At 43.3% G+C, this 576,716-nt stretch overlaps 1 protein-coding gene across 2 annotated transcripts; it reads right to left on the bottom strand.

Annotated features, from left to right (window-relative positions):
• Positions 1–189,765: 189,765 nt before the first annotated feature.
• NTF3 (neurotrophin 3) lies at positions 189,766–436,776 on the bottom strand. 2 transcript variants are annotated; one of them, XM_078673985.1, is made up of 3 exons: positions 436,585–436,776; positions 224,882–225,041; positions 189,766–190,710 (listed from the first exon to the last, which is right to left on the bottom strand). In XM_078673985.1, exons 2-3 carry the CDS (start codon positions 224,933–224,935, stop codon positions 189,892–189,894), a joined length of 873 nt encoding a protein of 290 aa, XP_078530111.1. In that variant the 5' UTR covers positions 224,936–225,041; positions 436,585–436,776; the 3' UTR covers positions 189,766–189,891. The 2 variants fall into 2 exon arrangements, with proteins under 2 accessions (XP_078530111.1, XP_078530112.1); XM_078673986.1 differs by lacking the exon at positions 224,882–225,041 and having other exon boundaries at positions 436,585–436,749.
• Positions 436,777–576,716: the final 139,940 nt, after the last annotated feature.

Genomic DNA, 576,716 nt, shown 5'->3' with positions numbered 1-576,716 from the left:
TTGAAAAAGTTTATGGAGATGATATTTTCTATATTAATAGACGTAAAAATCAGTTCATTGACATTCGTAGGCGAATGTTTTATAACAGAATTGTTTTAAATTTATTAAAAAATGTTAAGAATTGTAAAAGGAGAACAGATTATTACAAGAAAAAGAAAAGTATAGAAAAGATAGTTGATCAGGCTTTTGATTATATATTTTAGTAATCAATAGAATTCGTACACTAGACAAGGCAATCAATGTTCTGAAATCAAAAAGTAAATGGAAAAGAGTAATTAATCGAACTAATTTTTGTGATGTTTTTTATGGAGAATGGAAGCATAGTTCAAGTTGTGAGCCATTTTTTAACGAAGAGAGTTATTTTCAGGATAATGATTTGGTGCATGCAGTTGACACCAGTGGTCGAGGATATGAGGTGAAGGACGGTTGTCCGATTGAAAAAGAAAAAATTGTGCCTAGAAATGTAGTAGAGGTGTTAGCTGATGAAGTTTTAGGGAGACATCCTAAGGCTCCAGTGTACACTTGGAATTGTAGTAGTATTTGTAGTGTGCGACAGGATTCAATTGATTTGTTTCGCAATTTCTAAAACAAAAAATTAACATTTTGCAAGAGTTAGACCCTTGCAGAGTGAGAGAAAAAACAGGGTTGCATGGGCATTCACTGGCTTGTCTTTCTAGAAAAGTATATCAGAGTGTTTTTCATCATTTTAGGATGTTAGCAGTACATCATACTAAAGTGAGGAAATTAGTGAGAAGGTTGAATTATGCAAAAAGTCCAGCACTTAAGCTAAAACAGTTAAACAGTGCTCTTTTGCATGGATCTGTATTAGATGTGAACAACATTTGTGAAGAAATTGAGTTTAGTTAGTTTGGTGCAAAAGAGGGCAGTGCAGAAACTGATACAGTAATAGAAGGAAATGTGGAAGAGAATGTACAGAATTTAAGTACCGAACATTTTGACCATGAAATTACAAAGTTTAAGGTCATTTCAAGTGAAAGGCCAAATGTTTCTTGTGTGTGTTGTCGACGAACTCATTATAAGAATCAGACTAGGTTAGTTGATTTATATGTAAAAAGTGAAAAGGAAAATAATAATAAGTGGAAGGATTTTGCAACTTATTTGTTGGTAGAGAATTGTTTTGATTTGGGTTCTGATCTGCGTATTTGTAAATATTGTTATAAAAAATTAAATGAAAACAAAATGCCTGCTAGAGCTGTACATAATAATCTTGAGTTGGTAAACATTCCTTCTGAATTGATGGATTTAAATACTTATGAGTCTATTCTGATTCAATGTGTGCATCCATTTCAGGCTATTGTTCGCATGGAGCATAAGACAGGGAAATTGCCTCCTTCAGATTTACAGAGAGGATTAAAGGGAAGAGTTATTTATTTGCCTCTAGATTTAAAGAAAAATATGGATACAATTGGTGTTGAAAAAGTGAAAGAGGAACATCTGGTTATTCTAGTTTAATTCTAGTTTAATGTCATTCCTACAAAGAGTAAGAAAATCTGGCAAGAATTAGTGGATGTTAGGAAAGTCAAATAGGCAACCTTGTATTTGGTAAAAATCAATCAGTACTACAATAATTAATATGTAGGGGAAGAGGAAACAACTGTAGAAGAGGACAGTGATTTCTCAGCTGGGCAAATTAAAAAAGTAGATGTGTCTAGAAGTGAAGAAATGTATAAACATTATAGTGTTCATCCTCTGTATTCCAAAGAAGTAATGGGGAATGCTATTGAGTTGTTCCAAATGAAAGAAGCAAAAGGAAGTCCCATTAGTGTATGGGAAGAATGCTTGGAAGCTCGTTGTTTTCCTCAGTTATTTCCAACAGGTCAAAGTGGTCGATACGATGACCGATCTGTTCAAATTCCTGCATCTGAATACCGGACTTTAAGATTATATGCAGAAGATCCAAGGTTTCGCCAATGTATTCCATATTTGTTTCATCTTCTGTTTGAGAGTGACTTGTCTGGACTTTCTTATGCAGTGAACCATATACTGAAAAGTGGATTACATCTGCAAAATGTTTCGGCAAGGGACTTTATGGATAAAGTCCAAAAGCAAGACACTATTTTGGAGTCTCAGTTAATTAATCTCATGGCATGTCAGCGTGGTACCAATGAGTATTGGTACCGTCGTCATGGGGAACTGAAATGTATGCTAAGAAACTTAGGAACTCCTACATGGTTCCTTACTCTTAGATGTGCTGAGTATGCTTGGGAAGACTTACTTCAATTTATTCGAGAGGCAAATGCAAACATAGAAAATATAGAATATAAGACACCTGGAGAACTTTGGCCTTTGGATCCAGTTATTGTTTGCAGGTATTTCAATCATAGATTTGAAGCTATAATGTCTTTTATCACAAACAAAAAAATCCTCCTCTTGGAGAGGTTCTGGATTTCTTTTGGAGAAAGGAGTATCAAGCAAGAGGTGCTCCTCACATACATTTGCTGCTATGGATCAAAGATGCTCCCAAATTTGGAACAGATTCGGGTGACACAGTGATGAGTTTTATTGAACAGTATTCTACATGTGTTGTTCCGAAAAGTACAGAAGAAAACAATTTAAGACATCAAGTCTTACGGTTTCAAACCCATCTTTGTGGAAAATACTGTCGTCGAAAGTTCAAATCCAAGGACAAGTTCTACACAAAATGTCGTTTTGCATTTCCAAGTCCAGTAACATCGAAAGGAAGAGTGAACAATTTTATGTCATCTTTACGACATACTGTGAAAAGAAAATCACCAAAAAATACATACAACTTAAAAAGAAATGAAGAGTCCAAATACATAAATGACTATAACCCAGTCATTTTCTCCATGTGGAATGCTAACATGGATATTCAATATGTTGCTGACAACTCTATTGCTGTGGATCGATATGTAACATCTTACATAACAAAATCAGAAAAGACAGAACTAAAGGAAATGTGGGAAGACATTTCTCATGAAAAGAGCCTAAGTAAGAAATTGTACAGTTACAGTGTGGTTCTGAAAAATCTAGATTCCTAATAGTTCTGGACCCGAGAATAAAAACTTCGTCGAAATAGGACGAATTTGGTATCAAAAGACCGAGAATGACGAGTACATCAAGTGCATGTATTTTCGGCATATTCGAGTGACGATTTCACCTCGAAATCGTCATTTACCTTCTAAACCCTTAGCTGCATGTTGCCCCTTACATAGGCCTTAATCCAGTTGAATTCGATTCCACAAGGACACATACTCCTTAATCGACTTCTTCCTGACCCCAGTACAAGTTAGAACCATTGCCCCAGGCCGAACTCGTTAGGTCAGTTCCCAGTGGCCGAGCAAGATAGCATCTAGGCCCAACCAGCCATAAAACCATTTCAGCACGCACACCTGCCATATCTCGCTCACATCTTTCTGCACTCCTTTTCTTCACTTGCTTTATGATGGGGAGGTGACCGTTTTTATTAGGGGTCCAGCGATATCTGATGAAATGTTGGGCCTTGCCGGATGATTTGTTATGGGCCGCACGACGTGAAATATGTACATGTCATCATGACTCTGCTTTTCTTTTGTAATCAGTAACCATAAATGAAATACCACGAATCCAAGGAATGTTTTGCCAAGGCTGAATATTGTGTATAAGAAGAGAAGCCTAACTTCGTGAAAGTGTGCAGTCTCCTGAATATACTCGAATTGTACTTCGAGGACCCTGTCACCTTGGTTGCAGCCAATAAACTAATCTTTGACTTCACCTGGAAGACTCTGAAGTTTCTGTCGGTCTGACTCAGGAGAACCCGAGGTCTCTGGGTGTTGATCCCCTGGCACCGCTGGGTTATCGGTTCTGCGCCGGTTCTTAAAAACCCAGTACCTCAGTTGGCGCCCAACGTGGGGCGATTCCAGTGGTACCAATCAGCCTGAAGATCGTGAGGAGCTTCGTGTGAAAATTCCGGAGGAGGGCCCACCACCTCATCGACCCCTGCATGTCGACGTGGTCCGAAGGTCTTTACTGCGAGGTTCCCCGCTTCCCGACGGCTACAAGGACTGCTGCCCTGGCTATCGCCCTGATGTTGGACCCTTGAAATCTTCGGTAGAGCGAAACGCTGAGACGAGTCTTCTGGTGAAGCCATCGATATTTTTCAGTTAAGTATAAGTGGAGCGTCTCCCAGTCCTTAGTTGGACTTACTTTGTGGTATCTTGGAGATACATAAGGTTTTTATTGGTACTTGCAAGCACCATAACCGAAGGACTCGTGTTTTCACGAGAAATATCGTAATCGATAAATCCTTTGAAGTTTTGGAACTAAACTAGAGAGCGAGGATGCCTAGTCTTAGACTTGGGAATTGGTTTTGTCTTGGTAGTAATAATAGGGACTCCCGATTGGAGGACTCATGTCCGGTTCCTCCAGTTGGAACTCCGACTTACGAGCTATACGTTAAACATGGGGTAGGCCCCATCGTTTACAACGAGGTATGGATTAAATACACTAGGAAAGATGGTGTTTTAAAATGGCCCCAATATGGTAGCTTTGATTCTGAAATCTTAGACAACCTTGAAGTTAAACTCTTCAAAAAGAAAGCCCGGCCGGCGATGTTTGACTCTTTCCGCTTATGGCGCAAAGAAGCCAAACAAAAAGAAATTAAATTAGCTAAGAAAAACAAGAGAGAAGGAGGACTTTCAGTAATGCAAGCTGCCGTGCAGTTTAAAGATAATGAGGAAGAGCAGATAAATGAGCAGTTGCACAGGCAACGTAAAATGGCAATAGATAAATGTTATCCAGTTTTGCCGTCTCTTCAGCAAGGGACAGCAAAAGAGCGTGAAAAAGACCAATTAATGTCGCAATTATTAACTTCGCCACCCCCCTATGCGCAGAATGCCACAGCACCCCCGCAACATTTAGTTGCACAAGCTGCGCTTCCGGCTCTTCCACAGCACCCACCAGCTGCTCTTCGGCTGGCTCCTACTTCTTCGGTGCAGCCTCCTCCAGGCCCACCGACCACTTCTGTTTCACCTGTGTTTTCTACGATTTTGCCTACAGTGTTTTCTACATCTCCTAATGCCCCCTCTATGATTTTGCCTAGTACCACATCCTTTATTCCTGATACCTCTTCTGCCATCTCTACCCCCGCCTTACCTCACCCCATTTTTTCATCTGCTTGTCCTTCAGTTTCACCTTCCCTTCGGCAGAAAATGGCCAGCACTGTTACTAATCTTCTTTTACCTCTTTTCGGGTCGCCTGCTACGACCCCTAACATAGGAAGAAGACAGTTGCGAAGTCAACTGCCTGATTATCAAGAGAGAGATTCCCTGAATAGTTTAGCTCGGAAATGGGTCCTGGACACTGCAAAATATGATGTACAGTCTGTCATGGAAGTCTTCCACCAATGGGAAGCAGCGACACAGAGATATGTGTTCGAACAGATGTGCGTCTTTCTTGGCGAAGATTTAGAAGACAATGATCAAGAATGCATCCCACAAGAGATGTGTCGTGTACGATTTAAATTTGGAGAGGGTATGATTGTAGGTCCCGATGTGGAAAAAGCAGTTGAGATGCTATTTTCATATCGAAGTAAGGGAAGCAGTTCTGGGTCACCACCGGAATCTAGTGCATCTAGTAGGAAAAAGGCACGACAATACCCTATGAGAGAAGTTCCCCCACAATGGAGAGAGGGTGACACGACAGCTGTCCCACCTGTCCTGCCGCACTTTCACCGCGTATGGGTACATGTCCCATGGAAGCGAGCTGAAGTTTTAGCACTCAAACAAACACTACCAGATCCGCGTAAAAATCCTGCAGGGTACTATAAAGAATTGTCGCAAACTGCTGGGTCATGTATAATGAATTTGGCCGATATCGATATGTTATTCGGGAACGTTGTTCCACAGCCGTTATGGGGAAAAATTCGTCATGTAGATCATGACCAGGAATTAGGTGACACGTGGGCTAATATTACTACTGCAGACGCACGACAAGTTGGTGGTGCCAAGCCTGAGCCTTTGATAGCGGAACTACCTGGTAGAATAGTAGATTACATGAAAACGATAATGCCTGCAATACGCGTAAATTGGGATAAGTTATCTGCATGCAAGCAAAAGAAAGAAGAAACTGTGTCAGATTTCTTCACCAGATTTGAAGAAACATTCATTGACCATAGCGGTCAAGATATGACCACAGAAGGTGGTCAGAGATTGTTTGTCGATAAATTTGTGCACAATCTACTTCCAGATTTGTGTAGGAAATTAAAAGATTCGGAAAGTTCTTGGGCAGTCTCATCTTCAGCCCAGATATTAGCTACCGCACAGTACTACGAGAATAGAGACAAAGATGAGAAAGATAAAGTAGAGAAGAAAACTAGAGAACTCAAAACGAAGGTTTTGCTACAGCAAGCCTATCCGCCACGTGGTGGTGGTAATAAAAATAATAATGGTCAGAATCACTACCAGAACACTTTTCAGCAGCCTCAGAGAAACTTGCAAAGATTCGATCACAATCAAAACCGCGTAGGTCCCAATCAGTGTTTATACTGCAAACAAGAGGGTCATTACAAATATGACTGTCCTGCCCTACCACAACGTGCAAATGGAATTTCTGGCGTAAGAGGTCGTGGTAGTCAGCAAGCGCCTAGAGGTAGAGGACGTGGAAACGCCCCTCAGGACGCACGTCCCCTTCCACCACAAAACTCTATGAACAGGTTTGACCAGCAAAATAACGTATCTGACAGGACAGCTCAATACTACGTTGACGAGTATTACACAGAAAATGAGCAGTGGGAGAGTGATGATTGCTAGGACAGCCTAAGACAAGGAGAGGGAGTTGTTTCAGTTCCAGTAGATCAGAGTGGACCTTACGTTGAGGTGATCACATCGGGTGTGTCAGAACCTTTTCTGTTGGATACTGGTGCTACAAAGAGTTCTATTATGCACTCCAAACTCCCTGGCGCACCTTTGTCTGGCGAAATGAACGTTTCCGTAGGTTTTTCTGGCGCCCCGGTTAGAAATCCAATTTCTGACCCTTTATCTCTTTCTGTTGGTCCTTGTGAATTCGAAGCACCCCTAATTTTGACAACAGGTTGTGGTGAAAATTTGCTAGGATTAGATTTGCTAAAAAGATTGTATGCGACTTTGTACTGTTCTCCCTCAGGAGTACAACTTACTTTAGGTAAGAAAGTGGTTTCTCCCATGTATTTGTCGAGAAATACACTTCCAGCAGAATTGGCACTTCTACCAGATATTCTTTGGGCTACTGGTCCGAATGATGTAGGTCTTTTAGAAATTCCACCGTATGTTGTAACATTGAAGCCGAATGTCAAAATGCCACGAATTCCCCAATACAGGATATCCAATGAGGGCGAAAAAGCTTTGCTAGCGATTGTTTACGAGTTGATTGAAAAAGACGTAATTGAAGAAACACGAGGCAATGTTTGCAATAGTCCTGTTCTGCCTGTTTTAAAACGAACTGACCCTTCTCAGCCACCTGTGTATAGATTCGTGATTGATCTTAGGGAAGTAAATAAGATAGTGGTGCCACAATTCCCAGTTGTCCCCGACATTACAACATTATTGACTATTATTCCAGCCTCTGCCACCTCGTTTTCGGTGATTGATCTGAAGAATGCTTTCTTCAGTATCCCGATTGCTGAGGAAAGCAGGGATATTTTTTCCTTTAGTTTAGGTGGTCGCAGTTTCCGCTTTAAACGCGCTCCTCAAGGCTACTGTGAAAGCCCCTCAATATACAGTCAAGCTCTGAAAAGTCAGCTTGACACAATGGTTTTGCCCAAAGGTGCCACTCTCGTACAGTACGTGGACGATTTGCTCATCGCTGCGGATACTGAGAAAATATGTAAAATGGCCACGTTGACATTACTGCGTCATCTATGTGATCTGCATCACAAGGTGTCACTTTCCAAGCTTCAATATTGCCGACAAGAAGTGACCTACTTAGGTCATCTCTTATCGAAGGAGGGAAGGAAACTGACCCATGAAAGAATTCAGGCAATAGCGAAATTGAATGTGCCAAGAACGCAGAGAGAAGTACGCGCTTTCTTGGGTATTACATCGTACTGTAGACAGTGGATTCCAAATTTTTCGTTATTAGCCAAACCCTTATTGGCACTAACGTGTACAAATACACCCAATCCCATTCCTTGGTCTGATGAGTGTCAGAAAAGTTTTCTCGAATTACGCACCGCATTATGTTCGGCCCCTGTGTTAGGCAACCCCAACTACAGTAAGCCTTTCACATTATATGTCCACGAGAAGGAGGGCTGTGCATTGTCTGTGCTGACTCAGTTATACGGAGATAGACAGCGGCCATGCGCCTATTTTTCGTCAACTCTGGATCCGGTAGCACGAGCATTGCCAAGTTGTTTAAGGGCCACAGCAGCAGCAGCTGTTTCTATTCGACAGTCTGCAGGTCTAGTAATGAATAATACACTAATCGTGATGGTCCCGCATGCAGTAGACACATTGTTAAATAGGACCAAGACACAGCACTTAACTAGTGCTCGACTGTCCAGTTATGAATTGACGCTACTAGCAAGCCACGTGCACATAAAGAGGTGCAGTACCTTGAACATAGCCACATTGTTACCAATTACAGAGGAATCGGATGCTTCAGAACAGCACGATTGTTTCCTCAGAACAGAGGAAGAGACGAAAGGGAGAGTTGATTTATTCGACACTCCTCTTGCTGAATGTGATGGTACATTGTGGGTGGATGGTTCCTGCTTTAAACTCCCAAATGGTAACGTGACTACAGCATATGCTGTCACAACTTTGCACACAATCATTGAAACTGCGCGAATACCACATGGTTCAGCTCAAGCCGCTGAACTCGTGGCACTGACGAGAGCATGTGTGTTATCTAAAGGAATGAAAGTGACTGTCTATACCGACAGCCAGTATGCTTTTGGAGTGGCTCACAGTTTTGGACGATTGTGGAGAGAACGTGGGTTCCTGACTTCGCATGGAGCCAAGATTCAGCATTGTCAGTTGGTGAATGAGCTTCTTGAATCACTGACGTTGCCCCTGAAAGTAGCGATCGTGAAATGTAGTGCACACAAGAAAGTGACTGATGATGTTGGTCGTGGAAATGCATTCGCTGATGAAACTGCTAAGGACACTGCAAAGAATATGATGAGCCGAATGTATGTTGCGAGCCCAGAAAGATGGACTGGTGATGTTGGAATATGTGAAGACACGATAGAAAGTGTGAAGTCCATCCAAACTGAGGCCACGGAGAAAGAGTTAAGCATGTGGAGAGAAAGTACAGGGAGAATGGATGCAAATGGTTGTTGGATTGAATCGACAGAGCAACAGAGATGGTTGTTACCCGATGCATATGTGCCTGCAGTGGTTACAATGGCTCATGGGATGGCCCATATCAGCGCGAAAGGGATTTGCGAGTTGTTGGCCCCAGTGTGGAAGAATTCAGGGATTCCCAAGTGTGCAGAGAATGTTGTCAAGAATTGCATGGTATGTCTGAAGCACAATCCTGGTAGGGGAACCCCAACTCCAGCTGGTCATTTTGCACCTCCTACGTATCCGTTCGAGGTTTTGCAGCTAGATTTCATACACATGGAGAGGTGCAACAACTTAAAATATGTGCTCGTGGTTGTTTGTGCCTTCTCAAGATGGGTAGAGGCCTATCCCCTAAGGGACAATACTGCCTTGTCCACAGCGAAAGCCCTTGTGAAAGAGTTCTTCCCCAGGTTCGGAATGCCTAGAATGGTCTGGTCCGACAACGGAAGTGAATTTGTGGGTTGTGTGATGAAAAGAGAGTGTGAAGGGCTAGGCATTAGGCAGAAGTTCCACGCTGCAAATCACCCCCAATCAGCTGGATTAGTGGAATGTTACAATGGCACGTTTAAACTTAAATTGGCCAAAATCCAAGCGAGCACAGGTCTTAAATGGCCTGACGCTCTACCCTTAGCACTCCTATCCACCAGAATGACTGTGCATTCGCGAATGAAACTCAGCCCCTATGAAGTAATCTTTGGTCGGCCAGCCAACATATGGGGAGTGCCTAGGCCCACGAAGTTTAGCGAGCTGCAACACCCCATTTTGCTTGACTATTTGTATGAATTGACGGCTAAATTGCGTGTTTTATATCAACAGGTTCACAACACCTTGCCTCCGGTCTCTGAGACACCAGGTCACTCCATTGACCCCGGTTCCTGGGTGCTTGTCCGAAACTTCCAGAGGACAAGAAACGACCAGCCCAGATGGACCGGGCCTCACCTCGTCCTCCTGTCTACAAGGTCGACCGTTAGGGTGGAGGGGAAGGCCAATTGGGTCCACGGGATCCATTGTAAGAAAATACCCTTCCCTCTGCCACATGACCAATGGGTCCGGACAGGAGACACTGACTCAGAGCGCACAACTGATGAACTGTAAAAGAAGCTAAACGTGATTGTAAGAGTGAGAACATTTTCCAAGAAACTGTGCCACCACCAGAACAATTGAACTCTGTGGAACCTGAACTACTATTTCTGGACCAGACAGTACCCGGGAAAAGACGCTACAATTTACGACCAAGAAAAACAGACTAAAGTAAAAGTGATTTATTTTATGATCCGAGAGAAAAACCTGTGGACTAATAAAAAATGCGTTTTTCCCAAATACTATTTTTGAAAGTGCAGATTCTCCCATCTAGTTAACTTGCTTATTTTTGTTTTTCTTGAACCGCCATCCGGGTTCCGCTGCTAGGGTCGCGGTTGATTAAAGACTTTTGGGTGCAGCTGACGACGATAGGTCGCTGGTTCCAGTTAGTCCAAGGGAGCTACCCTAGACTGACGGAAGCATCCTTTAGCAGAAACAACCTACCGCCACGGGCAGCACCTTAGAGAGGATGGAGTTTCCTGATGTGGAGAGAACTGCCAAACAAATGAACTTTAAGCAGAGACTTTTGAAAACAATGACGAAGAAAAACTTTATAATAATGTGTATTCTTATGCTATTTAGCGTAATGGTCTTTTTGATAAGCTATGTTTTATTGTCTTTTCACGTGACATTTGCGCCCACTACATCACCCATACCTCCCCCTACTGTTTCCTCTCATTCTTTCCACCCTTTGCCTGACCACGAATCAAATAGGAGATTAGAGTTCATTAATAACTCCTTCGTTCAGTTATTACACCAACACCAACTTGTAATGAACACAACCAACTGTTGGGTGTGCGGTCTCATGCCCCACACCGCGGATAGAGGTATCCCCTATTTGGTCCTGCCATTTAGTCGCAATGGGTCAGTATGGGCATATAGGACAATGTTCATATATGCACGAGAAATCCAACCCCTACGTTCTGTAAAAGACAACCTCAAGACTAGCGCCCTAGTCAAAGGTATAGTTGACATGATCAAGGAAGTAACTTCTTACGAAGATACCCCGGATGATGAGATACTTGCATATGTAGGTTGGAATGTGACCGGATATGGCACTACATTAAGTGAGAAACAGCAAGCCAAAAGATCGTCCCCTATCTGGATCGTACCCCATCAAGGTCACCTGTGTCTGCAAGGTATTGGCAGGAATCCCAGAGCTCAGCTAGGGAAGAGTGTCTGTACAGAAACGTATGTTTTTGGATCTCAGACTTCCCCTGCCTTTTTAGCCGCTAAGGGTACTTATTTCATCTGCCATGATAGAGCCTATACATGGTTGCCCCCTGACTTCTCGGGCTCATGTTTTGTTTCATTCCTGTTACCTCCCACCTACACAGCAGCGGCGGATTACCATCGGACAAGGGTAGTTAGAGGTGTTTTGAGTAAAGAAGACACTGCAGGTCAAGAATTTGGTGACTTTGCAATGGGTTTCCTGCCGTTCTGGGGAGCCATGGCTAACAGCAGAAACATAAGGCAATTGACAAGGGTAGTTGAATCCACCGTGATTGAAACTGCTGGTGCCCTTAGTAACCTGACTGCTGAGCTCCAGTCGGATCGACTGATGACCCTTCAGAACCGGGTCGCTTTGGATGTAATACTTGCGGACCGAGGTGGAGTATGCAAATTGATCCAGTCCAGTTGTTGCATTTTTATTCCAGATAATGCTCCGACAGTGTACGGGGCCATCTCCAAACTACATAAGATTTCCGAATCTATTCATGTGGATAAAGGAGATTGGTTGTTAATGGGATGGTTCTGGGAACTAATATCTGCCTGGGGATGGAAAATTCTGATGGTCATTGGGATGGTCTTAGCCATTCTTTTCCTGTTCTGTCTATGCATACAGTGTGCTCCTGCAATATGTGGCCTCTGTGTTACATCATGTGTAAGGAAGCCTGTGTCAAGACATGAGCTCAGCACTAGAATGATGTTGCAGCAACATCTCAATGACTTTAGGAATATAGATCTGGACTCGGATTAACATAAGGATAGATTAATTGCCTATGTAAGGGCAAAAGGAGGGTCTGTGGTTCTGAAAAATCTAGATTCTTAATAGTTCTGGACCCGAGAATAAAAACTTCGTCGAAATAGGACGAATTTGGTATCAAAAGACCGAGAATGACGAGTACATCAAGTGCATGTATTTTCGGCATATTCGAGTGACGATTTCACCTCGAAATCGTCATTTACCTTCTAAACCCTTAGCTGCATGTTGCCCCTTACATAGGCCTTAATCCAGTTGAATTCGATTCCACAAGGACACATACTCCTTAATCGACTTCTTCCTGACCCCAGTACAAGTTAGAACCATTGCCCCAGGCCAAACTCGTTAGGTCAGTTCCCTCCCAGTGGCCGAGCAAGATAGCATCTAGGCCCAACCAGCCATAAAACCATTTCAGCACGCACACCTGCCATATCTCGCTCACATCTTTCTGCACTCCTTTTCTTCACTTGCTTTATGATGGGGAGGTGACCGTTTTTATTAGGGGTCCAGCGATATCTGATGAAATGTTGGGCCTTGCCGGATGATTTGTTATGGGCCGCACGACGTGAAATATGTACATGTCATCATGACTCTGCTTTTCTTTTGTAATCAGTAACCATAAATGAAATACCACGAATCCAAGGAATGTTTTGCCCAAGGCTGAATATTGTGTATAAGAAGAGAAGCCTAACTTCGTGAAAGTGTGCAGTCTCCTGAATATACTCGAATTGTACTTCGAGGACCCTGTCACCTTGGTTGCAGCCAATAAACTAATCTTTGACTTCACCTGGAAGACTCTGAAGTTTCTGTCGGTCTGACTCAGGAGAACCCGAGGTCTCGGGGTGTTGATCCCCTGGCACCGCTGGGTTATCGGTTCTGCGCCGGTTCTTAAAAACCCAGTACCTCAACAGTCTGAAGATGTTGTCGCATCGAGAAATTGGAGCATACGAATGTTCAGATCGGTTATCATCAGCAAGTCTATATGCCATATCTAGAACAATCATTTGGGTGAGTCTAGGTCTTGCTGCAACACGAAACCGAGTTTGGAAATCTGTACAAGAAATTGAGTATTTGGCAGAGAAAGAACCAAACAGTACAGATATTTTGAAGACAAACATGTTGGATACATACTATCCAAATAGAAGTAGTTATCTTGAGAATGTTTGTCTCTATGAAGTACTGCAAAGCTATACTTTTAAGAGGAATATTACAGAAGATATCAATAAAGGAGTATATGCTGTCTGGATGTCTGGTGAAACAAAGAAAAGGACATTTGATTAATCATCGAAAAGTGAGTTGCGAATCTCCTGACAAAAGGGAATTTTACTATTTAGCTCTTTTGCAACTCTTTAAGCCATGGCGTACAGAAGAGGAACTACTTGGAGATTTTCTCAGTTATGAAGATTCATTCAATGCAAGCAAAAATAGTATAGAATGTCCTGCTTTCACTAATTATCTGCAAATGTTGAACGATGAAATACAGCAAGAAGCTACAATTGCAGCAGAGATTGCTAGAGACAGTTCTCAAGACAGTCAGAGTTCTGCTTCGTTGAGTCAGGATCCACTCGAAGGACCAATTATCCAAAATGAAGCTGCCACTGCCATGGATGAGGTGGAAAGAGCAATGGAACAAGCTCAGGAGGATGTAGTAAACTTAGAAGAATTGGAAAAACAACTAAACGTTGAGCAGAAACAAATATATGACGAAGTCACAGAACAGATTGAGCATGGTTTATGTCATGAGAAAAAAGAGTGCTCATGTACGTCATTTAAACCTGTCCGACTGTACGTGAGTGGAGACGCAGGAACTGGAAAAAGTTTTCTAATTAAAGGAATTGCAACTTATCTATAGAAAATAACTGAGTCATCGCTCTCTTGTGTTGTTACCGCTCCAACTGGGTTGGCAGCACATAACATTAAAGGGATTATTTTACATCGTTTATTGATGCTGCCAGTAGAGCATGATAATAAATTACAATACCACAAGCTATCTGGAGAAGCTTGTTGTGAAGTTTCCCGAGTCCTGAAGAAAATTAAACTTCTTATCATTGATGAGGTAAGCATGGTATCAAATATAATGCTTGCTTTTGTGCATTTAAGAATGCAACAAATTCTTAAAACAGAGTATGATGTGTTATATGGAGGCAAACACATCATTGTTTTGGAGATCTACTGCAGCTAACGCCTGTGAAAGTACAACCAGTGTTTAAAATGCTTACGCATGAAGATATCAGAAAGTGCCTAGGGAGAATTGGAAATTTTGATATATGGTTATATTTTAAATATGCAGAACTGCTTCAAAATAAGCTACAGGCAAAGGATGAAGATTATAAAAATATTCTTCAAGATATAAGAATTGGAAAAGTAAGTGAACATGGCAAAGAAGCTTTACAGGCACGATTAATTTCAAATTTGTTTCCAAACGAAAATATTCTCCCAGAGAATATTTATAGGAAAATTGCTGAAAACATATCTGTGATATGCTTGATGCCAACTCTGCACGAATGTTCAATCTTCAACAACAAAATGTTAAAGTTAGAAAATCAAGAGATTGTAAAACTGTGAGCTATTGATAAGATAGAGCATGAAGGAGCTACTATTATTTTGTCAGAAAAATTGAAATCAAAATTGGATTCTTTAGAGAAGACAATATCTAAAACTGCTGGTTTTGAAAAGAGTCTATATGCATGTTTAAATTGTCGTATAATTTTACGACAGAATTTAGATGTGGAAAGAGGTTTAGTAAATGGAGCAATGGGTCATGTTGTTGATTTTGTGAATTACCGAAATAGAGATGAAATTGAAGTTTTTGAAAATTAAATTTGATGGAATTGAAGAAGTACAACAATTGAGTCGTTGTTCTTCTCGATTTTTGCTTGTGAAAGATTTATATGTCCGCCGAAAACAGTTTCCTGTTTGTTTTGCATAGGCGGTGACTATTCATAAATCTCAAGGTTTAAGTGTAGATAGTGCTTTGGTGAATATTGGAAGTTCAGTGTTCAAGGAGGGTATGGCATATGTTGCTTTATCTCGAGTCAGAACTTTATCTGGATTATACTTGATTGATTTTGATGAGACAGAGTTTAGTGCAGATCTAAATTGTGTAAAAGAATATAATAGGTTAAGAAGAGAATATGCTCCAAATTTACCTCAATATCCTTTATTTGAAAAGCATGTGGTAGGCCGAAAAAGAAAAAATGAGAAACATTTTAGCTAGGTTGTAGCAAAAAGAAAAAAACTAGATGAACCAGTAATTGTAAGCAGAAAGGAAAAGGATTCTGTTGAAGATGTTGTTGGATTTCAGTTTGAAAACAGTTCTGGTGTCAACAGCTATGCTAAGGTAGTGGTTAATGTTGTTTTTTTTCTCCAAACTTTACAAGAGCAGATTGTAGAAAATCGGGATCAAAGATTTTGTTGTTTGTTGAATACTGTGTTTGAGAAATGTAGCAGTGATAAAACAAAAAAAGAAAGTGTTTCTGATATTCGAAATGTTTTAGACATATGTTCTGGTCTAAATCAATTTTCACAGAATATTCAGCAAGATTGTCAGGAATTTCTAAAGTATATGCTTGTTGTATTGCAAGAAGAAGGTATAGATGTTGAAAATCTTTTTGGCCTTTCTTATAAATGGCAGCAACACTGAGACAATTGTTCCTTTTCAAGTAGTACTACAAAAGACACTGAAAGATTTATATATTTGACTTTACCAGACTCCAAATCAGTGTCTTTCAATAATCTCGCTGGAGAAGCCAACCAAAACATGGTCTGTACCCAATGTAACTCTGCAATGTTATCAACATTATTTATACAAAGATATAGACAGTATGTAATTTTAATGTTCCAACGATGTAGACCTGATGGAACGAAATTGACAACTTTAATTAAAAATGTTGTGGCTTCTCAATTATCAATTTCAGGAAGAACCTTTGTAACTGCAGCAATTATTTTCCATGATGGTCCTTCTACAACATCAGGGCATTGCACAGCTTATTTAAAACGTCAAAAAGACAGGATCTATTGTAAGGATACTCAATTGACTTTCAAACAACGTTTGCCTTATGACTTACACAATTCTTACCTAGTATTCTTACAACCCAAATATTAGGAAAAGTAATTGGTCTAGGAAGATTAGAGCAGTTAATAAAAGATAGTCTGCTGTTCAAAATTACTTCGTGAGTGAGAGTGATCAAGATAATAAAAAACTTGTAGTTCTCATAGAGGTAGTGTAAGTGTATCACATAGTGAGTGATATCAGTATTATATAAAATGTTGATCATGAGTGAGCCAGAGGTGGAAATATAACTATTGTTAGATGATCGAATAGATGTTGGAGCTTGTCATTCAGAAAGTCGGGTAAATGGAAGTTTAAAAATACTATTAAGTGATTTCCGAAAAAAGGACTTTTCATATACTATTTGGCCTCGTGGAAAAGTAAGTGAATCAAAAATGAGTATTTCGGGTAAATGTTGTTAATTTATGTTTCTATATTACTTTACTTTGAGAGTATAATAATGACATACTAATGTTTTATTAATTTGTGATTGTTGATATGTACATAAGAAAATGTTGTTTGGAAGAAAACATTTAAGATATGTTTTTTTCTAAGTTTTACATTTTATTGAAACGTTGTATGGGTTTTTTAAACACAATCTTTTTGATTGTGTTTTTTTTTGCCCGCTGTCATATGATGAGTAGTATTAAACTCACTGTTTTTAGTGAAATTCAATATATTCTGAGAACAGCAAAAATAAACCATATAACATGTTGTACAAGTTATTTTGTATTTTGTATCGTGAAATATATATTATACTCCCCTTGAGTCACGCTCACTCACCTTTATCCACCCTCTATCACCCTTCTTTATTCACCCTCACTGCCCTTCTCTCACCCACCTTCACCCCCGTTCCCTTACGCCACTTCCCTCACTACCCCTCATTCCCCATTCCTTCACTCCCCTTCCCCTCTCTCCCCTCCACCACTTTCGAGCTCTCAGTCCCTCTGCTTTAGTCCCCTTTCCCTTCTTTCCTTTCTTTGCTCCCTCAGTAATTCCCCTTCCCTCACTCACCTTACTCCACTTCACTCACTCCTTCTCTCACTCCCTCTGTCCTCTCACATCCTCACTCCCCTTCCCACACTCCCTCTCTCTTACCCTCACTCCCTCCATCCCCTCACGTTGTTACTCCCCCTTCTTTCACACTCACTCCCTTTAACTCACCAACACTCCCTCACTTACCTTTCTATGCTCCCTCACTTAGTACCCTTCTCTCACTCCTTCCTTCACTACATCTATGTCCTCACTCGCTCACTCCCCTTGTCTTACGCTCACTCGCCTTTATCCACCCTCTATCACCCCTCTTTCCTCAACGTCACTGCCCTTCTCTCACCCTCCCTCACCCCCGTTCCCTTACTCCACTTCCCTCACTTATCCTCATTCCCCATCCTTAACTCCCCTTCCCCTCACTCTCCTCCCGCACTCACTTTTTCCCAGTCCCTCTGCTTCACTCCCCTTCCCCTTCTTTCCTTCCTTTGCTCCCTCAGTAATTCCCCTTCCCTCACTCACCTTACTCCACTTTACTCACTCCTTCTCTCACTCCGTCTGTCCTCTCACTTCCTCACTCCTCTTCCCTCACTCCCTCTCTGTTACCCTCACTCCCTTTGTCCCCTCACTCTCTCACGCCCCTTCACTCACCTTCCATCCCTCATTGTCGTGAATGCACCCTCACTCACTCCCCCTTCCCTCTCACTCACTCCCCTTTCCTTACTCCCCTTTCCTCATTTAGTTTTGCTAACTCACATTCCTTTAGTAACTTACTCACCTTCAGTTCATTTCTCTCTCCCTCTCTTCCTCTGTGTCACTGAATCTATCCGCCTCATTATCCTCTAAGTAAATTGCTCTCCCTTTATTTCTTTTTCCCTCTCTCTGTCCTTCACCGTTCCTTTCTTTCCCTTTCTGTGTCCTTCACTCCTACTTTATCTCTTAGTACCCTTTTATGACTTTTAATCTCCTGCCTTGTCTCTTGTATTTTGAAATATATATTATAAAAATTATAACTTATTTTTTTTCCTCTTCCACAGATATTAAATTTAGCAAAAATATGTAATTAAGATTACATTACTTATAAGGTAAGTTTGACAAACAAAATTTAATTTCTCATCACTCTTTTCCTTAACCTCACTACTCTTCTCTCACCCTCCCTCACCCCAGTTCCCTTACTCCGCTTCCCTCACTTATTCTCATTCCCCATGTTTACTCCCCTTTACCTCACTCCCCTCCCACTCAAATTCTTTCAGTCCCCCTGCTTTACTTGCCATCCCCTCTCTTCCCTTCCTTCGCTCCCTCACTCATTCCCATTCCATCACTCACCTTACTCCACTTCACTCACTCCTTCTCTCACTCCCTCTGTCCTCTCACTTCTTCACTCCCCTTCCCTCACTCCCTTTCTATTAGCCTCACTCTCTCCATCCCCTCACTCTCTCACTCTTCTTCCGTCACGCTCGCTCCCTATAACTCACCCACACTCCCTTCTGCCATTTGTTCCCTCAGTCACTTTCTCCCCTTCATTCAGTCATTTTATCCATTCATTTATGCAGTGCACATTCATTGAAAAAAGAATGACATAATATATAACAAATATAGCTCTTTTTGGAGAATTGGAGGTATTTCTAAAAATAACTTTTTTTTCTTCTTTTTTTGATTTTATATTTTTTTTATACTTTTTCTTAACGATTTTAAACTTTTTTTGGGTTTTTTTTGGGACAAAAACAAAACCTGGGAATCCAAAACTGCTAAACAGGAGCAAAAAAAAGGGGAAAAATTAGTGCTGGGTGGAGCAGCAGTGTTCCTCCTTTCTGCGAGCAATAAGTTCAATGCTCTGCTCCCCGTAGCAGAGCAGTTCATCACAATCTTTGCAGACGATTTTCAAACCTCCGAAGACCGGCTACATATTGGGGATTAAATGTACTGCTGCTCTTCCGGAAGGTGTTGCTGCTGTGGTGGAGGTGCTGCCGCCATCTCTTAGGGGATTGCGTGCCAGGTCCCTGGTGCTCTCCCTTGCAAAATTATTTGGGTGCCTCCTCTCTACATGCCGGATCAAGGTGGCATTCCCAAAGCTATATTTGCGGGTGGGATCGCCTCGTGACAAAGTTGTGTCACGAATCCGGCAGGTCACTTTAGGTGCATTACATTTTTTTTCCCCCTCTGGGAAAGTGAAGAACTTCCAGATGAAGTGTTCTTTTACTTTTCTCTGGGGTTGGTCCTCAGGCAGGAATTCAAGGTCAGAGTCTGAGGAGGAGTCCCTGGAAACAGACATTTTTCCAAAAAAAGAGGTGGTATTAAGATCAATAGACAAGAGGTGTTCTCTCAGCAATTGCAGAGAGGTAGTGAGGGAAATGGGTGGGGACTTTCCATAGTTGTGAAAAGAATTGTTATTAACCAATCAAAAGTGTTGATTTTAGGTCACATGGCTTGACGTGCGTTTCGCTGCGCGGTCCGGGGCGCTTCCGGGGGCGCTTACGCGGCACGTACGTAGGCGCTTACAGAGGCGCTTCCGGGGGCGCTTACGCGGCGCATCTGAATGACGTTTTGCTAGATTTGCGGAAATGCGTTTAAAGTTAAAATACGGTTATTTAAAATCAAAAATACTACTTTTATGAGTATGCCACTGAATGTCTTGCATTATTATTTACTTTAAATACATAATTATATATTTTTTCGCTCGCGGGAATAGTGCTCACGCTATGTGTATGGGTGCGTTTATCGGTGCGCACACCCTGAGCGCTCCGGAGTTCAAAAATAAAAATAAAAACATAGGAAAAATACATTGAAAAATTAATATTACAAAAATATAGAATATTTGAATAATTAAAAATAATAATAATAATTAATAGCATTAAAAAATAGCTGTTAAACAAAATTAATAATTCACTTTAAAAACCGTAGGTTTCAAACTCGTTATAGTTAGGAATTAGCATTTAAAAAACCTTTGAAATTTACTGAAAAAACCATAGGTTTCACGCCAGTTATAGTTAGCTGAACATTTTACTCATACAAAACCATTGAAATTCCCATGTTATAGTTAGTTGGACTCACTATAACTTGCGTGCCCGCAATCCACTACTGATGATGTCACATATTACATAATTCATGACATGGTCAGTGACATCACTGATGACATCTCAAATGACATCACTGATGACATCACTGATGCCACGCTGGGTGCGCAACTCCCAGTGTGGCCCCCTGGTGTGAACGCGCTGGGTGCGTGACTCCAAAATGCGGTGGGTGTGCACCTCCCAGCGTGGCCCCCTGCTGTGAACGTGCTGGGCGTGACTCCCAGTGCGGCCCTCTGGTGTGAACGCGCTAAGTGCGTGGCTCCCAGCGTGGCCCCCTGGTGTGAACGAGCTGGGTCCGCGACTCCAAAACGCGCTGGGTGAGCGACTCCAAGCAAAACATTTTTATATTTTTTTAAATATAAATCTAGCTTACATTTTTAAATCTTGGGTTGCTCTAAAAACTGCAGAGTCTAAAGTTGTTGAGAAAGACTCTGTTACCCTCATCTGTGAAATGTACACCATCTCTCCTGTAGATGCCATCCAGATTAAAACGCAGATTGTTGTTGTAAATGGACCCCATCCTATAATCTCTGAGATAAGCAGAAACAGCTTTATTGACATGTTTCCTAGCTTTCTCAATTTGTGGACACAATTGATTGGACCAGTCCATTTCTGTCTTTGGCAAATGTTAGAGTAGACAAAGGCAGTTTGGGGAAAAAGTAACATCAATTCTACAAAGGTGTCTATCATTACCATTTCCAGACCTACCCCAGTCAAAGTGCCTAGGTCATTGCCACCACAGTGCACAATTATGAGGTCAGGGTGTTGGAGATGCCAAAAGGATTTAACCAATGGCATTGATTGGTGCCACTTTAATCCTCTGTGTCCAATCCATTTACTGTCTACATTTTGCAAAGCTAGGTCTTTGTCAATACCTCTGCTTTCAGCATACTTTTTTGCACCAGAAATTATCACTGTGTCCCACAATCCACACTCTAACCATCTTGAAGGGAAATCTGGATGCACTCAGAAGATGTCTGTACATGAAGTAGGCAGTTTGTAAAATAAGATATTTCTAAAATGGTGAGCAAGATGCAGTTTTAAAAAAGAAGAGAAATGATTGGCTGATTGAGAACATTATACACTGAAAAATAGGGTGCATGTTTCTGTGTTTTAAAAGCATGTTTCTTATTGGTTAGTAAAACGTTTTTGAAAGGTACATTAGATAAGATAAGCTTGTACTTTGGAAAGTCAAGCTGTTTAAATTTGTAACATTGTGTGCTGAACTTGTGACCCGTGTGTTCAGTTGAGTGTTCCATGAACTGTTACTATGGTAACAGGCATTAAGCAGAAGGGGGTAGGGTTGAAAGTTATGTCAATTGGCAAGGGCTGATTTGTGTAACCAATAGAAATGTGTGTTAGCTTTTGAATTAATGTGGGAAGCAAGTTTGCCATTTTTTGATTTTGCTAAGAGCAGTGCACTACATTCATTGTCTGCATAAGAAAACCTGGTGTGTGATTCAGATATTTCATAATCTACAAATTAATTTGACGGTGAGTTACTAATTTGTGAGGTGTACTAAGTGGTGCCTTTGTTTTTAAACATGAGATATAATTTATTAAAATTTGAAATTAGACATATATTTTGTATTGAAGAAATATTTAATGTACTTTTCTATAATGTGTTAAAATGTTGTTTAATATACACTTTGCATAGGATTATGTGTGTTTTGGAATAGGGATTGCTGATTATGACTGATTATTTTAATGTGTGGATATGTACATTAGTGGTATAGTACATAATTTTAGGTGTTGATTTTAAATTGGGTATGTATATGTTGAGTTAAGGTATTAGTGATGAGAGTAGTTTGTATGATGAGGGTATTTTGTATAGGTGTCTACAGAGGTATAGTTAAAATATACAACATCATTTTTGGTGTTTGGTTTCAAATTGAAGCTTGGATTGAGAATTTGTGTGGTGTACATAGAGTCCCTTATAGTCATACTCATTTATGTTTTTCAGTGATATGGTGAGGGTTATAGTAGAAATGTGAAAGGTTTGTGATTTGTATTTGGCTACATGTAATAATAAACGTAGTTGTAGAAAGGTAATGTAGCAGTAGAGATTTATGCAGTAGTTTTATTCTATAAAGAGTTTGTTTGCTGAGCAGTTATTGCCTTGTAAGTAGTGAAACACTCCTCCATTTACCCATTGAGCACCATATACTAATGTTTTCAGTGTAGTAATACCTATGTACTTAAAAATTCTCTATGCACTGTGTTTGAGTACAGAGAAATATGCACAATGTATGTACCCCCCTAACCCCTTGCAGACTACTGGGTGAGTCCTGCTAAAGTCCAAGGAATACTCTTGCCTGTCCGGAATCACACTGTGAGTCTGTGTCCACTTCTGCAACCCTTCTGACTGAAGCATGTGGATGTACACCTATTGGTGGTTGTATCTGGTGTTACTATTGGATTAGGGTTAATGTCCTCATTGGTTGGGTATTTGAGGGTTCTTATTGGTTTCTGGGTCTGTGATTCAATCATTGTGAGGTTGGGACTAGGGCTAGGATTAGGATTTCTATTGGAAGTAGGGACTAGGGCTTACTTTGTTATTGGTTGTTGGGAGTAGGGTGGGACTAGGGCTAGGGTTATACCTTTAATTGGAAGTAGCGATTAGGGTGTCTGGTGTGATTGGTTGCTGGACTAGTTGTGGGACTAAGAGTAGGGTTAGGCTTTCTATTGGAAGTAGGAACTAGGGCTACCTGTGCCATTGGTTGCTTGGACTTGGGTTGGGACTACTGGTAGGGCTAGGGCCGTAATTGGACCTAGAGAACAGGTTTTTTGAACTGATTGGGTGCTTGGACTAGAGCTAAGAATGGCTGTAGAGTTCTGGTCTCCTATTGGTTCTAGATTTTAGCGCTAGTGTTGTGATTGGATAGCGTTAGGGCTAGGATTCCCATTGGCTGAAGGGGTCACTTGATTACTAGGGCTATAAAAGGCAAGGGTTAGGGCGTCTCAGCCTGGGTGTCGAGGCTAAGGGAGGAAAAGACAAGGGCAGTTGCCTGTTTGAGCCTGTTAAGGGCCGAGAAGACAAGGGCAGTTTCCTGTTTGAGCCTATTCGAGACTGACCAGGGCCAGGGCCAGAAATGCTGCCCTTATTCCCATTTAGCAATACCCAACCCACACCATCCACATCCACAAACAGAGCAACACACTCATACCAAATGTATACCATGCACAAATTAATGTACCGGTATGCTCTACAAACGCAACCAAACCCGATCTACACACCCTACTATATCCAACTACCACACATATCCACCATCACCTACAAACAGTACACAACTCTATCCTATACCACTAACCAATAGACTCATCACTAACACAACGCCAATCAACACCATACATAGCTAAATTCCATTCAGACACACTCTCCCTGCTGTAATTACACCTAACAGACCACCTTTTATCACTAACAAACTTATCATCATCCTTCCATCACTTGCCCAACAAACACCCTCCTCTCCCTTCTCACATAATAACACTAACGCACAACAAACAGCCTGCACACCACCACACTTTGTAACTCTTGCAACAAACCAGTCTAAGATAAACACTCTCACCTCCACTTCATTCCCTCCTACACACAACATACACTCTACTCATAAACACATCACCAGCCCCTCTAGGTCACAACCTACTCTCACAATCAACACTATACAACCAAATCCATTGCATGAAACATATACATCAGCACCCCTTTTCACTTCTCCTCAAAAGCAAAACATATCACACTCACCAGCACAACAAGATCTTCAAAGCGCAACACCTCATAAAACTTACCATCACAAAATACAAACATACACCCCAGAGATGGTTCTCAACTGAGCTGAAAGCCAACAAACTGGCCCTACGCCAAATTGAGCGACTATGGTGCCGGAATTATGCCCTTGACTTAAAGCTCAGATTCACCACCACTAGGAAAGAATACATGAAGGATGTTCTCTCCGCCAAGGCTGCCCATTTCTCCTCACGCATCCTCAATTTGAACAACAGATCAAAAGACATTTTCTCCATTCTGACCGAATTGACCAATTCAGACAGCGTACGCCCCAGGACCACCCCCACGCAAACCCTTTGCGACTCATTGAATGATTATTTCATCGAGAAGATCACAACGATTTAAGCCAGTATCCCGAAACTCCCCAATACGATTGTCACTGTGACCCTTAAAAACAACTGCACTATCAATAGCTTCCCCCATCACCTCAGAGATATTTCAAGATCTTCTCGCTAAAGTCAAATCTGGCGCCCCCTCAGATAGCAGTCCCCCCATGTACTAAAATACTGCCTCTTCACTCTCCCAGAGCCTGCTTGCGCACTTCTGAATAACTCCTTATCCTCTGGCAAAGTACCCTTAGCATTCAAGGTAGCGACAGTAGTGCCACTTTTGAAAAAACCTGGGGCTGACCCCACATGTATGTCAAACTACCGCCTCATTTCCCTTCTTCCCTTTTTTAGCAAAGGTGATGGAGGCACACGTAGCTAGATGTCTCTCTAACTTTCTGGAGGAGTCCAACCACCTCGAGCCCCATCAGGCAGGATTTCGGCTTGCGCACCCATACGGAAGTGGTAGTACTCACCGTATTGGACACACTTCGCAATTGTGCAGACAATAACTCCCCCCAGGCTTTGGTGCTCCTGGACCTCTCGGCCGCGTTCGATACGGTCGATCATAAAATCCTGATCGACCGTATCGGCCAGGCCGGTATCCAGGACACAGCAGCCAGCTGGCTAAGATCTTTCCTGGAAAACAAATCCCAGGCTGTCCGCCTTGGCAATCTGGCTGCCTCAAAACAGAGAATCACTTGTGGTGTCCCACAGGGCTCTTCCCTGTCCCCCCATCTTTTCAACCTTTATATTTCCCCCTTCATTCAGTCCCTTAGAGACAGGAAGGTGATGGTCTTCAATTACGCGGACGATTTACAACTGCTCTTTACGATCAATAACACCGAGAGCTCAATCTCAAGCTTTCAGTCTACCATGAGGTTCATCCAATCCTGGATGGACCAAAACCATCTTAAACTAAACCCTGGTAAGAGCTGGTACTCAGAGGGGACAGTCCTAATCACTGGGGACCACATTATTGGCCTTCGGAGATGGGCTCACCACCCTCCCCCTCACCATCGGCAAAAACACTCGGAGTCACTCTAAATAGTGAGCTCTCACTGAAATCACAAGTTGGTCTTGTGCTCTCCAAATGTTTTTTCCAACTTAGGAAAATAAGAAAGGTCTGTCACTTGCTGACACCAGAGGCCCTCATCAAGATGGTGATAGCCACTGTCCTATCCCACCTGGACTACGCCAATTCTTTATATCTTGGCATGCCTCTCTACTTACAGAAGCGACTACAGATGGCCCAGAACCACGCTGCCAGACTGATCTTGAGCCAACCTAGATGGCAGCCTGCCACCCCTCTACTCAGGAAACTACACTGGCTCCCCGTGCCTCAACGCTGCACCTACAAAATAGGCTGCCTGATTTTTAAATCCCTGCACTGCAAAAGCCCCAATTTCATAGACAATCTGATAGTCAGGCACACCCCTACCTGCAACTTACGTTCAGCCCACCTCTCACTTCTCCACACTCCCCCCTTTAGACGTAAGCGCACGGGAGGCTGCAGATTTGCCACACTTGCTCCTCGTCTCTGGAACTCCTTCCCCCTCGATATCCGAGCTTGTCCGGACCTCATGAAATTCAGAAGAGCACTTAAAACTTGGCTCTTTCAGCAAGCTTACAACTAAGGTCCTCTCCAGCCATGCATGCTGTCTCTTCTATAGCGCAAAGAAACCAATCGGTGTAAGTGCGCTCTACAAATCATTTTTAACATAACATTTTAACATAACACCTTTCAAACCACACAAAGGAGCAAACTCTAATGCCAAGCTTTCCCTCTTCCACCACACCTAACTAGGATACAGCAATACAGCAACTCTCTTCTAACCGCCTCTCATCCATTGGACAATTTAGAACATTACTACATGACCCACATGCTGCACCACCTCCCCTGACTCATACACCTTCCGCCTTAAACTCATGAAAAAAATATAAGCAACATGCCACACCTCACAACTTTGCTTCCCCATGTCTACTTCACAACAATGTTACACCACAAAAGCAACACAGCAATCCGACTCACTCTCAAACACTATCTCCAACACATACACATGCAGACCCATCAAAATGCCTTCTTAGCATGCTGGATGAGGAACACGATACAGAACAGCTACACGATTGCTATCCTAATACAGCTAATACCAGCACTAAAAACACACCTGCTACAAACCCACACATTACTGATCACTCTTCTACAAAACAAAGTACCACTATCACCAAAGGCCACTCACTAAACTGTCTACTAATAAATGCTCAATCCCTCTCTAAAAACAAACATCACATCTATGACCTTCTCACCGATGCAAAACCAGACATACTATTCATAACCTAATCATGGATGGGAGAGGATATGGCTCCAGTCCTGCATGAAGCCATTCCTCTAGGCTATCAAACAATCACCCAAAATCTTATAGCAAAAAAAGGAGGTGGTCTAGCTGTTGTATTCAGGCAAATAATACATATCACTAAAATTGACAACATCTCCATAAAGAATTGTGAGGCTCTTCTAACAAGATGCAATCATACACCGTTTTACTCCTGTAACTTCCTTCTCCTTTACAGACCTCCACAAAGCAAGGCAACATTCCCAGACACACTTCTAGACACAGTTTCAAACCTGATAACAATACACTCCAACCTCTGCGTTCTGGGCGACCATATTTAATAAACCAAATATGACCCATCCAAAAACAATAATCACTAGCCTGGACGCATTGAACCTGCATCAGATTGTCCGCAATCCGACACACACCGCTGGACATATCTTAGATGTCATTTTTGCTAATACTGAACTAGTTACCTTTCACACTATAACTCCATTCACATGGTCAGACCACCACTTGCTTGCTTTCCAACATAAAACAACACTAAGCGACTCACCTAAAACTACCTTACATCCATCCACCTATCAGCAGTGGAATAAACTCAATTGGGAACACTTAGAAACACAACTAACTTCCAGTACAAATCGGGAAACCATAAATTCTGCTTAAAATCCATATGAGTGGCTACAGGAAGCTTTTGACACCCTGATATCACTCAAAACCACACAACAGAACAAAAGTTAAAATAATGCCTTGGAGAAACATAAAAATTAAAGGCATACAACAACAAATTAGAAAGCTGCAACGTACCTGGCTCAAAACAAATGCCAAACAAGACAAACTTCACCCACATAAAATACAGATTATACAAGTTGGCTATCAACAAAGCGAAGAGAAGATACTATTCAGACAGAATTCAAAACGCTAAATGTGCAAATAAAGATTTCTATAAAATATTCAATGAATTTCGCAAACCAAATTGCCTAGAAGGAACTCATCCTGTTACTCAAGATTTCACAGACAAACTGGCAAATCATTACACGGACAAAGCAGACACGTTGGGCTCCTACTTGAAACAAAGCACCAGCACTAACCCTTGTACAAAACAACAATCCAAGAATGCTCTAATCAAGCATCTCCGATCCTTCCAACACATCTCACACGATGAATTTATGGACCTGGTCAAAGCAAGCAGGCCTGCCTGCAGCCCTTCTGACCCCTGTCCGCCACAAACTTTCAAGACAATTCTTTTAACAACCTCTGCTGCCATTCCAGTAAGAAGAAACATCGACAATTCCTTAACTACTGGAATATTTGCAGAAGAACTCAAAAACTCATACATATGCCCTTTTACTGAAGAAAACAAACTTGGACCCCTTGAACACTGAAAACTACAGACCCATCACAAATGGACCTTTCCTGGGCAAACTGATAGAAAGAGAAACGTTCACCCAGATGTCACAATTCATTGAAGAGAATTACATACTTTCCGACTTCCAAACAGGATTCCGTCCAGTAACAGGCACTGAATCTGCCCTCCTTGCCATCTGGGATGACCTGAAGAATACAGTTTAACTGCAACGGCTTTGCTGCGCTACTCCTCTTGGACCTCTCAGCTGCCTTTGACACGGTTGACCATGACACTCTGAAACAAAGACTCTATGAAGCCGGCATAGAGGGAACTGCTCTAGACTGGATCGGGTCCTACCTTCGAAACAGAACTAATGTCATCTATACCGCACCTTTCTCGTCCAAATCGTACTCCACAGAAGCAGGGGTCCCTCAAGGTTCTATCATCTCGCCCATGCTTTTCAACATCTACATGAAGTCATTACCTGTACTGATCAATACATTTCACCTCACGTGCTATAACTATGCAGATGACATGCAAATGCTCCTTCAACTGGAATGCCCCAAAGACATTGGAAAATCACCAATTTTCAGCTATATCAGAATGGTGGATCAGTGTATGACTTGGGGCCATCTCAAAGTGAATGCTTCAAAAACTGAAATACTCACGTGTGGCGATTGGAAACATTACAACCCGCTTGCCGCATGGCCTAATGAACTGAGATCACTGCCTAAAGTATCGAAGGAAGTAAGAAACCTCGGAATGACCATGGACTCCAAGCTGTCGATGAATGCCCAAGTGGATAAACTAGGAAGATCAAGCTTTGTCACTATAAAAACACTGCAACAAATTTTCCCTCATTTGGGATTTCCACACATGGTCCAAGCTACCATCTCACTTGTTCTGTCCAAACTTGATTACACCAATACCCTCTACCGCGGATCACCTTTAACGACCATGAAAAGACTAAAACTGATTCAGAACTCGCCTGCCAGACTACTCTTGCATATCAAACCGCAAGACCACATCACCCCTGACTTGAAAGCCCTGCATTGGTTACCGGTTGCCAGAAGATTTATGTTCAAGCTGCTTTGCATCAGAAATTCATGGAATGGGACCACTCTTCATCAGGAATAAAATCACCAAACACATTCAACAAAAGAACCTCCGCTCTAAAGGACAATCTGGCCTCAAAATCCCGCCATACAAGAAAAAAACTATGGGTGGCACATCCTTTTCTGTTCAAGCAGCCAAACTATGGAACTCTTTACCCCCAACATAAGGTCCAACAACAACCACCTTATCTTCAGAAAACTTCTCAAGATTTGGCTCTTCCCCACATAAGCACCATACACAAACAGAAATTTACAGCATATCCCTCTGCATATAAGCATTTGTTTTCACTATAGATATGTACCTATCTTTGTGTACTACTTTGTATAAACATGTAAAATAATTATGTTGTTGAGAGAAAAAAATAATAATAATAAACAAATAAAAATCATCTTTGGTCTACCTGTACATACCTCCATTGTATGTGAGCCACATGTGGAAAAGTGTGGCTCAGGGGTTAGAGGCAGCAGACCCGGAAGCTGAGATCGGTCCTGGACCAGGGTTCAATTCCCCGCCTCGGCGGGTCTTGGGCTAAAAATTCCACGGACTCGATAATTCTCGCTCCGGTGCCTCCTCGACTCACGGGTTCACACTCTGCGACTCTGGGCAATAGCTTGCTTAATCTCCACAACGGCCCCTCGCGGCGGGATGCCTGACTTTCACCATGTGGATACCCTGCTATCTCACAGGGGAATACCAGGAAGGGTTCCCTAAGCAAGCGCCGGGACACCCACTGCGGGTAGCTGTGCGCTATATAAGCTCAACTACATTTACATTGTGCATCTATGTACCTTCCATGCACCTGGATCTGTGTGTCTGTTACTTTTCCCCTGAAAAAGCATATCCAATGCACTACCCTATTTCTCATCCTGTGCCTCCTATCAATATCTTTAATCTACATATCCTACCTCCTTTACGTATCAGTATACTTACAATGTACTTATGGATCTATATATTTATCACTTTCTTCTAATTTAGCATTTCCAATGCATTACCCAAATTCTCAGCCTATACTTCGCTCAATATATCTTTTAGCCCAACCTTCTGACTCATCTCAAACTTCTTTCTACTACTCTTTCCAATGCACTACCCTATCTCTCATCCTATACATCTATCAATATATCCCCTACATCCACTCTCTCATTTATCCCAAACCCCATACCACTACTATCAATATCTTTAATCTACATATACTTACCTCCTTTATGTATCTATATACCATCAATGTACTTCTGGATCTATATATTTATCACTTTCTTCTAATTTAGCATTTCCAATGCACTACCCTATTTCTCAGCCTAAACTTTGCTCAATATATCTTCTAGCCCAACCTTCTGACTCATCTCAAACTTCTTTCTACTACTCCTCCCAATGCACTACCATATCTCTCATCCTATACATCTATCAATATATGCTCTACATCCACTCTCTCATTTATCCCAAACCCCATACCGCTACTTTGATCACCAAATTAACCCTTTCTAGAATCTCTCCTACTCTACCCCTCCTTGCATCATCTGACACCTCTTTTTACTATACCGATTCCCTAAAAAAAACTTTCTAAACTCTTCCCTCTGACTTCTCCCCTCCAAAACTCCTTTTTACTCATCCAAAAGCCTCCTTGTACTGCTAAGACCTAGAAGAAAATCATCCTTTACTCTTTTATCCCTCCACTATCCTTTTCAATCAAGATTAACAAACTAACTTGTTCACTTCTCAAATTCCATTTTACACTATAATAATTCAGCACTATTCCTTCATTGGGTTCCAGAGTAGCGCGCCAATAAAGAGTCTCAACACCCCATCAGGGTTACAAGTGCTATTTAAATGTAAACCTTTTTCCTTTTCGACCCCTCCCCAAATAATCTGACTAAATATCTACCACTGAAATTACTTCATATTTCACCATATTAATTCACCACTAATTCTTTATGGGCTTCCTGAATAGCGTGCATCAACAAGCTCTATATAAATACAAACCTTTTTCCTCCTCTATCATTCTGCTATCATTCCAAATCCAAATAACAGACTAACCTATCCAGCACTTAAAATTTGCTTGCATGTTGAGCGCAGATCACAGATCATTGGGAGCGTGAGTGAGAGGACGTGTTGGCAGGCGCGAGTTTTACCTTCCTCGGCCCCTCCGCCTCTCCGCCTTTCCGTCTTTCCCAGCTGAACATCTGCCTGCAGTACCCTGCCTGTACCCTGCCCTCCCCGTGCAGTGAGGTGCGGAGCACGAGGGGTGCGAGCGCAGGAGGCCGCCTGAGCTCACAGTCCACTTAGCAGCTGCGCCGGGCAAAAAAACGGGAGCGGTCCGGTAGCGGCGGGAGTCGCTGTGAGTCTCTTACAGATGGCTGGAGGCAGGCAGCTGGGGCAGCGTAAACTCTTGGAAAAACTTTGAGGCAGCCCGGAAGGCAGTGAGGGGCTGCAACCACGGTTTGTTTGGGGCACGGTTTGTTTGGGGCGGAGCTACAACGGGAGACAGCGCAAAGCCAGCGCCGGCGCCAGAGGAGCAGGAACACCGGGGGTGCCTGTGCTGTGTGTGAGCCCCACTTACCTTTACCTTCTCCTCCTCCCCCCGAGTGAGGGGAGTGATGGAAGCAATATCCACTGCAAGTCCCGCAGTGGTGGCAAAGTGGTCCGCAAGCTGCTACAGGGCCGGCGCAGAGGCGAAGGCAGAGGCTCAAAGAAATGGAGAAAATGTGGAGATACGGCAGGCAATGAACAAGACATCACTGTGATACTGAGGTACTGGGTCATTTAAAAAAATAGTGCTCCGACACACTTGCAATCGTATTTCCTCCCTTTTTTCAGCTACCTGCTGTTAGTGCCACTATCTTTCCCCAACGGCTGCTGCTCATGGTTGCCTATCACTGTCTGCCTGCCGCCATTGTGCCATTGTGCCTTGCTAAAAACTCTGCATTTGAGGATTGACTGAAGCTCGCACTGTGGTCATATTGCCACGCTGGTTGGTCTCGGTGCGTGATGCTACTGGCGGCTGCGGAACGAGTGTACTAGCAGTGAGTAGACAGTGGGTAGAGAGGCTGGGGAGGCAGTTGGTCTACAGATTGGATCGAAAAGATAAGATAAGGGGAGACACAGAGCCAAAAAAGACTCATCTGCCCTGCGCTTAAACAGGTCGGCAAATAAGGCAATTTAAAGCACATATTCCAATACTTTCTGTTGAGTGCGTGCTGGAAGAACGCTACATTTTTTATGTAATCTAATCCCGAAAAGTACGTCACTGTTTATTGCAGAAAGTATCATACAAGGTATATATGGTATCACAGACTGGCTGAATTACACACAGTTTCGCTACCAGGGAGTTTGATCGATCCTAAATCATACTACACACTACTACATCGATATCATTGTACTGCATAAATAACAATGCATTCTGGGAGAGAACAGCTTTCTGCCCCCCCCGGCACGTAGATCACGTAAATCTAAAGCTCCAAATACCATAAAGAACTCTAAGGCACAACCTAAGGAGCTGAGTAAAAAACACTCATCTCACCAATTGCGAGAATGTTTGAAAAATCTTCTAAAATTCCTAAAAAATTTGACTTTTTAAAGGATCCCATAGGAGGTTTATTGTCAATGCAAGCTGACCAAGCAATTGGTAATCTACAAACACCCATTGTACCTATTAATGTTACACCACATAATAACCAAGAAAGCAATAATAAACAACTTGGAATAAATGAGGCAAATATGGTGACCACACAATCTAACAACACAGTGAACTCTGTAAATCAAATATCAATGGGAGCCTCGGACCAGGATGATTTGCATATAACGAGCTCACAGGAATCTGTTATTATAGGGAATACCAAGGACGGGATAAAAACTGGAGCCTACTTTGTTGTCGATCTCAATGGGGACTCAGGAATAGTATCCATGCCATCTAGGCTACCTATGGAAGTCAATGTTAAAATAAGGAAAAATATACCACAAATAGGGATACTCTAACAGCCAACAATCAAACCATCTTAAACACGCCGGATAGTTGCATGCTCAAGAGTCAACTAAGTAAAGAGAAAATGGTTTCATTGGACATCAAAAATGCCAGGCTATCATTAAACAAGGAAAGTAGAGAACAAGATACTCAAATAAAACATTAATTAAACCTCAAATCCGCCGGACCATCGAAACAAGCAATCAATGCAAATTCGGACAGGGAGGTAACACAACTTGTGGGAGTTAAAAGAAGGAGAATCTCTGAACCGGAACAATCATTAGACTGTGAAGACAATGCTAGTAACAACGCAAAAGTCTTTATTAGTGATGATCTTAAAATGCAGGGGAGTGAAAACAAAACCATTGATAACCAGGATTTGGCCTCGGTTTGGGATATTTTCTATCAAACTTCTTCACTTACTATTGAAGCTTTATCACTTCAGTCTAATAAAATGGATATCCAAATTGATATTCTAAGCACAATGGCTAAAGCAGTAGCAGGAATAGATCTCAAATTAGCTAGCCTCAACTCCCTGATAACCAGAGTACAGGCGGACAAATCGATATCCTATGTAGAATGTTCAGACACACCAATAATTAACAAACTAGCAACTATACCAGAGGATATTAGTACGATGCTAGAAGATGTTAAAACAACACTCAATAGGGGCCTAAACTGGTCAATAGATGGGAAAAGATGTATGATTTGCACATCTGGAAATAAAGAAAATAAGAAAGAGAATAAGGCATGCCAAATTGAACTTCAAACTGTTAATCGATTGACAGACCCACTAATTCTAAATACTCTAGAGATTGTTAAAAATACTGAAACTGAGAAAGCAATCGCACAAGAAATGGAAATGAGCAAAGGATATATTGAAGTGGAGGAAAAAAGTGACACAGACTGGAACCCATTTATTAGGTCAAAAAGGAACAAGAAAAAGTTACGCCAAGCCCGAAATAAAACAAAACTAGTGGAACAATTAGGACTAGTCCCTCTAGAGGAATCATTACAAAGCAGACCACTAAAGGGAAATATAGAAAATCAACCTATTAGGGAAATAACTAGGCAAACAAGTAACAACTCGCCAATGCAGACAAATGGAAAAATTAAGTATTATGATATGTTTGCACAAAAAAGAAATAATAATAATATGGATAAGAATATGGAGAATACCAACTGCGGAAATAGGAAACCTAAACAATATACATCAAACCACGTAAGTGCCAATAGTAATCTTTTAAGTGGTAAAGCCGAAAAAATCGAGACTCAAATAGTACTCAATTGTTGCAAAACAAATGGGCCAATAACTCGGGAAATAGGTAACACTGCACAGGAAGAAAACAACGCAGGTACAATGTATGCCATCCAAAGGGCCAACATCCAGCAACTTATGCTCAAAATGAAGAAACAAACAGGAATGAACTTTTGTCAACTAAATTGGTAAAAGAAAAACAAAAAATGTCAAATAATACTAACACAGACAAAAGACAACTCCCTTGGATTGTACCAGCATACCCCTCGGAACCTGTGGCACTGACAGAAATTGTGATTGAAACAACAAAAAAGGATCAAATACAAATTGTAAAAAGTGCCAACAGTGAAAGAGTTATAAATGTCATCAAAGGGGAATAGAATTTTTATAACACAGGGGATACAAAAGACCATAAGAGGGAACAACTAACATTTAAACCAGTATATGAGTCCAGAGGTCGACAAGATACGCTCAAAAGAGGCAACTTATTGTGCCTTTTTTCATCAGTTCCGTCTCTAGAAAAAGTGGCAACTAAAGATATTGATCGTGTTGGTTTCCTAGAAAACCCAGATGGTCAATTACCAACACTCGCCTCCACTGTTATAGCCGAGCAAATTATAATGCAAGAAGACACTTTCCGCAAATGGGGAATACTGGTTAATAGAATCATGCCAAAAGAATATCCCGCACCGCTTTTGAAAGCATTAAATCTGAACAGCCCAGAAAAAGGCAAAAAGGGCCTCCCAACTTATTCGGTTCTTAGAAATCCAAATCAACGTATAGATAAAGGAGTGCTAGACCAAGCAAAAGACACTATCGATAGAACTGAAATTGGGATAAATGATTTATGGATTAAGAGTGCCCTACATGGAAATAACACCCATTGACAAGCAAAACATGAAAAAACAACTTAAAATACAAATAAATTCATTACTGAAATAACGATTCGTTCTTGGAACGTAAACGGTATAACTAACAAATTAGACAAAATAACGGAGCTACTCCAGCATTATCAAATAATTTTGCTACAAGAGTCTTGGGCAGTAACCCCGTTTATAATACATGGTTATAAAGGATACTATATACCTGCTATCAAGGAAAGCACTTATGGACGCCCCTCAGGCGGGCTAGCAACTTTCATTTCAATCGATCTCAACGCGGAACATGCTGAAATACTTACAAACAGTACGAAGCTTCAGTCTATATTAGTGAGGTATTGGATGCACGGACAAAAAAGATCACTGAAGCTGGTTAATATATATATCCCTCCTACATCCATCTCCACGAAAACTATGAGCACAGCACTATCCACGTACCTGCTTGAGCAAAGGATTGAGGACCCCTTTATGGATTTTATTATTTCAGGAGATTTCAATCTCAATCTTTTAATACCATTTACAAGGGACGAAGTAACGCAATCGCAAGACCACCAATGGTCAATCCCGGCTCAGGTAACAGACCCTTTGAATAAACAAGGTCTCCAACAATTGGGTATAAATTTCATAAAGGATATAGAAGCCTTGGGGTTACGAACACTCAATGGAAGATTTCCAACAGACTCACCACCAGCATGGTCCTACTATACCCATAGTACGAAATCTCGCATAGATTATACTATGGTTTCATTGAATATCTTTGGCAATTGTACATCATACCATCTAAAGAAAGTCTTGGAGAGTGACCATAGTCAGCAAATCATTACCACAACATTCAAAAATAAAAATCGCCAAATCTATCTAACAACTGAAGGTCAAATTGGAACCACTAATTATAAAAAGTTAATTTGGGAAACAGAATCTCGAAACAACCAACTAACAAGCGATCTGGCACTAAAACGGCTACGGGAATGCAGCGAAGAGGCACCATTTGCATCAGCAATCGAACATTGGGCCAGTTTCATCGCCATATTGCCTACTAGTAAAGATAATCCCAATATCTTTAGAGATGGCCAAATGACTCAGGTAATAAACAGGGTAACCAATATTAATCTCACACACGCAGTACAGAAAATGAAACGAACCAGAAATAGATTAAGGAAAGAGCTGACTAAATTCCCAGACAAAGAAGAAACTAGAGCTGCCCTGAAAGTGGCAAATAAAAATCTAAAGAAGACAATATGGAATCAAAAAACTGAAGCCAATAACGCTCTTTGGACTCGTATATTTTATGCTAGCAACCTAGGAAATTTGAGGGAGTTCTGGAAGATGGTTAATACCTTAAATAGGCCGGATAAAGCGGTAGTTTCATCAGTATTGACTGAAACTGAATGGGTACATTTTTTAAGCCATCATCTAAATCCACATCCAGCAGTAAAGGGAATTGAAGACCATAGCCCATGGAAGGAAACTGCAATAACAAACCAAGAACCAGTCATGGAAATAACACAGGAGCAGATTGTTAAACTAATAAAGAAGCAGAAAGATGGAGCACCAGGACCAAATTGGATACCCTTTTCTGTATACAAAGATGATCCGGAAACATGGGCCGAAGTATTTGTAAAGGTCTTTAAAGAAATAGTTAGTAAAGGGGAGATACCTGAAAGCTGGAGAGGTTCCTTAATATCCCCAATTTTAAAAAAAGGAGACTGGGCACTTCCTGAAAACTATTGTTTAATAATGCTACAGGATACTGATGCAAAACTCTTTGCAGCCTATCTGCTAACAATCTTATCCGACTTGGTGAAAAAGAATAACATTCTTCCGCCAAACCAAACCGGCTTTATTAAAGGACTTGGTACAGCTTCCAATATCCTGGCACTATCTATTTTAATGGAAAAGGCAATCTTAAACGGCGAATCACTGTTTTTATGTTTTGTTGATTTCAAATCGGCATTTGACTGTGTCAATAGAGATCTTTTATGGAAAAAGTTACAAGCACAAGGGATTCCTCAGCCTTTAATACACCTGATCAGTCTCCTGTATACAAAAACTTGGGCCAAAGTTCGTATTGGCAACGGCAGATCATTGACTAAGGAAATACCAACACTTGGCGGTGTGAAGCGAGGCTGCGTATTGGCACCTTTATTATTTAATCTGTTTTTAACTGATCTAACCGAAGCATTGAACAAGATAAATGCCCACCCACCGAAACTTGCAGATAAGCACATATAAAATTTGCTATATGCAGATGATGTTATTCTTTTAAGCAGAACAAAGGTAGGCTTGCAAAGGTTAATTACACGTATACAGGAGTATGCAATAAAAAAATAAAATAGTAATTAATTAATCAAAATCTAAAGTTATGGTTTTCTCAAAAAATCCAAGAAGGAAATACAATATGAAATGGTTCTTAGGTAAGGAAAAACTGGAGCAAACTAAAACCTATAGATACCTAGGACTGGTTTTTGATGACAATGGTAGTTTAAACCCCAGAAAATGGACATTGCCTGGAAGGCGAACTCTTTAACAGGTGCATTTGGTAGGATAAAAAAGTCCACCAGCAATTTAACCTACCAGCCATTACTCAAAGTCATATCTGCAAAGTTGTTACCTTCCCTAACCTACGGCAGTGAGGCACTGAACGGAAAGGACGCAATACTAATAAACAAAGAAATCGCGAAAACTTTCGATCCCTTTTCTGTTTACCAAAAAATGCCTCACAGTCCCAAATTAGACTAGAATTCGACTTGAACAACCAACTGCATGCTCGGATGGGTAACACAATTAAAGTATGGTATAGGGTAAAAAATGACAAGGACAATTTAATCTCAGAGCTTTTATGGAAAGAAGTAGAGGGCAATAATAATTTATCTGTTTGGAAGTATCTCGAGAAGGCTTTGGATGAATTTGGGCTTAAGGAGATTTGGATGACCACTGTTACTCAGGAATCTTTAAAAAAAATTGTAAATAAGACAACTGATATCCTATCTGTGATAAGCGACAAAGAGTCCTTGGTGAAAAGGAAACATGCTTGGTCTATAATAAACAGTTACAAAAAAAAGACTCCACAGTAATATTTGAATATAGCCTGGACTTGGAAATATAAAAATATATTCATGAAAGCTCGATTCGGAATCCTGCCCGGAGAATCTCATGCATTGCCATGGAAAAAGCTTGAAACTAATATATCATGTCGGCTGTGTAACACAGGAGAGGAACATTTCATACATCTATTGTGCCTCTGCCCAGAACTAAAAAATGAAAGATTAACAAAAAGGCACTTCAATAAAAGATCAATAAGGACATGTAGACAAGCATTAATCCAGTGTATTTGCCTGGAAGATATATATATTAACTCTGCCCTTTCAAAATTCTTAACAAGTGCATGGAAAAAACTTGAACTCTTATAGTATTAACTATTATACTGTTTACATTCTAAACTTTTAACCTTATGAAATTATCGCCTATTAACTGTTTAACTGTATTATAATAATTGAAATGTTATATTGTGCATTCTCTTTTGGCAAAGACTTTAAATAATCAATCAATAAACTTTTACCATTACCATTACTTGCATGTTTCACTATACTAATTCAACACTAATCCTCCATGGGTCCCGGAGTAGCGTGCTACTTGCCGAAAAAGCGCTTCAACGCCTCGTATGGGGTAGTAAGTGCTATATAAATGCAATTACAATACAATATTTGCTTTTAATCTTATCCTAATGTCAACCACTAGCAGTATCAGAACCCAGTCACTCTTTATGCACTTGGAGAATGAGTCAGGAATTCAGACAAGCAGTGATTCAGTTAAATGTACACAATGTATGCGGTCCCTTAAACCCTTCCAGACTACTGAGTCTCTCCTGCTAAAGTCCAGGGAATAGTCTTGCCTGTCTGGAATTACACTGTGAGTCTGTGTCCACTTCTACAACCATTCTGATAGAAGCATGTGCTTATTTATTCTCTCTGCTGCCATATAAGTGCTTATAAACTTATCCTGATGTCAACTACTAGCAGTATCAGAACCCAGTCACTGTTTATGCACTTGGAGAATGAGTCAGGAATTCAGACAAGCAGTGGTACAGTTAAATGTACACAATGTATGCGGTCCCATAACCCCTTCCAGACTACTGAGTCTTTCCTGCTAAAGTCCAGGGAATAGTCTTGCCTGTCTGGAATCACACTGTGAGTCAGTGCCCACTTCTACAACCATTCTGATAGAAGCATGTGCTTATTTAATCTCTCTGCTGACATATAAGTGCTTATAAACTTATCCTGACGTCAACTACTAGCAGTATCAGAATCCAGTCACTGTTTATGCACTTGGAGAATGAGTTAGGCATTCAGACAAGCAGTGGTACACTTAAATGTGCACAATGTATGTGAATTTTAACCCCTTCCAGACTACTAAGTCTCTCCTGCTAAAGTCCAGGGAATACTGTTGCCTGTCTGGAATCACACTGTGAGTTTGTGTCCACTTCTACAACCATTCAGACAGAAGCATGTGCTTATTTAATCTCTCTGCTGACACACAAGTGTTTATAAACGTATCCTGATGTAAACTACTAGCAGTATCAGAACCCAGTCACTGTTTATGCACTTGGAGAATGAGTTAGGCATTCAGACAAGCAGTGGTACAGTTAAATGTGCACAATGTATGAGGTTCCTTAACGCTTCCAGACTACTGAGTCTCTCCTGCTATAGTCCAGGGAATACCGTTGCCTGTCTGGAATCAAATTGTAAATCTGTGTCCACTTTTACAACCGTTCTGACAGAAGTGTGTGCTAATTTAATCTCTCTGCTGAACATAAGTGCTTATAAACTTATTCTGATGTCAACTACTAGGAGTATCAGAACCCAGACATTGTTTATGCATTTAGAAAATGAGTCAGGCATTCAGACAAGCACTGGTACAGTTAAATGTGTAGAATGTATGCAGTCCCTTAACCCCTTCCAGACTACTGAGTCTCTCCTGCTAAAGTCCAGGGAATACTGTTGCCGGTATGGAATCACACTGTGAGTCTGTATGCACTTCTACAACCATTCTGACAGAAGCATGTGCTTATGTAATCTCTCTACTGACACATAAATGCTTATAAGCCTATCCTGATGTTAACTACTAGCAGTATCAGAACCCAGTCACTGTTTATGCACTTGGAGAATGAGTCAGGTATTCAGACAAGTAGTGGTACCATTAAATATGTACTATGTACTATGTATGCGGTCCCTTACCCCCTTCCAGACTACTGAGTCACTCCATCTAAAGTCCAGGGAATACTCTTGCCCGTCTGGAATCACACTGTGAGTCTGTGTCCACTTCTACAATGATTGCTTATTTAATCTCTCTTCTGACACATAAGTGCTTATAAACTTATCCTGATGTAAACTATTAGCAGTATCAGAACCCAGTCACTGTTTATATACTTGAAGAATCAGAACTCAGTCACTGTTTATGCACTTGGAGAATGAGTTAGGCATTCAGACAAGCACTGGTACAGTTAAATGTGCACAATATATGCTGTACTCTAACCCCTTTCAGACTACTGAGTCTCTCTTGCTAAAGTCCATGGATTACTCTTGCCTGTCTGGAATCACACTGTAAGTCTATGTCCACTTCTACAACCATTATGACAGAAGCATATGCTTATTTAATCTCTCTGCAGACACATAAGTGCTTATAAACTTATCCTGATGTCAACTACTAGCAGTATCAGAACCCAGTCACTGTTTATGCACTTGACGAATGAGTCAGGTATTCAGACAAGTAGTGGTACAGTTAAATGTGCACAATGTATGGGGTCCCTTAACCCCTTCTCGACTACTGAGTCACTCCTGCTAAAGTCCAGGGCGTATGCTCATGTTTGGGGTAATTCCAGCTTTATTATCACAGCATATCAGAGCGGACCGTACAAAATGCGATCGCAACAAACACCATCAATGCACGCCGCCATTGTGCGCGCCAAGATGGTGAAATAAGCATTGTGGGGGAGCATCTCGTGCCTGCCGACATTGAAACCGCTAATGGCGCAGCATTCATGACGAGCGCCGTGTTGATTATGTATAATTAACAGCGCGGCGCTCGTCATGGTCGCTGTGCTGATTATGTATGCAAGTGAGGCATTACAAAGAAAGTTCCCCTCGGACACACTTTAACCACAACAGCGGACGAAAATTGTAGTTAGGTGGTGCTGCTTCCGGGATAAACGGAAGTGACGCATGGAATTGACATCCAATAATAAACATTCTAAGAAAAGCAATGCCAGTGTTATCTAATGGCAAGTGGGAGGAGATATTCCCCAGCAATAGGCAGAGTTGCACCCCTGATACAGATTACTCCAGGTCTCGGAGAGACAGTGCATGTGCGCTGCCTAGCGAGACCTAAAAATGAGCATAGGGCAGCACTGCAAGTATTGTTGCTGTGCTGACCTGTGCGCATTTGAAAGGGCAGGAATGCACCGTATTTACAAGATACTGTGCATTCTTACACAGATTGGTGCCTAGCACCAATGCAAGCATGGTGCAAGGGGGTCTGTGTTGTTGGCAGGATTGTTTTTGTGCAGAAAGGGGCACCTTCCTGTACAAAAATAATCCATGGAGCCTTTTTCCTTGTTCTATGTGTTGCTGCAGAGTGGAGCACACATCGAAAAAATAAAAACGAGGAGAAATAAAAAAAATTGTCCTCATTATGCCTGCTCAAGGAAGGAGCAAGGTTTTAGTGCTGCCCCAAGTTTACGCGATTTTGTAAATATAGGGCTGTATCAAAATCCATGGGTGTTGGGTGGGAACACCCACCTCAACGCTTATGGAACACCACCTTAACACAGAGTAAGGCAATGCAGTGCTTTGCGTTGTCTTGTCTTACTCCATTACTATGAGGCCATTCAGAGTCATGCAGAGTGGCCTTGTGCCGCCTCATAGATGTGATTGAGAGGCTTGTGTCACCAGAGCATCAAAAAAAGTGACATTCCAATGGCGCACCACTCTTGCAAATAAGCCCCTTAAATTGCACTGCTGCTTGGAAATAGTGAGTGCATGCTGATATCTGTAACAAAGCTGCCAGTACAAACGGTTGAGCACATGGCTTAGTCATGAAGAACCGATGCAGAGTGGATTCACTTCCCACTGCCTCTGCTTCTGTCATGAGCAGGGAGGCTGCTGAGGCCTGCTATGTACATGCTTCGAGCCACAAGCTCGCATCTCTTTCCATCTAAGTTGGAACCTTTCCCTGGCACTGCAGCTGTTGAACTGCCTGTCCAGCGGCACCTCTTTAAATCAGTTGTTGGCATCAGTGTGTTTGATGCCTGGTGCCCTGCACACTCAGGGATCACGCATCTCCTCTGTCTGCACTCTGAGTCCAAAGTTGGTTCACCGACAGCGCACACATCTCAGTTGGAAAGAAGGCATAGTACACACGTGAGTAATCTGCAGTTTACCTGGTCTAAATATGCACGTGCTGTAGACTGATTTAGATGCCCACACCCTTTTCCCCACCAGTCCTGAATTTTATGGAAACTGAGATTCCAGTGACTGCCTGCCAGATGTGTGGAGTGCAGCCTTCCTGCAACAGCTTCTGAGGTGGTGCCAGCCTGAGGAGCAGGAGGAGGCAGCAAAAAAAGTTGACTTTATGGGAAGTAAATATCAGTCTTATTGTCTGTGGCATGTCATTTTTTCCAGTGATTCACTTGCGGGAAGCGATCTCAGTGACTGGACATCACACATAAAGAATTATCTGGATATTCTAAATTGACAATCTCTGCAAGATATACAACGTCACATACCCTCTTGTTTGCACATGCCGACTAACAGGAAGAGCGATTCCTTCTGCAGCTCCCACCTCACCACCAAAAGACTGTGTAAATGGCTTAAATTTACCCTATTAAGACAATTAACAAGATCCTCTTTCTCTGCTCTGGGGCACAATTTCATTTCTTTAGAAGACTCTGAGGGTCACTGCTTTTGGGATTATTTTGCAAGAGGATAATATCCATTCAGCACACCAGATATTCAAGTATTTTAGCTGCACTAATCACAAATTCAATATAATACAGTCTGAACTGTCATCAAATCAGAAGATCAGAACAGGAGCGACCATTCATCTTAAATTAATTGAGGTGAAAGTTAACATCAGCTTCTGGACTCCAGTCCAAACAGGATATTTTGTATTTAGAAATTGGCTCATTACTGTTCCATACATTTTCATTGTGGATGGGCAGGGGGACATCTTGTGTGACTCAGTCACATTGATATTCTTTTTATCTCACTTCTCACCAAAAACTTAATGCACAAACATTCTCCATCCGACTACACATACTTATGTGTGTATATATTCACTCAAAACCCACAGTTAAAAAACGACTTATGGTTCTGGCTCAGATGCATGTTGTGCACATGGTTGGTAGGTGTTGGTACTCTTCACACTGTAGTCAGGTAGCAGGAGTTGTCTGAGGCTGATGGAGTGGGTCTGAGGATGAGTACCTTCATCTTTTGCCAGATTGTGTTTACAGTGCTGCTGTTTATGTACTTAGTGACGTCCTTCCTTGTGTCATGGAGGTTGCTTTTGGTGGTATGTGGCTTCTTGGTGAGGAAGAGAATGAGCTGGGTGTTCTTTGTGTAGGAGATGTTGTTGAAGTTGTGATGGTGGCTACTTGTGTTAGGGTGGCCATGTAGATATTGAACAGCGTCGGACTGATGGATGAGTCCTGGGGGACCCATAGATGATGTCGGAGGTTTTTGATCAGAAGGCTGGGAGGTGGACATTCAGGATTACTATGGAACAACTTCCAAACAAAGGACTTGATACATACTATTTGGCCGTAAGGAAAAGTGTGCAAATCCATTAAGGACTTTTTGCTGTGTATTTTGTCAGCATCTATTTCTAAGTAACATAATTTACAGTGTAAGAAAATTAATCAGAATGTATTGCTATTTTATGATTGTTTGAGATATGTTATATTTACGTAAGAAATTTCTCTTAGAAAAAAACATTTAAGATATGTTTTATTTCTATTTATTATATTGTTATTGAGAATGTTGACTGTTTTTTTTAAAGATATCCTTATGGATTGTCTTTTTTTTGCCCGCTGTTATATGATGAGTACTATTGAACTCACTGTTTGTAGTGAAATTCAATATATTCTGAGAATAGCAAAAAAGGCAAATGAAATGTTTTACAAATTATTTTGTGTTGCAAAATATATCTAATAACTGTGTTTTTTGTATCTTACAGAGGTGACAATTTTATAATATAAGAGGACTAGCTTAAGTTGACCAAAGTGTTGCAGTACTCTAATTAGTTCTGTCACGGGCACCTTGTTGGTGTATTCATGAAGCCCTCACCCACCAACCTAGTTGGTGGCATGCTTCATCATCGGGCCCACCCAGTGACACCTAGTATGTCCCGGGTGTGCTACGACGCCTGATTACAGTGGAGCTGGTATATTACTGAGATGGCAGTGAGTGAGGTTGAGTGAGTTGTGATTTAAAACGGCTTGGTGGTGGTCCCAGTACCCGAGGGTAAATTACATTTTCATAACTGGGCCGTCACCAGCGGTTAAAAGTAAGGCTACAGGACGCGTAAGGGTGGCAAGTTACTGCCCCCTGCGCCCTTCAGATGGTTGACATGTTTCAGCCAGTGCCTTAGAGTATTCTGGCTTTCCTCAGGACCGTTTTTTAAAAGGTGTGGTGAAATAAAACAGACTTAGTGTTGTGGTACAGACTATGTGATACACTCACTAAGGCGTTTTTCTATATGTGAGAGGGGGATTCCCTTCTCATGCATACGCTTTGGGTTATTAGCCAAGGCTTCCTGGAGGGAAGCGGTAAGGGGATGACCAGTCTTTCTGGTCAGTGCCTGCCTTGTACCTGTTGTCCCGCCGTCGTCCGGGACAACAGGTATTAATCACATATAAACCCTCGGGGACTCAGACTAGCTATCTAGTCCTCTCACTCCCTCTTGTTACATACTTATATATATTATCCTTAAGGTAAGTACAAGTAACTGACTCAGCCGCGGCCCGTAGAGCGAGTTGTAGTGAGGTAGGCAAGTGGGTCGGGGGAGGGGCAGGATGGGGGGTTATAAACAGCGGAATGTGGATGATTGCAGGTAATTAAACAATTACATTTATAAAATGAATTTCGTATCCTGCACCCTGCATCGCAAAATGCGATGCAGGGCACGAAACAAAGTGGCATATTATCAACAAAAGGCGATACATTATCGCCACGTTTATCGGCAGGAAAAATTCCGATAAAACGGCGATAATGGGCTTGATAATAGGGCCTTGGAAATTCCCATAGCAGCCCAGGTTCAGGTGTTAACTTGGGCTCTTATGGGAATTCACAAGGGCCTATTATCAAGCCCTTTATCGCCACTTTATCGGCAGTTTTCCTCCCGATAAAAGCGGTGATAATCTTAATAATGTCTTTGGGCCATATTATCAAGCCTGTGCGATACAATTATCACTGCTTTATCGGCAGGAAACTGCCGATAAAGTGGCGATAATGGGCTTGATAATATGCTCTATGGAATTCCAATCAAAGCTCATGTTAAATGTGAAGGACATCTAACATGAGCTTCGATTGGAATTCCATGGAGAATATTATCAAGCCCATTATCGCCACTTTATCTGCAGTTTCCTGCCAATAAAGTGGCGATAATTTTATCGCCCAGGCTTGATAATATGACCCATAGTGTTGACGAACACGCATTGTAATGGCTGTGACTTATGTCCTTCAAATTAGTTTTTAGGTATACGTGTGACCAAGTCTGATAACAAAAGAGTTTAAGGACAAACACCATGGTGTCTGTGCCTCGAAATCTCGTCGATCACAAAGAAAATAGGAGGAAGGTAAAGTGAAAGTAACAGTTAAAATAAAAACAACAGTGAAAAACTACTAAAATGGCGGTCGACGGAGTACCTCATCAACTTTTGGCGCCGTGACACTACGTTCCAAATAAATGTAGATAAAATATGATTATTGATATATTACAAAAGTACAAAAGAGGATAACACACACGACCCGGGAAAACAAAGCGCCAAATTTAATACCTGGAATAAAGAAAGCTTTGTTTGTTGAACTTGAAGAAAAAGAAAAAAATGTCAGCTTTGAAACGAGGCTGCGCATGCGTAGAGTACAACTGCTACACAGAAAAAAGGAAAGTTTTACATACCATCATAGAAATAAAGGGGCATATTACCAACAAAAGGCGATCCATCACCGCCACTTTTATCGCCAGTAACTGCCGATAAAGCGGTGATAATGGGCTTCATTATAGGCCCTTGTAAATTCCCATAGCAGCCCAGGTTCTACTATTACCATGGGCTGCTATGGCAATTCACAATGGCATATTATAAAAACCATTATCGCCGCTTTATCGGCAGTCTCCTGCCAATAAAAGCGGCAATAATGTATCGCCTTATGCTGTTGATAATATAGTCAGAAATTCCTTTTATTAATTTAATTGTTTACTTACCTGCAATCATCCACATTCGGTTCTTTATCACCCCCACCCTGCCCCTTCCCCGCCCCGCCTGTCCCACCGCAACTCCGTCCAAGGACCGTGTCTGGGCTTGATAATACGCCCTTGTTAATTCCCATAGAAGCCCATGTTAACACCAGAACATGGGCTTCTATGGAAATTAACAAGGCCGTATTATCAAGACCATTTCCGCTGTTTTATCGGCACTTTCCTGCCCATAAAACAACAATAATTTTAACACCGGTCCTAATGTATCGCCCTTTACCGATGATATGGCACTGATGGCCATATTATCAGTAAATGGCGATACATTATCGCCGCTTTTATCGGCAGAAAACTGACACTAAAGCGCCGATAATGGGCTTGATAATAGGCCCTTTTAAATTCCCATACCAGCCCACGTTCTAGTGTCAACATGAGCTTCTATGGCAATTCACAAGGATATATTATCAAGCCCATTATCGCCGCTTTATCGACAGTTTCCTGCTGATAAAAATAGCGATAATGTATCGCCTTTTGTTGATAATATGACCCATTGCTCTATTTTTTTGACCAGTAAACTTAGGTGCACAAGGACCGGTGTTAAAATTATCACCGTTTTATTGACCAGAAACTGCTGATAAAACGGCGATGGTGAGCTTTATAATACGGCCTTTTTTATTTCCCATAGAAGCCCATGTTAACACCAGAACATAGCCTTCTATGGCAATTTACAAAGACGTATTATCAAGCCCACCCTCCCAACAGTAATAAAAAACTCCAGACAATGCACGTACCCGGACCTGGAAGTTCATTTTACATGTCACTGCCCCAGAAATGTAGCGTTCCCTGCGACGTGTACGGGGAGAGAGAGGAAGAGAGCTCAAAACATATATATATTTTTTTAAAACACAGAGGGGTTGTTGAGAATGCACCCTTATCTTCTGCCTCCCTGTGGGCCCTTGTTACATTCATAATAAATACATCTTTCCTCTATTTTGATGTCATCGATTACTCCCCACAACAGGGGTGCCGCTCACCGAGACTGCGAGGAGTAGGACCGTAACCCCCTCATACTTCAAAATAAAAACAGAGGAGTACCGTTCCCCAGTGCTCAGGGCACCTTACAAGCCCCCATTATGCAGAAAAATTGCCCCCATAATTTGCCCCCCGGGACCTATTGAATAAAACAAACTTCTACTTTTTTTTCAACTTTTCCACGGCGTACAAGTACTGCACGAGTACCCCGCCATTTAAAAAACAAAAAAAAACAAATTGAGCCTAAAGATACATGTACCACCCACTGACCAAGACTATAGGGTTAGAATGTTTCGACCCTGCCCCCTTTCCTTATTTCTCAACTTTCTTTTACTGTTTTCTTGTGACTCTGCTCGCCCGACAAACAAGATGGCTGCCAACATTTCCCGGTTTGGAGTATTAATAGCCAATCAGCATCCAGCTCCTAATTCTACATATTTTAATACGCGTACGCGTGATTTTTCTTTCAAAAGTAAAAAATAAAAAATAGAGCCTAAACAGCGATATATGACCCCCTGAGCAAGCCTATAGGGTCGGAATGTCTCTAGCCTACCCCTTCCCTTATTTCTCAAGTTTGTTTTACTCTTTTCTTGTGACTCGGTTCTAGCGAGGCACAAGATGGCCGCCAACACTTCCTGGTTTCGAGTGTTAACAGACTGGTCACAGCCAATCAGCATGCAGCTCGCGCTCGTAATTGAACAGATTTCCGTACACGTGCTGAACTCCGTCTCTTGATATCTCTATGATTTTACTTGTAATTTTCTCAGAAACTACTGAACAGATTTACACCATTTAACAAAAAGCACAATCTGCGAACAGAACTCTACCTCTCTGCCAAATTTCGTGCAATTCCGTGCAATATATATATATATTACCTACTGGCGGTTGCCAGTAGGTATATATAGTTAGGACCTAGTTTCCATAGGAAATCCGCAACATTCTTTTGGGAATAACTTTGGCGCCGGTTGATGAATCTTCGCGATTTTCTCAAAGAAGATGGCCCGCTCTGCTCTGCTCCTTCCTTGAAAGTTTTGGGTGGATTCGTGAAGTGGGGGGGTGAGAAAAAAGGGGGGTCCCAAAACGTGTTTTCCCCATGTTAATTTCCATAGGACGATTAGACACGGCTACAGCCCAAACGGCTGAACGGAATTACAAGAAATTTGGCAAAATGGTAGAGTCTGATTTGCAGATCATGCTTTTGCTTAAATGGTGTAAATCCCTCCAGTAGTTGTTGAGAAAATCAAATGTGAAAAAATGTATATATCTGGGCGGATCCTAACCACACATCTCATCGTGAGATCTGATTGGCTGTCAGCACTTCATCCAAGAAGTGTTGGCAGCCATCTTGGGACCAATACACATTATAGCACCTCATTAAAAAGCATTGCAGTTAGTAGAAGGTTTTAGGACTTTAGTTACATTATAAATCATTTGTTGATGGTACCATACTCATTTTAGGAATTGTGGTGTGTTCTAAGGTGATTTTACCATGTGAAAAAGCCTTCTGCTGGGATATCATGAATCATGTTTGAAAGAAAACTATTATCTCATGCTTTTCCCACAGTGGTTTGGAAGGGGATCTATTAGCTAAACTGAAAGCCTATTTTCTGTAAATTCACATTATCTTTCTCAGTCATGTGAGAATGAAGTCTGACATTCTCAGTAAAACATGTACATCCAACAAGGACAGAGACTGTCAGTTGATTCCTTTGTGTTCTACTGCAACTTCCCAGAGTGTTCTAAAGAACAACTAGAGCGCTAACAGTCTTACTTATTACAAAGGTATGGCACACCTGAAGCCATCTTGATTGGAATAAAGTGGTAACTCTTAAAACATTTAATTTAAAAAAGAACAAAATGAGGGGGTTTATTTTGCCACAGAAAGTATGATTAGTGTTGCAGAAAGAAAAATTAGGGCACATTTTGAGTGACTTCTCAAATCCTCTTTTATTTCATTAAAAAATTCTGACATGCAGTCTCCCAAGATGGCCACCAGAGACAAAAGAGCCAAAATGTAGCCCAAATATCACCCAGATGTAGCCCAAGTATATCCTAATGACAGAATGTCCCAGAGTGTTCTAAAGAAGAACTAGAGCGCTAACAGTCTTACTTATGACAAAAGTATGGCACACCAGAATCCATCTTGATTGGAATGAAGTGGTAAGTCTGAAAACATTTAATTTATAAAGGAACAAAATGACGGAGTTCATTTTGCCATAGAAAGTATGATTAGTGCTTCAGAAAGAAAAATTAGGGCACATTTTGAGTGACTTCTCAAATCCTCTTCTATTTACTTTAAAAATTCTGACATGCAGACTGAAACATGTACTTTCAATACCAGCAGCAGACTTCCCTGGTGAGCAGTAGCTTTACTACAGTGATCTAATAAGCAACTAGCGTGCTAACATTCTGAATTTATGGCAAATGTGTGTCACTTCTGAATGCCTTCTAGATGGAATCAAAGTAGAAAACTGAAAGTATTTCCTACTGAGGAGACTGCAGTAAATGAGGAAATTAGGAAACTTCATAACAAATAAGTCTCCCAAGATGGCCACCAGAGACAAAAGAGCCCAAATGTAGCACAAATATCGCCCAGATGTAGCCCAAATATAGCCCAATGACAGAATGTCCCCGAGTGTTTTAAAGTACAACTAGAGCGCTAACAGTCTTACTTATGACAAAAGTATGGCACACTGAAGTCATCTTGATTGGAATAAAGTGGCAACACTTAAAACATTTAATTTGCAAAGGAACAAAATGAGGGGGTTCATTTTGCCATAGAAATTATGATTAATGCTGAAGAAAGAAAAATTAGGGCACATTTTGACTTAATACTCAAATACTCTTCTATTTCATTAAAAAAATTCTGACATGCAGACTGAAACATGCACTTTGAATACCAGCAGCAGACTTCCCTGGTGAGCAGTAGCTTTACTACAGTGATCTAATGAGCAACTAGAGTTCTAACATTCAGAATTTATGGCAAATGTGTGACACATCTGAATGCCTTCTTGATGGAACCAAAGTAAACAAGCATTGAAAATGCAATAGATCTCGCCCTCATTTAAGTTAAAGCCATTCTGTTTGAAATGAGATGGTTTTTAGCTTTGCTTTTATTAGTGTTTTTCAAACTTTCACAAAAAGTGACGTTCCGGAGGCGCAAGGGGCTCATAAATAAGGCCCCATAGGTTTCACACTCGTTATAGTTAGGAATTAGCATTTAAAAAACCTTTGAAATTCACTAAAAAAAACATAGGTTTCACACCAGTTATAGTTAGCTGGACATTTTACTCATACGAAACCATTGAAATTCCCCTGTTATAGTTAGTTGTACTCACTATAACTCGCGCGCCCGCAATCCACTGCTGATGATGTCACATATTACATCATTGATGACATGGTCAGTGACATCACTATGCTATTCAATAATATTTAAGCATGGGCGGACTATGTAGGTATAACTACAGGAGGGCCTATAGAGAGTAACACGCTTCACTTAAGGTGAACGGGCCTTTAAACAATCTAGGCAATGAGGTTCTAGACCATATCAGAAAATGACAAACTGTAATGCAAAATATAATTTCTAACAAGTGAGAAGACATAGGAACAAACTTATGGAAAAATGCAAATGACTTTCAATAGTTGCGGAAAGACATGGAAAAATAACATATGCAATGGTAAACTTTATTGAAGCAAAAGTTAGAAATTCAGAAGGTGCAAGATTTTAAGAGGTTCAGAGCAATATTTACCTAGAAAGGTGTGGAAACCAAACCCTGGCCACGGGTCAGTTAAGGACAGGAAACCCTCAAGGAAGGATACCCCTCAAAGGACAGCAGGTGCAGAATGGACACCCCGGATAGGACAGGATACCCTCGGATTAGGAATCAGGACAAGGCCTCAGGACAGGACAGCAAACCCTCAGGACAGGACCGCTCAGGACAGGACCGGAACCCAGAGTTCGGAAGCAACGCCTGCGCTCCACCCGCTCTGCAGTTATCGATCAAGACCCCGATTGGGTCAGCGAACTCCCAGCAAAGTGCTTCGCCAGCACCTTAAGGTTCAGTAGAACCTTAGTCTATGGTCAAATTCGGACAGAGTGCTCCGCAGCGCTCTGTATCTTCAGTCACCTATTGAGTACGATGGGTCAGTGACAGGTCAGCTAAACCAGACAAGTCGGACGGTTCCCTAGGTGAACCCAGGGTAGATATACAGTTTGGGGACAGTGTACCACCCCCCAATGTTGCAAAGTGTCAGAATCCCTCAATTTCGATTGGTCCTAAGGTAGGATTTGGGTAACACACCAATCACAATTCAACATTTCAAGCCTGTATTTGCATGTTTGGGCACCGCCTAGTAAGATTGGGGTTCCCATGAGAAGCTACATGGCAAGCAGCAATACAATATTACATTGTAACATATAAGGAGCCACATTCGCTGTTCTCGCAGGGCAGAGGTGACTTTCTCAGGAGCATCTCGCCCATCACTGCCAACTGGCTATGTTCCATCAGTCAAGGTCTACTGTGCTGCCGAAGTTGCGCAGGCGCAGAAGGGACCTCCAATATGGCTCTCCTTTCACTCAGACCCCCATTCCCCGCGGTACATGAAAAGTAAGCGAAAACAAATTAATACATAATAATGTCATCATGAAAACACATCACAGGGTTTGTACTTTCTACTTATCATTATAAAATATACTTATGCAGTTTAAATGTTAGCTACATTGATACAGACACAAGAGCAGTGGCACGAGCAGTACCACATGATGGGCACAGCTATGGATTACGCATGCGCATAAATTTCCCTCCACTTCTGCAGACGCGTCAGGACACGTGAGTGTGGCTGACGCATGCGCAGTAACTAAAATACAAGCGGCGGCCATTTTAAAGTACACGGGTTAAATGTATTAGAAATACACGTAGGCAAGCTTCGCAAACTTTGCCTAAACAAAAATAAACGTTAGTAAAACATACGTTTTGTTACCTTATTACACATAAACGAGGTTCTTGACTTCGGCAAGCCGCAAAATATGCGAAGCTTTGCTTCATCAATCCCCTCTTTGATGATATTTACTATCATCACAAAAAATGGAACCAGATGCCAACTTTCTTTCACACTTTATATAGCTCTATCTCTTCCAGCAATCGTTCTAACTTTTCTCTCTCAGTTCTAGTAGGGTGAGAAGTCTTCACCTTTTTGTATATCTGATCATTCACTTCCTCCAATTCAATCTCATCCACACTCCGTTTCAACCCTCTTGCATTTACCTCGTGCTTCTTGGTGCGCTTACGGCATTTACAACAGATAAAAATGAGAAATATAATAAGACCTATAATACCAATTGGCATCAGTATCTTGAACAATAAGCTTTTACCTACGCTAGCAAGCCAATGACCTACATTTGAGAGACCATCTACCAGTCTCTTCCAGGCACTATCAACCTCGAGTGGTTTGAGTTCCTTTGTCAAATTAGTAATGTTTTTCACATATCTTTTGATCTGTACACTTTTATCCGGAATATAAGTGCAACAATGTTGCGCCTTCAACATCCGGCAGACTCCGCCCTCTTTCGCTAATAAGGTGTCAAGAGCAAGTCGATTCTGCAAAACCATTGATCTGATCGCAACCATTTCGGTATTGACCAGCAGAAATCCATGAGCTGTTTCAGTAGACAGCACATCCACTATAGTAGACAATTTGCAAATTCTGTGAGTGTTCAGAACCACTCCCACTCCAGGTATCAGTGCACTGAAAATACTACCCATAATTTCACCTATACTTTCTCTTTTACTACGCACTAAGCCATTAGTATCTTCATTGCTTCCAGCTTTTCCATTCACATGGTATATTTTCGGGAAGACAATGCCAAAATAGCAGCTTCCATACCAGTGATCCGGCAATTTGAAATAAGCCTTGTCCCCACAAATATAATAAATTCCAGGAAACACAGGCTCTGACCCATTTTTGAAACCCCAACCTCCAATTACCTTGTAATTATGTTCGCATTCACTGGAACCAATGAAAACATTATTATAATAGCTAGTCTTCTCGCGATGAAGACATAGCTTGCCTTTCTTTTCAAAATCCAGCAACAGAGCAGGTCCCGCCCCACCATTTGAGGTGCCTTCCATGTTCTCTGCCCACTTTGGCTTTTTCTGACTTTCGTCATTAGCCTTCTTTTGTATTTTAATTCTTCTTTTCTCTGCCATGTTCAGGAACATCTTTTCCTGTTCACGCAAAGAACAAGTCAAGTTATCTCTGTGTGCATCAGCTATGTCAATGTTACCTATAGTCAAGAAGTAGTCTCCCATATATCTTATGGTGTCGCTTTTGGTATGTACAGGATTCAAGTTCCCACGTATAGGAAGTTCAGAAAAGAATACGTCATTATTAGAGTAATAGTACTGTAACGGTCCTCTTTTGTAAAATAAACTAGCTAAAATGCTACAGGAGATTCCATATGTCAATGGCAAGTGATGGTATGTCACGCCTTCAGCCACAGAGGTAGGTAGCTTCATGCAGACATAGCAATCTTCAATTTCCAAAGTCTCTACATAGTGTATTAACAAATTTGCAAAAACATTTAAGTGTGTCCTGTTCTTAATTCCATGATAATGTAGTCCTCCCTCATCTGATGCTTCTAAGTTTTGCTTTGTTTGTCTCAGTGCTCTCTCATGTCTCGCTACACTCTGTGTTGTCAACTCCTCACTGTCAGTATTTATAATTTCAGTAGGGACAATGTTAGTATCTTTACTTACAGTGAAGGGTATAAAGATTGTTAGTCCTATCCAAATTACTATCAGTACTACTATACTACATATACACACCTTGCAGCACGTTTTGCAACGACTGCAACTAGGTCTACCATTCACAGTTGAATCAGACATTTCGGCTCAGAAGAAGTTTCTCGACCCCTCTTTGTGTCTTTACACAGCTAGCTTACTTTGTGCAAATTCACGGTGGTTCGTCTTCTTCTTCAGCAGAGTACTCAGGGACGGGCTCTCCATCGCTTACGTCAGTTATATCAAGATCTTCAAGTTCTTCCAAAACGAGTGTCCATTCAGGAGATTTGTACTTCTTGTTTTGTCTTTTTATTCGTTCACTCCTTCTTTTGGAAGAGTTTTCTTCTTGCTCTGCTATCCGCGCACTTCTCCTTGCTTCTGCACGTTTTTCTTCCACCGTCTTTATCCTTAGCCTTAATCTCTTTACGAACCTAGGCTCAAGGTTGTTTCTTTTCTTTAATCTCTTAGTTGGTACTTGGACTTCGCTTTCTTCTCTTATCCTCTTATTCTCTTTAGCTTGTTGCAATTCTGCTTCACTTTCTTCTTCTTCTTCTCTTATCTCGCTAGTTCCAGGGCTAGCATCAAATTCTTCTTCCTGGTTACTAATCTGGCCCTGTTCAGGAATATTTTGTTTTTGGCTTTCGATTGTCTCTGTTTCTGTTTCTGTTTCTGTTTCCTGAACCCGTTCTTCTAACCCTATCTGATCCTGTTCAAGCACTTCGATCTCTTGATTTTCTTCTGCTCGAACTATCACTCTATTTCTAAGCTGTCCCCTATCCACATCAGGTGTTAGCGGTGGTGTATCGAACACCTGTTCTGTCCCTGTCTGACCTTCTCCTTCCTCAGTTTTGATGTGAATCTCAAGCGGCTGAGGTTCTTCGCCTGTGCCTTGCTTTTCCTGACTAGTCCACTCTCTACCTTCACAAAGTCGCTCTCTTGTTCGGATGGGATCTTCGGTCAGATCAATCATCGGTATCCATTCTGCTGGCCATATGCTTGGCAGCTCGTCATCAGCTACTCCTGGCTCAGCTTCCTGGACCTCTTCAGCAGGCTGGATTCTTGGCAGTTCGTAGTCAACTACTCCTGGGCCAACGTCTGCTGTTCCTGCAGCCTGACTGGTGCTGGGCTGCTTGTTGTCAGCTGCTTCTGGTCTGGCTCCTGCAGAGTCCTCTGCTGGATGCCCTTCTTCTTCAAATTCTTTGTCTGGTAATACCTTCTGGGTGTGGCCAGCGTGGATCCACTGGGGAATACCTGCGACCTTCACTGCAGTGGTTGTTACCAGGATTACTTGGCGTTTCTTTCCCCACCTTGGTGCCAGACAGCTTGATCGAGTGTGCTTCTTTATTTTGACCCAGTCTCCTGGAACCAAGCTGTGGAGAGGAGTCGTTGGATTGAGGATGCCGTCGTCTCCAATCTGGCGAGAGATAGAACGCACTTGGTCACCCAATCTTCTGCAGTATTCAAGCACCAAATCATCAGTAATACTCAACAGTTTGCTTCCTGGCACCCATGCTTGTCTCATCACTCTTCCCATAATGATTTCATGGGGACTTAGGCCTGTCTTGCGGTCAGGAACACTTCTCAGTCCCATCAGGACCAGGGGCAGGGCCTTCACCCAGGTCATGCCAGTTGCATCAGTCAGCTTTGCTAGTCTGTTTTTGATAGTTCCATTTACTTGTTCCACTATTCCAGAAGCCTCTGGATGATATGCACAGTGAAGTTTCTGCCTTATTCCAAAGGCCTTACAGAGTTCAGCCAGTATTTCATTCTGAAAATGTCCACCCTTATCTGATTCAATAATGAATGGCACCCCGAATCTAGGTATCAGTTCTTTTAGTAAACACTTCGCTACGGTCAGTGCGTCACTTTGGGGAGTAGGGTAAGCTTCTACCCATTTTGAAAATACGCAAACAATGACAAGGACATATCGTTTCCCTTCACAACGGGGCATGGTGATGAAATCAATCTGTATCTTTACAAAGGGACCCCCGGATCTCCCAATTTTGCTCAGTTCAACCATTGTCCTTTTGCCTGGGTTCATCTGTTGACATGACAGGCACCTCTGGCAGAGGGACTCTGCTACTTTCCTGAACTTCTTACTGTACCAAGTCTGTTGAAATACCAGAATCATGGCATCCCTACCAATGTGTGATCCTTCGTGTATTAATCTTGCCATTGTGCCAAGCAAGTGTCGGGGTAACACAGGCATACCAGTTGGGCCCAAAATTACACCATCCACACGTCTCGGTCTACACCCATCCTCCTTCCATTTCTCTCTTTCTTGCCAAGGAGCCGACTCCTGCCACTCTCTCACTTCATCCCATGTGGGCACTTCTTCAAACACCTGAAGTTGGCAGCTGGTTCCTGGCACCCCTCGTTTCGGATTTACGATATACCGATCTCTGGCGCACCATTGGGCCACTCGATCAGCATAATCGTTTCCCAGTGATACCTTGTCCATGCTCTTCTTATGAGCACCGCATTTTACCACTGCCACTTCCTTGGGTAACTGGATGGCCTCTAAAAGGTCATGAACAACTTTTGCATTCCGAATGGGAGTACCTGAGGAAGTCAGGAATTCCCTCTGTAGCCACAATTGGCCAAAGTCATGCACAACTCCATAACAGTACTGACTGTCAGTATACACTGTTATGCGTAGGTTCTTCCCAATTTTGCAAGCTTTTATCATAGCAATCAATTCGGCTACTTGTGCAGACTTGATGTTATATAGGTAACCTGCTTCTTCAATTTTTGTTAAAGAGACTACTGCATAAGCAGCACTCAGGCCTCCTAGTTCATGTCTTAGACAGGAACCATCTACAAACAGCTCTTTATCATGCTCAGGCAATGGCGTTTCTTTTATGTCTGGGCGTGGTTTGGTGCTGAACTCTGTCAGATCAATGCAATCATGTTCATCATCATCCCCACCTTCCATTTCCAGGGAGTCGGGGAGTAAAGTGGCAGGGTTCAGAATACCGCACCTAACAATGCTTACATTTGCTGCACCCACAAGAATCCTCTCGTATTTAGTCAGCCGACTAGGGGTGAGATACTGCGTTTTAGTTCTGGTCAATAGAATTACCACTCCATGTGAAACATACACAGTCACAGGATGTCCCATGACTATGGACTCACTCTGTTCCAAACTTGCACAGGTAGCAGCTACTGCTTTCAGACAGCCTGGTAACCCAGCAGCTACTGGGTCCAAGGTGGCAGAGAAATAGGCCACAGGCCTTCTGGTCGTGCCATGTTCTTGAGTCAGGACTGACAATGCGCAATTATCGCGAGTGTCACAGAATAGGGCAAACTCTTTGGAATAATCTGGCATTCCCAGCGCAGGGGCTGTACACAGACAGTTTTTCAGTCTTGTGAAAGCCATTAGTCTTTCATCGTCCCATTCTACAATGTCTGGCATTCCTCTCGTGGTCATTTTTATCAAAGGCCTGGCTAAGACTGCAAATCCCAGAATCCACTGCCTGCAGTATCCTAGTACACCCAGGAACATTCTGACGTCTTTTTGAGTACGGGGCAACTGCATCTTTTGAATTATTCTCACTCTTTCTGATGTGACTTTTCTGACACCCTTTTCTATCTGGTGTCCTAGATATTTCACTGATTTTGCACAGAACTGTAGTTTGTCAGGGGCCACTTTATGCCCTTTCTCACACAGATGATTTAGGAGGGCAATGGTGTCAACTACACAGTCCCTATGACTTTTAGACGCCAGTAGAAGGTCGTCTATGTACTGCACTAAGACAGAGTTCCCAGGTAAGATCAAAGTCTCTAGACATTTTTTCAAGATCTGATTAAAGATAGAAGGGCTCTCTGTATACCCCTGAGGGACCCGGTTCCAGCAATACACGTGACCTTCGAAGGCAAACGAGGAAAGAAATTTGCTGTCGGGGTGCAGGGGTATCGAAAAGAATGCATGACACAAATCAATCACAGTGAACCACTCAGCATCCCAAGGAATCTGGTACAATATCACTGCTGGGTTCGGGACAATAGGGCAGCAAGGAACTACAATTTTGTTTACCTTTCTCAGGTCTTGCACTACCCTATACTTGCCACTAGGCTTCTTGATGCCCATAATCGGTGAGTTGCATGGGCTGCTCATCACTTCCTGTATGATGTTTCCGTCTAATAATTTTTGTATTTCCAGAGTGACACCTGCTTTCACTTCAGCATTCATTCGGTAGGGCTTAGTGTTAGGATATACTGCATTGTCCTTGATGGCTATCTGTATGGGGTCCACATCTTTCATTAATCCCACATCTTTTCCAGTGAAATCCCACACCTCTGGCTTTACCGCTTCCTGGAGTTCTTGGGGCAAATCCTGCAGGGTCAATCTTTTAATTTCTGAGTCAGGTCTAAGTAACAATAGTTTATAAATGCCATCTTCATCCGGGGTCTGTATTTCAACACCTTTTGGTGTGCAAAAGATGGTACAGTTCATTTTGCACAGCAAATCACGACCCAGTAGATTCACTGGACTGGTGTCACAGACGACAAACCTATGCATTTGTTTGAAATTTCCAATTGAAATCTCCATTGGTTCGGTAACAGGAGTACTAATCAATTGATTAGATACACCCACTACTTGGATATTTTCTCCCGAGAGGGGTAGGTTTGGAACGTCCACTGTTCTTACAGTAGAACGGGTAGCGCCAGTGTCCAACAGAAAGGTGACATCATTTCCGTCAACCTTTCCTTCAATGTATGGTCCAGACTGGTCTACCGGCAAGGAAGCGCCAAGTACGCACTCCTCGTCCTCCCCTCTCAGGCCCCGTCAGTACTGATCATTACAAAGGAAGGTATCATTTAGCAGATACTGCGAAGTTGCTGTATTTCTGTTCTCACCGCTTTCCCAAACTTCTATCTCCTCACCCTCTCCCTGTTTTCCCCTGTATACCTGCTTGGGTGCTCGAGGCACCTGAACTGTTTTTACCTGGGGTTGAGTCTTTCTTGGTCTTTCTTTCTGCGTCTGTGGAGTTAAATCAGGTGTTTTTGCATTATCATCTGTCAATTGGGGACACTCGTTTCGCCAGTGTCCAATTTCGCCGCACTGATGGCAGGGAAATTTCTTCATAGCCTCTTCCCTGCTAAATTTGGGCCGGGGCTTTCCTCCACCCCCTCCCCCAGGACTTTTGTTCTCAGCATTTTTAACCATGTTACTCAATTGTTTTTCCTGCTGTTCTGCGAGCTTTACTTGAGCCCACATCACTTTTTCCTTAAGGGCCTTTTTCTTTTCTGCCATCTCGTCCTCGCAGTACTTAGCGTACCGTAGGACCTCATCCATTTTCTTTGTATGCCAACAGATTTTATTATCTTTTATCCACTGACAAATTTCAGGTCTTAAACCATTTACAAACCTGTAAATAAAGTGCGTCATGTCCTTCAAATCGATGTTATCAATACCACTGTATGTTTTAAATACCTGCAATAACCTCTCATAGAAGGAGCGCACTGTCTCGTCCCTTTCCTGTGTTGTTCTATCTATTTTTGTCCAATCAGTTTCTTTTGCGGGCACCTTTTCTTTCAAATGCTGAATTACCTGCTCATACTTTCGCATGACATCCTTTGATGGCTCCCCTGTTTCCTTATTTCTTGGATACTCCTCAGTAGGCCAGTCTATGGCTATTTTACACTGGGTCCATAAATCTACCGGAACCACAATGTCGAAAAACCCATCCAGGTCTTTTCACAGACATTTCTGTACCTTCACGAACCTTTCCACCTGCCTGTACCAGTCTACTGGTTTCTCTCGTAATTTTGGAAAATCGTTCGTAAAGGACACAATATCCTGTCTAGACCAGGGGACATGCACATATTTCCCTCCAGGTACTTCGCGCATGGGGCATAACTGCTCAGGTTTCTCTACCTCCCTTAAAGCAAATTCAGGAGTCACTTGTCGGGAGCGAGCCTCTTCCCTCTTTTTCGCCCACCTGCTTCTCCATCTTTCCACATCTCCCCATTTCTGCAGTACCCCCAATAATTCTTTAATCTGCAACTTTTTTCCCGCCACATTCAAGTGCTCTATATCTTTGTCTGAGAAGTCTGCTCTGTACGGTTTCTGTAAGGGCTTGGATTTCGAGATATCTACCCCCATACTAGCTGCGGTTTCGGTCAGTTTCTCGTGGAGAAAGACACATCGCCTACAGACTCTGTTCTCTGTTCCTGCCGCTGATCCCTGCTACAGGTGTAGCATAGCCTTCCAGCTAAAGCCCCGCTGAGCGACCGGGAGCGCGAGGCCGCAGAGGAGGACGAGGCGCCGGCCCCAGGACTGCGAGGACCAGCATTCACCATCTCCAGCTGGTCCTCTTCCTGTGAGAGCCGCGCCCCCTTCCAGTGCCCCGCCCCCAGCGAAGCGCTACAACTTCTCGCGGCACCCGCTGCGCGGGTGCCACTCGTGGAGAAAGACACATCGCCTACAGACTCTGTTCTCTGTTCCTGCCGCTGATCCCTGCTACAGGTGTAGCATAGCCTTCCAGCTAAAGCCCCGCTGAGCGACCGGGAGCGCGAGGCCGCAGAGGAGGACGAGGCGCCGGCCCCAGGACTGCGAGGACCAGCATTCACCATCTCCAGCTGGTCCTCTTCCTGTGAGAGCCGCGCCCCCTTCCAGTGCCCCGCCCCCAGCGAAGCGCTACAACTTCTCGCGGCACCCGCTGCGCGGGTGCCACTCGTGGAGAAAGACACATCGCCTACAGACTCTGTTCTCTGTTCCTGCCGCTGATCCCTGCTACAGGTGTAGCATAGCCTTCCAGCTAAAGCCCCGCTGAGCGACCGGGAGCGCGAGGCCGCAGAGGAGGACGAGGCGCCGGCCCCAGGACTGCGAGGACCAGCATTCACCATCTCCAGCTGGTCCTCTTCCTGTGAGAGCCGCGCCCCCTTCCAGTGCCCCGCCCCCAGCGAAGCGCTACAACTTCTCGCGGCACCCGCTACGCGGGACGCGCGCGGGACGCAGCCCGGGGCGAAGCCCGGGCCAAGGGCGGGCCCGTTGTTGCCCGTTAGTGCCCGATAGAGACCGGACCGGGCCATCCCCCTTTCAACAACGACCCAGCGATAAATAATTATGCCGCCCAAAACAAGAAGTGCCTCCAAACCCAAATCTAAACACGCGCAGGAGGTAGCACAAGTAACAGGCCCCATTGACCTATTTATAACTCGGGTCAACGAGACTATAAATCAAAGCATAGCTCTAATGGAGAAGAGAGTATCGCTAGATTTGATGAACGCAAACGCAAAGCGATCTTCATTAGGCGCCATAGCAAATGCCGCCTCTCCAATTAACCACAACACCCAAAATAGCTCCCTTCCTGTGACTCTTACAGCTCCAGACTTGAACACTGTACCATCGGTAGTCGACCTGTCGGTCACGCATTCCGAGTCGGATTTCTCCATAACATCGGATGACCTGGAAGCAACTCCCGACCTAGCATGTTGCCAAACTAAGGGAATTATCCAACCCACCGACAATTTGCACCAGCAAGGTGAGAGAGAAGGAGCAATACCGAAATCCCGACAAATAAACAGCGGGGAAACACGCAGTCCAGTGTGTCAGGTACACACAACGACTCATTCAAACTCCTTAACGTCTAATAGCATATTACATATTTCCGAAATAACTCTTCCACACAAGGCAATCTCAAACGATAACACTTCTAACCAATGTAAGACATGCAGAATCACCTCGCAAGTCCTCACCACAACTAAAGACTTATTATATCAACACTTAAAGCCAATTCAGCTAAGTATTAGAAACCTGGAAGCCCAACTAACGATAATTTCGGCCACCCTTCTAGATTCAAATACTCGGATAGATATAAAGGGGCAGCGCAATACCTCGCACCTATCTAAAAAGCAAAACCAACCACACACGCAGAAAACATTCAATCATCCAAACCCAACATCAATAGCACAGAAGAATCCAAAACAAACCACTACAACACCCAAACCTATTGTGAACACTCCCCACTTTCAGAAGGAGAAACCTCATCCTAAAATAGTACAGCAAACAGTATCCACAGATATAACTGCAGTAGACAATTCACCCCTAATAGCAAATACAGACCACAGCAGAATCTGTCCAGAAAAGCCCGAACTCCACACATCGGATCCCTTGCCACCTCAAAAACCTTTTAAAAACACACCCAAAAACACACCAAAAAAATCTTCTATAGTTAGGCGCCCTGCCCATGTGCCCCCGGAAGCTACTCCCTATACAATAGTTCTAACAGGAGTACCCGAGTTAACAGATGACACATCAGAAACTGCATGGTCACTAAAAAATAAGGCCATGCAGTGGCTTAGTATCAACAGACCCCTCGAATCCCATCTTTCGGGAGGGATCACCGCAGCCCGAAGGGTAGCCTGGATAGGCAAAATGAAAAAAACAATACGCGGTGACTGTATCATCGTAACCTGTAGAGACCCCGCAACTGTAGATCACATCTGCGCGTGGCCTCAACTCGATAAGAAAGGGGGAATAGATGCTTGCCACCTTTCATTCTTCTACCCCCCAGCGAAACATCGCAATCCTCCATCCTGGGTATGGCACCATCATCCCAAAGATCCACGAAATCAGGACCCATGGCACCAAGTACCATGGAACCAGAAGGAATACCCGCATGATTACACAGCTGGGGGTGGACAAAGACAAAGAGATAGGTATATAGAACGCCAAATTCCCTACTGGCAGGATAGACCCTATCAAGCTTATGAAGGATGGCAGGGCTTCCCAACCCAAAATCGCTACGATTGCCTCGAAATGGTCGATTGACCTTTTTTGGACAAACCTCACAATCACAAAGCTGACACCACACAATACTATGTGTCTGATAAACAATATACGGCACGGCTAGAGTTGGCCCCTACACCTGAGACACCATCGTCCCACTTAAACAACCTCTGGATTAGTATTCCCCCAGCTGAAGCAGATCCCAGCCAGGGATTAAACATCGAGCTAGACGCAGCTAGCGAAGTCAATACCAACAACTTGACAATATCTATTAACGCGAAAGAAAAAGAGGCGACAAGCGTTGGTATAGCCTATTGGAACATCGCAGGCCTGACCGCAAAAATAACATGCCCTTTATGGTTGAATACCGCAAGGAGTTACCAAATCTTGTGCCTACAAGAAACCTGGCGCACAACCCCTCTCCATCTAGTGGGCTATAAGACCTTCTTCACCAAAGCAATGCCTAGCGCTATGGGAAGGCCTAAAGGTGGTCTCACGATTTACTTCTCCAACACTGCTCCACTCACAGTGAAATTATTAAAGGAAACATCCACATTTCAAATCATTCAATTTACCCATCAGATAGCAGTAACGGAAAAAACATTCATACTTGTAAACTATTACAACAACGCAGGTACCTTAGAATGCTGTTCCCATCTAGACGAAATGGTGGCATTTATATTTTCACTACAAAGCACAAATCGCAATGTAACACTCAACTACATATGGGGAGGCGATTTTAATCAAACCCTATGTCAAAATCATAAAAGTGGGATCTGTGGACTACAGAACGAATCAGGAAATCCCATCCCTCATTTTGTACATACCCCAGGCGGAAATAAGCTTAACGAAATCCTCTTCACATTGGACTTAGACTTCACCAACGAACTAGTTAACCCCGTGCAGGAATTTTTACCCACCTTCCACGGACGAGGCTGCATGACAACCATTGACTTTATCCTAGCCTCCAACACCTGTAAAGGCTTATTGAAAAACTATAAAGTAGGAACCAGTCCAATTAGCGACCACTACCCCCTGAGTGTGAAACTCCTTACGGGAAAAGTGGGTTCATTTCCAACAAAAGTTAGCTCTCTTGACCAACAATCATTGGCCATAAAAAAGAAAAACGGCTATACTATTAAATGGTCAAAGATCGATCCAGAAGAGACAACGCAAAAAATACTAGCAAAAACGCAACCATGGTTAATGAACTGTCTGTCTGCAGAGGCATCCCCCGAACTAATCATTACCTCCTTCAACAACATTCAAGGAGCAATAAGGGAAGAGCTATTCAAAAATACAGCAAACAAATCAAAACCCTCCACGACGAGATGGTTTGACTCTGACTGCCGAAAGGCCCTCACGTCTCTTAAAGAAGCTCTTCGACAAAAACCCAGAGATGCCCAACTCATTTCATACCGGCGGAAAAAGTATAATAACGCCCGGAAATATCGTAGGCGACAGATAAAGCAAGACCTATGGCGCCAATTACATGAGAGTGCACTAAAAAAAGACAGCGTCACATTTTGGCAGACAATAAGATCACCTTTTCTAGAAAACACCACTGACCCCCACTACTTAGACGTGGCAATAACTGAGAATGACTGGGTCGATAATTTTACAAAAATCTTTGGCCCAACACCGGACACTCCCCAATCAGAAATCCAGGAGCAAGAAAAGAACAACTTCCATCCCATTAACCTACGTTTTACAGTCACCGAGGTCAGAAAGGCCATCAAAGCCTCAAAAACCGGCAAGGCCCCTGGCCCAGACGGGGTACCAATGGACCTGTTTTTACACAACAGCGACTATTGGTCACTAATAATCACCCGGGTAATGTCTGCAGTCGCCGAAATCGGACTTCTTCCATCATGGTCAACATCTACCCTTCTGCCAATTTTTAAGAAAGGGGACCGTAATGACCCCGCGTGCTACCGTCCAATCTCCCTTCTGGACTCCACGGGTAAGATCGCAGGCCGACTACTCCTGGACCGTTTACAATCCTGGGCCCAGGAAAACAACACCATCACAGACCTGCAATATGGTTTCCAGAAGGGGCTTGGGACGGTGGAACAGGCCTTAAACTTGATTCTCCTGGCCGGAAAATACACACGCGCGAAAGGAGGTAACATCTACTTGGTCTACGTAGACCTGAGCGCGGCTTTCGACTGCGTTCAGCATGCAAAGCTGTGGCAGACCCTGACTAGCCTCGGAGTGGATCCATCGTTACTAGCCTTCCTTAGGGAACTATATATCAATGCTGAAGGCCGAGTTCGCTATGGAACCGGCGGCGAACTATCACGCCCCTTCAAAATATCACGAGGAGTAAGGCAAGGGTGTGTACTGGCTCCCTTCCTGTTCAATCTATATACCAACGGGATTGAACAGGCCATGCTGGAAGGGAGCCAGGACCTTCCACAGATAGCACGTCGCCCGATACCCATCCTCCTGTATGCCGATGACTCGGTCATCTTGGCTCGGACACCTAATCAACTCCAACGACAGTTGAATAAATACGTGACATTCATGGACTCCCTGGGCCTAAAAGTAAACATTAAAAAAACTTTCACAATGACCATTGGATCAAAACGGAGAGCCTCAAAACCCATATTCATTAATAATAACAGGCTGGAAATAACACCGATATACCCCTACCTGGGAATACTTGTGGAAGACACAATGACCTGGCACAAGGCAATTGAAGCCAGGAACCTCAACTTTCGCCGAGCAGTATCAGCATTAAGTGCTTTCTCCAGAAAACTCGGTAAACCAGCCCCAGCGGAATTGCTAACGATTTATTATGCAAAATGCCACAGTGTGGCCACGTATGGAGCAGGCATTTGGGGCTATGGACGTATTGATCAATTACAGGTAACGGAGAACGCTTTTATTAATTATATCCTAGCTATTCCTCAAAGCTCCCCGACTTTATCAACACATCGGGAGCTGGGCATGGAATACATAATGGACACCATACGATGCCAGCCCCTTATACTCTGGCACCGTATATGGTGTAACCCTGAAAGCCACATAACACGTTCCCTTATTACTGACTGCCTCGGCCTAGCATACTGGAGAAAAATACCGTGGCTCAACTACGTCCACAAACTCCTTAAAGATCTAGACCGTGAGCAATATTTCCTTGAACCACCTTCAATAGAAGACATTTCAAGGAAACAGCTGAAAGAACTCTGCATGGGCCACTTAAGAGAGCTTCGCAACCAAGCCGAGATTGTTAAAACAAAAAATGAAAAAATCCGCGCATTGCAGCCGGGGAAACTGATACAGCCCTATTTGACATTTTTTCTTTCAAATTACGAAAAATTCCTACTGACAAGATTACGGTTTGACCTCTTCTTTCGCACAGTCTCACTCCCTGAATTGAATAATTGGTCCCGAAACTTGATATGCTGCCCCTGTGATGGGGTTTCTAAACAATCAACGGTCCACGTCATCCTGTTTTGCAAACACTATAGACTAGCAAGGAAAAAATGGATTTTGCCGCTTCTACGTTTAAGCGGACTCAGACATACATACCCAGCACTTGCTTATCTTCAGACACCGAAAAGCCCACATGAAGCAAAACTGATAGCGACTTTTTTAAAATCAGTAATAACAATCCGTCGTAAAATTGCTTTTTTAACATTATAACTGTTCTAAGTAAATGATCTTTTTCTTATTGTGTTAATTAATGATCTTTATAAAACTGTACTTTTTATGATTATACCACTTTATAATCGAATAAAAGTTGAAACAACAACGGTCAGTTTTTCGTGGAGCACTCTGGTGTTCCTTGTAAAGCTTTTACATATAAACGACAATTCTTCTTCAGAGTAGGTATTCAATCGATCCAACCCCACATTTCCTGCCAATAATTCTTCTATTTCTACCCTCAGCTTGTAGAGGTCTAAAGGTTTCGTTTGCGGAGTCTGTTTCTCTAATTCACGACTCCAACTCTCAATTTCATCCGGAGTTACCAGAGAGACATTCCTAGTGCCTGTTGCTGACTCTAATTTAATTTCTTTCGCATTAAAAGGGTTATGCCTCTGCTGCATTCCCTTTCCGGTCGGTTTGTTTGGCAAGTCCAAGAACGCAACTTCAGACTCGCACTCACTGGACTGATCATCTATGATTATCGGTTCCTGTCTCGGGGGTGCCATGACTGGGGTCATAACTGGAGTAATCGGATTTCCCTGACCATTTCCGTATAACGGGACCACTGGTCCAATAGTTACTGGAATAGTCAATGCCTCAGGACTGGTATTTAACTGGGAGATTTTCTGAATTATTTCTGTCCTTTGTCTAGCTAGAGCCTCTTGCTCCTTTTCCACTAGTATCCTTCTTAAAGTCGTATCATGTAATATCTGTGGGGTCAATGGAGGAGTAAAACTCGGGGCAGTAGGATGCGTTTCACTTGGTCCCCCACCATAATTTGGTTTCGGGAATAAAGTTCCAGTGTTAAAGGACCTGCGTTCTTCCTCATATGGAGGTTGAACAAAAGGCAATCCTGAATTCAATGGTTTCTCTTCGTTTTCATACACGGGTCTGGGAAAGAAAACTTTCGTACGTGAATATTTTTCTTCCTGGCTTGCGGGCACTTTGGGATATATATCCCTTGTTTCCGCCGGTTCGGGTTTCTCAAAATAGGGCAATACTTGACCACCCCCTCCCAGTCCTAGGGATCTGTCTTCTTCCTTGAGGAAGTGGCGTCGGGGAGCATCTCCTACACTGGAAGATCGGGTTCCCTCGTTATAAGGTGGCGGACTTCTGGTACAGATGTCATCTATCAATTCATCATCTGACTCCCCAGGGGCCCCCCAATGCTTACACTTTTCGGTACTTTTCTCACCCGCTGCAGGGTTATGACATGCCGGCATCATGGGAAACAGACCCTCAACAATCATGCTCTGCCTCCACTGTTTCATCCTTTTATCCCTGGACTCCTGTTTCAGCCTGGGGTACCACTTGGTCAAACCCTTGTCCATTCGGGGTCTTTCTCTTTCAAAAGCCTCAATCTCCCATTCCTCTAATGCCTCATACTGCGTTAGTCTCGGTCTGGGATGCAGTTCATTCATCCGAGTTCTTAAATTAAATAAGATCCTACCATTGAAAGTACCATCTAACGGAAAAGCCAATACTCCGTCATCTTTTGTGTACTTCACCCAATTCTCCAACCACACACAGGTATTGTACCCTCGGTCAAACATCATGAATGAGGCAGGAGTATTGGGTGGTGGGACAAGAACACCTTCTCTAGATTTAATCGGTTTGTCCGCTTTAAAATAATTTTTCACCTTACTTACAAGGGACATTTTTCTCTTGGTTCCGTACATAATATCGTATCTATTAGTCTTCCACTGATCCCTTTCAAACCCTAGGTGCCTTGGATCAGGTCGAGTTCCTGTAGTCTGCGAGTGCCACATACGACTTCTACGCTAAACTTTGTTTACAAACTACCTCCAATCAGAACGCGCTTCAGAAATCCGTGCGACCAATGGGTGCGCGACTCTGAATAATCTCCGCCAATGGGTGCGCGGCCCCTTCGTGAGACAGTTCCCACGCTCTGGCGCTCACCCCTCCTTTACAATCTCAGCTCCGCTACCCGCCCGCTGCTTCTACCAATCCCAGCGCGGCACAGAGTGACGTCAGAGGCGCTTCGCGACTGACTCCCTCCCTTCACAAGGTAACGGAAACTTTCTTTCTTTTAAAGTGCTCAGTGCTTGGTTATTTTACAACAAATACACATTCGCCACAGTGCTCAAGTGTCTAGACAGAGAAAGATATATTTTACTGCAAGTAAACTACTTCCATTTACTTTTCACTCGCTGCGGGTAGATCTCTTCCGCCTACCCTTCACTCTAGCATCGGTGAACCTGTTATTCCCCTAAACTCATCCACTTCTTTCCGGGATATATTCCTAGTTTAAGGTTTCCCAGCGGACCCCTCTGCTTTCACGCTAGCTCCGAGGAACCTGCTACTCTTCCGATGTGACCCTTATTAGGTTACGCCACTATGGGAATTTTGCCAATGAACCCCGTTACTGACATTTATTCACACATGTATTCAGAAAACCCTAGTTAGTGCTTCCCGGTTATCTAAACCTGCACCTAACTTTCCTCGAGCCTGTGACCTCAGGACAATGGATTCTATTCACCACTTGCCCTTTCAATTCCCCGGGGAGTTCGGACAACACAGAACTAAACGGTTGACAAATGCATGGATTAATACATATAACAATATAAGAACAAGAATAATAACAATACAGCAATTCATGAATTCCAAAACAGCGTATTCACAAGAGAATGATCAGGTCTCTTAGAACAGCCGCTCTTCTAGCAGCATCAATATACTAGCAGCTTCCGACTCAACTAGTCCAACTAATCCCTGCCTTACTCTCAACTAGTCCCTAACCATCCTCTGGCTACCAGTAAAACTGATAGAGCGCGCGAGGCCACCCGACCAATAGTTTTCGCCGTTTCCGGCTTCAGGGCCCATATACTTTCAAATCACCATATACATCGATCAGGTGACTTCACGAGCTCTACCAATTTGTGTGTGAGTTCCCTACTATTATTTCTCAGTGCACCCGACTTACCATCCACCGATGCGGGTACCTAATGACCACAATGAATCAGGGAGCTAGCTGTAAAAGGAAAGGCAGCAAAATACAAACCCAACCAATAACATTCAAAATACTGTTTGAAATGACCACGGACAACGGGAAGTTTTAAAATGTTTATCTAAAGTTCATTTGCTTCATTCATAAGGTACATCAATACAAGGCAATGAATAACCAAGATAACGTAAATGATGTAACTGTAAAGAAATAACGACAGAGTAATCATTGAAATACTGATATAAAATGTAACGAGAAGATACTATGCTATTCAATAATATTTAAGCATGGGCGGACTATGTAGGTATAACTACAGGAGGGCCTATAGAGAGTAACACGCTTCACTTAAGGTGAACGGGCCTTTAAACAATCTAGGCAATGAGGTTCTAGACCATATCAGAAAATGACAAACTGTAATGCAAAATTTAATTTCTAACAATTGAGAAGACATAGGAACATACTTATGGAAAAATGCAAATGACTTTCAATAGTTGCGGAAAGACATGGAAAAATAACATATGCAATGGTAAACTTTATTGAAGCAAAAGTTAGAAATTCAGAAGGTGCAAGATTTTAAGAGGTTCAGAGCAATATTTACCTAGAAAGGTGTGGAAACCAAACCCTGGCCACGGGTCAGTTAAGGACAGGAAACCCTCAAGGAAGGATACCCCTCAAAGGACAGCAGGTGCAGAATGGACACCCCGGATAGGACAGGATACCCTCGGATTAGGAATCAGGACAAGACCTCAGGACAGGACAGCAAACCCTCAGGACAGGACCGCTCAGGACAGGACCGGAACCCACAGTTCGGAAGCAACGCCTGCGCTCCACCCGCTCTGCAGTTATCGATCAAGACCCCGATTGGGTCAGCGAACTCCCAGCAAAGTGCTTCGCCAGCACCTTAAGGTTCAGTAGAACCTTAGTCTATGGTCAAATTCGGACAGAGTGCTCCGCAGCGCTCTGTATCTTCAGTCACCTATTGAGTACGATGGGTCAGTGACAGGTCAGCTAAACCAGACAAGTCGGACGGTTCCCTAGGTGAACCCAGGGTAGATATACAGTTTGGGGACAGTGTACCACCCCCCAATGTTGCAAAGTGTCAGAATCCCTCAATTTCGATTGGTCCTAAGGTAGGATTTGGGTAACACACCAATCACAATTCAACATTTCAAGCCTGTATTTGCATGTTTGGGCACCGCCTAGTAAGATTGGGGTTCCCATGAGAAGCTACACGGCAAGCAGCAATACAATATTACATTGTAACATATAAGGAGCCACATTCGCTGTTCTCGCAGGGCAGAGGTGACTTTCTCAGGAGCATCTCGCCCATCACTGCCAACTGGCTATGTTCCATCAGTCAAGGTCTACTGTGCTGCCGAAGTTGCGCAGGCGCAGAAGGGACCTCCAATATGGCTCTCCTTTCACTCAGACCCCCATTCCCCGCGGTACATGAAAAGTAAGCGAAAACAAATTAATACATAATAATGTCATCATGAAAACACATCACAGGGTTTGTACTTTCTACTTATCATTATAAAATATACTTATGCAGTTTAAATGTTAGCTACATTGATACAGACACAAGAGCAGTGGCACGAGCAGTACCACATGATGGGCACAGCTATGGATTACGCATGCGCATAAATTTCCCTCCACTTCTGCAGACGCGTCAGGACACGTGAGTGTGGCTGACGCATGCGCAGTAACTAAAATACAAGCGGCGGCCATTTTAAAGTACACGGGTTAAATGTATTAGAAATACACGTAGGCAAGCTTCGCAAACTTTGCCTAAACAAAAATAAACGTTAGTAAAACATACGTTTTGTTACCTTATTACACATAAACGAGGTTCTTGACTTCGGCAAGCCGCAAAATATGCGAAGCTTTGCTTCATCACAACTCCCAACAGGCACCCATGTCCATAGGGATGGCGGTGGTGGTGGTGGGTGGTGGGTGTGAGGGGACGGAAGTACAACTCCCAACAGGCCCCCATGTCCATAGGGATGGCGGTGGTGGTGGGTGGTGGGTGTGAGGGGACGGAACTACAACTCCCAACAGGCCCCCATGTCCATAGGGATGGCGGTGGTGGTGGTGGGTGGTGGGTGTGAGGGGACGGAACTACAACTCCCAACAGGCCCCCATGTCCATAGGGATGGCGGTGGTGGTGGTGGGTGTGAGGGGACGGAACTACAACTCCCAACATGCCCCCATGTCCATAGGGATGGCGGTGGTGGTGGTGGGTGGTGGGTGTGAGGGGACGGGACTACAACTCCCAACAGGCCCCCATGTCCATAGGGATGGCGGTGGTGGTGGTGGGTGGTGGGTGTGAGGGGACGGAACTACAACTATCAACAGGCCCCCATGTCCATAGGGATGGCGGTGGTGGTGGTGGGTGGGGTGAGTACCAGTGCAGACAGAATCGGCAACAATTTGAAAACAACCTGTCAAGTCCACATTACTCATCCTCACATTTTCGTTTTGCAGGACATCCTAATCTGACAGCTGGAACCAACACCCGCCCTCCAGACTCGCCACACACAGAAGTCTCAGGGGACGATTGGGCAGCCACCTCCGGGGCAGAGGATGATCCCGGCACAAGCAGGCAGCCAGGGCCATCTGGCTCCCAGGTCACACCTGCACCAACTACTACGGCCTCTGCCATTGTCACAACAACGGCCACTGTGACCTGCACAGCCACCACCAGCTCCACCTCCACCACCACCACTACTACCACCACTTCTGCCCCTGCCACCCTGCCCAACCCACCGGCCAACGCCGTGCCAGCGCCATCCCAGCCACGCAGGTAGAGTGTGAGGCAAGGCAGAGATGCAAGGCCAGATCCGGCAGGCAGGAGCATAGGCCAAAGACGACATGAGGATACCAACACACACAATGCTGTGCAACAGTCATTGGAAGCACTGGGCAGGGTGGAGGTAAGCTATCAACGTGATCAGGCACAGGCAGACCGGGCCCACCAGGACTTTGTTGACAACACTGCTATGTTGGGGGCCATTGAGAGGCGGCTTGGCCAACTAGTGGACATTTTTACCATGACAACCAACATGCGGATGCCATGTACATCCGCCAACACCACCCTCCCCACAACCCCACAAACAACGCCACCGCCACCGCCACCTGCGGCGGATGTGGTACCTGATGCGCCAGCGCACCCAGCTGACTCCGTACCGTCACAAAGACGGAGGGGCCGTCCGAGGCTGGAAGTGGGCGAGAGCAGTGAGGAAGCAGCTGGCACACGCTCCAAGAGGAACCAAAAATGACTATAACAGTACCTGAGCATGCCATTCACCCTGCCAACTATCCGGTCCCACCTGCCACAGGCCTGCTGCACTAGGCAGACACCACCCTATGTGGTGTCAGCACGGACATTTCATCTGCCATAACCTTCTACTCTCACTCCCCCACCCCTTCACTCATTTGTAAATATGCACCTACACCCATGCACAATTTGTTAATAAATGCCACTTACTCACTCAATCATGTGTTGCCTCCATGTTTATTCACATGAATGCATCAGAAACAGATGTTACTAGGTACAGGTATCCAACTGGTACAGAATCATGGCGCTGCGGGAGTGACCTAGGGAAAATATAAACCGCAAAGACACGTCAGGAAACATGATCACACTCATCAGAACACACTGCAGTGCAACATTGAACAACCCACACGCATCACAACAGTAATGGATGAGACGACACACATCATGGAGACGTGCATTGACCAAAAATTAACACACACACACATGCATGCATCACATAGCAGAACACAGAGATGAAGCACACCACAATGCCACAACACCAGCACACATTCACAGGGCATACCCAAGCACTCACAATCAAGGGAAGTAGCGATCAATGATCTGGCGCCTCTGGTCCACACCTTCCTCCTCACCACTATCCTCATCAGTTGACATGGGTGGGTCGGGAGGGCGAGGAACTTGCAGTTCATCAGGGTCCAAGAGCAGTTCAATGTTATTGCGCACAGCCAGGTTGTGGAGCATGCAGCACGCTATCACGATCTTGCATACTTTGCCTGGTGAGTAAGGCAGGGCCCCTCCAGTCTTATCCAGGCACCGAAACCTAGACTTGAGCAGGCCAAATGTTCGTTCTACCACTCGACGTGTCCTACCATGGCCATCATTGTATCTCATTTCTCCAGCTGTAGTGGGATTGCGTATGGGACTGAGCAGCCAAGGCCTGTTTGGGTAAGCCGAGTCGCCTGTGTTGGTGGAACAGAGAGAGAGAGAAACATCACAACCTGCATTGTGGGGCACACCATGCCACACAGATATCACTCCTGTCACCACAGCATACTCACCAACAAGCCACGCTTGTGCCGGACGCAGAGTAGCCATCAGTTGGGGGACCATGCTGCTCCGCATGATGTGGGCGTCATGTGCAGAGCCAGGGAATCTTGCACACACATGTGAGATGATGTTGTCGGCCTGGCACACCACCTGCACGTTGAGGGAATGGAAGTGTTTCCGATTCCTATACACCTGCTCACGTGCCCGTGGTGCAATGATAGCGATATGCGTGCCATCAATGGAACCCACAACGTGTGGTATACGACCCAGGGCATAGAAGTCAGCTTTGACAGCTGCCAACTCCGCCGCCTGAGGGAAATGTATATAGTCATGCTTGTACAGCATCATGGCTGTCAGTACATCCCGGAGTACCATGCTGAACATGGCCTGTGACATTCCCCCGGCATGTCCAACTGTGTACTGGAATGTGCCTGTTGCAAAGAAATGGAGTGCCGCCATCACCTTTTGCGTGGGTGTCATGGAACTTGGATAGGTTCTTCGCGGCTGCAGGTGAGGAGACAATAGGGTCACAAGGTCCAACAATCGACGGCGATCCAGCCTGAATTTCCGGATCACCTCCTCGTCCACCATATCCTCCAGCACAGTGTATGGGCGATGGACATTTGGAGCCCTCCTGTGTGGGAGTAGATGGAATGGAAGTCAATTCACATACAACGCATGTGTGTGCAACTCACTCACATGTCAACGCCCTCTACCAACATGTAGTATCCAGTGTATGATTGTCACATGTGTGACTTCTCTGATTGTCAGGACAACATGGATTGACGTAGCAACAATGTGCCTCCACTAGCAACATGATGTTTAGCAACATGTGCAATGCACAGTGTCTCACCTCAACATTACTGCCAACCAGACATGTGACATGACCCACATGTGTAGGCCCAACATCACATGCACACATGCAAGTACATGCACACATACTAAAATAAACACCGCGCCCCCCCCATTTCATGATGCACCAATGGCAACACCAATAATGGTGGCCATACGGACATCACATGCATGGGGACACAATAGGCAACACACATGTACAGTACACAACAGAACCCCCACCATAGTCATCATCTGACACATACCACTCACTGACAACTGATTCACAGGTGCCCATACATATGGGATCTACTGTGTAGATGTGAGGTACGACAAACTTGTGTAGGGTACTACCCGATGTGGACATGCAGACGTGATGGACACTTGTGGCTCACCGATGGCCATGGTATGGACACACATGGGATAGAGCATGACATGTGTAGCCACGCAATCACGCACACAACCGTGAGCAGGCAGCTGCAGACAATGGTACAAGGTGCATCATCAGCGAAGATTCAAACATTGACCCCGCCATGGCGGTGCACTGCTTCCGCTGTTTACGTCTGGGCGTACGCGGCCCGCCTTTGACATTCACATTGTCTGCACGTGCACAGACCGTCACGCTCACACACCGGCAAGTGCATGTGCAAGGTTCCGGGACGGATGGTCGATTTGCAACAATGTTGTATCACTGGCGCCAACATGGCGGGGCATGTGTTCGGCGGGGGACGTTCAGGCCAACACATCCATTAGCTGATGTCAATGCACATGGCAGGTCATGCCCCCCCTTACAGTGACATTGCATCATCCAGCCTTCACCGGCCGGCCGGCCCTGCCCTGCCCAGGACCGCCGTGCCGGCCATGCCAACCACCGCCGTTGCACGGCCCTTCCACTACCGCCGTGCCAGGTACTGCCCAGGACCGCCGTGCCGGCCATGCCAACCACCGCCGTTGCACGGCCCTTCCACTACCGCCATGCCAGGCCCTGCCCAGGACCGCCGTGCCGGCCATGCCAACCACCGCCGTTGCACGGCCCTTCCACTACCGCCGTGCCAGGCCCTGCCCAGGACCGCCGTGCCGGCCATGCCAACCACCGCCGTTGCACGGCCCTTCCACTACCGGCGTTCCCTGGCGGTCCGTGCAACGGCGGTGGTTGGCATGGCCGGCACGGCGGTCCTGGGCAGGGCAGGTCCGGCCGGCTGGTGAAGGCTGGATGATGCAATGTCACTGTAAGGGGGGGCATGACCTGCCATGTGCATTGACATCAGCTAATGGATGTGTTGGCCTGCACGTCCCCCGCCAAACACGTGCCCCGCCATGTTGGCGCCAGTGATACAACATTGTTGCAAATCGACCATCCGTCCCGGAACCTTGCACATGCACTTGCCGGTGTGTGAGCGTGACGGTCTGTGCACGTGCAGAAATGGGAGGTGCGAACAAGGGTGGCGTGTGCCCAATAGAATGTACCGTATGCTGTGCAGCGCAACACCAGGGCCAGTCATTGGCCCATTTCCAAACACGCTTCTAGGGCTGACCAATGGCTGTCGCCGTATGCCACTGACATGGCCACAGGGCCCTATAAATGTGTCATGTGCAATACCACACATTCCACGATGACCACCGACTGCTGCCTGTGACCATCACCTCCAACTGCTGCTGCGGAGCTGACCACCGACTGCCGCTCCAGTGCCCTACTCCGTGACCTTGCCATGTCGAGAGGCAAAGAGATCCGGTCTCGTCCCTTCACCGCCGCGGAGCTGGATGTCCTCGTGGACGGTGTGCTCCGCAACTACGGACGCCTGTACGGCGCACCCGGACAGGTGGTAAGTGCAGTGGGGGACAAGTTGGTGTGCATGAGGTGTACCATGACACCTGGGCTCTGGGATCTTGGCGGTGTGATGTGGGACCAACACATGAATCGCAATGTGCATGGCTGCTGAGAGTAACGTGTTGCCCCAATCTGTGTGACTGGCCAACTGTCCACTAACTTGCACCCTTTTGTCTCCCATCATGGTAGGTCAAGCTGCACCTTCGCAAGAACGTGTGGAGGAGCATTGCACGTGATGTACGAGCAGTGGGGGTGTCCAATAGACGACATACACACTGCCACAAACGCTGGGACGACATTTCCAGGCTGAGCAGGAACGTAGCGGAAGTGACACTAGGGATGATTCCAAGAACGGCACGACTGGCCCGACGCTCAATGACCCCTCTCATGCACCGTATCATAGCTGTGACACATCCTGCCCTGTCCGAGCGGTTGCGTGTGGATGACCAGCAACGTGGCGGTAAGCATACTGTCAGTGAATGTTGCTTGTGAGTGCAATGCATGTTATGTTGGCCAGACACATTAGTGACTTCCGTGAATCATGCGTCTCGTTGCAATGCCATGTTGGTGACATTGGCGCAGTTAAAAGTCACTTTCCGGTGCGGCATGTTGAGACGGCACTCGCTAAGTAGTTGAGTGTTGATGCACATGCTGTAGTGCTCCGTCACCCCATGGCAAGACTGGTGTGCAGATGTAGTTGCTCATGCCCTGTCCGCATGCTGTACATGTCGCACGGACAACGCCACTTATTTCATGTGAGGATGACTGGTAGGGGTGGCCCGTGTGCAGGTTGGGGGATCGAAGTACATCGTCAGCAATGGCAATAGGGATTCCGTACCAGTACTGTACGTGAGTGTGGCCGTGACTTACACCTCTTTTCTGTGAATTTCAGCTTTGGCAGAGGACACTCAGCCACAGACCGAGGAGATGTTTGAAGCCAATGCATCCGGATCAGACGTCGGGCACACGCAGACTGACACAGAAGGGGGCAGCGCCGGAGAGGGGGACAGGACCGTCCCGGAGGACTCGCATGTGGAGACAACATCGTCAACATCTTCCGACAGTGTTGGTGAGTCAGCACTGTTGTCACAGACTGGGAGTGGGCAATCAACACCTTTGGTCGGGACACAGCACACAGGGCCCACCCTGCCGCCAACTGCACCATGTACTGTTCGTGCACGCAGGAGTAGGGGGAGCAGAGTAGCGTTCGGTGCCGGAACCGCTGCCCCGGCCTCCGTGTGCCAAAATGCTCTTTGTGCTGAGGCTGTTGATCTGCTGCGACAGCTGTGTGTGGGGCAGACCAATATGATTAATGCTTTCCAAGACCACAATAGGAAGTTGGGGCAGGTGGTAGCTTTCATGGAAGGTATGCATGGCGATCTGGCTGCTCTACACAGGACAGTGCAGTCATTGGGGAACAGTGTGTCGTCTGCCATTGTACAGTCGCAGGGACTGGGTGCAACTTCTGTTCCACCATCCACAACACTGGATGTCTCAGGGGGGAGTCAATTGTCTGACCAGGACTCGAACACAGGTCATTGCACTAGAAGCAGCGTCAGCCAGCACGTTAAGTCTCGGAGGGCTCAGACACCATCCCCTAGGTCAGCTAAATCTGTTCACAGAGACACCGTCAGAGACAGTGGAGTACAGACACGTGATCCAATAGAGGGTTTGGGTTCAATGGCTACACATGCTACACAGGCATCCCACACACAAGGTACTCCCAAGGCAAACCTTACTCCCAGTTCCATTGACACTACCTTGGACATGGACAGTGAGAAGAGGAAGGCACCTCATGAGAGCAGGGACACTCCCAGGGGCAGGGAGACTGGGAAGGAAGGAGCCACTCCCAAGGGCAGGGAGACTAGGAAGGAAGGAGACACTCCCAAGGGCAGGGAGACTAGGAAGGAAGGAGCCACTCCCAAGGGCAGGGAGACTAGGAAGGAAGGAGACACTCCCAAGGGCAGGGAGACTAGGAAGGAAGGAGCCACTCCCAAGGGCAGGGAGACTAGGAAGGAAGGAGACACTCCCAAGGGCAGGGAGACTAGGAAGGAAGGAGACACTCCCAAGGGCAGGGAGACTAGGAAGGAAGGAGCCACTCCCAAGGGCAGGGAGACTAGGAAGGAAGGAGACACTCCCAAGGGCAGGGAGACTAGGACGGAAGGAGCCACTCCCAAGGGCAGGGAGACTAGGAAGGAAGGAGACACTCCCAAGGGCAGGGAGACTAGGAAGGAAGGAGCCACTCCCAAGGGCAGGGAGACTAGGAAGGAAGGAGACACTCCCAAGGGCAGGGAGACTAGGAAGGAAGGAGACACTCCCAAGGGCAGGGAGACTAAGAAGGAAGGAGCCACTCCCAAGGGCAGGGAGACTAGGAAGGAAGGAGACACTCCCAAGGGCAGGGAGACTAGGAAGGAAGGAGACACTCCCAAGGGCAGGGTGACTAGGAAGGAAGGAGACACTCCCAAGGGCAGGGAGACTAGGAAGGAAGGAGCCACTCCCAAGGGCAGGGAGACTAGGAAGGAAGGAGACACTCCCAAGGGCAGGGAGACTAGGAAGGAAGGAGCCACTCCCAAGGGCAGGGAGACTGGGAAGGAAGGAGCCACTCCCAAGGGCAGAGACAAGGACAGTCACAAGACATACGCACCTAAGATGAGCACGGACACTCCCAGGGGCAGGGACACACACAGGGAGAAGGTGTGTCCTGGGGATGTGTACACCAAAGACAAGTCTGCTGCCTGGGACAGGGCACCATCCAGGGAACAGGGAAGATCCACAGACATCATTCCTCCTACGGAAATAGGACATCCAAGGGCAAAGGCATCTCCCATGGACAGTGGTGCTGTCAAGGACAGGCATACATCACCCCTTGATGCACTGCGGTTGCTGTTTTCTGGGAAACGGAATACAGATGTCTCCGCAGTGGAGTCACCCCTTACCTCCACTCCCATCAGGGCCCGTCAGGAGCGCATGGAGGTTGACCCTGTGGTAGCATCCCCCATGCCACATGTTGCAGAGGCCAGAAGGCAGCCACACAGCAAACGACAAGCTGGCTCAAGCACGTCCCCAGAGAGCATTCCCCCGCCAGCAGATGCACCTCCCATGGTGGGTGATATTTCTACCCAGTCAGGCCCACTTGCCAGTCCTGTCCTGTCCAGGGTGCAGTCACATGTCACCAAGAAACGGAAACACACACCATTGACACATGCCCAACCCGATGTCGGCCAATTGCAACTATCCCCCGCTCCCAGAGCCACCCTGCCTCCTGGCCCATACAGCCCTGTGGCTCATCATTTCAGTGGTCCCAGTGGCGCCGCTGCAGTTGACTCGCATGTGTCAGGTAGTGGCACTGTGTCTGTTGTTTGCTGTCATGCATCATGTATCAGGTGCTGGCAGTCTGTCTGGGTCTGTGGCCCATGTGTCGGTCACTCGGGCTGTGGCTGTGTCTCACACTCCTGTTTCAGGTGCTGGCAGTCTGTCTGGGTCTGTGGCCCATGTGTCGGTCACTCGGGCTGTGGCTGTGTCTCACACTCCTGTTTCAGGTGCTGGCAGTCTGTCTGGGTCTGTGGCCCATGTGTCGGTCACTCGGGCTGTGGCTGTGTCTCACACTCCTGTTTCAGGTGCTGGCAGTCTGTCTGGGTCTGTGGCCCATGTGTCAGTCACTACATCTGTGGCTGTGTGTCACACTACGGTTTCTGGTGCTGCCAGTCTGTCCGATGCGGGAACTTCACGCAATCCACCTGATAGTGTGATGTAAGGTGCTGTTGTCTTCACTCACATGTAATTGGACATGGTGTGTGAATTGTCCATTGTACACAGTCTTCCACTGCTGTGGACCTTGTTACGGGTTGTTGGTGATTCGTACTTGTGGTGCCTCAGATACTGCTCTATGCCCTGTGATGTACTGCCTCTGATGTACCTGCTCTGGTGTCCACACTGCCCTGTTGCTGTTCTCATACTGCTGTATGCCCTGTGATGTACCTGCTCTGGTGTCCACACTGCCCTGTTGCTGTTCTCATACTGCTGTATGCCCTGTGATGTACCTGCTCTGGTGTCCACACTGCCCTGTTGCTGTTCTCATGCTGCTCTATGCCCTGTGATGTACCTGCTCTGGTGTCCACACTGCCCTGTTGCTGTTCTCATGCTGCTCTATGCCCTGTGATGTACTGCCTCTGATGGACCTGTGCCTTGCCAAGGACTGTTGGTGCACTTAGCCCCTCTCATGTGCTGCCTCTGATGGACCTGTGCCTTGCCAAGGACTGTTGGTGCACTTAGCCCCTCTCATGTGCTGCCTCTGATGGACCTGTGCCTTGCCAAGGACTGTTGGTGCACTTAGCCCCTCTCATGTGCTGCCTCTGATGTACCTGCTCTGCTGTCCACACTGCCCTGTTGCTGTTCTCATGCTGCTCTATGCCCTGTGATGTACTGCCTCTGATGTACCTGATCTGGTGTCCACACTGCCCTGTTGCTGTTCTCATGCTGCTCTATGCCCTGTGATGTACCTGCTCTGGTGTCCACACTGCCCTGTTGCTGTTCTCATGCTGCTCTATGCCCTGTGATGTACTGCCTCTGATGGACCTGTGCCTTGCCAAGGACTGCTGGTGCACTTAGCCCCTCTCATGTGCTGCCTCTGATGGACCTGTGCCTTGCCAAGGACTGTTGGTGCACTTAGCCCCTCTCATGTGCTGCCTCTGATGGACCTGTGCCTTGCCAAGGACTGTTGGTGCACTTAGCCCCTCTCATGTGCTGCCTCTGATGGACCTGTGCCTTGCCAAGGACTGTTGGTGCACTTAGCCCCTCTCATGTGCTGCCTCTGATGGACCTGTGCCTTGCCAAGGACTGTTGGTGCACTTAGCCCCTCTCATGTGCTGCCTCTGATGGACCTGTGCCTTGCCAAGGACTGTTGGTGCACTTAGCCCCTCTCATGTGCTGCCTCTGATGGACCTGTGCCTTGCCAAGGACTGTTGGTGCACTTAGCCCCTCTCATGTGCTGCCTCTGATGGACCTGTGCCTTGCCAAGGACTGTTGGTGCACTTAGCCCCTCTCATGTGCTGCCTCTGATGGACCTGTGCCTTGCCAAGGACTGTTGGTGCACTTAGCCCCTCTCATGTGCTGCCTCTGATGTACCTGCTCTGCTGTCCACACTGCCCTGTTGCTGTTCTCATGCTGCTCTATGCCCTGTGATGTACCTGCTCTGGTGACCACACTGCCCTGTTGCTGTTCTCATGCTGCTCTATGCCCTGTGATGTACCTGCTCTGGTGTCCACACTGCCCTGTTGCTGTTCTCATGCTGCTCTATGCCCTGTGATGTACTGTCTCTGATGTACCTGCTCTGGTGTCCACACTGCCCTGTTGCTGTTCTCATGCTGCTCTATGCCCTGTGATGTACTGCCTCTGATGTACCTGCTCTGGTGTGCACACTGCCCTGTTGCTGTTCTCATGCTGCTCTATGCCCTGTGATGTACCTGCTCTGGTGTCCACACTGCCCTGTTGCTGTTCTCATGCTGCTCTATGCCCTGTGATGTACTGCCTCTGATGTACCTGCTCTGGTGTCCACACTGCCCTGTTGCTGTTCTCATACTGCTGTATGCCCTGTGATGTACCTGCTCTGGTGTCCACACTGCCCATGCTCGAGCCTACACTGTGATGTTACCCTAAATATGTGTAAATAAAGTTGTCAATCATGTGTCGTGGGTTGTCGGAGTCATTCTTGCGTGTGTGATGCTGGTGTGTATTTGTTTTTCCTTCAAGGCAGTGTGTTCGGATATATGTCTCTCCCCCCTACCTAGGTCACGACTCTTGCAGGTGCTGCCGTCCACACGACTGAGTGGTTTCCGGTACATGTGACTCCCCCCTACCTGGGTGACGACCCTTGCAGGTGGTGCCCTCCACATGAATCAGTCGTTTCCGCTACATGCCACTCCCCCCTCTCTACGGCACGTCCCTTGCAGGTACTCCTCACCAGGCAGCGAAATGTTTGTAGCCTACCTGCGTCGTACTCGATGGTGGGCCAAGACTAGGACGTGGTGGATCGCGTAGAGTATCGGGTATGCGTGTATTGCAGGGTCCATGTCGGCGAGCGGGTCGTGGTGGGTATGGTCGCTGTGGTGAATCCGCTGTGTTCAGGCAGGTTGTTTTTCCGCGGCGCTTTTATGTGTATTTTCCGCTATCTTGATTTGGTCGACGGGCGTAGACGTCAGTCCGTACGGCGGCGTATCTGGATTGGTTACGTCCGCTGCGTGGTTGGGTGAGGTTGTGCGGCGGACCGTCATCTACCGCAGCGGACGGATTTTGACCTCTATTTGCTATCCTGATCTGGCGGACGGAGTGTCCGCGACGGGCGGACGGAGAATAGGCATGTTCCGCATACTCCGGTGCTGTGGAGGCACTTCCGTCCGCCATCCTAATAGGCCCCTAAGTGTGAGTTACTATCTATATAAGTAGATGAAGTGGTGTTTGTATAAGTGTGTAGGTGAGTAAATGTAACTATAATCAATTGTTTGCATACGTCAGAAGGATGTCGTTATAAGTGAATACAATGTGTGCTGGTGTGCAATGTTGAAATAGGCGTATAAGTATATTTGATAGTGTTCTGTTGATTATTCATTGCATATAACACTGAATCTATAGGTAAGTGATTAGATATGTGTATAGTTCTATGAATAACTGAGTGGGTGTTTAGAAATTTCTATTGGTGTGTCAATGGTTTTAAATATGGCACTTTCTATTTTACAGTGAGTGATGAAAGATTATACTAGTGTGTGATGAGGTGTATGTGATTGTCACATGGATGATGTCATCAGTGATGTCATCAGTGATGTCACTAACCATGTATAATATGTGATGCACCTCTTCACACCCTTATATAATCTTTGATACACTCACTCTAAAATACAGACCACCATTCTCGAAACCATCCACACACCAATACCAGTTAGTACATTATTATTATTATTATTAAAAGGCTCTTCTATAGCGCATGGCTACTCGGAAGCATCCCAGCGCTTAGGACTGACATACCCACTCACTGATTCATAGATGTACACACATCCACTCACTCACCCATACAGTCGCTCATTCATGCAGTCACTCATCTATACAGCCACTGATATATGCAATCATATACCCATTCAGACACTCACACACTGCCTCTCACCCATAGAGTTAATGATACACCTAGTCGGTCAGGCAAAGAATTAATCACATTGCCATTTACTCACCTATACAATTGTTGACACACCATCTCACTCATTCATACATATACTAATACATACTTACTATCTTATCAATCACTGACTCAAGCACACACTCATCCAAACAGTCACTGTCACAATCCTCACTTTCACATATAGTCACTTATATACTCCAGCACTTACATATACTTGCCTTTCCCATATGTAGTTACTCATACATATACCACTGAGATATCCACTCACTCTTTAACACTCGCTCATGAACCCATTACCCAGTGATTCACCCCTCACACATCCATGTAGTGAGTCACACACCCCCCACCCACCCACACAGAAACTCAGGCACCCAATCATTAACCCCCATAGACACTCATGTAGCTACTCACCAACACATGCAGCCACTTACACACTACTGACAGGCTGATACGGACATTGACACAGATTAGTCATTCACCCATGCATACACTAAGACATGTTCTGAACAACAAATTGCAATGATGGACCCTTCCTAGAGTCAGCACCTGACTAACTTACGCCCAACGATAATTGATATCCCTTAAATTATTGAAGGGGATTGTGTGCACACCGAATGGCACCCATCATCACTGTGCCTATTCCCCTGGGGAATTTAAATGCAATGGAAAAACAACCGCAAAGGTGCACCACAACAAATAAAATAATAAGTGCAAAAAGTATTTGAGCACAATAAAGAAATATATCATGAAGAAATGTTGTTAGTCTTCTTTTAATCTTTATTTTTCAATTTGTAGTGAAACAGAAACAGCCGACGCGTTTCGTCCCAAGCCGGGACTTCTTCAGGGCTTTAAGTTTGATAATACGTCGCTTTTGAAGGCAGGATAATGTAAAGTGAACTGGAGTCCAAGGATAGTCTTCCCAGCAACTTTACTCCCGTTGTGTTTTATTTCTTAACAATGTCGAATTTAAGATATTTGGACTTAAAACATGCCAATCGGCGAAGATGGCGATGTTTATCAAATCTTCCTGAGTGGTGAGCACGGTCTTGCCACCTTAATAGTATACCTTTTTTTGTCAATTACTGAGTGATCTATAGATCTAATGGAGGACAGGAGGTCCTATTACTCCATGAGATTCGGATGTGGGCACTGTATTACAGCAGGTCGTTCCTGATAAAACGACCGGCGTCCATCCACATCCCTCGTTACAGCGAAACACCCCCTGCGACAACGTAGATCACTCAGTAATTGACCAAAAAAGGTATACTATTAAGGTGGCAAGACCGTGCTTTACATTATCCTGCCTTCAAAAGCGACGTATTATCAAACTTAAAGCCCTGAAGAAGTCCCGGCTTGGGACGAAACGCGTCGGCTGTTTCTGTTTCACTACAAATTGAAAAATAAAGATTAAAAGAAGACTAACAACATTTCTTCATGATATATTTCTTTATTGTGCTCAAATACTTTTTGCACTTATTATTTTATTTGTTGTGGTGCACCTTTGCGGTTGTTTTTCCATTGCATTTAAATTCCCCAGGGGAATAGGCACAGTGATGATGGGTGCCATTCGGTGTGCACACAATCCCCTTCAATAATTTAAGGGATATCAATTATCGTTGGGCGTAAGTTAGTCAGGTGCTGACTCTAGGAAGGGTCCATCATTGCAATTTGTTGTTTTTCCACTAAGACATGTTCTATCATTCACTTATTTAGTTAGTCCCATATCCACCTAATAATCCATTCAGACACTCATTCAGCCACTCATTCTGTTTGGCGGGTCGCTGGCGGCATCACAGCGTTGCTGCCATTGTTGGAACGAGGGCAAACTGGAGCCCGTGCAGGGGGAAGCCAGTTCGAAGGTTCCGGTCGACAGCACATAAAGCGGGGCAGGTTCCGCCATGGACATTTGCAAATTTGAAAAGGCTGTGATGTCAAGTTGTTTGGAGGCGCGACCACTGGGGATGCCCGCTTCCACATTGTGGGAAAGTCACCCTTCTCAAACATCAAATTGAAAATACTGGCTAGAGAGTCTGCAATAGGGACAGCTGCCAGTTTTGCAATTGACGTAGGGCAGGGATCTTGAGGTGAGCCTGATTTAGTTGCCATCAGTAGTTTTAAAACATCGCCGGAATTTACTGGCTAGAAGGCCAAAAATTTTTCCCCCGAGGACCCGGCAGGAAACGCCCTATGGGACCCCTCCACGAGGCTGAGGGCCACCTACCGTTCAAGTGTGGTGAAGGTTGCTTGAACTTTATTCAGGAAGAAGTTAGCCAATGATTCATAAAGTTCGATGTTGGGAGGCACAGTCACCGATTTAGGGGAGGTTAGACTGACCACGGTATCGAAAAGTTCCTTTGCTGAATTCTTGGCCTTCTCAATGCGGTCCGTGTAATAGGCACTCTTGGCCTTCCTGATGCTATCTTTATATGACCTTAGGCTGACTTTTAGTCTTTCTTTATCAGCCTCGTGATAATTCACTCGCCAGATTGGTTCTAACTTTTTACATACTGTTTTTGCTTCTCTAAGCTCATCGGAGTACCATGGGGCAGAAGGAACCGGCCTAGTGGGCTGACACAACTTAGGCGGAACTAACTTGCGACAGGCCCTATCGAGCCACTTTGTGTACTCAGTAGTAGCTTTGTTCATGTCAGTATGCATGACTGGCCTAGAAGCTGTCAGCAAATTCTCCAGGTCTGTACCATCAGTGTTTTTCCATGCCCTGTACATCCTAGTTGATATACCATCTTTATTCTGAAAATTAACAAAATCCACAACTATACCATTGCTCCATTAACTAAACCTTTGTCTACATCCAAATTACGCCTTAAAATGACGAACGTTTCTACATGCATATAGATTCTTTTCTTAAACAGCAGTTTTAGATATTGATTTTTCTAAAGAATCAAATTTTGTCTTCATTTTTTTTTGTCTAAATAATAGTGATTCGTTCATGCTCTATTTTATCGATGGCCTCCATTTTTATTATTTCTTCATTTTCCAGTTTCAAAAGTTCTTCTTTGAATATACAACACTCACGCAGTGTTGGCATTAAGCAGATTACAGATTTGTTTTCTGCAATTTTAATGTATATTTTCTCAGGAACTACGTTTTCATTTGGAAACAAATTGGAAAGTAATCGAGTCTGCAAAGCTTGTTTGCAATGTTCAGTCAGTAGTCCAATTCTTATATCTTGGAGAATAGTTCCATAATCAACATTATTTGCTTGTCGCATATTTGTAAGGAGTTCTTTGTATTCAAAATATGACCAGATGTTCATGTTTCCAACACTACCCAGACACTTTCAGGTGTCTTCATGCGCAAGTGTTTTAAATACTGGTTGTCCTTTTACAGGAGTCAGTTGCAGTAGATCTCCAAAAACTATGACATGTTTTCCTTCAAATAACACTTCGTACTTTATTTTAAGAATTTGCTGCATTCTTAAATGCACAAAGGCAAGCATTAAGTTTGAGACCATGCTTACCTCATCAATAAGTTTCATTTTCTTCAAGACTCTTGAAACTTCACAACAAGCTTCTCCAGATAGCGTGTGGTCTTCACATTTGTTTTCATGCTCCACAGGTAGCATTAGTAAACAATGTAATGTAATTCCTTTGATGTTGTGTGCTGCCAACCCAGTTGGAGCAGTGACAACACAAGACAAATGCGCCTCAGTTGTTTTCTGTAGATAACTTGTAATTACTTCTATTAAAAACCTTTTTCCTGTTCCAGCTTCTCCACTCACGTACCTATGGATAGGTCGAAATAACGTGCATGAGCACTCTTTCTTTTCATGAAGTAATCCATGGTCAACCTGTTGTCTCACTTGCTCATATATTTGTTTCTGTTCAACATTCAGATGTTCTTCCAAGTTTCCTAAGTCCATAATATCTTCTTGAGCTTGATGCATTGCTGTTTCCACCTCATTCATGGTGATTGCTGCTTCATTTTCAACAATTGGTTATCCTAGTGGATCTTGACTCAGCGCAGCAGACCTTTGACTGTCTTGAGAACTGTCTCCAGCAATTTCAGCTGCAATTGTAGCTTCTTGATCAATTTCATTGTTCAACATTTTAACATAATTTGCAAAAGTAATGCATTGTATGCTATCTTTACAAGCATTAAAGGACTCTTCATAGGTCTGGAAATCTCCAAGTAATTCCAGTTCTGAACGCTATGGTTTGAATTGTTGTAAAAGGGCTAAATAGTAAAATTCCCTTTTATCAGCAGTGTCTACAACTAAGCTTTCTGTGATTAATCAAATTTCCTTTTATTTGTTTCACCAAACATCCTTCGGAAAGAATGACTCCCTATTTTCCATCATTTATGTTCCGTGTAGTATTCCGTTTAAAAATGTAGTTTTGCAGCACTTCATATAGACACATGTTCTCAAGATGATGACCTCTATTTGGGTAATATGTGTCCAACATATTCGTTTTCAAAATATCTGTACTTTCTGGATCTTTTTCTGACAAATATTCAATTTCTTGTACAGATTGCAGTACTCGATTTCGCATTGCTGCAAGACCTAGACTCACCCAAATGATTCTTCTAGATTTAGAGTATGGACTTGCTGATGATAACTGATCTGAGCATTCATATGCTCTGATCTCTCGATGGGATAACATCTTCAAACTGAAACTGTATAATTTCTTACTTAGAGTCTTCTCGTGAGAAATCTCTTCCCACATTTCTTTCAATTCTGTCTTTTCTGATTTTGTAATATAGGACTTAGATGTCGAGCAACAGCAATGGAATTGTCTGCAGCATACTGAATATCCATGTTAGCATTCCACATGGAAAAAATAACTGGGTTGTAGTCATTTATTTATTTTGACTCTTCATTTCTTCTTAAGTTGTAGGAATTTTTTGGAGACTATCTTGTGATAGTATGTCGCAAAGATGACATAACACTGTTCACTCTTTCTTTGGATATTACAGGACGAGGAAATGCAAAACGACATTTGGTGTAGAATTTGTCCTTAGATTTGTACTTTGGTCAACAGTATTTTCCACATTGGTGGCTTTGGAATCGTAAGACTTGTGCTCTTAAGTTGTTTTCTGCTGTGATTTAGGGTACAACACATGTTGCATATTGTTCAATAAAACTCGAAACAGTATCATCCGCATCTGTTCCAAATTTGGGGGGGTCCTTAACCCATAACAGCATATGTATATGAGGAGCACCTCTTGCTTGATACTCCTTTCTCTAAAAGAAATCCACAAATCCTCCAAGAGGAGAATTTTTTTATTGCAGATAAATGACATCATAGCTTCAAATCTATGATTGAAATACCTGCATACATTAACAGGATGCAAAGAGCACAATTCTCCAGGTGTCTTGTTTTCAATATTTTTTATATTGGAATGTGCCTCTCGAAGAAATTCTAGCAAATTATCCCAAGCGTACTCAGCACAGATTAGGGTAAGGAACCATGTTGGAGTTCCTAAGTTCCGTAGCATACATTTCAGTTCTCCATGATGACGGTACCAATATTCATTAGTCCCACGCTGACATGCCATCGGATTAATGAGCTGAGATTCTAGATGATCATCTCTCTGGTGCAATCTATGTATAAAATCTTTTGCAGATACATTTTACAGATGTATTCCAGTTTTTAAAATGTGATTGACTGCATATGAAAGTCCAGACAAGTCACTTTCAAACAAAAGATGAAATATATAGGGAATACATAATCGAAATCTTAGATCTTCAGCATATAATCTTGTTGTCCGATATTCAGATGCAGGAATCTGCACAGGACGTTCATCATATCGTCCTCCTTTTCCAGATGGAAACAACTGCGGGAAACAACGAGCTTCCAAGCTCTCTTCCCATACACTCATGGGACTTCCCTTTGCTTTATTCATTTAGAACAACTCAATAGTGTTCCCCGTCACTTCTTTTGAATGAAGTGGATGCACACTGTAATGTTCATAGATTTCTTCACATCTTAACATGTCCACTTATGCAATTGGTCCACTTGACCTTTCAGTATCTTCTGTTAAAACTATTTCTTCTTCTCCCATATAAACATTCTTATAGTATGTATTGCCCTGCCCTCTCATAGCAAACAACAGTGTCCTGGGGGTGGGTACCAAAGACACTGCAGGAGCCACCCTGGGAGGTGGCGGTTCCCAGGACCCTTGAGGACTCCAGTATTGGGGCCATTAAGCTCTCCCACAATATAGAAAGCCCCAGGGAGTGGTGGTCCCCGGGGCTTGAGGGGCCATTAAGCTCCCCCACAAATTATACTAGGAGGGGCTTTTGAGCCCCTCCCAACATTTATTTTATTGCCCCTGCTGGTGGCGGTTCCCGGGGCTAGGGGACCCCACTGGGGCCCCTTTAAATGTATTAATTTTGACCCCGGAATTTGGCCCCCCGGGGGCTAATTATAAAAGAAGATCCATTCTTTTTTTTTACAGCAGAGTCCGTGAACCCTATACGCACCTGCCGGGTTTTAAAAAAACAATATTAATAATTGGTGGCCCTGGGGTTCCTTCTGGGACCTCCTTAGCAGGTCTTTAGGGTAAAATTATTTCTACCCTACCCACTTTCTACATTTTGCACACATATTCCACTGACTTCCCCAGACTCGCTTCTACCGAGGAACAAAATGGCTGCCAACAGTTCTTGGTTTCCAATGTTGACAACCACTTGGCAGCCAATTAGCATCCAGCGCGTGATCGGAAGGGTGCGATTAGGGTACGATGACAATCCTCGACAATCCGCGGATCCACCGCGCCCATAGATTTATAAATGAGTTTAACTGTAATTTTCTCAGGAACTACAGAACGGATTGACACCATTTAAGCAAAAGGCACAAGTCTGAACTGAGGACTACCTCTTTCCCAAATTTGGTGTAATTCCGTTCAGCCGTTCGGGCTGAAGCTGTGAATAAAGGTCCTATGGGAAATTGCATGGGAAAAACAGTTTTGGGACCACATTTTTCTTGGCCCCCACTTGACAAATCATCGTGAAACTATCAGGATAGAAGGGGACCAGAGCTGGCCAAAAGTTTAGAAATGTTCGCAAAGATTCATCAATCGGTGCCAAAGTTATTGGGAATAGAATGTTGCAGATTTCCTATGCAAAATAGGTCTTACAATAGCTACCAACTGGCAACCGCAGTAGGTAATATATATAAAATATAAAAGGAACTGAATGAGACAGATAATTTGACGATCATCAATTTATCTTCGAAAGTACTATCGAAAGAGGAAGAATCTATTTTAAAACTCGGTCTCTCATTTTGCCCTCAACGTAAATTTGAATTCACACAGACTAGAATAGATTTATTCAAATTTACTCGAAAGTTAAAATTGCACAAATTCTTCAAACTCAAACCTGCCCCAGCCAAATCGAGTACAGGCGAAATTAACAATGCTTTTGACATATTTTCTTGCAAAGATCTCAGTGGAATAAAAACCATAGAAGAACTACGAACTGAGATAAATGAAGGAGAGAACAACGATCTTAGAAATACACAAATGCTGGTGGAATTTGATATACAACAAAAAGGAGGTATCAGCACTTTCAAACCTGCTTCCAGTTTCATGCCCCCTACATCATTTGATGCTATTGATACCTTTTCAGATGCTGTTATAAAAGATCTGGGGAGATTAAGACACAATATACAATATCATGACAAACATAAGAATTGCTCCAAAAAACAACTCATGGCATTCAACAAACTGTGCGATGATTCCTCACTTGTCTGTAAACCCTCAGACAAAAGAGGGAATATTGTATTGATGACGAAAACATACTATGAGACAGAAGCTTATCGCCAGCTTAATGACATTAACTGTTATGAGAAGATCAATAACTTGATTTACCAACAACGCATTGCAGAATTTCATGATATGATCTCTAAATGGTACAAAAAGGACATGCTGAACACTGATGAGTTTCTATTCTTGCCCTGTTTAAATCCTGTTACTCCCACATTCTATCACCTTCCTAAGGTGCACATAGATAAAATCAACCCTCCGGGACGACCAATTGTAGCATCACAGGGGGGACTAACTGAACATCTTTCCATGTATATTGATTCCTTTTTGTTTCCACATGTGACCTCTCTTGAATCCTATCTGAAAGACACAACTCATTTTTTGAACTTAATGGGCAGTTTTATGTGGCAAGATGGGTATTGTATGATGGTGCTATACATCAATAGCCTATATACCAGTATTGTTCATACAGATGGTTTAAAAGCGGTTCATGATTTTTTACAAACCAGACAAATTAGGTTCTATGAACATAATAAAATGCTGATGGAATTCTTGACATTTAGTCTAAATGACAACATATTTGTGTTTAATGGACAGTTGTATAGGCAGATGTCTGGCGTGGCGATGGGTTCCTGCTCCGACCCCAGCTATGCGAATCTTTGCGTTGGCTGGTGGGAGGAGCAGGTAGCCTCGGCCACAGCCAATTCCATGTGGAACAATAGGATCAAGGCTTGGCATCGATATATCGATGATCTTTTTATAATCTTTGAAGGATCAACAACAGAGGCCGCAACATATATAAATGTGCTGAATGATAACGATGTCAATCTTAAATTCAGTGGAGAAATCAGTATTACCAGTGTTGATTACTTAGATCTAACTGTGTACATTGAGGAAGGAGAACTGCATACAAAATTATTTCGTAAAACCACTGCAGGGAACTCTACTTTGTTCTCTAGTAGCAGTCATCCTAAACAACTTATCAAAAGCATACCATATGGCGAACTTTTAAGACTAAAAAGAAACAATTCCACGGAAAGGGAATCTCAAAAATCCGCCAAAGTATGCATGGATCGTTTTAGGATCCGAGGATACAGTGAGGAAGTATTAACACAAGCCTTGGTAAAAGTGAACAAACGACCTAGATCTGAGCTATTAAAATCTAAACAGATAGACAAAATTGACAAGGGGACCTTTAGATTAATTACAACATTCTCAGAAAATGCTGGACAAGTGAAAAGAATTTTGCGTAAAAATTGGAATATCCTGCTGACTGATAATGTAATTAAAAATGACCTACCCTCGAATCCTATGGTGACATTTCGCAAAGCTAGGGCCTTGAAAGACCAGTTGGTTCATAGTCACCATATAACAAAAATAGGTACCTCCGGTCATTTACCATTAAATGGTTTTTACCCCTGTGGCCGTTGCAAGGCTTGTAAAATAAGTAAAAGGACGTTAACATTCAACATACCAGGTCTCAAATATCCTAAAAAAATCAACAGATTTTTAACGTGCACTACCCCCTATGCTATATACTGTTTGATATGTCCTTGTGGGCTACGGTATATCGGTAGTACGATTAATCCTGTCAAGCTATGCATTTTGGAACATATGCGAGCTATTAATCACATTGATGAATCATACCCGGTTGCCAGACACTTTAATAAAGTGCATGGGCACAATAGGGGTCTATTGGCCTATTTCTGTTTAGATAGCGTTCCTGCAAACCCAAGAGGGGGTGATCGATTGCAAAAATTAAGATGTCTGGAATCGCGCTATATAATTGATTTACAGAGTAAGAGTCCCACAGGCTTAAATACCCATGAAGAATTAGCTGTACATCTTGGCTAATTAGACATAGCATGGACTGTATAGGTAGACTAAAATATCTGATGACACTGTTTTAGAATTATTCCTGTTACTTATCTGAGTAATTTTTCTTTAAATTGAGGAAATGTCTTTTCTTTATTTTTCATTTTGAGTCTTTTTTAAACAGTTGGATTATGGGTCAGATTTGGCATGTTTAGCAATGTATGTTGCTCATCTACGGACTATATTGACTATGTTTGTGCACTAATGCCCATCTCGGGCTGAATTATGTGGAGGCACATTTAAATGCAGTTATACACGTTTTGTTTAAAATGATATTGACGATGGATGGAAGTATTTACTTCACTACTGTATGTTTAAACGTATTTGCACGTTTCAAAATGGCGATGGCTTTCAAAGTACAAAGTCCTCTTTTCATGCTTATTGGTGAACATGCTGGAACCAAATGATGTGTATTTAAATTGCAATGGCGGCGCGACAATGTATCACAATTAACGAAGGCTAAGTGCCGAAACGCGTCTTGTTGGTTTCTGGGTTGCCAATAAAGTTTGTTGGCATTGGAAACCCCCCCCCTACGAGTGCTGTTTCTTTTTCTGGATTACGAACATCAAAAGAACTTGGGAGCTTTATATATATATATGAGTAGCTACCTATAACTATGATGATACTGTAATGAATCATGATATCTTCATTTTTGAAATGCATGTACATTCAGGTATAAGCTTCCCTTCCTTTTCTATCTTCCCCCCTCCCTTTCCTCCTTTCCCTCTGTCTTATCCCTCATTCTCTTATGTTTTCCATGAAACTTATATTCTCCTCTACCATTCTATTCTCATGTGATATATAGATGAATCTTCCTTTTCCTGCGACCCAGTATCTGGGATACTCAAGTTGTATATGTAAATAGAATATAACACATTAAGACAATTCATTGAATGATCCCTAGAGAATGTTTAAAATATTGTATTGATCGAACTTTTGAGATCTTTTTTTGTAAATTTTGTAAATATTGTGCCATGCTATTTTCGCGGGGTAATTTTCATATGAGAATCAAATGAATGCTATGGGAGCTTTGCCGATCCACGGCTAGATCATGTTTTGTCTCTATGTTTTCCATACAGCATGGTGCCTTTCAATAAAATTGTGACTATCTGTCATGGGATAGATATGCCAGATAAATGCCGATACACGGCAATATTCTATGCTTTCTGGCAGTGGCAAAAGCACCATGGGCACAAAGGCAAAAAAACGAGTACTAGTGAACATTCTCCAAAGACTTTGTATATATGCATTTATGAGAGATTTACTGTGTATTATTTGCACATATGTTGTTAGTTAATCTTGTTTCCCTTTGTGTAAATATGGCTGCCACAACTACCCAACTTTTGCGTTATTTACATCTAAACATGCATTCACGCATTTCGCCAAGTCCGCTCTCTGCTTTTGTGTAATATGGTACAAATAAGCGTCATAGACTTCATGTCGGCGACACTGAAGAAGGACTAAAGTTCGAAACGCGTCTGTCATTTGTACTGTGTGCTGAATAAAGATCGTTTGCCTAACCTGGAGTGCTTCAACTCTCGTTCCGGGACGAGAGGGAGATTTAGGAGCTTTTATATGGATCACTGAAATAATATCGACTACCAAAATATCAACTACCCAAAATATCGAGGAAAAAATATCTACAACCAAAATATCGAGTTTGTATGTACAAACAGGTAAGTACAAAAATATCGAGTAAAAAATATCGTTTACAAAAATATAGTTGTAAAAAATATCGACTTTAATAAAAACAATGTTTAATTACATTAATATAAAAAATTAATTACTAAAATATAATTAACAATACTTAAAATAACTTTTAATAATTAAATAATTAATGAAAGTAAAAAAATAATATTTTTTAATCATATTTCTTAAAACATATATATATATAGTAACAAAATTTAATTAAATAATAGCCAATATTATTAACGTACAAATACAAAAGAGTAAAAATTATCATTCCCACTGCAAAGAGTGCAACAGTGGATATATGACGTTACAACGCAACTTTTACAACGCACTACCATTACAACGTAAGTATTGGTAAGTATATAATAATTTTTTTAATTTAAATTATTTAAAATTATTTAAATATAATTTAATTTCATTTCATTTCATTAAATTAAATTAATGTAAATTTAATTTTACTTTATTTTTACAATGTACCCCTGTACCCCAAAAACCCAAAACTGACCCTGAACCCTAAAAAAACCCTTTACCCAAAAACCCAAAACTGACCCTGAACCCTAAAAATACCCCTTTACCCAAAAACTAAAAACTGACCCTGAACCCTAAAAATACCCCTTTACCCAAAAACTTAAAACTGACCCTGAACCCTAAAAATACCCCTTTACCCAAAAACTAAAAACTGACCCTGAACCCTAAAAATACCCCTTTACCCAAAAACCCAAAACTGACCCTGAACCCTAAAAATACCCCTTTACCCAAAAACTAAAAACTGACCCTGAACCCTAAAAATACCCCTTTACCCAAAAACTAAAAACTGACCCTGAACCCTAAAAATACCCCTTTACCCAAAAACTAAAAACTGACCCTGAACCCTAAAAATACCCCTTTACCCAAAAACTAAAAACTGACCCTGAACCCTAAAAATACCCCTTTAATTTAACATAATTAGCAATTAATCAATTAAATTAAATTAATTACCAATTACATTTTAAATAATTAACAAATATTATTTAATTACCAATTAATTAAATATTACTACCAATTAATACATTTACATATTTAATAAATAATAATTAAATTACTTCCCACCCTATTCCCCTATAAACCCACAACCCGCTACAGAAAATACATTATTTTAATTAACATAATTAGCAATTAATAAATTAAATTAAATTAATTACCAATTAAATTGTAAATAATTAACAAATATTATTTAATTACCAATTAATTAAATATTACTACCAATTAATACATTTACATATTTAATAAATAATAATTAAATTACTTCCCACCCTATTCCCATATAAGCCCACAACCCGCTACAGGAAATACATTATTTTAATTTACATAATTAGCAATTAATAAATTAAATTAAATTAATTACCAATTACATTTTAAATAATTAACATATATTATTTAATTACCAATTAATTAATTATTACTACCAATTAATAAATTTACATATTTAATTAATTATAATTAAATTACTTCCCACCCTATTCCCCTATAAACCCACAACCCGCTACAGAATAAAATTGCACAATAATTTAAAAAAATCATTAATTAAAAATAATTATAACATAAAATGACACTTTTCACACATAATATAACATAAAAACACTATAAATAATTACATATTATATAAAAAACGATATTTTTTACTATCTAGATTATATACTTGGATATTTTCACTTTCTATATTATTTACAGTCGATACTACTTCACTTACCTTAAAAACGATATTTTGGCTGTCGATATTCTGTCCAAACGATATTTTGGAGTCGATATTATGTCTGTGCACCCTTTTATATATATATATATATATATATATATAGATATTCATTGAAAAAACCATAGGTTTCACACATGTTATAGTTAGCTGGACATTTCACTCATACAAACCATTTAAACTCCCCTGTTATAGTTAGTTCAGCTAACTATAACTCACGCGCCCGCAATGCACTGCTGATGACGTCACATATTACATCACTCATGACATGATCAGTGACATCACTCATGACATCACTGATGACATCTCAAATGACATCACTGATGACATCACTGATGACACCATCCTTGTGAAAGAGTGGCAGACCTCCTCTCAGCGTAATATAACCTTTGATACACACATTCAAAAATAGAAACAAAAATTCTCAAAAAAATGGAGATACCAATACCAGTTACAACAACCTATTCAGTAATTCCACCATCTATATTCACATCCACTCATTCACCAACAGTTCTATATAGTCACTCATACATGTACTCACTCATCATATGTACTGATACACCTATACATTCTGTTACACACCGACAGTCATCCATAGAGTTACTCACACACATACACACACTACCACACCTACTTCTATGGAAACTTACACATACTTACTCTCTTAAACAATCACTTATAGAAACACATACTTATTTAAACAGGAACTCTTCCAATCTCTCACTCTCACATATACTCACTTATATACATCAATACTCACATATACTATATTAAAACATATGTAGTTACTCATAAAGATACTATTGAGACAGTCATTCACTCAGTAACACACCCATACACACACTCATCCACCTATACAGTCCTGCACACATGCTGTCTTCAAAACACATACAAACAGTGAGTCAGTCATTCATGCATCTATGCACTAAGTAATACCCCCCCACCAAACCATACAGACACTCATAGAATAGAATAGAATAGAATAGAATAGAAGAGTATTTCTATAGCGCCTAACTACCCGGAGGCCTCATAGCGCTTTTGTTGAAGAGAGAGCATCACATGAGTCCGCACAGCTAAAGGAGCATTCTAAACAGGTGTGTTTTTAAGAGCTTGCGGAAGGTCAGCAGATTGTTGCTCCCCCGCATAGCTTGAGGGAGGGAGTTCCATAACTTCGCAGAAGCAAAAGAAAAGGAGCGTCCTCCCCATCTCACCTTCCTTATTTTCTTAATGGTGGCCAAATATAAGGAACTAGAGCGTAGAGTCTTAGGCGGCTGATAAGGTGTTAACAGTGGGTGTAGGATGGATGGGCCGGTCTTCCACATGGCTTAATGTGCCAAGCACATAGCCTTGAATTGTATCCGGGCGGCAATTGGTAGCCTGTGTAACTGTCGCAGTGCTGGCCTTGCTGAGTGTCGTCGTGGAACCTGCAGAAGCATCCGTGCTGCACAATTCTGGACTACTTGTAGCTTATTTATTGTGGCCTGAGGGGCTCCTAAGTACAGAATATTTCCATAGTCCAGGCGGGACAGTATGAGAGCTTGGACCATTATCCTTCTAGCCTCAAATGGAAGGAGGGGAATAATTTTACGGAGCATCCTCATTAATCCATAACAGATTGATGAGAGCGTGGTGGCCTGATGCACAAAGTTGAGGGAGCTGTCGAGCCATATGCCCAGGCTCTTTATTTGTGGCTTTGGGGATGGTGGAGGATCTAGACATGGCGGCCACATGGGGACGGTGGCAGCGGGTGATGGATTCCCCAGCAGCATAATCTCCGTCTTGTCCCCGTTGAGGCGAAGGTAGGATACTGATACTAAAAAAAAAAACTAATAACCCATATACACACTCATGTAGCTACTCACCAACCCATGCAGCCACTTATACACAAAGTGAGACACTGATACATATATTTAACTATTTAAACATTACTCGCTAATATATGGATTCACTAAGATACACTTAATAAGTCAGTTAACCAATCAATTTTTTTTAAAAAAACATCCATTTAGACACTTATTTACCCATTTATTCTTCCATTGACCTTTAGATATACATATATAAAACATATTTATTTTTCAGAAAGACACACATTCACTGGATGGTGTCATCAGTGATGTCATCAGTGATGTAATTTGTGATGTCATCAGTGATGAAATGAGTGATGTCACTGACCATGTCAGCAGTGCATTGCGGGAGCGCGAGTTATAGTTAGCTGAACTAACTGTAGTTTTGTATGAGTAAAATGTCCAGTTAACTATAACATGTGTGAAACCTTTGGTTTTTTCAATGAATTTGCAAGGTTTTTTAAATGCTAATTCCTAACTATAATGTGTGTGAAACCTATGTTTTTTTCAGTGAATTTGCAAGGTTTTTTAAATGCTAATTCCTAACTATACCGTGTGTGAAACCTATGGTTTTTTCAGTGAATATATATATATATCAATCTGCCTTGAAGACTGAGTGGATTTTTAAGTGACTGAATGGAAGATTTGGTAGCAATGTGATTGACTGTTTAAGTTACTAATTTAAAGTGTCTCACTAAATATATGGGATAATGATTAAACGGTGTGAATACCTGTATCACTCTATCTCTTGTTGTGTAAACTACTACATAAGTTGGTTACTAGCTATGTGAAAGTCTATATTAGTTATTAATTAGTTAAGTGAGTATTTGTATGGGATAGTGAATGTGTGCGTGGTTGAGTGGGAGGTGTGTGACTGTCCAAAGATGTGTAAATAGTTGAATTCCTAGGTATATGAGGTTAAGACTGTATGTGGAAACAGCTGTTTGGGTGAGTGAATCTCTTTATGGGTATGATGATGAGTAAATATGTTTCTCAATGATACATGTCTAACAAACTAGAAATATAAAAGGCAGTGTATGTGACAGTTGTATATAAATAAGTATACAAAAGACTCAGTGATTGTATGAGTGACTATCGAAAACTGTATACTTGTACTAGTAATTTTATAACACACTATGTATGAGTTACTATCTATACAAATAAATAAAGTGGTGTTTGTATAAATGTGTAGCTTAGCAAATGTAAGTATGATCAATTGTTTGCATAAGTTAGTAGAATGACTGCATACGTGAATAGGATGTATGCTGGTGTGTAATGTCGATGTATGTGTATAAGTAAATGTAATAGTGTTCTATTGATCATTGACAGCATGTATGAGTGAATCTTTAGGTAAGTGTTTAGATGGGTGTGTAAATGTAGGAATCACTTAGTGGGTTTTTAGAAACTGGTATTGGTGTGTCAATGGTTTCATATATGGTACTCTGTATTTTACAGTGAGTGATGAAAGGTTATACTTGTGTATGATGAGGTGTATCAGATTGTCACGTGGATGATGTCATCAGTGATGTCATTTGAGATGTCATCAGTGATGTCACTGACCATGTCATGAATGATGCAATATGTGACATCATCAGCAGTGCATTGCGGGCGCACAAGTTATAGTTAGCAGAACTAACTTTAACGGAGGAATTTCTATGGTTTTGTATGAGTGAAATGGCCAACTAACTATAACACCCGTGAAACCTATATTTTTTTCTGTGACTTTCTAAGGTTTTTTAAATGCTAATTTCTAACTATAACGTCTCTGAAACGTATGTTTTTTTCAGTGAATTTCAAAGGTTTTTTAAATGCAAATTTTTTTCTGTTTATTTATAAATATTTTATTCATTAAATAACATTATATATTTTTCAGAAAATTGCTAAAAAATATTTTAAAAAAATTAAAACTGAAATATTGATAAATTTTTTTATTTTCATTTTTTTGTATTGTAATATATTTATATTATTTTCTTTAAAAAAAAAAGTTCCCAATTTTTTTTCGGAGTCACGCACTCAAAGCGTACACATCACGGTGGGTGCGTGGATTCAAGAAGCCATTTTAGAAAAGTCATGAAGGATCCGCGTACGGTGTGCGAAGGCTGCGTGTTTTTCAGTTACATCATATACATTTAATAAGACGTGATGTGGGCGATTTGTATGCGTCCAACCGCGACTCCTGCTCCCGTGACACATGCGCATTACGGTACGAGACGCTTGCTCTCTACTACTAGCTCTCTACTACTCACTCTCTACTACTCTCTCTCTACTACTCACTCTACTACTCTCTACTACTCACTCTCTACTACTCTCTCTCTACTACTCACTCTCTACTACTCACTCTCTACTACTTACTCTCTACTGCTCACTCTTTACTACTTTCTACTACTCACTCTCCACTACTCACTCTCTACTACTCACTCTCTACTACTCTCTACTACTCACTCTCTACTACTCTCTACTACTCACTCTCTACTACTCTCTGTACTTCTCACTCTCTACTACTCACTCTACTACTACTCTACTACTCACTCTCTACTACTCACTCTACTACTCACTCTCTACTACTCCCTACTACTCACTCTACTACTCACTCTCTACTACTCACTCTCTACTACTCTACTACTCTCTACTACTCATTCTCTAATACTCTACTACTCTCTACTACTCTCTCTACTACTCACTCTCTACTACTCACTCTACTACTCATTCTACTACTCACTCTCTACTACTCACTCTCTACTACTCTCTTCTACTACTCTCTACTACTCACTCTAATACTCACTCTCTACTACTCTACTACTCACTCGCTACCACTCACTCTACTACTCTCTACTACTCACTCTCTGCTACTCTCTCTACTACGCTCTACTACTCTCTACTACTCACTCTATACTCTCTAATACTCACTCTCTACTCTCTACCTCTCTCTCTACTACTCTCTACCTCTACCTCTCTACCGCTATACCTCTACACCTCTACCTCTCTATCTATACCTCTCTACCTCTCTCTACCTCTCTCTACACGCACACATATGCACATTTATATATGCATATGCATTTATATATATGTATGTGTGTATATATATATACATACATATATAAACATTAACATATATATAAAATGCATATCTATATAAATACAAATATAAATGCATGCATACATATACATATACACATACAAATGCATGTTATGTACATGAAAGTTTGAAAAACACTAATACAAGCAAAGCTAAAAAGCCACCTAATTACAAACAGAATTGCTTTAACTTAAACAAGGGCGAAACCTATTGCATTTTCAATGCTTGCTTACTTTGGTACCATCAAGAAGGCATTCAGATGTGTCACACATTTGCCATGAATTCAGATTGTCAGCACTCTAGTTGCTCATTAGATCACTGTAGTAAAGATACTGCTCACCAGGGAAGTCAGCTGCTGGTATTCAAAGTGCATGTTTCAGTCTGCATGTCAGAATTTGTTAATGAAATAGAAGAGGATTTGAGAAGTCAAAATGTGCCCTAATTTTTCTTTCTGCAGCACTAATCATAAATTCAATGTTTTAAGTGTTACCACTTTATTCCAATCAAGATGGCTTCAGGTGTGCCATACTTTTGTCATAAGTAAGACTGTTAGCGTTCTAGTTGTTCTTTAGAACACTCTGGGACATTCTGTCATTGGGCTATATTTGGGCTACATCTGGGTGATATTTCTGCTACATTTGGGCTCTTTTGTCTCTGGTGGCCATCCTCATTTACTACAGTCTCCTCAGTAGGAAATACTTTCAGTTTTTTACTTTGATTCCATCAAGGAAGCATTCAGATGTGTCACACATTTGCCATGAATTCAGAATGTTAGCACTCTAGTTGCTTATTAGATCACTGTAGTAAAGCTACTGCTCACCAGGGAAGTCTGCTGCTGGTATTGAAAGTGCATGTTTCAGTCTGCATGTCAGAATTTCTTAATGAAATAGAAGAGGATTTGAGAAGTCACTCAAAATGTGCCCTAATTTTTCTTTCTGCAGCACTAATCATACTTTTTATGGCAAAATGAACCCCCTTATGTTGTTCCTTTTTTAATTAAATGTTTTAAGAGTTACCACTTTATTCCAATCAAGATGGCTTCAGGTATGCCATAGGAATGTTAGCGCTCTAGTTGTTCTTTAGAACACTCTGGGAAGCTGCAGTAGAACACAAAGGAATCAACTGACAATCTCTGCTCTTGTTGGATGTACATGTTTTACTGAGATTGTCAGACTTCATTCTCACATGACTGAGAAAGATAATGTGAATTTACAGAAAATATGCTCTCAGTTTAGCTTATAGATCACCTTCCAAACCTCTGTGGGAAAAGCATGAGAAAATAGTTTTCTCTAAAACATGATTCATGATATCCTAGTAGAAGGCTTTTTCACATGGTAAAATCACCTTAGAACACACCACAATTCCTGAAATTAGTATGGTACTATCAACAAATGATTTATAATGTAACTAAAGTCTTAAAACCTTCTATTAACTGCAATGCTTTTTAATGAGGTGCTATCATGTATATTGGTCAATCAGCATGCAGCTCATGCTCAGAATGCTAGATATAGATATATTTTTTCTTTTGATTTTCTCAGGAACTACTGGAGGGATTTACACCATTTAAGCAAAAGCGTGATCTGCGAATCAGACTCTACCATATATATATATTCACTGAAAAAAACATAGGTTTCAGGCCTTATATAGTTAGGAATTAGCTTTTAAAAAACCTTTAAAATTCACTCAAAAACTATAAGTTTTAGGGGTGTTATACTTAGTTCGACATTTCACTCATACAAAACCATTGAAATTGCTCCTATATAGTTAGTACTAACTATATTTCGCGCACCCGCAATCCACTGCTGATGATGTCACATATTACATCATTCATGACATGGTCAGTGACATCACTGATGACATCTCAAATTTAAGATATATAGTGGCCAGGGCAGGCCACTATATATCCAAATGCCAGTTGCTTGAACAGTGAAGCGCCTCACACAGCGTCTTGTTTTCACCTTTATTGATCAAAAGGCAGCAGGAAATAACAGCGCATTTCACCCTGCAATGTCTCTTAAAGCCTTGTGCTAAATGCGTTTCAGCCCCACTGCTGACAGGGCAGGTCAGGCCATTTTCACTCCGAAAGCACTATCCAGGTCAGGTCCTATCCTGAAAGCTTTGGGGTGATACGTTAAGCGGGGGCTGAGAAAAAAGGGGGGTCCAAAAACACATTTTCCCCATGTTAATTTCCATAGGAAATTTTGAGACAGGCTACAGCCCGAACTGCTGAACGGAATTACCCCAAATTTTGCAAAAAGGTACTGCTGGGTTCAGAAAGTGACCTTTTTTTAAATGGTGTAAATCCGTTCAGTCGTTGCTGAGAAATTAAAAAAATAAAAGTTTTGCTATCTAGGGCAGTGGTGGATTTGCGAACTCTTTGAGCACAAGCTTGACTGTGATTGGCTGCAACACTCCAAACCAGCAAGTGTTGGGAGCCATCTTGTAACTCAGTAGAACCGAGTTACAAGAAAACAGAAAAACAAAGGTGAAAAAAACGAAAAGGGGGCAGGGTAGAAACACCCTCACCCCCTAGGCCTGCTCAGGGGGTCCCACAAGGAACCCCAGGGCCAAAAAAAGCATGTTTTAAATCATCCGAATGTGCGCTGGGTGCACGCATCTGGACAAACTTTTATTTTAAAATAACAATATGCGGGCTCCCCTGCTTTGTATTCAAAAAGTCCCCGGATGGGCCAGGTCCCAGGGGCACTTAAAAATAATGTTGCGGAGGCCTGCAGGGGCCCCCGCAGCCCCAGTGACCACCAACTCCGTGGGGTTTATTAAAATAAATGACTTCTTGAACCAACAGTGCCATCTCTTCTGACAGAAATGGTCTGGAAATGATGCATCATGTGGGACTTCGCACCTGCCCCTCACACGTCCCTCTCGGTCAATGGCTGCCGCGGCCTGCCTCCTGGATGCCCGCATAACCACATAAGCAATGTTTTCAGAGGTGGCACATGCCTGCTGGCGAGTAGAACATTTCAAATGAAAGAAAAAAGTGCTCAGGCATCTCCCAGAAAAAGGACAAACTTCTTGGAGCCGGAGAAGGCACTCGCCAGCCGTGTTTCTGTTGCAGCTCTTGAAACACACCACTCCCAAACATTCTTAAAAAGACACCACCCATAGAAATTATCAGATATGTCTGCGATGCCGCCGCCCGTTCAATGCAGTACCTTGCCTCTCTACCAGTCTGTGGATTGATAAGTGTTGCCACCTGCCGGTACCTTTGTGTCCTGGTTCGATTACAATCTGTGTAGCTAATGTCTGTCTGTCTACCAGCCTCTTTGCCTATGCCTCCCTCTGCATACCCTTTTTATATCCATCTCTATCTCTGCCTGGCATTTCTCACACTATTTATTTCATCGCTGTCTACATCTGTCTGTATAGATGTGTCTGCTTATCTCTCTGTCCACCTCCCTGTCAATTCACATTTTCTATGCATATCTATGTCCCCCTATCTTTGCTTCACTCTCCTTGCCAGACCACGATGTCTCTCTGCTCGCCAGTCTGTCCATCTCTGTCTGTCTATCTTCTTATCGTTCTTACTTTCCATATAATTTCCACCTGTCTCTGTGCATGTAATAACTTTACTCTGTGGCCCTATCTCTGTCTGCAAGACAGCCTGTCTAACAGCCTGTCTGCCTGTCACACCCTAGCCCTCTCCCGCTTTCTATCCACCTGTGAGTGCTCCCGTCTGTTCTGTACACGTGTCTATCCGTCAGTGTGTCTGCATCTCATTACTCCCTCACTCCAGGCACGGGTGAGCGTGGGTCCATGGATCCCCCGCGGCTACAGCGAGGCGTGAAGCAGAGACTGCTGCACACACACTCTCCCTATCACACATACTACACACACTCTCTCTGAATCAAAATCTGCAGCAGCCGAGAGAAGGCTAGCCAAACCCAAACACATCACCCTCTCCAACAGACAACAGCACCAACCACCCACCCCGCATTGCATAACAACCCCACCCCTGTTCCTCACGAAACATGGCCCCAAAAAAGTTCTTACGTTGCGGGGATGACTTGGCCTGCGGTGAGTAGTCATATTCATTACAAGGGTCCACTGGTAAACGTCAAGAAAAGCATATATTGTCTTCATATAGGAGCATGGGTATTCAGCCTAAAGCCTAGACACAGACTTTCTTGCGGATGAGCGCCTTGAAGCGTTGGCATCAGTGCGCTTTACAAACACAGCAAACATAAACATAAGACACTGATGTTCTAATACTGTAAACTAGGGTGTGGGGATGAGAGGACATTGCGGGGGTCACCTGCTCTAATAGTGTGAAATCTGCATGGAAACGTGGCTGGTGAACGAATATGAGCCGGGCTTCTAATTTACTGTCCTTGGAATCAGAGGGGCGCTATTAACATCACCACCAAACACTTCCGAATGTGGAGGACGTCCTCGTGGGCAGAGGTGGGGGTTCACGTTCGACATCTGGCCCCCACATAAACCTGCCGACTATTTATTGGTTTGAGTTTAGAACTCACAAGAAGCGAGGCGGGATCCAACTGGACGCTCCCGGTAGTCAGTGCCCATTGTTAGTCCTGGGTGCCACAGCACACCGTGGGAGTCAACGTCAAGAGTAGCCCCCTGTGTGCTGCAGCACCAATGAAAGTGAGAGCCAGGAGCTCTCTAGTATGTGGGATGTACAGCATCCAGTGGGATTCACAGGCAGGAGCTGCACTGTGGGGGCCACGGCATACCATGGGTGTCACAGGCAGAGGGTACCCCGTGTGCGCAAAAGTCAAAGGCAGGGGCTGCCTGTGTTTTCCACTGCACCCCGTGGGTGTCACAGGCAGGGGCTGTCCAGTGTGACACAGCAACCCGTGGCCGTCACAGGCAGGGGCTGTCCAGTGTGTGCCACAGCACCCCATGGGAGTGACAGGGAGGGGCTACCCCGTCTGTGCCACACCACCTTACTGGAGCCAGTGACAGCTGTTGACCCATGTGCCAATATAACCCGTAGGGCTCAGAGGCAGAGACTGGGTAGTGTGCCAAAGCACCCCAAGTGAGCCACGGTCAGGAGCCGTCCTGTGTGTGTACAGCACCCTGGGGGAGCCAGGACCAGGTGCTCACTCACCTGCCAGAGTACATCCGAGGAGTCAACACCAGGGGCTATCCTGGTTGTGCCACTACACCATTGCTTGAAATGGAAGAACTGCAGGTACTCTAACCAGGGCACCTGCCTGTTTCTAACGAGTGCTGGTACTCTCCAATTGATAGTATTACATTTTTTCTTAAGAAGTGCAGGTACTCTCCCACTCAAAATAAAAAAGTGCCGGTACTCAGGAATAGAAATTACCCGCCCATTTAAAGCACTGCATCGCACCCTACGTAAGTGAGAGCCTGGAGTTAAGCCTTATGTGACACGACACCCTACAGAAGTCTGAGCCAGGAGTCATCCCGTGTGTGTAACTACACCCTACTATAGTCAGAGCCAGGAGTTATCCTGCATATCTAACACCACCCGACTATAGTCAGTGCCAGGAGTTCTCCTGTGTGCGCCACAACAACCTACGAAAGTCAGAGCCAGGAGTTATACCGTATGCGCCACAACACCCTACAAAAGTCAGAGTCAGGAGTTATGTCATGTGCGGCACAACACCCTACGGAAGTTAGAGCCACAAGTACAACCTACGGAGGTTCGAGCCAGGAGTACACCCCACAGAAGTTAGAGCCAGGAGTTATGCCATGTGCGCCACAACATGCTACGAAAGTCAGAGCCAGGAGGTATCCCGTGTGCGCCACAATACCCTATGAAAGTCACAGCCAGGAGTTATGCTGTGTGTGCCACTACACCCTGTGGAGGTCAGAGCCATGAGGTGTCTAGTCACCTACAGGAGTCAGAGCCAGGAGTTATGCTGTGTGTGCCATGACACCTTACGGAAGAAAGAGCCTGGAATTATCTTGTGTGCTCCACAACACCCTACAAAAGTCAGAGCCAGGAGTTATGCCCTGTGTGCCACGCCACCCTATGGAAGTCAGAGACAGGGGTTGTCCCGTGTCAGCCACACAACCTAGCTGAGACAGAGCCAGCAGTTATCCTGTGTGGCCAGAATATCCAACAAAAGTCAGAGCCAAGAGTTATGCTGTGTGCGCCACTACACCCTACAGTAGACAGAGCCAGGAGTAGACTAGTGTGTGCCACAAACCCCCTGGCTTGGAGTCAAACCCAGAGACTGACCTGTATGCCACCGCCACAGCACCTTATGTGTCTCAAATCTAGGAGAGACTCTATGTGCACCACATGCGAACCCCTTGCATACACAGTACAGGGGGCCTCCTGCTCTGGGCGGCCCATGCGGATCTCTACCTTGTCCCCTCCACCCCCTCCACCCCCAAAAACACCAACCTGTTCCAACCCGCTGGCTAGCCGGGGTAAACTGACTGACCTGTGTGCGCCTCGTTACCCGCTGTAGGGCCTGGCTCCTCTCCATGGAGTCCCAGGGATACTGCATGCCTGGGGTTGAGCCCCCCGGGGTCACAAGTTAGCTCTGGTCCAGGACCCTCGGTTGCTCCTCCCGTGATGTGTACCTCAAGAGGGTTTTTTTATGCCCTAGGGCGCGTTCCCCTCCACAGGATCATGGTCCCATCCAGGGCGGCCTCTCTCCTCAGGCTCTCAGTTACTAGTCATGTACTTATGGAATGGCCTAGCCACTAACTCAAGTACAGCTACAATAGTCTGTGCACTATGCATGCAGACCTCTTACCAGATACATACTACAGTATGCACGTCTTTTTAAAATTTACTTAAAAACAATATAAATTTCAAGGACGTTATAGTTAGAAATTAGCATTTAAAAAACCTTTGAAATTCACTGGAAAAAACATACGTTTTAGGCACGTTATAGTTAGAAATTAGCATTTAAAGAAAACATAGAAATTCACTGAAAAAAGCATAGGTTTCAGGAATGTTATAGTTAGTTGGACATTTCACTCGTACAAAATCATAGAAATTCCCCCGTTATAGTTAGTTTAGCTAACTATAACTCGCACCCCCTCAATGCACTGCTGATGATGTCACATATTACATCATTCATGGCATGGTCAGTGACATCACTGATGATGTCACTGATGACATCTCAAATGACATCACTGATGACATCATCCAGTGACTGTGTGTTTCTGTAAACTTTAAATATGTGCTATACGTATGCCAAGGTTTATTGAAGAATGAGTGGCTGTATAAGTGTCTGGATGAAGGATTTAGTAGGTGCATGACTGACTGTATAAGTGAGTGATTAAATGTGTCTTACTGAATGCATAGGTTAGTGACTAAACTGTCTGAATGTGTGTATCAGTATGTCTGTTGTTGTGTTAGCTGCTGTATGTGTTTTTCAGTAGCTACAGGAGTGTCTATATGGGTTATTGATTGGTTGCCTGATTATTGTATGGGAGACTGAGTGTGTATGTGGGTGGGTGGGAGGTGTGTGACTGTGCATAGATGTGTGAGTGGTTGATTCACTGGGTGTATGGGTTCAAGAGTGCATGTGGAAAAAGCTGTATGGGCAGGTGAGTGTGTGTATGGGTGTGTTGGTGAGAGATTGGATGTCTCAGTGGTACCTGTCCAAGTAACTGCATATGTAAAAGGCAGTGTATGTGAGAGTTTGGAGTATATAAATGACTGTACGTGAGAGTCAGTGATTGTGAGAGTGGCAGTATGGATGAGTGTGCACTTATATCAGTGTTTGTATAAGAGAGTAAGTATGAGTTAGTATATGTTTGAATAAGTGAGGTGGTGTGTGTATATAACTGTATAGGTGAGGAAATGGGAGTGTGATTGATTCTTTGCATGACTGACTAGGTGTGTGAATAACTTCATGGATGAGTGGCGGTGTGTGAGTGTCTGTATAGGTGTATGAGTGCATATGATAGTGTTATATTGATGAGTAACTGTATGTATGAGTGATTGTATGGGTGAATGAGTGGATGTGTGTGTAGACCTAGAAATCAGTGAGTACGTATGTAGTAACTGGTATTGGTGTGTCGATGGCTTTGAAAATGGTAGTCTGTATTTTACAGTGGGTGTATCAAAGGTTATATTAGAGTGGGAGGAGGTGCATCACATTTTCACATGGATGATGTCATAAGTGATATCATCAGTGATGTATTTTGAGAAGTCATCAGTGATGTTACTGACCATGTCAAGAATGAAGTAATATGTGACGTCATCAACAGTGCATTGCCGGGGCTTGAGTTATAGTTAGCTGAACTAACTATAACGGGGGAATTTCCATGGTTTTGTACAAATGAAATGTCCATCTGACTATAACGTTCCTGAAACCTATTTTTTTTCAGTGAATATATATATCTATATATATTACCTACTGGCAGTCACCAGCAGGTAGTTATAGTTAGGACCTATTATCCATAGGAAATCTGCAACATTCTATTTGGAAAAACTTTGGCGCTGGTTGACATATCTTCCCGAAGTTTTCAAAGCTGGTGGAGCTCACCGGTCCTCTCCTATCCTAAAAGTCTCTGGGTGATTCCTCAAGCGGAGGTCGAGTAAAAACGGGGTCCCAAAACATGTTTTCCCCATGCAATTTCCCATAGGAAATTTTAATCGCAGCTACAGCCCTAACTGCTGAATGGAATTATACCAAATTTGGCAAAGAGGCAGCCCGTGGATCAGAGTCGTGCCTCTTTTTGTGTAAATCCCTTAAGTAGTTCCTGAGAAAATCAAAAGTAAAATCATAGTGATAGCTACGGCAGCGCAGGATCCGCGCACCCTGCCGAGCAGGAGCTGTATGCTAATTGGTTGTCAACACTCCAAACCAGGAAGTGTTGGCATCCATCTTGTGCCTCATTAGAACCGAGGCACAAGTAAGCAGAAAAAAAAACTTGCAAAACGCAAATGGGGGCAGGGTAGAAACACCCTCACCCCCTAGGCCTGCTCAGGGGGTCCCACAAGGATCATCAGTGCTAAAAAAAAGCATTTCCTTAAAAGAAAGTTAGCGAGATTCGTGCACGCAGCATGAATTTCGTCCGAAATAAAAAGATTGAAGCGCGGACTCTTCGTTGTTAATTAACCCGGGGGGGGCCAAGTCCCGGGGGCATGAGAAAAAAAAGTGTGGTGAGGCCCAATCCCCCGCACACTGCCCCAGGGACCGCCACCCCCAGGGCAAAGCATTTATAGTTGCAAGGGGGTACATGGCCCCCCGCAGCCCCCGGGACTGCCACCCCCAGGGTTTGGTAATGAAATGTGGGGACTCTAATGCCCCCCAAATCCTGGGGACCACCACCCCCCTGAGGCTCAATTTAACTTTGATTGTGGGCAGGCAGACTGCCCCCCACAGCCCCAGGGACCACCACCCCCCCAGGGCAGGTTGATAAAATGCTGGGGGGGCTCTAAGGACCCCCAAGCCCGGGGACCACCATCCCCCGTGGCTTGATTTAATTTTGACTGTGGAGGCACACTGCTGCCCCGTAGCCCCTGGGACCGCCACCCCCAGGACTGGTTAATAAAATGTTGGGGCGGCTCTGACACCCCCCCAAGCCCCGGGGACCGGCACCCCCGGGACTCAAATTAATTTTGATCCGGCTCTGAGGATGGACCCGTATCTGACTCCGCGGACCACGGACCTCTGCTGCCCTTGCTGCCCCCGCAGGCGCTGTTGACCCGAGTGGACCTGCAGGTCGCGGGCTCTGGAAGCGCTTCCATGAGATTGGCACTGAGATGATCATCATCAAGGCCGGCAGGAGAATGAGAGAGAGCTGGGGTGGCAGGAACCACAGCTGGGTGCAAGCACCGCCAAGCGCAAGAATAGCACAGCCGCAAACACAAGCTGCGCCCACCAGGGCAGACACAGCATGCTCCACAGCATCACATGCCTCTGGAATCACAGAGCCTGGGGCACAGCACAAGCTACCATAGCGATTAAAGATGGCAACAACAGTTGCCTAGGTATGAAACACGTGTTGAGTTTTAACGGGGTAAGCCCAATAAAACTGCTACCTGACCTGGGCCAAAATAACAGTACGTTTAGAGAAGGGTCAAGGTAGTCCCTATAACATTATATTAGTATCAATGATTCACCAAAGCAAGTTTGTTTTTAAATTCATCAAGTCAACATATTTAATTACAAAATATAGAAAAAAGGTTATACAATGCTCTTGCGATTCAGAGGATCCATGTTGAACCATATATCACCTTTAGAACATCGATTTATTATCCAAAGCAAAGCATTCGTTCAATACTCTTGTTAATCAAAGCATTAATACGGATCCATGAAACTACTTTTGATACACTTTATCGCATGTGGTATTTACAGTGCTCTCAGTGAAAAGAGAAAGGACGGTATTGGGGGAATAGGATTGATTACGTTGGTGGGGGACTGGGTAAAGGTGGTGTGACATGAACACGATCTTATATTATATACAGTTGAACCTTTACAGCCTAAATTCGGTCCAAGTTCCCTATAATCATAACAGACAGGTCACGATAAATCAATCAATTTCTTCTGTTCCCATGGTTTGAGGTTGTATGGTACTCTACGTTTCGACCCCGAGAGATGAAGGGTTATTAGTTCTTCATTGTGGGATCTTCATCAGGACAACAATTAGTGTGGAGCACCTGAAAAAATAGTAATGAATTGCGTTCAATGTGCGTAGTATCATATGGTGAATCAGGCAGTATGTATCTAAAAATGGTACCTACTAAAGAAACGGCTGTGAATGGCCATCCCGGGTGGGCAGCGAAGAAGCTCCTCGAATATCTGCAGTGAAACGTAATCTTGTGTTACATGCCAGAACATGTGCTGTCCTGTAAGTAGGGTTATTATGAGGTGGGGGGGCTTACTAGGATGGACGACGATGGTCAGGACTAATAACTTTCCAATTTGTGAAGGTGTCCTCAATCTCTTGTAGTATAGTAAATGTACGGTGTCAACAGATCATCCGTAGTGGGTTGCTAAACAGTCAACTGGATTGCAGTCTAAACAGAGAGACAAGGCGCGGGAGAAGAGAATATTAAATCTGTATCCTCTTCTAGTTCTAATGAAACACTTGGCGCTGCCTGTGGTCTAATTGCCAAATGTGTATGTCAATTCTTGCTCCTTCTTACTGCCTGTTGGAGCGGGAACGAGATGTTCGTCCCTTGTTGACACGGCATATTATAAACAAAACTCTACAAAAAGCTAGCCTGACATCAGCGTGTATTTGGAAAATGCGTGAAATAAAGAGGGGCATTCTACAAAAAGCTAGCATGACCTCGGCATGTATTCATTGGAAAACATGTGTCACAGAAAAAGAAGAGGAAGCCAATGGTGCACCAACAAGGTCTCATCAAGGATGAAGCCTGATGCTGCTAAAGGGCTAACAGCGTCTATTACTCAAAAGACAGTGTGTAAATACAAAAAGGGCATTATGTCCAGGAGTCGTTCTGGTATTCTAAGCGTATTCAAGAAAGGGGGAATGACCCAGGCGGTCTCTTACCTCCTCCTCTCCTTCGAAGTAACTGGCAAGCCGCTGGTTTGGGTGGAGCCCGTTTATGAAGAAAAGCGCGGCTGCATCATGCGGTGCTGCCGCTGGATGCTTGCTGGAGGCTCGTCTGTAGGGCAGCCAATGGGAGCCTACTGCGCGTCGTCAGGAGGACAGATGTCTTCCCAACGTGACGTATGGAAAGAGAACGTGTTCCAGTAAACTAACTTTATTTAGAGTGGACTAGAATGTTCATCAAGATGTCTTAAGGTTTAAAGAGATGTGTGAGAATGATTCTGGTGAATCGCACGAACAAATTCCTTGTCTGAGAAATCAGTTCCAATGCGTGTCAAGAGCTCGTGTGGTGTCGAGTCGGAATACAGTCTTGTGTGATATAATGTGGTTATCGGTGCCAGAAGTGTGCATATTAATGAAGTTATGTTATGTTACCATGTTGGTGCTAAGGCTGGTATCTTCCAGCGGTAGGTGGAATCACATCAAAATAACACTTAGATTACTCTTTGTGAAATGTTACATATGTATGGAAAGAAATAAATTCACAGTACATAATACATAGCGGTATCTACAGCTTGACCACATTAGCATAATCATCACACATTAAGACATGGGCACCCATATAAGAATCTATACATTGCTCCTGTACGTTCTGTGGGGTTGTGGGCCTGCCTATACTGATGTTTGTTGTGTGTGTTCAGATATGATTGAAAGTAGTGTCGAAATCAGATGAAAGCCTATTCTGGTTCTTGGCCTGCCATCTGGGCATAAGTAGCATCCAGCTCATTGAGTCCAGTGTCCACTGTGTCCAGTATATGCATCCACTTGCACTCCCTAATGTTCATAATAGGGCTGAAGTCGCCTCCCCTTGGGCCTGAGGTTATTTTCTCCAGCACTAGCCATTTCATTGACTCTTGGGTGTGATTTTTGAAGGAGAAATGCTCGACCAGGGGTGCTCCCGCTGTCTGGCACCTAATCTTACTGCAGTGTTGTAGAATTTGGTTCTTCGCCCTTTGTTTGGTTTGACCCACGTACATCAAGTCACATGGGCAGAGGATGGCATATATCACTTCACTCGTGTTGCAATTGGCATGTGACTTCAAGTCGATGATGTGGTTCTTGTAGGTCAACGTTTTAGTTTCAAGACACATTGTTCAGGCCTTACATCATGTGCATTTGTAGTGTCCCACCACCTCTGGTAGGTTCCATAATGTCTGAATCGTGGGTGCAGGCGGTGTCTCCAGCATTGAGCGAACTACTTAGTCCCTGATGTTTTTGGCTTTTTTGAATGCGTGCATAGGAGGTTCAGGCATCTCAATGGTGTCTGCAATAAGTCCGCAATGTTTATTGATTGTCCTTTTTATGTCATTGTTTTTCGTACAGTGTGTGGTAACGCATATCATTCTGTCCTTTACAGTTGTGCGCTCCTTAGGTGTCAACAAGTTCTCTCTGTTGTTGTACCAGGCACTCTTCCTGGCTCTTTTTACTAGTCTTTTTGGGTAACCTCTAATGAGTAGGCGAGAAATGAGTTCATCAGATTCCTTAAAGAAGTCTTCTTTCAAAGAGCAGTTCCTCCTGATCCGGAGGAACTGCCCAAAGGGTAAATTGTCCCAGAGTCCTCTCGTATGGTGGCTGGTGTATCTTAGTAATGTGTTCCGTTCTGCCGGTTTCCTGTATAGTGTGGTGTACAGGTGGTCTTCATTGACTTTTATACTGATGTCTAGGAAGTCTATAGTTTCTCTGTTAGAAGGCATTGTAAACTTAATATCTTCCGATTGGGAATTTAGCCACTGCAAGAAAGATGTGAGGTCTTGTTCATCTCCTGTCCATATCATTAGCACATCGTCGATGTACCTTCGCCATTCGGTGATGTTGTTCCTGTATGGGTTGAGGGGTGATAGAATGGAGAAGTGTGGCTCAATGGTTAGAGCGGCAGACCCAGATGCAGAGGTCTAGCCTGGGACCAGGGTTCAATTCCCCGTCTCGGCGGGTCTTGCGCTCAAAATTCCACGGACCTGATAATTCTCGCCTCGGTGCCTATTCCAATCATGGAGTCCCACTCTGCAACTCTGGGCAATAGCTTGCTTAATCTCCACAACGGCCCCCACAACGCTAAGGATGCCTGGCCTCCACCTTGGGGGTGCCCAGGAGTGGACACCTCACAGGGAAAGCCAGGATGGGTTCCACAGTGGTATTCGTACAAGCGCCTTGAGACCCTTGCGGGTGAGTAGTGCGCTATACAAGTATCAATTTTACATTTTTTTACAAATAGAATGCAACTCTGTTCATAATTGTCCATGAACAAAATTGCCTGATCTGGGGCGAATGCTGCCCCCATAGCCACACCCTTACTTTGAATGTAGAAATCCTTTTGGAAGACAAAAAAGTTCTTTGTGGAGAAAGTGAGTTGTATTACGTTCAAAAATATTTGGAAACGCGCATAAAATGTGAAATAGGTTTAAAAGTAGAAATGGTTAATCCTACTTTGCAGAAGCATTGAAATTTGATGGAACTGGTCTTCCTATTTTTTCGCTATTTTGATCTAGTATAACGTGTCTGTAATATGCTTTGCCTTTGTTGTTTCATTTTAATGATAAGATAACAGTTCACTGTTCTCAAAGGAAATGTAATATACCAACCCGCTAGAGTCTCCGTCCCCAGTGCCCGTTAAAGATCAGGGGCTGTTTGAAGGTGGCCACGTGGTTGCGTTTTCAGAAGGTTTATTGGTACAAAGGCTGGTCGCTGGTCCACACGTGGATGTGTGTGGTGATAAGTAGGGCCAGAAAGGATAGGGGGGTCTGTAGAAAGTTGTCACCTTTTATGACTCAACCAAGTATCTCCGGCAAGTGCCCTTGCTCAGTGTATGTACTCAGCAGCACCAGTAGAAAGTGCCACCATTTTCCCTTTTTCCAATGAATTTAATGTTAATCATACCCAAGCTGCTGACGCAGAATGGAGACAATGTGCGTGCGGTCCCGGAATAGTTTGAACCCAGGGCCCAGGTCCATAGACCGGGGCCGCACCTGGAGCCTGCTTCCATATTTGTACATTAATTATAGTGAACTGACAGTGAACATGCAAACATCTTCGATGGTTAAGTACTGCAGGGCTCACTCTTCTATTCCATGTCTATCAGGATACGCGCATATTCCGCTGCAGCTGGCTTAGTTTCTAAAGGGGGTACATGCGAGCATGCGTCTAAATATAAACCTGGCATGCCGAGATATCGACTGCTAACAATGATGGCCCATGCTCTGGCACAACACCCTCCAGGGATCCTCACACTGTTCATAGACTGCAGAGTGCTCCAGGTCTTAGTAATGCCCTCACAGGACATACAAGTGTCCACTGGGGGCATAGCTTAATAAAAGGTGCAGCCACCGCGGGGTGATGAGGTCACTCACAAGGATGGGAGCTTTAATGTGCCTCTGATACAGCTGCAGCAGCTGAAGGAGGTGGGAGGACGGTTTCACCTATTTCTAAGGTCCCCATATAATCTTAACGGGTTACTTTTAAATGTATGCACACATGTGGATTGATATTTTAGAAGAGTCCACTGACATGTCTCTCGGTCTCCGGAAGTTGTGCTGTTTGGCAACCAGCATTCTGCAGTTTATTTAAGGCTGCCCACCTGTGCCCTATGTATTTAGTGTGCTCTGTTCATTGTATAGGGTATTAAGGCCATGCTCTCTGATGGTTGCTTACTCCACAGTATCAATTACATCTGCTGTTTTCGATGATATCTGCGGACAGCTCTCTCTCTCTGCTGGGTGTTTCATTTCCTCAGGTATTTAATGTTCTCTGTTGCCAACTCCCTGTAGTGTGTTTGCCAGGGATATTCATTATCTTCGCTGTCTCTGCCCCTAACTCGGGTGGTATGTTTGGTGCACTTAGCACTTGGTGGTGTGGTGAGTGAAAGTATGTATCCAGTTTGACGGCATCTTATGTTAGATTTCTGCTGTATTATTGGTGGTCGCTGCTACCTGGCGTGTGTTTGGCTGCGCCAGAGGCTCTGCAGCGTGTTTGGTATTCTCTGTGACTGCAGTTCTGTTGTGTGTTTGATGCGCTCTGCGGCCTCCTCTATGACTTGTATTTACTGGAACACACTCTGAGGTGTGTTTACCTCTTATTGAGGCTAACATCCCGAGGTGTTCATCAGAGCTCTGGGGTATATTTGGTGATCTCTGGATCCGTAGTTTGGTTTCTTTACGTCATCTCAGCTACCCTCTCCACTGGGCACGCCCTCTCTGGCTGCTCTGGCCTATCCTCTGCCCATGGCCTTGAGATTAACAGCTCAACCTCCAACTCTTAAACTCTTACTAATTCACCATCGGTCTGCTGCCACAACTCATACCACCATCCTCCAGCAAATCTTTGCAATAACAGGCTGGTTCCTAACTTTGGACCATACGCACCGACCTTAATTAATAACCGAATGCATCGTAATTTTGGACCTTCGACGCGACCTTTGTTTTACTGTGGAGCACTTTATACAACGACTCTGTGTAACAACCTTCAGATAGTTTGTAAATTTGGACCTTACATAACAACCTATGTTTTGCTTCAAAGTGATGTAGCAACTTTTGGTAATGTCCGCGCTTTATATAAAGAAATATAGCCCATATTCTGAGGTATGTTTAAAGCTCTCTGTGGACAGCACTCTGAAGTATGTTCAGTGCTCACTCAGGGTAGAGCCCTGAGGCCAGTTTGCTGCTTTTAAGAGCCATAGCTCTGATGTGTGCATACAGTTTTCTGTACCCCGTCCCCTCTCCATTCCCTACTCGGTAGTTTGCTAATAAAGCTTTTTCTCTGTTTCCAGATGGATGTTTCCGGCCATGAGAGTGAAGATTTCCAGTTTGGATCCACACCAACAATACTACATAGCGATGGACATTGTGCCCGTGGACAATAAGAGATACAGGTGAGAGAAGGTGGGCTCTAGCCCTTTTATCCCATTGAAATGTTTGCTTACTATTTACTTAGTTTTTAAACGACAACCTTTTGTGTCAGGCGATGCAAATAGGTGGTGCACTGGAACACAGGTTAGTCTTATAAAGGCGCCAGCCTCGAACATCACTTGCATTGCTTTTCAAACAGCTTGACTGACATTAAGATATATATATATATATATATATATATATATATATTCACTGAAAAAACCATAAGTTTCAGGTATGTTATAGTTAGGAATTAGCTTTTAAAAAACCTTTAAAATTCACTGAAAAAAACATAGATTTCAGGCACGTTATAATTAGGAATTAGCATTTAAAAAACCTTAGAAATTCATAGGTTTTAGGGGTGTTGTAGTTAGCTGGATATTTCACTCGTACAAAACCATTGAAATTCCTCCGTTATAGTTAGTTGTACTAACTATAACTCACGCGCCCGCAATCCACTGCTGATGATATCACATATTACATCATTCATTAAATGGTCACTTATCCTACACTTATCCTCAAGGCCAAATAGTGTAGGAGCCATTAGAACCTCTTGAAATTCCTCAGAGCAAATCCCGAGATTCCTTCCCTAAAATTTTGGTTTTAAAAACACCAGGCAATTTTTTTTTTAAAGTTAAAACAGAATCATTGCAGAATGACCAGCAGTTTCTAGACTTTAAATAAGCTGTGTAATGTCCTGATGTTGTTGAAGGACCGTCATGATATATAATTGCTGCAGTTACAAAAGTCCTTCCTGATATTGACAACTGCGAAGCCACAAAATTTTTAATTAAAGTTGTCAATTTTGTTCCATCAGGCCTACATTGTTGGAACATTAAAATGACATACTGGCCATATGTTCGTATAAATAATGTTGACAACATTTCAGACTTATATTGGCTACACTCCATGTTGTGATCAGCTGCTTTTACTAGCTTATTAAAGGACACTGATTTACTGTCTGGCAAAGTTAAATATACACTAGTAGTACTTGTACCCTACAGTTCTCGCAGTGTTGCTGCCATTGATAAGAAAGCCCAAACAGGTGATCTACATCTACACCTTCATCATGCAATACATCAAGCATATACATTAAAAACTCCTGACAATCTTGCTGAATATTTTGAGAGAATTGTGTTGGACCTGCACATCTGTCTAACAGATTTCGAATTTCAGACACACTTTCTATTTTTGTTCTATCAGTGCTACATTTCTCTAACACAGAATTCAACAAACTGCAAAATCTTTGATCCGAATTGACCACAATCTCTTCTTTTACATTTTCTAGAGAAAACAAAACATTAACCACTACATTAGCATAGCAGTTGACAACAGAACTGTTTTCAAATTGAAAACCAACAACATCTTCAACAAAATCCTTTTTCTTTCTGCTTATAATTTCTGGTTCATCGACTTTTTGTCTTTTTGCTACAACCTCCCTACTATTGGTCACATTTCTTCGTTTCCGGCCTACCACACGTTTCTCAAACAAAGGATATTGAGGCAAATGTGGCGCATACTCTCTTCTTAACCTATTGTATTCCTTAACACAATCTAGATCCGCACAAATGTTTGTGACATCACACTCAATCAAGTACAATCCCGATAAAGTTCTAACTCGTGACAATGCCACATATGCCATACCCTCCTTGAACACAGAACTGCCACTATTCACCAATGCACTGTCTACACTTAAACCTTGCGATTTATGGATTGTCACCGCATATGCCAAGCAAACAGGAAACTGCTTACGGCGAACATATAAGTCTTTCACAAGCAAAAACCTAGCAGAGCAACGACCAATTAGCTGTACTTCCTCAATGCCATCAAATTTCATTTTTAAAAATTCAATTCCATCTCTATTTCTGTATTTCACAAAATCAACAACATTACCCATTGATCCATTTACCAGACCTCTTTCAACATGTAAATTCCTTCTTAAAATTATACGGCAATTTAAGCACCCATTCAGAGTCTTTTCAAAACCTGCAGTTTTAGATATAGTCTTCTCTAATGAATCCAATTTTGATTTCAAATTCTCAGACAAAATAATTGTTGATCCCATATGCTCTACTCTGTCAATAGCTTCCAGTTTCACAATCTCTTGGTTTTCTAAATGCAACATTTTGTTGTTGAAGATGGCACATTCTGCAAGAGTTGGCATCAAACATATTCCAGATTTCTTCTCAGTAATTTTCTGAAAAATATTCTCAGGCACGTCTTGTTCTGGATACAAATTTGACAGTAATCGTGCATGTAAAACTTCTTTCCCATGCTCGGTCACTTTTCCGATTCTAACATCTTGTAGAATATTCTTGTAATCTTCATCCTTCGCCTGACGCATATTTTCACGCAGTTCAGCATAATTGAAGTTTAACCATATATTAACGTTGCCAATGCTCCCTAGGCACTTCCTGGTATCTTCATGCGTGAGCATTTTGAACACAGGTTGTCCTTTCACTGGTGTCAGCTGCAGAAGATCACCGAAAACAATGATGTGTTTGCCACCAAATAACACATCATACTCTGTTTTGAGAACTTCTTGCATTCTCAAATGCACAAAGGCAAGCATGACATTGGAAACCATGCTTACTTCGTCAATGATAAGAAGTTTCATTTTCTTCAAGACTCTTGAAACTTCACAGCAAGCATCTCCAGATAACTTGTGGTATTGTAATTTGTTATCATGCTCCACTGGCAGCATCAGTAGACGATGCAAAGTAATACCTTTAATGTTATGTGCTGCCAGTCCAGTCGGAGTGGTGACAACACAAGACAGCGATGACTCAGTCCTTTTCTGCAAATAACATGAAATTGCTTTAATGAGGAAACTTTGTCCAGTTCCCGCTTCTCCACTCACGTACAGTCGGACAGGCTTCAACGACGTACATGAGCACTCTTTCTTCTCATGACTTAATCCATGATCAATTTGGTTGGTAACTTCGTCATATATTTTCCTCTGCTCAACGTTGAGTTGTCTTTCCAAGTCTTCTAAGTTAACCGCATCCTCCTGAGCATGTGCCATGGCTCTTTCCACTTCAATCATGGCAGTGGCAGCTTCATTTTCGATAACTGGTCTTCCTAGTGGATCCTGACTCAATGAAACAGAACTCTGACTGTCCTGAGAACTGTCTCTAGCAATCTCGGCTGCAATCGTTGCTTCCTGCTCGATTTCCGCATTCAACATTTCTAGATATTTGGGAAAAACAGGACATTCTATGGTCTCCTTGGCGGCATTGAAAGAGTCTTCGTAACAGAGGAAATCTCCAAGCAGTTCCTCTTCTGCACGCCAAGGCTTGAAAAGTTGCAAAAGTGCTAAATAGAAAAACTCTTTTTTTTCAGGAGATTCGCCACTCAATTTTCGATGGTTTACCAAGTGGCATTTTCTTTGCTTGACCAGACATCCCTCACTTCCAATTACAGCATACACTCCTTTATCAATATCTTCTTTGATGTTCCTCTTGAATATGTAATTTTGTAGAACCTCATACAGACAAACATTCTCGAGGTGACTGCTTCTATTTGGATAATATGTATCCAACATGTTGGTCTTCAAAATATCGGTACTGTTTGGCTCCTTTTCCGCCAAATACTCAATTTCCCGCACAGGTTTCAGAACTCGATTACGCGTTGCAGCAAGACCAAGACTCGCCCAAACGATACTCCTGGATTTGGCATAGAGACTTGCTGAAGACAACCGGTCAGAACATTCGTAAGCTCCGATTTCTCGATGTGACAACATCTTCAGACTGAAACTGTACAACTTCTTACTGAGGCTCTTTTCATGGGAAATGTCCTCCCACATATCCTTCAATTCTGTCTTTTCTTTTTTGGTGATGTAAGATGTCACATACCGAGCCACAGCCATACAGTTATCAGCCACAAACTGTATATCCATATTAGCATTCCACATGGACAAAATCACTGGGTTGTAGTCGTTGATGTACTTGGACTCTTCGTTCCTTTTCAAATTGTATGTGTTTTTAGGTGATTTCTTCATCACATTATGTCGCAGCGAAGACATCAAACTGTTCACTCTTCCTTTAGAAATCACCGGTCGTGGAAAGGCGAAACGACATTTGGTGTAGAACTTGTCCTTGTTTCTGAATTTACGACGACAGTACTTTCCACAACGATGGCTTTGGAAGCGTAAAACTTGTTCTCTTAGGCTTTTGTCTTCCTTTGCGTTTGGAACAGCACCTGTAGAATACTGTTCTATGAAACTCATCACTAAGTCTTCTGGATCTGTTCCAAATTTAGGTGCATCCTTGATCCACAGCAGCATATGTATATGAGGAGCACCTCTTGCTTGGTACTCCTTTCTCCAGAAGAAATCCAACACCTCTCCAAGAGGTGGATTTTTCTTGTTCATGATGAAAGACATCATAGCTTCAAATCTATGATTGAAGTACCTGCATACATTCACTGGATCCAAAGAGCACAGTTCTCCGGGTGTCTTGAATTCGATATTTTCAATGTTTCCATTTGCCTCTCGTAGAAATTCAAGTAAGTCTTCCCAGCCATACTCGGCACAGCTGAGAGTGAGGAACCATGTGGGAGTTCCTAAGTTCCTCAGCATACATTTTAAATCACCATGACGATGGTACCAGTACTCATTAGTACCACGCTGACACGCCATGAGATTAATCAGGTGAGAATCCAAAATACTGTCTTGCACATTGACTTTATCCATAAAGTCACTTGCCGAGATGTTTTGCATCTGTATACCACTTTTCAAGATGTGGTTCACTGCATATGACAGTCCAGACAGATCGCTTTCAAACAGGAGATGAAACAAATACGGAATGCATTGTCGAAACCTAGGATCTTCTGCATACAATCGTAAAGTCCGGTATTCAGAAGCAGGAATTTGATGAGGTCGCTCATCATATCTTCCTCCTTGACCTGTTGGAAATAGCTGTGGGAAACACCGAGCTTCCAAACTTTCCTCCCAAACACTAATGGGACTCCCTTTGGCTTGTTTCATTTGAAACAACTCAATAGCATTCCCCATGACTTCCTTGGAATGCAAAGGATGAACACTATAATGATCATATATTTCTTCACTTTTAGAGGGTTCTACTTTCTCAATTTGACCATCACACAAATCACTATCCTCTTCTTCACTTACTTCCTCTTCTGCAACATATACATTCTTATAGTACTTATTGCTTTTTTTCAAATACAATGTTGCCTTTTTGACTTTCCTAACATCCACTAAATCTTGCCATATTTTCTTACTCTTTGTCGGAACCCCATTAACTAAGATAACCAGAGGTTCCTCTTCCACTTTTTCTACTCCAATTGTACTAATGTTTTTCTTCAAATCTAGAGGCAAATAAACAACTCTTCCCTTTAATCCTCTCTGTAAATCTGATGGAGGCAATTTCCCTGTCTTTGGCTCCATTCTTACAATAGCCTGAAAGGGATGGATACTTTGAATCAAAATAGATTCATAAGTGTTTAAATCCTTCAATTCAGAAGGAATCTCAACCAATTCCAGATTATTATGAACCGCTCTAGCAGGCATCCGGTTTTGATTTAATTTGTTACAACAATAAGTACACACACGTTGATCCAATCCCAAATCAAAACAATTTTCTACCATCAAGTATGTTGCGAAATCCTTCCATTCAGTATTATTTTCCCTTTCACTTTTCGCATATAAATCCACTAACTTAGTCTGATTCTTATAATAAGTACGTCGACAACACACACAAGTGAAATTAGGCCTCTCACTTGATTTCACCTGAAACGTGGCAATTTCCTTCTGAAAATTATCTGTACTGGAAACCTGTACACTATCTTCTACATTACCCTCTTCTTCTGGGTCAATTTCAACATTCTCCTCTTTACTTCCAAAGTAACAAAACTCAATTTCTTCACAAATATTCTTCACATCTATTTCAGAACCATGCAAAAGAACAGTGCATAATTGTTTAAGCATAACTGCTGGACTCTTAGCATAATACAACATTCTAACTAATTTCCTCACTTTATTATGATGCACTGCTAGCATCCTGAAATGATGAAAAACACTCTGGCATACTCTCCTGGAAAGACAAGACAGTGAATGACCATGCAAACCTGTCACTTCTCTCACTCTGCAAGGATCTAATTCTTGCAACAACATCATTTTCTGCTTCAAACTTTTCTTATTAAATGTCCGTACAAAATCACAAAGCAAATTGATGGAATCCTGTCGCACACTGCAAATACTACTACACTTCCAGGCGTACACAGGTCCCTTAGGACGTCTTCCTAAAACCTCATTACCTAACACCTCTTCTGCCTCTGTTGTCACAATTTTTTCTTTTTCAACTGGACAACCATCTTTTACCTCATAAGCTCGACCACTGGTGTCAACTGCATGCACCAAATCATTATCCTGAAAATAACTCTCCTCATTAAAAAATGCCTCACAACTTGAACTATGCATCCATTCTCCTGAGAAAACTTCACAAAAATTACTACGATTAACTGTTCTCTTCCATCTACTATTTCTTTTGAAATCATAAATTGCCTTGTTTAGCTTCCTAATTCTATTGATTATCAAAATAAATAACTTTCGCTTAATTTCAAATGCCTGATCAATAACTTTCTCAATATTTTTTTCTCTTATAAAAAAACACTTTCTGCTGACCTTTCTTAATATTTTTTAACAAATTGCCAATTATCCTGTTGCAGAACATTCGTCTGCGAATGTCCCTAAACTGATTTTTCCTTCTACTACCATGCACAGAGTTATCTCCTGCTCTAGCAGTAACATTTTTGATTGGCCTTCCCTTTCCGTTTAAATTGCTTCTCTTTTTCTGGACTAAAACATTTTCTGTAGTACTACTTTTTTTTCTACAAATGTTTCTTATGAATGATTTTGTTGTCTTACCCGGAGCTTTCTTGGTGACTTGACAAGTTTTTATTGTAGAGGACTGCTGCAAGAATTTATTAAGCTGCTGTCTTTGACGTTTTGTAGCCTTTCGGTTTCGTTGTTTAGATGGCATTCTCTCCTTTTGAAATGATCTGCAGTTGAATATGTGGTAAAATATAATTAAAAATGTTATTAACCACTATTAGCAAACAGTAAATCAATAACAGTCGTCAAAAATTTAACACACTACTTGTCATTTTTACATAGAATAATTTTTAGTGCATTGGCAAATTTAGTATTCACAAATAGTAGCAAAGAAATGGAATGCTTCTACATTTGACCTGTGCTGTTTTATATGTGAATCTGAACTAATTTTATGAGCATATTTGACTATTTTATTAAAGACACTACACACAACCTGTTTTTGAACTTTTGTTTAATTTTAAATGAAACGGTTTACATTTTTACTTTTCATTTCCAGTAACTTTTAAAAATAAATGTTTATAGTTCCATAGGCTCAAGCAGGTCAGCTTTCCACCCTATGTCATACAATTCTGACAAATCGGCATCCTCATCATGTTCTTCATCATCCTCAGGATTTAAATCATCCAAGGGATCTACTTCCACTGACGTTTCAATGACAAGTTCAATGATAAGATCGAGATCAACTGATTGCTCATTATCACTCATGGTTGATGTTGTCGTTATCTTTAAAGAAAGAGAACAACAATGAGATGTTGCAGAGTAAGAGACAAATCTCAGAGACTATAATATTAAAATTGTTTAACAAAAGTAACATTTTGCAAGTATTATTTAGCCATGTCCAGCGATGCTGAGGAGGTGAGGCCTATGTCCAAGTTTTCAGTGAACAGGACTCATCTGTTCTTAACCTTGGATAAGCCTCACCGACTCTGTGTACCTTGCTCATACTTAAATGTAAAGGGGCAGATTTATGTTAACTGGCGCATCCCCAGGGATGCACCAGTTAACGTGCACCGCTGCTCTGCCACCCATGATGTGCCGCATTTACAATGTGGAGCACCATTGAGCAAAAACAGCACAGATGCGTCACGCATCTGTGCCGCAAAAGCAGCACATTGCAGGAATCACGTCGTAAACGCGACATGTCTACTGCAATGCACAGGAGCAAGCCACACATTGCATGGTGCATCACTCCTTATGCCTGTTTCAAACAGGCGTAAGGATTTGATTAAGCAATGCTATAAAGCTGACTCAGTGAAATCTTCTAAATTTCACTGTGTTAGTTTTACAGGGCTTTCATGCAAATGAATGCCCACCCTGCAACAAAACGCCTATATGAAACCTGACGCAGGTTTCATGTGGCACAGGACTTTACTGCATGACACATCTGCCTAGATGCATCAAGTTGTAAATATGTCGCAACATAGCGCATCTTTTGCGCCGCCGCTACGTCACAAAAGTGACGCACATCGGCGCAAAAGAGGCACAGCTATCATAAATCTGTCCCTAACATTTTAAATGATTGATTCAGGATGACGATAAGGTGTGGCCTATCCAGAGGTTTGTTTGAGGTGAGGCCAACTCAGGGTTGCAGATGAAATTTAGGCTTGTTGAAGAATACAGGGGAGATAATACATGTGCAGACCTACCAATGAAGTGAGTCATGTCCACTGCACTCTTGAACAAAGATCAGACCTCTTCTGTGTCCGTGAACAGGCCTAAACCTCATCTGCACAATGTGATTCGTAAAGTTAGGAAACACAGGTGATGTAATTGAAAAATGTGGAATTTCTTTTCCTCATTTCACAATCACATCACCTGTGTTTCCTTTGCTTAGGTATCTCATTGTGCAGATGGAGTCTATCATATCAAAGAGTACACAGAAGTTCAGCACTGTATACAACAATTTTGACATTTACAGAAGATTCAGCTTCTCCATGCCCCCTACACATTCCTAAATGTTTACAGTTTAAACAGACGGTATGTTGTTGGAGATGAAGTGAGGCCTGTCTTGCAACATGGTGCATCTTTTGCATCACTGCTGCATTGGTTTCATGTGGCACAGGACTTTACAGCATGACACATCTGCCTAGATGCATCAAGTTGTAAATATGTCGCAACATAACAAATCTTTTGCACCGCCCCTGCGTCACAAAAGTGACGCACAGCGGCGCAAAAGAAGCACACACCTATCATAAATCTGTCCCTAACATTTTAAATGATTGATTCAGGATGACGATAAGGTGTGCCCTATCCAGAGGTTTGTTTGAGGTGAGGCCTACTCAGGGTTGCAGATGAAATTTACGCTTGTTGAAGAATACAGAGGAGATAATACATGTGCAGGCCTACCAATGAAGTGAGTCATGTCCACTGTACTCTTGAACAAAGGTCAGACCTCTTCTGTGTCCGTGAACAGGCCTAAACCTCATCTGCACAATGTGATTCGTAAAGTTAGGAAACACAGGTGATGTAATTGAAAAATGTGGAATTTCTTTTCCTCATTTCACAATCACATCACCTGTGTTTCCTTTGCTTAGGTATCTCATTGTGCAGATGGAGTCTAGCATATCAAGAGTACACAGAAGTTGAGCACTGTATACAACAATTTTGACATTTACAGAAGATTCAGCTTCTCCATGCCCCCTACACATTCCTAAATGTTTACAGTTTAAACGGACGGTATGTTGTTGGAGATGAAGTGAGGCCTGTCTTGCAACATGGTGCATCTATTGCATCACTGCTGCATTGGTTTCATGTGGCACAGGACTTTACAGCATGACACATCTGCCTAGATGCATCAAGTTGTAAATATGTTGCAACATAGCAAATCTTTTGCACCGCCGCTGCGTCACAAAAGTGACGCACAGCGGCGCAAAAGAGGCACACACCTATCATAAATCTGTCCCTAACATTTTAAATGATTGATTCAGGATGACGATAAGGTGTGCCCTATCCAGAGGTTTGTTTGAGGTGAGGCCTACTCAGGGTTGCAGATGAAATGTACGCTTGTTGAAGAGTACAGAGGAGATAATACATGTGCAGGCCTACCAATGAAGTGAGTCATGTCCACTTCACTCTTGAACAAAGGCCAGACCTCTTCTGTGTCCGTGGACAGGCCTAAACCTCATCTGCACAATGTCATTCGTAAAGTTAGGAAACACAGGTGATGTAATTGAAAAATGTGGAATTTCTTTTCCTCATTTCACAATCACATCACCTGTGTTTCCTTTGCTTAGGTATCTCATAGTGCAGATGGAGTCTAGCATATCAAAGAGTACACAGAAGTTGAGCACTGTATACAACAATTTTGACATTTACAGAAGATTCAGCTTCTTATCTTGTTGGAGATCTAGTGAGTCCTGTCTTGCAACATGGTGCATCTTTTGCATCACTGCTGCATCGGTTTCATGTGGCACGGGACTTTACAGCATGACACATCTGCCTAGATGCATCAAGTTGTAAATATGTTGCCACATAGCAAATCTTTTGCACCGCCGCTGCGTCACAAAAGTGACGCACAGTGGCGCAAAAGAGGCACACACCTATCATAAATCTGTCCCTAACATTTTAAATGATTGATTCAGGATGACGATAAGGTGTGCCCTATCCAGAGGTTTGTTTGAGGTGAGGCCTACTCAGGGTTGCAGATGAAATTTACGCTTGTTGAAGAGTACAGAGGAGATAATACATGTGCAGGCCTACCAATGAAGTGAGTCATGTCCACTTCACTCTTGAACAAAGGCCAGACCTCTTTTGTGTCCGTGGACAGGCCTAAACCTCATCTGCACAATGTCATTCGTAAAGTTAGGAAACACAGGTGATGTAATTGAAAAATGTGGAATTTCTTTTCCTCATTTCACAACCACATCACCTGTCTTTCCTTTGCTTAGGTATCTCATAGTGCAGATGGAGTCTAGCATATCAAAGAGTACACAGAAGTTGAGCACTGTACACAACAATTTTGACATTTACAGAAGATTCAGCTTCTTATCTTGTTGGAGATGAAGTGAGGCCTGTCTTGCAACATGGTGCATCTTTTGCATCACTGCTGCATCGGTTTCATGTGGCACGGGACTTTACAGCATGACACATCTGCCTAGATGCATCAAGTTGTAAATATGTCGCCACATAGCAAATCTTTTGCACCGCCGCTGCGTCACAAAAGTGACGCACAGTGGCGCAAAAGAGGCATACACCTATCATAAATCTGTCCCTAACATTTTAAATGATTGATTCAGGATGACGATAAGGTGTGCCCTATCCAGAGGTTTGTTTGAGGTGAGGCCTACTCAGGGTTGCAGATGAAATTTAGGCTTGTTGAAGAGTACAGAGGAGATAATACATGTCCATGCCTACCAATGAAGTGAGTCATGTCCACTTCACTCTTGAACAAAGGCCAGACCTCTTCTGTGTCTGTGGACAGGCCTAAACCTCATCTGCACAATGTGATTCGTAAAGTTAGGAAACACAGGTGATGTAATTGAAAAATGTGGAATTTCTTTTCCTCATTTCAGAATCACATAACCTGTGTTTCCTCAGCTTAGTTATCTCATTGAGCAGATTTAGTGTAGCATATCCAAGAGTACGCAGAGGATGAGGACTGTATCCAACAGAGCAATGTACATTACTCACCTCCTTTGACACTTACAGAAGCCTCAGTTTAATATTTCTCAGTTCAATATTTATTTACAGAAGCACACAAAATATGACCTTCTCATAAATGTGAAAAGCATTTAAAAAATAAAAAAAAGATTTTCTGGTCATAATTTGATAACACAACACAGGTCCTATGTAGAAGCACATCCTATCAGTACTTAAATTAGCCAAGCACACATGGGGGCGTATTTACAAGGACCTTACACCACAGGGAAAGGTCTTAAATTAAAATGGGAAAAATAACATCAGAGAGACTCAAAGGCCTTATAAATATGCCCCAAGCAACCTATGAAACTCTAGCACTACATATCAAGAAACCTAATTGATTTCAAAAATCGTTTTTAAACACATCATCTAAATCAATTATATACCTACATTCAAGGGGAAATGACTTAGAAAGCCCTAAGACACATGAAAGCGTTTTTTTAAGGCCCTTGCACCATTTTTGGGTCATTTTTAACATGGCTATGTGACTCAAAGAATCAAAATCTAAATTTGCCAAGCACAGATATGGGGGGGGAATTTACAAGGACCTTGCACCACAGGGAAAGGTCTTAAATTAAAATGGGAAAAATAACATCAGAGAGACTCAAAGGCCTTATAAATATGCCCCAAGCAACCTATGAAACTCTAGCACTACGGGCGTGGCTTGGATGCCGCGCAAGATGGCCGGCTAGATACGGAGCTCTGCCGCATCGATAGCCCCACAGCGTGTTTTCCTGATGTGAAAGGGACCGCTTTTCAGCCCCGTCGCTGGATTTGGCTGGCGGAACGTCACCGGAGTCGGCGGAGCGGCTTTGCGGTTCTTCTGGTGCCGTTTTCGCTCTTCTCCGTGATGTTTTCGCGGCCCCTCACGGAGCCGCCATTTTGAGGCTCTCTCCAACTCCGGAGCCCTAGCGGCCTCACTTTGCCGCTTCACGACGTGTCAACAGACACCAACGAACCTTTCGGCGCTGATTCCAAGGGGTGAGCAAATTTACAATGAGCAAGCCTTTCTGCTACGTTTTTCCTTCTTTATTCCGCACTGAGTGAACAGGCTCTCACGCGCTTTCCACAGCGCTTCACCTCTGAGACAGGTGTTGTCATTTCTCAACGTGCTCAATCTTTTTTCTTCTCAATGTTCCCCCTCATGGCGCTCTGCTAACATTTTGGGACTTTCTGGTTATTTTGTCTACGCCTCAGCCATTCTATGAAGCCCTTCCAGTGGCTTCCATTTTAGCCACCCTATCTCTCTTAGACACCAGTGTATTTTCACTCTACTTCCCTGACGCTTTTTCATATAAGATACAAACGTTTCATTGAGACATAGCTTCATTCTCCTCTTTGCATCTACTTCTCGAAACGTTTTGTACTTCACGGTGCTTCACTTTTTATTCAGAAGTGTTTCTGGAACATTCCAACTGCACCTTTATTTGCCTCTCAGGGAATTGAGACTACTTAGCGGCACCAGCAATCATTTCTATGGTCAGACAACTTAAACCTCACTTTCTCTTTACGCCCTCGTTGCATACTTCAGTGGCTTCTACATCTGGCACAAATAAATCCAAGGCCTCTACAAAAATGTCTTCTCCAAAATCATCATTGGCTCATACATCTACCAGTAAACCTTCTCCACCTGCTCCTTCGGGCAAACACCCTAAACAAAACTCTCCTACTCCAGAAGATGACCCCTCAACCTCTCCTATTGATCAAATTCTGCAGGAATTACGCGCAATGCGTCCCTTTATTGAAAAAACAAGTACGGATATGCAGCTTTTGAAGGACAAATGGGAGAATATGGATGCCCGAATTTCTAGTGTAGAACAACACATCCCTGAGCTTCAGTCCAACACACTACGTATAGTGGTGTTAGAAAAGACTGTCCTCTCCCTACAAAAATACACAGAAGATTTGGAAAATCGCAATAGGAGGAACAACCTCCGTATTTACAATTTACAGGAAAATCTTGAGGGCGACGATCCAGTATCTTTCTTTACCACTTTTCTGCCGAAACTTCTGGACTTACCACCTTCTACCTCCATTAGTATACAACGAGCTCATAGATTAGGTGCAAGAACGGACTCCTCTTCGAAACCTCGTGGAGTCATCATCCTATTTTTGAAATACACGGATCTCCTTTTGATTCTCTCAGCAGCCAGGAATAAAAAGCAAGTGACTTGGCAAGGTCAACGAGTCTACTTATCTCAGGATGTCTCCAATGTCACTGCCTCCAGACGTAAAGAATTTTTGGCTATGCGTCCTTCTCTGCGCTCCATGGGAGCACGATATGGCCTGTTTCACCCCTGTACTCTCAGAGTAACTTATCGCAATAAGACTTGGTCATTTCAGGATCCTGGAGAACTGAAGAACTTTCTTCTTCTGCACAGTGAAGAAGGGATGGACGCCTCCTCCTCTGCTTCGAACAGTGGCTGAAATTTGATCTTTGTTGTCTGCATGTCTTGTCCTTCTAGTCATCTGTCTCTGACTTCATCTATCTATTCATACTCCTCCTTATAGTTTGTAACCTTCTCATCTTGCCTATCCTCTCTCTGAATATCTTCCTTTTGTATACCTTATATATCTCTCCTTACTCTTTCTATACTTTAGATCTATACTTCGCGTCACATGTTCTATGTCTTAACAATTTTTCCTTTTTTCCCCAGACGGCTATGTATCGGATGTTCCCTTCACCATTTTGTCCCGTCCTATGTTCCTTTTTTGTGCGGTCTCGGTGTGGTCCTGCTCCTGATTCTGGTCCGTCCGTCTTGTAAAGCATCACCACTTCCCCACCTCCCCCTCGTGTGTAACCCCCCTTCCAGGTATGTTCACTACAGTCATCCTTTTGGATTTGTACTGTCTTCTATGCCTTCTATCCTTCCTCCTTTCTACCTCCTTCGCTCACCTTCTTTCCCTGTTCCTACCCCTCTCCCTTTTACCTTTTCTTTTTCTTCTTCATCCTCTACCCATCCTTCCTTCTACCATTTTGAGAATCCTTATGGTTATTATCTCTCTAAAGTTTGAATTATTCACTGTACAGTATGTTTTTGCATTTTTCGATTTTGATCAGTTTATTAATCTTTTACCTTCAAAGTTGTTTCATGGAATGTGAAGGGATTTAATCACCCTATCAAAAGGCAAAGAGTACTCTCACACCTCTCCTCTTACAATCCTGATATTGTTCTTATTCAAGAAACCCACCTCTCAGATATTGAATCCTTGAAGCTAAAGCGATTGTGGGTTGGGACTGTCTTATTTTCTCCTGCTTCTCAAAAAAAGAATGGGGTGGCTATTTTGATTCATAAACGCCTCCAGTGTAAAGTAGTTCTAGAGGAAAAGGATGATGAGGGGCGCTGGGTTTTAGCTAAACTAATCATTAATAATATCCCACTTACCGTATTCAATGTTTATGGTCCTACATGTGTTAGCTCCTCTTTTTGGCCCTCTGTTACAGCAAAATGTGTTCAATATAAGGATGATTCTTTCATATTAGGTGGCGACTGTAACCAGATCATTGACCCCTTTTTAGACCGTAGATCTTCCGTTCGTTTCTCCCCTCACAAGCCACATAAGCAATTCATTGACACCATCACTCAAACTCATCTTGTAGACTCGTGGAGACTCACTCACCCAGATGTTATGGATTTCTCCTTTTTCTCTCCTCCACATGCTTCTTTCTCTCGTTTAGACTACATTTTTCTATCTTCTTCTCTATCTCAACACCTTCTATCCTCCTCTATTGAGCCTATTGTTATATCGGACCATGCTCCTATTATTACTGTCTTTGACCTTCTTCCTCCTGCTCCTAAGTCTTCTCGCTGGCGTTTTAACCCTTCTCTTCTTGCCGATCCTCTCTTTTCTTCCTCTTTTCGTTCCTTCGCTTCTGAATTCTTTCATCTCAACTCTACTCCTGATACCCCTCCTCATATTCTTTGGGACTCCTTCAAAGCAACGGCCCGTGGTTTTATTATTGATTTTGTCTCTAGGAAAAAGAAAAAATTCCTTCAAAAACGTAAAGTTACCCTTGCACACATTAAATCGCTGGAACACCAATTCTATACTTCATCTACTAAGCTTATTTCTCCTGAACTACTTCAGGCTAAGATTGCTTTTAACAAGCTCACTACAGACTCAGCCTCCTCTTTTCTCCTCCGGAGCAGCGCACGATACTATGGAGGTCGTAATAAATCAGGTAAATTATTGGCTAATTATTTAAAATCGCGTAAAGAACGAACTCATATTGAATCTATCTATTCCCTCTCCAACGTTCTTCTACATACGGACGCGGAAATCTTAGAACAATTTCACTCTTTTTATGAAACTTTATATACTCCTGAAAACCCTCCCACCCCAGACCTTATCCAATCTTATTTTGATAACATACCTCACCCAGATACCGCCCACCTTAATTTTTCGGCCGTTGATTCGGATCTCAATATTTCAGAGTTATCCACTGCTCTATCCTCCCTTACTAAAGGCAAAACCCCAGGACCCGACGGTTTTCCAGTTGAATTTTACCTACATTTTTCGGACCTTCTCTTACCTAAACTTCTTTCTCTTTTTCAGTCTTTCTGTTCTACTGGATCAGCCCAAGGCTCATTTCAGGATGCTACCATATGCCTTATCCCTAAGGATGGTAGAGATCCTAAGTTTTGTAAAAATTATAGGCCTATATCTTTAGTTAATGTAGATTATAAAATTTTTGCAAAATTACTTGCTCTTCGCCTTGACCCGCTCCTACCACATCTTATAGGGAAAGAGCAATGTGGTTTTGTTAAGGGCCGTCTCAAATCGGATAACTCTAGACTTTTCCTTAATGTTTTAAGCAAAGCCCCCTCCCTATCAATTCCCCTTGCAGCCATTTCAGTAGACGCTGAGAAAGCCTTTGACCGGGTTGACTGGTCCTTTCTCATGGCCTCCTTAAAATGGCATGGCTTCAGCCCCAACTTTATCTCTTATATTTCTTTGCTATATTCTATGCCCAAAGCCTCTGTTCTCGTCAATGGTCAACTCACTTCCCCATTCACGCTCCAACGTGGAGTTCGTCAGGGCTGTCCTTTGTCTCCACTTTTATTTATTTTGGCGCTTGAACCCTTCCTTGCTTCTATACGTAATAATCCTTCCATTTCTGGATTCCCATATGGTAAACACCATCTTAAATTATCTGCTTATGCTGATGATATTCTTTTATTTATCTCGGACCCGGTTACCTCTGTCCCATCTTTATTAAATGAATTTGAAAAATTTTCTTTGGTTTCGGGTTATAAAATAAATTCTGACAAAACAGAAATTCTTCCCCTAACCAAATTTTGCCTTCCTCACTTTTTTACAGCCACCGGATTTGCTTGGAATTCTACGAAAATTAAATATCTTGGTGTTCTTTTTTCTAACTCTATTTCTTCGTCTATCCAACTCAACATGAATGCAGTCATCTCTAGAATAGATACCCTACTAACTTCTTGGAATCCTCTATTTCTCTCCTGGTGGGGCCGTCTTGACTCCATCAGGATGATGATTGCCCCGATTCTGATCTACCTATTATCCATGCTTCCAATCCGCATCCCGAACTTATACTTCCGCCGTATTGATTCTGTATTGTCCAAATTTCTCTGGAAGCAGAAAAAGGCTCGAATATCTCTCTTACACCTTCGTAAATCTAAACTTAATGGTGGGACTAACTTTCCAGACTTTCGCCTCTACCACAAGTCCTTCTCCCTTAGACAGGCTTCCCGTTGGTTATCTAAGGAATCCTCCCTTTTTTCTCCCCTCTGGCTCTCTGTATAACAGGAATTGTTACTTCCATACTCTTTCCAAGAGATAATTCGCTTCACTTCTAAAGCCCCATGCCTTAACCCCCTTTTATTCAAACACACTTTTTCTCTTCTACGGCCTTTAGTCTCCTCTACCTCGGTCTCTCAGGAATCCTTCTTACTATTACCTATATGGTACAACTCACTCATTTTGATAAATAACAGACCTCTTGCATGGCCCTCATGGAGAGCGAAAGGTATCATCTGGGTACATCATCTTTTTGATGGTTCATCCCCTTGCTCGTTTCCTTCAATTTAGATCTCAATTCCACTGCCCTCCTTCTTTTGCAAAGAAATTCCTCATCCTTATGGAAACAATTCTAGAGTGTTATTATTCTCTTCCTTCTGAAGCACTACCATCCTCCTCTTCTACTTTACTCAACGTCCTCTCTACTATTCCTAAAGCTTCTCTCATTTATCGTTATTTCTCAGCCCCCGACCCGGACCATCTCAAATCGAAGTTGGAATTGTCTTGGGAGACAGACTTAGGCTCTTCATGGTCAACCTCTCTTTGGGACAAATTATGGGCCAGATCTTTGAAGATTTCCCGTACTGCTTCTCTTACTCAATCCCTATTTTTCTTCTATCACAGACTCTACCTATCTCCTCTTTCTATTTCACGTTTTCAACCCAATTCTGTTTCTAACTGTTGGACCTGTAATGCTCCCTCTGCAGACCTTCTACACCTTTTCTTTCTCTGTCCTTCAACTTGTACTTTTTGGTCTCAGATATGCTCTCGCCTTTCCCGTATTTTCAACATCTCTGTTCACTTCTCCGCCTCTTTTGTATTTCTTGGTAGCCTTTCAGAGGACTTGGATCTCCCTCCACATTCCCACGGTCTTTTTGATCTTATGCTAGCCCTTGCACTACACCACATTGTTTCTAATTGGAAATCCATGCACAATTTGTCTCTAAATTGTTGGTGGAATTTGGTATGTCAATCACACAGACTTGATGTCGCCTTTGCCTCCTCCTGCAAACCTTCCCGAAATGTTGAACTATACTGGTTGCCTCTTACTTTATACTTAGATCAATCTGCCAAAACGACTTACTCGCCACTCTCCTCAGATAACTTCAAACCCCCTTGAGCGCATATACTCTTGCCTGTAGTTCATGATCTTTTTCAATTGCAATGTTGTAATTTTTTAGCTTTATAAATGTTTCTTTTTGATAACTGTTCCTACTTTCGGTAATTGCTAATATGATGTTTTCTACTGTACTCTCTAATTGACCTTCAGGGTATTTGATTCTTGTTTTTTACTCATTCTCTAGGATATTACCACGTTTTTTTTTTTTTATTTCCCCCCCCCCCCCCCCGTAAATAATCGAAAAATGCTTGGTTTGCATTGTGATATTGGTTACTTATGTTTCATTTAGACCATTCTTCAGCCTTTCTTTCTTCATATTTTGCTGATATCACCTTATTGTAATATTTGATTTTCTTCTATTAAAGCTTTCAAACATAAAAAAAAGAAACTCTAGCACTACATATCAAGAAACCTAATTGATTTCAAAAATCGTTTTTAAACACATCATCTAAATCAATTATATACCTACATTCAAGGGGAAATGACTTAAAATGCCCTAAGACACATGAAAGCGTTTTTTTAAGGCCCTTGCACCATTTTTGGGTCACTTTTAACATGGCTATGTGACTCAAAGAATCAAAATCTAAATTTGCCAAGCACACATGGGGGCGTATTTACAAGGACCTTGCACCACAAGGAAATGTCTTAAAATAAAATGGTAAAAATTACATCAAATGAACTCAAAAGCCTTGTAAATATGCCCCAATTAACCTATGAAACTCTACCAGTACATATCAAGAAACCTAATTGATTTCAAAAAACGTTTTTAAACACATATTGTAAAGCAATTATATTCCTACATTCATGGGGAAGTGAGTTAAAATGCCCTAAGACACATGAAAGCATTTTTGTAAGACCCTTGCACTATTTTTGCGTCACTTTTAACATGGCTATGTAACTCAAAGAAACAAAATCTATTTCTAAAACACTTGACACAAAGCAACATTTTAAATACACAACTTTCTTCATAATTTTCTCCTTAAAACATACTATTCTCTATTTAAATTAAATGAATCTTTTCTCACCTTAGCAAATACTTTATGAGTTTCAAAACAGTCTCAGACACACACCAATTTGTCTTTAGCAGAGCAAAAGGTATGCACTCCAGAGTCTGCAAGCAACAATGCCACAGAAATGCTGTAATTCATCACACATATCTCTCATGTCACCCAATCAAAACTCTTCCCTCACTTTTTTCAAATCAACACCCTTCCCCCCTCTGCCCTTTCTGCCTTTTTTTGCATAGCAACCACCTCCTGAAAGACCTCTCATGTTTGCAAGTTCACACAACAATGTTTCAATTGAACTCTGAACTCTCAGTACACCTGCGTATCCAGTGCAATCTTTCATAAAATGATTTTTTCTTGACCATTCAAATTACATCTTTCAAAGAACTCATCCATGCACCCTAACTTTCTGTTTTCAGCAATCAAAATCCACCAATCACTGCTACTGATTAATTACCACAGAAACTCCACAGTTTTTTTCATTATACACTCTTATTTTTCAACTGCCATTTCATTGCCACACTTCATCTGACTGCAGCAGAACCTTCTCTCACCATGTTTTCTGTCTGGATTGTTGGACATAGTTATATCCACTGGGCTCAAAGGTTTGCTGATAACAGACATTTACACAACCTCAATTTACAAAATGTGGAAATCAAGTGGATTGGCCACAGAGGATTAAAATGTCACCAATTGATACCATTGGTGAAAACCTTTTTGCATTTGCCAAAACCTGACCTGTTAATTGTGCACTGTGGAGGAAATGACTTGGGCACTTTGACTGGGGTAGGTCTGGAAATGCTTTTAAAGGACACCTTTGAGCAATTGATGGCACTATTTCCTCAAACTGCCTTGGTATATTCAAATATATGCCAAAGACAGAAATGGAAGTGGTCCAACCAATTTTGTCCACAAATTGAGAAATCGAGGAAGCATGTAAATAAGTCTGTTTCAGCTTACATGAGAGACCATGGAATGGGCTCCATCTACAACAATAACTTGCGTTACTACATGCAAGATATCTACAGAGCAGATGGAGTTCACTTCTCAGATGAGGGGAACAGAATTTTCATCCTCAATTTAAGACTGTGCATTGGTACCTACTTGTAGGTACCTACATCAGCCACAGGACCCAAAAGCTCTTTTCAGAGCTACCCTACATCTTATGACTCACAATTATTATTTTACTCTAACTTTTTTCACTAATTTTCACCAAAGTACGCTCCCCGGAGCGCTACCCGGTATGCGCACCGGACGCTAATTGCGCGAAAATTTGAAAAAAAATGGTTTTTTTTTCGCACATATGGTCCTCCTCAGCCACCCTCAGAAAACCTAGGGGGTCAGGATACGTCTACCGTGCTCCCTTCTACCCATTCTGAACATTATTTGCCCTCCATCTTGTATCTCAATTCTACCGAAACACAAAATGGAGGACTCCCGTAACGCTGCCGGTTCGCGTACCGGGGCGCGCACCGGGAAGCGCTCGCTCAAAAAAAGGTGGGAAGGTAATTCACAGAAAAACCACTGGAGACACTTTCACCAAATATAGATTAGCTCATACTATATACCAATCCCTACCATTTTCACAAATTTGATTGGAATTCCATTTAGCCATTTAGCCTGTAGACCTCTCTAAATACCCTGAGGTAAATTACTTCACAAAACACATCTGAAGTGTTGGAATTGACAACCAATTAAAATGTTACTTTCATTTTCTACTTTTTTTTACCTGACATTTGATTGGTTATGTACCTGAATATATATAAAGAAAGAGAGAGAAACACAGCCATTTTGACTACCACCTCCTGAAGTAGATTTCAAGAAAATTTTCACTGAGAACTTAAACTGCTTTTTGAAAGGTAAGTTGTTATTTTGAAAACTGAAGTATATTGTGCACTTAAAGTTAATTTGGAAAACTTTTTCTGATAGTTTTATACTATCACTCTGTAATAGTTATAGATTTAGATAGACTTCTCTGTTATAGTTATGGATGGATTTAGGCTTCTCTTGTATAATTATGAATTTTCTATTTCCAGTCTGATACCATACACTACCCAAAGATAAATTCACTGTTAAAAAATCCAAACTACCTGTCTGAACTTAAACCCAACAGTGCCCTAACTCTTCTGATATAGTTATTTTTTATGCAATTTACAGCAAAAAAATGGAAGGGGAGCAAGAAAATACCAATGTTTCCTTCGACATTACATCTGAGGAGATTTTAAATGAAGAATTTTTAGATGAAAATTTTATGGATCAGTCTTTGGATGAACAATTTATTGAATGCTTACAAGACATAGAAACATGCATGTTTGAGGAGATTCCAGATGATGTAATGCTGGAAGTTTTATTGAACTATGAAAATTCTGACCAATAAATTTTTATTTAATAATTAAAAAAATTTGAGACAATATTCATTTTTATATCTAATTCATGAAGTACAACCAAAATAAATAAATAAATAAAAAAACAAAAAAAACACAACAAAAAGAACAATCAATAAACATACAATATTTCAAAATATCATAGTCTATCATTCTTTTTTCCTCATATTACCCTCCCCGGACCGCTCCCCACGCAAAAAAAACAAAAAAAATTTATTTTTTTTTGCCCCGCGGGGCCCTTTTAAAGCCTCCACATCAAACCAAGGGGGTCAGGGAGGATCTACTATACCCCCTTATGGTCATTTCCCCCTTTGTTTTGGCCTCCTCTTGTCTCTCGATCCTACCGAGAGACAAGATGGCGGCCGCTCCGGACTGTTTAGAATGTTGACAGACACCGGAGAGCCAATCAGCTTCGCTTCGCGAAGTTCCGTTACGCGTCAGGTACGCGAACCGGGGCGCTGCCCGGAGCGCGCTTACAGATATATATTTTTTTTTTAACATTAATTTCTCAAAATCCACTGGAGCACATATATTGAGACCTAGCAAAGGCACATCGGGCTACCAGTCCCTACAATTTTGCCAAGTTTCGTGGAAATCCATTCAGCCGTTCGAGCTAAAAGTGAGGCCAACCGCCCTATGGAAATTAACATGGGAAAAACACGTTTTGGGACCCCCCTTTTTTCTCGGCCCCCCCTTGACGAACCCCCCCCCCCCAAATTTTTAGTGGCTGCTCAGAAACAAAATGTTCCATTTTCCTGAAAATTTCAGCCAATTCCGTCCACAAACGCCAAAGTTATTAGACATAGAATTTTCAAAAATCCCATAGAGAAAAAATCCTAACTATATATACCTACTTTTTTAAACACCTACATTTTAATTGCTTTTGCTTTGGAAAACTACCGCAGTCAGCTCCAGCCTTCTTCTGACTCCTATTGCTCTTTCACTTCAAAATGCTTAGAGTATGGATTATGGCCCACAGCTATATCTCTTGAGCTAAAGAGGATGCAAAAAAGAGAGGTATTGACAGGGTTTTCTAAATGTTCAGATTACCTGGTTTGGCCAAAGAGGGTTAAAGTTTCATCAGTTGCTGGCTTTGGCTAAATCCATTGTGGACTCCCCAACTCCTCACCTCATGGTTGCACACTTTGGTGGTAATGACATAGGCAAAAAGACTGGAGTAGGTCTGGAAATCATAATGAAAGAAACCTCTGCAGAACTAATGTCGCTTTTCCTTCACACTGTCTTGTTGTACTCTAATATATACCAAAGACAGAAATGGAAGTGGTCAAATCAATGCGGTCTAAAGATTGACAAAGCCAGGAAACATGTTAATAAAACTTTCTGCATTCCTCGGAGACCATTGTGTGGGCTGTATCTATAAAAACAATCTTAGTTTTGACATGCATGGACTTTGTAGAAATGATGGACAGCACTTTACAGATGATGTTAACAGTGTGTTTCTAAGTAACCTGAAACGCTGCATTCGGTCTTATGTGTATCAGCCATGTACACACAACAAACATAACGCTCATGTCAGAGCCACAGTAGTACCCGAAATATTATGATTTTTTTTCTCCTAAAAGGATTTTTTTCTTTTGGGGATCTTTGCGACGACAACATGATCCCCGTTGAAACGTGATGAAAACAGAAAACAAAAGCAGACATTCAATGACCACCAACACACCCAAAATAATATATTAAAAAATCCATTCTGAACATTGCACTACACATATTACTGTATATATACTTCTTTCAAAGCATGTTTAAAGTCATATTTTTGTACTAAGTTTCTTTAAAAACCATCTATCAGACCTATTTCATATTTTGCGGTTATTAGGGATGTCGCAATGACGTTGTTAACTGCAACAATCAAGCCTTCTCCATAAAGTGTAAAACCCATATATCCACAAATATTACAGCATTTTACACACTAGTGGGGATATTCTCAAGAACGTGCAATAATCATTGCCAAAATCAGTTACCTCAATGTTTCATATCACGTCTATCGCGGGAAAATAACTCTGTGTTAACGTCCTATTCACAACACGGCAGTAACATGCGATATATTTTCCCAATAACGCGTCAAATGTCCATGATAAAGTCACCGGGACGGCGATAAAAATCGAAACCCCAATGCTAAACAAGCATTTGCAATGCAATAGGTGATGAAAGTTTGAGCTATTGGTCTTGTAAATGACAATTTTTTTATTTAGGTGTTGGTTTTGAAAATAGCTAAATTAATAGCTTTGTCATTTACAATGCCAATAGTTATAACTTTCGCAAATGTGACACCTATAGCATTTGCAATGCAACATGTTTTGTATTTACGTGACTTAGATGTATTGATATTAAAAATAACAACGGCTTTTAATTTTTTTTAATAATTAATACTTAAATAAAAGTGATTGTCATTTATAATGGCAATAGCTTATACTTTTGTAAATAACTTTTGTGAAGATTATGTTCAGTGTATTTTATTGTGATGAAAATCCAAGAACAGAAGTGAAGTATTAACAAAACTTTTTTGTGACATTTGTAATAAAGCTTGAAACATTGAGAGAACATAATTGAACCAGTTGTTGTTGAATGGTTGCACAGATTGATGCTGTGATGGCGCGGAGTGATGTTGTGGTGGCACTGAGTGATGCTGTGGTGGTGCTGAGTGATAATGTGGTGGTGCTGAGTGATAATGTGGTGGTGCTGAGTGATAATGTGGTGGTGCTGAGTGGTGCTGTGGTGGTGCTGAGTGGTGCTGTGGTGGTGCTGAGAGGTGCTGTGGTGGTGCTGAGTGATACTGGGGTGGTGCTGAGTGATGCTGGGGTGGTGTTGAGTGGTGCTGTGGTGGTGCTGAGTGATGCTGTGGTGGTGCTGAGTGGTGCTGTGGTGGTGCTGAGTGGTTCTGTTGTGGTGCTGTGGTGGTGCTGGGTGGTGCTGGGGTGGTGCTGAGTGGTGCTGTGGTGGTGCTGAGTGATAATGTGGTGTTGCTGAGTGATAATGTGGTGGTGCTGAGTGGTGCTGTGGTTGCGCTGAGTGATACTGTCTTGCTGCTGAGTGATTCCGAGTCACAAATACTACACCTTGAAGCTACCACATTGAGACCAGGCTCAGCCCTGCAGACACAAACACCCACTGAGACACAGCAAAGACCCGGAGTGCCCGATGGAAGACAGGCCCGGGTCAGTGTATCTACAGGCAGCGGGGCAAGATCTCCCCCCCACTAACAAGTGAGAAGGGCATGTGCACTGCTGCAGCCACACTCACCACACGTGCTACCTGCCGCTGACAATTCACAAAAGCTCTTTCTGGTGCCCTCAGGAGGCCAACAAAGCCAGCCCTCTGGTTGCACATGCGGGCATCCTGCATGAGGCGGCCAGGCTGGAGGCGACAGGGTTGTGTCCTGCTGTAAAAGCAGTCTTTATATCCTACGCAGTTGTGTTCAGTGTGACCAGCCTCACGTGACTCCCAAAGCACCCTATGCCATTACTCCTTAAGGCTCAACACCTGCACTAGCCTGTATACTTGTGTTTACAACCTGTAAAGATATGACTACGAACATTTTAGAAATGGGCACAAAAGTGCAGGTCCAGTCTGTGCACACTGGGCTCTGAGTATATGGCCCACACAAAGTGTGTAGTATATACACATCGGTAAAAAGTCCAGGGCAGTGCTTACACTAGCCCTTGAGTGTACCCATGCACAAGCGATCCGTGCAGCGCACGCACGCGGATCCATCATTCGCTGCAGTTATTTGTGCAGACAAACAGACAGTGACTGTGTATATTGCGCCCACAGGCAGGACTGCACAGTTTGCCTTTTTGTATTATGTGTGAAGTGCACACACTGCATTCAGTGTGTGGATACAAAGCACACAAAGATATAACTTAACCCCTTGTACCACATAAGTTAAATCCTTGCAGTGCAAATAACCAGTGAATGCATACAGCACTCACAAAGGCGGTGAGCATGCCCATTGAACTGCATGCTGGTGCGTGTTTGTGCAGTGTACATACACATTCAGCTAATGACGGCAGAGGAAAAATGGGCTAGGGGTGGACCATTGGCACGGCACTTAGTTTCCTCTTTGAGCATCGCACACGCACATCCAGGGAGTGAATACAGCGCACATGCAGTGAGTGGATACACCCCACATTCAGTGAGTGCATGCAGAGCACTCACGGACATTCAGCGGACCATTTGCATCAATTGCATGTGTTGCTAAATTGTTCAGTGCACACGCATATCCAGTGAGTGCGTGAGGCACAGAGCTAGTGAGTGAATGAATGCATGCAGGGCGCATTCGGTGAGTGAATTCAGCACATTCAGTGAGGCAAGTAGCGCACACCCAGTGTGTGCATCCGGAGACACACATACACGTAACGGGCATGTGGCACTAACTGCACTGACTGCCTGTTTGTTCAGTGCACATGTGCATATAGTAAATGCATATAGCCTATGAGCAGCTAGGGAGTGGACCATTTGCACTAACTGCTTCGACTGCCTGTGTGTCACGCGCATGTAGTGAATGCATACAGGGCAGACACGTATCGGACAGTCCAATAACTGCATCGATTGCCTCTTTGTTTAGTGCACACGCGCCTGTAGTGAGTGCATACAGGGCACACACCTTCACGTAACGGATCGTTTGCACTAACTGCACCAATTGCCTGTTTGATCGGTGCACCCGTGAGTGCGTGCAGCCAGGGAGTGGACCCGTCGCACTGACTGCTCCGACTGTTTTTTTGTGTTGTGCACACACGCATGCAGCGAGTACAGGCAGCACACACGCAGCCAGAGAGAGGGCAGACCTTGCACAGCACTGTGAAAAAAACAAACTTAATTTCCGCGTTTACCCCAAGCACTCCTCTAGGCTCTAGCTCATTGGTTCCGGAGGTTTAAGTTGTTGCCCTTTGACATCACATAACACCTATGAATTTAGTGGGGTGACGTCAAGGGCCAACGTGCCACCATTCTGAAAACTGTAGGTAATGTTAAATATATATATATATATATATATATATATATATATATATATATATATATATATATATATATATATATATATATATATATATATATATATATATATATATGCACATTTTTTATTTAATATTTGGTGCATGGCATGAAGCAAGCAAGACATTTACATAAGCATATCTCTGAGCCTGACCTAAGAAGGAGAATGCGCAAGGAGGAGGTGCATTACATACTGTATCACACAACCACGCCTTGTGAAGTGTCTGTCAGACAGCTTCTGTCACTGTGAATAATCTCATTGTGTGAAGCTGCACCATTATTCTTTGTACTGTGCTTACAGAGTGAAGCCTGTAGACTGTCGTGACCGCTGTTGCACACAACAAACAGCACTTGTTCCATGTGACCTACGACCTAAGACGATTCTGGTCCGCAAATGACACCAGGACTGATAAGCTGGAGACCTACGAATACAAAGAATGAGCAAAATCGATTAGTGAATAGCTGTCCGGTGGACCACGTACATTTGAAAGTATTTACTTTCAGTTCATTGCATGTTGTTTGTCCATTCGCTGCGATTATTTTCCATCATTAGTAGGAGTGCCCGATTAGTTTAATCCCAGACTGGTCACGCGACATCATGTGCATGCTGATGTCAACTAGATGTCAGTAGTTCACATCACGACAGTTGATAAAAGCTGGTTTGAATGACATGCAACAATTAATACTTGTTCCACGCTGTTGCAATATACAGGTGCTTTGAAATGCTCGGACCGTGCCTTGACAGGTGCCGCCCCACCGACAGCACAAGTGGCGGGGAAGGGTGCAGTGCACACCTGTGCCCTGACACCTCTGCAGTCCCACTGTCGGGACAACCGCAGTGTGAGGAGAGAGCAGGAGTCTGCCAGCGGGAAAAGCACAGGCTGTTCCTTGTTGTGGAGCCTCGGGCAGGGCGCCGCGTTGCCATGACGTCACCGTAAACTTCAGAAGCAAATTTAAAAACTAGAAAAACAAGGTTACTTGTTCATAGATTTCATTGTATTCGCATTAATGACTATCAGATTTGAAATCTATATTTTATTAAACTACCGAATGTTTCAAGACTACTGTTATGTTTTTCCTTTCAATGTCACAATCCAGTAAATTTTTGTGGGACTTGGAAAAGTGTGGGGCTTGGAAAAGTTGCTGAAAATGGAAAAAAAATACTAGATTTGGGCAAGCCACCAATTTAACGTGGAGAACCGTGCAAAGAGTCTGACCGGGCTCTAAGAGCCCAAGCTATACCCTGAAAATAGTCTGCATGTAAATTATGCAACTAACATCATTTGGAAATATGATAAAGTCTGTTCAAGTGTATTTCTTTGACAAGCGGAAGTGCTACTCCGAGTACATCAGGCACTATCACTGCATTGAAAGATAATTATTACAAGGAAGTCAGGCATCCTTGCCCGTGACATGGGCAGAGCCTGTGACGCGGCCGGAAGAGGCCGGTGTTGCGGGTGGATGCGGAGCTCCCATGAGGAAGAGAGAGCCCTGCGGTACCGGTGGAAATGCAGAGAAGTCCCGGGTCCCAGGAGGGGGCCCGGGTGAAGTGGAGAGGCGGGATGTGTTTCGGCATCGCACAGCAGCCCGGTGAGTGGGGCCCACTAGTGCGCTTAGGCATGGAAAGTGGGGTGTGAGGGGGGGATGTGTGCGCACGCGCGTGTGTGTGTATGTGTATTTATTTTATTTCTTTATTTTTAAAATTTCTTAAGCGCACAAATACCATACGGTGTCTCGGCGCTAGAGTTTGCAGATTACGAGGGTTACGGTGAAATCTTACTGGTTAAAGAGCCATGTCTTAAGATGTTTTCGAAAGGAAAACAGTGAGGAATGTTCTTTAATCTGGGAAGGGATCTGATTCCATAGTTTTGACGCAGCCACTACAAAACGTCTATCTCCCCATGTATCTGTGTGTGCGCGCGTGTGTGTGTCTGTGTGTGCGCGTGTGGCTGTTGCGTGTGTGTGTGTGCATGCATGCATGCGTGAGTGTGGCTGTATGTGTGTGTTTGCGCACTTCAGGGAATCTGAGGCAGGAGATGGGCACGGCACCGGCCTGGAAGTGCGCGTCCACAGACACAAATCGCCGCGCGTGCCCGACCCCTGTCTCAGATTCCCAGGAGACGGGCAACATTAGTTGTCGAGCTGGACGCAATGCTTCGCATTGCTTTCTCCAGCTCGACCTAAAAAGTAGCGATGGGTCCTACCGCGATAAACAAGTCGGCGATAAGCTGCACCAGGCCTGCAAATCACACACGTCAGGTGGGAAAAATCACTTAAAATGTAGAAAAAATGCTAACAAAAGGAAAACAACTGCGAAGCACAATGGAGGTAGCCAGAGCAAGTACAGAGGACAACCAGAACCCCACAAGCCACACGGAGGACCAGCCTGGGACCTCGGGGGCAGGGAAGGGCAAGGACAAGAAGAGGAAGACGCGGTTCAGTCTGCAGGAAAACAGGATCCTGATAATGGAGGTGATAGAACATCATCAACTACTGTTCGTCACCTCCACTGTGTCATTGGCAACAAAAAATGGAATATGGCAGTCCTTCGTGAATGCAGTTGGAGTATTGCAGAGGACAATGGAAGAGGCACTGGAATAATGTGAAGCGCAAAACCAAACAAACTCGCCAGAAACCAGAAGACAGCAATGCAGACTGGAGGTGGGAGTCCAGCGCCACAGGAGGAGCTGGATGAGATGGAAGAAATGGTGTCCACAGTCAACAGTGTGGAGATGATGGCAGGAGTTTGGGGACCAGACACTGCTCAACATGACCTGACACAACAGCAACAGGGTGAGTAATGACCAGGACCTTGGGGAAGGGGGAGATGGGCACAATGGCACACATGCACAAGTAAGTATAGCACAGTGCACACCCACAATGACTCTGGAGCATGTCCCTTGGCACACTGCAGCACACCTAGCAGCAGCATGTAAGGCCCCCGTAGACTTTGTGCCCAGAGGGGGCCCTTCCCACACACTGCCAATATCACAACCAACCCATGCACATGTGCTAAACCCAGCAAAGCGGCGTGTCTGTGAGCAACACTGACAATACAAGTGACACTGCATGATGAATAGCATTGCTGCAGTCAATATATCTTGAAATGTTGCACGATACTGTGGTGGCAGGTCACAATCTGGCACATTGACATGCACAAACAACCCCTGACGTCAACAACACAGCTGCGGACAAAGCATGCCCCAGACTCCAAACTCCCACCAAGAGAACAATGTACCCAAGTCTGCAACATCTCAGCCATGTATAAGCATAGAAGTCATAGGCACACCGCGTGAAAGGAATAAGGGGCAGCAAAATCAGAGCTGCAGGGGCGACCCTCCCAAAATGCAGCACACACAAATTACATGCAGAGCACATCAACATTGACAACAATGTGGTACAAACCACAACACGTCCACAACAGAACAGAGGACACAACTGGTGCCACTTGTGTGTAGAAGCTGGCCAATCACATTTGGCATTGCAGGGAAATGTGAGTTGATAATGTACAAGTACAAACACACATTTGTGATGTTGTCGAAATGTCCACTGTCCCGCATCAAATAGGCAGCTCCTCCCAGTCACAATGTACCATGCCATGCGGTCTGTATGTGAACATGTACAATGCGTCAACATACATGTGAACACAATGTGAAACTGCATCTCCCCTTCACATTGCAGAAGGAAAACCAACACCTTCTGCAGAGAAGACCAAACCTTTCTTCTCTGATGATGAAGAAGACCTCCACATCTTTGACACCGACGCCCTCCAAGAGTTCATTGACAGCTACGTCAACCCACCTCCAGGAGCAGGGGAGCCCAGCTGCATCGATGAGACCCCATCCCCAGCACAGACAACACAGCAGACAGTACCCACCACCACGGCTGCCTCCCAGGACCCCGACGAACAACACATGGCCTTCCAACACCGTGTTTTGGGGTGCCAGGAGCAGATGGCTGAACAGGTGCGGGTGGGGTTCGACCACATGGCAGCCAAACTAGATGCCGTATGTGGTTGTCTAAATCCCATCAGGGACCACTCACAATCCCTAACGGATACCCACAGTCTGCCCCATGCTCTCCAACAATCCATGGATGACATCACTGGAGTCCTGACTCTGAGACAAGAACAACTGTCTAGTCAGAGTGGTACAGGCGGAACTAGTGGCTGCCAAGGCTGCACACCAGCAAGAGGTAGCTGGGTTCTTCCATGCCCTGCAGACCCTCCTCATGGCATTGCTGCCAAAAGGACTGGTGCGGATGAATGCTGCTGCTACCACTCCATCCACATATCCACCCCCTGAAGTGTGAGTGGCACACAGTGTGGCAGATATTCCACCTCCGGCCCCTGATGTGACACAGCCACACAGTGCTGGAGACAGAACACCACTACCCACATGTGAGGAACATGAAACAGCAGAGGACGAAGATGTGGATGAATCTGCCTTACTGGTAAGAAGAAAGCTGTAGCATTCATCTCTGCCATATGGCCTGTTTCTGCTTGGTTCTGCCCTCCGCATCATCACCTTCCACTGTCCCCTGATACATTCTGCAACACTCACCTTGTACTTCAACATGGACTGCCATATTTTGTTTGGTTATCAATGACAGCAATCATATTGCCTGAACTCTTCCTCTTCCGATGAACTTGTCATTCTTTAAAGTACTCTGGCTGGCCCTCCACGGGCCTACAATGTGAAGTGGGGTTTACATGCCCCTGTACTGCTCCAGCTATAACACTCCACTGAATGTGCATTAAACATTCATATTCACACAGATGTGTCATGTCTATGATCATTCAAGTTTGGAATTATGGATGACTGTAGGGTCAGTGATTCCCCCTTACGTCCATGTTGTTCATGTTGTGGAACTTGAGTCACAGGGTGCAACATTACCAATTGCGGCCCGATGGCCTAGGGCCCTACCAGTTCACATTCCCTGCTGCTGGAGGTGACATGGTGGTGTCCGCACCGCGATACTCAATCATAAAGGGTCCATGACTTACGTTGGAGAGAGTTGGTGGCACCGGACACACTGCGACCAGCACGGATATACTGCCACGGGATGGTGACTTTCGGTGCACTGTGGTAGGGGCACCTTAAGTGCTGAGCGGGTGTGCAACCTGCGATGATGCACCGTCCTGGTGGTCTGGACTGGTAAGGATTTGTGTGAGCCCTGATGGACAGCAGTGTAGGCCTGAGCCAGCGGGCAGGGTGGGCCAACCGCCATGTGGCGTTGAGCAGTGAGGCCTGGGTGTGCAGGGGCGGGCAATCACCACTAGGTGGGAGGGGCAGCAGTCTGTGTGCGCAGGGGCAGGCAAGAAATGATGTCGTGTGCAATTATATGAACTCTGTCATTGATAAATCTTGACTCTGATTCAGATAAGGGACCTGGTGGACTTTATAGAAAAACCATCTTCCGTTTTCAAGGTGACGACGGAGATCGTGATGACTTTGGTAATCGAGACCCCCGTGGACACATTGTGAAAATGGAAAATAAAAGAAACGATTTAGGGGCCGATTCCGATCTGGGTCGGAAGGGCACCGAATCAGGTTTGGCATTAGCGGACCCGATTCGGAGGCTGAATTTCCGTCTGAGTCATACATGGGTCCGGACGTTGAAGTACGATGCAAACAAGTGAGAATTCTCAGTCCGAATCGTTTCCGGGTCCGAACCGCTCCGCGCGACTCAGCCACAAGCAAACCATGGGGCGCAATGGAGACGTTTCACGACCAAGCTAGTACGATGTCGATTCGGACAGCCAGATGGAATCGGAGTGTCCAGCTCACAATTGCTCCCAGAGTTGGATTTTGGGGGTCCGCGTCGGATCCCCTGTTACCCGCAGCCTTACTACTCGGACACAGGGGGAGACCCATGGGTCTCCCCAACACAGGCATGTACGGTGCAGATGGCACCGATGCATACCCACTGTAGTGGGCACACTTGTCCATGACGTACCCATTCAGTCAATGGGAGCCCATGTCCCTGTCGTACGACCGGCTCCAATTGACTTCTATGGGAGTTCGAACAGCATACGGCCCCATCCTACTTGCTCGGTCGGGTTACAGGCGTCTGAATCGGTCAGAAAACACCCTGGATCTGGCTCGGACAGAGTGCTTTCCGACCCAGATCGGAATCGGCCACCAACACATCCAAAAGTAATACATTAAACAATCCATTCTGAACATCCTGGATGTCGTAATGACATTGTTAACTGCGACAATTGTGCCTTTTCCATTAAGTAAAAACACATATATGCATAAATATTACAGTGTTTTACACACTAGGGGTTTATTACTGCACACTTCAAACTCAAGTTTCTTTAGTGTATTTCTAGAACAACCTTCGCTAAAACCTATATTCTGTTTTCACAGTGAGCCCGAGATAACCATGATGTCAGTAACCGTGAACTCTGCCGTTATGTCACAAAAGCAGAAAGCAAATGCAGAAATTCACAAGCCACCACCACATTAAACAATTATTAATATATAATTAATTCTAACCATCACGGTAGATCACGGTAGATAAATCACTATATAAATAACTCTAAAAAACGTATCAAAATCTCAATGTCTCTATTACAATGTTTATTAATGATTCACTGATATAGATTTTTTTATTTTAATCAATATTCCAATTGAAGTTGATAGTCGGGATGTCCCCACGATGGTACATGGAGGACCATGCTGGCAGTCGCATCGTCATCACAAATATCATGTGTGATTAAAAAAATCAATTTTGGGCACATAAATTGTCACTAACCCCCCCATTTATCAAACACGGGGTCAGATTATTTCAACCCTGCCCTTTATGTGGGCTTTCACACAAATTTTCAGCCCCAGGAACCGTTCTTGAAAGATAAAATGGTGGCCACAAATTTATATTCAGATTGCGTCCAGGCAATCAGAGCATTTCCGTTGGCGCATGCATCCACGATTCATTGCAAAACCTTCACGAAATATTCACAGCCAGAGATATCACTATAATTTTAAACTTACATTTCTCAACAACTACAGAATGGATTTACACCAAATAAGCAAAAGGCACTTCTTTGAACTAGCATCTACCTCCTGTCCAAATTTGGTGTAAGTCCGTTTAGCGGTTCGGGCTGTGGGTGTGGCTAAACATTCATATGGGAATTAACATTACTAACACAACATTATTTCACACCCCAAATTCTCAGTCCCAATTGCATGGACTTGAGGTTGGTCTTATCGCGACAGACCGTCTCCTTGAGATCGGTGGCTCGAATAGTAGGTCTTCTGTCTTCTTCGATTCAGGCGATCTTTCCAGGGCCGTTGCATTACCGTGCGCTTCAGCGTCTGAAAATCAGGCACCTGCAGAAGGGTCTGCGGTATTCGGATCACGTACCTCTGTCGGCGGATGCCCGAGCGGAGATGTTGTGGTGGCTGGACCACATGGAATCTTGGAACGGCCGGGCGCTGTTCAGTAAGACACCGGATGTGGTGATCGAATCCGATGCCAGCCGTTGGGGTTGGGGAGCCTGGTTCGGTCCGGTGGCCACGGGAGGCAGATGGTCCCAGGAGGAGTTGGCTCTTCATATCAATTGTTTGGAGCTTCTAGCGGGCTCTTTTGCGATTCGTTGTCTGTCCCCTCAGCGGACGATTTGTTGCATTCTCTTACGAATGGACAACATCTCGGCAGTGCGTTATGTCAACAAGCTGGGGGGCACCAGATCCAAACTTCTGGCGGAGATTGCGAAAGATTTCTGGCATCTTTGTCTGCATAGTCGGATCATAGTTATTGCAGAATATCTACCGGGCCGCGACAATCGGATTGCGGATTGGAACTCTCGTCATCTGAGGGATTACAGCGATTGGAGGTTGCACCCTCGACTTTTTCGGCTGTTGTCCAAGATCTGGGGGCGTTTTCACCTCGACCTGTTTGCCTCTCGCCTCAACGCGCAGGTTCCCCAGTTTTACAGTTAGCGTCCGGATCCGGAGGCCTTGGCCACGGATGCGTTTCTCCAATCTTGGCCTCCTCTCCTGTTCTATGCTTTTCCACCGTTCATGATGATTCCCCGGGTTCTGGCCAGAGCGAAAAAATTTCTCTCGGAGCTCATTCTGATCACTCCTCTATGGAGGGCTCAGGCTTGGTTTCTGGTTCTTCTGGAGATGAGCTGCTCGACGCCGCTCCTTCTCCCCCACGTGTGGAACCTGTTGCTGGATCCTCTTCGCGATCCTCACCCCCTGGTTCTGTCGGGTCAGCTCCGTCTGGTAGCGTGGAGGATTTCGGGCAACACTGGAAGGGCCTGGGCTTATCTGGAGACGCTGCCCGATTTATCAGTGAAGCTTGGGCCCCCAACACATACAAGCGTTATGCGTCAGCTTGGAAACGATAGTGTGATTGGTGCTCACAGCGGTCGGTGGATCCCGCTACAGCAGATCTCGCTCTGATTATCAATTTTCTGGCTCCATGGCCTCCTCCGGCCTTGCTTATAGAATGGGTAACAATTTTCGTTCTGCGATTTCCGCGGGTCATGTCCAAATCGATGGCAAAACCGCAGGGGAACATCCCTTGATATCTAAGCTGTTGAGGGGCATCCGGATGGTTAAACCTCCTTGTCCTAAATATGTTGCCTTGTGGGATGTGTCAGTTGTTTTGCGCTTCCTAGATTCCTGGCCTTCTAATTCTTTGCTTTCCCGCAAACAACTTTCGGCCAAGCTCACTATGTTATTATGTTTGGTTTCTTGCAAACGGGTTTCGGATGTTCAGGCCTTGGACCTTGCAGGTCGTACCTTCTCCCCGGAAGGCGTCACTTTTGTTGTCTCGAGACGGACTAAATGCAATACATCTACCGTCTCTTATCCTTCTTTTCCCCACAACCCTTAACTGTGTGTGGTCCAATGCATCAAGGATTACGAGGTAAGCACTGCACCTTTTAGACACGATTTACAAGGTCAAATGTTGATTTCTTTGCAAAAGTCTTTCAAACCTGTCACTCCGGCAACGCTAGCCCGCTGGTTGCGTTGGCTCATGCTGGAGGCTGGTATTGATGTTTCCCTTTTTGGTGCCCATTCCACACGGGGGCCATGGCTTTCAAAGCTTTTCCCTTGGGTGTCGGTCTTCATGATATCATGAAGGCCGCTGACTGGTCTTCTGAATCTGTGTTCAAGACCTTCTATTTTAAACCTATTGTGGATGTTGCTTCAATGGTGGTGGCTAAGCTTTGAACAAGCATAATCGGAGCCTCCGTCCTGCCATAGAATTAAAAATTTGCTAACATTTGTGCCAAGAATTTTCAATTCTATTAAGGACAGGAGGCGAGGATTATCCCACCCTTGTTTACTGACTGTTGATTGCATTTGTTTTATACAGGTATGATATGCAATGTATCCCGCCCTATCATGGTTTCTGTGTTTTATTCCATTATGGGTTTGGGTATGACGACTCTGTTTTTACTCCTTTCAGGCTCAGACCTTAAATGAAGTTAGGATTCGTCTTCTCCAGTTGCTGGTCTTGGTTCGTCCCAGTGGACTTCAGAGGTTGCCTCTTCACTTCGGCCTGTGGACGACCTTTCAGCGTGACGTTCTTCATGGATCCTTTGGGTTTTTCTTCTATCATTTTTTACTTTTACCTGCTTGACTGTTATGGACAAAGAAAGAGGAAGTTGTGACCTCTATGACCCTTTATATACTGTTGTGTACTCTATGGTTGTCCAAGTTTCATGGGTATTGTAGTTAATATTTTCTTTACTGTGTGCTGATTGGCTACTGTGGTTTTTTCAGTAAAGAAATAGACAAAGCATAATCCTCGCCTCCTGTCCTTAATAGAATTGAAGATTCTTGGCACGAATGTAAGCACATTTTTAATTTAAACGAATATTGAAGCTACCGCAGGTAAATTAAAATAGGAGATCCTATGATCCCTGCATTTTCAAATATCGTATACCTCTTTGTAGTTTCATTTTTTCGTACACCGTCTTGAGTTTGTCTATTATACTCTTTTTATTTAAAAGAGCTTGCCGTTGTATTTTGAAATCAGAAGGCCGTGAATATTTGAATATTGCAACTGTTATCAGATGCCGGAGGCCTTTTTCCGCCCCGGAGCAATACGCTTATACTAGCTATTGCAGGTAATCCGATAGAGGATGACTTACAAACGTTATATATTTTTAAAATAGAGGTTATTTTGATACCTCTATTAGCGTCTAACGCTCTTGATTTTTATATTCTTTTCATCTAAATAGTTTGTCGTCGCAATTTTACGCTGGAAAGCCGGGAATCGTGTAACATTGCCTCCTCTTGCCTCCTCGCGCCAGGATACTCTCAAGTAACGGAGCGCGCTACAAAATAGTTTATACATACATACATACATACTCTTGGTGTCCCTATCATTTACCTGGTAATCTTATCCAGGGTATTTACCATTAAATTGACAAGCTAGTTTAAAAGAGTGGGCGATATATCATTTTAGTCTTCCTTTTTTTCATTTTCCATTCCTCCGAAGGTTAACTATCTGTCTGGAAGCATCTTATCCTGATGCATTTTACATTGTGAGGCAATTATTTTCCAGAGATTTTTCCAAGTAGGTAACCTTACTATGATCAAACCCTGAGCTAATTTTTGATAGCCTCTTGTGTACTTAAAAATAGAAGTAGACACTCGAAGAAGAATGATATTACATCTATATCAATTTATATTACAGTGTGAAGAAGGAGGTTCCTTTACAATAGATTCCCATTCTCTATTTTGATTATCATTGAGTGACCACGCTATTAAAGGGAGCTAAATGTAAGTTTATCATCATGATAACATCAGGACTATAGACTATTGATATATCCTAAGACATATTTCTGATAATATGATTTTTATTACAGAAATTTAAAGTGGAAATAAGTAGCCACCTATACGACATTTAGTTACCTCGAACTTTACTGATACTACAAAATAGTAAAGTAAGTTCAGATATCCCGAATAAGATTTTGGTGTTTATAAATATGTACCTGTTGATTACATGTTATTCAGTGGTCCATATATATCATTACGGTTCTTGATGTAGTTAAGCACTCAAATACCAGAATGTAATTTTATGTATATAAATTTGTTGTTGATGAGGAGAGATTACAGAAACTTTGAATTTGTGTCTGCCTTTTAGATTATGTATTTATCTTTTTAATGAAGAATTTTTGAACACGACTATGTATTGTTGATAATGTAAATATGGCAAAATAACGTTAAAAATTGAGATAATATTGTTACTGAAGTTTTGTTTGTTATTTTCTCCAGGTAATTTGCAGTTATTTCCTGAAAAAGGCGTATAGTTCATGATTAAATGAAATATGATGACTGTTCTGATTGATACATACTACGTATTGTGTTTTTACACAATTTTTAATTGAATTGTTTTTATGAACCATTAAAATGAATGTTATTTAGATACAAATGTATTTGTTTTGTTAATTCTCCCGCATATAATTGTTTTGATAATCATATAATATTGCCTAGGAATTGTTCTTTACTTCATTCACGAAATCAGTACAGCCAGGCAATATCTTACTGAGCTTCAAAAAACAGCACACAACACTTCCCATTATTAGTTATGATAGCGTAGTCTCTAAATGCAGCATACTACATTTCCTGTCATCACTCATGGCGAGATGACGCTATGCGGATGCAGCGCGATTAGCGAAAAAAGTACACTGCACTTTTTTTTTTTTTTTTTTTTTTTTTTTCCCTCTGGTACGCCATCCATTCTATGCGGCACAGCCGAACCGCCTGGGCGGCCCCCAGCGACGGATTGGATTCCTGTCTAGAGATGGCCTCAGTAAGGGCCTCCTCCAGTGCGCTGAGTTCTTGCTGTTGCGTCCTCCTGTGGGTTGCTACCGATGTGATCGCCTGCCCCCGCAGCACCGTTTTAAACGCTTCCCATAGAGTACTCTGGGAGGCCACTGAACCCACATTCTCCTGAAAATAGTGCTCGGCAGTCGCGGTGAGCGATTTTTTCAAAGGGGCATGGTGCAGATAGCTCGCATGGATCGGAAACGTACGGCACCTGTGCGCGCGGCGATTCGTGTACGTGAGCAGGAGAGGGGAGTGGTCGGAGATACCTCTGGGGCAGATGGTCACCTCTTCGACTCCGCAAAGCCCTTCACCGGACATGAACACATGGTCAATTCGCGAGAGGCAGTTATGGGTAGCTGAGTAGTATGTGTAGTGTCTGTCGTGGGGGTGTTTGTATCGCCAGCAGTCCGTCAGTCCTAAGGCGTCTACCAGACCGGAGAGTCGCCCGCCTCCCCGTACCGTCGCAGCCTGTGGGTGTCTATCAAGGGCATGGTCCATCACGTCATTGAAATCTCCCCCTAAAACCAGCGTCGCCGTCGGCAATGCCAGGAGAAAGGAGGCCAGTGCAGTGTGAGCCTCAGTATGTAGGTTAGGCGGGATGTACACAGACACGAAATTAAAGAGCTGGCCTTCCCACTGTACTGTTACCGCTGCGAAGCGGCCCTGAGTGTCCACCCTAGTTTGTGTGCATATCGATGGGAAATTTTTTCTTATAAGGATTCCAGTCCCCCTAGAACCGGACGTAAAGTCCGCATGAGCGACGAATTTGTACCCCCACCTGTCCATCGCTCTAGAGGCCGTGCCCACTAAATGGGTCTCCTGCAGCATAACTATCGCCGGTTTACAGCGTTTCAAATATTGTAGCACTAGGCCTCGTTTTACTCTGTCACCCAATCCTCGGACATTCCATGTGAGTGCCGTCAGTGTTAGAGAGCGGGAGGGGCGTGTCATGGGGAACTCAGGTGTAGCCTGTGAGAGCGTCGCCATCGATCAAGGTGTGATATGAGTCCAGGAGGAATGAATCTAAGGAAGCAACGTCACCTATGAACAAGTCGCCCTCATTCGGTGCCGTGTAGCTTGTGCTGTGCCAAACAATACAACAGGTAAACAAACAACCTAGAGCTAAAACAACCATCCAAACCCCCCCACCCCCCTCCCTGCCTCCCTGCTGTACGGGTCTGAAACCGCCCGCCTCCCCCAACTTAGCAGAGCGCTTTGTCCCATCACAACCCATAGTACTTGCTTGTCGGGGGTGTGAAGCTCTCCAACCCGACGGCAGCTCCGAGCTACCTCAGCCTCCCGGCCCTGCACAGGGCCCAAGTGTCCACAGGCAATGCGTGACAAACGATCGTCGGTCCTCACTCCTCGGAATACTCTCTCTCCTCCAGACCCGGCTCTGCAAACAGGTCTTGGCTATGGCCCTGAGATGGTTCCTGGCCCGATTGTTGCGGGGGGCCTCTGTCGCGTTGAGATCTGCCATCTCGCCTGGGTGCCTCCACTCGCCTCCATCCGTCCAGCCATTCCCTCGCCGCTTCTGGTGTGTCGAAGAACCATGCCCTGTGATTGTCCACGACCCTCAGTCGTGCCGGAAATAACATCGAGTATGGTATGTCCTTGTCCCGCAGGCTTTTCTTGACGTCGATAAAAGTCTTACGTCTTCGGGCCACCTCAGCCGTGTAATCAGGGAAGAACGCTATAGTGGAGTTCAGCACTTTGATTGGGGCGGAATTCCTGGCCGACTGGAGTATGGCATCCCGATCCCTGAAGTTAAAGAGTCTAGCCAGCACCGGCCGCGGCGCCGCCCCAGGCTTCGGCGTCCCCCCCGGGACTCTATGCGCCCTTTCGACTGAGAAGAATCGGGAGAGACCCTTCGGCTGCAGCTTTGTCGTGATGAGCTCCTCCACATATAAATCCATCGAGCGTTTGCCTTCGGATTCCGGAATGCCCAGGATGCGGACGTTGTTCCGTCGTGACCTCCCTTCTTGATCGTCCAGGCGGTCTTGTAGCTTTTTGGCAATCGCCTCCAACCGTTCAGTGGCCAACTGTAGTTCAGAGGTGTCCTCCACCAGCGATTTAGTGACCACCTCCACCTGGGCCACCCGCTCCGTCATTTTGTGGAAATCCGCCCTCAGCAGCCCAACATCAGTCGAGATTGCTCCCACTGTCGCCTGCACGCTCGTAAGCATCCTCATCAGGTCCTCTAAAGTCACTTTCTTGGTCCCCTCACCTACCGGACTCTTGCCCCCCGAGGGACGACTCTCGGAGAGAGGCGCGGCACTTTTTTCAAAGGCATATTTTTCCAGCTTCGCCTGTGCAGCTGCGCTCCTGTGACCCCTGTTAGCCATGACTACAGGTCGTGAGCACGAGGGGGGCCGTTGTAGAGGATCCTCGTGACTGAAAATGGCGCTGAATGTGAAAGCGCTCCCACTCCTCCGGGTATGCTGCGCGATAGTGCTGTTGGGCAGGGGGCAGCGGTCAGATTCCTCCGGCGCACGAGGGCCCCTGAAGGACCTCGCAACTCAGGCTCCTGTGTCGCTCCAGGCGGCTGACGTCCCCACAGCCTCCTTCCTTTCGTGGCCAGAATCAGAGCCAGGCAACTGCAGGCGCGGAGGCCTCAAAGATTCACCAAGTCGTGCGTCGCGGGCCAGGGGGGTGCAGCTTTCGCGCCCAAAAGTCCGGGAATCTGGCTCAGCGCCAGGAACTACCGCCACTCTCAGCCCTGGGGGTCAGGGGCACCTCACTCTCCCCCGCACTGCCAGGTTATCGCACCCTCCTTCACAGGACGCACTGTCCGCCGCCCGGCAGTCTGTTATGGAAGGGCGGTCAAGCGCTCAGTTATCGCCGATTATCAGCCCCACCGCTCACACAGGCAATGGCGCACTTCGCTCCCGCTCTCCCGTCCTGGCCTCGTACCTGCCGCCGAGCCGGTCACAGCGTGCATGTGGAGCCTCCACGCCCCAGGGCAGTCCGAACGTGCTGGAGGGCTACTCCTTCATGGAACCCTCGATCGCAATGTCACAGCACTGATGTGGGAGCTGCAGACACTTCTGTAAAGGATCGGCACTTCCAGCACCTCCTTCCGGTATAGCCTCCCGTCTCGCGGCCACTTCCGGGCGGCGGGCAGCGCTACGGCAGGCCGGGGCTCTCTCACCCGGCAGGGCCGTCACCGAAGCACTCCCGTCACACCGGTAATCGAAGTCCAATTTTAACCGGGGAAGCGCCGGCCGGCGTCGCTAAAGTGCCTCACGCCGAATCTTTCGCCTGTGGCACACTGGAGGCGGATTTTGTGTCGGATCAATGGCAAAGGAGCTGCCTCGGTGTGAGAGCTCTCTCACTACGCAGCCATCGCTGTCGGCTCGTAGCCACGCCCCCCTCGCACTTTTGATAATTAGTCAAGATAGCCAAGTCTCGAAATGCAGTAAACTACATTTCCCATCATCACACATTGTGTGATGACGCGTTGCGGATGCGACTCGATTAGTGAAACCAGCTGCATCCACTTATAGTGAGAAACTGAGTATAAACAGCACGCGCTCCCTCTCGTCGGTTACCGCTTGGGACAGCCAGAAGACGGTCCGGGGTACCGACGGAGAGGTGAGTCAGGGGCCATTAGTTTGAGAACAAGGACCAGACTTTATGGGTTGCACAGGTTTAGACCATTGCATTTTATCCAGCCCTTTGGTGAACTGGATAAATACCAATACTACATTGACTTGCATGTTGTTAGGCAAATACGGGCATACTAACAGCACTATTATATCTGTGCATAGAGGGTAGAGAAAAAAAGATGGCGAAACACTGTTTAATCACGGGCTTGCCCTATGTAATCAGATCCTTTTGGTCAGATTTAGATATTTGTGAGTTGATTTTATAAGGGAATTACATAGATTTATGGTCCATTAAATTAATTCGATGAATCTAGATGTCTTTTTTCTTCCCCACAGAGTGGTGCCTCACGCCCTGAGCTGTTGCCAGGAATGGTGAGAACTTCGCACATACATGAACGGGTAAGGAAATTATATTTTGCTAAATATTTTTATTGTAATAATTAAGCAATACAAGGAACATATATGATGCATTAGTTCGGATAGTGATATAAGATTGGTCTAAGATCTCACAAAAAAGAGAGTTTCCCAAGGACCAGAAAGGACTGGGTCAATAGGTTATATCAAAGAAAAGATTCCTTTCTGGGTACTTATTTCACAAGGTGACCATGAGGCCTATCCGTAGCAATTGGCTGTATTTGGCATTTACACTTGACAAATTCAAGAGGTCAAAATTTAAGTCTCCACACTAGGTTATTTGTACTTTTTACTCAAAGTTTATTTTATAGAAATTCATATTTAGGCATTCATTTTAAATACACTTTATAATTTAACACTGTGGTCCTCTGGTACAAATATATATCTAATGGCTAACAATTCCGTATTACGGTTATCTAACACAGAGTCACCACTTTATAGTATGCATTCAAAAATTAAAATACAATAATACAACAAATTAATAAAAAAACATTTTATCACAGTTTAAAATGGTCCAAAGAGTCTTGACTCTTTGGACCATTTTAAACTGTGATAAAATAACTGTGATAAAATGTTTTTTTATTAATTTGTTGTATTATTGTATTTTAATTTTTGAATGCATACTATAAAGTGGTGACTCTGTGTTAGATAACCGTAATACGGAATTGTTAGCCATTAGATATATATTTGTACCAGAGGACCACAGTGTTAAATTATAAAGTGTATTTAAAATGAATGCCTAAATATGAATTTCTATAAAATAAACTTTGAGTAAAAAGTACAAATAACCTAGTGTGGAGACTTAAATTTTGACCTCTTGAATTTGTCAAGTGTAAATGCCAAATACAGCCAATTGCTACGGATAGGCCTCATGGTCACCTTGTGAAATAAGTACCCAGAAAGGAATCTTTTCTTTGATATAAGATTGGTCTAAGCACATACTGATATGATTTAGATATCAACAACGAACGGAATGTCACTGTGTTTATATTTTATTCCCAGGTAACAAGATAAATCCTGTAGATCCTTCGCAATGAAGACCACAGGTGACTGTAGGTTGTAACGTTCCACTTACGTGTTATTACTGTCTTTTTATTATTATTTTTTTCACATACACTTTTTTGCAGTAGCATTTCCATTCTGGCCCTGAGGAAGGCCAAGATCGAAGTACGATCGTCATGGCTAAAACATATAGACCCTCTTTCTCGACCTAGGCAATCGCAAATGTATTCAGATCGTGTTTACACTGTTTTTATTGTTTGACACCAAGAAATAACGATTAAATATACCTTTTTCGTTTGGTAGTCAATTTTAAAATCACTTCAATACCTTTTGTTGGCACTGCAAACACTTCACCCCACACAATTTCACTCATGCTTCAGAGATCTTAGGAGATAAGACTCATTGTCCCTCTTGTAAAGCATCAGTGAGCTCCCCCCTCACAGTGAAGGGGTTGCAGCCCTTGGTTGCACTAGGAATTGCAACTAAGAGGAGATCCCAGATGATGAAGCATGCCACCATGGTGGGTGATGGGATTCCGTCCTCTTAAAAAGGACTCTTTTTTAGGTTTTTACACTAGCTTCGTGTCAGTATTATTTGTGCTTTTGAATTGCTCCTCCTAGGAACACTAGAAACCCGTGGATTCCATATTTCTTAAGTCACTCAGAATCATCACATGTTTAGAAACACCAACCCCCCTCATATAAGCCTTGAAGGCTTCCCTTATGTCCCTTTATTTATTTTGAAATATTCTTTTACAGCAGTGTGGAGCTCTGACATGAATAATTTATCTTGGAGCACCTTCGTGGATAAACAACACTGTTGGTCAACCTCACCTGGAACATGGACCATGGAACTTCAGGAGTGCTGGGGAGTGTTCCGATAGTGTACGTGGAAGGTGCAGTATGGAGTCAATCCGTTGAATGAGGTTGGGTGTGAGGAGCCAGTATTCAAGGTGGGTCCAGTTGTTGTATTGTTGCCAGTAACATGTGTAGGCAGACTGTAGAGGGTGCTGCTGATGTGAAGCATCAACCAGAATATGTGTTTCACATATATTCCGCAAAGTTAGTTGGGTTCGGGGTTTAGCACTCGGAGTGTCTGCAATGCTGTCACATCTAGGGTCAATTTGCAATTTGAAGTCTTCTCTTATGCAAATGTGGTCTGCCTCTACAAAGTTTATCTGTGTTTGTAGGTGTTAGGAGATTTCCGGATTGTCTGTGTTCAGCGCATATATGTTGATTAAGAGTATGGTGTGTCCCAGTAACCGTGCCACTAGCAACAGATAATGACCCTCTGTGTCAGTGTCTAACGTGTTCAGTTGAATGACACGCCCTTGTGTACCAGTATTGAAACAACCCTGGCATATGTGCCAGAAAAGACACAGTGCATGCACCATGTGGAAGCAAAAGTGGGCAGTGGGGTAAGTGCATCTTTTGGCGATTTCAACCTGGTGTCGCTGCAGATGATGTGGTGCCTATTTACACCTGCACTGATTGTTCAGCCCCTGAAAGTTCCAAGTTGCTAGCATAATGCCCTCAAAAGTGTGGATCTTATTGTGTGCTGTCATTTCTGTGCTGTCATTACATTTTTAGGAAAGGTGAGATGATTTTCATTGGAAAAGGCAGTGTGGTACCATCAGTAAACTATAATTCTAACATTTGCAAACATACCCCAAACTCACCTACATCTCTCTTTCCCCACTCATCCCAGTTTCCATTCCAATGGAGAAAACCCAACCCTAACAAAATTATCACAAGCATCAATTCTCTCAACATGGATTGATATTGAAACAGTTATGCGTAAATCACACTCAGGGTTGCAATGCCACGCCATGCCGTAGCGCAGCACGGCCCCCAGAGTTCTTGCAACAGAATTAACCCTGGGCGAAGGACTTCGCTACGCCCACGAAGTGGGCCTAGTGTTGCCTACTTCGCCCTTGGCAAAGTAGGTAAAGCAGGCAACACTACGTCCACTCCTTGGGCGTAGCGAAGTTGCCAGCCACCCGCCTCCCTCCCGCCCTCCCGAACTTACCTAGTTTTGGAAAATGGGCACATAAAAATAAATAAACAGCACTTACCTTGTCCGCGGCATCTCGGGGCTCCCTCTGCTCGTTCACGCCGCCATCTGCTAACCAATGCGCATGCGCGGCTGCCCGCGCATGCGCATTTCTCGCGACGGCGGCGTGAATGAGCAGAGGGAGCCCTGGGACGCCGCGGACAAGGTAAGTGCCTTTTATTTATTTTTATGTGCCCATTTACCACAAGTAGGTATGTAGGGGAGGGGGGCATGCGGCGCGTAGTGGGGCTTCGCGAAGTGCGCAGGTGGGCGTAGTTTCTCGCTCACTTTGCGCAGCTTCGCGTAGCCCCACTACGCACACTACGTCCAGGGTTAAACAGAATTCCTGCATGTCTGTCAGGGTATCAAACAGATGCGCCCTGCCATTGATCTCTACACAAGGACGGGTGGGATATACCAGCCCATAGCGAAGTCCCACGTTGCACAGTGTGGCTTTGACACCTGTGTATTTGTAGTGGGCATTATGGACCATCACAGGGAAGTCTGGATTTAGTGAAATAGATGGACCCTGCCAGTTGAGTGGTCCTTTTCTCTCGCGAGGTTTAAGGCAGTGTCTTGATCCCGGAAATTTAAGAGGCGATCAATAAGTGGTTGTGGTGGGAAAACAGGGTTTGGGCACGGCCCAAAAAAAACGTGGTGGGACTTCCCGATCACGAATGTTGGTGTGAAAGAGTATTGCCAAACAGATCTACCAAGAGCTGTTCTACGAACTGGTCAAGGCGGCCGGTGTTCGTGGACTCCTGTATCCCCAAGATGCAGATGTTATTGTGCCTGCTTTTTACCTCTAAGTCCTCGTTCTTCATTGCAACTGTCTTCAGGAGTCTTTCCATAGGGGAAATCTCCCTGGTTGACCCCATTCTCCTGGTCTGAGACACTGCCCTCAACTATGTAAAGTCTCCGCTTGTGGCACTCCAGATGCACCCCATAACGTCTAGTCATTTATCCAGTATGTCAAAGTGGCTCGCAGCTCTGTCATAAGGGCTTCAGCGCTGGAAGGCGCAGCAGCAGGAGGGTCTGGTGCAGTGCCTACTCCAACATCACTGGGACTTTCACAGGAGACTTGTTTTTGTCAAAGGTTAGCCGGCGCTGCTTCGGGGCAACGTAGACCATAGCCTGTTGTAGTGGTGGGTACAATATCAGACAGACCAGGTTAGGTGCACCGCTGCAATCTGTACCCTTTTGGAAAATGAGGATGAGTTACTGCTAAGCAGGGGGCTTTTCCAGCATGGGGCCATGGCAGCAGATGCGCAGACTAGGCATCCTTTGCAGAATGATTCTCCAGCTGTGCTCAAGTATGCTGCTGCTCCCTGCGCTCCCACATCTACGAGGGTAATGGCTGCATTGTGGGGGGCTCTAGTGATCCAGGAGCCAAGGCCAGTGAATTCTCTACCAGTCCCGTCCCCTGCAGGTCCGAATTCGCAGGTCTTTCCAGGGGCTCTGTGTGCTGCAGGCAATCATTGCCTCTAAGGTTATGGGCCTACTGTCCTGTCATAGTAGTTCTCTCCCAGGTTCTCTCTGATGCCCAGACCAGGTGCCCCAGTCTGCCACAGGCGTTTCCTAGCTAGGATGGTGAAAGATGAGTTGCATTTGACCAGGATTGTAAGGAGCCAGGCGGAGCTTCATGGCTACGTGGCCAACACGGTCAGCACCTTGACCACGCCCCTAGTCACTGCAACAGTTGAGAAAGCGTTAGAGTTTGGTGGGGTAAAATTTACTATTCACACACCAGTCTGATCAATAGTAGGGAAAGCATTGAATTTTGGAGGAGTGAAATTTACGAGTCTCATTCCAAACAGGGTAAAAGTAGGCAAATAATTGAATTTCAGAAGGCTAAAATGTATTTTCAGTTCAAACGCCACAACTGTAGGGAAAGTGTTGGAATTTGGAGAGGTAGAAATTCCTATTCCTATTCCAGTGTCCACAAGAGTAGGGAAAGCATTGAATTTTGGACTGGTGAAATTCACTATTCCTACTTCAGTCAGCACAACAGTAGGGAAAGTACTTCACTTCCAACACATTACATATGAAGAACTCGTATGAATGTAGACAAACTATTAAACCATTCATATAAAAACATATTAATTAACATAAGATAGATATGTATATAAAAAAAATAATACAAATAATAACAACAAATTAATCTATATAATTAATATTCAATAAAATATGATAATTTAATAAATGTTATTCAAATAATAATTAACTTCCCACCATGTACTCCAACAAACTTAGCAGCCCACACCTAAATTATAGCTATAGAAATAACTGTTCCACAACTTACATATTTAAAATAAAAGAAAGAACTAACAATTAATACTGAATTATTATTATAACTTAATTAACTTCCCACCCTAGACCCTATAAATCTAGCATCCCACAACTAAAATAAAATGTAAATAAATAAGTATTCCACAATTTACATATTTAAAATTCAATTAAATAATTAATTTATGAATAATAATTAATAGTTAATTTTGTATTAATTAATTAACTTCCAATCCCATACCCCTATAAAGTTACCATCCTGGAACTAAAGTATGATTAAAATAAATCAGTATTCCATATTGTACCTAATTACAAATTAATTAAATAATTATCTAACAATATCAATTTGGCAATTAATTATTACTCAATTAACTGCCCACCCTACACTACTACAGACCTAGCAACTAGCAGCTAAAATAAATTTGTTAAAAAATTACATAATTAAAAACCAATTAAATAATTAACAATTAATACTATATTGTTATTTATTAATTACATTCTCACCCTATAACCCTACAAACATAACAGTCCGCAAATAACATATGATGAAAATAAACCAGTATTGCATAATTAACATAATAAATATCTATCAAATAATTAAACAAAATTGATGAGATAATTGTTGCCTAATTAACTTCCCCTACAAACTCAACAACCTGCTACAACCCTTAGAATTACTATTAGAAAATTAAATACAACATTGTAAATCCCTTAAAATGACAAGCAATATTTTAAAAACAATTACAATTTATATAAACAACTAGCAGCCCGTCCCGACCTTGTCCGGGAGCATTTAGGCTTCCCCTACCCCCGCCTGCCCCGACATTGCCCAGCAGCCCGTGCCCCCGCCCGCCCCGCCAGCAGCCCGTGGCTCCGCCCGCCCCGTCCCCTGCCTGCCCCGACCCCGATCATTGTTTTAGTAATTTCCCGTCCCCTGCCTGGCCTGACACCCGCCTGCCCCGACATTGTCCCCGGAGCATTACCTGAGCCGCAGGTCCTGATTTCACCGCTCCAATTTCCCGTCCCCTGCCTGGCCCGACACCCGCCTGCCCCGACATTGTCCCCGTAGCCTTACCTGAGCCGCAGGTCCTCATTTCACTGCTCCTCGCGCCTCAGCCGCCGGTCCTTATTTCTCCGCTCCACCGCTCTGCTCCTCACCGCCTGTCCGCCGCCGCTCCTCCCCCGCACCATGTCCGCCTCTCTGCTGCTCCTACCGCCGCTGGCCTCACGTCACCACTCTTCCCCCGCGCCATGTCCGCCGCTCCTTGAACGCCTCTCCTCCCCGTGCTGACGTGAGCACGCACGTCGCGGCCGGCGCTACTTTGGGGGGGGACTACTTTTTAAAAAAATATAAATATTGTAAATAACGTTTTATTTTGTCATTTATATAGCCTATAACCATCTACACACGCTGACGATTTCAACGGTGTATCGGGTGTGTAGATTGGCGCTGTGGTTCCCGAGTTTACCCGCCTCAAAGCCTGAAAGTTTTTACTTTATTATAGTAGTATAGATAGTAACACAGAAAATCAAAATATCAACTAAAACACAATACAATAATTATAAAAACTATATTTATAACCACTATATCAGGGGAAATTATATTTAAAACATCAATATTATTTAAAATAATATTACTTGCCTTAATAAATGCTATTCTTCTAATGATGTTTTGCTTCACGATATTTCATTTTCAATAGTTCTGTCTCATGATATTTTTAAATCAATATTTTGTCCCAAAACCCTTCAGGATTTTGTCAAAAGTGTCTATGGTGCTGCACCACCATTAGAAGAGAGTTCCCCGGGGCCCAACTGGCTCAATTCAAGTCTTTCCAACTTGCAGCACAGAAGAGTTTGGAAGACCTGCGAGTGCCTTCGGAGTGAGTAACTGCGAATCCTGCTCATTTCATTTCAGGAAAGTCCAGTTGCTCACGGCCTAAAAGCTCTCGCTCCTGAGTGGCACTGCCAGAGTCCCTCTCCGTGGTCAGAGCAGCTTGCGAAGACAAAGTAAGTTGGCTTTACCCAGTAGGTGAGTGAGAGGGGAAATCCTTACTTTGCTCCCAACTGGAGTCCAGCGAGGGTGCAATGTCATCCATGGCCTCCTCAGCAGCCAACCGGTCAGTCAGGTGCAGTTTCCTCCCATGTCCAGGTCCAACCCGCTGAGGGTAAACTCAGTCTCTCCTTTGGGCAGCGGACCGAATTGTTTAGCACATTGATACCAGCAGCCCCTCCACGCATACTTGTTTACCATAGTACGTGGTACTTTTTTGGGGGGAGTTTTATATAGCGCGAACTAGACCCAGAGGTATAAGAGGGCTTTACATGAACACCAGTTACGTTACCTACAGACACATGCATTCTTTGTTAAGCTTGGGGAGATTAAGTAATTTGCCCAGAATCACAGATTGTCGAGCGTCCCTGCAAAGTCTCGAACCCGGTTCCCCAACTCTGAGGTCGCCCGCCCTAGCCATTAGGCCACATTCTCTCCCCACTCTCTCATACTTAGACAACATAGGTGCAGACTTCCTTATTACAAGCATCCTCACAAAGGCAGTAACGGCATATGGGGCCACTGCACTGCAGCCGTACGGATTTGCCCAGACCTGCATAATGCTTCTCTCATGGCTCAGTCTCCATTGGCCCCCTCCTGACACGAGGGTCTGTAGAGCTGACACAGCACATGGGCACCAACCGAATCAATGCACAGCCTCACACCTCGCTCAGGAAACACTCTTGCAGGGCTATTTACTGGACATCTCTCCCTCGAATGCTCTCCTCTTCCTCACAGAGCACACTGGTCTCGGCAAGCAGGCAGGCTAAGGTGCTCCAGGCTCCATGGCAGGTGATCTTCACCCCTCACCCAGCAGAAAGACTAGTAGGCCTTTATCTACAGTCCTGTTCACAGTCAGAGGTCTTGCAGAGCTTTCCCTTCTCGCGCAGCCAGTCTGGCTGCTTGGCAGATTACATATTGTGGAGTCTCAAACTCTCCTTCTTGTAGACCCTTTCCAGACACCAAAATGTAATCTAGGGTCTGGGTCTTTGATGTTTTATGTTGGGGTCTCCCTCTGTTGAAGTAGATTCTTCCCCCTTCCTTCTTTGCACATGAAACACTGCCAGTCGCAGCAGGCACAACTCCAAAGTTGATTGTCCCACAACACAATTCATAGGAATGACCAGAGTTCACACCTGGATGTCAGCCAAAGTGATACGTACATCAAGAGTTTAATCCAAGACCACCTGAGCTACTCTTTATAATTCCCTTATCAGCCCCATCTCCCTTCCTGGGATATGTCCGGACTCATTCCTTGTGATCCATCATGAAATCAAAGAGCAGTCTTTTAAAGCGTAAATGGAGTATTTTCCTTTTTTCCTCCAGTACGTGTCCCACTCAGCTCACAGGAATGCAGCAATACACAAATCTGCCTGGGGGGATTCCTATCCTCCACATGTCTACACCATGCAGGCCTGGGCTTTCAAAAATGGAACCCTGGCACCTCCATGTATTTTACCATTGGAGGCAATCTCACTGATTGTACATTCACAGCACATTTAATGCCCAAAACTAGTACCTCCATGAATTTTACCCTTACATGTACAGATGCATTCAGTCTGCATGCACTGTTCAGCAGGGAAGCTTTACTTTATTTAACCAGGGTGTGCTATTTACAAGCAACACACAAACACACTGCCAGCACTCACACTTACCATGTGCATGCTGCACAACACTTTCCCTTTCATGGATTGTACTTCATGCACACATGCACCCAGCACATGCTTTCATTGTGCACGCACAGCACTAAATCTCGGGTCATGTATTCCTTACAGGCATAACATGCACCCAGTATACTAAATTACACATACTGAACAGTAATTCTCTATCCCTGTACTGTATCCTTCCCAGGGACACACACAACCAGCACAGAGTCACTACTCCCACGCTGTGCAGCACTCTAAGAAGGGGAACAACCTTTACAACGAAACTTTTACAACGAACTACCATTACAACGCAACTTTTACAACGCAAACTATTACAACGCATTGCTCTGGGGGGCGCTCTAGGATAGGGAATAGGTTAATTTACTATCCAATAACCTTCCCTACTATCCACGGGGACTGGAGTTGGAATAGTAAATTAAACTATTCACTATCCAGCGCCTAAAAGCATTATGCGTTGTAATGGTTTGCGTTGTAAAACTTGCGATGTAAAGGTAGGCGTTGTAAAAGTATGCGTTGTAACGTCATACATCCCTCTAAGAAGCATCATTTTAAAAAGGTGAGTGAGCTGCAGACCTCTCTCCAGTGATATAAGGAAAAAAGGTCCTGTTCACTACTGCTTATCACTACACGATATGCTGCCACCTCTGCCCTCATGCTGCTTAACTCATGCAGAAGGCAGTAGTCTTCCACCACTATGAGGGTAGGGCTGTGGGTGTTCCTCCCGGTCTAACGCGAAAGCAATCTGCAAGACAGGTCTATGTCATGGCCCACTCGCACAATTCGTGTTCACCTATGACACAAAAAAAGCTTTAGGGATCCATACAAAAGTACATTTGGACATGCAGGGTTAGTGGTACATGTCTCCAACCATGAAAAGGACTTTACTGTCCCAGCAGTCACCATGATCCTTCAGTGGCAAGGACCCAAAAACCCTTCACTGTGGAAGACATGTCTGCCCTATACAGTACATCAGAATACAGACTACAATATTAATATAGCTATGCAATTGTAAGGTTGGATTTTTAATAAGAATTAAGGAAAAATTGTTTTCAGAAACTTACCTTTATCCAGCCCACAGCTCCGGGGAGCTAATTGGTATTGTCTCTACAACAGCTACCCAGCTTGTAATTAGCCTTTAATAAGTTGTGAAATTCCTTTCAGGAGCTACACAATGGAATAAACATTTGCACCCTTAAAGGGATCAAACAGGACCAGATCACAATTCTTGTAAATCCTCCTATTTGGTTGCTGAATGAGTATCCTTTGTCATATCAGACTTCCAACTCATTTTTATTGTAGGTGCAGGCACTGGTTCAAACTGGATTTGATTGTTAGATGTGAGAAGACAGTAGTAATTTCCATAGTACAAACCCCAGTACACCACCAGCTCCAGAGCCCACATTTAATGTGGCTGAAGACTTGCCCTACTTGAAATTTCCATGGCATATTGTGTTTTGGGCCTGTTAAAAAGGTAGATAGATTAGAGCCTGGGAACTTTCTCCCTATTGTTTAGGGAGTCTACGGGAGTCACTCCAACCCCTAGATAGCGCCACACATAAATGTCACTCCAAGACACTCTCCTCAGAACACTTTCTAAACCTTTGGAAGATTATAGGGGACTGGGCCTGCTGTCTGTGACCTGAGAGGAGCCTTAAAGGACTGCACTTGCTTCCTCTCCTACTCAGAAAAAAAGTAGACTTCAAGCGCCAGTTGGCTGACCTCCTTTGTGGCTACAGAGACAGAATAAGTTGCAGCTCATCATCGGCACATGTACTTTGCTGCTGGCCACTGCCCAACACCATGGGAGTTTTAAGGTGCCTTTCTCTTGGACGTATACTCCGGTGGCTGTTTGGTTGACACAAAAAGTTTGGAAACTTCTGAGGACATTTCCTCCAGAGCTTCAGAGTCAGTGAGTCGGATTTTAGTTGTTTCCATTATGAAGACGTTTGCACCTGTAATAAGCACAGACAAAGACCCATTCAGCTTTGGAAATGAGAACGTTTTCAGAGAGAAATCGCCAAAGCTTCACAGTTATTAACCAGTTATCAACCAGCTTCAGGTATCAGGCCCCAGGTTCAACAGCAGTAGTCACAATTTCAGGTGTGCCCCGTGTGGGGAGAATTTTTCTTCTCAATAGGTGACAAAGTCCCATTCTGCATTAGGTTGTAGAAGAAATATCAATATTTTGCTTCAAGAACGTGACTAATGCCCCTTTCTGAAATGGGATTAAAAAACTTTTTCAAACTTTGACTTCCAGATTTCCACCACGACCAATCAACTTGGTGTATCCAACCTGTACTTCATTGCTTACAGCCCCACATTGTGTCTAGGTCCCTGTCTACAGCGAACATTGACCACTGAAGTCACTTTGCAGGTTCAGCTTGATTTTTTCCTAAAACTCTAAAAAAAGCATTTCCCCATTTTCCCGGATCCTGATTTTTGTGATCACTTGTAATTAATTCAGTTTGTAATTTTTATTGCTGGTACTTTTACTTCATTACTGTTTTGGTACTGCATAAATACTTTATACATTGCTCCAAGCTAAGCCTGTCTGGTATGTGACATAGCTTTCAAGGGGTTGAGCTTAGGTTAAGTTCATTACTATGAGGGTTCACCCTTACATGAGGTGTAATTATTCCATGAGGTGAGCAGTCATCCTCAACAAATATTAAAGCACTTTATTACAATCAGACTATGCACTTCTGTTAATAATAAATGTATAAAAAATGTATCATAAATATGCTGCACAGTGTTCTTTTGTCCATAAAAAACAGTAGCTATATAACTAAAGATGATTGTAGACGTCAATGTATTCATTTATCCATACATTTTTGCACATTGCAAAGCCCAGCTTTTATCATTGCAGCTGCTTCACAAGCTGCTTTTGTACACAAGACATGAATACAAAATAGGTCACTGGCAGATAGGATTTAAATCAGACTAAAGATGGTCCCCTCTTTGGGGCAATTGTCTTGAGCTGTCTCTGCACCATGTCATTTTGAAGAAAAAAAAGCTCATTTGAATATTTTGCTTACTGGCGGCAGCTTAGACCTCTAGATACTGTCAAGATAGGAGCTATTGGATGCTTCTCAATGTCATTTTCTCTTGCATTGTGAAAGCCGGCATCTGCCGTAAGTGTGTGGCTGTGTTCCCATCAAAAAATTAACTCCATCTATGATTTATGTAGAAACCAGACCCAGAGCTACTCACTTGGAATCTAATCCAGTTTCCATCTCGTCTGTAAGCTTTTATTTTTCCTGAATTTCGAAATTAATTTCTAATTTTAAAATATGAAAAACAGACAGCAAAATCCTACTAACGAACAACTTAGCTATCTTCGGTAATTATATATCTGTAAGAAACATTAGTTAGTTAAAGATTCCTTACTTTAGAATAACCCGCAGGCGTCAGACTGGATCCGGAAAGCTTTTCGCCAGCAGTACCTCTGCGCATAGGAAGGTGGCTTCGGTCGTCTTTGCGTCCTTTGTTGGCGTTGTGTCACCAGGATGACGTTGCAGCAGCTTCTTGGATGCCGCGCTCGTGCACTGACATCAATCCTGTACACGACTTTCTGCACCAGAAATGCAGAGCCATGCAAAACACTGACCACTAGAGCACAAAACTAGGGCCCTGAAAGGATAACCTTAACCCTAGAGAGGATGGGTGGGGCAGTAAGGAATCTATATGTAACTTGTTCATCTGAAAGAAATACGTTAGTTATAGATTCCTTAACTTAGAATAGATGCCCCAGCAATACCAACCTCGGTGCTGGGTCTGCAAAACAATATCACACCAGAAAATCCTGGAGAACAGAACGGCCAAAGAAGCCGTCTCTCCGGACCTGACTGTCAAGACAGTAGTGTTTTATATATGTGTGCAGCGAGGCCCGCGTAGTTGCCTAACAGATGTAATTTAGAGGAACGCCTCATCCCAGAGCAGTAGTTGTTGCCGTCGCCCTGGTAGAATGGGCGCAGCAGCCCCACAGGAGGCTCCTTCTTCGCCAGAGAATAGCATGCTTTGATACACAAAACAACCCATCGGGAGATAGTTTGTTTGTGTACGGCCCAACCTTTCTTTGCACCCACATACCCAACAAAGAGCTGGTCATTTTGGGTCCAGGCAGTGGAGCCTCTCCTCCTCTTTCAAAGGATGCGGAGGTGGGAAGAAGTTGGGCAAGGTGATGGTCTGCCCGATAAAAAAGGCAGTGTCAACCTTGGGCAAGAAGGATGGATGGGTTCTAAGGGCCACTTTGTATGGATAGACAGACAAGAAAGGAGGCTTAGATGAAAGAGCCTAGAGTTTACTCACTCTCCTGGCAGAGGTGATGGCTACCTGGAAGGCAGGCTTAAGCGTGAGAAGCCTTAAAGGACAGTTGTGGAGCGGCTCAAAGGGAGCACACATTAAAAAGGTCAACACTAGATTAAAGTCCCACTGAGGCATAATGAACGGAATAGGAGGAAAGAGGTGAGTTATGCCTTTTAGAAAACGATTAACAACCGGGGACTTGAAAAGAGAAGGCTGATCTGGAAGCTGAAGGAAGCCAGAGACGACAAAGAGATAGCCCTTGATAGTACTCAGAGCAAAGCCCTGCTGGGCCAAAGAAAGGAGGAACAAGAGAACCTTAGAAAGAGGAGCAGAGAGGGGATATAAAACCTTTGCTGTGTACCATGCCACAAATTTTTTTCCACCGACAGGCATATACTGTCTTAGTGGAGGGACACCTGGCTGCCTAGATTAAATCGCAGACTTCGGGAGGCATGTCAAACAACGTCAACTGCCGCCGCTTAATCTTCATGCAAGGAGGTGAAGTCTGGACCGGTTTGGGTGGAGGTCCGTCCCCTTCTGCTGTGACAGAAGATCCTCCCGAAGAGGCAGTCTGATCGGAGGATTGATGGTCATGTTGAGCAGCTCGGGATACCAAACACTTCGTGCCCAATCCGGAGCCACAAGAAGGACTTGGGCCCAGTCGCACCTGATCTTCTTCAGCACTCTTGGCAGAAGTGGTATAGGGGGAAAGGCGTACAACAGACAATAACTCCACTCGCGACAAAAAGCATCACCTAGCGAGTACCACCTTGAAAATTCTAACGTGCAGAATTGCCGACATTGCGCGTTCTCTTCATTGGCGAATAGATCTAACCAAGGCTCGCCCCATTGCTTAAAGAGACCTTGCACCACCTCCAAGTGAAGACGCTATACGTGATCCATCATGCACCTGCAGCTGAGTTAGTCTGCCTTGGCATTCAGGGAACCTGCCAGGTGTTGAACCACTAGGGATATGGCCTGATGTTCCAGCCATATCCAGAAGCGAAAGGTCTCCTGACATAGGGTCCACAACCCCACCCCACCCTGTTTGTTGCAGTACTACATGGCGGGGGTAGTGTTGTCAGTGAACACCTGCACTACTCTTCCCCGGACAGAGGTAAGGAATGCTTTTAGTGCAAGACAAATTGCCCAAAGCTCCAGAAGGGTGATGTGGAGCCCAGACTCCACCGGACACCAGAGGCCTCTGATCTCCACCTCTCCCTTGTGGCTCCCCCATCCCAGAAGGGAGGAGTCCGTCACCACTGTGTGGTCTGGTTGAGGAAGGGAGAGGGATCTGCTGTTGACCCAATCCTGGTTTGTGAGCCACCACTGCAATTGTCATGCAGTGCCCTCCGAGATCTGGACGCAATCGGACAGATTCCCCTAATGCTGCGCCCACTGGAACTTCAGATCCCACTGCAGAACCCGCATATCCCACCTGGCATGATCGACCAGCAGGATACAGGAGGTCATGATTCCAAGCAGCCTCAGGGTCATTCTGACTGAAACCCGGGATAGAGGCTCACAGATCGGAATCATAGCCTGAATATCCCAGACTCACTGTTCGGGAAGATAGACCCGAAACCCCATCGTATCCAGAACCGCTTTGATGAAGAGGAGCTTCTGAGAGGGAATCAAGTGTGACTTCGGCACATTGAAGGATAACCCCAGCCGATGCAGGAGGTCGGCCGTAGTCTGGAGGTGGGAGACGACTGCTTGGGCGAGCCTGCCTTCAACAGTAAGTCGTCAAGATAGGGGAAGAATGAAACCCCTGATCTGCGCAGGTGAGCTGCGACCACCACCATCATTTTCATGAACACCCGAGGGTTGCTGGTAAGGTCAAAGGGGAGCACGGTAAACAGAAAATGCTCTTGGCCTACCGTTGAACCACAGGTAAAGCCAGTGGGCCAGCAGGACAGGGATGTGAAAATAAGTGTCCTGCAAGTCCAACGTTACCAGCAAGTCTTCCGGGTCGAGGGCAGACAAGACCTGAGCAAGCGTCAACATCCTGAACTTCTCCTTCCGGAGGAAGCGGTTGACGTTTCTGAGAGCCAAGATAGGACGCAGGCCATTGTCCTTCTTGGGGACCAGAAAGTAGTGGGAGTAACAACCACAACATACTTCTAAACAGGAATGCGCTTGATGGCTCCCTTGGCCAAAAGAGCCGTAACTTCCTGCTGGAGAAGGGCCAGGTGATCCTACGACATGCGGTGGTATTGCAGTGGTATGGCTGGAGAGGTAGCCTTAAAGGGGCGGGAGTACCCCTTCGGACTATCTGCTAAATCCACCAGTATGACGTGATGGTGTACTAGTGGGGTAAGTGATGGGGAATCCTGCTGCCCACTGTCATTTGATGGGCCAAAATGTCGGACTAGGAAGGTTTGGAGGCTGCTGCAGAGGGGGGGGGGGGTTGGTGGACTAGACCACCCGCTGGCCCCCAGAACCACAACGGTTGTTTCTGCGTCCCCGGCCAAGCAAAGGTTGGATAACATGCTGTGGCCTGTGGCTCTTGGCGGGATGTAGCGGGCACCCATTCCATAGCCAGGAAAGGGGCAAAAAGCAGACTGTGCAGGGCAGTTGGAGAGGCCTAAGGACTTGACCATAGCCCATGAGTCCTTGAAATGCTCTAGAGCGTTGTCTGCTTTGTCTCCGAAAAGGCGACGGCCATCAAAGGGCATGTCCATCAAGCTGATCTGGATAGCCCCCAAAAAGCCAGTCGACCTCATCCAGGTGTAGCGTCTAACAGCTACTGACATAGAAATCGTTCTACCCAGAGGGTTGGCAGTATCCAGCCCAGAACGGATGGCAAACTTGGCCGCATCCCTCCTAGCAGCCACAGCCTGGGAGAGTACTGTCGGGGCCTCCTCCCTACACACAACTGCACAACTTAGTCCCACACAGAGTGGGAATAACAGCCCAATAGACATGCAGTGTTTACCGACCGCAGTCCCAAGCTGGTGGAAGAGAAAATCTTCTTCCCAAGATGGTCCAGCTTCCTGGATTCCCTTTCCGGTGGGGCGGTAGGGAACGCACTTTTGGAAGTAGAGGCTAGGGCCACCAAGCTCTCAGGGGTGGGGTGTTGGGAAAGGAAAGTGGGGTTGCCCAGGGCCTGAACCACCTGCCCCAAATGACGTCAGTAAGAACCTCGTTTAATGGAAGCAGAGGCTCCGAAGAGCTCGTCGCCGACTGAAGCACCTCTGTCAGGAGGTTAATCCTGACTGCCACGGAAGGAAGCTCGAGGTTGAGAGCCTCGGCTGCCCTACGCAACATCACTGTGTACCAAGCTCCCTCCTCCATAGCCACAGTAGGAGACAACATACCAAGGTCAGGGGAGGCGTCCAGACCACTGGCCTCCTCCAGTTCCTCTCTCCAGTCCTGTTCAGATTCTCTCTTACCAGCTAAAGGGTTCCTGACCCCTCCCAGTCCTTCTCCTTATCCTCTGGGTGCCAATATGGCTTAAAAGGGACCCCAGGGGTGAGCAACGGCACAAAAACCCTTCTCTGCATCAAATCCTGTGTCGGGCGACCTCGGGCCGGCTCCAGGTCCACTTTGGGATGGAGCCCGGGGTCGACGCAGGCCAGGGGGCTGACCGGCATCAACTGCGGTAATGGTGCCAGAGGAAGCAGCGCCGGCAGATGTGTAATGAGGTCAAATAGCGCCGATCTGGATTCAGACCTGGATCCAAGGGGGCCTGCGGCGCCGGAGCCATTGGCAGAGAAGGCTTAGGCCCCCCAACCGGTTCTGTGGGGCCCGAAGGCACACCCGCGGGTCCGGGCCACCCAAAGATGGCATGCATCGCCTCATAGAATGCACAAAGCTGGGTGGGAGTCGCTCCGGGTCCCGGGAAGGGAAGGGAGGGAAACGTGGAGCCGAATCTTGGGGCTCCGCAGACGGAGTTGTGGGAGGGGCACCACCCACATCCCTGGTCAGATCAGCCGACCGATGAGGAGAAGTCGAAGAGCGATGGTGCGTCTTCGACTTCTTCTTATGCTTCGACTTACCCAACCCTGAGTGCAAAGACTTTGATGACTTTAATGAATGGTGGTGCCTCCGCGACCGGTCCTTTGACCTCCCTCGTAACCAGGACCTCTAACGGCACGGAGTCGACTGCCGGCGCTCAGCACCTTTCGGGACCGCTCCCGCAAAGCCTTTGGCGCCATTGACCAGCAGTCGGGGCACGACTTGGGGTCGTGGTCGCGCTCCAGGCAAAAGAGGCACACGCGGTGCGGATCCGTCAACGACAGTCCGTTACAGGAACTGCATGCCTTGAAGCCGGACATCCCTTGTGCACCAGGAGTCGAAGACTCAAATAAGAAGTCAACAAAAGTCGAGAAAAAAGTCAGTCAAAAAGTGATTGGAGGTACCGCTCTTCCCAGATCTGCACTGGCTGGCGCGGAAAAAGAAAGAAGTGACGTCAATGCACGAGGGCGACGTCTAAGTAGCTGTCGCTTCGTCATCCTGGCGACACAACGCCAATGACAGACGCGGAGCCAACCGACACCACCTTCCAACACACAGAGGTACTGCTGACGAAAAAAAATTCAGGATCCAGTCTGACGCCTGGGAGTCATTCAACAGTAGGGAATCTATAACTAACGTATTTCTTCCAGAAATGAAGTATATCAGCCTGCCTCAAAGTATTTCGAATTTCTGGCAAAAATCCATTATCACATAGTCATTCTGGAGAAACAAAGGACAATTGAGTGACTGAACTACACACCAATAATTTACATTCAATCCATGCAACGTTAAAGACGGCTTTCAAGTACAAAATATAAATTTCAAGATGCAGGTAATAAGAATTTAACAAAAGTTGTTTTTCAAGATTTTAAACAATATTTAATAGCTGAACCTGGAAGCCAGATTCGGTCACTATGTCACATGTTGAACGTTTTATTTGGTACACTGCTTGTCTAGACCGAACTGCATCAGAGATACATTTAATATTGAATATGCACACTGCAATCATCTACAAGCTGAAAATTATATATTTACTATACAAAAACCGTGTGTAAACCAAAAAGAAGCTGTATTAAAATATAGATTTCATAACATCTCAGACACTGAGAACATTAAATATTGTTCTGTATAAGTTATTTACAGCACTAAATACACATTTAGTGCAACTTTAATATATACAATCTGTTTTTCTGAATTTTCTGCTGTAATATTAACTGTATACTGGACATACCACATACTCAGTAAACTAGTACGTATTGTTTGTGTCATCTTTTCCCTATTCTAAATACAGAACCTTGATACAACAGATTACCTTGTATAATGTACATTTTGTGCCAAAAACAAAACTAACATTTATATATTTATATGAGGTTAGGATGATATCAGAGCAGCTGAAACGTCACTATAGAAAGGAATAGTCAGGAGGCATTTTGCTGTAATCTATACAGTATCTTTTTTGCGGAAATTTGCTACTAGTATTGCAGGTGAATGACAGTGGGTGAACAATGGCAATGTGTTGGTCATGAACGAAAGTGTTATATGTTATATATACGCACGTTTTATCTTAAAACACTTTGTGCAGAGTTTTTGTTTGAACAAGTATTCAATCTATTAAAGCAATTTAATAAAAATGCTGTGTATTCTGCAATCCTAGAGTACTACAGTTAAGACTAGAACATGAATGAAACCTTTGAAGCCTTTCTGTTTAGGCCTAAAACAAATGTCTTGCCATTTTGATCCGGCCGCACCCAAAATGCATGGAATTATTGACTATCTTTCTAGGGGCACATGGAAGTCAATGAGAATTGGCATATTAGAACTTTTTCTGAATGCGATTTAAACTTACTTTGGCCACCAGTTTATGCAGGATACATTTCACGTTGGCAGTGAAAACACAGAGGGTTAACTTTTATTAGTCTTGGGCATATTTTTACTGCATTCTTTCTTATGAGAGCAGGCGTTTGTAATGATGCCACTTAGAACCTACATTAGCGTAAGATCATCGCAAGAAAGAAACAGGCTTCTAAGAGCGTAGATAAATGACCGAAAAATGAAAGAAGGCCTTTAATGTCAAAGGTAGTTCGAAACGATCCAGTCAAAAGTAAAAGTAAAAAAAATCCTCCCCCTGCCTAATAGGGAAGTTTTTTTTTACATCAACTTTGTTATTCCTGCTGAGAGCTCATTATTATACCATAACAAGTGAAACATAATTTTTCTGACCGCGAGAAGTACAGTGACAGAAGGCAGGACATTCTGCGAATCAGATCGTGGAGTTGAAACTTCAGTACAGCAAATAAATACAAAAAAATAACGTGGGGGGCTAGATTGAATGGATTCCAATCCTTCTGGACTGACACGGCATACTCTAAGTAAAATACCAGAAGAGAATAAGCTGTATAGATAAAATGACTGACTCCATTGCACCTCGATGAAGGTGGCAAATCTGTAAAACTCGTTTTGCAGAAGTTGTCACTTTTTGAAACACATGTTCAGTTTGGTTGAGTATGCAGTTGTGGGCTTTAGTTTCAGTTAAAGAACATATACCTATTGATTTGTTTTAACTGTACTTTATGCACAAACGAACGGAACAGCCGCAGATGCTCACTTAATAGGTCAAAGGGCAATAACAACTGACTTCAGTAGAAAAATAACAGATGATATTTTATCAAAAGTCGAACAGTATCAGTTTACTATCCATCTGTGGCAATGATTCAGCATGTGCTATTGGATTTCGCAAATAATTAGAGAACATTGGGCAATTTACAGGTTGCCCACTCTGAGCCATATGCTAAAACGTTTCCTCAATTTACGTACCTACTTCTTGACCATACTTTATACATTTGCCCCAAAGTCTGAGGTGCAATTATTGCAAAACCCTGTAGCATCGAAATGCCAAATAGTGGTAATTTCTGTCAGTTACATTTCTACGATAATCATATTTTATTGTGTTAGTTATTAGTTCATTCAATAATTTATTACTAAAACAGAATAGTCTGCATTTCGAGTCGCTATTGGCAATCATTTTATTAATAGGAAATGATCAAATTAGTGTTTTCAATTTGGGTTGTAGCAACAATTATTATTTAAGGTTGTACAGAAAACTACCATTTGCTGCGTGTTATAGATATGTTAAATATTATCACCATTATATTGGCTGCTAATTGGTTTTGAATTTAGGAATATAGGAATCACAGTAAAGGTAATTTTTAATAGCAGATTAATTTCTGGCACTTATAATTAAAAAAAATTTTTTTGAATGCTGCAGAAAGAGTACTGAATTTCCAATATTCAAAAATCCTTCTCCCTCTGCTAATGCAACTCTTACTTCAACCTTATTTAATGTCCAGCTCATTTATATGTACAATTATAGCAGCTGACATCTTAAAAATATTCACAAGTATTCAGGAACATGTTTGGTCAAATTTCACTTTAGCAAAGTTTATTTAAATTTAAATCATTGAAATGCCTCCAATATATGCAAATACTGAAAACAGAATATAACAGGCTTTCATGAATCTGGTTACTCCAATGCACATCAATGACTTTATTAGCAAATGGACCCTGAACTGTTGTTAAGAAAACAATAATACATCAATTCATTGTTTTAAGGGATGCTGGTAAAATATGTTTAATCATAGGTTGGAAGCACCAATTGCTTACTGCTATTAGAGAACAGAAGCAGCTCAAACTAAAATCATGAAACATATTTGGATTCAATGTTAGAGTAACTGCTCTCAGACCTAAACTATAAAGGTTCCAGTCATCCACAAGGATATATTATTTGTAGGGGTGGGATGAATGTTTCATTGCGCCTATTGAATTGGAGGAATTAGGTGACTGCTCGTTTCTCTTGTAACCCAGAGTACCGGCCAAATGACTCCAATCGCCACACAGTGAAATTTTCCCTGCAAGGCTCCAGAAATAAGAGCGAGGTTTGGCACGTAGCACAATTTTCTTATGCAGGTGGTCATGGCCATATGGCTGCTTCTTCAACAGATTTCTGCACTCAAGTGCTGCTCAAGTAGAATTGTTTTGACTCAAGCATGGTTCCATTTGTACTGATTTTTCAGCACTGATCATGCTACTGGTGCTAAATTATAGCCCATATTTTCCACCTGTTGCCTGGACGCCGCAAAAAGAGTTTTTATGTAATTTAGCAGAATTCCACGGAGTGGAACTCCAAGAGTTCTAGCCACCCCAAATCATTTGTACTTATATGTAGACCAACTTTTGCATCATTGTTGAGACCATCAGTTACATTTTAGATTTTTTGCAAAAACATTAGTTGGCCTTCTAGAACATGTCTGTGTAGATCTTTTAAATATCCACATTGATAAAATCATCTTGAGCAGAAATATTTTTACATTTTGATTCCTATCTTCATATACTACTTTTTTAATGTCAAATCATTTTTTGATGTTTGTAAAAAGGTTGGCATCTTGTGATGGTAAAGGGGCAGGATTAATGCGTAATTAGCTTTCTGGGGATGGTTGTGGATCTAGAGTGCCTTTAAATCAAAGATGAATAATGTTCTTCTAGGAAATGCAGTTGGAGCATGTTCCAGTATCTTGGTGGATACTCAGAGAATGCATGTCCTCGAACATAGATATTTTTAGTATAAGATTGACTATTGCAACGCTGGATAAGCATTAGGAATGTTCTTTTTTCTGTACATTGTTTAGTAGTGGAAAGCCTCAGAAAGTAGTTTTCAACCATGCACTTTTCTGCCTCAAGGTGCACAGTCTGTCCACTGCTAGGCTGCCATTACACCAACAGTTTCATCAAGGAGAGCTGACTAGCTAAGGGGTTAGAAGTGTAAAGTGGTGGCTGGATGCATAGATAGGGGACTATCTAGAGCTGCCTTGAGACCACTGTTTCATCAAGGAGAGTTGATTAGCTCAGGGATCGGTAGCGTAAAGTAGTTGCTCAATGTATATATGCTGCAGTCAATGGAAGCATTAAAAGTCAAGATCATTGAAATTATAGAATTTATATAGCAAACTAATTAAATCACCACAAAGGAGTTTAATGGGATGTAGAGGGCAGAGACAAAGAAAACAGATACAAGAACTATCCCTAAGAAGGGAGGAAGGATGTTGAAAAGTAATTTATCAGGAAGATCATTATTGAAGGTAAATAACTTTTTCTTCTTATGTATATTCACGTGTGCAGGCTTTCTGCATGCAACTCATAAAACTGGATTACACCTGAAAACTCTGAAGGACAGCCATAAAACTGAGATTGCTACCTGTACTTCTCAGTGAGGCAACTCCAACAAATAAAGGAATGTAAATATGTACAAGTGCTGTCTAAACCGACAAACCACCCAAAAGCAGGACATTGCAGCCTTTACTCTGACAGAAGTATCATGGAAAACATGAGGAATAGTTTTTCCCCGAAGACGTTGGTTGCAGTGCTTAATGCACAGAGAAATCCTTCTAGAAATGGAGTATTTCGGTAAAGCCAGTCCCGCATATTTGGCCTTCAAAAGTGTTGAAATGACTCATCTGCTCTGAAGATTCTCTTTCTCCTTAGAGGGCTGAGGAATTGTACAAAAAGTTAGCAAAGATATATTTTAGGACAATCTTAGGCAAGAAGGGCTGCACTTACTCACTGTGGGCATATTTACAAAGCCCTGGATCCACTGGAGCATCACTTTTTGATGGCCCGGTGTCACTGTGTGCTGGTTCATATTTACAAGGCCATGCAAAGTCACTTTGCATGACTATGTGTGTCATTGTAAATATGGCTCTCTTTCACGCAGTATTCTGAATTAACGAGGCGTGTTATGGGTGTTGTTGTGGGTGTTCACACAAAACACCCATGGCTTTTTGACACTGCCCCAGATTTAAAAGGATTAGTAAATCTTAGGCAGCACCAAAAACTAACGCCTGAAGAGGCATTAAAGTGGGGCAACATTTATTTCTCCTGTTTCTTTCTTACTATATGTGCTGCATTCTGTAGTACACATAGAAGGAGCAAAAACCAATAATGAGTTAGTGATGGGGAGGGGAGAGCACAGGGGAAGTAAATTTCCTGTAAATGCGCCACATTCCTGCATTTTTAAATGACGCAGCTCGGCACAGCAACATTGCCACTGTGCCATTTCATTGTAAATAACCCCCAATATCTTTTGCGAACACAGTAAAAGGAGGGGAAGCGGAAAGAGCCGGAAACTCACCTACCCTTCTTGCTGAAGTAATTGCCACCAGAAAGGCTAGCTTTCATATCATGCATTTCAGGAAGGAATAATGTAAGGGTTCAAACAGGGGCCACATAAGAAAGGTCAGAACCAGATTCAGGTCCCATTAAGGAACCCTGAGCAGAGTCTGAGGAAACTTTTTCTGAAGAAGGAAGAAAAATAAGTCCTGGCTAAGTAAAAAATACAATCTAATACAACAGCTGGACAGCTCTTGATGGTGCCTACATTTCTCTGCCAGGGAGACAGAAGTTGCAGGATATCCAGAACACCAGACTGCGGTGGATCTAAACATGTAGATCAATGTGCAAATGCTCAAGTAGGATTCTTCAGCAAGGGATTTAGATACCAAACTCAGTCTGCAGCTCTAAGGGCATTTATTAAGGTCTTTTAGGAATCATTGCGCAGATCTTCTGGGTTTAAGTTTCCCATGATTTTAAATATGGTTTCACTGTAATGAGGATGACTTCTTTGGTCCATTAATTATGATTTATAGGCTAACTTCTCTGAATGGATTTGCATGAGGCAAGTTTTAGAGTGATAAAGTAGGGGTCCCAATAGCCCACTCGAACTGGTGATTTTGCCATAATCATCCTATCTGATGTTATAAGAAGACACAGAATGGTGTCTTTCACATCAATGAAAGTTAAACAAATTTGTCTGAGTAGGTTGTTGCTTAAGAAGAAGGTAGAAGTTATTAGTTGTAGTATAATTTGCTGGGACATTTATTTTAATGCAAATCTGGGTTGTTGGAGATGCAGTTAGATAGAATCAGAAATTCTAAGCAAACTGCAAACTGAGCTGACCAAATTATAAAACATATTAAATATAGTATTTGGTCGAAAAACGTTGATATATAGGAATTCAGGCTCTGCATAAACTAGTACAAGACCTGAAAGGCTGAAGACTGCTAGTAAGTGTATATTAACGTAGGTAGGGATAGTCTAAATGTGAAAAACCAAGCTATTGGATCATCAAATACATGTACTAATATGGGAAAAGAGAATAAGGTCTCTCAATGAACCTAAAATATTTTTATACTGACAAATAAAAGCTCTTGCAATGCTTGTTAAGATATGATTATACAGGCTGGCAGGTGGCTCGCTGTGTTAAGCACTCCATGCTGCCATCTATTGTGATGTGCAGGTCACAAGTTCAAATTCCCAACTCCCCCTACATCCTGCAGAATCTCGTATATTGCAATCAGGGTTATTTCTATTTACAGTGCATTGTAGTGCATGGAGGCAGCAAAACAAAGGTAATACTAACTATATAGATTATCAAATTATTGTTTCAATATTAGATCATTCAATCTGAAAACAGCTCAGAAGATGGCAGTAAGAGACTTACAGTGAAAAAACGTGCCTTCGGTCTGATTCAAGCTAGTGATTAAGAGAGGCATAGATGTACCAGGATTTTGAAAAACAGGAAGTAATTGGTTTAAGAAAGCACAGGAATTGTTCACACAAGACAAGTAGAACACAAGTAATATTGTGGTTATTGCTTTCTGGAGTTTCTGCCAGATACAATGAACTATAGGGCAATGATTTAAATGTGTTTCAATGGGCAGATATACCAATACGTCCTATGATTTTCTAGTTTGACAGACAATGTTTAAGCCAAAGTACTGCAAAGTTGAACAATTTAAAGTGTGGTCAGTTGTCACACACTATGTTTATGATTATCACTCCCAGTTGTTGCAATTATAGCATCCTCCAGAGGCTCAGAAGGACTGGATGTTATGGAAACAAGGATGTAGTTCGATCTTGATATTGACTTGAACTGCACCTAATAGTAACTAATGGGCAATTTAACTACTTAGGTGAAGAGAGGCTGAAGTCTAGTGTATGTGAGATCTTAAGCTTATACTATAGTAAAACCAAATGGCTATTTTAGTGATCTTCAACAAGGGAAGTGGGCATGCATGTTCACTAACTAAATGTAATGGCAGTACTTTTAATTTTGAGGAAAACAACTAGTAAACTTGTGGCAGCTTGAAATCTGAACAGTGAAGTAGAGGACAAATCTCCAAGACAGAGTGCCACAACAACTGCAGAACTGAGATGATGTTTAGTGCAAGTGCTTGATAAGTGTCATAATAATAATAATATATTTAACTGGAAAAATAAACACTTTGATTTTTCCTATCATGAAACAGCCATTAAAGTAAAAATGTATGACAAATTTCTGTCATTAATATATCACTGATTTTGAATGGACGCTCACTGCTAAACAGTGCATTTTACTAGATCAGTATTTGTAAACAATTTCCAATCTATATCCTAAAGAAACTGTCAAACCATCTAAAACGAGTCAACACCCTTATTAGCTAATAAATAAGCGTGACCAAGAGGAATTTGATCGACTTGTCATAATCTTGGTTACAAATAACCTGATTTTTGGAAAGTTTTGGTTCATCCTAAATTCAGGTAACTCATGTTTACTTATGATTTTATAAAACACACGTCTGCCGTTACACAATAAGTTCTCATGATGTGTAACTGAACCTAACCAGACAGGCTCCCTCATTTGTATATGATGCACCACTCATTAGGTGTAATAATCCCGAGTAAATTCTAAACTTTCTATGTTCTCTTCCATATTGTACTCCATATTAAGTACAGACTGGTAAGAATATAAGCTTCACCACTGAACTCGCAAGAATGTCCAATGGGAATGATCATTGAATGTGGACATTTTAATAACAATTTTGAACTCTTTCTTTGTGTTAACCTCCTTATTGCCTGATTGTTGTTGAGCTTCCCTTGCCTGACAATTAAAATGAATGTACGCAATTCAAGGCTAATTTTATACAAACCAATATTTTTTCATAGTGCTACACTCTTTTCACTGCAATTACATTTACATTTTTATAAACATTCTTTGGCAAAATGAATCACGTATTGGTGCATAGATAGTTGTGAGGAATACCAATTCTACCACAAGCAGGTGCAGACACCAAGAGAAGTATTCAATGGATCTAGGGAAATCGATATTGTTTGGACTCTATTTCCAAATGTTTATTCTGCAGAAATAAAGTGATGATGGTTTCATAGTTCAATTCCAGGTCTTGCTAAAGACCATGCTAAGAAGCACAGAACAGAATGTTCAATAAAAGAACAGTGCAGAGCTGGCCATTTTTTAAAAAGGAACAGAAATTAACCTTTCATTCTGAAAATCCTGACACTAAAAAAAATTACAATTCAGCGAGCAGTAGGAAGGTACCATTTACAGGCATTTAAATGTAGACCGGCAACTACTTCTGGAAAGAATTCAGTCTGAATTATCAAAGCAGGATATTTCAAACAATTTTTCATATTTTCCCAATGTTACTTTTGTGATATGGTGAACGCATATATGTCTTACATCTGATAAGAAACTATCCACATATATACATTGTGCCAATATATTATATTTTCTTTATACAGTACGCTGAAAATGTATTCTGACCAGTTCCATTCTTGCACAAAGAAACCAACATTTACATCACACCTGGTGGGGAGGAAGTACCACAAAAAATAAATAGGGGGCATACATTCAGTTGATCAATATCACTTTTCATATTTGAACACCTACATCTAAGAGCAGCATTATGTAGCGTGGAGTAGGATGTACTACTTGAGCGGGGTTCAATATAGCCTTATAGATCTCTGCTGAGGGCTATACATGTTTTTAATGGCCCTGAACACAAGTTATTGGCCTGAGCAATAACGATGGAGGGGGCCTTTAACAACTGCTAGAGACCGAGGCAGAAGGGCTATAAGAACATTCCACCTACTAATGGTAGAATGTTCTAAATTAAAAAGGGATAAATATGAAGGTAAACATTGGAATGTTTGCGCTCCAGGCTAATACCATCCATTATAAACCCGGAGCTACTCCATTGTCTGCAATGAAGAACTCAACATTTCAGTGTTCTAATTTTTATTATGCAAGTGTAATTTAATGTATCTCTATCATTGGGCTGCTCATAACTTACACAATGTTCTGCTTCCCTTACCCTTAAACTGACCACATAGCTTTCTCTTGTGGAAGAGTTAGTTCTCTGGGGAAAGGGTTAGTTCAAGTGGAAATGTATCATTACAGCTGTTATTCTGGGTATATGCTGACGGGGCTAAACTACCAAAGATCACTGCACAATTTAAGTCCTGGAAATTTGACCAATTGTGAGGGACTTGTACTTAAAAGTTATTTATGGCTGCAAACGGATGGTAAATATTGGGATCTTGCAAAATATAAAACAGTGTGAAACTCCCAAATAACATGCATATAGCCCTTCATTCTAGCTGGAATGAGTAGTTATGAGAGAATAAAAAACTATGTCACTTTGCCCACCCCTGCGTACTGCACCTTCATAATTAATAAAATGAATATATGTGCATAAGATTTCAAGAACAGGAAGTCATCTTTTATGCATCATAACTATGTAGCAACAGAGCTACACACACCTTTTCATTGGCACAATTATAATGCGACTGCTGCAATTCTGCAGGGTTCACAAGCTACAGTCCACCTTCAGATTAATCTGAGGAGGTCCTCGTACATGCAGCAAATAATCATCATACTAAGCAAGATCTTCTACTCTACCAGATCACATCTGAATCCTGTCTGGTGTTGCTCTGTAATTGTCTTATATTTCTGAATTGGTCTACGAGGACTTGTGTTAAAATATCAAAAACTGTTTACTCTGTGAAATTAAAATTATGTGTGAAACTCTTTATAAATCCTGCTTCAATGTAGAATAGAAGAAAACAGTATTGTTCGGAGCTGAAGAGCTAACCTAGCGCCTCAAAGACTTTGGTCTTAGGTAAAGCTTGGGAGAAGATATAAGACGGAAAAGGGGTTTAAGACAAATGTAAGTTAGACGTCTCTGATTTGAGTTGGTTTAACAAGTAAACATACAGACCACAATGGCTTGACAATACTGAATGAAAAATACTGACACACAGACCTTTGCATTAACAAAATGCTTGCAGCAGAATCACAAATATATTCTAACAGATTTTTGAATTGCCCAAATATAGGCAGGTACTCTTTTCTCACAGTTCTTGAGAGAGAGCAGGCTGATATAAGAATGCTGGCATTTAATAAATAAGAACAACTTATATAATATATAAAAACAATATAAACATTTATATGCTACATGCATATCATATAATTTAAAGTAATAAGTTATATGTTGAAAATATGCAGACTTAGGTTCTTCCTATTTTTCTTGATAATGCACATACGCAGGAGGTGTCTATCCGTATCCATCGCCAACCAACAAGTTTGCTATTTTCAGAAGTCAATGCCCTGACGTAAGTTTGGGATGTTTTGCATTGGGAATTCCAGTGTTTATCGTCTATACCCCGACATCCGTTTTTCACCGGCCTTGCTTCTTTACACCTTGTCTCATAAAAATATTGCTTAACCGGCGAATTGCCAGTTTTTATTTCCCCTAAAACAGTCACTTGGTGTCCTCTAATGTCAATTGCATTAGATTTGTCTGTTACCCACAAACTTTCACTGTCACAAACTGAATATTCACCTCGATGGCCTTTGTGTTCTGCAGACCTTTTTCTCCTTGAGGTTCTGTTTACCACTTCAGCATTTGGGACAAAGTCATCCATTAAATATAAAGGAGGAGGTTCCAATGGAAGACTGTTACTCAACAGAACTCTTGGTGAACTGTAGCGTCTCTGCTTCTGTTGGTTGAATAGTTCTGTTTCCATGGAGATGACTGGCTGGAAGTCCGATTTCACATTATCCACAACATCCACATCCACATCCCCTTCCAAATCCACTCCGAGCTCTGTTTTGGGTATAGTGCTTTGATAGCTTTCCTTACTGTCTGCTGTCTGTTTGGAGAGCTTATTTTTCAAAATGTCAGCCTGAATGAGTTTAATGATAATTGAATTCATCGAGTCTTCTGGCAAGTTCCTTTTATCCATGTTGGTAGCGTCAATGCCACAAAGATAAGGAAGAAACATCACATAGAGCAAGATGGACATCCCCTTATTCACCTGTAAGATCTGAAAGAAATAGAAAGAAAGGCTCATCGTTTACCACTCTTATGACAATTTATTTGAAAAATTATTTTTACCAGTTTTGTTTTACATGCTATACATTTTATAGTCAACAGAACATCCAGGAAAGATGTTTGTGAAATTTGTAATTACTTACATTATTCACTTTATTAAAATGAATTGGTATTGGGCATATCTGATAGTATTGCACACATCAGTTTGGAATAAATGCACTAGTAAATATGGAAAATGTTGACATTATAAAGACTTATGGCCGTATTATGATTTTTGTGGTCTGGGAGCCAAATACATAAGAAACTGCCCTCCAGATTACAATTTATTTTGTCTCTAATGGGCAGTTTTTCCGCAGTGCCAGGTCCATGCTCTAAAGGAACTAGGGGTGCATGCATACGGAGGGGCACATCATGTGCCCTCTGCATGCATCCCCAGGTGCAGAGGAAAAATGGGGGCCTGCCCTTTGTTTTCTCACTGCCACACTTTTCATGATGGGCTCACTGCCAAGAAAACAGTGGCGGTGTCAAAACTCCTAATATGCTTGGTGGTGCCGCAGTGGTAGCACCCCCATATTAGGGGCCTCAAGCCACTGCAAGACAACCGGAAATCACGGATCCCTGGTGGGAGCAGAAGTCCCATGGTGGTCTGACCACCTTAATTGTAATAGGGCGGTCGGATGACCATTCCGGCAGTAGCCGCACTGCGACTGTGGGTTTGGCGGTCCATTGGATATAATAAGATTGCTCTACAAGAATTGGTGACCCACCTGTTTTATTGTGAAATGGAAGATCAATTATGCAAATATTTGTAAAATTCAAAGTTATTAAATAAAGGTTATGTATCACTGCATTCATGCTGTTAAATGTTGAACATCAAACTATGACTTTTCAAGCCTTGAAAATAAAACAGGCATGCACATCAACTTAAATGGCCAAGCATTATATGTACACATTAGACTCTCATGCCATTTTTCCAGCTATTTAATATCCATTAAGAAAACTAATTTATCTCCTGACAGCTTCAGACTATTGCGGATTGTACCACAGTTTCAATCCTGAATGTGAGCAACAGAAATATGATAGCTCTTCCTTTATGTAAAACAATTCAAGTTAAGTTCATGTCTCAATTGTACATTACAAAAGAGTGAAATTTGTATGCAAAAAATATATTTACTACACCACAGTGTGGTTTCATTTATGCCTATTGGTTTCTGCATAGCAACTATCCAATGTAAGATCTAAACCTAGAGAAAACAAGCTGCTTTACATGATTATATTTAAAAGGAGAAGATACTTTTATTGATGGTCAGAAAACCCTTGTCAAATGAAAGCAAAATCATTGGCTATAAGGTTGTTAAGAAAAAACATACTATACACCTAGAAAGTGCTGTTTCATATTAGCCTGGGACTTTCATTCTCAGAACAATGCAAATAATGACACATGAAAATAGTACAGATAATGTGCTGCAAAATGTAATTTTTTTGTGTAGAATTTTAATAAACTTGATTTATAATTTGGTCCTGAATGCCCCATAAATAAAGTAATATTAAAGTAGCCCTGGTGTTATTAAAGCTCAACAGAGTAGCTTGAAGGCTGTCAATAAAATGATGAAACACATTTTTCACAGGGAACCATGAACTATTTTCAATAGTTCTCTATTTCCTATGAATATGTGTTTTTTACCACAGCATTTTTGTGCAGTAAAAGCACCCTGACATGAAATATATACTACGGCCTTTGTATGTCACAAAATTGTTAGCAAAGTATCTTGTGACAGTAATACTGTGTCCTATAAATTGTTTACATAAATTGCACTCCATTGGGTGGAGATTTCTATTAAAAACTCCAATAAGGATTTATGCTTGTAAATGTTTGGATCAGTTATGGGCATTTACTTAAGTCACTTCTTTCCATGATCATGACCATGTCTTAATGGAGTGGAGGATGTTGGGGAGTACTATATGAAGCTACTTGAATAAATGGATCAATCTGATCTTTTAGGTAATTTTGCGACTAAGTGCTGCCACACTTCAAAGTGCCACTGTGTAGTTATACGTAAGTCAGTTGCCATAGGAAAAGCGATTTTTATTTCGCTAATAACTTTGGTGCCATTTGACAAATCTTCACAAACTTTACCAAAAAAGTTCAACCCCTTCAGTTCACTCCTGGAAAGGTTTGGGGTGATATTTCAAGCTGGGGCCAAAAAAGGGAGGTCCAAAAACTCTTTATCCCCATGCATTTTCCAAAGGTAAAATTAGACAACATTAGAGAAGAAACAGATTAACAGAACTATAATGTTAGAAATGGGGGTCTCTAGTTGGCAGAGGTAGGTACCTTTGTCCAAATAGGGACACTTGCTTCTAGTCAGGGTAAGGGGGATAAACACCTTAGATAACCCCTGCTCACCTCCTTGGTAGCTTGGCACGAGCAGACAGGCTTATCCCAAAGGCAATGTGTAAAGTATTTGTACCAACACTCCCAGTAACACAGTGAAAACACCAAAAATGGACACCACACTAGTTTAGAAAAATAAAATATCTTTATCTAAACGTCACAAGACCCAAACAACAAAAATCCAACAGATACAGAAAAAATATGACTTTCAAAAGATTTCTAGAACTTGTACCATGGAAAACCATGGATGCGTAACTTTTCACCAAAGTACCCGGAATTGAGTCAAAGTTCACCAAGGCAAACAGCTGCAGCATCGGTAAACAAAGAGATGCGACACTCCTGAGACCCTAAAGAAGCGATGCGACAGTCCCGCTGCACGCACAGGAAAGGTTGCGTCGATTCTGGTCTGTATGGGGAATAATGCATTGATTCTTCGTGCCGGTTCCGGCCCGCAGGTGATGCATCGGAAGAACTCGCCGCACAGATACTATGCTTGGGAATCAGTGATGTGTCGGCGATCGATGCGGCGGTGTTGCGCGGCACTGCATCGGTCCTCTTCAGCAGTGATCCCTCGATGCGTCGCTTCTTGCAGCGATGACAGGCTCTGCCCCGCTTTTTGCCGCGGAGCAGCGATGTGTGGAAATTCTTCTTGCATACACTGAAAAAAATAGAAAGGGAGGTCTCCTCACATATCCAATGACGGGACGAGGAGAGAGAAGAAACAGGAAATCAGAACAGTCCCTATTATTACCTATAAAACAAGGATACAATTATCCTCAACTATACCACCATAGCTCAAGAGATCTTTGCATTTATATCCACTCCAGACATTTATACATAATAAGCCAACAATAAAATCAGAGTTATACACAATTTATTTTAAAATATACAAAGACAAATGTCAAATACAGTACCACAGTGCAAAAAATGTAAAAAACAGAATGTTTACAGTTTTTGTCAGCACCCTACCAATAGGTCAATGGTGCACACACAATTCATACATGAAAAAACAATTAAAAAAGCAAATCGCTATTAAAAACAAGTTGTCGACGCAGCGTTTCGGTTTCTATGATGACACCTTCATCAGGACAGGGTTCTATACAGTAAAGAAACACAATATTAACAACAATAATTTTCTTAAAGACACAACTTTATCTCCATCTGTTCTTGAAAATTTTTTTCTAGTTTTTTCACACACATTTGACAATTGATTGACGTATTACAGAAAAGCATTGTGTCATGGGGAAAATTATTTTGCATGGGGTGCCAGGGTACATGGGAAAGTGGCAGCGTGATCTCTTGAGCTAAGAAGAACAAAAGCATTATATGCTTCCAGGTGACATGTTTCTAAATTCACAATACACCCAGGGGTAGTCCAAGACTATTCAAGTTTATAATATTTCTAAATATAGACACTTTTATACTTACTCTAACAGGGCGTACTCTTTTGAAATGAGAGACGTCTTCCTCTTTTATTAATTTGAGGTAGCAGTCCTTAGTTCATCATAGGACATCAGGTACACAAATAGTGGTGGACGAGTAAAGTATCTTTTAGTGTCTGAAACAATAAACACCATCCTATATGCTCATACTGTAGTGAATATGAGAGTCTAAAAAAATAATAATTTTTAAAAACTAGTGCTCAAGGGTCAGTCAATTACCTTTGCTATACACTGGATTTTCCTGTTCGTTGAGGAAAAAGGAGCCACCGATATGAGGGACCTTTGTATAGGATTCCTTAAAAAATATAGAATAAGGACCATATCAATTTGGATTACAATTGGGAGAGTCGGAGTTTACTCATTCACCTTTATCATTATATAATGCTTAACCTGTATTTTTAGGGATCAGTCCGGAGTGTGAGCCGTGGCTGGATGCCTTCCGGTTTTGTTGTGTAATTAAAACCAAGTTGCAGATTACTTTTCTTCACTCTGCTTGGCGGGGGTTTTTTTTGTATTACCACCTTAAGGAAAACATATATGTGTATATATCAGTAGCGGTTTTAGTTGATTCCTAATTCATTAGCACCTATATTTACCTCTTTCGAAAGACTAGGCCAATTACATTATATAACGAAGCTTTTATTTTTTGCTTACCGGTCTATTTATCCGACACAGTCAGATGTGATTAAAATTGATGTGTACTAAATATTGGCCGTTTGTTATAGAATTGCTATAAGCTTTTAACAGTATTTGTAATTTCAACAGTATAGTGTACAAGCGAGGAGCCTGTGCATCACCAAACGCCACCTCCGCATCTCTAGGTGTCGTTTCACTATTCATCTACCCTTCTTTACTTAGGGAAATCTAGTAACTTGGCTCGTCCTTTTCAATGGTTTCGTCGAGACCGAGCTGTTTGTTAAGGTTATTCTGCGATGTTACAACTAGAGCTCCTTAGCTTGACCTCTAGCTAGCAAAGTTAACTAGAGCGCAAAGGGTCGAAATTACCCCATTTCTTTCGGTGTGAATGCGCTTACCTTCTATTTAGTATTCGGCCTCCCTGCTCCTTTTTCACTCGTATTCGTCCGTTCTGTCGATACGCCCATCTTGTGTTTTGATGGTATTTAAACATTTCTGGTTCGCGCGTTTTCAATGAAAAATCGCGAGACTACGCTTACGTATTGCTTTATGCGACCCCAGAAGAGAACTACTGCAGTAGTTTACATATAATTTTCATGGGATTCACGGGAGACTTCAGGTTTTATCCATGATTAATTTATTCATTTAATGAAAAAACACGCTCGATATTATGTTTTTTTTGCAAGCGATAATGATTTGCGCATCTATAAAATACCGAGTTAAGTTTATAAAAAACCGGTATTAATGCTGATTATGTTATTATTCATCTTATCCATACTGAAAGGAGCCATGAGGAACAGGAGTTTGTAGGGAAGAGTATTCTCTATCTGGGTATTTCGATAATTCAATTTATTTATAATATACGTTCCCAGTCTTCTTTATTATTCAGCCCATTTCTAACGGTGTTAAAGCGGGACATGAAAAACTGCTCTCGTTTTTTCCTTTTGAGATCGATGTCTCCTCCTCTTAGGTTTGTTTGGATACTTTCCACTCCACACCACGATAGATCTTTAACCGTGTGATTGGCCTCTTGCCAATGGTCAGTCAATGGGGCACCTCTTTTTTTTGTCCTAATTGCAGATTTGTGTTCTGTAATTCTAAGGCGGATTTCTCGACCTGTCTCTCCTATATAAGTTAAGTTGCATGGGCATCTTATCAAATATATCAAATTCTTGGAACGACAATTAATAAAGGATTTGATTTTATGTTTCACCTTGTCTTGTTCAATGTGATCACCTTTAATAATGTTATCACAGTTGCAGCAATTTCCACATGGAAAAGTACCAGTGGGAAGGGGGGCGTTATTAATACTTGATTGTGTGATACAGGGGATTTCTCTATACGTATGTACAAGGCTACTTTTCAATGTATGGTTGCGTCTAAACGCAAACATCGGTTTGGACACTTTCTCTTTGTTTGGTTTGGTTACTAAATTCCAATTGCGATTTATTATATTTTTAATTTTATTGCTGATGCAGCTGTAATTGGTAACAAATATTACACGTTTTTCCTTCTCTGCATTCTCCTTTTTTGAGAAAAGATTGTCCCTGTTAAAATACTTGGCTCTTTTATATGCGTGTCTAATCATGCGTTTTGGGTAGCCTCTTTCTGTGAATTTGTTGGTAAGCACCAAAGCATGTTTCTCAAAGTCTCGCATTTTGGTGCAGTTGCGTTTCAACCTTAAAAATTGGCCGAAAGGTATGTTATCCTTCTGGCACGGCGGATGGTAGCTGGAGTAATGGAGCATGGTGTTCCTATCCGTCTTTTTAGTGAAGAGCTCTACCTGAAGTTTGTTGTCATCATGTTTGATCAAAATGTCCAGAAATTCACATTGATTAGTATCATATTGTGCTGTAAATCTCAAGTTACTGTCTCCAAGGTTCAGCCATGAGATAAATTTTTTTAAAATGTCCAGTGGTCCTGACCAAATAAAAAAAACATCATCAATATATCGGGACCATAACGATATATTCTCAAAAAAAGGAGCTAATGGGTTAAAAATGTGAATATTTTCAAATTGGGCTACATAAAGACAGGCCAAGCTGGGAGCACAGGTGGCTCCCATGCTGGTCCCCTTTATTTGTTTATAATATTCTTTATTGAAGATGAAAATATTATTTTTAAGAACAAGACTAACACAGTCTATGACAAATGTTTATTGCTGGTTAAAATCTCTATCTACCGGGCAGAGTAACTGTTTAATCATGTTGATGGTGCTGTCCTGTGGTATATTTGTATATAATGCCTCGATATCGAGGGTCACTAAATACTGAGTTTCAGGGTTGAAAGGTAGGGATTCTATTTTCTGAATTATTGCTCCTGTATCCTTAATATAGGCTGGTTGTTTTATGACATAGGGTTGTAAAAAAATGTCAGCATATTTACTGAGTGGCTCAGTTAGTGAGCCAATACTCGCTACTATAGGCCTCATAGGTGGATCATAAATATCTTTATGGACTTTTGGGAGACCATAGAGGGCAGGTATAGTTGGATTGTTATTCCACAGAAATCTATACTCTTCTTCACAGATTGCGCAGTCTTCCTTTGCCAGGTCTAATGTTCTTTTAATTACATTTTTTAATTCAGTCCAATCATTCCTAGATACTTTTTGATAGTGTTCCTTGTTCTCTAGCATGTTGGTCATCTTAGCATTGTATTGGGAGGTGTTCATAATTACAATGCTACCGCCCTTATCTGCAGGCTTGATAGTAAGTGTCTGGCAGTTTTCTAGATGTTTTAGAGCATTTTTCTCATCTTTGTTCAAATTAAATTGAGTCCAGTTTTTCTGATCTAAAAGTTCCAAGACATTTTTTTCTACAATTATTTCAAATGCTTCTATATCTTTATTCGTTTGACCAATCTGCGGTGTCCAAGTGGACTTGGGTTTTAGACCTGATTTATTTAAGAATGGAGCCCTATCTTTCCCTTCAAAGAATGTTAATAATCTGACTTTTCTAAAAAAAAATTGCAAGTCCCTCTCAAGATTAAACCTGTCTACAGGACATGCTACAGCGAAACCTAGACCCTTTTCCAGAAGTTTAGTTTCTGTTTCACTAAGCACGGTGTCTGATAGGTTAATGACAGGGGCTTTTCTTATTTGCTCCATGTCTTCTGACTCCTGGTATAAGGTCTCTGGTACGGCTGAGGTTGAGGGGCATAATTCCCTCTCCCTCTGCCTCTCCCTCTCTGTTGTCCATAGGGTTGGCGTTGGGCTAAAAAAGGAAGTGAGTCTTTGGTAGTTCCCATTGCGCCTTCCCTGTCTTTATTAGAAGTCCTACTATCCTCTTGATATTCTGTTTCAGAGTCTGTGCTAGAGTAAGAGGTGTCAAAGAACCTTACTTTTTTCTTTTGGAAATTTTGGTTCTGATTAGGTTGCCAAGGCCTACGATTAGGGAAAGACTCTCTGGGGCGTTCATAAAAGTCTTTCTGAAGATAAGGATACACATGTTCTGGGTTATATTTAGCTACATCCTTACCGAATGTATTGCTTTTTTTATTAAAAAGGTAATCCCTATAGCCATCAACATCATTTTGGATGTCTTCCAGTTTTTTACGTGCATCATCTAGAGCTGTGCTATCCGAGAGTTTTTGTTCGAGATCTTTAATTTCTTGTCTCTCTATGACTAGGATGTCCGTCGCGGTTTCAATGATTAAAAGCATCCAGTCACGGCTGCATCTATTTGCCACCAGCGTCCAGTTCTCTATGAACTTTTTATTATTAATAAATATGCCGGGTTCATTATTAACTTGAAGCCCCTTTGGGATTATTCCGCGTTTGCAATAATCAATCAGGAAGTCTGAGTGTAATTCAGTCCTAATGGTTTTCTTTTTGGCGTTCCATAAATTACGCCATTCATCTTCATTGGTATTGTCAATTCTGACGGTGGAGATATTTTTAACCGTCCCATTTATAATCTTATTGAATTGATCCTCATTATAACTGAGTGTTTTTATGCCTTCCATATTGGCTTGTGGGTAAAATTACCCAGAGGTTATGAACACTACCTCCCCGGTTAACAAACCGTGTATACACTGAAAAAAATAGAAAGGGAGGTCTCCTCACATATCCAATGACGGGACGAGGAGAGAGAAGAAACAGGAAATCAGAACAGTCCCTATTATTACCTATAAAACAAGGATACAATTATCCTCAACTATACCACCATAGCTCAAGAGATCTTTGCATTTATATCCACTCCAGACATTTATACATAATAAGCCAACAATAAAATCAGAGTTATACACAATTTATTTTAAAATATACAAAGACAAATGTCAAATACAGTACCACAGTGCAAAAAATGTAAAAAACAGAATGTTTACAGTTTTTGTCAGCACCCTACCAATAGGTCAATGGTGCACACACAATTCATACATGAAAAAACAATTAAAAAAGCAAATCGCTATTAAAAACAAGTTGTCGACGCAGCGTTTCGGTTTCTATGATGACACCTTCATCAGGACAGGGTTCTATACAGTAAAGAAACACAATATTAACAACAATAATTTTCTTAAAGACACAACTTTATCTCCATCTGTTCTTGAAAATTTTTTTCTAGTTTTTTCACACACATTTGACAATTGATTGACAAATGGGAACGGGCACGTATATTATAAATAAATTGAATTATCGAAATACCCAGATAGAGAATACTCTTCCCTACAAACTCCTGTTCCTCATGGCTCCTTTCAGTATGGATAAGATGAATAATAACATAATCAGCATTAATACCGGTTTTTTATAAACTTAACTCGGTATTTTATAGATGCGCAAATCATTATCGCTTGCAAAAAAAACATAATATCGAGCGTGTTTTTTCATTAAATGAATAAATTAATCATGGATAAAACCTGAAGTCTCCCGTGAATCCCATGAAAATTATATGTAAACTACTGCAGTAGTTCTCTTCTGGGGTCACATAAAGCAATACGTAAGCGTAGTCTCGCGATTTTTCATTGAAAACGCGCGAACCAGAAATGTTTAAATACCATCAAAACACAAGATGGGCGTATCGACAGAACGGACGAATACGAGTGAAAAAGGAGCAGGGAGGCCGAATACTAAATAGAAGGTAAGCGCATTCACACCGAAAGAAATGGGGTAATTTCGACCCTTTGCGCTCTAGTTAACTTTGCTAGCTAGAGGTCAAGCTAAGGAGCTCTAGTTGTAACATCGCAGAATAACCTTAACAAACAGCTCGGTCTCGACGAAACCATTGAAAAGGACGAGCCAAGTTACTAGATTTCCCTAAGTAAAGAAGGGTAGATGAATAGTGAAACGACACCTAGAGATGCGGAGGTGGCGTTTGGTGATGCACAGGCTCCTCGCTTGTACACTATACTGTTGAAATTACAAATACTGTTAAAAGCTTATAGCAATTCTATAACAAACGGCCAATATTTAGTACACATCAATTTTAATCACATCTGACTGTGTCGGATAAATAGACCGGTAAGCAAAAAATAAAAGCTTCGTTATATAATGTAATTGGCCTAGTCTTTCGAAAGAGGTAAATATAGGTGCTAATGAATTAGGAATCAACTAAAACCGCTACTGATATATACACATATATGTTTTCCTTAAGGTGGTAATACAAAAAAAACCCCCGCCAAGTAGAGTGAAGAAAAGTAATCTGCAACTTGGTTTTAATTACACAACAAAACCGGAAGGCATCCAGCCACGGCTCACACTCCGGACTGATCCCTAAAAATACAGGGTAAGCATTATATAATGATAAAGGTGAATGAGTAAACTCCGACTCTCCCAATTGTAATCCAAATTGATATGGTCCTTATTCTATATTTTTTAAGGAATCCTATACAAAGGTCCCTCATATCGGTGGCTCCTTTTTCCTCAACGAACAGGAAAATCCAGTGTATAGCAAAGGTAATTGACTGACCCTTGAGCACTAGTTTTTAAAAATTATTTTTTTTTTAGACTCTCATATTCACTACAGTATGAGCATATAGGATGGTGTTTATTGTTTCAGACACTAAAAGATACTTTACTCGTCCACCACTATTTGTGTACCTGATGTCCTATGATGAACTAAGGACTGCTACCTCAAATTAATAAAAGAGGAAGACGTCTCTCATTTCAAAAGAGTACGCCCTGTTAGAGTAAGTATAAAAGTGTCTATATTTAGAAATATTATAAACTTGAATAGTCTTGGACTACCCCTGGGTGTATTGTGAATTTAGAAACATGTCACCTGGAAGCATATAATGCTTTTGTTCTTCTTAGCTCAAGAGATCACGCTGCCACTTTCCCATGTACCCTGGCACCCCATGCAAAATAATTTTCCCCATGACACAATGCTTTTCTGTAATACGTCAATCAATTGTCAAATGTGTGTGAAAAAACTAGAAAAAAATTTTCAAGAACAGATGGAGATAAAGTTGTGTCTTTAAGAAAATTATTGTTGTTAATATTGTGTTTCTTTACTGTATAGAACCCTGTCCTGATGAAGGTGTCATCATAGAAACCGAAACGCTGCGTCGACAACTTGTTTTTAATAGCGATTTGCTTTTTTAATTGTTTTTTCATGTATGAATTGTGTGTGCACCATTGACCTATTGGTAGGGTGCTGACAAAAACTGTAAACATTCTGTTTTTTACATTTTTTGCACTGTGGTACTGTATTTGACATTTGTCTTTGTATATTTTAAAATAAATTGTGTACAACTCTGATTTTATTGTTGGCTTATTATGTATAAATGTCTGGAGTGGATATAAATGCAAAGATCTCTTGAGCTATGGTGGTATAGTTGAGGATAATTGTATCCTTGTTTTATAGGTAATAATAGGGACTGTTCTGATTTCCTGTTTCTTCTCTCTCCTCGTCCCGTCATTGGATATGTGAGGAGACCTCCCTTTCTATTTTTTTCAGTGTATACACGGTTTGTTAACCGGGGAGGTAGTGTTCATAACCTCTGGGTAATTTTACCCACAAGCCAATATGGAAGGCATAAAAACACTCAGTTATAATGAGGATCAATTCAATAAGATTATAAATGGGACGGTTAAAAATATCTCCACCGTCAGAATTGACAATACCAATGAAGATGAATGGCGTAATTTATGGAACGCCAAAAAGAAAACCATTAGGACTGAATTACACTCAGACTTCCTGATTGATTATTGCAAACGCGGAATAATCCCAAAGGGGCTTCAAGTTAATAATGAACCCGGCATATTTATTAATAATAAAAAGTTCATAGAGAACTGGACGCTGGTGGCAAATAGATGCAGCCGTGACTGGATGCTTTTAATCATTGAAACCGCGACGGACATCCTAGTCATAGAGAGACAAGAAATTAAAGATCTCGAACAAAAACTCTCGGATAGCACAGCTCTAGATGATGCACGTAAAAAACTGGAAGACATCCAAAATGATGTTGATGGCTATAGGGATTACCTTTTTAATAAAAAAAGCAATAAATTCGGTAAGGATGTAGCTAAATATAACCCAGAACATGTGTATCCTTATCTTCAGAAAGACTTTTATGAACGCCCCAGAGAGTCTTTCCCTAATCGTAGGCCTTGGCAACCTAATCAGAACCAAAATTTCCAAAAGAAAAAAGTAAGGTTCTTTGACACCTCTTACTCTAGCACAGACTCTGAAACAGAATATCAAGAGGATAGTAGGACTTCTAATAAAGACAGGGAAGGCGCAATGGGAACTACCAAAGACTCACTTCCCTTTTTTAGCCCAACGCCAACCCTATGGACAACAGAGAGGGAGAGGCAGAGGGAGAGGGAATTATGCCCCTCAACCTCAGCCGTACCAGAGACCTTATACCAGGAGTCAGAAGACATGGAGCAAATAAGAAAAGCCCCTGTCATTAACCTATCAGACACCGTGCTTAGTGAAACAGAAACTAAACTTCTGGAAAAGGGTCTAGGTTTCGCTGTAGCATGTCCTGTAGACAGGTTTAATCTTGAGAGAGACTTGCAAAATTTTTTTAGAAAAGTCAGATTATTAACATTCTTTGAAGGGAAAGATAGGGCTCCATCCTTAAATAAATCAGGTCTAAAACCCAAGTCCACTTGGACACCGCAGATTGGTCAAACGAATAAAGATATAGAAGCATTTGAAATAATTGTAGAAAAAAATGTCTTGGAACTTTTAGATCAGAAAAACTGGACTCAATTTAATTTGAACAAAGATGAGAAAAATGCTCTAAAACATCTAGAAAACTGCCAGACACTTACTATCAAGCCTGCAGATAAGGGCGGTAGCATTGTAATTATGAACACCTCCCATTACAATGCTAAGATGACCAACATGCTAGAGAACAAGGAACACTATCAAAAAGTATCTAGGAATGATTGGACTGAATTAAAAAATGTAATTAAAAGAACATTAGACCTGGCAAAGGAAGACTGCGCAATCTGTGAAGAAGAGTATAGATTTCTGTGGAATAACAATCCAACTATACCTGCCCTCTATGGTCTCCCAAAAGTCCATAAAGATATTTATGATCCACCTATGAGGCCTATAGTAGCGAGTATTGGCTCACTAACTGAGCCACTCAGTAAATATGCTGACATTTTTTTACAACCCTATGTCATAAAACAACCAGCCTATATTAAGGATACAGGAGCAATAATTCAGAAAATAGAATCCCTACCTTTCAACCCTGAAACTCAGTATTTAGTGACCCTCGATATCGAGGCATTATATACAAATATACCACAGGACAGCACCATCAACATGATTAAACAGTTACTCTGCCCGGTAGATAGAGATTTTAACCAGCAAGAAACATTTGTCATAGACTGTGTTAGTCTTGTTCTTAAAAATAATATTTTCATCTTCAATAAAGAATATTATAAACAAATAAAGGGGACCAGCATGGGAGCCACCTGTGCTCCCAGCTTGGCCTGTCTTTATGTAGCCCAATTTGAAAATATTCACATTTTTAACCCATTAGCTCCTTTTTTTGAGAATATATCGTTATGGTCCCGATATATTGATGATGTTTTTTTTATTTGGTCAGGACCACTGGACATTTTAAAAGAATTTATCTCATGGCTGAACCTTGGAGACAGTAACTTGAGATTTACAGCACAATATGATACTAATCAATGTGAATTTCTGGACATTTTGATCAAACATGATGACAACAAACTTCAGGTAGAGCTCTTCACTAAAAAGACGGATAGGAACACCATGCTCCATTACTCCAGCTACCATCCGCCGTGCCAGAAGGATAACATACCTTTCGGCCAATTTTTAAGGTTGAAACGCAACTGCACCAAAATGCGAGACTTTGAGAAACATGCTTTGGTGCTTACCAACAAATTCACAGAAAGAGGCTACCCAAAACGCATGATTAGACACGCATATAAAAGAGCCAAGTATTTTAACAGGGACAATCTTTTCTCAAAAAAGGAGAATGCAGAGAAGGAAAAACGTGTAATATTTGTTACCAATTACAGCTGCATCAGCAATAAAATTAAAAATATAATAAATCGCAATTGGAATTTAGTAACCAAACCAAACAAAGAGAAAGTGTCCAAACCGATGTTTGCGTTTAGACGCAACCATACATTGAAAAGTAGCCTTGTACATACGTATAGAGAAATCCCCTGTATCACACAATCAAGTATTAATAACGCCCCCCTTCCCACTGGTACTTTTCCATGTGGAAATTGCTGCAACTGTGATAACATTATTAAAGGTGATCACATTGAACAAGACAAGGTGAAACATAAAATCAAATCCTTTATTAATTGTCGTTCCAAGAATTTGATATATTTGATAAGATGCCCATGCAACTTAACTTATATAGGAGAGACAGGTCGAGAAATCCGCCTTAGAATTACAGAACACAAATCTGCAATTAGGACAAAAAAAAGAGGTGCCCCATTGACTGACCATTGGCAAGAGGCCAATCACACGGTTAAAGATCTATCGTGGTGTGGAGTGGAAAGTATCCAAACAAACCTAAGAGGAGGAGACATCGATCTCAAAAGGAAAAAACGAGAGCAGTTTTTCATGTCCCGCTTTAACACCGTTAGAAATGGGCTGAATAATAAAGAAGACTGGGAACGTATATTATAAATAAATTGAATTATCGAAATACCCAGATAGAGAATACTCTTCCCTACAAACTCCTGTTCCTCATGGCTCCTTTCAGTATGGATAAGATGAATAATAACATAATCAGCATTAATACCGGTTTTTTATAAACTTAACTCGGTATTTTATAGATGCGCAAATCATTATCGCTTGCAAAAAAAACATAATATCGAGCGTGTTTTTTCATTAAATGAATAAATTAATCATGGATAAAACCTGAAGTCTCCCGTGAATCCCATGAAAATTATATGTAAACTACTGCAGTAGTTCTCTTCTGGGGTCGCATAAAGCAATACGTAAGCGTAGTCTCGCGATTTTTCATTGAAAACGCGCGAACCAGAAATGTTTAAATACCATCAAAACACAAGATGGGCGTATCGACAGAACGGACGAATACGAGTGAAAAAGGAGCAGGGAGGCCGAATACTAAATAGAAGGTAAGCGCATTCACACCGAAAGAAATGGGGTAATTTCGACCCTTTGCGCTCTAGTTAACTTTGCTAGCTAGAGGTCAAGCTAAGGAGCTCTAGTTGTAACATCGCAGAATAACCTTAACAAACAGCTCGGTCTCGACGAAACCATTGAAAAGGACGAGCCAAGTTACTAGATTTCCCTAAGTAAAGAAGGGTAGATGAATAGTGAAACGACACCTAGAGATGCGGAGGTGGCGTTTGGTGATGCACAGGCTCCTCGCTTGTACACTATACTGTTGAAATTACAAATACTGTTAAAAGCTTATAGCAATTCTATAACAAACGGCCAATATTTAGTACACATCAATTTTAATCACATCTGACTGTGTCGGATAAATAGACCGGTAAGCAAAAAATAAAAGCTTCGTTATATAATGTAATTGGCCTAGTCTTTCGAAAGAGGTAAATATAGGTGCTAATGAATTAGGAATCAACTAAAACCGCTACTGATATATACACATATATGTTTTCCTTAAGGTGGTAATACAAAAAAAACCCCCGCCAAGCAGAGTGAAGAAAAGTAATCTGCAACTTGGTTTTAATTACACAACAAAACCGGAAGGCATCCAGCCACGGCTCACACTCCGGACTGATCCCTAAAAATACAGGGTAAGCATTATATAATGATAAAGGTGAATGAGTAAACTCCGACTCTCCCAATTGTAATCCAAATTGATATGGTCCTTATTCTATATTTTTTAAGGAATCCTATACAAAGGTCCCTCATATCGGTGGCTCCTTTTTCCTCAACGAACAGGAAAATCCAGTGTATAGCAAAGGTAATTGACTGACCCTTGAGCACTAGTTTTTAAAAATTATTATTTTTTTAGACTCTCATATTCACTACAGTATGAGCATATAGGATGGTGTTTATTGTTTCAGACACTAAAAGATACTTTACTCGTCCACCACTATTTGTGTACCTGATGTCCTATGATGAACTAAGGACTGCTACCTCAAATTAATAAAAGAGGAAGACGTCTCTCATTTCAAAAGAGTACGCCCTGTTAGAGTAAGTATAAAAGTGTCTATATTTAGAAATATTATAAACTTGAATAGTCTTGGACTACCCCTGGGTGTATTGTGAATTTAGAAACATGTCACCTGGAAGCATATAATGCTTTTGTTCTTCTTAGCTCAAGAGATCACGCTGCCACTTTCCCATGTACCCTGGCACCCCATGCAAAATAATTTTCCCCATGACACAATGCTTTTCTGTAATACGTCAATCAATTGTCAAATGTGTGTGAAAAAACTAGAAAAAAATTTTCAAGAACAGATGGAGATAAAGTTGTGTCTTTAAGAAAATTATTGTTGTTAATATTGTGTTTCTTTACTGTATAGAACCCTGTCCTGATGAAGGTGTCATCATAGAAACCGAAACGCTGCGTCGACAACTTGTTTTTAATAGCGATTTGCTTTTTTAATTGTTTTTTCATGTATGAATTGTGTGTGCACCATTGACCTATTGGTAGGGTGCTGACAAAAACTGTAAACATTCTGTTTTTTACATTTTTTGCACTGTGGTACTGTATTTGACATTTGTCTTTGTATATTTTAAAATAAATTGTGTATAACTCTGATTTTATTGTTGGCTTATTATGTATAAATGTCTGGAGTGGATATAAATGCAAAGATCTCTTGAGCTATGGTGGTATAGTTGAGGATAATTGTATCCTTGTTTTATAGGTAATAATAGGGACTGTTCTGATTTCCTGAAATTCTTCTTGCGCCGTGAAGATGCATTGGGAAAACAGCCACAAGAAGAGCGATGCGTCGATTTCTGTAGTTCTTTGAGTTTCTTCTCTCTTCCAGCTCCCAAACAGCAGTAACAACCTCCAGAGGCCCATAACTGGTATGTCAAGGCAGGTCAGAACTCACAACAGCAGAGTTCAGGGGAGCTGGGGGTGACATCTTTGTGTCCCTGAGACTTCTGAACAGGAGGCCAGCTCCCTTCAGGCCCTTGAAGATCTCCTTCAAGCAGGGGACACAACAAACAGAAAAGTCCTTCTCCTTTCCTTGGCAGGAACAGCAACTGCAGGCCAACCCCTGACACACAACAAGGTCAGTACTTTTCCTCAATCTCTTCAGCTCTTCTCCTCGGGAAAGGTTCCTCTTGAATTCCTGGAATGATCTCAATTTTAGGGGTTTTAGGTCTTATACTTATACCCCAAAATGTCTTTGTTCTCCTTGTGCAAGGGTCTCTAGGCCCGGTTCAAACCAGTTCTGGGGGCACTCTGCCAGTGCACAAAAACATCCTTTGTTAGTGTGGCCCTTGGTCCCAGACACACCACAGGGGGCAGAGCCCGCATTGTGGAAGGCAGGCACATCCATGTTCAGGTACAGGTGCTACTCCTCCCACCACTCCAAATGCAGATGAGGCCTATTCAGCCTAGCGCTGACTCATCCAGACTCCTTGAGCCATGGCACTTCCCCAGCCCCTATCACTCCAAAGCCAGACACAAACAGGCAGAGGCACACAGGAAGGTTGAACAAGAAAATAGCCACTTTCTAAAAGTGGTATTTTCAAACACAAAATTTAAAAACGAACTAAAAGATGTGTTATTAAATTCTGAGTTCAGGGGTACTGAACTCCATTTTCTATCTTATCCCTATGTATTCCGCATTGTGTCCTATGGGCAAGATAGCCTGTCAATAGTGAAAAACTAAATTGGCAGTATTTCCTTAACAGGACATGTTACACACATCAGTACATGTCCTACCTTTCACATACACTGGCCCTGCCCAGGGGGTACCTTGGTCCTACCATAGGGGTATCCTATGTCTGAGAAAAGAGAAGGGTAAGGCCTGGCAAGTGGATGCATTTGCCAAGTCGACATGTTAGTTAACAAACTGCGCACAGGCACTGTGGTGGAAGGCCTGAAACATCTTTTCAGGGCTTCTCATTTGGGTGTCACAATCAGTGCTGCAAGCCCACTATTAGCATTTCATTTACTCGCCCTGGCACACTCAGTGCACATTACTAGGAACCTACTAGTAAAACAAATATGCCAATATGCCAATCACGGAGAACCAATCACAATATCAATTTACACAGGGAGCACTTGCACTGACACTGATCAGCAGTGGCAAAGTGCCCAAAGCATCTGAGCCAGCAAAAACGAAATCCAGCACAGCATCAAAAACACAGGAGCTAGAGGCAAAAAGTCAGTGAAAACCACGCCAAGGATGCTAGGTCTAACACATACCAAATTTAGCAAAAACTTTACCCATAAATTGTTATTTGGTGTAAATCCTATCTGCCATGAGAAATGAATGTTTAAAAACAGAAACTTCTAGCACTGCAGGAGTCCCACGGTGAGAACCAACAACAAAAAGCATTCTCAGATTGGTTGGTCCCGCAGGACCAAGAGGTCTGACTGGCTGGCCACAACATGGTTGCGCCCCCATTAAAGGACTTATGAACTTAGTCCTGAGTCCTGAAAAATATATTCAAAAACATAGAAGGGTGCAGAGTAGGGATACTCTAACTTACTAACCCTTTGGAGGGGCAGAGGGACCAGAACAATGAAATTATTTGATGTCCTGCAAGAGCCAGCGTGGCTGCTGTGTGGTTCCATGTAACTGACACAGAAGCCAGCATGGACCCCCCTGTAATGCTGCGGAACCTCTGCTGAACTAAAAAAAAAGTCTTTTTTTTAAGTGTAACAATGTTTAGTGGTGGTTTGTGGGTGGTTGGCAACTTTCCGGGGTTGGGCTGTGCATGATGAGGAGTGGGCCACAGACCTGTTATAATAAGATGTTAGTTTACATTAAAAATGCATAGAAATTCACTGACATAAATGATCAATAGTGACAATGTGAAATCCTTATTTATTGCTCCAACTATTGTGCGGTCATAAGCATTGCAATTGATGTGAGTTTTATGGGGAATTATATGGAGTTTATTTTTTTCAATTCATAACCATAAATTTCATAGGTTTTTAAAACCATACATTAAGGTTTAATTGCCAAATATAATCATAACTACATGTGAACTGTACTCTTTTGAGATGGAAAAGTAATATTGTTTACTAGTGGTGGTGTAAATATATGTGGAGGGTATCAGTTGCAATAAATAACAATGCCACTGTATCATTTTACAACTCACCCGCTTGTCAGCATGGCTTTAAGCGGCATTCAGTGGGGGTTTGATTGCCTCTCCTGACAAGAGACTCAATAAATCAAAAGGGAGGTAAAAATGTCATGTTTCTGCCTAATATAATAAAGATTTATGAAGTGTTACCAAATTTATCAGGAAATCCATGATTTTCTGATGCTGCTTTAACTTTGAGAAAGTGATCAGTTTTCATTAAAACAAAAAAAAAACCTGCACTGGGCTTATCTTGGTATCTCGCAAAAGACTACCACAATAAGAGAATATTCTTTAGCTATGCTGCCCTTTTTCAAATATATTGAAGAATTTTGGATAGAAGAATGAGAAGAGAATGCTCATAACCCGCAGAAAATAATATTGATCCGTGGGCAAAATCTGCAATTTCAAGCTAACACTTTGGGGCAGATTTATGTTGGGAATGCGCCACGTTTGCGTCACGCAACCGCGGCGTAAACGTGGCGCATCCCTACGACCCATTTACAACGTGACGCATCTAGGCAGATGCGTCACGTTGTAAAGCCCTGCGCCACTTGTGGGAGTTCCGGCGCAGGGTTGGCGTTCCGGGGCAGGTGCGCCTCGCAAAAGTGGCTGAGTGAAATCTATAAGATTTCACTCAGTCACTTTCAGGCCAATGCTGCGTCAAAACCCTGCGCCTGCTTGAAGCAGGCGTAGGTCTTGACGCAGCATTGTAAAGATGGGGCACCCCCGAGCCTTGCTGGAGCTGCGTCCGGCTTGCGACACAACCCAGCAATGCGCCACCTTTACGGCACAGATGCGTCACACATCTGTGCCGTTTTTGCCCCATGGTGCGCCGCATTGTAAATGCGGTGCACCATGGGTGGCGGAGCAGCGGCGCAAAATAACTGGCGCTATCATAAATCTGCCCCTTTATTCTCTGACCCAATTACCTAGAATCTGAAGAAACTGCGCTGGCAAGTGAGATTGCAGGAAGTCATCTTCCAAAATTGTTTGATTTTGCTGGATGATTACCAACTGCGAGGCGCTGTTGGAAAAATATGGCAGACTAAAGATCCCTCTTCATCACCTAACCTCCAGAGGGAAAGCCCTGCCACAGCTGTCAAAACAACTCATTTCATTGAAGAAAGTTCTAGACAGAGAGTACCACCAACTCAAGAATAACAACCCCTAAAAGGCACAGCATCGAAAGGTGAGCAAGTTGCAATGTGAATTTAAAAGGCGTCTAGGATGCCAAGAAAGAGTACATGGATACACTTTGGGCCAAAGCGCCCCATAGCTGCAAATCTCTAAATAGTAAACCATTCTGGAAAATAAATAACAAAGTAGAAAAGGACTCCAATGCTGTTTACAATGCACACATAACCCACGAGGTTTGGGCAAACCACCTGATGAACCACTACTCCATCACACCAGCTGCTTTTTTAATAGTGGAAATAAAATGATCAGGTGGATAAAATACACATGGCTATTACAAACTGTCTGACAGAGACTTTAAGCCTGATCAGGCAGATGGAAACAGCGGTCACCAGGATTCTGCAGACCAACAAATACACCTCATAGAAAATATCATAAGGAAGAGTAGATGGGGCCCCTGGCACAAAAGGCTTGCTGTCCTTGCTCTTCAGGTACAGCACAGAATATTGGGCACAAAAACTTAACGTCTTGTACAAGTTTCTCAAACCTCAGCCATACTTTTGACCAGGGGTACGTGTATCAAAAAAAGCTAAAATTCATGTGACTCCTGCTAGGTGTTCTATCAACACTGGATATAATGCCCTCTTGGCTAAAAAAATAACAGATGCAGCGGTCTGTAAATTGTGTGAGTGGGGAAAGAGACAAAGATCCACGTCCTCTGTATCTTCCATGTTATGCTGCCCAAGAGAAGAAACAATCTTCAACCAAGCCATGATACAAACCTGCAGTCAAGCGCTCCTTACATCACTCCATCCTGAGCACACCCACTTAAAAGTACTAATGGTGAAGTTTTTATTTTTTTATGCAAGAGAGAAGGCCCCTATTGGAGCAAAATACATCTTTGAACATTTAAGCCACTGAATATAAAGTTAGGGTGTGTTGGTGCTCCCAGACAGTTGACCTTTTATCTTTTACCCATGTCTGAAAACTAAGAGCAAACTCCAGTTGGAACTATTTTTTAAGAGACGATGTAGCCAAGCACTGCCACTTTTGCATATCTCGCACTGTTTAGCTCTTACCCATGTCTGAAACACTGAGAGTGGACTCTAGCTTGTACCATATTTCAAGGAGGCGTTATAGCAAAGCACTGCCACTTTAGCATATCTTACATAGTTGTGTGACACTCTGTGCTGAATGTCTTTTATTTGTAAATACAGTTTTGAAATATCTGCATTTATGATTTTCTCTAAAGCAGGTTTACTGATTAGGAGTGTTAAGAAATGTGTTCTATCCCCCTAAACTTGGTTTGATTGACTTCCCCACAAATGTCATATTCATGTACCTATAGGTCCACATTAAAGTGTACTACATGTGCAGAGGGCCAGTAAATTAAATTCTATTAGTGGGCACTGCAGCACTAATTGTGCCACCTACTTAAGAAGTCCTTTAAAACATGTCTTAGGCCTGCCACTGCAGAGCCTGTTTGTGCAGTTTACATTGCCGTGTCGACTTGGCATTTAAAACCCATTGACAAGCCTTAAACTCCCCTTTCATTACAAATGTCACCCCTAATGTAGGACCTATGTAGCCCATAGGACAGGGTGCTGTGCAATTAAAAGGTACCTTTTTCACTACTGTGAAACCTACCCCTCACCTAGGTTAACTTTTGGGGATTACTTGTAACACTTAATAAGCAATTATTCCCAATTGGAGGAAGGTAAAGTGGCCATGTTTAGTACCAATGATAAATCTTCTTCATTGGGAAAGTCATTTTTTTTTTAAATGTCACTTTTAGAAAGCTGACATGTTTCTGCTTTTAGCAGTGTGTAACTGCAGCCTGTCTCTAATACACATCTGGAGTGGATGAAAGCTGGGCTTTGTGTATTTTCTGTAGACAGCCACACACAATGAGAGCTTAGGTGACTTGATGGGCCAGCCACATGCTGATGGGCCATCCTGGGCAGGATGGGAGGGAGGAGCTGGGCACAGCCTCATACTTACGTGTAAATAGGCTGTGTCCTGTCATCACAGAAAGGACTCCTTCACCCCCTGTAGTAATTCTGGAGTCAGGGCAGGAAGGGAAGACCTCTGTGCAGTTTAATGGGGGGAAGACTTAAAAGAGGGCTTTGAAGGCACCACTAGATATAAGAAGTGAACTTCTTACCCTACCACTTCAGAATACTTCCGGACCTGTGTTTACTCTGCCAGGAAGAAGGACTGCAGTTCTGCTGAAGGAATGTCATTCTGCTGGACAGCTGTTCTGGAAGGAGTGCTTTCTTGCTGCCATGCTGTCTGCTGCCCTCCTTGCCTGAGTGGGAAGGACTGGCCCCACATCACTTGGAGTCACTATGGTTCTGGGTTCAAGGGTTTTCTGACAAGGAGACAATGACTACCAACTCACCTGCCTAAGCACTGGGACTCTGCTATCTGTGAGTCCGCCCTGCGAAGGGCTGTCAATACAATTCTGGGCCCTTAGAAGGGTGCAAAAAAGTGCTGTTCAGGCAGAATCCATGCATTGCAGCAGCTTGGAACCAGAGCATCTCCACCGCTGCGGATGCATCGTGGCCGTTGCAAGGATAGATTCCAATTCATCACCAACTGTGCGGTTTAATGACACAATTTCAATGCATCTTCAGCTTTGTATGGCTCGGAGCCCATGCATCACCTTCACTTTATGGATCAGAGCAGACGCATCACCTTCACTCTACGGTCAAGGATGCCTCCTCTGACTCCAATTCTCATCTTCGATGACAATGCAACTAAGGTAATTTGCAATGGGTATAAGATAGTACCTGTGTCTAACTCGTGTTCCATCTTGGTCTGCCTGAATTTTGGATTTGACCCGGTGTAGTGCGACCAGATAGGATAGCCCCGGTTAGCGCTTTATCCTTTTAAGCACTATATTTCAGTTTATTTTTTATAAATTCATAACTAAGGTCCTACTTATTGGATTTTTTGTCATTTTGGTCTTGTTTAGTTAATTAAATTAAGCTCTATTCTTCTAACCAGTGGTATATTTTTGTGTGATGTTTTCACTATTATACAGTTTGAAGGGTAGCACAATTACTTACACATTACCTCTTAAGTTAAGCTTGACTGCTCTCTGCCAAGTTACCAGGGGTGAGCAAATCCTCCGACTAGAACTGTGGTTCCTGCTTGAATAAGGTGCAAACCAGAAAACCCATTTCCAACATTGGTGATAAGCGGTGAGGAGAGGACTTGTGTTTGTGCAGTGCCATAGAGTAATTTGGTGTACACTACCATCCCATACTTAGGACCACTTTTTGATTTTTCCAAATTTGTTCTCTCTCAACTTGCCTGTTGGATCTGTAATCTCACCGGCAAAAATGGAGTATGAGCTGTCCAACCTGGAGAGCTACACTGTGGCCCAGTTCAATGAGTTTTACCAGGAGAAGGGGGTTATAACTGTTTGAGTGTTGCATAAATACTTTACACATTGCAGCTAAAGTAGGACAGACTGCTTTTGTGCCAAGCTAAAGGAGGGTTAAGCACAGGATTATTTAGTAATTTTTCTGGCTACCCTTGACAAGGATTGTGTTTATTATTTGAGTGGGGGCACCGCCCCTCTCAACTAATAATCCACTTTTTTACAGGCATATTTAACTTTCCTATCAAGGCCATAGTATATGGTGCAGAAATACACACATGGAATGGACAGTTAAATATCACAGTGAACTACAGCAATTATTGTGCCAGAGGTTTTTCCTCCCGTTGCAGGAAGACCAGTTAGCGTGGACCCAAGAACTTCATTAACTTGTAAAGGGGTCAGCTCGTTCACAAATAAATGTAAGGTGAGATATGAAGAAGACAGACCTCTGCCTCCCAGACCAGGCTGGCTCTAATCCATTGGGAGGGGAGACTGCTCATTTCCCTGGACACACCTCGGGGTGAGAAAAAAGGCTGTATACAAGGGAGAAATAGTTTCCCATTTTGGATTTTAGCAGCAGCTAGGTGCACTGTGCAATTGTTTGCAGTAGGGTAAACTGGAACTGCTGAAAAAGTGGCTAGGTTTGCCCCTGGGAACATTTACCACATTGCCCAGGGAGGAGTTGAGTCAACCCCACCCACTAGCTGTTGAGTAATGTAGGGAATTCTGTGTTGCACATGTTACACAACATTCTCAAAAATATGCCATTATGCTACTTCGCATAATTTCCCACCGCTCGGAGCAAAATATAACCTCAAGCATGCAACAGGAATGCGGAAAGCCAGAAGGCAAGTGCCTGTTGCTCTCACCACTTGTGTTTTTTGCGCTATTTATTTTTACTGTAAAATCTATCTTCACATGAATTTTTGACATAAGGACACATTTTACACTAAAATATAGAGCCAAAAGACAAATTTGCATTTCGCATAATTGTGCATAATTGTGCGTAAACTGCAAAAGTCATGTAATTACACAACAGCAAATTACATGATTTGTGCAAACCAGGTATCTAACGTGAACATTGCTCAGCTGCATGCTTAATGTGTCTCTCTTCGAATTGTTAATCATTCACGAGCCCCTGACTAACAAACTGCAGAGAATTCAAAACAGGACCGTGAGGCAGGTCTATGATCAGCTTGTTTGACTTAGTTTCACAGGATCATTGATTCTTCCAGTGGCTACCTGCATAGAATCACATAGACTATATAGTTCTCTCTCTAACACACTACTGCATCCACCATGCTTCAAATTCCTTCTTGTAACATAGTGTAATGCAATGACATATTTATGTAGCGCGGCTATCACTCCGAGGAGCATCTTGGCGCTGAGAACGGAACCCCTGATGGAAAGAAGAGGTGATTTACTGCAAGACGGTAGGGATGGGAAATCAGATCAGCGTTTTGCATAGTGTCCGGAGCACTGAAGACCCACGTTTTTAGTGCCTTCCTAAACAGGGAATCTGAGGTAATTTGGTGGAGTTTTGGGGGGGAGATTGAGCCAGGCCTTTGAGCCTAAGACCTTGAGCAATTTTCCTCATGTTGATACCAATCTGAAGGCTGGTATTTGAAGCAGATGTGCATTTGCTGATCTCAGGTTTCGGGAGGGAACATAGCGCTCGAAACCAGTTCGGAGGTATTGGGGGCTCCGAGAATGGAAGGCCCTGAAAGTGATAATGAGGACCTTAAACAAAATACGTTTGTGAATTGGTAACCAGTGTAGGATATCTAGTGCCGCTATTGCGGACGATCGCCTGGGCCATTTCAGTACCAGTCTTGCAGCCGCATGCTGGACCATCTGGAGCTTAAGCAGTACTGCTCCATTCATTTCTGCATATAGACTATTGCAATAATCTAGCCTAGAAGTGATTAGGGCAACGGCGACAGTTTGCCTTGCCGAGATGGGAATTAGATCAAAGAATTTCTTGAGGCTTTTTATGATGTGAAAACGGGACCTGGCAACTGTCAGGGATTGCTGTTTAAACGATAGGGTAGTGGCAAATTTTATTCCAGGGTTTCTGACCACGTTTACTGTGTTTGGAGGAGGAGTAGTATTTTCTGGCCACCAGAGTTTGGGCGAAAAAATATGTTGTTGACCTAATGGTAAAATGTCAGATTTTTTCAAGTTACACCTCAGGTGGTTATTGTTCATCCAACTGAAAGTTGCTGTGAGACAGTTGCGGAGGTTTTCTTCCATCTGGCTAGTATTGTTATCTAAGACCAGGATTGGCTGCGTATCGTCCGCATGTGAGATGGTGTATATATCGAAGGACGACATTAATTTAATTATCATGGGCATAGAGGCATTAAAGAGAGCCAGGCTAAGACTCGAGCCCTGGGGGACCCCTAACATAATTGCCTTCTCCTGAGAGTTATATTGACTTAATGTGGTCACTTGACTGCCATCATGCAGGAAGTTCTTAATCCATTCTAGTACAGTGCCAGATATGCCACATGATACAAGATGGTCTGAAAGAATGACATGTGAGACCGTATCGAAAGCAGCCAACAGGTCTATTAGAGGACCACATCACCAAAGTTCATGAAGCATCAACCCCCACTCCAACACAGTGCTTGCTTCAACGCTGTGGTAATGAGGCAAGAAGACTTGACTTTTGGGGCATCGTCCCTGGGCACAGATTTCTTCATTGACACCGCACCCCAGTAAGGAACCAAGGAATCGTATCAGCAAACGAGGCATCTCCTCCTCTGCTTAGCAGCAAGAAAGTGACACATCCGCTGCTTTTTTGACACTTCACCTTCCCTGCGCATTGCATTGTCTTGGATTTTTGATGCGTCTAAGGTACATTGTCCTGATAAATCACATTCATTGTTTTTTTAAGAACTGCAACTTTATTTAATATTTGAAAATTCAAATCTTAACTCGTATATGTTGGATTTTTATCGTTTTGATCTGGTTTGATTCAGATAAATATTGGCTATTTTTCTAAACTGGTGTGGAATCCTTTGTAGTATTTTCACTGTGTTACTCTGTGTGTACAAATTCAAATTGCCTCTGGGATAAGCCTGACTGCTCGGTACCAAACAACCAAGGTGGTGTGTAGGGGTTATTTTAAGTATGTAACTTACTTACCCTGACTAGTGTGAGGGTCCTGTTGGACCTGGCCCTTTTGGCAGGTTCACCCCGAGACTTTTTGCTTTTTCCTAGCCTGTTTCTGGAACCTGGTGTTGGTGATTTTAGGCCTTTGTGCACTTTTTCACTGTGGTACAGTGTAAAGTGCGTGTGCTCTCTGTGTATGTGTGGTGAGTGACCTGCCCTCCCATAGGAATGAATGGGGAATATGTATGCCCATGGTAGTTCCTGATGTGTGGGGAGTGCAGGGTCGAGTTTGATATGTGCGAACTCGTGAGATTGAATGCTGCCTAATGGTGTATGTGGCATGATTGTGTCTAGTCTAGAAGTGCCACTTTGAGAAGTTGGCATATTTGTGTAATTTGTGTCTGGCGTGTGATTGGCTGGTGAGCCTGGCCCAGGAGTGCCTGGGCCTGCTTGTGGATTGACTGTCTGGTTTGAGGATGACAGGGGCTGGGGAGCCCCAGGAGGTTGTCTGAGTCAGCCCGTGGATGAAAGGCAGCATCTGCTGCCAGGGAAGTGGGAGGAGATAGCACCTGGGAGTGGATGAGGCTGTGCCTGCCTGCCACAATGCTGGCTCCACCCCCCCGCTGGGCGACTGTCACCTCTGTCCCTGATACTGAAAGGACTTCCCTATAACCAGTTCTAGCTGGTTCTCACACTGCCTGCACAAAGACTTCAAAGACTTTTCTCTGTATAAGAAGGGGCTGTGTCCCCTTCCAAAATTGTTCTTGTTTCTGACTTGAATCCTACCAGGGGCGTGCTGCTGCTTGGGCCCAGGGGAATCCCTGGGCCCTGCCCAGCCCCTGGATATCTGATGGACTTTGCTGGACTTTTACTTGTCCCTAGCGCTGGGAGTGCTTTGCTTTCACCCCTAGCGCCTGGTGGCGCTTTAATTTCTGCCGTTAGAGCTAGGAGCGCTGTCTTTTGCTGTTGAAGCGCTTGATTTGCTATATTTAGCGCATGGAGCGCTTTAAATTTCCTTTAGCGCTTGGGGAGCGCTTTATTTGTTGAAGCCGATGCCCACCCGGCATTTGCCCCGTGGCCATGCCGCTAATCTTAACTTTTGAATTCACCTCGAGGGAGCCCACCCCTCGGTGAAGTGATTCCCCGCCTGCCTGCCTAAGCGGGGCCGCTGCGCTGCCCGCAGCGACCCGGAAGTGGTTGGTCGGCCGGCCAATCCTGGCGCGACCGGCCAGAAGTCCCGCCCCGCAGCCCGGGGGAGAGAAGAAGGCGCCCGGGAGATGGCGGCCGGTGCCGCCGGTGCGGGGCTCCCATTGCTGAGGGAGAGCCCTGCAGGCACCAGCCAGCAGTAAGGAGAGGGCGGAGGCGGCGCAGGGCACATTGCCGGTGCCCGCCCCCGCCGCCAGTGAAGCTGCCTGAAAAGAAGAGAGCGGGGAGGAAGATGGCGCCGGCCGCGGTGGGGCTCCCGTGACCAAGAGGGAGCCCCGCACCCAGAGAAGAGGCAGCTGGAGGTACCGGCGGGGCCCCGTTCCTGAAGAGGAGCCCCGCTCTGTGAGAGAAGCCTCGCCGCCTTTGCCGCCAGCCCGAGGAGGAGTGGAGTCCCCAGCGAGAGCGGCCTGGTGAGTAAAAAGGGCCGGGGGGGCTCCAGAGGGGCTGCTGCTGGTGCAGGGAGACGGCACCATAGTGAGAGTGGAGGTAGGCCGGCCCCAGATGGCAGTGGGCCGCCCCAACGTTTTAACGGAGCCTGAGGCTCCCATGCCCACATTTGTGTGACGAGCCTAGAGAGGCTCTGGGGGCCATTATCTCTTGAGTCCCCCGAGTGGGACTCCAACGATTGGGCACACCATTGTTTTTAGAGCCCTGAGAGGCTCCCTGCCCCATGATGTTTAGAGCCCCGTGAGGCTCTTGGGGGACACCAGTGTTTTTAGAGCCTGAGTGGCTCCAACGTTTGATCATGTGTTTTGTATCAGAGCCTGTGTGGCTCCAACGTGGACACGAGTGTTTGTAGAGCCTGTGTGGCTCCAGCAGTGGGTGCAGTTTGCGCCTAAGGGTCAGTGAGGGCCCTGGCGCAGTTTTGATGATTCCCAGCTGCCCAGCAATTAGTTGGCAGCTGCACCGTTTAGGTCTTGGGATGTTCCCAGGTGCCCAGCAAGTAGTGGGCACCTGCACCATTTAGACCCCTGACATTGAGACACAGGGCGTCCTAGCCCCAACATGGCCGGTTGGCCTAGGGACTGCCACAGGTGGTGGCTTATGTAGGTTTTGCGCAATTGTGTGGTTTTTCCTTGCACCTCAGAATGTTTTTGTGCATCATGTGTCTTCCTGGATTTTGCACCTCTGAATGTTGTGTGGCCAAGCTACCAAGGGGGTGAGCAGGGGTTATCTTGGTGTGTGACTCCCTTGCCCTGACTAGAATGGTGGTTTCTGCCAGGCTTTGATGTCAGTCTTAGCCTACCAGAAATAGCCAGTTCTAACAGGTCCCACCTTAAACTGTGTGCAAACCACTGCCAACTAGAGACCCTATTTCTAACAATTGGAAAGGTAATTGGTTTGTCACCTGAAACCACTGAGGTCTGTATAGGTACATATGAATCTGTTGATTACTCTTTTGTTTGCAAAATAGTCCTACTCCTCTGTTTTGGGCATGTTGAAGCCACCTTGATACAATTGCTAGGATCTTGATTTAGCAAGAATTTGCATATTCCATTCTTGAGAGGTTTAACATGCTCATTAAAATCTAATTTCATGTGAGTTGTTAAAAAGTATGCAATATTACTAGTGAGAGATATTTTAAACATTTGTGCTACCTTATGTTTGAAGAATGATTACTGTCTGACCTTGATCCTTGTATCTATAGGCGATGTAAGTGTGCCATTGTCTCCACTATTTCAGTTGGCAAGAGCACTGATGACTCCACCGTCAGCCTTTTTATTTGTATTCCATGCTGCACTAGTTTGGTATTACACATCAATTGCCAGACCCTAACCTTCCCTTTTCTTACATGTAAGGCACCCGTATGGTAGGCCCAAGGTACCCCCCCCCCACACCCCGGGCAGGGTGCAGTGTATGTGAAAGGTAGGACATGTACTGGTGTGTGTGACATGTCCTGATAGTGTTATACTGTCAATTTTGTTTTTCACTATTGAAAGGCTATCTTGCCCCGCAAGGCAAGATGGGAAATGCTTTGTAACATCTTACAAGTATAACTTCCCATTGGGAAAAGATAGAAGAATACAGTTTAGGCTCTCTGAACTTAGTATTTAATAACACGTTTTAGTAAAGATGTTTTTTAAATTGTGTGTTTGAATTATTTAACCATTCTGTGTGCCTCTGGCTGTTTGTGCATCGACTCTCTGGTTTTGGAGTGACTGGGCTTGGGGATGTGCATTCACTGTAAACAGCCACTAGGGGGTTGAGATGGGCCTGACCCTTCCTGGATGACTCAGAGATGAGCTGAATGGGGGTTGGCTGCATTTACAGTAGTGGGAGGAGATTTCCGTGCACCTGAATAGAACTAATGTATTGCAGACTGTTTGATTTAATGTTTACTTGTTATTCTTTTTCTGGTATATTGTTGAACCACATTGCTGCGTGTCCTTTCGTCTCTCCTGTCGTCTCCTCCCTCACCCTCGCTCTATTTATGTCTCTCCTTCCCTCCTCTCTCAATGTATTGAGACCAAACTATTTTGTCTGCTGCCCGATAGAGCTACCTGGTTTAGCTATAGGGGAGATGGGCCGTGGATTCCCTCCTTGGTCGTCACCTACCCAGTCGGTCTTTAGACAGACTTCCTTTCGTCTCTACGGTTGTCTCTTCCCTTATCCTCACTTTCCCTCCTCCCCTACCCCCCTACTCTCTCTCCTTTCTCTCTTCCCCTAATGTATTGCTGATTGTTTGATATTATGTTTACTTGTTAATCTTTTTCTGGTATATTGTTAAACCACATTGTTGCACTTCCTTTCGTCTCTCCTTTCGTCTCCTACCGCATCCTCCCTCTATTTATGTCTCTCCTTCCCTCCTCTCTCAATGTATTGAGACTAAACTATTTTGTCTGATGCCCAATGGAGCAACTTGGTTTAGATATAGGGGAGATGGGCCGTGGATTCCCTCCTTGGTCGTCACCTACCCAGTCGGTCTTTAGGCAGACTTCTTTTCGTCTCTCCTTATTGTCTCTTCCCTAGCTCCAATCCCCTCTCCCGTGAATCTCCCCCTTGCCTGCAACTCTGCCTACCCCCTGTCCTTTGTGCCCTTTGACTAAGCACTCCTCCTCCCTTTGTTGGGGAAAGATCCAATATTTATACTCTGGAGTCTCAGTGAACCCGCTGAGTCAGTCCACTGCACCAAGGGAGCCACTCACACTTGATGTATGGTATGGCACCCCTTGCCAAAGCACTCCCTCTCCCCTTTTTGGGGAAGGATCCAGTGTGTAGGCCTTGGAGTCTCGGAGACCCCTCTGAGAGAGTCCACTGCGTAAAGGGTGCCTCTCGCAACAAAGATAGGGAAGTGATACCACTTGCCCTGGGATCACAGCTTACTGGACTTTGGACGTTGCCTTAACTCGTCTACCAGTTTGTGTCCCCGTCACCCTTCCCCTCCTCTTCCCATGCTGTGTCTCTCACCCTCCCCTCCTCTTTCCCGCCTTTATTATCTGTCTACTTCCCCCGCTCCAACCCCCCTCCCCTGAATCTCTCACCTTGCCTGCTGTTCCCCTTTCGTATTTGTGCTTATTGTTTATCCCTACCTTACAAGTAACAATGTTGCCATGCTCTAAGAACTGTGTAACCTTTGTAATGATGTAACCTGTTACTATGATCTGATGCTCATGTAAAGCGCTCTGATACCTCCGGGTCTCGCTAGCACTATATAATTTTTTTTTTTTTTTTATAAATGAATACACAATGCTGTCTCCATCCCCTGTGATCATAGTGCACCAGTTAGGGCAGAACTGCTTTGGACTGGGCTCAGAGGCCCCTGCCCAAAGAAAACAAAGACATTTTGTGGTACAAATATTAGACCTAAAACCCCAGAACTTTAGATTACTTCTGGAATCAAGAGGAAGGTTTTGCAAAGGAGAAGAGTTGAAGAACAGTGAGGAGGAGTACTTCCGCGTTGCTGTGTGCTGTGTGGAGTTGGCCTGCAGTTGCTGCTTCTGCCAAGGAAAGGACAGAGGACTGGACTTTGCTGTGTATCCTGCTTATGGAGTTTCTCCAAGGGCTTGTGTGTGCACGCCTTCTGTTAAGAAGTCTCAGGGACACAAAGACTTCCTGCAAATCTGCTGGTGCTGCTGGACTCAGCAAAAAGAACAATTGATGGACAGAATGCAGACCAAAGTCATACATTCACAAAGTACAGAGATCTGGGCCTGAATCCATTGTCTTTTTGCTCACCATGCCATTCTAGTTTGGACCCAGCCATATGCAAATTAGTCTTGACCCTGCACCCAATGGGAACAGTCCAGCCCGAACTAATAATAATAATAATAATAATCCACATTTGTATAGCGCACAATCACCCGTTAGGGTCTCTAGGCGCTGGGGGCCGTCGGGAAGATTAAGCAAGCTATTGCCCAGAGTCGCATGGTGCTGGGCTAACCTGCCGCCGGAGCCGGGGATCGAACCCTGATCCCCAGATTCCAGCGTCAGTCGCCCTGGCCGCGGCGCCACACCTCTCCCTAACTGGCAGGGCAGGTCCTCTCTGGACTGAAAACAAGCATCCTAGGACTGGTTTCGGGCTTTTATCCCTCATCAGCCAGGATAGCTTGACTCCAGTGGCATGGAGAGCATGGGACCCACGTCTGAGCAATCCCGTCCAACTAGGTGTGACAAATGCAAAAAGAACAGTTGATGGACAGAATGCAGACCAATGTCATACATTCACCCCAGTGCAGAGATCTGGGCCTGAATACATAGTTTTTTTGCTCACCATGACATTCCAGTTTGCACCCAGCCATATGCAAATCAGTCTTGACCCTGTGTCCAATAGGAACAGTCCAACCCAAACTGCCGGCTAGGTCCTCCCTGGACTGGAAACAAGCATCCTACGACTGGTTTCGGGCTTTTATCCCTCATCAGCCAGGATAGCTTGACTCCAGTGGCATGGAGAGCATGGGACCCACGTCTGAGCAATCCCGTCCAACTAGGTGTGACAAATGCAAAAAGAACAGTTGATGGACAGAATGCAGACCAATGTCATACATTCACCCCAGTGCAGAGATCTGGGCCTGAATACATAGTTTTTTTGCTCACCATGACATTCCAGTTTGGACCCAGCCATATGCAAATCAGTCTTGACCCTTTGCCCAATGGGAAAAGTCCAACCCGAACTGCCAGGCCAGGTCTTCCCTGGACTGGAAACAAGCATCCTAGGACTGGTTTCAGGCATCCAGCTCTAATCAGCCAGGATAGCTTGACTCCAGTGGCATGGAGAGAGAGAGAGAGAGAGCAAAGGACCCACGTCTGGGCATACCCTTCCCACTCTATGGACCCAGTTGCTTGAAACCTTTGAAAAGTCATATTCTATTACATGTATGTTGGCTTTTTGTCGTATTGGTCTTGTTGAGTTTAGATAAAGATACTTTATTTTTTCTAAACTGGTGTGGTGTGCATTTCGGTGTTATCACTGTAGTACTGTTTGTTTTGAGTACAAATACTTTACACATTGCCTTTGGGATAAGTCTGTCTGCTGGTGCCAAGCTACCCAGCAGGTGAGCAGGGTTTATCTAAAGTGTGCATCCCCCTTACCCTGACTAGAAGCAAGGGTCCCCACTTGGACACAGGTACCTACCTCTGCCAACTAGAGACACCCATTTCTAAGAACACCCATATAACGTCTCTTTACAAGTTCAAAACTAGCCTGATTTGGAAATGTGGGAAATGTATTCAACTATGTGGTAAGCTAATGGGGAGCACCTTTAAGTTATTTCCTGAGCCTAATTTTTGTCCCAGTCCAACCCTGGAAAATAAGGCTCACGTTTAAGCAGTTGGGGCTCGTAAAACATGTGTGCATGTTGGTATGACCTGATAGACTGGCTTTGGGATCAAGCGCAGCCACATTCATTGTAACACGATCTGGAAAACCTGGACAATTGTTGACGAGGACTGTGGAATTTCCATCCTGTAACCTCCCCCTTTGTAAATTCCACAGCTGTAGTGCAAGAACGTGCATGCTATAGCCCACGAAAAGAATGCTGTACATTTCTCTGTGCATGTGTAGCTGAGTGAGGTGTTGATTTGTATATGCTATTTTCAGTTTTGAATATTTTTTATTGGACCTTCTTTGTATCTAAAATTGGCGCCTGATGAACACCATATTACTGGCTGTTAAAGTGAGAGTAAAGAGGGTTTGGACAAACAGAACAGCTGGGTAGAAAAGATACAGCCTTGACGAACGTTTCAAATACCTTCGACAGATGAAAGATGGACTTTGGCTTTTCTAGTGCGGAACCTGAGGCCATCAGGCTGCACCGATGGTATGTCTGGTGCCTTTGGTGGATAAAGCAAGGACCAACTGTAGCTGAGTATTACCAACATTTGGAGCGCTCTTTTAAAGAGCTTTTTATCCTAAAAAGGATGGAAAAACGATCTGTAAATATGGCAGCAACGTGAATGCAGATTAAAACACAGACATTATTTCATTTGTTTTTCTTTCTTAAACTTTCTATTTAATAAAATGTCGAGCAGGGAACGAAAATGCATGGGGATTTTGACTGCTTCAAAACAGATTATTTAGGATAATATAATATGATAATGTAATATTGTTATAATATATTATAATATTAATTATATTAGTGCTTCTGGTCAGAATTCATCATAATGCTCTTGTACAATCTACCCTCCTTAATTATTCGGAGGTAAGACGTTACATCCTTAAAATACTATTGCATCTTTAACTCCCTGGTTACCATAACATCTCCATCCACCATCAATAATATGTAGCTCCAGGAGGGCTGGATCCATGCTATATCTTCAGGTTAAACACTGACTGTACAAAATAATTCCATTTACATTCTTTGTATGTAAAAGTGCCTCATATGCGAAAATACAGAAATTCTAGAATGGATTCACCTCCAACTTTGTAGGATGCTGCTAAGATTAGTCCTCTTAAATAAACTTGCTAAACTATGTGAAACTATATTTATCCCACTAAATTGCTACTTTTGGGCCTACACACTAGACACAGGTGAAACAGCAACTGAGGGGTATATTCACCAGAACGTGTGATAATTACAGCAAGAGTAGCGTAACACAACTTTCAACATCGCAGCCCATCGCGGGAAAACAACTCCGTGACAATGTGGAATTCACCACACGACGGGAGCATGCAATAGTCTGCCGACACCGCAGCCAATGCCCGTGACCAGGGCCGGACTGGGAACCAAAACCGGCCCAGGCAAAGTGCTCGGCCGGCTCCCCCAACCCCCAGGGGGGGTTGTGGGTGCGACCGCGCTCTTTGCCAGGGCCAGTTTTCGGTTCATTTTGTTACAGGGCCGTTTTTGCAGCAATGCTCCTAAAACGGCCCTGTAACAAAAACGGCCCCCAGGGGCCCAAAACCGGCCCCCACCCTTGCGGTGCACTGGGGGATTGCCCGGTGCCCGCAACGGCCAGTCCGGGCCTGCCCGTGACACAACCACCTCGACGGAGATAAAAACACAAAACCCCAACACGAAAAAACCTGCGATGAGTAAAAGCACAATAAGAAAACAGTGACAATCAGCACAAGGGCAGCAATATACACGCGCAATGCGGAAAAAAGCACAAGAACAGCATACTGAAAAAGCCACAGAACAAAATCAAACAGCAGCGTAGTACCACGGATGCACCCAGGCCAACTGCAGAGGACTACATGTACACCACAACTACCTAGCACCGTGGAAGAACAGAACCGACAGGCACACCGCATGAAAGAGACCAGTGGCAGACAAATCAGAGCCGCACGAGCGACACACCAACCATGCAGCATACACACATAGGCAGGAGTGCACCTCCACATTGAGAAAATCCCGGCAAAAACAGCACCCCCACCACATTTGAACACAGGGCACAACTGATTCCGCAAATGTGCACGACCTGGCAAATCGCCTCTGAAATCGCTGGGAAAAGTAACATCAAAATGTACAAGTACATGCTGAAATCTGCAAATATGTTTTATTCACACATGCAGTGCATATTAACATTTAATACTGTCGCTTGATTGCCATGGACGGCCACATTGTGACGTGCTCATGAGAAGTAAGTGTCAATGATGGTATTCCTACGGGCCATTCCTGCTGCTGCTGCAGTGGAATGTGGCCCACTTGCCCCATCACCACCATCATCATCCGGTACCTGTGGGACTGGGGTCCATGGGGCCCTGGTGCGAACACAAATGTTGTGCAACACACAACATGCAACGATCAGCTTGCACACGATGTCCGGGCTGTACAGGAGCTTCCCACCTGCGCCGTCCAGGCACCTGAAACGTTATGTTATGTTATGTTATGTTATTTTATTTTATAAAGCGCACAGATGCCGCAGCCAAGTGGCGTCCCGGCGCTTAGGATGTGGTAAGAACACAACACGAAAACGAAAAAACCAGGGGGAAGAACTAAACAGTGGAGAATAGGAAGGTCTTCAAGGCCTTCCTAAAAGAAAACAGATCAGGGATGGAATGAAGAGGGGCAGGCAGAGAGTTCCAGAGAGCTGCCGCCATCACAGAAAAAGAGCGTCCGCCCATCCTTGCTCTTTTAAAACGTGGCACTGTGGCAAGATTTGACCCTGAAGATCGAAGGGCTCTGGAAGGCACATAGTGACAAATTGTTTGTGAAAGAATAGGGGGGGAGGCTAACTTAAGAATTTTAAAAGTTAAACAAAGAGCCTTAAATTTAATTCTTTGCCCAACAGGCAGCCAGTGAAGATCCTGAATGGTACGGCGTGCAGAAACAAACTTCGGAAGGCCGACCAACATCCTGGCAGCCGCATTTTGCACCCTCTGAAGGCGAACTAATTCTGCCTGGTTAACGCCCAGAAGCAGAGAGCTGGCGTAATCTAATCTAGCCAGGACCATAGCTTGGACAATAATCTGTCTGGTGTCTGCATCAAAAAACTTGAAAATAGGTCGGAGGCACTGCAGGGCGCCGAAACAAGTACCGGCTACCCGTTTAGTGTGGGTGGTGAATGAGAGTTTATCATCCAGCCACACCCCAAGGTTTCTGACTTCGGCCACTGGGATGGGAACAGGGCCCAATTCAGATGGCCACCATTGGTCGCCCCAGAGCTCGCTTTCCCTACCAAAAATAATGACCTCGGTTTTAGAGGCATTAAGTTGGAGTCGATTGTTCCCCATCCAGCCCGCCACAGCTTTTAACGCGGACTGAAAAGTGGGAGCATCCATATTGGACTCCCCATTGAGTGCCACCGCCAGCTGCGTGTCATCGGCGTATGACACCATGGTGAGACCAAAACTATGGGCAACCTCCGCCAACGGTTGAACATATAAATTAAATAAGGTAGGGCTTAGGGCCGATCCCTGCGGGACACCCTGCGAGATCGGGCGAGGAGCAGAAACAAAAGGGGGTGTGGACACTTTAAAGGTTCGATCAGTAAGAAAAGATCAAAACCACTCAAGTGCTCTCTCTCCAACTCCGGCCTCCTCAAGGCGGTGTAGGAGGATCTGGTGGGACACCGTATCAAAGGCGGCACTGAGATCCAATAGGATCAGTGCCGCCGTTTGACCCTGGTCCAGCATCTTCCTGATATGCTCCACCACTGCTAAAAGAGCCGTCTCGGTACTGTGACCCGCACGAAACCCGTTCTGAGAGTTATCCAGTATCTTAGCTTCCTGCAGATGGGATGACAGGATGCGATTAGCATGTGATTCTGCTAATTTAGCTAGCCAGGGGAGCAGGGAGATAGGCCGGTAATGTTCCGATTTAGTGGGATCAAGGGCCGGCTTTTTAAGGATAGGAATGATGGTAGCCTGCTTCCATGCACTGGGAACGCTGCCGGTGTTAAAGGACAGCTCAATAAGACTGTGCATGGCCGGGTAGCAACACTCTGCAAGTTCCTGGAATTGAATGGGTCTCATGGGGTCGTCCGGTGAGCCGGATTTAACCTTCGTTGTCAAGGCTTTGAACTCCTCCAGAGTAGGACTAGGAATAGTCAGCAATGGTGCAGAGGCCTTAGGTACGATGTTATTCTCCTCGATGGAAGACTGGGAGAATGACCTATAAATGGCCTCGACTTTTTCAACGAAAAATGACGCCAGATCCTCACAATGCTCTAGGGAGGCTACAAGAGTAGTAGATTCGTTCTTTTTGCTTGTAAGGTCCTTACAGACCCTAAAGATAACCTTTGTGGGATTCGTACTATTCTTTATCTCCCGAGAGTAAAAGACAGCCATAGCAGAACAGATGGCCCGGTGGTACACTCTAGTGCAGGCCCTATAAGCCGACTTGAGGTCCACGTCGTAAGTTTTGCGCCATGCGCGTTCCGCTTTTTTACAGGTAGATTTGAGCGATCTAAGGGATTCATCATACCAGGGGCTGGAAGGGCTAGATCTGGTCTTACTCCACCTAGCTGGTATTAACATATCTAGAGAGTGATTGAGCCACTCACAGAAGTTATCGTAGCCAAGAGAGATCTCAGAGGGGGGGTGAGGATGGTGTTCCATCAGCAACTGATGGAAGTGCTCAAGATTCAGGTTTCTCCAAGGGCGTTTAAAAAGATCCGGAGTGTTATTTCTATGGGGAGGAGTAGGGATGGTGATATGGGCTTCGATCAGATGATGGTCTGTCCAGGCCGTAGGCCTAGGTTGAAGCACTAAAATGTTGGTAGCAAGATTCGTCAGAAGAGGACCTAACAAATGTCCACCGGTATGAGTCGGTAGTTGCACCAGTTGGTTTATTTGAAATGCTTCAAGGTCAGCCAGCAAACTGAAGACCGAATTGGAGAGTGGAGCGTCCATATGTAAGTTGAGGTCGCCAATAATCGTGAAATTGACTGTTTTCATGATCAAGGAGGAGACAACCTCTAAGAGACTCTGGCGAAAAGCGCCCTCGGGGCCGGGAGGCCTATAGATTACTAATCCCGAGAAAGGGAAATGGGGGTTCACTGAGATGTTAAAATGCGCGCTCTCACACCCAGCTATGGTGGTGGGCTTCCAAACACAGGGATAGCAGGATTTTACCGCAACTGCGATACCTCCACCTCTAGCATTACGGTGTAAAGAGTGCATGGTGTATCCCGGGGGGAGGGCTAAGTTCATTACAGCCATAGATTGGTCATGCAACCACGTTTCGGTGAAGAAAAATATGTCCGGATTGTCATCTGTAATCAAAGTGAGTACATCTTGATAATGACATGTCAGAGATCTGACATTCAGATGAAATATTTTAAGAATTGTTTGGGTGGCAACACCTACCGCAGAGTCTGGCTTGCGGACACAGGTGACGTGACTTCAACACACCAAATGTGCATTCCACGATGCCCCTGGTGCATATGTGGGCCGCATTGTACTGCCTCTGGACGGGTGTGTTCGGATCTCGGAGGGGTGTCATCATCCAAGGGCAGAGTGCATATCCTTGATCACTTGTGACAGTGCAGGGAGAAAAGAGTCAATACTTGGTTCGGCCGAATGTGATGGCAGGTCCACCAACTCAGTGGCGCCTGTGCCGGCTGTGTGTGGGGTGAGTGTAAGCCAGCCCGCAGGCAGTAGCTGACGCTAGCAACTACACCAACAGTCATCAGGCACCCAGAAATTTAATATCAGAGCTACAAGGGGGGATGACACGATTCGCACAGGGCTAGTGACCCCGGATGCACAGCAGGCAAAACGGCCCATCGCCACAGGCGCTGACCTGCGGGAGACTGGGGTCGGGTCATGTGGGCAGAGCAGTGCCTCAAATGTGTTATGGCTGCATATTGCAACTGCACACTCTCAACTATTGTGTGGCTGTGGTGCCATGAAATGTCTGTTTTGGGTGCAGCGGTAGGCCAGGATGACGATGGAGTGCTGTGGTCATGACTGGTAGGTAATCGTGTAGTTTGACATGTTGATTGTGGTTTGGTCACGTGTGCATCCCCACAGTAGTGCATTGTGTTTAGAGGCATTGGGATGTGTGGTGTGTTGACTTGGTACTTACCAACAAGCAGTCCCGTTCCATATGTGCCATCCAGGAAGCGCTGGTTGATAATGGACTGTTGGAAGATAAAGGAAGCATGCACACTGCCTGGGTAGTTGGCAACGATATTGGTGATGAGTCCCCGGTAGTCCACTAGTGCCTGCACATTGATTGAATGCATGTGCTTTCTGTTGCGGTAGTGGTGTGCAGTATCCGCAGGGGGCACAAGTGGGACATGTGTGCAGTCGATTGCCCCCAACACATCCAGGAATCCGGCTATGGCGTAGAAGCTTTGCTTTATCTCCAGCTGTTTCTGTGCAGTGTTGGGGAAGTGAAGGTACTGGGGTATGAAGCTGAGGATGGCATCCAGGACAGGTGTGATGAACTTGGATAGGGCTGGTTGTCAGACCCCCTCCAACTCTGGCAGTTGTTGCTTGGAAGGTACCAGAGGCCAACAGTTGCAGCACAGCCAGCAGCTTTGTCTGTGGAGGGATGTGTGGTTCTCCGCTGTGTTGGGACCATCAGCCTGTGGGTGATGTGGGTCATGATGCGGTGAATGGTTGTCCTTTTGAGCCTGTAATGGGCAATGTCTTCCTCGGGCTGTGAGAGTGGTGTCTTTTTGGTAGGTCCGCTGTCTTACTCTGCGCTGCCTCTGTGGTGGTCCGGGTCCAGGTCCTGGGGTGGTGGTGGTCCGGGGGGATGGCAGTTGGTGTTGTGGCTCTCTTGGGGCTCTGAGCTGCATGATGAGTAGCTCCATGGCATCGTTTGTTCTTCGGGTGTGGCTGTGTGCGGGGCTCCATTACCTACTGCAAGTAGTCATCCGTCTTTACACCTGCTTAAGGCAGGTGTTAAACACCTACGGCTACTGCGGCTTATCACCTGTTTTCGGTTCGCGGATCTGTCACTTCGTTGTGAAAGTGTTGTTGTTGTTTTTTCGTGTGTTTCTGCATGGGAACGCCTACTCTGCATCTCATTAGTGTTAGTTGGTGGTGTCCGCCATGGTGTTAGGTTTTGGGACTGTTATTGCGGGAATTATAATGATGTCTGCTGTTAGCACCAGCTTGTGAATGGTGGGGTAAATTTATCACGACATTGGCTGCGCTAAAGTGCCGATAATTTGGCGATAGCTCCTTGTGAATATCCACCTATATCTTTAATAACCACAGGTGAAAAGCATGGCCTTCGTTTTTGACCACTTTGCTGTTCTGGCTTACCCACCATCCTAATAGTTCAAAAGCATGCATCTAGTAGCATCCCTTTGCTAACAGTCATACCCTACCCCGTTGTCAGTAGTGCTAAGGGACTACTTACATGGACAACTTACAAACATTTCAGACCTACTTTCCCACAGTTGTTGCCTCTGAGTAGTTCACCTCTCATCACCATTGAATGAATACCTGCATGTCAATATGCTTGGTTTGCTAATCCATTGACATCACCCTCACTCTTAAAGATAGAAAAAAGGATGTACATTATCCAATCATTCGAAATTTTACAACTTTGAGGGTGGACGGCTACTAGCTGTCATTGACATGCCCAAAATGATGAACATTTTGACTCTCAGAAATAAAATAATATGAATCCCTACGCCTATTTAGATAACAGCTAAATAATTGGCTATTATTAATAAATATATTTCATATTGTTAACAACTTGTTAATACAATCCAGCTGAACAAACCTCCTGTCAATAGACAAGCTCTTTAAGAATATGTCGACTAATAAGCTCTATAAAACCACAATTTAAAACACATTTGCAATTGAAAAAAAACGAGTCTGTTTGCAAGAACATATTGTTCAATCTGCAGCTATAGCAGTTTCCAAGTCACAGAGTAATAGAATCACTGTAGAGTTGGAGTCCAGCCGTGCATTACTCTCTGTTCTCAGCTCATGTGCTGTGTCATTCTTCTCCATAACCTGTTTTCCTTTGGTGATGTATATTTATCAGTTGAAGATATTTAACTTTCCCAGAGGCGTTTGGCTAAATCTTGCTGTAGGAAAAGTTGTTCTTTTGCATGACAACTCTATTATTTTTGAACTGGGATCTGTAAACGAGGCACCAATACATGCACTCTGACCCCTAAAACTTTTTTAAATTGGCTATCCTCCTACTTTGCTTATTTAGCTTCCTATACGTTCCTAATGTATAGTACATGGTGTATTTAGGGCCCTCGAGTTAAATGGCTCAAGTAGACTGCAGCACACATTGTGCCACCACTTGAGTGACAGTGCAAAACATGACTGTAGGTGTACCACAGTAGCCAGCCTGGGCAGTCCTAAAACTGAAAATTCAGTTTGCTATAATAACCCCTTTTGATAGGCCTAACCCCACCTTATAAAAATCAAGCTCACGCCTAATTAGGCCTTAAATGCGCCTAAGACAGTGTGCATGGCATTGAAAACTAGGAAATGTAAAATGTTCATGTTAAACATGTCCTAACAGTGGCAAGGTCCTAGAATCTATTTTCACTGTAACATGGTTAGCTGTTCCAAAGGAAAGCATTGGAATGCAATATTAAAGTTAATAATATTACCTTCACCTAGGAAACAGCAATACATTTTTTTCTTGGACTTTTTAAAAATATATATTGCTAGATTGTTAAAATCAGATTTTTAATAAATATTTTCAACGGATACTTTCAAAAAGCCATTATTTACCAGTCTAAAGCCTCTTAAAGCCTACTTTGCATGAGCTGCCAACTGTCACCCAGGAGCTGAATGATGAGATGTGCACTTGCTCCAGAGCTGAGACAAAGGTCTTGGGTGTTGGAAGGTGTTCTATTCCTCTGACAGGATGACCATCTGGGCAGAGCCCAGGAACTTAAGTAACTTCAAAGTTGCCTACCCTTTCACAGTCAGATGTAGCTACCACCTGGGCCTGCCTTCTTCTTTAAAACTCTAGTCACCCGGGCCACCTATCTCAATGGGAAAGGAGTTGCCACCAGAACTGGTGGCCATAGAGAAGGGGTTGTTTATTTCCCTTGCCATATTCTTGGGAAGACACAGGAGTTCTACACAGGGGAAGAAAGGTTCTGCCCTGTTGGATTTCGGTAGCAAGGGTCACTGTGGAATTCTTTACAGTAGGGCGCCCAGAAAATGCTGCGTAAATTGAGTAGGGTTAACACTGAGAACTTTATTTGTGTTGATGGGAAGGACGAGGAGTCACCCCCACCCACAGGCAAGTGCCTGGCATGAATGTGGCAGCCCTGGGCATGATCTTCAGAATACTACTGGACCTGTGGAAGACAGAAGAAGGGCTACACCTTCTGATGAGACCTGTGAGGAGACCTGAGAAGCTGGAATTGCTCCGCATTGTACTAAGGACAAAGAAGTGCACTCCAAGATCAGTTGGCTGACCTCCTATTAAGCTACAGGGACAACACAAGCTGCCAGAAGCCCCTTTTCTGAAGAGCTAGTTGACCACTTCCAACTGGACCTGCAGGTTGCATTTTTTAAGTGAGTCTTGCTTTCCAAGTCCTGTTCTTGAGGTCCTGGTGTCCCTTGGCTGTGTCAAAGCATACTTCTCCTGAAATCTGGAAAACCCTGGTATTTAGAGATTTTTTTTCAAAATCCTCAGGAGGACCAGGACAAACCTGTTACGTCAGTCCAATGAAGGTGGGTGAACTTTTCTGCAGCACAACATTCATTCCAGTAGGACTTCACAGAGAGGTTCTAGCTTTCAGATATGCCCTAAGGGAGGAACCAGAACTTCAAAAAAATTGACAACATCCAAAGGCAGTAATGTTCACAATTTGTGTAATTTATGTTTCATGTTTGTCTTGATAATGACAAAGAGGCGAAAAAGAGCAGAAATGGAGAGGCATGGAACAAATATCAGGGCAGAAACAGAGGAATCTCGGTGAATAGTATGATATTTTTATTTTCTACAACATTTAGTTTGAAAAGGTTAGTAGAACTATTTTCTCAAAAAATATAATTGCCGGTGTATGAAATTGTGTTTGAAAAATATGTAATTCAATTGACATCAGTTTTTAAAAATACTTTAACATTTGCCATTCCTTAAGCTGGTAATCTGTAGGCCCAGACTTTCTAAGGCTTGAAAAGTAGTATAAAGCGACACAAAGCAACACCGTTGAATTTACTTTCCAGTGCAAAAAGTATTTTGCACTGGAACGGTGCTCTTTTCTCAGCACTTTGAGCTGCTTTGCATTGAAGAGGCATTACTGGAGTGTTACACAGGCGAATCAGTGAAGTCACCCACAGGTTTTTATGCAAAGTATGATCTAGTGAGAGAGCATTAAAAACGAATGCCTTCTTTAAATACGGGTCGACATAGGGGAATTAAATAGGTCAGAACCCCTGTCTCACATTTTCCCTAATTGTTTTGCTTTTGGACCTCGCTCTCAGTGAACCACACTATCTGTGTCGCACTCACCATAAGCTCTGTTAAAATTGATTGAGAGTGCTGACTGTCAGTGTATAACTTTTAAGACAAAGTCTACTGTTGCAGGCTGAGAGTGAAGACTGTGTGCTGGTTATGCAAACATATGGGCACTCGTTTGAAATATGTGTTTGAATTGCACGAGGGAGACTCCTGTCCAATCATACGAGCATTGCATACAGACACTGTAACAGAAAGGAAAAAAAATAAAAAAATAATATATATATATATATATATATATATATATATATATATACAAAAATTTAAACAACTGTATGCCGCACTCAGGAATTCTTTTGTTTTGGGGTTTATTGATCAAACAGAGCCAGTCTGTCTCACGGACGCATTTCGGCCTCACAGGGCCTTGGTCATGGTTGACTGGTCATTCTGCTCGTCATTCTTATATACCACTCCCCTCTAGGTTCATTATGTGGCCTTCTGGGAGTTGTAGTATTGTAATTACATATACTATGTGACTCTGTTAAAAAACAGACTGTTAGTAATTCTGTTTGCATGGAATTTGATCGCACACAATTAGATTTTTATCTAATGTAAATGGTTCACTACTCATCTTCAAAATATACATTTAGTCTTAATTTCATTATAAATTGTAATTTTAAAAACAATTTTTCAAAAAAAGTTTCCAAAACGTTTTAGAATGAATCATGATATAGTATCACATTGAGTTCTCAGAATGAACATAATGCGGACAGCGATGCTATTTTTTACAGTCATACGGAAGATTTTACAATCAAGTATTGTAAGCAGCGCTTCCCGCCAAATAACATCCAACAAAGAAATGCACCAGATAGGGTGACCAACCATCCGTAAATTTCACGGACAGTCCATAATTTCGGCCGTCTGTCCGTTGTCCGTGAAGGATTCTTTAACGGACGCCATTTGTCCGTAATTTTAACCGGGCACCGGTCCTATCACCCTAACGCCGGCACAGCTTCCACCCACCTCCCTTCTTGACTCCGATGCTGTTCTAAAGTTCAGATACCCTGCAGCATTAGAGAGGCACAGCGGGGTGGCAACCCTCACACGTTCAGCACTTGATGAGCTGTTAAGAGGTGCTTGAAGGCGACTTAGAGGGAGGAGCTGCAGCTTCAGGAGCAGGGGCATCTATTCAGATGCAAACAGTCCTGAATGCGTCACGTCTCTGCAATTTAGAGGGGGCCTCACACATTCCCTTCCTATGAAGAAAATAGGCAACATCTGTGGGTTTTTCTACAGAAGATTGTGGTTGCCCCTAGATTAAATGCTGTAATTCTTTGAAATAGCTCAATAATTTTGCACAGGTTTGGTCTGGCTGTGACAGGCAGTAGGCCTGATTTGTATTGATTCTGCAGGGATAAAATTGAGATGTCTCGTGGTCTCCTGTTTAACATAGCATCATCCACAATGTGAGTTTTCTTGGAAGGAAATGAGAAAAGTAATACAAAAGGAGGGGAGAAACCCTGACGACTCCTTTAAAGCGGAGGCTTCCCTAACATTAAATCACAGTCACAAACTGAACTAAATCTATAACAGGTGCGAAGAAGTGAAAACTCAAGATCATAGCTGAGGCTTGCTATTTTTAAAAATAGCCTCCTTGCATCCACAGATCTAGAAACCAAATATCAGTGCATGCGCTGTCCCACCACTGCGGCCCTCGTGCATGCAACAGTGAGCATTTGAGGTAAGAAGATGCATCTCTCCCATAGTCATGAAAGAACACAACACCATATCTTTCTCCAGGCACAGACTGGGTCACGCATATTCAGAATCCTCTTCGGCTATTGGTGCTGGTCCAAATGTGTGTCAGTAGGCAGCCCTGATGATCATGTACTCTCTCTCCACTCTTCATGCTGAAGTCACTCGTAGCTTTCATAAATTGCAGATGAACACCACAGAGTGGTTGGAGCAGCAATATTTAGAGAGTCAGAAGGTGCTAGCAGTGGGTGGGCCAGCTATGAAGCCTCTCACGAACCCCTGGCTGTGCAAACATCCTAGAACCGGCCCTGATTACACCAAGGCAGCACGTGGTTCTCTTCACAGATCTTAATTACTGTCACTAAATTGTAAACAAACCTCAGTTCTTCAAACATGCAGTCTCTAATGTAATAAAGTAAAGAAAAGGTACAATAGCACCCACACCAATTAACAAAGTATGGAGGACAATCAGTTAAATCAGTTCTCTTGGAGTATCTCTTTTAAGTACTGTACATCACAGTGGGGGATGGCAAAACTAAAATTTTGGAAAGAGCCGGTCTTCTCCTTGTCTTGTCCAGGAGGGGGTGAGGAGCCCTACCCCACCCTGGAAGAGAACAAGATGATACTAAAATCCTGCATGCCCACCCTTGTGCCCACCCTGGTGGATCCTGTCCCCCTCCAGTGATGGCTCTTGTACCCCCATGTGGTGGCTCCTGTTTCCCCCCCGCCTGTGATGGCTCCTGTCCCCCCTGTGGTGGATCCTGTCTCTGCCCTGGGTGGCTTCTGTCCCAGTCCTGGAATGGCTCCTGCAGTGAGGGTGAAGTTCTTGATGGGCCTCTTCTCAAAAAGGCTCAGCTCAAAATAATATGAAACGGTGGGCGAGTGAGTAAGTGAAGGGATGGGTGGATGGCTGGATGAATTAGTGAAAGGGTGAATGGATGAATGAAAGATTGAATTGAAAGATAATGAGAGAGGATGGATGGATTGATGAGTGAGTGGAAAGATTGAGAGAGAAAAGGTAAATAGCTGGATGTATGGGTGGGAGGGTAGCTGGATGGGTAAAAGGGTGGATGGATGAGTGAAAAGGTGGATGATGAGTGAGTGGGTGGATGGATGAGTGAAATGATGGATGGATTGATGAATTGATAAGTACAAGGGTGAATGGATGGATGGATGAGTGAAAGGGTGGATGTAAGGATGTATGAGTGAGTGAAAGGGAGGGTAGATGGACAAAAGGATGAATAGATGAGTGAAGGAGTGAAAGGATAAATGGATGAGAGAAAGGATGGATGAGTGATAGGGTCAATGGATGGATTCATGAGTGGATGAGTAGATGGATGGGGTGGGTGGATGGATTGAAGGAAGGATTGCTAAGTGAAAGGGTCGATGGAGAGAGAAAGGGAGGATGGATGGATGACTGAAAGGGTGGATGGGTGGAAGGATGAGTGACTGGGTGGATGGATGAGTAAGTGAAAGGATGGCTGGAAGGATGAAAGGGTAAATGGCTGGATGGATGAGTGAATGGATGGATGGATGGATGGATGGGTAGAAGAGTGGATGGATGAGTGTACAGATGCATTGGGTGAAAGGGTGGATGGGTAATGGATGGATGAAAGGATGGATGAGTGAAATGATAGATGGAAGGATATATGATGGATAGGTTTGCAAATGGTTGAATATGTTTGGATATGGCTGGGCTTACATATATACTATTGCGCGACCTATGATGTGTCTGTAAAACGTATTGTCCTGAAGTTTTGTCCTGAATTTTGACCTCCTGTCCTGAATTTGTGTCCTGAATCTTGACCCTTTGTCCTGAATTTTTACACTCACGTCCTGAATTTGCACCAATGCCAGTTGGTCAACCTAGCTCCAGAGCCCGGATCGGAATATACCAGCTTTATTTCAAACAGCGCAGGCAGCCGCAGGCATGATGCACCTGACGTGTTTCACCGAATAGCTTTTATCAAAGGTTTAAGCATCGTGAAGTGTATTTCTTTGTTCGATGTTTGTCAAGGATCTTGCAAATTAGCAGAGGTGGGAAACAACTCAATTTTGTAGACGCTCCTCGTGGTTGGGCCTATTGAGGCATTCAGGGCAAAAAAGCACTGCTTCCTGGCGCCCAGGCACAACCTTAAGGCAAACTGAGCGAACTGAGTTCAGCCAGGGTGCATGTGGTACCCTGCTTCTGAGATTAGTAATTCTCTTTGGTGAGTGTCATGGTCTTGGGAAGAATTACGTTATAAACTTCCTTTAGCTCAAACCTAAGCATTACTAAGAAAATGGAATCCTCTATCACTTATATTACTAGGTAGAACAGCTCTATTTAAAGAAAACGTATTACCCATGTTCATACCTTTCCTTGCTGCCACACCCTATATTTTATATGCAACTTTCTGTAAAAAAATGTATTCTATCATAGCATCATTTTTGTGGCAAGTTCTTTGTCCCAGATTAGCACTGAGCGTTTTAGACTGTTGCCCGGTAGACTGTGGTCGAGCTTTGCCAAAATCTAAAATGTAGTGCTATGCATATTTTGCACAATACTATACTAGGTTTACAACAGTGCAATATTTGGGTTCTGAACACAATTGTATTAACTATTCTCCAGTTTACAAAATCCCCCCAAAAAAGTGAGGAATAAGGCCATTCAATTGTTATGGAAAAGTCCGATCAGGATGGCTCGGTTGTAAATTCCGTTGAGAAGGAGATGTTAAAGAAAGCAGGATGCTGAACAGAAATAGCGGATGCAGACAAAACCAATACATCAATTTCTCAAAATGTCATCAAGGTAGGCACAGCAGGAAAATCTTGTAATGTTAATCGAGATGTAGGAAAGAATCAATTAGCTCAATTGTTTAATGTTTCAAAGAGAAGCCAATTTTAATTATATAATATTATTCTAAATGGATGATTTACTATATTCCAGTTTATTTAAATATAATCTATTCGTAACATTTTGTAACCTGCTTTTGATGTAATGCGCCCAATGCCGCTAATTTGTCTCATACCATAAAGCAATGCCAAGGTTTAAATAGTTTTTTAGTTCCATATATATTATATCTTGAAAGCAGTTTTTTAATTCAGTTTACAAATAATCCCGATGATTCCCTAATTAGGTGGTTATTCATTTTCATGTGTAGCAAGGAAATATCAAAAATGTATTTATATTTGAATTTTGGCAGGTCATTCAATAATATTACTAAAATGGAAAGCCCATTTCATACTGTTATTTTCAGTCTGGCTTAGCAAAATGAGAACAATTGTATTCCAAAGGGGTTGTAGCCAACCAAACGTTTGTTAAAATATGGAGGAGTTCTTTCTCTTAAATCGATATAATGATTGCACTTTCAAATCCAGGCACCTGATGATCATTGTTCGCAGAGTGGTTCATAGATATAAGATATATGGCTATGATTTTTTGTATGAATTATTTACGTCTACAGTTTGAGATGCCTACCATATTCCAAAACTATTTCATTCTAAATATGAATCAGGCTTCTGCAACAAATTCTGAGTCTAGATAATTGTTTGAATCTAGGCTGGAAATGGAGTATATGAATGTAAGTATTATGTAGTATTTTTTGTCAATTCTATGTAATCTTTTGTTATTTATTATTGCCATTGTCTTTTTCGTGTAACTAAGAATATAAAAATAAATAAAATAAAAATAAGCATTGCATGTGTGCTGAAGTGTACAGCATGCATCCAATACATGGAATCAGTCTGAAAAGGTGTAGAAATGTAGGGGTGGGCGTAGTTCGCGAAGTAGCACTACGCGTAGCTACGCAAAGTGCACTTGGCACAACGCCAGCTACGCGTAGTACTACACGAACTGCTTAGTAGCATGTTCGCACTGTGCACGATGTCGATTTCAATGATTGCACAGTGCGGACAAGCATCCGGCACTGTGCAATCATTGAAAACGGCGTCTTGCACAGTGCGAGCTATGCTTTTTCAACGCGGACTGGTAGTTTCTCATCGCGAGCGGTCGGGAGCATGTGCGACCACTCGCAATGAGAAACCTGACCTCTCCGTGTTGAGAATCTCGCTGGGAGGTTCATTTTCCATGCTCGCGATCAAGGAAAAAGTGTCACGAGGATGTCATTTTGCTTGCTCGCGGTCGCCAACTTGACGTTGAGGACTGCGAGCAAGCAAAAAATGACCGCTGCACTATGCTTCGCTACGCATGTTTGCACTGTGCTACGTGCAGTTCGCATAGTGCAAAGTTGCGCAAACTTCACAAACTACGGGAGTGAAGCGTAGTGCTTTGCCCAGGGTTAGAAATATGTACTGAAATGGTATGTGTAGCATCCAGCTACAATAAACCAACAATTATTATAATGTTCACAGGAGCTTTATTCTCTACATCTCACTCCTACCTTGTCCCTGCTCTAACTGACCCTTTCCTGTGTTCACTCCTCCTCTTCCTTTCGCCCCCTAGCTCCTCCCACTCCCAGCTACTAGTGTGCTAACTTCATAACATCTCCCCCCTTTGTAACAAAACAAACAGAGCATACTGACTTCTTAGTCCATCTCCTCAATCAGTCTCTTGGGTGGACGTATGTCACGATGAGGTCGTGGCGACCTGGCCCTCAGACCATCAGTATTCAATGTCTCAAGGATCGGAGCAATGTTCTCACGACCATTTGACTGTGGTTCTTCAACTAGGGGATTATGTGTGTCACTAACCATGGTTCTTGAGGTATCAGTTGGCAATTTCTTGAAGTGCGAGATGTTTCTCGTAACTCGCCGCTGCTCGGACTCCGCAGTTACCATAGTCCCTTGCCTTCTGGTGACCACCAGTGGTTCATCCTTGAATGTACAGTCAGTCTTTTTCTGCATATCTTGCTTGACGATGACACTGTCCCCTTCATTTAATGATAATGACCGTGCTCTCCTCCGGTTGTCGGCATAGGCCTTGAAACAACTTGGGAAACAGGCGAGTCACATCTCGGATGTCGCTAACTCTGAAGAGAATTTCCACCAGGTGGAGTCGTTCAGCAGTTGGTAGGCTCAAAAGACAGTCTGCTTCAGGGCCCTTGATAACATGGATGACTGCTGAAATGGTTGTGTTGTCGTGTGTAAGTGTCGTCGAGAATTTCCCTAGGCAGGGAAGTGGCTTCTTAGCCATCCACGTGAAGACTCTTACAGGTGCGAATATCAGGGGAGGTCGTGGACTCATCCTTTCATATTCAGTCACTGGAATGTAATTCAAGGAGGCACCAGAGTCTAATACAAACTTTGATTCGTGATTTCCAACTTTAATGTCCAACCGAGGGTATCTCTTAAGCTGGTCAGGGTCTGCTGCCAAATTCAGATATTCAATGGTGTAAACAGAGTCTCGGGACGAAGGTCTGGATTCTCTGGAAGGTGACCTCCTTTCCCACCGAGACCGACGTGACTCTCTGCTAGAATGTGACGATTCAGGGGACCGCTCCGTTTGATCTTGGACAGCTCGCGCATGGTGTCTTCGAGTGTCGGGCCGCGACACTCTTGTAGCTCTGCTTCGTGTGTCAGATCGTGTGGTACCTGAGTGGCCACTTCGCTTCTCTTTGTTGTAGTCCCCGCACATCGCTTCAAAGTGGTTAGTGCGACCACACTTTCGACATCTCTGGCCCATGGCCGGGCAGCTGTCCACATGAGGGTAATCATATCCGCATCGGTAGCACTTTCTCACTCTTTCTTGTCGTCTCTCCTTCCTCCATGGTTCTCGACGTTGATAGTCTGATTGCTCTTGACGGGAGGATGTGTGTGATCTCCATTGTTTATTTCTGGAGCTTCTCCGACTGTCACTTCTGGCGTGTACGCGTCGCGCCTGTTCATGACTCCCTTTGTGTTCCGTTTCCATGACAGCGGCGTACTTCTCCGCCTGATCATAAGCTCGTGTCATCTCCTCTATTTCATCCAGTCCATGCGGTTTCCTCAGTAGTCGTCTCCTTAGTTGATCCGAATGACATCCGTCTATTATCTGGGATTTGATGGCAGCGTCAGTAGAGAAAGAATCGAATTCACAGTACTTGGCTAGTCTCCGCAGACGCACCATGAAGGCACTCATGGGCTCATCCTTCCCTTGCCTGGCAGAGTGAAATGTGTGTCGTTCATAGTCCACATTTCTCTTGTGAAGAAACTTCTTGTTCAGGACTTCACACGCTTTAACATAAGTATCGACGTCAGCAGCGGGCAGGTCTTTGAGTATCTTGACTATCTCTCGCCCCGCCAGGTTGCGCAGAGCAATCAGTTTCTTTTTCTCATCAGTGATGTCTGAACCTTCAATATAATCTTCAAACTCTTCCAGCCACTCTTGCCATTTGGGGCCCATGCTCCCTTCCGTTGTTACCTTGATAGGAGCGGGTGCTCGCAACAGTGATCCACTGGGTGGAGGTTGAGCATCTTCTTCGGACATTCTGCAACGATCTCACTTGTCTTTGCCAGTGCTTATTTGCTATGCCATCGCTTGTTTCTTTCAGTCGCCAATGCTTGTCTATTTTGCCAATGCTTGTTTTCTTGTAGTCGCCAATGCTTGTTTGCTTTACCAATGCTTGTTTCTTTCAGTCGCCAATGCTTGTTTATTTTGCCAATGCTTGTTTTCTTGTAGTCGCCAATGCTTGTTTGCTTTACCAATGCTTGTTTCATTCAGTCGCCAATGCTTGTTTATTTTGCCAATGCTTGTTTCTCGTAGTCGCCAATGCTTGTTTTCTGTGCCAATGCTTATTTTCTCCAGCGCCTGACTTCAAAATGGCCGCCGTGGCCTTGCACAGGGTTGTCCTTACTGTCTTCACTCCAGCGCCTGACTTCAAGATGGCCGCCGTCCTTGCAGGCACACACGAGGCTGGCTCTCCAGGCTCATTCACTCGGGGGCACTCAGCACTCACCGGCGGTCGGCTTTTGGGGCAGTCCACGCCAGGATTCACTTCTCCACCAACACCATGGACATCAGGTGAGATCGGGGTGGGCTCCCGACTTGCCTCCGCAGTTCCCGCGTTCTTCCGCCGATGGCCTCCTAAACCTCACGCATCGGGCGTGAGGTTTTCCAACGTCCAATCTCGCTTGGACACAGATTTCAGCGCTCGCATCAGCGCTTACTGGCGGCACGTCGTGGGCGTCGTCCACACCTCTGGGGCACTCCACAGGGTCGGAGTGGGCTCCCGATTCCTGCTTTCTTTTAGGCTCGCACTCGGGACACACACTTCCAGTGTGCAGTGCGTTTGCAGCGCGACAGCTGCTAGGGACAAGGCGTTCGAGGCTCTGCACAGTGGGGTTTGCTCGATCCCACCTTCGTCGCCAGTTGTAGCATCCAGCTACAATAAACACAACAATTATTATAATGTTCACAGGAGCTTTATTCTCTACATCTCACTCCTACCTTGTCCCTGCTCTAACTGACCCTTTCCTGTGTTCACTCCTCCTCTTCCTTTCGCCCCCTAGCTCCTCCCACTCCCAGCTACTAGTGTGCTAACTTCATAACATCATGCTCCTAGTACAGATTTTTTGGTAGACAACACACATTCACCTCTGCACTATGATACAAGGCTGTTCACCGTGTAAGGCAGCCAGAACAGCAAACGACAGCAGCAGCAGGCTAATCTTAGTAGATATGGCTTTGCACTCTGTTTTCCCCTGACACGAAACAGGGCTGCAAATTTGGTTGTTGCGCTGACCACATGAAAACTAATAAATCTGCATTTTACTGTACTATCCTCAGTCCTAGGCAATTTAGTTCACGTAGCAAACAATGGAAATTACAATTCCTAGTAATTGTGAAATTTCAACTAATTTATTTCAGACTAAAACTGTCAAACAAAATGCTTTTCAAGCTAAATGATTTAAACTATTCGTCTAAGCTATCTTCCCTACTTTCTCTGTGTTATCTCAACCAATAAGTCACGTTAACATCTGCTACTTGTTTTCTAGGCCCTTCCTTCCATGCTAATGTTCTACTTACTTCACCCACCCCATGTTGCTTCATTAGAAACAGAGAAATAGAGGGAGGATTTCCTACTCTGATTTTGTGTTCTGTGCAATTGTTGAAAATATTTCGTTTATTTAATTAGTATTTCTTTGGAAGTAATTTTTTTAAGGCAACAGAACCATTGAATGTCCAATTCCTTGTTTAATTTGGGCAAACACTCAACCTTTTCATCTACTTCTTTTTTTCTTTTTAAATCGGTCAAAGATACTTGTGTTATTATAGATTTTTTAAATTAACCCAAAGAATTCACAGCATTACCTGTACGATTGTGGTACCTACTTTGCCTATGTCTACTTAGGGACCGATTCCGATTCGGATTGGAAGGGCTCCGAACCATGCTCGTAGACCTTCCTACTGAATCGGTACGTGTCGGGCGGATTCCTTTCCGACCGAGCCATTCCGATGGGCTCGGTCAGAAAGGAATCCGACTCGGATTTCTGGATTGCCTACGACGGGTTTGTAGAGCCTGTCTGTCATCTGGAAATCCTACAGTACTCCCCCAGTCGCCTCTTAATGACCGAGGGAGTACGATGGCAGTTTTTCACTGCCTTTTCGTACCGGTCTGTCTGGCACAAAAAGGCAGTCGGAAACTGTCTTTGGGGGCCCCCAGCAGGCAGCGTGGGGGCACCTATGGTGCCCCTTCGTGGATCCCTGTACCCGGTGGCAGGCACCTTGGGGTGCCGGCCACAGGGTGCAGGGATGAACTGCACCGCTGCTTTTTTCAATGCAGGCATACATTCTGCTCGGAATGCATGCTTGCATTGTGAACCATGCGAATGCGACCGAACAGGGTTCGGTCGCATTGTACTCACAGGGCCGTAACTGACCACAGCAGGTCGGTTGGTTACGGCTCCTGACCGATGTCGGACAGACCTGAGGCCGTCCGACATCGGAATTGGCCCCTAAGCGTCTTTGATAAATTGTATTAACATTACTTCAGTTTAATTTATCAATTAACACTGAAAGGGTTTTTTCTCATGTAAGTATTGTGCCCAGTCACTTATTGGGAGCTGGAAATTGATGTACGGGTAATTAGTTATACCTTTTGTTGGAGCTTTCAGCCTTAAGGTGGTCTTCCTCCCACCTTTTTGCCTTCCCCCTCCATTTTTTTCTGATCTTGTTTTTGCTGGCTTTAGGACTCTGCACACATTACCACTGCTAAACAGTGCAGAAGTGCATTTGCTCACTCCTTAACACGTGGTGATCTTGGTTTACCCCAACTGGGATATTACATTTTCTTGTATGTCCCAGGTACTATATGTGAATAGGGTCTGTCAGTTAAATGCTACTGGTGGGCCTGCAGCATTGATTAAACCACCCACGTAAGAAGCTCTTTAAACCGGTCTCAGGCCTACTATTGCAGAGCCTGAGTGTTTATTTTTAAACTGCCAAATGAGAACCTTTTGCCAAGCCCAAACCTTCATTTGTAATACAAATTTCACCCCAAAGATAGGCCCTGGACAGCCCAGAGGTCAGGGGTGCAATGTATCTGAAATGTTGAACATGTACATTTAAGTTTTAGATGTCCTGGTAGGAAAAAACATTCTAATTTTGTAACTACAAAGCCTATCTCTCCCATACGATAACATTGATTTGCCTTATTACATTTTATAACTGTAACTTTCAAATGGGAAGAGATAATCCCTTCATGTTTGGTGTCTGAAATAAATGTGGCATCACTGGCAGGATGGGAGGGAGGAGCCTCAATCACACCTAAATAAGCTGTGTTTTGTCTTTACACAAAGTGCTTAACAACCCTGCATTGTCACTTCTGTCAGCATGGTGCCAGGGTAGGGGAGGCAGGGAATTCAGTGCACTTCAAAGACCCTGTCTAGAAGCTTCTCCCACTTTACAGAACCAAGGCACCAGTGTATAAAAGAAGGACCTCAGACACTAATTCTTCAGTACACTTGTAAACATGTGGATACTCTGCCAGGAAGAAGGACTACTTTGCTTCCGAAAGGACTGCCACTCTGCTGAACCTTGACTCTAATGGAGCTGCTGCCTTGCTGTGTTGACCTGCTGCCCTCTAGTCTGAGGAAAAAGAACTGGACCTGCAACTTTTCCTGAACCCTGAGTTATTCAAACTGCTCCTAGACCCATCTTTAGCGAGTTCCTGACCCCCAAGAGGTGCCTCTCAGGTCCTGGGCAATGTGCACTTATGATACCTCTCTTTTTTTAACTAACTTGGAGATTTTTGGTGAAACAGCACTTTGGATTCCACTGAATGGAAAGAAACACCCTGAAGGCATGCTTCAATAAATGAAGAAGATGTTACGGGGCATTTTCCTGTGTCCTAATAATTTTTAAATATATAGGACCAATCGGCACCTCGTATCCACCTGCAAGCTCTTAAATGTCAAATGCCTTCATTGAAGTCCTTTTTTAACAAAATGAGGCCAAGTGTTATTATAAACATTGATAGACATCCTAGATATTCCAGAGCTAATAGGGCATATAAGTAAAAGGAAAAACCAGGCAGCTTAATGGAGGTCTGTCCTTAAGATAGGCAGATCAGGCCATTGCTATACTGCTCCTGTGAACAAGCCTGTCCGCTAGCCCTCAGCCTCCTCTTCAACTCTAGAGCCCGGCTCCTGCTACAAGGGATCACCTTGCTCGCCGTGCATCCCTCTTCCTGCCACCCGAATCCCATCACCCAATACCTGCCGCTAGCCTCCCCAGCACCCCTCATAGGACTACTTAATGGAGGACACAGCATGGCTGTGCAGTGGATGTGTGCAGCAGGCATGCCAAAGGCAATTCCGTCTGGACCCGCCTGTGCCTGGTCCGTGCCGACTGCTAGGAACCCTGCCCCGCCAGACTCGTACAGGTACTCTGCCACCGATATCTGCAACCTAGACCATCATTGCAACTACAACTCCTGCCTTCTATTGGCCCCTTGCTCTGCAGAACCACTGACCTGCCTCGACTACTGCTTCACCTCCACTTCACAACCATCCATCTCCGGATCAACCAAGTTGCCTCTTGTTCAATGCCAGAACTCCGCAAGCATGCCACTAAAATCTGTGACACCATTTCCACCCTCACCCTGATGTAACCTTCATTACAGAAACCTGGCTCACTCCAGCATTGATCCGGACATTGCCATGACAACACCCATCGGCTACAAGATGAAACATTGTGACCGAACCAACATAAATGAAGGTGGCATCAGCATCATACACAAGGAATTGATCACCTACACCATCACAAATGATAAAACCATGCCAATCCTCAAACACATACATTTCCAGCTCCACACTTACAATAACACCACTAAAGGGACCCTTGCATACAGACCGCCAGGACCAAGGATCGTACTCATCACTGAATACATTGACCCGCTTGCTATTGAATTCGAACACTATGTCTTCCTGGGAGACCTCAATTTCCACCGAAACGACACAACTGACAACAACTAAACCAACATCCTGGAAAAGCTGGGCAACATCAGCCTCAATCCGCTAGTCACAAACCTCACGCACAAAGCAGAACACATGCTTGACCCCATCTTAATGTCCAGCAACAGGATCAAATACATCTAAACCTTGGAACTCACCTGGATGGACCACTCCACCGTACACTTCACCTGATCCTGTAGACCTCTCTGCAGCCTTCAACAAGGTCTCCCATCACACACACATCAATTGCTTACACCAGATCGGAATTGCAGATGATGTGCTCAGATGGATGACATCTTTTCTCATTGGATGCACCCAGAGAGTTCATCTTCCTCCCTTCACATCACAAGCCAAACACAACATCTCCGGCATTCCCTAAGGCTCATCCCTCAGCTCAACTCTCTTCAGCATCTACATTACACAACTCACAGTCATTGTCAGGTCGCATGACAGCATCATCATTTCATATGCAAAAGATACCCAGCTCATCTTCTCGTTCTCAGCTGACCCCACCTTGACAAAGAAAAACTTCCACAACTGTATGAAGAAAGTCTCAGCCTGAATTAAAAACGAGTGACTGAAGCTCAACATACACATGACTAAAGTTCCCAACTTCAGCAAACACACCGCTTTCTGAATGACTCCTGGTGGCTGTTGGAACTCTGACCCACACCCACACCGAAAGACCACGCCTGTAACCTCTGCAGCATACTTGTCAGAGAACTGTACATGATGTATCAGGTTGACACCGTCTCCTCAGGCTGCTTCCACATGCTCCACAAGATCTTCAATTTGCTCCCCACCAGCAAGATGATAACATAGGCCTTCATCACCAGCAAACTGGACTACACCAATGCATGTAGGCAGACACCACCACTGAAATCATGCAAAGACTCCAGACAATCCAGAAGGCAGCTGCCAGACTGATCCTCAACCTGCCCAAGAGAACCCACACCACCCAGCACCTAAAAGACCCCCACTGGCTCCCAGTCCAGAAAAGATGCACTTCAAGATCCTGACCCAAGCCTACAAAGCCCTCCATGACCAAGGACCCGCCTACATGAACCACTGCCTTTAATTCCACTGATCCACCCCAACCCTGGGAACCTCAGCTCCGCACATCTTGCCCTTGCACAGATTCTCCGCATGCATTGCAGCCCTCCTGGAGAACGCTCATGCTCCCATCTCCAGCCAAAGCCTGGAACACCCTAGCCCTCTACCCCCACACCTCACCATAATTGACCGACTTCAGGAATGGGCTCAAGACCGGACTCTTCGACTGAAGACCCACAAAAGCACCTGGACACCCTCTTGGGTGACAAAAATCTGCTCTACAAATACAATTTGATTGATTGAGTAATTGATTAGGTGGCGGAAAAGAGAGTAAGATTATCAATATCTTTAAAACGTAAAGCTTTTTGGTTAAATTTAGAAGGCTCGTCTCTCGTAAAATCTTTACCAGGGGATGATTTTTCATTTATGTAATGTAATGTAATGTAATTGGTCTTTTATATCGCGCAACTATCGTTCCAAGGAGCATCTAGGAGCCATTTACTGATCCAGAGATGTAGAAGATAGGTTGGTTACTGGTGATAGCTCATCCAACTATTACACTAGTGCTCTAGCGCAGGTATCCTGTAACTTAAAGACCCAGGTTTTCAGTCCCTTTCTGAAATCCTTTTCCTTTTCTAATGCCCGTAGAAAAGGGGGGCGAGTATTCCAGGCTTTTGCTCCAAGTACTGGAAGTGATTTGCCACCTCTTGTGCTAAGCCTGAAGGTTGGAACCGACAGCAGGTTAGCATTAGAAGAGCGGAGGGTGCGTGTTGGGTGGTATCTGGCAAATCTCCGCTGTAGGTATTTTGGGCCTAAGGCGTGGACGGCTCTGAAGGTAATAATCAATATTTTGAAGAGAACCCTCTTGGTTATAGGTAACCAAATGCAGTGTGTTTATTGCCGAGGTTGCTGATGATTTCTTCGGCCATTTAAGGACTAGCCTGGCTGCTGCATTTTCCACCATCTGGAGTTTATGGGTAACAGCTTTGTTGGTGCCTGCATAAAGACTGTTACAATAGTCTATCCTTGACGTCACCAAGGCAACTGTTACCGTTTTTCTAGCCTCCAGCGGAAGTAGATCAAAAAACTTCCTGAGTCCTTTGATAATGGCAAGGCACGTTCCTGCAACTTTCAGAGCCTGCTGCTTAAAATACAGATTGCTGTCAAACGTAATCCCCAGATTCGGTGCCGTCTCGGTTGTGTGGGGCGGGATTTATGCCTTCTCCGGCCACCATGTTTTGGGGACAAAGTTATTATATGGGCCCATTGGCATGATCTCAGTCTTGCCCGTATTACATTTTAAGTGATTTGTCCTCATCCAATTGAATGTAGCGGTAAGGCAACATTTGAGATTTTTTTCCCCTTCCTGGGTATCTTTGTCCAGGACTAGGATCAATTGGGTGTCGTCGGCGTATGCTACCACATCAATTCCAAATGATGATATTAGCTTAACCAAAGGAGCTGTGTAAACATTAAACAATCTCGGGCTCAGGCTCGACCCTTGCGGCACTCCCGTCTTTATTTGTTTCTCCTTAGAGCAGAATTCGCCCAGGGTAACCACTTATCTCCTGCCACTCAGAAAGTCCTTAATCCAGTCTAGGACTGTGCCGGAGATTCCAGATGTTTTCAGCCTGTCAAATTATAGGCAACCGATGAATAGGTCTAGCGGAATTTGCGGAATTTGGTAATTTTGCGTTCCGCGGAGAATGCGGAATTGCCAAAAATTTTGTGATCCGTGGCTTCGCAAAGTTCTTTGCTTGTTCGTGTTTTCAAAATGCGTGTTTGCGAGATATTTTCCCCCGAGCACACAAACAGCGTTTGCGAACAGGAACAAAGCTTTGCGAATGGGCAGAACAAGCAAATCTGCGTATTCGCTGAACTCTTCATGCTCGCAGAGATTTTTTGCCGTTTCACGGAGCTTTGCCTAGTGCGACTACGCAAATTCCCCCCACCCCTACCGATGAACAGTCTGTTGTATATTTTGTGCATTGGGCTATTTTGTCAAGGTAAATAGAGCTCATCATGTTAAATATACAATATTCTATCTTCCTAACATTCACATTCAACATTTTATAAACTTCACTCACGAAGACAGTGTTCAACACAGTGATAAAAGTTCAGACACTATGCAATAGAACCCAACTCTTTAAACATCAGTTAAATGCAGTCATAAAAGAGCATAACCAAATAATAGACTCAGGCATCAAAATAAAGATGGCCCCTACTATTCAATAGACCTAGAAAGTGGCCCGTGCATGGATTTGAGCTTTCTGCAGGCAATTTTTGTTTTAATATCAGTGAAATCAATAGTAAACAATTGGCCCTACAAACCATATTACAGGCCACAAACAGCCAAAAACTGGTCTGCACACTGACTTGTCAGACCAATCATTCATGCACTGCCTGATTGCCGGTAAGCCAGTTCGACACTGAACGTAACCTGGAAGCATCTCCCTAATCATTGTCTTAATTATTTTGTTATGGTGGCACACTATGTCCTCCCTCACTGTCGTTCCCCTAAATTTAGTTCCTACTGAAATCAGAATCACAGACCTAGTCCAAAAAGATACATTTGGTGATCATACGTCAGAATATGAAGACCATGTGCAAATGTGTTGTAAAAATTCTCCAATAATATAATATTTTGTAATCCTTGTTTGGATTCCAAGGTATAATCTTACAATTGTTCCTCATTATAACTACCATGGATGGGTGAAGAGTTGAGTCATCCTTGATAACAATAGTTTATAGCTGATGCTTTTGATAGCTGTGCAATGCCTCCAGCCAACTGATGCTGACTGCCGACATCAATATTCAGGATATGTTTCAGGATAACTGAGCAGACTAATGTCAACAGAGAGAGCAGTGCCCAGCACTCACTGCAAACCTCTTAAAACATTTCCCTACAGTTGAGCCGCACCCACACTCTACGTTGCTACTAGAAGTCACTCATCTGCAACTCTGTTAAAACCCCTGTGAAGCCCTCTCTTAAATAACCCCACTATATTCATGAAGGTAGTTTCAAATGTCCCTTGTTAATCCTTCTCAGGTTTCTTTTGAACAACCCTAAATCATCTCTGGCAAACTCTCCTTTAACCCCTCAACAAAACAGTCTCCAAAAGCCACTTAAAATACCTGGGGCTGAATTACATGATATGGGTAAAGTGAGCAACAAACATCCACTCTGATGTCTTTCTAGACTTGATGTTAAATACATAAGTTATATATATATATCTATGCAGGAGGAACGGGGAAAAAAGTGAGCAAGGAAAGGGGCAGAAAGTTGGCTAACTTTGCATCCACGACCTGAAGTAATTGTATCAGCTGTTTTACTGGCTGGTGAATTGGGTCTCCTCTTCCTGCACCTTGTATAACTGTGTGCATGAACACTGTCCCACTTGTGATTAGGCAGAGCATAAATCCACATGGTAATTTTACCATGTCCAACTTGCCTTAAGGCAACATGAAAGATCTACTTGTTTGGTGCATTGGTGAGAGAACCTAGACTCCTGAACAGAAAGACTGCAGCAAACAAAAATAACTTAGCAATAGACAAAGCCTAAGTCAAAGCCTATGAAAAGAACACTCTTAGGGCCTAGTGCATGAGATAGAGTTAAGCAAGTAAGATCTGATTGTGCCCAGACAGACTATGTCCTCATATGATAACAACTGAAACATTATTAACATGATGCAAAAGCTGGGAGATGATTAAATGCTCAGCTTGGGAATGTGAGCGCTGGGTAATATCCATTAAGTGCCAAATACAAGGACCAGCTAGTGCAACCGTCTGTTATGACACACGCATTTGCCACTTTCTTTCAGTTTCTTTATGATTCTGAGAAGAAAGACAACACTGACATGGAGATGGCATAACCCATACTGATATGACCTGTGCTGTCTATCAGAAGACAGAAGAAGTAAGATGGACCCTGAAGTGCAACATCATTGTGGATGTAATCAAGGACATACTGGCTTACCTACCTGTTATGTATCAATCTTAGTAAATACAAAAAAACATAACATGCATTAAAAATATAGAGAAACAGACCCCATTAGATTATCCCTTTCTGTGTACCCCTATGTACGCAAACAGAGTATCATAAGAAACAAACCACAACTCGTCAACGGAGTACATTTCTAATTTACATTCATGTGATTTTATTGTAATTTACTAATATTGTATACAGAATACTTTTTTTCTTTTGTGATTCACAGCCCTGAAGAAGCTGTTCTTGAAAAGAGTGTAAAGCGTTGGCTATAATTTGTTGTTATGCTCAGAATTATGTCATGCAAATAAAGAATATTTTTCAATGTACTACATGTTGTGCTGAGATCAACCAGCCATTGGAAATGGGCACAACAAAAATGGACTGGTTGTGACTTTTGGATGGTGCTGTGCTTAGGCTGCAAGTTGTCCGTCTGAACTTTGCAATACTCTCCTTGATAGGTGAGTAAAGGTTTCAGTAATTTAAACCTGAGCTCAACCTCTGGTATCCATGGCACAGGGGAGACAGACTGAACATAAGAAAATGTGTAAAGCATTTAGAAGTAATAGAAATAAAAATCACACTCAAAATCATAAAAATATTATTAACAAATATTACTCCGAAACAACAAAAATCCAATATGGGAACTGGAGATATGAATTTTTTGATTTTAAATAAAAATAGTACCAAACAGTTTCATGCTTCAACTCTGATCATCTGATTGTGATTGACTGGGACCTAAGAGTGATTTCAACCAGGCAGCGATGGTGCGCCTTTCACATACAAAAATCAATCTAATCCCGGTCAGATGTTTTACCTTCTGAAGTAGGATCTGAAATGGAGCCAGATATGCACTCATTTCCAAATTTGGCGGGCAGGGACTCCGTCAAGGCAACTGAGTAGTATACTCCTATACTCCGTTGCCCTGATGGACTTAACCCCATCCGCAAAAAAATTAAATGGGCCCTTAGTTACTTTTTTAGAGATGAGTTTCCTCCAGCACGGCAAGGTTAAAAACTGTAACCAAACAGGGCTCCACAAGGCTGAATTGCAATTTGGAGCAGAAGCAAAATTAATCTTTGGCCTGGAAACACCGCACCTTTGTTATATTGACTTGACCAGTTTGTTCCCATCCTCTGGATGTATTTGAAGCCAAAAGGTTCTCAAGTCCCAGGTTTTTGAGGATTTTAGGAAGAGTACAATTTGATATAGTCAAGGGTCTCAGGAACTCTAGACAACACTTGGCTGAAACCAACAGCTGGGTCCAGGGCAGATCCAGTTGGAAATGGTTGGTCAGCCGTGATCTTCGGGTAAAGCGCCTCCAGCAGATAGTTGTCTCCCTGTAGCTTAACAGGAGGTCAACCATCCATTCCTTGGAGTCCACTTCTTTTTACTGGGTGCAAGTGGGAACAACTCCAGTCTTCCAGGTCTCCTCATAGGTCTCAACAGCAGACGCAATCCTTTTCTGTCTTCCACAGGTCCAGGGGTGTCCTTAAGATGGTGCTCAGAAGTGCTAAATTTATGCATGGTACCTGCCTGTGGGTGGGGACACCTCCTGGCCTCCCCCTAACCAATTGAAAAACGTCTGGAGGTGTAACCCTATCCTCTTTTCCAGCATTTCCTGTATGCCCTTGGGAAAAAAAATCCCACAGTGCCCCTCTGCCCAAATCCATCTTGGCAGAACCTTTCTTCATCTGCTGTGCCCACTCTGAGTGGTCAGGAAAATTAAGCACACCCTACTCTGTAGTCACTCAACACGAGTTGTTGGGGCAGCACGTCTCCCACAGAGATTAGTGCCTGGCAGACTAGGGGAGAAAAGGAGGGGGAAAGCCCAGGTGGTGGCTACCTTTCCTTGTGACAGGGTAGGCCTCTTTGAAGTTAATTAGGTTTCTGGGCACTGCCCAGATGGTCATCTTGTCAGAGGAATAGAGCAACGCCCCACACTCAAGGCCTTTGTCTCAGCTCTGGTAGCAATTTAGCACCTCATCAAAGGGACTTTCCAGCTTCTGATTCATAGTAGGAAGCTCATGCAAATCGACCTTTAAGAGACCGTAGGCAGGCAAAATGTAACTTTTTAAAAGTACCTTTCTTTTACACTATTTTGCACATATATGGCTTTACCAGTGAATTGGTTTTGTAATAAAATGTTAAAAAGTCAATGAATTACCTTTGTTTCTGTTCCACATATATTATCCTAATGCTTTCCTATTAAACACTTAACCCTGCTCCAGTGAAAATAGCTTTTAGAGCCTTGTATCTTTAAAAACATGTCTTACATTAAACATTTCCATGGCCTTCTTTTAATTATCATGCCTCCTGTTAATACGGCATTAGGGGCTACACAGGAGTGAGCTAATATTATTGAAAATGAGGGTTCAGGCCTGCCTAAAGGTGCTGCTTTAACAAGTTGAGTTTGTATTTTTTTTACTGTGCAGACAGGCGACAGTTGTAAACCTGCAGTCATGTTTCACACCGTCACTCTATTGGTAGCACAGTGTGTTCTGCAGTCTATTAGTAACATTTAACTTAGAGGCCCTGCGTACACCTTCTATTCTGTACTAGAAACTTAAAGGTACGCTAAATATGCCAATTAGGAGTATAGCGAATTTTAGCATGTTTTAGGGGTCAAGTAACATGCACTGGGGTCTTGGTTGTTAGAGTACCAGCAAACAGTCACCGAAGCAGCTGCATCCATTTAAAAAGGATGACCATGCAAAGAAAGGGATTTCCCTACAGAGGCAATCATGCAGAATGGGTTAATCAGCAACCAGGCACTTTGAGCATCTTGGTAAAGACCCAATACCATATAGCAAAAGTCATCATTGGTTGCTTTTTGTCTGACAGTTTACAAAAACAGAAAGGGGAATTGCCAATGATAATCTTTTAATATTTCATGTGATTCTGAAGCCCCAGACAACAGATATATGTCAATCTTGACATGATAAACGGCATTCACAGGCATAGTGTCTGTGAATTAAAGATCATGTTCTGTGTGCTTATTGTATGCTCAACTGGATTTTCAATCCATTAATTCATATAATTAATCTTACTTTTCTTTGAATTCTAGGGTGGAAATCTATTTTCAGTAGCGGCGGAATGCTCCCAATGACGAACACCATAACCAATATAGCAAAATATAGCAATCGGAACATGTCAATTCAGATGGGACCTAAGCACTTTCAATGCTAAAAGTCAACAAAGGCTTAGGAAAGATTTTGAAAAAGTATTAACTTCCAATTAAGGACCACTAGTAACTTTTCAAAGAGACCAAAATGTCAGCTATCCCTTTGTGGAAGTATTCAGATGATCAACCCATTCACCTAGATTCAACTCAATATTCAGTGTGATGTCGGTACCTAGGGCTCAGGAAGAAATCGATCATTATTGGCTCTAATTGAAATCTTTAATATGGGTTGGCATAAAACTGAGACTTAAGGCATAAAAACTCTCACCAGTCAGGTGGATTGCCATTGCCATGCATGGGCATTTAGTACAGGTAACAACTCTCCCAATTAAAATCCCTCCTCCAGCTGGCTCCAAATCTATATAACATTTGAAAGAAAATGTATTGAATATGACAAGGATAGCCTGGACAGCATGCACAGGGATGACAACATCCTTATGCAGACTGTTTATACAATAATGTAAACTGCCCAGAAAGTGAGACAGCGTACAAGCTACACAACCTTATGTAGCAAAACTAAATTTCTTAATGGTGGCAGGTGCATACCCTGGCCAATATGGGGCCTTATTCGCAGTGGTGCTTAAAGTGCAATACTCCATTCACACAGTGTATCTTCCCTGCAGTTTCTGAAGTCTTTTGGTGAACATTACAAGTGCAGCACCAGCATAGATAGCACACAAACAAAAGAATCATAATTCCCACAAGTCAATTTCTTCTAGACACACTTTTGAAACACATGTGGAAATTACTTAAAGATCATAAGGTACAAATAAGCAATAGTACCGGAAATGCGTAAAACCCAATAATTGTGATATGTCTAATATTAGCTTTACATTAAAACAATTCGGCAAGGTCTAATTCCGACATGAGCAGGGTAAAAGAATCAGTTCTATGCTCCCATGTATAAACAAATTTTAGCTAGGTATATTTTTTCAAAAGCCTTAAAAGCAAGACCCAGTACCTTTTTAAATCTGTATATTGTGAATTTAATCTAGAATTTGTTTCTACACCTGCTTATCTAATTTAGATAAAGGTTTATATCATGCTGCTGAAACTTGAATTCGAACCTGCTAATTAGTTACAGATCATATTTCATCTTGACTAAAGCTCAGCTTATCTAATACTTAAGTCTAAGGAAAGGTGCCAAATGTGATGAGGAAAAAGCTTATTGCACTGTATTGTATCCAATTATGAAGCAAATCCTAGAGTAAAAAAGCTGAAATCTAAAATAGTCAAATAACAGAAAAAACATTTGGAAAGGAGACAAACAAAAAAAAGAGGGTCACAGTAGTAATATTTGTTCCTGTATTTGTTTTTCTCTATTGACTAGCTGAGGAGGAAGACACCTGGCTCCAATTATTATTGCTGCACAGGATTTGCATGTGCGAACTCCACACCCATAATTGCCAATACTGTGCAGTAACACCCTACCAGCAGCGTGAAATTGCAAGTTAAACCACATGGAATGAGTGTACACGTGAATTTAATGAATGGAAGTAGTCACACATTTCCCAACTTGCAGGGTTTCACTCTCCCTGTTACCAAGTGCCCTGAACCAAGTAGGAAGGTTTGGAGGGAAAATTAACTCAGGCTATGGGCTGTCAGTAGGAAGAAATCCATAACCCCCATGCTGTAAAATGGGTTCAGGCTAGTTCTGTGACAAAGGAGCATCCCATACCAGTGCCTTTTAATTGCATGTAAAAGGTTTTGCTAAATGTAAAGAAATGTTTTTGCAAACAGACTTTCCCAAATGGACTATAAATTCTCTGGGGACCTAATGACGCCAAAGTCTTGTTTCCAGGTACCATTCTATTGCCTCAAGTGCGGTGTCCTGGGAATACTGGTGTATATGCTATCCACATCCATTGTGGCCAGTATTTGTGTGTGTTCATCATACAATAATGGTTCAACTTGCTTTATCATGTCAATGAGGTGAGTATTTTTCCCATCACAGTAACTGCCATAGTTAAATGTCTAATTAATCCTGAAGACAAAGGTAGGATAGTAGATAATTATCACCTAGTGGTGAGGGGTAACAATGGTGAGTTCACAATCACTGATATAACTATTGTTCAAACAGAATGCAACTTAATGACCTGGCTTAAATATCTGACTAAATTTCTGTTAAGGTACTTCAGGCCACAAGAAATATTTCAGAACTCTGAGTGCCCAGAGAGATCAACATCCGTAGGCACTGTGGAGGAGTGCTTTGGTGCAAAGTAGTAATAGGAATTACCATTGCTGAACCAAAAGACACCAATTAAGACCCACACAAGGGGACAATGTAAAGACTATTGAAGTAGAAAACTAGTCTGGATAAATCAATGGAATATATTACATGAATAACTTTGTCTATGACTGTTCAGTGTGGACTGATTGTGTTCCATCTTAATTAGCAACATTAACTGATAATTTATCGCATTTGATGGGATAATTTGTTATCTACTATGATAATATTTAAGATCAATTGATTGATTTTTTGAGAATTTATGTAGTTGTATATAAACCCCCACCCCTTAAATCTTTTGGTGTTGACTAGGTATGATGCACACTAATAAATTGTTATAAGTGTATAATAACATTATGGAAATGAATGTTAGAGCCTGAGTTTTGAAAATGTAATGGAAGAGTAAAAATACCTTTCCATTAGAAGTTTTAAAGACATGGTGAAAAATGTCAATGTTGTAAATGCTACAGTTAATGAGAATTCATGGTGACTGAGGGTGCTCTATGTTGCTATGTACAAAACTTTGAAATCATAATTCATCAACCTTCATGCCTTCACCATATTATTTGATATTCTGAGGATATTCAAACTGGTACACTGGCTAGACACTTTACTTCTAATACCATGCCTAAGATTTCTACTGGGTAGGACTCAACTATGTCACCCTCCACCTCTCTTCTTCTTAGCCCCATTAATAACAAAACCCAAAGCAAATTAAGTGAGACAGCATAATGTCAGCATGAATCAAGGAGGTTGTGACGCTAGTCTGGAAGAAAGCTAATCCTACAGTGATACATCTTGAATTACTGAAAAGAATCAAGTTCAAAAGCCCGACACCCAGTAGTCACCAACAACCCTTGAAACAGTGTCTCTCTGCCATCCAACCTTCTGGTCCAGTTCAGCTACACCAAATATCAGCACAAAAATTGACTATGTGCAGAAGGTCTACTGAAACTTAATAAGGGAAAGACCAAAGTAGAAGCCTCTGTGCCACCCTAAAATCAACAGTTTGATATCATATTGAAAGCTTTAGAAAGCTTTATCAGAAGAGTGAGATGAATCAGTCTGCAAATCACCCACTCTGGCACTCCCTCCCATAAGTACCTCTTCCAAAAGCCGGCTCTCCCAGCACCCTCCCACATACACCTCAACACGCTTGCTTCTCTAGTGCCTAGTACACACACCTACCCAATGCTTCAGAGCATATCTCCATGCACATTACCTAAAATGCACCCACACACACTAATAACAATCACAGATCCCATAACAAATTTGATAAACACAATTGTTAGATTATATCATACACACAAAGATAAACCTGTTGAACAAACTTTTTCGTCATAAATCAGTGACTACTCTCCTGTATATTATATCAAAAATACTCTCTTGAGAAGCTACTGCAGGTCTTTGGTCTTTAATGCAACTTCCTTTTCTGCTTTCATCCAAGACTATCACCTATTGCACTCAAGAAAAACTGTTTCAGTGCATTCCCCATGCCACTATCTTACACTATGATACAAAATCCTCCACCTCGTCGGAACAGAAGAAAATTGGTGGGATGTTTGTTTTTATTGACAATGAGTGCGTTATTTACAAACCAATTAACTCAATACACTCCAGTCCATTCCTGTGCCCCACTGTGAAGATTACAATCCTGACTGAGACGGACATCTTTTACTACTCACCTGATAGCAAAAGGGTTTATTTATGGCTTATTTGCTTATAGGTCACCCATTGTGTGATTCAATTTTTCTAAGTGAAATTAACCTGTGGTGGCACACAGACACCTAGACATCCCTTCCTGTAGGAAATGGCCATCATTTATGGGATGGTGCCACCTCCCCAACTCAATTTTTGCCCTATCTGCCATGCTGACTTTAGGACTCTGCTCTCTGCTAAACATGCGTACGTTCTCTGTGCTCACACTTCAAGCATGTTAATATTGGTGTGTATACCTGATCGGCTAAATTAAGTTTCCTGTACAGCCATAATATATGCCACAGAAATACACCCCTAGCATGGAATGTTAATTGCAACCTAAGTGGACTGCAGCATCCATTATGCCGCTAATACAGTGTCAGTTAAAAGGTGGCTTCAAGCCTACACAGTGTAATCCGAAAGCTGCAGCTTGAACCCTGCTGCACAGTCATGTCGAAAGCACTAGGATATTTCATGCTACTTATTAACCCTCTAAAATTTGAAGAAGAGCAAAATAATATGCACTCATCCAGTGCCCGTCATCTCGTACTATTTTACTGTTTAAAGAAAAAAAAGCATGTCAAATTGACAAACTCTCAAAGGAAATGCACTGACCTAAATATAAACAAGAATCTCAGCAAGCAAATGCAAACAAATCATGACAAGCATATGACCTTGCTAGAAGGGAGCAGGCTCTTCTGGCCATATGCAGATTGCAACATTTTCCCGTGGAATTTTACTCTACAGCATCATTGCCTTCAAGATTTAGGTCCCTAAGAGACAATGTCCTCTTCAAAAATGTGCATCTGGGCAGTGTGGTACCCTTGTTAATTGGGATGAGTGCGAGTGTATGTGCCAGAAGCTTGCAATTGCCCTGACGCAACCTCTCGTCAGAGTCGTCACAATATCTCATTAAACTAAAGCAGTGTTAGCTCTGTTTGTCTTGGTTACGTAAATGCAATGTCGGAGCTTAAAAGAAGTTATTTTGGTATGTCTGTGATGTGGACATGAATATTCATAACACTACCACCCCACCCAAGTTCGCCATGTCTCTTGAGACTCTCTTCTTGCCTGGAGGCACAGAGACATTCTAGCCTATGAAAATGGAAGCCCACACCCTGGCAAGGAAGCTGCAGAAATGTTGATAGAAGGTTTGCAGATCACACAGGCGAAGACTTAGACGCCCAAGGTGTTGACGTTCACCGACTCGAAGAATAGGTTAATGTAAGGAATGTCGTCCAAACACAGGCCCTGTGCACAACAAGGTACTGGAAACACGTGACTCCAATGAAGGTTGAAACATTATAGGATATAGGAATGGACAAACAATACAACTTCTGCATTCTTCTATGTGCAGACCGAGTCTGTAAAAAGAGGAGCTCGTTCAGCCAAGAGGAGGGAAGATGGCGCACAATCAATTCCAAAATAACAAAACAACTATCGGATTAAAAAAAAAAACACGGGGCTGCTGGATGCATCAGTCTATGCTCACCTCTTTGCAATGCAGATAAACCTCGCACATACTTTCGTGTAAAGCAAAAGTGGAAAAACAACTTTTAGATTAGAACATAAATAATGATGTTTATTCCAAGCGCATTAGCAAACAGTACAAAAAGAAACCCTATAGAGGACACATATGCATCTAATTGTGGTGTGGCAGAAAGTGTGCATATGAATATATCAGTACAGTGCCGAAGATGGAAATGAGTAGAAATCGAGATTAGGAAGGTTTTCCCAAAATAAAATGTTTAATATAGTGAATTCTAAAACTATTTCCGCTCTATCATTTTCAAAAATAGGGCCATGTCCTTTACAAATGTTCTGCGAAATTCCAGCAATCAATGTTAAAATAAAGTATATAAATAGGACAGTAGAAAGCGTTTTCTGCCTTGTCAGAAACAAAAGGTCCTCATAGCATTTGAACATCCCGAAAAGGGATCTGACGCTGTCACTCTGATCTATGAAACTTCTCGGACATGAGCCAAGATATTTTTCTCATTTGACTTACACATTCTTGTATGACCCATGCATTTTTATTTACGTTGGTTACAACGCTGCTTACAAGACTGATGAGATGTCTTTCATTTGAGCAATGAAACTGCTGTAATGGTACTTGAAGTTCATCACAAACCAGCTACGAATGAGTCCGCTGCATTAGAACTGTTCTTGACAGAATACATAAATAAATTAACAAACGTGCTCTTGCAGTTTAAATAAATTAACTCTCCAATGGCTTTAGAATGTCCTCCTCATGGGCTAGATGCACTAACATGATTCGTGAAAAGTGGTTGCAAATTGTTCACTGACTTTTGAGAATCCAATGAGATTTTGTGAACCCCATTATAAACTATTGGTTCACAAAATCACCATTTGGAGTGTGCTATAGTCCGACCTAGTTCTTTTATTTGTGACCTATCTCATTAATGAGGGAGGTCGCATTTACATAAAGTCAACGTTTTTTTTTAACACAGCTTGTTTTTCTTACAGGAAAAAGGGCAGCTTTTTAAATTTTTTATTTTTAAAAGGTACTCTTCTGGAATGTTTTTCTTTTGGCGAGTTAGCAGTGGTCCCATTGATCACTGTCTACTGCCCAACAAACTTTTTTTTAACATTTTCGAATGTTTGTGACAGAAATTGCAGTTCAAAACCATTGATACATTGCACTGTGAAACTAAGGGGCATATTTACACGCTCCTAGCGCCATTGGAGTGTAATGTTTTTTGACGCTGCGGTGGCACTGTATGCTGGCCCATATTTACAAGGCCACACAAAACCACATTGTGTGGCTTTACACAGCCTTGTAAATAGGACCCTCTTTCATGCAGTACTCTGTGCCAAAGGGGCATGTCATGGGTGTTGCTCAGGGTATTCCCAGCCAACACCCTTAGCTTTTTCACGCTGCCCCAGATTTACAAGGATTCGTAAATCGGAGGCACGACCAAAAACTAATCCTTTTCCGGAGGAGGCGTTAAAGTGGCACAATGAGAAGAAACAATGTTATGTCTCCTCACATTTTGCTCTTTATACAATTGCTATTTTGCATTCTGGAGATCACATATAAGGAGCAAAACACAATTAATGATTGTTTTTGGGCAGGATGGTGTCTCTTACTGAACAATAACAATTATCCCTATAATGAAGGCACCTTTGCACCATGGTGCCACGGTGCCTTTGTTGGCGCACGGCTACTGTTTTAGTGCAAGTGCAGGGGAGAGCACAGGGATGTGCAGTATTCTTGCAAATAGTGTGCAAACCTGCATTTTTTTAAATGCTACATCTCGGCACAGCAAATTTGCTTGTGGTGCCATGCTGCGCCATTTCATTGTAAATATGGCCCAAGGTTTGGCAGGGACTTCTTAAACACACCCCTTCCAAATTGCAATTCCTGATGTATTTCTAAAATCCATTTAGCAAATTCAGTAACCATTTACTAAGTGGGGTATAGCATATAGCAAAAATCCATTTAGCAGATGAAAATGGTATGATTTAGTGAATTGTAAGGGTTTGCACTGCTAAATGGCTTAGTACATCTAGCCCCTTGTACAATAATTATACAGAAGTATGGTAATATATTGTAGCAAGAGTGCCATGCAACCTAAGGAAAGCAAGGAAAATAGGTCCCTAACTGCTGTTTCTGCACTAAAAGGCAACAGAGATCAAGGATCAAGGGGCCTCTCAATCCCCAGGAACCCAGTGCTGATGCACCTGCTGCACCTTTGATAGCTACTCTCATGAATTTGACCCATATAGTTAACCTCATGGAGCATGAAACTGCCCCTCACATGTACAAATCTGAATGCACATGAGTAGTGAAATTGTTAGTATAAGCCATGAAAATTCCCACACTCAAGTAATGCAAATATTACCATTGAAGTAACAACAGACACGCCATGGAGTTGACATAAGGAATAATTAGGGTACCTGAGAAATCGAAAAAGCGAGAGAGATGGTGACCAGCGTTGACTGTGTCATAGCGCTTTTTTACTGTTTAAATTAATGTTGCACTACAGCCTGATCTTCTGTGCAATAAGTGAAAAAACTGTGCGGGGTTGGGAGAGGAATACAACACAAGGGAGGAGGAGAGAGAGGTAGGAGGAGGAAAACAAACCACAGACAATGGGAGGAGGGGGGTGGGTAAAAAAACATGAATAGCAGGAGGGGTGAGATAAACAAACCAGAAACAGCAGGAGGGATTGGGGGAAAAGACAGAGGGGGTGAGAAAATCAAACCAAGAACAGCAGGAGGGGAGAAAGTTGGGTAGATTAACCTAACCATGGACAGCAGGCAGCGTAGGGGAAAGAAACAGGAAGCGGGAGGAGGGCCGGTAAACTACACAAGGGAGAGAGCAGCAACAGCTGGAGGAGAGTGTTGATCAAGGAGGTATGCACTCTATAAGAGACTCTATAAGAGTGCATGTCCAAAAGGAAACACATAATAATAAATAGTACCTGCAGGAACACGTGGAGCAATGGGAGGACACTGGCCACATACAAGGTTTACTTGGTCTATGCTCCACAGCTGGGACACACATGAAGCCCCAGGAGGAAGCCGAGGTGAGGTGGAGGCTCTGACCAATAAGAAGCAAGGAAATGAGAATGACATTGGAGCCAAATACTGGTAAGTAAAGGAAGGGCTCTAAGCCCATTTTATTTGTTTATATTGTTATGCTTACAAAAGATTGCGAAACCGCTATGCAGACACACTTAAAAATGACAACCTATCCACAAATATGATTTGAAAGATACAGGTAGTGTCACAAAAACCTTGCTATTCCCTTATGGGTCCTGCAACCAAATGGGTTAGGTCTGATTATTCATTGTAGAGAGACTGGACAGTCAGTACAGTGTTAGATGGCAGAGACAGACTTCTCCTCTTCTGAAGTGTACTAGAAGAAAATGAAGGTTAGAGTCATGTAGGAGGTTTTATGACATTAAATCTGATAAACTAGCAAGAAATGTAAGAAAAAAAATCCAATAACCCATTTGGCTAGAAACTTGTTCAAAGTATGCTAAACTAGTTAAACCGAATGACAAACGATATGTTTAACATTAAGAATTCGACAATCAGTTGCTTAGAAGGCAAAGAAAAACTGTGAAAATACTCATTACTGAAAGCTTAAATAAGGCCACATGACGGCGGCAGTGCATTCATAAATAAATAATGTTCAATGGTGAGCCCCAGTCTAAGGCTTTTTGCAAAGGTTAGTCTGGCTGGGTTGAAATCCTGCAGTTTTCTGTGGTGGAACGCCATACATTCCAAGCTGCTTCCCCTAAAAAAATCGACCAGATAATCTGCAGTGACTGCATCCCTCTTAAATTAATTATATGGTGGGTGTTTCAATACCCATTCGATCTCAGGCACATTTTTCCCACACAACTAGCCTCATCCCATTTAGAAACCACGCCCCCCAGTACACTGGGAAAACTTCACAGATCATCAGTACCCACTGACTGAATAGGACTTTCCTAAACAAAAAGCCTTTCCATATAGTTTCCCTAATGGTCTTTGGAAACTGTCTACAGCAGGAAAAAGTCTCAATGCATCTGGAAGTCAAATCAGGAAACTGATTTCTCTAACTCTCGATTACATGTAATCTGTAGGTAGATCTTATAAAATAGTCTTCTGTGGACAGCTGCAGCCAGGTATGTTCCCCTTTCCTTTCCAAGTCATGAACTGAGATAAGGAAAGGTGGGTGACCAGGTACAATTAAGACGTAATCTAGGCACACCTTTGTGATGGACCCATCCTATTCTCTACCTTGTCCCCTAAACCAAACCCCATGTTTCACAGTATAATGTCAGTAAAGACTTGTAAAGGTTACAAAGAAGGGGCCCAATAAAAAAAAAAATGTGAGCATAATTCTAAGGCCATTTGAGTTTGGTACGCAAGGACTTGCTGGAAATTGATCTTACTATGGAAGCTAATTCAACAAAATGATAACTACTCAGATATTGATTCATTATTTTGCATACCATGCCTCAGTGGACATTTCATTTTGATGTGGAATCACTCTTTTGCTGACTTAGTCCTTCTTCAAAGGTAAAATCTTGCTACTCTTTTATATCTGATACAATATTTTCTGGGAAGAATTATTTGGAGGACTTATAGAGGGCAATTGAATTGTGTAACATTTGAGATTATAAAAGTGTAAACTGGATGAGCGCTTGAGCACGTTTATTCAACTAGATGAACAAACCACAGTCTCAAACAATAAAAATCTAGGAGTGAAAAAAGTAAGGTCCAAACCTGCAAATACATAAAAACAATGTTTTACAAGTTGAAAGTGCTCCACTGGCGTTCTGTCATTGTTTCGGTTTCTAATTTTGTATCAGCAGCATAAGTGTTTATTTCACTCTCTTGGGTATGACAACTATTTTGCTGATATTTCCAAGTGGATTCATGAAATCTCGACATAATTGCATAAGCTAATGGTTTGCCACTTCAGTCACGAGACCACATTACAGCTATTCTAGTTTATCTTTTTAGACTTTCAAGTTAGCTTCTTTATCCAATTAAAAAATTCCACGCTGTTTTAAGGTTTTGATGTTCCTACTGCAGACGGCAACATTAGGTTCAGTTCATGCCCTCATTGTTACTCCTAACTTAGGGTTTCATTACGATGGTGGTCGGACCGCCACCATCCAGCCCATTGGAGGCGGTCCCACAGCCATCGGGCCCTGCATTACCGCCCACCACAATATGATGGCGTGCAGATGGTTGGCGGTTGGAAAGACCGACCACCATGGATCCGACGGGCACAGGGAGCCCAGCAGATGGAGTATAATGCCTAAAAAGTGGTGGTGCCTGCTCAGGCCGTTTCATGGCAGTTTACCCACCATGAAAAGGCAGACAGAAAGGGACATTTGGGGCACGTAGCAAGCCTGCCTTAGCCCCCTGGTCCTCCAACATGGACCCTGGGGGGCTCCATATCCCTGCACCATGTGGCAGGCACTGCATGGTATCTGCCACATAGTGCATGGATATGTACTGAGTGTATCTTTTGTACTGTGACGTGTGCTGCAGCCCAGAGCACATGCTGCAATACAAAGGATACACACAGCAACCACTGGTTGCAGGACCGCCTACAGCTTGTCGGCTGTCCCGTTTCCAAAGGTATGGCGGTCGGACGTAAGTGCAACCACCATCCTAATCAGACCCTAAGATAGGAAATGGGATATGGTGCATGACTATATGGGTTGATGTCCACCAGTGCTGAAGCGAAGACGCAAGTGACAAATGCTTGTGGGGGGGGGGGGTCGGGAGGTGGAGGGGGCCTAAAGTAACATATAATTTGAAATGAGAACTAAAGTGAAGGATTGCATTCGGAATGGCTGTTGGCTGTGTGACCAATAAATATGCAGCTGTTCAGCTTGAATGGAACTTATGTTCATAAAGAATTTATTATTACAATTAGATTTTATTCAACTACAAAAGTTTAAGGTGGCTTTTGCACTGGTAGACCCACAGAAAAGGTTGAGGTCTCTGTATTGGATGATGTGTGTATATTACTTGTTGTTGGAGGTGTCTGAGCTCTTAGGGCCTCATTTATGAGGTTTTGGCACAGGGCAGCGCCACAAGAAATGTTGCAGGGTTGCCCTATGTTATAACAAATGGGCAGGAATGCGCTGAATCTTTGAGACTTGGCACATTCCTGACCTTTTACCCTGTGCTGGTGCACAATGGTTGTCATGCACCAATGCAGGCAACCTTGCATTATTAACGCAGCCACACTTGCACCATGGTGCAAGGATGCCTGCGTTGCAGGGCTGGTTTTTTATGCAGGAAGGGACAACTTCCTGCACAAGATCAATCAATTCAGGTGATGTTCTCTTTCTATGTGTGCTGCAAAATGTGGCACATGTAAAATAGGAAACAAGGAGAAATTAAAACATCCTTAAGTCGTTGAGTCTCCCTAACGCTACCCCTGTGGTGGCGTTAGAATCTGATGCATTTCCAATTTTACGATTTCTCATAAATCTAAAAATGCTTCAGATTTCATGGGTGTTGCGTGGGAACACCCACAGCAACACCCATGGATTGCCCCGTTCACGTAGTGTTCCGCATGAAAGGGGCATTTATTTACAAGGCCGCTCGTGCTTCAGAACTTGTTTGCCCCAGAGACACTGTGCTGCAGAGCCCTGCTTGAGGATATTTGGAGGCAGAGGAGCTGATTTTTAGCCTGACTCGTCGTGGGAGCTTTCTCTATTACCTGGTGACCGCAGTGGAGAGAGAGGCGCCGGCCCCGGGACTGCGAGGACCAGCAATCACCACCTCTCAGCTGGTCCTCTTCCCGCGTGAGCCGCGCCCCCTCCCAGAGTCACACCCCCAGCAATTTGTATAACTTCTCGCGGCCCCCGCTTCGCGGGTGCCGCTCGTGCTTCAGAACTTGTTTGCCCCAGAGACACTGTGCTGCAGAGCCCTGCTTGAGGATATTTGGAGGCAGAGGAGCTGATTTTTAGCCTGACTCGTCGTGGGAGCTTTCTCTATTACCTGGTGACCGCAGTGGAGAGAGAGGCGCCGGACCCGGGACTGCGAGGACCAGCAATCACCACCTCTCAGCTGGTCCTCTTCCCGCGTGAGCCGCGCCCCCTCCCAGAGTCACACCCCCAGCAATTTGTATAACTTCTCGCGGCCCCCGCTTCGCGGGAGCCGCTCGTGCTTCAGATCTTGTTTGCCCCAGAGACACTGTGCTGCAGAGCCCTGCTTGAGGATATTTGGAGGCAGAGGAGCTGATTTTTAGCCTGACTCGTCGTGGGAGCTTTCTCTATTACCTGGTGACCGCAGTGGAGAGAGAGGCGCCGGCCCCGGGACTGCGAGGACCAGCAATCACCACCTCTCAGCTGGTCCTCTTCCCGCGTGAGCCGCGCCCCCTCCCAGAGTCACACTCCCACTCTAGCCAATAGGGTGGCACATCATTACCACAAAAGGAAGCCCAATTACGCGCTAAGCGGGACGCGCGCGGGGCAAAGCTCGGGGCTAAGCCCGGGCAAAGGGCGGGCCGTCTGTGGCCGTCCGGGGACGATCGGGGACGGGACGGGCCAAATCACTAACATCTACGCCCAAAAATTATACTGTGACCATCTCTGAAACAAAACATCGAAAAAAGGTAACAATTTCTCCTTTTTTTTTCCCTCTCTTGCGATAAAAGTGGCACAAGATTTCTCTCTAATGGGTCTAAAAAAACTACGCTCGAGAACAATTTTCATGAAACGAATAGGAACAGAAGAAGCTGTTAGAAAATCCACGGATAAAGGATTAAAGGCTGGCCGCAACACCCTGACCCCAGCAATCAGTGAATACTTCTCGTCTTTAACAGTAAAAAAGAAACCGGAAAAAACAATGTCTGCCTCTGAAAATAAAATATCTGGGAGTTTGGACGATCGAACTTGTTTATCGGCATCCGCACATTTGCTTCAAAATGTCAGCGAAATCGTGTTTACTAGCAAGTCTCCTAATAAAATAAAAGAACAAAAACTAGAAAATCCCAATTCTAGTGCGGTAAAATCATCAACGCCTATAAAAGATCATGAGAGTTTACACAAAACAGAAGACTTGAGTATTTTCAACTTTACATCGGAACAAAAAAGCTTAAACTCCGATCTTCTTTTGACAAAGGGCATTGGGAGCCCACAAACACTAAAGGACCTCAGTATATCCAACCAAAAATCGGTAGTAAATAGACCAGAGTTAAGGTCAACAAACACTGACATAAAAAAACTTTCTACGTATGAACAAGATTCTTTTTTGGATCCCTTTTTAATAGAAGACAATAATCATGAAAAATCTACTATTCCTCTTTCAAAAGCTCTCTTCACATTACAAGAGATTCTCGAATCAGTTCTCTCCTTTTTAAGTAACATCCTTGAAAACTCTGACCAAACTTTGGATGTCCAAATTGGCATTTTGAAGTTCCTAGTAGAAGAGAAAAGGAAAAAGGAGTCCTCAAGAATCAAAGAAGAAAAATTAGAGGACACCAAGGCGCGAAAAGAAAATGTTTACAAACAAACTACCCGTCACTCTTCTACTCAGACATCAGACGATGATCTTAAATCAACGGATAAAAGGAAAAAAACGGAATCTTTTAATGAATCCACCCTACTCTCCTTAAAACGATTGTTTAGAGAAAACCCCCCAAAAAAGCAAAAACAATTCCCGATTTTTAACAAAAAAACGAGAAAGGAAAGATCTCATAAAAACTCAGTAAAAGAAATCGAGGAATTGCATGTAGAAATTAACCCAGAAATTTTCTCAGGAGAAACAACACCAAACATAGTTAAGGATGACATGAACAAAGGAAAAAACAAAAAGAAGAAAAAACCTCTAAGAAGGATTCACAAAAAGCAAAACCGCAAATTGAAATTTCAAAAAATTATAATACCTCAAAAAGATCTACAGGAGGAAAATGACGAGATAAATAAGCCATGTAGGATTAAAAAAGGAGAATCCCCCAAAGGAACAAGCACTGATACAGAGAGAACCTTGAATCCTAAGGCGGATGTATATTTCCCATTAAACACGGTTTTAACGACAAGACATGAAAATGCTGATAAAACTATCTCTGAGGAGGATAATGACTGGAAGATTGACCCACAATCAAATGTCCTTCAATTTGAAGAATTATTTCCAACTGACAATACTCCATTGAACAGAAGCAGGATCCTTCACCTTTTACAAAACATAAAATCTCTCCAATTTATGACAAGTAGTGACATCGACTTAGTATCATTTCCAAAGCGAGGTCTGAGCAAAATTGCAACGGTCTCGTTCTGGTCTCCAGTAATACCAAGTATTATCCTGAAGGAAAAAGAGATAATATATCGATTTGGTTACGATGTCATTAAGAAAATTGAGCTTAAAGGAAACAAAAATAATCCAACTCTTAATATCAACACTCAACTTTTCTCCTCACTGCATCGGAATGAGGGACAAAAATCCTTGGGGACTGTAAGAGATTTGGAGGGTATCCAAATTAGAGATATTCAACAGGGAGAAGAGTTTCTGAAAATTCGAGTAAAAAAAGGGGAAAGGGAAGTGTGGCACATAGAATCAAAGGCAAAAAATGCTGCTGAAAATAAATTTGAGAATTCATGGACCTGGCTACCAGGGATGTTAAACTATAACAAAGGCTCAAGTCAATTAAAGTACCCTGTTTAACCAAGGTCTAAAGGTCACAACGTGGAACATTGCTGGTAGATCAAGGAAAAAAATGAAGGAAGTCCTCATTACTCAGCCAGACATATTGACCCTTCAAGAAACCTGGGCAACTGAGCCCTTTTTACAAAAAGGTTACTATGTGTATAACATATGTGCGAAAGCCTCATATCGGGGCCATGCTAAAGGGGGATTGGCTATTTTAATGAGAGAGGATCACTTGTGGGCACAAGAGATAGTGGAAACCAATAGTGAAAATGTGCAATGTATCAAACTGTCTCTGAAAGCCTATAACTTAACCTCAATGAGAATAATGTTGCTTTTCAACGTATATGCCCCTCCAGGAAAAAAGTACGATACCTTATATGACGATACCCTGCAAATTATTATACAAATAATAGAAGCCCATATGTTTCCATCTTACTTGATAATGGGTGACTTTAACGGGAAAATTTCAAACACAGAAATAAAAAAGTGGGGAAAAATTTTGGAAGAGGAAAACTTGGAACCTTTAATCCCTCAATTCCCCAATGATATCCGATCTAACAAAAGAGGGAAAACACTGTTAACAGTATTGCTTTCCATAAATGGAACTATTCTTAATGGGAATGTGGAAGGCGATATCCCGGCTTCGTACACAAGACAGGGAAATGGGAGACCGTCAATAATAGATTACATCATTTGTGGCAAGGACCAGTTCGAAACTATGTCACATCTCTGCTCCAATTTCACTATAGACAGTGATCATGCCGTCATGCAACTTAGTACCAGTTGGTTGGTTCCGTCCGCAGAAGAAGGTCTGATGACTCTCGATAGGAAAGAAACTCTGGTAAACAGTGAACGGAGACGTATCTTTTGGAATCCATCCTCTTTGAGTAAAATGACAAATTTGGTCGAGCATCAACACTTCTTAAGGAATCAATATTCTGAAGACCCTATTGAAAATTTTGAGACAATGCTCATTGAACTTAAGGAGGTAATAATTAAAATGAATTCTCATAAAAACAATATTAACTCAAAAAGGAAAAATAACAACAAAATCGGGAACTCATTGATAAAGAAGACCTTAAATAAATTGATACGTGCTCAATACCTTTACCCCTCTCCTACTAAAAAGAAGGAAATAAATAAATTGAAAAATCAATTCAGAAGAGAAAAAACAAGTGAGAGAAAAACCCTTCAAGATCATAACTGGGTTGAATTACAAATTGCTGCCAAAGAATCAAACCAGAGAACCTATTGGTCCATAATAGCTAAACTATCGGGGACAAAAAAGAAACTACAAGCAGTACCTGTTCCTCCGAAAGAGTGGGATTCCTACTTGGCAGAACTCTATAAAACAAACGTGGACAAATCACAAACTAACTGTACACATAAAGTGGAGGAAAAAGCTAAGGAAAAAGTAATCCCGAAAACAACAACTGTAATGGTAGAAACACACATTAGGAGGGCAAGAAGTACAGGAGCTTTTGGCCCCGATCAAATTCCTATTAAGGCCCTGCAGACAAATTCTAAGGAATGGAGCCTTTTACTAACCCCACTTTTTAACCATATTCTGTCCACTGGTCAAGTACCCAAGTCATGGCAAGGGAGTACAATTATCCCAATTCATAAAAAAGGTTCCAAAACGGTAGCAGGAAATTATCGCCAAATAGCGCTGATGGATGCTACCGGGAAAATCTTCGCAGCAGAGATACTCTTGCAATTAAAAAACTGGGCCTTCTCGATGGGTTTGATACCCATGTTCCAGTCAGGTTTCAGACCCAAACACTCTGTTACAGATAACATTGCTATAATTCAGTTTTTCCTGGACAAATATGTCACAAGAAGAAAACAGACGGTCTACATGGCTTTTATAGATTACTCGACTGCATTCGACCGAGTGGATCGTCCGACATTGTGGAAAAAATTGAGGAGTTTGGGAATTAATGAACATTTGCTACAGGTCATAATAAGTCTCCATACAACAACTTGGTGTCGAGTCCAAATGGGGGGCGAAAAAGGACTAACGAATGTAATATATACTGAAAATGGCCTCAAGCAGGGGTGTCTTCTAGCTCCCATGTTGTTTTCGTTATATTTAAATGATTTGCCTAAACAATTACAAAAGGAATTAAGTTTGCCCCCGAAAATTAACCAGCAAAGAGTTTATACGTTGCTTTATGCGGACGATATAGTTTTGTTCGATCTCACGCCATTTGGTCTGCAAAATTCCCTAGATATTTTGTTTAAATATTCAAATGATAATTACTTAATTCCGAACGTAAGAAAAACCAAAGTTGTAGCCTTTTCTGGGAGGAAGAAAAGTGCCAAATATAATTGGAGGCTAGGAGATGAAAAGGTCGATGAAGAAAAAGAATATATTTATCTTGGCAGGATTCTTTCCAAGAACCTATCAAATACAAAGCATATTGAGAAGTTAAAGAAAAAATCTGACTTACATGCAGGAGCTCTATCAAGACTATATAGCGCTACGGGGAGCAGGCATTTTTCCTCACTAATAAAAATATACAAAGTGAAAATACCTGCAGTCCTGTCATATGCCACAGAATACATTCCCATTCAACAATGGGGCTTCATGGACCGTCAAGAGGGGAAAATCTTGAAAAAAATGATGAAGGTTCCAATTGCAACACCAGTCCAGGTTTTACGGCTGGAATTCGGAATTACTAGTGCTTTTGCCACTGCTGTGGCAAACATAATTAGATGGGCCTATAATCTCCTTCATGCTACGGAGGGTACCCTCAGATTTCTGCTACAAAAAGAGACTTTTGGCCCAGATGTAGATAAACAAACTTTTCTAGTGAACATGTCTGCGGCGTTCCAAATGGCTGAAATTTCTATAGAAATCCTACAGACTTGGTCCGTGTCACAACTAAAACTCTTTCTTAAATGTTTTACTCCTAGGTTGAGTTATGATTTGGACTATGCTCACAGCCAGCGGCTAAAAATATTCAAACCCTTTACTACACTTATAGAGTATAAGAATATACAGCCTTATATTTCATTTTGTCTTTCTCATAGTGCAAGGAGGGTGATTTTTATGTTCCGAACAGGGATTTTACCAGTACAATCTTTTAAATCAAAATGGTCACTTGGAGATTACTCCCATCTGTGTTTGTTATGTCAAGGGGGTGAGCAGACTGTGGAACACTTACTGTTCATTTGCCCCAACTTTAAAGTAGTAGCAGCTCGCGCTCAATATATTTCGCCGATATATAGATCCTGCAGGCTAGTAAAGGAATCCGAAATATTAATAGCGGGTATCAACCCCCCGAATGAGTTTGTATGTTATAATTTGTACAAATTTTTTAAATCTACGCTAGCTTTATATTAATTTGTGATGTACTTATCTTTTGTCAATTCTTATTTCATTTTTTGTTATATTTGTGGTCCTCAGCTGAGTACCTACACAAATAAAATCTTTTTGACTTTGACTTTGACTATTTACAAGGCCATGAAAAGCCGTGTTAAGTGGCTTTACATGGCCCTGTAAGAATGCTGCGTCAAATTACACCAACGGAACGTCAAAAAGGTGATGTTCCAGCGGTGTAAAAGTGCTGCAAGGAGCCTCATAAATTAAGCTGTTACTCTTTATAGCTCTTGGACTTCGACACCATAGTGCACACTATTCTCACTAGTAGACTTGTGGATGTTAGCTTCAAAGAAAACGTTTTAAAAGTCTAACAGCCTGATTCATGTACATGCCGTTTTGCGTGGCCCTAATAGCGAATCATAGCGACTCGCTATTGAGGACACGCAAAACGGCATTCATGTAGGAATTGCTAATAAAATAGCGATTCCTACATGTTCTTTATTTGCGAGTAGCAAATTGCTACTCGCAAAAACTCCCCATTCATTCCTATGGGCCAAGAGGCCCATAGGAATGAATGGGGAGTATCCCTTATTTGCGAGTAGCAATTTGCTACTCGCAAATGAGATAGCGATTTTAAGGGTGCCAGGGGTGTCCAAAGGACGCCCTGTAGCACCCCTAAAATGCACATTTGGACAGGTGTTGCGCACACACATGTCCAAAGGACATGTGTGTGTGCAACATGCAACTTAGAAAAATGCTTTTAAAAGCATTTTTCTGAGTTTTTGCTATTTACCGACAGGTCTGACCTCTCGGTAAATAGCGGCCCCAAAAGTGCAAAATCGCTATTTCTTGATGTGTCATGAATAGCATTTGAGGAATCTCTATTAGAGATTCCTTAAATGCCATTCCTCGCAAATATGCGAATTCTTAAATAGCGATTTTTGCATTTGGGATTGTGAATACCAAATGCAAAAATCGCACTCGCAAAGGGCCAGATTCTCAGAATCTGGCCCTTTTGCGAGCGCTATTGCCTACATGAATCAGGCTGTAAGTGCTTTCTTCACTGAAGTTCCCTCCAGGAGTCGCAAATGCATAAGCAATTCTTATTCACTCATTTGTTCTTATGCTTAACCTTTGTCTACTAATTAACATTTCCACAGCTCCCTGTAGCAAATCAAATGGTTACACCTTCGTGGAGCGTATTGTTTCTCTCCACAATTCCTGCACTTCTGGATCAGCTCTTACTCTCACTATATGCAACAGTTCCACAATTGCCCATTCCAGTAGATCCCTTGCCATCTAGCCATGGGTGATTTCATGGCCTGTATGCAAGATAAAGTGACTTTTGTGTGGGCTAATGCTAAATATAGTGATAAGAATTTACTCTTGGCATTCCCTTTTTCCATATTTTCCATACCCCATGGGCAATGATTAACCCATATTTCCACCAACTTATCCCTCACCCCACACATTATTTGCACCACCTCTTTCCAATAATCTCTGATAATCTGACAGAGCGATAACATATATATATATACGTTTCATTTCAAAAGCTTTATTCGGTTTGTAAGTCACAACCATATAAGCAATCATTAAAATACAGTTACATCGTTATTATTGTCAGCCCTCATTAAGTACACAGGTAAGTCTAAATATCGTGGATAACTTTATATACACCATTGGCAGGTAATATTCATGCAAAATCGCAAACAGGTGCTTTATGCTCTCTGTGTTACATTATGTGCAAATTTCACAGTAAAGTGCCAAATGCTACAGATACTAGGGTAAATAAAATGACATGTGGGTCAAGAAATGAGCTATCTAGGCCCTATCCAGAGTATTAAACTGAGTCAGTTCAAACCCTGTACTACTTGATGTCCTTTGCCACATTGGGACTGGCAAGGGTCTAGCACAGTTCCTCCCTGAATTACCGGGGCATCATCTCTTAATGCTCTATACAGTAACAATATTGCATGATTGCTATTTGTTTTAAGTAGTATTTTTCCCTTTGTCTTGGATGTTGTTGTCTGCTGAAGAAACTCAGGCAATGTCAGTCTGGCAGCATGGGTCACTCATGTTTACTAAAAATTGTTCTTTCACCCCTAAATGTACACACAGTTCTTCGAATTGTAAGAACTCTTGGGGCACCCGCCTGCATCAATTTACTAACCACAGCTACTCATTTCAAGCTACTAAACATAGCAAAACCCCTCAGTTGCGCCCCTGCATAATATGGTGTGCGTCCTCCTAATTATGTATACATTTATCCTGCTTATCTGCTTCGACATATTTGGGCGACATTTTACACTGATGACACCCAAGTTATTTCTTGGTTGCGCAATGCCTTTGAAGAAGGCACTACAAGGCACTACAAGTACATCCCTGTCAGATGTGCGCCCCTTACGCACTGAAGTATGTCAGAAGATTATATGAAACTAAGCTCAATTGCAAAGTCCTGCCCTTAATTCTCAAAACTTTATTACTGAAGTGCTCCATTGGCCCTTAGGAACGATCTCTATATCTACCCCATCACCGTATGCCTTTAATTTAGTTATTCATCAGGGATTAGATGAATCTGGTCACACGAGCTTCCAAAGTAGCCAGTACCTGCTTTCTCTAATTGAAACATTACTAACATGTTTCAAATCATTGACCACATCTGCTCATTTAAGTAAGAAATGCGTTGGGTCAGTCAAGATAAGACTTTGGTAATACCATCTACTTATCTGCACATAGAAAGTTCATAAATCGCGTGCAACTCATTCAAAATGCAGCAGCATGCCTGGTAATAACCCTCGGTTATCAAACCTCACCGACTCCGAGACAATTTCTCCAACTGACCATTCGTAACAGAATAACGTTTAAGGCTATGGTTATTGCACAGGGCATGCCACATTTTATGACCTCCAAGTTCACCTAGAATATGGCTTCTGCTGTGTTCTATTCCGAGCAATGCCTTCTTTGGGCTACACGTAAAGCATTCACAGTTTGCTTGTAGAAAAAACATTCGCTACTGATGCTGTCAGAGTTTCAAAGTCTCTGGGGCATATTATCAAGGACAGGCGATACAATGTCGCCGCTTTTATCGGCAGGAAACTGCCGATAAAGCGGCGATAATGGGCTTGATAATATGCTCTAGGAATTCCCATCGAAGCCCATGTTAGATGTGAACATCTAGCAGGAGCAGATCAGCCATCTAAGTTACGGTATGAGCATTTAAATACTCCAGATGTCTAAGGCTGGCAGCTTCAGCTGGGCAAGGTTCCAGGAGGCCGAATACCTTTACTATGAAATACTGTTGAAGCTGTTTTCTTAGCAACAAGAAGCCCCTATTAGGATAAACATGGATCTCTTGTCTGAAGATGGAGCACCCTACCTGGGGAAGCTTCAGTTCCATTTCTGAGATAAAAAGAGGTAGAGAGCTTGACATTTCTTCTACTGCTGGTAAAGTTGTTCCAGGTCAATTCTGCAGAGCTCAGATCCTCACAGCGGGCTTTCAGGCAAATGGCTTTCTCTAGTTTGTGTTCCTGAAAGGACCATTTCATTGTTGTCAAGTAGGCCTTCTTTGAGTTAGTAGTGGTTCTGCTTGTTGCAGGTAATGAAGAGACAACCCACTGAGTATTATAGAGCTCCTTATAGAGCAGAACTCCTGAGTAGCAGCAGGAGACAGTAAACTTTGAGCCTTTTTTCGTCTATCCGCCAGGCAGTTTCTTCTGTCTGCAAGATGTCTTCTCTTCTTTCCAGTTCCAGGAATGGTCTGATAGGTTAATGGTGAGTTGACAGTCTTATACTATGTACTAGCTCCTGAAGGAAGAAATTTGAACACTCAGTCCGGGTTACTTTAAAGCAGAATTACCACCTTCTTTCAGGGCTGCCTTGGTTAGTTTACTCTAGACCTTTCCAGAATTCCTCAACCAATATGGGCCTAGACTTTTTTCAGTTGCAGGATACTTGTACCTCCTTCTAGACACTCCTGCATGGAGATGAGGTGTCCTCCCCTCTGTCAGTGCTAGAACTGGTAATTTCCTCCTGCATTGGACACAGATGGAAAGTCAAAGGTGTCTCTGGGACTGAAGGAATGCAATTGCTGACAATCCTACTTGGAATGTCCATTTCAAAGAAAGAGCTGTGAAAGCTGTCCATTGAGTTGCCACTGGTTTCTGTCCTCTTATAGAACTCTCATACTGTCCTGCCACCAGAGTACAAGTGATTGTGCTAGCAAAAAGGCATTTTAAGGAAAGAGCCAGGTTTTCAGACGTTTATGAAAGGAAAACAGGTTGGGTTCAGAGCGGATGGCCAGGGGTAGGGAATTCCAGAGCTTGGGGGTGTTGTAAGAGACAAGGCGGCCCCCTGTGCGCGCCCTCTTGATTCTGGGTGTAAAGGCCAAGTGAAGATGGGCAGGCCGAAGGTTTCTATTGGTTTTGTAGGGGGTAATGATGTCTTTTAAGATAGGGGGGGTCCCTGCCATGGAGGATTTTGTGGGTGGTGTACAGGGTTTTGAAATGTACTCTTTCCTGTATGGGGAGCCAGTGAAGCGAATTCAGGGCAGGTTTCGCTGAGCACCAGTTCTTTGTGCCCGTTAGAAGCCTGGCAGCCGAGTTCTGGACGACCTGGAGCTTGGCAATGACTGTTCTGTGGGCGCCCAGATACAGGGCATTGCCATAGTCCACTCTGGATAGAAGGAGGCCCTGAATTAATAGTTTCCTGGAGTCAGGGGGTAGGTGAGACAGGATTTTGCGGGTAGTTTGGAGAAGGCCAAAGCAGGCCCCCGCGGTTTTCCTGGCTTGGGTGTTAAACGTGAGGTCTTGGTCAAGCCATATTCCCAGGCTTTTTATGTCATGTTTTGGGATTGGCGCAGGTCCCATACAGGGAGGCCACATAGTCTCGGGGGTGAAGTAGGATTGATTGCCCAATACCAGGATCTCGGTTTTATCACTATTCAGTTTAAGGTGGGAGCTGTCCATCCAGCGGGTAATGTCTTTGAGGCAGGCACAGGAGGATCATGGAAAGCTAACCAGGGATTTGTAATCAACCCTCGTAGCAGGGCTGGGAAGAAAACAGTTATAAACCAGTTTACTCTTTTAGAAAACTAATTTGAAGGTAAAATTATCAAGCATTTATATTCACCATTAAATTAGATTTTACAAAATAGGTGGATTACAATACGCATTACCAGCTCAAGAATCTTCCCATGCCAATGTAGGAAGGAATTAATTTTAATTATAACTAGGCCTGTTCATGAAAAATTGCAGCCTTAACTTCCCTTGCCAAAGAACTTATTGTAACTGTTCACTGCTAGGACATACGTTTTCCAGTAAGCAGCGTGCACCACTTTTATGTATTGCCTACCAAACCCCGTAGACTTAGAACGCACATTTTAGGAGCGACTTGGCTAAGCTATAAAAGTAGGTTTTTCTAAATGGCAAAAATCACTTTTTCTTACCATGCAACACTGCACTACTTTTAAATTGCATTCAAGCCAGAACAGAAAGTATTTTGTTGTAAAGATGGGTGGTGTAAATACTATGCAGCCCAAACATGACATTTAACTTCCACACCGCTAGTGCAGTTTCTGAACCAACTTACAATGGCTTTTGTGGAAAATAAACAATCTAACTAGGGGACAAATTCTACAGCAACATTTTAGGGGCAGAAATTACACACGCTGGCACAAAATTCCTGTGTCACAGTGCACACAGACATAATTCCGGCAGAAACTGGACCATATAAAAGGGACAAATTGGGGTTGACTAAGCAGAAAAGGTGTTTACCTACACCTCTGTTACATCATGGATAATGTTTTAACTCCCCACCCTTTACCCGATTTTTGATGGGTCATAAAAGTCCAAGCAATACATAAAGATGCCTTTAAATTCTTTACGTATCTTGTTACATTTGCTGGGCCTCAAATCAAAGACAGAGGTCAAATTTCAGGTTATGTCTTCTGCCAAATTGCTGATTATTGTTTTAACATGGGGATTGGTGTTTAAAAAGTCCTCTCACTTTGCAGGCAGGCAAAGAAAACGAAGGTAAATTATGTAACAATCTTGCTAGGGTACATTACAAAATGTAAATACCTCTAAATGTACTGTACTCATTCAGCAGTTAATAAAGCAACAATTAAGCACTATTCTTAAGTCTGATAAAAAACAAACAGGATCTAAACAAATTGAGACATTTTAGTAGGTGAAGGACAGACAAATGATGGATAGAATAAGGGACACATCAAACATTCACCCCCAGTCAAGGAATCTGGGTTAAATCTATCATTCTTTTGCTCACAATGCCACCGCAGTTTGGACCCAGCCATATGAACATCAGTCTTGACCCTGCTCCTCATGGGAACAGTACAGCTCGATCTGCCAAGCCAGGTCCTCACCAGACCAGAAACAAGCATCCTGGGACCGGTTTCAGGGTATCACTCCTCATCAGCCAGGCTAGCTTAATTCCAGTGGCACAGGTAATGCACTAAAGATAAATTTAAATATTCACTGAAATCCGATGTCCTCAGATTATCATGTGTCTACAGTATAGTTTTATCAGTAAAACTGTATATCTGCGCAAATTTGCCATTTCAATGGAAAGTGTGCATTCTGTAAATGACAGTGCGCTACCACATGATGCTTAGGTTATCATTTGAAAAAAATAACCCGCCTCACGTCCTTTAGAGCAAGGGGAGTTGTGAAAGTTTTTCTCAACTAAAAAGTGGGTTGTGGTTCTAAAAAGTTTGGGAAGCAGGGATCTTCTTCATTGCTCCTTCTTCGACCCTTCTCCTGTCTAAATGAAAATCATGCCACCATATTCAAACTCTCAGTGAGCACTGCAGCAGTGCGATAGGATGCTAGTTAAGTTATGATACAAATAAATAAATCTCCTGCACATTCACAAAAATAGAAGGGCTGTGCAAGTCATGCTCAAAAATACAAAAATGTGCACTCCCACAGTAAAACTCCTAATATGTTAGGAATGTTGGATCTATTATACCCAACGAAGTTTACTACTATCGGGGAAAGTGACAAAGGTTTTCATGCAAGTAATATGTTGGTGATGTCTATTTGAGAATAGAGTCCAAGGCATAATAGGCCATTAAAATGGCATTGGTTTAAGGAGTATGCCACCAAATTAATATATTTTGACACAAAGGTGTTGATGAACAATTACAAGATCTCTCTGTACTTAATAAGATAATGAATAAAGCACTAAAAAGATGCACAGGGGCGTAAAATTATGCACAAAATCCAAGACCTTTGTTCCCAACAACAAAAACTGTGTCTGATAACAATACACTGTCTTGCAATTTCATTTAACACAAATTCTGGGCAAAATAAGTCACGTCACTTAATCCTAGGTAAGACAACGTGCTTCCCTTCAATATATGCACAATAATTGCAAGCTTTAATCTTTAGGTTACCTTAGTAGAGCTGCTTAAAATGCTCCTTTTTTTGTTTAGAGGTAATATAAGCCTAGTGAAACCCTGAGCACGGCCATTGTGAAAGAATTAAATGCAAAAAAAAGAGGGTTGAGGAAAGGGCCCTCACCTGTCACTTCAAATGCCACCTAGTTTGATGATGGTGCTTGAAAACCAGAAAGTGCACCCCTCTACACTTCCTATTGGGGTAATTCCCCAAAAAACAAGCACAAAAAATGGGAATCAGCACACATCAAGGCAAAGTATTGTTTAGAGTTTAAATTATATCAATTGTGCATGATGACTTGAAGAAAAATGCCAGGTCCAGATTTCTCTTTATAATAAAAATTGTTTTCTTTATTGAAAAATCATTAAAATCCAATGTTCACACATTCCATTGAGCCATTTAGCCAACGTGTTTCGTCTCAGGAGAGATTTCTTCAGGGCTCTTGATAGTATGGATGTATAATGTTCAAAATAAAGTAATGAAAGAGACTTAGAGCGACAATGATAAAATTAACATTATCATAGAGCGGCAGGGTGGCCAGTAAAAAACTTGGGTCTCTGAGAAGGTGCCATTGGGAAAGCACTACAGTAGTGTCACACATTCCCATCACGCATGTTCATCCACCTCCTTTGTCAACCGCTTCCCACAAACATACACCCTGCCAGCACTAACAGTCTGCTCTCATGTACACACACGCATACAGTGCGCCTTGGTGGAGTCCGCAGTTATATTAACTGTCCGATAATTTAAATAGCACAAGTAAAATGGAGAATATCAATTTAAATAACCTACAAATTCTGATGTGCAAGCACAGCTATTTGGACATGAGGTCATCTACTACTACCAAGAATAAATGCATTAACAGTTGTGTACACAATTTACTAATCACTCAGCGGCGGTCAGAGAGGACACAGCTGGGACTTTCCTGGTGCTTCGACTTTGACAAATGTGTGACTATAAGCCAGCACCACACTCCAGTGATCGCATGACCCAGAAAAAAAACAACTCAGAGGAAATCCCTATATAGAAGAAGTAAGAAAATATGTGAGAGCCTTAGGCCTCATAAGTGCGCATAGATAGCATGCCCTAGAAGGCAGGGATAGACTCATTAAGCTCTGACAGCCCTAGACCCGATTGGCCGCTTTGCGTGGACTGAAACATGTTGACACAAATACAAACGGTATAATTGAATGATTACATTTGATGAAAATCCATAGACCAATTTTTATCCGTACCCTAGGTACCCGACAAATAAAAGAAATCTTTGGGTATACCTGTAGGTATTTTTAACAGCAAAATGTAATCTGGTCCCTGCTTATCCAGTTAAATTTAATTTAAGAACTCCCAAAACAAAATCTTGCTTTCCCCCCTAGTAATATCATCCTACCAGGGTGTGGATAGGTGCCGATGATGAAGAATGTCACATAAAGTAAGTGAAGTGTCTACTCTAATATCTTTGGCTATTCGAGAGATTAACTTAGAGACCTACTCTGACAAAAAGTCTGTAAATAGGCCTCCACAAAAAAAGAAACTTTGAACATTCCAGTTACTCTTTGTGTCTAACTATTGAATTCAGGAGTTTGCAGCTGGTCTAATTTTCTCTCGCTCCCCTATTTATGATACAGACACAATTTGCTTCTCCCATTCAATAGCATGCATATTTGTATGTCAAGATGTAAACTTGTTTACTGGAAATCGTAGAGAAACAGAGGTTCAATTTGGACGTATCAACTGTTTTCTCATAATACGATTTTATCTTTTTCTGAAGCTAGTCAACTTTTTCATATACCCCCTTCTTTCCATTACAAATATAACTTAATCTCTCAGGCCCTTTTAACCGCATATACTCAAATTCAAGTACACCCGATATCTCCTGCAGTTTACAATTTATTAGCCTTTCTTCTTTCGTCTCCTAAAGCATCCAATATTTATACTCATATACGATCCTCGCAGCTCATTTGAACAAAGACCAAAGTTGAATTGTCTTGGGAGGAGGACCTTAGAGTTGACTGGCCTTCTTCTCTATAGAATGAAATATGCTCCAAAATTAGGAAAACTTCTAGAGCGGCAAATGTTACGCAAACAAAATGTTTTATTTATAAGAGGCTTTTGCTACATCCAGTCATATTACATAAAGGGCATGTTACGGTACGGGCACTTGTTGGTCCTTTTCCTCTCCACTAGCTGATTTAAAACATCTGCTTTTTACTTGCCCTCACCGGCACAAATTCTGGACATCTGTTTGGGGTCAAATTAAGTCTATCTTCAGTTCCAATTTCCCCTTTTCTATTGCACATTTTTTTGGGGGTAGCTTATCTTCTATCTGGGAAGATCATACTTCTAATACCAAGATTGTAGACGTATTGTTGGCAGTAACTTTTCAGCAGATCACAAAAAATTGGAAGGAATTTACAAATGTATCTTTCCAATCTTGGTGGTATGCAGTGTGTTATCATCATTGATTGGACACAGCATGTGTTCATCCCATTCATTTAGCCATGAAGCATTCTCTTATATGGTCACCTGTTACATAGTTCATTGATTGTAGTGCTAAACGCTCCTTTTCTTTAACTCCTGCTCAACAATAGGGTGCTCGGCCTTCATGATATTCCACATCTTGGATGTTACTATATTATGTTGTTATATTTTGGCTAAAGCTACATTGCTACATGGTTGTTACAGGCAATTTATTGTTTTATATATATATATCGATGTTTTTAAAGCCTTTTCATTCCAACCGTAATATGTTTACATGAAACTTTTAACCGTTATGTTTCCCATTTCTGTTCTTTTACTCCCTTCATATTGTACTGAACTGTATCAATTGTTTTCTTAATAAAATGTACTTTTTGAACTAAAAGATGTAAACTTGCAACTGCATTTTGTATTCTCATGAATTAGGTGCATTGTTTCATATCATGTGGCACAGTAATGGACGGGCATGTTCCAGCATGGAATTCACACAATCACTTGTGTCTGAGCAGCCTGATACTTTCAGAAATGTAACACCTAGAATGATCCGTGCCTCAATCACCACTGTGATTGTTAAATCCTTTGTAATCCCAGCAATTACTGTGACTATGACTAATGTGGTCTCTACAGCAGTGCCTGTGTATACAGCCATTATCGTGGTCATGCAGGCAGGGTAAGATAGGCAGTTCCATCACAAGTATCCGACCACTGCAGCTATTGGTGCACACACCTGCACGCATACTCCAGTGTTATCAATGCCACAAGCATCATTTACAACTTAATATACATACCCAAATCTGGGTGATGCATAGGGATCAGTCAGTACAGAAAAGCTCCATGGCAGAACTGCAGCTTTTCCGGGACATTTTGTGCAGTTCCATTAAACGGCTTCAGTAGATGGTCTTTAATCTCATATTTTAAAAGCTGTGTGGGTGGGTCACCGGAACACACAACAGGCGTTATGAACCTCTTGGACTTCATGTGCTCGATGAAAAGCCCCAAAGCAGATTCAAAACTGCATTCCAGAGAGAGAGTAACATTTTTGGCTACATGTGAAGATCCATATTTTTTCTTAGCATGGCTCTAAAGTTCCCAGGCCAACATTATTGCATACTTCTAAAGAATGTAATTGTTCCAATATGCTGAGAAACCGTTAGCTGTTAATAAGCCTAAAGCTGATTGCCATTTTCCTAATTATATCATTCTATTCAAAACCATTACTATTTTAGGCCGCTTTGAGTTGGTTGCCTCTAGATTAACTGGATCTCAATAGTTGACTGAACCTTTTCCTGTTCCGATACATCAAACACCACTGTGGGAAAGCAGTTGGCACACAATATGTTAGGGAGTTTGGTGATTAATACAAGATGGGTTTTGCATAATTTTATATCACATGAAGAGGAATACATTAACTCCGGGCTAAATTTGGTAGACAAACACAAACCGTGGTGACCTCTACTTTAATTCGTTCTAAAAGATTACTGCTAAAAATGATATTCCAGCATTTTTCGGATTCACATATGATTTATCAAAGTATCGATATTGTGGCGATCTGTGTGTTCCACTTACGTGTGGTATGAAAAAAAACTATGCTACTAGCAAAATAGCATGTTATTGGTATTGTCTCAGCTTTCATAAGACACAGGAGGCTCAACGTACATTGAAATGAAAGCACATAATCACCCACAAAAAGGTGGATAAAGCCTTAACTCAAACTAGGAAGCTAATATGATACCCATGTGACAGAGAACTCATCCCGGTTTCAAAACTGAAGTATTTCCAAAATTGTAATGCCACTCTATTATTAGATGCCTGTATATTATACACAACGTTTCAAGAGGAATCGCCCTCAGGAGGGTAAAATGCCCAGGATCTTTTGAAAATGTGAGAGCTTCAATGAATCACAAGAACTGAACATGGGTTTAACATTAATATGGGTCAGTTCTCCATGAAGGTGTCATCTGCAGTAACATGACTAACTGCACACACATTGACCTGGTGCTAGTAATAAACAAGCATTTGCAATGCAATCTGTCTCGTCTTTGGGACCTTATATGTATTTACTATGCAGCACATTAGCCTGGGTGCTAAAACATCTACTGTTCTTCAACGTGGAGGGAAAGTAAGCACCAAGCTGCCTGACATGCCAGGTATGGGAACACATGGAGAGAAATATTGCCTTTCAGGGGAAATGGTATAGTCCAAAGCTCTGTTTTTAATGTAAAATTAGGGCCTTTTGTGGCCATAACACTAAAAATAAAAGATTTAAAAAATATATATATTATTATCAACAGGTGCTCGTGGAAGACATCTCTTATGGATTGGAATCTAGAGAAGGCTAAAGTGATTCTGGTATTTTACTGACCTCTGCTGGTCGTTTTCTATCAAGAAAGTTAAATAGAAGCAGTTGCCAGAAAAATAATAAAAATAAAGTCCCTCAGCAGAAAGCAATTCTGGTATTTTACTGACCTCTACTGGTCTTTTTCTATAAAGATGGGTAAATAGAGGCAGTTGAAAGAGCAGAAAGCAATTCTGGTATTTTACTGACATCTACTGGCTGTTTTCTATCAAGACACTTAAATAGAGGCAGTTGAACAGAAACAAAGTCCCTAAGTGGAAGCTGGCAAGTCCTAGGACAGATCTCCAGAACCCACAAAGTACATACACATATAATTATACACAAAAGTATATACAAGAGGCCTTGAATGCTCGACCTAAAAAAAGATTGACAAAGTGGTTATGTGAATAAGCGTGACTTTCATTGAAAATTTAAGAGCAAGTCACACAGGAATTACTCTTGCACAAATCACTTTGTAGAAAACGTGTTTTAAATCATATTTGTTTATTCGTTTTTTAGTTTTGAGAAAAAAATAATGACTGAGAACAGAACTGGAATTTATGACAGTAATCCACATATTTTTGCTTTATGGTTATGCATTTCTCATCATGTGGGGTCAGGCAAAATATCTGAAGCTATGTCAGATTTTAACAATGTTTTAGGTACCCAATATCCTTTGTGTGTGTATGCGTGGGGGGTGATCATAGAATGTATTCTTCTGTCGCATCAGACCCTGGGGCAGGCATTTACCTTTTACATATCGCTATTCCACAGGTTTCTTCAGGACATGCATCATTATATACTGCCATCGCTGTCATCGACCTTTTCATTAAGTCCTGCATTTCTGTCACCTCTAGCCCACTCAGTTTTGTATGTCGTTAATTGTGGCCATTTAATTACATATATATGTTAAGATGTGAGGTGTGAAGTTTTCCACAATGGTACAGGGTAGAGCCAGGCAATCTGGGAGGCATATCGCATGATGTTTGGACAAACCTATTAAGGATCGATTACTATGTGCTTCGAGCAAGGTGTCCATTTGTTTCTTTAGGGTTTTTGAACATTAATGCCTTCTTGTTGGATGCCCCAGAGACTACATTTACGTGTCATGTTTTACTAGATGGTACAGGAATAGCTTTTTAACTCAGTGCTATTCTGCATCTACGCAGCAGTAGTGCTAAATCAACAAAGCTCCTGTTATATGTTCATTTACCAGTGTGTGGGAACTTTCCTACCAAGAATGCACCAGGTGATCTAGTCAAGCAGCTACCCATAGCAGAGTTGGTGTTTTCATTTGTAGATCTTCTCGCTTTTGTGACCGGTTAGTGCCAGGACCCTCTTCCGAGTAGTCATTCGCTTTATAAATGTCTTTGATTGGATTCTATTACCTTCTCCAAATAAGAGTATAATACCAAAAAGGTTCATACTTGTGTACATCATAAGCATTTACCGTGTGATATCTAGGGCAATGGCCAAAGTTGGATCTGAATATTAATCTGGTGGGTGCATGATACAATTATTTCTAGAGACGTGTGGCACACAGACAGGCATACTTTTCCAGTCGTCGTCTGATACTGTTGTTCCTATGTTCTCTCCTGTTTAATATTTGATTCATTGAAGGGTTTGCCCGTAAATTCGAAAATTCCATTTTATAAATTTGAGGCTATTTTATTTGCCTCTCCTAATGTAAGCATTATGTACTGTACTGGACTCAGGTGCCACTGTTCTATTCCTGCTGGGCTGGGCCATTGTCAATTGTCATAGGGCAGGATTCGAGAGTATCTAATTTTCTAACACCACCTCAGGGAATGTGTGAAAAGCTCCTAAATTATTAGGGACTCTGCACTTGACAAAGGAGTTTTCCTCCCACATTGATATACCAAGTGTGGTTAGAGTGTCGGTCACCTTTTGAATGTATCTTAAGGGCAGTTCTAGGGAGTAAACTAGTGTCTTTTTTTAATTGTGCCTCAGATAACAGTGCAAAACATATTGGGCCTTTTGAATTCATTTTGGAATTACCTGTGTCGTAGTAGTACAACAGAGCATCATACCCATAGTGATTCCGGTTGTTCCTTCCCTCATAAGTCTTGCAAATGGGATGATGGGGTATTGCACTAGGCTCTGCCTCAGCAGTATGCCTGGATTTTTTGCTTTTCTGATCCCCTGTTTTTGGGACTTATTAATGTGGGTGAGTCTCACTACCGGTGTCTCACCCATGGTAATCACATAGTAAACGGACTGCGAATGTTTACCGCCAATGTCCACAATTTAATATAAGACCGCTGTGATGTAGTAAGTGGCACTTGTCTTATTACATTCTGTTAGAAATGGGGGTCTCTAGTTGGCAATGGTTTGCACCTTTGTCCAACTAGTGACCCTTCCTTCTAGTCAGGCTAAGGGGGATATGCTTCTGAAGTAAGCCCTGCTCACCCCCTTGGTAGCTTGGCACGAACAGTCAGGCTTATCTCAGAGGCCGTGTGTAAAGCATTTGCACATAACCAACATTAATACAGAGAAAACATTATAAAAGTACACCAGGGCTGCGGTGCTCGTCAGGGTGCTGACAGGTCACGGCGCAAGCAGCTGCAACATCGTTGCGGAAGCGCTGTTGTTGGCTGACAAACTAGAGTTTTTAGAATTCTGTCCATCATCTGTTTTTGATTTTGGTGGGGAAATCAGCAAAATCCAAGTCATGCACCATTTTCAAGGGCTTAACTTGTAACATCTAATATTTATTGAACTGGATAATAGAAATCGTGTTCTCAGAATCAGGCATATGCTTGGAGGCAATTCCTGATAGATAGGAGTGGAGCAAAAAATCATCATGGAGGAAAAGCAAGTTTCCTTACCATATCCACCTAAGTATTGTACTTCCCAGATTAATACTGAATATTAGACTAGAAGCACCCAACCCCACTTCGATTCAGAAAAAACTCCATTGCTTTAAGATGCCTGATCCCTGCAGTTTGTCCTTCATTATATGAACTAGAACTCGCTCCCCGTCATATGTGTTATTTTTCTGCACGATATTGTGACAATCTCCGCCGTTATTGTGGAAAGGTAGTCACTAAAGGCAGAATTAATCTCAAGCCTTAGTTTTCCTAATGAAAAAGAAACACATTTAAATCGTGCCTAACAACCATCACTGAAATGAAATGTTATACAACCATAATTAGCCAAGTCATCAATAATTGTTTAACATCACTCCTGATATATTTACTGCTTATGAATGAAAAGCTGTGTAAAAGGAATGACTAATGATTACCAAGGAAAAACAAAAACACGACAACAAATCCTCCCTTCACAATTTCACAAGCCAACACTTAAAAGCTTACCTGGGATAATTACAGAGAAGCACGAACATGTCAAAACTCGGTTGTGAACGCTTGAGTACACATTCGCTTTTTAGTGGGGCACTAAGCACACAAAAAAACACGGATGGCATGTTGGAAGCGCTGCAAAGTATATCCACCCTTCACTCTAATATTTTTAGGGGCTGATTTACAAGCCCCTTGCGCCGTCGGTAGGTCACTTGTTACGTGCTAAAGAAATTAGCACCTTAGTTTTCTAATCAATAGCTTTAAGATATCTGATGTCAAATTATGGGTTTTACTATATGGATGATGCAGTGGGTGTTTTCTAATTTAATATGAAACATTTTAACACGTCCAAATAGGTCTGCTAGATGGTATTTTAACACCTTAACTGCGCCGAACGTTCGGCGCTGGTGCGGAACGTTCTATTGCGCGGGAGGGGCCGCGACGGCCAACGGACATGCGCAGCACTACAAAGGTAGTGCACGCGACGGCCGTTGGCCATTGCCAGCAGCCATGAGGTTAAGCTATTAACCCCCGTTAATAGAATACATGCTTTATGTATTAAGTGGTATATATGTACTAGCGGGATACAAGGGAGGTCACTGGTTATTATTTCAACAATGAGAGATCCAGAGAACACACGGATCAGGGAAAACTAGATGGCTTCCAGGGCATGCAAATAGACAGATAATTAGCGCAGACAGGAACAAACAATCCGCCAGCTTGGGGGAGTTGACAGTGCAACTACCGCAGGCATGGGAGGCTAGATAGTCATCGTATATGACAGCATGGAGTATTCAGCAGCTGCAGTGTGGCAAAAACAGCCTGAGAGTAATTGACATTATGTTAGTCTAATTTCCGGAATTTCATGTTACGCTTCATACGCAAAATTCCCCAAATTATGTGTCCCGTTATTACACGCCGTACGGTTGTACATTTTATCTTGAGCATGAGACAATATTGCGAATGGCCAGAACATCAGTAGCTGTTGTTCATGACACTTGCATTTCATGCTATTTTTTTTTATTCTGGAAAATGCATCCTTTATGCATGTTGAAATCTCAGCTTTGATTTTATCAGATTCTATCTGAGTTTGTTGAGGGCATAGAGACTACCTAAAACGGGATCTTAGTGTTAGATATGTGAGGACACAAAGTTACCATAGTACACTTCACACACACACACACACACACACACACACACACACACACACACATACACATACACATACACATACACAGCCCTGAGAGCCCAAGTTTAGTGTGCCAGAGGACTTAGCCATCTAGAAAATGCCCTCAGTGGGTAGGGCTTTGCCTTTACCCCATTGATTAGGGAGTCCTCATGGGTCATTCTCACCCACTAGCTCATTCTCGGTATAAATGTGGCACCTCCATTCATCCACTGCTGGAACTGTGGATGATCAGAATAGGACTGAACCTGCTGTTTGAGACCTGAAGAGAGTTCTAAAAGACTAGATCTGCTCTCCCTCGTGTATCCAGGACAAAAAATGTAGACTCCAAGGGTGATAAGGCTGAGATCTTGTCCAAGATAATGGGATTCAACAAGCTCCACAAAGCATTTCCTGCAACTGCCAAGATGATAACTGGAAACAGGACCTGAACTACACTCTTGCCTGCTACCCTGTGAATCTCCAAGCACCTCCTCCGAGGTATTGGGGGTGAGGGGGCTTTAGATTGAAACTTTAGGACTTAAGCCACAAGGTAAAATCTTTGACTAAGACAAACCTTGTTAGTGTATCTGACCCATGATCCATTATGGTCAGCATCAAATTGTACCTAGGTCAACTCTACCTCAATCCTAGACTATCAATGAAACTTTGGGCTTCCTGGAGCTATTTCTTCCTAAAACTTTAAAATTTCATATGTTAGGTTCCCCTTCTTGGAGTTTTGCTATTTTTTGGTAGTTTATTACATTTGACTAATTTCTTCTAATTCATTTTGGGATTTTTATTGTTTTGAATTTAGATGTGTTAACTGTTTTAATACTACAGAAATACTTTATACATTGCCTTTACGCTATACCTGCCTGCTCCGTGCCTTAGCTAGAAGGGGGATGAGCTCAGATTTAAGTAGTGACTTTAGTACTTCACCCTGTAAAGAGTTGTGATTATTGCATGAGGTTGATACTTACCCCCCTCAACAGATAAGCCAATTTCTTACAGCACTCGAACGTTTAAAGCCTCCAGCTACTTTTAAAACCTTCTAACAAAGTAACTCAAATTGCTGGGGCCAATTCATAGTTACTGGAATGTTCATACTTAAACAGCTATGAGACCTTGGTCCTCAATATGTGTAAATCAATTAATTGTCATATGTTCGGTAACTCCTGCTACCACACTTTAAGGTTGGTAACACTGCGCTGCTGCTGGTTTCCCACTGTAAAATTGCTGGGGGACAATGCACAAAAATTACCAGGATGTGAATTTTGGTGCATTAAGCACCAAAATAGACATGGCAGTAACCATTATTGGGGGAACAACTGAGTTATTTATCAGACTCAATAAATTCCCATCATCCATTTTATTAGGGGTGGGTGAAGAATTCTGCTCTGCCAGCAGGGTTCATGGAGTTTTTCCTATTCCATGCGGGTTTAGAAAACTCAGCAAAGTGATGCAGAGCAGAGTTTTTTCTCTCAAGCAGCTCACCAACATTAAGTTGGTGTTTGCTCATGAGAAAAAAATCACGTGCTAGACCTCCTGGCGAGCTTTCTCAATGCAGGTGGTCGTGGCAGGTCATGACCGCTCGTATCGAGAAATCTGTCGCTCGCTTTGAGGAAGCTGCCATTTGAGTGGAATGTCTATTCACGCAGCAGAAGCACCCTCTGGCACAATGCCTAGTGCAGTTTGTGCTGATTTTTACAGCACAGGACAAACTGCCGTGCTAAAAACCTGTACGTGCACCGCGACTTGACAAACTCCACCACTGGCAGAGCGCAGTGGAGTTCCGCGGACTAAAACTCTGCGAACTCCGTCCAGGCCTAGATTTGATCTGGTTCGATAAATATCAGCCCAAATACTGAGCTACTTGTAGTGAGGGCCCACGTTGTATCCATTATTTCCCCAATATTGTTCAACAATATGTACACTTTATTCATATTTATGCATTATAGTTTTTGACATGTTCATATTGAGGACATTTTCTACATTGTATTTTCCCAGTGTGTTTATTAATTCTTGGAACCCATATGATCAAAAAGCATCAGGTATGCATATCTAAAAAGTGGTAATATTCTAGACAACACTTTTAGGAGTAATGAATGTACTGAACAGTGCACAAAATGTAGGTAAGTTTAACCTGGATTAAAACGGGGAGATGCAACCACTTACTTGAGGCCATTATTTTTGGGTATATTCCAAGTGCTGTCCATTTCTACATCATAGCAGATATTCATAAATGTTTTGGTATGAAATGCTCAGAAACTTTTTCAGAGCTGCAGTGGGATGATTAAAATGCTTAGCTTGTAATGTAATTGCTTTAGGCTTATCAGATCAAATCCAGTGGAGTATTCAGTTGCAGCGGTATATATTTCTTTTTAACTTCAGGGCTATCTCTACTAATATAGAGTTACCTTTATGTTATTTTAAGTATAGGTTACAGATCTGAAATCCATTTGTTCTCTTGAAAGAATATTATTGGAGTTTATATAATTGAGCAAGTGTTTGTGTTGCAATTGGGCTCAAAGCATTCACTTATAGTCCAATAAAATAATAATTCAATAATTATTTGATTTATGATTTCATTAGTATTTCTATCAGTGCTTTCATGTGAAGGATCGTGTTGTGACAGGTGAGCGCAGGTAAACTTTCCAGCGGGACTTACCTGGTCCCTGTATCTGGTCCCTTGCACCTAGCCTTAAAGTTTGACTGCAACTCAGTCTAGCATGACCAGTCGCTTGCGGTTGGAGCTGTGAGCTTTTTGGTGATATTTTTATTTCAAATGTTAAAAATACATATCTATGCTTTCAGTATTGCTTTTGTGTAGTTTTGGTGTGCTTTTGTTCATTAGAATATTCTATATTTTTATAAATTGGAGTAGAATGTGCATTGTGTTGTGTTTTTGACTTTTCTAACTTCTAAATGTTTTACACATTTTATTTAGTCTGTTTGCCCTGTGCCATGCCTACTAAAGTGTGAGAGAAAGTGTAAATTACTGAAAACTTTACTGGACCTAATGATGTAAGTGACATGATTATGGTCCACAACAACTAATTATCCAGTTTCTCACAGGGATAATACCTTGATTCAGGGAGTTGTATTGCCACAGGGTAATCATGATATTACCACTAATTAAGCTTTAAAAGCGCAGTCCAATGTTGAACGAGTCTTTCTGACTATTTAATACATTTAAAGGTAATATCTTGGTCATATTTTTGGGTTTTTAATAATACACACAGATTTAACGTGGTACTGTGAATTGTTTGCTGGATTAACACCACTTTTCTATAAAAATAGAAAATGTGTTAAATGTGTGGAAAAGGACTTACCATACATTTAAAATTGTTCCCAACTCTTGACAAATAGATGAAAGCCTTACGAATGAAAAGCAGCTCTATATCAGTATAGAACACACCTGATATAACTAGCTAACTTTCTAGCCTCTTCGATGACCAGTATCATTGGTGTGTACAACATGAAGCTAGGTTCGCTTGTGGATTTTGCTGCACTATATCAATAAATGTACCCAAATAGTGCTTGGTAGGCAATGAAAAGCATACTATCCTCTGGGAAATTTCTTTATTGGATTTTTATATGCTATAAGTCCGGCCTCGCTTTTCACAGACTTTCTGAAAAGGTTTACTCTTCTAAAGGCGTTATGATGACCCTATTTTCTGTTGTTACTAATGCACATAGATTGCATGTGGGAGTGTTGCATTGTTTAAACCGTGGAAATCCATTTACCACATGCTTAAATTCCTTACCCATGTTTGAAAGTCTTAATAATTAAAATGACCTGTATATCAGTATTGAACACGCCTGATATAACTACCTACTACTCTAGCATAACCGATAACCAGCAGATGTGGACTGTACAACATGAAGCTAGGTTCCCTTATGGCTTTTGTTGAACAAAGTACATGATGTATATATAAATACAATACACCTAAATAGCGCTTGGCAGGCAATGCAAGACATACGATCCTTTAAGAAAGGTCTTGACTGGATTTGTTTCTATATTCATATGACTGGTCTTGCTTTTCACAGTTCTGCTTCAATTATTCATCAATTTAGTGCTAAGTCATATTGATATCAGAGTGAATCACGTTCACACATTACAGGAGCACAGAGGAAGAAGTTTGGGATCCTTCCATGTTTTAAAACATGCTTTCCAATAACTTCACAGTCTCACAGGCAAAATTATTTTCTCTGTCTTTGGTTAGGTTAATTTAATACAGTTTGTTTCATCTTATTCTTTGATCACACTTACAAATATTGTCTAGGTGGTGGTTCTCTACATTTAGTACTTGGGCATTTTGTTTTGTTCACCTTTTGTCTTTTCTTCTCTTCTCTGTTTGCGGAATGCTCACAAACTGGTAGCAGCTCACGTGATGATGTAAACTGCTATAAAAGATTTTTATCAATTGTTTATAATTTTAATCATTCTAAAATAAATAAACGTTCTTTTATTTCCATATGCCATTGATCAGCCTTGAAAATGTCCCATGCGGGGATGAAACACTCGTCGCCTAGAACTTATTTATGAGTTATCTCTATCAACATATCTATGGCTACTGCCATAATTATATTATGATATTGTTTGCTTTTTTGTGATATAATAAGGATCCAGTAAAAATAACGTTCAACTCAATGTTGGGAACTTTGATGATTTTTTTTGGAGTGATGATTATATCACTTAACGGAGAAATGTTCTGCGCATATGAAATGTATGTACTACCAGGGCTTTAAGTGGGATGAAAAAACTGGGGGGGGGGGTGTCTCTCAAAGGGGCGTGTCCAATGTAATTAGGGTTGTAACTTAAAAACACATAAGCTAAAAATCTGTACTTAGCATAGTGTGCCGCCCGACGTGTATTTTGCGGTTTCTGTCATTGCATCCAGATATATGATACAACAAGTAACATCATACCTACAACAAGTCAGGAATATTGACTTTGTCAATGGTTGTTAGTTGCATAAGATAAATAAGCAGCATCTATGGCTTGTATATAATATTGAAAAAACTTCCACTTAAAGCCCTGGTGACACCACAACAATGTTGCTGTTCCTGAGTTTCAAAAAGAAACAGGAAATCCAGAGAGAAAATGACTCTCTCTTCAAAGTATTTCCCTACCCCTACCCCTACAACGCTCACCTGGCATGATGTCATGCCGTAACTTCTCCACTAGTGAGAAGTGACCAGTGTGAGCACGCACACATCGATGTGCCTGCGGTCACTGCAGTCCGGAAAAAAACAGACAGCCTGTGCCAGTGCACAAAACAGAGCCCGATGTAGACCCGTTTCGAGGCCCCCCTTTAAAAAACTGCCGGTGCTCAGCATTGATGAGACCCGACCCACTTAAAGCCTGGTGTTTTACCACATGTATGTATTACCACAGCTATTGACCTATACCTACACAATGAATATCTCATACACTATAGGAGCTCTCCGCTATTTCTTATTTTGCACGTGCCAGGACTGGGAACTTTGTTCTCTCATCGAGGCAACATGTGTGTTTTAGTATTCAGAGCACCATTCATGGTTAATTTATCCTGTATTGTTCTAAAGAGAGGGATTTGGGACTGCTGTACTACTGTATTACTGTTGCCTGTTGTTATTATGAGATGTTGTATTAGGGCAGGCTGAAAGGTTTGTGGTCAAGATACTGGATCACCCAGATGCTGTAATTAAGTAATTGGTGGCATTTTGACTTTTCCAGCACAGCAGGCAGACAGTGTTTCCTTTTTCTTCTTCTAGGGTAGTGGCCCCATCATAGTTTTTAAAATGAGAATATAGCATGTTTTGGTTGTTATCTTAAGAAAATCCCTATAAAGTTCTCACACTGCATGACCTCTCTATTGCTTACACTGTTATGTGTTCTGTCTTGAGGTGTGTTTAGTGACCGCCAAAATCCTTCTCTGCAGTTTTTGAAACTAAAATACAAAATGGTACAAATAGCCTTGTAGATAAGCCCCAGTCTCAATCAGTGACTTCACGCCCATTGATGATGAAAGTCATTCTAGAAACATCAGCAACAACTATATATCACATAGAGTAGCAGAAACAAAGTGTTTGAAGTAGAACAATTCTTATAACATGTCAGGTGATAGCAGAGCTATTCATTATTAAATCTTAGAGCAGAGCTCCAAGATGAACCCCTCCACTCTGAGTATTTCATTCACACCTTGTGTTTAGACAGAAGACTCAGGAAGATATTTGAAGGGGTGATATATGGTTTACCTTCTTCATCTAAAAAGTGTAAACCTGTTACCCCACTTATTTTGGTTCCGATACACAACACCTTAGACCAAAACTAAATACGTAACTGAAGTCTGATTGCACATTTTTTGTCCCATCCCGACTATGAGACTCTTTTTCATTGTTATCATTTCATGAATTCTTTATCATGCCCCTTCCATTCCACTCAGACTGTACTCACACTTGCCTTGCCTTCCCGGCTCTCTCTTGCATAAAATCCTGAAATCTGGAGTTCTTCTACACCGCTGCTGACCGCGGTTCGAGGCCTTGTGAGGAAGAACAGCTGCCTACTACTCAACATGGACAAAACAGAGGTGTTCATCATGGGCCCACACCCCTGTGCCTGTAATAACACCAGGTGCCCCCCGCCCGCAGGGAACTCTCCCTCCCCCACAGACCACGCACGCAACCTCGGTATCATCCTGGGCTCCAAACTCAAAATGGACTGCCAGATCAACGCTGCCACCTCTTCTTGTTACCACACCCTCTGCCTGCTCCGAAAGACCTTCAACTGGATTTCCCTCAAACACAGGAAAACCATCACACATGCCCTTATCTGCCACAGACTGGACTACGGCAACGTACTCTACGCCGGTATGAACAAGAACCTCACCCGCAAACTCCAGAACGCCGCCGCCAGACTAGTTCTCAACCTACAGCGCCACTGCCACATCAGCCAACACCAACAGACACTACACTGGTGCCCCGTTGAAAAGAGAATCACTTTCAAACTTCTCACCCATGCCCACAAAACCCTCCACAACACTGAACCTGCCTACATGAACCACTGCCTCGCTTTCCATGCACCCAAAACATCCCTCTGCTTGGCCCAGCTCTCCCTTGCGACGGTACCACACATTAAGAAGACCAAATCAGGAGGAAGCTCTTTCTCCCTCCTTGCTGCCAAGGCATGGAAATCCCTCCCTCTCCACCTCCGACAGACACCACCACTCCCTAAGTTCTTGAAGGACCTCAAGACCTGGCTCTTTGACAGAGCCCCGTGAACACACCGGAGCGGTGCCCTCCCCCCTACCCCCTTGATTGTTTGAGAACAAAAAAATACATTTAAAATCACAACCTTGTAAGAGGCAAAATCATTTCAAAGTGACATACAAAATTGATATTGCTTGCAAATCCTTAAACAAAGGATAAATCAAAAACCTTTGTATTGGAAAAATCATACTTAGAGCCTCTGTCATATATATTCTCTGTCTTTACATTAGACTTAAGAATATATATATTATTTTTGTTTGTTTAGATTTCTTATTTTTTTATATCTATAATTTCTACCCAGTGGGTAAATCATGTTCTGTAGATGGCGGGGAACCAATAACATCCATAAAATTGGAGCATTATCTCTCATATTCCTAAAGTTAGCGATAGATTCATTACTATCACATCATAATCCAATTAATAATCACATCCAAGTGGGTTAATCGATCCACAAGACCTTTGGGGTCAGGGTATTCCTAGCCTGCCTCCTCCTGTCTGCTTTTTATACACAGTTACGACTCAGGACTGAGCTCCAAGTCCTAAGATGGCTGCCACCACTTACTGGCTGAAGTGGTGGCAGCCAATAATATCTCAGTTTGAGTCTTTAAATCGAGCCTCTGTATCCTGTGATATATAAACATTTTGAGCATTACTTCCTCAAAATCTACTATACAACTTTACTCCAAAACACAAAAAACACTCTATTTGCCCCATAATTCTAGTGTTCTGCCAAATGTGGTGTGAAGCTGTGTCTAAAGGTCCTAGGGAAAAATGAATAGTGAAAACGTGTTTGCCCCCCCCCCTTTTTTCTTGACCCCAACTTGACACATCACCCAAAGCTTTCTATGTGCAAACTAGATGGAAATCAGTACTTTTTAAGAAAGTTATTAGCAACACAATGAAAACACAATCCTAACTATAACTACCCAGTGGTAACCGCAACTGCGTAAATATATATATATATATATACACACACACATAGATATAAATGGATATATATACCAAAAAGAGAGAACAGTAGAGGAATGCTCAGGCTTTCAGGTCAGGGCTCGCAGGTGGGCGTCACCGCAACATATTGCAAATGAACCACACTCCTTCATCCAGAAGCACAACAAGCCCACAAGCTGGTTCATATATTTTGGACAAGGCACAATGCTTCATAATGTGTTTCAACCCTCCTGGGTCTCAATCATAAGCAAGTGAAGGATAGTGAGCTATTCGTCTTTTAAGGACATGGTACACACATTGATAAAAGACTTCTCTTCAAGTGAGTCCATGATGCCAGTTATATGTTGAATAGTACATTTTAGAAGCAACCATATATGGTCACAACTCATTTTCCATACGTAATTCTCATTTCTATCAATTCAGAGAAATTACCAAGTTTTATAAAATCACTTCAAATCAATACCAAGTCATTCACAGACCACAGTATCCACGGTGCATTGCATTTGTGATTGTCAACTAGTTACTTTGCCACAAAGAAGACCATTTCGCACAGGGCACAGTATTCAAATGTCCTGCAACTCATGAAAGACAACACCTCTGCCTTCACGTTTGTTTGTTTTGTAAATGGGAAAGTTGTTAAAAGTGCATTAGTGAATTATTAGAATTTTTTCTGGTTGGTGCTGGTTGAAAGAACCCACACAAACCCTGGCTGCTCCAATTGTTTATCAGAGTGTAAAGTAAACCCGACAGGACTCCAGTTTTTCACAGTGACGCAATACCTCTAACCAGTATTGTGCCAGGAGGCCCCTTTGCAGAGTGGTTGAGCATGGGGACACAGCCTCCGATAAGGTCTCAGAAATCCCACTGTGGGGGGACTTACTTGTGGCAAAAAAGGTTCTTGGCACTAAACGACACTCAGCAGACAATGGGACAACATCCCCCAACCTTTAGTGTGCCAGGAGGTCCCTTTGAGGAGTGGTTGAAAAAGGGGATGGAGCCTCCAACAAGGTCTCAGCAATCCATCTGTGTGGGACTTACTTGAGGCAACAAAGGTGTTATTGGCCTCTAACAAGCCTCAGTAGCCATGGGGACTTCATCCACCAACCAGTTCTGCAACCGTAGGCTCCTTTCCAGAGTGGTTGAAAATAGGTGGTGACTTGCTTGTGGGTATTATTTAGCCCCGGGTGGTGTTGGTACCCAGAGTTCGGGGTGGTTCACGCAGCCCATCCACTAATCTTTCTTCAGCTCCGAGGAGATGGTGCTCCGTGGACTCAACGAGCCCCAGGAGGGGCCCCATGCGGTCTCCTACATTTTTATAAAAATGCCCCCGGGACCTGGCCAACATGGGAGTTGTATTCAAAACATTGTGCTTTTGCAGCAACATTTAAAAAAAAAATTGGGGCCCGTTCTGGGTCCCTCTGGCTCCCGTAACCAGAGCTAAAAGGTCAGAATATTCCTACTCTGCCCCTTCACTTTTAAAAATAAATTTGTTGGACGCAGCGGAGTCCCAAGATGGCACACACACCCCCCCACTCACTGAAAGATTAACCTAAATTCAGCAGTTGTAGTTTACTGAGCTAACTAACACTTGTGCTCCCTGCACTGTGTAGGAAATTGGGTTTCTGGCTGAGGGGGGGTGAAACCCTATTCAAGCAGAATCCACAATTCTGGTCAGGGTGAAATGCAAGCAAATCCCAAATTAAGTTATCTTTAAACCTCTGTTAACTTGGCAAAAAAGCACTGAGGCTTAACTTAGAGACAATGTGTAAAGTATGTATGCAACATACAAACAGTAATAAAATGAAAACAACACAAGAGAAATACCAAACTAATTTAGATAAATAAAGTAAAATGTTATCAATTATTTGACACCAACACCACACAAATCGAATTAGTAGAGCCAGGGATATGCAATTTTAAACGTTTAGGTAAACATAGTGCTTAAAAGAACAAAGCTCTAACTGTGGTTAATCTGGTCATGCCAGACTGGGACAAAGTCACAAGGTCAGGCCAACTATGATGGAGTGCAGGTCAGATACAGGGACCAAGGGGCATATTACCAACAACTAGCGATAATTATGGCTATGTTGGCTTAGCGGCAATAATTTTATCGCCGTGTTGCGCCGATTTTTATCGCTTAGTAGCCTTGCTATTATCAAGGTTTATCTCCTAAGCGATCAAAATTGGCCGAAAAGCATGAATATCGCTGTAAAGTCAGCGATATTCATGCATTACCGAGCTAATGCTCTTAGCCATGTTATCCACCTCGCATTGGATAACATGGCTAAGATTTGCTCAGGGCAGGTGTTAGCTTTTGGAGATATTCGCGCTTAGCGCGAATATCTCCAAATGTTGGTAATAGGAGATAGCGATGTTAGCGACTGTTTCCAGTCGCTAACATCTTGGCACGCCCACTTTGCATGTCATTAGTGATAAATATCTCTGACATGCAAAGCGGGGCCCAAGATGGTCGCTATCTCCTACTAGCTGTCGCTAACTGGTGTTAGCGACAGCTAGGTAATAGGGAGATCATTTTATCTCCGCTTTCTTGGCTTTTAAAGCCAAAAAAGCGGAGATAAATCCCTTGATAATATGCCCCCAAGTTTTTTCCACTTAGAAATGTACGTTAAATGCTGGTTGTGGAGCATTGCGCTTCAGCAGTCCCAAAAGGCGACGCAAGGTCCATATTGAGGATGTGTCATGCATCGGTGGATACAATGAACTGCAAGGGCAGCACTGCGGGTTTGCTTCGGGTTGTTTCATGCTGCATCAGTTTGGATGAGAGGCTGCGAAGTCTGCAGAGCATGTGCTGCAGAGCAGCGGTTCTGATGAGCTCGGCAGGCTGCGATGTGGGCTTGTGTCAAGGCTGCATCATGCTGCGCCAGTTCCAATGAGGCTGTTCGAAGAGTTGTGTCAGGTTTGCATCGCACTCTTTTGGTTCTGGGGAGAACACAGCTGGGCTGGCAGAGGCCCTTTAGCTCAACGTCCAAGGGTCCAGGACTGCAGTGGTACCGCTTTGGGGGTTAGGACTCACAGCACCAAGAGTCCAGGTACACAGTTCATGGTAGTTAAAGCCTTTTTGGTCCCTGAGGAGCTGAAGAGGAAGCCAGTCAACTAGCCCTTGGAGGCACTCTCGTGATCCTGGGTTAAAGTTGAAGTTGCAGTCCTTCTCACACAGGCAGCAGGGCAGCAGAGTGGCTGGGTAGCAAAATAGTCCGTCCGAGTCTCCCACAGGTACAAGAAGTATACTGAAGAGTTGGGTCTGAGGATCCAAAATGACTACCTGGTCTCACTTTGAATTGGGAGAAGCTTATAGAGTCCCCTTACAGAGGTGTCTGGAATTTCCAGTATGCCTTCCCCCAGATTATCTGGGAGCACAAAAGACTAGAGTGAACCCCTTTCTGATTGTACTGAGGCAGGGCCTTTGTGAGGTGTAAGTGTGGTGGGTGACAGCTCCTCTCCCCTCATCCTGACAGTGGTTGTTTACCTTCCCAATATCTCGTTCCCCTTTGTCTCGCTGTCTCGGAGTAATAGACAAAGAACAGCTGCCAGCTACACCTAGTCATGTGATTCAGGATACAGCCTTAGGCACCAAATGGTTGGGACAAGAAAATGCCACTTTTAGAAAATTGGCATTTTCAGAACTGAGACTTAAAATCCCACTTTAGTATTTGGGTGTGTCAAATTACAATTCTTTAGCGAACAAACTGGACATTCCCACCTGCTTCCAATTAAATGTTACCACTTATTCAATGTAATAAGGGAACCAGATGTATTCATATGGGAGAGGTAGGCCTCACAGTAGTGAAAAGTAAATGCAGGAGTTTTTCACAACCAAGACATGTAAACTTAAAAGTGCATGTCCACATTTTTAAATGCACAGTACCCTTCCCCGTGGGCTGTTTAGCGCCTACCCTAGGGGGTGGCATATTAAAAAGAGATGGTTTGCCTGGCAAAAGGCTTATTTTGCCAGGTTGAATTGGTAGTTTAAAACTGCACAAACAGGCTGCAATTGCAAGACTGGGACATGTTTTACAGGGCTACCTAAGTGGGTAGCACAATCAGTGTTACAGTCCAACTAGTAGCATATAATTTACAGGTCCTGTGTAAATAGGGTACCACTTTTCTAGGGGCTAGTAAATTGAATGCTCCAATTGGGTATAGCAATTATACCAGGTTGAGAGTAGAAATTAAAAGCACCTTTACACCGGTTAGCAATGGTAAAGTGTGCAGAGTCCTAGAGCCAACAAAATTTATTTTAGCAAAAAACGTTAGTGTAAGGGAAAACGTTTGGGGAAAGACCATCCTAAGGCTGACAGGTTTAACACTTTGCTTATGACCTCAAATATTACATTACTCATGACATGTTAAATGATGTCATTGATGACATCACTGATGTTATCTCAAATGGCGTTGCCGGAGAGATACATTTGGTGCCTTCACCTGATGATGATTTCTGCCTTCCAATGTAGGGCCTTAGGAACGCTACTAAGGGCTCCGGACTCACACCAATAGAAGTCATCAGTAGTGTCCAGGGCAGGCCCATTTGGAACTAATTTATCCCTGTAGCTTAACAGGAGGGCAACTAAGTGACTCTTGGAGTCCACTTCAGTCCTGAGTATAAGCAGGAGCAGGGCCAGCACTTGGGTGTCACCTCTCAGGTCACAACAGCAGGTGTAGTCCTTATTCTGTCTTTCACTGGTCCAGGGATGCCACATTTATGCCCGGTGCCAGTCTGTGCGTGAAGGAAACTCCTGGCTATGCCCTAACCAATGGAGTAAATGCTCCCATGGGTAACACCCATTTTAGCACCACTTCCTGTATGTTTTACTGTAAACTATTCCACTGTGTTCCTCGCTACCTAAAATCACCATAGCAGACCCTTTCTTACCCTGTGCAGAGCTCCCTGTGCCCACTCAGAGGTGTTGCTATGATAAAGGGTAAACCCTCCCTATTGGTAACACAAAACCTGTTCTGGAGCCAGCTCCTCTCCTACTGGGAATGGAGTCTGACTGCCTAGCATAAGAATAACGGAGGCATGCCCAGGTGTGAGCAAAATCTGTCTGTGATAGGGTAGGCCTCCTTTGAAGTTAATTAACTTCCTGGGCACAGCACAGATGTCCATCCTGTCAGGGGGGAAAACGTTTCCCTACACTAAAGTCCTTTATTTAAGTTTTTTTAAATACAGTTTATGAAGCATGAACATAACTCATGAGGGTATCAGAACACTTTACAGATGAGATAAGAAACAAGAAAGCAAACTACAACGTAATCAAGAGAGGCACAGACTGTGCAAGTTCACAAGCTGAGGAATATGACCTCCCTAGTACAAGCCGGTGAGACAATATACATGATCCATCAATAAATAATCATGGGTGTAGATCCTGAGTCAAATTGTGTGACCTAGAGCAGAAATTTGTTCACAATTAGCATTTTAATTTCTTTTTTTAAAGATACCATTGAGGGGCATCAGTCTGATTTCAGGTGGTAGGATGTTCCAAATTCTCAGGGCAATCTCCGAGAAATCTCCGTTGCAGGTTTTCTTTTTATGGAATTTCTGTGGTTTCAGCACCAAGGTGCTGGTGCTTCTAGAGGATCTGCATCCACCAGATAATTCTAGCTTTTGTGTAAAGTACTTTGGGGTGTTTTAATGTACTGAATGCTTTATGGGTCATGCAAGCTATTTTTAAATGTATCCTTGCCTCATATTGGAGCCCGTTAGGGGATTTTAGATCCAGAGTGATGCATTTGTTTCTTTTTTGCTCCTGTTATGAGCCTGGCAGCAGCACTAAGAGGGGTCATTAGAGGTGCCAACTTGGATTTAGGAAGGCCACAAAGGGTTGCACTTCCATAGGCCAACCTGGGAATAACTAGGGCTTGGGCTGCTGATTTGAAGTCGTAATGTGGGATGAAGAGCTTTAATTTCCTTAAAATGTTCATTTGGCAGTTTGCTCCTTTGTTGGTGGTAATGATGTGCTCCTGCATGTTCTTGTCAAGTGTTATTCACAGAAATCTAATGGAGTCGATAATACCTGAAGAGCAGTAAAGAGCAGTTAGATGTTTCTCCCATAATTCAATCTACGGCAAGTGATTGGATGGGATGATTAGGAGGAATTCTATTATGATGGCATTTAGCTTGAGGTGGGTGCAAGTTAGCCAGTTTTGAGGTATTTGAGGAGTTATGTTGGGGACCGAATATCTTCTGGGGAAGAGATTTCCAAGTACAATTGGGTGTCAAAAGCATACATGTAATAGGTGTTGGAGAAATTCAAGATTTCAGCTAGAGGCTTCATGAACAGGGTGAAGAGAGCAGGTGAGAGAGGACCCCTGTGTGACTCCTAAGGTGACCACTTTGTCGACTGTCTGGGAGCATTACACATTTCACCAACGGGGAGCCAGCAACAGCCAGTTGAAAGTGAGCACTGGCCGAAAGGCACAATTGGCTCAGGTAGGAAAATGACAACTTTCTATTTTCAAAATAACAATCTAAAATCTGACTTGACCATTACTGTTAAATTCAAAGTTTTATTGACATGCATCCTTGAGTAGTTTTTCTAGCTATTAATAAATTGAAGTTGAGTATTATGAGATAAATGTCATCAAAGAGAACTAGTCTATTTTTACATGATACAGAACTCAGAACTGTATGATGGGTAATAAGAAAAACTCTAATTTCTTTTTATGAAGCCCTCACCCACCAACCTAGTTGGTGGCACGCTTCATCATCGGACCCACCCAGTGACACCGAATGTGTCCAGAGTGGGCTACAACACCTGTATTACAGCGGAGCAGGTATATTACTGAGTGTGCGGTGATGGTGAAGTGAAAGTGAAGTTTAAAAACTGTCCAGTGGTTCCATTGCCCAGAGGGTTTACCTTTAATATATGGGCCTCTGGCAGTAATAAAAACAAGGCAGTGGATGTAGGTGGAGTGGTAGTTAGTAACTCCTGCATCCAGTGGGCGGTCTACATGTTTCAGCCAGGCCTTTAATTATTAACTGGATTTCCTCAGGGCCTTATATATATGTGAAATGTGAGATCTACACTGAAATTCGCGATCCACATAGATCCGACACAGCACACCAGGTCTTCACGAGGGTCCTGAAAAATGATGTAAGTCAGAACCCCTGCCGGAATCTCATGGGGCACTCGGTGCAAATCGCTAATGAATGCTCTGAGAGGGAATCCCCTTCTCGCACATAGTGCACCTTAGCGCGTGCAACACATTTTAGGTCAAAAACACGTATATCCGTGTAGATCTGCTGCTGGCTATAAAGTAATAATATGATTCGAACTTTTAATTGAATTGTATTAATTATTATTCAGATCACTTATGGAAAACTAGTAGTTTTTGTATATGTTTTAATTGTGATACGAATGTCTAACTTGTGCATATTAGGGATTGCAGTAGCACTTTATGTATAGAATTATAGGCACAGAAGGCAGCACGTGAGCACATGGCACTTTATGATATAACGCGTAAAGTGAATGATGACTCTGGTTTGAAGGATTTATCCAAACTATTCAGAGAAGCTGTGATATAACATGGATTTATCCCAGTATTACAGGATTTAAGTAGAAACGAGACATCTTGTATGTGATCACAGTTTACAGAATACGATGGTTTACAGTGTGAGGTGCAATGGTAAACACAACTATATAGGGTTATATGCAATATTTTGATATCTCTTTTTAGATGTTTGCGCTAATAAATATACCCGTTTTATTGTATTTAAACAGATATATTTTTAGGATGGATTTTACATGATGACTCATGACTTTTATCCATATATATGAACGTTATTTATCATGTTGTGTATATACCATTTTCTCAATATTTATATTGTTATTTATTGGCTCAAACTGTATATTGCATTGTAAATAATACATATTGTATAGTTTGAACATACCTTAGGTGAACAGGTAGAAATTCACTGCGTTTGAGATTATGAAAACAGCTCATCAACTGGATGTATAGAATAACAGTGTCTTCTATGTCTATCACTGGTATGATATCACGTGGAGTCGTTTCACTGCATTTAAAAAACAAATCGGCAAAGTCTCTCGCTTACATGTGATCAAGGGCAAGTGGTGCCCGAAACGTGTAATTTGAGGACAATAAAGGATTAATTGCCTACATCTCCGGTGGTTCGTGACTCTCTGTGTGGTGAATGCAACTGCACTGGCTGACGGAGCGTCTCTATGGTCTTGAGATATATATATATGTATATATATATATTTTTATTTTTTTATTTTTTTTATTTATTTTTTAAGCGACAATATCTAACAGAGCATCTAATAGAGCAGTCTGTGGTTGCAAAAAGGGAAATTAATAAATTACAATTGTATTCCATAGAAATGCTCCAGTGTTTTTAAAAAATGTTCTGAGTGGTGAGCTCATTACAAAGAAAACAACTTACAAGGAGGGTTGGTTTAGAATGCTGATTGAGCTTTTTTCCTAGTTTGTAGCATCTGTGCACTTTATATCACAGAAGAATCCATTGGGTGCAGTTCAAATATAGCACATCTAAACTGAGCTGATGTTTAGCGGCGCACTATCACACTGTTGCTAGAAAACATATTGCTGCTCTTACATCTTGCTTGACTGCTGACACTAACATTATGTTTCCATTCACAACACGTGGATCAGACAGCAGGTGTTATTTCTGAATGTCTGCACGTCTCTGTTTCATTTATCCATTGTCTGGTGGTGATAATGGGAATGATTGCGTTCACAAGGGACTTTATTTACTCGCGGGGAACTTCAATGTGCTCCGACACACTTTGTTTTTTAAACAAGAAAAATAAAAAGCAAAAATTAGAAAAAGTTTACAAATACTTCATCCTGACAGTGTTCTTATTTAGCCAATAATCACGTGTGCAGTGCGACACCTGAACCAGACAAAGCGCTCGATGTCGTTAGAACGATCTTCAGATAGTCCTATTTTTACTGCTAAAAGCTCTGTTGCTTGATTTGTAGTTTTACATTAGCTGTTATTAGTCATCATCATCATCATATTGCACAGCTTCTGAATCACTTTCGTATGGAGATATGCAGGTGCAAGAGCAATGGCCATCTAACTGAAAAAGATCTAAGATAGAAAAGCCTTATACTTGTGAACCTCCGACACCATGCTACCCTGTTTTGAGTTCCCTATGTATAGGCAACTAATTTATGCAGAAAGTGCTCCTACTGATATAGCCAAAGCACTGTCTGCAAAAGTGTTGGTGGAGCCAGACAATCCTGACATTGTGTCCTAGCCGTCATTTTTATTTTTTAATTTTAGAGGAACAAACTTCCTAAGTTGAAGTTAATTTGGTCAATTAAATGCAAATTTCATGGATTGTATGTGAATTTAAACCAGTGTGGAGAGCAATTGTTTTTCCAAATTACAACCACCATGCCTTGCATGACAGCTGCAAACAGGAAAAACAGCTTCTAAAAGGCCTGCATGAAAGATAGAGCTTATCAACGCTGTTAACATGCCCCAGACGGTCGACCGGGTCCTTCCAGGCTTCTTGGCCGACGCTCCAGCACCAACTATCCATAATATTTTCCAGACCTTGGGTGGTGTAAATGTGACCACAGTTTATTGGCAGTAAGTCTTAATCCACATGGTCGGTCATAAATCATCACAAAAGTATTCAATCATTATTGCATACGATCACGTAATGGCATCAGCCATAAATCATTTTTTTGTCCACTTGTAAGTCATTGATCCCCAGTCTTAAGCTGGTGGGTCATCACTATAAATCATCTTTGGCAGGACCCCCCAGCTCAGTTCCAGTCTGTGCTGTGGAACCGAAAGCCCGCTGGGGTTACGTATTGAGGCTTCTAGACTTCCCTGGCTGCCAAACGGGGAATCTATGGCCTTCTCTGACCATGCCCAGGTTACAAGGACCCTGTCCGATCCAAGGTGATCCCCCTTTTTTTGGCTCTTCCTTTGCCCCTCTGTGTCCCTGCCGTGAGCATCCCAAGGACACCATTTTGGCTCATCTTCCCATCCAACAGTCTACGGCCGCCCTACTGTGTTGTTGATGCCAGTTATTGGTGTTGCCTCTGCCATGCTGTTGGTGGTTTCATGACCACCAACAGCTCCCCTTTCTTCAAGAAACATCTATTTCTATGAAAACTCCTCAAGTTTTGAGCCTGGATGATGTTCAGGCACAACTTGCTGATACCATTCTGAGAGGTGGGCCCTGTTTTCTGAGCAATCCGCAAGTTCAAGAGCGTAAATGATGATCAGGTGTGACAAATCCATACAAACCTGAGAGGTGGACCCTGTCTTCTGAGTAGTAGCCTGGTACCCTAAGGTTGATGAGGCAGTGTCTTCAAATTTCCGACCCCATCCCTTACAAAGTGTACTAATTGCAATATTGCACTTCCTCCATTGGTGGTCAGATATCCTCTACTTGCCCAGGGCAGGTAACTACTCTTGCCTTGGTCTATCCTAAGGAGCTTTTATTGTGACATGTGGCTTTTACCCCATGGCTTGGTCCTTTCTCTTCTGTGGTCCATAGTACACATTGTTTCACCCCATCCTGTGCCGTTTGTTCTGCCTGAAGGCTTTTAGCTAGTTCCAAGCTCTATTTGTTGCTGCCAGGTTTGTCTCCATGTGACTTACTGATGTGCCGGTATTGCCAGACTCCAAAGTTGCCCAGGCAAGGCAGGAGGGGTGGGAAACTCAATGTTATACCCATGTATCTCCATAGCCTGAGGTCTTCTGGGTTAGCCAATTTTTCCTGCTATCTGCTATCGATTTTCCAATTTGCCTGATTATTGGACACTATACTCCAGTTCATTGCCCTACGTCCGTCTGTCTGTGTGTGCAGCTTTAGGAAAAACAATCGGAGGGAGTTCACTGAATTTGTTGATCTCAAAGCAGCGCCGTACCCTCTCGAGAGGATGAGTCATATATTTTTGCACTTGGAAAAGGCCCCTATCAAGAGCCATGAGATTAACATGGAGTGACGTGAAACAGGGAGATTCTTGCTCTTGCATGTCTCAGACCGACACTTGATAGCGTGAAAGAAAGCTGCAGTAGTACTACTGGCATTATAAAGCAAGAAATAACAATTATGCTGCAAAATGTCACATGTTTGTGGCCGTACTACTGCATTATTTGCCAATTTGCAATTGTGAACCCAGTCTGGCCACAGGTTTAATCTCAATACTTTCAGTGAAAAATATACGTACATCTTCATTGTCTGGATGGATCAGTTGACCCTTCAGACCAGACCTGTCGCTGTCTGTGAACACTTTAGAATGTCTTAGGTGGAAACCATCCATGCAGAAGAGATTATGTGGTAAATGCGGCAAATCCATTATTATGTACTAACAAGCTCAGCTGCTGCTTTGTCTAACAGCAGTGGCCTTGGTTATGATGCCTTCTCGCAATCCCCATTGGGAATATTGTGCTTTTTTGCTTAACAAGAACATTTGATATTGAGCAGGTGTTGCTGTGTGCTGATTAAATCTTTTGTCTCTAGTCTGTCTGGGTATTATGTGTAAGTTTGAATCCCTGTCAGCCTCATTAGAACTCAAGATTAGCTTTGAGCTGGTACCAGAAACTAGAGATAATGCTATGCTGAGGGAATTGCTAGTAGTATGCCTTCTCAACCATCATAAGCTTTCATAAATACTTTAAATTTCAGCGATCTTAATGCCTGGCCGGGCTTTTACCAAACTACTTCACCTTTATAAATGCCCGCCTTCAGTAATATTGAAGAACTGGGATGGAGATGCGGGTTATTTCTCTGGCTCTCACTGTAGATCATTGGACTTTTATGATCCTCATATCTGCTAGGTGTGTTATATAATTTATGCACAACTTTAACCTGCCTGATACACAAGGTCACAGTTCCCCCCAGTATTATGAGAAAATCCCTATGCGCCGCTCCTATCTGCCGGCATTTATGTGCATAGTCCTAAAGCCTAAACTGTCACCAAATTGCAGATGCCTGCCTTTGAGGTACTCAGTTGATTGTGCTATTGGAGGAGTCTATCTTGCATTGATTCAACTATGATACAATACATCCTAAGTACCATATGTAATGCAGCACTCTGAAGGGCACAATCGCTCCTCTTCGAGGAGCCTTCCCACACATTACTATAGAAAATGTGTTCAGCTTGTTGTTAAATTCAGTAAAATAAAGATGATGGGTCCTTGTTGTAATGTTCATGTAGTATATTTATTCTTGAGATTAGATAGAAGGTACAGTATTCAAGTAGGAATGTAATATGGTAAGAAACCCCACCGGGAGCAGATAACTTCCTGCTCAGTCTCCAGGTAACTGATAAATTCCTTGAACAGAAACAGGTAGAATCCTGGATGACATCACAGAGACATCACATAGACAAGCAGACACTAACACTAAGGAGGGACAAAGAGAGAGGAAGAGCATAAAGAGAGAGGAAGAGCAGGATATAACACTTGTCCTTTTAAAGGCCCAGCGTGACTAGAGCCCACTTGAACAGCAACCCAGCACGGGCACCAAATGATGACCTTCAAGAGCAAAAATGGCCTCTATATCCCCTGGTGAAGCTATAATGTATGCAGATACGCATTTGAGGTGGTTTATGAGGTATGAAAGAGTGCCTACATATGTAGAATCAGTCCACCCATCATTAAAAACTGTCCACAATTACCCAACCAACCTCATATCCCAGACCTTCCAGGCCGCCTGATTGCTCAAGCCATAGCTACTACCAGGGACCCACCTTGAACCTTTGGTCTGTAAGTGTCTAGTCTCCACCTGCTGGAGGGGTAGAGGGGCGATTTCAAGTGCAACTCTTCCCAGGAATGTTGCAAACTAAGTATACTAGACCTGGTCAGTTTTAGGTTAATTCTAAACGAGATTTCCATTAAACATTGTTTATCACTGCAGTGCTACCGCACAAGCAGTAAGGTAAATGCATCTGTCTGCCTCTAAACTAACCTCTCACACTGGGGGGTGGTATGGGAGGCACCCTTTCCACCCTTTCCACCCTCTGTACCAAACATACCCATTCACACAGTTATCCACTGACCTTATTGCCAATCTTAATTGATTCTATAACTACTGTAAGTCGATGAATATGAACAACATAGCCAACACTGGCATTGCAAAAGTATCCCAACAATGGAGTTCAAACATTCAATGAATTCCGATGACACACATTTAGCTACAAACTAACCCACGAGGTATTTTGAAGAACATTGAGAACAGAAGCTTGAGCATGCTTTACATACATTCTATGCCGCGGTGACAGTGGGGCTATATTACTACATCTAGAGTTATGGCTGCTAGCTGGCGAATACTATTCTAGCCCATGTTAAAGACCTAGGCTTTATTCTCTTAAGCTAGACTATACAAGCCTAATAACTGCTACGCTTCCATGCTGTCAAGCGTTTTGCCTCCCATTGATGCACTGCGATGTGCCACTGAGACGCATAACTTGCTCTGCTACTGGACTAACAGAAACATTTCATAGCTGCTGCAATCACTGTTACATCGCTGCCTCCAGATCGCCACCCTAGCCCGACTAGAGGATTGTTTACAATTTCACGTTCTGGTCACAGCACACCCTGTGGGATCTTCATGCCTAACATTCTTGTCACCTGTCTGTGCTACCTTAGCCCACCCCTGGCTGGCAGTCTTGCCGGAAGCAATGATCACCGCTTTACACGCATTTGCTGCAGTGAATGCAGGTTGCAACCAGTTGCATGCTAGTCATCCAGAATTGTGTGACCAATGGAGCTGGCATCAAAATTTGCCCTTTGATGTCTCTTCCTTCTCTGACACTTGATTGAGAGCCGAACATCTTTGCCTTGAATTTTTAAGTGATACTGGCCTGCAATATCCCTGCTTGCAACCACCACCGCCGGCCTCTTGCACTCGCTCCCTGTCTTCAGATGACATATACAAGTGTCTTGTGTTTACTTTCTTGCTTCTTGATAAATAGATATTGTATATGATAGCAGCATCGCTGATCCTCTGTGCTTTTAGCATGCAAGTGTGAACCCATCCTACATTTGCACTTTGTGGGGAGAAACAGCAAGGTGCCTGCATCTAACGTTGCATCCCCAAATTAAACTGAAACTTATGTAACCGTATTTCCTATCTTAGAAAGTGTAATCCTCTCTATTAAACCAAACATTGAAATGAGTAACAGATGTGTTTTATCACTCGTACTGTTTCTTACCATGTTCTGAAAGTCATTGGCATGCCCTTGGCTAACCCGCTGAATTAATTTGTTCAGAGCAGATTGCATATTTTATAGTAATTCTCAACTGTCCGCATCTCAACGTGATTTGCTTCACACGTGTTACCAATGAGTTTCTGACATAATTCGGGATGTAGTGCTCCCCCACAACCCAACCCTTTTGGGGTAACAGGATCGTTCCTGAGTTAGAACCCACGCAACTGCCGAAGCTTCTAGTGCCACTCACCGTGACATCTAGGACTTCGGGGCACAGCTGCCCATACCGAACCTCTGTGCTGTACGGGACCTAGCAAGTTGGCCACCGTCCCAAGAGCTCAGTGTATCCTGAGAACTAGCTGGGCTGCTCCCCCTGAACACCACCCTGCTAGCCTCAGATGCTTTTGGGAAGCCTGTACTTTCAGCCATGTTGTCCTCATTGCTGCTTGAGGTCCAAAGCACCGGCTGCCTTCTCTTGGGCACCACCATCCTGGATGAAGGCGCAGGTGTGGAGGGAATGGTGTGCCACAATACCTTGTTCATTGAAAGTCGGCCCTCCGCAGGAGCGCCGGCCTTTCCAGTTCACTGTACGCTGCACCCTGACTGAGCTGTTTCTAGGAAGCCTGTATTTCATGCCATGTTGTCCTCATCATTGTTGCTGTAGCTCATCCAGGCTGGAGGCTATGGTATTTCGTGACTCGTGTGCTCCTCCCGTGATTCAGGTTGCTGCGCTGCGTTCCCTTGGTAGGATGCCCCCAAGGGCCGAGTCACTCTCCATGGCTTGGTAATAATATGCCCCGCTCCTCTGCCCAGTTAGTAGCTGTCTTTGGGGGGTGATTGTTGTTTTGCTATTGCTCCCCTCTTCGTTGGTGGGGGGGTTGCCAGGCAGCATGTCTTTGGTGGCAGCAACAATTGCTGTCAGCAATAATTGTTGCCCCTCTGGCTTCTCCTTTTGGGCCTTGCTGAGAGGAGACACCTTCTTCTCAGCACTGGTCACTTCTAAACATTCCAAACAATACCGTGAGCAGCTTTCCTGGGCAGCGCATCTGCCCGTGTGTTCCAGGGACCCTTTGGGGCAGGTTAGCCATGGTCCCTTTAATGGTCCGGCTTCACCTTCAAGGACTTCTCTTCTAGCTGGTGTTCCTGTGGCAGAAGGCCTGCCAGCAAGAAGTTTTTTAATACAGGAGCCCCGGCTCATGAGAGAATGGCAGACATTGCATGTGATGATTTTTAATGAGTCCCTATTTCCTCCAACCTCCAAGTAAGTACCTTTGTCGTTTTTTGATGTCTGACCAGCAAGTAAGTTGCCTTAGAGACAGCTCATAGAAAACAAGAAATGTTTTTCTTTTCATTCTTCTAATATATTTTTCAAAAAGAAAAAGTTATCAGCAGAAAGGAGATTTGTATGGAATAATTTATATATTTTTTCACTGTGTTGATTGTGCCTGAAACATAGAATCTCTGTATGTTTCTAAACAATCTGAGTCTTTGTATTTTTTTAACCTGGCCCACACTAATTGGATTCTAATATCTTTATGAAATAAAATAAGTGCTTTTCACTATCAAAATACATAGAATTTAAGTGGTTTGAGGGAATTGGTATAGTGTGACCATGTGTATGAAGGAATACATGACTGGATGTACAAAGCATTTATCCAGCAAATAGACCGATTCACAGAATTGGGCCACTTGAGACAAGAAATGTACAAAATGTAATTCAGTAACTTTTTACCAAATAGCATTTTTCATTTGCAATTCAGTATTTCGAAAAGGGTGTTTAGGGTGTCCGTTTCAAATATGGAATTGATGCGGTATGGTTGCAAAACAGTAATACTTTACCACCAGTGTAAAACTGGTGGTAACACATTCGCCTTTGAGATTGTAAATCATAATATTTTTTAAGAGTAGGCAGTGGTCCTATGGACAATTGCCTATCCTTAAAAAATGAGTCTTCAATGTTTCATTTTTTCTTTTTAACACATCCTGTTTTTTTTTAAGGAAAATGGGCTGCATTTATAATAAATACAATAAAAAGATATTGCTATTAAAAAGCAATCCAAGATCTCAGCAGGCCACCATTGCTGTGAAGGCTGCAATTCCGAATGGGCCGCAATCTGCGATCTACCTAATTAATTTTCGTGAGGTAGGTCAATTTTCCACCCACAGGCCATCCCTAAATAAAACTCAATGAGTTTTTCTTACATTAGGAATACCCATTTCCAAATTGCAATTCGGAGAGAATTACAATTGGGAAATAGGTATTCCTAAAGTTTGCACATCTGGTCCAAAATGCCATCTGCCCTACATCAAAAGGATATTACAAGTCACTTCAGAGTTCTTTGATCTTGTAAAGGAACTTGACCTTCAGCCTTTTTCCTCAATATGGTCATTAAACTCCTTTGTTACTTGCAATATAATTATAAGGTGCAGCAGGGGGCACGTTATCCCATATATAATTCTGCTTCACACACATTCGGTCCACATCTCTGTGAACATTAATGCAAACAATAACGAGTTAAGTCTTGCTGATATTTAACAAAAGGCAGATATCATCATCCATAATTAGTAACTCCCAAATAAGCATTCAGAAACTGCTTACTACAGATTGCTTGTAATGGAAAAGAAAGCCTGCAATCTGTGCCTCTATACTCCAGAAGGCTCTGAAAATGCTTCCCATTAAAAAGTGTAATCACCTCTTGGGCTTAATCAAGCAACACTGGAAAAATCGAGAAATCTGCCATAGTCTGAAACTATGTAGATATCGGCTTATGTAAAAAATAATGTGCAGACCAAAATACATAATATACATTTTTGAAGTATCCAAGTATAACTCTTTTAAGGCGACCTGTCAGGCACTGTAAAATACGTGTTTAATAGCCAGTAAGGTTTAGTAAAGGAATGTGTGATATATAATAATTATTTAACAAAATGTAATGAAATTCCGTGAACATTTTACAAAATGATGCTTGTTGTGGTAAGTGTGGTCTGCTTCTATGTCGCATGATCTTTTTTTGTGAGGGAATAATTTGCACAAAAAAAGTCATACGCAAATGTCACTTAGAGTGGCATTTTATGTGCAAATAGGTCTCCCTTTACCTAAAATGTATACCGAATTTTGACAAATTGGAGAATTTCGTTAGTTTCGCCAGCGTAATATAACCGTTTCCAAAGACTTCGCCTAAACATTAACCCTTTGCAATTTATAAGGGGAAAGTGGTTGAAGCTGCCTAACTGTAAGCAAGTTATGCTTGTGACATGATCTCCAGTGAAACTCCTGAGCACTCCTTTTTCAAGTTTCTATGGGACTGAGGCTTACATTATGACTGTAAGAAAGTGGAATATTATATGGGGTGGGCGACTGTCCACCTCAAGGAATAACATAAACCCTCAAAGTCAGTTAATTAACTTGAGATGAACTCCCTGGTAGATATAGGTCTGAGTAGGCAGGCTTAGCTCAGTGAAATGTGTAAAGGATTTATGCAGTTCCCAAACAACAAGAAAATACCTAGCAAACTTTGCTCAAACCTGACTTTTTGCACACCTCATTTTTGAGCATGTAAGTGCAGACGGTCTGAGCTCTCTTTAGCATCAAAGAAAATGCAAATTATCGGGTGCGTTTCATTTTTATGACATTGCTTTGATTTTGTTTTTTGTTGCTGCTATATGCATTGGCTCTGCCAAGATATGTCTCTTGATGTTTTGTTGTTTAGGTATTTACATAACTAATAGTTGGCATACTAATGGCGAAAGCTATTGCAAAATCACACGAGGACTGTGTATTCATTTTAAGCTCCCGTGAATAGTGAAATGAAAAAATAAATCTAAGAATACAGGCCGCATAGATCACACTCCAATAACATTCTCTTTTATGATTTTGAAGCCTAAATGCCTACGTGCAGACCTCTCCCATAGGCAGCGATCCTGCTCCCCTCAAGAGTAGGTCAACTTTCAGCCTGTCAATAGTCCTATTTTGACATTCCTACTTGCATTAGATTGCAAGTGCTTGTTTACAGCATGAGGAGTTCTACTGAAGAGTAGTTTTTGCAATTGTGCAGTTACCATCTGGGGAGATTCATGGGTGCTTTTCCATTGCTGATAAAGCGATTTGTAAAGAACCCTTTATTCCACATGTACGTTTTCATTAACCTTAGAGGACTAAATGGCCCTCACCAACATTTTATGTCTTGCTTTCTTTAGAAAGGAGATGCAGCCTTGGAAACATGCAAATGTAAAACAAATGTTGGGGATACACAAAATGTGCTATTAGGCAGGATAAGATAATCACATTTTGTTTGCGGAGAAACGCATGGTTGTGAATACGGCACCAAATTTGCAATGGGCAATTGAACCAGGGCACCTTACCACATCAAGGGCCAGATGTAGGTAGGCATTTATCGGTCGGTAACGGCCGAAAATCGGTAAAATCGGCCGTTACCGACCGGAATCCATGAAATGAGATGTAGGAGCCCAATATTTACCGAATCGGAAAATACGAGTCGGAATAATACCGACTCGGTAAATATGAGTCGGAATAATACCGACTCGGTAAATATGAGTCGGAATAATACCGACTCGGTAAATATGAATCGGTAAATTACCGAGGAGGAATCTACCGAATCCTAATATACCGAATTCTTATTTTCCGAATCGGTAAATAAGAAACGGTAAAAACAGGCCATGGAGATGTAGGAAAGCCCAAAAATACCGATTTTGCAGAAATTCGGTATTTAAGAGTCGGTATTTACCATGGATTGAATGCAGGGGGTAACCAGGGGAGGGCCATAAAAAGAGACCCAAAATGCACCTCTGGAACCATAATGGCGGCTTTTTACGTCATAGCAAGACGGCAAAGACTACAGGCAGCAGGAGAGAGAGAATGGCAAAGGGAGGAACAAGTGTACAGGCAGAGGATAACACTGTTCCAACTGACAGAGCCTGAAATACTCCAGAGGTACATCCCCAAACCATCAAGGACTTGATCAGGGACCTACAACCACTCCTGGAGCACCCAACACCCAGGGCCCACGCCATCCCACCCCATGTCCAGGTGCTATGTAGCCTACACCTGCTGGCCTCTGGGAGCTACCAGAGTGTGATAGCTGCAGTCGGTGGTGTGTCCCAGGGCTGCCTGTCCCGCTTCTTCAGGAGGTTTCTCGACGCAATGATGCAGAGGATGGGGCATTACATTTCATTCCCTGCAACACCAGCAGATTTAGCCAAAACCAAGACAGACTTCTATCACCTGGCACACTTCCCTCAAGTGATAGGCTGCATCGATGGTACCCAAGTCCCACTCTGTCCACCTGCAGCCACAGAGCACATATACCGAAACCGCAAGTCGACGCACTCCATCAACGTCCAGGTCATATGTAACGCAGGGAATCTCATCACAGACATCGTTGCCAAGTTCCCCGGAAGTACCCATTATTCATATATATTCCAGAATAGTGGAATATACACACGCCTACTTGCCGGAGAATTTGGAAATGGATACCTGCTAGGTAATTCACATTGACACACCATGACACTCACAGCAGATCTACGTCTCATGTACATGCAATTAATGTCATTCTTTCTCCCCCCTTGGCGACAGTGCATATGCCCTGCGGTCCTTTGTGCTCACTCCCTCCCTCAACCCATCCACCAGGAGTGAAAGGCGCTACAATGTGGCTCACAGATCTACACGAAACGTAGTGGAGCGCACATTTGGACTCCTTAAGAGCAGGTTTCGCTGCCTCCACAAGAGTGGAGGGGCACGGCAGTACACCCCTTTAATCTGCTGCAAGATCATAGCGACCTGTGCAATGTTACATAATCTCGCCACCAAGGAAGGCACAGAGGTGGAGATCACATATCATGAGGACATTGATGACGACCCAGAGGAGGATGAGCCCCATGCTACGGTGGCAGCAGCAGCTACAGATGGGAGACTGAGACGGGAAGAGGTTACACAACAATATTTCTGAGTGAGTAAAGAGACACAGGCAGGAATGTAACTTTGTCTAAGTAGTTTAATTTTCACTATGCCACAGCATTGATAGCTCACATTGGGCTCACAATATCAAACACTCCATGAGTGTGTTGTCACGGTTAACACCACCGTGACTACAGCCTCGGGTGGAGGGCAAAGTCATTGCTTGTGGCCACGGACCACAGGGCGGGGCTGCTGTGGCTGTGAATCAATGTTCTCACTGTGGCCTGTAACACTTCCCCGACGCCTGCCACTCCTCCGTAAGTCTTGCACAGGAGTGCTTGCACCACTCCTGCTGGTGGACCCCTCGCTTTCCAAAGCACAAGTGTCGCCTCCAGTGCCAGTCTGATGCGCGAGCACAAGCTCCATAGCAGAGGTCATCCTGGCCATACCTTCTGATAAATTGTTGCAGCACCGCACTATGGCATCCTGCATCGTCACTGACCGTCTGCACAGCACAGTGGTAGCAGTGGCAAACCTGTTCAGGGCCTTTGTTTGCTGACGTACATCCACACGGGCCTTGCGTTTCTCTAAATGGTCCCTGTCCAACTTGTCACACAGGACAGTCATGCACTGTGTAATATCAGATATTCCTGACGCCATAGATTGCATGCTTTCTGCCATTTCCTCTATGCCCTTGCCTACTGCATCCAGCTTGTTATTTGTTGTGCGTGCCTGCCTCTGAACCCCCATCATCGCTTTTGCCTGCAGGCGCTGCACTTTCACCATGGTGGCCTCCAGTCCGCAGAAGACACCCTGAACTTCACGCACATCCTCTGCCTCCCGTGGCCGTCGCCCTCGGACACTGGCCCGCGTTACTCTGGGAGTGGGCTGCTGCTCGGTGTTGCCTCTGTCCTGTGTGTCACCCTCCACCTCCTCCTCCGACGATGTTTCCAGTATTCTGCGAGGGGGCACATCATGGCACCTTACCCTTCCCAGCACTGGGGATGGTGTTGTGGGGGTGGGTGATTGTTCAGCCGCTCCTGTGTCCTGACTACCAAATAGGAGAGGGGATTGTGGATTTTGTGCTGTTGCCTCCTCAGGTATCAGGGCTGCCTGCTCTTGGTCCTTCCCTCCGTGTGATGTGCTTGGTCCGGCTCCTTCCCTCCTCTTCTCTCTAACCTCTGCTGTGCTGCGCATTGACTCTCCTGTGGACAGACATGGACATTGTGTCAGTGGAGTTGTTCACCTGTGTCTCATGATTAAATACACTTCTATTGCACTTTTGCCTGTCTCTCATTTGCCTATGCTAGTTGTCTGTTGCTCCCCTTGCTGCAATGCATGCTGACTGCTCTGAGGTATCTACACATGACTACATTTCCCAGGATACATTGCAAGACATTAGTTAAACCTGTTGTGGAGTCTGATTTGTCCTGTGAGGGGAATAGGTAAATGGGTAAATGACAATGTACTTGCATCTTTCCTTGTTTCTTTGAGCCTCTTGCTGAGCTGTCAGCGTCTCCGATGCCGTGAATGCATTCCTTCTCAAGGGTGGATGCCACCATCTCCTCGATGTCGCTGAGTCTAGGGGCTCTGTTTCTTCCTCCCCCTGTTGCAGCACTTTCCTTGCGGTGGGCAGCAAGTTTTTTCTTTGTGATAATGCGGATGTCATACCACCGTTTTTTCAGATCTTCAAGGTCACGGTGGGTGACACCAATGGCATTTACCTTGCCTTGTATTTCCAACCAGGTGCTGCGTTTGATAGATTCTGCTACATGCAGAGATTGCTTCCCGAAAATTTTGCTGTAATGTCTTACTACCTCGGAAATTAGCACCTGCAGTTCTTCCTGGCTGAACTTCTGCTTCCTTTTGCGCTCTGCAGCATCCCTCTGTGCCTCCTGACTCTCCATCTTGCTGTGTTGTTTGACTCAGGGAAGGCAGCTCCACACTCTTTCCTCCTGCTCTCCTGACTGTTGGTTTCTGCACCTGCATGGGCGTGGCCTGTCCCAGGTACTGGGGTGTGGTGCTTGGATCTGATTGGTTAGTTCCCCAGTGGCTTTGGATTTGGGTGTGGTTGGAGTACCTGATTGGTTCACAGGCTCACATGTTTGTCAATTTCAAAATCTGAGTCGGATATTACCGACTCGGTAAATACCGAGTCGTTTTTTTCCGACTCGGTATTTTCCGAGTCGGGACTACCCATTCATTCCTATGGGCCATGGAACCGTTGGTAAGTTTGGGTTTTACCGAATCGGATTTTACCGAGTAGGTATATTCCGACTCGGTAAATACCGATTACGATTACCGACTGATTCCGATTCGGTAATTGTTACCGATTTTTTATCTACATCTCATTTTCCGATTCTGAAATACCGATTCGGTATGACTCGGTATTTAAGAATCGGAAAATAAGATTTACCTACATCTGGCCCCAAATGTGCAAGTGGTATGTTATACCATGTTATGTTGTCAATGTTTTAAAGCACACTCACCTAGAACACCTTTATCTGTGAAGAAGAATGGAGAAGACTCTTATGTGTTGTGGAAGGTCGTGCCCAGCTTTAGGGGCCAGGAATCAGAAGGTGCGGTCCCCTGCTCTGCTTTTGTATGTGCGCGGGGTGTGTGAAAGGGAGATCAGAGGTGTCTGAAAGGTTGGCAGAAATTAATACGGCTATTCAGGTTGGCAGAGCCTGACTTATGGAGTGTTTTGTGGATGTGGGTGAGGAATTTGAAGTGTGTGCGCCTGTGTATCAGGAGTCAGTGGAGTTCCCTAAGTTGTTATGTGATGTGGGCTCGATGTGGAGGGTAAGTACTACTAGCCTATCTTCTGCATATTGGAGGGTCTGCAATCTTCTTTTGAGCTGGTTTGCTATTACTCTGTACAGGATATTCACATAGTCTAGTTTGGTGGTGATGATAGCTTGGGTGAGCGTTTGTCTGCTGTTGTTCGGTTGCCACTTGAAAAAAAAATCTGCATCCTTAGGGTGCTGAAGCAGAAAAAGAAAACTTGTTCACAGGGGAGTTCATGTCCAGTTTGTTGTCTATGATGATTCAGACTTTTCTTCTTTGTGAGCAAGGCGTGGGGTGGGTCCGAGTCCCATGGCAAGGCATCTTTCCCAAAGACCACCACTCCGATCTTGTCTGAGCTCAGTTTGAGGCAGTTGGATTTTATCAAGATGGCCACTTCGATCATGCATGTGATGGAAAGAATCAGTTGCATGTTTTCAGCAAATGTGAGGATGTTTATGTTGTGGACCCATATGGCATCAGCCAGAGGAGTCACGTAGATGTTAAAGAGCGTTGGGCAGAACGAAGAGCCCTAAAGGACTGTTGTCCTCTAGAAGAGTAGGGGGCATGCTGACGGTATAGGTTCTTCTGGTGAGGAAGGAACAGATTCATTCAAAGGTGTGCCCCTTGATGCCTGCTTTTTTGGAGCTGTTGGATTAAAATGGGATGGGAGACTGTGATGAAGGCTGTTGGTGGCTCAAGAAGGATGATGGCGGTGATTTCCCTCCTGTCAAGAATCAACCGGGTGTAATCCGTTTTTGCAATGATGGTGGTTTCCCTACTGTGGTTGCGTCTAAATCCTGATTGTGTGGCATCACAACTGTTCTTATATATGCGATTTTTCTATACCACTGCAACCATATAATTATTTATTGGCATGATGAGGGCCTTCCTCTTACTTTCTCGGATTAGTTGGTATTACCTGCTCTGGGCGTATTTGAAAGTGTTGTGTTGCACTTCCCCTTTGCTGGTTCTCCACTTTCATTCCAGTTGTTTGCAGTGTTGCTTTTTGATTCTGAGGTATTCTGTGTATCAGCTGGCTTGTATTCTAGATGTTGCTATGTGGCTTTGTTTCATGGGCCAGGATGTTGGCACAGTTGGTGATCCACTTGCTGAAGTTTTCAATGTCAAGTGTCAGGAGGCTTGTGGGTTGCAGTTTGCTCTCATGGAGGGCCATTGTCCATACTGCCTTGGTTAGGTTGTTCCATCGTTGCATGCTAGGCCTCTGTGGGGGTTCTTCTGTGTTGATGGATATTGATTGTGAAACTGACTATCGCGAGATCTGTCAAGGTGACTTGTCTTGGGGTGTTGATTGTGATGTTGTGACATCAAAATGCAATAAAAGAAGAAAAAAACTTGGACTTGATAAGCTACTTATACATGGACCAGGGGAACTGACGAATTTTAAAGCATGTGACCGCCCTTGTAATCATCCACTCATATGTATCAGAGCGCACGATATTTCAATGGTTCCAGATGCAGCAAAGTGCAATAAGTAGTATATAAACTAACATACTCTGATCTCCATGTCTATTAATAAAGAAATAAGGAATTGGTGCTCGCTTTGTCCTCCCACCTTTTGCTATGAAAGGGTAAGTTTTAAGGCGTGTAGTGTTTTTTTTGTAATTTTCTTCTGAAATGCAGGAAACTATTTTTTTGACTATTGTATTGAAACATGCAAGGCATTATTGTTTTGGGGGGTCAGGGCCGGGTTTAGGGCAGTGCGACTGGTGCGGCATAACTGGGCGCTGACCTGTGGAGGGGGCTCTGACCTCAGGGCGGGGCGCTGTGTTTAGCAATAACTTATGATCAGAGAGATGAGGGACACTTTTCCCCGGTGGTAGTGAGAGAATCAGAGGAGGGGTGCGGGGTGCCAAAAATGATTCTTGCACCGGTCACCACCAGCGCTAAATCTGTCCCTGCTTGGGGGTGAAAATTTATCAAAGCTACAATTCTAAGGTCCATATATAAATTTGTCTTTGGGGGAAGGTACCAGCTCACAGTCACCAATTATTTTGCAGGGGGAAAGATGAGGTTACTGATATTCTTCCTCCCCAAAACTCCCACCATGAAAGAAACTTGTGCTGGTCCTCATCATCTGATTTTTACATGCACTGTGGCACAATGACTCCAGTATCCTGTGGCACTCACTAGCTCAAACCTGCCTGTAAGCCCAGAACTCCAGCTTCCTGGGGCTCCAGAATACTCATGGATTCCCTGAGCCTTGGGGAGGGGGTGGCAGCTTCATTGCACCCCCACCCAGTTGCAATATGGTTGTGTGTAGAATTCACTTGTTTACGGTGCACAAGCACCTGCCAATAGAAGTGATCACATATAATCCCTCTTCTTTTTAGAACAGGTCCGTGGTACTGACAAGGGAATTGTTTGGATTTCCATGAGCAACCCAGGGAAGTTAGTTCCAAAAAATGTCCATGGGAGTTGATCCACACTCTGCTGTGCAAGGATGCTAGTGTACGGAAGGGATCTAGAGTATTTCCCTAGAGCCTACAGGTCACTGCCAGCTATAAATTCCACCTAGTGGCCCTGTGAATTAAGCACATAAAATGGCAAAGCTTGTTTGTGGATGCCCACTCCTGCATTTGCATTCTTCTAGCATGACGAAGTCACCCCTACATTTGAAGGCAATTACAGCTGGGGAACAAATAACAGGGTGGAGAGAGAATCAGCTTGTATAGAAACTCTGAAACTCGAAAGCTGCAGGTTTATTAAGTATTACCAAGCCAATAGGTTTCGCATGTGCGAAATCTATTGGAGTTGTTATTGTTTTTTCAACGTGTTACACAGTCCCGCTAGCTGCTGAGCAGCATGTTTTAAAGTTAAAAATGTAAGCCACATTGCACAGCAGCCAGCGCCAATTTGCAACAGGTCTTAAAAAAACATTGTCAAAACCAATAGATTTTGCACAGGGGAAAGCTATTGACTTTGCCAACGCTTGATGCATTTAGGCACAGAGAGATTAAGTGATTAGCCAATAATCACAAAATGTTGAGCGGAGGTCGAGGAAGGGAGAGGCTGTAGCATACTTTGAGGAGGGCCAGAGCTTCAGACTGTGGAGCTGGGAAACTGGGTTTGAGTCTCAACATCCGGTGATTCTGGACAAATCGCTTAACCCCTCCCATGCTCGTGACGGAACAGCTCCGTCATGAGCCTCGGGTGGGCTGTGCTGGTGAGGAGCGATTCCGTCACGGCCCGCCTGCGCGGCGCGTTCTATTGAGCGGGCGGGGCCGTGACGGAACCGCTCCGTCACAAGCACAGCCCACCCGATGCTCGTGACGGAGCAGTTCCGTCACGAGCATGGGAGCGCCGCGCATCCCCCCTCCCCCCTAGCGCTGCAGCAGAATTGCCGCTGCAGCCAAGGGGTTAATGTACGTGTGCCTACACAAATGAATATGACCATGTGTAAAGTAACAGGTGATCATGTAAAGTGCTCCAATACCTTTGGGTGGCCTTTGCACAATATATAGACCTGAAGAAAATAAGTGGAAAATGCAGGGCAGGAGGGGATTTCAGGGGGAGGAGGGAATCTTTGTACAGCAACAGGAGTTTAGCGGGGGCAAGCAGTGACGGGCGGAAGGTGGTGGTGGGGGGATCTGCAACAAACAAACCGATGCAGGCAGACATGGTGAGATTAAGTGATTTGCCCATAATTTAAAGATGTTGAGTTTACTGATGAATTTTTAAGAAGATGCAATTAATTAAAAAAGTAACTCTGCAGGTATGCGGGGAGGAAGTTGACAAGTTGAAAGGAGAGTGGCAGCCTACAGATGCACTCATATGGAGTGCTCGTTCTTAAGCAGCATATGTAATGTTAATAAGATGCACTAGGGCCATGGGAAGGGTGCTTGGAGCATTATTTTAACAGTGATGGTTGTAGGACACAACAACACAATAGGATGTTTATATGATGTAGGACAGTGGGTTGGTGGTATGAACGAGCAAGGCATCAGCCTAAGCTTAAGAGACAGTAGCACCATATGCCTAGAAGTAGACACTGAGGCGTCCTTCGGTTTAAGGTGCCGCCCAGGTATGTGCACACACCAGCATCCATGGACTGTGGCATCCCTGTTGACTAGCACTTGTGTTTATCTGTCCATCGGTGGCTAGGTGTTTCCAGGGTCTCAGACGAGGAAGTTGCCACTGGCTCTGGCAAGCGGGAGGGCACCTCGGTGCCCCACATCCAGCCACTGAAGGGATGAGCATGAATGGTTGAATGTGCAGCATGAATGCAAGGAAGAGAATCTGCAGCAGCGATGGCATGCACGGCTGATGCACAAGAAAGACCAAACCTTGGGGTGTCAGAGCCCCAGTACTAGCGCCCACAGGGACCTAGTATGTGTCTGTTATTGTCCGAAGAAAGGTCAATTTCCCCCCCAAGTTGAAGGGCTGCATGTGTGTTGAACTGACACCTATAGATGTGGACAAGGCGAAGGGGCTGCTATATGTGCTTCACTTTGATACACAGTGGGCGAGAGGGGGGCAGCAAGATCCCCTTTGTGCCATCAAGGTCTCAGAAAGGATCCACTCTTAGAGCTGACGGGACAGCCCCAGCAAAATAGGAGAGCTAAAAAATGCAAACCTTCTCAGAACACAGTGTCAGAGCCAGGACCTCTAACTTAGTCCCGCCCTCCCAAGGTCAGAGAGCAGAGAAGGGGCCAACGAAGCCCGAGAAGGCATCCACATGGGGCAGAAGGAGGCAGAGAGGCCGAGAAGCAGAAGGAAGAAATGCGGAAATTGATGAGGCTGGATACATACACGAAAAAGAATGACATTGGAAGTCAGAGAGTGAGATCAACAAAAGATATACTTTGCAATATTCAGCAAACAAGACTGTCCATGAAGAGAGTATGACACGGAATTGGATGGGGCCTTTGTATAAATGAAGAAAAGAGCCAACGAATTACATAGACACAAAGACATAGATGGGAAACCACATGCTGGAAGAAAATGAAAGATGTCGAAGTGGACATGAGGCTCTGAGCTGGCTGGGAACTACATGGAAAAAAATGAAAGAGGAATTTGAGTGAGAAACAGAACTCTGCAACTATACAAGTAGGAAAGGATCCGCAAGAGCAAATGAAAGAGACAGTCCTTGTTCGTAAATTAAATGTAAATTGTACCTGCAGAGTGAGTGGCGAGTGGCAGGACACTGACCAATAGCCAGTGCCCAGAAGCTGTACTGGGTCGAAGTTTCACGCCATGGCATGAGCGGCAGAGCAGGAAGTGAAAGCAGTTGGTGTTGGCTAATCAGAAGCGCGTAAATTTGAGCGACGTTCGAATGAAGCAATGGCAAGTTCAGGTTAATAACGGGCAGATTCTAAGCCCCTTTTATATTTGATTTGCTTGAATACAATAGATTTCTCGAGCACAGCACAAGTGCTGTGCAGGCGAAACTTAAAAATCATGCAATTTTCAAAATTAAAGCAAGAAAGTAAGCTATATCTTTCTCTCATTGCTACCAAGTCCACATTTACCCCCTAAGATCTTAAATTTCTCCTTATGACAGAGTCTGCCTAATTAAAACAATTTTAGTTTCTGTTTGGCAGGCCGGGGCTTTGTACTTTATAAGTTCTACTACTATGTTTTATAAAGTCTATGTATTTCACTGGTATGGTCTTAATTAATTAGACCAATAAAAAACTCACTCATTATGTTCCTCCGAAGATCTCATACAGGCCGAAAGAGAAATACAAAAGCTGTTGCTTACAATGTGCAAAACGCGAGAGTTCTCTCTCTATAGACCGTACTTTTACTTCTTCTAGAAAACACTTGTCCATGGAGAAAAAATGTAGGTTTCATATGAGAATCATCTTGGGAAGTAAATTAAAATTCTTTCCCACTACTGGAGATAATGCGGTTTGCAGAAGGGGACACACGATTCTACATTGTGTCAATCAAGTCACAGAACAGGAAGTTTAAATAAAAACTCATGTCCTAAAAGGCATTACAAACTCCAATCACATAAACGTTACGTTGCGCCAACTCTCTGCGAAGCATGCGAGAGAATCAAGCGTTCATGATGGAGCATTAAAGAGGGCTCTGTTTACAAACATGCTCCCACTGGAGATTTGTTTAGTAGGATGTCTTACATGAGTTTACAAAGATACATAAATTGACCAAAAGACACAAGATTAACGAGTGGAATGTAGGAAAGAGGCCACTTTTCCTCCTTTATTAAAAAAAAAAAAACATACAAAGACATATGAATGTATAACATATTGATGCAGCCTTTCTACTTTTAATCAAATGTGATAACGGTGGCAACATTTCAGTGATCAAAATGAAACCAGTATTGAAAGACCCTTTATGTTTTATACCAGGTTTTTACCCCATTAACATCATGTGTTCCCTGTAAGCACCAGTGCCAAAAAGCTAGCAATATTTGAGTATTAATAAAAGGCCCAAAGACATTTCAGCATGATATGTGTATTTTGGAAAATGCTTTGAGTTCTCCTAAAAATAGTATTGGTGTTACCTGGACTTTCCTGTTTGCTGGAGCATGTTAGGAGTAATTATTTGAGATTTTTCTGACAAGTATTCAGAATTTAGGACATTTCGAGAAATATTTTTGGTTTCTGATTAAAGTGCGGCAAATTCTGAAGGGGTTATTCAGTTAAGTTTGTTGAACCACCACACCTAGGTGTGACAAAGTGGTTTATTGGTTAAGAGTGGATTGCGATCCACTACAAGTAATTCTAATTGGCCCTTATGAAGTGACATGCTATTCGCGATCCACGTGTGTTCCATCTGGGTACATTTTAAAAATTGAATTAAGTAAAGGAGAATGTTTGGAACAAAAGTGTACTGAAGAGTATAGTCTTGAAAACCTCATTTTTGTAAATGATGCTATTCAAAATACTAGTGTGAGTACAACTAGTGTAAAGAGCGCACACAAGCAGGACTAATCATTTGATTATTTACCCCATTTGATAAAAACTACAAAAATAAATCAAATCTGACCTCGATTTTAGAACCTCACATAAATCATGTGTACCATCACATCTTTTTAGTGGCAATTCCAGTCTCGTCAGTGTTCCTAATTCCATCTTGCCAACAGTCAAAAGCAACTTATATGCTACGCCACATCTCTTTAAAAGGATCAATTCAATTTACATATTATCTTTCTCAACTTGATTTACAATGGTTCTTCTCCAATATTGTTATACAGAACTTCTAAAGCGTTCGTTCACCGACCGGTTTTATGGTGCTGAACACAAGTAGCAGAAGGACAATGCAGATTGATTGTAGGATTATCTGAAAAAGCCATGTTTTTATCAGGGTTCTAAAATGATCATAAGAGGTAGTGGTTCTAATGTTGTCCAGAAATGATTTCCAAACACCAAACACCTTGTTCCTCCGTCTTTTCCTTGTGAATTTTGGAACCTCTAGCAAATTGAGGTGTTCTGATCTGCAAGTGCACTTGGAAGATGTAATTGTGAATAATAGAAGACACAAAAGTGGGGCTTTTACTATGGTGGATTTTAAAAACCATATTACCCATTTTAAACAGATTTCTCTGAGCAACTGGGAGCCAGTGCAGTTCTTTAACACAGGTTTAGTGTGGCAGTATCTAGGTGGTTGATAAAGTATTCTGGCAGCTAGGTTTTGGACAAACTGCTGTCTTTCACTCAGGGGAAAAAACCTTTACAATGCAGTCATTACATTGCACTACCTTTACATAGCAGTCATTACATCGCAACATCCTTTACATTGCAAGTCATTACAATGCAGCCACTACATTGCATGCCACTACAACGCATGTCATTACAATGCATGTCACTACAATGCAGACATTACATTGCAAGTCATTACAACGCATACCATTACAATGCATGGTACCCTTACACTATCCGACACTTACCCTACTGTTGCACTCACTGGCATTAGAATAGTAATTTTTACCCCTACACTATCCAACACTTACCCTACTGTTGCACTCACTGGAGTTAGAATAGTAATTGTTACCCCTACACTATCCAACACTGACCCTACTGTTGCACTCACTAGAGTTAGAATAGTAATTCTTACCCCTATACTATCCAACACTTACCTTAAATGCAATCTAATGATCTGCATTGTAATGGTATGCGATGTAAAGGTATGATGCGATGTAATGGAATGTGTTGTAAAGGTAGTTTCTGAACATGCAAGGTAATGGCATGCTATGTAAAAGAATGCATTGTAAAGGATGTTGCGATGTAAAAACTATATTGTAAAGGCATGCATTGTAAATGTACGCATTATAACGTCATACATTCTTCACTCAGGCCCTTAGGAAGACCTAAGTAAAGAGCATTGGCATAATATAATTGATACAGGACATCCCAAATGTGATTGCTATCTGAATAATGGCCTCTACAGAGAATAATTTCCTGGTTTAAAAAAAACAAATTGTGAGGTTGAAAGAAGCAGGAAGCAGTCTCTGCGCCAACCTGAGGCTTCATTTAAAGGTCTTCATCGACAAGCATACCCAGGCTCTTAACCACTTTTTGTGGAGTACGAGGGGGACCCAGCTCCTGAGCCAAAAGGAAGGACTCCAGCAAGGCAGTTTGTTTTTTACCATCACACCCTCAGTATTATCAGAGTTGAATTTTAGCTGGGAATCTAGTCCATGATGAAGATCATAGTGTCCTGGAAGAATTCTGTAGAATTAGGAGTATCTTCGAGGTTGAAAAGGAGCTGCAAGCCATCAGCATATATATTTTTACTTTTAGCCTTTGTAGGGAGTTTACCAACAGGCAGATGTAAAGTTTGAATAGAAGGGGGATAAAGAGGAGCCCCTAGGTACTCCACAGCTAACATTAACTTTAGATGGGAAAAATTGGGAACGAAGTACCAATTGTGATCAGTCTTACAGGATGGACTTTATCCAATACAGAGCGCAACCCTGCCGGTCGGCGGCCTCAACATAGTCAAGGAGGATGTCATGATCCTCTGTGTCGAAGGCCGCCGATAAATCCAAGAGGATTAATGCATGGGCTTGACCTTTGTCTGTCTCCAGTCACATATTGTCAACTACAGAAAGTAGGACAAAATCTGTAGAAGGAGTGGGACGGATGCCGGTCTGATAGGGTTCTACAAAGGAGGAACCTTTGAGGAAGTAGCAAAGATGTTGGGCAATGTTGGCCTCCAGAATCTAAAAGGTAAGAGAGAAGGGAGATTGGGTGATAGTTCTTTAGAACAAAGGCCTCATCGCCAGCTTTTTTTAAAAAAAAGTGGAAGTACTACTGCTTCTTTAAATTAAGGGCAATCAAGTGCCCTGACTCATGAATAAGGTGAGCATGGCAATCACGAGATCAGGAAATTCTAAAAAAGATGGCTTTTGAATTGAAGGGGGGGATACATGTCATTAGGGGAGCCATATTTAAACATTATCAACAGCTTCAACAGAGAAGCTCTAGTGATTGATAGAAATACATTAAGGTGAGATGGGTTCTATCTTCCAAGGTAGGTGGGCTCAAAGAGAAACTAGGAGGGCTACTGTATTTGATTATCTGAATTCTTTCAATGAAAAAATGGTTCCGTTCATGGCACAAATCTTGTGTAGGGACCACTGGAATATATAAGCGGTCCAGGTTGGATAGATCTGATACCATTTCAAATACTACTTCAATTTTATTTTCAGAGTTTGCAATTTTATTCGAGAAGTAGGTGAATTTAGCTTCCCAAGTTAGTTTCTTATAGGAATTCAGCTGTAGGACGAATTTATCCTTTTCATCCGGGGTATATTTATTACACCATTTGTGCTCAGATTGTTTGGCTTGTTTAAGGTCCTCTGAAAACCATTTAGATGTCTCATGGTGGCGAATTGATTTAGTCCTATGTAGAGAAGCATGTGTATCACTAGCTTCACTGAGCCAATCTGAAATAGCTCCCTCAATCTCCTCAAGGCTCTTAGCATGGGAGTTTGTGGACCGTGACAGAGAGTTACAAAAGGCATTGACAGTAACGTGTTTCCAGTACCTAGACAGAGTTCCATGGCAGAGAGATGGCTTCCTAAAATAGGGGATGTTTATGCTGAATTTAATTAAATAGTGATCCGACCAAGTGCAGGGCATGACACTGAGATTGGGGATGGAAATATTGAGAGACCAAATCGGATGTAAAGTATGGCCCTTGGTGTGAGTAGCTGTGGACACTGGTGGAGGAAATTCAAATTCGTCAGTGACTCAGTAAGGTTAGATAATGTGTAGCCATAATTTGGTTCATTTGACTATAAGTTAATATCACCAAGAAGAAGGTCAGCATAGTCTATGGCCAGAGCTGACACTGAATTGGTCAGCAGTAACTGAAACTGTGGTGTATTGCCAGGAGATCTTTATAAGATAGCACATATAAGAGGGAAGGAGGGAGAATCTAGTCTGATTATCACATTTTCTGCTGTTGAGACCAGTAAGGAGACAGGTTTTGTGAAAATTAAGTGCTTTTTTATGATCGTTGTGACCCCCCCACCTTTTTTGCCCTGAGGCACGCTCTGATTTAGTATATACAATTAATCATTGCAGTAACACGAAAGTAGTAGGGAAGCATATGTGGTGTAAAATAGACATTTTATTTTACACAAGCATTATTCGAAATAGTCGGAATAAACAGGTGCTCACATAAAGTGACAGGTGCGTAATGTGACAAAGTGAGGTGAACTTAAAAACATTACATTGCATTGACAACAGAGAAGGAAGTACAATTGAGGAAGTTCCTGTTCTAGAGGTCGACGGCGTTTTGATCTTTTAGGGACTTAAGATCATCTTCAGGACAATAAGTGAGCAACCTGAAACTAAAGGGAACAGAATACAATTACGATATGGACCCTAAATTTCGACTACTAGCAATGTTGAGGTGCCCCGAAAAGGTCGAAACGCCGTCTACCCCTACAACAGGAACGTTTTTTTCCCCTAAACATATGTTAACCACAGGTTCTTCTAACGGGGTACCCTTGTTCTACCATATTACAGATTTAGAATATAACATTCTCTGGGAATGCCGCTAAAATGTCAGAGATAGAATCCTCACTTAGCCAGGTTTCCATTTATAACAGTGTGTCAGTGGATTCTGACTCAAGTAAATTATACATCTCGAGGTTGTGTCTGACTAAGTATCGTGTGTTGAGATAAGCAACAAATAGCTCTCCGATGATAGATTTTGACACTGGCGAGGAGCAATTTCTACCATGGTAGCCTGTCTCAATGGTCTTTCCAGTGGCAAGGGGAATGGAGGGCTGCGATTTAAAATACTTAATGTTTCCAGTTTTTGAAACAGCAGTTTCTCTAAGAGGTGAGCATTGGCATGTAGGGCTCTAAGATCATTGGAGGAATGCAATAAGACTTAGGTATAGTGGCTGGCCTCTGGCCCCAGCGGACCGCAGGTGGGCTTGCCTTTGGTTCGCCTTCAGCACAACAGCACTGCCTCCATCCTAATAAGGACCCGGAGCATTGACAGACTTCACCCTCACTGGCCCTGATTGGCTAGCCTGCAGCCTATGGGAAAAAGTCCCAGCACATCTAATAATGAGCAAACAGAAACAAAGTTAAAACAACAGAGAAATGCATATTAAGAAATCAATAAAATAGCAGGTAAGTGTGCAAAAAGGGAACAAGACCAAATATAAGTGCTACTATGTGCTATTGATGCAACTTTAAGATTTTCTATTTCACATACAAGACAATAACACACAGCACACCACCCAATAAACTGAGGCATCAGACAAGAAAGTGATTGAGGAATCATCATCAGCCTAGTTGTGAAGAAATGTAAAATAATAAGTAAAAAGTATGCCTTCTCTAGCTTTGCTATTAAAACAACATACTTCTACACACCACAGTCATTGACCACAACAATTTTGAATAGAGCTGGGGAAACCTTTCTTCAAAGTAGATTTCAGCCATCATAAATAGGGTCTTACCAGTTCTGTCCATCTACCTGACCCCCCCCTCTCAAGTTAAATTCAGCTATTGTTTGGTACTATATCATCACTATGTTGTACAGGCTTCTATTGCTCTCTAGTAAGATTCACATCCAAATAAATACTAACAATAACACTTTGCAGTATGTAAAAATATGCATACAAAAATATATTTTCCAATGAATGGACCAGATTGCTACAGCTTACTACACATGTGCCTGTGTACATTTTAAATCTTTATGCAGTTTGACATTTTGTTTATCATGTTAGTACTCTGATTCAGGTTTCAGCTCATGAGAAATATTATTAATCCTCAAAATATGAAATTCCCGTTATTACAATGTGTTTGACAACCTTAAACGCCACCAGCTGGGATTGTGCTGGCTGATGTACCTCTTCGTGGAGGCAAAAGTGTTATATCTGAGCTGGCTTCTTGTTAGGAGTGTGTGGTGTGGTTTCTCACTGTTGGGTGGTAGGGGGTGCTCATGCATGTTTAAAAATGTTATTAGATCAACAATTGAAATTTAAAGATGTATCATATCTTCAGTCATAGTGGCCCGAATACAAAATGTGAGAAAGTGCATTATTAGTTGGGGGGGATTGTTGTTCAATATAAGAAATAATGTCATTATTCTTTTTTTTCAAATAATATATTTTATTGATTTTTGGAAACATGAACTCAAACATGTAGTGATGTTTTTCTCCCCATCCAGGCCTTTCACCCTGCTGTCCCAGGAAAAACATAGCTCTGGGTACCCCAAAGGACAAAGTCTTGCTTCAGAACAGCAGGCTGAGGCAGTTCAGCATGGTCTGAGACTCTAATGCCCGTATTTCCCCCCCATACACTGCCCCTTTGAGGTCCACCATTAAATTCCATGGCTCCCTCTCCCTATTCTTTCATTAACCATCCCCCCTACACTCTCTCCTCAGATTTCCTTGGACAGTCTCGGCCTTCGTAGATTCATTTTTTTTACTCCTGTAACAAACCTCCATTTCCCGGTTCCAATCCTGCATTTGTGGGCTCTCAGCACTCCTCCATTTCCATGCAATCTTCCTTTTTGCTAGGAGAAAACCCAGGATCTTCTAATGGGAACTGAGATCAGAGTCTCTCAACACCCCCAACAACATCGACAGGAATTGGGGTTTAATTGGCATCCCAATCACTGTTTCCAGCTGAGTTTTCATCCCCTCCCAAAACGTACAGATCCTGGGACATTCCCACAGTGTGAGCAAGAAAGACCCTCTCTGGCCACAGTCTTCATCGTTCTCAGTGGTTACACTAATTGAAACCTGGGCTCACCCCTGGTACCAAGTCCATAGAGCAGACAGGCTTAAATGAAGACAATGTATAAAACATTTAGACGTATAAGACACCTAACAACTAAAAACTTTTTAAAAAGTGCTTAAAAAATCAACAAAACAATGAAAATTCCACTCCAGTTTATGAAAATATATAATTTAATTAACAAAGTTTGAGGCCAACTGTGATAGAGTATAGGTCGGGTATGAACACCAGGTTGGTCCCGGTCAAAGAGTTACCTTCGATCTTCGAAAAGTTTGAAGAAGGCATAGTCCTGAGAGAGGCAAGACTGTAGGCTCTATCCAAAGATGAGCTCATTAATGAGGACAAGGTCTTTGGTGAAGCCATAGACTTTGGTGGGAAAAGCTCAGAGTGGGAAAGTCATGAGTTTGTACCCAGGTAGCTGTCAATGTTGGCCAGATGCTGCTTGGCATCAGACCTAGTGAATATATCCACATTAGGACTTAGAAACATTTTGCTGACTTACTGTGGAAATTTGACTTACAAAAGAAAATCAGTACCCGCTTTGAGGATTAGGCAGAAAGAGTACACTTTGACACCAGCCAAGGGTTCAAACGCCTCAAGAACAGCACTTGGGAGTCAGAATTTTATCCAAAGAAGCCACCAGCAGTGTCCGGGTAAGTTGAAACTGGTCAGCTGGGCTCTTCCAGGAAAACTGACTTCTTGCAGTTTTGTGTCTCTGTAGCATAACAGAATGTCAGCGAACTGACCTTTAAATCAACCTCTTTGTGTTGGGTACAAGTGAGAGACAAGTGGTAGCAAGTCCAGCGAATAGGATTCTCCTCAAATGCCTCAGCAGCAGGTGCAGCCCTTCTTCTGTCTTCCACAGGTCCAGTTGTGTTCTGAAGAGGATGTCAAGGGTGCCACATTTATGCTTCTCACTAGCCTGAGGGTTGATCGGACTCCCACCGCCTCCCTAAACAAAAGGACAAAAGTTCCCTGGGTTAACCCTAGCTATCCTTGTAGTAGTTCCAGTGTGCCCTACTGCAAATAATTCTAGAGTGTCCCTCTCTACCTAAATCTAACATGGCAGAACCTTTTTTTCCCTTGTGCAGAGATCCTGTGCCCACCCTTGAGGTGTGGCTAGGGAAATGAAAAAGCCCTCCTCTGTGGTCACTCAAAACTGGTTCTAGATGCAGCTCCTCTCCCACCGGTTTTAGAGCACGGTTGGGTAGGGGGACAAAAAAGAAACAGGTTCAGGTGTGAGATACATCTGCCAATGACAGGGTAGGCATTCTCTGAGGTTATGTAAGGGACTGGGCAGAGCACTCAGGCCATCGTGTCAAGGAATCCTCAATCCATCCTTACACCCAAGGCCTTTGTCTCTGCTCCGTGTGCCAGTTCACACCTCAAGGAGCTATTCAGATCCTGGGTGACCGTTGGGAGCTCAGGCAAATGTGATTATAGAGGCTTTAGGCAGGGTAAAAGGTGTCTTTTTAAAAGTATCTTTTGTAAAAAAAAACAACAATTGTTATAAATGAGAGTTTACTAATTAATTGGATTTGTTATAAATATTTTTAAAAATGAATTAACTCATTATCTGATTCTTAACATTAGTTAAGCTTATTATTAACTCCCATTGTTTTCCTATGGAAAAGCTAACCCTACTACAGTGACAATAGCTTTTGGGGCCTTGTCACTGTAAGGATGTTTTACTTTAACTTGTAAATGTACTACATTTAAATACCACGCACCCTGCCTTTTTGGGTATTAAAGCCTACTTAGGGGTGACTTATTAATAATTAAAAGGAAGGTCTAAACCTTAAAAGGGGTTATTTTGACAGTTTGAATTTACAGTTTATACTTGCACAGCCATGTTACTGGTATTAGGCCTTCATCTATGGTTTGCTTTGTCCTTTTAATAGTGACACAATATGTGCTGCAGTCCACTAGTCACATTTAACTAACCAACACTTGGTATAGTAGGGACTTAACAGTAAGTTAAAGGTACGAATTAGGAGTATAGCTCATTTTAACATGTTTTGAGGTTTAGAGCACATACTCTGGGGCCTGATTAGCAGAGTCGTAGATCACAGTCAAAACAACTGCAGCATCATACTACAACAAAATGGAAGTAAACATGCTAAAAGGGTCATCTTATATACTTAATACATGGCTAGAACATTTTAGGATCATATTCCTATACGTATTGAAAAAATGAGTACTAAATTTGTAATCTATATACATCCTGAAAAGAACAAGACTGAACTTCAAAACAAATGAGCACGAACATTGCTTTAAAATGTACTATGTATCTATGAAACACAAAGTGATCTAGAGTCATAGACTGCTTTTTTGGTGCCTACAACATCTTGAGTCATGTCCATGCTGGTTAATTTTCAGATTTGTTATGGTTTGTATAATTAATACAGCACAATTCCTCAGCTGAATCGGGTTTTTGGTGCTTTTTTCTTCTTTGGGTTAATTGCAAAGCTTAGCATGCAAGCTCAAGTTCAATCCTGCGTACGTGGTTGGGACCGAATGTGTTTTAAATGTACACTAGTTGGGTGCTTGATAATAAATACGAGAAATTAATAACAGCCATCAGGAGCAAATTTTCGACAGTGTGTTGTGGCTCACAACAATGGCTGCAGGGTACCTTATCTTCCATTAGAACAGAAACAAATGCACCTATTTGGAAGGCAGCAAGTTCTAAATCTCTGGTTGACAGCTGAATTTGTTTTCATAGTCTGTCTAGATAATCAAAGTTTTCACAAGCCTGGGGAAAAGTGGAGCATAGATACGAATCATTAAAAGTGATATTGTCCAGGTAAGGAAATGTGGGACCTGTTAATTTGGGAATTGTGGTAGGTATCCTCAGTTTACTAATGGTATGGTAGTAATCTGTGAAGCCGCTTGCAATGGGTTTTGTAGTGTGTCAAGATCTAAGTAACTTTTGCAGAGGTGGTGAGGTGTATCAGTTTGATAAAAGGAATAGCAGTCAGTGTACTCACATTGATTCATTCAGAATCAGAAGAAGGAAGAGCAGAAAAGTTTTTTTCCTGCTAAAATGTAAATTTGATATTTAGAATTTAATTTATCCGGATTCTTCCACCAGGAAGAACTGCACACAGTCTGTTCAAAGAGGAGATTGAGTGCAGAGACAATAGAAGGTGATTTCTCTTTTCTGATTTTCTATAGGCTGAACAGTAGTCTGTTATTATATGCTTAATGTGCCAACTTAAATCTGACACAGCCTGTGTACATTTGTATTGTTGAGTGCAAAAGCTTAGGCAATGCCCAAACATGTGACTTGAAGAGGGGAGTGATGCTTTACTGTTCCAGACGGTCACTAACCCGAACCACAAACATAGGAAAGGTTTGCTGTACAACCACAGATTTAGATGTGTCGAATGTAATGCACATGCCTGTGGTGTTCACCGAAGCCCCACCAAGGAAGTACACGCCAGCCAGGTACAATATATTGATACCTTTATTGACTCTTCTTACAGACCATCATCGGCACGTCCGTGCCCGTTCCCCGCTCGTTGTTCTCTGCCCTTCGCCCCCTTGACCGGATGTGGTGTCCGGTGTCCAGTTCCTCCGGTCACTTGACCCTGTGGGTCCTAGTGCCCCACTTGTTGGGTCACAACATCTCCCCCTTTGTTACAAGCAAAGATTTTCACGACACGTGTGGTGACCGCCACTGGTGCGTGCTGACCGCACTCGTTGGAGATAGTTAGTTAGAGAGATATAGGGAGAGAGATGTGGAGAGAGAGAGAGAGAGAGAGAGAGAGAGAGAGATCTTGTCACTTTACATCTCTTCAATTAGTCTCTGTGGTTTCTTGCATGTTCTCCTTGGTCTTGTTTCATTTCGGTCTCGGTGTTCATCAACTTCCTCCTTCTCTGCTGTTGTAGCTGCTGTTGGCACTTCTTCCCTTTCTGACTTTAGTTCCTTGAAATGTGAGCTGTTTCTGCTTATTCTGTGTCGACCTGCTGCCGCTGTTATCATTGGTCCTTTTACTTCGGTCACAGTCAGTGGTTCTTTGGAGAATGTGCTGTCAGACTTTCTTTGCTGCCTTTGCCGCACCACTATGGTGTCTCCTTCTTTTATTTTTGGATCGGAGGCATGTCTCCGGCAATCAGCATATGCTTTCATCCTTTCCTTCGCCTCTCCATCTTTGACAGCTATGTCTCTTCGGTCTGCACTCATTTTTGTTTCTACTTGTAGCAGCCTGGTCTTGCTCGAGCATCCTAGAACTAGTTCAGCCGGGCATCGGCCCGTGGAGCTGTGAGGGGTATTCCCGTAGTCCCTCAGTACTTGACATAGTGCCTGTCCTGTTGATATTTGTGTCAATTGAGCTCTTTGAACTGCTTTCTTTATGGTCCCCATGAACCGCTCGACCATCCCATTCGCTTGAGGCCACAGTGGTGTTATCTTCCGGTGCCTGATCCCGAGGTACTCCATGAACCGTCGGAATTCTTCTCCCGAGAATGGCGGGCCATTGTCAGTTTTTTGTGTTTCAGGCGATCCCCATGCCACAAATATCTCATCCATTATCGGTAGAGTGGCGTTTGCAGACGAGGATGCCACTTGCCTCACTATTGGAAATCGTGAAAACTCGTCTATGATGACAAGTAGGTAGCTTCCTGTCTCTAGTGGTCCATAGAAGTCGGCTGCCAATTCAGTCCACACTGCCTTTGGTAGTTCAGACATGTGCAGCGGCTCTGGCTTTGGTGGGGGTCCCGTCACCTGGGAGATGTGGCACCTCATGACAATTTCTTCGACCATGCTGTCCAGTCCCAGGAACCACACTTTTTCTCTCAGCATTTTCTGGTTGCCACTATTCCTCGGTGTGACTCATGTGCCAGCTCTATTGTTCGTTTCCTCAGCGTTCGGGGCATCACGATCCTTGTTCCTCTCATCAGGATGGCATTTTCCGTCTCAGATAGTTCTTCGCTGATTTTTTTGAATGCTAGTAGTTCCTCCTTTATTACTCCGTGATCCAGAGTGCTATTGTTGTTTATGTGTCTCCACCTTTGTTGTCTCGTCACTTTCTGAATTGCCTGTATGGTGGGGTCTCGTTTCGTTTCTTGTTCCAGCTCTGACTTTTTTATGGAAGCGGGCGTGTTGTGTCTCAGGATGAAGTTCAGATATTCCTCCGCCATTGTCGTGGTCTCATCCTTGTGTGGCAGAGGATGTCAGGACATATAGTCAGCTGGTTTGTGTTCTTTTCCAGGCTTATGTATTATTTTGAAATTGTAGTGCATCAGCCTTATTCCACACCTTTCTATTCTGGGTGGTATCTTGGCGTTTGGATTCCCATCGATTGTTATTAGTGCTTGGTGGTCCGTTATTATCCTGAACGGCTTCCCGTATATGAACATGTGATAATGTTCGCATGTCCACACAACTGCCAAACATTCTTTTTCTGGTTGAGAGTATGCTCTCTCAATGTCTGATAAGCTTTTGCTCCCATAAGCAACTATACATTGTGGTGAGTCCTTTCCTGGTCTGTGCTGGGCCAGTATTGTGCCCAATCCTACTGGACTTACGTCTATTGTTAGTTCAGTGCACAACAGTGGGTCAAAATATGCCAGATGATCGACCGCCGTCACAGACTCCCTTATTTCTTCAAAGGCCTTGCTGCATTCTTCTGTCCATGCATTCTTTTTTGGTACAGCCACTATCGGCGACACCCAGGGTGTCGGTCCTTCAGCTGGCTCTATGATGTCTTGGTTCAGTAATGGTTCTATCTCTTCCTCAACTTGTGGTTGCAGGTGTATCGGCACTCGCCGATGGTGTTGAGCGACAGGTTTTATAGTTTCGTCGATGTGGAGCGTGATTTGTCGCTCTTTTACTTTCCCCAGTCCTTTTAGTAGTCTTGGGTACTCTGTTAAGATGCTTCCCTCTTCTGACATGTTGCATGTCATCGTTAATAGGCCCATTACTTGTGCTGTGAAGTTGCTTAGTAGGCACGGTGCTGGAATGTCCCCTCTCAACACATGAATCTCTTCTGTGATCGTCTGGTTCTTGTATGTCAGGTTGTCTGTAAATTTTCCTAAGTTCGTCACTGGCCTTCTTGCGCCCCATGTGAAAACTTCTAATCTTGATGGTTGCAGAACTGGTTTTATTTCCATCTTTTCGTACTCCAACGCACACATTATGTTGCGCGTGGCACCACTGTCGAGCGCGAACCTGGCTCTGTGCGGCCCTATGTCTATTGTCACATATTCTGTCTTCTTGATTGTTTTCTTGTCTACTAGAAGAATCCTTTCTTCGGTTTTATCTTCGTTCGTGGACATGAGGTAGAGTCGCTCCACCTTTTCTTCTTCTTCTTCTTCACCTCCTGACTCCAGCGATGAGCTTCTGGTGGTTGTTTCAATGTGCCTTACATGTCTGCTCGTCGTCATTCGTGGTCTTGCTGGCCGCCCTCTTTCGTTTCTGAACTGTACCCCTTGGCACATACTGGCAAAATGATTGCTTTGGTTGCATTTTCTGCACGTCTGACCTAATGCTGGACATGCACCTTGGGGTGGAAATTCCAATCCACATTTATAACATTGTGACCCTTGTTGTTTCTTTGCTGTTTGGTCGTTCTGTCCCTTCTTCCAGTTGCCAGCGCGGCTGTTATCTGTTATGCGGTGTGCCTGCTCGACACGCCTCTCCATTTGTTTCGCATGCATCTTTGCTCTTGCTTCTGCTCTCGCCAGTGTTAGAATGTTCTCTACGGATGTCGGTTCCTTTAGTATCCTTGTGCGGAATTCTGTGTCACAACACCCTTCAATGATCCTTAGACGGATTGCTTGTTCGTTGTCGTGTTTGTCGAACTCGCAGTGTGTTACTAGCTTCCTTAGTCGCGTTGCAAAGTCATCCAATGACTCGTCAGGCTGTTGGAATGCTAAGGTGAAGGTGTATCTTTCTAAATCGACATTCCGTTGAGGATCAAACTTGTTTGTCAAACACTTGATGAGTTTTTTTATGTTGATGTTTCGCTTACTAGCAAAGTCACTAATAGCTCGTCTACTTCTTCACCCACCAGGTTTAGGAATAGTCCTAACTTCTTTTCTTCTACTACGTCGGTTGCTTCCATGTATCTCTCAAATCTTAAGATCCACCGCTCCCATCTTATTCCCACTTGCGGTTCCGATACATTGAATGGGAGCGGTCTGCGGTATTGTGCACTTTGTCTTGGTTCTCACATCTCTCTTTTCTCTATTTTTGATCTTATGTGTCTCTTTGTTTCTTACTTTGAGCTCTTTCTGGCTCTTTATTATTCCTTTCTTTTTTAATTATCTCTTTATTTCTTTCTTTTAGTCTCTTTATTTATTACTTTGAGCTCTTTCTGGCTCTTTATTATTGTTTCCTTTGTAATTACAGTCTTACTGCAGCTCTCTATGTGCTTCCAGTCCTTAAATTCAGTCTCTATTGCCCTTTTTCGTCTTCGCCTGACCTCAAAATGGATGCCAGATTTTCTCACTCTCCTATTGGCTTGTTCGCCTGACCTCAAAATGGCCGCCGAGGTTTTTGCGAGATTTCCAAACCAATCGGCTTTTGCCTGACCTCAAAATGGCCGCTCCTCCTTCTCGCGTGCTGATTGGTCTAATGCGCCTGACTCAAAAACGACCGCTGAGACTCTCGCGCCAATTTCAGTTTCTTTCGCTTTGCGCGCTCGCACACAGCGCTAACCAGGGATCTGACGAGTTTTCTTTCGCAGCAGTTGCTGCTCTTTATTCATGGGGCAATATTCTTTCTTTTCCTCGTCAGAGAGATGTCGTGAAGCGATCCAGGGTGGGCTCCTGTTTTTTTTTTTGGATGCAGCTCGATGTGGACAACACGTCGATTCGTCAGGACCTTCGTCGCCAGTTGTGGTGTTCACCGAAGCCCCACCAAGAAAGTACACGCCAGCCAGGTACAATATCTTGATATCTTTATTGACTCTTCTTACAGACCATCATCGGCACGTCCGTGCCCGTTCCCCGCTCGTTGTTCTCTGCCCTCCGCCCCCTTGACCGGATGTGGTGTCCGGTGTCCAGTTCCTCCGGTCACTTGACCCTGTGGGTCCTAGTGCCCCACTTGTCGGGTCACAACAATGCCTGTGTTTTAGCAAAGTCCAACAATGCAGTGTTAGTGTTCACGTTACTGTACATGAAAATCACTGTTCATAGTGATGCATCCCAATATTGATGAGTAATTGTCTCTGGGAAAGTAGAAGAAAAGAGGCAAGATTGCCTTGTAAATCAAAAGCAGCATTTCGGGAGCATGAATAGTTTTTACATTGTTATTGTTAGACCTGAGAGCTCTTTGGGTGGTCCCTCCTCATTTTTTTAACCCCTTTTCTGCCTTCTCATTCTTTTTCTTTTGTCCACTACATTTTTGGTGTTGATTTTAGGTCTCTGGGTGCCTTATTATTAATAATTGGTATTAAGGCGCAAGGGCTCCTCTAAAAATGGAGGGAGAGTATACAATATGGCGGCCAGTCCAAATCACCTCATAGCCTGGGGCCATAGGGTTGAATGAGGGGTTCCAGAACCTTCTGGTCCACTCTGGACTCTCTTGGCCCAGGCTATATAAGGTGGAATGTTGGGCGGCCATTTTGTCATTCATGAGAGGAGTGGGGTCAGTCAGGAGCTGAGGCTTTGAATAGGAGAGGCTGGCGCATTGAGAGGGGAATTGTCTGTCTTCGGGCCTTCTACCCGCCTTTTCTATTGACATCCCCTCCGGTCTGATGACCTGGCCCTGCCTTTAACCTTGACCCCGAGGAGAAGCCCCTCTTGGTACCCCCCCTTCTGTGAAGTGAACCCAGATTCAGACTGGTGAGCCAAATCGGAGGGTGTGGACATCCTCTATAACCAAAGGACCCAAGTCCATTGACCTTTATCCCTTCTTCGTGGTGATTGTCTTAAGCCCACGTAGGGACTGCCCTCTTAGACTAATTCCCTCAAAGCCTGCTGCAGAACCGATTTCTTGGGAGGTGCGTACTTCAAAGTAAACGGACCTTGGGCAGCATAGTACTGGTGGCGCTTTTCTTTGCCTACTGCTTCGGACCTGAGATTCGTGGCGGAGAGAGCGTGTGCAGCCCGAGTTATTCTGCGCGCCCTGAGGGAACCGGCGCCAGCGTCAGGAGGAAGAGCCGTCAGGAGGAAGAGCCGCGTCTTCTGGTGTTGCCCAGCAACGGAGGCCCGTGAAGCCCCGCCCGGCGTGTTGGTGGTAGGGAGGCACCGGAGTGTGGGGCGGGCTGAAAGGAGGCCGGGGCCAGCGCAGAGCTCTTCTCCGTGTGGAAGGCTGTCAATGCAAGGGTCCTGAGAGTAGGCAGAATACCAGGAACGACCCCCCCTTTCCCTTTCCTTTTCTTGACGCGCCTTCTTCCGGCAGGGCTGCAGAGTGAGAGCAGTCGCCGGAGCGCTTCAAGGAGCAGAGCGGGACGATCGAGGAAATTTCAAGAGCTGATTTAATCATCGGACTGGTGACACAGTAAGCCGGGACCTCTCAGGTGGAGGGTGGAGATTCACCTATTGGGACCCTTGCTGGGAGGTAATCTGGGACTGAATAGCTTTGAAGGGGGAGAGCTTGTTGGGTAGAGAAATCCCGGGCCAATTCCGGTACGTTCTCCATGCCATCAGGAGTGCATAATCGGTAAAATCAATTACCAGACATACTGATTTTCCTCCGGCATCTGACACCAAGTTAAGCTGATCAAAAAGGGACTGAGTACTTCCTAAGAAGGGGGTGAATATCTCTAATATAAAGCCAGTTTATTTCAAGAGTGAACCTGGATTCCTGAAATGTTAACATATTCGATGCTTCTATGATGATTTGATTGATTCATCCTTGACCTTCCAGGCCAATGTTTGTTGATACTGCTTAGAAGTGTAAATATTGCAAAACTGCTTCTAGGTCATGTGTTTCATTCGCTGTATTTCAAAATTATCTGAATTGGTAATGCATCTCTTTTACCTCTTTGCACAGGATTATTGTGGATAAGTAAAGTCTGCTAATGAGATTAGTTTTTTTTGCTATGCTTCAGGAGTTTACAAAAGTATGCAAATTAACAGTGATGCTTAAAGTGCAGCGTTAATAAATTGTGTGGTAATTGAAAGAAGAAAAAGAATACAAGGAAAGATAAAGCTTTTCTACCATTTTTATAAATACGGTGTAGTGTCATTTTTGGGGTGGAAGTACCCTGTGTCACTGTATTGAGAGGGACACAAGCGCAACAAGTTGCCTCAGAGATAGACCTTACCACTTGAGCCAGGCTACCCCAGGTGGACCGGTAACCACGGGTCCAACAGTTATGGATTGTAATTGCCGAGAAAATAGTGTGTATCTTTTTTTAATCACCGAAAAAACCCAAAATAACAGACAAGTAGCATCACACGTTTGTGTCCAGGTCTCTTTGGCAGACTGTCACAAAGGCATGCTTGATGTGCCATTTTATGTCTGTATAAATACACTTTATACAGATGCACCGGAGCATATAGCTGAACACTACGAACAAGTAGAAGTACTGAGTTGCACATTTCATTTTAATAGAAAAAAGGAAATATTGAAATGTTAGCAATTTAGAAAACGAAACATTTTGACAGATTAAAGGACTATGCAACTGAAAAACATCAAGTTGGTCAAGTGTTTACTGAAAATGTGTTGTAATAATTAACGATTATCCCCTGGAAATATAACATCTGCTTCTTGCAATCCTCACAGTTTAAATGTTTCAGAGAGCAGCCGATCTAAGATTGAAAAAATGTTCGTCAACCAAAACTGCCCACTGTTCGCCTCTAAATTACACACTGTTCACCTCTAATTACACCCAAAAAGCACAGCAGACCTCCTATGCCAAAACAGTGCCTGCGTTTATTTACCAGTTTATTGTTCCATCCTAAAATATGATTGCCTTCTAAAAAACCAAAATGAAAGTGAAAATGTCCAGAAGGATTTGTTGGTGGGGCAGAAAAATACCATCTCATGCAAACAAAAAAAAAGACCAAGGATCATGGGGTATTGAGCTTACATGGAGGGTTGAGGCCAAGAGGGTCTTGGGGAAGGCCTGATCAGTCTTGTTCTATCAGGACAGCAACCTACCAAGCATTTCATATCTCACCCTCACTGTGAAGTTTGCCAGTCGGATACTCAAGTGGAAAACACCTGCCTAGCAATGGTATCACTCAATAATAATCTGTGTGTGCTAATAAATCGCAAAGGAGCCCTGTGATTCAAAAACTAAACCAATTCTTAGACAATTCTTGTGAGAGCACATTCATTAATGTTTTCCTCTTTTGCTTTCACAAATATCTTAGGTACACAACAATTAGCAAATATAATACTCAATGCATATGCACAACACATTATTTAGAACAACATAAATTCAATAGTATTAATCCATACTCTCTGAGAAGCACCTTACTCATGCCACATCCAACATCATACCTTACCATAGATACCAACACATCTCATTCACACTACTGATGTCACTGACAAAGTATCATACTAATAAAAACACATTAAAACCAAATACATCTAGAGACCCAAGACCAGGATCAGAAATACCTGCAAATGGGCTGCTATAGGTTTAACCTGGTATAGTGAATGAATGAAGTACTTTCTACAGTGTACAGCTACTCCAAGGAGTGTCCCAGTGCTTTTTCTAGGAGTCCCAGAAGAGCTTTGCATAGAAGAATTACATCTCCAACCCATTATCACTAAGGTCTCAATAGTAATGTTTTCAGGTCTTTTTTTAATTTTTCCTCATCCGAGATAAATCTTAAGTATTCCGGCAATCTGTTTCACAGACCTGCCGCTTTAACCATAAAGGAGGAGCATCCCCTTCATTGTTTATGATAACAGGGAACCATGATGAGACTTGCATAATTGGAACGCAAAAACCTCCCAGGGCTATATGCCCCAATGCATTTGTTAAAGTACATAGGTCCTCTATGGTGAGGAGCTTGGTGTGTTAGAGTTAGTGCTTTGTACCTAATGTGTTGACAAACTGGCAAACAGTGAATTCCATCCTGATATGGAGACACCGACAAACCTTTTGGAATTTTGAAAAGTAAATGGATTGCCTTATTTTGCATGACCTGCAGCCTCTGGATTAGATATTCTGGTAAAGCGAGGTAAAGTACTTTAGCGTAGTCCAACCTCGATAAAAGCAGAGACCTAACAATTGTTACTTGGGCTTCGAAGGGATGCAGGCAAAGAAATGTATTTAATATACGTAAAATCCAAGAGCATGTTTTCACAACTGCTGACACCTGTGCCTCAAACGAGAGCTGAACATCAAACATCACTCCCCTATTCCTGAGCCACAGCGTTGGGGGATGGGGACACTGTCAAGTCAGGCACCCATCACCCGGAAGGGTATCCTGCACAATTAATAAGACCTCTGACTCATCAGGGTTGCACTGCAGTTTATTGCCCTTCAGCCAATCAAGCAGGGCCTGCATGCAGTTGGCAAATGAACCCTTGCCTTCACAGGCTCCCCATCAAATGCGAGCAGGAGTGAAGTATCATCTGCACATGAGATGATCTTGATGTAATAGGATTTCACTGAGAATACCATAAGGGACATAAAAACATTGAAGATAGTGTGACAAAGGGAGGAGCCTGGTGGCAACCCCCATTTCAACATTCTTCATGGTTTCAACCATACCACCTGCTCACGTCCTTTAAGAAAGGAGTTTAGCCAGTCCAACACAGAACCTGTAACCCCCAAATGTAATACCTGTGCAGTGAGATGTTATGATCTACAGTGTTGAACGCTGCAGACACTTCAAATAGCATCAAAGCCACATTGAAGCCCGAATACAAACTAAACTCAATGGACTCCGAGACCTCTAACAGTGTAGACTCAGTGCTGTGTCTGGCTCTAACCCCTGACTGAGAGCAATGGAGTAAATTATTATCTGTCAAGAAGGTGGTTAGTTCATGATTTACCATCTTCACAAGAACTTTAGATTCTGCTGGGAGTAATGACTAGCCAAGAATTCGGGGTCAGCCTGACCTTTTTCAGTAAAGGTATTACAGTTGCTCTTTTCCAGTCATTTGCTGTTACCTCTGACTGAAGGAAGGTAATGAATAGTTCCTGATACAGTGGAGTACTAATGTCCACAATGGACTTTAAAGCGTAAGGTGGAATGGGATCATTTGAGACCCAGACATACAATTCACAAAAGAAGCTGTCACCTCCTACATTGATGGCTCGAGAAAGTTTGACAATGTCAACCATTGATATTAGGCCAACTGGATCTCCTAATTCTAATTCTCCAAGAGTCTTATTCCCCCTTGACACATTGGACTGAATTTTGAGGATTTTGCCCTAGAAAAATTAACTCAAACTGGAGCAAAGGAGCTGGCTCGGCTCCAGCGGGGAGATGTGAATTTAGGGTCTGTAAAGCTAGCCGTAATATTAAAGATCTCCTTCCCATCATACTTCGCCTCCCTGATACATTGTGTATAAAGGTGCTACGAGTCTTCTTGACATTTCTATGATAAGTTTTCAAAGCAATTTTATAGCGCACTTTATCCATGTCCCGATACAAGCGACACCAAAATCTTTCTAATTTCCTACATGCTGCTCTTTCAGAAGCCAATTCCTGCTAGAACCAGCGTGCTGATCGAGTTTTAGTTGCTTTATTGGGGGTTCTGAAGGGGGCAAAGTGTCAGCCACCCTCCTAAGCCATGAACTAACCACAGTGTCCCCCTCCTTATTGGAGTCAGGAATGACTGTTAATGAATCCAGCAGGGTACTCCTTAACTCATCCAAGGGCACCCTACTCTAGCATCTATAGCCATTCTGCGGCAGGGAAGGTTGGAAGCTGGAGTCCCAGTCCTGCACTACTGTCACCAAGTGCGTGACCTGGTGCTCCCCACTCAACGTTAGGCCAAGTAAGGACACGTTTACGATAGCCCTGCTCACCCCCTTAGTAGCTTGGCATGAATAGCCAGGCCTATCTCCAAGGCATGAGTGTTCTGTATGTGCAACCACACCCACAGAAACCACCTGGTGACACCACAAATGGACTCCACACAAGCTTGATAAAAACAAGTATAACTTTATACAAAAAGATATACTATCAGACTACACAATTCAAAGGCCAACAAAGAATAAAGGCTTATTTTCGTTCTGGCTGGCCGGATAGCTTCAAATCCCAACCACAGCTTTTAAAATGCTATGCTGGTCGCAATGCTAGAATCACACATGTTACGATAGACAAAAAATAGTGCACTGCTTAATGATACAATCCTGTGCTGGGCACAGGGGAAATAATACAATATGTAACGATACACCTCGGTACCTGCAATGCGAGAAATAATGCAATGAGTACAGCTACATTTATGTACTGCGCAATGAAGGAATAATGCAATGCGTCACACCCCAATCACGTACTTTGCAATGAAGAAATAATGCTATGTGGGCCGCTACAATCATGTACTTTGCAATGAAGAAATAATGTGATGCGGGCTGCTACAATCATGTACTTTGCAATTAATGAATAATGCAATGCGTAACTACAATCATGTACTTTGCAATGAAGAAATAATGCAATGCGAGTCGCTACACTCATGTACTTGGCAAGGGAGAAATAATGCAAAGCGTAGTGCTACAATCGTATACTTCGTTAGGCAATAATAATGTCAGGCATCCTAATACCATCCGGCAGTTCGTTAGCAGCAATATTGGCAATGTGTATTATGACAATCAGCCTCTTCAATAACATTAGCCCCCCACACAGTTCAACGATGACACAAAGTGCAGCTTCTTACTCTGGCCCCTGTACTGCCGCTCATTTCGTCAGTACATGCCCCACTCTGAGCCGAAGCAAAGGCTCACTTCATCAGATTGACTGAGAGGCCGCGAGAGTGTCCCTCCGAGTCCAAACCCCGCCCAGGTAGTAATCCCCATTACCTAGGGATACAACCCCACTCTCCTCTCCTCCTTTCTCAAACTGGGCCTTCCATGCGGAGCTCTCTCAACGGGCCTCAGTGGCTTGGCCTGGCACTTCAGCTTCTCCGGGGCTGCCGGTCTGGGCTGCTAATGTTAGAAAGGGCACACATACCCCACACCCCTGAGATTAGTTTTACTGCGGGTGCAGGTTCACCACCGCACCCTCAGGGTCTTTTCTGGCACAAAGCCACACACACAACGCTGATGTGACTCCACGTTGACTCCGAGTGCACGCTCACTATGCACTCCTTCCTGCAGTTTCTGTTGGCACCAAGACAAGCACACTGCGCTGCAGAGACGCACATTCTTCCGGTGCACACAATGATCAGCCAATCACCTCCAAAGTCCCAGGTTGCACCAAAGCATGCACAATGCTTTACTGAGACTTACTCCAACTCCGGTGCCCCAATATCCAGGCGCTCTTCACCAACACCTTCGGCCGCACCTCAACATGCTTGCCGTGTCCGAGCCTCACTTTTCCTCCTGTGCACTTGATAACCAGGCGCTCCTCACCAACGTTTTCGATGCATCCCAACACGCACCCTGTATGTCCGAGACTCACTCCATTTCCAATGCACACGTTGGTCAGGCACCCCTCACCAATGCTTCCCGTGCATCAAGACAAGCACCCTGCGTGTCCGAGATTCACTCCACCTCCGGTGCACACGCCAACCAGGCGCTCCTCACCAGGACCTGCGGTGCACCACGACACGCACCCTTCTAGCGCTTGATCAAGAGAGGGGATAAAATCTCCTGCATAAAATGGGGAGGGTGGGAGCAATGGACCAATATCCCTGTTAGGCAAAGTTGTCCATCAGCATCAATCAATATCAATTAATCAATACAAAAATTATAATAATTACGTGTTCAGAAGCCCAACTCTGATGTATATACAGATACAAATTCTGTAAGAACAGAGTTTAAATGAACATTATCACATTTAGTCAATCAATTAATTAGAGGGGAAATTTTCAGCTTGTTCTGTTTACTCCATCAGACGAATCCTGGGGTATTTGGGTTCAATTCTCAATAATCACTAACACGCGTTTCCCTTGGATACCCAATGTGCGGTCACACCTTCAGGTCACAAAAGGATAAAACCTAACTTCAAGGGTCAAGAGGAGACAGTGCAGAGGAGGGCATATGACATATAGAGTATTATCAGGAGACAGAAACAAGGAACTGATTATAAACTTGGGATCCCATCACGATGCGAGGGGACAACTAAGAATCTCGCCCAGGTACTCCAGTCCAATATGAATTGATGATGTTGGAGTGGATAAATATCTCCCAAAGAATTGTCACATCAAAAAATAAAGGGAGGGAATGATCTCCTGAGAACATATCAACTCAATATCGCAACCCGGATATTGAGAGGATCTGGTTATTTAAGATTGGGTCAAACGTGGAGCAACGCTCCTTTTCGTGGCATCACACAGTAGCGACCGTGCAGTAGCGAAAAGGCTGCTTGCATCCCAGTTGCAATATTGAAAATGTAAATGATAAAGCACTTGCCTTTGTGCCCATGCGGTATTACAGAAGTTATTGCAAATTGGATATCTGGGGATGCACTGTTTGTGAGCCACCTATAGGTGGCCTCTTGAAAGGGAGGAGGGGATCCTAGCATCCCCAAGACTTCACACCTCAGGCAGGTGTAGTCACTCACTGCACTCGCCTGCAGAGGAGCTCAGTCTTCCTTTTGAAATGCAGGCTGGATTGCCACCTGCACAGTAAAGGAGGGGCCAGGTGCTTCAGACAGCCTGCCTTTAACTAATACATAGCCCCCAGGGCAAGTATGTGTTCACAGCTGCACTGGAGGATATCGCGTTTAGCGTAATATGGTGTACCTTCTCGGTCAGCGCAGGGTACGTCATTTTAAAGGTGCACATTTTATCGCAAACAGGGACAGTGTGCCTTACATTTAATGCCAGCCCAGGTGACTTTTCCTAGATGGCTTTTACTTGTTTTGTTCTGGTTAAAGAGACTGCACCATATGTAAAAGCCACACAGAAGGATGCAGTGCAATAAGTGCAGAAAGGTCTGCATACTTGGAATTATGCATTTCTCTCTTCATTACATGCCCGCCCAGCCCACATCCACATGTGTGGCTGTATCCGCCAACGTCGAGTGACATGTTCTGGTTAAGTTTGGGAGGGTGGAGGAATGTGAGTATCAGCCTGAGGAAACAGGTGTTGAGTATCAAGGCTACAAAAGAAGAACAACTTTTCAGGAATGTCTCAAAACAGGTTTAATTTTAGAAGAATAGCTTAAGGCAAAGCATGTTTTGTTGAACTTATCTCGTCATATATATTTTTTTAAATGACAAAGAAAAATGTGGAAAGTTTTTACAACTGAACTTCTAAAATGTACTTGACTATTTCATCTCATCCTTGGGCACTACATTGCATCCAGACACGCTATGCATTTAAGATTTTTTCACATTTGAATATTTAAGATAAAATGTGATTACAATAATATTGGTTGCGATCTGTCTGTAAAATAACAGCTCACCTATATATTCATGAAAGGGGTAGATATTTAGAAAAAATCTTGGTTGAGAAACCAAAAATTTAAATCACAGAATGTCATATTCGGTAGTTCCAAGCTCCACTGTATGCTGTTTATTAAAGGGTCAGTAAAGGGATTTAAATAGCATCTTAACGGCCCACTTATGACTAAACACCATAGAAAGATTATCTGAGCCATATTGACAATTATTTTATACACCAGACCCCCCCATGTCCCTCGTCAGCCTGAATTGTACTATGACAGAGAGAACCACAGAACTACTAACACCATGTCAAAGGTGTTACATAGCTAAAAAAAAAAAAGTCTATTTGATGGGTGATGCAATTAAAAGTCTTTCCTGCTCTTAGTGTGGATAACAGAATAAATAGGATCGAGATATCAAAGTTATAGCATCATTTAGGATTGGATTTTGAATTGTAAAGGCTTAGCACCTAAGGTCTGAAGGGCTGGTGTGTATGTTAACACTGACAGTGTTGCATAGTATGACCAGAGCATTGAGTTGAGTGAAACTGATAGGTGCATAAGGTTGAACAGGAAGCACTGCCCTGGACTTCTTTAAGGTAAAGGAGACACTTGCTGATCCCTGATCAAGATATGTGGTTCAATGTGGAAATACCGAATCAAATATTTATCTAAGGACATTGGAAATGAATTGTTCCACATATTGATACATTTTGGAATAAAATTAACTTCCACTAACTGGAAATTATTTGTGACTTTAATCCCATTAAACATAGTGGTAATGTCCACAAAAAACGTTTTTATCTTATCAATACATAATATAGATTAATGTAGTTAATATGGTAGATTGTTATCTGTAATTTTTTTAGCAACCTGGTTAAATTCCTGCTGTTCTACCTTCAGTTGCTTTTCTACCTTTTGTTCATGCTTCCCATTTTCCCCATTTTTATGCCAACAGATTTAGATTTCTTTTGACTGTTTTGTACTACTTCAGAATCGTGTATTCTTGTGTATTGTATGCCATCAATGTAGTCAATTTTGGTAGAAATGTTAAACTGAAAACAGCGAACAGACAACACTGAAAACTAGCAGTAGAAAGGGTTAAGAAAACCAGAAACCGAGGGAAAAAAAGTAAAATAAACATTCTCTTCTAAATCCTTCTCCAAACCACTTAAATACTCTAATCCCGAAACATTTTTATTGAAATCAGAATAACAAGCTATCATAGCAGACCTACCAGGGAACTAGAAATGATTTATCCCTCTGAGAAAACAAACCAATACAGGCAAAAGACACAGAAACAGAAATATGTTTCCAAAGCCAGATACTACTACGTACAAGGCTTGACACTTAAATCGAGTTAATTTTCGGTGGGGACCTCTGCACGGATGCAGGTTACTGGGCTGTACGTAGGATTCGATTGATATTCCATTTTAATGATAAAGAGCTATATATTTATATGCATAGCCTCTGGACAGTACAAAAGCCTCACATGTGAGCCTGTGAAGGGATGCAACAAGTAGTTGAATTTTTACCTCTCACCACAAGTTGGGCGTCAGAGGTGTGAAACTGATTTTAAGGTTGAAGCATGCATTTAGGAATATAAACTGCAAAGCATTATGCTCATCAACATGTTTCAAGGCATAAACGGTCACATGCAAGGTATTCTCAAGAAGGAAATAAATGTATAATTTGTAAAAGACGAGCCAAATGTTATTATCATATTTGAGATTTATTTGCTACCTGCGCTTTTTCTGAAATACTGCTGTCCAGCAATAAACCAGAGCTTGTACTATAAGTGCTAAGGTGAAACAATGCAGTGCAGCACCACAAACAGTAGAGTCTGCATCTGAGAATCAAAATTATTAGGAAAAATAAAAACTCAATAATGGTGGCCTTAATCTTCAGAATGAAAGAAGCTGAATTTGGGAATTCGCCCTCAGTGAACATCATCCTTAATTAGGCTTTTACAAACAGATGTGTCATCAACATGCTGAGGCATGAAGATGCCATGCCCACCTTCACATCACCCAGCAACTTTGAAAAAAAGTTTAAAGTAACTAGAGACAAAATGGACCAGGAGGCACACTAAACATACAAATAAAGATGGGGAAGTGGGGTAGAAATTGGAGGTTTCTGTCTGGACAACTTAAAATTTTACCACAAAAAACTTTTAAACCACTTAAGAACCATGGGGCATATTACCAACAGGTAGCGATAATTATCGCTAAATAGGCTTAGCGACGATTTTTTTATCGCTGCCTATCGCTGGATATGTTAGCTGAGAAAACATGCTATTAGCAACGTTTTTCTCCATTGTGCTAAAATATCCAGCGATAGCGACGAAATGCATGAATATCGCTGAGCATACAGCGATATTCACGCATTAGCGATGAAATGCTCTTAGCCATGTTATCCACCTCCCATTGGATAACATGGCTAAGAACTGATCTGAGCAGGAGTTGGTTTTTGGCGATAGCGGGAATATTTCCATCGCTACGCCTGCCTTGCTAATAGGTGATAGCGACATTAGCAACTGCTTTCAGTCGCTAACAGGTTGGGTACACCCACTTTGCATGTCATTAGCGATAAATATCGCTGACATGCAAAGCGGGCCCCAAACTGCTCGCTATCGCCTAAAAGCTGTCGCTAACATCAGTTAGCGACAGCTTGCTAATAGAGCAATAGAATTATCGCCGCTTAGCGGCCGAAAACAGCCTCTAAACCGGCGATAATTGCCTATCGCCATCCTTGGTAATATGCCCCGATATCCCCTAAAACCCATAAATGAAGATCGAATCAAAACAAATGCCTCATGGGAAGACAGATAGAGTTCAGTAATATTACATATTTGGAGATGCTCTACAGTTGCTTGCCAATATAAGCTGTATTGTCTAATTTGTAATATTTCTGCTATAAAGGCTACATCAAAATAAATGTCATTCATGTTCCTCACTCGTCTTAATTAGGTTAATATCCTCTTTAATGACAACCATTTAGGGGCCTTTGGAAGAGCCCAGGAATGAGTTTATCAGTATATGCTGATGGTATACTGTGTTCTCTGAATCACGTAAATGACCGAAGGAATAATCTCAAACTTGATACAAGTAACAGGAATTTTCCAAAAGTTAGAGTATGACTAGTTCTAGTCTAATGCTCTACTAAATTTAGTACTTCAAAGTCTGATGATGAAAAATTGGAGCCAGATTTAGAATTTGGTGACACCATTGTGACGGATTTCCCATCCGCCTTGGTAAAAGTGCATTAGGAAATAACACACTTGTAATAAGGTAAAACCATCAGATTTGTGACAAATTACCCGTCTGCCAAACTCTAGTTCTGATCCTTAGTTTCCAGCTCCAAATACGAGTGCCATTTCGCCACCTGCACAAAACTGAGCGCAGACTAACATGGAGTTAGCATATGAATTTCAGTTGTTTGAGAGAAGGCACTTCTAACAAGCTCAGCACTTACTTGCAAGTTACTCCATAGAAAATAGTTCTCAACTCAGCATTTATGACTATTAATCTGAAAGAAAACTGCAATGAATTCATAACACACTATTTTATTCAACTTTTTTTTAGACAATGAATTTGGAATTTATTAGTTTTCTCATATTCAGATGAATTAACTGAATTTAAAAATTGCATGGCTCAAAAGTGAAACTGTAATGCGCAACTATAATGCGCAAAGTATGTGAACAATAATATGATTTCCACTTATCACACTAAATGGGACACGGTGTGGAAATGAGAGGGTAACATGTCAAAACTCCTTGAATATTGTGATTCTGATTCACAAAGGTAAATCTAATGGCGGAAATGTCTGCACACGTAGATGTACTCTCGTGACTAGGCATAAATCTTTTTCTAACTGCAATTCAGATACTCCGGGCACAGATTTACTCCTCATCAGTGGCGTCACTAGGGTTGGTGTCACCCGTGCGGGTAACTCATGGTGTCACCCCCTCACGACTTACCGCATGGGCTTGAGTCTCGGCAATGACGCTGAACATCCTGTGATTCTACGCAAATAACTTAATCTCCCTGTGCCTAACAAAAAATGAATGTGTCTTCATATAATGCAACTGGTGCTATGTAAAGCGATCTGATACCCGATTCGGTTCCAGTTAGCGCTATATAAAACTCTGTTTATAAATTAAAAAAACACACAAGACAGTCACAGCAAGTACAACACCCTTCCAACTAGGCACTATGCACAGTGTAGCATGATACTCATTCAAAAATGTGCTTAAGAGCTTCACAATGAGGTTTGAGGCGCTATAACAAAGCAATCGTAGAGCAGTACCTTAGGATATGTTTTTAATGTTGTGTAATTGTAGAACTCTTAATCAGGTCATGCATTGTTACCTTTTCAATTTACATGTGCTTTTATTTTTGTATTGTTGACGAAGATTTGAAAACTTTCATGCCATGTATGCCGAAATAAATGTATTTACTACTAAAAAAAACACAAATGTGCACTGTTGACCAGTTATGTCCTGCATCAGGAAAAAGCAAGAATTATTAACTCGGTGCAGGGTCTGTGCCGTGTGGGGTGCGAAAATCCAGAGATGTTCAATCGAAACGGAAAATGATGGATTTTGAGAAATCACAAAAGTGGGTGGTCAGATTTGTAGGCCCTCTTTATGAGAATTGCGGTACTCCTGCTTCAGTAGTACCTCCCCTGGTGTTACCAATGCTGTGGAATGGTCGCACACCATTTCCGATAAACTGTACATTTTGGCAACGGGATATGGAATAACATTTGGGAATTTGTGTCACCACATCTATTTACATAGGAATCCCGAATTTCCCAAAAATATTAACTGTTGATTATGGCCTCATAAAAGCATTGGGCATTTCTGCATGTCCAATCCACTGTATCACCGCAGTCACAGGCCGAATCTGGATTTATGAGGCTTTTTTAAAGGGGTTACCAAGAATGGGCGTTATTTCCTTTTTTTTGCCATTTTTAAACAGAGCGAACTTGACCAAAGGCAAGCAGCAGTTACATTACAGAAGGACACATTTGTTTTTGTAGGCACAGGGAGATTAAGTGATTTTCCCAGAATCACAGGATGTCGAGCGGTGAGCCGATGCCGAGACTCGAACCTGGATTCCTAGTTCCAAGATCAACGGCTCTGGCCTAGGCCACCCCCTCTCCCTTTTTTGAAGGCAGAACAATAATTGAGTAAAAGAAAAAAAACAATGATAGCAGGGTGGTAAACTACTTAAACAGAGTTAAGTATGCCTACTTCTGCATCCTACTGTGAGCTGCTTAGGAAGCAGTTGACACGTCTTTAAAGCTTGGGGACTGGGAGTCTAATGCGATTGCGAATGCGATCAGAGGGCTTCAGTATTTTCTAATGTGCTGAGGAGCTAGACGCTTTTCTAACATGGCATGGCACAGGGATCATTACAGTGAAAACATAAAACTCTAAATGAAAATGTTGAACTTACGAGCCAGGACATGCCACAAAATGCATTTCTCCCTGATGCGTGCTTGTGTGCGTAGCGACGTGCACTGTCATCACCACTTCTATAGTAGGAGGTGCCTGCGTGCGTGGCGGCGTGCACTGTGCGGCCCCTGTGGGAAAGCAGGTCGGCAGACCAGTCTTTTCCCCGGGGTGTTCGCGCGATAGTTAGGACAGGAAGGAAGTAGTTAGGGGGTTAGGTCAGGGGTGGGAGGGGTTAGGAGGCTATTTAGGGGGACAGGAAGGGGAAGGACTTCCTCTTCCTGTCCCCGGTGCCTCAGGGAAAGAAGTTAGTTTTAGATCGGAGCTGTGGGTGGTGTGTGATTTAGGGGTCTTTTGGTCGTGAGTGACTTCAGAGGCAGGTTTGCTGGTTTAGTTAGGTGGGCTGTCATTTTAGGCGATTTTGCAGTGTTTAGTCCACGGTGTCCCGGTACGGCGCGCGGCGGTGCGGAATCCCACGCATCTCGCGGACGGGTCGGGGTTGCCAAACCCCACGCATCTCGCGGACGGACTGGATTTGAGGTTGCCAAACCTCACGCATCTCGCGGACGGTTGGTAAACGCTTTTGGAGGTATGGCAGCACCTGATGCAGAGGCAGTGAGGGCTGCACTACAGGTTCTTGGCCGGGCGGGGAGGACGGACCTCCTGCAACCCGGTGTCCTGGACCAGGCATGGGTGGGGATGACCCACACGCCCCGGTCGGCGTCAGCAGGGGTGGCTGCAGTTGTCGCAGCCTGTATGGATAAGCCCGCTGGGGCTCGGGAGGGCGCGCCTAAGAAGGCTAGGGGCAAGAGACAGCAGGAAGCGCCCAAGAAAGGGGGGAGGCGGCTGAGCCTCCTGGCTAAGATCGAGACCAGGGAGGCGGTTTCCGGTGAGGATGGCGGGGCGGTCAGGACTCCGCCGGCACTGCGTGCCGGGGGTCGGGGAGTGTGGGCCAACTGGTGGGGTACGATGAGAGCAGTGAGGGCAGTGGGGGTGAGGACCTGGGTGAGTGGGAGGTGGCGGCTGGTGAGGATTTTGCCCTCACCCTGTCCGGGGGGGAGTCTGAGGGGGATGAGGAGTTTACCATCTTGGAGCAACCGGTCGACCTTTCGGGGGGCCGGAAAGGGGTTGTCAAGCAGCAGGGTTCCAAGGGCAAAGGCCCTTTGAAGGCGCAGCAGCAGGGTGAGGCGGGGGGTGCTGCGGTGCCCACGCCCGAGCGGGGAGGCCTGGGGGAGTCTGGGCGGCTGTCCATGTATGACAGGTGGGAGCGCATGACCGAGGAGGAGAGGGCTCGCGACCAGCGTCGCGTCATTGCTGAATATGAGCAGGAGTGGCAGCGCTTATGTGAGGCCAGGGAGGCGAAGGCGGGCGGGGTGCTAAAGGGCGATGGGGCCCTAGCGCCTGCGCGGGGCAGGGGAGCAGCTGGGGGTAGAGACAAGGGGGCGCCTGGGACACGTGGGCAGTGGGTCTGGGTGGACAGTGCAGGGACTGCCTTGACGGATCAGAGACCTGTTGGCACCGGGACCTCCCAGAGCGCATACGGCTCGGGGGGGCTGGGTGGGACCAAGCCGGCGGGGTCAGCTGGCAGAGGCCGGGGTGGGCCGGCGGGGCGCAAAACGGCCTCCAAACGCCGGGACGAAGAAGCAGGGGGGTCCGCGGCGGCCTGCCCTCCATCGAGGGAGCGGGCAGCGACGATGCTGGAATGCGAGTTTATGCCTGGAGTGAAAGGGAAGGGTGCCAAGAGAGTGGTTACGGAAGTGGTGCCGCTGGATGTGAGTGGTTGGACTATGAGGATGAGGAGGATGAGTTGGAAGAGGGTGAGTTGCGCGAGTCGGAGTGTGTGGACAGGGCCAAGGTGGCATCCGCCACGGTCGGTGTTTCCCATGAGGCACGAGATGGCGCCAGTCGGGCCACCAAGGGGACCATGAAGCCGGCGGACGCACGGCGGCGGGAGATGGACGCTCCTGCAACCTTGTCAGGTGAGGGCTCTTAGTGGGACGCATGGACTGCAGGGGGGAAAGGAGGGAGGAAGAAGCCCTGCCGGTCGGTGGGGGTGGGGGATGGGTCTGTGCGGACGGGGGCCCATGTTGGGGCGGAGCCGGTGGCGGCTGCTGGGGGGAAGCAGGTCACGACGGCCAGTGCGCAAACCGACAAGGTGGAGGATTTGGGGGGTAAGGATGATGGAGTGGAGAAGCTCCACAAGAAATTGCCATATATGGGTTTGGCCATGCCCCTGGGTTCGCATCTGTCTGAGAAAACGAGAGGGATGATTTGGAGGCACGAATATGTGGATGTGTTTAAACTGCTACATAGAGAGATTCAGGCGAAGGAAGGGTCTAAAGAGGAGGAATGGGAGTTGACCAGGCGGCCGAGGGTGCCGGTTACGATGGAGAATTGGACATCGGCTTTTTTGATTTACGCGAGTATATATTGTGAAAAGCACGGTGATCGGGCAATTGCTCTGTTCAAGTATATGGACGTGATTAGGAAGGTGCAGCTGCATTTCGGGGGTTTTGCTTGGCTGAGCTACGACGAGGAGTTTAGGGCCAGGGTCAGCGTCAATCCGGACAAGCCATGGGGGGAGGTGGACCAAGAGCTTTGGATTCAATGGATGTCTTCGATGCAGGCGGCGGCTTCCACTCATACGGCTAGCGGTCTTCCGGTGACTTATCGGTCTTTTCAGTCGCGCCCCGCCCAGTCTGGGGCGGGTAGCCAAGGAGGTGCAGGTAGTTTGGGAAACCAGGCGGTGTGGTCCGGGGCTGCAGGACAACAGTACAAGCCAGTGTCTTCGGGAGCCTGTTGGGGTTTTAATAAGGGTTTCTGCAACCGCCCCTCCTGTAAGTTCAAGCATGAGTGTTCGAAGTGCGGGGGCGGCATGCAGTCACACAGTGCCTCACGTTGGCTTCGCCGTCAGAGCAGTGGAAACTTGCCAAGGGTAGGGGGCAGCCTGGGCCGAAGGGCCCATACTCCGGTTAGGTTGGAGGCCATGTGTCCATGGCTCTCACGGTACCCTGATAAGGAAGCGGCGTTGCGATTGTACTGGGGGTTCATGGAAGGTTTTCGGAATGGTTATCAGGGGCCGAGGGAGAGACGTTGGGCTGAGAACTTGCGGTCCGCCAAGGAGTTGCCGGAGGTAGTGGCGCGTAAATTGGAGAGGGAGGTTTCAGAGGGCAGGATTGCGGGTCCTTTTGCAGACTGGCCGATGTCGGATCTCATTGTTTCACCTCTTGGGGTGGTGCCCAAAAAAGAACCTGGAGAGTTTTGATTGATTCATCACTTGTCTTGGCCGGAAGGAGGGTCGGTGAATGATTTCATTGCGGAGGAGGACTCAAAAGTACTGTATGCGTCGGTGGATGATGCCATAGGCTTGGTGAGGTCCTGTGGGAAGGGGGCATAGTTGGCCAAATGTGACATCAAGTCGGCCTTTGGCCTCCTCCCCATTCATCCATGCAGTTTGACGGGTCCATCTTCGTGGACATGGTTCTACCGATGGGTTGTGCGATTTCCTGCGCGCTTTTCGAGACTTTCAGCTCCTTTTTGCAGTGGGCCTTTGTGGACCGCAGTGGACACCGGCTGGTGTCTCACTATTTGGATGACTTTCTGTTTGTGGGCGCGGGTCACTCTGGCGCTTGCGGCGAGGCTTTGCGGCAGTTTCAGTTGTTGGCACAGGATTTTGGGGTGCCGTTGGCACCGGAGAAGACTGAAGGGCCTAGTTGTTGCCTGACTTTTCTCGGGATTGAGTTGGATTCGGTGGTTTGGCAGGTGCGGCTACCGGTGCGGAAGGTGGCGGAGATGCAGGAAGCTTTGAGAAGTGCGATTGAGGTTCGGAAGCTGGAGTTGAGGTCCGTGCAGCGCCTGTTGGGGTTGTTGACCTTTGCGTGCAGGGTTGTGAGGGCCGGAAGGACGTTTTGCAGGCGGCTCGGCATGGCCATGTCGGGGGCAGCCCTCCCGCATCACAGGATCACGATCACGCTGGGGGTCCGGTCGGACTTGCGAGTGTGGCTGGTTTTTCTGGAGGACTTCAATGGTGTGTCCTTGGATTTTGCGCGTGACCGGATGGTGCGGCAGGTTCAGCTCTACTCTGACGTGGCAGGTGCTGCCGATTTCGGAATTTTCTGGGACGGCCGCTGGTGTGCAGAGCAGTTGCCGGCTCATTGGCTACAGCAGGGCAGGAGCATTGCGTTTTTGGAGTTTTTCCCCTTGTTGGTTGCTTTGCTGGTGTGGGGTCCGGAGTTCAGGAACAGGTCGGTGTTGTTTCATGTGGATAATATGACTGTAGTGGACTTGGTGAACAACCAAAAGGCGAGGGACCTGCGGGTGCTGCGCTTGCAGCGAAGTTTCTTGCTGCTGTGTCTGCGTTACAATGTGCTGTTCTGCGCGCAACATGTGCCAGGCGTGAGTAACGAAATTGCGGATGCGTTATCTCGTTCGCAGTGGCAGCGCTTCAGGGAGCTGGCGCCGGGAGCGGAAGCTTGCAAGACCAAGGTGCCGGAGGGTATCTGGGCCTGGGGGGAGTGAGAGTGGTTGGGTTGGTTGAAAGGTCGATAGCGGAGTCCACTAGGCGGGCGTACAGGTTGGCGTGGGCTGAGTTTGGGTCCTTGGTGGGGGGAGAGATGGGAGTGGGACGATTGTCCAAGGAAGAGTGTGAGCGTGGGGTGGTGCGATTTGTGTTGGATTGCATGGATAAAGGGCTGTCGCATACGACGATTGCTGGCAAGTTGGCGGGAGTATCTTTCTACAGCATGGTATATTTGGGTTTTGATCCGGCTAGGGCGGATCTGCTGAGCCGAATGTTAAAAGGTTGGTGTCGGGTGAGGGCGAAAATGGGTGGGGGGGAACTGCCGCGTGAGGCGGTCACGTTTGATTTGTTGGTGCAGGTTTTAAGGGAGTTGCATTTCTGTTGTTATGAGGTGGCGCTCTTTCGCTTATGCATGATTTGGATGTTTTTTGGTGCATTTCGGGTGTCGGAGTTGCTGGGGACACGTGGGGCGCCGGGTCGAGTGTTTGGGGATGTGCGTGTGGATGGGGTTCGTTTGGGTATATGGTTGGGATGTTCCAAGACAGACCAGTTGGGTCGGGGCAAATGGGTGTGGTTGTCGGAGAGTGGGTGTGAGGGTGTGTGCCCGGTGCGAGAGTGGCTGGGGTTTTGTGGTCGCGTGCGGAGCTTGGAAGGGGAGATTTTTGTGCATGCGTCGCGAAAGCGCTTGACGTCCTCTCAGTTGTTGGCGGTTCTGCGGATGGCTTTGCAGAGGTTGGGCAGGGACCCGGCGCGTTTTGGCACGCACTCGTTTCGGATTGGGGCGGCCACTGCTGTGGCGGGTTTGGGTTGGTCGTGGGAGGAGATCCGGAGAATTGGTAGATGGCGGTCGCGATGCTGCGAGTGCTATGTGCGTAAATGAGGGGGTGGGGCGTGCTGCTTGGCCGGCTGCACTGTTTGTTGTTGCTTTTCTTGTTCTGCTGAGGTACTAATCTCTTTCTCTTCGTACGTTGTGTTCGTGGGCCGGGGGCCAAGACGGTCACCTGGGTCGTTGGGCACTCTTTTGTGCACTGGGGGGGAGAAGTACGCTGCCAGGCGAGTGTACGGCCGTAACCTGGGCCTGAGGAGCACCCATCACGAAGTACAATGGTGGGGTAAGAGCGGAATTCGTTGGGGAGAATTGCTACCGTGGCTCACAAAGAAAGTGTCGCAGCTGGGCTGCCCGGACATGCTCATCATCCACTTTGGAGAGAATGACTTAGTGAAGCAATCGGGGGTGTCACTTTTGCACTTGATGCAGAGGGATTTGGAAGCGATGAAACGCAATCTGGCTGGCGCCTGTATTGTGTGGACTGAGTTTGTTCCACGAAGGATTTGGAGGGGTGCGCTTAAGCCTGCGGCAGTCGAACAGGCACGCAGGAAACTGAACAGGGCTATGAGACTCTTTTGTGCAGATAAAGGAATCAACGTGCTGGCTCATGTCGGGCTTCAGCTGGAGCAGCCGCTTCTTTTCCGGGACGACGGCGTGCACCTTTCTCACATGGGGAATGCCTTTTACCTGATGGAGTTGCGCGACCTGATTAGCCATCTGTGGAATAAATCTATCTGGTGTCCGAGAGTATGAGTTCGAAAGGTGCACGCTTGGGTGGGACAGGTAACCGCCCTCCGGGGGTTCCCTGGGTGGCGGGAACTGGGAGGGGTGGGGTGGGTCCATGACGGGCAGAATCACCCTTTTAGGGAGGGGGTTACAGGTGCAGGATGGGGGGAGTGGTAGACGGGAGTGCGATGGATGGAGATGACAGAGGAGTTGGAAAGTGAAGGGGGAAAGTGAATGAGATGCAAAGAGGTCATGGTGTGAAATGGGAGTGGCTGGTGAAGCACGTGAGTGGATGATGGGGTGAATGGCAGGATGTTGGGGGGATTGTTAAAGTTAATGTGTTATGTTTATTGCTGAATGTCATGCCTGTCCTAATAAATGGCCTTTTACGCTAACCGATGCGTGGAGTGGTTATTGGGGGATGCGGCCCACGGGGGAAAGCAGGTCGGCAGACCAGTCTTTTCCCCGGGGTGTTGGCGCGATAGTTAGGACAGGCAGGAAGTAGTTAGGGGGTTAGGTCAGGGGTGGGAGGGGTTAGGAGGCTATTTAGGGGGACAGGAAGGGGAAGGACTTCCTCTTCCTGTCCCCGGTGCCTCAGGGAAAGAAGTTAGTTTTACCACCCACCCACCCTACAGTTGAATAAGGGGACGTGGGCGTTTTGTTGTAATTGCCAAAGTTGGGCAATGTGCCAGTTTAGGACAGGATGGCAAGTTAGGGTGTTGACGGGAACTGGGAGGGGTGGGGAGTCCATGACGGGCAGAATCACCCTTTCAGGGAGGGGGTTACAGGTGCAGGATGGGGGAGTGGTAGACGGGAGTGCGATGGATGGAGATGACAGAGGAGTTGGAAAGTGAAAGGGGAAAGTGAATGAGATGCAAAGAGGTCATGGTGTGAATTGGGAGTGGCTGGTGAAGCACGTGAGTGGCTGATGGGGTGAATGGCAGGATGTTGGGGGGATTGTTAAAGTTAATGTGTTATGTTTATTGCTGAATGTCATGCCTGTCCTTATAAATGGCCTTTTACGCTAACTGATGCGTGGAGTGGTTATTGCGCGATACTGACTGCAGCATTTTAATTTGTAAGTAGGTGCGTGCGCTGCGCACCATGCGATGGCACTATAGTAAAGCAACAGAGCAGACTTGAGGCTGCTACAGTGCAGAGCTGTGTTTTTTGTTACACACACAGCGAGCCAGCAGCATAACCAGATTGGTGTCACCCCATGATGGGGTGACACCCGGTGCGGTCCGCACCCCCCTAGTGACGCCACTGCTCCTCATAGTTGGACTATATATCCCCACCCCTCACAAGAACTGGTAGGGATACGTGCAAATTAATACACCGGAAAATAGGCATATTCTGTGTGTATATAAGCCAAATGTAGTTCTACAAGGCTTAGAAGAACTACGACTTGAAAAGAATAGGAAAATAGACATCACACGAGAAAAGTAAAACACACCAGACAAATATCACAAGTGGACGTACATAAATACAGCCCACACCCAGACGCTACCATCATCGCCTCATATTGTGAGATGTTGTGGATACTGGACATTAGTGCAAGTTGTGCTATGTAACATTATTTGTATAAGTGTTCAGGGCATGTAATGTGTTACGATGTGTCTTCTAGTTAATAGTGTTAAAAGTTAAATTAATCATGTTTTTTTAATTACTTAAAAAATAAGGTAATTATTTTGTAAGTGTGTGCATTTGTTACACTTACATATCTGTAGTGTAATTTGTTTAGGTGTCGGCAATGTTTTTAGGCGTCTGACTATTTTTCACATTCATTTTACTTTTTCTTTAAATATTATTTTATATTTGTTCAATGTCATGTTTATGGCTTTATGCAATGTCTAAAGTAATATGACAATTTTGTGTGTTGAGGGGTTTTGCTTTGTACTGGTAACGTAATTATCTCCCTCTGCTTTTTTCAATGTGACTCCCTTGCAGTACAAGCAAGTGATCATGTAACATGTTACGTACTCCAAAGCTTGACTGGATTAGTTTACGCCAATTTGAGCTATAGTGCTACTTGAGATGCTACGGGTGTAATTTGAATGAAGTGCCACTGAATGACACTTTTGCATGCACATTTTGAATGTAGATGTGCCTCCCTGTGCCCCTCCATATTATTCCCTTTTCCTCCTTCTCAAATAGGGCCCCCGGCCCAGTCTGCTGGTCTGGCCTGCATGGCACGCTGGCCCTACTCCATCTCTTCCTGCATTAGGCGGACAATAGGTGAGCGTGGATAGTAGTCACTCTGTCTGAGTCCCCCAATGGGGGGGGGGTCCATGCCAGTAGGGAGAGGACAAAGGCAACAGATGTAGCCATATGTAACTCATGGTGCTGCTTGTGCCCCACGCCCCCAACCCAAATCCTGCCCACTCTTTCCCTCCTCCACCCGGCAGTATCTACTAAGGAGTCTGAAGGTATGGACAGTGCAATCAGCAGCCTGTCATAATTTGATTTCATCAGCTTTTTGTGAGAAGGTGCTTTTTAAAGGCCTGTTTTGCCTCTTTCTTGGAAATTGCAAGGAATTGCTCAGCAGCCCCCGGTTGGGAGGATCTTACAGAGGAACATACACAAATTGACTTTTGCTCCCTGGCAGGACAACAGCAGTGTAAAGTTTCCCCTAAAGAAATCCCATCGTTGAAATCCCAACCTTATTCCTAAGGTATATCTTTGGGCTCCACTGGGAAAATCTCGCAGGCAGAACATGAGATGTTCCCCATTTTCAAATTGTGTTCCAGCAGGATATAAGTATCGGCGAGTCATGTCCCCCTCAGTTACAGCTCCAGGATGAAATAAAAAAAAACGGAGAGGAAAGAAAATATCCAATCACAGAATCATAAAGAGGGAATGTAGAAAACTGTGCTTCAGAGAGGGGGGTGGACCCTGTACAAAGGTCAGAAGAGCCACCGCAAAATTTTCAACCAGCCCCTCGGGGGTGGTCGTTTTTACTGGTTCCTGTCATATGACGATTTTAGAGGTGACAAGGTAGAGTCCTCTGCTGGTCAGGCGTTTTCTGTTTAGTCTTCTCCGAATCCAATGGCTATCCCGTTTGTGGACTTAAGCAACAAGAAGGGCCCCCGGTAATCATCTGCTCTAGAAGATAAAAGTAAAAAGCATTGCAATGTTGATAGCTGCATATTAGTCTTCATTCCCCTCTTTGTCGTGGACTTAATGCTAAAAAAGGTCTTCTTTGCTTGGATGTTTTAAGGACATCGAGACTTTGAATTTAATTCAAAGTAGGGACATCAATTTGGTGTCCTCATTACACTCAGGATTAGGATCTACATTAAGGGTGTTCTATCATTAATAATTAATTTCTCATATGATATTACAAAATGCAGAAAGCTTGCAATGTAGAGGTATCAATGTTTTTCCAGTATTAGAGGCCAGGGGTGGATAGGATTCAGAAATGATCTCTCGGCAAAGTAGTGGGAGGGAAAGAGGTCTGTCCCTCCCCACTCCTTCATCTCCTGGAGGTGAGATATCGGCCGACTATCATGTACTGAGAGTTCACATAGGAAATAAATAACAGATGGGTGTCTTTCAGGGAACCAAATAAAACCTCTGATCAATGTGCGAATGATGAAATACAAAACGGGAATTGGTTGCCTGGAGTTTTAGATAGTAAATGCATGACCAGTTACTCTCTGCTGCCTAATATTTAGCAATGAGCTAAAGATTGTCTCCTGGAACGCAGCAGAGATAAAGAATAGTAGAATGAAGTTGCACTTTCTAAGCTCTCTAAAGGCTGATGTGATTTGCCTCCAAGAAACAAGGTGTGTTGGGGAGTTTCAGTGTGATTACTTTGTTGTGGATTGTAAAGCCTTGCCCTCCCGGAGGGGACATGCACAGAGGGGATTGGCAAGCCTTTTGTCCAATAGGTCCAAACAGGTCATAGGTATCGTCTCCACCTGGCACCGACAAGCCTATGGGCTATGCGAAGAGCACTAATCGGTCACCGACCTGGAACCATCACCTACCCAAGGGAACATCTATACCTGTGAGTAGGGCCCCTTCACCAGCCAAAAGTGAATCAGGCACGCCAATCAGAAGGCTGCATGTGGATTAAAGACAGTAGATGAATCAACAAACACGCTGCAATCACTCTGCCCTTACAAAACTGCGTAGATGCGTCGCACACAGCAGCTGAAGGAGCACCTGGAAGCCCGTACCGGACAAAGTGCATCTCGCGCTCTACCACCAAAGCAACCTGACACACCAATAACCCCCCCTCAAAAAAAGGAAAAATAGAATGGTGGTTGAGAGTGGTGTCAGAGCCCCGTGATTGCTGGCTGCAGGGGCCGAAATAGCAGGAGGTTCCAGGAGTCTCCTAACAAGCACCTAGCACTATAAGCTTCAAAGCCTAAAACTATCCAAATATTGCATTTTGAAGCTCATCATAATCACAATCAACTAGTATTTTACCCATGTATTAACACTAGTGGAATTAATTGATGAGCCTCTCTGTTGAAATAATATTTGTTTTAATCTCTTATTTTTATGCAATGGTCAGTACTTGTAATGATTTTAATTAATCAGATTTGAATAAATGAATAATTAATGATAAAGTGGACGTAAGTGTGTCAGAGATCCCTCTAATTTATTTATGGTAGGAACTCTGTTTCACCTGAGAGGGGAGCTTGATGCACCACCTCTTTTATTGATAAATGCTTATATTCCTCCAGATGCAACCTATGATGCACTCCTGCTTAAAGTATTTTCCTTTCTCAATGTATTTTTTTAAATCAGTGGATAAGGAACAGGTACCACATGTAATATTGGTAGGGGATCTAAATTGTAAAATATCTAATCATGCCCTGCACCAATTATGTGGCGCTGAAAAAGAGGAAGCCTTGTGAATCACTTCAATTGCCTGTCCTCCATCAATAAGAACTAAGAAGAGAGGCACGCTCCTATTAGACCAATTGAAAAGCAATGACTGTATTTTTGCCAATGGGAGAGTGCCCTATGATTCCACAGCACAATACACACATACATCTCTAAGGAGAGGGGCAATTTTGGATTCTGTGGTTTTTGGTTACACTTCGTTCTTTGGCGACCTAAAGGTAATGGATACGCTTATCAGCGACCACTGTCCATTATATTTTTTCCTGGGCATAAATATGTCTCCTATTAGTTCATGAAGTTTTGAGGGGTCCTCATCTAAATTCATTTAAAAAAAATCAGGGAGAACATAGTGGGACCATAGGATGATCCTTGGCCTTGAAAGTAATCTAGAAGTGACACTTAAAAATCTTTATGCTTGGATGGGAGATGATTTGGGTAATTTTAGTATGTTTATGTAGTGGTTAGTAGTAGGTGCCAATCGAAAAGCACCCAGTGCAATTTTAAGTCTATTTCCCTCCTGATTCTTTTATTGAACAGAGAAATAAACACCCATGTAAGGAAACAATATGTGTTATACTCCCCTGAGAGGGCAGCTAGGGTGTCCCTACTAAAGAGGCATAGGAGCCGACTAAAGGACCCTATGGAAGGGGAGGCATTTAAGAGGCTTTGGATCAATCTAAGAGAAGCCACTTTTAAGGGTCAGATGAGGTCCTTCTGGACACTAGTGGCTGGGGCTATTGGTCAAGAACAATATCTTTTCCTTTTGCCATTGAGGAAGCTTGCTGGATTGATTTTATCTCCAACTCAGATGTGGCCAATGGAGAGGTAGGGACTCATTCTAATCAGAAGGGGTTATGTACACTCAGGACCATCCATCCATAAAAGAGATCTCTAGCCATCCGAGAAATGCATACCTCTGCCGTGATGGGCCAGATGAAGTCCCAATCTTGGTTATAAAACAAGAAGCAACCATTTGGAGCAAAATATTGTTCCTGGTTTTTTAAAAGCTGTTATAAGAATAGGAGAGTTCCCCTCCTCTTGGAATGGAAGTATTATAGTCCCACTATTTAAGAAAGGAGATGGAAAACTGCCAGGGAATTATCGTCTGATTGCACTTCTAGATGCACTGGGCAAAGTTTTTTCAAAATGTCTATTGACCCAGATAAGTAAGTGGGCGGAAGATAATGAAATCATACACATGTAGCAAATTGGGTTCAGGAGAAATCATGGAACCATCAATAATATTCTGCTCTCCTGGTGATCAATGAAAAATATGTACTGATGAGAGAAGGGGTGACTTATGGGGCTTTTATAGACTTTTCCACAATATTTGATAAAGCAGATCAATTTTTGCTGTGGAGAAAGCTTGCAAGACTGGGTAGGCCGAATACCCTGCTAGTCTTATGTAATTTTTTCCACTCCTCTACCTGGTGCAGAGTACTGATAGGCAGTGATAGCGGCCTTTCTAAGGAAATACCAACTCTAAATGGTCTAAAACAAGGGTATCTCCTAGGTCTGTTGCTTTTTTCTCTATATATTTTGAACCTTCCTGTCCTTCTATCTCAGAGTGAGGGTATAGCTTTGATGATTGGCGGTAAGGAATTAGTCCATCTTTTGTATGTGGATGGTATAATAATTATGAACCTCAGCCCCAAAGGGCTAAATAGTCATCTGCAGGAAATGCAATAGTTTGCTGATTCTCACCATCTCAAGACTAGTACCTCTAAAAGTAAAATCATGAGTTTTCATGGTAAATGGTAAAAAGAAACCCAAATATCGTAGTTTTTTGTGGGCCCTGGGTGCCCAAGAGTTAGAAATCGTAAAATCGTATACCTTTCTGGAGAAGAAAATGTGTGGGAATCTTAGTGATAAGGCCCATGTACAAAATAACTTGGGAAAAGCGCAATCCCAGGCCAAAGGTTACAGGGTGATGGGCAGAAGACATTTCTCATATCTCTTAGAGATCTACTGAGAAAAAATTCCCACTTCACTAGTCTAGTGATTGGAGCAGATTGAAGTAACTAAATGGGGCTTCTTAGATTTGATGGAAGAGTGAGTCCTAAGAAACATCTCTTTAGTTAATTCCACAATTTCTGTGGATGCCTCAAGGTTGAAAATAGGCCTGAGAAGTTTTTTTATTCAGGGCCGGGGGAGGGTGGTATGCTGGGTTGCCTGTTTACTGAGGAGCGAAGACGACACATTGAGATCCCTTTCGAAGAAAGAAATCTTGGTTGACAAATGAGATAAGTCATTAATCCTCAGAAATGTTTTCATATGGTGTTGACCAGCTTCCATTAGACCTTAATTTGGCTCTTGTATCAATAGTGTAACAGCGTAAAGCCTCCTTAAAACAAGCCATGTGGTTGTTAAGGTTTCATCTGGATAGGGAGGTGTGCCTTAAAAAAACGGTTTTCTGGACATAATCGATCGATCTCAGCAAACAGAATGCAACCATATGCTACTGCGGGATTTGCTGGACATGCCCTTGATTGGCTCAAGTCGTTCTTGAAAGACAGAACCTTTCAAGTTTTTGAGGAGGACTGTACCTGTGAGAGCCTGCCACTTAAATGTGGAGTTCCACAGGGTTCCTCTTTAAGCCCATCCCTTTTATATCTGTACTTGAGACCTCTTGATAGTACCGTCCTCCGGTTTGGAATTCCTTAATATCATATGCGGACCAATTGCAACTGATCTTTTCTCTAACTCAAGGCCATGGTCCAGTTTCTTCATCCCTAGGCCCCTGCCTGGAGAGCATTGCCGAGTGGATGAAGAGATCATATCTCAAATTGAACAGAGACAAAACAGAGCTCATGAATCTGGGCAACAACCTGGTGTCTTCTCTGTTCCTGGGCTGGCCAAGTAGCCTAGGCTCTCCTCCGACCCCTAAGTTTTCAATAAAAAGTCTTGGAATATTGGTAAGTGAGTGTCTCAGCTTTGGATGCCAAGTAGTTAAACTTGCGGCCAAGTGCTACTGTATGTTATGTTAAGGATGTTGTAGAAGTTTCTTTTTCTTCTCCCGGCTATGGCAAGAAGAATGGCTTTCCTGGACCATATCTCTCTTTTGAATTATGGTAATTTGGTTCATCTTGGAGCCCCAAAGCGACCATAAAGAAGCTGCAAGTGGTGCAGAATGCCACTACTTGGTTGCTACATAAGATCCCTAGACATCAATCCACCTGACATTTTCTATGCCTACTTCATTGGCTTCCAGTCACTAAGAGCATACATTTAAAATCCCTTTGTATTGCACACAGTGCGTTTCAAGACAGAAGACCCTTGATCTCTGGGTCATTGTTTTCCCCTTACATCCCTGAGAGAACAATGCGTTCTCTAAATGCCTTCTTTGGCAAGATCCCATGTATGAAAACAGCTAAGTACGGAGGGCAGTTATTTGCATTTAACGTGGCCAGGGTGTTGAATGACTTGCCTTTTGTCCGTAGAGCAGAACAGAATGAGCGCTCGTTTTGGTAACAACTGAAAACTTGGCTTTGTCATTAGGGTCTATAGTAGACTTCATTTATTCTCTTGTGCCACACTATCAGCGCGAGGAAGCTTACGGGTACCTATGCGCTTTATAAAAGCCCATAGAAAAGAACTTGGAATTCGCCACATGGGTTAAGACGTTTTTGGAGGACAGGTATTCTCCTGCTTAATCTCCTTATAGCTAAATGGTATATAACTTAAGTCAAAACAGAATCCAAGATCTGACTCATGTCCACTTTGTCTGCCCAGTGCTTTTATTTCACCGTCGAAAATGGTTGAGGCCCATATGTTTGCAGTTATCCATATTTTTTGCCTCAGATACACTTCAATAACTTTATGCGCCCCCTAACGAAATGTTTTGTTATGGCATTTTAATTTTTTAAGTGTTTTTTTTTTTGTTTGTGTTGATTTTATTGTGCTCTATATACTGTCGCTTTAATGCTGTTTTGTATTGTATTGTCTAGAATATACATAAAAATAAATGTATGTTTATGTTTTGTGAGCATACATAACTCTGTAAGAGTGTTTTATGTGGATCTCTTTGGAATTCAGTAACATAAATAAAATAAACTTTAGTTAAACTTTAGATACAGACTGCCCCAATTCTTATACAACAGTGACCTGGATAAGTGAAAGTGTGTGTTCTGTAAGTCAATATGAAAACCCCAAGCAATTTCATGTTTGTTGTATTTTCAACTAAGCCACTAGAGACAGAATTGTAATCCATTTGTTCTTTTGGGATTGAGTGAATGAGTGAATGAAATCTCATATCTCAGCTAGCTACCACTCCTTCCATAACAGAGATGGGTTAGGGTTTAATAAACTTTTTGTAGGAGAATTAACACTAAATAGGAGGTGGGACTCAAAGTTAAAGTGTCATCTAAGTTTGGATTTTAAATTGTAATGGCTTAGCAACCAAGGTCTGAGAGTGGGGGTGTGGAGGTTGATGCAGATATGGAATTGGCTAGTTTAATTAAAATAGGAAACAAATTAGGTTCTTTCTAGGAGGCAGAAAATTAAACAAAACATTTGTCAGAAATTGGGGTCTCTAGTTGGCAGTGGCTTGCACTCTGTCCAAGTAGGGACCCCCTTGCTTCTAGTCAGGATAAAGGAGTTACACACCCAGATAACCCCTGCTCACCCTCTTGGTAGCTTGACACATGCAGTCAGGCTTATCTCAGAGGCAACATGTAAAGTTATTTGTACATAACACACAGTAACACAGTGAAAACACTACAAATAGACACCACAGCAATTTAGAAAAATACATTATCTTCATCTAAACCAAACAAGACCAAACAACAAAAATCCAACATGCAAAACTGAAAATATGACTTTAAATGGTTTCAAGCAATTCTGTCCATAGAACTCTGTGGATGCGGTGATTTTACACAAAGTACCTCAAATGCATCAAAATCCACAAGGCAAAACAGCCAAAGAGGAGAAAAGCATCAGAAAACACAGCAACGCATCAGTTCCTGAGTCCACGGGGAGGTAATGCGTCAGTTCTGCTGCATGCAGGAGAAGTGTTGCATCGAATCCAGACTGTAGTGGGCCGTGAGGCATCAAAATCCAAAACGGTTTTGGTTTACGGCTGATGCGTCGGAAAAACTTGGCACACGAGCAATGTGTGGAAATCCGGATGCATTGGAGGTCGATGCGGCGGCAAATAGGCACTGCGTTGATTTCTTCAGCCACCGTCCCACAATGCTTTCAGCTGCACAGCAGGGCCTGCTGTCCGTACAGGAGTCTCTGAGACACTGTGTGCTGAACTCAATCTGCGGCAGTTTCTGCAGCCGCTGATAGGCACTGCATCAATTTCTTTGGGCGCACAGCAGCATGTGGAAATTTCTCCCGCAAGGCAGTGCTGCAGCAGAAAACCGGGTGTTGGAAGGGTGATGTATCTACTTTGATGGGTCCAGGCAGGTCTTTGCAGCAGGAACAACTTCCAAGGGTCCACAACTGGATTTGGCACCACACGGCAGGTTAGAATTCCAAGCAGTGAAGTTTAAGGATGCTGCTGGTAAAGTCTTTGTGTACCTGTGACTTCCTAACAGAAGGCAAGCTCTACTTCAAGCCCTCTGAAAATCTTTTCAAGCAGGATACAGCAAAGTAAACGTCCAGTCCTTTGCACTGCCCACAGACCAAAGCAGCAACTGCAGGCCAACCCAGCACAGCAACAAACAGCAAAAGGGCAGTACTCCTTCTGACAGCTCTTCAGGTCTTCTTCTTGACAGGGTCCTCTAGATCCAGAAGTGTATTAAAGGTCTGGGGTTTTAGGTCAAATAGTTATACCCCTTTTGGTCTTTGAAGTAGGGATACTTCAAAGGGTTTTCCTTGTAGTGTACAAGTTCTTGTTCTGCTTGATCGTGGCCCCAGAAACACTCCAGGGGGTAGAGCTAGCATTGTGAGATGCCAGGCACAGTCCTGCGCAGGTGACAGCTCCTCCCACCAGTAGATCAGCAAGATCCATCAGTCTGATGATGGACCATCAGATATGCAGGGCACATCTCAAATCCTTTCTGTGACTGTCTAGAGTGAATGCACAACAGGCCCCTGTCATTCTAAACCAGATGTTGATTCTATAGGCAGGAAGAGGCACAAGGATAGTTGAACAAGAAAATGCCAACTTTCTAACAGTGCCCTTTTCAAACAGATAATTTAAAAACCACCTTTACTTAAAGGTGTGTTTTTAAAATCTGAGCTCAGAGAGCTCAAACTTCAAATCTCTAGCTGTTCTCAATTGAAAGGTACACTTGTGAAATGTAACAAGGCAGTTCCAATGATAACCTATGGGACAGCTAGTCCTTACTATAGTGAAAAACGAAATTGGCAGTATTTCACTATCAGGACATATAAAACACATCAGTACATGTCCTACTTTTCACATACACTTCACTCTGCCCACGTCAGGGTTGCCTAGATGTAGTAGAAGGGAAGTTTAGGGCCTGGCAAGTGGCTGCACATGCAAGGTCGACATGGCTGTTTCAAACTGCACTTACAATTACTGCAGTAGCAGGACTGTGGCAAGTTTACATGGCTACTCATGTGGGTGACACAACCAGTGCTGCAGACCCCCTAAATGTGATTTGCGGGTCCTGGGCACACATAGTGCACTTTAATATGGATTTACTAGTAAATCATATATGCCAATCCGGGCTAACCAATTCACAATTTACACAGGGAGCACTTGCACGTTAGCACTGATCATCAGTGGGTATTTGCCTGGATTATTTGAACTAGCAAAAATGAACTCCAACATAACAGTCACAAATACAGGAGCTAAAGGCAAAAAACAAAGAAAACCACACCAAGGATGCCAGCTCTAACACGATTCAATTATGCAACTTGTAAAAAGTATTTAATGTTTTGAGAGCCAAATTTTACTCAAACCGAGAAAATGACAAATAGGTAGGTTTTCTGTTGGTAGGCTGGGGGTTTCTTGAATGTGTTTTACATTTGAACAAATTCGAACTATATATGCGATCTCCACCCCAAAGGAAGTGTTGTTTGATAGCTAAGGCTCAATCTGATAATTTGTAATTTTTTTGTCATATATAACAAAATCACTCTACAGTCAATTCCTAACAACGACTTGTAATCATGTGCTTCACTTTTATGCTGAGAATAAAAGTGACTTTATAGCTGCAAGATGCAAAAAGCTTACCAACAACAATGACTACACCACTTAAAATGTCTAATATTACCGCATTTGCATTTACCACTTTGCAACACTAGACAGTATGGAAGCAGCAGCTTTGGGAAAAAGAATAGGAGCTAAGAAAATGGACATTTGTTCCCCCACTCACCTCATGGTGTCAGCAGGAGAAAGGGAGGGAACCAGTGGGGTTAGCTGTTTTAGATGAGAGCAGTGAGGATACAGTTGAAAAGTTTGGAAGTATAAAGGGCCAGAAGAACCTCACACCAGAATGGCTGCAATGCATGTTACCATGTATCAATTCAGCAGAATTGGATTTAGAAGTTTGCTTTTCATCAATAGTGCCTTTCTTATGACTGTCAAACTGTGTACTGTAGAGATGTGTGGTAACAGCATGCATCTGGTCACGCTCCTTAATTTGGTAGATAAAGTCAGGAGTGGCATCTTGTCAGAGAACAGATAAAGTTTCAGTTTGAAGTGTCACTATGGCTCTAGTGTGCATGTTTGTCCACACTGTGTTACAGAAATGCATTCTCGGAACAATTGTTTGTGTATGTGTTTGTGTGTATATGGGAAACCCTGTCCTACTTTCTACCCTGTTTATTATTGATGAGCAAGGAGTAAACTGCTAACACAATGTTCTAACTATGGTTTGTCTCACATCTACACAACAGGTGAGTTGTTCTCCGGTGTAATCCTCAGGGGAAAAGCACTCCAGATGTACAAATGAAGTGGAAAGCTTGCGGTGTACTAATTAATGTACAGATGATTGGGTAAATCTCCTGAAATCAGATTCCCTTGACTAGCCTTGCATTTTTCCAAGGACCTGCTACTTGCAGAAAGGTATTCCTTATCTTCAACCATTGTTCAAAATATTGCAAGAAATGTGCATCTACACCATGAATTAAGAAACGCCTAGTGTGGCCAGAATGACTTAAAACAATTTTTGGCTTGTCACCTTACTTCCTCAAATTGATAATATTATGGAAACAAAAACATTTTCGACCTGGTTCGCAACTTATCTTGACTCCCTGCAGCTTCTGGACTGCTGTCAAGTATGATAACCTGCAGGAGAAAGAATGGAATCTGTCCCGGTTTTGACACTCAATGGCATGTTGTTACTTGATTTGGCTGCATCTTTTGACAATGTTGATCATTCCAACATTCTTATAGTTGCAAGCCTAGCCTTCTTGACACTGAATTGCAGGAGAGCTTTGTGGAATGCTGCACTTGCACTGTCTCCATCCCCCTATTTGGCTAAACTGAAATGGCAATCACTTGTGGTGTTCCAAAGAAGTCTGCCCTCCTCCCTCCCCTCAAAAATTATTGTAGATGTTCAGCTACTTGAAGAGACAATTCTAGGCCTTCTCACAGCAAATGGATACCAATCCCGTTAAGCAACTAAGGGACTGCTAGTGTAAAATACAGAGAAAATGACAAAAACTGGGGTGTAGACCTCGCTTCCTTGGCATGGTTTCCCTCACTTTATGTTTTCTACCTCCTGTTTTATCTGAATTCGTTTTTCTAGCTTTAGGACTCGGGCCCTTTACCTTTGCTAACCAGCACTAAACCACTTGCGCTCTCTCCTTAAAACATTGCAATATTGGCTTTTCCACAATTGGCATATTTATTTTACTTATAAGAACCAAGTAAAGTGTCCTGCACATGACCAGGGCCTGTAAATTAAATGCTACTAGTGGGCCTACAGCACTGATAGTGCCTCCCACTTAAGTAGCCCTTTAAACATATCTTGGGCCCGCCATTGCAGACCCTGTGTGTGCAGCTTTAAACTGCCATGTAAACCTGAAAATTAAACGCTCTTTCCAGGCCCAAACCTTCCTTTTTAATATATATGTCACCCCTAAGGTAGGCCCTGGATACCTCAGGTGCAGGGTGTAGTGTACTTAAAAACATGTACTTTTTAGTTTAACATGTTGGTGTCTCTGGAATCACCATTTAAATTTTTTTTTTTTATTCTGATAATGCCAAAGTTTACATTTTCTGTCATTAGTCATGTTGTGCCTTCTGCTAGTTTCTGAATAAACATCTGGGGTGGGTGACAGCAGGGCTTTGTGCATTCCCGCTTGAGAGTCACACACAAAGTGAGCTTAGGTGTGACTGATGGACCATCCACATTCTCATGGGCCATCTAGGGCAGGATGGGAAGGAGGAGCTGACACTTACACCTGAATAGGCTGTGTCATGTCACAGACAAAGGGCTATATATCCCCCAGTGGTGAGTTGGAGGGCAGAGCAGGGACTCTGTGCACTTCAAATGCCTCTCTTTGAAGTCTCCTCCACTTCAAAGGCACAACTGGGTATAAGCACTGGACCTCCAACACCATCAATTCAGTACACTTCTAAAACTGTGAATACTCTGTCAGGACAAGCATTTGCAATGCAATAGGTCTCGCATAAGGAAAGTTTGAGCTATTGGTATTGTAAATGACAAAGTTTTTATTTATGTGTTGATTTTGAAAATAGCGAAATTAATAGCTTTGTCATTTACAATGCCAATAGTTTTAACTTTCGCAAATGTGACACCTATAGCATTTGTAATGCAATATGTGTTGTATTTACGAGACTTAGATGTATTGATATTGCAAATAACAATGCATTTTTTTAATAATTAATACTTAAATAAAAGTTATTGTAATTTATAATGGCTATAGCTTAAACTTTTGTAAATAACTTTTGTGAAGATTATGTTCAGTGTATTTTTTTGTGACGAAAATCCAAGAACAGTAGTGAAATATTAACATCTTTTTGTGACATTTGTAATGAAGCTTCAAACATTGAGAGAACATATTTGAACCAGTTGTTGTTGAATGGGTGCACAGATTAATGCTGTGGTGGCACTGAGTGATGTAATGACATACAAAGGGCTACAGAGGATATGTACAGCTGATCGCCTATGGGACCCCATATGCGCTTGTCATATACAATTGGATACAGGACTCCGTGGTGCTTCTGAGGCGGAACAGGCATAATGACAGACCACGCATGGCCCTGGTGGGGTAAATAAAACAGAGGGGTACATACCAATGCAGATGTAAGATGGATCGTGCATTGAGGACGTGAGTGCAGTAGGCCCAGCCTGGGCCAAAGGCTGGCAAGGGTGAATAGGCCATCTTGAAAAGTGCTGGTGAAGGGAGACCTGAAGAAAATGAGAGCCCGTAAATACAAGTTTGACGTGAAAGATGGAAGCCTAACGTAAGCACCTCTCTGCGATGCGTGCAGAGAGCTAGTGGGCAAACATGGCAGCTAAGGCGGTCAGATATTGAAAAGTGAAACAATGGCGCAGGGGAGAAAGGAACCTAGTCACCCATAAGCTGTGACGTGCACCTGCACTAGTGGCGTGTGGCAACCTTACATGGTAATAATGCAAAGAAAGGGTGGTGGCCTGCGTGTGCCGTGTGCTGGCGACCTGTGTGGGGCACTCCACCCGTGCGCTAGTGGGCCTACGGGCTAATTGAGACACGAGGGGCCAGAATGCATGCTGTTCGTCTATAACGCCGCCGGCCAAGCAGTGGCATACTGGTACATGGGGGGTCGGAACAAGGGAGGCGGGTGCTTGAAAATTGAATATGGGAACACTGAGTGGGACAGTGAATGGAAAAAGGCAGAAGGGCAGTGAATGAACAGCGCATGTTGGGAATGATAGTTGTAGGAAGCCGCAACTCACGTTCTAGAATCAGTTCGGGGAAAGAGGAGTGCGGGCTGTAGAGAAAATACAATAAAAATGCCCGAGGTCTATGTCAGTGCGGCCGTTCAAAAGTCTTACCTAGAATCTCGGTCTCAGGTATCGGCTATCCTTGCAGGGTGGCCCTAGTGAGCCTGGGAAGCCGTATATAAAGTGGATGAAAAGAGCGTGAAAAAGTTAATTAGGCAGCATGCAGGAAGACCGACTGCAGTGTCCTCCAGCCGATAGGTGTCGGTTCGGTGCTGCTTAAGTTTATGCGTGTCTGTGACGTCATAACCCCTGGTGGAAAAGAGACAGAGTCTCCCGTTAATGGTTTTGCTTTTAACTAGTAGGCAGCCTTGGGCGTATCTTTGCATTTGGCATCCGGGCTGGGAGGAGTGGGAGGGCGGGGGCTGCCTGCGCATGCGCAACATTTCCAAGTTTCGTTTTGAGGTCGGAGCGCGAGCCCGGCCCTGGAGCGACAGCGAAGTGCCGTACCTGAAGTCCCGGGACCCAGGAGGGGGCCCGGGTGAAGACCAGCGGGGAGACTGCGGGACCCCCAAGCCTAAGGGGAGAGCCCCGCATCTTGCAGGCATAGCATAGCAGCTCGAGTGCTCTGCGAGGCTCCCGAGAAGCCCGAAGCCCGGTTAGGTAAGAGAAAGGAGGGGAGAGGGGGTTGCCTGTCTGGGTGCCTGTGTGTGTCTGCGTGTGTCTGTGTGTGTGTGTGTGTAAGTGCGTGTGCGCGCGTGTGTGTGTCTGTCTGTGTGCATGCATGCGCGTTAGGCTGACTTGCTGGGAGTATGGGAGGGAAGTGCACGGCGCGGTGCGGGACGGAACGTGCGCATTCGCGCACCCAAATCCGGCTTTCAGGCTCGTAACACCCTCTTGTCCTTCCTTCCCCCGAGACAGGCAACTATACGTCTCCAGCTGGACACGCATCCTTCGGATGCAGTTTACCAGCGAGACCTAAAAAGTATGCGCATTAAAGCTAATTCGCAGCGAATAGCCGTGAAAAAACAGAGCCATGAACCTCCCGCGCCTGATAAAAGAGGCGTACTTCACAGGCAGTCCTAGACAAATTGAGCATTTCAAAGCGGCCCGCCAGATACTTTTCTGGATTAACATGTAAATGCGGACAGCCCATCGGCCATTGTCAAACCAGGCGACTGGCGGCATTGTCCGGCCCTCCCCGTGTCACTCCCCGAGGGGGCGAGGGTTGGCGTCACTCCTGGAACTTGCCACTCGGATGTGAGCTCACAATCCCCGAAACCAACACCTCAGCAGACCAAACGAACACATTAGCTGCCCAAACTCTGCAACTGCGACTCTCTGCTAATGAGCCCGGGGGTGTCGGAAGTAGCTCAGGGAAGATTATTAACCCAAGAAACCTATCAAGAGCTCCTTCTTCCTTGAGAATTAGCTATAGCTTTTTCCTCCCGCAGATTTTTTTTAATTTAATAATATTAAGAAGAATTTGTTAAGGCTATGTATGGATGCTTATATGTGTGAGTTGCAGGGTGAAGGGGAAAATAAAACGTTTATTTGCATAAAACGAGGTCTTCTGAAAGTCCTTCGAGGTAAACAAGGCTATGTCTGTCTGAAGCGTTTAGCAGCATGCTGTTGCTGGTGGCTGTCCTCTGTGTACTCGAGATGAAGCAAAAATAAACCCGTGAATAAAATCACTCTAAACCCGTTTTGCAGAGTGGCCAAGTGGTGATCTTTAATCGTGTTTGACTCAGACCAATTAAACCAGTGAAACTGCAATGTAAACTACCTCTTGCCATGTCTATAAAGGGACATAGCCAAGTCAATTTGAGGAAGGTAAAAAAATAGACTAGTGCATGGTGACCTTGGCTTTTTGGTCGCATAGCCTGCATTTTCTTTTACAAATCCCGGACAACAAGTCCTAGAATGCAATGAGGCGGGTTACTTACTTGCATTCGAAACACACAAAACCCGAAATGTGTTCTTTATGGGTTTTTTATGTTGGTCATTTGTTAAGTGCAGATGACCTGGTTCCCCCACGAGTACCTTGGTCACCCAGTCCATATTTTCCGTTACATTCTGGGACTCGTATTCCTGCTTATGCCTCTTTGAACAGAGGCCTGCAAATAACGAATTAAAAGGAAATCCTGAGTGAGCTAGTCACACAAAAACGAGAGCCTTGACTGACTCGGGTTGCACTGTAAGTAACTTACCTCTGGACAGACAGAGGTTTACAATCCTACTCCAAAGTAACACATTTCACCAGGGTGCTCCATGCAAGGGATGCAAAAACCACTGCGCTCAAGGTTATCAGGTCAACACGTGCCTAGTTCATCCTCACCTTGATTTTGCTTTGCATTCTGGGACTTGTAGGCTTGATGTTATAATTGCGTAAACTAGACTACTAGCTCCATAACGCAAAGCAAAACACCAAGAACTATTTACTGCGTGGAACTGGGAACCCTGAGAGCTCCAAATACGCCCAGGGTATTTGGATCGTACAACAGGATACGACCCACAGCTGATATCAGCGAGAAGTATGGTGAAAAAAACAAGCGGTACCTAGCTGTTCTGTGACCCCTTTGGCCTGTGCTGCACATTCACTCAGTCTGACTTTTTAAAACCGTACATTCTGGGATCTGTAGTTTAGCCGGTTGCTCTGTATCAGATTGCTAGTCACCACGTACCAAGGGATTTTGGCTGAGTGGCCATGCTTTCGGAGCCCAGCGACTTCACTTGGAAACCTTGCTTGTGGCCTCGTGGTCAGAATTTCCAGGTTCGAGTTACTCTTTCCTCGCGTCCTCCGTGGTCAGCCCTCCCCTTCACGGTCCATTAATCTGCAGGCAGTCTGGTCTGGCCTCTCCAGCTCCATTTACGTCCAGTTTGTTTTGCTTTGGGATTCTCTGGGTGATTACGGGAGCCGCAGACAATAGCACCGGAGCGGGAACAAAAGGAGAGTACAAGGTTTATTTATTTTTGGGAGCCCGGGTTCAGATTGCAGGAGACATCACACTCCACCCCCTGAGTAAAGCCTCCTGTCTTTGTCCCCTTTGTTGTCCCATAAACAAAAGGTGAGCCGCTGCCCAGCATCCATGTGAAAGGCTCTGCGGCCGCGCGCCGGTGGTGGGAGGACGGGTCGCGTTACCAGCCCAGCCCAACCCGGCTGTGTAATGCAGATTGCAACAAAAGTGGTTAACTCGAGGGAGATGTAGTATTTACCTAAGTGAGGAGGGTGTGTGTGTAGTACTCCGTTTATTTTCCAGAAAGAAAACCACGAGTACCAGAATGCAAGGTTTTGTTAATCAGAGCATTCATTCCGGACTAAATCATATTAGCATCTTGCATACATGACTCACTAGCACATTTTCGTAGTGTTGTTCAATTCAATTAAAAAACCTTATTCGGTAGCATTGTAGCAACCATAAAAGTAAGTCGCAATAAACAAATAACATTCGGAATTACATCAAGTAAAATGCATATAAAAGAACAGGACGGTACCAAATAATAGCAGCACATTTACGCCTAGCAGCTTTTAAAAATGAACCAATATTAAAAATCACTACCTCGTTATTTAAAAGCAATACAAATCTAAAAGCAGGACTGCAGTGGCTGAGGTTGTAACAATACTACTTTAGGATTGGAATTAAGAAGTGTCTAGTATAGCGTATATAACATTTGGATAAAACAGGTGGTGTCCCCAAATAAATTATCACCGCCAACGGGCCCGGGATTCCCGAGGAAACGCTGTGCCCGCCTCCCTGCTCGGGGACGCCCTGCCATTGGCGGACCCCTGAGGCAGGAAGCCAGGCAACGGGAGAGAAGACGTGGGCCGGGCCAGAAGAAAGAAGGAAGTCCCGCCTGCTGCTGGGCTATGATTGGCTGCCCGCCGGGATGGAGCAAAGAAGCCGAGTCCTCCCGCGGCCCGGGGCTCCAGTGAGCTAGGGAGAGCCCCGGGGCCGCCCCAGAGAAGAGAAATCCTGCGTAGCCGGTGAGTGGGGTCCGGTGCTGGTGTGTGTGTGTGTGTATGTGTGCGATGGCGGCGGCGGCGGCGGGGGGAGGGGGGTCTTTTTATGTGTGTGTGCGTGTGTGTAGGTGCGCTGGTGTGTGTGTGGGGGGTCTCTGTGTGTGCGTGTAGGTGCGCTAGTGTGTGTGTAGGTGCGGCGGCAATGGGGGGGGTGGGGGGGTGTGTGCCTATGTATGCGTGTGGCTGTGTATGCGTGTGGCTGTGATGTGCGCATGCGTGAGTGTCGGTGCGCGTGCACGCAGTGTAATCCAGCCGAAGAGAAGCGCGTGGCAGTTTCTTGTCCTCCATTCCCCCGAGTCAGCTAGCTATAAGTCTCCACCTGGACGCATCCTTTGGATGCGAATTCCAGGCTCGACCTAAAAAAGGACTGCTCTGCTGCTGAAAGGACTGCCACCATGCTGGACTTCGCTCTTGCTTGGTAGTGAGAAGGAATTTGCCTGCATCTCTCCAACCCAGAACCAAAGAGACTCCAAGGGCTGCCTCATGATTGAAGTCTCAGGGACATAAAAGACTTTTAACACACCTGCTACAGCACCTGGACCTGCCACCTAAAAGTCTTTCCTTGCCAAGTGGCACCAATCCAGTCCTGGGCCCTTGGAAGTAGGCATAAAGTGCCGCAGTTACCAAACTCCAGGCTTCGCCATTGTTGCACCACTTGGAACCAGCATGTCTCTATTGATGCATCGCTGCTGCTGCGAGGAGACATTGCATCCCCATCGACAAATCGCCACTGCTGCAAAGATATCGCCGATGGCACAGTGCATCAACTTCATTCCCAATGCATCTCCAACTTCTCTCACAGCTCAAAGCCAACACACCACCCAGATCCTGAGGACGCTGACACATCACCTTTGTTCGTCGCATTTCATCTTTGATGTTAACGCAACCACAAACCAAGGTACTTTTTCAGTGGATCAAAGCTGGTCCTTGTATCCGACCCACGCTCCATAGCGGTTGGCCTGAACTATGGGATTTGCACGATCAGATAGCCCCAGTTGGCACTTTATACTTATAAGCACAACATTTCAGTTGAATCCTTAAAAAATCATATTCTAGTTGGCTTTCTGTCATTTTGGTCTTGTTTTGTTCATAAATTAATCTCTATTTTTCTAACCAGGTGTGGTACCTTTGTGTGTGATTTTCTCACCGTTTTCCTGTTTGAAGTGTTGCAAAAATACTTTACACATTGCCTCTTATGTTATGTCTGACTGATCTGTGCCAATATACCAGAGGGAGAGCACAAATTAAATTAGGATGTGGTAAATGACTTATAGGACCACTTAAAGCCCTGCATAAGCTCACATTTTGGGGAAAAAGGACCAGTGCACATGCGGGCCGGTAGTTTGGGGCCCTGAAACGCTGTCGGTAAAGATGACAGTGAGGCATGGGGCGAGCGAGAGAGAGCGTGGAGAGCTACAAGAGCTTTGCTCTCATTGAATAGACTTGAATAGCCCTGAACAGACCTGCAGTCTAACCTGGACCTCCCATTTGCCTGTTTTCAGCCCAGATAGGTGCCTCAGAGTCCCAGTATATTCAACATTGTGTTCGCTGGTGCTTGAGACATAAAACATAATAGGAAGGAGGAAGACCTTAAGACAAACAGTGAGAAAGGGAAAAGACACGAGTAGATTTAAAAATGGTCCTGCTTCAAGCCTCCTTCCTTTGCAGCCCGTGAGGGTGGGGGCACTTCAGGGTCCAAAAGGAACTATGGCATGAGCCGCTAGTGTCATAACTAAGCGCCTGAAGGCACTTCAAGAGCGAACGCGGTCTCCCGCAGCGCGGGTCCTGCTTCAAGCCCTCTGTCTCTGCAGCTCGTGAGTGTGGGGTTACTTCAGTGTCCAGAAGGAACTACGGCAGGAGCCGCTAGTGTAATAACTAAGCGCCTGGAGGCGTTTCAAAAACATGCGCGGGCGGGCCCGTCGGATCCCAGAGGAGGCAGGGCTGGGTCCCCCCGATGTCACCCGGCTGGTAATGGCTCTAAAATTGTAAAAAAAAAAGAACACCACCAGCTTGGAGAGGAGGCAAGCAGCACAAACATCGACAGAGGAGGTAAATTTTACATGTCTGGACAGTTTTTTAGCAAATGCCTCTTCCGCGATCGCTATAGAAATTGACCGAGCGGAGAGGAGATTATCACTGGCTACTGACAATGTATTAAATAAGGATATTCCATCTAGTCAGGCATCAAATGCGTTGGGGATAGGCACGGATGTGGTGAGCCCTCCTTTATTCCCATCCATGGCAGAGGTACCGCTCCTGGCACAAAGCTCCTGCACACTTCCACCAGAGGCGTTAATTTCAAAGGATGCGGCACCGATGTTAAAGAAAAAAGGCGCCCCCTGAAAAACCCACTGCCAAATACCTCAAAGAGACCAAGGAAAAGCCAAAACTCTTCAGAAAGGGGAACAGATGGCAACAGGGAAAAAATTTACGAAATTCCAGGAGCCCCATGTATGGCCCAGAATATGGATGCGCTTATAGAAAAATGTAAGGCACTTCTTGCTCCCATAACTCAATGTCTAGAATCAATTCAAAAAGCTATAAGGGAACAACTCTAAAATATACCCCTCCGGGAGAGGGTGTGTCAATAGAAAATGGAGAAGGGCAGCCATTAATTTATATAGAAAGCGCGTGTAGCGAAAATATGCATGAAACATTACAACAGACCTAAACTCATGGTGTGCCCATAGTAGCCGGGACGTCGGCGTGGGGAGGTGTGGTTTATCTTTCATCGGCCCCTTCTGAGACTCAAAATCAAGAACCAGTGTCAGTGCCTTATTTACACTTGGCTTCAAGGCTAATGGCCCAAGACACCTTAGGCTCAAGGATGGAGGCCCCTAATTTTTCACAAAGGTTGGATGAAGGGCCAAGGTTAGATCTCCCTCCAGATGCCTGTCTTTATGTAGTCATTTTAGCAAACACCCCAACTCTGAAAAAAGATCTAACAGAAACCCCCATACAATTAATTTCCAAAGTATGCCATTGGATCAATAAAAATGGGAATGGTCAGGTCGAGGAATACTGTAATATCCTAATGGCTTGTAGGGTATCCTGGCTTGGAAAGCAACCGAAGTCTACTGCAGGAGACTGTGTGGTCTTAACTTTGAAATCCCCAGCTATGGCTGAAAACCTGTTACAACTGTTACCCAACAATCCTTCTGAGCGTACTCAAATATTTGTTTTACCCCTTGGTTTCTTTTACAAACCGCCACTGCGCCAATTTGGCCAAATTGGAAATAGGGCTCAAAATTCCGTTGCTAATAGAGTGGGGCCTCAGTCACACTTATATCATGGAGGAAATATTACCCCTCTATTACCGACCTCAAACTGTTTTTTGGCATTGACCGATATGGAGGCCGGCGATTGACTGTGTAATATGGAGGAAGTTCAGAATGCAGAGGGGGATGGGCTCAGGGAAACCTTGGCTACTAAAGTTCCCCCCACTAAGGATATGAATACATTCACAGCCATCACATGGAATATTGCAGGTCAGGGGCAGAAATTGCTGAATCAGGATTGGCTAAAATATATTTGTACTTTCGACTTAATATGTTTGCAAGAGACCTGGGCAGGGGGCCTAGTCAACATAGATGGATATAGGTCATACCATACCCCTGCAATTGCCTTAGCTGCTGGAAGGGCAAAGGACGGCATTGTGAATTTTTTAAAGAACACTTTGAGATTTGAAGTTTTATCTTCCCACAATGAGTTTCAATATGTTCATATGTTACACCTTAAAGGTCCTGACTGCAACACTATTTTATTGATCAATTTTTATAATAATTAATTTGGAAGCAAAATGTTTAAAGTTGTTGCAATAGTGGAGGAAAATATGAATAGGATAATAGGTTTAATGAAGAAAGAACTAATGGTGCTTTGGATAGGAGATTTTAATGTACATCCTTGTACTGCTGCATTAAATGTTAAATGTTAAGCATACTTATAGAGTGCACTGTCACCCCAAGCGCATCCTGGCGCTAATGTACGGCAACTTGAACCATGCACACATATTGCAGTTGGGGTCCAAACCAGAGAGGGGCTAAACGGAACCATTCGGATAAAGCCAGGTCTTTAATTTCTTTCTAAATTGCAGAAAATCTTCCACCTGTCTGAGACTGGTTGGAAGCGTGTTCCACAATCGAGCGGCGGCAGAGCTGAAGGCTCTTCCTCCCAGTTTAACTCTCTTAAACCTGGGTGCCTTAACAAGTCTGGTAGAGGAAGATTGCAAGCTTCTTGTGGGAACAAACCATTTAAATGTACTCTGCAATGGTTTAGGTCCCGGACCGTATGAGGCATTAAAGACAATACAGAAATATTTAAACTGAATCCTCTGTGATACTTGGAGCCAGTGAAGTTCCCTAAGGGCCAGAGAGGCTGAAGATTGCCGTGATTTCATGAGTGCTAATTTGGCCACAAGTGTCTGACATCTCTGGAGTCTCTCACTAAGATATTTCTGGGCCTCGAGAAGAAGAGCATTGCAATAATCCAGCAGACTCAGAACAATGCTTCTTACTATCTGTGCCCTAGTTGGGATTGGCAGCATTGGGAGACTCTCCCTTACTACTCTTATAAGCGAGAAGCTGGTCCCCACTGTTTTGTTTACATGAGTTTCTAAACTCAACCTCTCATCCATTATTACTCCTAGGTTACGTACGGCCTCAGATGGTGTCAGTGGTTATCCATTGAGATTGGCCAAAAGTTGACCGGGAGCTGGCGTGGAGATTGCCGAGCTGCACAGCATAAGATCTTTGTCTTATCACTGTTGAATTGTAGGAAGTTATTTTTGAGCCAGCGTACAGTGTCCTGCATACAGGTATGAAAGTCTCCTTCCACAGACAAGATTAGCTGAGTGTCGTCTGCGTAATTCACCAGGCTGACATTGTAGGACTTGATGACAGAGATCAGGGGGCGCATGTAAATATTAAATAGTATAGGAGTAATCGCCAAACCCTGCGGTACCCCATGCTGAATGTAGGTGAAGTCTGATTGGTATGGGGTCAGTGCTACTTACTGCCTGATGCCTATTTGAGAGGTTAGAATAAAACCATTTTAATGATTCAATAAACCTTGCCAGGAAAATGTTATGGTGCACCATATCGAAAGGGGTGGACAGATCTAATAGGATCAGTATAACTGACTGTCCCTTGTCCGCTCGCATTCGAAGTTCATCCAACACTGTCACCAGGGCGGTCTCTGTTCCATGTCCCGGCCGGAAACCGAATTGTACCTCCTCTTGCTTGTTATAATTTTCCAGGTACAGCAAGAGTGTTTTGCTGACCAGGCATTCTAAGATCTTCATGGGATAAGGTAAAAGGGAGATAGGTCTATAGTTTTTTAGACACAGGGGTTCCAGAGCAACTTTTTTCAAAGGGGAGTTACTATTGCTTGTTTCCAGCATGTTGATACTACTCGCTGCTCAATGATTGTCCACATATCTGACGGAGCAGCGGAAAGAGCTCTGTACCTAATTCTTTCCAGATCCTATGTGGAAGAGGATCCATTGGGGAACCTGAGGACACACTTTGAGCTAGGCTAATAAACTCCTTCTCAAAAGGTATCTTAAAGTGATCACGGGTTACCACTTTACCCCTACCTATCTGTTCCTCCTTCCGAGTTGGTGGAGGTGGCTCATTGCACGTACTACTAAAGTCCTCCTCTTTGTTTAAGTCACCCACTTTTAGGCCCATAATTTTCCTAATATAAATAAGCTTAAATCCAGAGGACTTTACGCAGGAAATATCAGCAAAATCTTTGCTTTTTTCAAGAGTCCGTTCCAATCCCTGCCTTGATGATTATTATCCTAGGTGGGGGCAGTGTCACTCTTTCTAGGATTAAATATCACAAAAATGACCAAATAATGATCAGACCAGTCAATGAGTAGAATATCCTCCATTCCAATGGCATTTTCCACTGAGAAAATTTTATCCAGTGTGTGCCCTCCCCTGTGTGTTGGTACTGTTACCCACTGCTGTAAGTTCAGGTTCTCGCAGGCTTGGAGGAGATTTTTAAAGTCTGAATTTAAATTCCCATTAGGCATAGGTTAAAATCCCCTAGGATGAGTATTCTGGTGAGTGCCATGTTATTTATTTATTTATTTATTATTTATTAAGCAATTTGTACCGCGCAAACTAAACCCGAAGGTGTCAAGGCGCATGTTACTAAAGATGTCAATGAGTGCCTGTTGCTGGAGGCTGACTGAGTCGGGCCATCTATAGCATGATATTCCAGTGAGTAAATGCCCTTCATAATCTTTCAATGAGAAGCCCAAAAGTTCTATACCCTCTACATCATCGATTTCCATTGCGGCAAAGTTCCAATACTCTTTAAAAATTACCCCTACCCCACCACCCAAACCACTCTTTCTTGGCTTGTGGACGCCTTATAGCCCCGTGGGCCTGCTAATCCTAGTTCTAAGTCTGAATCAGGGCGCATCCAAGTTTCTGTCAGAAATATTGCATCCAGATCATGTGTTTCTAGCAGTAATTGAGTTTCCAAGTAGTGTTTCACCACAGATCTAGCATTTAATAGTCCACATTTGGGCACATTCCCTTCGATGGCTTCAAAGGCAATTTTCTCATCCCGTTCATGCTTAAGGTTGCTGGCATTGCCCTTCTGCTCACCTATGGCTCGGAGCTGATCACTTGAGTAGCAAATACGTCTGCCCTAGTATCATTTCCCTTCAAACTGGCAGCATGCCTGGTGTTAAGCGTGGCCTCAGTGCGGACGGGCGTAGACGGGCTTGCCTTTGGTGCACCTTTGGTGTGCCGGTGGCGCGCCCGCTGCACGCAGCCACGATGTGGCCTTGCTTATGAAGCCCCCGGAAGTCAGCCTCTAGACCGCTGACTGGCTTCCCAACCTAGTGTATTTCCGGTATTCCCAGAATTGAGTACCGGCACTAAGATCATGCCCCAAACAAAGTGCAAGTGCAAGTACAAAGCTGCTAACCAGCCGGTAAGCATTTGTTCTGTTTCAAATTCAGTCAAATTCATCACGTTCAAATTCAATCAGTGCAGTACAGGTTTTCAAATGAAGCTAATACTAAACAGATTTTAAAAAGATGGCTAAAAGCGGCAATTAATTGGCATCCAAAAATGCAGCAGAACAAAAGGTTAAAATGTAACCCCAATTTGTGGCTTTGTAGATGAAGATGCAAACATGCATTTTACCCATAATCCCTATGGGAACACCCTAAATTAACTAATTTGTTTTAAAGACCTGGAGGTCATGAACCCACGATCAGAATCTATATGTCTCCTGCTGGAAACTTTGTTCCTCCACACGTTGTTCCTCAATAGATTTCATAAAAGCCTCATGCAGACTGGGCGAAAAGCTTAACAATAGGTAAGTTGAATTCCTGGGCTTTAGTGACCATGCAGCTATACCCTGGCACATGAATTGGCCAGGTATTTACAGCATTACTTTTTCAAACTTAAAACCCACCATAGCTAGAAAGAATGGGATAACACTTAAGTAGGGGACTATTGCTAAGGCTGTTCTCATTCCTCAGGTAGTCTCAAATTCAATGAAAGAAATAGAAATACGTCTTGACCCAAACCAGGACCCAGGGCCTACCATTGATGCTTTTGAAAATATCTTGGTAGAGGTGAAAAGGAATATCTCTAAAAATGGTGAGATACGCAAACCTAAGGGACCGAAGTGGTTCAATCGTGATTGTAGTAAAGCACATTCTGACCTACACCGATCACTTCAGACTGTACCAGAAGATCCCCTACTTGTGAAACAGGCCCGCTTAAATTATTCGGTGGTCAGGAAGAACAGTTTAAAGACACTGAAAAAAGAAGCCTGGGACAAATTATTGGTTGCATCAAGCACAAATAATGTAAGGGATTTTTGGTCAGTGATTAATGCCTCATTTAAAAAATCTAACGCTTAGCCTTATTTGGATACGCACATGGATGAGGCTCTTGGGTGGCGCACTTTAGTAAAATCTTTAATGCCCCACCTGCAAGTGGCTTACAGATGTATACCTTGTCCCATCGTCTAGTACGACCCTTACCTTTGATAACGGGGTGGTATGTATAGCACTGGAACAAAGTACCAGTAATAAGTCACCTGGTTTTGATGGCATTCCAATGGACTTTTTTACAGATTGCCCTGTCCTCTGGAGTCATCTGCTTACCAATACTTTTAATGCTATAGCAAGAGTGGGACCTCCCACCTCCTAGGTTAAGGCCATTTTAGTTCCAATTTTTAAAAAAGGACACAAGCAATACCCTAGGAAATATAAGCCTAGTTCTCTCCTAGATAGCATGGCAAAATTAATGGGTAGAGTGCTATTCAATAGATTGGAGACATGGACTTTGACAAATAAGATCTTGATCCCGGCACAATACCGTTTCAGAAAAGGAAGAGGCACTCAAGATCAATGCCTGAATTTGAGTCTGCTTAAAGCAAAGTATACCTACGCTAAGCATGGCAATTTATATCTGGACTTTATGGACCGTAGTGCGGCCTTTGATTGTGTATCTCACCCACAGCTCTGAAGAATTATGAGGGAAATGGGGTAGACCAAGCAGTGATCACCTCCATTAGACAGCTGTATTCAAGAGCCAAAGCATGTGTTAGGTATGGGCCACAGGGTGAATGCACCAGCTGGTTTCCAGTAACAAGAGGAGTTCGCCAAGGGTGTGTTCTCGCCCCTTTTTTATTCTCCTTGTATTCTAATGGGTTGGAGTCCAAACTATGAGATTCAACTATAGACATGCCTATAATAAGGAAGTTGCACATCCCAATTTTATTATATGCAGACGATGCAGTTTTAATTGTGCGAACGGGAAGTTCCATACAAAAACTGTTAAATACTTATGTTGATTTCATAAAAAGGCTTGGATCTTCTGACAAATGAGTCTAAGTCATTTGTTTAAATTGCAGGGCCAAAGCTGAGCAAACCACCATCCTTTTTTATCTCAAATCGCAAAGTCTCACAGAAGGAGTCTTTTTCATACTTAGGAGTCCCTTTTGAATATTAGGCTTCCTGGAGGAATATGATAGAGAACCGTGGAAAAGAGCAAAAATGCAATACTCTCATTTTCAAAAAAGCTGGGATCAAGAAACCCAGATATTTTAAGAAAGGTTTTTGTCGCGAAATCCAGGGCAGTAGCCACGTATGGTGCAGGGGTGTGGGGCCATGTTAAAGCAAAGAGGATACAAACAACAGAGGACTTGTTTTGGAAATCGATGATGAGTCTCCCCATTGGGTGTTCCAATTTTAACTTACATGAAGAATTGAGCATCCCCTACATAATTGACTGGATAAACGTCGCACCCATTCTCCTATGGCACTCAATATGGTGTGGAGGCACAGTGTCACTAACCCAACAAATAAAACAGGACTGCCTATCCCTTGAACACAAAGAAAAAATGTTATGGTTAAAGTATGTGAAAGATACCTTATACACTCTTGATCTAGGAAGCTTATTTGTATCCCCAGAAAAATGCGGTTCCGTCGCAAAAAAAGCATTGAAGCCCCATTTCATAACCATTGCTAATGAAGGGAGATTGACTTTTTATCGTAACAAACACACTGTTAGAGAATATATTGAAGGTCCATTGAAGGTTGAGGGAATATCTTCCTATCTGGAATTTGAAACAATCCCACGGCATAGATTTATTCTGCTAAGGCTTCTGCTTAACTTGATCACATGCATGTTGGGCCACCCTGCTGCTATCTTCTCCTCGAATGAACTCCTGTGTTACCCATGTGATGAAACTTCACAACAGTCTGATTTGCACATTTTCTTTTTCTGTAAATTTTATTGAAATAAAAACAAAAAAGGCTTTTAATACCGTTTCTACGTAAGCATAATTTCAGACAATGTTGTCTTGTACTTTCTACGTATGTTGCCTGACCACCTAACCTGTTATACTGTTGCCTCCATTTTATGCATGTGTGTATAAAAACCAGGCAATTATGCATTGATTGCATTGATGAACTGCTTAATTTTAACTTTTTTTATCTGTGATGTGTACTTGTACTTTTATGATTAATTTCGTATTAATCGAATAAAGTAATTTTGAATTAAATTGACTTACCCCGAATAGGAATGTGATTCATGCTTGGACAGGGTGCATACCTCTGCCAACCAGAAACCCTGGCAAGGGCCGTAAAACATTTGCGTGTTGTGCTGTGCCCATTTCTGACGTTGGCTACCAAGACAAAGAATCTGGACATCAATTTTGACAAGGATCTCTCCTTTGCTGCCCAGGATTTGAAGGTTTTGACGAGTAGACTTTAACTACCAAAATGCTTAGAATCGTTCTTCCCTTCATTTCTGTATCCAAAAGTCTGTGACTGTGCAGACCTGTGTGCTCTTACACATGACATCAATACTGCTGTAGACCTGGTCTCTCAGAGTCTATAGTTGTTGCACTGGTTTCCACAGAAGTTTCTGTAGCTTTTTTCCAACTGCCAGTTTCTCTCGCTCACTTTGACCATGTATGCTCAATGTGGAGGGAGTGCCTTTCCCAGTGCTGAAATACACTCCCACTAGAGAGCGGAGGTCTGTCTAACTTGCCTATGTTAAATGGTAATTTAAGACACTCTTGTTTTTTTGATATGTTTTCCTTTGATTTGTGCTCTAGCTATGTCTCATCAACTCACTAAATTTCCTAGTCCTAAGGTACTCTTGTCTGTATGAAAAAAAAGATTAATATATAGAGGAGTATATACAAAAAAATGGGCAGAAGAGGTTCGAATATAGCGTTTTCCAGATGTTAAGTTCATGGCAGATCCATCAACCCGCATTTCAGTGGGAGGCTGTGGAAATTAAAAGTATGCAGTAGCGGCTCTTCGAGGGAGTGCTGCAGGCGGTGAGGCGGGTGTGGGAGGGGCAGGGTGGGCAGGTAGTAAACTCCGGCATACGGCCGAACGGAGGTAAGTAAATAAATAAATAAATAAAATGAATTACATTAAGTGTGCCGATGGCGTTTCACCGCCCGGAATGTAATTCATTTTATTTATTTATTTAGTTACTTAAATCCGTTTGCCCTTATGACGGAGTTTACTACCCCACACCCTGTCCCTCCCCTCGAGGAGCCGCTACTGAAAGTATGGACTTAAATCGGTATGTGAATCCCATTCAACTTTCTCCATACAAAAGCACAAGAGCAGCTGGAGCTGGAGGAGAAAAAAGAACCATACTGCCTTCGGCACCACTTTTTCGGAATGCACTGTCCCTGTTCATCCAGGTTCAACACAATCAATTAACTGTTTAAAAACCTAGCCCTTCGGTCAGTTTCTCAGTATGATGAGGTCTACAGTCTAGATATCAGGTACCAGCAGTGCCCTGAAGCCTTCTGGTATATGCGAAAACTACAAGCAAATAAAAAAACAATAACATATCTGAAGAACAATAATTAATGTTTTTGTTCTTTATAGACGTTGCAAATTCGATTGGATTTTCAGACACAGCATTGGGTGTTACTATGATTCACTACTTGGTGGTGTATGTTGAAAACGTATTTCTTTGTGCTTTATATACTTTGAAAATGCCTTTTTTTGTTCTTCGACAAATGTACTGTTTGCATTGCAGGCATCTTGGTACAACATTTCCGAAGTTTAGTTCATTGCAATTAAAGTTTGATCTCAAACAGTGTTGCATTTTCCTTGAAATGTAATGTATATTTTACTTGAGAGCATATCTTGCTAATGTTAGGGCTATATTATTGTTCATTGCACAGGGCTATGGGTATAACTTTTACCACAGGGTTGTTCTGTGGTCTCTATAGTTCCGGGCCTAGTACTGACCTCCATGTCAGAAGTCACAGAAGCTTGATCTTCGTTCATGTGGCAGTGTTTCATGTGCCAAAGCCTCTAAATTCGCTAAGTAAGCTTGAAAAAACCCCGTTGCCTTTTCTTTCGGATGTATAAGAGTGAAAGACGTGTGAATGTCCGTGTGCTCACGTGTGTTCAGAATGATGATATACATGCTATGTTACTGTTTCATTGAGGTCCACAAATAATCTGTTCTTGTGTCTTCAAGGGTTGACGAACCCTTTCCTAAATTCAAGACTGCATTCCATTCTATTGCTTTTTAGTGAATCCACAGGGACCAATTTTGTTTGGTACTAAAAATATCTCGGAACTGAGCAGGAATTGCATTTGCTTTGGTACACATCCTTTTAGTTGCACTGTGATGTATTCCTATAGGTTCTGTATCGATCCCCCTATTCCTGACCCTATTCTGGTTAACAAATTAACTAGCAGCCATCCCATGATGCAGAAACCGTTATCTGATTACGCCAGACCACGGCACAGGAGCGCGTTATCTGATTAGGTCATAACGCTTGCCATCTAATTAGGCAAGCAATATTCCTCCAGCCCCTGATAAGGCATACGGAGTTCTCAAAACAAATCAAACCTATGACAACCTGGGAAAATCCCTGCGGCCATTGTTTTGATTTCTCAAAGAACTTCAGTAAAAGAATGTGCTAACGACCAGCTCGTATGACATCCTTATTGACGTATCTATGTCCATCCTTACGTCAATCTCGGCACCTTACAGGTATAAATATTACCGATATTGCCTTAAGCAAACACACGCGGTGGTGACGAGATCGGAGCAGCGAGACTTGCCAAAGCTCAGCAGAGAGCGAAGCCCACTGACGCTGCCCCGCCTTCCTGACGCGCTGAGAACGAGACGCTGCCTTTCTCCTGCCGAGAAATCCAGCTCCGGCGCTTCCGAGCAGCCCTTGCAGGCAGCCTGGAATATCGAGACCAAAGATGAGAGATACCATCCCTCAATCATCCTAGATTCAAGGTACGGAACTGAATAACCCCTTGCAGAGAATTCTTGAGTCAGTCACTTGGCAAAACAAACTTAACTTAAACTGCTACTTTCTATCCCCGCCCACGTATTAGGCTTAGGTCAGGTACACTGGGGTAGGCGTAGTTAGAAGCACCAGTTGAGTACGATTAGTCAAATGTTTATATATATGTATCTATTTTATCCATTTTAAATAACGTATGGCTTAGAAACCATATCAATGTTTTTACAGTATTATTTTATAATTCTGCTTTTATTGTATGCACTTTACTTAACCATAAGTATTGCGATAATATCGATCCATTTCTCTTGTACGAGAAAAGAGACTGATCAATAAATAACATCTTTTATTGAACACGCCCGTCTCTTCCTTTTCTCTACAATCTGGTGAAACTAAGAATGCACGTACTGACTGAGTAAAATTAGTTGTCTTTTGTTTTCACACGACTCTAGAGATACACTCTTGATTAGGGGAGAGCAAAGTTGTCATGTTCTTTGGTTGTCAGAAACTAAATCCCTTCTTGTCTATCCAGGGAGGTTCAACTCCTCCTTGCCTATTCGAGAAAGTTTCTAGTGAACTCTGAGCTAGCTGGCAAACCCAAAACTTTAAGTCTAATATCGACAGTAGAAGACCTAGTTAACGTCTGGTCTAGGTCTATACTATTGGAGGTATTATTCCAATGCGCAGAGCCTATTGGGATAATAGGAACTACACTATATGGCGCCCAACGTGTTTGGATAGGCGATAAAACTAACGCAAGACTTTAGAGTAACTCAGTCGTGCTCTTTCACTCAGACCCCTTTTTCCCATAATACTCCAAAGACGTCTGGAGTGGGTGAGAGGTAAAATCCGCCAAACCTCGCAGGAGGGAACTCCTATGTATGGTTCTTGGTTCAATCAACGTTGAAGGATACACTGTTCCAAAATATTGTGCATCTAATCTTTGTTTCCACAAGAAACCTGATCTGCAAACAAACAGAATAACCTTCCTGACAGTAAAATGCCAGAAAGTGATGATGAAAGAGAGAGAGCTAGAGTAGCAGCTGAACTAATAGAAGCTGATAATACTATGCAAGAAGCGGACCCGGATATAAAACTCATCCCGGTCAACATAAGAAGATCTATAACGTTAAAACTTATAGAAAATGGACTGACACCAAGAGGTGGTACAGTCATATTCGTAATTGAGGCACACGAATATCGGCAGACAGAGGTATTCTATTCATGGATAAACTTTCCAGCAGCAAATGCTGTAACGAAGGAGTTCCACTATTATAAAATAGAGGAACCTCCTAATGAGTACACTCCTTTCGAGGAAGTAGAAGTACCACTTAAATTCCAAGAGCACCTGCTCTTGTTTAATGGCGCCCTAAAACACAACAAACACATCACCAGGCTCGGTCCACTAGGTAGACCAGGAGCAACGTGGCCGGTCCTAGCCGGATACACACCACATCCAGACATCGAAAGAATGTCTGCAGCAGATGTTTTAGTACAACTAAAACAATTAATTAAAATATATAGACAACTAGTCCAAAATGTAATGCGGACTTCAACAATCCAACCAGCAATTAAAAATCCACAGCTGACCCCACATCAGGGGAACACAAATAAAATTACACCACAGAACATACAGTCCTGCCTAGGTAAAGTACCAGCTAAACGGGAACAAATACCATTCTGGTTAGCACAAAAAATCACCCAAATAGAGGCGGTGTTTCCAGACACCACCCCTGTGGATAAACACAGGATTCTGACTATCTGTCTTCCAATGGGAATCGCACCACACGTGGAGGACTGTGACACTTGGGGTACAGTCTTTGCTTCCATTTACACAAAAACACATGGTCTACCATCCATGTCGGTAATACCAGATGTGCTAAAACAAATTCAAGACGAATACGGTCCAGAACCCGCTTTAACTCTTGGTATGAAATTACTAAAAGACTTCAAGCAGGTCTCGGCAATATTACTAGCCAACATAAAAGGAGAAGCAGCGAATGTGGCGATCCGCCAGAGGTTAAAAGAGACAGATATAGCAGACCAACCAGCTGAAATTGCCAGAATTATAGAAAAATCCTATGAAGAACTAGGTAGAGATAGTTTGGGTGGAATACCAGTAAAGCCACAACTAATTGAAAGTCCTGAAAAAATATTTATTAAAAATAATCTAAACAGTCAAAAGAAGAACTGGGATGGAAACAAACAATCCAATCCAAAAGAAAAGAGATTCCAGTCCAGAGGAAGGTCTCCTCGGCGGAGAGAAAGATCTCCGGACCAAGGACCCAAGTCTCCCCAAAGGGAGCCCTCTGTGAAAAAATACAACCTTAGAAATAGGGATAACATAAAGAAACCGGATAGATATCAAGATTTTGATACACGTCCCTCTCAATCTTTTCAGACTTCCTCGCAGAAATCGGAAAGAAGAGGACGATCGGAACCCAGGGAAGGGCACGTCAAGTCCAAAGACAAGGAACCTGCTCATCCAAATAAAAATTACAGTTTCCAAAAAAGAAGGTAGCCAGTATTAAAGTATTCAACAATGCCGAGAATATTGAGGACACAGCTGAAAAACGGAGAGTGGGCTCAGACAATGCTAGACAGCGCAGCAGAAGTGAGCATAGCACGCAAAGTCCTTATGAATCATCTGGAGACAGTGGACACGAATGAATACATTCAGGTGGAAACTGCAGACACCAGAGTTAGCAAACCTCACAAAATATATGAAATAACTTTACGTATAGAAGGGGATAAGACTAGAAAAATAAGGGGCCTTTTTTGGGATAATCTCTCCAAGGGCTATGACATCCTTCTAGCTGAAAAAGATTGGCCACCAGAGTTTGTCAGGGAGTGCCCACATGGCGAAGAAATAATTATGCCTGCCTTCTCAAATCATATTCCAATTCATAAAAAATATACACTTGCAAGAAAGTGGGCAGTAGCTCAAGCTCCTGCTTTATATAAAAATCATGTAGGATGGGATGAGGAGTCTCCTCCTCACAAAATCCAGTTAAAATCACAACCTACTGCACAAAGGCAGTATCCAATCAAGCAAGAAGCTAAAAAACAGGTAAAAGAAATTCTAGATCAACTAGAATACCAGGGGGTGATTGAAACTTGCACCTCACAAATGAACAACCCTTTGTTTCCTGTCTCCAAACCAGACAATTCATATCGTCTAGTTTTGGATTACAGACACCTTAACTCATGTTGCAAAACTTTTGCAGTACAAAACTCGCATAGTGCTGCACTAATGAATAACATAGTGCGCAAAAAATATAAAACAACATTAGACATCTCTAATGGATTCTTTTGTCAAAATATAGCACCAGAGAGCAGATACTTGTCAGCGTTCTCAATAAATGGCGCTCAAAAAGAATTCTGTCGGTTACCCCAGGGGTACAAGAACAGCCCAGGATTATTCTCAGCGAGAGTAACAGAGTTACTACAAACATATGATGACGAAGCATTATCGTATGTCGACGACATATACCTAACAGACGATGACTTGGATACTCACTTGAAGAGAGTGAACACCATAATACTTGGGTTCGCGGCAGAGGGTTACAAATTCAACTTTAAAAAATCTAGAATTGCCCATCTAACAGTCCTGTTCTTAGGATATGAATTATCAAGTGAAGGCAAAAGCCTGGCTGACAATTTCCTAGAGAAATGTGCCGTACTCCAAGCACCTAGAACACTAAAAAACCTACAGTCAATTCTAGGCTTCCTAAATTTCGGAAGAACATACATTGCAAATTACGCAGAAAGGGTCAAACCCCTTTATGATCTAATAAAACCAGATTTTAAAAAAACCAATTGGACTCAAATACACACAGAAATTCTGAGATCCTTACAAACAGATATGTTAATTAAAACAAAACTAGAAACACGTGATAACACACGCAACCTTGTGATTCGAGTCATCCCAGGAAAAAGCGGATTCACATACCTGACCTCTAATGAGGGAGAAAAGGTACCAATTGCATTCAAATCACACTTGTACACTAAAGCTGAAAAGAAATTCAGCATTAAAGAAAACATTGTTCATGCAGTTCAAACCACAATAGCTAGAGAAAAAGATAAAGCTGACGGTAGACACATCACAGTCAGAACAGCAGAATCAGCCTTTGAGGCATTAACAACCCCGTGTAATTTACCAACAACAGCATTGAATCCGGAATGGATACAATGGGTGAATTCCATTACAATGGACAGAGTAAAATACTACTTTGATCCAGAACTAGAGGAACTAAAATATCTAGAATATGAAAGAATATTCCCTCTGCCAATCGACATTCTGCCATTACGACAGTATGCTTGTGTAATCTATACAGACGGACATGCTCAACCATCCGTTTGGGGAGAACAAGCATACAACCCCACATGTGAGATTACAAAAGAAGTGTGGCGCGGAGGTATACTAAGACCTCTATTAACAAAAACACACTCAGTAGAAACTAATTCAGAACAACAGACTGAAATAATAGCATTGAAAATGGCGCTAGATAATGCAGATCGCGAATTCCCGACACTCATAGTGTCCGATTCGTATTACTGCGTCAAATCATATAACAGCGATTTACAGAAATGGATTCAAAACGGTTACAAAGATGACACAGGTGCAACAATAAAGCAAAAACTGCTTTGGGAACAAATAGTTCTGATAAAAAAAGAACTACCAAAGACTCACGTGATACACTCACTGAGTCATCAGCATGATGGCGTTCACGTTGCAGGGAATTCATTGGCTGAGAAAGCCACAGCGGTAGCAACTAAATCGGCTTCCGTAGCTAGGAAAAAGCGTGCAGTAAAATACATTGACGGTGAAACAATGCTGGCGGTGAAAACGTCATCAAAAGGCGACTGCTCAGCGTTACCGATCAGTTACCCACTCGAATATACATACATAATCGATGCGAACTCCGTTCCTTTTGCTCGAATCCCTGGAGTGGGGGATAGAGTAATTCCAAACAAGGACAGGAGAACTTTGTTAATAGCAGACGCACATATGGGCGAGGGTCTCAGACACCTCAAACTAAAAGATTCTCTGGAAGAACTACAATCAGTGTACTGGTGGCCAGGCATGAGCCTGCATCATCACATTTTTGTAAAAAAATGCCCGGGCTGCAACAGAGATCGCAGCGGCGAGAGGAACGGGGTAATACCATGGCGTTTCACTCAATAAGGGCTAAACAATAATCAGTGAAACAAGTGTAAATAATGCGTCCCATTAACAAATAAAGACTAGTTTCCACTTATAAATGTAGACCCCAGCACTCGGCTGACGTCGGGACTGTTATACAAAGATTTGCGAGTCTAAATGGCATATACGCTAGGAGCATGCTACGTTTGACCAATGTTTTCACTTTAGCCCTCAAGCTTGTGGGAAAGCACGGCCAAATGAGCATAGCGAAGCGGGATTCTTCTCACTTCCTTCCTGAGGGATACGGGATGGTGTAAAGAAAAAACCAAGGCATAAAGCAATCTATAACAGCAAAGGTATTAGGTTCGGGAGCTGGGTGGGTCAAACATCTAATAAGTGTCCAACGTAGTCTAAACAACTTGCCAAGAAATTCTCTGAGGGGATTCAGTCCGTACGAATTACTGTTTGGGACTAGGATGCTAGTCTTAGATCTTGACAGTCAGACTTCAGTGGTGAAAGAAAAAAGCTTTGATATCAAAGATCGTTTGGCTATTTTACAGGACTTAAACGAAACAAGAAAAGACCTGAGCAACATAAAGTTGAAACAGCAGCCAACAACCACTGAAGAACCACCACCTGTCCCAGCAAGACCTGTCTGGATTCCAAAAATCGGGGATCTAGTCAGAGAAAAGATCGCGGTAAAGAAGGAATTTGGGCCTTCTTACAGAAAAGCAGTTCCTGTCTTGTCCATCAACGGGACGAGATCAGTTGTACTACCGCCACTTGCTGGTAAAAAGGAGAACCGAGTTGTATCCATCGACCTGGTAAAACCACAATCATGTGGCCGATAACAAACAGTAGGCCAAGTGGACTCCCGATAAGTAGTTGGTTGGTTGATTGCTTTATTTCGATATGCATATATCATAAAAGCATTACAGAAAATAAAACAGCATGTCGAAAAAAGAGACTGTACATTTAGATATAAAAGAAATAAGAACACAATTAAGTAGAATAAATTATCTAAAACAGCATTAAATTGATACGGCCAGTCTTTTAAGTCGAATCAACCAAGCCCATTTTAAAAATTTGGAGACAGCGCAAACAATGTTAGGGGCTGTATTGGTTAAAAGTATCCGGATGGCCACCGTGTGCTGGCGTGTGCCCAGTTCTCTGCAAATTGGTTTAAGCCATCGTGATCTGGGGCGCCCATAGTCCGGACATTCAAAAAGAAAATGTGGCACAGTCTCTGGTTTGTCAGAGCATAGAGCACAATGACGTGATGCGGGCACTGACTTGTTCCACCTGGAGCAAAGGTCGGCGAGGGGTAAAGTTCCTAATCGGAATTTGATATACAAGGACCGTATAAGTAGTAGAACACCGAGGTTTGCTACAGGTACAGAGGTGCTAACTAAAAGGCTAATCACATTCGAAACGCCTACAGAACAACAACAAAGAATATGCAACAATGCAATGGAACTCACACCTCTGAAAACCCAAATAAAAACATTTAGTAGAGACACACCAACCTACAATGAAGTAACAAATGAATATGCTGAAGCTGCAAGAAACAGTAATCCTGAAGCAATTGGAACAATAGACAGAACGGCATCCGGCTACTTCATCAACTTTGATGATTCTTCTGAAGATCTAAGTGAATCAAAGACACAGCCATCAACAAAAACTTTTAAAGACAAAGCTAAGGAACTTTTGAAACAGCTGAAAGAAACCTATCTGATTTCTCCATGGATTGAATTTTGGGTGTCCTTTGGTGTATTTATCCTGATACTTTGGCTCATCATGATACTATGTTTGGGACGCTTCATTGAGGGAAAATATGCAAAAATGGACACAGCAAGCCAGAAAATCAACTTGATCCTCAAGCCACACACGTCTTCACACGTCGAGAAAAGAGAACTTTCTTCAGTCAACTTCACAGCCAATCCTATACTGGGTGGGGTAGCATGGGACAATACTGACTATGAAATCTATGGTCCGGTTGAAATCCTCAAATATCCACACCAAATCAAGATCTCGTTGAGTGACTTTGTAAAACCAAACTCATTTGCTGATGATTGGGACTTTGAAAGTATTAATGACATGATGTCTGACCTAGTGATGTCTGCTGAATTTACCAAACATGATTATTTGCAGGGTTCATCTAATTATGACAGTATGTACTGCTACAACCACTATGGTAACCATTTTTTACATAAATCAGCACAACCTAGAAATGTTTTAAATTATAATCAATGGGAACATTGTGCAACCCCTCCAAAAGGAAGCTCAAGAACCTTTTATGACAAATATTCATACTTTTCAGGGTTCAACACAAGTAATGCTGAAACGTTTTATTTCAAATTCTCAAATAGGACAGGAACAAAAACCATGCTTACAAACACATTCTAATTGTGGATCGCAGATGTTGTAGTCTACTGCCCGGGGTTCCTTATCTCGTTAGTACGACTGCGAAGGTCATGTGCTGTGGACGCTTACTGTTCCCCAGCTCCTTTCCAGACAGGGAGGCAAGGGCATGGCCTAACTTGAAAATTACTTCTATTCGAGTTGATACTTTAAGCAGAATGTAAACAGTGCTTCTTCCGACGCCGACCAGGCTCACGTCATCAAAAGAAACGTATGATCTCCTAGTCGCAAGGACGACTGCAGAGATTCACTCATTATTATCAACTAATTCCCCCATACATTTCGCAGAAATCCTGAATGAAATCTTAAATATTTCTGATACCAGTGGAGTCTCAAATGTATTTAAGACAGTATTTTCGATGGCATTAACACCATTCAAAGCCATACTGGGTATTTTTCCAGACTTCGTCCATTCGATTTTTGGAGGAGTTCCCCTCATTTTGGGACTAATTGCAGGAATCCTATTCTTAGTCTTTATATTTCGTTATGGCAAACCATGTCACAGACAAAACACCCGCGACAAGGGAAGAAACAATCCGAGCCATTGGATACCGGGACCGGATATCAAAAATCCTGGGACTAACCCGCCTTAGAGACCTGAACATGACTTGGTTTCTTTCATTTCGGCCGATATGGCAAAGATGTGTTTTACCTGTACTAAGGTGCATGCTGTGCGGAGAAGAATGCGTGTTGGACACCTGTCTGACGCTACAATCGGATGCGCCAATGGATGCAGAAACATTGTTGGGTCCGGTAAAGGCTCATGCATTGTGCTGCCCTCAACGGCTGCCAATCCTGATGACGGCATTCGTGGAAACTTCACCACTACGATTAAAGGGTAGTGAAGATCAAGATGAAAGTAGCATCGATCAGGTACAACCTTCTGTCAGCAATACTACTCAAAACGTCAATGGAGACAATCATGCACATGAATGCATGGTTACATCCTTTTCCGAGTTAGTGGAACTCTCACAGGAAGCTGTTGACAGCTTTTTCAGCAGTCTCAATGATATGATGTTCTCACCAGAGCAGAAATAATGACTCTTGAACAAGCTAGCACACGGCGTTCCCGACACCTTGAATTTGGCCTTCAACTTTAATAATAAAGTAGCAAGATCAACTTTTCCTCCAGTCCACGGACAGCAATTTTTTTAGCAGCCCCAAAATATTTTTTTAAATTTTACGGGACACTTTTCTTCTGCTTAAAGTAAGAACTATTCTTAGAGAACTTATTTCTATTTTTAGAAACTTCATAGACATTAGCTGCCCGCTGGTATGTTCATAAATATTTTTGAACTGTGATGAAGTGGTCTCGAACTTTTCTTCTGTATTAAGAGCCATTTCATGTGTAATTCTAATATTCAATTACTAATAATGTATACATATGCATGATTATTTTAGCATTATTCTACTGCTTGAGTGCATATAGTACATATGACTATTTTTTTCGCGTATGTTACATAATTTCAAAATGCATTATGTGTATTTTGGGGTGGTAAGGTATACACGATACTCTACAGTATGTTTTACTATGCCTAGATTCGTAAATATGGCCATAGTTAGCGTGGAGTGGGTGTGATGTATTCCTATAGGTTCTGTATCGATCCCCCTATTCCTGACCCTATTCTGGTTAACAAATTAACTAGCAGCCATCCCATGATGCAGAAACCGTTATCTGATTACGCCAGACCACGGCACAGGAGCGCGTTATCTGATTAGGTCATAACGCTTGCCATCTAATTAGGCAAGCAATATTCCTCCAGCCCCTGATAAGGCATACGGAGTTCTCAAAACAAATCAAAGCTATGACAACCTGGGAAAATCCCTGCGGCCATTGTTTTGATTTCTCAAAGAACTTCAGTAAAAGAATGTGCTAACGACCAGCTCGTATGACATCCTTATTGACGTATCTATGTCCATCCTTACGTCAATCTCGGCACCTTACAGGTATAAATATTACCAATATTGCCTTAAGCAAACACACGCGGTGGTGACGAGATCGGAGCAGCGAGACTTGCCGAAGCTCAGCAGAGAGCGAAGCCCACTGACGCTGCCCCGCCTTCCTGACGCGCTGAGAACGAGACGCTGCCTTTCTCCTGCCGAGAAATCCAGCTCCGGCGCTTCCGAGCAGCCCTTGCAGGCAGCCTGGAATATCGAGACCAAAGATGAGAGATACCATCCCTCAATCATCCTAGATTCAAGGTACGGAACTGAATAACCCCTTGCAGAGAATTCTTGAGTCAGTCACTTGGCAAAACAAACTTAACTTAAACTGCTACTTTCTATCCCCGCCCACGTATTAGGCTTAGGTCAGGTACACTGGGGTAGGCGTAGTTAGAAGCACCAGTTGAGTACGATTAGTCAAATGTTTATATGTATGTATCTATTTTATCCATTTTAAATAACGTATGGCTTAGAAACCATATCAATGTTTTTACAGTATTATTTTATAATTCTGCTTTTATTGTATGCACTTTACTTAACCATAAGTATTGCGATAATATCGATCCATTTCTCTTGTACGAGAAAAGAGACTGATCAATAAATAACATATTTTATTGAACACGCCCGTCTCTTCCTTTTCTCTACAATCTGGTGAAACTAAGAATGCACGTACTGACTGAGTAAAATAAGTTGTCTTTTGTTTTCACACGACTCTAGAGATACACTCTTGATTAGGGGAGAGCAAAGTTGTCATGTTCTATGGTTGTCAGAAACTAAATCCCTTCTTGTCTATCCAGGGAGGTTCAACTCCTCCTTGCCTATTCGAGAAAGTTTCTAGTGAACTCTGAGCTAGCTGGCAAACCCAAAACTTTAAGTCTAATATCGACAGTAGAAGACCTAGTTAACGTCTGGTCTAGGTCTATACAATGCGCAGAGCCTATTGGGATAATAGGAACTACACTACAGCACAGTTAAGCCGCTGAGGAGTGGAAGGGGTCAGTATTGTGCACAACTTTACCTCAGATACAGTTTAGTTGAACATTCTCTTAAAGTTGTGAGTCAGTGGATAGCTGAAGGTGCGCATCTTTAGAGTGTGGTACATGATGCTAAAGGGCGACGGGATGGCGATCTGCATTATATAACACCAGTTCGTGGGTTTTTTTCATGTTCATAATTGTTGTTTCTTGTTTCTTGTTTCTTTGAGTTGTGCTTGGCATATGTGGTCCCCTGTGCCACTGTGTGCAGAAGTTGTGCATGAATTCTTGTTCAGTTCCCTTTCTGTTTCTCCAGGGACCCTGATGCATCATTTTCCCTTTTCATTTGGATAAATGGGGACAGAGTAATATCTTAAAATGCGTTGTAGACATTTTGTTTGTCTGAATACAGTTCATATTTTTGTTACCTCTTCTTTTTCAAGTGTGTTATGTGAAGTCGTGATTTCTATGGCAGTCTAGGGGCATATGTATGAAAGTTTGGTTTTGCGATTCTCAAATAGCGATTCTCTAAAAATAGCAAAACGAGATGTATGTAGGATTTGCAAAAAAAATTGGGAATCCTGCATATTCCTTAAGTGCGATTTGCAATTAAGCAAACCCTCCCTATTCATTCCTATGGGCCTAGGAATGAATGGGAAAGGATTTCCCTTCCCCTACAACGCTCACCTGGCACGACGTCATGCCGTACCTTCTCCACTAGTGAGAAGTGAGCAGTGTGAGCACGCGCAATGCCTGCTGTCACTGCTGTCCGGAAAAAAACGGACCGCCGGTGCCAGGGCACAAACAGAGCCCGATAGAGACTGTTTCGAGGCCTCCTTTAAAACAAGCATTGGCCATGCCAATTGGTTTCGCCATATTGGTGTATTATGAAAATATGTCCTCGTGTGCAGTTTTAGCGGCTGGTCCTAGCACCATGATGCCATTGGAGAACAGTTTGTGCTTTATAAATGTCTAAATAGAAATGTTTTAGAATTTGCTCGTGGCAATGCTGATGGCAAAGGTGCAAAAAAATAAGTTACTGGATCAACAATACACAGCATTGAGATACAGCAATAGTAGGGAAACAGGACAGGGGTTCACAGTAAGTGCACTGCTACAACAGAGAAAGGCTGTGATCGGACCCAGCACAATACAATAGTAGGCAGCTGTAGTAATCTTGACCTCACCACCTGGTAGTCTGCCGTAAAAAGTACCTGCGGGCAAAAGAGAGACACGACTGAATGTGTAAACGGGCACATGAGCAAAGCACCTACGTGGAAAATCAACAGTAGTTTTGTAGCATGTGATTACAAAATAAATACAGAATACTATATTACACCTAAAATGCAATATTTGGAGTTGTTTTTCTTCCACTCAAGGTAAGGCCACAGTTCTCTAGGCCAGCGACTACACCAATGAGAAACCTATGAGAAACCTATAGCCAACATAGGACTTTAAGTAACATTAAAAGCCAGGGTACACTGGAAATAAAATGAGAACCAAACTCTAGCAACTTAATGAATGCAAGCCCGAGTTAAAAATCTGCAACATACTGATCTACGATAGAAGTCGAGATATTTCCAACTGAAAGGGAGCACGCACAGAGGTGAAACAGAACTCGCAACACGGCACGGAAAGGGTTACCTCGAGAGAAGCAACACAGCGAAACAAAGTGTCATTTTATGTCAGCTAAAATGTACTAGATGAGGAGCTCAGAAATGGAGCTTTGTAGATAATGCGTGTGTTATGTTTGTGTAAATCACTTCCTAACTCTACGGTGAGCACTCAATGGATCTGAATAACAAAGAAGTACTGAAACACTGCATTGACTAGATGTAAATAAATATAATAGCAAGGTACACAAAGAGAGGTGGAGGGATGTTTGGGGTTACTATTGAGGTAGGCAGGCGTACAGGCAGGGGATGGATGGATGCGTTGAATGGATGGATGGATCACGTCTGTTCTGTGTGCACAGTTGGGCAGGAAGTGTCCGCACCTCTCCCACCCCTTCCACCCATGCTGCAGTGTGCTCCTGAACTGCGCCGTGTGTGAAAGATTCCCCCCTTCCCGTCCTACCTCAGCGCTGTGGGACTCCGCCATTTTCCTCCTCAGGAACAGGCAGCGGGAGGAGTGCTTCATTCCAATAAGGGCTAGGCGGGGAGCGCTTCAAATTTCCGAAAACAAAACGGGCAATCTACGTCCAGCAGTCTTGTGGGAATTTGTGTTCGAACTGCACTTGGTCTCATGAAACACCGCAGGGTAAGGTAACTGCTTGCAGACGTTAGAAAAAAACTGTTGGAACTAAGCGCACCAAGTGGAGTGCCACAAAAATTATCTTTAAAGAAAGTATAAAAAAGAATAAAAATCAAATAAGCATTGTGCTGGTGCGTGCCCGCATCGGTTCATGATCCCAGACGAGAGGCAGAGGATCTCCGGAAAGCAAACAATATGCAATAAAAGCATTGCCCGGTGTTCCCTTATTATTTCTCACGGGGAAACTTGGATTCTAAGAATAGAGCTGGCTTATTGCCCCATCCTTCCCTTCTCTGCCGCGCGTTAGATGTGGCGCAGGGTGAGCCGGCTCTGAACCCCCTGCCTTTCAGAGGAGAGCAGACAACGTTTCTTCTGTCAGCAGCCCCGCTTTCTTGTTCTTCTGGGAGGAGAGAGGTAGAGTGAAAAAGATCCATATTCAGAGAAATTTCTCTCTCTCCCGCCCCTGTCTGTGAGTGCGAGAGAGAGAGCAAAAGAGAGACACATCACAGCTGATTGGCGGCAGGTGCTCAGGGTCACGGCCTCCGTGTCAGCACACGCGCGTGGCTGGAAGTCACCACTGCGGGCATAGAGCGGGGGTGCTCTGGGCAAGAGCCATGGGGGCAGAGCACACATCCGAGACCCTGAAAGCAAAGAGGCAGCGCTGAGGGGCGGGTGCAGACGCTGCGGGCAAAGCAACAAAGAGTGTGAAGCCATCAATCAATCACGCACCAAACAAGCACTGAAAATGCAATATGACACTTATTTATGAGAAACATATTGCATTTTCGACAGAAGTGCGGGTGTGAAAGAAGGCATGGACGGGAGGGGGTGAGTGGTGCTGCTGGCCTGAGAAGTCACGAACTGCAGGATGGAACAGGAGGAGGCTGGGAAACAAAACTTTTTTAAAGGTAATGGGGCCAATAGCTGTGGAAGAACAATAATGACGACATGGCCATCATGAGGCGGGATTAAGTTTACATAAACCAATCAGCATGCAGCATTTACGATTGCGGCCAATGACAAAGCTAGGTAGAAAAGTGGCAGAGCTTCCCCCACTATAGTTGTATACAGCATCTTTCGTCGAGACAGCGCATGCCCTGCCTAGGCGAAACCTAAAAACTGCCAGTGCTCAGCATTTTTTTAAGTGAGACCGGCTAACTTAAAGCCCTGTCTATGTCATTCTGTATTTTACTTTAAATTAAAGTTGTGCTTTGAGTCCCTGACCACGACTCTTCATTCTAAAATGCAACTACGTAACTTCTCTTGTGAATCAACATTTTGGAACCTGGTTCAAAAAAATAAGCATCTTAAATGCATTGGAAATTAACCATGTACATGATCAAACGTGGTCTTCGTTTATTTCAGAATTTAGCATGTGGGTAAGGTCTACATCTATGGCATTACTTGTACTGGAGAAGGAACCGTTGAATTAAGATACCTCCAATTGATGCCTTGTTTGAATTAATTATGTAGCAGCACAACGCAAAAAAAAGAAGTGAAACAGCATCCAACACTAGGCCATGCATCTATCTCCATCATCTTATTTCAAACAGGTGAACATAAGCACTGAAGGGATGGGGCAACGTGAGACAATAAGACACTATTCTCCGACTAGGTATTTACAATCTAAAAATACTGGCTAGGCAAATCCAATCAGACTGGGAGGAGAGTTCAGAAAAGGCTGCAGAAACAGCAACGGAGAGAAGCGCTCTAGGGAAGAGAATGTTCTGTGGTCCGTTTTGAAACAAGACGTATGAGCATCTACTCAGGAAAGTTTGAAAACACGCACACATAAAATACATTGAAAATACACCAACGTCGTCTATATATTATAGTCCATTTACAGGATGGCAACGCTCTCATATTGTATAGACGAATCTTCTGCTTGTTAGCATAATAGAAACAGGCCCGGTTCTAGAGGGTGGGCCAGGCACTCCAAGGTAGCACTGTGGCCCACCCAAGGCCTATGCACAAGCAGAAACCATCTTCCGTTCTTTTTCTTAATGCAGAACTTACACGGGCCTGCAGACTCGCAATCGACGCTTAATTGTGTCAGTTTCATCTGTAAGCCCATGTCTGGAGACATGGGTATGGCTATTATTGCGCAGGTGTAAACAGAAGGTGTACCTGAGACACCCCAACTATATCTGGCCCGCGAAATCCCCATCACAAAGAAATTACGACATGGTAACAGTTTTATTGTAGAACCAGTGTGAAGGATTTTGCCATTTCAAGTAAAGTAAGTGAAAATGAACATACACATGTATATGCAGTGAAGTACATACATAATGCTAATATATTGGCATTGACAGGTTTGCGGCTCAAGTATATCATTCTTCTCAGCAGTAAACATCCCAGTGCCCTCAATCAGGATGAGGAGCTCCATGTACATTTGGGCCGAGATGTCAATTGGTGCCCACCATTGAACCCATATGTTGTTTCCACCCTCTTCCCCTATTTTCTCTCAGCAGGGCCTCCCCCCTCCCCTTCCCCCCCCCCCCCCCCCCCCACACACCCCTCCTCTTCTGTTTTCACAATCAGGCAGATATCTGTTGATTTTCTGCTATTTGATTTTTTCTTTTCAAGGTATTATTTGTCCCATTCGGAGTACAATCCACATTGTGTTGATCCTTTCTTCTTAGCAGCCTCCCTGCTATTAAGTCCATAAGTACGCACTTCACTGCAAATTCAGCTGCTGTTTTTTATAGGTTATTCCCGGGAGAGTAGTTGACAGGTGGCCGTTCACGTTCCCGTAATGTTTACTGTTTGCTTCCTTAAGTGCACCTCAGTTTTGGGGTCACTTGACTGGGACACATTCTATATACTTAGATCCAGTAATTGGAGCAGTCTGCTTTGGACTGAGCATTTATAAGTCACTTGACGTGGTATACAGTACGGATGTTGGCTATGTGTAGTATGCAATATACCCAAATGTGTTATAATTATTTCATGTACATTTGCTATGACACATTGATGAGTGTAGAATGTTATGTAAGTGTCTTTTCAGTCCATTTAGGAATGAGGGTATGTCTTCGGTAATTTCTGAATTGGAGACACTTAACAATATTGTATGAACATTGTATAATTTATTATTTATTTTCTGATACATCTGATCGTTATTTACGCATATTATTTCTCACAAAATAATATTTTTTTAAATAGGCTTTCTTCTTGATTGAAATGCATGCAGGTAATGTACTATGAAAGTCTTTTCACTATGTCTTTGCAGAACGGGTGCTTAGTTTTCTATGGTAAATAGGGCACAATTCAATACTGTTGTTAAAGACCATAGTGGTTGAAACGCTTCAGCTACAATAAATGAATAGGGATTTATCCTGGAGTATTATTGCGCAGGTGTAAACAGAAGGTGTACCTGAGACACCACAACTATATCTGGCCCGTGAGCCCCCATCTCCTCCTTTCCAAGCAGATATATATATATATATATATATATATATATATATATATATATATATATATATATAGATATATATATCTATCTATATATATATCTATATCTATATATATATATCTATATATATATATCTATATATATATATATATATATATATATATATATATATATATATATATATATATATATATATATATATATATATATATATATATATATATATAGATATATATAGATATAGATATATATAAGTTGTTATGATTTCTTTCTGCTATGGCATTATTCCTACCTTTTGTCCAGGGCCACTAGTTGACTAAATTATGTGGCAAAATAAGCCACATTACTCAATGTCACGTGGCACATTTTGTGATAGTACAAATTCTTTATTTTTGCACATCAACACGCCTTGTAATAGGTCACATCTTTTTAGTACTACTTTAATATCGAAATACAGCAATAGGCTCCTGAAAGGTGACCAGTCAACCTTTATGGAGGACATTCCAAGTTGCTGCGTTTTTAGTAAGTTTCGAGTTCATTTGAACTAGAAACACCATTTTTTTTTTGCAAATTGTGCAGATGATGATGATTAAGTGACAAATGTGGCAAATACATTTTAGGAGAAATACGCTGCAGCCCCAAAGTCATACAATTCCAATGGCGCAGTTTATGGCACAATATCAAGCAAAAAACACTAATAATGACAAAGTGTTGACTGTTCTTAATTGAAAAGGCTTGTTAAGTTTCACTAATGCAACACAGAAACAGAATGGGAAGTATCAGTGCATATGCGTCTCACATAAAGAAAAGCACTGGCAGTACTCCCATGGCAGCACTGGCAACATGTGCTGCCACTGTCCTGCATATGCTCCATCTCCAGAGGCGCTCGCAGAAGGAGAGTCCTAAAAAAATTATAAGGAAGTAAATAATAGACACTCAACTTTGGGGCACCGGTTACTATGCATTTATCCTCTCCCAACAAATTCTCTCATGGTGTCATATAAATAGACAGAAATCGATTGTAGTCAGGACTGATGGAATTGTGCAGCTCTGCAAGCGTAGTATTTTATATGTAATTAGGGATTTAACATTTGCCACATAATTAATTTGTGATCTCAGCAGTCAAGGTGAGGCTAACAGAAGAGAGTGAGGTGGAGAGTACAGGGTGAGGTGGCGAGAGAGGAGGGTGAGGTGAAGTGAGTGGATGGTGAATCAGAGAGATGGGAGGAAAATAGGGGAAAGATGAGGCATGAGGGATGATCGGAAGAAAAAATGAGGACGTGAGTGGGAGAGAAGGTGAGTCAGAAAGACAGCAAGAGGGAGAGGAGGGCAAGCAAGAGACAGAAGGTCGAGTAAGACAGAGAAGGGAGAGGAAAGGAGAAGGGTGAAGAAGAGAGAGTAGGGCAAGGTGAAAAGAGATGGGTAAAGTGGAACTAAAGGGAGAAGCAGAGTGAGAGTAAGTTGATGTACAATGAGAGGATAGTAAGGTCAGGAGAGAGTAAAGGGAGGATAAGGTAGAAAGAAAAGAGGATGAGGTGAGAGAAATTTATGGGTGAAATGAAGAAAAAGGGCAGGGAAACAGGTGGATAACGTGGAGAGACACGAGGAAGATAAAAGACCGAGCTGGGAGGAAGTAGAGCATGAAGTGATTGGGACATCAGTGGGAAGCAAAGAGAAAGAAAGGTTAAATCAGGAGAGGGGAGGGACAGACAGAGGGTGGGTAGAAGAGAGCAGAAGAGAAACAGCCCCTAGTCTTAAACCTCTAGAAATAAACAGTCAAAACGAGGACACCCAAGGCAGCATTAAGTATGATATACAGCTCACATCCATACAAGACCATCTGGTAAGCCCTGATCCGGCTCTCAGACATCTGGGAGGCTCTGGACAAACCCACTTATGTTTTTGGCCCACCCCTGCTTCTCCAGGGTCCTCCCTGATCCCAAGTCCTGGAACTGGGCCTGATAGGAAACACGAATTGGTATATATTTGCGTGTGTATATTTATTTGCCTGTTTTTCAGAGGATTGTCCTCTGATGAATTCCCTGATATCATACTGGCCCTGCATCAAGGCCAACTTCATTGTATGTGGATTTGCCAGATGTTATATTACACTGACGTTTTTGGAGTTACAACATAATGAGGTGGTGTGGAAGGTGGCCACCACCTCTTATGAAACCAGAGAATGGCTCCCATAAATTCTCACGTCCAGTAGAGCACGCTCCAGAGCGGGTCAATAACATCAGGTGCTAACTAAAATGAAGCAGTCAACGACCAGAACATTACTATTTTTACTTAAAGCATAGATTGCGCATCACCACGAAAGCTATGCAGCTCTTTTGCAATGAAGAAGTCAGCGCTAGGTGTTAAAAAGTAGCACATAGAAGCGTCTTGATAAGATGCCATCCTTTAGCACAACCTGCAACAACTTTACTCATTACTGTTACTAATACTTGGAGAGAGACGCTTGGCGTAACTGAAATAACAAAAAGGATGGAGCCTATTCTGATTTTGGTGCTTAATTGTTCTAATCTCACACTTCACTAGACCACTTCAGCAATTCAGTAATATTGGGGGAGGTAAAGGACGCTCTCTGGTCGTTAATGAACGGCTCGTCAGAGGTGGGGTTCTCCACTCCCCGCTATTACATCCTGCACTCTGGGAGATGCAGACTGGCCATCAGCCAGTACGAATGTAGCGCTCAGATCCATGTTCAATTAAGTTGCAGTAATACATGCTCGATTAATCACGTCCTACTAAGGAACATAGGTGCATTAGCGTGCATCTATGTTACTTAGCATTTCAATAATGATGATTTAAGTATTTAATATAATCTCATTACTAATTGGCCTGGCATCTGAATATCTGCTGATGTAGAGTGTTTGTTGTCTTTGTGAAATAAATATTGATCGTGCACGTATTGTTTTCCTCTCCTTTGAATGATAGGACTTCTGTTTTAGATTCCATACTGAAAAGAAATAAATGTTGTGAGCAGGATTTACTAGGGGTCTATAGAAAATGATGTCTGTATAAGAGGGGTATGAAATGGCTGCATGTTAGTAGGGCAAGGAAGTGGTCGGGCAGCCATGTAAGCCTATTAACCCCACGAACGTTTAACTTTTCTAATTGGTGTTATGGGGTGTGTTTACTCTCCTCTGTGTCACAGAGAAAGACAGACATTTCTAGCAATAGAATATCCCAAGCCAATTTACCTCACAAAAAGTGAAACATAGAAATGCTAAAGCCTATACTTTTTAACTACTGGGTTATTGATCTCAATAGCATCTTAACCCACTGTAATTTGCAGCAGGGGCTAATAAAAAGCAAACCAGTCCACCTGCCTGCACTGAAGGGACTGCCTCGCCTAAATGGCTAGTCCCACCCTCACAACTCCAACAGCAAAAAAACGGCAGAGAATGTTGGCCCACCCAGCAGTGCATACCTTTACTCAGCTCAATAGTACAACTGTGACCTTTCAAGCCACCAATTAACAAACCTGTTCGTTCCAGGTACCTTTCTGACGACTTCTGAAAAGCTCTGCGATTCCATTAATATTTTTTCACACATACGTGTAGGAAAATCGAAAATGACAGTAAGGCTGCAAATTATCCCCCTTCTTGCTCAGGAAATAGTGTCCTCTCGGATTTTGATTTGGGGTGAACAGCCATTTTAGAGTCAAGTCTGCCTCCCGTCGGGGTCCCCGTCCTGATCAGAAATGTAAAAATTCTCTCTATAATATTTGAACAAGAGTGCAGAACTATCCATAATCAATTCCTTCGCACGGGAATTGTAACTGTGAACTTTAAGCTCTCAAATGGGACTATTCTTTAAAAAAAACACACAAGCCTTTGATTCGTCTGATGCAGCTAGTTTCAGGCTGATCCTCTTCGAGTGAAGATCATGAAGGCTAACTCCTCTCTACAACTGGTCACTTTTCTTGAATCCAATAATCCCTTGACAATTTCTGGGAGGCCTCCGGCTCAACGAATGCACTGAGAGAGTCTAAATGGCCTTGCTGGATGTTTCACAGTCTTGTTTCAATTGTTGGTGGTGTCTGCACTCCATTACTCAGCATGTGATACCATCAATCACACCATTCTACTAGACTGCCTGTCCTCAGCATTAGACTGAAGGTGCTCAAATGGTTCTGATAAAGTGTCCATTGCTACATTTACCTTTGCTTTGAGGTCATGACTTTGTTGTGAACCACAGGACTTCTAGTAGTCCCCTGCTCTTTTCAACATCTTTGTTCTGCCACTTGTTTGGCTTGTCTGGTTTCGTGACTTCCACTTTTGCCTGTCTGCTTTTAACGCCCAGATCCTGCTTCGGAAGAATAAGAACTTAACACTGTTACACCTGGCATCCTTGGTGTGTTATTTCCCAACTCTTTGCCTTGACTCCTCCAGTTATGTGGATTTCACTTTTCTTGGCTTTAGAAATCTGTGAGCTATGACCCCCCTCAACCAGTAAGCCAATTTCTTACGAAGACCTTCAAATATGGCTTGTGTTTCATTTTTTTAGAATGGGTAGGGAACAATAGACAAAAGCTACATTCAGACAACATTGAAGTCTTCATCACTAGTTGCACACCTAGTCTCATAAGCAAATTCTTGCTCTGCCTTATCCATGTAGGGTGTGTGTAGACTGCCCTGTGTTGACTTGATTACTGTAATTCGTTATATTCACAGATCTACAAAACCATGTAGCATTTTCTTCAGATGGTCAAGACTGCAGTATTTTAACTTGTTATAACAACCCGTATGTTTGATGTTGCCACCCATCCCTTGAGATCTCTTCATCAGACTGAAGGGCATCCTACTATTAACATGATGTCGTGCGAAGCCGCGACGCCATATTGATGACCTTTTACTGTTTTCCAAGTAATCCAACCACTTTTCGCTACGTGACGCCGAAGTAGTAGGCTATTATTATTCCACCACACCAATACTCCGTACTTCCTTACTGAAAAGCATTAGAAGTGATATCCCTGTTGGAAAAATCATCATTCTTCTCATCTATGAAACAAACATTGTGTGATTATCCAGTCACCGCTATCTAATTTGAGGGAATCAAGGTTTGGACACACGGAACCCGGAGGGGCTGGCCTACTACATATCACTAGAAGACCATCCTTTAACTTCTGCCTTGAAAAAGTCTCTGCAAGAGACGAAACACGTGTCGGCGGTGTGAGCTGAGAAGTCTTATTTATACATGAACTTTTAATAAAAAATTTGAAGAAACACTACCTGGTTTGGATCTCTGAATCCGTTGATACAATACAAGAACTGGACATTGTTTATATCTGACTGCCCAACATTTATTAGATGATTTTTGGATTCTATCCTTTCTTAAAAGAAATCTAGGATAATCTAGTTTACAATACATTGAAGATTAGTTGGTGTGCTAGTTAAGCCTGTGCCCTGTCTAATATTCATTATGTTTCCTTGCTTTTAACTTCTCCTTAGGGTTGTTATTTTTGTACTCCACAATTTCTCTGCAGCTTTCATCTTTTTCTTCTTAGTAAACTATTTAGTAGTTTTTAAGCTAAATCAGAAAACCATGCTTTTAAAGTAAGTGAGAACCATGTTTTATGGAAAATGTTTGGTACCCTAGTAACCTAATATCAACTCGCATCAATGATTTAATAGTATGTCTTATGCCTGATTACTTGTTGACAAGACCTCTTTGTGTGCTAGAAATAAGGAGTTATCACTAGTTTGTCGAAGAATTGGGATATAAGTTTTGGAGAAGAAGGTCATGAAATGAGTAGTTTCGTGTATCTGAATGTATTGCCGAAAGTTTAAATAGGCTTTTGCACCCAACATATTTGCTCAATACTTCAATACAACTCCTAGATTTGGTGCCAATAACTTTTTCAGAAGGACTAATATATTGTCCTGATATACACACAGAAAATCTGAGGTATATGCAAGCCTCAGCAAATCATTGCAGCATCTCCATAGTCCCTATAAGCAAGGAAACTCAAATGACTGAGATGCAAAAATAGAAGAAAAAAGTTATAAACGACTTCTTGTGTGATAACACAGGTTGACCCTAAAACAATGCAATAGGAACTCGGGGATTCATAAAGCAAATAAAGACAGAGCAGTTATCTGAAGGTGCAGAAGGGGCAATGATGGACAGACCTAGTACACCTGAAAAACATAAATGAAAGACATCTAGAAAACAGATTAACTGGATCCCAAGAACCAGAATATCTGTATTTGTATTGCACTAATGTGAATTTAAAGCAAAGCTTTTGAATTTGAACTGATCTAATTTTACACTGCCATTTTCACTGGTTTATAAGTGCCAAAGAAACATTTACACAGTTCAGTCTGTATATTTGTTGGTTCACAATTGTATTAACAACATTTCTGTTTTTGTAATAAGAGAATGTTGGTGCAAAAATGCACTTGCACAATCCATGCAATCAGACTCTAGGCCCACCGTGAAGAGAGCCAATAAGCCAAAGAAATATTAAATGGCTACTGCGTCTTACTGTTTAGTGGAGTCTTGCCTTTCTGGTCTTTTTTTAAGTGGATTAATTTTAGCATATTGCCAAAAGAAGGTTTTTGATTCAGATATGCTCCTATAATCAAATTTTAAACTTTACTTGTGTGTGAGTCTATACACGCGTAGAACCAGGCACCCCCAAATTATCTCCAATTGCTTAAGAAACCCTAAGGCCTGATAGTTACTAAAACATTTATATAAACTAGGCAAGCTCTTCAAAATATGATAGGCACAGAAAAACGAAACTTCCTAGCCTGCTGAGTCAAATTGTTGTGATAGATGGTTTATTTAAAAACTTGACATCGCACTGTCCAGAGAGTTTTAGGGTAGGTGTGAGGTTTATATTGCACATTAATCTCTGAGAAAGTTGGCCTCAAAATGAATGCCTTTCACTGACTTCCAGACCACAACGAGTGTTAGTGATAAGGCAATGGAATTCTAAATATCAAAATGTTTCTCATAGACAAATCGTGAGTTGTGGGAAAATTATCTTTAAAATATGAATTGGACCCGGAAAGAGGTGCTAAGTACTTCACTGTGGGCTCTACACTTCTATAGTTGTTTGCATAATGGCATTTATCATGGACACATCATAAAATGTGTCATGGTTAGGATATTAAAAACTACTTCCTAAGATAAGGCGCCGTGTGGAAGAGTGAACGGGGCCGTAGGGCGTCATTTCAACAATAGGGGAAACTCCTTTTTATATAAAATTATTATGTTTGGTTTAAAAGGGGCACACAAAAAGGAGACCGAAAGCAAAACATTAAATGCAACCAGGTACTGAAAAGGCATCTGCCTGAAGTCCCGTGCACTCTGAAGTAGTCTACTGCATTCTGTTCCTCTGGTTTGATCTCATAATTAGAGTGACTAAGGGCCTGATTATGAGTTTGGCGGTACAATGGACCGCAAAATCCATGTGTGTCAGATCCCCGACGATCAGTAATCACTCTGGACACAATGTGGTAGGGGAACAGATACTTCTTTATTATAGTTGCTTCTCAGTCTGCCATCACACATCTGTCCTCGTCCTCGTCCTGCAGCCTTGTGACCCACAGGGTCCTAATGTCCGGCATCTCTGCCCTGGTCATCACATCTCCCCCTTTGTTACAACAAATGCTTTTCCCCATGTACAAATCCTTATCCACACTGCAACTGACTGTGCTGCAGTTCGGGAGAGAGATATAGATATAGAAAGAGAGAGAGAGAGAGAGAGAGAGAGAGAGAGAGAGAGAGAGAGAGAGAGAGAGAGAGAGAGAGAGAGAGAGAGATATACATATAGAGATAGAGAGAGAGAGAGAGAGAGAGAGAGAGAGAGAGATATAGAGAGACTCTCTACATTTCTTCTAATAGTCTCTTTGTCTTTTTGCACTCTCTTCTTGGTCTTTGTTCTCCGCTCTGCTCTGGTCCTCCACCTTCTTCTTTGGGTGTTGTCACTTCACCGTTCGTTCCTTGTTCTCTTTCTTCTCCTTCCGCCGTTGTTATTATTCTTTCTTCTTTTTCCATTTTGAGCTCCTTGAAATGCGAACTGTTTCTTGTTACAGTCCGATTGTCTGACGCTGCGGTCACCATTGACCCTTTTACTCCAGTTATTACCAGTGGCTCTTTTGAAAAAGGGCTGTCTGATTTTCTGTGCTGGGTTTGCTTCACTATTACTATGTCCCCTTCTTTTAGTTGGTGCTCCGCTGCATGTCTCTTTTTGTCAGCGTAGTCCTTCATTTTCTTTTTTTCTTTGCTGTCTCTCTTTGCGATTTCTTGTCTGTTGGAGTCTGCTGTTACTTCTCTCTGTGGTAGCCTCGTCTTGCTTGTTCTTCCTAGCACCAGTTCTGCTGGGCATTTGCCCGTGGTGCTGTGGGGGGTGTTTCTATAGTCTCGTAGCACCTGACATAGCGCTTGTCCAATGGAGATCTGTGTCACTTTTGCTCTTTGGATGGCCCTTTTGATGGTCCCCATGAATCTTTCTGCCATTCCGTTGGCTTGGGGCCACAGCGGTGTTATTTTCCTGTGTTTGATCCCCAGGTATTCCATGAACCTGCGGAATTCTTCTCCTGAAAATGGAGGGCCATTGTCTGTTTTCAGTGTTTGTGGTGAGCCCCAGGCAGCAAATATGTCATCCAGCACTGGTAAGGTGGCATTTGCTGATGTCGATGCCACTTCCCTTACTACCGGGAATCTTGAAAACTCGTCAATGACTACTAGCAGGTATCTTCCAGTCTCTAGTGGCCCATAGAAGTCTGCCGCTAATTCAGTCCATACTGCCAACGGTAATTCCGACATCCTCAGCGGTACCGGCTTGCTGGATGGACCCGTTATTTGACAGGTGTAGCACTGCGCCACTTCTTCTTCCACCATGCTGTCTAGTCCTGGGAACCACACTCTTTCTCTCAGCATCTTCTTTGTCGCTACTATTCCTCTGTGTGACTCATGCGCTATTTTGACTGTTCTTTTTCTCAGACGAAGTGGTATTACAACTCTTGAACCTCTCAACAGCACTCCGTTCTCTGTCTCCGACAGTTCTTCGCCTATCTTTTTGAACGCCAATAGTTCTTCTTTATCAACTCCTTCTTCTGTGATGGTGTTGTTATTAATATGTCTCCATCTTTGTAGCCTCACTATTGTTCCTATTGTCTTCATTGTCGGATCTCTTTTTGTCTCCAGTGCCAGTTCTTCACTTGTAATTGACGCTGGGGTGCTTTGTTTCACTATGAAGTTGAGGTATTCTTCTGCCATTGTGGTGCTATTGCTCCTGTGCGGGAGCGGGTGTCGCGACATGTAGTCTGCTGGATTTTGATCTTTTCCTGGCTTGTGTATTATCTTAAAGTTGTAGTCCATCAACCTTATTCCCCACCTTTCTATTCTCGGCGGTATTCTCGCTTTTGGGTTGCCATAGATGGTCACTAGCGCTTGGTGGTCTGTCACTATTGTGAACGGTTTTCCATATATGAACATGTGGTAGTGCTCACATGCCCATACCACTGCCAGGCTCTCTTTCTCCGGTTGAGAGTAGGCTCTCTCAACATCTGACAAGCTTTTGCTTCCGTATGCTACTACTTGTCGAGGTGACTCTTTTCCTGGTTTGTGTTGTGCTAGTATTGCACCCAAACCAACTGGGCTGGCGTCAACTGTTAGTTCCGTGCATAGGTTCGGGTCAAAATATGCTAAGTGGTCAACTGCTGTCACTGACGCTCTTATCTCTTCAAACGCTTTTGTGCACTCTGTGGTCCATTCAAATGGCTGCCCTTGTTTTGTCAGTTCTCTCAATGGTGCGCTCACCGTTGCAAAGTCCTTTATGTACCTCGCGCAGTAGCTGGCAAGGCCAAGGAACGAGCGCACATCAGCAACATCTTTAGGTTCACTCGCTTTTTCGAGCGTGTCGATTTTACTCTTGTCAGGCCTCATTCCTTTTCGTGAGAATATGTGTCCAAAAAACACCAGTTCTTCTCTCCCCAGCTCGCATTTCTTCTCGTTTACTGTCAGGCCCACCTCTACCAGCCGTGAACATACTGCCCTCAGTGCCGTGTCATGCTCCCCCTCCGACTTTCCAAAAACCAGGATGTCGTCGCTGTAGTTTAGACTGTTCGTTATCGGTCTTATTATCTGCCTGATTGTTTCTTGGAATATCTCGGCTGCTGAGGATATTCCAAAACTCAGTCTTTTGTACCGAAACAGTCCAAGGTGTGTTGAGAAGGTCGTTATGTATCGTGATTGCTCATCTAGTTCCAGTTGGTGATATCCCTTGCACAGGTCTAGTTTTGAAAATTTTCTCATCCCTGTCAGGCAGCTTATCATGTCATCCAGATGTGGCCCTGGGTGCCTTTCTCTCTCGATGGCTGTATTTGGTATTCTCATGTCCACACAGATTCTTATCTGTGTAGTGTCTTTCTTTGGTACAGCCACTATTGGGGACACCCATGGCGTTGGTCCTTCCGCCGGCTCGATGATGTCTTGGGCCAGTAGCACCTTTATTTCCTCCTCTACTTGGGGTTGTAAATGTATTGGCACCCTTCGGTGATGCTGTGCAACTGGCCTGACAGCCTCGTTTATGTGTAATGTTATTTGCTTTCCTTCAAATTTTCCTAGGCCATCTGTCAGCTTCGGGAACTCTTGTAGTATGCTCACCTTTTCCGACATGTGATACATCATTTTCAGTAGTCCCATTCTTTTTGCTGTTACGTTGCTTAGTAGGCATGGTGCTGGAATGTCTCCTCGTAACACGTGTATTTCACCTACGACGGTTTTGCCGTCGTGTGTCATGGTGTCCATGAACTTTCCCATGTTTGTTACAGGATGTTGTGCGCCCCATGTGAACACTCTTACACTTGATGGTTGTAGCGGCGGCTTCTTCTTCATCTTGTCATATTCAGAGGCACACATGATGTTGCACGTAGCTCCGCTGTCTAGTACAAACTTTGTTTGGTGTGGCCCTACATCAATGGTTACCCAATCTGTCTTCTTTATTGACTTCCTGTCTATTAGCCTGATATGTTCCTCTCCATGCCCTTCATCCGTGGTCATGAGATATAGGCGTTCTGCTTTGCTTGTTGTCTCTTCCTCCTCTTCTTCTGATCCTCCTGATCCTCCCGACGAGCTCCTCTCCGTCGCGTCCATGTGTCTTACATGTTTTGTTGTCGATTGTCTTGGTTTTCCTGGTCTGCCACGGTCGCTTTTGAATTGGCCACCTTGGCACATGGTGGCAAAGTGGTTGCTTCTGTTACATTTTCTGCATGTTTGACCAAATGCTGGGCATGGTCCTCGGTGAGGAAATTCCAGGCCGCATCTATAGCATTGGGAACTTCGTTTCTTCGGCGCCTGTTCCTTGTGTCCTCCTTTCCAGTTCCCTTTTTTGCCTGTATCTGTAATTCGATGTATCTGTTCGCCCTTTCGATCCATCTGTTTCGCTTGTACAGTCGCTCTTGCTTCTGCCCTCGCTAGGTCAAGTATTTTCTCCAAGGTGATCGGTTCTTTCAGTAATCTGGTGCGAAACTCCGTGTCTCGGCAGCCTTCTATCATTTTGAGACGAAGTGCCTGTTCATTGTCATACTTTTCAAATTCACAATATGCTACCAGCTTTCGTAGCCTCGTTGCGAAGTCATCCATTGACTCTTCTTGCTGCTGGTATGCCATGTGGAACGAATATCTCTCGAAATCAACATTTCTTTGCGGGTCAAACTTAGCCGTTAGACACGTTTTCAACTTGTCATAGGTTTCTAATTCACTTTGAGGGAGTGTTATTAGGAGGTCTTCCACCTCATCCCCCACGAAGTTTAGCAGTAGATCCAGCTTCTTCCCATCTACGACATCAGTCGCCTTCAGGTATCGTTCGAATTTTGTGATCCACTTTTCCCACCGGATGCCCACCTGTGGTTCCGATACCACGAAAGGCACTGGTCTGCGGAATAGTGCACTCTGACTCTGTGATTTCGTGTCTGGCATTTTTACTCTTTTGGACACTTATTTATTTCTGGATATCTCGTACGTTCCTTCCTTATTATTCTTCTTTGTGGGGTGATACTTTGTCCCCCTTGTTATTGTGTCCTTTTCTTATTACTTCCTACTCCAGACAGTCTTTCTTTCTTTTTGTTTTTTTTTTTTTTTTTTTTTCACTTTACTCCTGTTTGTTCCCTTTGTTCTTGCCTTTGTCTGTGTTTATTCCTTCCTTTCTTTGTATTCGGCGCTTGTCTGTGTTTATTTCTTCATTCCTTCGTGTTCTGCGCCTCTTCTTCTGATTTTCGATTTTTCCTGCCTTTAAAATGGCCGCCCAAACGTTCCTGCTTTCTTATTGGCTCTCGCACCTGACTTTAAGATGGCCGCCGAGACTCTCGCGAGACTTCTGGGCCAATCCGGGCACCGCCGGACTTCAAAATGGCCGCCGCCCTCAGTCTCCGTTTTTATTGGCTCCTGCGCCTGGCCCCAATATGGCCGCCGAGACTCTCGCGCTGGCTCTGGGCTCCTTTAAACTTCGCGCGCTCTTCGCGCTAGCGCTTGGCGCTTACCAGTTGTCTTGCTCGTTTCTTTTGCGGCGGTTGGGGTGGGCTCCCACGTCGCCTCTGAATGCTGGACGGCGCTTCACTCTTCCCTCTTCTTCCTGGCTGCAACGCGATCCAGGGTTGGCTCCTGGCTTTAAAATCGCGACTTCTGTGTTTCTGCACGCAGGGACTCGATCCGCCTCGTCGCCAGTTGTCAGATCCCCGACGATCAGTAATCACTCTGGACACAATGTGGTAGGGGAACAGATACTTCTTTATTATAGTTGCTTCTCAGTCTGCCATCACACATCTGTCCTCGTCCTCGTCCTGCAGCCTTGTGACCCACAGGGTCCTAATGTCCGGCATCTCTGCCCTGGTCATCACAATGTGGCGGTCCGATCGCCTTATTCTGTGTTGGGCAGTCAAACCGCCATGGTACCACTGCTACCACCAGGCACACTTCAGAGTCCATGCCATGCAGGAACACGCTTTGGCGGTCTCAAGGTGATGCCTTGCTAAGGCTCACATAAGAGACTCAGCACAGCACCCTCTTTGGTCCACCAAAGCAGGACCACCCGACCTGGAATTCAGTTGGAATCTGGAAGGCCGTCTCAGTACGGGTTTGGCAGTGTGGCAGTAGGGCGCTTGTGTGGTGGCCGCTGCCACAGCGCCTAATTTATAATCAGGCCCTAAGTCTGCAAAGGAAAAGAATCTGAAAAAAAGTTTGCATTTTTCAAATGTTCTGTGGAAAAAATTATCAGTAAAGAAAAAATGGGAAAAGCACAGTCAAACTCTTCAGTTTAATAGGTTTACGAATACTTTTGGCTCTCCTATAATAATAAAAAATGGTTTGGTTTTGTGGATTATTTTGTATGATGTGCTGGTGCTTCATATAATCGATATTTGATTCATGTTCTAATGTGCTGCTGTTCGCTTCAGACATTTTGGGTCAAAGCAGTGATATATTGAATTCTGTTGATTATAGAATTTTATCTAAAATTGAAGCTCTAGCAATATTGCAAGATTTTTCACATTATTGTCACAATGATAAGCATCTTCTTAGGTGAAAAATGACTGCTTTAATGTCTGCTTAAAATGGCCCATTACACGTTTGAGAGCAACTTTCAGCGCTAGTACATACTTATTTGTTCTCTGATGTGGAACCTTTGGCATATTTTGAGCGTTTAGTATGCATGACTAATGATTAGAAAACAGTTTTATTGTAGTTTGGTTATGTTTACTAATTATTCATTCATTCATTTGAGCTCTTTCAATTGAATGAGAATAATTCAGGCTTTATTAGATATTGCAATGAAGCTATAATATTTTAGCTCTAAATTTTATTATCATTAAGTTTATTTAGTATTACTGTTATGATTGGTACCATTGTTTTACTTAACTATTGTATGCGAGTTCTTATTTGGAATCCTATATTTAGCTTGATTTAAAATGCTATAAAAACTATAGTCATTGAAAGAACACGACAACTTTCTGTTTGAAGTATATGCACTTTACAGAGGAGCCATGCTTTCTCTGGTTGAGTAGGCCTCGTGTAACTTAAAACTTTTTCTAAAATGATAGTTGGTGCTGTTTGAATGGGCGTTCATCGTGCCAGCAATAACACCTTCCCTCAGGTGAGCTTTTTACAAGTAATCTGCCAAAACTTGTTGTTGAATTTTGCATCTGTTTTGGAAAGATTCCAGTGGAATGCTTGAAGCCATCTGAGTACTAACGTGTGGCATTCTGATGGGATTAGTGCGAGATTTATGAATTTCACTCAGAACCGGTGGACATTTATTGGAGTGTTTTGTTTCGGATAGTCGGATAAAAATTATATGGCACCCCAAGATGTTCCAAAATTGGTGTCACAAAACGACTACAGCCTGAAACATGCCTGCAATTAAGATGGTTCTGTGTGTGCTTGTTTACTGGTAATACTATTGCAATGGATCTCCTACAACTGTATGTTTACAGCATAAAGTCATACACATAATTACTTTCTTTTATTGCTAAACATCTGCAACAAAGCTGCACCTTTAATTTAGTTTAATCAAAGGAATTTGATATTAGAGTTTGTCTTTTTCTAAGTCCACCTAGCACGGTTTTCTTGGGCAAATTATAGAAGTGTGGTGGAGAAAAACAAACCTAATTGGTCTAGGATCAAAAAGTTTATCAGGGGGACGTGGTTTGAAGCTCTACGATGCTAATGGAAGAATAAGCAACTTTTTGAAAATGAAATCTACAAGTTGATTTCTTATGGATTGCCTTGATCATAAGTCGTGGACATCAATATTTCACGATAATGTTATCTTATCAAAACAGAGTTATACACATCAATCCTATCTGTTCGCCCTATCTTACTATCTTATCAAATGAAAAATTGCAATACGCTGTACAATTGCATCCGACACAGCAACATCGACTGTTAAAGGCCAGATGCAATATGTAATGATATTTCACCCAGTCTGCAAGAAATGCAGAAAAATGCCCTGCAAAGTTGTATCCTTGCAGACATGCAAATAACCGTGTCATTACACCTTGGTTCAGCCAAAAACGTCTACAATTACCATAGATGGCATTTAAAGATTTGCACTACCCATAGTACAACGTGAATCTCTGATTTCTTATGCTTCTTATGCTGCTAAAAATGAGAAAGATGCCCGTTGGATTTTCTTACTCTACCATCCCCTTGGAAAAAAATGTCTGTTTTTCCACTTTTAATGACTTGTTTTATAGCCCTTTACAAAATATATAAATAAAGGCCAAAAACACAGCCTGTAGGAAGCATGCCATTTTTTAATGCAGTTTATATAGCGCAAACATGGCCCGAAAGTATTGAAGCACCAGTTACATTACACAAGACACATTCATTTGTGGTAGGCTGGGGAGATTGAGTGATTTGCCCAGAACCACAAGATGTTGATCCAACGCGGAGACTCGAACCTGATTCCCCAACCCCAAAGTCGTCGGCTCTGACAGTCATCTCTACCTATTTCTCATCTAGTCTTCATGAAAATCCCAACACATTCACACATTGTGTGATGAAATGATTATTTGCAACCGTGTCCCTTACTTTAGTAACATCCACAGGAGAGCCCATTGCTGTCATCAAGGGCACTCCACTATTTCTCGATTCCTCGGTGGTAACGAGTGAATGTTCGTTCAGCACTCCTTTATTTTTTATCAGTTGCTGAGTAAATAAGTTCTACATTCCCTCCCAGTCTTGTTCAGCTTGCAGAGTTTCTTTGTCATCATTCCACGTCAAGCCCCCATAACATTCACAAGAGTGCAAATTCCCAGTTAGGAGTGCATAAAGCTTATTGCGTCTGCTGGTTGGATTGCGATGCCCAATTAGGGACAAAGAGCCCTGAAGGTATAGTTCATACAAAAGAGATCATACCTACTTATCTAAAAAGTATAATGATGCTCAGCATCCTTCCACTCCTTCTGACACAAGAGTTCATTAACTTATGGGAAACCTGATTAGGGTTACCAGCCAGCAAGAAATTAGTCTTAAATACAACCAACTCTGAGAGAGGGTTTCTTAAAGTTAGTTGGCTTTACCCTCTTTGCCAAAAAGATTGTGGTACTGACAGCCTCTCACTTGAGGTAACTTATCTTGGAACAACAGCGCAGTCGGCTTGGTGCCACCACAAGTGTAGCCTAATTCCAGTCTAATCACATTGACAGGCAGTGACATTCCATGTCCACAACTTCCCTCCACACTTCAAATGCATCAAATAATAACTTCCCAGCAGCAAACCAACTTGCAGCCCCAAATGTAACTATTGGAATTGTCCTGCCACTGTATGGTTTTTTAAATTTCCTATAGTGATAAGTCACCACAGCTGCACTTGATATTGCTTACTGCATCTCTTTTGGTTTCTGCCAGGGGACAAAGGTATAGACAATTACACTCACCCACACTTAACATGATAATCGTAATACCACATGCAGATTCAAACAACCCAGATGCCACTGGACTCCATCTCTCACATGCTAACGGCTCACTACTTTAGTTTTATCTAGGTTCACAGTCAGACTTCAAAATATGAAGACTCCATAGCATACATATGCGAGCACATTACATGACGTCCAGGACGTAAATAGCTTCTCACACTCCAGGTCTCCTTGACCACAGTGTGCAACTGGCACCCACTCTCCCCATCTCAGATAATTCTCTTCTTCTGCACACGTAGGTTTAAAAGGTCATAGCCCATCGCAGGCCCAAACTGTCCCCTCCAGGGACTCTCACAGTATTTTCCCGCTATGCCCACTATGCTAAAATAAAACTGAAGTGCACCTTTGCTTTTGCCACTACCAGTTCTCCAACATCTCCCAAAACAACCATTTCACTTCCATACCAGCATACAATTTCCCCAATAAGTGTGTTCTAGGAGACTGTAAATGCTATATTGCACAATAGCTTTATCTGAAGGCGCACAAGTGGACTAATTCTCTATTGTAGTGTTTCTCTTTCTGGACATAAAATTACTGCAAAGTAGCAAGCTTCACCCTGTTGTGAAACTCGGCAAATAATTCTCTGATTTATGGAAACAGCATCAAAAGACCCAAATGGATGGATTCTTCCAGGCACAGATAAAGAGTGTATGTATTGCAAAACAGAGTGTATTCTGAGGAAACATTAAAGGTAAAACGAGTGCACCAAATGGCCTATCAGCTGGCAAAATTCATACATTTGTTTTTTTCAGTTGAGACTCAGTGATGAGGGATGATCATAGGCACACTCCGAGGTGCAATGTAGCGAGCACCCAAAAGCCATGGACACTACCTGTAAAACTATGCAGTGAAATGATGATAACTTAAAGGTTAGAGAAGATACACACACTTTGTACCTTCTATCATCAGAGACGCTGTACAATGTTTTAAGCCGTTCCATGGTGATTCTAAGATCTTAAACCTATCATTACACAATATGTTCACAGCATGTTTTCATTGTTGTAGGTATAACCTTAGGAAATGTTGTTTTTGTTGGAAACCAGTATTTCTTTCAATCCTAGGTGGAATAACGACGTCTCTTCTCTTGTATGTCTTAAACATTTGTTTTTAAATCCCGTCCAAACTTGTTGAATCTCTAAGCCCACCATTGTCTTGAAGATGACAGTACATTCAGGCAGGTGCTGGTGTCTTCAAATACAAGGTTTTGTAATTAAAGCAAAATAATCCCAAATAGCTGTCTATCTGTATGCACGATCATCCATATCCAAAAATGCCAGGGTATGGGGATTGAAAGTGACATCACACACCCATAGGTCGTCACAGGCTTGACCCATTGTCCCACCTTTACTACCTCAGATTTGAAATATAAAATAGGCAGCATCTCAGAGCTCTCTTAGCTTTTAGTTTCTGCTGCTGCCTTGATGAGCCCAGACACCAGGGCTAGCGTGGGCAGAGCCTAGGATAGCTGCAGCTACCCTGCCCTGACCACACATCACATTCACTTGTAAATGCATGTGTACAAGTAGCAATGAATGCTAAAGAAGTTACATTTATCTAAAAGTGAGGTCGACAAATATATTAACATTTTGTTTGCCTATACGAGTCCTGCTGGACAGTTCGTATCCCTGAAAAACATGCCTGCATTACTTTTACAGGTGTATGTAAAATGGCAATGTTGGTCCTGCATGGGTTGGGTTTAGTCCAATTTCAAAATACAGGACATAATTCTAAGAAGTGCAATATGTGTGCCCTGACCTTGCATATGTCCCTAAAACACTGACTGTACCCAAACTCTTTCACATAGTGCCTTAAAAGGAAACATTTTATCTAAAACCATACTGACAGCTTTGCTAGTTGTATTGCAGTCTGAGATCTCAGGGAAAGCAGGGAACAGGGTGAGACCTCCACAGATGGCTGCAGTGAAAGGGAAGCAGGAGCGAGAGTAAACAAAAACATGTGGCAAGTGTCTGGATGATACTAAAGCAACCAATGAGGACAGCTGCTCACACACGGATGCACACAAACAGACACTCACGCTAGAGGCTAAGTCAATGTCATTGCGTGCCGACCGCTGCTCCGAATTATGCGTCACTGCTGTACTTGGGCCATGAGTAATGGGCACACAATTCAGTGGAAGCCACCTGGCGTAGTGTGCTGACGGGGGCTAAGCAGAGGAAGTAAGTGATGACACGTCCTCTCAAGTGGGAGTGTGGGCCTATCCTGGTAAAACCTTGACTACACCGCCAGGCCAGATATTACTGTAGACTCCTTGTGCAATGCAGCAGGTGAGCCCTTCATGCGAAACACACTCTTGACATGCTGTAGGCTACAACATTATATTCACCCACCGCTACAGGCAGCCCCGGCTTTCCTACTTTGAAGGGGACACCCCTAAATATTAAACAACTGTGTGATGTACTTGCCTCCTATCAGTGGTGCACACCAGTGAAGGAACGTCACAGCGGTTGAGAGATATCTGGAGGCTGCTTCAACCTCAATAAATCCAAGAGTTCCTTACAGGCTGTCTAGTGAACCTACAGAACATAAGGAGCATCTTACAACCTTGTCAACAATATGCAGAACGTTCAAGATTCCGAAGAATGGTCTGGAATCAAAAACTGAATTATTTTAATGTTACACTGATACTTGTTTTGGAATATGAGTTGTAGTTATGGAGGTATGTAATCTCTTAAAGAAAACAACATGTGGTGATATTACGTGAAGATATTACCATGTTTAATGTTAACTGTGCTACAAGAGTTATTTCATTTTTTTACATTATAAAGGTAGAAAAATGTCAAACAAATATTGACAAACATGTGCCCTTTGTCCTCGCAGGTCCTTACTTTCTGCGCTAAAAGGTCTACTGATCCCAAAACTTAATATCAACTTGGGAATTCACAAATATACAAAAGGATGAGGAATTGAAGCTGTTTGCCTTACCGAACCGTGGAAATCAGTGCAGGCTGATCAGTGGAATTAATAATAATGCTAAGAATCTGTGGCAGTGAGTAGAATGAAGTGTATGTTATGTCGTTCTCATTAGAGTGCTTGGTTGCTTTGCCGTTTGGCACATTACATTTGCTTGTCGGACAATATTCATCAGAGTCTGCAGCTCTGCCTCATATCCAATGATTCTATAACTAGGCATTCCTCGGTTATGCATTGTGACCAACTCTCAGCAGCAATCTGAAAACAAGGTATTTGCAGTGATAAGCCAATACATTTCCGCCCTATGCCACCTCAGTAGCTCTATGTGTCTCCCAACCTGAAAACAAAGAGGTTGCTTGTGTCACACTCTTAGCTATCCAAACTGATAGACTACGATTCTGATTAAGATATTGCCTTGGCAATGCTGATTTGCTGGACAGGATATCCCTGAACAGGATGTGCAAGAATTTAGTGCAGCTAACCTTAGTGGATATTGCACTTGACAATTTTACTTTCCCAGCTGCATCTTGAAATCGGTCATCGGTGTCCAATCAAATGATTATGGTTCATATTTTTATTTGATTGGCAGAACATCACAGTTTTATTACCAAGTTATGAAGTCCAATGTTAATAAACACATGATTCAATAGCAACCTGTTGACGAAGAGTACGCACCGGGAAGTGACTTCTACACCATATTTAATAGTAAATGTGTAGCTTATATGGAACAAAAAGACTGGCCACAATGTATTTTAGTCAAGTTAATTGTAAAAGATGCAAGGTGTTTCTCAAAACATAACATAGCCCTCTTTATAATGCTTGTAAAATGGACACTGGAAGATTACTAGCCGTGACCATGACAGGGCTCACTGGTTAGATTTTTATTCTGAAGCACTGGGGCCTAGTGGGTGAAAGGAAGCCATTGGGTTGACCACTCAACCATGTTCAACATCTCAGCACAAACTGCTTCCACAAACCATGGAGGTCCACCGATTTAGAGAGGAATCATGGTAACCACAAAGATCTTGCTGCTGTGAACCCCCACGCTGCCCCCACTTCCTCCTCTCTGCGGAAACAGGCATTTTGAAGTACTAGAATGGTCTGTGCCGTCCTAAACTCAAGACCGAGAGCCATCAACTAACATCAACTTTGATCCCCTCCACCCAAAGTTCTAGATTGATGTGGCAATCGTGGTATGCAGGATAAATAAAATAAAGGAAATAGTGGGGGAAAGAAGGGGAGGTCGACAACCAGCGTGGCAGAACAGCTGTAATAAAAACGCAGTGTGTCAGTGGGACAAGCAGAGGCTGAGAGAGGAGATGAGTGAGAGAGAAACAAGAGAAGGCGAAAGAGCAGAACAATAATATGGAGGTCAGCGCGGAGGCAGCTGAAGAACTGCATTAAAGCGAAGAAATGCAGAGAAAACAGAATGATCAGGTGGAGTTTGCGATGCAAGATCTGAACTTCTAACACCACCACACATGTTCTTCTTTGTGTGAAAAAACAACCGCAGCCAATGTATGTCTGGCGAATTCCCCAATCTATACAAGGTAAATTGCGGACATAGCACTGTAGCCCGCCCGCCTCACAAGTATTGCCCCCAAGGGGTGTGTCGAAACTAGTTCACTAGGCTTCTTGGGAAAATACGGCAGCCAAGTCAGTGGCAAGGTGACTTCATTTTGCTTGTCAACGTGCTTCTCTCCCGCCACATGTCACTCACTCGTCTCTTCTATGAGCCCAGATACATGCAAAATGATGACAATGAATTACAGTGCATGAGAATGTCATACAGAAAACAGGGAAATTGTCAGGAAAAGTGTGCGGTTCGAACTTGCTAACTTTTCAGTGGCTTCCAAAAGGAGCCGGCCACGGTTAACTAATTTTGCATGCACTCTTTACAAACTTTTTTAAATCCTGCGAGATTTAACGAACGAGACACTAGCATCATGCTATGCCGTGTGCCTGCAAAGGAGCTTCATGTTATCCCTCGTGTGTGTGCAAAGTATCACCCGTTCAAGACGCACTTCTCTGAAGATGTAGTAAGACAGTTAAATAAGGAAAATTAAGAAAAAAAACACAAAACCACTTGTTTCTCATATGCTCCGGATCTCCGGTCAAACCACCATGTCCACCATTTTAGGTTGTCAGGAGCCCTCGCCACAGTGCCAATAAGCTGCAGCTGAAGAAAAGGCGCACCAGGCCTGTCCTGTTGAGCACTTGAGTGCCCGGCAGTAAATATTTGCTTTGGCAGATGTACAACAGGCAGGAGCTGCCATCAAAACATCAATGGCGCCCACAAGATACAAATGGTAACAATAGAACATGACATCAGGTGATCACCAGCTTCACGCGATGCGCTTTCAGGTATTCAGATCACAAATTTGGCCCGAATGATAGCTCAGCTGCATGTCGCGCAAGCCTAGTCCCATCCCCCAAAACTAGAGTTCGATGATGATTGCAGTGTATTCAGCCTGTCATCCTTCTGAAGCCGATTAAATGAGTACCAGTTTCTTTTGATTGAACCTACGTAAGCGCCTCGACGCGTCTACACCATTGTATTCAACGCTATAGACATATAAGGCAATAAGAGTCTGTCCAGAGGGACTTCAACAGAGAGAAAGCCAAAGGCATGCTATACTGCTTCGACTAAGCAGCAGCAGTGGCAGACCATCATAGCACTACTACACACACAGACCCAACTAGTAAACACACTTGGTGCAAGCCTTAGTCCAAACCGACCGCCATCACATCGAGGTCACGTTTAACGCAAGCAGTCGCAGTTTTCCTATCACTCACTCAGATTTATTTCGAGACCCAAAGAAGACGGCGAGCTCTGCTCCCGGCCTCCTTGTGTATGCATACTGCGCATAGCTCTCTGCAGAGTGTGTTATGACAAAAGTTAAACACACCAGCAGCCAGTGGCTAAACAAATACCCACCTCCAAGGCTGTATCACTAGTGAACGCCTGGTGCCTCAACCAGTGAGCACAGTAACACTCACCGCAGCCACATGGCCATCAGGGAGTCCCACTCCCATGGCCTGGGAGTGAGAAGCCGTCCGTGCAATGCACACGGAACCGCCCCGGCCACATCAAAGTGTCTGCTGTGCCGAGCTAGGGGTGGCATAAGCGCGCGCCAGGCGGGGTATTTTAAGCGGGGATTAAGAAGCAGCCCGGACGCTATCCGAGCCATGCACGGATCGCCTTTGGCTGGTAATGCCGCGGCACTTTTGGTGTTAACATATTCAAGTCTCCAAACGCAAGCCGGAGACTCACGAATCAAGGCATCCCCATAACTGATATTTCGTTGATGAATACGTCGCTTATTTGTGAACACCAATTAGCACACTCTCCGCGCATATGTGCATTCGGTTATGGACTACACAATACAGAAACGAAAGCGTAGCATTAATAGTGCATCTAAACATAACATGCTAAACGACGCAGCTATGCGTCAAATTAATCCCGAACACCAGTTTTATTTTACATGCGTCCTTCAATCAAGAGAGACCTGCGGAATATCACCTGGGATTGAGGAACAGCAGAGACACAAACCACGGCTCTTCGGCTGCGCTTGTCAAGAGCGACGACATCCCCCCGGGGCGAGGTTGGTCTGTTCGAGCCGGTTTTGCATTGCTTGCTCGCTCCAGCAAACTTTTTGCTAAAGTTTCATCTGCTGGCGCGTTCCCTTTCGAATGCAACCTTCACAATACGCGCCATTTGCTAACGCATTATTCCCTCAAAACCTAACCAAATGTAACACACAAATGTGAATTCAATAAGGCCACAGGGCATACAGCACATTTTTGCTCGCGTGTCCCACGGCCCCATAAGTTATTCGGTTAAACATCATGAAATCAATGAAAGGTATGCGGGTGAGGTAAATAGGGTGGGGGTGGGGGGCCGTTGCTCTCTGCCCCCATGTAGAGAGACCCTTCCCCCGTCCTCCCCCCTCAGGCCACTGCCTCAGTCCCTTTGCCTTACCGTGGCAGGAGTAAGCATGGCATCCGCGGGAATGTTTGCAGAAAAGTCGACATGAAGAAGAGGAAAGCGCAGATAAATCTTTCATCCAAAAGTCCCCGAGTGGCCGCGCTTTGCTGGCGCTCCTGCCCGGTCCCCAGCGCTGCTCCACGGGAGAGGAACCTTCAACTCTGAGGCTGCGAACATAATCTGCTCGATTATAACAAACCAGCCCAGCCAGATGGCTGTGCACTCTCAGGATTAACCCCCTCGGCGCCGCGCGCCTCTGCCGCAGCCCGCGCTCCGGCTCACCTCCACGGCGCAGCGAGTGGCTCGGCCGCGTCTGTGCGCGAGGCAGGACGGCACGCGCACACCCCCAGCCACAAGTGACACACGCAGGGTGCACGCCTGCGCTTCCACGCACCCGCGCTGTCACGCCCAGCGCGTGAACAGTCTCCGGGAGAGGCGGCTTCGGGAAACCATATGTTCTCGTTTTAAATACAAAAACTATGCTTGAGATGGTCACGGTCCTTTCCACAAAAGAAAGGATGTCAAAAGGAAAAAGTATGTAATCAGGTGAAGTCGCTTTAACATTTTCACATCCTAGAAAAGGTAACGTGGGGCGGGTTCTCTTGACTCGTGGTGAGTTTGCAAATCTTGGCCTGTTGTTTTCGCTGCCGCCTCTTTTCACAGGAGCCCCTGCACACACCTGTTCGGGTGGCCGCTGTCTTTTGGCGGATAGCTACGCATATAGGGCACTTCGCAGATCCGTTTAACCTCATGAACGGCGGTTCCCCGCAGAGGCGTGCTTGACCACCTTCCGCGTGTGAACTAGTATACTTCGAGATTTTCTTTAAAATGTGCTAGATATTGTGCTTTCACTGCGGCCTCAAATGAGACATAGCATAGGCAGGAAAAACTCGACAACACTTAACCTTCCGGCATTTCCAGACCATCAACCAAAATCCATTTTAAGAAACCAGAGCTTAAACAAACCCCTTTACTCCTATGTTGGTCTACTCTATACTGTACCTTTTTGGTCTGTACAAATACTGAACTTAAAATCAGAAACTGGCCCTAGGTAAGAGTCGGCAAACAACAGGCTAGCTCAGGAGACTCGTGCTCCTGCTGCAAAGATTCACCGGCATTGTGCTTGTGTGTGAGCAATGCAAACGTAACCCGAAGACCCATAGATAAATTTCAGTAACGATTTTATAGGGACCAACACATGCGCTGGTATCCATTACTCACGGAAACTTTCTTAATTAACAAGACTTTAACGCACCACTAAAATAACCCACGGCCCCAAACTCTAGCCGCTTTTTCTGGGGCATGGAGGCAGGCTGGAGTTGTTTCAGTTGCACTTTGCTTTGAACCTCTGATACCATCAGCAGAAGCCGGCTGACAGGGACGGTGTGTCTCTTCCCCTCTCTGTGTGAGGGTCCAGGAGGAAAGAAGATTTTCGGATTTAGAAGTACCAACTCACAAACAAGCTCCACAGCAGCATTATTCCAAGACCTGGTTCTCAGGAGCATACCTCCGTTTATAAAAAGTTTTTCAAAGTTTGCTTCAGTAACCGAGAAGGGATCCACCACTCCGCCTATTTTTCCTCTGGTGTACTCTGTGGGCAAATCGAGGGCAAATCACATCACACGGAATTGAGCGAAGGGGTGCTCGGCTGCATCTCGCAACGGAATATACCATTCTGGGGACGGGGGAGTTGCAGGACGCTGGTCGGGGGAAGCTCTGTGCAGCGGTGGGTCATGTCAGCATCAGCTGCATCAGACGAGAGGCGAGCACGGAGGCACACAGTGTGACTCTAAAACGTCACTGTCCCATGTCAGAAGATAAGGTGCGCCCTGATACCTTCAACTAGAACTTCCACAACGACCCGACTGCGCAGAGCAGAGAGCTGCGCTCTCTGCCGCATTTTCCGTCGAATTGAGAGGATTTTGTTTATGCTCAAGTGCACATTAGCATGAGGACAACACGCCTTGTAATTCGAGACCTCGAAAGCTTAATCGTGCCAAGTATGCGCATAATAAAAATTATATTCGGGGGTAGCATACTTTTTTTCTCAGAATGAATGAAAATGCACTAATGTATTCAGTGACGTCTGTTTCCTATTGGTTGACTGTGCAGGCTCTCAATGGCTCGAAACCCAAGTCTCTCATAGAGTCCAACAGGTTTTTTATTGAGTGATTGCCCGCGTCCTACTCACCTCCCAAGGCTTCTAGCAAGCAGACAGTGCAGGAGCCAAGACTACTTTCACTTTATAAGCCATTCACACCGGGTTCAACTCAAACAGCGCCCAACACATTCTCACACACATCTTACAAAATATCACATATTTCTCACCATTCTTTGATTTGATGGCTTAATAGCATGGATACTTAACGTGAACACCCTGCCTGTTTTCACTTAAGCCTTTTCAAGAACAAGCTGGAAAGTGATACCCTGCGAGGTCAGAGCAAGCCGAGGGAACAATGGAGAGGCAGGTTTAATGCATTAGGCACGGATTGTGAGAATGTTTCGCTGCGATTCCCCCTCAGGAACCATTGAAGGTCCGCAGGGGCGAGTGCCGGGGGTACAGAGACGGGCTCGCGGGGCTGTGCCAGCGCCACAGTGCGGCATGGTGAGAGGCTTCTAAGCCCAGGCACCCACCTCGCTGGTGTTCGGAAATCGGACTTCATTCAACTCTAGCAAAGACAGGCATTTCATTGAATATTGGGAAGGTTGTCGGGGTCCTTCGACTGCTTTCAAGGGTGCCAGGAACACGTTTGGCTTTTGCAACAGCACCACGCTGCGGCAGAAACACGAAGTGGACTATAGCCCGCAGTGTGGTTGTATGACCATGTATTTTTCTACTATATTTTATACCCTCTACAAGTAAGTCCCTAAGACTAACCCGTCGGATCATTTCGAGAGGTTCTTCCGCACGAGCACCACGCTTCTCGTCTGATGGGCTCTGCGAATTTGACGTGTGCCTAGAGGTGCCTGGCATCCCGCTGAAGGCCGGCAGGGGCATAATGCAAGCCCCACACCTCCTGCGGAGCAGTGGCCCCCATCCTTTCAGGGACTCCCAACCTTTAAGGGGGGCCCATTCAGCCTAAGGTCAATACATATCTGTGAGATGTGGGAGATTACAGAGCCCCTCTTTACATTCTATAGATGACCCTTTCAGTTAGCGTAACGCCACTGAAGGCTGACCTCCAACACTATGCGCCTAAAATGGAACACGAACAAACGCATATCCATAGGCGCATCTATAGGCTGAAACAATGAATCTCGGCGTTTAATGAAAGTTCATCTTTAAAAATCACTGCAAAATCTACCAGTCTGTGAAGTGGTGAATCAAAGTCTTAATAAAATCAATAGACTGGCTGTACACGTCTATGTACCACCACAACTGTACACCAAACACACGTTAGACAAAAATGCAGAGAACACCTACAATTACAAAGTATAAAAAATAAGACTCCCTCTGTTGTGTGCTGCAAATCATCATAAGGAGCAATGATCTCGAACTCAAAGCAAATATTTGAAATCTCAGCATTTAACTCATATCTCCCTGAGTGTGGTTCATCATGAGATGAGAGCAACATAACTTAGATCTAAAATAGTAATGTAGCTGACTGTAAGCCATGAAACCACCAGAATCTGGACTTTCTGCTCTCGCTCACACCAGCAACAAATAGGCTGGCTGCACAGCCAATCTGAACAATGCTAACAACATTCACTCTCAGACTGAGTCGATTGTTGTTGGTAGTTCTCCCTGAAGAAACACTCTAAAATGTCAGTCACCCTTTCAAGCCAAAAGAGATAGGGTAGGTAAAACCAATAAAAAACAATTTCTCTTTTGTCCTCACACTTTACAACCACTGATCGTGAAGTCAATCAGAATGCGCTAAATCAAATTTCATATCAATAGTAATGAACGAAAACATCAATTATTTCTGTCTTCTTATTATATAAAACATGTGTCTACTTATAACGATTCAAATGCATATCTTTATATCCACAATGTACAAATCGTATATATACAATAACATTTAGAATCTAAAAACATTCAGGCTCATTATCAATATAAAAAATGATCTGTGCAGCAATTACAGTACTTGGTTAAACATTTCTTATAACGGATCTTCTATTTGAATACACCCTAAGTAAATCGTCACCTTCTTCAGGACAAATTCACATAAAACACGTTTCATATAAAAACAGTTTTTTACTCTTAATTTCCACTTTGTTCCCCTATTTTCCTCCTAGGATTTAGTCCAATATTAATGATAAGATTATGTTATGTTATGTTATGTTATTTATTTTTTTATATAGCGCGCGGCGACTCAAAAAGAGTATCCCGGCGCTTTAGCAGCAAGACCTACGACGAGATAACATAACACAGCTGTAAAACAAAAAAAAGGGGAGCTCAATAAAAAAAAGGGAACAAAGCCTATAAAGTAAACAACCAGGTCTTTAGACCCTTCCTAAAAGCAAGTAGACTGGTGGCGCCCCGAAGTGTCAGCGGCAGAGAGGCAGAGTAATATTCTCATTATATTAGGTGGCAGGCATGTTGTTCTTAATATATCTTTTTCAAATCCACATATGTTGTTTTTTGTATCTTCCCCCTTTACTCCTACCAATGACACTCACTTGCTTTTCTACCTGGTGTTGCTGGCGCGCTGATTAAAAAACGCCTGAGGACTTCGTCAGCACCTTCTTTGGCTCCCTCGACCCGTGGACCTGTGGGCTCTGTTTCCGTCCCCACTCATCGCCGCACCCGCTTCGCGGGTGCCGCTTCGCGGGTGCCGCTTCGCGGGTGCCGCTTCATTATGCTTCATCTTGCTGGGAGATGGCGTTTCTGGTGAGGCGGTTGGGCTAATTGTATAGCCACAGGTGGAGGAACATCGCGCTGCAGGGACTCACTCTCCCAGGAGTCCCTGCACGGCCGTGGTAACCTGGCCTGCGCACCCTCTGAGCCCCGCCCCCGGACCGGCAAACTGTTCAAAGGTCCAGCACTGCTTCCTGTCATTGGGATTCTTGCTTTTCTACCTGGTGTTGCTGGCGCGCTGACTAAAAAACGCCTGAGGACTTCATCAGCACCTTCTTTGGCTCCCTGGACCCGTGGACCTGTGGGCTCTGTTTCCGTCCCCACTCATCGCCGCACCCGCTTCGCGGGTGCCGCTTCATTTTGCTTCATCTTGCTGGGAGGTGGCGTTTCTGGTTGGGCTAATTGTATTGCCACAGGTGGAGGAACATCGCGCTGCAGGGACTCACTCTCCCAGGAGTCCCTGCACGGCCGTGGTCACCTGGCCTGCGCACCCTCTGAGCCCCACCCCCGGGCCGGCAAACTGGTCAAAGGTCCCGCACTGCTTCCTGTCATTGGGATTCTTGCTTTTCTACCTGGTGTTGCTGGTGCGCTGACTAAAAAACGCCTGAGGACTTCGTCAGCACCTTCTTTGGCTCCCTGGACCCGTGGACCTGTGGGCTCTGTTTCCGCTCCCACTCATCGCCGCACCCGCTTCGCGGGTGCCGCTTCATTTTGCTTCATCTTGCTGGGAGGTGGCGTTTCTGGTGAGGCGGTTGGGCTAATTGTATTGCCACAGGTGGAGGAACATCGCGCTGCAGGGACTCACTCTCCCAGGAGTCCCTACACGGCCGTGGTCACCTGGCCTGCGCACCCTGTGAGCCCCGGACCGGCAAACTGTTCAAAGGTCCCGCACTGCTTCCTGTCATTGGGATTCTTGCTTTTCTATCTGGTGTTGCTGGCGCGCTGACTAAAAAACGCCCGAGGACTTCGTCAGCACCTTCTTTGGCTCCCTGGACCCGTGGACCTGTGGGCTCTGTTTCCGCCCCCACTCATCGCCGCACCCGCTTTGCGGGTGCCGCTTCATTTTGCTTCATCTTGCTGGGAGGTGGCGTTTCTGGTGAGGCGGTTGGGCTAATTGTATTGCCACAGGTGGAGGAACATCGCGCTGCAGGGACTCACTCTCCCAGGAGTCCCTGCACGGCCGTGGTCACCTGGCCTGCGCACCCTCTGAGCCCCGCCCCGGACCGCCATACTCCCTATTTGTTTGGCCCTGCTCCACGCTCTGCGGGACACGAGCGGGACGCGCCGGGAGAAGCCAGGGACAAGGGCGGGCCCTCTGAGGCCCTCAGAGGTCGAGGAGGCCGGGCCGGGTGTATCCCCCTAACATTGCCATCCACGTCTCATCCAAGGTACGTCATTACCGCACTCCACTTCCTATTTTGGACTATCTGTTGGACATCTAAATACTTGGCCTATTATATGAGGGAAATCAGGTGGACTTGTGATTAACATCGCACGGCATTCTGCTTCCTGTATCTTCCCATTTCACTGAGTCGCAGTTACAGTTGTTAATACACTTAAGTGACTATAACCATATTATATACTGCATTGTATTTGAGCTTTATACTGCGCCTAGATTGGGACTGTGTTTGTTCCAATTGCCCATTTTCTGTTACTTTTTCCTTTTGCAATACCCCTCTTTAAGGAATACGTTTGCCATCATTGTCATTTTGTGGGGAAAGTGGGAGGGTTTAAGCCCATTACAATAGCATTCGCTTTTTCTGGGTTTGAGTTACTCTCTCCTTGGGACAACATATACACTTCTAACCCAATACGATGTCTACTAGGGGCAGTAGAAGTAAAACAGCAGCCGGGGGGGCTCCAGTGACAGGTCCAATAGATAATTTTATAATAAGGGCCAACGACGCGATAGATCAAGGCATCTTACTTCTGGAGCGTAGGGTTTCGCAAGATTTAGCCCTCGCTAAACGATCTTCCCTCGGATGCATTGCTTCGGCAAGAACACCAGTTAATGCTAGGAATGTCCATGCGGGATCTATAATTGATACCCGTGCTGATATTCATAGCATACCAAACGAGGTTAACTTATCAGCATCAAATCCCCTAATCGACTCAGATTCAGAATCTAGCATGGAACTGGAAAGGACCCCGGAACTGCTCATTAATCTTATACCAGATGTAGCAGTGGAAGATAGTACAAGGCAGTTAAGAGGCAGTCTTGAGGGTGCAACTCAGAAACAAGCTAAACACACAACACAGCCTAGCATGCCTAAGGTTAGAAAACTTACCATGCAAAAGCGAAAGCCTAGGAAGGGCACTAACTTACACCCAAACGTAGAGGGAACAAATGTGCCCATAGTGATAGTAAGCGAAGAGTCTCAAGGGATTCCGTTGGCTACAGGGGACAAACTCAACGTAAATGCTGCAAATTATCAACTGCTGGAAAGAATGGGTGACCTTCTTAGTATCTATCTGTCCCCGATAGAATCTGACTTGCACGAATTGAAAAGCAGCTAGTTGAATTAAGTGCCTCCATTAAAAATACCTCTAGCGCTGGAGTGCAAACTAGTGCGGGATCTAAGACAAGTTCCTCTAAATCCACATGCCCCAAACCTAAGAATCCTTCAGTCCCAATCCTAACTACTAAGCCCAAACTTCCACAAGTTCCCTGTAAAGAAACCGCCGCAAACCAACTGGCAGCAGACATCATTGTCAATCAAAATGCTAACCCACATATGATTAAGGTAGCTACACAGTCAGGGAAGAGGCAAAATACTGCCCAGAGCAAGGGGATTCTATCTAATCTAACTGATAATCCTGTTTCAAATCCCCAAAGGGCTCAGCCAGCCCAAAATGTGGCATCTAATACAAGGCAGATACCTCCACGCATTAGCCTGCCGCCTGAATGTGGGGCGTATGTGCTGGTCCTGGTCAATGTTCCGAAATTTAGGAACGACCAGAATGAAACCCCTACATCCCTTAAGAACAAGACCCTACATTGGTTAATTGCTAATTGCAATTTCCCAATTGAAGGGGCAAGGGAGATTATTCATACCCAGAGAGTGGGATGGGTAGGCCCACTTAGGAAAAAGTTTGAGGGGGATTGCATAACTGTAAATTTTAAGAACCCCCAATGGGCCGAAAAAACTTTGGCCAGTGCACCCCCACCCTCTACATGGGAATTTAATACCACCCTTCTCCCACTGGGTTATTTTTATAGACAACTGATCTCCCCAAAGTTGAACATGGCGAATAACCCCGCTGCACCCTCCCACACCCACACTTTTTTACTAAGATTAAGTCTTAATTTCTTCACCAGAATCAACAATCTAACCACCTGAATGGCCCAGTCCAGTGGCACCATGCCCCAATCCAAGCATATCCGACACACCATCCTTACCCTCCCACAATGCCCCAGTACGATCATAGAGATGACCATTGGTGGCAATCTCATGTGGAACTATGCAATTTCTATAATATCCCCACTTACAACAGATTTAATGCATTATCTGGGCTAGATTATAACGATTGACTGAACTATGACCAGAGGGCAGGGGATAACATGTGCACAATAAATATAGGAGAAACATTAAAAGAAAAAAACCTAGTAACAGGGAATGTACTCACGGTATCTACTCTTGGAACACACACCATAACTACTTCGGGTCAATACCCCCTAGTCGAAATCGATAAATCATCAATAGTCCCCATTAAATCTATCCCATTGGACAATCTACAGGCTCAAACGACCCTACTTAATTCCAAACCATCTGACTCCAAGCTACATCTCACATTTTGGAACATAGCAGGCTTATTTTCAAAACACACCAATAATAACTTGTTAAACCAATTAAACCTGAGCAATATAGTCTGCTTCCAGGAAACCTGGGCTAATGACCCGACACATATACCTGGATATAAGACATACTTCTCCGAAGCGAAGAGATCAACCTCTGGTAGAAGTAAGGGTGGTCTAATTACGTACATCGCAAATACTTTGCAATGTGAGTCCATCTCCCCCCTGAAGTTAGAAGAGAATTACCAACTAATAATACTACAAAGAAGTAGACAAGTGGTCTACGTAATAGTAAACTTCTATAACAACCTGAATTCAAACGATTTAACTAACCTAATAAGCGAGATTTCCCTTTTTTTGCAAGACCTTCGGACAAAGTACATAAAGAAATCACTCACATTAATTTGGGGTGGAGACTTCAATCTGCATTTATGCAGAAATAACAACACTAATAACTGTGGGATTAATGACGATGATGAAAATAATATAACGCATTTTTTACATACAACAGAAGGTGACAAAATGAATGAGATCATGATGGAGTTAGAGTTGTGGTTTGTAAACGAGCTAAAGATTTTGCCAGTCACATTTGTCCCAACATTTAATGGCAGGGACCAAGAAAGCTTGATAGACTATGTCTTGGTGTCTATATGTAAAGCCTCAAACATTGAAACCTTTGAAGTGATAAAAAATCCACTTAGTGACCACTTCCCCATTACTATTGCTTTATCTGAACCAAAACTTTTTTATGACAAGGAAAAAATGAATTTATTAGACCAGCAGGAGTTAGAAATAGACCGCTTAAATGGCTTCACATTAAAATGGGGAAAAATTGACCAGGGACTAACTACTATAAAAATAGTTAGACAAAGCCAACAAGCTATAGTAAAATGTCTCGATTCTCTGACATCTTCAAAACAGGTTCTGGCTAGTTACGATATTATTTCAGAAAACATAAGGAAAGAACTTACTAGAACACAGAAACAAAATAGACAGAAAAAAAGGGCTGGTTTAGCCCAGCATGCACTAAAGCTTACACACAGTTAAAGGAGGCACTGACTAGAGAGAAGAGAGACAGAGGGGAGGTTGTCAGTCTAAGAAAAGCATATGCGTCAGCCTTAAAAACAAGGAAAGTGAACTTGTAGATCTCCCGCTCCAGGTCAACTACCCCATAGCTTTACAATTCTCGCATGACGAGGTAGTAAAAGCAATAAAAGACTCGAAACCAGGTAAAGCCCCGGGACCAGATGGGGTCCCAGTGGACCTTTTCAAATATAACGTAGATCTGTGGTCCCCAATACTGACAAATGTGCTAAATGCCACTAAAGAGGAGAGTTTAATGGAATCATGGTCAATGTCGATACTGGTCCCTATATTCAAAAAAGGGGACCGAAACAGTCCATCCTGTTATCGACCCATCTCACTCCTGGATTCGCTCGGGAAGATGGCTGGTCGCATTCTTCTCGACCGTCTCCAGGAATGGACAAACAACCAGAACATCATCTCTGAGATACAATATGGGTTCAGGGAGGGGTTAGGCACAGTGGACCAGGCATTGAATTTGACCGTGCTGGCAGGAAAATATGTACAGGCCAAGGGGACCGCATTATATATGGTGTATGTGGATTTAACCGCAGCATTTGACTGTGTCATACACTCAAAGCTGTGGAAAATCATCCTTCAAATGGGAGTAGACCCTCCAGTTGTGGACTTCCTACGTGAACTATATACAGGAGCAACTGGAAAAGTGAGATTCGGGACCAAGGGGCAATTAACGGACAGTTTTAAAGTGGAAAAGGGGGTCAGACAGGGGTGTGTGCTAGCCCCCTTCCTATTTACCCTGTACACGAATGGGCTCGAGGCTGCTATGATCGAGGGCAGTAAAGACCTTCCTGCAATCGGTCGTCGGCAGATACCAGCTTTGTTATATGCCGACGACGCGGTTATTCTCGCCAGAACCCCAGTCGAGCTACAACGAGTCTTGGATAAATATTGCGCCTTTATGGCAAGCCTGAATGTTAAAATAAATGTAAAAAAAACATATTCAATGCATGCTGGGAAAAAACCTAGAAAAGTTAAGAATATTTATGTGAATGGTGTGGCATTAGACAGAACTACAACCTATTCATATCTGGGGATTGTAATTGATGAAAAATGTAAGTGGAGAGAAGCAATTAATGCAAGAAAACTGGCATTTTTAAGGGCAACTACAGCACTAAAATTGTTTGCACAAAAATTGGGTAAGAGACCACCAGCGGAATTGCTGAAAATCTACAACGCGAAATGTGTTAGCACTGCCATATATGGTGCAGGGGTTTGGGGAACTGTAAACACAGACGAACTGTAGAAAATTGAAAATTCCTTCCTAAGATATTTACTTGCAGTCCCGAAGAGCTCCACCACATACGGGTGCCATCTTGAGCTGGGGTTAGATTACATATCTGACACTATAAAAACTCAACCAGTTATGTAATGGCGACGCATTTGGTAACGGAGCAATGCCATCTAACAAGATCAATTGTACAGGACATTATGAAACTTGATAACACGGGGAAGATAAAATGGTTGACATATGTTAAAGCTTTTCTGAAAGATCTAGGCCACGAAAAATTCTTCTCTGAACCATCAACAATAGCAGAAATCTCAAAATCAGACTTGAAGCGAACCTGTCTGTCACATCTGGGGCAGCTGCGTTTGCTAAAAGAGATAGGGAAACCTTCAGTCCAGCAGGGTCTTTTAGTGCAGACTGTTTTTTCTATTGAACCATACCTGTTATATAGACTAAATCAGTATGAAAAATCGTTGTTGACCCGTTTCAGATTCAATACGTTTCATCGACTTGTATCTTTCCCCTCTCAAAATGACTGGTCTTCAAACTCGTCGCCTTGCCCCTGTGATTTTGTTTCGGCACAATCCACCATACATGTAATCCTTTTTTGTAAGTTTTACAGTATACCACGTAGACGATGGATAGTGCCTTTACTGAGAATTTCGGGGATGCGCCAATGTCGTCCAGCTTATCTGGCGCTTCAGTATCTTGAAGATGAAAGTGCAGCAAAAACGATAGTGCGTTTTCTTAAATTTTGTATTCGCCATCGCACCAATCTCTGATAAAAACAAATATCTACTTCAAATCCTAGGGTGCTGATTGATCCGAACTGGAAGAGATAGTATACCAAGAACACACGTAGATAAAAAAATTAATACTGAAATGGCATATTATGTTCTGGTAATTTTTGTATGAACTGCGAATTATATGTAAATTGTGTTTTTAATTGTACAGTAAAATGACAAACAGATTTTAACCGATTTAAAAAAAAAAAAATTGTATAAATAATGTATTTTATGAACTTTTATGGTATTTCTACAAATATGAAAAACCGAATAAAGTTGGTTTTGATTTGATTTGACACTCACTTTGTTGGATAGTGGGGTCCACCGTGGACATGCTAAATTTCTACAGATTGTTTTTCAGTCTCTGCTAGCAGGAGAAGAAGACAGTTATGCTGTTGCAAAGTGGTCTCTGGATCGTACATGACCGGGGAATGAAAAATAATCTGTGGAAATTTAGCACAACGAAGAGGGATCCCATTTCCTTAAATTTGGAATATATCCTAGGAGGGCAATAGGGGATCAAAGTGGAAATTAAGCGTGAACAAATGTTTTTATATGAAAAGATTTTTATGTGAAATTCTGCAGAAGACGGCAGGGATTTGATTCCTAGAACTACTGAAACACTGTGTCAACACAATCTATATTGAGATAGTACTTTGATACATAGTAATTGTTTGGCCTTATTGTTATACGCTCACAACTGACGGTTTACATAGGGTTTATTCAAATAGAGGACCAGTTATAAGAAATGTAAATATAATTAAGTACTGTATTTGCTCCACAGATGATTTTTGATATTGATTATGAGTCTGAATGTTTTTAGATTCTAGATTTTATTGTGTTTTTTATTGTATCGTATATTTACTGATTTTTTCATTGTGGATATAATGATATACATTTGAATAATTCTAATAAATATACATATTTTTTATATTCATTCAAGCTTTTTTTCGGTCTATTGACCATAAGAGATACATATAAAACATTCCCATTATACATTTGTCAATCAGTTGATTATAACACTTGGTGAGACATTAGAGCAGTTACATGATCCATTCTAAATATACAATTTAAGAGAGCTAACTGCTTCAATAAATACAGTAAAAGGAGTTAAGAACATAGAAAGCTAGACATTTTTCAATAAAACCTTTTAAAAATCCATGAATCACCAACCTTAAGTTTAAAATATTCATCTTTCCAACTTGTCTGATATCTCCACTCGGTATGGACCTCTTATTACATCAAAAATTAATCTCTGGGTTATCACTAGTTATTGAAGTGCAAAGTACAATAGTATATAAGATTTTTCTCTTGGCTATTACAGTTCCAATCCGAATTTAGCTCTTATAATCTTTACGTTAAATAGGAATCTACTTACACCAAAAACTACCAGTTGTGTCGTATCTGTCCTCAATATACGCTCAGGCTCTCTGCAATGTCTAACCTTCAAAATTATGCAGAGAGGTTTGATCCATTTTTTCCTTGGGATATCATATTGGTGACAGAAAAATAGTATGTGTAAGTCATCTTCCTTGGCCACATTTTTGCATAGCATGCACTATTCGTAACTTCTGTCATCGCGGTTGCTTCCCCATCTAGATTTGTTAGCATTTGTTTGTAGGATCCCATATCTGAATTTCATAAACAAAGATTTCGATAATTGGGGTCGAACCTCACCTAGAAATGGTTCAAACTGGGCTATGTCTTTAAATAAAAGGAATCTTGATGTTAAGGGACCCATACTAGAATTATGCAGCACATTATCATTGATATACGCCCAAAAGGATGACTTGTTACATGCCATGATCAATGCAGATGGCTCGTCCCAAAAGTGGAGCAAGCCTATCCTTTCCAACCACAATGACACATGTTTGTGCCATGGGATAACCTCAGTTTGACCAATATTCATGATCTCTTGTAGACCTTTTTTATAATATAATAGCTCCGATGTTGACCATATTCTCACCCAAAATAAGAGGGGGCGTAATAGAGCACGGTTATCTGTTCGCTTAATATTTAAATCCATAACTACTGGAATCAGGGACGTCCTACAGGGGAGGGTTAATAATTTCTGAAAGAAGTTATTTTTTCCCACTTCAAAATTCTTTTTGCAATGGGTCCCCCATATTTCCACTCCTTATAGAGCGGCTGATTGGGCCTTAAATTTAAAAACCTCTAAGGCAGAGGACACTACCCTTGAAGTACACCCCCCTTGCTTTTTTTTTTTAATCGGAGCGGAATTTTGGAGCAAAATAATTCTACTTTTTTCCAATTGTGTCTTCCAGGTCAATTTCACGTCTAATGTGCTTCCTAGATAGTTAAAACTTTGGACATACTCTAATCCCTGGTGATTTAGCTCCAAGTTCCTTTTAAAAGATCTATGTGGATTAATAGACATGTATTTAGTCTTGCTGGAATTTATTTCTAGGCCCTTCTTGGTGCAATACAAATAAAAAGTGTTCATCAAATTTTGGAGTGCCCTAGGGATTGGCAATATTAGGATGGTATCATCAGCAAATAATAATGCTGGTATTACTTCGCCTCCCAACATAGGTGAGTCATTTTTGCAGCCTTCCAAATATTGGGGGATGTCATTTACATAAAGAGAGAACAAAGTGGGCGACAAAACGCACCCTTGTTGTACTCCCCTTCTTACTGGTATTTCTTTGGTAAGTTCACCCCTGGGCCCCCATCCTACTTTAGCGAAATTTCCATTGTGGAGCCTAATTATTTGGACAAGCAATTCTACTGGCACCCCCAGGGTATCCCACAACAGGTTCCGGGGTACCAAGTCGAATGCTGCCTTTAGGTCCATGAAGGCAATATGTAAACTGCCTTTCTTAATGTTTATATATTTCCAGCATCTGCACATAAATCTAAAAATTTGATCAATTGTACTAGTTTATTTTCAAAACCCAGCTTGATATTTTGAAAGTAAATCTACCTCTTCGATCCAATCAGATAATCTGCATAAAATATGTCTAGCAAAGATTTTTTGAGTAATATCAATCAAACTGATGGGGCGATAATTTGCCGAAACTTGCCGGTTGCCCTTTTTAAAAATTGTGACTATTTCTGCCCCTTTCCAAGTGTCTGGTATTGGTGCAAAATCAACTATCGCATTACAAAGATAATTTAAATATGGTGCACAGACTCCAACGTCATGTTTTAAAAGGTCACCAGGAATTTTATCTGGTCCTGGTGCCTTGCCAGATTTAACGGACTCAATTGCCAATCGAGTTTCTTCTAAGCTGGAGTGCAGTTTAGCGGCGTTAGCGGTAATCTCCATATTTTTTGTTACCATAGATTGCTCACCATGAGTTTCTGAATAGAGAGCAGAAAAATGTGCCACCCAGGTATTTTCATCAAGAAATACATCTTTTGGTGCCCTTCCTGTTCTGTTCCCTTTAGCTATTACATTCCAGAAGCCTGCCTGGTCCTAGGATTTGGCCACGCTGATTAGATCTGACCAAATATCATCGTCCCACGATTTCTTAGCTATTTCCAAGGTCTGCTTGTAATGTTGCCTTTTTTCCCTTATTGCAGTTATACTATTACTTTTGCTTCTAACCACCAGAATAAGCTCCTTCTTTGCTACCCGACAATTCTTATTATACCGCGGGTTCCCAAAATTGTTCAAATGATTACTTCCTGCATTCCCCTCTTTTGATATATTACTTAAAATCGGGCTTAAGGCATCTACCAATGTGGCATGCAAGTCCAGCATCGGAATTATATCTACTGGTTGTTCTAAAAATGGTGTAATAGTATCTGCAAACATAGTATAAATACTGGTCATAGCTTTAGTGTTCCCTAGAATGTATGGCCACTTTACAGCACAACGATTATTGCTTAATATAATTCCATCTTCAGTGGTGCCAATTTCCTTATTATCATCTTGCAATGAGAGGAAAAACTTTGATGATACAGTCAACCGTAAGGGCCGATGGTCGCTCTCCATTCTGGGATCAATTTTTAACTCAAGCACCTGTGGCCAAAACCCTGATGTCACCATTATATAGTCTATATTAGACCGGGAGCTGCCTCTACAAAATGTGTATGCATTTGGTCTGTCAGAAAACAGACAAACATTGCATGCTCTCAGGCTATGTCCCATTGTGAGTTTCAGTATTTGGGCCACTGCTACTGTGCACTTCACCTCCTTATCACTCTGTATAACAGGAATATTATTTGCCATATCTTCATCCTCGAATAGGTTATCAAAGCTCACTACAGGTTCAAAGTTACAATTGAAGTCGCCTCCAATTATTAGCCTTGGTTTATGTCCTAACGCGTCTCTAAAAAGGATTTGAGCTGTCCAATTACTAGTGATTTCCGATTAGCAGGGCCTGGTCTATTATAAAGATTAAATAAAAATAAAACATCTCCGTCTTGTTAGATCAATTTTAATCCCAACAAGTCTCGAGATGGTACATTTAGTGGGATGATTTCGACTTCAAAGGAAATCATTATCCATATCACCAAGCCCCCGAGGGATTTCCTTTCACTGAGGGGCTGGCACCCACACATGGGGGCCGATTATGATGGCGGACGGACCTGAGTCCGTCCGCCACCATAGAGTAGGAGGGACCGTCCGCAGGGGAAGCGGCGGTCCCTCCGTGCAAATTACGATGTGACCGCCAGGGTGCCGGTCACATCCCGTATTAATAACATTGCGGCGTTGCATGTATTACATTTACATGCACAAAGCGGCAGGCACCGCGCAGTGCCTGCCGCTTTGTGCATGTGCACCCCCTGACACCCTGGGGGCCCGCAACGGGCCCCCAAAAGCCAAAGTCCACATGCTTTTCCACGGCGGAAAAGCCGCCGCGGAAAAGCATGTCTCCGTGCAAATCCTAATTTGGCTGACGGTGTCTTGCAGACACCGTCACCAAATAGCCCTCCCCACCCCGCGGATCAGCGGCGGACGGACCTGCCGTCCGCCGCTGGTCCAACCGCAATCCCACCGCCATCCTAATCTGGCGGTGGGTGTTCTATGTGGCTGCGCCGGTGAATCCGCATACTCAGGGCTGGCGGTGGCTTCCGCCAGGCCCGGAGTATGCGGATTCACCGCAATCATAATGAGGCCCTAAATGTTTTGAAACCAACTCTATGGGGGGGGAGGATTCTAGTGACAAGTCTCTTTTAAAAGAGTAATGTTGAACTGCTCTATATATTCTTTCCAAGTTATGTCAATTATATTCCTATTTAGACCTGCTATATTCAACGAGGTGAGGCAAACTTCCGAATTACTGCACAACTTTATACACGGCGGTAGCCCTCTTTCAGTGTCTCCAATGGGTGGATTGAGATCATAACTTCCTGCTAGCGTGTCTATATGAGCCTCAGTGCTGGGAGCTTGTGAGTTCTGGGTTTCCTCTACTTTCTCTTGATTTGGGGAATCATTGCTCTCTTCCACTAATAGATCACATTGGAGTTCTTCTACTCTAGATACGTCCATGGCCGCTAACCGTGCCCTGAAATCATTCATCTCGGGTATACCCAGAACATCCACTCTAACATCCAAGAACTTTGAATGTCAATCTAGGTCCTCTAAGGATCTAAGGATCCTTCGTATCTATTAAAGAGTGGAACTGGGAAATCTGTGCAATTTGCTTTTACTCTATCCATTGGTTTATAAAAATATCCCAGTGGAAGTACACAGACACTTGTATTCCTAAATGGAGCTTCCTCTTTTATAGATATAATATCCCTAACCATCTGGGGCCGCCTAAAATTTGTAACCCTGGGCGTAGTGGGCGTAGTGGGGCTTCGCGAAGCTACGCGAAGTGGGCAAAAAACTACGCCCACCCGCGCACTTCGTGTAGCCCCACTACGCGCCACCCGCCTCCCTCCCGCCCTCCCTAAATGCTTTAAAAGAAGTTATAAATGAATTTTAAAACCACTTATCTTGTCCGCCGCGTCCCCGGGGCTCCCGCTCGTCATCGCGCCGCCGGCGCGCGCGTCCTGAATACTAATGCGCATGCGCGGCCGCCCGCGTATGCGCATTTTTCGTGAGAAATGCGCATGTGCGGGCGGCCCGCATGCGCATTAGTATCTATGCCGGCGGCGCCGGCGGCGCGATGACGACCGGGAGCCCCGGGGACGCGGCGGACAAGGTAAGTGGTTTTATAATTCATTTATAACTTCTTTTAAAGCATTTAGGGAGGGCGGGAGGGAGGCGGGCAACTTCGCTACGTCCACGAAGTGGGCGTAGTGTTGCCTGCTTCGCCTACTTTGCAAAGGGCGAAGTAGGCAACACTACGCTCCACTTCGTGGGCGTAGCGAAGTTGCCCCGCCCAGGGTACACAATCACCCTTAATATTCTTCCTTGATTCTCCTACCCATCCTACCCTGCGCACCATTATAATATCCTCAGTTCTCGATGGATTAAAGTGTTTGAACTTTGATAGCCAATCAACCGTCTTGTTCCTTAAATTGACTCAGTTCTCATTCTGAGTTCTTTTTAGGGCTGGAACTCCAGCTAAGATTATCACATAAGGGCATGAGTAAGGGGGTAATTGTAGGACATCGCTGTTCGGTATTAAATCTGTACCTTTTGGGCTGTATACTAAGGCTTTCCCAGATTGAATACCTGGCCTGTCGTGTGTTATAGGTCGGTGTTGATTACCAATGATGTTCTCTTGGATTTTAGCACTAGTCCGTATCCCACCCTCAATTGTATCCGCCCCATTGTTTGTCGTAGGGTTAATTTGTGGCCTAGTGGAATCAGCAGACGTGTTGCACCTGGTACAACCAATTACTGTGGCCGGTACTGTCCTGCCATCTCCCTGCACTAATGGTTGTGGGGGTGGATGATCCAGTATTTTTTGGGGCCCTCCCTCCTGAACAGAATGGCTAGTAACATTACTACCATTCTGCAAGTGCCCTTTTGCATTGTGCAGTTGACCCAGCCTCCCTTCCATGAACTTCAAGGTCTCACTCATACATTCTACTATCTGAGTTACCATGGCCTCTCTTGCAGATTCAAGGGCCATTTTTACCATTCGTTTCAAGTCCCCAGAGAATTTCCCTAAATCAGGATATTTTTGTTCATAATTGGCCTCAGTCTAGGTGCTAACGTTTTTTTAAATTATCCTTTGTGCTTCAATCATTGGGTTAGGTCTTGTTCCTTGAACTTTTCCCCCTGCTGTCTTGGCCCTAGTTTTCCTCGCTACGGGAATAACTTTCTTTTTTGCTCGCTGGTCATCCCCTTTTTTCCCTGGTTTCAGATTTTGCTTCCTTAGTTTAGGTCCCTTTACCGGGCTAGATGTACTCTCCATTCCATTTTGCCCTGGAGGTGTAGTGTAGTTCCTATATTCCCGATAGGCTTTGCGCATTAGAATAATATATACTATAGATTTGACGTAGGACTTAGGTCCACTAGGTCTCTATCGAATATATTAGACTTAATTGTGAGTGCCAGCTAGCTCAGAGGTCACTAGAAACTTTCTCGAATAAACAAGAAGGGATTAGTTTCTGACATCCGCATAAACATGACAACTTTGTTTCCCAAGAATAAGAAATATATTTCTATAGTCGCAATAACAATACATAGTTATTTCACTCAGTCAATTGTGCATGCTTTGTTTCACCAGAGGTGCAGAGAAATAGAGAGACGGGTGTTTTCTTTTTTTTTTGTAATCCTCATATACCAATATGGGCATTCTAGATGGAGAATCCCAACCTCTCTCCTCTACTCAAGATGTTCCGGCTCCGTGTTTGAGACCCAAGGAGAGAGGGATGGGGTAAGGCCCTCTAGCAGCAACTGTTTTCTTAATCCACTCCATTTCACACTATCCTGATGGCCCTGTGATAATTTGGAGGCAAAGAAGCAACAGTGCCCAGGTGAAATCATTGGAATACCGTAATCTGTTCCCCCACGCCACGAGGGCCGCCCAAACCTTACTATAGCTTGTGCTATCACAAGCTATATCGGACTCACTTATGAAAATTATGTTTTTCAGACACTCTGCAAAAGTGGGGGCATTCACATCTTTCCAGGTCCTACATATTTCTCTTCTTGCCAAGATGAAAACCTAAAAGATAAATTTGGACGCCATATTGTTGGGATGATGGTCTGTGGCTAACCCAAACAGAATCTTCTCCGGGGTAACCACCAATTGTGTATGTAGTACCTCAGCCAGAAAATCCTGTATTTTAGCCCAATAATTTATTATCATCGGGCAGTCTACAAACATGTGATAGTCATCAGCAGCCAGTTGTTTACACCTTGGGCAGTAGTGTTCTAGACCCGTAACGTTTACAAATTTTTTGAGATATATATGCTCTGTACATAGTAAAAAGATGATTTCTTTTAAGGGGAGCTGACTTGACCACTGCCTTCAATATAATAAAAGAGTTCTCCCAAAGGTCCATTATGTTGTTGAGATTTAGACCCACAACGTTACCCCACAATCTTTGGAGTTCATGTTCTGTCACTCCCTCTGCCTCAATCATGGCCCAGTACCAAAAGGGTAGCTCTTTTTTCCATCCACCCTTCCTAGATACTGAGTCAAACTTTGGATTAGATGTATTGAAATCCCATGATATAGTTGCCCACCATCCCGACAACTGATAATACTTGAACCAAGTGAGAGTCCCGCCAGTCAAACTGGACAGAGATTCCCAATCCATAAGCTGTGAATTCTTTTGCAGATCACCCCAACACGTTAATCCTGCTAATTGGAGGGGGCATGATAACTGATCGTTAAGGCAATCTGGCGTCCCTGGAGAGTCCCATATCGGGGCCTGGGGTGTGTAGTATGAAATTCCCAGCCTTTTCCTAATAAATATCCAATTTTTCAGGGCAGCACCCAAGATCTTTAGCTTCACCTTTTTGTAGAACTTTGGATCGCCATATTTAAATAAAAAGTATTCTTGCCCTTGTGGAATACCGTGTAGTAGTGACTGAAACAAAAGACCTAAGGAGGATGCGTCCGCCTTGTCGGCCAAGAGTCTAAAGTTTTTGAAATGAAAAGAATGACAATAAATAAGTAGGTCCGGCAGAGCCAACCCTCCTGTTTTTAGGTTTCTCCTTAGTTTTTTCCAGGAGATTCTTGATGTCTTGGTATTCCAGATAAAGGAACCGATTTTCCCCTGTACTTTGGCTATGTCAGAAGGGTTAAAAATAAGTGGGATTGAATTAAAAAGAAAAGTGATTTTAGGTAAGATGATCATTTTAATTAGGATCACCCACCCAAAGATGTTTAAGGGGAGGCCTGACCATCGTTGCAAGAGACCGCAAACATCCTTATAGACTCTTGTTAGATTTATTTTTGATATTTCTGAGATATCTTGGGCCAGATGTATTCCAAGATATCTCATTCGCAACTTAACACCTGGGGCTGCCACCTCCCGGTTCCCTTGCATAATCTCGGTTTTATCTTTATTTATTTTGTAACCCGAGATTTCCCCAAAGGACTCTGCCTGATCAAATAACCTGGGAATTGCTTCTTCCGGGTTAGAGGTGAACATGAGCAGATAATCTGCATATAGGGCAAATTTTAAAGCTAAGTCTGCGATATTAAAGGGTTTAATCATAGGGTCTGATCTTAACTTGCAAACAAATGGGTCAATATATAGATTGAACAACAGCGGGTATAGGGGGCACCCTTGCCTAGTACCGCGCGATATGAGAACCCAGTCTGTGAGGAGTCCGTTTACAAGAATTTTTGCCCTAGGGCTGGAATAGAGAGATCTGATTGATGATGTAAAATTCTCAGGAATTCCAAAGCCAGATAATGCCATCCATAGATACGACCAGTTTACTTGGTTGAAGGCCTTAGCGGCGTCAATAGCTACAATAGTCAATGGAAGTTTCTTATCTGTAGCGACGTCTATTGCAGCAATAGCTTGGAAAGTTAGTTCGTTTAGCTGCCTGTCCGGAATAAAGCCTCTCTGATCTTTATGTACTATAGATTTGATGACTTTAGCCAATCTCGCTGCCAAAACCCCTGCAAAGATCTTATAGTCAGTGTTTAGCAGCGAGATTGGCCTGTAGGACTCAATTGTTAGGGGATCCTTATTAGGTTTCAGGATCCGAGTGACTGTGGCTTCTGACCAAGTTTGTGGAGTAGTCTCGCCTAAAAGATGAATCTTGTTAAACAAGGTCGTTAGGACAGAGACCATTTTATCGGAGCCTATTAGATATAACTCTACCGGGAGCCCGTCAGGCCGGCTGCCTTTCCCTTGGCCATTTTTTTGATTTGATTCCGAACTTCACCCTCTCTTATATCTGAGCTCAGGAATGCTTAATCTGCATCGGTTAACTGAGGCAATTCGAGCTGATTTAACCATTCTTCTGCTCTTTGCGATGAAAAGCAATTCTCTTCTGTATAAAGATTTTGCATAAACAATTTGGCCTCCTCACAGATCTGGTCATTATCATGCGAGGTGGCCCCTGTGCTACGCACGGTTAGTCCCTTGATCTGATTTCTGACCCTGTCAGTCCTGGCCTTCCAGGCAAGAAGTCGTCCACACTTTTCCCCACCATAAGAGAAATTTAGCAATTTACTTGCATCCCACCTGTCTTTTAGTATTTTATCGAGATTAGCCTGGTATTCTGCCCGTAAGGAATCTAACTCACTTTGTATAGCAGCCAGATTAGTCTGTCGATCTAACGAAGCCCTCTGTAGCTGCTGTTCTTTTTGTTTTATTTTAAGAAGACATTCTTCTTCAATTTTTCTTCTGGTTTTGTTTATCCAAATCATTAGAGTGCTCAGGGATCCTCTCATACAGGCCTTAAAGGCCTCCCATACATTTTGATCGGTTGTAGTACCACAATTTAGCCTAAAATACTCAGCTACTTGCATCCCCAGATCGTTTTTTACCTTCTCTTTTAGGAGTATTGATCTGTCCAGGGTCCACCTTCTTAGTTGATCACCCTGTTTAAGCTTAATTGTTAGTTCCACCATTGAATGATCCGATAACAGAGCTGGAATGTATGGTACGGTGTCAACTGCAGGGAGAAGCACCTGATCCAATAAGAAAAAAACAATTCTAGAGTGGTGCCTATATCTGTGGCTATAGAAGGAATAATCTTTTCCATTTCCATTTTTCACCCTCCAAATATCCAATAGATTAAAATCTTTCATGATGTTTTTAAGTTCAATTAGTGATTTACGTGGGGGGATAAATTTGGCCCTAGAAGTACGACCCAAAGTTGCATCAAAGATCAAGTTAAAATCCCCTCCTATAATAATGGGTATCGCCAAATCCTAGAGGCTAGCTTTTAGACTCAACAAGGCCCCTGGAGAATCTGAATTAGGCCCATAATAGACTGCGCATGCTAACCGTGAGCTGTCTACTGCTTGGGATGCAGTCAGCCATCTGCCTGAATAATCAGTCTCGAACCTCTCTACCCTAATCCTGGTGTTTACACGAATTAAGATAACCACCCCTCTAGTGTTTCCACTCTGGTTGGAGCAGAGAATGTTCTCAATCAATCAATCAATCAAAGCATTTGTATAGCGCACTACTCACCCGGAGGGTCTCAAGGAGCTGGGGGAGGGGGCGGTCCGCTACTGTTCGAACAGCCAGGTCTTGAGCTGCTTCCTGAAGGCGAGGTGGTCTTGGGTCAGGCGGAGATGGGTCGGAAGGGAGTTCCAAGTCTTGGCGGCCAGGTAGGAGAAGGACCTTCCTCCTGTGGTGGCTCTTCGGATGCGGGGGACGGCAGCGAGGGCGTGGCTGGTCGATCGAAGCTGGCGTTTGGGAGCATAGAAGTTGAGGCGGCTGTTGAGGTATCCTGGGCCTTGGTTGTGTAGGGCTTTGTGTGCGTGGGTGAGGAGCCGGAAGGTGATTCTCTTGTTGACCGTGAGCCAGTGCAGGTCTCTCAGGTGTCCGGAGATGTGGCTACGGCGGGGGATGTCCAGGATGAGTCGTGCTGAGGTGTTCTGGATCCGCCGGAGTCTCTTCTGGAGTTTGGCGGTGGTTCCGGCGTAGAGGGAGTTGCCGTAGTCCAGACGGCTGGTGACGAGGGCCTGGGTGACCGTCTTCCTGGTCTCGGTGGGTATCCATCGGAAGATCTTACGTAGCATGCATCCACCTTTGGTTCCTTAATGCTGCCCTGCACTCCTGTGGTTTTAAATGGATTTCCTCAAGCATGCAAATATGGGCCCTTGATTTATTCAGGAATCACAGATTCTAGAAAATTTCCTGCTATCCCTTAACCCATTTACGTTCCAGCTTACTATTTTCAGATCTATCCCCTCCCCCTCACCAAAGGCTCTTCGGCCTTTCACATTTCGCATCTCTTTATACCCAGTTTTTTTTAAGGGAAAAGGGAGAGTGAGAAAAGACAAAGGAGGGGTGAGGACAAAGGGGAAAAAACACAAATATAAAATTTGAAACATGAAGACTAGGTAAACACTTTAGAAATATAAAAATCTTTTTATTTTTTTTGCATTATCTGTTTCTTTTTTTTCCACTTCTTTATCAAGTAGGGTTACAGTTAGATCTATAGATTTTTTTTCTGACACGGAGGCAGATCCTAAGTTGGAACTGAGGGTTTCCAATTGGCGACAAGATCGCCAAAGATCATAAGGGGGGGGTTCCTCAAGGGTGGTGGGTGGGCGCAGGTGGGGATTGGGACTAATAAAGGGTAAAATTATTCCTCACACAACCATGAAGGTAAAAAAAAATATAAAGCGTTACTCTCTAGTAGGAAAAAGATCCCAATTAGTTTTAAGTCTTTTCCAAGATATCCTTTCACATGACAAGTACATTTAATAAAATTAAAAAAAAAGAGAGACGGGCGTTTTCAATAAAAGTATTTATTGAACAGTCTTCTTTCTCATGCAGAAGAAATGAACTGCCACAATCGTAATATTGGTTGCGAAGTACAATGCTTATAGTACGAAGAGTATTATAAAATAATACTGTAAAAGTATTATATGGTTTCTAAGCCATAAAATACATAGAATACATACATTAATAAATAAAGACTAAAAGTACTCAACTGGTGCTTTTAAAATATGCCTACCCCGGTGTACCTAATCTAAATCTGGTACGAGGGAAGAAGTAAGTGAGGTGTAGCTTAGTTTCAGTATTCTTTGCCAAGAATCTATCCAAGAATTCTCTAAGGGTCTAATCAGCTCCGTACCTTGGTTTAGAATGAAGAAGGTCTGGTATCTCTCTCTCTCTCTCTCTCTCTCTCTCTCTCTCTCTCTCAGGACTCGATTTCCCAACAACCTGCCAGGGTAGCTTGGAAACACTGGAGCTGGATTTCTCGGCAGGAGAAAAGACAGCGTCTTTAAAAGACAGCGTCTTTCTCAGCGCGTCTGCTGGAGGGTCGGCATCCTTCGGCACATGCTGCGGCGAGCTGTGTCGTGTAGGTAGATAGTCGAACTGCTCCAAACCACCGTCTCTTTGCCTGGGCAAGTGTGGGCATATTTATACCTTGAAGGTGCCGAGTTTGACGTAAGGTCGGACATAATAACGTCATCAAAGACTCAGTTCTTTGAAAACTCCATGAGTTCTTGGATAAATCAATATTCAAGCAAGGGGAGGTCCCTGACTGCTGAAGGCGGGTTTTTCCAAGACATCATTGTGGATCTTCGGAACTAGTGGAAGTAGCCATGCCGTATTTGGACTGCCTGAGCTATATCTTAATATGGTTATGATTTCTATGCCTATATAAGGGTATGGTGATTTATACCTATATAAGGGCATGAATCGGGAAAATTACACTTGGGTCCTAAAATGCTCCACAACACCCACTCCACTTTATTATGTTTGACATTACCAACTAAAGCATTTTTAAAAAATATCTAAGCATGTGTTTGCAATCCCACCCAAAATACACAAAATGCATTTTAAAATGGTTGCACACGAAAAATGAGTATTTGTACAGTACGCATACAAGAGGAATGATGACACCCTAAGCATAAAGTATGATATTAGCAATGCTAACTGAATGAATCATGAGTTTACATTTTTATGAAATGCCCCTAGGTTTACAGAAGAAAAAGGTCGAGACCATTCCATAGCAGAATGTCTCTAGGAAGTGTTTGAAAAAGAATTTCCTGTTCTCTAAGAATAGTTCTACTTTAAGCAGATTACTTTGTGCCAAAAAGAGTTACATTTTGGAAAAAGTCAAATCAAAATAGTAGAAAAAATAGGGTTCCAAAGTTAGAAGCTTTGTTTTTGAAAAATGAAGGCCGAATTCAGAGTTCCTGGAACGCTGTGTGCAGATTTCAAAAGTTATTCTCGGTGTCAGGGGAAAACATCAAATTGTCTAAGCTGGCAAAGAAATCGTCTACCACAGTAGGTGAAAGTGGAACTACTTCATTAAGTAGATCAATTATGCACAGATGGGAAGCATCGCCGTCAGCGTCAGTCGCATTAGCAATGTTCGCAGTAGATGGTACCTGTGTGCCTGTTGTTCCACGTACCTCACCATTCGCTGTAGTTGCTGGTGAGATCTCTACGAATGCCGTCATCAGATTGGCAGCCGTTGGAGGCAACACGATGCATGAGCCATTACCGGACCTAGCAAAGCGTCAACATCCAATGGCAGTGCTGATGGAAGTGTAAGACAAACATCCAACACGCATTCTTCTCCGCAAAGCAGGCATCGTAGAACAGAGAAGATGCAATTGTGCCTGATTGGTCTGAACGAAAGAAACCATGTGGTATTCAGATCTCTTAAACGAGCCAAGACAAGAATCTGTGTAATTCTGTCATGGTACCGCATGGCCGGGAGAGCGTTCTCCATGGTAGTGTGGGTGTCGCTGGTGACTGGACTTGCCATATCGGAGCAGAAGAAACAAAAATAGAATTCCTGCTACGAGTCCCAAAATGAGAGGCAGGCCACCGAACACTGAGTGCACAAAATTTGGAAAAATGCCTAGGACTGCTTCAAAGGGTGCTAACAGTCCCGAAAAAACTGTCTTAAATACATGTACGATACCACTTGTATCAGACATGTTTAAAATATGACCTAACATTTCTCCATAATGTATTGGACAGTTCGTTGATAATACGGCATGTATCTCCGCAGAAGTCCCTGCGACTTGCAGATCATACGTTTCTCTGAACGAGGTCAGTGGCACAGTTTTCGCAAAAGAATGGCTTTCATTCTGCTTAAAGTATCAATTTGTATAGAAGAGATATTCAGTGAAAGAAATAGCGGCCACTCCCCATCTGTCTTGCTTTTAGGAAACAATACTTTCATACAACAAGTGACCCTGGCTGACACACTAATGAGATAGGCTATACCTGGCATCATTCCACAACAGCTGTGATCACTCAACATTATGTAGCTACCATTGGATAGCTGCCTAGAAACTGGGTCTATCACAACTGCTGGAGAACCGTGCAGGTGGCAAGAAAAGTTATTTGAAGAAACCTTGCAGGCTCCGTGTAAATTAATACCTTGACACAAAAGTGTACCGCTTAGTGAGTTCTTACAATTTTGTCCACTAAGAAATATCTTTTTTCCCCCACTCCAACACTTGTGTGTGTATGGTAAATTCCAGGTCGACTTAATGTACTCTTTACACAACCTTTCATACAGGCCCGCTGGTATGTGTCTTAAGCAATACTGAAACTGGAAAATCGTCACTGGTATCGTTATGGTGCCATGTATTATCCATTCCATGACTGGCTTCTCAGAAACAGTTAATGGTAATCTTTCCAGTTTTTCTATGCTCAGCACCGTATAGTCTGCTCCTCTTTGTGCCATAGAGATTTGTCTATCTGTAAGGTTAAATACGGTAAACAATGACGTGGTGTTAATTAGACGCCATGGCACATAGCCTGAACGGAGATTTTGTAACATCCAGCCTAGCAGCATTATAGAACGTAATTGAGACTGACCATGTTGTAACATTAGCAAGTCCTGCTCTATTATGTCAATGGCAGAGGATACAATGCTGTCCAAAGAATATATTCTGGAGGACAGAGTCGTTAACCCATTGTCCACTACAGAGAGAGCTTTCTCTAAATTAATACGATCAATTTCTCGTATTCTTTCTGCAGTTTCCATTTGCGTGACTTTCCACGCTTCATTCTAAGCAGCATATATACCGGCATATATGAAACATTTCTGACGTGGTTTACGAGGTCCAAGTAAGAAGTCTTGTAAATCAACGCCTTCTTTAAGTAAAGTTAAATGTTGTTGAATTTCTGGAAATGTGTATTTCTGTAGCCATTCAAGGCATAGTTTTTGTACACTGTATGTTGTAACTATCCCTGGATGTTGTCTCTGGGAATATCTTGTATCTGGCCTAGTTACTTTGAACCGTTGTGTTTTGTTCAGGAATCTATCTTGACAGTTATTCGTGTCTGTGGGCCAGATTAACCATTTTGTTCCAATCAGGATTAGTTCTGTTCTGTTGTAAAATATGTGTTACTTGGTTTGTTTAAATCTTTTAACTTAGCCAAGCCAAGACAAGATGTTTGTTGAACAGTGTCTTTTAAAAACATTGTTTGTTCTGGAATAATGCAGGCTCTAAATAAGGCTTCTAAACCTTGCACCTGCCAGTCTTTTGTTCCCCAGACAGTTTTTTTCTCAATGTTGTCTGTCCAAAAGTTAAAACCTAATATAGACAGCTCAGCATAAAAGGTCGCAGAATAAATTTGTTTAGTATTAGTCAACATGTTTTTCATTCCTGTCTTATTCACATTTTTTAAATAATAAGTTTCTGGATTTGTGACATTAAACCCTGAGAAGTATGGAAACTTTTCATAAAATGTTTTTGAACTGCCTTTTGGCGGTGTTGGACAATGTTCCCATTGATTACAAGTAAAAACATTTATAGGGTTTGCAGATTTGTGCAAATAATGGTGACCATAATAATTAAAACTATGCATTTGTTCATAATCTGATGAACCTTCTAAGTATTTATATTCTGTGAATTAAGCTGACATTTCTAAATCTGTCATCATGTTATTAACAGTTTCAAAGTCCCAATCATCAGAAAATGTGCTGGGTGAGACAAAGTCACTCAAACAAACCTTAAACTGGTGTAGAATTTTCAACAGTTCCACTGGGCCATAAATGTCATAATCAGTTGTGTCCCATGCTATACCACCAGGTATAGAAATGGCTGTGATGTTTACTGATGACAGGTCTCTTCGCTCATGATGAGATGATTTGTGAGGTTTCAGGATCAAGATAATATTCTTACTTGCTGTGTCCATTGTACTGTATTTTCCATCTATCATCTTTCCCAAACTTAAAACAAGAATGAGCCAAAGTAGGAGAAATAGTACACCTAACACAATCCAAAATTCAACCCATGGTGAAACCAGATATGTATTTTCAAGTTGATGAAAGAGTTCTGTTATTTTTTCTTTGAAAGTTGTATTTGCTGGCGTAGTTTCAGGCTCACTGGGATTCTCAGAGAATGTATCAAAGTTGATGAAATAGCCCGAGGCAGTTCTGTCAATTGTTGGAATTGCATCAGGATTGTTTGGAATCGCTGGAGCTGTTTCTTTCTTTGTCATATTAGTATAGTCAGAGGCTATATCATTGGAGACAGGTGGTTCTTGATGAACTGTTATTTGGTTCTCAAGAGGTACCAGTTCCATGGCTTGGTTGCATAGTCCTTCTTTTCTCACTGCAGGTTTATCAAAGGTGATAAGTCTTTCAGTTTGAACCTCTTGGATTGTAGCAAGATTTGGTCGCCTGCTACATCTTGGGAGTCCACTGGGACTACTACTTATTATCAGCCACATGACGTGGTTTGACCAGGTCGATGGACACAACTCTGTTCTCCCTTTTTCCAGAAAGGGATGGTAGTAACACTGATCTTGTTCCGTGGATTGCTAAGACAGGTACTGGTTTTCTGTAAGAAGGCCCAAATTCCTTCTTCACCACAATCTTTTCCCTGACTAGATCTCGAATCTTTGGAATCCAGACAGGTCTTGCTGGGACAGGTGTTTTTTCCTCAGTGATCATTGGCTTCTGTATAGTGTTACTCAGACGTCTTCTTGTTTAATTTAAGTCCTGCAAAACAGCCAAACGGTCTTTGATATCAAAAGGTTTTTGTTCCACCACTGAAGTGTGACGATCAAGATCCTGGATGAGCATTCTAGTACCAAATAGTATTTCATATGGAGTGATTCCACCCAGAGAATTTCTTGGCAGATTATTAAGACTACGTTGGACACTTATTAGATGTTTGACCCACCCGTCACCCGAGCCTAATACCCTAGCTGGTATAGATTGCTTTATGTCACAGTTTTTTCTTTCCACTACCGCATTTCCCTCAGGATGGAATGGACTTGAGTAACGCAATGCAACGCCCAAGCTGGCCATGGCCTCTTTGTAAGCTCGAGAGCTAAACGCAGGACCCTGGTCAGAATGTAGCGTGCAGATTGCGTATGTGCTGATAAAGACTCGCAAATCCTTTATAACAGTTCGGGCGTCAGCCGAGCACTGAGGCCACATCCAAATGAATCTTGTCCTAACAGTTGTGGGACCGCATCCGTACATGTTGACGTCTGCGTGTAGAAAGTCTAATGCTGTCTAACAGTGGTATCTGTACTGGGCTGGCTACACTGTAGTCAGGTATCTGGTGGCTTTCAAAGGTGTGATCTCTTTAACAGGTATCACAGTTAATTCCGAATTCGTAAATATGGCCATTCATCCCTGGCCACCAGTACATCTCTTTCAGCTCCATTAGAGATTTTGAGATCCCTTGATGTGTCAGACCCTCTCCCATATGTGCTTCTTCTATCAAAGCACCTCTGCATTTCCTGTTTGGAATTACTCTGTCCCCCACTCCAGGGATTCATGCAAAAGGAACACAGTTTGCATCAATTATGTATGTATATTCGAGTGGATAGTTTAGAGGTAACGTAGCTCCGCTGCCTTTGCTGGTGGCAATGACAGCTAGCATTGTTTCACCATCTATTTTTGTTTTTGAACAAGTGATTGCAGCTACGGAATCCGTTTGCACAGCTGCCTTCACGGCTTCATCAGCCAATGAATTCCCTGCAATGTGAACGCCATCACGCTGATGACTCAGTGTATGGATCAAGTGAGTCTTTTGTAGTTCTTTCTGTAATAGAACTACTTGTTCCCAAAGCATTTTATGCTTTATTGTGCCACCTTTTGTGTCTTTGAAACCGTTTTTAACCCAGTTCTGCAGATATTCATTGTAAGACTGGACGCAGTAATACGAATCGCACACTATGAGTGTGGGGAATTCGCGATCAGTATTTTCAAGCGCCATCTTGAAAGCCTGTAGTTCAGCTCGCTGAGCTGTACAGTCTCTGAGTGATTGAGTTTTAGTGACCATAGGTCGAAATTTACCTTCGCGCTAGCAACCTTTAACAATCGCGCACGCAGAACTATAGGCTTGTTTACCCCCACTTGCGGGCTGTGCTGATCCGTCTGTATAAATTATACATCCGTAATGTTCTAGTGGCAGAATCTCAGTCGGCAGAGGACATTCGTGTTCGTATTGTAGAAATTCTTGTGTTTTCAAGTAGGGGTCAAAAACGTATTTAACGTCTGTTGCAGCAAGAGAATTAATCCATTGTATCCATCTTGGATGTAAAGCTTTAGCATTTGGAATGCTCGCTTTCGTTACTGTCTCTAAAGCAGGTACAGGTATAACGATCATTATGCGTTTACCTTGCATGAGAGCTCTTTCTTTTGCTACTGCAGTTTGAACCGCTGTCAGATTCTTTTCTGTAGAAGTGAATTTCACGTCAGCTTGTGTGTACAAGTGGGATTTGTGTGCAATTGGCACCTTTTCACCGTCATTAAAGGTTAGGTATGTGAATCCGGATCTCCATGGTATGATTCGGATCACAAGATTGCGCACGTTGTCGCGTCTCTGTAACTGTGTTTTTGTTAACATGTCTGTTTGTACTGAATGTAAAATTTCTGTGTGTTTTTGAGTCCAATTAGTTGGTTTGAAATCAGGTTTTATTAGTTCGTAGAGAGGTTTAACCCTTTCTGCGTAATTTAGAACATAAGTTCTTCCAAAATTCAGGAAACCTAGAATTGACTTTAAGTTTTTCAGCATTTTTGGATATTGGAGCAGCGCACATTTCTCTAGAAAGTTTGCTGCAAGGCTTTTGCCTTCACTTGAAAGTTCGTATCCTAAAAATAGGACGTTGAGGTGGGCAATTCGTGATTTCTTAAAATTGAATTTGAACCCTTCAGAGGGGAACCCAAGTATTATGGTGTTCACTCTTTTCAAGTGCACGTCCAAATCATCGTCTGTAAGATAGATGTCATCGAGACATAAGATAATGCCTCATCATCATACGTTTGTAGTAACTCTGTTACTCAGGTTGAAAATAACCCTGGACTATTCTTGAATCCCTGGGGGAGATGGCAAAATTGTACTGTGTCCCCATAATTGAGAAAGCGGTCAAGTGCCTGCTTTCTGGGGCAATATTTTGACAGAAGAAACCGCTGGAAATATCTAATTTGGTTTTATATTTTTTCCGCACAATGTTATTCTTCAGTGCTGCACTGTGTGCATTTTGTACTGCAAAAGTTTTGCAACAAGCGTTTAAGTGTCTGTAATCCAAAACTAGACGATATGTATTGTCTGGCTTGTAGACAGGAAACAAAGGATTGTTCATAGATGAGGTGCGTGTTTCAATCACCACTTGGTATTCAAGTTGATTTAAAATCTCCCTGACCTATTTTTTAGCTTCCTGTTTAACAGGATATTGCCTTTGCATTGTTAATTGAGTTTGTAACTGGATTTTATGGTGAGGAGAATCCTCAGCCCATCCTATGTGATTTTTGTATAATGCTGGAGCCTGGGCTACAGCTCATTTTCTGGCATAGGTGTATTTTTTATGAATTGGAATGTGATTAGAGAAGGCTGGCATAATGATCTCTTCGCCATGTGGGCACTCCCTGACAAATTCAGGTGGCCAGTCTTGTTCAGCTAGAAGAATATCATAACCCTTAGATGGCTTCTTCCAAAAGAGTGTCTTTATTTTCCCCTCCATCCGGAGTGTTACTTCATGTAACTTATGTGGTACACTAACCCTGGTGTCGGCAGTTTCAACTTGAATGCATTCATTCAAGTCCACTGTCTCCAGATGATCCTTCAGGATCTTGCGGGCTATGGTGACATCTGCTGCGCTGTCTAGCATTGTCTGGGCCCACTTCCCATTCTTGAGTTGTGTCCTCAAGATCCTCGGCATGTCTGATTTTTAGACTTGCTACCTTCTTGGTGAATTGAGTTTTCTTATTTTTTGGTACGTGCTGTTCATCTTTGGACTTCACACGTTCTTCCTTTTGTTCTGATCGTCCTCTTCTTTTGGATTTCTGCGAGGAAGTCTGAAAGGTACGAGAGGAACGTGTATCAGTATCTTGATATCTATCAGGTTTTCTCAAATTATCCCTATTTCTGAGGTTATACCTCTTTTCAGAGGGCTCCTTTTGAGCAGCCGCGGCCCGGGGAGGGAGTTCGGTGGGGCCGGGTTCTGGTCCGTATTAATTTTGAATCTGTCTTAGGACGTCTGGTATTACCGCCATAGACGGAACGCCATGTGTTTTTGTGTAGGTTGAAGCAAAGACTGTACCCCAAGTGTCACAGTCCTCCACCTGTGGTGCAATCCGCATTGGTAAACAGATTGTCAGAATTCTGTGTTTTTCATGAGGTGTACTATCGGGAAATACTACCTCTATTTGAGTAATTTTTTTAGCTAACCAGAAAAGAATTTGTTGCCTTTTGCAGGCAATTTACCAATGACTGATTGTATAGTCTGTGTTGTAATTTTGTTTGTGTTTCGCTGTTGAGGGGTGTGCTGTGGAATCCTTATAGCAGGTTGGACTGTAAAAGTCCGCATGACATATTGAACTAACTGTCTATGTATTTTAATTAATTGTTTTAGCTGAGCTAATAATTCTGGACCTGTCATTTGTTCAATGGCAGGATGTGGTGTATAGCTGGCTAATACTGGCCATGTTGCTCCTGGTCTACCTAGTGGACCGAGCCTGGTAATGTGATTTTGATGTTGTAGGGCACCTTTAAACCAGAGCTGATGCTCTTGGTAAGTTAGTGGAATTTCAACGTCCTCGAAAGGAACGTAATCCACTGGGGGTTCCTCTACTTTGTAGTAGTGGAACTCGTGTGTTACTGGATTTGCTGCAGGAAACAGAATCCATGAACAGAATACCTCTGTCTGCCAATATTCATGTGCCCCGATAACAAATATTACTTTACCACCTTTTGATGATACTCCATTATTTATAAGCTTTATAGTGATTGTTTTCCTTATATTTACCAGGATGAGTATAGCATCCGGGTCATTGTGTTGGAGACTTGTGTCGTCTAAAACTGCCTGAGCTGCTGCTGCAACTCTCTCCCTTTCGCCGTCACTCTCCGTCATTTTGTTGACCGAAAGTTTGCAGAGCATGTTTCAAGGATTTTAGGAAACAAAGATAAGGTGCACAATATTTTTGGAACACTGTATCCTTCAACGTTGAACAAACCAAAAAACTAATAGATAGGATTTTCGTCCTACTCAATTATGGCGGATATTATATCCTTTTACCCACTCCAGACGTCTATTGAAGTATTTTACAGGAAAAAGGGGTATGTGTGAAAAGCACGACTGAGTTACTCTAGTATCTGGCGTTAAATTTGTGCTTTACCAAACGTTGGGCACCATGTAGTGTAGTTCCTATATTCCCAATAGGCTCTGCGCATTGGAATAATATATACTATAGATTTGACCTAGGACGTAGGTCGACTACGTCTCTATCGAATATATTTGACTTAATTGTGAGTGCCAGCTAGCTCAGAGGTCACTAGAAACTTTCTCGAATAAACAAGAAGGGATTAGTTTCTGACAACCGCATAAACCTGACAACTTTGTTTCCCAAGAATAATAAATATATCTCTAGAATCGCGGAAACAAAAGATAGTTATTTCACTCAGTCAATCGTGCATGCTTCGTTTCACCAGAGGTGCAGAGAAATAGAGAGACGGGCGTTTTCAATAAAAGTATTTATTGAACAGTCTTCTTTCTCATGCAGAAGAAATGAACTGCTACAATCGTAATACTGGTTGCGAAGTACAATGCGTACAGTACGAAGAGTATTATAAAATAATACTGTAAAAGCATGATATGGTTTCTAAGCCATAAAATACATAGAATACATACATTAATAAATAAAAGCTAAAAGTACTCAACTGGTGCTTCTAAAATACGCCTACCCCGGTGTACCTAACCTAAGTCTAAGCATGAGGGAAGAAGTAAGTGAGGTGTAGCTTAGTTTCAGTATTCTTTGCCAAGAATCTATCCAAGAATTCTCTAAGGGTCTAATCTGCTCCGTACCTTGGTTTAGAATGAAGGAGGTACGGTATCTCACTCTCTCTCTCAGGACTCGATTTCCCAACAACCCGCAAGGGTAGCTTGGAAACACTGGAGCTGGATTTCTCGGCAGGAGAAAAGACAGCGTCTTTCTCAGCGCGTCTGCTGGAGGGTCGGCTTCCGTCGGCATTTGCTGCGGTGAGCTGTGTCATGTAGGTAGATAGCCGAACTGCTCCAAACGACCGTCTCTTTGCCTGGGCAAGTGTGGGAATATTTATACCTTGAAGGTGCCGAGGTTGACGTAAGGTTGGACATAATAACGTCATCAAAGACTCAGTTCTTTGAAAACTCCATGAGTTCTTGGATAAATCAATATTCAAGCAAGGGGAGGTCCCTGACTGCTGAAGGCGGGTTTTTCAAAGAAATCGTTGTGGATTTTCGGAACTAGTGGAAGTAGCCATGCCGTATTTGGAATGCCTGAGCTATGTCTTATTATGGTTATGATTTCTATACCTATATAAAGATATGGTGATTTATACCTATATAAGGGCATGAATCGGGAACATTAAACTAGGGTCCTAAAATGCTCTACAACAGAGGTAAAGAGGCAATAGAGTAATTTAGTAAGGATGCATCATTAGGATCTACTTCTGTGGGCAATAATGAAAATTAGTGTGGGTGCCTAGCAGTTTGGGAGAGCACAATTGTCTTTGTGTGGTAGTGTGCACTGGTTCAAGGGATAGATGCCTTTCTGCTATTTCAATCTCATGGTTTAATAGAGATTCTGCCCTAATAATAAAAGCGTCCAATGTAGCAGATGGGCCCTTGCGTTTACTCATGATTTATCAGCTGCTCTCTAAGCTATGTCAAAATTTAAAGAAGGCAAACTATTTGATTCGTATCCACCTAAGGGTACACAGAAAATATAAACAGTACGAATATTGAGGCTTACTACAATGTTACCAATGGCCAAATATCAGAGGGGTGGCCCAGTCCAGTCTCTGTCTGTCCCTGACGGGCGCAGACGGGACCGTCCTTTGCCCGGGCAGCGCCAGGGCACGCCCACGCACATCCTGTGCTATGGGAGCCCTAGAGCACTGTTAAAGCACCTCCTGGTGCTTTCCCGTGATGCGTGGTGCAGGTGCCACAGAGGGGTGCTGGGGGATGTAGTTCCCTGCACCGGCATCGCTGGTAGGCAGATTGAGGCAGCAGCCTGACCTCCAGGTGAGCGGTGAGCAGTTGTAGTCACCACCGACTGTTAATGGCAGCAGGAGCAGTCTATTGGCAGCGTTAACAGGCAAACAAAGAGACCTGCGCTGCGGGAGCCCTAGAGCACTTTTAAAGCGCCTCCTGGCGCTTTCCCGTGATGCGTGGTGCAGGCGCCACAGAGGGGTGCTGGGGGATGTAGTTCCCGGCACCAGCATCGCTGGTAGGCAGATTGAGGCAGCAGGATGACCCCGAGGTGAGCGGTGAGCAGTTGCAGTCCCCACGGAATGGTAATGGCAGCAGGAGCAGTCTATTGGCAGCGTTAACAGGCAAATAAAGGGACCTGCGCTGCGGGAGCCCTAGAGCACTTTTAAAGTGCCTCCTGGCGCTTTCCCGTGACGCGTGGTGCAGGCGCCACATAGGGGTGCTGGGGGATGGTGTTCTCGGCACCGGCATCGCTGGTAGGCAGATTGACAAAACAAACAAGATGATGGACGGAATGTTGCACAATGGCAAAACATTCACCCCCAGTCACAGATCTGGGTTTAATCCATCGTTATTTTGCTCACCAAGCCACCTCAGTTCAGACATGGCCATATGCAAATCAGTCTTGACCCTGAGCCTCATGGGAACAGTCCAGCCCGAACTGCAAAGCCATGTCTTCCCTGGACCGCAATCAAGCATCCTAGGACCGGTTTCTGGCTATCAGCCGTCTTCAGCCAGGATAGCTTGACTCCAGTGGCGCAGTGAGCACGGAACCCACGTCTGGGCATACCCTTCCCACATAGGGTGAACAGCAAAACAAACAAGATGATGGACGGAATGTTGCACAATGGCAAAACATTCAACCCCAGTCACAGATCTGGGTTTAATCCATCGTTATTTTGCTCACCAAGCCACCCCAGTTCAGACATGGCCATATGCAAATCAGTCTTGACCCTGTGCCTCACCATCACCACCCCCTTTTGTACCGCTGGGTAGGCAGATTGAGGCAGCAGGATGACCCCCAGGTGAGCGGTGAGCGGTTGCAGTCCCCACGGACTGTTAATGGCAGCAGGAGCAGTCTATTGGCAGAGTTAACAGGCGAACAAAGGGACAATGGAGACAGTCATAATTGATGGTTTAGTTAATCTCCATCGATATGGAATTTTATTCAGTGCATTCTGATTAACCTAACGATCAGTGGTTTTTAAGCATGAGCACTAAAGGGAAATATGTTTTTTGTTGGTTCCTGCAAAAATACATGTTTCATCCTTTTTTGGATCACACTTGGACCTAGAGGCCCAGGATTTACCCTAATGTGCCACATGTGGGTTATTACTATCCCATGCTAAGGTACTTCCACTAAATCAGCACCACCCCCCACACACACACACATATGAACATGCATGGATGGACACATATGCACAAGATGGCACGCAAACACATGCAAGAGAATAGAAGTGATTGTGTATTTGCAAGCATATGCAAGAAGTATTAGACAATGAAAGTAGACAATGAAAGAAGTACTGATCATAAAGTTTGGGAAGACCACTGAACAATGTCAGGTAAAGTTCACATAGATCAGTAATCAAACCTATGAATCATGACTATCATGAGTGTGTGGTGCTACCAAGATCTTAAAAGGGTGCTATCAAGAATTAAAAAAGAGGCTGAATAAGAGGAAGTAAGTGAACTTATGCAGGTATGTTTTTTATTAATTGTTTGCCTTTTAGATGCTTGTTGCAAGACATTATGTTAGGGGACTGATAGCGCATTGACTCTGCCCAGCCAGACCTCTCCCTTTGGATCCTTTGCTGGGCTGTTCTTCTGCTCCACTTGTTACCTGCTCGCCGGACCCGCTTCGCCGAGGAAGCCAGCGGGGGACCTGTACTTTGTGTGGCGGCTTGTGACAGCTGGGGAGTCCTGGGGCATTGCAGCAGGGCTGCGAGCGCTATCTCCCAGGAGTCCCTGCCTGGCCAATTCGTACCACCTGGCCTGCTCTCCCTGCTTGCCCCACCCCCTGCGCACCACATACTCCTTATTAACAACACCTACTACCGCTGCGCAAGAGCGTCCCTGGAGAAGCCCGGGACAAGGGCGGGGCCGTCTGCGGCCGTCCGCGGTCGGGTGAGGTTGGGTTGGGCCACCTCCCCTGGTCCTCCTCTCTTACATAGTGAGTTATTGTCGATTTACCAAATACCTGTTCCCCTTTTTGCTACTAGTTGATGCTATCATGCCTTTGCGCTCCGGAAAGGAACGATCTGTTCAACTACAGACTACTAAGGGGGTGGTTACTGGTCCTTTGGACGCTTTCATTATTAAGGCAACAGGAATTCTGGAGAAGGAGATAGCTTTTGCCGAAAAAAGGCTTTCACTTGACCTCATTAGTGGGAAACGTTCCTCATTAGGCCCCCTTGCCTCAGTGCCTAGTCCCGAAGATTCGCCATCAGGCACTATTCCATCCTTGGTTCCTGTATTGGTGGATATACATTGTGAGGCGGAGGGTTTGTCTTTGATTCCCTCCGACAGTGATTCGAATTCTAGTGAGTCATCTAGGAGTATGGCGGGGGGAGTGTACACTTGGTAAGTCAATCCCAATTAGATTCCTCATCAAACGGGGACTCGCCCATGAACTTGCCCTGTAAAAGGAAACGAAGAAAGGGCCACCAGAGGGGAGGTATTTTAAAAAATCTAAAACAATTAGCTTACCCCCGCCATTAACTATTCCTGAAGCCTACTCCTGCTCACAGTCTCCCCCGTCTGCAAGTGATCCCTTACCCTCCCCGCAAGAACAATCTGGGTCTTCGGATTCCTATCCCGCGAGCTATAGTGGTGATGAGGGACTATTGGGTAAAATGGAAGTATTATTTAAATTATGCTAATCCCTACTGGAAAGAACTAGACTCATGCATTCAATATTGGACACCCTTGAGAAACGTGTTAATACCAACACTGGTTTGCTAAAAAAGCTAGTTAATGACCAAGTGGTATTGTCTAATTCTATTAGCTCTAGTAAGTCTAAACCTCAGGGAGTAGTTGTTACAAGTAAACAGCCCCTTTTAGCTTCTAGCAAGCCAACCACTATCCGGCCAGACCCAAATAATCCTGCTTGCATGGGCCTTGGGGGTAGGAATCCTCATAATGCTATTACTTCCGCACTGGCCTCAAGTGTACAGGTTTCGAAACCACAGAAGGCCTGCTCCAAATCCAATCCCCCGCCCCAGCCAAGCACCTCCATGCCTACATCTACAACCCGGCCCCAGGATCATGTGAGGGGTGGCTCTATTCCTTCTACGCATCCTAAAATAAGCTCTAGAGCAGTAGGGAGTGCAACTACTAATTCTATCTTTCCCCCTTTGAAGGCTAATAAACAGGGACCCCCTTGCATAGATTTACCCATTGAAGCTACCCCATATACGATCGTCCTAACAGGTGTCTCACCCCTTAGGGAGGGCCAAATTGAAGAGTATGGGGATCTTAAAAACAAAGTTGTTTTTTGGCTAAATAAAAAACGTCCCCTCCCACCGTCCTCCGCTACAGATATATTGAACGTGAGAAGAGTTGACTGGGTGGGACATTGTGTGAAGGATTTAGAAGGGGATTGTATTATCATAAATTTCAGGGATCCTTGGGTGGTGGACTTCATACGTAGGGAAGCAAGGTTTGGGAGGGTGGGTGATGTGCAGTCTCTGGGTCTTGGCTATTTTTACCCCAAAAGATATAGTGTGCCCGCTGTCAACTCTTTGATGCCGGATAGACAAACAGGGAGATCCCAAGCTGTTGGGTTCCCACATTCCCCCCTTTACCCTCGCTTGTTTAACCATTTCGAATCTCTTTCTGGCCTGGAGGGCATGATTGACTCTATTTCGCACCTGATAGAAGGAGTGATTTTGACAATTATGTTAGTGGGAGTGATGGAGTATGTAATGTGGTAATGAGTAAGGAGGGAGAAAACCTAGAGACGGGGACGGAGACAGCCTCTGTGAGTCATGAAGATGGTAAACGGCCGGCTGATTGTCAATTCAGTATCGATAGGAACTTAAGTCTGGAGCAGTGCGCTTCGGTTCGCGTTGCTCCCGCCAGTCAGGTTGTGCCGCTTAAAATGGCTTAAAATGGCTTCATGGAATATTGCAAGGTTAAAGGGGCATATAGGTTCAGAGGATTGGACAGATTTTATTGACACCTTTGATATCCTAATCTTCCAAGAGAGTTGGGCTCCTGATCCAATATATCGGGTAGGGTCTCTAAACTTTTACAAACCAGCGATTCAGGGTCCTAAAGGCAGAGCTTCAGGGGTCCTTGTGATTTGGGTTAGGCAGTCTATTGGCTATAATCTAACAGAAATTGTAGTGGATAACCCGGATCTCCTGGGAATCAAGCTACGAAAGAAAAACCATAAGGACATGGTAGTTATTAATATCTATGCCCGAGGCCGCCCCGGTGGGCGTTGTCCGGTTATAGTAGACGAACTGGACTCCTACCTCGATTTGATTGGGAGAGACAAATTAATTCTCGTAGCAGGGGACCTAAAATGCACCTTTGAACCCTTGTTTTGCGAGGGTGAGGACCTAGGGTCCGAGGAAGATGCAGTGTGGAATATTCCGACGTTGACCCTGAATAATATCAAGAAGGATACTGAGGCCGCTCTTCACTGGTCTGGGCTGTGTTTGAAGTGGGGCCTGTGAGCGGCAAATGGTCGTTCGACCTCCGATAAGGCTGGTCATCCCACCTTTGATAATGGGGTTAGCAAAAGCAGACTAGATTACATCCTGATTAAAATGGAATACTGGTCCCTCCTGGTTGACATGGAAGTTGTGGTTCGCCCAGAAAGTGACCTCACCTTCTGTTTCTAAGTTTGAAGCTCCCAGGCAACCCCGTCAGGCACCAATTAGCCCCGTGCATAACGGCCGAGGCCGTCCTGACTAATGACAGAAGAAGGGTCAAATGGTGTAGGGCCGTGAATGATGTTACCTTGTTAGATGGCATATCGAAGGAAGTTTCGACGACTTTGAGTGCCATTTTGAATTTATCGTCCATTTTGGATGCTGTTCATCAGATCAGTGATCTTCATGAACAGTGTTTCATTAAACTTAAGGCCCTCCTGACTCTACCGATAAAACGAGGGAAAGAAATGGTAACGGGTTGCCGGAAAAAATGGTATAATAAGAACTGCAAGGTTGCACATAGTAACATAATTAAAGCTATTAAATCTAGGGTCACCAGTGATATTAAAACGCCACGCCAAATGTATAAAAAAGTCCAGTGGGAGGCGAAGAGAGAGTGGGACGAGTGCCATTGGTCCGATCTCTATGAGGCATGCTTATCCTCGAACCAGGTAAAATTCTGGGAAATTGTGAAATGGGGTAGGAACCCCGATTCTCAAACCCCAGTAAACCATGTGTCTGCGGAAGAATGGACGGACTTTTTCTCCTGTCAGTTTAAGGATTTTGATTCAGAACCTTTTAATGGGCAAGGGATGCAGATGCCTCTGCGCCATGTCCATAGTCACTCGCTAGTCTTTACGACTTCTGATACCGAGTCTGCTCTCCGTCTGGTCCAATCGGGGAAAGCCCCAGGGATGGATTCTATTCCGGCTGACCTATTTAAAACAAACCTCCAACTTTGGGTTCCCTATATAACCTTGATTGCCAATGCTATCGTTAAGGGGGCAAGGATCCCAGAGTCCTGGAAAGGGGCAGAAATTCTTCCCTATTTTAAAAAAGGGGACCGTTCGGTATCGGGCAATTACCGCCCTATCAGTTTAATCGATTCCCTACAAAAAATCTTTGCCACGATGGTCCTTGCCAGAGTCCAAGGGTGGATGGAGATGGAAAGTATTCTCTCCCCATTGCAGGCGGGCTTTAGATCAGGCATCAGCACCATCGACCAGGTATTCAGATTCACTCTGATATACTGGAAGGTGGTGCTGATGGGCGGTGGAGACATCTACGCCGCCTTTGTAGATCTGAGGTCGAACTTCGATCTTGTGCCAAGGGCTAAACTGTGGGCGGTCCTGAGAAACTTGAGATTACCGTTAGACCTCCTAGACCTTGTGGTTAGATTACACGAGGGCAATTTTGCCAGGGTAAGGTGGGGAGGCCAAGGGCAGGTGACGGACAGCTTCCCCGTAACACGAGGTGTCCATCAGGGGTGTGTCCTGGCACCCACCCTCTTCTTATTGTTCATTGATCAGGTGGTGAAGTTTTTCGCTGATACCCCCACCGATGCTCCATCTCTAGGTGGGTCTAAGTTCCCAATGCTCATCTTTGCAGATGACACTTTGCTCCTCTCAAAGACACGTAGAGGGCTGCAAATTGCACTTAATAGGTTTGAGGAGTTCTGCAAGTTAAATGATCTGCAAATAAATGTGAGCAAGACCAAATTCATGGTGCTAACCAAAAATCGTCCTATTAAAAGTTTAGTTACGATGAATGGTGTCAGTCTTGAACAAGTGGAGGTTATGGAGGAGGTGGGGGAGTGTGGCTCACTGATTAGAGCGGCAGACCCTGATGCAGAGGACTGGCCCGGGACCAGGCTTCAATTCCCGTCGCGGCAGGGTCTTAAGCTCAAATGTCCGTGGACCCGATAATTCTCGGCAACCATCAGTTTCGAGTCGGGTCCCTACCAGTAAGGTCCTTTACCAAAAACTGGTCTGCTCATTCTAATGATCGCTGCCCCTGGTGTGCTGATCATAAGGAGAGTGTGGGTCATTTTCTTTTTGCATGTCCAGCCTATCATGCCCCTAGACTTAAATGGATTAGGCCTATCTGTTGTCGATTGAAAATCAAAGGGAGCGCTGAGGCTATCGGACGTTACGTACCAATACCTCAGAGATGGTGGTAATAGGTGCGGCCAAGTACTTGGGGTGGGCGTGGATCATCCGAGCCAGACACTTGCAGCGACTTTGACCCATAATTTTAGCTGGGTATTTCCTACATTGTGTCTTTATTACACTGTTTAATTCATTTTAATGATGAAATGTTTTAAGTACATCTGGTGTTTTAATTTGTTTTACGTATTTTTTATCTCTTTTTGTATAATTGTCTTTTATGATGCAAAAATCGAAATAAAGACGTATGAAACCTGTTATTAGTTGAGAACACAATCTTTGCAGGGTAAATCACAAAAGTCATTAAATAATCTTCTGCTTAACTCTGTGGTAACTTGTCACAAAAGCAGTCAAGCTTAATTTAGACATAATGCGTAAAATATTTATGCAGTGCTCAAATAGAAATAAATTGAAAACACAACACAATAAAATTAACAAACCAATTTAGAAAAATAGAGTAAATTCTAATAAACAAACAACAAAAAAAGCGATCAGTAGAATTGAACATTTGAGATTTTAAAGTTTTAGGTGAAAATAGTGCAAAAAAGCACAAAGGGTCACCCGTGATTATCTGGTCATGCTAGATCAGAGAAAAGTCACAAGTTCAGTCAGACCGTGATGGAGCATGAGTTGGATGAAGGTTGGACCCACTGAAGAGCTATCTTCTTAAGTCTGCGTTAGGCGTTACTGTTCATGTTTTGGGGCTGCAAGGAGCTCATTTTCTGTGGGAGGCTGGGCATCATGGAGGGTCCCTGTTTTGGCATGAGGATCTGCTGCTGGTACTGAGTGTTGGCGGTCGATGCGGGCTGTCACTGTTGGCATGAAGTGCAGGTTTTGCTGGAGCCTCACTTGGGCGGTTGTTAGACCTGACATCTTTGGCTTGGTTTCCCCAAACCTTTTGCCTTCAGACCTCCTGTGTTTTTGCTGACTTTGTTTTCGCAGGCCTTTGGCTTCTGCACACTTTACCACTCCTGACCAGTGCTAAAGTGCTTGTGCTCTTTCCCTAAACCATGGTAGAATTGGCATAAACCCCATTGGCACATTTAATTTACTTATAAGTCCCTAGTAAACTGTACTACAGGTGCCCAGGGTCCAAAGATGAAATGCTACTCGTGGGCCTGCAATACAGATTGTACCTCCCACTGAAGTAGCCCTGTAAACACGTCTCTGGCCTGCAATTGCAGAGCCTGTGTGTGCATTTTGAAAATGCCACTTCAACCTGGCAAGACAAACCTCTTGATAGGCCCAAACTTTCCTTTTTTAATATATATAAGTCACCTCTAGTGTAGGTCCTGGACAGCCCAGAGGGCAGGGTACAATATATTTAAAGAGCAGGACAGGTACTTTTTGGTTTTACATGTTCTGATAGTGAAAAACTCTCGAATATGTTTTTCAATACTGCAGGGTCTATGTCTTCCGTAGAATAACATTGAAATTACCTTAATATATTTTCTTAGCGTAATTTTCGAATTGGAAGATATAACTGGTTCATGTTTGGTGTTTCTGGAATCCAAGTTTTAAATCCTAACTTATGGAGAGTTGGATTTTAAATTGCAATTCTAAAAATGCCCCTTTTAGAAAGTTGGCTTTTTTTTATGCATTAGCCATTCGGTGCCTGCAGCCTGTCTTTGATCACAGGATTAGTGTAGTTGACGGTGGGGTTATGTATATTCCTCTTAGGCAGTCGCACATAATGGGAGCTTAAGTATAACTTGATAGGCCACCCTGGCAGGATGGAGGGAGGAGCTTGTCACAGCATCCCTTACACCTGAACAGGCTGTGTCCTGCCCAAGCAATAAGGGCTGCATACCCCCTGTAGCGAGTCTTCAGCCAGGGTAGGAAGGGAGGGCATTTGTGCACCTCAAAGGCATGTCTTTGAAGTCTCCCGTACTTGAACAGTACCACTATGTATAAGTAGTAGACCTCAGACACCACCACTTCAGTACACTTCTCAACCTGTTGATATTTTGCCAGGAAGAAGGACTGCTGTGCTGCTGACAGAACTACCACCATGCTAGACTCCTACTCTGCTGGACTCCTGCTTTGCTGTGCTGACTTGCTGCTCTCTTGCCTGGGTGAGAAGGATTTGACCTGCATCTCTTGACTCAAGAACCCAAAGTGACTCCAAGGGCTAGTTGGCTGGCCTCCTGTTCTGAAGCCTTAGGGACATATCAGGCTTTTAACAACCTTGATATGCACATGGACTCTGCCATCTGTGATCCTACCCAGCCAAGTTGGGCCATCTCAGTTCTGAAACCTTGGAATTGGGCCTTAGATGCTTACCAGCAGAACCAACACATTTTACATGCTGAGTAGCACATCCTTGAGCCAAACCAATGCATCTCCTCAGCTGAGTGGCACATCCTGGAGCAGAACTGACACGTTGCCACTGCTGTTTGGATTGGGCCAGGGATAGAAGATCCGCATAACCTTTGCAGATTTTGGAACCTATGCATCGTCAATGGCACAGCGCATATCAATCCCAGGTCCTCGCATCTCTTGTTGATGGCAGCTCAACTACGATGCTAACCTCCATATCACAGCCTCGCAGTTCTTCAGAACTCATGCATTGCCAGCTGCATGCCACATCCTATACTCCTGGACTTCGCTTTGCGAGCCACTTCAACAGGATCCCCCGTGTTGACAAAACAGAGCCTGGCACCTCAGCCTCGCTTCATCTCAGAATCGAGCATCACTTCAGCTGCATGACACATCTTCGCCTGGGATCCACACAATGCTCTACTACCTGGACTTAAGGTACTTTGTTCAGAGGGCCTATCTAGGTCCCTGTAGCCCGCCTGCTCTCTATCATGGTCGGCCTGTTGTAACTTTGTCCCAGTCTGGCACGACCAGGTATCACTTAGTGCTCTGTGTTCTTGGGTGTTATTTTAACTCAAAACTTTCAAATGTAATTATTCCAGTTTTACTTATTGGGAAGAGAGGAAGCTCGAGTTCGAGCTGGCCAAGTTGAAACTGGTGAAAGAAAGAGCCCTAGAGGAAAAAAGGCAGGCCATGGAAACAAGGCAAAATAAATTGACTTTCGAGAAGAGAATTGTTTTGGAGCATTTGGCTGATGAGAGTAGCCTTAAGGAGTTGGAAATCAAGGACACATAAGCAGAGTCCAGCTGCGATGGTGGCAGCATTTCTTCGGTGCCCTCTGGAGACAAGAGGGTCCACATTCCTAACGGTCTGGTGCCTGACTTCACTGTAGCGGATGACATTGATACGTGGTTTGAGGCTTATGAGATTGCCCTACAGATGCACGGAATACTTGAGGAGGATTGAGCAAATAGTCTGTGAAGGCATATCCCTAGCGAGGGGAAGCACACTCTAGTAGCCCTAGTGAAGGAGGACAGAATGAGGTATCCCTCCATGAAGGAGGCACTTATTAGAAAATGTGGTCTGACCCTAGAAAAGTATAGGCAAATGTTCAAGGACAGCCAGAAACTGACCCAATAGACCTTGGTGGATTGTGTGGATATATTTTGCAAAGCACTGGGTGAAGAGTAGTGAAGTAAAGTATTGTCAGGGGCTGCACAATTTGATTACAAAGGCGCACATGTTCAGTCTTTGTTTTGCAGATCTGAGCCAACACCCTATTGACAGTTGGTTCTCTGACCCCAGGGAGCTTGCTAAGGAGGAGGGCCACTGGGTCAGGTATCAGGGGGGATCACCACAAGGGTGGGCAGGGTCCCCATCAGAAGAAGGAATGGGGAGATAGAAGTAAACACAAGACGTTCCCTAAAGGGCCCCAAACTAGTTTGTCAGGTCGGGACTCCCATCCCCCCACTGCAAAGAGATGGTTCCCTGACAGTAAGTATTCAGGGAAGGCACACCCTAAGTGCTATGAGTCCCAACAGGATGGGCACTTCAAGGGGGATACCAAATGTCCCAAGCGGGCACAGCTCTGCCATTGGTAGGCAGTCACCGGGGTTGGCCAGTGTAGGGCTTAGGGAGGAAATTACCCCAGATAGACTCTCTATTGTTTGTATACATGGGTGTATATTGAAGCTGTTGCACGACGAGGAGAGAGACTATAATCATCCCTGGCCTGACAGCTTTTTATATTTTCGCTGCATCAACTATATTATTATCGTGTGGCTTTAGCAAAATTATCAACTTTTTATCGGAACACGTTTGCGAATCAATTTACTGAAAGATAATCCATTGGAAGCGCTATCTTTGCAGCCTCAGAAAAGAAACAATGGATTAAATCCCGAAAAAACAATTGCTCATTTCGCCATCCATGTGCAAAGTAAACTATACTGCACCAACTGAGCATAACATAGGATAATTAAAGAACACTTCGGACCCAGGCTGTATGCAAGCTTGTAATCATACATGTGCAATAGACGGCTACCTGATGAAGGCACGTATGCCGAAACACGCGTGGTTTGACACCTGCCGCACTGCCTCCATCATATTTTCGTCTATCATGTATGTTGGATATACAATTTTGACTGTATCTGAATGATAAATATAAATCATAATGTGTAAAACAATATATACAAAACAAGAATAATTATAAATAAAAAATATATGTTTTGATATCTATACTTGTGTATACCCATTTTCATTTAATAGGGTGATACCTTCATGGTTTTTGTCTGTAACATGACATAACAAAAAATAGACAGAACTTCGAAATACATATCTAGCTAAAACTTTTCTTAAATGGTCAATTACCCCAGATAGTGTAAGGGACAGAGTATAGTGTCCCTGGATGAAGGAGTGATGGTGCAGAACATGCATATGCCTAGAACTACAAGCTAATGCAGTCAATTTAAGAGGCACTAGAGTCAGCATGACAATTTTCAGATGTGATCTGGTGACCTCAGAGCAGGTAGTGCCTAATACATTCCACCAAGTTGTTGCAGCTGACAACCGTGGGAGTCACTATTCAGTGGATCTGGTTCCCTTTGAGTGGGGGTGGCAGGGTCTCAGGTTCCTTTAGTGCAGCTGTGTGTCTGACCATGTCTGTGGAATATCTGCTTGACAATGACCTGGAGCATACAGCTTAGAAAGAGGTATAGCTCAGGTCCTGTTTGCAGATGTTAGGCATGCCAGAGTGGGTGTGTTGCTCGGAGTAGAACATTCTTAAAGAGCAGAAGACAAGAAACATTTGGCAAAACAGGAAGAGTTTGTTTAATTAATCAGTTCAGCCAGGAGAACAGTTATGGGCACTAGGTCTGAGGACTGTCTCAATTTGAATATATCTCTTTACAACGAATGCGCTACAACGCATTCCATTACAACGCGTTCGTCACAACGACCGAGTTGTTACAATATGAACCATTACATCGCAAGTCGTTAGAACGACTTGCTCTACGGGGCACATTGGACGTAGGAATAGTATAATTTACTATTCCTACTCCAGTTTGTGCAACAGCAGGGAAGGTGTTAGATTGTAAATCCAACACGAGCGCGCCCCCTACAGCAAGTCATTGAAATGACTTGCGATGTAATGGTTCCATTTTTAACAACGCAGTAGTTTAATGATGTGTTGCAATAGAATGCGTTGTAGCACATTCGATGTAAACAATGTCTCCCTCTCATTACACATCAAGTTTGTGGTCTATTTACATACAATATTACTACAATCACTAAAGGTTTACACCGTACCATATTGAGGAATGCTGGTTGCTGCCTTTAGAGACATAAAGTATTGGTCAATGGACACTAAAGGTGGGTTTTGACCTGCGTGGACACAGTGTGGCCAGTAGTGAATGTTTTCAGATCTTTGGCATGGGAATTGCATGATCACTACATGTGCTTGATTGACTATGTGTTCCTAACTCATGTGGCATCTGACTGTATGGTGTTTTAGGAACGTGCATACCCCCACCGGCCATGTATACTTTATTGAGGCAATCTCTCCTGACCATTGTAATATCGCAGCACCTATCAGTATGACTGATTAAGAGTCTCCTGTCCAAGTGTTTGCCTGCCAGTTATGCACCCTCCTAGCTGTGACCCATCAATCAGTAATCCTGGGGATCGGGTGCAGGGTCTGCCTGATTACATACTTGGGTGTCGGGGTAGATGTAGAATTCAGAATGGGTGAGTCAATTAATAAAGATGAAAGTTCCCAGGACCAGACGTGTGGGTAGCATAGGGAATACCCCTGCATCAAACGGTGGAAAAGGTGCAAATATTGGACCTCCAGAGCTACTCAGCCGAACACTCCTGGACCGGTAGACATTACAGAAGAAGGACTGCCCTGCCACTTGAGGACTGCCTTACTATCTGAGAAGGAAGACTGAACCTGCTTACTTTCACCCAAGGCCATCCTAAGGGAATCTACAGGCCTGTTGGCAGACCTCCTGTTTGAGCTACATGGACAGAACAAGCCCCGGAGACTTCAAAGCAACTGCCCAGCTGACCTGCTGCAACTGGACCTGTCTGGGCCCTGCTACGCTCTGCTGAAGAAGGTTCCAAGAGATGCTTCCCCATATCCCAAACTCTTGGCTGGCATCAGTTGAGCTCCTACTGTGAAAATAGGTGAAATGCTCCAAAAACTGCGACCGTGAAGCTCCGGTGAATCCAGCTCTTCTCCGTATAGTGACAGCCAGCGATAACCTACAACAGAAGATCTGCATTTTTTGCTACAGCAAAGACAGCCTGTGGTGACCACCAATGTGAAACTCCAACAAAGATCATGTACAACTGGATTATTGTGGTACAATAATGACCGCCTGAAATGCCAGGCCTGCTCTTCACGCTACAGCGACGATGATACACAGTGCTTTCCCTGCTCCTCATGCCATGACCCTCCACTCTATGCACTGGATTTTGAGTAGGTAACTTTTTCAGTGGGACTAACCTAGTCCCTGTATTGGGCATGCATCCATCGCAGTCAGCCTGAACTTGCTACTTTCTGTCGGTCTAGCACAACCAAATGCTTGCACAGTGGTTTGTGCGTTTAGGTACTATAATGACTTGAAATCTTGAAACTGAATGTCTCTGGTTCTACTGACTGGATGATCGTAATTTTATATATCAAAATGTGCTCTATAATTGTGAATTAGCTCAGAATTTTTCTTGTGTTGCCACTTCATTACTATTATACTTTTCCTCTAATTTAAGGCTGACTGGTTTAGTGCCAAACTACCAGAGGGTTAAGTACAGGTTAATTTAGTGATTTTTGTCGTTCACGCTGACAAGGATTGTGGTTGTTGGCTGAGTGGGGCTTCTACCCTCCCCCAACCAATAACCAAGTTTCTTTAAGACACCAAGCTGCCTTTCCTACATCAGGAAATATAAGCAGTTCTTCAATTTAAATACGTGAACAAGGCAAATAAGAAAAAGCTGCTTCTCTTAAGAGGAATTAGGAATGCTGCTTCTTCAAAGACAATTTATAATCACAGCAGAATTTTGAGAATGAATGCCCGAAGTGTTGTGGTACAATTTTGAGGTCTTAACTTTTTCTTAGGCTTCCCTTCTTACTGTTTTAGAGCAATGTGGTCTCGTCAAATTCCAGAATGATTGGTTTGAGGACAACACTGACCCTCTTGCCACACTTTCAACTCCAATGAAGATCTTTCTCTCATTTCCTATGGAAATTGTGGCTCCTGGTGAAATGGAACAAATAGCCCAGTTAATTTAGATAAAGGCTTTACATCACCAGCCATGAAGCTCCTGCTTAGGGTCCCTTGTTGGTCCCTTTGTGAACAAGGGCCATCCCCTTCTGGTAACATTGGTGGAACAACCAGACACCTGTTCATAAAATCAGTGAGAGAAAGATTGCAGATAGTTTCTGCTGCAGTCATGTGAATGCCTATTGCAATGGCTTAAGAAATGTAACATTACTTGATGCTTTTCTATGAAATGCTTAACAAAAAATCTTTTTTAAGGATTTCATAAAGAAACCATACCTTGAAACAATAGTATTTATATGAATTGCTGCCACCCTTTTCATACAGCAGGATCTTACCTCCACCAGCCTTCCTCTAACCTCTCCTCTTCAGTTGTATGTTCATAATCTCTGACAAATCTGCAAGCTGAATGACAGAAATGGATTGACTCTTGGAGGTGAATGGAGCAGAGAACTGCCATCTTGATCTCCTGTTCTTCAGGAGGGGTGCTAGTTATTGTACACAAACTATTATATGCTGTTTCCCACAGGGATAGTGTTGGTTGGTGGTGGGGGCAAATTTACTATTCCAACTCCGACCGATGTGTGCCTCAGGGAAAGTGTTGGATGGTGGTGGGGGCAAATTTTATATTCCTACTCCGACCGGTGTTTGCCTCAGGGAAAGTGTTGGATGGTGGTGGGGGAAAATTTACTATTCTTACACCGACCAGTGTTTGCCTCAGAAAAAGTGTTGGGGGCAAATTTACTATTCCAACTCCGGCTGGTGTTTGTCTCAGGGAAAGTGTTGGATGATGGTGGTGGGGAAAAATTACTATTCCTACTCCGACCGGTGTTTATCTCAGGGAAAGTGTTGGATGGTGGTGGAGCAAATTTAATATTCCTACTCCAACTGGTGTTTATCTTAGGGAAAGTGTTGGATGGTGGTGGGTGCAAATGTACTATTCTTACACTGACCAGTGTTTACCTCTGGGAAAGTGTTGGATGGTGGTGGGGGCAAATTTACTATTCCACCTCTGACTGGTGTTTGTCTCAGAGAAAATGTTGTATGGTGGTGGGGCAAAATTACTGTTCCTACTCCTACCGGTGTTTCTCTCAGGGAAAGTGTTGGATGGTGGTGGGGCAAATTTACTATTCCTACTCGGACCGGTGTTTATCTCAAAGAAAATGTTGGATGGTGGTGGGGGCAAATTTACTATTCCTACTGCGACCAGTGTGTATCTCAGGGAAAATGTTGGATGGTGGTGAGGGGCAATTTTCTTTTACTACTCTGACCGGAGTTTATCTCAGGGAAAGTGTTGGATGGTGGTGGGGCAAATTTACTATTCTTACTCCGACTGGTGTTTGCCTAAGGGAAAGTGTTGGATGGTGGTGGGCGCAAAATTACTATTCCTACTCCTACCGATGTTTGCCTCAAGGTAAGTGCTGGATGGTGGTGGGGGCAAATTTACTATTTCTACTCCAACAAGTGTTTGCCTCAGGGAAAGTGCTGGATGGTGGTGGGGGCTAATTTACTATTCCTACTCCAACAGGTGCTTCCCTCAAGGAAAGTGCTGGATGGTGGTGGGGGCAAAATTACTATTCCTACTCCGGCAGGTGCTTGCCTCAGGGAAAGTGCTGGATGGTGGTGGGGGCAAAATTACTATTCATACTCCGACAGGTGCTTGCCTCAATGAAAGAGTTGGATGGTGGTTGGGGCAAATTTACTATTCCTACTCCAACCGGTGTTTACCTCAGGGAAAGTGCTGGATGGTGGTGGGGCAAATGTACTATTCCAATTCCGACCGGTGTTTGCCTCAGGGAAAGTGTTGGATGGTGGTGGGGGCAAAATTACTATTTCAACTCCGACATGTATTTTCCTCATGGAAAGTGTTGGATGCTGGTGGGGGAAAATTTACTATTTCTACTCCGAACGACCAGTGTTTGCCTCAGGGAAAGTGTTGGATGGTTGTGCAGGCAAATATTACTATTCCTGCTCTGACTGGTGTTTGCCTCAGGAAAAGTGTTGGATGATGGTGGGAGCAAATTTACTATTCCTACTCCGACCGGTGTTTATCTCAGGGAAAGTGTTGGATGGTGGTGGGGCAAATTTAATATTCCTACTCCAACTGGTGTTTATCTTAGGGAAAGTGTTGGATGGTGGTGGGTGCAAATTTACTATTCCTACTGCGACCAGTGTGTATCTCAGGGAAAATGTTGGATGGTGGTGAGGGGCAATTTTCTTTTACTACTCTGTCCGGAGTTTATCTCAGGGAAAGTGTTGGATGGTGGTGGGGCAAATTTACTATTCTTACTCCGACTGGTGTTTACCTAAGGGAAAGTGTTGGATGGTGGTGGGCGCAAAATTACTATTCCTACTCCTACCGATGTTTGCCTCAAGGTAAGTGCTGGATGGTGGTGGGGGCAAATTTACTATTTCTACTCCAACAAGTGTTTGCCTCAGGGAAAGTGCTGGATGGTGGTGGGGGCTAATTTACTATTCCTACTCCAACAGGTGCTTCCCTCAAGGAAAGTGCTGGATGGTGGTGGGGGCAAAATTACTATTCCTACTCCGGCAGGTGCTTGCCTCAGGGAAAGTGCTGGATGGTGGTGGGGGCAAAATTACTATTCGTACTCCGACAGGTGCTTGCCTCAATGAAAGAGTTGGATGGTGGTTGGGGCAAATTTACTATTCCTACTCCAACCGATGTTTACCTCAGGGAAAGTGCTGGATGGTGGTGGGGCAAATGTACTATTCCAATTCCGACCGGTGTTTGCCTCAGGGAAAGTGTTGGATGGTGGTGGGGGCAAAATTACTATTTCAACTCCGACATGTATTTTCCTCATGGAAAGTGTTGGATGCTGGTGGGGGCAAATTTACTATTTCTACTCCGAACGACCAGTGTTTGCCTCAGGGAAAGTGTTGGATGGTGGTGCAGGCAAATATTACTATTCCTGCTCTGACTGGTGTTTGCCTCAGGAAAAGTGTTGGATGATGGTGGGAGCAAATTTACTATTCCTACTCTGACAGGTGCTTGCCTCAGGGAAAGTGTTGGGTGGTGGTGGGGCAAATCTACTATTCCTACTGAGACAGGTGCTTGCCTCAGGGAAAGTGCTTGGGGTAAAATTACTATTCCTACTCCGTCTGGTGCCTGCCAATGGGAAAGTGGTGGATACTGATGGGGGAAAATTGTTAGTACTTAAATTAAAAAAATAAAAATGTAAAATGTTAAGTTCACATTGTCAATTCTCTTTTTTTGTAAAGCATGCCATCAGGTTGTTTATTTAAATTCAACCTTCTCAACAGATTTAACCATATACAGAAAAAACAGTAAAGGACACACCCTCAAGCCAAGATAAAAAAAGGACATAACCACAGAAGAAACAAATAAAAATGGTAAAAATGATCAATAACTTTTTTTTTTGCAGGTTACAAGTGCACAACCATATATTTTAACTTTACAAACAAAAGCAAAATAACATTTTATCAACTGAAAAAGCATTAAACTATTCCTTTGCAGGATATAAGCAAAAATTAACTTATCCAAACAAAATACTTATAACATTTCATCTCTTTTTTCAGAACCCAAAAATCTAAAACACTAACAGAACATAGTGTGAAACTCCCTGAAAAATCAAAAAACAACCATAATCTACAAAAGGAATTTCGACAAGACAACAGAAAAACCTTAAAAAGGTAACCTTCATCATTCTCTAAAGTGAATACAAACGTAACCGTTTTTCAATTTAAGGTATACAAGCTGGAACAAATTCCAAACAGACATTATTAAGCCAATGTTATCAAATCCAGGAACAATGTGGAAAAGAATATAGCTGTTAAATAAAGAATGTTCACTAACTTTTCACTTGTAAGCAGAATTTTATTTAAAAAATAACGGCTTAAAATCACTAAAACAATGTTTTTTACTTTCTCTTCTTTCAACAGATAATGGCAGCAAGAAAGAAAGCCATATACATACATTTCAGCAGGGGACACAGACCTTTTAAGTCACAGTGGCTACGTTTATTGTAAGGATAGATGAACTGAGCTCAGGGTCATTGGTGGTGTGTACCATATTACTCATCCCATTGCACAGGCAGAGCGGTTACTCTTGGTGAAACTGTTGAAAGGACCACTGAGCATAACCACTCTGCCTCTGCAATCAAAATAGAGGTTAGAGAAAATATAAATGAAATGAAAGCAGTAGCATCTACCTCCAATGAACCCGGTGGCTCAGTTTTGAGGGAGGTTTCTCAAAACATTCCATCACATGTAGCAAGTTGTATGCCCACAATCCCTAACCTACGCAGAATTATACAGCTTAAAAAACAAGCAATTAACCCCTTATGTGTAACACCCCTCTGATATTAACATTACAACGGAACTATCTGTAACCGTTACTAATGAAACCTTTCTGTTGCATGACAACACAAACCCTCTTAAATAAATACTGATCTTTAGCACACTCCATAATCTTGTAAAGTTAGAGAGTAGTGATATTTAGATGATGGATGGGAGGTTTAAATCCACACCCCATCCGTTCACCCAAATATACACTATTAACGCCTACATTAATCACACAGTAGTGCACTTAGTATTCAGTTTACTCCCTGATAAACAAACCTCAACATACACAGAATTTTTGTCAGTCATGAAAGCTAAAACCATGAACAAAAGTCCTAGAAAAGTGTTAATTGGCTTTGAATTACTTATGATTAACAAAATTACCAAATTTTACATGGATACCCAAATTCAAGGATGTCTGCTTTTCACTTTTCACAGGCTTATTGGCGAAACATAAAAAAAATCCTTTGTTGAGGATTATATATATATCAGACAGTAAACTACCATTTGAATTGAAGAAACTAACTGCACTTTGCTTTGTTCCTCCTGACAGTGTAGATGAATACTACACATCAATTACTGAACCTGATTACTTTACTGCACACGAGGAAAAATTGGCACCCCTTCTAAATTATTTTGAAGACACATGGATTGGCCATCTAAGCAGGTCAGGTCGTAGAAAGAAGCCACGTTTCCATGTGAAGTGGTGGAACTGCTACTCGACCTGCTTAGAGGGAGGAGCAAAAATAAATAATTCCATAGAGGGGTGGCACAACTCCTTCAATAAATCCATTAGTAAACCACATCCTAGATTCTATCATTTTTTTGAAATTTTGAAGAAGGAGCAAAGTTTCCAAGAAATAAGAATTGCGCAATCATTAACAGGTAGTCTGAACCCACAAATCTCTAAAAGAACAAAAGAAATGTCAGAGCCACTATTGGGTACAATTCAACAATTTTCGTTGATGGTGGCTTCAGACTACCTAGATAATATTGCACACATTCTACATTTCGAATCTACACTAACTAACTCCTAAACCACCTTACCTGCCTGTTTTGACAAACATTTCCCCTAATTCATTTGCCATTTTTCTAAATATTTTTACATTTTAAATTAAAAGTCGGGTTTTTTACCTTTAGTGGTCTTCTTTTTTCAACTCTTACACTTGCGTAAAATTCCACTTTTCACCAAGAGTCTTTATAAGTCCTCGAATCCATAATAACTAATCCATAAGCCTTGATGTAAGGCATGACCCAAATGAAACGAACCAACGTGGACACAGTTTGGCAAAGTCATTTTTTGATCAGCAAAATTGTACTGTGTTCACATACAAAAAAAGCATCCCAAAGAAGTATGATTATTTTGGCAAAAAAGCAACAAGAAAGCCATTGTCGTTACCATCCCCTTTTGAACAAATTTGGGAAAAAGAGCACAGAAAAGTAATCTTTTTTTTTAAACGTCGAATACAAATCTATCAATGAATTCCTCTCTCGAATTAACTCCAGCAAGTCCCAAAACAAAAAATCAATTTTTAAAAAAAGTCCCCAAGAGCTTTTCTTTAATCCATGAAGTCGGTGTCCATGTTCCTTCTACCTTTCAAGAAAATAGCGACAATGCAATAACTTAATTTCAAAAACCCATTGCATAAAAAAAATATTACTTTCATAACGCTATTATTTAATAGAAAAAGTAACCTTTCTTTAAAATGTTTCCTATTAAACAATAAATGTTACGAAAAGAATTAAACCCGACATGGGCCTACAACTGCTCCCCGTTTTGGAGAAAGTTTTTAAGTTAAAACATACAAAAATATCAAAATACATCGACCCTAGTTCTTACAAACTCCCTCCTCTCTCCTTATGATAAACTATTACATCACTAATCTATTATTAATAATTAAAATTTGGCTTACCTGAATGCAGCTCTTCATGCTTCTGATCCGGACCGCGGCGCTCCACTGACTGGCAAAACTTACGTACAAGCGGCAACGTCATCTCATTCGGTAAAAAGGTAAAAAGGAAAATGTCTCTCATTGAATTCCATGTTAAATCATAGAAAAACCTACGAATAAAATAAAAAATATATGGTACGATACAGTATAATAATCTATGTTTATGTAATAATGTTTTCTAAACATTTATTTGATTATTTATTAAAAATGTATTATATTTTATTAAATGTAATAAAAATTCGAAAATTACTATAAATGTGACATTTGTTTTATTTTTAATTTTACATTTTTAATTCTTCACATTTATTTTTATTATAATTTACAATGTCTATTTATGTAAACTTAAGTGGCCCAAATAGCCTTTTAATTATTTTCAAATTAAAATTAAATTAAGTTTAAGGTTAATTTTATTAGAGACATAACACACTAAATATATATTTATCTAATAATGATAGCTTTTAATATAAACTAGATTTCACATCTTTCCCCTACCTACAAACACCCATTTATTTACTTTAATATAATTTGTATTCATTTTTAGTGTTAGAAAAAAATGGGTAAATCCATTTTGAGTCATTTAATAATGAGTTAATTATTAATACACAAGTATTAAAAGTAATACCCAGGTATTACTACAATCCCCTACCTGATGTTTATTAATCATTTAAATTTTTTAGTTTTTTTTAGTTTTTTTGTTATTTCTTAAATATCATCAAATAACGTCATAATATTAAAATTAATTAACCTATTTATTAATACACTGACCCACCACAACCCGTTTCCCATGCATCCCATCCCAGAGGATAGGTGCATGACTTATTTTTTTTTATTAACAATATTTATTAAATGTATTATCACTAACAGTAAATATTAATTAATTTAAAAGTAAATAAATTAATACCTGGGTATTAATATATTCCCCCATCCAAAAACCCCTGTTTCCTATAGATAGGTGTCTAACATATGTAAATAAATGTTTTAATAATATTGTTTAAATGTAATATGACTAAAACTAGTTAACAAATGTTTTACAAGCAATCAAATTATTACCTGATTATTTATAAACTCCCTCACCAAAATACAAATATATATATATATATTTTTTTAATAATACAATTTATAATATTTTTTATCTGAAATAAATATCAATTTTGAACCCAAAAATAAAAATTAATATCAGAGTAAAAATGTATAAGCGTAAATGAAAAATATAAAAATACCTCACTTACCTCCATTACAGACCTAAAATGCGTTGTAAAGGCATGCGTTGTAATGGCATATGGTTTGTAATGGAATGCTATGTAATGGCACATGCATTGTAATAGTTGAGTTATAAAGGCATTACGATCTAAAGCCTGCGTTGTAATGGATGTTTCCCGGACAAAGCAGGTATGCGCTGTACTTAATGGCAATCAGCACATTCCTGAATTTCCCCCCTGTGCTGGCGCACAATGGCTGATGGGGCCAGCGCAGGCAGCCTTGCACCATAGTGCAAGGGCGCCTATGTTATATGCAGGATTGTTTTTGTGCAGGAAGGTCTCCCTTCCTGCACAAAAAACAATCATAAGAGGCATTTCCTCTTCCTACATGTGCTGCAAACATAGAGAGAGGAAAAACAAGGAGAAATAAAGATATTTCTCCTCGTTACTCCTCTCCTAGGGAGGCATATTTTTTTGGAACATTCCCAGGTTTACACGTTTTTGAAAACCTGGGAATGCGTCAAAACCCATGAGAGTTGCGTGGGAACACCCATGCAACACCCTTGGAACGCCTACATAGGGCAGAGTAATCCAACTCAGAGATTTGGGCTACATTGTGTTACTCCAGATTTTTGGAGCCACTCAAAACCATGAAAGGTTACTTTGCCTGGCTTACGGTTTACATCGCTCTTGCACGATGTTGCACATGCGCAAGAGCGACACAACCTGGGTCATAAATACAGCTCTCAATGTTCATCCTGCTACAGATGCAACCTAATACTTGACCTTTGGTCCGTCTGCACTTGCTCAGCATGGGTGTTGATAACAGATTGTTTGTTGACACTAGAAGGAACTCAGGAACGTGAGGCCACTCCTTAGAAAACCTGGCCATGTCGCATCTTCAAGAAGATTTTTATTAGACTTGCTAGATATCCATTCTAAGATCTATGTATTACAGATGGGCCCTTAGAGATTGATATTGGTGCTAATATTTATGCGCTCCTTTCTGTTCACTGTGAGCGTCTCACAATCTGTACACAGAGTCCCTGTGGAACCACCCTGCAGGAACACTTTAGAAGGTTGGACGAGCAGAGGATGAAAGGAAACTTTTCTGTGGTGAAGTTATCTCATTTGTTTTCCGTGCACATTATTGTTCGAAATATTTTACCTTTACCAAGTCGGACGCGTTTGCTTGGAATTTCCAGTAATAACTCTTACATAACTTAAAAAAGGCTCTCCATTAACCTTGTTTTCAGTCGTAAACGTACCTGTCACATCAATAATGCAAAGGAAGTCACGTTGCTGGCTGTCTACCAAGGAAAACCCAGACATCATTGTATGTGCGCACACCATAAAATGCCACATAGTGTGCTCTATCCTGTCTTGGTAAATAAAGTATGACTATGACAGGCAACTAACCAAATACCTAAAGCCAGTCTCACCACGTCTGTTCACCATGATATGTTAAAGGCTCCGCACTGATCCAAATGTTGTCACTTTGGAACTCTCTTAAGTCTCTATGGCACTGCTGTCACCTCAAGTTCAAAAGGGTAATGAAAATAAATTAATGTTGCTTATGGATTGTAGTGCATTTTTTATAATCTTTCTAATGACTGCCCCTGAAAGCTAAAGTAGTACTCCACTTTGACCACACTTATCTTTATTTATAGGTGAAAGACCCCATGCTAGTATAATGACTGTAGAAATCAATAAATATATTACTAGGTAACTCAATATATTACCTTCTTGAAAATTAAATGGCCTACTCTCGTTCTTTCTGCCAAAGAAAATGAACCCATTCATCACAAAAAGCGACATCTGATGAGCTGTTGAAGAAATGAATGTGGCCTAATGGCTAGGGTGGTGGACCTCAAATCTGAGGAACTGGGTTCGAGTCTCGGCAAGATCGCTCAATATCCTTTGATTCTGGGCAAATCACTTAATCTCACAGGGGCATATTACCAAGCTATAGGGATAATTATCGCTAAGCTTGGTTAGCGGGTGTTATATTATCGCCGCGCTCCGACGATTTTTACCGCTGAGATACCTTGATATTATCAAGGTTTATCTCAAAAGCAGTAAAAATCGTGGGAAATGCATGAATATCGCTGTAAAATCAGTGATATTCATGCATTACCCTGACAATGCTCTTAGCCATGTTATCCACCTTCCATTGGATAACATGGCTAAGAACTGCTTTAGGAATGCGTTAGCTTTTGGAGATAATCGCGCTTAGCGCGATTATTTCCAAAAGTTGGTAATAGGGGATAGCGATGTTAGCGACTGTTTTTTTCAGTCGCTAACATCTTGGCACGCCCACTTTGCATGTCATTAGCGATAATCATCGCTGACATGCATAGTGGGCCCCTAAATGCCCGCTATCGCCTATTAGCTGTCGCTAACTGGTTAGCGACAGCTAGGTAATAGGGCGATAAAATTATCGCCGCATTAGCGGGAAAAATTCCTGCTAAAGCGGCGATAAGGCCCTTGGTAATATGCCCCACAGTGCCTAACAAAATTGAACATGTCCTTATGCAACTGGTGCTCATGTAAAGCGCCCTGATACCGGATACCTTTGGGTCAAGTTTGCACTATATACAACTACGAGAAAAAAAACTCTTTCATCTGAATGGTGGCATTGTGTGGCTCCACAGCCTTCTATTTTCTACACTGATTCCCATTACTGGTATCCTACATGTTGAAGCAGCAGGCATTAAGTGCTTGAAGAATTATGATCACATCCCACTACCTTTATGGAGCTCCATATCTTCAAAATCAGCTTCATTATCAACTAAACCATCATGACTGGCACCCATGGCTGGCAATCACACCAATCCCAGTGGATCTCAGCACATCCGGAGCAAGGACAAAAGAAGTAACAAAAAGACAACCAAGACAGCTGCCCTTTTCATCTATACACTCAGGATTTGCATCAACATTCCTGTATCCATCAGGACTCCATCAACCCCACTCCAATTTAGGAAAGAGTTAAAGACTAACTTCTTTAAAGCTCCACATTATAACGGAATTACAGTCTGATTTTGCTTATAAACCAGTTACACCCCCACCCCCGCCTCAATCATATGTTAACTGTATCTTCGCTTTTGACTGTGTTTAGCTCCCCACCGCCTTTCGGAAAGCTTTGCACTATACAAATGCAATATGCATACATACATACATACATACATTGATAGGAAAGACATACAGAAAGTGGCATATTTGCCTCGTTGATATCGGCAGCAGAAACTAAGGAAATATTACTTTGAACCATTAAAATGTCTCCTGTATACAAAACTATCTGTTGCTGCCTTCTTGTTTATTTTTTTAAAGAAGTGGGTGCAAAAAATGATACTTTCACAGAATTTATACGATTTTCTTTTTTTGACCAGGAATTGATGTCTAGATAAAGCAAACATTCTAGGATCCAGTTTATTTGCTGTGTGGTATGTGTTGTGTTGATTTGCTAATCTTTTTCTGCAAACCTACAGATGGCTTAATTTTGGTCTACTGTGCTAGGTCTAATGTTTTGGTTGTACTGCAAGCTACTATTTAGAAGTGCTCTATTGGGGAGGAAGATATCCTGAACTTTGAACATGTAGCTAATAAGATAGAATGTTGTAATACTTTCCTCCAAGAAGATTACAATTGTGTCAGAGAGAAATCGACCTGCCAACGGTGTTGTGTCTACTACATATTTTTAAAATATTGGCTTTATACGAATAGGTGTTTTGATGGATGCGGATTTATCCTTGCAAATTTTGGAACCCACAGGACATGGCAATCAGGCCCACATACTACACACCGTAATGGAAAGAGGGTCGTCACTTTCATTAACTTTTTCGAATGCATTAATTGCTTCCATTACTGCTGCTGACACCAACAGACTCCATAGTTATTGCAGTCGTAAATCTGAGAGCGCAGACACTTTAAACCGGTATTTTGTTAGATTCCCGAAAACATTTTAAGTCGATCCATCATGCGGTTAAAGCTGCCTCATCAATCTAATGCAAGCTGCACATTGCCAATAAATAACGGAATGCCAGGTTTCTCTCTAGTTTGGTGTTGTGCCCCGAAGTTATTTATTAACAAATGAATCTTAAACACCATCTCATCACTTTACATAAGAATGAGCATGGAAAGTCTAATTGTTAGTCAAATATCACAGATGTCAGATTGCCCATCCCCAAAAATAATATTTAACCTATTTTGTCTATTTTTCGCCTTCGTAGTATCTTCCCTCATCATATTTTGTCATCAACATAACCAAAACAGCTACCCTACTTACAAGACTGTGTAGCACAAAAGTGATAAATACACAAGACGTCACTGTTTTTTATTAGAAATAATCACAAAATGCATTTTATTTCGATTTTCAAACAAATAACAATTAGAGTAATTCAGTAAACGGCATCGACAAGATGCAAAACAGCACTCGGAGTTATGGAGTGTAGACAAGTAAATAATTAAAGAGATTAGAAACAAACAGACAATATAAAAATAGCATTCATCATTAAGTAAAAACTGTGGCCCAGATATAATTAAGGAGTTTAAACTCCTCATTGCCTCTTATCCTCAAAATAGCTGCCTCAAGCTCATATAGTTGAAAAAAAATACCCATCAATCGCACACCTGAGAAGATATGCCTCTAATCCACTCACTTTCAATAGAGCGGGGAGCGATGATTGCGATAGAAATAAGGATCACTCTGATAACTCAAGAACTTGGGGTGAACATTAGATGTGTATGCCAGCATAATATTCTTTATTGATAAATGAATGTCAAAACCAAGATGCCAGGATAGAGCCACATTTACATCAGACCAATATGAATTGAGATGTGGACATAACGGGAACAATGCGAAATATCTGCAGCTTGCAGCCCAAACTTTCGCCAGTAACGCTTAGTGATAATATTATTGATGTCCCACTCATCAATGTTTTCTGGTGTATAATACAACATGCAAAGGGTTTTATGTTGCTGAATTTTAAGACTAACTGAAACTACAGATGAATTAATTACATCAAAATCATCAGAGATGTCTTCTGGTAGTACAGTCTGACAAATCCAGCTGCTAGCAATATAGAACTCTCTATAATTGCTCACAATTCTATAGATTATTTTGATCATCAACCTTCCCTCTGTAGTATAAAGGTATACCAGAATATCTGGGTCACTGAGAGCATCGTTGTATGTGGTATTATGTAACACGTAGCAATGCATTTGAAGATTCTTAAAGAATGACTGTTGTGGGAGATTATATACATTTTGCAGTGCAGCAAAGGTACGTATCCCATGATCATAATATAACTGCAGAGCAATTTTCACACCATAATCATAAAATGATCTAGCTACTGAATTGTGAAAAATAGAAGGGAATTAGGTTTATTTCAGAGTGGCGTGAATGAGTGGTCCCACAGGAATGAGAAATAGAACACATTGCACCCCAAATTTACAGATGTCTTTAATAATCTTAAAATGCATTCGTAAAAATAATTAAAATCTGCCGCCATAGCCATTTCATTTCCACGGAGATTTGCATCAGGCTTCTGATTAGTTAACACATTCCTGATGTAGGAACTAACCGCACAGTTGCAGCCAACCCCAACAGATCATCTACCCTCCGCAACAGAGGAGTGGTCAATAGCAACCTAGCGCTAGTACCCATCTCTGCCCCTACTCACGACACACACTCCGACCCACCATATATCCGGCCTCCTTATTAACTGCCGCTCAGCAGTAAAGCACGCCTCGGATATCGCCGATCTCATCCTGAGAAAAAATCGGACTTAGCGATCTTGACGGAATCTTGGCTCAACAAATCCTCATCGCCCTGCCTAGACCTCTTAGTCCCACCCAATTACAACATCGTAAGACTGAACAGGCAATCAAAAAAACAAGCATCTGCAATGCAATAGGTCTCGCATTTGTGAGAGGTTAAGCTATTGGCATTGCAAATGACAATGCCTTTTATTTATGTGTTTTGGTAACCTGCAAGCATAGCTAAGGAATTTAAGTTCAAATTTCATGTTTACACACCGCTTGCAGGTTTTCAAAACACATCAATAAAAGCCATTATAATTTATAATGACAATAAGTCAAACTATTGAAAATGCAAGCCAGAGCTATTGGCTTTGCCAATGTGTGTAAGCTATGTTCTAGAGCAGGGTAAGCAGTACAACTGACTAATTTGGGAGTTGGGGGTGGTTGCACAACAAATAAATCACTGACGAAGTTAAAATCATTTCTTGTGACTTAGCTTACTTCAAGCATTCCATAATTTACTTTTCGTCTTGCCTAATCATGAGTGACACCAAATAAAATACTTATGATATCGACAACCACTGGAATTCACAGTCTAAAAAAGACACTAAATCCACCAAAAAAACAGGCAATTGTCTCAGTGGCAAAAAAACGCAAATTGAAGTTGTTAAAATAATTTCTCGTGATTTAGAGTTTTGGTGTGCTAGTATGCTGCAGGTGGTTGCTCTTGACATGCTGTCCACTAACTTTTAATGCAACACAATGAGAGAAGCATATCTATTCTCAAACTGGCATTTTATCATAAATTCACGGGAGTAAAGCATTGGGTGCTGTCATGCACAGGGAATGTACGTAAGGAAAGTAACCAGCACCAACCAAAGCAAATTAACCTTATTTCCTCTGATTCTCACCAAATTTGGGATGAGGATTATGCCTACAAAAAAAATTGGGCAGGGACAAAGAAGAGAGAGAGAGAGAAAGAAATTCTGTAGACCTTTCAGGCAGTGACGACATCCCTCTGACCTAGAATCGACTGTTCACTACACTATACCAATGGTTCATGCTTGCCTAACCTATGTAAATAAGTATTTGTTAGGAAAGCTAGGCTCTGTCACCCAACCAAGCAAGGATTTCGTACTGTGTTTGCATAAGATGCCTGAGGGGTCGGTTTTCTAAGACACTTGAGGGTAAATAAGTTGGGTTGTATGGTGCTTCATTCTCTAAACAGTTTCAATCCACAGAAACTTACTACTAGGTGATGCATGGATGAAAGCCTACAAAAGTTGAGCAGTTAACATACTGCACACATTCGCCGTTTCAGAGTCCCTCTCACTCATAATGACTGGAATAACAAGTAAAAGTCCAGAAGAAAGTCATTGTTTACCTAGTTTTTGTATAGTTCTAAATGTAATAGTTATGATAATTTTTTCCCATTTTGCACCAAAATGTTTGCTGTTGCGAACCTATACCCATATAGTACTAAAGCATCCATGCATTTTTAAACAGTTGGTCAGAAAATAAGACTCAAAGCAACTCTTAAATAATATATTTTTTATAGCTTTGTTGTGGCCTGTGCCAGCCTTCCCTTTTGTGGTCCGTAAAATATTGCTATGGCAAGATGGCCACAGACTTTGGCTGACCTGTCTTTCTGCAGTTCCTGTAGGCTTACAACATGCACCAAAGTGATGCCTGTTTCAAAGTGAGGGATGAGGAGGCACAAGTAAGGAGGGAGGGAGTGACATGGAGGGAGGGGCAGAGACGAATAGATAAGGAGAGGATTTTCATGCATATATAAAGATATTACACACAAGCCTTGCAGGCGGTTATCTCCGGGATGGGGGCTTGACAATGAGGACTTTGACTGGATTTGACGCGGGTAAATGAGTAGGGTCCTCGGAACAACTTGAGAGAACAGTACGACCCTCGGAACAGAAGGAACAAGAACAGCCCATCAGGAGAAGAGGAGCGCCCCCATTTCACCCCAGCCGCGGCCCGTGGAGGGAGTTGCAGTGGGGCGAAAGGCGGGGCGGGGAGGGGCAGGGTGTGGGATGATAAAAACGGGAGTATGGATAATTGGAAGTAAGTAAACAATTTAATTAATAAAACGAATTTCGTAGCACGCCCTGCATCGCAAAATGCGATGCAGCCCGTGCTACGAAATTTGTTTTATTAATTAAATTGTTTACTTACCTCCAATTATCCATACTCCGGTTTTTAGCATGCCCCACCCTGCCCCTCCCCTGCCCCGCCTTTCACCCCACCGCGACTCCCTCCACGGGCCGCGGCTGTTTCACCCCATGGAGTCATTGGAGGAACCAGCCGCGGCCCGTGGAGGGAGTTGAAGTGGGGCGAAAGGGGGGCAGGTAGGGGCAGGATGGGGGATGATAAAAACCGGAGTATGGATAATTGGAGGTAAGTAAACAATTTAATTAATAAAAGGAATTTCGTAGCGCGCCCTGCATCGCAAAATGCGATGCAGCCCGTGCTACGAAATTCGTTTTATTAATTAAATTGTTTACTTACCTCCAATTATCCATACTCTGGTTTTTAGCATGCCCCACCCTGCCCCTCCCCAGCCCCGCCTTTCGCCCCACCGCAACTCCCTCCACGGGCCGCGACTGGGAGGAACAAAGGAGAAAGCTGGAGGCCGGGAGAGCAAGGCTTGCTCACTTCAGAGAGCAAAACAAAAGTGACGGCTCGCATCCGCAGAAAAAGACGACAGAAGAGGAACGAAATTTAAAAAGAGAGCTCGGCAACTGTGATGAATATCCTCAATGCCCAACAGACATACTGAATCTCTATAATAAATCCTTTACATTACAATAGGTGCAGATTGAGGTTCATCAGCAGCTGAGATTTCGTTGGTCGGTGACTGCGCTATAAAGAATGCGCACATAAGGTCTGCAGTGGCCGGACGGGATTATGGTAAAGACCAGGCATTGGATGCCATTATCTATACATTTCCAGCGTTTCTGCCGAGCCCGCGGACCCCTGCCCTCTGGGTGTTATTTTTGTGAATATTAACATAACAGGATTATTAAGAGAGCGATGAGAGACGGCGTGCGTGAGGTGTGGGTGTCCTGTATAGGCCACGTTATACGTCAGTAGGCAGTAGCGGGCGGCAGTAGAAGTTACTGCAGGGGGAGGGGCAGGGGCAGGGTGGGGGGTAGTAATGTATGGATTTCGGAGTTTTACAGGTAAGTAAACATTTAAATAAATAAAACTAATTTCGTTGCGCGCACTGCATCACCAAATGTGATGCAGTGCGCACAACAAAATTTGTTTTATTTATTTAAATGCTTACTTACCTGTAAAACTCCGTAATCCATACATTACTAACACCCACCCTGCCCATCCCCCTGCCCACGTCACGCCCTGCAGTAACTCCTACTGCCGACCGCTACTGTCAGTAGGAAGCTGCCCGGGTGTTACTGGCTATTCAGAGAAGTGAGTGTCACCTATATCACGTTTATATTTATGATTTGTTTCGGAGGTATGTATTTCACGGAGCACATTGGTGTCCAAGAGAAAGCCCTTTCCAGTGATGCATGCAGAACCACAAGTCACAATAGTGCAAAATATGAGCAGGTCAATTTACAGTAACAATAAATCTGCTCATTTCGAAACCACGTGACTAGAGGTGTGGTAGTAACATGGTGAGACGTGGAATCGCGCTGTAGCATTTTCATAGCGCTATTCAACAGCACGAAAGTGACAACAAAACCTGCCTGCTGTCTTTGTAATTGTGAAGTCAAGAAGGCAGTGGCCTATAAAGAACCCCATGGGCCTAGATGTAAGCAAGGAAATGGGTCCCCAATGTCTACTGTAAAAAAAGCCACAATTGATGCTTAATGAATGGGGTAGTTAATCCATGGGCGGCGGTACCACTGCACTATTTTGACATTTTACATTGTTTTTGCCTGCACAGAAAATGTAACATAATGTGTCACACTCTGAAGGCACACTTCCTTGCGTGCTATTTAGTAGAAGGTTTGTTTCCGATGACAAGCGTGTTTCCAAAGCATTTTTATAAAACTCTAGAGACAGTGCAGCGGTAAGGCAGTAAGACCCAAATGTATGATGAAACATTGAACAGACCCACCTGAGGGAACTGAAATGGGTAGAGGAGGCAGCCACGGAATCGGTAGGGCGGAGGACCAGAAAGCGCCGATTTTGATGAAGTTATTGCGACCAAAACACTCGGGAATGCAAAAGGCAGCAGGATCACAGATGCAGTTGAAGACAAAACTAACCACACTGACTCAAGACATGATAAAAAGAGTGTGTGCTGCCTGCTGGCAGGCACAGCATTACTGAAGTCCCCCCAAAATATGATTCTTCTTCAAGATGACGCTGTGGCTTTGTGTGTGAGGAGGCCTTACCGATAATAAAATATAGCCTTCTTGCGGCAGGGAATGGTCGCTCAGTTTTTTCAGGTTCCGCAGCCCCAGACACTTCTTGGTGTCGCCTGTTATGGCGCCCTTACCCATCAGAATAGAAGTACTTTAACAAAAGCTCCAAAATATGCAGATACTCGGCTGTTCAACAACACAGCAGAATGGCTACAGTTTCCGACTTTGAAGCTGGGAAACCTGATTCGAGTGTCGGCACCGCCGTTCAAGCATACTGTGATTCTCAATGAATCACTTCCCTCCCCTTGCCTAAAAATGAATGCGCCCGTCTGTAATGCACCTGGTGCTCGGGTAATGCGCACTCATGCCTTCCCGTCGAGTTGACGCTATATAAAACAGCAAATGTAACAAGCAGCATGCGTTGCCCACCCCTCACGCACACCGGCTCCTGCCCCAGCCTTGCGCATGCGCCTTGAGGCACTGCCATGTTTACATCAGGCAAAAATGCAGAGACAAAAAAAGAGTGCGATCTGGCGAACAAAAACAGTAATTAGGCGCCGCTGCTACCGGACTAAACGGAAGTCAATTACAGATTGAGAGCCAGTAAAAAGCCAGCTAACAGGAGCTGTGCAAACATTCAAGAAATGGCAAGCAGCAGGAGAAGGAACCAGGCAATAGGCGGGCTTTCACCCAACATACAGATTACTTCATGCCTCGGAGAGACAAGGCATATGCTGCCTTTTGCGAGACCTAAAAAGGAAGAAGGAATTGCCTGCATCTATCGCTCTGCCCTCCTTGTTACTGAACATCTGGCTGATCCTACAGACTCCTGTGAATACCTCACACTCTCCATTTGCAACAACAACACCCAACTGTGCAGACTACATATCTTTTACCACCCCCCAGGCAAGAATGACACCTTCACTGACCACCTCATGGAAATCATCACAGCCAAGGCTTCCTCTAACTGACCAAGCCCTTACCCAAGCCTGGGCACTCCCTACTCACTCAAAAGGCACCACTCTAGACTGGATCATCTCTAAGGAATCAGCAGTCAAACTTATCTGTATAGACCCATGTGATTGGTATGACCACCACACTATCTCCTTCCTTCTGCCTGGTACCCACAAGACATGGACACCACAACCCGTAATCCCCAAACAATGGCTTAGAGATACCAAGAACCTAGGTCATGGGAAACTGGCTGCACGCTGTGAGACTGACCTCCCACCCCCCCTCATCTCACCTCGGTCAACAGCCTCACGGAACATTACTTCTCCACTATATCTGACATTCTCGATGACCTTGCTCCGCTAAGACTCAAAAGAACCCAGATCAAAGACATGAATCCCTGGTTCAACGAATAGCTCAACAAAGAGAGGAGATCCCTTCGGCAGACAGAATGTAACTGAAAAAAGCATCCATCAGCAGCCCACCTAAAACTTCTCCGCCAGGCCAGAAATGCCTACAATAGGAAAATCCTCAACTCGAAAAAAGAATTCTTCAGAACAGAACTAGAGAATGCCAAGAACGGACCTCGCAAGCTATTCGACTTGGTCAAACACCAATCCAACAAACTAGCAAAAACCTCCAAAGAAACCCCTAAACCACTAATATCTTGCAAGGAATTCTCCTCCTTCTTCTGCAACAAAATCTCTGCCCTAGGAATTGAACTTAAATCCCCATCTTTCTCCCTAACACCATTAGCTCTACCTCTTCTCTCCGCGCTGTCCTTCCAGACTTCACCCAAAAACCAAGCGCACTGGTCCAACTTTAAAGTCTATGACGAACACTCTGTCTTGAAAATTCTATCCTCCTTAAACACGAACAATCACTTCAATGATTCTATCCCTTCTACCTGCCAAGCTGCCGCCTCTCAGGCTATCATCCCTTCTTGGACTGCAATAATCAACGTTTCCCTCCCACAGGGATCGATACCTGACTCTCTTAAAGCTGGTCAAATTGCCCCCATCTTAAGAAAACCTATATTGGATCCTACCTCCCCTGACAACTATAGACCTATATCCAACATCCCACTCCTAGCCAAAGTTCTCGAAAAATATGTGCAACAGCAGCTGAGCCTATACATCACCAACTTCCACTTACTAGACGACTTCCAATCCGGGTTCAGACCTGGACACAGCACTGAAATCACCCTTCTCCACATCGTGGATGATGCCCTCCAAGCCCTGGACCAAGGCAAAACCTGTCTCCTTATCCTCCTGGACTTATCCTTGGCTTTCGATACGGTCAACCACAAAACACTCATTGAACACCTCAAACTCAGGATGGGTTTGGAAGGCACTGTTCTTGAATGGTTTAGGTTCTTCCTCCAGAATCGTTCACAGAGAGTCCTAATTAACGGCAACCTATCCGTTCCCTCTTCGATCACGGTGGGAGTCCCTCAAGGCTCAACCCTGTCCCCTACCCTTTTCAATCTTTACCTGGAACCGCTCGCAGAGGTGCTACGCACCGCCAATATCTCCTACCACATGTATGCCAATGACACACAGATCTACATAAAAAGCTCTTCTCCTAAGGGCATTCTCTCCCTGAATGAGGCCTTGAAGCTGACTGTTCACTGGCTTACCTCTAACCAGCTCAAACATAATGCAAAAAAATTGTGTTTCTTCTTATCTCCCCCCAAAACCAATCCAAACATCTAAGAATGGATCAAGGCCATCACAGCACTAAACTGCCCTTCTACCATTGTGAACTCTGCTAAATCCCTTGGAATAACTCTTGACGGCAGCTTGAACATGCATAGCCATATCAAATTGATGGCCAAAGCTGCCAGATTTCACCTGAGTTTCCTAAAAAACCTGAAACCCTTCCTCAACACTCCTGACCTAAAAATGGCAACCCAGGCACTAGTCATCTCCAGATTAGAATATGGATGCTCTACTCTGGCAGGTCTACCTAAGAACTCTCTGGCCCCACTGAAAGCCTGCCTCAACGCCGCTGCCAGACTCCTAACCGGTTCAAAGAAATTCAACCACATCTCTCCCCACATTAAAGCTCTGAACTGGCTTCCTCTTGAGGCCAGAATCCAACTTAAGATGTCATGCATTACTCACAAGGCTCTATACTCCAATTCCCCTGCATTTCTCACCCAACAACTCGTGATATCTGGAGGTGCCAGAAACTCCCGGTCTGCCAGAGACCTTGGGACAGACCTAGGACCTTTCGCTCACACACTAGTGTTATCTTATATATAAATATGCAGAGAATGCACAAAGGGAAGTTTCCAATATTTATTGAACCAACGTGATTCTTGTATAGAAAACATGTGCTGCAATGATCAATAGACAGAAGCAGATGAAAGTTATAATAAGTGTCAAGATATATATACATATAAATATATATTAAATATATATATATACATATGTGGAGAAGTGTGGCTCACTGGTTAGAGCAGGCAGACCCTGAAGCAGAGGTCAGACCCGGGACCAGGGTTCAATTCCCGACGCGGCAGGGTCTTGAGCTCAAATGTCCATGGACTCGATAATTCTCGCTTCGGTGCCTGACCTAATCATGGGTTCACACTCTGCAACTCTGGGCATTAAGCTTGCTTAATCTCCCCAACGGCCCCCCTGCGGCGGGATGCCTGGCTTTCACCTTGGGGATGCCCTGTAGGGGCTATCTCACAGGGAAAAGCCAGGACGGGTTCCCAAGGCAAGCGCGGAGATACCCCTTCGGGGGTCGATTCAGGCGCTATATAAGAAACATAATAATAATAATAATATATATACCTTTATATGTGTGTATACATATATATGTATGTATATGTACATACTTTTATATATATATATCCCGTGAACAAGGTCTCTGTGAGACTGAAACGCATTGGGTATCACAAGGATTTATTTATTGAAATCATGAAGTGATAATAAACGACTGAGAACCATTCCATGAGTACAAACCGATTCTTTACTATCGTAAAGTTTGGCGGATTTGTACGGAGAGGCTCTGCCTTGTTACTGGGCCGCACCGCCAATGAGCGCCAGCACATCTAGCATAATCGAGCCAAGTGTAAGGAAAGGTCTATATATATATATCTATATATATCTATCTAAATTACCTACTGGCGGTCGCCAGTAGGTATATATAGTTAGGATTTTTTCTCTATGGGATTTTTGAAAATTCTATGTCTAATAACTTTGGCGTTTGTGGACGGAATTGGCTGAAATTTTCTGGAAAATGGAACATATTGTTTCTGAGCAGCCCCTGGAAATTTGGGGGGGGTTCGTCAAGGGGGGGCCGAGAAAAAAGGGGGGTCCCAAAACGTGTTTTTAACATTGAGTTTTCCATAGGGCGGTTGGCCTCACTTTTAGCCCGAACGGCTGAATGGATTTCCACAAAACTTGGCAAAATTGTAGGGATTGGTAGCCCGATGTGCCTTTGCTAGGTCTCAATATATGTGCTTCAGTGGATTTTGAGAAATTAACGTTCAAAAAAAGATATATATCTGTAACAGCGGACCGGGCAGCGCTCCGGTTCGCGGACTTTTCGCGGTACGGAGCTTTGTGAAGCGAAGCTGATTGGTTCTCCGGCGTCTGTGAACATTCCAAACAGTCCGTAGCGGCCGCCATCTTGTCTCTCGGTAGGATCGAGAGACAAGAGGAGGCCAAAGCGAAGGGGCAAATGACCATAAGGGGGCATAGTAGATCCTCGCTGACCCCCTAGGTTTGATGTGGAGGTTTTAAAAGGGCCCCGCAGGGCAAAAAAAAATAATAATAATAATAATCGAACGGCTGAATGGATTTGCACGAAACTTGGCAAAATATTAGGGACTGGTAGCCCGATGTGCCTTTGCTAGGTCTCAATATATGTGCTCCAGTGGATTTTGAGAAATTAACGTTCAAAAAAAGATATATATCTGTAACAGCGCTCCGCTTCGCGTACTTTTCGCGTTACGGAGCTTTGCGAAGCTGATTGGTTCTCCGGCGTCTGTAAACATTCCAAACAGTCCGTAGCGGCCGCCATCTTGTCTCTCGGTAGGATCGAGAGACAAGAGGAGGCCAAAGCGAAGGGGCAAATGACCATAAGGGGGCATAGTAGATCCTCCCTGACCTCTTAGGTTTGATGTACCATTTTGCCAAGTTTGGTGTAATTCCGTTCAGCCATTCAGGCTGTAGACGTATGTAAATGTCCTATGGAAAATTGCATGGGGAAAACACATTTGAAAGTGTTGAAATTTAGAACCAATTAAAATGTTACTTTGGTTTTGTATTTGTGTGTGATGAAAGTTAATTGGTTATGTATATATCTCAAATGAGAGGAAACCACAGCCATTTTGTGATACTACTGTCTGAGGTACATTTGTGAGGAATTTTTGGTGGTCAATTTTTGGTGTTTGATTTACACAGTACTAACACTTCTCCTACTTTTAAAAAGGTGAGTTGTTAATTTGTAAGGGGAACTATGTTGTACACTTGAAGATAATTTGAAAAATGTTTTCTGTTATTTATTTGCAGTCCTTCTGTTATACTAAATACTTGATAAAGTTAGTTTTATATTATGTATTACTAAAAACGATAAATGAAAGTGATTATTTTTTTCTGCAATTTACAGCAAGCAATTTCAAAATAAAATGGCTCACAATGAAGAGACCATGGCAATTTCTTTTGAATTATCCACTACATTGATTGAAATTGACAGCACCAATAATGAAATATTGTCACAAGGAGGAGATGACATGGATGATTTTTTTGATCAATCTGTTGATGGCGAATTTATCGAATGTTTGGAGACCATAGAGTTACAAGAATCATCATTGCAGACTTTTAATGAGGAGATTCCAGATGAGATGATTGAAGAGGAAATTCCTGATGAGGACATGTTACTAGTTCTTTCAAATTTAGAAAATTCAGAAGAATAAATTTATATTTAGAAATCAAAAATTGTTTGAGACATTATTCATTTTTATTTTTAATTTATGAGGTTGTAGCGAAGTGATTGTAGTATAAAATGAGACTTATAGTATAGAGTGCAACATTTTTATGTTACATGGTAAGTTTACTCATATTTACTTCCCTTCTACCACTATATTATCTCCAATGTGTATTTGACATCTCTTCTTCATCTCCGGCCTCCTTTCTCTCACTGTGTGTCTCTGATGCATCTTATCGCTGCTATTTTGTGTAATTACAGAAGAGAGTAAAATAAAATAGTTCGGAACGTGAAAAGGGGGCAAAGTAGAGTACCCCTCACCCCCTAGGCCTTCTCAGGCGGTCCCAAAAGGATCAGTTTCTGCTTTCCTGAGAGATTATGGTATGAGTTCCATATACCACAATAACTTGCATTACAACATGCAAGATATATATCTCCTATTACCAACTTTTGGAGATGTTCGCGCTAAGCGCGAATATCTCCAAAAACTAACACCTGCCCTGAGCAGTTCTTAGCCATGTTATCCAATGGGAGGTGGATAACATGGCTAAGAGCATTAGCTCGGTAATGCATGAATATCGCTGACTTTTTAGCGATATTCATGCATTGCGGCCTTTTTTTATCGCATTTGCGATAAACCTTGATAATAGCAAGGTTTATCTTCGATAATTTCTGACAATGCTTAGCGGTAAAAAATTCGTTGGTAAGCATCGTTAGCGATAAATATCGCTTAACTTTGGTAATATGCACCAACGTCTGTTAACGTTCGATTCGAAGGAAATGAGGAAGTGTTGAAAAACATTGTTTGCGCCATCTTGCCTTTTTTGAAATGCCACACTTTTGTCGTGCACGGCAGCCATTTTAGATGCCTTGACCAGACCCACTCTCTGCACGCTGTCGATTCGTAGCATGGGTCCCCACCCTCGCAAGCATCTTCCCCAGGCACTGGTCACCCCCGCTCTCTGTCTTATGCATGGGCAATAAACCTCCCCCCATCTGCGCTGCTCTTCCCTGAGAATCACACTCTGTGCCCGCCCGACACCTCCCTTTCGCCCTATTCACTACCGCACCCTCTGACACTCCTCTTCCTCTGTGTCCGATTGTCCAGGCTATCAGCTAGCCCTGCAGATGTAGTTTATGGCCCCAGCTGTAAAGAATCACCCCTCTTCAAAGGAGTTATAGTAGATCAAGGCCCACACCCGATGAGATCCGTCACACCACACGTGTTCCTACTATCTGAAAACCATCCTGTATTGTGATTGGGGAGGGGACCGAGCCTGAAGCGGAAGATTCCAGGGATGACTCTTTGTACATCAAAGTTTTTACATTTATGTGTCACATTAAAAATATATAGCACTCCAACAAAGTAGTAGGATTATAAAACTTTAATAACTTATAAATATATACAACAAAACAAAAACAGTAAAAACATTTAAACAACGAAGAGACCGTGGCAATTTCTTTTGAATTATCCAATACATTTATTGAAATTGACAGCACCAATAACGAAATATTCTCACAAGGAGGAGATGACTTGAATGATTTTTTTGATCAATCTCTTGATGGCGAATTTATCGAATGTTTGGAGACCATAGAGTTACAAGAATCATCATTGCAGACTTTTCATGAGGAAATTCCTGATGAGGACATGTTACTAGTTCTTTCAAATTATGAAAATTCAGAAGATGTTGCCTGGGTGCCGCACTGATTTGGGTATCCGGCGTGGGGCGTCCCGGGGGGTGGATTGTCAGTAGCGGTCTGTTGTGCGAATAGTTCCAAGGCAGCAGAAAGCGCTGAAATCTGGATGTCACGAAGGTGATGTCTAGTAAGTTGCCGCCCAGCAAATAACGGCGTGGGGCGCCGCGGGGGTGAGTGAGTCCAGTAGGCACCACAGCTATTCTTACCGGCATTGCAGAATTACTGCTGGGGACAATGCCTGTGCTGTAGCAGGGTCACAGCAGAAACAAAAAGGATTCTGTTGAAGATGTTGTTGGTTTTCAATTTGAAAACAGTTCTGGTGTCAACTGCTATGCTAATGTAGTGGTTAATGTTTTGTTTTCTCTAGAAAATGTAAAAGAGGGGGAGGCAGTCCAAAGTTCTGGTAAAAGGGCAAAGGAAAGGATCGGTGGTTTGAACTATCAGTCAAAAAGGGGAGGGGGTGCAACAATTTTTCCTACCGGGTCACAGTGTGCTTTCACCGGAACTGAGGTCTGCAGGATTCTAGTCATTCAAAGTGAGGCTGGCGCCAGCATGGGAGCGCCGACGTCCCGCGGATACAGTTTCGTCACTCCACGGGCGATCATGGCAGTCATTCCCCATCGGGGGTGTCTGCGGGGGTCGGAGACTCCCGCGGCTCCTCTAGAATCTTCAAGGTCGTGGAGGACTACGGTGGTGGAGTCAACCAGTGACCGGGCCATTTCTTTATGCTGGGCCCGCTCTTGCCAGGTCGACCGCCATTTTGAGAGTTTGGTAGCTACTGGCGATCGCGGGGTCAAATGAGCGGACGGGCTCCACCCTGTCGGGCGAGATGTTGCAGCATCGCCACAGTGGAAGAACCCTTTTCCGGGCGCCTGGAGTGCTGAGGGTGCAGGTGGGAAGCCTCCACTGGGGAGGCGGGAGAGGCCTGTTCGCACCGTCTCTCCCCCTCCCAGTGCACCCCACGGCGTCTCGCTTGAGATTTGTTATGGCCGGACCAGGCGATGAGGACGAGGGGGGGGGGGCAGAGGCATGTGCAAGACATCCCCCCCAGTGTTGTCAAAGCCATTATTGAAGAAAGAAGAAATGTCCCGTCCGTCTTCGGGCCGGGCTTCCGGTGGATGTCGGCCGGACGCCCCTTGCTCTGGCCCCATGAACGGGTTCCTTGGTTTATCGGCTGCAGCCGGATCCCATCGGCCCCGGCCGTTGGTGGCCGGACCGGTAGAGAATGTGGCGGGACTACATGCAACTGTCAAGGGCCACCGCGGCCGGACTGGGAGAGAGAGGGGAGGGTCGAGGACACGGACATTCCCCCCCCTGCAACTCTCCAGCGTTGTCAATCCCCCTGGCCGGGTCCCGCTGGCCTCGGCCTCTCCTCCGGCTACACCCTACGTGATGATCTCCTGGCCGAGGCGTGGCAGCAGGACCCGCCTTATATGTGTTGCTTCCGGCTGGGCGTAGCCGAAAACCTGTTGCCCTTTGGAAGTTTCTAGAATGGGGCGGATGTCTGCTGACTTCTATCTTTCCCAGTTTGCCGTTATTTGGCCGTGGCAGGCGGTGGGACAGAGAGGTTTTGGGGCAGTGAGGGGCGATGTTTTCAGGTTTCTTATTACAGGCTTACTTCTAACGTTTCTTGTTTCTAGGACAATAATAGGTTTTATCATTACGTATTGTTATCGTTTCTTTGTTTGTTATTTAATAAAAAGTTCATCAGTGTCCTACTGATTTTCGTTTTCCTATTCTTTTCTTTCCAGGTTGTTTCATGCTAAAGTTTCTGTTAACAGGATACAGTGATCACTTCGTTATTATTGCATATGTCCTTTTCACTAGGGGTGCTCTCTGGTCGGGCCAGATGACGTATCTCTAGTAAATGGTCCGGGTGAAACAGGTGCATCAATCAGTGGGGAGTAGATAGGCATGACAGATTACAACGGGGGAGAAAGGTCCGCATTACCTACCCTTTCACTACTTGCAAAGATTTTCCTACGTATATTTGCAAACAGGGAATACCTCCAAAAAGAACCAATTCCCAAACAGTCAATGTTTGGGCAAACAATCAATCAATGAGGAACGAAATAGGCACGACGTGTTAAAGGTTTGCGTTACCTACCCTTCACTATCTGCAAAGGGAGAGAGAATATTCCTATTCTTCCTCGTTTGCAGGCAGAGAAGATCCTTAAGAGAACCAACTTCGAACAATTCAATGCTCGATTCAAACAATCAACAAGGGGTACTGTGAACACAAATGGACGCCGCTTATGTACATACACATTGCTATTTTCAACAGGTTGTTCTTAATGTTTCTATTTTAGCGAGGTCAAAAAGAGATCCCATTAGTGGCCTACTGATTTTGCTCGATTCCTTTTGTTTTTTTACACGATTTTTCGCTATCTGCAAAGACTAAACAGAGTATTGCGACTCTGTGCTTGTTTGTAAATAGAGAATGAACCAAAGAGAACAATCAATCAAATGGAGAGAGAAGCAGGCACGACGGATTACAACGGGGGCAAAGGCCTGCGTTAACTACCCTTCACTATCTGCAAAGAGAGAGTACTCCTAATAGAAATGAGGGGTGGGGGGCAGCATTCAAAGCAGATCAGTGTGCATAAACACGAAAATGTTTTTACTTACCACGTACTTGACATTCGACAGCTTATGATATTTGCTATTAAAAAACCATTGAAATTCACTGAAAAAACCATAGGTTATAGACTATATATAGTTAGGAATTAGCATTTACAAAACCTTGAAAATTCACTGAAAAAACCATAGGTTATAGACCATATATCGTTAGGAATTAGCATTTACAAAACCTTATTTTACTCACACAAAACCATTGAAATTCCATATATAGTTAGTTGCACTAACTATATATCGCGCACCCGCAATCCACTGCTGATGATGTCACATATTACATCATTCATGACATGGTCAGTGACATCACTGATGACATCACTGATGACATCTCAAATGACATCACTGATGACATCACTGATGATATCTCATTTGACATCAATGGTCACATCAATGATGATATCATTAATGTGACAATACAATGCATCTCCTCACACTTTAATATAACCTCTGTTACACCCAGTGTTAAATACAGAGTATTTGAAACCATTGACACACCAATACTAGTTACTACATACGCACTCACTGATTCCTACGTCTACACACACATTCACTCATTCACCCATACAATCATTCATACATACAATCACTCATCTTTACAACACTATCATATGCACTCATACACCTATACAGACACTCACACTCTGCCACTCATCCATGGAGTTACTCACACACCTAGTCAGTCCTGTAAAGAATCAATCACACTTCCATTTTCTAATCTATACAGTTAAACATAGAGTACCTTACATTTTCAAACATATACTAACACATACTTACTCTCTTATACAATCATTGATACAAGTACACATTGATCTGCACAGAGTCACACATCTCCCAGCCAGCCACACATACACTCAGTCTCCCATACAAATACTTGGACAATCAATTAATAACCCATATAGTTACTCATATAGCTACTGATCAACACATGCAGCAGTTTACAGAACAACAGACATAATAATGCACAAATTAAGACAGTTTAGTCACTAACCCATGCACTCAGTGAGACACATTTAATCACTCACTCATACAGTCAGTCACCCACCTACTAAATGCTTCATCCAGACACTTATACATCTACTCATTCTTCAATATGTAAAACATATTTAAACTTTACAGAAACACACAGTCACTGGATGATGTCATCAGTGATGTCATCAGTGATGTCATTTGAGATGTCATCAGTGATGTCATCAGTGATGTCACTGACCATGTCATGAATGATGTAATATGTGACATCATCAGCAGTGGATTGCGGGTGCGCGATATATAGTTAGTGCAACTAACTATATATGGAATTTCAATGGTTTTGTGTGAGTAAAATAAGGTTTTGTAAATGCTAATTCCTAACGATATATGGTCTATAACCTATGGTTTTTTCAGTGAATTTTCAAGGTTTTGTAAATGCTAATTCCTAACTATATATAGTCTATAACCTATGGTTTTTTCAGTGAATATATATATATATATATATATATATAGATATATATATATAAATATATATCTATATATATATATATATAGATATATATATATATATATATATATATATCTATATATATATATATATATATATTACCTACTGGCGGTCGCCAGTAGGTAGTTATAGTTAGGACCTAGTTTCCATAGGAAATCCGCAACATTCTATTTGGAATAACTTTGGCGCCGGTCAACGAATCATCGCAAAATTCTGCAAGAAAATGGGGCGCTCCGCTTCGCTCCTATCCTGAAAGTTTTGGGGTGATTTGTCAAGCGGGGGCTGAGAAAAAAGGAGGGTCCAAAAACGTGTTTTCCCCATGCAATTTTCCATAGGGACCTTTAGACATGGCTTCAGCCCGAACTGCTGAACGGAATTACACCAAATTTGGTAAAAAGGTAGAGTTTGGTTCACAGATCACACTTTTTGTTAAATGGTGTAAATAAGTGCAGTAGGTCCTGAGAAAATCAAAAGTAAAATCATAGATATATCTATGGACGAAGTAGGGTACGCGTATCCTCCGAGGATCATGGGAATAGCTTTATGAGCACAAGCTGCATGCTAATTGGCTGTCAACTGTCTGTCAACACTCCAAACCAGGAAGTGTTGGCAGCCATCTTGTGTTTCGGTAGAACCGAGGCACGAGCAGAAAAAAGAAAGGCTCAAAACGAAAAAAGGGGGTAGGGTAGACACACCCTGAAACCCTAGGCCTGTTCAGAGGGTCCCACAAGGACCCCCAGGGCCAAAAATGTATTTATAATTTTTTTTTAAATCGCGGGATGCGCGTAGGATACGCGCATCCAAGCGATATAAAAAAAGAGAAAAGCGGTCTCCAGCGGTAAATAAGGTAATTTGCCCCCGGGGGGCCAAATCCCGGGGGCATTAATAAAAAAAAAGTGTGTGGGGGGGTCCCAATCCCCCCCACACTGCCCTGGGAACCGCCACCCCCCAGGGCTCTTAGTTAATGTATGCAGGGGGCTCACAGGGCCCCCCCGCAGCCCCGGGGACCGCCACCCACGGGGCTTGTACAAAATAGGTGAGGGCTCTCAGGCCCCCCAGCCCCGGGGACTGCCACCCCCGGGGCTTTAAAACTTTAGCTGGGGGGCTCTGAGGCCCCCCAGCCCCGGGGACCACCACCCCCGTGAGCCCCCCGTGAGCGGGGGGCTCACGGGGCCCCCCGCAGCACCGGGGACCGCCACCCCAAGGCTTTTTTGAAATGTGTGGGGGGGCTCTAAGGCCCCCACAGCCCCAGGGACTGCCACCCCCCGGGGCTCTAATTTCATGTATGCAGGGGGTCTCACGGGGCCTCACCGCAGCCCCGGGAACCGCCACCCCCGGGGCTTTTTTAAATAAAAAAACCTGTGTGCGGAGGGTCTGAGCCCCCCCACATGCCCCGGGCACAGTCACCTCCCCGGGGCACTACATTTTTAATTTGGGGTCCGTTATGGACCCCCAAGCCCCGGGGACCACCCCCCCCGAGGCTTCTCAAATGTTGGGAGGGGGGCCGCGTGGCCCGCCTCCTGGAACTCTCGAGGGCCCTCCTAGATGGCTCATGCATGTGTCCCGGCGTGCCCACCCCCAGGACACTGCCATTTGCAATGGCAGGGTGGGAGCCTCGCGGCTCCCACCCTGCAATTGCAAACTGCCATTTGCCATTGCAAACTGCTTTGCCATTGCAAACTGCTTTCCTATTTCCTATTTGGAAGAAACCTGCTCTCTCTTCCAAATAGGAAAGCAGATTGCTTTTCCATATAGGGAGCAGCATGTTAGCTGCTCCCCATATGGAAAAGCAATGCCGGCTCCCGCAGTATGCAGGTAGCCAGCAGGGACCGAGGGGGTATTGGGGATCCCCCACGGTCCCCAACGGAGTGGGCCAGCCCCGGGGGATGGGGTCCTCGGGGCTAGTAGTGGCACAGGAGGGGAACCACGCGGCTTCCCTCCCAAAAAAAAATAAAAGATAAAAAAATAAATAAACGGCCCCCATAGTAGGGGGGCAAGGTAGCCCCCCTCCAAAATAATAATGATTAAAAAAACAAATGGTCTATGTCCCGGCGGGTGGGGTCCCCGGGGTTAAATATGGCCTTGGGAGGGGGCCACGCAAGCCCCCTTCCCGATTTTTTTGTTATAAATTAAAAATTTGGGGCAGGCCCTGGGGGATGGGGTCCCCAGGGCTAAAAAAATTAGAAAAAGAATGGGGGCTACACAGCCCCCCCACTTAAAAAAAAGGAATCGCGGCCGTAGGCCTTACCCCCTCATCACTCTGCAAACGCGCCCCCTGGCGAGTTTGCAGGGGGGAACGAATTCCCCTGGAATACTGGGGGTCCCTGGGGGCCAACTAGCCCACCAGGTACCTCCAGTATGCCTCAGGGAGCTCCATTGCAGAGAGGTGTTCTGAGGCCACGCCCCTTTTTACACCTCTCTGCAACGCAGCTCTGTGGCGCTTACTGGAGGTAGCTGGTGGGCTAGTTGCACCCCAGGGACCCTCAGTATTCAAGGGGACTTAATCCGCCAACTTAAAACGTGCCACGGGGCACGTTTGCACAGTACTAAAGGGAGGGGTTGGGGCCTGAGTTCACATGTGTGCAAACACGCCCTGTGTCGCAGTTTAAGTTGGGGAATTAATTCCTTGTCAATATTGAGGGTCCCTGGGGGCCAACTAGCCTACCAGGTACCTCTAGTAAGCGCCACAGAGCTGCGGAGTGTTTTAAAAAGGGGCGTGGCCTCTGAACACCTCTCTGCACAGCAGCCCCCTGGCGCATTCTAGAGGTACCTGGTGGGCTAGTTGGCACCCAGGGGACCTCAGGATTTAAGGGCAAGGGCACTTAATACCACAAATTAAAACGCATCACAGAGCATGTTTGCACACATGTCACCTCAGGCCCTGCCCTCTTCCTTCACCATTGTACAAATGTTCCTCTAAAATCAGCCGAACTATGAATTCCGATTTACTCACCTGTTATCAGGAGTGATCTCAGTGCTGTTTCTTTTAGCCCAGCACTGACCCTGAAAAGTAATTTTAACCATACTTACCAGTAACTTGTATTTCCTTCCATAGGAATCCATTATCTGGTTTTCACCAGAAAAGTTTCTAAGTGTCTATTTTTAGAAACTAAAAATATTACTTAAAAATCGCCTGTATGACTTAAACGCATTCTTTCAACTGTTTACAGGAGATGCACAAGCTCTGGATCCAGGATCCACCACTGTGTAAGAAAAAGAAACGATAACACCACTTACCTGCTAAGTGAATTTCCTTCCCTGTTATCAGGAGTGACCTCAGTGCTGCTTCTTTGAGCCCAGTACTGATCCTGAAAACTAATTCTAAGCGTACTTACAGTAACTTGAATTTCCTTCCATAGGCTAACATTGACTGGTTTCTCTTGGAAATTCTTCTAAGTGTGGAGTTTTGGAAGTTTAAAATATTCACCTAAAATCAGCCGAACAACAAATTCCGATTTACTCACCTGTTATCCGGAGAGACCTCAGTGATGCATCTTTGACCCAGTACTGATCCAGTATGGTTATTCTATCCATACTTACCAGTAACTTGAATTACCTTCCATAGGCTAACATTGACATGTTTCACTTGTAAATTCTTCTAAGTGTGGAGTTTTTGAACTTCATAAAATTCCTATAAAATCAGCAGAAGTACGAATTCCGATTTACTCAGGAGTGACCTCAGTGCTGCTTCTTTGAGCCCAGTACTGATCCTGAAAAGTAATTCTAACCGTACTTACCAGTAACTTGTATTTCCTTCCATAGGAATCTATTGTCTGGTTTTTCACCAGATAAGTTTCTAAGGGCCATATGCATGAACACATTTTCCCATAGACACAGAATGGGCAAAACCCTTTGATGCATCTGGCCCTAAGTGTCTATTTTCACAAAATGTCTTTAAAAATTGCCTGTTTGACTTAAAGGCATTCTATTAACTGTTTACAGGAGATGCACCTGTGCTGGATCCAGGAGCCACCACTGAGTAAGAAAAAGTAACGTTAACACTACTTACCTGCTAAGTGAATTTCCTCCCATAGGATAGCATTGGTGATTCTATGTGAAAAAGTTTCCAAGTGTCAACTTTTAAAATACAATAATATTCCTTAAAAATCACTACTGTAACCAAAACGCTTTTACTCAACTGTTTACAGGATATGTCCTAGGACAGAATCTAGGATCCAGTCCTGTGGTTAGAAAAGTAATCCAAAAAGTAACTAATTGCATTTAACTAGAAATTCACATTGACCTAAAAGTTGCATTGTGTCTCAAATAGTGATGCATATTACAACAACTGTAACTACTGTACTTAGAAGACTATTGCCTATTTGTAAAGTATTTAAACTAAAGTAATTCATTCTGAGAAAGTATATTTTGTAATGTAATGCATAATGTAATTATAATGTAATTAAAAAAAATAAAATATCTGAAAATAAATTGTATACAAATCTTTTTTTTTTAAACATAGGTTTCAGACATTTTATAGTTAGGAATAGAGCTGGGCGTAGTTTGCGAAGTGCACTTCGCACTACGCGAGCTATGCGAACTGCGTAGGAGCATGTTCGCACTGTGCAAGATGCCGTTTTTAATGATTGCACAGTGCGGACAAGCATCCGGCACTGTGCAATCATTGAAAACGGCATCTTGCACAGTGCAAGCTGTAGTTTGCTGCCGCTCAAGGAGATTTTTACTTGACCGGCAGCTTTCTCAATGCGGACTGGTAGTTTCTCATCGCGAGAATACGCGACCAGTCTCAATGAGAAACCAGACCTCCCCACATTGAGAATCTCGCAGGGAGGTTTATTTTCCATGCTCGCGATCAGCAACTTGATGTTGCTGATCGTGAACGAGGCAAAAGTCTCGCCAGGATGTCATTTTGTTTGCTCGCGTTCGCCAACTTGACGTTGAAGACCGTGAGCAAGCTAAAAATGACCGCTGCACTACGCTATGCATGTTCGCACTGTGCTACGTGCAGTTCGCATAGTGCGAAGTTGCGCAAACTTTGCAAACTACGCGAGAGTAGTGTAGTGCTTCGCCCAGACCTAGTGGTCGATTAGGATGGCGGACGGACTTGTGTCCGTCCGCCACCCCCGAGGTGGAGGGACCGACCGCCGGGGCAGCGGCGGTCCCTCCGTAGCAATTAGGATGTGACCTCCACCCTGGTGGTCACATCCCGTATATTTTACATTGCGGCGGGTGCTGCTTTGAGCAGCACCTGCCGCAATGTAAAATATGCATGTTTTACTTTAGCATGCACAACTTGGCAGGCACCGCGTGGTGCCTGCCACCTTGTGCATGCCAAAGCATGGGGGTACCATAGGTACCCTCCATGTGCACCCCCAAACACCCTGGGGGCATGCAACAGGCCCCCAAACACAAAAGACCACATGCTTTTCCACGGCGGAAAAGCCGCCGTGGAAAAGCATGTTTCCGCCTGAAACCTAATATGGCTGGCGGTGTCTTGCAGACACCGCCACCATATTTGGGTGCATACACCGCAGATCAGTGGCGGACGGACTTGCCATCCGCCGCTAATCCCACCGGCATCCTAATGTTGCGGTGGGTGTTTGCAATGTCCCCGGCGGTGAATCCGCATCCTCCGGGACGGCGGTGGCTTCCACCGGCCCGGAGGATGCAGATTCACCGCCAACAAATTCGACACCCTAGTTAGGAATTCGTTTTTAAAAAACCTTTGAAATTCACTGAAAAAACCATAGGTTTCAGACAAGTTATAGTTAGGAATTAACATTTAAAAAACCTGTGAAATTCACTGAAAAAAACATAGGTTTCAGGCACATTATAGTTAGGAATTAGCATTTAAAAACCTTGGAAATTCACTGAAAAACTATAGGTTTCAGGGGCATTATAGTTAGCTGGATATTTCACTCATACAAAACCACTGAAATTCCCCCGTTATAGTTAGTTCAGCTAACTATAACTCACACGCCCGCAATCCATTGCTGATGATGTCACATATTACATCACTGATTACATGGTCAGTGACATCACTCATGACATCACTGATGACATCATCCTTGTGAAAGAGTGGCAGACCTCTCACCCTAATATAACCTTTGATACACGCATTGAAAAATAGAAACTAAAATTGTCAAAACAATGGAGATACCAATACCAGTTAGAACAACCTATTGATGTTATCAGTGATGTCACTGACCATGTCATGAATGATGTAATATGTGACATCATCAGCAGTGCATTGCAAGGGCGCGAGCTATAGTTAGCTGAGCTAACTATAACGGACGAATATCTCTGGTTTTGTACAAGTGAAATGTCCAACTAACTATAACGTCCCTGAAACCTGTGGTTTTCCAGTGAATTTATAAGGTTTTTTAAATGCTAATTTCTAACTAATACATCCCTGAAACCTATGGTTTTTTCTGTGAATATATATATATATATATTCACTGAAAAAACATAGGTTTCAGGGACAGTTTAGCCCTCGTCTTCCTGGACCTGTCAGCTGCCTTTGACACGGTCTGCCACTGCACACTAAAGGCACCCCTCCAAGAAGCCGGAATCCAAGAGAAGGCCCTGGACTGCACCACATCCTTCCTCTCTGGCAGAACCCAGAGCGTCCGCCTCCCCCCTTCTACTCCGAAGCCACCGACATCATCTGCAGCATGATTGATTGATTGATTGGACATTTCACTCATACAAAACCATAGAAATTTCGCTGTGATAGTTAGTTGAGCTGACTATAACTTGCGCCCCGGCAATACACTGCTGATGACGTCACATATTACATCATTCATGACATGGTCAGTGACATCACTGAAGAATGAGTGGGTGTATAAGTGTCTGAATGGAGGATTTAGTAGGTGCATGACTAACTATATAAGTGAGAGATTACATGTGCATTACTGAATGCATGGGTTAGTGACTAAACTGTGTGAATGTCTGTAATCGTCTGTTTATTGCTGTGTAAGCAGCTGCATTGGTTGGTGAGTAGCTACATGAGAGTCTATATGGGTTATTGATTTGTTGCCTGACTATTTGTATGGGTGCCAAAGTGTGTGTGGGGGTGGGTGGGAGGTGTGTGACTGTGCATAGATGTGTGAGTTATTTATTCACTGGGTGTATGAGTTCAAAAGTGCATGTGAGTGTGTGTATGGGTGTGTTGGTGTGAGAATGGATATCTCAGTGCTACATGTCCAAGTAACTACATATGTAAAACATAGGTCTTAGGGATGTAAACACAGTGCATGTGAGAGTTGGAGTATATAAATGACTATACATGAGAGTCAGTTATTGTGAGAGTGACTGTAGTGATGAGTGTGTACTTGTATCAGTGATTGTATAAGAGAGTAAGTATATGTTAGTATCTGTATGAATAAGTGAGGTTGTGTGTGTATAACTGTATAGGTGAATAAATATAAGTGATTTTAATTCTTTGCATGAGTGACTAGATATGTGAGTAACTCTGGATGAGTGGCGGTGTGTGAGTGTTTGTATAGGTGTATGAGTGCCTTTAATAGTGTAGTATTGATGAGTCACTGCATGTAGGAGTGACTGTATGGATGAATGCATGGATGTGTGTGTAGGCCTAGGGATCAGTGAGGGTGTACGTAGAAACTGGTATTGGTGTCTCTATTATTTTGAAAATGGTAGTCTATATTTTAGAGTGGATGTATCAAAGGTTTTATTAAGGTGTGAGGAGGTGCATCAGATTTTCACGTGGATGATGTCATCAGTGATGTCATTTGAAATGTCATCAGTGATGTCATCAGTGACGTCACTGACCATGTCATGAATGATGAACTTTGTGAGGTCATCAGTAGTGCATTGCGGGGGCGCGAGTTATAGTTAGCTCAACTAACTATAAAGGCAACATTTCTATGGTTTTGTGTGAGTGAAATGTCCCTGAAACTATGGTTTGTTCAGTGAATTTCAAAGGTTTTTTAAATTCTAATTCCTAATTATAATGTTCATGAAACTCTTTTTTTTAGTGATGTTAAATTATCATTCCATTCTCAACCTAGAAAAAACAGCCAATATCCCCAATTTTCCACCAATAGCAAAAAAACACCACAAATGAGAGCAACAACTAACAGTAATAATATGCACTGCAGTTGTTCCCGTGCAAAAACAACATAAAGCATCAATTTCCGATATTTTCAATGAGTAGCCAAATCTGGGGTGCAATCCAGAAATAGGTCGCGTTAGAAGTAGGAATCTAACATCTGCCTTGTACTGGTGTAAACCAGGACGACTACCTACAGTGTGAAAGGGAGCCCAACCCAGAATCACATCTGAAGACCAACATATGTCATAAACTTACTAATCATGCTGCTCCGATATCCAAGAAGGCCACAACAACCACTGCCACCACCCTCAGGATGTCCCCCCGGACCTCCCCTCTTCCTTCTACCACCGAGGCAGCGCTGAACAGGACAGTAGACCTTTCAAAAAACAGCATCGTCCCTCAGCCACACAATACTTGAATGTTGGTAGATGTGGCAACCAAGTATGTGTGAAGGACGCAAGTCACGCATCAATAAAAATGCACACAATAGCAAGTGTAGCGGTGATGTGCTGGACAGACCTCTCCACGTGTTCATATACTGCTGGTGCTTGTAGTGTTGTGGACAATAAATGCAACCATGTTACCTCAGGCAGTGGGGAAGATCTTGGTCATGTAGCTGTGTTGTCCCCCCCGGAAGTGGAAGCGGAGTGGGCTGATCCAACGTACACCACTCCAACATAGGAGTATGAATAAATTCGCCGGAGCTCTGGGCGGGGTTCACTTGTGGGAAGACCAAACCAATTGCAGAGCGGCGGCCCTCACCCTGCCACATGGCTGCCACTGTGACCACCGCCCTCCTCAATACAGGCCTCCTGTGAACCCAGAAGCTCAGCACCGCAGACTTATGTCTGTACAGACTACTGCCTTCGATCTACACTGCAGAAAGCAGGAATCACGATTCAGATGGAGTGGCGATTGCAGATGACGCAGTCCAGTACGCAAGACACATTGCTCCTGGTGCGGCCCCCCCGGACCACACATCATCACATGGTGCGCACACGCTGAGCGCCAAAGTACCACTAACTCAGTGCACCAGATGTCAATGCCATGTGGCCTTATTAAGGCAGAATTCATTACACAAAAGACAATCCTCCCACTGCTGCCCGCCCGGACCACGCATCATCGCTGGCTGCGCACACACTGAGCGTCAAAGGCACCACCAACTCAGTGCACCGTAAGTCATTACCACGTGGCCTTATTAAGGCAGAATTCAATAGACAAAAATCATTGCTGTCAGTGCGGCCCGCCCGGACAACGCATCATCGCTGGGTGTGCACATGCTGAGTGCTTCAGGTACCACTAACTCATCGCACCACTTATCATTGCTAGCTGCACACATGCTGAATTGCCAATACTGTGCAGCTCTACTCAATGCCACATGGCTGTGGGCCCCTGCTGTCCATTGCCTCCTGCCTACACTGCGGTCATCATGGCTCACAATTATCAATCAATCAATCAATCATAGCATTTGTATAGCGCGCTACTCACCCGGAAGGGTCTCAAGGCGCTGGGGGGAGAGGGGTCCGTTACAGCTCGAACAGCCAGATCTTGAGTTGCTTCCTGAAGGAGAGATGGTCCTGGGTCAGCCGAAGGTGGATGGGGAGGGAGTTTCATGTCTTGGCTGCCAGGTAGGAGAAGGATCTTCCTCCGGCGGTGGCTCTGCGGATGCGTGGTACGGTGGCGAGGGCGAGGCTGGTTGATTGTAGTTGGCGGGTGGGTGTGTAGAAGGTCAGGCGGTTCTTGAGGTACTTGGGGCCCAGGTCATGGAGAGCCTTGTGTGCTTGGGCGAGGAGCCTGAATGTGATCCTCTTGCTGACGGGGAGCCAGTGCAGGTCTCTCAGGTGGCCGGAGATGTGGCTGTGTCGGGGGATGTCCAGGACGTGTCGTGCGGAGGCGTTCTGGAATCGTTGGAGTCTTTTCTGCAGTTTGGCTGTGGTTCCGGCATAGAGGGTGTTCCCGTAGTCCAGTCGGCTGGTGACGAGTGCCTGGGTGACGGTCTTCCTGGTCTCGGTGGGGATCCATCTGAAGATCTTACGGAGCATGCGCAGGGTGTTGAAGCATGATGAGGAGACAGCGTTGACTTGTCTGGTCATCGAGAGGGAGGAGTCCAGGATGAAGCTCAGGTTGCGTGCATGGTCCGTTGGCTTGGGAGTGGTGCCCAGGGCTGGGGACCACCAGGAGTCGTCCCAGGCGGAGGGCGATGATCCCAGGATGAGGACTTCCGTCTTGTCTGAGTTCAGGTTCAGGCGGCTGTTCTTCATCCACTCGACGACGTCTTTCATCCCTTCGTGTAGGCTGGTTCTGGCGGTGGCGGAGTCTTCATTCATTAATTACAGAGTGCAGTAGGCAACTAACTACAATGTCCCTAAAATCTACATAATATCCTTTTAGTATCCTTGCTTCAAAAACTTTTTTGATATCAATTATAGCATCATCGCAGGGTACCCCCGCTGTGTGCTTCAGGAGCCACTGACTCAGTACAGCACAACTCATGGAGCCTTTTCAACAAAATAGACTACTGCATGCAGTTGATACCTGTGGTCGTTGTTATGAAGTGAAAAATGTCTTTCTAATTGAAAAATAAAAGATAGTTCCTAGAAATGTTGAACAAGTAACAGCTGAGAAAGTTCAAGGGAGACGTATCCAGGCTCCAGTGTTTACATGGGATTGCAGTAGTATTTGTAGTATACGTCAACAATCTATTGATATTTTACTAAATTTCTTAAGAGAATATGGAAGAAAAACAGTGAAACAGAAGAATAAGATATTACAAGGACTGGATCCTTCCAAAGTGAGAAAAAATACAGGGTTGCAAGGTCATTCTCTGGCTTGTCTTTCTAGGAAAGTGGGTCAAAGTAATTTTCATCATTTAAGAATGTTAGCAGTACATTATTCCGAAATGCGAAATGCGAAAGTTGGTTAGAAGATTTTTCTACGTGAAAAGTCGTGCATTATGTCTAAATGAAATTAATATAGCTCTTTTGCATGGTTCATTGTTGGATGTAAAAAAAAATTGTGATCATATAGAGTTACGTTTCTTTGCTGGTCAAGAGGAGTGTATGGAAATTAAGAGTTTGTAGGTGTTGAAGAAGAGATGAATGATAGTACTGATGTGAAGTTTGAAAAAGAATTAACAAAGTTTAAAGTACTTTCTGGTGATTATCCCCACTATGTTTGTATTTATCCAGGAGCCTAAATCGATATTACTATTTTATGCAATTATTCGGTTATAATCAATAAAATCCCTATAACGGCATAGAAATCATATCCATATTCAGTCGTAGCACATGCTGTCACATTAAGCAAGGCTACTTCCCCGGCCCCCTAGAAAGCACAACGAGTTCTCTAAACAAATCCAAACCTCCAGCATCCTGGGAAATCCCCCTTGCTTTTGTTTTGATTTCATCCGAGAACTCCTGTAAAGCACTGTAAGAACGGCCAGTTCTTAGTGACATCTTTATTGACGTCTTATGTCCAACCTTACGTCAAACCCGGCACCTTTCAGGTATAAATATACCAACGTTGCCTTAAGCAAACACACGGTGGTGATTTTGGAGCAGAGCAGCTATCTACTTGCCCGAGAGCCCAGCTGATGCGAGAGCCCACGGACGCTGCCCCTCCTCTTTGACGCACTGAGAGAGACGCTGTCTTTTCTCCTGCCTAGAAATCCAGCTCCGGTGTTTCCAGATACCTTCGCGGGTTACTGGGATATCGAGTCCTGAGAGAGAGATACCAGACCTCCTGCTTTCTAATACCCAGGTACGGAGCTGACTAAAACCTTAGAGAGAATTCTTGACTCAGATTCTTGGCAAAAACCAACTTAACTTAAACTGCTACTTACTTACTCCTTCCCACATATTAGGCTTAGGTCAGGTACACAGGGGAAGGCGTATTTAGAAGCACCAGTTGAGTACGTTAGTCAATGTATATAAGTATGTATATATTTTATCTATTTTAAAGTATCTTATGGCTAAGAAACCATATCAATGCTTTTACAGTATTATTTCTTAATCCTCCTTTTACTGTACGCACTTTACTTTACTATGAGTATTGCCATTGTGGCAATTCATTTCTCTTGTATGAGGAAGAAGACTGCTCAATAAATAACAACCTTTTATTGAAAACGCTTGTCTTTCTTTTCTCTGCACTCTGGTGAAACTAAGTATGCACACTTGACTGAGCGAAATAGCTGTCTATTGTTTTCACACGACTCAAGAGATACACTCTTATTCTGAGAGAGCAAAGTTGTCATGTTATATGGTTGTCAGAAGCTAATCCCTTCTTGTCTATCCAGGGAGGTTAAACTCCTCCTCGTTTATTCGAGAAAGTTTCTAGTGACCTCTGAGCTAGCTGGCAAAAAAAAACTTACGTCTAATATAGTCAGTAGAGACCTAGTTGAACTCAGTCCTACGTCTACACTGCTGAATATATTATTCCAATGCGCAGAGCCTATTGGGACTATAGGAACTACACTACATGGCGCCCAACGTTTGGTAAGGCGATAAATCTAACGCAAGACGTTAGAGTAACTCAGTCGTGCTTTTTCACACAAACCCTTTTTTCCCGTAAATACTCCAAAAGACGTCTGGAGTGGGTAAAAGGTTAAAATCCGCCGGAACTTAGTAGAAAGAGATTTCTATGTATAGTTTTTTGTATAGTCAACGTTGAAGGATACAGTGTTCCAAAATATTGTGCACCTAATCTTTGTTTCCTTGAAACCTGATCTGCAACCAAAAAACCTTCTGTCAGTAAAATGCCTGACGGAGACGAAGAAAGAGATGCTACAGCGTCTCAGCTGTTGTTGGAAGACACAGCTCTCCAACAAAATGACCCGAATGCTATACTCATTCCGGTCAACATAAGAAGAACTATAACTCTTAAACTTATAGAAAATGGACCAACACCAAGAGGTGGAATAGTCGTATTCGTAATTGAGGCCCATGAATATCGGCAGACAGAGGTATTCTATTCATGGATAAACTTTCCTGCAGCAAACGCTGTCACACACGACTTCCACTATTACAAAATAGAGGAACCTCCGGCTGAGTACACCCCTTTCGAGGAGGTGGAAATCCCACTAAAATACCAAGAGCACCTGCTCTGGTTTAAAGGCGCCCTAAAACATAATAATCACATCACCAGTCTCGGTCCACTAGGTAGACCAGGAGCAACGTGGCCGGTTCTAGCCAGCTACACACCACATCCCGACATCGAAAAAATGTCAGTACCAGAACTTTTAGCACAGCTAAAACAACTGATTAAAATACATAGACAATTAGTCCAATATGTAATGCAGACTACAACAGTCCATCCAGCTATTAACATTCCACAGCTGACCCTTCATCAGGGGAATACAAATAAAATCACACCACAGAACATACAATCATGTCTTGGTAAAACACCCGCAAAACGGGAACAAATTCCATTCTGGTTAGCACAAAAAATCACTCAAATAGAGTATTTCCGGATACTATCCCTACTAAGAAACACAGAATTCTGACTATCTGTCTTCCAATGGGGATCGCACCACATGTGGAGGACTGTGACACTTGGGGCACAGTCTTTGCTTCCATTTACACAAAAACACATGGTGTTCCGTCCATGGCGAAAGTACCAGATGTACTAAGACAGATTCAAAATGAATACGGTCCAGAACCTGCTTTAACTTTAGGTATGAAATTACTGAAAGACTTCAAGCAGGTCTCGGCTATATTATTAGCCAACATAAAAGGAGAAGCAGCATCTGTGGCGATCCGCCAGAAATTGAAAGAAACAGATATAGCAGACCAACCAATTGAACTTGCCAGAATCATAGAAAAATCTTATGAAGAACTAGGAAGAGATAGTTTGGGTGGGAAACCAGTAAAACCCCAACTAACTGAAAATCCTGAAAAAATATTTATTAAAAATAATTTAAACACTCCAAAAAAGAGCTGGGTTGGAAATAAACAATCCACTCCCAAAGAAAAAAGATTCCAGTCCAGAGGAAGGTCTCCTCGGCGGAGAGAAAGATCTCCGGACCAAGGACACAAGTCTCCCCCGAGGGAGCCCTCTGAGAAAAGATACAACCTTAGAAATAGGGATAATCTGAAGAAACCTGATAGATATCAAGACATTGATACACGTCCCTCTCGATCTTTTCAGACTTCCTCGCAGAAATCGGAAAGAAGAGGACGATCAGAACACAGGGAAGAGCACGTCAAGTCCAAAGACAAAGAACCTGCTCATCAAAGTAAAAAATTACAATTTCCAAGAAAGAAGGTAGCCTGCATTAAAATAGTTAAACATGCCGAGGATACTGAGGACACAACTGAAAAACAGAGAGTGAGCCCAGACAATGCTAGACAGCGCAGCAGAAGTGACCATAGCTCGCAAGATCCTGATAAATCATCTGGAGACATTGGACACGAATGAATACATTCAGGTGGAAACTGCGGATACCAGAGTTAGCAAACCTCATACAATATACGAGATAACATTACGTATAGAGGGAGAAAAGACTAGGAAAGTAAGGGGTCTATTTTGGGATAACCTTTCCAAAGGCTATGACATCCTTTTAGCTGAGAAAGACTGGCCACCAGAGTTTGTCAGGGAGTGCCCTCATGGCGAAGAAATGATTATGCCTGCCTTCTCAAATCATATTCCAATTCATAGAAAATATACATATGCAAGAAAATGGGCAGTAGCCCAAGCTCCTGCATTATACAAAAATCATGTTGGATGGGATAAGGACTCTCCTCTTCACAAAATCCAGTTAAAATGTCAACCAACTACACAAGGGCAGTACCCAATTAAGCAAGAAGCTAAAAAGAAAGTCAGGGAGATCTTAGATCAACTTGAATACCAGGGGGTGATTGAAACATGCACCTCTCAAATGAACAATCCTTTGTTTCCTGTCTCCAAGCCAGACGATTCATATCGTCTAGTTTTGGACTACAGACATCTTAACTCATGTTGCAAGACATTTGCAGCACAAAACTCACACAGTGCAGCACTAATGAATAACATTGTGCGCAAAAAATACAAAACAACATTAGACATCTCTAATGTATTCTTTTGTCAAAACATAGCACCTGAAAGCAGGTACTTGACCGCTTTCTCAATAATGGGGTCACAGCCATTTTTGTCGACTCCCACAGGGATTTAAGAATAGCCTAGGATTATTCTCAGCAAGGGTAACAGAGTTACTACAAATATATGATGATGAGGCATTATCATATGTCGATGACATCTATCTGACAGATGATAACTTGGATACTCACTTGAAAAGAGTGAACATCATAATACTTGGGTTCGCAGCAGAGGGTTACAAATTCAACTTTAAAAAGTCACGAATTGCCCATCTAACTGTCCTATTTTTAGGATATGAATTATCAAGTGAAGGCAAAAGCCTAGCAGACACTTTCTTGGAGAAATGCGGGGTACTCCAAGCACCAAAAACGCTGAAGAACTTACAATCAATACTAGGTTTCCTGAATTTCGGAAGAGCTTACATTCTAAATTATGCAAAGAGGGTTAAACCTCTCTATGAATTAATAAAACCTGATTTTAAACCAATCAATTGGACTCAACAACACACAGAAATTTTGAGATCATTACAAACAGACATGTTAGCTAAAACAAAATTGCAAACTCGCGATAACACACGCAACCTTGTAATCCGAGTCATCCCAGGAAGATGCGGATTCACGTACCTGACCTCTAATGAGGGAGAAAAGGTACCAATAGCTTACAAATCACATTTGTACACACAAGCTGAAAAATCATTCAGTCTTGCGGAAAATATTGTAAATGCGGTTCAAACAGCTGTAGCAAAAGAAAAAGCCCAAGCCGAAGGCAAAAGGATAACTGTTTTAACAGCAGAATCAGCCTTTGAGTCATTAACAAGCCCACGCAATTTAACTACCGTGGCATTAGATTCAAAATGGATACAATGGGAAAATTCTCTTGCTACAGAAAAAGTGAAATACTATTTTGACCCGAACATGAAAAAACTGAAAGATCTAACGTATGAAAAAGAATATCCTCTGCCAATCGAAATTCTGCCCCTACAACAGTACGCCTGTGTAATATATACAGACGGATATGCAGAACCCTCAGTTTGGGGAAAACAAGCTTACAATGCTACGTGCGAGGTTGTTAAATGCCGGTGGCACAAAGTTAAATTGAGACCACTGGTAACTATGTCTCAATCTACAAAAAACAATTCATGTCAACAAACTGAATTAATAGCTTTGAAAATGGCGCTTGATATTGCCGATCGCAAATTCCCGACACTAATAGTGTGCGATTCGCATTCCTGCGTCAAGTCTTACAACAATGACCTGCAGAACTGGGTTCAAAATGGTTACAAAGATGACACAGGAGCCACAATCAAGCAGAAATCGCTTTGGGAACAAGTAGTTCTTTTAAAGAAAGAACTACAAAAGACTCACGTGATACATACACTGAGTCATCAGCGTGATGGCGTTCACGCTGCAGGGAATTCATTGGCTGACACAGCCAGAGCGGAAGCAACTAATCCGGCTTCCGTAGCTACAAAAAGCGTTCAGAAAAATACATAGACGGGGAAACCATGCTGGCGGTAAAAACGTCTTCAAAAGGCGACTGCGCAGTACTACCCGTGTACTATCCACTCAATTATACATACATAATAGATGCAAACTCCGCTCCTTTTGCTCGAATCCCTGGAGTGGGGGATAGAGTAATACCAAACACGAACAGGAGAATCTTCTTGATTCAAGAAGCACACATGGGATTAGGTATAAGGCACCAGGAGATCAAGACATCTCTGAAGGAATTACAATCAGAATACTGGTGGCCTGGGATGAGCCTGCAACATTACAAATTTGTAATGAGCTGTCAAAACTGCAACAGAGATCACAGTAGCGAACCGGCCAGAGTAGTGGCAGAAACCCAATTAGAGAGCATAAGGTGACCTATACGCATGATCAAACAGGAGAAATGCGTCCCATTGTATATTATTTAAGACTACATTCACTAAAGATGTGGCCCCAGCGCTCGGCTGACGCCAGAACTGTTATAAAAGATTTGCGAGTCTTTATCGGCACATACGCAATTGGCATGCTACATTCTGATCAGGGTCCTGCTTTTAGCTCTCGAGCTTATAAGGAGGCCATGACCAGCATGGGCATTGCATTGCGGTACTCTTGTCCCTTCTATCCTGAGGGAAATGGGATTGTGGAAAGAAAAAACCGAGACATAAAGCAATCTATAACAGCGAGGGTATTAGGTTCGGGTGATGGGTGGGTCTAACATTTAACAAGTGTCCAACGTAGTCCTAAAAATCTGCCAAGAAATTCTCTAAAAGGTTTCAGCCCGTACGAGCTATTGTTCGGGACTAGAATGCATATCCAGGACTTAGATAGTCAGACTTCAGTGGTAGAAGAAAAATACTTTGATATCAAAGATCGTTCGGCTATTTTACAGGACTTAAATGAAACAAGAAAAGGCCTGAGCAACGTAAAGTTAAAACAGCAGCCAACAGCCACTGAAGATAAACCACCTGTCCCAGCAAGGCCTGTCTGGATTCCAAAAATTGGGGATCTGGTCAGAGAGAAGATCGCGGTGAAGAAGGAATTTGGGCCTTCTTACAGAAAAGCAGTACCTGTCTTAGCTGTCAGCGGAACAAGATCAGTTGTACTACCGCCCCTTGCTGGTAAAAAGGAGAACCGAGTTGTATCCATCGACCTGGTAAAACCACAATCATGTGGCCAATAATAAGTAGTAGGCCCAGTGGACTCCCAAGATGTAGCAGAACACCGAAACTTGCTACAATACAAGAGGTTCTAACTGAGAGACTAATCACATTTGATAAACCTGCAGTGAATAAAAAAGGACTATGCAACAATACCATGGAACTTGTGCCTCTTGAAACCCAAATTGCAACAGTTCGTCAAGAAACACCTGTCTACAACGATGTAGCCTCAGACTATGCTAATGACACAAAAAATGCGAAAGCAACTGAAAATCCGGAAGCAATTCCAACAATTGACAGAACTGCATCTGGCTATTTCATCAATTTCGATGATTTTTCTGAGGATCAAAGCGAGCCTGAAGAACAGCCAACAACAAAAACTTTTAAAGACAAAGTAACAGAACTCTTTCATCAACTCAAAGAAACCTATCTGATTTCTCCATGGATTGAATTTTGGATTGTGTTAGGTGTACTTTTCCTCCTGCTTTGGCTCATCATGGTTCTTTGTTTGGGAAATTTTATTGAAGGAAAATACAGTACAATGGACACAGCAAGTCAGAACATCAACTTGGCCCTAAAGCCACACAAGTCATCTCACATCGAGAAAAGAGAACTATCATCAGTAAATGTCACAGCCAATCCAATACCCGGTGGGGTAGCTTGGGACAAAACGGATTACGAAATCTATGGCCCGGTCGAGCTCTTGAAATATCCACACCAGTTTAAGGTTTCATTAAGTGACTTTGTAAAACCGAGTACATTCTCTGATGATTGGGACTTTGAAAGTATTAATGATATGATGTCAGATTTAGTAATGTCAGCAAAATGTACAGAACATGATTATTTACAGGGTTCATCAAATTATGAAGAAATGTACTGCTACAACCACTTTGCACATCATTAATTGCATAAATCTGCTCAACCTAGAAATTTTTTAATTATAATCAATGGGAACATTGTGCAACTCCACCAAAAGGTAGTTCGAAGACATTGTATGAGAAATTTCCATACTTCTCAGGGTTTAATACAAGTGAAGCAGAAACGTTTTATTTCAAACTGTTAAATAAGACAGGGATGAAAACAATGCTGACAAACACTAAATTAATCTATTCAGAAACATTTTATGAAAAATTGAATACATTTGGTTTTGATTTTTGGAAAAACAACATTGAAACAAAAACCATCTGGGGTACAAAAGATTGGCAGGTACAAGGTCTAGAAGCATTATTTAGGGAATATAGGAACTACACTACAAGTTGATACCTGTGGTCGTTATTATGAAGTGAAAAATGTCTTTCTAATTGAAAAATAAAAGATAGTTCCTAGAAATGTTGAACAAGTAACAGCTGAGAAAGTTCAAGGGAGACGTATCTAGGCTCCAGTGTTTACATGGGATTGCAGTAGTATTTGTAGTATACGTCAACAATCTATTGATATTTTACTAAATTTCTTAAGAGAATATGGAAGAAAAACAGTGAAACAGAAGAATAAGATATTACAAGGACTGGATCCTTCCAAAGTGAGAAAAAATACAGGGTTGCAAGGTCATTCTCTGGCTTGTCTTTCTAGGAAAGTGGGTCAAAGTCATTTTCATCATTTAAGAATGTTAGCAGTACAATATTCCGAAATGCGAAAGTTGGTTAGAAGATTTTTCTACGTGAAAAGTCGTGCATTATGTCTAAATGAAATTAATATAGCTCTGTTGCATGGTTCATTGTTGGATGTGAAAAAAAAATGGGATGATGTAGAGTTACGTTTCTTTGTTGGTCAAGAGGAGTGTATGGAAATTAAGAGTTTGTAGGTGTTGAAGAAGAGATGGATGATAGTACTGATGTGAAGTTTGAAAAAGAATTAACAAAGTTTAAAGTACTTTCTGGTGATAATCCCCACTATGTTTGTATTTATTGTCGATGTACTCATTAAAAAATTCAAACTAGGATTGTAGAAAGAGAAAAGGAAAACAATAATAAATGGAAATAATTTGCTGCTTATCTGTTTGTGGAAGGTTGTTTTGAGTTAGGTACTGTATAATAAATTTGTAAATATTGTTACAATAAATGAGAAGAAAACAAAATGCCAGCTAGAGCTGTCCATAATCCTTATACAATCTGTGCACCCTTTTCAGGCTATAATTTGTATGCAGCATAAAACAGGTAAGCTATGTCTAACAGATCTACAAAGAGGTTTAAAAGGAAGAGTTGTGTATTTAACTTTAGATTTTAAGAAAAATGTTGAAACTTTTGGTGTAGAAAGCGAGGATACTGAACCTGTAGTCATTCTTGTTTATGGTGTACCCACAAAGAGTCGGAAAATATGGCAAGTGTTAGTAGATTATAAAGAACAAAAGAAACTAGCTACTGGGACAATATACGTGTAGTATGTTTCTGCATGGGAAAACCTGTTGGTGGCATGGTTCATCATCGGGCCCCACCCGAGGCACCGAGTGTGCCTCAGGTGTGCTATGATGCCGGATTACAGTGGAGCAGGTTGTGTTAAGTGAGTGTGTGGTGCTGGTGTGTTGAGTGGGATTTTAAAATACTGTCTTAGAGGTCCCGAAAGGTTACTTTATTGATGGGCCCTAGGCAGGGTTGAAAACAAAGGGTTTGGAACGTGCTAGAAATGTAAGAGGTAATTCAGGAGCTCCTGACCGGACCATAGGTGTTTCAGAGGAGCCGAAGACTACGCCAAAGTGCATAGGAGTCTCACACCACTGGCAGAGACCCCTGGAATTTGTCCTTTGTAGTCAGGGAGTACAACCTGAGAGGAAATACCTCTTACTTTTCTAGCACCTTAGTGTGTGCTACACATGCAGGGTACTGACAACATATAAGTCCCCTGTACCACCCCCACACATAAAGGTCCTGACGAAAGCCAGTTTTAAGTAAAAAGGCATGGCTGAAACTAATAGACCACGCTGGACGTGGGAGATCATAAGTCCCTCCTTACACGTCCCAAAGCCTTTGTTTTTAACCCTGCCTATGGCCCATCAATAAAGTCATGTTTCGAGACCTCTAGGACAGTATTTTAAAATCCCACTCAACACACCAGCACTGCACACTCACTTAACACAGGCTGCTCCGCTGTAACCAGGCATCCTAGTACACTTGAGGCACACTCGGTATCTTGGGTGGGGCCCGATGACGAAGCATGCCACCAACTAGGTTGGTGGGTGAGGGCCTTCATAAAAAATCAATCAGTTTTCCCATGCTACACGTATATTATCCAAGTAGCTAGTTGCTTTTGTTCTTTATAATCCCTTGTGGAAACGAACAAGCTAATCAACTTCCTCACTCCTTTTATTACAAGACCAAAGGAGTTAGGAGATGTCAGGAAAGTCCTAAAGACTACATTATATCTTGTGGTAAACAATATTCACTATAAAAGTTTAAATGTAGAAGAAGAAATGACTTTAGAAGATGAAACACATATTTCAAGTAGACAAATAGAAAAAGTGTAGAATTCAAGAAAAGAAAAAATTTATGAACATTATACTATACACCCTTTGCATTCAAAAGAACTGATAGGAGATACTTTTGCAGATGAAAAAAGCAAAAGGAACTCCAATGAGTGTGTGAGCAAAAAGTTTAGAAGGTCGTTCTTTTCCAAAGCTGTTCCCTACTGGAAAAGGTGGACGATATGATGATCGACCAGTTCAGATTCCAGCTTAAGAATACCGTACTTTACAACTATACTCAGAAGAACCAAGATTTCATCAGTGTATTCCATAAATGTTTCATCTTTTGTTCCATACACCTACACTGCGGTCAGCAGAGCTCACAATTTAAATTGAGACATGATTTATTTATTGCAGAGAGAATTGTACTCTATGTCCTCGAATTTTGTCGAGAGGAAGTGACTAAAAGCATTCCTCGATGTCTGTGCTGAGTACTGACTACTGCCTTCTATGTACACTGCAGATAGCAGGGCTCGCAATTCACATCGACTCGCGATTGCAGATGACGCAGTACAGTAGGCAACACACATTGCTCCCACTGTGGCTCGCCGGCACCACGCATCATCGCTGGCTGGGCAGACACTAAATGCTTCTAATGACTCTATCACAGTGCAGCACAACTCATGGACCCTTTATGATACAATATTTTGTGTATAATTTCACATCTGGTGCCCCTACCTCAGTGTATCACAAGTCATAAACCCTTTACAATAGAATCTTTTGTGTATTATTTCACATCTGGTGCCCCTAATTTACTGCAGCACAAATCATTGGCCCTTTATGATTTAATCTCTGTATCTGATGCAATGATTACTGTTGTACTTGTTGCCAGCACCAACCATTCCCGGAGAGCTGGCTTACACTCACCCCACATGAATCCATCACAGACGTCACTGAACAAGTGACTCTGGTAATAAAAAGGAGTCAAGTGCACGTGCCCGTACCCACTCCCACTATCTATCTGTGTCTGTGTGTTCATTATGTATGTAACATGCTACCCCTGGGCACTACCACATTACATTGTGCTCTGGACAGCGCATGCAAACAACTTACCTTTGACAGTGGGGGAAAACTTTGATTATGTAACTTTGTCATTGTACAAGTACGTACGTAGAGACTGGATTATTACAGTACTGCAAGCAGAGTGTATAGTGAATTTATAAGTGCGTGGGGATTGGCAGGGTGATTGTATAAGTACATATGTTGGCACAGCCTAACTCTGACAAAAAGCTTGTCTCTAATTGACTGCCCTCCATGTGCCAAAAACTGAAACTTTCCATGGCCCTGTATTCCTACAGCTGCAACACTCTACTGACTGTGTAAAAAATGTTCATATCCGCACAGATGTGTCATATCCACCATCTATCTTGTGTGGAACTATAGATGAATATAGGGTCAGTGATTCCCTGTAACTTCCATGTTGGCCATGTTGTGGGACTTGGCTCACAGATTGACACATTGGCGCTTGCGACCCAGGTGACGGCAACACTACACAACACAGACACCTGGGCACAGGTCTAGTTGTCAATATGCCACAGCCACCCCCTCACGGCTGATATACACCCACACCACACCCATCCAGCACAGGCATCACAGGACACACGATCCTACTAATAAAAAACACCGATTGCGCGTGCTCTACACAATTTTAGAGTTGCCCGCACTGCATGCACTGCGGCCGGCAGACGCACACTACCTCGGTGATGGCCCGTCCCGGTGGTCCGGACACCGCATGTTTTGTGTGCCTTGCAGGACCGCAGTGTAGGCCTGAGCCATGCAACAGTGGGGGCCTACCGCCATGCGTGGCCTCACTGATTACTGAGTTAGTAGCACCGCAAGGACTGAGCGGGTGTGCAACCTGCGATGATGATGGGTGCCCTAATATGTCCTTTGCCATTGTAAAATCAAGATGCAGCACCATATGTAAGACTTGTTGGCTTGCAGAGCGGGGCTGCATGATGTGGAGGATGCCCTGTCAGCGAAAAGGTGAGCAGTGAGGCCTGGGTGCGCAGCAGTGGGTACATACCTCTGGGCAGCGGGAGTGCATGGGGTGCAGCAAGCTGGATGCACAAAGGTGCACAGCGATTTATACGCACGGAGTCGTATATTCTCTGCCATTACTAATTCTGCACTATGTTTCAGATGTGGGAGCTTGAGAGTTCCACTAGGTCCCAGCACGTGGTTAAAGACACAGCAGTGGCGTAAAGGTGGGCTGTGAGGGTTTTGTCCACAGTGTGGGCACTCAGTGTCACTCCTCATCTATTCCTTTCACTCACACTCTTTCTTTCTTCCTCTCACACTGTTTCTCTCTTTCTCTCTCTCTTCCTCTCACTCTTCTTTCCTTATTCTCTCTCTCTCTTCATCTCACTCTCACTGGTTCTCTCTTTCTCTCTGTCTTCGTGTCACTCACTCTTTCTTTCTTTTTCTCTCTGTCTTCCTCTCACTCTTTCTTTCTCTCTCTCTCTTCCTCTATCCTTTGATGGATGCATGACGCACAAACTTATCTTGCTTTTTATCTAACATGCAGTAATTCACAAATCAATGTCCCCCCAACACCACCACAGTTGAACGCGAGTAGAACCTGTGATGATGCGTGGCCATCCTGGCGATGCCTCAGAAAGTTGCTTTGGCACGTGGTGTACCCTCTTACACACATGCCGGTGGTGGAAGGTAAGCATAGAGGCTTATTTCCGCAGCAGCGGGCAGTCTCCTCTGGGCGGTGGGAGTGGATAGTGTGCAGCAGCATGGGCGCACAGAGCGCACAGACACCTCCGAGCAGTGGGAGTGGATGGGGTGCAGCAGCCTGAATGCGCATTGGTGAAACAGATAATTAGGCATGTGCACTTGTATGTACTCTGCAATTATAAACTCTATACTATCTTTCAGATGACTATACTTGAGGGTGCACTATATCCCGGCACATGGTTGGAGACACACCAGTGGCAGAAAGGTGAGCTGCGAACATTTTCTCCAGTGTCAACACTCCCTCTCCATCTCTTCCTTTCTCTCTCACACTTTCTCTCTTTCTCTGTCTCTTCCTCTCTCTCATACTTTCTTTCTCTCTCTTCCTCTCTTTCACTCTTTCTCTCTCTCTTCCTCTCTCACTCTCTCTCTCTTTCTTCCTCTCTATCACACTGTTTCTCTCTCTCTCTCTTTTCCTTGTATCTTACTCTTTCTTTCTCTCTCTCACTCTTTTTCTATTTCTCTGTCTTCTCTCTCTCACTCTTTCTCTCTTTCTCTGTCTTCCCCTCTCTCACTCTTTCTCTCCTCCTCTCTCTCACTCTTTATATCTCTTTTCCTCTCTTTTACTCTTCCTCTCTTTCACTCTTTCTCTCTCTTTCTTCCTCTCACCCTTTCTTTCTTATTCTCTCTCTCTTCCTCTCACTCTCACTGTTTCTCTTTTTCTCTCTGTCTTCCTCTCACTCACTCTTTCTTTCTTTTTTCTCTCTGTCTTCCTCTCACTCTTTCTTTCTCTCTCTCTCTCTTCCTCTCTCCTTTGATGGACGCATGACGCACAATCTTATCTTACTTTTTAACTAACAGACTGTGATTCACGAATCAACACCCCCCCAACACCACCACAGCTGAACACGTGTACCACCAGCGATGATGCGCGGCCATCCTGACAATGCCTGAGAAAGTTGCTTCGGCACATGGTGGACCCTCTTACACACACGCCGGTGGCCGAAGATAAGCAGACAGACTTCTTTCCGCAGCAGCGGGCAGTCACCTCTGGCCGGTGGGAGTGGATAGTGTTTAGCAGCCTGGGCGTACAAGAGTGCACAAACACCTCTAAGCAGTGGGAGTGGATAGGGTGTAGCAGCCTGAGTGCGCATTGGAGAAACAGAGAATTAGGTGTATGCAGTTGTATGTATTTTGCAATTATTAATTCCATACTATCTTTCAGATGACTAAACTTGAGGGTGCACTATATCCCGGCATGTGGTTGGAGACACACCGGTGGCACAAAGGTGAGCTGTGAAGATTTTATCCCGTGTCAACACTCCCTCTCCTCTCTTCCATTCACTCTCACACTTTCTCTCTTTCTCTCTCTTCTTCTCTCTTCCTCTCTCTCTTATTCCTTCTTTCTCTCTCTTCCTCTTCACTCTTTCTCTCTCTTTCTTCCTCTGTTTCACTCTTTCTCCCTCTCTCTTCCTCTCTCTCACACTGTTTCTCTCTCGTTCTTTTCCTTGTATCTTACTCTTTCTTTCTTTCTCTCTCTCTCACTATTTTCTCTTTCTCTGTCTTCTTCTCTCTCGCACTCTTTCTCTCTGTCTCTGTCTTCCTCTCTTTCACTCTTTCTCTCCTCTCTCTCACTCTTTCTCTCTCTCTTCCTCTCTCTCACTCTTGCTCTCCCACACTCTTTCTTTCTCTCTCTCTTCCTCTCTCTCACACTGTTTCTCTCTTTCTTGTATCTCACTCTTTCTCTCTTTTTCTCTCTCACTCTCTCTCTTTCTCTGTCTTCCTCTCTCTCTCTTTCTCCCTCTTTCTTTCTTTGTCTCTCTCTTCCTCTCTCTCATGCTTTCTCTCTTTCTCCTTTGCTGGACGCATGATGTACAATCTTATCTTTCTTTTTGTCTTGCAGGCTGTGATTCACAAATGGGCCAGTGATGACACGACATGGCTGTTCATAGTTTTAATTGTTGTTTTTTTGTTTTAATAAAATGTTTTGTATGTAAATCCATACATGACTTACATTCTTATTTGTCCAAGTTCACAAGCATCTTCTTATCAATTGTACAACATTACCCAATTTTTTAAGTTCCAGATTACCTAACGTGTCTGTCACGTTTGTTTGTGGGGGTGGAGGTGTGGGGGATAGCGCACAAGGAGCTCCTGCTATGAGATGTCGGAGCAGTGTTGGGTGTCCGACTTGCATGATCGTTGCCTCCATTTTATCTGTTGTTACAGACGTACGAGCGGGTGGGCAGGTTCGTAGATGAAGAGCTGCAAGCCGACTGACTGGCTCATAGAGGGAGAACCGCGGCCCGACTGTTCGCAGAGGGAGAGTTGCAGGCTAATTCGCAGAGGAACACCTGCGGGCTGACTGGTATATGGCCGTCGACTTCCAAAGGGATAGCTGCGGAACAGTAATGTGGGGAGAGGGAGCATGAAGAGCGTATCTCACAGCGAGAGACCTGCGCTACATTTCCAGTCTTGGCTTCACTAGAAGGTTGATGGAGGTATGCTGTTGATGGGGGAAGAGGGTGCGTTACCTGCTGATGTGTGGAGATGCAGCGTGAAAGGAGTATCTCGCACAGACAGAGCTCCATTATATTAAATTGCCCCCGGGAACTTTTCTTTTATATTTTCACTCGATGCGAGGCACAAGATGGCTGCTAACACTTCCTGGTTTGAAGTGTTAGCAGCCAATCAGACAACACTTCCTAGTTTGAAGTATTAGCAGCCAATCAGAGGCAAGCTCGTGCTCGGAACTTAGAAAGCATCCAGATAATATATATTTTTTTCCTTTCACATCTCAAAAACTACTGAACAGATTTACACCATTTTAACAAAACCGCGCTTTCTGGACCAAGACCTTTCTATCTGCCAAATTTGGCGTAATTCCATTCAGCAGTTTGACCTGTAGCCTTGTCTAAAGTTTCCTATGGAAAATGCATTGAGAAAACACATTTACACACCCCCCTTTTTTCTCAGCCCCCCTTGACTAATCACCCCTAAACTTTCAAGATAGGACCTAATAAAAAAAGAGAAACTTTTTGGAAAATTTTGTAAAGAATCGTCAAATGACGCCAAAGTTACATACATATGGAGGGCTCCAGGAGGGAGGCTGCGCAACCCCACTCCCACCATAAGTGGAACCCTGGGACTGCAGGGACCCCAGCGGGCCCCCGCAGCCCCAGCGAGCCCCGGGAAACATCCTTTAGCATGCATTAATTACAATGCGGTATGTTACATTGCTATTTTGACTACACAAGTTGTTACATTGACTTGCACTGGAAGGCACTCTAGACTGAGGAATAGTGGAAATTACTATTCCAACACCTTCCCTACTGTACGTAGACTGGAGTTGAAAAAGTAATTCACACTGTTCCTAAGTCTAGCACCCTCTAGCGCAAGTCGTTGAAACGACTTGTGCGGTCAAGACCGCGATGTAACACCGCGTTGTAATAGAGAGCGTTGTATCATCATACTTCCGCGAGCCCCCGCTATTATTTATTAAGAAATGCCCATGGGACCTAGCCCACCCCGGGGTCTCATTAAAATAAAACACGGGAACCCGCGACCCCATCGTGAATTGCGCAGATTTGTTTTTTTTATAACTGATGTTTTTGCCCTGGGATCCTTCTGGGACCCCCTGAACAGGCCTAGGGGGTCAGGGAGTTTCTACCCTCCCCCCTTCTCTTGTTTTCTACCTTTGTTTCTCTGTTTTCTAGCGAATCACTTCTACCCAGCCACAAGATGGCTGCCAACACTTCCTGGTTTGGAGTGTTGGCAGCCAATCACAGTGAAGCTCGTGCAAGAGACTTAGCTCCGCCCAGATATCAAAACTTTAACTTTTCTAATTTCTCAGCAACTACTGAATGGATTTACACCATTTAAAAAAAAGGGTCGCTTTCTGACCCAAGCACTACATTTTTGGCAAATGTGGGGTAATTCCGTTCAATAGTTTCGGCTGTAGCCTTGCACAAAGTTTCCTGTGGGAAATTGATGTTTTTACTCTTATTTTTTGAATTTCTCAAAAACTACTGAATGGATTTACACCATTTAAAAAAAGGTTGCTTTCTGAACCAAGATATACCTTTCTGCTAAATTTGGGGTAATTCCATTCATCAGTTCGGGCTGTAGTTCGTCGCAAATTTTCCTATTAAAATGAACATGGGAAAATTGCTTTTTGGGACCCCCTTTTTTCTCAGCCCCGCTTGATGAATTACCCCCAAACTTTACTTTTAGGATAGTAGCTGACCTGGATAGACTTTGTTTTTGGAGAATTTCGCAAAGATTCGTCAAATGACGGCAAATCAAAAAAATATATGTTTTGGAAACTAGGTCGTAACTATAACTACCTACTGGCAACCACCAGTAGGTAATATATACATATATATATATATATATATTCACTGAAAAAACCATAGGTTATAGACCATATATAGTTAGGAATTAGCATTTACAAAACCTTGAAAATTCACTGAAAAAACCATAGGTTATAGACCATATATAGTTAGGAATTAGCATTTAAAAAACCTTATTTTACTCACACAAAACCATTGAAATTCCATATATAGTTAGTTGCACTAACTATATATCGCGCACCCGCAATCCACTGCTGATGATGTCACATATTACATCATTCATGACATGGTCAGTGACATCACTGATAACATCACTGATGACATCTCAAATGACATCACTGATGACATCACTGATGACAACATCCAGTGACTGTATGTTTCTGTAAAGTTAAAATGTGTCTTACATATTGAAGAATGAGTGGAAGTATAAGTGTCTGGACAAAGGATTTAGTAGGTGCATGACTGAATGTATGAGTGAGTGATTAAATGTGTCTCACTGAGTGCATGGGTTAGTGACTAAAGTGTCTTAATTTGTGCATCATTATGTCTGTTGTTCTGTAAACTGCTGCATGTGTTGATCAGTAGCTATATGATTAACTATATGGGTTACTGATTGATTGTCCAAGTATTTGTATGGGAGACTGAGTGTGTGTGTGGCTGGCTGGGAGGTGTGTGACTCTGTGCAGATCAATGTGTACTTATATCAATGATTGTATAACAAGGTAAGTATGTGTTAGTATATGTTTGAAAATGTAAGGTGCTCTATGTTTAACTGTATAGACAAGAAAATGGAAGTGTGATTGATTCTTTACAGGACTGACTAGGTGTGTGAGTAACTCCATGGATGAGTGGCAGAGTGTAAGTGTCTGTATAGGTGTATGAGTGCATATGATAGTGTTGTAAAGATGAGTGATTGTATGTATGAATGATTGTATGGGTGAATGAGTGAATGTGTGTGTAGACGTAGGAATCAGTGAGTACATATGTAGTAACTAGTATTGGTGTGTCAATGGTTTCAAAAATTATACTCTGTATTTAACACTGGGTGAAACAGAGGTTATATTAAAATGTGAGGAGATGCATTGTATTGTCACATGAATGATATCATCAGTGATGTGGTCATTGATGTCAAATGAGATGTCATCAGTGATGTCATCAATGATGTCATTTGAGATGTCATCAGTGATGTCATCAGTGATGTCACTGACCATGTCATGAATGATGTAATATGTGACATCATCAGCAGTGGATTGCGGGTGCGCGATATATAGTTAGTGCAACTAACTATATATGGAATTTCAATGGTTTTGTGTGAGTAAAATAAGGTTTTTTAAATGCTAATTCCTAACTATATATGGTCTATAACCTATGGTTTTTTCAGTGAATTTTCAAGGTTTTGTAAATGCTAATTCCTAACTATATATGGTCTATAACCTATGGTTTTTTCAGTGAATTTCAATGGTTTTTTAATAGCAAATATCATAAGCTGTCGAATGTCAAGTACGTGGTAAGTGAAAACATTTTCGTGTTTATGCACACTGATCTGCTTTGAATGGTGCCCCCCCCCGCTCATTTCTATTAGGAGTACTCTCTCTTTGCACATAGTGAAGGGTAGTTAACGCAGGCCTTTGCCCCCGTTGTAATACGTCGTGCCTGCTTCTCTCTCCATTTGACTGATTGTTATCCAAGTATTTACTGTTTTAGAATTGGTTCTCTTTGGTTCATTCTCTATTTACAAACAAACACAGAGTCGCAATACTCTGTTTAGTCTTTGCAGATAACGAAAAATCGTGTAAAAAAAAAAAGAAAAGGAATCGAGCAAAATCAGTAGGCCACTAATGGGATCTCTTTTTGACCTCGCTAAAATAGAAACATTAGGAACAACCCCTCATGACAAATACAAAACTAGTGAATGAACTGAACTCCACACAATGATGGCTGCAAAACAGCTCGGCTCCGCCACCCACCCCGCCCAAAATAACGATAAAGAGCGGCTGCCATGATTGGTTGCGGAATGGCCACGACGGAGCTACGAAATGGTGCTGCTCTCATGCTAACCCCAGCTTCAGTCTGAAACATCCAGAAACACTGTAGACTACCAATTCGATCAGTTCCGGTAGCGCCCCAATGTAACCCGGTAGAGAAGAACTAGCCCTCCCCTCTTTGACTAATGGTTCTTGTTGCCTGTCCCTTCTGTTGTCATTTAACAGAACTATTTAGCCTGCTGAAAGGGGTTGTGTTCCGACCGCTGGTTGGTGGAGACATTTTGACTATATTCTGGACCTGCGTTGTCGCGTAATGCGTCATATGACGCGCCGCGTTAGCGCATCCGGAAGTCATCCGGGGCGCGCAGCGCGTAACGTAAGCATAACAAGTCATGTGACTTGTTAATAAAACTTTTCATTGGTACATTTTACTTTTCTTATTCTAATGATGAAAGGCTTGGTCATATGACCTAAAAATTACGCTTTTTATTACTTCCGAACATTATTTTTTCTTAAATATATGTTATAATGTTCCAGGCTAATGTACTTTCCCGGAAAATTTACAACTGTCCTGCAAGTAAAATATATTCTTTTTTCGAGAAAAAGAGCGTTTCTTCGTCCCATGACGGAGCCGTTGAGCAAAAGAGGGTCGACCTGCTGTCTTAGTCGCCGATACGCCTGAATATGAGATTCTTATCGATCACTTTATGTTGCAGGAATAGAAAACACAACAGCCCTTGACCATTTATCTTTACTGCGTTCCTTCGTATTATACCTTTTACCCTTCATGTAATTGGTCTGCTTTATTTCACTTGCCTTTTAATGATTCTAAAACAGTGACTATTATTAAAAACTTTACCAATGTATATACTACTACCATGTTTTCTTTTAAAAACCTTTATTGTGAAAATTTCATTATACAAATACGAGCCTATAACCATGTGGGCCGGCCACGGAGCAAACTGTAATCGTATATGATGAGTAGACATTTACACTGTAGAGGAACGTAACGGGCGGGCCATTAGGTTGCAAGAACTAAGGTGTCTAACAGTTACGGAATTGGTGGACGTACATTTTATAATTAAAATACGACAGGGCCAGTTACAATAAAATTATCTAGATATACATTTGCGGGCAAGTACCATGGGTGACGTTAATTCGAACTTTCAATAGTACAGTAATCAATAACACATCAGAACTTAATATCAATAGGGATGTCAAAATATTCAATCAATTCTCGTCCCCGCCCGCCATGTGCTTCAAAACTGCATACGTATCTCGTGATTTCAAGGTTCTGCAACCAGTACACAACAAGGAGTTACGAGTCCCATTTATTCCGGCGCCATTTTGGGCGAGGACGGGCAGGTCCAGGATATAGTCAAAATGTCTCTACCAACCATCGACTATGATGATGTTCATATGCTGTATTTATTAGAGTAACACTCATCTGTCCACATGAAATTAATTTGCCACAATCTAAACATGTCATTTTAATCTTTCCAAAGTTCTTCTAAATATTTGGGACCGTTTCCCTTGCCTCTGATGCTGTCAGTGCCACTTCTTTGATGAATGTACTAGCAGGTCAGGGGTTCTCCTCCAAATCTCTCTTTTATGCAGCACTATAATTAATTGGTGCCACCTCTCCATATGACGATGCATGGTATAGTTACCATAACTATATTTTTTTTCGGTTCCTCTGGAGAGTTCATCGTGGCAGATGAAGCGTGTAACGTACCGGGCATTTACCTTTTTTTGCATGTACAGGAAAGGAAAAAAAAATCGAGCGTCCGAGTTCTAAGGTGTCCCAGGGCCATTTTAGTGGACCAGGCCCAAATCCAAAGAACAGGCCGCCATTTTGAGAGTCCTGTTGCAGCCGCCTGTCGCTGTAGCATCAAGAGCAGCCGAAACTCAGCTGAATGGCAACTGAAACGGTAAAGGGGCGCCCCACTACAGCAGACGAGCCTCCACCTAGGAAGGCCCGTTCACGCCGCCTCCCCCCCCCCCTTCGGGCACCCCACGCCGTTATTCGGAGCAGTATTGTAGGATGGCCACACCAGTGCGGCAACTTGCTACACATCACCTCGGTGGTAACCGAATCTCAGCGCCTTGTGGTGTCTTCAATTCAGAAAACATTGTTGCGCTGCCTTTGGCCCCATTCGCACATCGGTCCGCTACTGACGCCATCTCACAGGCTAATGGGGCGCCCCACACCGAGTTTCCGCATTGTAGGATGACCACACCAGTACAGCAACTTGCTAGACATCACCTCGGTGCCATCCGGATCTCGGCGCCCCACTGCAGATGAAGTGCCTCTCAACTATGAAACCACCACGGTGACATCCGGATCTTGGCGCGTTGTGCTGCCTTCGGCCTATTCGCACATCGATCCGCTACTGACGCCATCTCACAGGCTAATGGGGCGCCCCACGCCGAGTTTCAGCATTGTAGGATGACCACACCAGTACAGCAACTTGCTAGACATCACCTCGGTGCCATCCGGATCTCGGCGCCCCACTGCAGATGAAGTGCCTCTCAACTATGAAACCACCACAGTGACATCCGGATCTTGGCGCGTTGTGCTGCCTTCGGCCTATTCGCACATCGGTCCGCTACTGACGCCATCTCACAGACTAATGGGGCGCCCCACGCCGAGTTTCAGCATTGTAGGATGACCACACCAGTACAGCAACTTGCTAGACATCACCTCGGTGCCATCCGGATCTCGGCGCCCCACTGCAGATGAAGTGCCTCTCAACTATGAAACCACCACGGTGACATCCGGATCTTGGCGCCTTGTGCTGGTTCCGGCCTATTCACACATCGGTCCGCTACTGACGCCATCTCACAGGCTAATGGGGCGCCCCACGCCTAGTTTCAGCATTGTAGGATGACCACACCAGTACAGCAACTTGCTAGACATCACCTCGGTGCCATCCGGATCTTGGCATCTCAACGCCTAGTGGTATCTTCCATACAGAAAATATTGTTGCGCTGCCTTTGGCCCCATTCGCACATCGGTCCGCAACTGACACCATCTCACAGGCCAACAGGGCGCCCCACGCCGACTTTTACCATTGTAGGATGGCCACACCAGTACAGCAACTTCCTAGACATCACCTCGGTGCCATCCGGATCTTGGCATCTCAGCGCCTTGTGGTGTCAGTCAGAAAATATTGTTGCGCTGCCTTTGGCCCCATTCGCACATCAGTCCGCTACTGACACCATCTCACAGGCCAACAGGGCGCCCCACGCCGACTTTTACCATTGTAGGATGGCCACACCAGTGCCACAACTTGCTAGACACCACCTCGGTGCCATCCGGATCTTGGCATCTCAGCGCCTTGTGGTGTCTTCTATTCCGAAAATATTGTTGCGCTGCCTTTGGCCCCATTCGCACATCGGTCCGCTACTGACGCCATCTCACAGGCCAACAGGGCGCCCCACGCCGACTTTCAACATTGTAGGATGGCCACACCAGTGCGGCAACTTACTAGACACCACCTCGGTGCCATCCGGATCTTGGCGCGTTGTGCTGCCTTCGGCCTATTCGCACATCGGTCCGCTACTGACGCAAACTCACAGGCCAACGGGGCGCCCCACGCCGACTTTCAGCATTGTAGGATGGCCACACCAGTGCTGCAACTTGCTGGACACCACCTCGGTGCCATCCGGATCTTGGCGCGTTGTGTTGCCTTCGGCCTATTCGCACATCGGTCCGCTACTGACGCCGCCTCACGTGCCAACGTATTTTCTCCGCATTTTATACCCTATGCCGCATAACAGGTCATGTGACTTGTTTATAAAACTTTTCATTGGTTCATTTTACTTTTGGTTTCCTAATGATGGAAGGCTTGATCATATGACCTAAAAACAACACTTTTCATTGGATGAAAACTTTTTTTTTTTCCCAAACGATGAAAGCCCCACCTTGTTTCTGGATGTTTCAGACTGAAGCTGGCGTCAGCATGAGAGCACCACCATCTCGTAGCTCCGTCGTGGTCATTCCGCGAGCAATCATGGCAGCCGCTCCCCACCAGAAGCCTACAGGAGTCGGGGGCCCCCAAAACTTTTGATGAATCCTCAAGGCGGAGGGGACGCTTTCGAGAATGGGGTCCAAGACCTAGCAGACAAGCGTCCGATTTCCAAGGTGTCCCAGGGCCATTTCAGTGGACCAGGCCCAAAAAGGAAACAGCCTGCCGCCATTTTGAGAGTCCTGTGACAGCCGCCTATCGCTGCACCGCAAGAGTGGGCGCAACTCAGCTGATTTGCGGCTTTTGACACAGTGGACCAAAAACGGACGGAATGGCAACTGAAACGGTAAAGGGGCGCCCCACTACAACAGATGAGACTCCACCTGGAGAGGCCCGTTCACGCCGCCTCCCCCGGGGCGCCCCACGCCGTTATTCGGAGCAGCATTGTAGGATACCAAAACCAGTGCGGCAACTTACTGGACATCACCTTGGTGCCATCGTTCTGCTGCCTTGGAACTATTCGCACAACAGTTTGCTACTGATGACCCACCCCCCGCGACGCCCCACGCCAGAAATCTGGACGTTGTGCTTCGTTGGGACTATTCGCACAGCCGACCGCTACTTCGTTGTTTTTCCCTAAAAATGTTTATATGTTATTACTGTTTTTGTTTTCTTGTATATATTTATAAGTTATTAAAGTTTTATAATCTTACTACTTTGTCGGAGTGCTATATATTTTTAATGTGACACATAATTGTAAAAACTTTGATGTACAAAGAGTCATCCCTGGAATCTTCCGCTTCAGGCTCGGTCCCCTCCCCAATCACAATACAGGATGGTTTTCAGATAATAGGAACGCGTCTGCTGTGACGGATCTCATCGAGTGTGGGCCTTGATCTACTATAACTCCTTTGAAGAGGGGTGATTCTTTACAGCTGGGGCCATAAACTACATCTGCAGGGCTAGCTGATACCCTAGGACCGGCCTGGACAATCGGACACAGAGGAAAAGGAGTGTCAGAGGGTGCGGTAGTGAATAGGGCGAAAGGGAGGTGTCGGGCGGGCACAGGGTGTGATTCTCAGGGAAGAGCAGCGCAGATGGGGGGAGGTTTATTACCCATGCATAAGACAGAGAGCGGGGGTGACCACTGCCTGGGGGAGATGCTTGCGAGGGTGGGGAGCCATGCTAAGGATCGACAGCGTGCACAGAGTGGGTCTGGTCAAGGCATCTAAAATGACTGCCGTGCACGACAAAAGTGTGGCATTTGAAAAAAGACAAGATGGCGCAGACAATGTTTTTCAACACTTCCTGATTTCCTTCGAATCGAACGTTAACAGACGTTGGGGCATATTACCAAAGTTAAGCGATATTTATCCCTAACGATGCTTAGCAACGATTTTTTTACCGCTAAGCATCGTCAGAAATTATCGCAGATAAACCTTGCTATTATCAAGGTTTATCGCAAATACGATAAAAAACGACCGCAATGCATTAATATCGCTGAAAACTCAGCGATATTCATGCATTACCGAGCTAATGCTCTTAGCCATGTTATCCACCTCCCATTGGATAACATGGCTAAGAACTGCTCAGGGCAGGTGCTAGCTTTTGGAGATATTCGCGCTTATCGCGAATATTTCCAAAAGTTGATAATAGGAGATAGCGATGTTAGCGACTGTTTCCAGTCGCTAACATCTTGGCATGCCCACTTTGCATGTCATTAGTGATAAATATCACTCACATGCAAAGTGGGGCCCAAGATGGTCGCTATCTCCTACTAGCCGTCGCTAACTGGTGTTAGCAACAGCTAGGTAATACAGATATAATTTTATCTCCGCGAAGCGGAGCGCTGTTACAGATATATATCTTGTTTTTGAACGTTAATTTCTCAAAATCCACTGAAGCACATATATTGAGACCTAGCAAAGGCACATCGAGCTACCAGTCCCTACAATTTTGCCAAGTTTCGTGCAAATCCATTCAGCCGTTCGATTATTATTATTATTTATTTTTTTGCCCCGCGGGGCCCTTTTAAAACTTCCACATCAAACCTAAGAGGTCAAGGAGGATCTACTATGCCCCCTTATGGTCATTTGCCCCTTCGCTTTGGCCTCCTCTTGTCTCTCGATCCTACCGAGAGACAAGATGGCGGCCGCTACGGACTGTTTGCAATGTTTACAGACGCCGGAGAACCAATCAGCTTCGCAAACCTCCGTTACGCGAAGCGGAGCGCTGTTACAGATATATATCTTTTTTTGAACGTTAATTTCTCAAAATCCACTGGAGCACATATATTGAGACCTAGCAAAGGCACATCGGGCTACCAGTCCCTAATATTTTACCAAGTTTCGTGCAAATCCATTCAGCCGTTCGATTATTATTATTATTATTTTTTTTTGCCCCGCGGGACCCTTTTAAAACCTCCACATCAAGCCTAGGGGGTCAGCGAGGATCTACTATGCCCCCTTATGGTCATTTGCCCCTTCGCTTTGGCCTCCTCTTGTCTCTCGATCCTACCGAGAGACAAGATGGCGGCCGCTACGGACTGTTTGGAATGTTCACAGACGCCGGAGAACCAATCAGCTTCGCTTCACAAAGCTCCGTAACGCGAAAAGTACGCGAAGCGGAGCGCTGTTACAGATATATATCTTTTTTGAACGTTAATTTCTCAAAATCCACTGGAGCACATATATTGAGACCTAGCAAAGGCACATCGGGCTACCAGTCCCTACAATTTTGCCAAGTTTCGTGCAAATCCATTCAGCCGTTCGATTATTATTATTTTTTTTTTTTTTGCCCGGCGGGGCCCTTTTAAAACCTCCACATCAAACCTAGGGGGTCAGCGAGAATCTACTATGCCCCCTTATGGTCATTTGCCCCTTCGCTTTGGCCTCCTCTTGTCTCTCGATCCTACCGAGAGACAAGATGGCGGCCGCTGCGGACTGTTTGGAATGTTTACAGACGCCGGAGAACCAATCAGCTTCGCTTCACAAAGCTCCGTTGCGCGAAAAGTACGCGAACCGGAGCGCTGCCCGGTCCGCTGTTACAGATATATATCTTTTTTTAAACGTTAATTTCTCAAAATCCACTGGAGCACATATATTGAGACCTACAAAAGGCACATCGGGCTACCAGTCCCTACAATTTTGCCAAGTTTCGTGCAAATCCATTCAGCCGTTCGGGCTAAAAGTGAGGCCAACCGCCCTATGGAAAACTCAATGTTAAAAACACGTTTTGGGGCCCCCCCTTTTTTCTCGACCCCCCCTAGACGAACCCCCCCCCAATTTTCAGGGGCTGCTCAGAAACAAAATGTGCCATTTTCCTGAAAATTTCAGCCAATTCCGTCCACAAACGCCAAAGTTATTAGACATAGAATTTTCAAAAATCCCATAGAGAAAAAATCCTAACTATATATACCTACTGGCGACCGCCAGTAGGTAATGTATATATATATATATATGTATATATTTATATATATATATATATATATATATATATATATATATATATATATATATATATGAAAAACAGGAACCCCTCTCAAGTGACAGAAGCAGAAGCCTCAGCGGGGATTAAAAGCAGCTCCGTTTATTGTTCACAGATAAATGGCGAATGCATTTCGGCCGGTTTGGCCTTCGTCAGCGCCTGCGGTGGATATAAATGAAACCCACGTTTCTGCAGTTCTTAAAAAGCCCAACCAAATATCGGCTCCGCCCCTCGGCACTAATTTACTCAGTTCAGCTGGTCACAGAAGATCTCAGGACTCAGTTTCCCAGGATGCAGCAGTGGCTCCCAGGTGAGTGGTGCTCCGGGTCGTTCTCGGTAAAGTCCGAGAAAATAGCAAAGGGTTTGGCTTTCTGCATAGCGTGCTGTAACCCCGCAATTCATGGTGCCTCTTCAAGTCCCCTCACCCCATCTGCCAAATGTCCGAGTTCAAAATCAGCGGGGGCAGGGAGACAGTGCAACCCGCCCAAGTTGAGGCAATGCCTCGGTGAACCGCTCCAAATCTCGTCGGAAAAGCTGGCGAGCCTGAAGAATTTCCATAGCATGAAAGAAACAAAATGCCGTAGCATAAACCAGAGTCTCCAGGCCACTTGCAATGAGGGGGCTACTGAACGCGCATCTGGAATGCGCGTGAAATTGATGAAAAACAGGAACTCCTCTCAAGTGACAGAAGCAGAAGCCTCAGCGGGGATTAAAAGCAGCTCCGTTTATTGTTCACAGATAAATGGCGAATGCATTTCGGCCGGTTTGGCCTTCGTCAGCGCCTGAGGTGGATATAAATGAAACCCACGTTTCTGCAGTTCTTAAAAAGCCCAACCAAATATCGGCTCCGCCCCTCGGCACTAATTTACTCAGTTCAGCTGGTCACAGAAGATCTCAGGACTCAGTTTCCCAGGATGCAGCAGTGGCTCCCAGGTGAGTGGTGCTCCAGGTCGTTCTCGGTAAAGTCCGAGAAAATAGCAAAGGGTTTGGCTTTCTGCATAGCGTGCTGTAACCCCGCAATTCATGGTGCTGCTTCAAGTCCCCTCACCCCATCTGCCAAATGTCCGAGTTCAAAATCAGCGGGGGCAGGGAGACAGTGCAACCCGCCCAAGTTGAGGCAATGCCTCGGTGAACCGCTCCAAATCTCGTCGGAAATGCTGGCGAGCCTGAAGAATTTCCATAGCATGAAAGAAACAAAATGCCGTAGCATAAACCAGAGTCTTCAGGCCACTTGCGATGAGGGCGCTACTGAACGCGCATCTGGAATGCGCGTGAAATTGATGAAAAACAGGAACTCCTCTCAAGTGACAGAAGCAGAAGCCTCAGCCGGGATTAAAAGCAGCTCCGTTTATTGTTCACAGATAAATGGCGAATGCATTTCGGCCGGTTTGGCCTTCGTCAGCGCCTGCGGTGGATATAAATGAAACCCACGTTTCTGCAGTTCTTAAAAAGCCCAACCAAATATCGGCTCCGCCCCTCGGCACTAATTTACTCAGTTCAGCTGGTCACAGAAGATCTCAGGACTCAGTTTCCCAGGATGCAGCAGTGGCTCCCAGGTGAGTGGTGCTCCGGGTCGTTCTCGGTAAAGTCCGAGAAAATAGCAAAGGGTTTGGCTTTCTGCATAGCGTGCTGTAACCCCGCAATTCATGGTGCTGCTTCAAGTCCCCTCACCCCATCTGCCAAATGTCAGAGTTCAAAATCAGCGGGGGCAGGGAGACAGTGCAACCCGCCCAAGTTGAGGCAATGCCTCGGTGAACCGCTCCAAATCTCGTCGGAAATGCTGGCGAGCCTGAAGAATTTCCATAGCATGAAAGAAACAAAATGCCGTAGCATAAACCAGAGTCTCCAGGCCACTTGCGATGAGGGGGCTACTGAACGCGCATCTGGAATGCGCATGAAATTGATGAAAAACAGGAACTCCTCTCAAGTGACAGAAGCAGAAGCCTCAGCGGGGATTAAAAGCAGCTCCGTTTATTGTTCACAGATAAATGGCGAATGCATTTCGGCCGGTTTGGCCTTCGTCAGCGCCTGCGGTGGATATAAATGAAACCCACGTTTCTGCAGTTCTTAAAAAGCCCAACCAAATATCGGCTCCGCCCCTCGGCACTAATTTACTCAGTTCAGCTGGTCACAGAAGATCTCAGGACTCAGTTTCCCAGGATGCAGCAGTGGCTCCCAGGTGAGTGGTGCTCCGGGTCGTTCTCGGTAAAGTCCGAGAAAATAGCAAAGGGTTTGGCTTTCTGCATAGCGTGCTGTAACCCCGCAATTCATGGTGCTGCTTTAAGTCCCCTCACCCCATCTGCCAAATGTCCGAGTTCAAAATCAGCGGGGGCAGGGAGACAGTGCAACCCGCCCAAGTTGAGGCAATGCCTAGGTGAACCACTCCAAATCTCGTCGGAAATGCTGGCGAGCCTGAAGAATTTCCATAGCATGAAAGAAACAAAATGCCGTATATATATATATATATATATATATATATATATATATATATATATATATATATATATATCCAAATCAAAAAGAGTTTACCCTTGAGGAAAAAGCCTCCCAGCACGTGTGCATAGCACTTTTATTAATGAAATGCCAGCACCGTTTTGTAGATCAAACAGCAGCTACTGCCAGACGCGTTTCAGTTTCCTTTCTTCAGTGGCATTGGTGCTCGATAGTTCATGCCCCAGGTGCTTCTATTTTACTTGATGTGAACCAATGCCACTGAAGAAAGGAAACTGAAACGCGTCTGGCAGAAGCTGCCGTTTGATCTACAAAGCGGAAATTTTTTGTGCAACGCTGCAGGCATTCCATTAATAAAAGTGCTATACAAACGTGCTGGGAGGCTTTTTCCTCAAGGGTAAACTCTTTTTGATTGGGATACTAGCGGCTGTGATCCTTTTGGGACCCCCTGAGCAGGCCTAGGGGGTCAGGGTGCTTCTACCCTGCCCCCCTTTTGAGGTCTAAACCTTTCGGAGCACGAGACCATGTCATGAGTCATATAATATGTGACATCATCAGCAGTGCATTGCGGGCGCGCGAGTTATAGTTAGCTGAACTAACTATAACAGGGGAATTTCAAAGGGTTTGTATGAGTAAAATAACCAGCTAACTATAACTTGTGTGAAACCTATGGTTTTTTCAGTGAATTTCAAAGGTTTTTAAAATGCTAATTCCTAACTATAACGAGTGTGAAACCTATGGTTTTTTCAGTGAATTTCAAAGGTTTTTAAAATGCTAATTCCTAACTATAACCTGTGTGAAACCTATGGTTTTTTCAGTGAATATATATATATATATATATATATATATATATATATATATATATATATATATATATAAATAATTTACTGGAAATATTCTTGGCTGGGCATATATATTTATATATATATATATATATATATATATATATATATATATATATATATATATATATATATATATATATATATATATATATATATATATATATATATATATATATATATATATATATATATATATATATATATATTACCTACTGGCGGTCGCCAGTAGGTATATATAGTTAGGATTGATTTCCATAGGGAAATCGCAACATTCTATTGGGAATAACTTTGGTGCCGGTTGAGGAATCTTCCTGAAATTTTTCTTAACTTTGCCTCGCAGCGCTCCGCTCCTTCCCTGAAAGATTGGGGGGGATTCGTCAAGCAGGGGTCGAGATAAAAGGGGGGCCCCAAAACGTGTTTTCCCCATGTTAATTTCCATAGGGCGGTTGGACTCACTTTTAGCCCGAACGGCTGAATGGTTTTCCACCAAACTTGGCAAAATTGTAGGGACTGGTAGCCCGATGTGCCTTTGCTATTTCTCAAGATATGTGCTCCAGTGGTTTTTACGAAAATGAACTTTGAAAAAATATATATTGGGCTACATTGGGCTATATATATGTTAGAGCCCAAATGTAGCCCAATGTAGCCCAATGTAGCCCAAAGATGGCCACCAGAGACAAAAAAAACAAATGTAGCCCAAATATCAGCCACATGTAGCCCAACTATAGCCCAATGACAGAATGTCCCAGAGTGTTCTAAAGAACAACTAGAACGCTAACAGTCTTACTTATGACAAAAGTATGGCACACCTGAAGTCATCTTGATTGGAATAAAGTGGTAACACTTAATACATTTAATTTGAAAAGGAACACAATGAGGGGTTTCATTTTGCCATAGAAATTATATATATATATATATATATATATATATATATATATATATATATATATATATATATATTCACTGAAAAAACCATAGGTTACACACCAGTTATAGTTAGGAATTAGCATTTAAAAAACCTTTGAAATTCACTGAAAAAACCATAGGTTTCACACCAGTTATAGTTAGCTGGAAATTTTACTCGCATAAAACCATTGAAATTCCCACGTTATAGTTAGTTGGACTCACTATAACTTGCACGTCTGCAATGCACTGCTGATGACGTCACATATTACATCACTCATGCATATATTTAAATATTTAAACATTACTCGCTAATATATGTATTCACTAAGATACACTTAATAAGCCAGTTAACCAATCAATTTTTTTTTTAAAACACTGAAAAAACCATAGGTTTCAGGCCTTATATAGTTAGGAATTAGCATTTAAAAAACCTTTGAAATTCACTGAAAAAACCATAGGTTTCAGGCCTTATATAGTTAGGAATTAGCATTTAAAAAACCTTTGAAATTCACTGAAAAAACCATAGGTTTCAGGCCTTATATAGTTAGGAATCAGCATTTAAAAAACCTTTGAAATTTACTGAAAAAACCATAGGTTTCAGGCCTTATATAGTTAGGAATTAGCATTTAAAAAAACCTTTGAAATTCACTGAAAAAACCATAGGTTTCAGGAGTTATATAGTTAGGAATTAGTTTTTAAAAAACCTTTGAAATTCGCTCAAAAAACTATAAGTTTTAGTGGTGTTATAGTTAGCTGGACATTTTACTCATACAAAACCAATGAAATTGCTCCTATATAGTTAGTTGTACTAACTATATTTCGCGCACCCGCAATCCACTGCTGGTGATGTCACATATTAGATCATTCATGACATGGTCAGTGACATCACTGATGACATCTCAAATGACATCACTGATGACATCACTGATGACATCATCCACGTGACAATCACATACACCTTATCATACACTATTACAATTTTTCATCACTGTTTGTAAAATACAGAGTATCATGTTTAAATCAATTGTCACAGCAATACAAGTATCTAAAAATCCACTCAGTGATTCATAGATGTATACACACATCTAATCACTTACCTATGGATTCACTCATACATGCTGTCAATGAACAATAGAACACTATCAAAAATACTTATACATCTATATCGACATTAAACAACAGCACGCATCCTATTCACATATGAAGTCATCCTACTCACTTATGCAAACAATGGATCATACTTTTTTTTTTTTTTTTGAAATTCTTTTTATTGTTGCATCAGGTGAATCATTAGTACCATGAACAATACATCGCGGGGGGGCGTCAACATTCCGCTCTACCCGCCGTTACGCAACTTTTGAAATAGACAGTTACATTGCATTCATCCTGACGAACTTATCCTTCTTCAGTTCCACCCCGAACTCCCCCCCCCCCCCATCAACTATAAAGAAAGGTAGTAACTGAGGGACCTCACCTCGAAGCCCCCCCCACCCAACTTCCCCCCCCCCCCCCAGCAGCATGAAACCTTCCACCCACTCTCTCCCCCCCCCCCCGCCCCTCATGGCTCTCTCGGTCCTCGAATTTGTGTGGCAATGAGTATAAGCACTCCCCATGGCCCTAGCCTTCCAGTGCACATTTTACCGGGATCAGCGACCTACACACCATGACTGTGCTTCATCCTACCACCCGCCCACTACCCCCTCCCGGTCCCACCCTCCTACTCCAGTCCATGGTAGTGCCTCCACTTGGCCCATATTTTTCTAAACTTTCGAGGGCACCCCCTAGCTTTATACGTAACACGTTCAGCTGCCATATACATATCCAGGCCTCTTCTCCATTCCTCGAGATTTGGTTTCCCAGGCGCCCCCCACAGTCTTGCAATGTCCCTTTTGGCGACCACCAGGGCCAACAGCAAAAAGATGAGCAAATATCGCGTGATATCCACCTCCGTGGACATTCCCAAGAGCGCCAACTTGGGGTCCCTGGGTATCTCCACCTCCAGTATCTCACTCAATTCGTTAAAAATCTCGCCCCAATATTCCTGTATCACAGTGCATCCCCATATGATGTGAAAGAAGTCACCCGTTGGGTGCTGGCATCGTAGACATGCGGTGGTAGCAGCCCTCCCCATCCGGAAAAGCCTCACCCTGTCAAAGTACGCCCGATGAAGGACCTTAAACTGAATGAGACGAAGCCTCGATTTTATGGCCACTTCTCGGGGGTGCATGAGTATGAGATCCCAGTCTAGGTCCTCTAGCGTGCCCACATCCGCCTCCCACCTCTCCCTGAGGACCTGTAGATCTCCCAACATGTTATTTGTCAATGTTTTGTAGGTCATGGATACTGCCCCTCTCAGCATCTGCTCTTGCAGCAGGCGGCCCTCAAGTGGTGCAAACTGGGGAATGTCAGTGAGAGATATGTGTTGGGCTCCCCATGCGTGTCGCAACTGTATGTATTTGTAGTATTGGGATCTCTGGAGTCCAAACTCCTGTTGCAGTGCTTGGAATGTTTTAAGCTCCCCCTTTGCTATGACATCCCCAACTGTGGAGATGCCAATGTCATCCCACCTTTGAAACCCGCGCAACTTGTTCAGTTCAGTCAGCCACCTACATGCCCATAGGGGGGTTTGGCGGGTGAGCCTTTCATGCCAACCCATTCTAACCGACGCTCTGCGCCACGCCATCAAGGTGATCCTAGTCGCTGGAAGAAGCTGGCGGCCTCCCCTCCCCCCATATAAAAAGTGGAGCACCGTCTTAGTGCCCCACCGAGACCTCTCTAGTGCATAGGTGGGGTGGTTCGCTGGGGCGTGTATCCAATCGTTGATCGGGGTGAGGTGTTCCGCCCAGTAATAGGCCTCCAAATTAGGCAGTGAGAGACCCCCACTATACTGATGGCGCTGCATAGTCGTGAGTGCCACCCGGGCCTGCTTCCCCAGCCACAAGAAGGAGCGGAGATCGGCATGGACTTTCCGCAGAGTCTGAGCCGGGAGGGGATAATACTCATTTTGCAGGGCGTATAAAAACTTTGGGAGTAGGATCATCTTATACAGGGCAGCCCTGCCCAAAATGGTGAGCGGGAGCGACCGCCACCTATCCATCTCCGCCTTTGCCGCCACCAAAATTCTATCGACATTGTCCGTATAGGAGCGCTGCACATCTCGGGTGATAAAGACCCCCAGATACCGGAAGCCTGTCGTGGTGTGAATGAGCAGCTCAGGCAGCTCCTCCCCTCGCGGGGCACCTTGTGGGTCGTATAGGACCGACTTATGCCAGTTTATAGCATGGCCGGCTACCGCCCCAAAGTCATCCAGTTCCCTGAATAAGGCCGGTATCGTCGTGGCCGGATCAGTCACATATAGTAGCACATCATCGGCGTAAAGGGAGATCTTCTCCTGGTCGGCGGCCGATTCCCCCCAGTGGAAGCCAGTCACAGCTCGGTTGAGCCGGATGCGGATCGCAAGGATCTCGATCGTGAGGGTAAAAAGGAGTGGGGATAGCGGACATCCCTGTCGCGTCCCCCTCTCTATCGCGAACTCTCTCGACAGTCGTCCGTTCACGCGCACTCTAGCCCTAGGTCTCGAGTATAGAAGTGTCACCCAGCGCTGGAACTTCGGCCCAAACCCAAACCTCTCAAGGGTCCCCATTAGGAAAGGCCAGTGGACCGCATCGAACGCTTTTTCCGCGTCCAAGGAGAGGAACCAATGTGGCTCCCTCCTGTCGCAGACCTCTTGGAGCCAGTTGTGGGCGCGCCGCAGGTTGAGTTTAGTGGCCCTGTCCGGGAGGAACCCGGACTGGTCCGGGTGGATCAGGCCCGTAATTACCTGACGCAAGCGCCTTGCAAGAATAGTGGCCAGGATTTTGGTCTCAATATTTAGTAGCGAGATTGGGCGGTAGGAGGAACAGTCACCAAGGGGCTTGCCTTCCTTGTGGATCGGGATTATGGTCGCTAGGGCCAGGTCCGGCGGGAGGTCGCCGGATGCAAACGCACCCTCATACAGCGACTTCATGTGACGCGAAAGGAGGTCCCCCGTTCGTTTGAAGAACTCCGCCGGGAAACCATTCGGTCCCGGCGCCTTCCCCGGTTTCAGGGCAGCCATCGCCTCTGTGATTTCATCCAGAGACAGGGCGGCTTCCAAAGCCTCACTATCTTCAGGGGTCAACTGCGGAACGGCCACGTCGCCCAGGAACGATCTCGCCACCTCGCTGTCCCCTAGGTCTCTTGCCCTGTAGAAGGCTTCGTAGTAGGTCGCAAAGGCCTCTGCAATGGCGCCGTCTGAGGACGCCCGCGCCTTACCAGGGAGCTCAACCCAATCCACCCATCTGGCAGCTCTCTCGCGCCTGCTCAACCACGCCATGAGTTTACCAGATTTGTCGCCAACATCGTATAAGCGATGTAGGGTGGCCAGCGCCTGTGTACGCGCCTCGTCCGTGCTCAGTTCTCTATACAGCCTTTGTGTATCTAGCAGTAGTCTAAGATCAACCTCCTCCTTCGTCCTGTGATATTCTGCCTCCCGGGTCAAGATGTTTGCCTCCTCCCTCGCTATGGCTTCCGTGCGTTTCCTTTTGGCCTCCCCTACCCTGGATTGGAAGCGGTCCCTCAACACTGTTTTCATGGCTTCCCACAGTGTCACTCCGGACTGTACCGATCCCTCATTTTCGGCCATAAAAACTTTGATATCCGCTCTTATGCCCCTTAGAATCTCAGGAGTCTGTAAATCCCAAGGCGACATATGCCACTGTGCCTGGCCCCTCCCCCGTCCCCGACCTATGTGTGCGAACAGCGGAGAATGGTCCGAGATACCCCTCGCCCTATAGTCCGCCTCGTCTCCCGCTGAAAGCTCCTGCCTAGATGTAAAAATGTAATCTAGCCTAGAGAAGACCTTGTGGGCCCCAGAGTAGAATGAGTAAGCCACATGGGCAGGATGGAGCCACCGCCAAACGTCAGTAAGCCCGATCGTGTCCATTCTGCGCGCCAATGCCGTCTCTGCAGCCACTGTGTGGAGGTTCCCAGATCTATCGCGTGTCACGTCCATCACGTCATTGAAGTCCCCTCCCACAATCTGTATTGTGTCCGCCGTGTCTAGCAGAATGGCCGAGACCTCCTGCATTGTTCGTGTTTGCAATTTGGGTGGAGCATATACCGACAGTAGAGTGTACCTGCGCCGTCTCCATGTCCCCTGTACCCCGGCAAACGAGCCCTGTGGGTCCAACCATGTACGTGTAACTGTGAAAGGTGCGGTTTTCCTAACTAGTATTGCCGTGCCCCGTGAATCCATGGTGTAACCCGCGTGTGCCAGAACTGTGTACTGCCCGCGCGCCAAAAAGGCACATCGGTTCCCCCTCAAATGTGTTTCCTGGAGGAAGACGATGTCAGGTGCCACCCGTTTAATATATGCAGTGACCAGGCCCCTCTTAATTTTGGAACCCAGTCCATTCACGTTCCAGGTCAGCGCCTTAACCCCGGTGCCTTCACCGTGGGGTGTAGCTAGTGTACTCGCCATTGTTTCACTTGAGGACTATCCAGCACTTGGCCCCAGGGCCGGGACGGTGGCAAGGGTAGTCTTTCCCGAACATGCTGCTGCTGCTGTGTTTTAACGAACCTCCCCCCACCCTCCCCAGCTCTCTCAACAACCCCAACGTGGGGTAACATGATAACAAAGCCCCATCCCGCTCCCCCCACCCCACCTCCCTCCCCTTCCAGTTGCATCCCCATGCGGGTCTCAACTATCCACGGGAGTAGGCCTGTCGCCCTCCCACACATCCCACCCTCAAGAAACCCCAACCAGTGCTAATAAACACAAAAAAACAGTACTAGGGGGAGTGCCAACTTGCGTGCTCTGCATCGCCGAGCCGTCATCCCTTCCCAGACCCAGTGCATCAGTGTTCACGAGTGGGAGTCTTGTGTGTCCATCTGTTCCTCACGACCTGTAGAGTCTTGCTCTAACTGCCGGATCTCTTTGGCCAGAGGGTGCAACGAGTCACTCCCAGCATTCTCCTCCTCTCCTCCGGATGCGCGGCCCTCCGATTCCTCCGGTTCTTCCTCCTCCGAGCGGATTCCGTTCCTCAGGCAACCAAACCTCGAGCCTGCCACGGAGCCGGAGCCCGGTGACGCCGACCTGCCTCTCCTCCTCTCCTGCTGGTCGGTGGTCCTGTATGGAGTTTGCGGCGTCTTGCGCTGTGTCCTCTTCAATCTCCTCCTTGGCGGCTTCGGCCTCTCCCACGTCGGACGTTCCCGTAGTGACCGGTCCAACTCTGCCCGGCCCGCCGCCTCCCTACTATTTAGGATAGGCCGCTCCTCCAACCATTGCCAAGCATCGTCCGGGTGTGCAAAAAAGATGGATTTGTCCTGATAAATGACCTTGAGCTTGGCCGGGAAGAGGAGCATATATTGGATGTTAAGGGACCTCAGCTTCGCTTTCACGGCGTCAAAGGAGCGGCGTTGTTTGGAGACTTCCTGACTGTAGTCCGGGAAAATCATTATGGTGGCGTTTTCAAAGCGGATCTCCCCCAGTGTCCTGGCCTCTCGCAATATCAGGTCTCGATCGGCGAAGTTCAGAAACCGGGCTATGACCGGTCTCGGTCTCGCACCCTCCGGTGGTTTGGCCAAGAGCGCCCTGTGCGCCCTCTCTATGATGAAACACGGGGAGAACCGCGCCGCCGGGAAGGTCTGTTTGAGCCAGTCAAGGAGGAAGGCAGCCATATTTCTTTCTTCGATCCCTTCTCTAAAGCCCACGAAGCGCAGGTTGTTCCGCCTGGACCTGTTCTCGGCATCGTCCACCTTCCACAAAAGTTGGCGGTGGGAGGCCTGGAGCTCTGCCATGTCCTTCCTTAGCTCAGCCACCGACTTCTCATTGTCTGTCAACCTTGTCTCAGTCTCCGTGACCCTGTCGGTTAAGTTACGAAAGTCCTGGCGTAGCAGCGTAACCTCAGACCCTACCTCACCGATTTTGGTTTCCAAGGCCGCACGTGAAGCTTGGATGTCCGTTCTAGACGCCTGAATGGCCTCCAGCAGCATGTCTGTGTCATTGCGTGCCCCTGACTGCGCAGGCCGTTGTTCCACCGCAGTGCGCGGCGCAGCGAAATTGTCCATCGGGCCTTGCCCCTTAGTCTTGGGTGCCGTTGCATTTTTACCCATAGCGGCGTTGGCTAGAGGCCAGGGGCTCCTGGGCTGAAGTGGCCTCCCTCCGAGGTATCGCTGGGCTCGGTCCTGCACCGGGGACAGAGGCAGAGTGAAGCAGCGCCTCGACCACGCAGCGCCCCCGGGCGGCCCCCGAATATGATCCTGAGAACCTCTGGGCTGGGGTCCGCATACACCCCCCGTCCCGATGTGGAGCGCCGGGGCCGGGCTCTGGTCGCCGGTTCACCCCGGCTGCACTACTGGCGGGGGCCCCGTCTCCACCCCTGTCCGCTCCGCGGGGACCAGGGGGGTGCTCCACAGCCTGCGCCACGTGCACGTCCCCCCCAGGGGTCTCCCTGTCGTAGGGTCGGATCACCAGTTGTGGGCACAGGCAGGGTGGTGCCACAGAAGTTCCAGTGGCCAACAGAAAGGGGTCAGCACAGTTCGAGAAGGCCGAAGTTCCAGGGCAGGAGGAGCCGGGCTCCACAGTCCGATGTCCGTCTCACTGTGGGTCGTCAGTGCGCGGCCGCCATCTTGGTAAAGGCGGGCGCCGCCACCGAGACCAGCCCCAACGCTAGGCCCAGAACAGACGCGGTCCTCCTCACCTCGGCGCGAAGCTCACTGGCCCTCCGTCCCTGCTCCCAGGCACCGACTCTGCACCACCTCGGAACCAGAGGGGGGATTTCGCCGTCTCTAACTCTCCCTCGCCGCGTCGGTCGCCATCTTGAGTAGGTGGTCGGCGATCTCCTCCGTCCCGCTCCCGCTGTCCGGCTGCGGCGGAGTGTGATCTCCCGCCGGCGGCCGAGCACCCGATCGAGCCTCGATCACCCGCAGCTGCTCTTCGCGGGAATTCCGGCGCTCGGCGCGGACCTCTTCCTCCCGTCTCCCAGGCCGCCAGACCGATCTCCGGGGCAGTGAGGAGGCACCGTCACGCACAGCGGCCGGGCAGGGTTGGGTCCGTTTCGGAACTGCAGCCGCCCTCAGTAGGTGTCCAGGCACCAGGTCCACACTTCTGGTGCCGGTTCTGGGTCTTGGGGAATAGTGAAAGCCGGATTATAAGCAGGCTCGGCCGGAGCTCTGCTCAGGCACGTCTAGTCGGCCATGTTGCTGGCCACGCCCCCCCAACAATGGATCATACTTACATATTTACTTAGCAAAACACTTATACAAACACCACTTATTCTATTCATTTAGATAGTAAGTCATACTTAGTGAATTATAAAATCATTATTACAAGTATACAGTTATCCATACAGTCACTCACACAATCATTTCGTCTTATGTATACTTATTTATATACAACAACTGACACATACACTGCCTTTTATTTTTCAAGTTTGTTGGACCTGTACCTTTGAGAAATATATTTGCTCATCACCACACCCATAAAGAGATTCCCTCACCCAAACTGTTAGAACATGTAGTTTTAACTTCATATATCTACTGAATCAACTATTCACACATCTTTGGACAGTCACACCCCCCCCACCGAACCACACACACTTTCACACTCCCATACAAATACTCAGTTAACTAATCAATAACTAATATAGACTTTCACATACCTAGTAACCAACTGTAGAATCAGTTTACACAACAACTGACAAAGTGATACAGATATTCACACAGTTTAGTCACTATCCACTATATTTAGTGAGACATTATAAATTGGTCAAGTAAACAGTCAATTACACTGCTACTAAATCCTCCATCCAAATATTTATTTATATATATCCACTCATTCTTCAATGTAAATTGCTATATATATAATGCATATTTAAATAACGAAGCAAACCACATTCACTGGATGATGTCATCAGTGATGTCATCAGTGATGTCATTTGAGATGTCATCAGTGATGTCACTGACCATGTCATGAATGATCTAATATGTGACATCATCAGCAGTGGATTGCGGGTGCGCGAAATATAGTTAGTACAACTAACTATATAGGAGCAATTTCATTGGTTTTGTATGAGTAAAATGTCCAGCTAACTATAACACCACTAAAACTTATAGTTTTTTGAGTGAATTTCAAAGGTTTTTTAAAAACGAATTCCTAACTATATAACTCCTGAAACCTATGGTTTTTTCAGTGAATTTCAAAGGTTTTTTTAATGCTAATTCCTATCTATATAAGGCCTGAAACCTATTGTTTTTTCAGTGATATATATATATATAAATATATAGATATAGATATATATATATATATATATATATATATATATATATCTATATCTATATATTTATATATATATATCTATATCTATATCTATATATATATATATATATATATATATATATATATATATATATATATAATTTCCACGTTTGCTCCGAATGATTGCAGATGGCCCCACGGGAGGTGGCGTGTACTCCGGCCGAGCACGCCGGTCAGTCAATTGTCCAAAAAGCACCAATATTCACGCTCTCAGGAAAAACGCCACTCCACGCCAGAAAGTAAATCCAAGGGAGTTTATTCACACCTTATAACATGTTTCGGCTTAGGGCAAGCCTTGATCACGTAAGTGAGAGTGTGTAAAAGCTTTGCTAATAAAGTGAACATTGAAAGTGTTGTGAACACAAACGAAGGGCAATCGCCCCAACAAAAGACGGCAGACATCTTTGAATGGTAAATATTGTACACATATGCAAGTATAACATGAGTCAATCTAATTAGTGAGAGACACAGGCCAAAAGAATATTCAGGGAATACAAAACAAGTGTGACCGTCCCCTCTAGAAATGGCTGACCCCTCTAAATGATAAACATGAAGCGCTGATGTATGTGCGCGTCTCATGTGTGTCAGACAGATCCTGAATCGGATATGCGGCACTGAAAACAGAGGCACGGGGAGTAGTACTCATATTTGCAATTATCAAATCACTAGTAGAAAAAATGTCTAACAGCTGTGATAGGATAACAAATAAACTATAGCAAGCAATTCTATTGGTTCAGAAAAGGTCATTGAAAGGAACATTGCACATGATTAGCTGTTATTTTGAAAGCTCTAACAACCTTGGTGGATTCATTTGCAACATTGAATAATGAACTTTTAAACTCTGTTCTTCCTTAGGTGGGAGTTACCATGGTGACAGGTTGAATGGTACTAGGGGGATGGGTGAATATTATGTGAGTTTGAAATTGTGGGAATGTAGAACCAATTAAAATGCTAGTTTAGTTTTGAAATAGTGTGGGAAGAGATTTCATTGGTTAAGACCTAAAATATGTATGAAGAATGAGTGGTAAAGTGTGCCATTTCTGGTTTCATTGTCTGAGGTGCATTTCAGAGATTCTGCTTAAGAAAATCTGCTGTGTGTTTGACACTGTTCCATATTTTCAAAAGCGATTTTAAAGGTGAGTAATATAGAGAGAGTGCTGTTTGCAGCATTGGGAAGCATAACAAGCATATTGGGCTTCATTCCTGTTGTATTTTGAAAATGAGTCAGGTTTCTGCATTGTAGTGTAGTGTTCATTTAAATGGGTTGTGCTCTGTGTGTAAAATGATTTACCATGCTAAATGTTTTTTGATAACATGTGTGGCTTAAAGATTTTTGACAAGGATCACAGTGAGTGTCTGTGTGAATTAAGGAATTATATTTTTACCTTTTTCCATAATGTTAGCTGTGTGTGCTTACAGTTTGTATTTTTTAGTTTATAAGGTAGACTTCTTTTTAAATTGTTTTTTATGCTTGGATTCAATGCTGGTATAGAGATAGTGTAATGGTTTCATTGGACTTGTAAATATGCTCCTTTTTTTAGAAGCGCCTTATCCAACCTTTAACATGGGTGGAAGCAGTGAATGTATGGAGAGGGATAGGAATAGCAGATAGAAAACCATATGAAATGGTATGGGAGATGCATAAAGGATTTCACTAATGGCATCAATTGAGATGGAATATGAGATAAAGAGGGGCATATTTACAAGCCCCTTGCACAATGTTTGACATGGGTGCAAGCAGAAAATGCATGCAGAGTAATAAAATTGGCACACAGACAAGAATATGAAATGCCGTAGGAGATGCTTAAAGGTTTTTTTTAATGGCATAAATTGAGATAGAATATACAAAAAAAGAGAGGCATATTTACAAGCCCCTTGCGGAATGTTTGACATTAATGCTGGTATAGAGATAGTGTAATGGTTTCATTGGCATATTTACAAGCCCCTTGCGCAATGTTTGACATTACTGCTGGTATAGAGATAGTGTAATGGTTTCATTGGCATATTTACAAGCCCCTTGCGCAATGTTTGACATTAATGCTGGTATAGAGATAGTGTAATGGTTTCTTTGGCATATTTACAAGCCCCTTGCACAATGTTTGACATTAATGCTGGTATAGAGATAGTGTAATGGTTTCATTGGCATATTTACAAGCCCCTTGCGCAATGTTTGACATTAATGCTGGTATAGAGATACTGTAATGGTTTCATTGGCATATTTACAAGCCCCTTGCACAATGTTTGACATTAATGCTGGTATAGAGATAGTGTAATGGTTTCATTGGCATATTTACAAGCCCCTTGTGCAATGTTTGACATTAATGCTGGTATAGAGATAGTGTAATGGTTTCATTGGCATATTTACAAGTCCCTTGCGCAATGTTTAACATTAATGCTGGTATAGAGATAGTGTAATGGTTTCATTGGCATATTTACAAGCCCCTTGCGCAAAGTTTAACATTAATGCCAGTATAGAGATAGTGTAATGGTTTCATTGACATATTTACAAGCCCCTTGCGCAATGTTTGACATTAATGCTGGTATAGAGATAGTGTAATGGTTTCATTGGCATACTTACAAGCCCCTTGCGCAATGTTTGACATTAATGCTGGTATAGAGATACTGTAATGGTTTCATTGGCATATTTACAAGCCCCTTGCACAATGTTTGACATTAATGCTGGTATAGAGATAGTGCAATGGTTTCATTGGCATATTTACAAGCCCCTTGCGCAATGTTTGACATTAATGCTGGTATAGAGATAGTGTAATGGTTTTGTTGGCATATTTACAAGTCCCTTGCGCAATGTTTAACATTAATGCTGGTATAGAGATAGTGTAATGGTTTCATTGGCATATTTACAAGCCCCTTGCGCAATGTTTGACATTAATGCCGGTATAGAGATTGTGTAATGGTTTCATTGGCATATTTACAAGCCCCTTGCGCAATGTCTACCATTAATGCCGGTATAGAGATTGTGTAATGGTTTCATTGGCATATTTACAAGCCCCTGCGCAATGTTTAACATTAATGCCAGTATAGAGATAGTGTAATGGTGTAATGGTTTCATTGGCATATTTACAAGCCCCTTGCGCAATGTTTAACATTAATGCCGGTACAGAGATAGTGTAATGGTTTCATTGGCATATTTACAAGCCCCTTGCGCAATGTTTAACATTAATGCCAGTATAGAGATAGTGTAATGGTTTCATTGGCATATTTACAAGCCCCTTGCGCAATGTTTGACATTAATGCCGGTATAGAGATAGTGTAATGGTTTCATTGGCATATTTACAAGCCCCTTGTGCAATTTTTAACATTAATGCTGGTATAGAGATAGTGTAATGCCAATTGTATTACTCTGTATGCATTTTTTGCTTGCATCCATGTTAAACATTGCGCAAGGGGCTTCTAAATATGCCCCTCTTTTGTATATTCTATCTCAATTGATGCCATTAGTAAAATCCTTTATGCATCTCTCACGGCATTTCATATTGTTTTCTATCTGCTATTCCTATCCCTCTGTATACATTTACTGCTTGCATCCATGTTAAAGGTAGCGCAAAGCGCTTGTAAAAAAGGAGCATATTTACAAGCCCAATGAAACCATTAGCACTATCTCTATACCAGCATTGAATTCAAGCATGAGAAACACTTTAAAAAGAAGTCTACCGTATGAGGTAAAAGATACAAACTGTAAGCACACACAGCTAACATTAAGGAAAAAGATGAAAATATAATTCCTTATTCACATACACACTCAGTGTGATGCTTGTCAAAAATCTTAAAGCCAGTCATTTCAGCAAACACCATTTAGCATGGTAAATCGTTTTAGGCACAGAGAGTAAGATGACACATACACACAAACAGACAGATGGTGTAGGCAGAGATTGAGATGACACACGCATACAAACAGAGAGATGGTGGAAGGAGAGAGTGAGATGAGGCATGCAAAGATGGAGATAGTGCAGGCAGAGAGTGATATGAGACACACAAAGAGAGATGTGATCTAGTGTTTATAATGTTTAGTTAATGTATTTGCTATGTGCTATGTTAGTAGTGGTCTATAATATGTCACATTTTTCTTTTCAACAGATTGTAAATATCTACAGAGTCATAGTAGATTATGCCTACGAAGGAACGCCAAAAAAGACTTTATAAGAAAGCTTTATCGACCAAGAGGACTCAATTAGAAGATTCATGCAAAGGACAATCTTCAGAGAAAAGAAAAAATGCTCCTGGTAAGCAAACCAAGGAATTTTTAAGGAAATTGTTAAAATGCAGAAAAAGTCAAGAACGTGTTTCTACGAAAAATAACCAAGTTGTAACTAGAAAGAAAAAGCAGAGGTCACCAAAAAATTGTATAATGGTACAAGGAGATCATAGTGTGTCTGGTAATTGTAGGAGAAATCAGTTTATTGACATTCGTAGACAAATGTTTCGTAACAGAGTAGTTTTGAATTTATTAAAAAATCTTAAGAAATATAATAGGAAAACAACTTTTTACAAGAAAAAGAAAAGAATAGAAAAGTTTGTTGATCAGGCTTTTGAAGTGATGATAAAGATATATATTTTAGTAATCTATAGAGTTTGTACACCAGATAAGGCAATCAATGATTTGAAATCAAAATGTAAGTGGAAAAGAGTAATCAATCGAACTAATTTTTGTGATGTTTTTTCGGGAGAATGGAAGCATAGTTCAAGTAGTGAGCCATATTTTAATGAAGAGAGTTACTTTCAGAATAATGATTTGGTGCATGCAGTTGACACCAGTGGTCGAGCATATGAGGTGAAGGACGGTTGTCCAGTTGAAAAAGAAAAAATTGTGCCTAGAAATGCAGATGAGGTGTTAGCTGAGGAAGATTTAGGGAGACATGCTAAGGCTCCGATGTATACTTGGAATTGTACTAGTATTTGTAGTGTGCGACAGGATTCTATTAATTTGTTTTGCAATTTCTTGCGTACAGATAGTAAGAAAAGTCTAAAACAAAAGTTTAAGATGTTACAAGACTTAGATCCTTGCAGAGTGAGGGAAAAAACAGGTTTGCATGGTCATTCACTGGCTTGTCTTTCTAGAAAAGTATGTCAGAGTACTTTTCACCATTTTAGGATGTTAGGAGTGCATCAAACTAAAGTGAGGAAAATAGTGAGAAGGTTGTATTATGCAAAAAGTCCAGCACATAGGCTAAAACAGTTAAACAGTGCTCTTTTGCATGGATCCGAATTAAATGTGAAGAACATTTGTGAAGAAATAGAGTTTTGTTACCTTGGTGAAAAAGAGGACACTGCCGCAAATGATACAGTAATAGAAAGTAATGTGGAAGAGAATGTACAGATTGTAAGTACTCAACATTTTGATCATGAAATTACAAAGTTTAAGGTCATTTCAAGTGAAAGGCCACATTTTTCTTGTGTGTGTTGTCAACGAACTCATTATAAGAATCAAACTCGGTTAGTTGATTTATATGTTAAAAGTGAAATGGAAAATAATAATGAATGGAAGGATTTTGCAACTTATTTGTTGGTTGAGAATTGTTTTGATTTGGGTTCTGATCTGCGTATTTGTAAATATTGTTATAATAAATTAAATGAAAACAGAATGCCTGCTAGAGCTGTACATATTAATCTTGAGTTGGTAAAGATTCCGTCTGAATTGATGGGTTTAAATACCTATGAGTGTATTCAGATTCAATGTGTGCATCCTTTTCAGGCTATTGTTCGCTTGGAGCCTAAGACAGGGAAATTGCCTCCTTCAGATTTACAGAGAGGATTAAAGGGAAGAGTTGTTTATTTGCCTTTAGATTTAAAGAAAAATATTGACACCATTGGCGTCAAAAAAGTGGAAGAGGAACCTCTAGTTATTCTAGTTAATGGCGTTCCTACAAAGAGTAAGAAAATCTGGCAAGAATTAGTGGATGTTAGGAAAGTCAAAAAGGCAACGTTGTATTTAGTAAAAAAACAATCAGTACTACAAAAATGTATATGTAGGAGAAGAAGAAACAACTGTAGAAGAGGACATTGATTCATCAGCTGGACAGATTGAAAAAGTAGATGTGTCTAGAAGTGAACAGATTTATGAGCATAATAGTGTTCATCCTCTGCATTCCAAAGAAGTAATGGGGAATGCTATTGAGTTGTTCCAAATGAAAGAAGCCAAAGGAAGTCCCATACGTGTATGGGAAGAAAACTTGGAAGCTCGTTGTTTTCCTCAATTGTTTCCAACAGGTCAAGGTGGAAGATATGATGACCGACCTGTTAAAATTCCTGCGTCGGAATACCGGACTTTAAGATTATATGCAGAAGATCCAAGATTTCATCGATACATTCCATATTTGTTTCATCTTCTGCTTGAGAGTGACTTCTCTGAACTATCTTATGCTGTGAACCATATACTGAAATCTGGAGTACATCTTCAAAATGTTTCGGCAAGGGACTTTATGGATAAAGTCCAAGTGGAAGACAGTATTTTGGAATCTCACCTAATCAATCTCATGGCATGTCAACGTGGTACGAATGAGTATTGGTACCGTCGTCATGGGGATTTGAAATGTATGCTAAGAAACTTAGGAACTCCTACATGGTTCCACACTCTTAGCTGTGCTGAGTATGCCTGGGAAGACTTACTTGAATTTCTTCGAGAGGCAAATGGAAACATAGAAAATATAGAATTCAAGACACCTGGAGAACTGTGCTCTTTGGATCCAGTTAATGTTTGTAGGTATTTTAATCATCGATTTGAAGCTATGATGTCTTTCATCACAAACAAAAAAAATCCTCACTTTGAGAAGTTTTGGATTTCTTTTGTAGAAAGGAGTATCAAGCAAGAGGTGCTCCTCACATATATATGCTGCTATGGATCAAAGATGCTCCCAAATTTGGAACAGATTCGGATGACACAGTGATGAGTTTCATTGAACAATATTCCACATGTGTTGTTCCGAAAAGTACAGAAGAAGACAATTTACGACATCAAGTCTTATGCTTTCAAACCCATCGCTGTGGAAAGTACTGTCGTCAAAAGTTCAAATCCAAGGAGAAGTTCTACACAAAATGTCGTTTTGGATTTCCACGATCAGTAATATGTAAAGGAAGAGTGAACAATTTTATGTCTTCACTGCGACATACTGTGACAAGAAAATCACCGAAAAATACGTACAACTTGAAAAGAAATGAAGAGTCCAAACACATAAATGACTACAACCCAGTCATTTTGTCCATGTGGAATGCTAACATGGATATTCAATATGTTGCTGACAACTCTATTGCTGTGGCTCGATATGTAACGTCTTACATCACAAAATGAGAAAAGACGTAACTGAAGGAAATGTGGGAGGATATTTCGCATGAAAAGAGCCTAAGTAAGAAATTATACAGTTACAGTCTGAAGATATTGTCGCATCGAGATATTGGAGCATATGAATGTTCAGATCGGTTATCATCAGCAAGTCTGTATGCCAAATCGAGATCCATCATTTGGGTAAGTCTAGGTCTTGCTGCAACACGAAACCGAGTTTTGAAGTCTGCACAAGAAATTGAATATTTGGCAGAGTTTCTAACAAATAGTACAGATATTTTGAAGACAAACATGTTGGATACATATTATCCAAATAGAAGTAGTCATCTTGAGAACGTTTGTCTCTATGAAGTACTGCAAAGCTATACTTTTAAGAGGAATATGACAGAAAATATCAATGAAGGAGTATATGCTTTAATTGGATGTGAAGGATGTCTAGTGAAACAAAGAAAAGGACATTTGAGTAATCATCGTAAATTGAGTTGCGAATCTCCTGATAAAAGGGAATTTTACTATTTAGCTCTTTTGCAACTCTTTAAGCCATGGCGTTCAGAAGAGGAACTACTTGGAGATTTTTTCAGTTTTGAAGATTCTTTCAATGCAACTAAGGATACCATAGAATGTCTTGTTTTTTCAAATTATCTGCAAATGTTGAACGATTAAATAAAGCAAGAAGCTATCATTGCAGCAGAGATTGCTAGAAACAGTTCTCAAGACAGTCAGAGTTCTGCTTCGTTGAGTCAGGATCCACTAGGAGGACCAATTATCCAAAATGAAGCTGCCACTGCCATGGAAGAGGTGGAAAGAGCCATGGAACAAGCTCAGGAGGATGTAGTTAATTTAGAAGATTTGGAAAATCAACTAAACCTGGAGCAGAAAAAAATATATGATGAAGTCACAGAACAGATTGAGCATGGTTTACGTCATGATAAAAAAGAGTGCTCATGTATGTCATTTGAACCTGTCCGACTGTATGTGAGTGGAGAAGCCGGAACTGGGAAAAATGTTCTGATTAAATCAATTGCAAGTTATCTGCAGAAAAGAACAGAGCCATCACTGTCTTGTGTTTTTACTGCTCCAACTGGGTTGGTATCACATAACATTAAAGGGATTACTTTACATTGTTTATTGATGCTGCCAGTTGAGCATGATAATAAATTACAATACCACAAGCTATCTGGAGAAGCTTGTTGTGAATTTGGTAGAGTCCTGAAGAAAATGAAACTTCTTATCATTGATGAGGTAAGCATGGTTTCAAACGCTTTTGTGCATTTAAGAAAGCAACAAATTCTTAAAACAGAGTATGATGTGTTATTTGGAGGCAAAGACATCATTGTCTTTGGAGATCTACTGCAGCTAACTCCAGTGAAAAAACAACCAGTGTTTAAGATGCTTACGCATGAAGATACAAGAAAGTGCCTAGGAAGCATTGGAAATGTGAATATCTGGTTATATTTTAAATATGCAGAACTGCTTCAAAACATGCGACAGGCAAAGGATGAAGATTATAAAAATATTCTACAAGATGTAAGAATTGGAAAAGTAACTGAACATGGCAAAGAAGCTTTACAGTCACGATTAATTTCAAATTTGTTTCAAAAGGAAAATATTCTCCCAGAGATTATTTATCAATAAGTTGCTGAAAACAAAACTGGAATATGCTTGATGCCAAGTCTTCGAGAATGTTCAGCCTTCAACAACAAAATGTTAGAGTTAGAACATCAAGAGATTGTGAAACTGGAAGCTATTGAAAAAA

Source organism: Lissotriton helveticus, chromosome 1_1, assembly GCF_964261635.1.
Source record: "Lissotriton helveticus chromosome 1_1, aLisHel1.1, whole genome shotgun sequence".
Classification (NCBI taxonomy): domain Eukaryota; kingdom Metazoa; phylum Chordata; class Amphibia; order Caudata; family Salamandridae; genus Lissotriton; species Lissotriton helveticus.
Note: the sequence above shows the minus strand (reverse complement) of the source record. Positions and strands in the feature narration are given on the sequence as shown.

Coding starts and splice junctions, on each gene's coding strand:
- NTF3 (XM_078673985.1), bottom strand. CDS start 224,935: ATGGCCTCAGGTTCCGCACTAGAAAAGCCAAAGTCCATCTTTCATCTG. Junction 190,711..224,881: donor CCATCTTTCATCTGTCGAAG/GTATTTGAAACG, acceptor TATTTCTTTCAG/ATCTTACAGGTGAATAAGGG.